The following is a 536,375-nucleotide window of genomic DNA, read 5'->3' as shown; positions in this document are numbered from 1 at the left end:
ATGAGTTCCTGGCCACCAGGTAGCTGGTTCTGTGCACCTTGCAGGGCCTACACCAAAGCCAAGGTTGTGCCATGTTGGCAGAGGGAGGACAGTCATGGCGCACCAACAGCCCTCTCTCCAGCCCATTAAGGAGAAAACAGACACAACAAGGGCCCATCCTACGATCTAAGTTCCTTCCCTAGTTACCTCTCTTTACCTCTGTCATATTTTTTAAACTAAACTGAATTCCAAAAGAAGATTAAGAAGCATCTGGCAGGGGGCAGTGTCTCTGAAAAGCCAACAAAGCCAACCACCCCTATTTGCAGAAATCTAGAACCATTCCCAGGAAAACGAGAAAGATGTGCTGGTAAGATAGTCTGTCCCCTTGCCTGGGACACCAGTGCACCAGGGGGCTCTCTGCCTAGAATGTTGAGGCCTAGGTGTGGAGCGGGAAGCCCAGAGTCCTTTGCGGGCAGGTGTCAGTCAGCCCACACCTCTTACAAGCGCTGAGTCCTGTTCTCCACACTCTTTTCTAGAAGCCTCCCGTTCTGCTTGGCCAATATCTTGATCTGGCTCCTGCGGTGATGTTTCTCTTCTTCCAGGTCCCTCCTCACACGGGAGAGCATCTAAAACACAGATGGACAATGTCTCAAACACCACACGCTCCCGTGATTCCACTGCTGGGAATCTACTTCCAAAAGAAGAAAAAGGCCACGTGCACAAAGATGGTCATTTTGGTATGATCTACGCCAATGGGAATGACCAACACAGCCAATGACATGTGGATGGCCAAGTGTCCCGTCCAATCAGGCAAGCACGGCCCTCCTGTGGCCACCGAGCACTGAAAACACAGCCGGTCTGAGCTGTGATGTGCCACAACTGCAAAATATACAACAGATTCTGAGGACTTAATAACAATTTTAAAAAACAATGTAAAATATATCATTAATAAGTTGCCTGGCCGGTGAGGCTCATTTGGTTGAGCGTCCTCCCAGCACCAAGAGGTCACTGTTGCAATTCTCGGTCAAGAGCCATGACCAGGTTGTGGTGTCCATCCCCAGTAGGGGGCCTGCAGGAGACAGCCCATCAAGGATTCTCTCTCATCATGGATGATTCCATCACTCTCTCCCTCTCCCTTCCTCTTGCTGATATCCATAAAATAAAACGTAACATATTTAGAAATGTATTCTTGTTTCACAAACATAAAAACACACAGGAGCAGGGGTTGGATATGAATATATGGCTCAGGTTGGACTGCTCCTGCTCTAGAATATCATCCCGGTTGGTGTAGCGGAAAAGTCTCAACTTTTGGCATCAGACAAACTGGGTTGCAACCCACTACTTAAGAGGAACAAGAATGGGAACCCCAGCTCACAAAATCATTGCAAGAATTAAATGAGAGGACATGGGTGAGCAAAGAGCAAAGTGCTCAGCCGAGGGTTCAGAAATGAAACAGTACTTGGCTGTTTCCATGCACTGCCCCGACCTTGCAAAAAGCAAAGCTCAGGTGCAAGGTGTTTTCTAACGCAACCCCACCAGTCATGGGGTTTGTCCCCTTCAAATGCCTCTGGCTTCCTCTCGGCCTCTGTGTGACACTCACACACAGTCTTTGAGCACAGATGCCAATGAGGACCCATTCCCACCTGGCTGAGCAGAAGACTGTCAGCCCAGGGAGCTCACCAGGTGTCCTGAGGCCCACCAGCCCAGGCCTCACCTCGCACTGAATGCCCAGCCTGGTCAGCGAGATTTCCTTGGGCTGGCGCTCCACCTTCAGCCAGGTACCGGGCCTGCCAGAGCTCCACCTCCTCCCGCGGGTTCTCTCGGGAGGTCTGCAGCTCCTGGCTCTGGGTGTGCAGCTCCTCCTGCTCCCCCTTCAGGGCTGGTTTGAGAAATTGAGCCTGGGGGTGGAGAGCCACAGGGCCAAGGGCTGAGGAGCACGCCCAGCCTCTGTCCCAGGTGTGCACCTTAATCAAAACCACAACCTCTCTGGGCCTCCATTTTTCCCGTGTGTAAATGAGGGTTGAACAAACTCAGTGGTTTTCAAACTGTGTCCCTTGGGGTTCTAGAAGGCTAGCACAGCTGCCCATTGTGGGCTGGGGGAGACAGGACAGGCAGGCTCGGACACCACCTCAACAGAGCACCCTGTGAGAATCCTTCCCATGGAAGGCTTTGGCAGACCTGCCGACTGGGAACAAAGGGTTCTTTGACTGAAATACTTTTGAAATACATGGAATCAGAACATTACTGCTCTAAAACTCTATGTCTATGCCCAGCATTTTTCCCCAATTCCAAGCCCCTTTCCAATTTCAATTTCTGAGATAAATAAAACATGAGATTTGGGGGTATTATGTAAATCCACTGAAATCATCATCATCGTCATCATAATTACCCAACTGGGTTTCCTGGGGGAAGATTTATACCAGAAAGTTCAAATGACCAGAGGCTCATGGACTCAATTTGAACACAGGTGTGTCAAGTTTGGCCCACACAGCTTTTTTTTTTAATATATTTTATTGATTTTTTACAGAGAGGAAGGGAGAGAGATAGAGAGTTAGAAACATCGATGAGAGAGAAACATCGATCAGCTGCCTCCTGCACATCTCCCACTGGGGATGTGCCCGCAACCCAGGTACATGCCCTTGACCGGAATCGAACCTGGGACCTTTCAGTCCACAGGCCGACGCTCTATCCACCGAGCCAAACTGGTTTCGGCAGTCTTTTTTTTATTATTTAAATTAATTGATAAATATTTTTTAATTTCTAAGTTTTACATCAACATCCAACTATTTAGCTTCTCAGAGGGCAGGGAGAAAGCATAAACAAAAGGCCCTGGCAGGTGTGGCTCAACAGTTACAGCATCAGCTCGTGACCGGAAGGGTCACAGGATTGATTCCTGGTCAAGGACATGTACCTGGGTTGCAGATTTGCTTCCCGGCGTAGTTGGGGTGTGTGCTGTAGGCATCTGATAGATGTGTCTCTCTTGCATCAATGTTTCTCTCTCTCTCCCTCCCTTCTCTCTTTCACTCTCTCTAAAGGTCAATGTTAAAATTATCCTGGGGTGAGGATTAAAAGAAAAGAAAAGCATAAACAAAAGGATGATCTGGCAGCCTGGGCCTGCCTCCAGCTGACAGCCTTCAGAGGGTCACATTTTTGTTAACTGATCAAAACATAAAGACGCTCTATGTACGACACTCACAGCCAACAGCACCATACCTCAGGCCTGAATGAGACTCATGGACCACTCGTATATTCCCTAATGAGAGAGAAACATCGATCAGCTGCCTCCTGCACGCCCCCAACTGGGGATGTGCCCACAACCAAGATACATGCCCCTGACCGGAATCGAACCCGGGACCCTTGAGTCCGCAGGCCGACGCTCTATCCACTGAGCCAAACCGGTTCTGGCATGACTACTTTTTTAAAAGCCTATTAAAAAAGAAAGTACGTAGAAAGTCAGTAAGCATATAGAACATCTGAACAACACTACCAACCACTTTACTCTGATATTTATGGAACAATCATCCACCCAACACAGCCTGTAGCACCTCCCTTCTCCTCCCCCAAGTCCTGTCAATCAAAAACAAGATTGCCAGTGTCCCTGGGAGGCAATACTTGCCCCCGCCCTACTGCCACTGCTGCGAATTGCTGGTCTGAGCTGCAGCTGAGCGAGGAAACTGATCACCCAGGAATCACTGATCAATGACCAGGACACGGCTGTGATCCTGGATGCTCCCTCTTGCAGGCAGGGGCGCCAGGGGGGCATGCGCTCTGGAGGGCCTACCTGCGGGGCTCTGTGCGCCTTCAGGGCGTCGACAACGTTGAGCAGCTGTTCTAGGTCTTTCTCTAGCTCTTCATTGAGGGTCTCAAGTGCTGGCTGTTGGCCTTCGCCTGCTGCAGTTGGACCCCCAGCTCTTCCACCTGCAGAGCCAAAGACCCAGCCCGTGCTACAGTCGGTTCACAAAGTGAACTTTGCTTTCAAGCAAACCCCAAAACTGTCATCCCAATGTTATACCTGGCTACCAGCTTGCCTGTATGTTCCGGACACCACCCACTGTTACCTGCTTCTGGGGCTGCTGGTTCTTTTGCAGCTCCGGGCACTTGATGTTGCTCTCCCGCAGGGCCAGGGAGGCGCCCCGCAGCTGCTGGACAGTGCCCCGGAGGGTGTGATTCTCTTCCTCCAACTCCAGGATTCAGCTGGAGGCTGAAGAGCAAAGTGGAGTCAGAGCCCATAGTCCAGGGGCCTCAGCTTCTGCTCTCTGCCCCCGGCCCTGAGACGGCCATCACCCTGAGCCCTGGGTTTGAGGGTCTGGGATGGTCAGCTGGGTGCCCTCCCTTTTTCCCAGGGTGCTGTTGCTGTCAGTTATGGCCCCTCTGCTGGCTCAGCTGGGATTGTTAGGGGAGCAAGCAGAGCTTAAGAAGAAAGCAGGTGATGGCAGAGAGAAGCCAATGCAAACGTTCAAGACAGTGGAATTGCTGGCACCACTTTCTGCCACGTTTTAACCTGACCGTCAAGCCAAGGATTTCAGAGACTAACGGAGATGGCAAAGAGAGTGCGCTCTCTGTGCCAGCCCTCAGAGCGGTGGGGGTCTGGGTGGCTCAGCTGGGGTGTGGTGGGCACGATAATTGACCAGTATGTCTGCGGGTGGTAGAGCTTGGGGTGTGTGCCCAGTACATGCCATCCCTGGGTAAGGTCCTTCGGAAGGAGATGTCACCTAGCAGCCCCTGCCCAGGGAGACAGAGAACAGAATGCACCCATCTGCCCGATTATGAAATGGACGAAGGAAATCATGCCCAGGGTGCTGTTATAAATCATGCCCGGGGAGGTGAGTGACCACTGGGGACGTCTCCTGCATCCAGAGCTTCCAATCCTCCACCGATAGATCTAAGACACCCCTGGGCATCAGCGTGCTGTCATCTGGAAGCTCCTGGTACTGGCTGAATGGAAGCTGAGAAATCTGGCAACACTTCATGTGCATTTCGCGTCCTGACTCAAGGCTGCCAGACCCTTCATGTTCTTGGGGAGAATTGCAATGACACAGTTCCAAATGGCCCTTGAATAAAACCCTATTTACTTGGGTAGAGGATGGCCTGACACAGGAGATTTAGAGCCAAGTGCTCAGCTCCCTGGATGAGGGAGAAGCTGCACTCAGGCTGGCTCGCAGGCACCAGGGGCTGCTGCCTACTGTCTGACAGTTGCTCTAGCTTCCAGCTCAGGTGGTCGGGCTGGTTCATCCTCTGGACCTGTGCAGCCTCGAGGGCCATGATCTCCCCCAGCAGCTCCTCGAGGTACTTCTGGGATGTGTCCAGGGTCCTAGTGCAGGAAGAGGGGTGGGGTGAGGATGTGCCCCAGGGCACCCTCTGGGCAGGCCCGACCTCCTGCATCCACCCTCATTCCGCCAGGATGAAGGACCTCCATGCCCCTGCTCACTTCCCAAAACACAGCTGCACAGAAATGACTCCAACACATGGCCCAGCTGTGAGACTTACAACCACTAGAAGGTATGCTGACCCAGTGACCTAGGGGATGAAGACACCCGAGGTCTCTGAGGGGTGTCTGAACAAAGTGACGTACAGCGCAGGGCTTTAGAGCAAATGCTATGGTGATGGCAGCTCCGTCGCCCCTTAGCAGGCCTAACGCCTTGGAAAGGCCGTAGGGACTCTCACATCACAGCTCAACCCACATCATAAACACTAACAGAGACACTTTTTGCAACAGACACCCACCTACACCCTTCCTTGGAGAAAAGCAACACAGAAGTCAGGCCCTATCTGTTGTTGTTTTGATATAAATTTTTTAAAAAATATACTTTATCTCAGAGACGAAGGGAGAGGGAGAGATAGAAACATCAATGATGGGAGAGAATCACTGATTGGCTACCTCCCACAGGCCACCCCTGGGGATGAAGCCCACAACCTGGTCATTGGCCCTGCTGGGCAGGCCCTGTCTGTTTTGAGGGCCTTAAGTGGTGCCCACTCAAGCCACTGAGCTTAGCAAGCGACTCTCCGCCCTCAGAGGGTCACTGTGCTGGCAGCAGCACCGACCCAGTAGCTGAACATCAGAGAAGGGCACAACATGAACCTAAAACTGCCCCAATCTGTAGTACAGGTGGTGTGAGAGTGCCTGACAGGTACAGCCTCATCTGGTTGGACGAGTGCACCTGCTGACAGGTATGGGACTTTGCTGAGCCCATTTCCTTAACAAGGAAGGGGTGAGGCTAAGAGTCTGTCCAGGGTTTGAGGGCTGAGTCTAGGCCTCTCAATTCCACAGTCACTCCACTGATCTGGGTCCTGGAAATATATGGCTATTCAGGTGAGCTTTTGTTCAACACACAGTTCCTATCTGAACAGTTTACACACGTCTTCTTGGAAAACCAACAGTTCTCGGCAGTTTCCTGGAAATGAGGGGTCTGTAAGACACAACAAGTACTATGGCCTCTGTGTGTCAGGCACAAGCTAGGAGTGGAACACAGTGGCTGGTCCCTCGAAGGCCACCTCACGGGAGGAGTCTGCTGGACTTACTCCTGTCCCAGTGCCCAGCACACATGGGGGATCCATTTGGCTCTTTCCCCTCATCTCTGCTCCCGCCCCAGGAGCCCTTCCAGAACCACTGGGTGTCTTAGGGGGCTGAGTCTCCCCTGAATGCCTTCACAGTTTGGGAACACATATTGAACCCTGACCTCCTGGTTTATAGGTCATGCTCAACCACTGAGTCACACCCACTGGGCTTCAGAGTTATTTTTTGCTTCCTTGGTGGTGGAGACCATGTAATGCAAAGCTGGGAGATGTTATGCATTTCCCACCACGTGGAAGAAAGTGGTTTGCCTTGAAAAGAAAACGAACACTTGTGCCTGCCAGCACGGCCAAGGGTGAACCTGACTGGGGCGGCTGAAAGGCTTAGAAAAGACAGACAAGAGAACGAAAGCTGAGTCTTGGTGGGACGCTGCTTCTCTGAGAGACAGCGCCAGCGCCTAGAAGCCGTGTCTTTATTTTATAGCAGATGCCACGAGGCAAAGTAAGGGCGTGGTCAAGATGTTTACATCATTCTCATGGGTTTCAATCCTACTCGACTACATGCACCTGAACTCTATCACTCAGGCAGGTGGGGCCACGTGTTCGGACCATAGGTTCAAGCTCACAACTACAGCTGTTGGCTATAATTGTGCTGGGAGGGCCCTGCCCTCCAAGCTGGGACTTGCACATGGCCATGAGAGGACTGTGCCCTCTCCATTATTCTGAGGCTTCAACCTGTCCAAAACACTGTAGCCGCGCCCCACAAATACTACATGGCCCAGCCGGTGTGGCTCATTGGTTGAGCATCAGGAGGTCTCCGGTTGGATACCTGGTCAGGGCACATGCTCAGGTTTTGGGCTTGATCCCCAGTAGGGGGCATGCAGGAAGCAGACAATCAATGTTTCTCTCTCATCACTGATGTTTCTATCTCTCTCTCCCTCTCCCATCCTCTCTCTGAAATCATTAAAAAAACCACTGCCGGGAGCCGGTCCATGCTTGCTGTTTCAAGGGACCTGGCATATATGGCATACTGTTCTTAATATGTTTGCTCACCTTCTTGGCACTATGTGTTTTAACCAAGGTCTCTGAGAAAGGTTGTTTCCCCAGGTAGGGATTTTCCCCTGAAGTTAGGGAGGGAATAAAACCTCTTAACTAAGTGCCAGGTGGGTAATTAATCACTTTAACTACGAACAATCATGCTTAAGCTACATAATCTTTACTCCATGGAATGAAGATAAGAAACGCCCTAACCTTTGTAATAGAGATTGATAGGATTGAATCAACTGGTATAAATACAGACGTAACAAGACAGCAAGACTCAGAACTTAGAACACAGAACTTAGAACACAGAACTAAGAAGACAGAACCTACACAGAACTAGAGACGGAAGAACTTCGCTGGAGAGAACATGGCAAAAGATCCTGGACTGAACCTGACTACAGAAATGGGCAAGAGAACCTGACTAGAACTTGGTGACAGAACCTGGCTGGAGAACCTAGCGAGACAACATGGACAGAACCTGGCTGGAGATCTGAAGCAGAACTTCGCTGGAGATCCAGACCAGAACTTGGCTGGAGATCCTGGCTAGAGATCCTGGCTAGGCTGCTGATCAACTGAACGCTGTCTCCGTGTCATCTCTTCTTCGCCGACTCCGTCCACACCTTTGGGGACCCCTGGACCCGCTGGGGCTGGACCCCGGCATATGGCGCCCGAACAGGGACCCCTAGGTAAGCGCCCCGCACTCGGGACGGATAGGACTCCACCGTAGGAAGAGGGTGGATAGTCTTTGCCCCACTCTCGGGACGGATCGGACTCCACCATAGGAATAGGGTGGATAGTCTTCGCCGACTCCGTCCACACCTTTGGGAACCCCTGGAACAGGATTCCCTTAGGTAAGCCCCCCCATTGAGAACCCCCACACTCGGGACGGATAGGACTCCACCAGGGTACTGCAAACACCCCTATAGAGGATAAGTAGGGTAAGAAGGTGGATAGTACAGAACTTAGATTGAGAAGATGTGCCATACTGAGTCCAAAGAAAGAAGACTCTGTATTGATCTTTAGATTAAGAAGATGTGCCATACTGAGTCTAAAGAAATAAGACTCTGTATTGATCTCTTAACTCATATGCTTGCTAGCAGAGGAATTAAGGTTACTCCCAGTCAGACAGAATGTTTTATACAAGAAGTATGTCCATGCTTTTCTGAGGAAGGAAAGGTAAATGTAAAGTCATGGGAGAAGGTAGGCCCAAGGAGCCTTATCCTTAACCCCACTGCAGCCTTTCCACCCCGGGAAAGTGCAGGATTGGCAAGTTCTCCCTGGGGTGATAGATCAGGACTCAGGTAATAGCGGAAAGCGCCAATCCTACTCTTAAAATGGATACAAGAGAGCATTTCGGGTTTTTCTTTTTAATGCCCGCTTTTAAAAAATAAAAAAGGGGGAATTTGCCGGGAGCCGGTCCATGCTTGCTGTTTCAAGGGACCTGGCATATATGGCATACTGTTCTTAATATGTTTGCTCACCTTCTTGGCACTATGTGTTTTAACCAAGGTCTCTGAGAAAGGTTGTTTCCCCAGGTAGGGATTTTCCCCTGAAGTTAGGGAGGGAATAAAACCTCTTAACTAAGTGCCAGGTGGGTAATTAATCACTTTAACTACGAACAATCATGCTTAAGCTACATAATCTTTACTCCATGGAATGAAGATAAGAAACGCCCTAACCTTTGTAATAGAGATTGATAGGATTGAATCAACTGGTATAAATACAGACGTAACAAGACAGCAAGACTCAGAACTTAGAACACAGAACTTAGAACACAGAACTAAGAAGACAGAACCTACACAGAACTAGAGACGGAAGAACTTCGCTGGAGAGAACATGGCAAAAGATCCTGGACTGAACCTGACTACAGAAATGGGCAAGAGAACCTGACTAGAACTTGGTGACAGAACCTGGCTGGAGAACCTAGCGAGACAACATGGACAGAACCTGGCTGGAGATCTGAAGCAGAACTTCGCTGGAGATCCAGACCAGAACTTGGCTGGAGATCCTGGCTAGAGATCCTGGCTAGGCTGCTGATCAACTGAACGCTGTCTCCGTGTCATCTCTTCTTCGCCGACTCCGTCCACACCTTTGGGGACCCCTGGACCCGCTGGGGCTGGACCCCGGCAAACCACCACATATTTTTTCTAATGAATACAACATGAAGAGAAGGGCAGAGAAGAAAGAAGAGTCTTGGCAGCATTCTAGTCCCTCCTTCTATCTGTTTCTAAGACCCAGCTGCATGCATGCTCTTCCCATGGTTTGTTCGATGCTTCCATGGGTCCTCTTAGTCAATAAATCTTCCCTTTTGTCCAAGCCAGTTTGATTGGGATTTTTGTCACTTGAAAACACAATAATCTCCACAACTTCCTATTCAAACAAAGTAGCTGCTTGTAACTGTAACAGCTTTCTCATTGTGCACATGGCTGGTTACCCAGGTTGGAAGTAATGGCTAAAGGGTTCAAGGTGTCTTTTTGGGTGATGAAAACTTTCCAAAATTGAGGGTTGTGATGGTTGCATAACTCTGTGAATACACCAAAAGTCCTTGAATTGTATACTTTAAATGTATTGCTTACATTTACATTAATTTATTATTAATTAATTTAATTTAAAATGGAATTTTATCATAGGTAAACTATATCTCAATAAAGCTGTTTTTAGAAACTATTATAAGTTATAGAATTGCCATCTGTACCTATAAAATAGTTAGCAGGAGACTCCCGTTATAGCTACCCGAAGCCAACTTAAACTCGGGGTCCTATGAGAGTCATGATCAAGACGACTGACATCATCCCCACAGAAGACAAGGCAGGCTGAGTTCCTGCGACAACAGAGCAGCCGTGCTGTCCTGAGAGGTCGCCAGAAACAATCACTGCGGCCGGCCCCCCGGGTTAGCCAGAGAGCTGACAGGGAATCAGTCACATGGTCCCTGTAGAGTCCAGATCTGCTCCAGGGAACATTTTCAATACAGTGAAAGCAGGATAACAGAGTCCTGAGAAACATCGAGTTCGCATTCTAATAGGAGCACTCGGCTCTCCTTCACTACACTTATCATCAAGAGCACCCCAGCGCAGGTTAAAAACAAAGGCTCGCTTAGAAGACAAGCCCAGAAAATGAAGAATCACGCAGCAGCTGGTTTGATTTCTGCATCTGTACTTATTCATTCTAGCATTTCCTGGAAGCCTTCTGTGTGGGAGGGCTGTCAGCATCCCTGAGTGTACAGAGAGGATCAAGACAGGCCCATCCTGGCCGGCGTGGCGCAGTGGTTGAGGGCTGGTCTATGAACCAAGAGGTCGCGGTTCGATTCCCAGGCAGGGCAATGCCCAGTTTTCAGGCTCAATCTTCAGTGTGGGGCACACACGAGGCAGCCAATCAATGATTCTCTCTCATTATTGATGTTTCTCTCTCTCTCTCTCTCTCTCTCTCTCTCTCTCTCTCTCTCTCTCTCTCTCTCCCTTCCTCTCTGAAATCAATAAAAATATATTTTTTAAGAGAGAGAGAGAGAGAGAGAGACACCAGACAGGAGGAGCTCATGGCCCAGTGGTGGAGTCTGAAGTTCTCAGGTAATGACAACCCAGTGTGAGAAGCGCAGTGGGGCATGGGGTGGAGCAGGGCTCTGCGGGGTGGGCTTTCGGAGGGAGTCTGCCTGGGGCCGCCAGAGGCAAGTCTGTTATGGACTGGCTACTCATGGCTAATTATCTCAGCCGCCACTTTCCCACCTGTAAAGTGAAGCCCAATTATAGGACTTAAGAGATAATTGCACCTGTGCACTAACTGGTCTGACTTGAAAGAGACACAGATCAGACCGATATGTCATGCTGTGAGTTAGCTCCCTTAGAAGACTGAGACCTGATAGATACATTTCTGGAAGCAGTTACGTAAATACAAGAATTCTATTTGTATAATCAGATTTGTCATTCATTTATTCACCCAATAAATATTCATTGAACATCTATTTGGTATGCCTCTCAAACTGGAATACACAACAGGGCGAGCAACAGTGTGTCAGAGGACATATAGACTCGGCCATTCAGTATTGCATATTCTGTCAAAGCATTAAATTTACCCAGTGTAAGCAATTCAAAGCATTTTTATGTTAAAACAAATGTGGGCATGCTACGGAGAAAGATGAAAGTGCATATGAAGTTTTAGGATAAAGCCTTAGGGGCTCATAGTGGATTTCTTTAATATGTCTTCTAGAATTCAGGAGGGGAGGTTTGCTCATTCTCACCTGCCATTAGTTTTTTTCTTTCTTTTGATTTTTCAATTATAGTTGACATTCAATATTATTTTATAGTGGTTTCAGGTATACAGCATAGAGGTCAGGCAACTATATAATTCATGAAGTGATCTCCTGATATTTTCATTACCCACCTAGCACCATACAGAGTTATTACAATAGCATCCACTGTATTCCCTATGCTGTACCTGACATCCTCATGACTATTCTGTAACTACCAATTTTTACTTCTGAATATTTTCACCTTATTCACCCAGACCTCCAAACCTCCTCCCATCTGACAATCTTCTGTTTGTTCATTCATTTATTTTAGTCTTTAGATTCCACATGTAAATGAAATCATGTGGTACTTGTCTTTCTCTGTCTGGCTTATTTCACTTAGCACAATACCCTTTAGGTGCATCCATGTTGTCACTAATGGTAAGATTTCATTCTTTTTTTTTAAAAATCTTTGCCATTCATTAAACATCAGTTATTAAATTAGTGTCTTAAAAGATGTAAAATAAACATCCTCCAAGTGTGTATAATCTGAGCTGAAACAAGACAATGAACAAATGAATCAAACAGAAGTCTGTGGTGTATTTTCTGAGACGTGTGAGAGATCGCTTCTGTGTCTGCAAAGTCATTTTATATTAGACTCCTGCTATAACAGAATGATGAAAAGCCAATCCAGGGAACCCACTAGAGCAGTGGTTCTCAACCTTGGCTACACATTAGAATCACCTGGGAATCTTTTTAAAATCCTGATTTAGGGGCCTCATTCTCCAGAAATTCTGTTTCTTTGTTATGGGTGGGGCCACAACATTAGTAACAAAGAAACAGAATTTCCGGAGGATGAGGCCCAGAAATCAGGATTTTAAAAAGATTCCCAGGTGATTCTAATGTGCAGCCAAGGTTGAGAACCACTGCACTAGAGAAACCTGGAGAAGAAAATGAAATTCAGCAAGCAGCTCATTAAGGAAATAGATTCACAAGTAGCAAAGGGTCCTTCTTACACAGTTCAAAAGCTCACATCTGCTAAGGTGATCAAGGCATGTGGGCTTGGAAGGGTGGAGAGGGTTACAAAGAACAAGGACTGGGGAAAGGCATCTAGAAAAGGAACAAAGTCAGGGAAAAAGTAAGGTTGTATTTGGGGTTCAGGGAGTGACCACTGATCTAAAACAGAAGTTTCGTCAAGCATGCTAGCACAGCCTAATGAAGGGACCTTGAAACCAAGGGCAAAGAAAGTGAAATGTACCTGCCGCTTAGCACGTGCCCAGGTGAATTCTGCTGACTTGCAGGAACAGGCCAAGGAAGATGTGATCATGTGCTCCTCTGCACCCTGGCAACAGTCAGCTTGAAATGCTTGCAGTTTGCTTCTTCCTCCTCTTCCCTCTCCTCCCTGCCTATTCGCGCCCATTCCAGCACACACGTGGAAATCATTTTTGCAATACCACGCACACCACGAGTTTCATTCATTGCCGTTAAGCCCAGGAATAGTCCTGTGTGGTGAGGACTCAACAGAAATGAAATAACTTGTGCTGGTGGAGAAAGAGGAAAAGGGTTGGGGTTGCGTGTGTGTGTGTGTGTGTGTGTGTGTGTGTGTGTGTGTGTGTGTGTGTTATAGCCCTGCAAGTTTGTAAGTTTTATGTCATCATGGTTGGAAGATTGTCCACTTGCCCTGGGAAGGGACAGAATATCTTGATTAATCTAGTTCTCTGTGTCTTGGCATACAGTGTGGAGGTTTGCAGGAGTTGATAAATAGCACCCTTCTCACCCACCCAATCTCTGAACCATCTGAAAGATACAAAGGAAGTGAGCAGATGGAGATAGAGTAATTACCAGCTTGATTGCTGGTGAGAGCTGAATGGGAGCAGGTGGATTATATGCAGCAACAATAGATGTCCTAATAACCGAGCCCATGAATTAGGCTGACTCAGACAGGCAGACACAGACGCCCTAGAAAACCCCAGGTCTCGCCCACCTGGGAGAGCCTGTATTGGGTGCCCAGATACAGGACAGAGCAGCTTTCTACTGGCCCATCCCGGAGAGAAAGGGAAGAGGAAGGTCTGGGTGCTGTATGCCAGCATCTTCCACACCCAGGGAGAGATTTGAGCGAGGTGGCTAGAGAGGACATGTGTTATCCTATTAAGTGTTTCTAGGGACCCAGACATCTCTGCTATGTGGCAATACCGACCATGTGTGCGCTAGGTCGTCTGTGTAACGGGGAACTTACTAAGGCCAACTTGAAACAAGCAGCCCATTGAGCAAAGGTGCTCGGGGAGCCCAGCTGGTCCTCGCCTGGTGATAAAAGCTGCAGCGCACCTCCTGGTCCCGGGAGAGTCACTTCATCAGCCCCTCTTAGCTATGAAGTGTGTCGGCCAGGAAGCCCCGGAGGAGGACAAAGGGTGTGTCAGAGGAATCCCGGCACTGCCTTCCTGGAGATCTCTCCACAGGTCGCTGGGGAGAATTTGCATAAGGAGCCCAGAGTCTTCTGGGAGAGAATGAACTGGGGCCCCAACACACCAGGGAGCCAACACCTGCTTTCAGAAACCTAAAGACGTGCTAACTGGCTTAAATAGCATCGCTCTTTTCTAAGGGATAATAACATTTGGGAATACAAAGCAGATCATAGCGGAAAGGTTTTTATCTTTTATTTCTTATTTTTAAAACAATACTCTCTCCCCCCCCCCCCCCAGAAAGTGGCAATTTGTAACAATAAAAACAAAAGCCTAATGATATATGATGCTTTTCCTGGCAATATATATGTCTATGTACATACAATATTAATTTGACAATATTAAATCCGTAGTAATAACCATGAAAAAGGGCCGTAAGTAAATTGTATACCGTAACAGAAAAAGGTGGGGTTCTAGGCCAATTTGACAAGAATGCTGCCATCTACAAAGGTAACAGAAATTGTAATATAGCAATACAAAGGGGTCTTAGTGACAAAATGGTTACTATGTGCTGTCAGTTCAAACAGTATTAAAGATTAGATGCTGTCCAAGAAAAATAGGAAATGTCCTGAGATGCTACAGCTTGCACATGAGTGATCGAGATTTCCCCAAATTTGACCATAAACCTCTGTATTTGCGCATAACGGACTACACATGAATTGTAAAGCTGAGGAAATTTCTTCTCAACTGTCAACAGCAAACAGATTTTGATGAATCGTGACTGAAGGGAAATCTGAATTACCTTTCTATTCTCACTATAGAAAATATCATCCCACCAAATCATCTTTTGAAGAGGCAAGCAAAGAATTTTATAAATATCGGGGGAAAGAGTGTTAGAGAGGTGTGTGGCCGCCAATTAATTAAAAATATTTTATTTTGCCGAAACCGGTTTGGCTCAGTGGATAGAGCATCGGCCTGCGGACTGAAAGGTCCCAGGTTCGATTCCGGTCAAGGGCATGTACCTGGGTTGCGGGCACATCCCCAGTAGGAGATGTGCAGGAGGCAGCTGATCGATGTTTCTCTCTCATTGATGTTTCTAACTCTCTATCTCTCTCCCTTCCTCTCTGTAAAAAATCAATAAAATATAAAAAAAATATATTTTATTTTTCTGGACTGTGCGGTGTCTGTGGTAGCTGTCAGCTTTTTAAAATTTATCATTTATTTTCTCACTTGAAAATACTCTTTCATACCCGATTTTTGTATTTGTAATGTTGTATTCTTTCATCTTAAAGAAGATCCCCCAAACTGAATACCTACAGGTCCCACAAAACCAGGACCTGACCCTGGATGTAAGTTAAAATGGCAACATACTTTCTTAATAGGAAAAATTGGGGGCCTCTTTTTGCAGCCTTTGGGGGACACTCAATCAGACCCTGACCACTGAGGTCACGCGACCCGGGTTGTACTGTGCCTTGACCAGCAGGTGGCAGTGAGGTATAGCAATACCAAATAAAAGCCCCAGCTGCCATCAAAAATAGCTGAGAGATAAAGGTTATTTTTGCATACTGCCTCCTGCCAGATGTTTTACTTTGGTGTTTTGGAATATTTTAGAGGAAGAATGTTCTAAGAAAGATATGAAGCATAAATATAGCTCCCCTCACCAGTTAAAATGTACTTAAATAGTCATATTTAATAGCATGTAGACCCCATCCACTCACCTATATTATAATTACTTGGTTATACCACCATGAGCACCATGCCTCAGAGGTTTACTCCACCAAAATGAGTTTCTCCTAAGACGAGTTTATTTTCCTTCCTTATTACCCTGCAGGCGAGGTCATTGTTTTTCTACTTAAGAACCGCCTCTTCTAATCTTGAAAAGCAAAATTACTTTGCAGGATCTGTTGCATGCAAAACTAAAAGAATTTCATGTTAATAAAGAACAGTCAAAGCGATCATAGCAGCACCGTGGGCCATGGCAGGCAGAGAGGCCACAGTCAGTTAAACGCCGGGGTCCTTTCCAATGGTGATGCCCCAAATCCTGGGCATATCTCTTTAAAGATAGCAGCTAGTGTGTCCATGGGGATGGCTCTGTGCCAGTCACTGTTCCCTGTTCTTCATCGTGTTTTATTAACTTGAATAATGCTCACAACAATCCTGTTCGGGGGCACTGTTATTACCTTTGTTTTCAGACGAGGACACTGAGTCACAGAGAGGCTAAATAATGTACTAAGACCATATACAGCGAGGGACAGAGCTGGACTGAGTCTAGGCAGCCTAGTTCATGAATCAAGGCACTTAGCCACCTGCTACTGCTTCACGTCCAGTCCTATTTTTATCCCTTCCAAAGAGAACATCATTACAAAACAATCAGTGGAACATAGCCTGAGAACAGGACGATGAAGAGGATGCTGCCACCAAGTCTGCTTCTCCCCTCCGTGCCGAGAAAGAGAGAGGAGAAGGCCACCTCGCTCTCTGTTCTCCCTCAGGGACTGACCACGGCAGCGGCCAGCTCTAACCCCCCACCCCCGTGTCTGCTCTGCACTCCCCTGGAGTTATCCAGAATCTCTCTTTCCTTCGCTGTGAAACTCTGAAAGAACAAACTGTACTCACACCCCCACCGCCTAGTCATGCACTCCTTCCTCAATCTGCAGCCGCGGTCCTGCTCCACCCGCTCCCGGGAAGCTGAGCTCAGTGAAGTCACCAAGAACCTTGCATTCATCAGCTCCACCTCTCCTAGCCTCGGCTCCCCCTCCCCCCCGCCCCCCGCCCCCCGGGGTGTTTCTACATCTCTGCCCTTTCATCCTTTTCCCGGTTGGCTGAGTCCCGCCTTGTCCCTGTCTTCTCTCATTCCCCACCTCTCCCTGACCCTCATCCTCCCCGCCCCAGCTTAGAGACAGAGGACTTCAACGCTTTCTAGTTCCCGCCGACGCCCGCCTTTGCTCCCAACTCATCTTTGGGTGTCTCCACTCAGACCATCCCAAGTAGTGCCTTCTGCCCACCAACTGCACTGCTTTTCTTTTCTTTTCTTTTTTTAAATATATATATATTTTACATTTTTATTGATTTCAGAGAGGAAGGGAGAGGGAGAGAGAGATAGCAACATCAATGATGAGAGAATCACCAGTTGGCTGCATGTCCCACACTGGGGATCAAGCCCATAATCCGGGAATGTGCCCTGACCGGGACTCAAACTGTGACCTCCTGGGCATAGGTCGATGCTCAACCACTGAGCCACACCGGCTGGGCTGCATTGCTTTTCTTAAATCCCCTATTTCAGCCAATGGCATCACCCTTCACCAAAGCTAGATACCCCAGCGCCTTCTTGCATCACTTCCCTTCCCTCAAACCCGTCTGGTCTGTGAGCTCCTCCCCTGACCTGTTTTCAGGCCGCGTCCCCCTCCGTCTCATTCCCACAGCCCTTATTCATCTCACGGTCATCCAGTGCAGCTTTGCACAGTGGCAGTGTCTGTGAGCTTCCTGTCCTAATTTGGCTATCGGTTTACCGTCATAGCCCCTGTCCCCATCCCCACCTCCCAGCTTCTACTCTTTCACACTTCTCTTCCTCAAATGAAGGCTGTGACATGGCTGTCCCCTGGTGGCTCCCCACTAAGAACATACATGTTCCTTACACTCTCATTAGGGACTGCTGCCGCCCGGTCCCAGCTCGTGTTTGTCAGCTCGCCGCTGGCCACGATGCCCGCTCCACCCCCTCCCTCGGGCACTCTGTGCTCTGGCCGCACAGCTGGGCCGGGCAAAGAACACGCCAGCTAGGCAGGCAGCCTGGGGTCACTGTCTAACTCTACCACCGCTCGCCACGTGACTCTAGAACCAGCCCTGGGCAAACTACGGCCCGCGGGCCGGATCCGGCCCGTTTGAAATGAATAAAACTAAAAAAAAAAAAGACCGTACCCTTTTATGTAATGATGTTTACTTTGAATTTATATTAGTTCACACAAACACTCCATCCATGCCTTTGTTCCGGCCCTCCGGTCCAGTTTAAGAACCTATTGTGGCCCTCGAGTCAAAAAGTTTGCCCACCCCTGCTTTAGAACCAGTATTTAAACTCTCTACGCCTCCGTTTCTTTATTTACAAAATGGCTGCAATGATCTTTTCTAAAAAGAATGGCTATTCAATGAATAAATGTTTCTAGAGCATCTACTGTGTACCAAATGTTGTGCTTAGAGGTCAATAAATATTAATTCCTTTTCTCTACAACTTCCTCCTCAGTTTTGTATTTTTAGTTAAACCAATTGGGGTGACATTGGTTACTAAAACAATCTAACCTCCTCAACCTTTGTTTGTTTTTTTTAATAGATTTTATTGATTTTTTTTACAGAGAGGGAGGGAGAGGGATAGAGAGTTAGAAACATCAACCAGCTGCCTCCTGCACACTCCCTACTGGGGATGTGCCCGCAACCAAGGTACATGCCCCTGTCTGGTACATGCCCCTGTCTGGTACATGCCCTTGACTGGAATCTAACCTGGGACCCTTCAGTCAGTAGGCCGACACTCTATCCACTGAGCCAAACTGGTTAGGGCCTCCTCACCTTTGTTATGCAGTTCTTTCTACCTGAGCAGACCTCAGTGCTCCCTCCACCCCACCTCTCTCCCCCAAATCCTTCAAGGCCAGGCTCAGCGGTTATTTGTGGCAAATAATTAGTGGAGGAGGTGAGCTCTCAAGGTGAGGTTCAGTGATCCTTCCTCAGTACTAGGAGCCAGTTATTACACAGTGTATTTTTTTTGCTGTTTTGTTTATACAGTGTATTTTGTTAGCTTTCTAATGCATTCTTCCCTTCTCTAGACTGGGTGGGAGCTCTTAGAAAGTAAGAATGATGTCTTATTCTTAAAAACCGTGTTTGCATCCGCTGCATCTAAATATGTACAGAATACATTCAAGAGGGGGAAATGCAGTGTTATCTACTATTGTTACCAAGACTTCACCACTCTTAGCGGGATTCTCTGGAAATTATTTATAAATACTCTGCATTGATGTGTCCAGAACATTTTCAAATTGCCTTTCATATTATGCTGAATAACTTCCTGCCTTGATACAATAAAACCTTACTTTGCTATATGAAGCTCCAGAGAAAAATGGGCTCTGAATGGGCTGTCTTTGTTTTTTTTCTAATATTTGTGTTGGAAAACAGTTGATTGGTTACCTAGAAAATAGTCTTTGCTGAAGTTTGTGTGTTATTTTGGGAATTAATGGTGTTTAACTGTATGGACTTGTTTCTGCTAATATTACCCACATTTTTGTTACTTGGGTGATTTTTTGTGTCTGCCTCCCCCCTTCACTACCCCCCTCTAAAATGTAAATGTTCAAAAAGTCAGCAATCTTGTCTTTCTTGTTCATTGTGCTGTGTCCCCGAAGTCTAAAAATCATGTTTAATAATATTTGTTGACTAGATGATGAAGAAATAAATGTATACTGTGTTTTCATTCTTAACAGAATGTAAATTATTAAAATGTGAAATATGTGTACCAGGATATTTAAGGAATTGGTTGAATCAAAACCTAGATGGTCCAATATTTGTAGATATCTCCATTTGTATGACCCACTAACATCTCAACATATCCTGCCTAATGTCTATTTAAGTTTCTAGCCCACACATCCTACTCCTTTAGACCCAAATCCCTCCCCGTTCCTTTTCTTCTTTGAAGATGCCTTGCTTCTTTCCTTACTTGGAAGTTTAGGCCATGTAATGTGACCTTCTCTGCTTCCTTCTTTTCTGTTTCAGAGTTAAGTCATCACTGACTGGGCCCACGGTTCCCTTTCCCAGCCGCACCCTGTGTCACCCCTACATTTCCCAGAATCCTCTGTCCAGCGCCACAGACCTGGATCCTTCTCATCCCTCACAGCTTATCACAGAGGCCTTCTTCTCCACAAAGTCTTCTTGGATCTCTCCAGCCGGAAACAACTCTCCACTCACCTGACCTATCTCAGTACTTTACATACGTTCCCTTTAAGGCAGCGGTTCTCAACCTTCCTAATGCCGCCACCCTTTAATACAGTTCCTCATGTTGTGGTGACCCCCAATTTCATTGTTACAAATTGAACACAATTAAAGCATAGTGATTAATCACAAAAACAGTATGTAATTATATATGTGTTTTCCGATGGTCTTAGGCGACCCCTGTGAAAGGGTCGTTAGACCCCCAAGGGGGTCGCGACCCACAGGTTGAGAACCGCTGCTCTAAGACATCTTAACAAAAACAAGGCCCACTTTGTGCGAGCAGGGCACTGTGTGTGTTGGGAAGGTCACAGCACATGGCTGCAGCCCTTGAGGAGCTTACTACCTAGAAAGAGGCCCAATAAACGACCAGGAAGCAATATCACCAAGTGCGTTCACGAACCCTTCTTAGAACACAAGCTACCCAACGCAGGTCTTTGGTTTCCTCATGTTTATACCCCACGGAGCATCGTCGATGGTGCCATGCACGGAGTGAATGCATGACCCTACGTTACTTGACAAGGTTCTGGCTTCCTGCACACAAAGGTGCTTGCCTGCCCTTCACACAACATTGTCCAAGGCAGTCCTCCACCATGGTTCCCAGAATAAGGCAAGTTTCCCTGTGACCAGTCAGCAGGTGTGCTAAATAAAGAGATTGTTCCTTCTTGTTTTTTAAATTTAGCCTGGGAGAGTGAGGACTGGAGCAGAAAAGGGGAAAGAGGTGAAGGAAGGATGGGTAGTTGAGATGTGCTAAATAAAACCTGGAAACCCCTGAGTTGGCAGATGGTTATTTTCCATAAGAAAAAAAGAAAGGGAAAGAGAGCAAAAAACCAATGGGGGGGAGGGGGGTGGTGGTGAGGGGGTGGGGTGGCGAGCAGGGAGGGAAGGAAAGGAAAAGAAAAGGAGAGGAGCGTAGAACCACCTGGCTGGGAAGAAAGCGCTGTTGGTATGCTGGTCAGAGGCTAACTAGAAGTTTTTTGTTTTGTTTTGTTTTTAATGAGGAATGTAAGTGATGTTGACGTTGTTTTTTAAAATGCTTTCCAAATATATGCCACAACATGGATGAAACTGAAAAACATTATACTAAGTGAAAGAAGCCAGTCACAAAAGGCCACATGTTTTGTGATTCTATTTATATGAAATGCCCAGAATAGGCAAGTCTATAAAAACAGAAAGTAGATTAGTGATTCCCAGGGGCTGGGCGGGGAAGGGATTGGGGAGTGACTACTAAAGGGTCTGGGTCTCTTTTTGGGGTGATGTGATGTAAATGTTCTGGAATGAAAATTGGTGATTGAGCTATTTTGAGAATGTTAGGATCCCCAAAGGTGGAATGCACAAGGCTGAAAGGGGTAAAGAATTAGGAATTTATTAGGTCATCTGGCTGAGCTCCCCAATGGCACCAGCACCCAGGGACTGGGAGCCAGAGATTTTAAAGGACTTTAGGCGGGCTTTTTCTGGGCAGAGAATTCTCTGAGTGGGTCCTGAGGGGAAAGATAATGGTCTTAGCAAGGGAAATGTAGTCTAAGCAAACGGGAATGTCGGCTGTGAAGGGATCTAAAAGTCAGTTGCCAGGGGAGGGGGTATCCATTCGATTATTTGATCAGACCTAACAGTGAACATACTTTTAAAGACCACTGAGTAGTACATTTTAAGAAGGTGAATTTTATGGTATGTGAATTATATCTCAATAAAGCTGTGCTTTAAAAAGAAACTATTCTTAATAATAAAACTTGAACATCGAGGCAAAGAGGTCTCTCTCCAACCCACTAAGTTCTCTGCCAACCTTCCCTTTGCCAAACCCCCAAACAGCAGAAATCATCTGGCCAAATGGAATGCTAATACTTCAAGCTAAAATTAGGGAGACTTTTTTTCTTATTGGAGAAACCATCCCTACAGTCTATAGAGATTCATTCACGTGTCTGTTTGTTTTGAACTGGGCTGTTAGGTGGTCCTTAAGAAAAACAAAATTTTGTGTAGGTGTAACTTCTCACATTTACAATCTAATTAGGTAATGGAATTCACATAGCAAATGGTAAATAGTACAAGAGTTAAATAGTACAGGAGACAGCAAAAAAAAAAAAATGAATTTCATTGATTAATCAAGAGGCTATTTCTAACAACTATTTTTTCTGTCCAAAAAATTGGGTGCCGTCCGAAAGTCCAACATAAGGGGTGATTAAATTATGGCACTTCCCTCGAAGTGGAAAAGATATATATTTTTGAAGGAATATAGAATAATTTAGGAAAATGCTCATGAAATGATCATAGATGGTCAAGAAAAGTCACAAACAGCTTACAAAGTATGATCCCAACTTTATCAAATACTAGAGGCCCAGTGCACAAAATTCCTGCATGGGTAGGGTCCCTAGAAGCTGTCACCTGCCAGCCGGGGCCTCCCTTCCCTGGCTGCCAGCTGCCAGCTGGGGCCTTCCTTCTTTCTGCACCACCCCCTGATGGTCAGCGCATGTCATAGCGAGTAATCGAACTCCTGGTTAGACAAACTCCCGACGGAACATTTTGCATAATATATATATATATATATATATATATATATATATATATATATAGAGAGAGAGAGAGAGAGAGAGAGAGAGAGAGAGAGAGAGAGAGAGACTAGAGGCCTGGTGCACAAATTCATGCACGGGTGGGGTCCCTCAGCCTGGCTGGCGATCAAGGCCAGCCATCAAGGGAGGGAGGGGCCATGTGAGGTTGGCTGGCCACAGGATATTGGCTGTCAGAGCACAGTGACCACCAGGGGGCAGCTCCTGCATTGAGTGTCTGCCCCCTGGTGGTTAGCGCATGTCATAGCGACTTGTCAACTGGTTGTTCGGTTGTTCAGTCCTAACAGTCACTTAGGCTTTTATATATAGAGATATTCATGAGTAAGTAGAGAGCATATGAGAAGGAAATGCTCAAAATATTTATAGATGTAGAATTATAGGATATGAGCCTGTGGTACTTTATTTTAATTTTTCAATTTTATTTCAAACAGGAATGTTTAAATATCATAAAGAATTTAAAAGACACAGATAGGTATACGATGAAAAGTAATTCTCTTTCCATGTCCGTCCCTTAGCCCTTCGTTTCCCTGCCCCAGAGGCAACCACAGATTCTTGGAGAGCAGCTCACGGCTGGGCTAGGATGGCTCCCTGGGTGAGCAGTTACCCCTGGAGAGAAGCCACTGAAGACTATTCCTTCTAGCTACCGCCCTTGCCACAAATTCACTCTAAAAGAATCTCAGCATGTGCCTTCCCATAGCAAAAAGCCTAGCCTGATATTTTGGGATTCCTCTGGCCCCACAATTTTTCTCCACTTTGCTCCTGGTGCTTAATATTCTCTTTAACTGGAACAGAGATTCTCGTGCACAGTAGAGGTAAAAGTCTAAAAATGTCCGTGTTGGGTGGGCTCAGTATTGCCACAGACTTATTATTGCACAGGTCACAGCCTGGCCATGGTCTAGCTCAGTGATGGTGAACCTTTTGAGCTCGGCGTGTCAGCATTTTGAAAAACCCTAACTTAACTCTGGTGCCATGTCACATATAGAAATTTTTTGGTATTTGCAACCATAGTAAAACAAAGACTTATATTTTTGATATTTATTTTATATATTTAAATGCCATTTAACAAAGAAAAATCAACCAAAAAAATGAGTTCGCGTGTCATAGGTTCGCCATCACTGGTCTAGCTGACTGCTCACAGTGATTAAATGGCTGTACCCAGTCATCTTCCTCTACCAGCAGTTCTCAACCTGTGGGTTGCCACCCCTGAAAATACATCCTGCATATTAGATATTTACATTACGATTCATAACAGTAGCAAAATTACAGTTATGAAGTAGCAGCGAAAATAATTTTATGGTTGGGGGTCACCACAACATGAGGAGCTGTATTAAAGGGTCGCGGCATTAGGAAGGTTGAGAAACACTTGTCACAAGGGCCTTGTCCCTCTGGCCCCTGTTTCTCAAACTCAGCCATTCACATGCCACCTGCAGGATTTTGCTTCTCTACTATCCATTACTTAATTTTGTCTTTAAATCAACCCACTTTTTTTTCTTAAATACATGTATTTGAAGAGAAATTTATATATTGCACGGTCGTTTTTGAATTCACAGTTGAATATGACTATTAATACTTTTCATGTGTTCGTGTACCTAGGGATTACATATGAAACATTTAGTAATGCAGATGGCAGAGGGGTCGTGAAGGAGCCCTATGGGGCTCTGTCGGCTCTTGCTGGCCCTGTACCTCCCTGCATGGGCCACCTTGCCATCACCCCATGCACCCCCAGTGCTGTACTCACCGTGTTTTGGAACTTCTGCTGCAATGAACACTGCCTTCACTTGCTAACTTAATCTTCCTAAAATACAAATCTGGTGTCACTTTCTTGATCAAAATTTGTCACTGCCCACTGCACATCCCTGACAGCAGAAAGTCCAAACTCTTTAACTTGGCATTCAAAGCCTCTGCAATATGACTACCACTCTCTTTAATGTATTCATTTCGTAAGTATTTATTTATTAAGCACCTATTCTGCGTCTTTCCCCCTTTATCTTCCACTATCATCTTTAGTGGATAAATAAAATACCACTTTAACATATTTTAACCCCAGGCACACTTCAACCCCAGAACTTGTCCTGCTCCTTCCTGTCTCTGGTCCTTCGCTTGCACTCCATTCCTCCCTGCCACAGTGCCTCTCACTGCCAGCCGCCTCCCTCGCTCCCTCTGTAAAATGCTGCCAGCTACAGCACTCAGCTCAAGTGCTTTCTCCTCCCTGAGGCCACCCCACATCCCCCTGGGCCAGAAATAGTCTCTCCCTCTTCCTCTCTCCCATAGCCTTTGGCCATCTACAGGGTGGTAAAGTGTGTCATAGTTACATTTATGTCTGCCCTTTCAAAATGAGTATGTTCCCCAAAGCCATCTTGCCTGACCAACCTCCACTCCCCACCCACAGTCTTGCCCAATCCCTTGCAACATTTAATAATGTGTCTTGAATTCACTTACCACGCAAACTGTCTCCTACTTTTAAAAATGCAAATTAGCCCCAGGATATACATGTATGGAGTTGTCACTTGTCCAGAGAAACCTGCATTGGGAGGTTTTCCAGAAGTTTGCTTTGCGAGCCACCCATTGTGTCGTTCCATTGGCTCGCATGTGAGGGCTGGATAGAATATTTCAAAAGACGAGGAAAAGAAAGCAGGGGGAATTGAAAGATCCATAAATTTTATCTGTGCCAACAGGTTGCCAAAAGGGAGAGTCCCTTGTGTGTCAACCATGGTGCCCATGAAAACAAAGGAAAAACATTCCCAGATGCTTGGCCACCGGGAAACTGCATCGTCATTCCCTCTTAATTGCTGCTGTCGCTGGAAGAGCCGTGAAGAGCTTTGCATCTTTATTTTTTGGGCTTTCAGCGATGTGAAACTTTTACCCTTTGAATTTTCCTTTCCCACTTAACAACCATAAAACTCGGCTCTCATTCGGCCTCAGTAAAGTGGCATGACGTTTATTCGGAACTTCTTAGTGTGCACCTGCCCCATAGTGGTAAAAAAAAAAAAAAATCATGGAGAGAGCATGAATTAAGCAAAACCACCAACCCTTCTTAACGTGTAGAACACTTTGAGGTTTGAATCTTCGAATCTCCAGGTGGGAAGCCTCTGAGCTTGTTTCCCCTTCGGATTCTTTTGCTGAGATTCCTACTGCCACCACCAACCCAGTCGCTTCGGAGTTCTGCTTGCTCCTCCTTTAAGGGCCTGGTTTGTGCACATCCAAGAAACAGTTCCTTAACCTGAGCACAGTAGAGACAGGGTAGAATTTTCAGGGAGACTTTACAAAGTGCCAAAGGGAACACAAGGGAAGTAAATACAGAAAACATCAGCAACATTCCAGTTCAGTGGCTCGCAAACAGGGGACATTTAGCAATGTTTGGAGACAGTGTGTCACCACTGGGACGATGCTATTGTCATCTGGTGGATAAAGCATTCCATCCCTCCCGCTACAGGACCAGAGTGCAATGCCGCTAACCCTCCCACAATCCCCCGCACAGCCCCTGCAACAAAGAACTCTCTGGTCCAAACCATCAGTGGTGATGAAACTGGGAATACCTGGTCAGAGGGAAGCGTGGTACAAGTACCGTCACGGATAGGAAGTCACGCATTCAACACGTTCTGGTAGCAGGCCCTGTGCTAGGTGCCGGAGACAGTATAGTGACCAAGATAGAGAAGGACGATAAAACTGACTCCAAAAATTGGCAACTATCGTGAACTATGTGCCAGATACAATGTCATCGGCTCTATGAACATCATTTCAAATGATCATAACAATAATCCCATGAGTCGGGTACTTGAAAGTTGAGAAAATAGGATCAGAGAGATTAGGTAGCTTTGCCATCGTCCTGTTTTTATTATTGTTGTTGTTGTTATTACTGGTTTGAGAGAGAGAAGCATCAACTTGTTTTTCCACTCGTTTATGCATTCATTGGTTGATTCTTGTATGTGCCCTGACCAGGGATCCAACCCGCAACCTTGGCATATCAGGAAAATGCTCTAATCAACTGAGCCTCTGGCCAGGGCAGTTGGGTTTGTCTTAAGTTGTGGAGGAAAGACTCAAATGCAAATCTGCCTCAAGCCATACCGGACGCTCCTAATCCCTCTTGGGATATGTCCAGAGGCCCCTTTAGAGCCCACGGCCCTTGCTCTCTGCCCCCTATCTGGTGAACACAGATTTTACATCTCTTCAGTGTCCAGCAGAGGGAGGAAGGTTGGAGCGGCAGAGGGGTGCTGACTCATGCTTCTCCTACTTCATTATTCCTGCCGAGGTGCCAACAGCAGATTGAGGCCCATTAACATTTATCAGAACCAACAGCCCAGGGAGAAATTGCAGACATTTTCAGAGACTTTCTATGTGAATTGGCTTTAACACCAAGCAGTCATACTGCGTAGATTCTCACATCCAAAGAACAATTATCCAGTGCAATATACATTGTTCTAGAATATAAAAAAAGAACTACCCAACTTGTTTTATGGAGCTAACAGAACTGATAGCAAACCCTGGCATGACTAGCACAATAAAAGAAAAATCAGAAAACAGTATTTCTTCCAGAAAGCCTTTTGGCATTGCATAGCCAAATTAGGTAAGTGGCCTCTGGCTCAGAAATTAGCTGAGCAGACAGCCTGGGCACATTCCCACCCAGGTCCATGAGGGGAATGTCCATGGCCAGTCACGGCAGCATGGTGGCAGCAGGGAGCCGGAGTCCTGGGCCTCAGTCACCGGGCGAGTAGTTGGGTAAAACGTGGTGCAGGTGGAAACAACGAGCTGGACATACTCCTAGAAGCATGGGCTGGTGTTAACAACGTGGTGCTTAGTGAAAAGAGCAGGAAACATAACAACAGAGCGCCACCTAAATGAAAAACACATCACTCAAAGCAGCAACGTACATTTTTCAAAAGTACATTCACATAGAAATAAGTGTACATATTAAAAGGGTGCTTATTGAGGACAATAGGACTAGGATACAGGATAACAGGGATGCAGTCTGATTTCAACAGGTCCTAAGCCCATTTGCACTTGTGAACCCTTTCACCCATAAAAAATATTAAAAGTCGTATTTTGCAACTGCATTGGTATAAAGATAAGTATATTGATACATATATATATAAGGATCTTCTTTGACTTGCAAGCTCATTTTTACTTCTGATTTGAAAGAAATTAAAACATTTTCGTGGGCCCCTCAGAGAACTGTGAGCCCTAAAGCATTGTGCATGTAATGCCTGGTGAGAAATTGGCTGTGGATAGATAAATGAAAGAATGAGGTAGAGAGGTGCCTTGCATGAAGCAGGGATAATTATGTGCTACAAACTGAGGAGCATGAGTCATTCAGTCCTCTGCATCTGAAGTCTGAAAACCCTTCCAAAAAAAGCAATGCCTTAAGTGTGCTGGAGAACTCTGGTGTGTGGGACATTACTGAGACTTGAGGAAGTTAAATACCATCACCACCACCCCCCACCCCCCACCCCCCCACCCCCTACCCCCCAGCCCCCAAAATGCTCCAGTTGAGAAGTGCTAAGTTCAGGCAATGAATTCATCGAGAGGACTCTGAGCCTCGGTCTGCCCTGGCCAGGCTGTCTTTCTGGTGCCAGCAGGATGAGGCTACCACTGGCAGACAGGGTGAGGGGAGGGCTCCCTCAGCCTCCAGGTTGCACAGACAATCCAGGGAGCACTGTGGCCATGCTGGACACAAGAGCTAGGCTCTGAAGCAGCTCGATGTATAACTTCTGAACATCTAGATATGTGGAATGCAGGCTTTCATTGACACTATTGCCCTGGGCCCTCAAATATTAGGCCTGATAGTTCTAAGAAGGGTGATCCTACCACGCCACATCAAAACCGGCCCTGCACAATCACAATCAGTCATTCAGCCTCCCCAGGCCCCTTCCCCAGGTGCCAGTCAGCGCCCCCACGCCTGGGCAGCCAGGTTTGGGAATCCCCTGCCTCACAGACTCAGAACCATCACAGTGGGAGTTCTGAGTCCTCCACCCGCAAGGTTCTCTCTTCTGTTCCAGCCCAAGCCCCTGCTTTCAGGAAAACACACAGAGACACATATACACAGACACAATACATACAGACACATACATACACAGGAATACACAGGCACACATAGGGACTCACACAGACATACATACACAGAGACATATCTATAAACAAACACAGACACAAGGCACACACCGACATACACATACAGATGTACACACAGACATACACACACAGATGTACACACAGATATACATACGCAGAGACACAGCCAGGTTACAGTTATGAATCCAATCTTTAGGAAAATCCTGCCTCAGGCACTGTGCTGATTTTTCCCCATTTGCTCCCTCAAATCCATCCTCTGCCCTTTTCTGCCATGCTCTGTGCCCGGGAGCTGACCCCTACGGACTCCACGCCCCGCCCCCCACCCCTCCGACTTCCTTGTCCCCCAGGCCTGCAGCTTGGGGAGGAATGGCCTGTAAGGCTAAGGGAGGAGGACACTCAAATGTCAGGCCTGCTGGAGGGACCCCCAGAGTGCGGCTCCACAGCGTAGGCACTTTACATGCATCCTCAGAAAAGTGTAACAAGATGACCACCCCTACCTTGATGAAGAGAGTCAGAATTATCTGGATTGAGCTTAGAACAACTCAACCTGCACTGGGTTCTTGATGTTTCATACATGATTGTATTCGAGACTGAATAACCCAGCTTTGGGGAAATGTACCAACATCAGGCCATGGTACGCGTATCTTACTGAGGCCATGGGACCTACCATTCTGTCCTGTATAGTTTCCCACCTGGGGAATGAGCATTGACAACTCACCATGGCTCAGGCAGCAGATTAATGGTCTAACTCTAAGGCAAGTAGACCAAAGACGGAAGTGAGGAAGAAACGCCCTTTTCCCTCTAAGGATGGGAGACACTTGGCACAAACCCTGAGGCATTTAGTATATGTGCTGCCAAAGCGAGCAGAACCCTGAGGCATGTAGAACCTTCCAGTAGGGAGTGAGCGGTCCCCGCCTAGTGCAGAGAGAACTGGGGTTAAGTACTATTAGACAACCTGAGTACTGGTCTGGTCTCTCTCTGCTGTACTGTGCATCCCTTTCATGACATCAAATCTTCAGGAAACTATCCTTAAAAGGGAGGTATAGGGAACGGAAAGGTGGGCGTGCGGGCAGTGTAATAGCATCAGTTAGCAGCAGAGGACTGCCTCAGCTAATAGAGAAGAATCACTCAGGAGGCAGCCCCAGACGAAGCCACAGCTGGAGAAACAGATGGGAGGAACAGGTGGGAAGACATGTGAAATACACCCTGGGCATGGCTCAGGCAACACTACGGGCCTGAGAGGGACTCATTTCCAGTAAAAATAACCCGAGTGGCAAGCAGGTGAGATCAATTAAGAGAACTGAAAACAAGATACACATGAGTTCTACCTAATCTTGAAATACTCCTTCAATTTTATGAATTCAACTTCAGAAACATCACTCTAAATCATATATGATGGTTTCCATCCAACGGTCACATAGTACAATTCTGAAATGGGTGGGCGGGCAATTAAAAATCATGTTCCTATATTTGAAAAAAATGGGACAATTTTATACTCTCCAAAGCCCATTTGACTTGAAGCTATAAAAGGAGCCAATCCTTTTGAAAATAATCAAATGGGATTATATGGTATTTGATCAATAATCTCTGCTCATAATACTCCTTTCAAAGTGCATGCAAGCCCGCTGCTAATAACAGGCATGAATCACACAACCACACGAAGACTGAGCCAGGGGTAATTTTATCAGGTAATGAAAGTGAGAAATAGCCAGCCATTAGAATTGGAAAGCTACTTTTGTACAAAGTACAGCCTCAAAGTACAGGATCAGTGTGCTGTATTCAGGCTGGAGCGACCTATGTATAAGCAGCAAAAGTGGGTAAATTTGATCTCAAGGTGAATGTTTCTACCACATGAAGCTAAGGAAGCGTTAGTGCTCAAAGCCAGCCTGGGCATGGGGCAGAGCCCAAGGGCACCCATGCCATGCACAGCAGCTGACAAGAGTCTCCCCGCAAATCTCCCAGCCTCGCAGGGACTGTTTCCACTGCACAAGATGGAGATGGAATGAAGACTGAGTTCTCCTCTAGCTCCACATTCATCTTCATAACTACTGATCCAGAACTCATTCACTTCTTGGAGCCAAATAAACCAACCCAGAAATTGCTATAGGCCCTGACTTAAACTAAGCTCATGAGCAGCAGTTCTGATCCATCAGAGCTTGGTAGACGTGGGCCCGGGGAATCCCGGTCCTGTGGTTCTGAAGTGGGCACCGGGCAGTGGTACATTTCATAAACTTCTGCGATGATTCTGATAGGCTCTGAAATTTGAGAGCCACTTGTTCTGCGGAGTCATCAGGCATGAAGACCAGCTTTTGGAAGGGGCTGAAAAGAGAAGCAACGTTTATTGAAAACTGGCTGGATGCCAACAGTGAACATATATTATCTCATTTAATCTTCATAACAATCTTCGGGTCAGGAAAAAAAAAAGGAAATATTTTCTTAGGAGGAGAAATCAACCCAGTTGAAAGTAAGGCAGTAAGGAATACTAGATAATTCCTACAAATTAATTTCCCTTGGTGACTCTAGCCCAGTTAAATAATTAAACTAATTGTATTCATTTGTATATTTTCTTTCTCCTTTTGAAGATGATAAATAAAAGGAGAAACAAATTTAACATAGTTGCATAACTATAGCATGCCAGCTTTATATGTAAGCTTAATGAAACAGCAAAATAAACAAATAAACAAATAAATAAATAAGTCAGCAATAAGAATTAAGACCTTCCTTGGGTAAATGAAACTTGTTAAGCCATAGTTTAATTGTGGCTTGGCATACACATTTTACTTTGTGTATGCCAACCAACTCTCTAGACAAAGATTTACTCAGTTGCAATAGAAAAGTAAGAGCTCCTGTATTGCACACTTTACACATAAACTCTCTAATTCAATAACATTTGTGTTTCTTCCTTTAGATGTACCAAATGCAGGGGAAGACGAATAAAAAACCTAAATTCCAGGTTGCCAGGGCACACTATCCATTTATTCTGAAGTCCAAATTTTCATTCTTGCTCATGCTGGGAGGAATGATCATTATTAAGAACTCTTTAGAAATATAGGCATTTCTCAAATTGCTTTCCCCAGAATATTTACTCAAGCACTGCTCTAGAAAAGCTCACATTTTTTCCATTGTTCTTAACATGGGATGGAGTATTGGCAGTCCTGAGTTAGCATTTGGCATTTATACCCCATTTGTAGGTCTACCACCAGGAAAGAGAAATTTATACATATTTTGAAACTTCAGCATGAAAATAGAGCTTGGCCCTTGGAAAGAAGGATGGAGTGACGTGAATGGGAAGTTTTCCAATATTTATTTTGGTATCCTTTCTGTTCTGAAGTAATTTTATTCAGGAACAAAAAAAATTGAATTATGATTAGCTTAGTTTACTTACTAAATTATAATGTGTAAGATCTTATATTTTATGTGTAATTTATTGAGTAGTTTAAAAAATCTATTACCTGAGTATTATTTTCAATGTTCAAATTTTTTCCTATAATTGGAGCTATGTATTGCCAAACTTAAAGAAATCTGGTGTCTTTAGATTTTGCTAAAAGCTGGCCGAAATCTGCAGAAGAGAGAAAGGAAGAAGCATTTTGGAGCACTTACAGTACACAGGCACTGTATATGCAGGGAACCTCATAGATCACCTCAGAATCCTTGAGAGGTAGGGACTGTTGGCCCGTTACCGATGAGGAAGGTGCGGCTGAGAGCAGTCCAGTGAGTCGCTCACCCAGTAAGTGGTAGAACCACATGGAATTCAGTGTATTAAGCTCCATCGATTGAGCTCCTTCTCTTACATCACTCAAACTTCTGTGAGGGGCCATCAGCTGAGGGGGCCTGAAGAGAGTATGCTTTGTGCTCTACTCTCAGATCATCTGGGGTGCCGAAAGGCCATTAATCCTTTTTCTGCCTCGGCTACCTATGAAAAAGCTTGTGTTGAAGAAGGGCAAAGAAAGAAAGCAGGGCCTGGCCAGAGTGGCTCAGTTGGTTGAGTACCATCCCATGCACCAGGAGGTCACCATTTCGATTCCCAGTCAGGGTTGCAGGCTCCATCTCCAGTAGGGGGCATGCAGGAGGCAGTTGATCAATGATGGATGTTTCTCTCTTTCATCAATGTTTCTATATCTCTCTCCTCTCCCTTTCTCTCTCTGAAATCAATAAAAACCTATTTTTTAAAAAAACAATGGAAAAATATTTTTTAGGAAAGGAAGCAGGTTCTTTTTCTTTTCTTTTTTAAATTTATTGATGAGAGAGAGAGAAACATCGATTTGTTATTCTACTTATTTATACATTCATTGGTTGCTTCTTGAATGTGCCCTGGCCCCTGACTGGGGATTGAACTCACAACCTTGGAATATTGGTAGGACGCTCTAACCAACTGAGCACCCGCCAGGGCTTGGAAGTAGATTCTTAAGTTCACCATTGACTGTACCTACCCAATAGAAGATGGAATCATGGATGCTGCCAATTTTGAGTAATTTCTTTGGGAAAGAATCAAAGTGAATGGAAAAGTGGGAATCTCAGTGGAGGGGTGTAACCATTGAAAGGAGCAAGGACAAGATAAGTGTAATTTCTGAGGTGCCTTTTTCCAAAAGGTTTTTGAACTATCTCACCAAAAAATATTTAAGGAATAATTGACATGATTGGTTGCACATCATTGCTAACAGCAAAGATAGTTAAGTTACTTCCAGATTAACCAAGGTGAAGAAGAGGAGAAAAACGAAGATTAAAACTCATTTATCTGGAGTAGTTCATATAAGTTCTTAATAAAATTTGGGTGGAAAAACACCCTTAACCAATCACCATGTATGATTGTGTCCTTACCATGTGAACCTGTTTCTGTGATTGTCTAATACAAGAGGCTCATGAGTGCAGGACCATTTCCCCACGTGAAGAGGGTCAGTTCCTTAGTCAAAACGTTTAGGTAACCCTGAACCTCCCAGGCGGCCCTGCACAGCCAGGCATGAAAGCCCTCACAAGCCCAGGTCCTTCCAGCAGTCGGGTGCCAGTCATTGCATCCAAGAAGTGTCAGAACCAGAAACAGCATAGTAATGTGCTCCCAGGAAAGTGATTCTAATTTCCTCCTCTGCTATTTGGAGGTGTAACCTCACTCCTGATGACAGGGGTGGGCCCATGACACAGACGTGGCCAACCATAGCACCATTTCCTTGAACACAGCCAGGGATCCAGGAGAGGGCGATGACCCAAGCAGGTTCAAACAGAGACCTTTCCTGAGCCTGACATCTCAATAAGGGGAAAGAGAAGCTCCAAGTCAGGAGGACTGACATTTAGGCTGCCAGTAGCCATCTTCTCTGCCATGACCCTGTGGAGAAAGCCTTTCTGCAAAATGAAGGCAGAGATGAGAAACAGAGAGAGCAACAGAGAGTTCAGGCATAGGCGCTGGTGCACCCAAATCCTCATCTCATCCTGTGAGACACCCCAGGAACAGGCTCAGCTACAACCCCTTCTGCCTTTAAGCCTGGGGTTGGTTTTCTGTCCCCTAGAATTGACAGAGCTTTGATAAACACACTTCCAGGAACATGGAGTTCCCTTGGTGGTCAGCCACGTCTCTAGTATCTCCCCCACCTCCCTTTATTGATTAAGGTATTACAAATGTGTGCTTACCCCCCACCCAATCTAGTATCTTTTTGACCTGATTTAGTTCACAACTCCCCCCAATGAACAACTTGAACTTGAACCATATTACCACACATACATCCATCTCTTGAATCATGCAGAAATAAATCACCCTGAAGAAACAATTGGCTCCGTACTCAGGTTAAAACATTTAGGGATCATGATTAAATGTATACAGGATAGCGATGCCATGTACACACCACACACAGTAATGATTTATGGTCTACCTGCAGAAGTGGCTACATCCCACATATGGAATGACAAATGAGGGGCCTGTGTGGTGCCAGCTGCTTCTATTTTAAATATATTTTTTATTGATTTCAGGGAGGAAGGGAGAGGGAGAGAGAGATAGAAACATCAATGATGCGAGAGAATCATTGATTAGCTTCCTCCTGCATGCCCCACACGGGGATCGAGCTTGCAACCCGGGCATATGCCCTGACTAGGAATCAAACCGTGACCTCCTAGTTCAAAGATCAATGCTCAACCACTGAGCCATACCAGCCGGGCCCAGCTGCTTCTATTTTAGTTTGGAATATGACTTCATGGAATTTCAGCCATATTATCTGGTTTTGCTTTCAGGATAGCACATTTCGTATGTGCCTTTCCACGTAAGTTTACACTGGGTTTCGCAGCCCTGGCGCTAGTGACCTTTTGAACCGTGTGATTCTTTGTTTTGGGTGCTGTCCTGTGTCTTGTAGGATGGTTAGCTGGCTTCCACCCACTAGATGACAGCAGCGCCTCCTTTGGTGATGATCCACACTGCCCAGGCATTGCCAAGTATTCCCTGGGAGACAAAATTAGCTTTAGCCGAGAACCCCTAATTTAAACAGATCACCAAATTTGGACATTTGGTCTTTGGAAGATACTTTGTTTTCATCACTGTCTTAAAAAACCCCACACACTAGTTCACTGGCTATATCTTTAGACTCCCAAATAACTAAGCATGTTTCTATTGCAACTACTGAATTTGGGCCACCAGTACGTGTCTGTAACTCATTTATACACACACACACACACACACACACACGCACGCACGCACGCACGCACACGCGCACACACACACACATCACAGGTATCTTTCTGAACATTCACTCTCATAGGTCCTCTGATTGGACTAATCAATATTTTACAATTGCCTCAGTCACAGTAACTGAAGTCTATAATAAAGACTTCACTTAACATCTGATTCCAGTGCCTTTCCCCCCAAAACTGACCCTGCCTGTCCCCATATTTACTTCTGCACAGCACTGAAGCCAGCTCTCCACATGAGCTCACTCTCTGTTAAGGCTGCCAGATTTAGCAAATAAAGACGCCGAACACCCAGTTCAGTTTGAATTTTAGATAAACCATGAATAATCTTTTGGTATAAGTATGACCCACATACTGCTAGACATCCTACGATGCACAAGACAGCCCAACAAGAAAGAACTATGCAGTCTATCTGTTGCATGAGACACACCCACAATTTATCTGGAAACCGTGCATCTCTAGCCACTCCACCTTGAATCCTGCTGACACGGGTCATTCTCACTAGTCTTTTCCCACCTGCTGCTTAGAACCACAGGGCACCCCCTTGACCAGAGCTGCCCTTCTGGAGAGTGTGCTGGTCAGATTCCGGGTTACTCAGTGTTCAGCCAGGGTCCACTCAGAAAATCAGAAAACAACTGGAAGTTCAATGTAGAGAACTGGTTATATAGCTGGTTGAAGAGGCTCGAACAACAGTCAGGAAACAATGAAGTAACTCACAGATTAGCAAAAGCATAAAGTTTATTCCCATCCCTAGGCTAGAGGGACAAAAAAGAGGAGGTGAGTTATTGGAGCTCAGGGCTCGGGGTCACCTGGCAGAAGTTGAAACTTGAACATGGACTGATCTAGCAGAAGCAGGAGACAGAAAAAGATACAGTCCCCACCTCCACCCGAGGAGAGCACCAGCGGGAGAAATACCCCGGCTCCCCCCACCAACCACTTTCCTAACATTTGCCAATCCCAGCCAGAAACCACCCGAGGGACCTGGGCACTCCAGCCAGCGCCAGGCACTCTGAGCCCCCTGGCCCTGGTCCCCAGTGCTCCTTCTCCTCTTGTCAGGCCTGGGCTGTCTCTTCAGCTTCATGGAGCACAGAAGAGGGGGAATCTTTTTGTTTTTGGGATTCAGATGAAGTCTTGATAGCTACTGCCTCACTCACCAGTGCCTGCTCCGAATTTAATAGTGAGAAAAGTTTTGCTGGTTGTTTATTTTTCAATCCTGATTGCCTGTACTCAGTCACCTACCTAGTTTTCCTGTGATGAGTCACACTTTTGCTGTTCCATTTTTTCGGGTTCTGCTCTTCCTGTAAGTTGCTCCCTAGAGATATTCACAAATGCTCTGGTTCTCCAGGGGCAGGCTTGTGGCAGCATGGCACACCCCACCTCCTTCCGAGTCAGGCGTGACCATGTGACTTGCACTGGCCGAAGAAATGCAAGCAGGAGTTAAAGCTTTAAGAGAAGGCACCTGATTTACTGCTTTTCCATTTTCCGCCTTTGGGACCATGAAAGCATTTGTCAAGATGGAACACAGGTCCCTGTATTCATTTCCTATCGCTCCTGTGACAAATTATCACAAATTTAATGGCTTAAAGCAATACACATTTATCACCCTATAGCTTTGGAGGTCAGCAGTCCCAAATGAGCCTCCTGGGCTAACGTCGGGGTGTCCACGGGGCAGATTCCTTTGAGAGGCTGCAGGGAGGAATCCCGCCCTGGAGCTCATTAGTGTCCTAGGCTGCCTGCACTCCTTGGCACTCGGCCCTCCCTGACATGGCTCCAACCTCGCTCTGTCAAGGTCACATCGCCTCCTACTGCCTCTGACCCTCTCGCCTCCTTCTTTTAAAGACCCACCTGCATAATCCAAAATAATCTCCCATCGCAAGATCCTTAACTCAATCACACTGGCGAAGCACCTCTTGCCCTGTCAGGTACTAAATTCATTCACAGGTTCTGGGGACTAGACGTGGATGCCTTTCAGGGTTATTATTCTGTCTACACAGTCCCTGAGAGAGTTCAGTGGGCCGAGCCCCACCTGCCAAGCCCCACTAGACATGCAGTGTGAGTAAAAAATAGACTTCTATGGCATTAAGTCACTAGGATCTAGGGGTTTGTCTGTTACTGATGTGTGCTTTAGCCCACATGTACACCCTGTTTGTTTTCTATCTCCTGTTTATATTTTAAGAAAATTTAAAAGTAATATAAAATGTCGAGTACGATTATTTTCTGCATAAAATACACTTTAAAAATAGCATACCATAAATAATCAATCTGTGAGCAAACCAAGGTTTGGGATTTTTGTTTATTTTTGAACAATGGTAACTTTAGATCTGTAAAGTAGACTTAAAAAGAAATATTACATGCCTGGCTGGTGTGGCTCAGTTGGTTGGAGTGTCATCCTGTGCATGGAAGGTTCTCGGGTTCGATTCCTGGTCAGGGCACATGCCCAGGTTGCAGGTTCGATCCCCAGTCGGGGCCTGTGTAGAAGGTAACCAACCTATGTTTCTTTCACATTAATTTTTTTCTCTCTCTCTCTCTCCTTCTCCCTTCCTCTCTGTCTAAAATCAATCAAGCAATCAATCCATCAGTATTGCATATATTCTATAGCTTAACAAGTTTCTCTCCTGAATCTTGAAGGTTCTCTTTGTTCCAAAAACTAACGGGTTAGCAATGTTGATTTACTTAGATGTTGAGCCGGGTGAAGGGAAGAGAGAAAACAACTCATTGAAAGATTACTAAATCCAGTCCTGTCTTTCTTAAAAGCTGGAAGTTGGAGCTTCCTGATAACTGAAATGAAAACACTTATCTGAATTTCTGAAGTACAATCCTTCCCTTAATTCCTGTAATTATGTCAAAGGTCATACAAAGGAGGGTGATGGATGTCTCACAATCTTGAAGCGCAGAGTCCAAGCAGGGCCACCACCCACACCTCCTGTTCCTAAGTCAGGACACGTAGACGTGTTGGCCTCAGCCCCAGTCAGTAGTCACCCGGTTTTTGGCCCTGTCCCTCTAATCAGTAATGTTTTCAGGACTTGCTGCCAATCGTCGTACTTTCCCAAGGTGCGATGAGCCCTATAATAAGCGCACGAACAAAAAAATAAAAAGATGATATCAAGATGAAGTTTTGAAATGCCTTGCCAGTCAGGATGGTATGCTATTACATGAGTTAATATTTCAAAACACAATATGCCCTTAAGAGGAGATTCACATTAATGATACTAGATATGAATCTAGTAGGCGTGAACCATGTTCTTGATCATTGTGAATACTTCTGTCAGACTTTTTTGTCAGATCTGATTTGATCCTCGTTATCTCTACCTTTTAATGTGGATAGCCAAGAGTTTGTTCTAGGAGTAAAAGTGTCTGTTCTTGTCATTGTTGTTGTTTATTTGCTTGTGCACATGTCATTGTTTTCACTTTAGTCCGTGGTTTCTTTGCAGCACATCTTTTGAAGTCATTTGTCTTTTTTCATGGCGTTAATTAAAGCCAGTGAATATTACCTAAAAATCGTTATGATCATAGAGCTGGGCACACACACATTGTAATACATCTTACTGTGCTGACAGCAAATCAAAGCGTGAGGAAACACCAGCCACCCCTCTGTGCCCTGGAGCTCCCACTCTTCCCTCAGGATGGCTCTGTATGTGAAACAAACAGCTCCCAAGACCATCTGACATTTAGACCAAGTGAGGCTGCCGAGCCAATGCGTGTATGTAACATCCCAACGTTCCTGGGCGGCCTGTGCCGTACCCTGTGGAACATGAATATAAATAACTGAAATGCAGGTTTCTAAACAGAGCGATGAATGTGGGTATGTGACAGGTGACCCATAGTTTGTTCAATTAGCACTGTATTTGTTTGTTTGTTTTTAATATATTTTTATTCTTGATAGTATTACAGATATCTTCCATTCCCCCTCCTAGGCCCCCCCGCCCCACCCAAGGTCTTCAGTACCCTATTGCCCGTGTGCATGTATTTGAAAACAAATTACAAAGAAACTGACGCCTAGAGAGCCTGGATGACTTTCCTAAGCCCACAGCGGGTTCTTGGCAAGTAGGACCAGAAACCAGATCTCTGGGCCTCAGGAAAACACGCTTCCCATTACACCTCGAGTGAGTAAATTTAGCCATCTCGTGACCGAATGAAGTCCTGCTCGCCTCCTTTCATCGTAACGCTATGTGATGAGGAGGAAAGACTCAAGCCAAGAGCAAGGAGAAGAAACAAGGAGGTGACAGGTCCAGCTCAGGAGATGGGAGGAGACTTAGTGCTCAGCAAGGTCTGAGGGGGAGCATGTGCCTCTCAACCGTATCTCCAGCCCCGCCCACGTTCCTGTTTGTCTCACTGACAAGGATCTTTAGACTGATCAAGGTTTCCAAAAAAAGAGTTCTTTAGTGCCTCTTCTACCAGATACTCCAGACATTAGATTCAAAGTCACATTGATTACATTGATACATATTGATTATATTCAAGGACAGCCCGGCAGAAAGGTGTCTGTTGTGGCAATCCGTAAGGAATGGTAACATTTCCTTGGATGTGTAATAAGATGGAGATATTTGTATTTCCCTCCTACACCAGTAGGGCTCAAATCCGGGAAGCAAGACCACTATGAGTATGATGGGATGCATTGTTTATGGTGGAGTTAGACCTCACACAATTTTGGGAGGAGCTGAGGAAGGAAAGGCCCAAAAAGGACCAGAGAAAAGTCTTAACCAGCCCTGATGCAGGGGGACAAGTCAAGCGTGCTGAGCTCTCAGCTGCGGGAGAGGAGCCCAAAGGAGCTGATGGGAAGTACCTGGGAGGCTGTCGGCTCCTGTGGCCTCCAGCTCTGTGAGCTCCCAGCAGAGCAGCTCATGGTGGGCCTGGGCTCACGGCTGGTCAGTAGAGCTAGCAGTTGGGAAGAAGAGCTGAACTCAGAGTAGGGAAAGCAAGAGTCAAGTGGGGCCCACTGACACCCCTCTGGCTGTCCCTGCTGCCTCTACCAACCTTCAAATGTAACAGTACCCTGGCTGGTGTTGCTAAATGGTTAGAGCAGCGGTTCTCAACCTGTGAGTCGCGACCCCTTTGGGGGTCGAACGACCCTTTCACAGGAGTCGCCTAAGACCATCGGAAAACACATATATAATTACATATTGTTTTTGTGATTAATCACTATGCTTTAATTATGTTCAATTTGTAACAATGAAAATACATCCTGCATATCAGATATTTACATTACGATTCATAGCAGTAGCAAAATTACAGTTATGAAGTAGCAACAAAAATAATTTATGGTTGGGGGTCACCACAACACGAGGAACTGTATTAAAGGGTCACGGCATTAGGAAGGTTGAGAACCACTAGGTTAGAGTGTCAGCCCGCACACCAGAGGATCTCAGGTTTGAGTCCCAGTCAAGGGCCCATACCAGGGTTGCAGGTTCGATCCCTGGCCCTGGTTGGGGGCATGTGCAGGAGGCAACCAATCGATATTTCTCTCTCACATTGATGCTTCTCTCTCTCTCTCTCTCTCTCTCTCTCTCTCTATCTCCTTCCTTCCCTCCCTTCCACCCTCTCTAAAAATCAATGGAAAAAATATCCTTGGTTGAGGATTAACAACAACAACAGATGTAATGGCTGCTGCTTTGTTTCTGGCTCTCAAACATCACACACAGTTTTCTTGTGGCAACCATAACTCTGATCCATACAGGACCTGTATGGGTATCTGGGAAGTGTAGTTCCATTTCACTAAGCTGACAAAGCCACCACAAATACTGTGGGATGGATACTGTGCGTCCGGAAGCACCGCTGTGATAAGCTGCTTGGGGTAAAGGGAAGACAGCCAAGGCTCTAGCTGCAGTTCCAGCCCTTGATCACTGCGCTGATTTCTGAAGACCTGGGGCTGTCTGCCTGCAGGGGTTGCTTTGTGTGTGTAATATACTAGTTTGGAGCCAGACCAGCATCACTGAGGATGGAGGAGAGGCAACAAGGGACCCTGCAGGATTTCTTTGTTGTATTAAACAAAAAAAAAACTTAACTTCCATGGCTGAAAGTCTTTTTTTTTTTAATATGTTTTTATTGATTTTATTTATTTATTTTTTATTTTTTTAGAGAGAAAGAGAAGAAGATAGAGGGAGAGAGAGAAACATTGATGGGCTGCCTCCTACATGCCCCCTACTGGGGATTGACCCCGAAACCCAGGCATGTGCCCTGATCAGGAATCGAACCAGTGACCTTTTGGCGCACAGGAGGACACTCAACCACTGAGCCACACTGGCCAGGACGGCTAAAAGTCTTTTTATTTTATTTAAAATATGTTTTATTGATTTTTTACAGAGAGGAAGGGAGAGAGATACAGAGTTAGAAACATCGATGAGAGAGGAACATCGATCAGCTGCCTCCTGCACATCTCCCACTGGGGATGTGCCCACAACCCAGGTACATGCCCTTGACCGGAATCGAACCCGGGACCCTTCAGTCCGCAGACCAACGCTCTATCCACTGAGCCAAACCGGTTTCGGCTAAAAGTCTTTTTAAAAGAAAGGGTTTATTAGGCCATTGCTAACAAAAAATAAAAAATAAATAAATGCTGGTCTTGGTGAACAGAGTCTAAACCACTGGCAGCATGACTAGGTGAGAAAGACAGTGCGTCCTGGAGTATAATCCAGGAGTTTTATACACGGATTGGGGGTGGGGAGTGGGGAGAAAGACATAGCCGCTCTGAAAGGATTTCTCTTAGCTACAGCCAAAGGGGAGAAGCTGATTTGGGGCTCGTTCTGGGATAAACGCAGCAGAGTCCCCGGCAGAGCATAATGCTCGGGTATGAATTAGAAGGGGAGGCTCCAGGGGACCCATGGTGCCTGGCTGGTCTCCTTGGCAGACATAGCCACCTGGAAATTCACCCTAAATTCCAACAGGTACACAGGAAAGCGAGCAGTCTTTTGTCAGAGCGGGTGCACAGTTACCAACAGGCGAGTTCTGTCTCTTCCTCTCACTCCCTGGCCGCTGCAACTTGAATTTACAACATCTTAGTTTTCTTCCTTGTCAGCTGCCTTTGCCTAGAGCAGTGGTTCTCAACCTTCCTAATGCCGCGACCCTTTCAGACAGTTCCTCATGTGGTGGTGACCCCCAACCATGAAATTATTTTCGTTGCTACTTCATAACTGTAATGTTGCTACTGTTATGAATCGTAATGTAAATATCTGATATGCAGGATGTATTTAGGCGAACCCTGTGAAAGGGTCGTTCAACCCCCAAAGGGGTCGCGACCCACAGGTTGAGAACTGCTGGCCTAGGGCTTCCGGAAAGGATGCAGCTCTGCTCACACCTTGATTTTGGCAAATGCTATGGCCTAAATATTTGTCAAATTCACATACTGAAAGCCTAGCCCCCAGTGTAATGGGACCAGGAGATGGGCCCTTTGGGGGGCGATTAGGTCAGTGATGGCGAACCTATGACACACGTGTCAGAGGTGACACGCGAACTCATTGTTTTGGTTGATTTTTCTTTGTTAAATGGCATTTAAATATATAAAATAAATATCAAAAATATAAATCTTTGTTTTACTATGGTTGCAAAGACCAAAAAACTTCTATATGTGACGCGGCACCAGAGTTAAGTTGGGGTTTTTCAAAATGCTGACACGCCGAGCTCAAAAAGTTCGCCATCACTGGATTAGGTCATGCAGGTAAAGCCCTTATCCTGGGATGAGTGCCCTTATAAAAGAGGCCCCACAGAGCTCCCCAGCCCCTTCCTCCCCATGACTACAAGGAGAAAGACTGGAAGAAGGCCCTCCCCCGAGCATGCTGGCATTCTGATCCCACCCTTCCAGCCTCCAGAACTGTGACGAGTAAATGTTTGCTGTTTATAAGCTACCCAGTCTGTGGTCTTTGTTAGAGTAGCCAGAAGGGACCAAGAAACCACCTCATCCAGCAGCCGCTGCCAATAGCTGCTAGATATGGGGGCACAAAGGGCCGGCCCACTGGCCTCGAGGGAAGCACTTTGTACCACAATTCCCATCCCAGAGCTCCCCAAAGCTGGGCCGCAGCAGCTGAGGCCGACAGTTGCCCAGTTCCTTCACCTGCTCTCTGACTCTGTCCCCCTCCTTGTCTCCTGAGAGCAAGCATCTCTTCAATAAGCCACAGGCACCTGAGTTCCTGTCTTAGGCTCTTCCTCTCAGAAGTCCCAATCCGAGATCCCTCTCTATTGCATTCTCCTCTCCAGCCACACTGCCCTTGACAAAGAGAAGAATCCTGAGATTTCCCAAGTTAAATTACAGCAGGCCCGAGGGCGGGAGGAAGAGAGCCGAAACCAACAATAGGGCTCCCATGCCTGACTGTGCGTTTCACACAGCACAGGTGTAAAGCCGCTGCCGACTCAGTTCTACACCACAGCACAAGGGCAGTGGTTGCTAAGGAGGACAAGCCTCACCTGATGAACCCCAGGCTCTCCCAGCAGATCCAGGCCACTGTGTTCTGGAAGTGCGCTGTGGTGTCCTATTTTACTGTAGTGTGAGGCAATTGTCACAACCAGGTATCCGTTACCGAGGAAAATAGTCCACGGGCTGGGCAATTCCGAATTGTAAACGGTACTGCCTCGTGTTTCTAAAGTTTGCCTAAAATAGATGATGCTTTGAAAAGATATAGAGAAATGTGTATATGGTGGGGGTTGAGAGGGTCGGTGGGTTGGTTGGCTGTTTATTGGTTTGGTTTTTTAAGAAGTGGCTATTTCAAAGAGAGTTGTTGTTTTGTTCTGGAAGATTCCAGCTTTAGTCCAGACTTCCACTCTTCAGAGATTCAGAAAGAGTTTAGGGGCCTTTTTCCTTCCGGAAAAACAAATCAACTTATAGGGCAAAACTTCTAAAGACAGGTTAGCCCAGCTGGGATGGTTCAGTGGTTGAGTATCAACCTATGAACCAGGAGGTCCTGGTTCAATTCTGGTCAAGGGCACATGCCCGGGTTGTGGGCTCAATCCCCAGTGCGGGGCGTGCTGGAGGCAGCTGATCAATGACTCTCTCTCATCATTGATGTTTGTAACTTTCTCTCCCTCTCCCTTCCTCTCTAAAATCAATAAAATCTATTTAAAAAAATAAAAAAAAAGACAGGCTAGAATGCTGCCTAATTGTGGAAGAAGTAGGTATGACTCTGACTATGAACTCAGCTGTGTTTACCATACTCACAGCAGGGATTCTGATGTTTTGTTTGCCTTATTATCCCCAGAAGCCAGAACTGAGCCTGACGCTTGGTAAGAAGTCCTCATTGGTTCTGAATTTCAAGCCTGCCTTTATCACAGCTGTCAATGGGATCCTGGGCCAGTTTTTAACCTGCCTGTGAGTCAGTTCCCTCAAGGAAAAGAGACATGAAACAATCCTGGGTTGCTGTGAGAAGTACTGAAACATCCCCCATGAAGCACTTTAACACAGTACTTGTCATTCAATATCAGCGGATTTTAAATTATCTGTATGTAGCCCAGGCTGGGTAGCTCAGTTGGTTAGAGCGTCACCACTATATACCAATGTTGTGGCAATAGGTGGAACAGCAAATCAATGTTTATCTCTCTTTTTCTCCTTTCCTCTCTCTCTCTAAAAAAATAAATAAATAAACAGATAAAATTATTTATATGTATATTTTAAATAATGTTTTGCTTTAATGAAATTTTGATGTGGTAACATCCTAATAATTAATATTCTCTTTTCTGAGCTTGTTAGTTCAGTAGGATCGAGGTGAATAACTTTCATACATTTTCCTGACTGTGAACTTTAACCTAATCATTTAGAACTTTCTCGGACACACACCCATTTAATCTTGAAGATTTGTTGACTCTAGAATCAAAGATAAATGTGCTGCTGTAACTTGTCAGGAAGTCCTTACAGCCCGAGAGGTCAAAAGTTCTCTGTTTGTAACGAAAGAAGGAAATAGAAAAAAAAATGACTAAGCTGTACTAAAGATCAAAAATGGGCAGAAAACATTTTAAAAAATAAAGCCATTGGAATATTAATTGAAGTAGAGTATTAATCTAACTGAAAACCTACTTATGAAATCATATTTACCTTCTTTCTTTCAGTCAATGGCAAAGATAAATGTTGTCCTAAATCGTTATGTGTCCGATTTGTTTGAAGGGATGTATTTGTAGAGGCAACTTCTATTGTGTGGAGTTCTCCGGGGTCCTCACGTTTCTTTTCCTCTGTAACAGCCTCTGTTTTTATGGTGCTGATTTCCTGAGCGTCCAGGATAGGTGTCTGATGGAATGTCCCACCTTCGAGAGCAGCCTGGATTCTTTGTCGTGGTATTCAGATTGTTCTCACTTTTTCCGTGTATTATCTGTCCTGTAGATACTCTCTGATACTTAGAAGGGCAAGGGAACAAAGCTGGTCTACAGACTGGTATAGAAATTTCCGAAGACTAAAGAGGGGAATGAGCAGAAATTAATGACCAAAGGAATATTTTTGGATTATCTCTAGATTTAATTCATTTGAGTAATCCTTGGATGAATGATCACAAGTAATTGAGAACGGGGGGGGGGGGGGGGGGGGGGAGAAGAGCCTTGTCTGGCTGGCATGGCTCAGTGGGTTGAGCGTTGACCTATGAACCAGGAGGTCGTGGTTCTATTCCCGGTCAGGGCACATGCCCAGGTTGTGGGCTGGATCCCCAGTGTGGGGCGTGTAGGAGGCAGCTGATCAATGATTCTCTCTCATCATTGATATTTCTAGCTCTCTCTCCCTCTCTATTCTTCTCTGAAATCAATAAAAATACTTTTAAAATATGTTGGGTTTTTTTTTTAAAGAGAGCCTGAACAGCTTTCATTCTGAGCAAGGGCTAGGAGTTGTTAGACACAGGGCAGCTTTGTGAAAGGGATACCAACAGACAAAGTAGGATTTTGGTTTTATTATTTTAGGTGGGGCTGTGTGGTACAAGTTCTCACTGGAGATTCCAGTCTTTCCAGAATTAGTGGAAAGCAGCCAGGCTTAGTTGCTTAGGAAACCAGCAATGTAAGACTGGTGAGTTATAAACTCAACTTGTTGCTAACTTGCAGTCACGAAACTCTTTTGAATCTTTGTTCAAAGACAGTTCATTTCAATGTGCTTTAAATGCTCGGGAAATAGCCCTAGAAAACCTTTCTTCAAACGTTTAGGTAAACAAAAACTGTTTCTATGGTATTATCAAAATAGACTGGATGCATTTCAAGATACTTCTGGCATTCATCTACTCACCAAATAGTCTATGTACCTATTTTTTTTTTTTTTAATCCTTACCTGAGGAGCGGGGAAAAAGAGAGAGAGAGAGAGAGAGAGAGAAAGAAAGACATTGATGTGAGAAGCACATATAGATTGGTTGCCTCTCGCAACTCACCCTGACCCGGGCCAGGACTGAGCATGCAACTGAGGTATTTGCCCTTGACCAGGAATGGAACCCATGACCCTTTGATCTGCAGGCCGACGCTCAAACCATTGAGCCAAACCAGCTCGGGCTTATGTACCTAGTTTTGTCAGGACCTGCACATATGGTAGGTGTGAATTTTAGCTCACTTCACTAAGGGTCAAAGAAAGCCATGCTCCTTTATGTCTCAATTAAAGTTGCATTTGTTCAGAGTCCCATCCACTCAGGAAACTCAATCTCGTGAGCAGGGTAAGGAGGTAACCCTTCTAGGGTCAAAAGAACGTATCTGGCACAGTCCAGAACCTGTTAGAAGGCCTTTGACCATTATTGAGATGTACACGTTAAAATCCACATGGTCCCTTAACAGCAGTGGCCCGGGCCGGCCCTAGAGCTTTTGGAGGCTGGCCGCTCAGTGTTCACTGTACCGCCCCGCTCCGGCACCCTGCAGCTTCTCTGCCTGAGGTCCTTCCGCAGGCCAGGGCTATGTCTCCACTACTCCAGGGCCTGAGTGCACCTCCGATTCCTCCCAGTTTCTTGAAAAGTTCAAATCTTCCCTCTAGGATCCATCCAGTTCTTCCTTTCTCAGCTGGGGCTTTTTTCTTCCTACAAAATTCTACACAGCTGTGATAGTCTGGATGCTTGTTTCATACTTTATTTATGGACCCTCCTGTTCCTGTAATTGCAAAAGTCACTACCAATCCTGAAGTGGGAAAGGGAGACTACCTACAATTTGTTGGGCTACTGAATGAGTGCAAAACATAAATCAATATCTCGATGTCATGTGGTTTTCCAGCCATAGCTGTGATGGTGAGAACGGCAGTGGCTGCCTTCAGGGATCTCATGTCTTAGAACAGAGGCAAATAACGAGGTCATTAAAGTAGAGCACACAGGAGGGGCGCTGCAGCAGAGGCGAGGGAGGCTCTCCTGCAGAAAGTGGTAACTCCCACAGCGCTGCCTACCTCTGTTTCAAGCAATTCTTTCTGTAGTTAGAGCTATAGATTTACAGTGAGGCTGTCAGTGGAATCCAAGCCATCTGGTTCCGAGTTCATGCCTTAAATTCCTCATCTCGACTGCTGTCTCCGCTGAGACCTGAAGAGTAAGTTTGAACTTGTCACCAGAGTGTAGGTATCTGGGGGTGGGGGTGGGATGGACACGTGTGAAGGTGCCCGGGAGGTGCCATGAAGAGGGAAGTTGAAGTTATTCCACCTGCAACAGGTGCAGCTAAAGCTCCAACAACCCTTAGGAAGCGCACCACCAAGAACTGACGCTCGTTTCCCTAATGCTGAGGAAAGTGGGTCAGGGGAGGAGGGCTGCCTGGGGTAGTGAGGAGGTTCCAGAAAATTCCTCTCAAAAGTAAAGTCTTCACCGACAACTCCAGACGCTGGCAGGGATGTAGAGCCACAGGAACCCTCACTTACTGCTGGTGGGGGTGCATAATGGTACAGGCACTTTGAAAGACAGTTTGGTGGTTTCTTACAACATACTCCTACCATATGACCAACAGTCACACAAAAACTTATGTCCACACAAAAATCTGCATGCAGGTGTTTATAGCTGCTTTATTGGAAGCAACCCAGATGTCCTTCAGTAGGTGAGTGATAAATAAACTGAGGTATGTCCAGACAGAATATTATTCAGCACTACAAAGAAATGAGCTCTCGAGCCAGGAAAAGACATGGAGGGACTTTAAATGCATATTACTAAGTAGAAGCAAATCCAAAAGGGTTACATACCATATGATTCCAATTATATCACATTCTGGAAAGGGTAAAACTATGGAGACATTAAAAAGTGGTTATAGTGTGATCGTAGGGTCAGGGTAGTGTTGGTGAATAGATGAAACACAGAGGGTTTTTAGGGCAGTGAGTGAAACTACTCTGTCTGATACTGTCATGGTGGATACATGTCATTACACATTTGTCTAAACCCATAGAATGTACAACACCAAGAGTCAGCCCTAATGAAACCATGGCCTCTGGGTGATAATGATGTGCCCATGTAGGTTCATCAGTAGTAATGAATGTGCCCCTGTAGTGGGGGGTGTTGACCCTGAGTAAGCTGTGCATGAGTGGGAGGAAAGGGCATATGAAAAATCTCTGTATCTTCCTCTCAATTTTGCTGTGAATCTAAAACTGTTCTAAAAAAATAAAGTCTATGGAAAAAAAGTAAGTCTTACCCAACTTTCTAACAATTATGTTTTGATTAAGCCTTTTTTTCGAAAATGGAAATATGCCCTTGAAGGAGTTAGATCTGTGCTTGGACTTACACCCTGTTATGAGTATTTTTTTTAAAAAAATAAGAAAATCAAATTGCTGCCCTGTCAGCTTAGCTCAGTGGTCGAGCATCGACCTAGAAACCAAAAGGTTACGGTTTGATTGGCCAGGTTGCAGGCTCGATTCCCAGTAGGGGGCATGCAGGAGGCAGCCGATCAATGATTCTCTCTCATCATTAATGTTTCTATTTCCCTCTCCCTCTCCCTTCCTCTCTGAAATCAATAAAAATATATAGGAAGGAAGGAAGGAAGGAAGGAAGGAAGGAAGGAAGGAAGGAGAAGGAAGGAAAGAGGAAGGAAAGGAAGGGAGGGAGGAGGGAGGGAGGGAGAGAGAGAGAGAGAGAGAGAGAGAGAGAGAGAGAGAGAGAAAGAAAGAAAGGAAGGAGAAGAAAGAAGAAATAAATACGAAAGAAAAGAAAGAAAGAAAGAAAGAAAGAAAGAAAGTCAAATTGCTTTTCTCCTACCCTGACTCTAGCCAGGCTGGGAGGCTGCTCCAGAGATAGGCCTGGGACAGACACCCGGAAACAAAGATGACAACACTCTTTTGGAATGAGGCCACAGCATCTGCCACAAGACATTACTGGCCTCTGCTTGACCACATATTCCCTTGGCTACCCCAGGAGCATTCTCTTTTATGTATTCAAAGGGCTTCGCAAGCCAGGCTGTGGCAAGCAGTTCTGACTATTGAAGCACTAGCGTCACTCCTGGGATGTGTTAGCAGCATTCGTGAGTGCGATGAAGGGTAGGCCTGTCTCAAGGAACTGGAGACACAACCAAATCAATGTATCCTCGTCTTCGTATTTCAGATTTCCCCCATTTGGATCGAAATGGTGATCTTTGGGCCTGCTCTGCCTCTTGCTGAGTCTGGCAGTCTGAATATCAAATCCAGATGAAGCTAAAGCAGCCAGAGCTCTGGGTCAGTGGTCCAAAAAGCTCGAGGGGAGCTGGCAACATACCTCTCGCGTCTGCCGTGCCAGCTCATGAAGGAGAGCTCAGGCTGTGCGTGTCACCTCATTTCTACCCGCTGCTCTGCTTGTGGGAGATGTGATGTTATTTACTCCTCAGTGAGGCGAGGCGTGACCACGAGGTCTTGTGATTCACAGAGCCTCTCACGGAGCTAGGCAGGTGGCAAGTGGAGAGCTGGGGCAAGCAAAGATGTCAGGAGGGTGAGGGCTCCGCAGGCTGCCAACACTCCCCTCCCCACACACACCAGGAAACCTCCCCACCAGGAAACCAGCCAGGGCCCCTTTCCCCAGCAGGGAACGGGTGGTGGTGAGTGAGTCCAGAGCTCGCTCCCTGCTGTGGTGATCTGCATTCCTACCTGCATTTCGTTTTTAATCCATCCCACTCCTTCCCCACTGGGGCCTGGTCTTCAGCCAGCCACATGACATGGTACTCTCTCCCGCCTCCCCCATACGGCTTGTCTGGGTCCCTCCCCTCCCTTGCTGTACCTGTGTTTCAGAATGAGAGAGAGAGAGAGAGAGAGAGAGAGAGAGAGAGAGAGAGAGAGAGAGAGAGAGAGAGAGAGAGCTGGAGAAGCTGAGGAGACCGAGGCTCCAGCACATGCCGAAGCAGGAGAAGGAAGAACCTCAGCCACTCCGTAGGCCCCTGGAGGGCCTAAGATTGATGTTGGAGAGGCAGGCAGGAGCTGAATCATGCAGGGATCTGCTAATGAATTGGGACCTTGCCGGAGGACAGTGCAGGGCTATGGAAACAGTTCAAGCTGGAACCTGCCATGAACACTTCGGCACTAAATTAGCCACATTTTTCATAGCATTAGCCAATGATAATCAACTTGGCCGTCATGACCCTGAGGCCCTGCAGGAAGCTAAAGCAAAGCCTAAGAAAGGCTCTGTTCAGTGCTCCATACTTCCAGGGCCAAGTCCACTGTATTGTACTTTAATTCTTTGGGAAGTGATAAATTCTTCGCGGGAAGGACCCTTGTCTTTTTTCTCTTATTTCTGAAAATGCCTGGAACAATGCATGGGCACACCAGATCGATTTGTCCAACAAATATCAAGTGATGAATTCATATAATCTGTGCAATTATACAGTCCTAAATTCTAGTTATTTAAGGCAATGAGTGAACTTTCTGGTGGAAAGTAGAAACGAGGATGGGGACACGGACTTTACAATAGCAAGATGTTAAAGGACGAGTGTGCTTGGGGTCTTTGTTGGAAGTTAGACTTCTATGCCATGGAAGGCTGTTCGTTTCCATCACCAGCCCAACGAGAAAGCTGTTCCCTTCAGGCCACAAAATGGCCGAGGCTTATGGCTGACTTCTGGTAACACAATGTGAAATCAGCCGTCGAACTAGAACCCCTTTCATTTGCAGGGAGGGAGGAAGCGGGGTGTGAGGAACCCAGAGAATCACACGGAGGAACGTGGTCTGGGGGGGGCGGGGGGGACTAGGGAACGTGGATCCTCCAAGACAGCACTATCTTGACAAACAGTCTGGAACCCAGGCTCACTCGTTCATTTCCTCAACAGCTATGTGTTGAGCCCCTCCTGTATCTGGGATGCCAAGTACAACAGTGACCAAAGCAGGCACCCCCTTATCCTGTACCTCATGAAGATCCCCCCTGAAGCACAAGAAGCAGGCTTGAAAACACCTTCCGAGCACATAATAACAACCGCGGGAGCTGCTGTGAATGAAAACAGCAGAGCCTCCTGCTGTGAGAGAGAAGACAGCCCTGCCTTCGCTGGCTGGGGGCCCAGGCAGGTCTTCCTGAGGAAGAGTCAGAGAAGGATGAGTAGGAAAACGCCAGGACTAGACTGATGGGGAGGGGTCCTGGGGGAGAGGGGAGCTCCATGCCCGGGCTCAGGTGGAAAAAGCCGGGTGAGCATGAGGAAGAGAAAGGGTGGAAGTGCCCGTGAAGGGGTGCACACTGTGGAGGGGCTGAGGCGAGAGGCCTAGAGGCCAATGTCAACAGCAGGAAAAGGTGAGAAAGGATGAGGGCCTTCCACGTGGTCCACAGCCTCTCTTCCAACTCAGCACAGGCAAAGGCACCAGCAGCCTCCGCCACATGTCGGAGGCTGGGATTGGCAGGAGGCTGGAGAGGAAGGACAGAGAAAAGTGGAACGAGAAAGCCCGGGCCAAGCTGACTTGGCGTGGACTGCCACCTCCCAGTGTGGCCTTGCGCAACTCAACTTCTACTCCATCGATTGAAGATGAGAATACGCACCCTAAAGGGTTGTAAAAAGGAGTGTATGGGGGCGGGCGAAATGGGTGGAGGGGGTCAAAAGGTACAAAGTTCCAATTACAAAATAAATGTCCTGGGATGTCATGTACAGCATAGTGACAATACTTAATAATACTGTATTCATTATTTGAAAGTTGCCAATGAGTAGATATTAAAAGTCCTCATCCCAAGGGGGAAAAATTGAGGGGGGAGGGTGGTGGTAAATAAGTGCCTATGTATATGATGGATGTTAGCTAGCTTTCTTGTGGTGATCATTTTGCAATGTATACAAATATGGAACCATGATGTTGTACACCTAAAGCTAATACACTATTACATGTCAATTAAATCTCAAGTTTTTAAAAGAGGGATTGCAGGTAACTGAAGTCAATGCCACGCTCAAGGGGAGTCAGTGAATGGCTGTTGCGTTCCTGACGGGAGGAGGGAGTTATCTGAAAGGCACCAGGAGGCAGTGTCAGGACAGTTCTGGGGAGTGTGGTGGGAGTTTCGGGCAAGAGCCGTCCGGGCCTGACCGCTGAGTGTGGGCACCGATGCCACCGCCAGAGGAAGGGGCAGCAAAGTGGGAACCGGGGTGCCGGCGATGAGTGACTTGGGGGAGTAAGTGAGAAGCGGCGAGCGGAGGGGGCGGAGCAAGAGGAGGAAGGAGAAGGCTGGAGGGGAGATCCGAGGAGAGAAGTGAGGGCCCGCAGGGGAAGAGAGGTGAGGGGCCCTGGGGCCGCCGGGGAGAGAGGCGAGGGGCGGGGGGGGAGGGGGGCGCCCGGGAGGCGGGCAGCGGTCCCGGCTGCAGCCGCAGCGGCGGGGAGCGGCGAGCTGCGCGCTGCGGGCGCGGGAGCCGCGCGGCCTGGGAGGTGATCTTCACCTTGCAGGTGAGCCCGCCGCGGGGAGCCGGGGAGAGGGCCGGGCGGAGGCGGCCTTCTCGGGCGCTTCATTCCGGGGGTCCCGAGGAACCCGGGGACTCCGCAGGCCGCTCTGGCCGCGCGGGTCGGCAGAGGCCGCCTAGAAACTCCCCTGCCAACTCCTCCTCTTTGCTCGGCTGCGACCTAGGCAAGGTTGCGGGGGCTTGGGTTCTGCAGGCAGCCTCTGGCTGGGGGTGGCAGCGGATTGGGGTAGATCGATTCTGGGATTAACCCCCCCTCTCCCCCCACCCCCACCACCACCTGAGAGTGCGGTGACCCCTCTAAGGACCGTCCCTCCGACCACTCGCACCGCCCCCCTCCTGCTGCCAACCTCCCCCCACTGCCCACCTGTCAGCATCCTCCCCCTTTGTCTCTCCCCCCCCCCCCGCCCCCACACACACACACACATTGAAGAAGCAGAAAGACCCCAAACCAGACCAGGGCCTGGTGGTGGGAGCTGACCCGGAAGGCAGGACCCTGGAAGGTTTGCTTAGCTGTGCGCTGATGATTAACTGGGTGCAGGGGACCTGTCCACTACAGCTGTGTATCTTTGCTTCTTGATTTAAGGCAATGGCCAAATCCTGACTGAGATAGATATTCCCATTTGACCTTTGGTGCAAAGACTCCCTGGAAATCTTCAGGAAACAAGGTGCCCAGGTCCCCTCTCACCGTTGCCCTTTACTGCTCACTCACTCACTGCGTGCTGGGTGCTGGGTGCTAGGTGCTGGGCTGGGGCTTATGGACCTCATCCCTCCTCCTTATCCCTCCTCCTTGCAACAGCCCCTCAAGGTTGCTTGTCCATGATCCCTACGGTAACAGGCGACAAAGCTGAGGCACAGGCTCCTCAAGTCATTTACCCCAAAGCACAGGGTTAGCAAAGTATAGAGGCAGGACCTGAATCCAGGTATTTCTGATTCCAGGAATGTCCACTGTAGGGCATCCTGCTATCTTTACAAGGACATCAGGTACCTACGTGAAACGTGGTACCAGTGAGGGCCCCCTTGGCTCATACGCCGGGCAGGTTAGTAGGAAGCAGAATTGTATGAGAAGATGTTCGTTTTGCAGGGAAATCAGTGGTCGTCATGGCGTCCAGGGCCAGGAGTGCAGTGGCCTTTGGCCAGGCATGGACTCAGAGTCCACCTGGACTATGTGCGTCCTTGCCAAGTCACTCTTCTGAGCCGTGTGACACCAGTGATTCATTCCCTCTTTCCTTCCTTCTCCTCCGTACCGGCTACTCCTTTCCAGTCCTTTCCTTGGCCTTTTTCTTGTCTCCTCCTGTTGGTATTCCTTGGCCTCAATGTTCACACCCTCCAATACTCTTTTTAGACAATTTTGTTTGTTTCTTGCTTTATCTGTCATCTCTATGATGGCAGCTCCCAAATTCATCTTTCCAGTCTCCCCTTAATCTCTAACTCCAGACCCAAATCTTCAAATGTTCGAATCTCTATTGGCTAATTCCAGTGTATGTACCCTCAGGCACCCAAATTTAACGTTTCAAACTCAAGTGTGTTATGTCTATGCTTCCCACCAGCGTGTTAGTTCAGGTCTCCACGCTGCCTTGCCTGGACTATTACGGTGCCTTTGAAACTGGTTTTTATGCCGGGGAGTCCATCCACCCTCTACAAGCTCAAGAGTCCTAGTCTTTGGTGCTTCAGACCTGACCAGAGAGACCAGAGGCCAGACCTTCTACCTCTCCTTCCTTAGCAGCCTGGATTAGCTAGGTCTGGGGAGCCCACGGCATGTTGTGTAACTGCTGACTTGTTTGGCTTCCCCTTTACACTGTGAGTTCCTTTAGCACTGTGTTTGCCTTATCCTTAATCCTATCCCCTGGCCTGGCACATAACAGACACTCAGTAAATATTTCTGTAGTTAATAGCCTTGTAATGAATTGAAGCTCCTTTAGGACACAATTTATAGGTAGTAAAAAATTTCAGTGTTTAGAGTGTGACATTTCATATATGTGTGTGTTGGTTGGGGAGAAGCATTAGAAAGTAAGTTGGCAGCCCAGCCAGAGTGCCTCAGTGGTTGAGCATCGACCTATAAACTAGGAGGTCAGGGTTCGATTCCCAGTCAGGGGCACATTCTCGGGTTGTGGCCTCGATCCCCAACATGGGGCATGCTGGAGGCAGCTGATCAATGATTCTGTCTCATCATTGATGTTTCTATCTCTCTTTCCCTTTCCCTTCCTCTCTGAAATCAATTTTCAAAATATATTTTTTTAAAATAAAGTAAGTCAGCAGGTGGTTGGATATTGACTAATGACAAAATGAAAGCATGTTTTCCAAATATGTGAGTTGATATTAGAGGTGTTTTTAAGGTTGATGGAACATTCGGACACAGCACAGTGACTGTCTTCTATTTTCCCTAGACATCAGGTCAACGTGTAAGCTGAGTACACTCCACTAGAAGAGAAGCAAAGACAGCATCATCATGGCGTCAGTGTCTACCCATGGAAACCAAGATAAACCGCATTTGCCACCACTAAGCAAGCAGGTATGTTTTTAGTGTGCCATCTGAAGAGGAGCATCATACCAGACTTTCCTTAAACCGCATCCAGCCCGGCACTTTGTTGGATGAATTCAGGGAAAATGGAATGGGGAAGGAAAGTGTGTTGTTGACTGCCCTGAAAAGCATGTTTTAAACTTTTATTTCCCAAATCCTTTCTTTATTCTTCCCTGTTTAGCATCGAGCCTAACCAAACCTTACCTAGGCTGTCAGTGATTGAAGAGGTTTCCCTGCGCGGAGCAAAACTCTGCATTGACTCTAACAGAGTGATGTGTGGTGATGCTTGTTTTCACATTTTTCTTACCAAGGCCAACCTGACCAAATCTATGCCGCACACCGGAGTTGCCGTTCAGGAGAGCAGAGTCCTGAACCACTAAATTAGCCATCAGGTTGAGAACCCAACTTTTCAATTTGTTAAGAATGAATATGAGGTGTTTCGGGGATACATAAAGGAAGAAGAGAGAAAGTATTGTGATGGGTCAATGAAGTTCATGTTCTCTGGGGTCAACTTTTCAAGCTAAAAATATTTCCTGGAGGAAATGATGTTAAGGAGCAAAGTTTAGGAGAGGCAAGCAGACAAATGATATCAAGTCACAAGGAGAAGTATGTAGACACCTGAGTTGCCTTTGTGAAATGGAGAGCCATAAAACATTTATGGGTATAAAGAAAAGGCTCGCCAGGGCTCCTCTGGGAGGCTGTGCAGGAGTTCAATCTTGACGGCAGGACTCACAATTATTGTGAAGTCGGGTTCCTGACCCTGGATGTGTGTGTGTGTGTGTGCGTGTGTGTGTGTGTTTGGAGGAAAGGAGAAAGGGAGGTGTTCCTATTGCCGCCTCAGCCCAGGCAGAACCAAGAAGAGATACTTACACTGGGATAAGGAGGAGTGCTTGCTGAGGAACTAGAGTGAGTAGAGAGTGAGAACAGTTCCTTCCTGTCACTGTGACTTGCCCTGACCACCACCTCCGTGTACTGTGCTGTGCGGAGTTGCAGAGAAAGAGAGGTGTCCTGCTTCGGTTGCTTGTAAAGCTCTGAGGGCATAGGTGCCACAGGGTCCTTCAACCTCGTTATCAAGTATGTAAAGTGCTTAGCCCCTGGGAGAGAGCTCAAGAAATGGGGACCACTGCCCGGCTGGTGTGGTTCAGTGGCTAAGCATCGACCCATGCATCCAGGGGTCACCTGTTGGATTCCCAGTCAGGGCATATGCCCGGGTTGTGGGCCCGATCCCCAGTAGGGGGCATGCATGAGGCAGCTGATCGATGTTGATGTTTCTCTCTCATCGATGTTTCTACCTCTCTCCCTCTCCCTTCTTCTCTTTCTAAAATCAATAAAAATATATATTTCTAAAAAAAGAAATGTGATCATTATCCACATTGATATCTACTACAAACAAGAGTTCTGAAAAGAACATAAGCAAAATCAGCAAGGTCAACTTCAAATGCCAAGGAGCTGCACCTCAACAAGAAAAACAAGAAAACTCCCAGACGTAAATGGCAGAGGACCTACATAAATCATTCAGAGACAAGGAAATATTAGCTTGACTTTTTAGTAAGGAACAAATTAAATAAAATTAGCTTTAAAAAAATGAATGAACCACCCACAGAATGGGAAAAATATTTGCAAGTCACATATCTAATAAGAGTCTAGTACCCAGAATATTTAAAGAGCTTTTACAACTCAATAACGAAAAGACAAATGACCCAATTAAAAAAGTGGGCAAAGGACTTGAACAGGTATTTCTCCAAAGAGAATATATAAATGTACAACAAGCAAATGAAAAGATGTTTCATGTCGTTAGTCATTAAAGAAGTGCAACCCAAAACCACAATGAGATAACATTTTACACCCACTGGCATCGCTATAATTAAAAAGAAAAACAAAACAGAAAATAACAAGTGTGGACAAGAATAAGAAATTGGAACCTTCATAGTTTGTTGGTGGGATTGTAAAATGGTGCAGCTCCTGTAGAAAACAGTTTGGCAGTTCCTTAATTAGTTAAACATAGAATTTTACATATGACCCAATGGAATTAAAGACATGTTTAAACAAAAACTTGTACAGGAATCTGCGTAGCAGCTCTATTCACAATAGCCAAAAGGTGGAAACAACCCAAATATTCATCAATAGATGAACTGGTAAACAAAATGCGGAATATCCTTGCAATGGAATATTTAGTCATAAGAAGGAATAAAGTCCTAATCCATGCTACAACATGGATGAACCTTGAAAACATTATGCAAAGGAATAGAAGCCAGTCACAAAAGGTCATTTATTGTGCAATATCATTTACATAAAATATAAAGAATAAAAAAAATCCATGGAGACAGAAAACAGGTTAGTGCTTGCCAGGGTGCTAAAGGGAAGTGGGAATGAAGAGAGACTGCCTAAAGGGTCTGAGGTTTCTTTTTGGGGTGGTGAGAAAATTCTAGAACCAGTGATAACAGCCACACATCATTGCAGATGTACTTAATGATGCTGAATTGTGTACTTTAAAATGACTGAAATGGTAAATATTATGTTATGTGAATTTTACCACAACAAAAAATTAATGAGCCAATATATGACAAAAGATTACAACCTAGGGTCAGTTGTGGAGATTCATTATCTCAACGCTAGAGATGAAGGGGGCAGTCTGGCTAAACAATATGTAGAGATGTTCAAACACATTAGTTCTCAGGGAAATGCAAATAAGACAATTAATTCTTACTTTATACCTATTAGACTGTCAACATTTAGGAAACTGGATAATGTCAAGATTAGAAAATTCCCTCTTTACCTAACCTGTTTGGAATCCAGCTGACGTGCCCTTGAGCAGGCTCTGTGGGCCAAGAGGGGCAGTCAGGCACTGCTAGCGGGAGTGAGTGGCGCAGCCACTGCAGAGAGCAATGTGGCAAGACTTAGTGAAATTGGAAATATGCATGCCCTGTATTTTACACATATATGTGTGTGTGTGGGGGGGGATCTGAAAAATGTTATCACTTGGCTCTGTAAGAGACGTGTGGTGGTGGCAACATGGATGCATCCTGGGGAATTACACAACAGTTAGAAGCTGTGGACTAGATGGATATAGCAATAGGGGTGGATCTTAAAAGCATAGAGTTGAGTTGAAAATATTTTTAAAATTAAATCAAATACATAAAACAATACCATTTACATTAAAAAGATGCATGCATCCAAAACAATGAACACATACAAACAATGAACACATACAAACAATGAACACATACAAAAGATCCACATTAAACACACAGAATGGCCCAGCCAGTATGGCTCGGTGGTTGGTCATCTACCTGTGAACCAGAATTGTGGCTTCGATCCCCAGTGTGGGGTGTGCAGGAGGCAGCCAATCAATGATTCTCTCCCATCATTGATGTTTCTATCTCTCTCTCCCTCTCCCTTCCTCTCTGAAATCAATTAAAACACACACACAAACACACACATAGAATGGTGGTGATGGGCAGAGGGGAATAAGAGTAGAGACTATGGATAAGAGTGAATAATTCCTACATATCTACAAAGGAGGAAGATTGTGAAGGATGGGAGTTAGTCCAGGTTATAGCATGTCAACAGGATAAATACTGTAAAATAATAAAAGTCAAACATAGCAATAGTTCCACCAGAAATTTTATAACATAAAATATTTTAAAAAAAAAAAAAAAAAAGCAACACTGTCAAGATAGAAAGGAAACTATATAGAAAAATACAAAGCAGTCTGCTGATGAGTTCATAGTCTAAAATGCATACAGAAGTGTACGGTAAAGGTAAATTAGAATACAGCCGTAACCGGTTTGGCTCAGTGGATAGAGCATCGGCTTGCGGACTGAAGGGTCCCAGGTTCGATTCCAGTCAAGGGCATATACCGTGGTTGCGGGCACATCTCCAGTGTGGAGTGTGCAGGAGGCAGCTGGTCGATGTTTCTCTCTCATCGATGTTTCTAACTCTCTATCTCTCTCTCTTCCTCTCTGTGAAAAATCAATAAAATAATATATTTAAAAAAAAATACAGGTCTATAAATACAAAACTTGCCATCCAGTGCTCAGAGTTTGACCCCAGGAGTGTGACCCCAGGAGTGTGATCCCTGGAGTGTGGTCTCTGGAGTGTGATCCCACGAGTGTGATCCCAGGAGTGTGACCCCAGGAGTGTGAACCCAGGAGTGTGACCCCAGGAGTGTGGTCTCTGGAGCGTGATCCCAGGAGTGCGACCCCAGGAGTGTGACCCCAGGAGTGTGATCCCAGGAGTGTGGTCTCTGGAGCGTGATCCCAGGAGTGTGACCCCACGAGTGTGATCCCAGGAGTGTGACCCCACGAGTGTGACCCCAGGAGTGTGACCCCAGGAGTGTGAACCCAGGAGTGTGGTCTCTGGAGCGTGATCCCAGGAGTGTGACCCCACGAGTGTGATCCCAGGAGTGTGACCCCAGGAGTGTGATCCCAGGAGCATGATCCCAGGAGTGTGACCCCAGGAGTGTGACCCCTGGAGTGTGATCCCTGGAGTGTGATCCCAGGAGTGTGATCCCAGGAGTGTGATCCCAGGAGCGTGATCCCAGGAATGTAAATAGTGTGCTGTAGGGAATCTCTTCACCCAGGAGGCCACACTGAACTGGGTCTGCAGGAAACCAGGGAGGCAGAGGGAGCGGGTAGCATCGCAGGAAACGTAGACAGGGGCTGGAGGTAAGGAAGAAAATGCGGCAAATGTGGCTGCAGCAGGAATTCTTTCTGACCAGATAACTGCTCCATGTTCGCTAGTCGATGAGTCACTCTTGGCTTCTCCAGCTGGGATTGTTTCCTTGCCCGGTCTGTCCAACGTTCCCAGCTGGAAGGCACTCGCTGAAGCAGGTCACTGCTCTGTGCGGAGGCCAGCCCGGACGACACGCTGCATGACCACAGTGAAGGGAGAGCCCTGCCCTTCCCCAAGAAAACAGCAGATGCTTTTCTGATGATTTCAGTCGACTCACCGTAGAACTTTCCTTACAGAGCCTGTTGTTTTGTCCAAAATCCAAACTGCACATCCACAGAGCGGAAATTTCAAAGATTATCAGAGAATGTCAAGAAGAAAGTTTCTGGAAGAGAGGTAAATTGCATCCCTTTTAACCTTTGTTAGCACTGTATGTGCTGCAATGAACTGCCTAAGTATCATATTAGAATTATGGCAATGATTTACTCCTGAGCAGGGGCTTTGCATAATTCCTTGAAGAACTTTGATATCTGGGCTGTTTAGAGTTTAAACCCATGTTGAGACTCCTTTTTGAGGGCAGAGGTAATATTTGATTTACTAGTAGGAGCACACATAACGCTTTCATGTGACCCAGAACATGGACCTAGTGTGTTATTTAGAATTTCTTGAAAGAGTAAACCTTCCTAAATTCCACTAGACTCTAACCTCATTGAGTCAGGGAATAATGTCAAATTTATTGCTTCATCCCAGAGCCAAGCACAGTGCTTCATATATAGAAAGTACCTAATCAATATTTGTGGGATGAATGGAAAGTCGCAGGGTCCATTAATACTTCTCTCACAGTGTCTCTGAAATAACCTTTTCTGCTGAGTCATCTTCTTTCTCTGCCTGCCTGATATAAATAAGACAAGGGTGTGAATTCAGCTATGCTTTAAGGTCTCTTCCAATTAAAAAAGTAAAATCATGGGTGTGGGGGGAGGGTAAGAGATAAACCAAAGGACTTGTATGCATGCATGTAAGCATAACCAATGGACACAGACAGTAGAGGGATGAGGGCATGTGCCGGGGGGGTGGGTGGGGGGAGCCGCCGGGGAGAGCCCAATGGGGGGAAAAGGAGACATATGTAATACTTTAACCAGTAAAGAATTTAAAATTTAAAAAAGAAAAAGAAAAAAATCATGCTTTGTCATTTGAAAATGTCATAATAGAACCTGCAGATCTAGTCCCAATATTTGCAACATTGCCGACACAGGGATCATTTCACTGTGAAATACAGTTTGATTTCTCAAATCATTCCAACTCAGTAGCAATTGTTTTGGAATAAACACTCTTTAGAAGTTGTTATTCATCATGCATTACGATGATGATTGATTGTGCTCCTAGCAATTCATGTCTTTTCTGACAACCTATGAGTAAGTAATTTAATTAAGCCCAGTAGACTAACATTTCAGTATGACCCATTCGCCTACCATCAGATAGATACGAGTGGAAAAATTGGTTGCAATTTAATTTGTCTTGGTTGCTAGGAAGAGCTAGATGTTTATCACAGCTCGCTGCTTTTGGAAGAAGTCACTTGACACATTTTGACAAAACGAGAAACTGCCTTTGCCAGACTAACTTGCCTGTTTTGAAAATGACAGCAGAACGTCGCCCATGTTTAACATGAATGCAGTAATCTTGTAATCCTCAGAAAATAGACATACCCAAATGGTGCAACAAAATGTCATGAAAGACTAAAGCAGAGAAATATCCTGAATAGGATATTATGCAGGAGTTTTATTGTACTGGTATTTTCTAGTATGTAGGATTAGAAATTTCAAAATATGTAATTCAAGGCAGCTCCCAAATGCAACAGCTACATGTCCACACACAGACACGAACGTGCCTGCGTGGTATGTAGTGGCCAGAATCTGGTGCATGGTGGGCGTTCAGGAAAAGAGGATGTCAGAGACGGAGTCCCATGGGGTTTAGGTTTTGTTAGATTAAAGCTGTACAGCAGGTTCAGTGACTGGGGACAGATCCCGGGAACAGTCTTCAGGAAGTACTTAATAAATCCTTTATTTGTCGAATAAGTAAAGTAAATGACTAAAAAGTCATTGCCAAGGTAGGTAAGAGAAAACACTCCGAGTCATTCTCCCTGACTTCTAGGTGACGTGCCAAGTTCTAAAATTCCAGCACTGAAGGGCGTTTTTGTTTTGCAGCTCTGCCCTTTTCTCTTGGAAGCATGCTTGTTACCCAAGGACTAGTCCACCACGGTAAGAATCAACATTGGTTTAATAATTTAACTCCAGTTTTCTGTGAGCTTCCTGGCCGCTTTTTGGTGCGGGGCATGTATTTTGTGGTGAAGGACTTATTTATGCAGGCTTTTGCCTATTTTCAGCATGAACCCCTCCACCCACCCCTCCGGAAGATGTCCTAATCCCCAGAATGAGTGGCTATGTTAGGTTACCTGGCAAAGTGACATCAAACCTGCAGGTGGGAAGGCTGTTAATCAGCTGACCTTAAAATAGGGAGATTATTCTGGATTAACCAGAAGGGCCCAGCATAATCAGATGGATCCTTAAAAATTGGGTCAGGCCTGACTGGCATGGCCCGACCTATGAACCAGGAGATCAGGGTTCAATTCCTGGTCAGGACACATGCCTGGGTTGCAGGCTCGGCCCTCAGTGTGGGGTGTGCAGGAGACAGCCGATCAATGATTCTCTCTCATCATTGATGTTTTTATCTCTCTCTCCCTCTCCCTTCCTCTCTCTGAAATCAATAAAAATATATATTTTTAAAAAAAATTGGGTCAGAAGACAGAACCAGAGAGAGGGCAGCATGAAAAGGACTCACTCAACACTGCTGGCTTTGCTGATAGACGAGGGGCCAGGAGCCCAGAGTCCAGGAAAGGGGGTGCCTCTAGGAGCTGGCAAGGAATGCAGCCCTGCCAGAACCTTGATTGTAGCCGTCTACCCAGGCCTGAATGTTTGTGCCCCACCCCCAGTTGACATGTTAAAATCCTAATCTGCAAAGGGGATGGTATTAGGAGGTGAGGCCTTTAGGAGGCGATTAACCCATGAGAGTGGAGCCCTCGAGAATGGTAGTGCTCTTGCAAGAGACCTCACCGAGCTCCCTAGCTCCTCCCACCACAAGAAGTCTGCAAACCCAGAGAGGGGCCTCACCAGCCCTGAGGATCCCCTGATCTTGGACTTCAGCCTCCAGAACTGTGAGAAATCAATTGCTGTCCTTTATAAGCCCCCCCCACCCCCCCACGCCCCAATCTTGTTTTTGCAGCTCCAACAGACTGACACACCCAGTGAGATCCATTCTGAGCTCTGACCTCCAGAACTGTAAGCTTGCCGATGTGTGTTGTTTTAAGCCTCCAGGTTTGTGGAAAGTTGTTACAGCAGCCACAGGAAACGAATACAGTGCCTTTCTCTGTGCCAGAGTCCCTGCGTCTCCCAGGGGCTCAGTATATGTTAGACAAAGTGTTCCTGCGCAAGGATGCTCCGGGGAGGAAGTCAATGGGGCTGAAATCCACCAAGCTCTGTCCCTCAAGCCATTTGTCCTGGCGAAAGGCTGCATTTCCTGAGGAAGGGCGCCCTGTCTAATTTGTATAAGAGGCATGAGGACTAGCAGGCGCCCTGCACCTCCCCACACAACCTCTCCCCTCTTCTTGGTGTTCCAGTTTACCTCTTTCTTTGTCCTTCCTTGCTCCCTTCTTTTTTCCTGTCTCCATTTCACCAGAGAGCCCATAGTCATTGCCTAGTTCCCAAATAGCAAGAAGGCACCTGACCCTGTCGAAGCCCATTGCTTTGAACACTGCTGATGACCAGGATTTTAAAAAGAGTATTTGTACCCAGCAAACATGAGCAAAGACGTTCAAGTTCTTTTTTGGGTCTCAGAGACCACATGTGTCATTTATCTAGGAGAATCCCATTTCAGTTGATATTATTCTTCTCTTAAGGATTTAAGTTGATTTATTAAATATGATTTCATTGTTATAACTTGAAGATAGCCTTTTTATGGAAATATATTTATCAATCAGTAATGAGTCTTTGTCAGGCCATTTTTGACAACAAAGAAATAGTCATGCCATTATATCTTATAAATATTAAACTTCTCAAAATCTATCATCTCTGGCATGTGTGAAAACATACTTTTCCAGGGTTGTGCAGTAGTTTTCTACGACTACTATAACAAATTAACACAAACATAGTGACTTAAAACAGTGCAAATGTATTATCTCACAGTTTTGGAGGTTAGATGTCCAAAATGGGTCTCCCTGGTCTGAAATCAAAGTGCCCCCAGGGCTGCTCCCCTTGCTGGTGGCCCTGGGACTTCCTTTGCCCTTCCAGCTTCTAATGACCACCCACAGTTCTTCTTGGCTCATGGCCCCTTCCTCTGCCTACAAAGCCAAGGTCTTCTCCTCCTGCCATCTGTCTGGTTCTGCCTCAGAATCCCTCTTCTACATTCAAGGGTCATTGTAATTACATTGGGCCCACCTGTGCCGAGCCCGCATGGCCATGGGTGAACCTGAGAGGGGGTGGTAAAGGATTTAGAAAAGACAGACAAGGGAATAAAGCTGGGTCTAGGTGGGATGCTGCTCTCTGATGGAGAGACAGTGCCACGGCCTGCAAGCAGAGTCTTTATTTATTTACTTTTAAAAAATATATTTTATTGATTTTTTACAGAGAGGAAGGGAGAGGGATAGAGAGTTAGAAACATCGATGAGAAAGAAACATCCATCGGCTGCCTCCTGCACACCCCCTACTGGGGATGTGCCCACAACCAAGGTACATGCCCTTGACCGGAATCGAACCTGGAATCCTTCAGTCCACAGGCCGACTCTCTATCTACTGAGCCAAACCAGTTAGGGCCAGAGTCTTTATTTTATAATCAGATTCCACGAGGCAAAGTAAGGGTATGGTAAGAACATACTTGGGGATTTCGAATCTACTCAATTACATCTACCTGATCAAGCTTTGTTTACCTGCTTCACCTCCCGCAGCCTGTATCACTCAGCCACGTGGGACCACAGGTTCGGACCATAAGGTCAAGCTTACAACTATAGCCTTTGGCTGTAATTGCTCTGGGACTTGCACGTGGCTTGGCCACGAGAGGACCGTGCCCTCTCATTAGTCCCAGGCTTGAACCTGTCCAAACGCTGTAGCTGCTCTTCACACCCACCCAAATGATCCAGGATAATCTTCCTATTTTAAAGTCATCTGATTCACCCTAATCCCATTTTCTACCATAATTCGCCTTTGTTATGCAATGGTAACATATTCACATTTTCCAGGGATTGGGATATATATGGACACCTCTAGGGGGCCATTATTCTGCCTATCACAGTAGTAAAGTTTTTATTTAAAAAACTGTGGTAGGTATACAATCAGGTGTCAAATAACAACATTTCGGACAATGACAGACTACATGTACAATGGTGCTTCCATAAGATTACAATGGAGCAGAAAAATCCCTGTGGGCTAGTGATGTGAGAGCCATGGTAACGTCGAAGCACAAGGCATTTATCTCTCAGCTATCTGAGGTGATCCCAGTGTAAACACCCCTGCTGCACTGTCTGTCATATAAAAGTATAGCACCTGCAACTTGGACAGTATGCAATACTTGATAACGACAATAAACGAATGTAACTGGTTTATGTAATGACTATACTTTTTGTCATCATTTTAGAGTGTCCTCTTCCACTTATAAAAAAAACATTGGATGTAAAACAACATGCTGTGTTATGCCAGCAGCAGCCTCGTGCATCTTGTGTTTCCCGTGGCTCTTGATTGCATCGCTTTCTCTTGAGCTTGACTTAATCTCGTGGTGTTTTGCACAGTAACATGCTGTACAGGCTGGCAGCCTCGGAGCAATAGTTTATCCCATGCGGGCTAGGTGTGCAGGAGGCTGTACACCCAGGTTTGTGTGAGTGCAGTCTATGATGTTCGTACAACGATGAAATCGCCTAAGGATGCCTTTCTTATCATGTATCCCCGTTGATACGTGAGGCATGGCTGGTACTGGGAATCCTTAAGTTGAATTTCATAAGTTGAGGTACATAAAAAGGGGAGGCAGCAGTGACTAATTGTTGGCTCCACCTTTGCACTGATATCTTTAAACAGGTCTTGAATTGTCTGTTTCATGTTCTTTTTTTACACGTTAAAGCTAACACTTGCTACTTGGCAAAAATGGCTATTTGAGAGTTAAATTCAATCAGGAATTGAATTGTAACTCTTTTAGGGTCATCTCTTGTGATTAAGAATCAGCACCCCGGCTGGTTTGGCTCAGTGGCTAGAGCGTCAGCCTGCAGACTGAAGGGTCCTGGGTTCGATTCTGGTCAAGGGCACATGCCAGGGTTGTGGGCTCGACCCACAGTAGGGGGGAGTGCAGGGGACAGCTGATCAATGATTCTCTCTCATCATTAATGTTTCCATCTCTCTCTCCCTCTCCCTTCCTCTCTGAAATCAATAAAAATATATTTTTTAAAAAAGTAAAATATTAAAAAAAAAAAGTATCTAGCCCTGGTCAGGTGGCTCAGCTGTTGGAGCATCATCCCAAATGGTTGTGGATTTAATCCCTGGTCGGGGTGCACACGGGAGGCAACCAATCCATGTTTTTCTCTCTCTCTCTCCCTTCCTCTCTCTAAAATCAATAAAAAAACCATATCCTCAGGTGAGAGTTAAAGAAACTGCGTATATATTAAACTCTGAAGATTTCCTTATACTTTATAAGTTTAAATAAGTAATACAATGAAGTAATAATGTATATATTACTCCTTAGGTTATTTAGCAGCTAACCCACGATTTGGATCATTGCCTAAAGTTGCACGTAAGTCATAGAAGTAAAAGAAATTATTTTTAAATAGATGTTTATAGCAGCTGGAGTTATGAATGTCCAGGTTAACCAAATTGCCTGCATTGCCTTTCTGAAAAATCAGTCTTTATTTTTTGCCACTTCACAGTCCTTCGTTCATTCAACACTTCCTGGAATCAAGTTGCGCCATAGGAACCTCCCTTGGAGAGTCCTCTTTAAAGCAGGGACGAGGCCTCCTGGCAGGGTCCGCGAGAGCCTCAGAATGAGAGATCTATTCGGGGCTTAAGTTTCCTTCTTTGGGCCAATCTTTTCCGGATATTTTCTGTAGTGAACATAATAAGTGAATAATTTTTTAAAATCAGGGACTTTCTAATACACCAATGATAAACCCAGGATTTCCCTTTTTCCACTCATAATACATCGATCTACTTTGTACAAAAGGGATGCTTTCCCGTTTACAGTCTGACACTTCACTCCCAGCAAGAGGAGCAGGTTGAAGATTTCTTCCCTGAGAGGCTTTCTCTGCCTCGTGACCTCTTTCCCCTACAGGCAGGATGGACCGCAGCTCCCCACACTCCAAACCATACAGAGAATTTCCTACCCAGTGATTTGGAGAAACCATAACCCCCTCCCTCCCTCCCCTGGTGGCCTCAGACATTTATTTGCTGGCCTGGCCTCGCTCAGGCTGCCTGGCCCTGGCCCGGGGTCACACCTCTGCTTGCTCTGTCCTGGCCCTTCTACCACCAATTCAACACGGAGCCAGAAAGTCTAATCCTGCTCGTTAACAGGGAGCTTCATTCCCAGAGTGTTTGTCCATTGATTTGTTGTGGTGCTTTAAAAAAAAAAAAAGTGTTGTCTTTATTGTTGAAAGTATCGTGGTACTTTTAATATTAAAATTACTACTATTAATAAAGAAAGTTCTAGAAGATAACTAGTGGAAGAGATTCTGACGCTTTATTTAATCTACCTTTCCTAACCTGCTTTTACAGTGGCTGGTATCCTGGGATATGGCCTTGGAAAGGCATCATACATAGGAGTCTGCCAAAGTAAATTTCATTCCCTTGACGATCAGCTACGCGGGGCTGGCTTTGGTCCAGGACATAACAGGTTTGTCATCTGTTTGACTGAGGAATTGTAATGAAGATACAGTGGGGCCTTGACTTACGAGTGTCCCGACTAACAAGTTTTTTGAGATACAAGCAGTCTCTCAGCCGATTTTTTGCTTTGAGTTGCGAGCTAAAATTCGGGTTATGAGCCAGCTTCAGATACCCCACCGCTAGTTGGCGCAGCGAACGTCACAGTGAACGCCACAACATCAGCCCAGCATCATGTGTCTCACTCGTTCACTTTTTGATTTGACATACGAGTAATTTGAGTTACGAGCTCCGTCATGGAACGAATTAAACTCGTAAGTCAAAGCCCCACTGTAATTATAAAAAGGTAAATAAAAGATGATTCACCATTTATAATATTAAACAGTTTTTCTTTCTTTTTTTTTTTATATATTTTATTGATTTTTTTACAGAGAGGAAGGGAGAGGGATAGAGAGTCAGAAACATCGATGAGAGAGAAACATCGATCAGCTGCCTCCTGCACACCTCCCACTGGGGATGTGCCCGCAACTCAGGTACATGCCCTTGACCGGAATCGAACCTGGGACCCTTCAGTCCGCAGGCCGACGCTCTATCCACTGAGCCAAACCAGTTTCGGCTAAACAGTTTTTCTTAACATCTATATGCTGGGGTAAAAAACCTCCTTAAGCCTCAAATTTTGAGTTCTTGCTATTCGACTTCAATAATAATTACTTATTATTTGACTTGGTTTCCTATTTCATTTGCTTAACAAACATTTAGTGAGTATCTACTATGCCCAAGGCATGTGCAAGTCTGAAAAGAATACCTTAGTCAGCAGACATGGCTTCTATTATCACGGGGTTACACCGAATTTAAACAGGTTTCTTTATTGCAGGACTTTTCAGAGCCTTTACTGTGTTAATATACTGTATATAGCGTGATTCCATTAGGGGATATAAGCAGTAGGACTCTGGAATGAAAGGCATTGCCTCTACTGTTAGAACACCTGGGTCGAAAACCAGTGGTACCACTTATTAAATAAACCATGTAATCTTGGAAATGTTTCTTAAACTCTCTAATCTTCCGTTTTCTCAACTGTATAAAATGGTGAGCAGAATTGTTTTCATGGAATTGTTATAAGGAGGAGAAATGACTGTGACACTCCGTAAGTAATAGCGATTTCTACCACAGGACTAGTGTTGGGGACACATTCACTAAAGACCCTCACTGTCACAGTGGCTTCTATGTGAGAGGCGGCACGGTACTGGGGGGGAAAACCAAAAACACTGGGCATGGTCATTATTGGCCTTTATCTTGGGTGAAATTCTGGCAGTCTCAAGCCAAGCAGCAGCTCCTACTACTCCCTAAGACAGTGGTCGGCAAACTCATTGTCAACAGAGCCAAATATCAACAGCACAACGATTGAAATTTCTTTTGAGAGCCAATTTTTAAAACTTAAACTATATAGGTAGGTACATTGTTATTAACTTAATTAGGGTACTCCTAAGCTGGCCTTTGCTAAAAACGTCCTCAATCTGATTGAGGTCCGTTCGCTGAGGTCAACCCCTTCCAACTCTCCCATCCACACTCGTCTTGTAGCCAGTCTCACTCAACTCGTGCATGAATTATGCGCCCCTCCCCCCGCACTGAGTATCCTGCAGCCCACCTGCCCCGCATCTCCGGTCGCCCAACCGACCTAGCGACCGACACCCCCCACTTCTTCCAACGCCACTTCTTCAAAATAGACTCACCCAGTCCGAAAACCGACTTCTGCGCATGGGCCACGAAGTTTCAATCGCACTGTATGTGCAGCACCCGCACGTGGTATTTTGTGGAAGAGCCACACTCAAGGGGCCAAAGAGCCTCATGTGGCTCGCGAGCCGGGGTTGGCCGACCACTGCCCTAAGACATTGGGCCTGTGAGCGTCAGCCTAGGACAATGTCTCTCAGTCAGGTGTTAAGACTGGAGCTTCCGGTGTCAAATCACAAACCTCTCTTTTTGCTTCTGCCCTAGGCACTGCCTGCTTACCTGTGAGGAGTGCAAAATTAAGCACGGATTAAGTGAGGAGCGAAGTTCACAGCCATCAGCTTCCTAAACTCTACACCTGTGGCTTTTGAAGTTTCTTAAAGTTCTGAATTTGCACACACACTACAGTTTCAAGTGTACTTGAAAAAAGCGTACAGTGGAACAGAAACATTGTGATTCTCTCTTATCAAAATGCTTTTTGCGGAAGGTTCTCAATTGAATTGAGTGTATGTTTTTCTACTGTGTACGAACATGGTGGGAGAATTCACACACCGAAAAGAAATTGTGTTGTATTCTAACTTGTATACAGTGAAGTAAAAGAATGTCAAGTCCTCTCTAATTTTCCCCATCTATTCGTTCTTTCTGCCTTAGTTCTGGGTTTTAAAATCTCTTAAAGTGGGCAGGCGTGAAGGTTGAGGAGCTTGGGAAGTCATACCCCACCAAAAACCATTGTGTATGGAGGTAGAAACACAGGGCAAGAAAGATTGCTTCTTATAGGTATGCGGGGCACTGAGTGAGAAATGCGTCACTTCAGAGAGTCACAGTATGGGCCAATTGTCCTTTCGGTGACCTCAGTGACTTCATGCCTCATCACTATGGTGGAGTTTTGCTTAGCCATTGGGTACACGCTTATAGTCATTACTCAAGTACTGGGTTTAGTTTATATACTGCTAGTGGCCTCAAAAAATAAACACAACTTCCCAAATGGTCCCTTCTTCTCCCAGGCAACAGTTTATTATGGGAGGAATCATGGGAAGAATTAATGCATAGAATGATAAACTTTTAAGGCTATAGGCAGATCAGAAGCAGCCAATTCAACCCCATGAGTTGGATTCCTATTTATTGCCAGGTGTGTGTTTTTTGTTTTGTTGTGTGGCGTGTGTGTGTGTGTGTGTGTGTGTCTGTGTTTTGTTTTTTGTTTTTTTGCAAAACAACAACAACAAAAACCCTCTTCCATTGGTGACCTTTTGTTTTATGGCGGGTTGTCTGAGTCCTACTTTAAAAATGTCCCTTGCATTTTTTGCATTTTCTCAGAAAAATGCTTTCTTTTTTTAAAAATATATTTTATTCATTTTTTACAGAGAGGAAGGAAGAGAGGTAGAGTTAGAAACATCGATGAGAGAGAAACATTGATCAGCTGCCTTCTGCACACTCCCCACTGGGGATGTGCCTGCAACCAAGGTACATGCCCTTGACCAAATCGAACCTGGGACCTTTCAGTCCGCAGGCCGACGCTCTATCCACTGTGCCAAACCAGTCAGGGCAGAAAAATGCTTTCTATGTGTGTCACCATTTATACATTGGGCATGTGTGTGTACATAATTTGTGTTTTGTGTAAAACCTGCACCATAGAGGTAAAAAGAGGAACCTCATCAGCAGTTAATACTTGATATGAAATATTTTATTTAAAACATCAAAAATATTTGCAAGTTTCTATTTTCACATGAACACTAAGTGTATGAAATGGAGTGATGTTTGACTATCTCTTTGTGTATACATCTCCTCATGTCTCAGTCGATAAAGTTCTCCTTCTGTAAACCCGATCACAGAGCCAATATCCTAGCTTCTTGGATGCAGTTTAATTCTTGGCTCTGACTTAGCAATTGGTGACTCTTTGTTATCTCTGCTATTGGTAAAAGTTCAGATTTGGGCACATTTATTTCCTGCATTCCAGAAAATTATTTCCCAGGAATCAGAACATTTCCACATTGCTAAGGACAGCAAGCCAGTGCAGAAATCGGTCTCAGGGTATTGGGAAAGGTCAATCTATTATTGTTGAGAAGGCACACTGTTTTTCCTGCTGATAGCTTCACAGTTCTGCATCAAATTGGGTTTATTGTTTGGGCTCTCTGCTTTTCCAACATAAGTAAGTTATTCATGGAAGCAGTTTTTTTCACAGTGATCTCAGTGTGAAAGGAGATCTATAAAGAAAAAGAAAACCTAGACGGTCATCTAAAAACTCTCAGATATTTTGCTCCATTATCTATTGTATATATTAGGAAGCAAGTATCTGGGAAACAATGTCTGTTTCTTAAAGGAAGATGTGTTAATGGAGCAGCATTTGCCGTTTAGCATGTAGCAATTACCAACAACACTCACCACCACGCTGGTCATAAGCTTGTGAAAGTAGTACCTTCGTGGTGAAAAAAAAAAAAAGTTGTACTGTATATACTAGTAATGCTTATATATTTTTTAAATTCTCATTTAAGCAAAGATATTCTTTTTCCTTGCTGTCAGAATGGATGGTTTATCTCTGTTTTCTGTGAACATTACACAAGTAATAAAATTAATCTTGAATGGCGTGATTAAGCCATGAAAATGTGCTGTAGGTAATTTTCATGATATTCAAATAATGCAAATCTGTTCATTGACAGAACACGTTTCCACTTTGGAACTCTACACCCAAATTTCAACGGTAGAGTTTGATTCCATAGACAGAGTTGGCAGAGATGTCGGTGACTAACCCACCGGCTGCAAAGTCCAGGGCCAAATTAATAATGTAATTGAGTGAAGCTGGACTAGGTGCATGTTAAAACAGGCATAACCTTCACTTCCACACACACAAATAAGCCACCCGCTGTTGTCAAATCTTCCAGTTTGCAAAACAAATAAGTACAGGTTTTATGTGAAATATCCTGGTTTTTAAATCTTGAATCTTTCATCTATTCCATTGTTGCCTACTGTGTTCCAGGCACTGTCTTAGGTACGTCAGTGGGAATGTGACAGGGAGCACAACCAACAAAATTCCACACCTTCCTGGAACTTATATTTCAGCACCAGTCTGAGGTTTGAGACCTGACTCAACCCCCCACCCACTGAAAATCCCTTCTGCTGTCTGGGCAGGTGAAGTTCCAGGACCTACGTATGTACTTCCAGGGGAAGGACACCTGCTGCTCCATGTGCAACCCAGTACACTGCCCAGGTGCAAAACTACCCAGAAAGGTCTGTGGGAGCCCAGGCCTGCCTCCCTGACCCTCTAGACTAGCTCCTCCAAGACAGGAAGTGTATCCTTTTTTACTTATTTCTCAATTTCCACCCTCAAGCAGAGTTCTTGGCCAGACATAGGCACTTCATAAGTATTTCTCAGCCTAAACTTGTAATTTCCCTGTGGCTACCCAACAGAATTCTTCTTCTTTTGCATAACAGCCTTTAAATATTTGTGATGTCCTCACATACCAAGACTCCAGAAATGGGTTTACCAGATTTTTCTTTTAGGCACCTGAACGGATAGCAAGAGGCACTCTACATTAGGCCCTGGGCTCAAATTCAGCCCCACCATTACTGGCTACCTAACATTGAGTCAGTTATTTACCTACTCTGGGCCTCAGTTTCCTCATCTGTAAAATGGGAAGATTTTTGATTTACCTGTAGGTTATTCATGAGAATAAAATGAGTTTAATACTTACAAAATGCTTAGCACTGTGCATAGCTCAGAGCAGCCACTCAATGGATGTTAACAACTACTACTACTGCAGTCCAAAAAATGTTTCATTATGTTCCATTTTTGGCCCATGCTAGGCTTTTTCACATGACCTACCTTTAAGTCAATTCTCTCTATTTATGCTTATGCAGCAGGTCATTTTGAATTTCAGTGTAACTCACTATATATACATGTATCTCTTTTCAATTTCATGATCCTGATTTCAGACCCAACTATCTGTCCTTTTCAGTCCAAAATCTGTAATTTAACAGGTGAGTTATGTGTCGTCTGCATTGGAAAATATTCAGATTACCCCTTTGGATTCTTATAGTGTTCATGACTGTCTTGCAGAAGCAGAGTTTACTTTAAAATACAAACCTCAAATCATAGTTTGGTGCTGGGGTCTGACCCCAGCAGGTCCAGGGGTCCCCAAAGGTGTGGATGGAGTCGGCAAAGAAGGAATGACACGGAGACAGCGTTCAGTTGATCAGCAGCCTAGCCAGGATCTCTAGCTAGGATCTCCAGCCAAGTTCTGGTCTGGATCTCCAGCGAAGTTCTGGTTAGGATCTCCAGCCAGGTTCTGTGTCCATGTTCTCTTGCTAGGTTCTCCAGGTTCTCCAGCCAGGTTCAGTCACCAGGTTCTAGTCAGGTTCTCTTGCCAATTTCTGTAGTCAGGTTCAGTCCAGGATCTTTTGCCATGTTCTCTCCAGCGAAGTTCTTCTGTCTCTAGAGAACATTCTGTGTAGGTTCTGTGCCTCCTGGTTCTGTCTTCTTCTAAGTTCTGTGTTGTTACATCTGTATTTATACCAGTTGATTCCAATCCTATCAATCTCTATTCCAAAGGTTAGGGCGTTTCTTATCTCCATTCCAGGGAGTAAAGATTATGTAGCTTAAGCATGATTGTTCATAGTTAAAGTGATTAATTACCCGCCTGGCACTTAGTTAAGAGGTTTTATTACCTCCCTAACTTCAGGGAAAAATCCCTACCTGGGGAAACAACCTTTCTCAGACACCTTGGTTAAAACACATAGTGCCAAGAAGGTGAGCAAACATATTAAGAACAGTATGCCATATATGCCAGGTCCCTTGAAACAGCAAGCATGGACCGGCTCCCGGCAGTTTGGTTCATTAGATTATCTCATCTCTAAATGTGCGTAGGTCAAGGAGGAGGATGGGAATGGGAAGGTGACAAAAGAGGAGGGACCTGGGAGGTAGAAGTCAATAATGGTGGGAAAAGAAATAGCAAAAAGGAACCTCCCTGAATAAGGTTTTGAAAATCAGGGCTGTCATCACAAGCCTTATGGCTTCATTCATTATTTTTCAGAACCTATTTTATATGCAAGGCAAGGTGCCAAAAGAAATAGTATATTCATACACAAGATAGTCTCTGCCCTCAGAGTTAGGTAGAGATATATAGCTAAGTAGCTGTAGTGGAGTGTAGCAGTCCTGTGTGGGGTAGATGCAAACCCACTGCCATTAGAATTCAGGGGCAGTTGTGGCCCCTTTTGCTGTCCTTGCAGATTGTGTAACGGTCCAATTCTCTACCTCTCTCATATCCATGCCTTTTGTCATGGGCTCTGGCTTTCCTTTCCACGTGGGCTTTTGCATTTCACTTTTGACCTTGGGCTTGTCCTATGACTTGCTTTAGGCAAAATGTGAGGCAGAAATGAAGGTGTGCCTGTTTCAAACTTAGGCCTAAAGAGACCTCTGTGTTTCATTTGTGTCTCTATTATGAACATAAGAACATGCCCGGTACCAAGATGCAGAGGCAATAGCTTGCAGACTGACCCATCAGTTCCACAATTGCCTAAGATCTAATCTCTACAATAAACCCCTTATTCTGCATCATTCAGAGCAATTCTGCTTTTCCATCAAACTCTAACACAGGAACTGGATAGCTGGAAGTGGCCTGCAGGCATAACAAAAATCTCAAACACGTTGCATTGGTTGTGGGAACAAGTGGCATATAAATGCTGGCAGGACCTTAAGGAGATTATGAAAACTTAAAGGGCCTGGATGAGGGTGTTAACAGAAGCCTAAAGACCTTCCAAGTAGGCTGTCAAGAAGGGATTACAGGAGAGGAATTACTGGAAGCTGAGACTCTGAAGATGTAGTCAAAACTGTCACCTGTGGTAACATAGGAAATAGGAAATGTACCTAAGAAACTTGATTGGATAAGATTTCTGGGCAGGGTTGAGGGTGCTGTCTAAAATGAAAGAAGTGAGGCAAAAAAAAAATCATTCCAAGTGATTTGGAGAAAAAATAAAGGTCCAAACAGTCTTTTAAACCTGCAAAAGGTTCTCATATTCAGAAATGGCTTCCAGCAAAGATCAAATCCCGAGTGGGGTGATGGCTTTTTGTTCAAGACCTCAGAAGGATGGCAGCGCACCACAGGACAGTTCAGACACACAGGTGACCCTCTACGTGTCCTAGGAATAACCACGTGGACCTGCCAAAGCTTCACAGGGAACCCAAAATAAAAAGGGACTGCTTCCAGGAGACATGGGTGGCTTTTGTGAAATGGATTTTCAATTGATATTTGAGAACTCCACAGATTTAAAAAATACACCAGTTGGGACAGGGGTAGTATAAACAGGCCTTGGGGTCCTCGGTTTCAATGGGCAGGCTAAGAAAACTAGTCAGCGGCAAGCATGAGCTTCCTACTTTATGGGAAAGGTAGGACCACAGCCATGACAAGCCCCTGGGGAATATGGTTGAGCTCTAGTCAAAGAACTGGCAACATGAGCTGGCTCTGCTTCAGAATTGCTTGGCCAGGCGACTGGCATGTACCTTTTCTTCTTCTTTTTTTTTTTAACAAGGGATGTCTAGAATAGTAATATGGCTAACAGGTATTTGGGTTGATATTCAGGTTGAACAGGGCAGAGAACCTCTTTTAAGTTCACAGGTGTGTTTTTAATGTTTTTATTGATTTTGGACAGGGAGAGGGAGAAACACTGATGAGAGAAATACTGATGGGTTGCCTTCTTCCTGCATGCACCCCACTGGGGATCAAATCCGCAACCTGGGTATATGCCCTGACTGGGAATCAAACTGGCAACCTTTCGGTGCATGGGACTACACTCAACTGAGCCACACTGGCCAGGACCTAAGTTCCTAGGTCTTCAGATTTTTACCCAAGTGCCTCATGCATACCTGAACCTGAGTAGATGATAAACTCCTAGATTTTGAGCTGATGTAATGGGATTCAAATTAGAGTTCCTGGGAAAAGCTGTGAGTTGACTATGCATGTGGGAAGGATGTGAATTATTGCAAAATGTTCCATCCCACGTTATTTTAAAAATGTGAGGAGGGTGGGAGTCTTTCCTTCCTGCACTTTGATAGGAAGGCTTGTGCAGAAATACTACTGACTTCAGAGTCTGGGCTGTAAATAAATGGCAATGGGGCTTTTAACATACTAACTGGAACACTCATGCTAGAGCCCTAAGTAGTCACATACAGTCTGACTGCTGTGAGCACACTGTTGTGAGGAGCCTACACTAATCCATGGAAAGAAACATGGCAAGGCCCTGGAAATAAGAGAGCTGATGCCCTGCCAGGCCCCAGCTGCTCTAGCTCCCTGCTGTTTCAGTTCCATCCAGCATCTGACTGCAAATCTGAGACCAAGAACCAAATCATTCAACTGAAACCCTTAAATCCCAACCCATAGAAAAACCGAGATTTTAAAAAATAACTTATTTTTCAATTATAGTTGACATACAATATGTTTGTGTACAACCCAGTAACACTGGGTTATAGTAGACATTATGTAACTTACTAAGTGATAATCCTGATAAATTGAGCCAAATTTTGGGATGATTTGCATCATCCAAAACAGAAACACTGTTTCTGATAGAAATGTAATATAAATAAGAATGTAGATGAAACCACAATTTCATTTTCCATTCACCTAAACCAGGAACAACCATAATAAAAAAAGGATACCAAATTTTTATTCCCCTGAAATTTGCAGTTTTTAAACATGACCACTGCTTTTTTAGGCAGAGCCATTTACTGTAGTTGATTAATCCACGAGTCACATTTACCATATTATTAAATATTCAGAGATGACTTTATTTCCTATCCCTACAAAACACCACTTATAATTGTACTTAAAATAGATCGCAAACAATAAAACCATGAAATCAGTGAAGATGCATGTTCCTTTATATTTTATTTACCATAAACATTAAGAGAATACAGCAAACACTGGAAAAAGGCTTTTTAGTAATTTTTTTGATGTAAAGCTTAACGCTTAAAATTATGCTTGTTCCCCCCCACCCATCCCAATTCAGCATGCAGATATTTATTTTCACATATGCTAATTCTAGAGCATTATAATCCCTCGGTGGTTTTCTAAGAGTATCCTTATCCTGTAACTTAAATTTCACAAACTGTATACGATCATGGTATTATACCATTATTCATATAGATTCACACAATATTAACAATAAAATTTGTTATTGAAACATTATTTTAATAAGCCAAACCACAAAAAGCCCAGGTTCGGATTTTACATGTGTTTATGAAGACTGCTGCTGAGCTCCAAGCATGCAGATATGACCACCTGGATGAAGTTGGATATTGAAACTCCTTCAATAGGTCCAAGGATGCAGTGTCTCACTCTTCCCAAGCATCTCCATATTTGTTTACTTTGACTAGGAAAAGAGCACAAATAATTGATGATCCCAAATAGTAATACATAAAAGGCATTATTTTAAGTTCACTATTATGGTGAAAAGTTGTGTTTCTCATTTTAATAAATACACACGAGAGTAGGATTAAAAAGGGGCTGGCAGACTTTAGTGAACTGGAGGTTGGACATAAATAGTAATGCAATGTATGGAGAACTTGACAAATATTTGATCCTCCTAACAACCTTATAAACACAACCCCCATTTTGAACAGATGCAAGCCCCATTTTGAGAAAAAACAGATTAGTAACTTGCCCAAGGTACAAGCCTAAAAAAACAAGTGGACTAAAATTTGAACACATCTGTATAGGTCCAAAGCCTGGGTGCCATTACAACTTTACCTACTACCTAAGTAAGTGTGGTATAATTTACAGCATATACAAAAAATTACTGGGAAATTTAAAAAAATAATTAAAAAATTGAATTTTGTTTTTCACAAAAAATATAGCAGTAGAAATGGTCAAATATTCAGGTTATGATTAATTCAATCTTCTCTCCTATGAGCCATGATACTGGTGGCAAGGAGGAAATAGTTTCCAATATTCCTGCATTTTACATAAAATTATATTTTGAAACATGCCCCTGTCTTCTGTACTCTTTTACCTTTTAGCCTCTTTTACATAGCCTTCATCTATAAATTATAAGTAGTCATATTGTAAAGAAGCTGTTATCTAAGTACGGACTAGGAACCTCCTGCCTCAAGACTCTTTCAGAGATTCTGTGACGTCAAAACTATTTCATTATTATACTAAGACGTTATATACCCTTTTCCCTCATATTCTGCCATTTCCCCTTGCTTTATTCCCTCATTAGTACAAGGTAGAGTTTTCTAGAAGCTGCACGTGTGGTGCTATCATGGTCCTGACAGATAACTAATGTGCTTATGTTTTTAAAATCTCTCAGTCTTAATTTCTAATTAGATAAATGTCATCCACAGAAACTAAAATTGAAAAATTTAAATAATACTTTCTGATCCAGCAAATCCACACTGTACTAATATCAAATTTTCTGCCTAGAGTCTAGAATAGAACATTCTAGAAAGTCACTAAAACCATTTCATAACTTTATCTTCAAATAAAGCACACAAAAATCACCTTTCTTTTTATAAACATTATTTCATATTAAAGTTGTGTCAAGTAACAACTTCAAAAGACTGCTTACAGTCAGAACCATAAATGTCAAAATTTAGCAAATACCAAAGGTCTACCATATTTCCTTTTCTTAATCTTTATTACTATAGAAAGCCCAATGAAACACTCCATTTCTGATTTACCAGCATATGGTCCTATGCTATGCAGACATAAAAGATTACAAAACTGAGAAAAATACTACTGCCTGCCCTCATGGAGCTTACAGTCTAAATCAAGCATGTCAAACTCAAAGGCTAACATGGGCCAAATAAACGAGGCATCTGGTCCGTGGGCCATGAGTTTAACATGCTTGGTCTAAATCCTCAAATTAATTAGCAGAACAAAGTACCAGCAAGTCTTTACATATTAGAGTAGTGGCTATAGAATGCGTAAGGTTTACACATTTTATTTTTAATGACAAACATTAATAATGTCAATTATCAGTCTATTTTAAAGCTAAATTTTTAACAGCAATAATATAATAGATATTATCCATCATTAATACGAAAATAGAATTCTAAATGCAGCAACCACTATCAATTAGAAATAAATTTGGCTCTAAGAGAATGATCATAATAAAAAGTACTAAGAATTTTTATGTATCTTTATATTCTTTGCGGCCTATGACTTTCAAGAAAGTACCAAGAACAAACTTGTGGAATATCAGAGGGAAGGGGAGGGGGTGGCTGGGTGGGTGGGAAGAGATCAACCAAAGAACTTGTATGCATAATGCATAACCCATGGACACAGACAATAGGGTGGTGGAGGCCTAGGGGGAGGGTTGGGGGGGGGGGGGGGCAGGCTATAAGGCCGTGATGGCAAACCTATGACACTCATTTTTTTGGTTGATTTTTCTTTGTTAAATGGCATTTAAATATATAAAATAAATATCAAAAATATAAGTCTTTGTTTTACTATTGTTGCAAATATCAAGAAATTTCTATATGTGACACGGCACCAGAGTTAAATTAGGGTTTTTAAAAACGCTGACACGCCGAGCACAAAAGGTTCGCCATCACTGCTATAAGGGGTAATAGGAGAAAAAAGGAGACACATGTAATACTTTCAACAATAAGAATTTTTTTTAAAGGTACCAAGAACCTATTCCTTCAATTTTTAAAGTAGTAAATAGAAACCTTGAAACAATGACACATTCTCTGAACTTCCTCAAGAGACATAAAATTCTGTATTAAAATAGCTACAAACCCTTAATTAAAATACCTTCTTCCGTTATAAGTAAACTTCTGTGTCAGAAAATTTACTTGGGGTAATGAATAACTATTCCAAAATGACTTAAAAGAAACTGATCAGGAACAGAATTTTTTTTAAAAAGAAACTGTGATTTTAAAACTTGTAATTAATTGCAGAGCAAAAGTACTATTTTAAAAAAGTCAAACTCCTCTTTGGAAATGTCCTAAAGCTGCTTTGTAAAGCATATAACTCAATTTCAATTTCACTAAGAAAATTAGTTTCATTAATCATGATTCTGTGGCTCTGCCAAAAGTGGCATTACAACCCAATTATCAACCTTAGGTCACAGATCTGGTTTTATGTAATAGATGCATCATTTTAAAAAAAGGTTTCCAATGTGACTTCTTATAAGGGAAAACAGTCAAATTGGATGTTACAAAACTAGTCTTACTATCTTAAGTCATACTACTATTTTGACTTCATTATTTTCTAACACAAAATGGCCTTTACAATACCTTAAAAACGAAAGATATGATAACTGTGAAATAGCTATTCTTTTTTAAAAAAACATTATTTTGGTTAATTGCTTATAGAATTAAATCACGTTAATATGACTAATGTTTTTAACTAATGCTGCGATATCCGATCCTACAGAATACAGTGATTAGACTAAACTATCATACCTTCTTTTTTGGGTATTCTTTCCTGCATAGGCCTGACTGAGGGGTCAGTCTTATGTGCTAAAGTTACTTCATATGACTCTCTGTTCTTATTCCTTAATTCCTCATATGTAATACTTTTTCTTTTAGGACTTTCTTCAAGCCTGGGATCAGGTCCTAAAACAACAAACAGTTAATACATGGTGATAAAGAGTTGAATATATCCAAAGCAACTAAATTTTATAAATGCTCCTTACCCATAATAAAAATAGAATAAAGTGAAATAAAGGATCAATTACCACCATTCCAAAAGTACTATAATTTCCCCAAGGTAATTATAAAACTAAAATCAACTTCTCTCACAGTTTCAAGTTTTTATTTCTAAAATCTAAAATTAACATCAAGAAATTCAAAACTAACCATGCCAGAAGAACAGAAAACAATACACACCAGCATAATTAAGACTCATTAACATGTTAGTGTTTTAAACTGCAAAGTTATCCAGTGTTTATATAAAGAGAAATATATCCTACTAGTGACAACTGAATAAAACTTGATCCAGTATAGCTTTTATTTGGTAGTATTTCCATAGTTAAATGTTCCCATTACCACAATCTATACACAAACAACTCCAGCTATTATTAAAAATTATTTTACCATCTTTGTATTTAAACAAAAATACTTGAAAATAGCTACTGAAAAGTATAAAACATAGCCTGTTAAGCACAGTATGCATCATTTTCACTTAGGTCTAATGAAAGACAACTTAGATTTCGACCGGGAAACCAGCATTTATTCTTTATATCTCCAAAAGAGTCAAAGTATGAATACATACTATCAAAGAGTTAAATACTGTTGAAACGTATGGAAGTTGTTACTCTTAATACTGGTTGGCAGGAACAAATATTGAAGATTACTTTATAAAATGTATAACCAGCAAAAAAGATCATATAAGCAGTTCTAAAGAAAACTAATACTAACACAACATTCAATGAACAACAACTTACAATCTGACACACTACTCCAAAAGTACTATTTTTCAAAGAGATTTTTAATAAGACATAAAAATTGGACACATTTTAATTATGATTATTTTTTAAAAACAATTTTTGATAAGTCGTATTATTCTGGAACTCAATAGTAAGGTCCCACTGAATAATCAGAATTTTTAAAGCAATCTAACTAGACATTAAATGCTTTCAACCATAATCACTTATTTTAATACAAAGTATAGTGCACTGATACAAAGAACATTTAAATTTCTCCTTATTAGTTATAATACTACACCATTGTTGAAAAGTAAAATTTTCTTAAAAAAAAAAAAAAGCAAAGAAAAAATAGTATAATCTTATATTGGTTTTAAAAAGCACTCTGTATTTCACTAGTAATGAGTAATTACTGGACTCATTTCCCTTCACCATAATAATATTTTTAAATATCATTTAGATCAGGGGTCCTCAAACTACGGCCCTCAGGCCACATGCAAATACAAATATTGTATTTGTTCCCGTTTTGTTTTTTTACTTCAAAATAAGATATATGCAGTGTGCATAGGAATTTGTTCATAGTTTTTTTTAAACTATAGTCTGGCCCTCCAACGGTCTGAAGGACAGTGAACTGGCCCCCTGTTTAAAAAGTTTGAGGGCCCCTGATTTAGATAGTGTATACTAGATTAGTAGTCAGAAACCCTAGTTTCTCATTCCTACTCTGCCAACAATTAGTGAATGTCCTTGGGCAAATCACTAAGCTTCTTTGAATCTTAGTTTTCTCAACTGTGAAATATGGAAGTAAATAATCTATTCCTAAAGTTCCTTCCAGGTCTAATACTTTTTTCATTGTTCTATAATTCTGTGACAAATAATGAAAACATAAATCAGATAGAATGTTAGGGAGAATTTTTTACACTTATTAAAAGTCAAATGAAAACATCCTCTATGGTGCAGGGAGCATAGCATGGTTTACTACTTTGAAGGTATACAGAGCTGGAAGGAATAAGAATGAAAAACAGCACTGATTTAAGTCTAACTGTAATTAACTATAATAAGTGTCATAATAATTATGAAGGAATACCTCCTACTATGAATTCTCTACATTGAATAACTTTAAATTCTTGGTAAGAGAAAGCAGAACTAAGGTGGCAAGTAGTTCTGCTTAACCAAAAGGGGAGGTGTCTTAGTAAGGGGAACAGCAGCTGGGGCAAGCAAAGGAGGCCGCTCTGCTGGTCCATGTGGAGAGCAGTCAGAGCTGCAATCCAGACTTAGAGAAGGGGGTGAGAAAGCAGAACAGCAGACGGAGCAATAACTGCTCTGGAGAACCTAAAATATTGTAAAACAGGGGCCTTGCTGTGGTCTGTGGGACGATAGCAAAGGGCTTTTTGTTTGCTTTTATTTGAAAAAGAAACTATGTAACATGGAATGGAATTTGCTAATGGAAATGAAAGGAAGAATGCAAGTAATTACAAGGCTAGAATACAAGTAGAATGGATTTGAACTTGAGAAACGGGAAAAATGGAGAGATGCGATGAGGGACAAGGATAGCTGCCTTTGGATAAAATGACTTTAACCACTCTAATCTGCCTACCTCTTGCCCCTTCTGACTACAGTTGACCCTTGAACAACATGGGTTTGAATTGTGTGGGTTGATTTATAGGCAGATTTGTGTAAATGGTCCTGCACAGACAGTTCAAACCTAATATTGTTCAAGGGTCAACTGTAATTGGATGTCTTTATTTCCAACCATTCAGGAAAAAACAAAGCAGCTGAGGATTAACAGTCTCTCAACAACTTTCATCCACTAAAGAATCTAAATTATATTAACTTCCATTCTCTCTGGTCTCTTCTGAAAATACCCCTTTACTCCTGCTCTAACGCAGTGGTATCTAATATACTTTTCTGTAATGATAAGAATGTGATATATCTGCAGTCCAACATAGTAGCCACTAGCACATGTCGCTACTGAACAACCAAAATGCTGTCAAAGCAACTAAGGAATTGATTTTCAATTTGATTTGATAAATTTAAACAGCCATATGTAGCCAATGGCTACTTGATATCCTGACCTACCTAGAACCGCTCCGCATCCTCTGGAACCTCACTTGACCTATAATCAACTTCTCCCTTTCCACTGTATTCCCCCATCCCCTTAACCTACATATAATAGCTATAAATCTCTCCCATCTTAAACAAAGGAAACAAAAATCCAAATGTTCCTTTAACCTTGTTTGTTCCCTATAGTTACTGGCTTACTGTACTTGGTTCAAAGCAAGTATTTTTAAAGAATACCCTATAGAGGTCCACAATCTCTTATCCAAACCCTTGCAGTCAGAAATGTTTCAAAATTCAGACATTCTCAGATTTTAGAAAAATAGTATAGTTCTTGTATTACTTAATATTTATCCATTCAAAAGTTCCGAGCAGCAAAGAGTGAAAACAGTATTTCTACAACGAAATTTAGGAACAACAATATTAAGATAAAGATAAATAAACCTTATGTTTAGCTCAGGGTTTGAAATGAGTTCACGTCAGACTTTATCACCTGTTTATTTAAAAAACCTCTGTTTTCAAAGCTTTTTGGATTTTAGGCTTTTTAGACAAGGAATTGCAGACCTGCATTTTCTAATTCCTCACCTTTCACTGCAAACTAGACTGAAGGAAAAAAGGAAGGAAATTAACATTTGATGAGAGCCTATTACTTGCCAGGCATTCGTCTGATTATTTCATCTCATTCCAAATGTTCTTTAAAAGAGGTATTATCTCTATTTGATAGATCAAGAAACTGAAGGGATCAAAAATTACAATCACTTGCTGAAAGTCACATAGCTAGTAAATGTGAATCGTGATTCAAATCCAGGGCTTAATCCAAAATTGATGTTGTTGCACTTACATTATGTAATCTTCAAAGCTAGTATTTACACAAACCTCACAAAGCATTTTCACAAGGATTTTTCACTTGACAACAGTTCTGTAAGGCAGGTAATTATTATTTTTCTCACATTACAAAGAAGCTGAAAGCCTTTAAGACCAGCCTAATAAACGTAACCTTTTTAAAGCTTCCCTGAGGCACAATTTATCACTTCTTTGATATTCCACCTAGCTTAATATTTTCCATTAATGGGACATATTAGTAATTTATCTTTATATTTCTGTATCTTTTAACAGACTGAACCTCAAAACAATGTTGAATGAAGAAACAAATGAACAAATGAACAAACATGCTGTGTTTAGGCTGATGGTGGAACACACAGATGATACCCAGCAGAAAAGGTCATCAAATAAAGTTTATACATACGTTGGACCATTAAATGCTGAAATTCATTTCAAGAGAAGTTTCTACCTTGGGCAATATGATCAGTAATACCAGTGGGAGTAGATTCGTTCATAGAAGAACTAAATGGAATGGGCTCATAACGAGGAAACTTCTCTTTTTCCATGTTATCTGCTGCTGGGGCTGTCACAAAAGATGAGTGATCACTCACATTTGATTCATATCTTGGCTGTTGAGAATAGTACCTATAAAACAAATTCATATTATGTAAGAAACATGAATTATTCTTATACCTTATTTAAAGAAATGTACGTAGATATAAAAATCAGTTATCTTATTTTCTAAAAAAAATCATATTATTTTAACAGTTATTTAAAACTAGAGGCCTGGTACACAAAAATTTGTGCACTCGGGGGGGAAGGGGGGTCCCTCAGCCCGGCCTGTGCCCTCTCGCAGTCTGGGACCCCTCAGGAGATAACGACCTGCTGGCTTAGGCCCACTCCCGGTGGCAGAGGGCAGGCCCAGTCCCTAGGTGCAGCCCCTGGTCGGGCTCAGAGCAGGGCCGATTGGGGAGTTGGGGCACCGCCCCCCGTCATGCACAGAGCAGGGCGATTGGGAGGTTGTGATGCCACCCTCAGTCACGCTCAGGGTAGGGCCGATCAGGGGGCTGGGGCGCCGCCCACTGTCACACACAGAACAGGGCCCATGGGGGGGAGGGGGGGGCTCCACCCTGTCACACACAGATCAGGGCCGATTGGGGAGTTGGGGCGCCGCCCCCTGTCATGCACAGAGCAGGGCGGATTGGGAGGTTGTGATGCCACCCTCAGTCATGCTCAGGGTAGGGCCGATCAGGGGGCTGGGGCGCCGCCCACTGTCACACACAGAACAGGGCCCATGGGGGGGGGTTGGGGGTCTGCACCCTGTCACACACAGAGCCGCAGGGCGATCAGGGGGTTGGGGAGCTCCCCCCTGTCACACTGATCCCAGTGCCAGGAGGCCTCGCGGCTCAGCTGATCCTGGTGCTGGGAGGCATATTACCCTTTTACTATATAGGATAGAGGCCTGGTGCATGGGTGGGGGCCAGCTGGTTTGCCCTGAAGGGTGTCCTGGATCAGGGTGGGGGTCCCCACTGGGGTGCCTGGCCAGCCTGGGTGAGGGGCTGAGGGCTGTTTTCAGGCTGGCGGGTGACTGAAGCTCCCAACTGCTCCTTTTTTTTTTTTTTTTTTTATTCTGGGCCAGCTTTAGCTCTGACTCCAGCTCTGAGGCCTCTGCTGCTGAAAGCAGGTATCTGGTTTGTTTGGGTTCTATAATCGAAACACTGTATCAACTCCAGCTCTGAGATCCTGGCGGCTGAAAGCAGGTTTCTGGGGTTTTGTTTAGCTTCTATATTTGTAACTATGTTTCAAACTGCAAGCTCAGAGGCTGGCAAGGCAGGGGGGTTACGTTGGTTTCCTCCGTCACTGAAGCAAGCAAGCCTCATGCTAGTTTCAAGCTGCCTGGCTGCCGGCCGCCATCTTGGCTGGCAGTTAATTTGCATATCTCGCTGATTAGCCAATGGGAAGGGTAGCGGATGTACACCAATTACCATGTTTCTCTTTTATTAGATAGAATGGTAAAATTAAGCCTGTTTCTTTCTGCCAACGCACACAAAAATGGTCTGACCTATTTATATAACTTAAAAATTGTCACTCAATATACAAGAGAGAAAAACGTTTATTTAGTTTTCCAATTACGAGGCTTCAGAAATCATTTTAATGTGCTTAAAGTTTTTAGAAAGAAAAAATACCCCATATCAGAAAATGTGTCCATTTCCCACATTAACTGGGAAGTTACTCCTACAATAGTAGTCCACATAAACTCTACAGTGATAATGCAAATGTTCTTAACAAGTTTACATTGCTTGCCGCTTATGATGACAATATATCTACTAAATCTACTTAATTGCCTTATTACTTATCTATATATCCAGACAAAGAGATTCACGTACACAATTTCCCTACTATTTTAAACAACAGAAGGATTAAAAACTTGAAATTTATTGAGCAGAAATTGATAAAAATTGGGAATTCAAAAGAAAAGTTCAAAGTATAGGTAACCAAAGGTGTTTGCCAAATTAAAATCCTTTATTCTGGGATATACACTCCCAATAGGATGCAACTTTCTATATAAAACAAAGGTAGACAAATCTCACTCTACCTTTATTTTCAATATATTTTTATTGATTTTAGAGAGAGGAAGGGAGATAGAAACATTAATGAGAGAGAAGATGAGAGAGAAACATCAATCGGCTGCCACCTACACACTTCCTACTGGGGATTGAGCCCACAACCCAGGCATGTCCCTGACCAGGAATTGAACTGGTGACCTCTTGGTTCATGGGTCGACATTCAACCACTGAGTAACACTGGCCTGGCTAGCACTACTTTTCAAAATCTAATTAGCTTTAGCTTGCAACAAAGTGGCAAGTTTCCAATGATCCTTCAGTTAGGCAATGTTTCATGCCTGAACTATGGCAATATCCAGTTACAATTTTTTGGCTAAATTTAAAAACCTTTAATAAAGATAAGAATCTGGCCTACCCAGGTATTGAAGCTCGTCGAGCCTGTCCTGATCGTAAAGCTTCTCCAAGAGGGGAATTCTCAAGATGCTTGAACTTCTCTTGACAAGTTTTCACATAAGAAAGCTTTCCGGCAAAGTATCCCATGATGCAAGCAACTTATTTGTAAAAAAAAAAAAAGAGTGTAACTCAATGTGCTTTTTTTGACAATCTTTCCTAAAAGTACATTAAAAAAAATTCTAAGTATATCTTTGGTGTGAAAAGACTAAGATTTCCTGAAATGATAAAAGTATCACATTAAATCAGATGAAAATCTAATCATTTCCCAGCTAATTTCTTCAGCTTGTTTTTAAAATTAGGTGCAACAAATCTTTTAAAATAATGAATTATTAAATGCTACCTAAATATGGCTCTTGTTGAATGTGTCTATTTCCAATACAAAATAGAGGCTAACCTGGGAAGATTCATAAAAAGCCTCAAGTAATTTTAAAAAGCAATTTAGCTTCTTTCCTATTAATCATATTATAAAATATAAATAAGTTATGTTTTTTACATTTTTAATATAAATTAAAAAGATTTATTTTTTCAAATTAGACTTAATTTTTATAATTTATCTTGATTAATCAGAATCCCTGAACAACTTTCTTCTCTAATAGAGTATTTGAGAATTTATTTTCAAATAGTATATCTTTACAAAGTAATTTAAATTAATACTTCTGTCACATTATAAATGCCTCTTTAAAGTAACTCATGATATTTAATGTTAACAATAAAAAGATTCATAATAAATTCCTAGTAGCCCATTTAATAAAAAGCTTCAACTGATTTGTAAAAGCAAATAATCAAATAACTGTTATGAGTAAGACAAAACATTTGATAAACACATTATTTTCTTAAAAGCTAAAAAAACTTGTTTTCATACTTACATATGAGTTTAGGAATGGAACCATATTTGGGATGACTTGAAAGGAACCCTAAACATAAATGAATAAATATTTCTGAGTAACATTAATTGTTGGAGAAAGAGACATTGACAAGTTTATGCTAAGAGTATTTGAGAAAATAACACAGAAATTGCTAGTCATTATTTGATCTCTTCTAATGTGAGATAAAAGTTCAGCAATGAAATATAAAATAAGATCTATTATTTATCAACAGAAATAAGGGAAAAATGTAATAGGAAGAACCAGTACAGATTCTCTTTAAATGTTACCTAACAGCATTAGCTCTTTCCATAACCCTAGAGAAGTCTAAAGCTATTTAAGAAAGAACCAAGTAAACTCAGTATCAACAGAAATATGAAAACTGAAAATACTCAACAATGTATTAGCAGAGGCAAGATAACTTGATATAAAGTCACTGCACACACATAAAATTACTTCTTTATATCAGGAACAAACAAACAAAATCATTGTTTAAAAGATATAATTTATTATAGTATTAAAAAATATCAACTACCCAGGAGTAATCTAATAAAAAATATGGAAGATCTCTACATTGAAAACAAAACTTACTGAGAAATAACAGTTAAATAGAGAAATACACCATGTTCATGCACCAAGACTATTGTAAAGATGGCAAGTGTCCATAAATTCACCTATAAATTCAATGCAATCCCAATTAAAGAAAATTTCCCCTCAAATTAAAAACCTTATTCTAAAAATCATGTGGAAACAAAGGGCCAAGAATAAGCAAGGCAATATTGAAGAGCAACAAAATTGGAGATATCAAGATCTATGACTATAGTAATTAGGACAGTCTGTTATAAGTGTATGAATAGATAAATTGACCAAAACCAGAAGAGTCCAGAAACAGACCCACACATGCAGTCACTTGATTTATGACAAAGGCAACACTGCATTGCAGTGAACAAAGAAAAAAGTCCTTTCAAAATATAGTTCTGAGTCAACTACATATCCATAAGGGGGAAAATGTACCTTGAGTCTACTTCATACAACATTCAAAAACAATCCCAACTGACTTGAAAATTTAAGTATGGAGATAAAATAAAGCTTACAGAAGCCTAAGAGACTCTTCATGTCCTTGTAATAGAGAAAGATCTTAGATCACAAAAATCATTCATCATATAAAGTAGAGATCTGACATAATGGATAACATTTAATTAAGAACTAGTTAATCAAAGTGGGGGGACATAATCACAATACATATATCTGACAAAAGACTCATTTCCATAATATACAGAGAACTCACAAAACCAATAGGAAAAAGAAGACAATCCAATGGAAAAATAGACAACAGACTTAAACAGATACTTCACAAAAAAGGATATATTTATTTATTTTTTTTAAGTATTTTATTGATTTTTTACAGAGAGGAAGGGAGAAGATAGCGAGTTAGAAATATTGATCAACTGCCTCCTGCACACTCCCCACTGGGGATGTGCCCGCAACCAAGGTGCATGCCCTTGACCGGAATCGAACCTGGGACCTTTCAGTCCACAGGCTGACGCTCTATCCACGGAGCCAAACCGGTTTCAGCAAAAAAGGATATATTTAAATAGGATATGAACAAAAGAAAAGGTCCTCAACTTCATTAAATTAAAACCACAATGCAATCAATATCACTTTTCACTCGCCACATGGCTAAAATAAAAGACACAAAGATAGCAGGTATTGTGAGTTTATTAATAAAATTGTATTAATAAATTGGTAGTGGGAGTGTAAATTGGTTCAAATAGTTTGGAAAGTTTGGCAATATCTACTAAATCTGAATATATACACAATTTATAACCAAGCAAAATGTCTACCAAAAGACATATTCATGGCATAACTACTTGTAATAATCAAAGTTGGAAACTACTCAATTGTCAATGTACAAAAGGATGGATCAACTGCTGTGGAAAACTACATGGAAATGAGATTAATTTACAGCTACATGCAACAATGTGGATGAATTCTAGGATATGCTGGTAAACCAGCTCTTCCAATAAAAAGCCCTAACTTATAATGTTGGTTGATTTCTGTGGAGAGCAAACACTTGGACCCTAACCAATTTTAAGCTACCAAATGGTTTAAAAACCAGCTTATCAAAATCCTAAAAATTTAAAAATCAGCTCCAGATACAAGCCATTTTCAGCATACCTCTGAATAAATCTCACAATTTAAAGGATACTTAATTGTCTGATTTCATGTATATAAAGTACAAAATGGAACTCATTTATGCTGTTGGCCTCAGTTCTTTTACTTACACAAATGAGATGAGAAGTAAAATGAGGACAGTAATAATATCTACATTTACACAAAAATGTTTTTCCTTCATTTACTGACCACTTACAACATACAGGCACTACACATAAGAAAATAAGACACTCTTTACCCTCATAGAGTTTACAGTTAGGAGAGGCAATGAAGACAAAAAGCATGCAATATGATGGTTGCTATTCATTCACTCAAATATTTAGCATCTACTGCATGCACTATGCCCTAACAGGTACCTGACATGGCCTCTTTTCTCAGGAGAAGTAGAAAGAATAGAGGCAAAAGACTTGTTGAAGGCTAATTCAATACTGTTGGCAACATATGGTTGTACTATAATGACAGTGCAGATAGAGGTAGACAGTATACAGAGTATTTGAGCTGGACTAGAACGGGCATTTATTGGACAAGCAGATAAGGGACAGAAGTGAAGGATAATGCCTCAGTTTCCTAGTTGGACAGTGATGTCATTCGGATATGGGGAAAACAAAAATTGGTGTGTGGGGAAATGAATTGAGTTTAGGATGAAATGAGTTCAGTTTGAGCAGAAATCATTTTAATGTGCTTAAAGTTTTTAGAAAGAAAAAATACCCCATATCAGAAAATGTGTCCATTTCCCACATTCTCCTCCATGTGGAGAAATGCAAAATATGGTTCTGAAGTAGATTCCTACACTAGAGATAATACTGCAGATTTAGAGCAATAAATGGTCCCTGAAGTCACATTATGCTGGGTAACAGCATATAGACTGAAAACTGCTCTCTGAAGAAAATCATGAGTGAAGGAAGAAAACCACACTAGAATGAAAGTATCAAGAGGTCATGAATTTGTCTTTTAGTGCTATTTCCAAAAGTAGTGTATAGTACCTATCAGTCAAAAAAAAAAAAGTTTTGGTAAATGTTAGAATATATCCATAGTTTATGACACAGCCCATAATGGATTAAAGAAGTATAAAGTGAAGTGCTCATTCCTGAAGTCTGGCTTCAAATGCAAGACAGCTGGATGCAGTTGGGAAGAAATATAAGGGAAGATTTTTCTTTTGTATATTCTCAAGCTAGAACAAATGTGAACAAGTTTAACCCTTTGCGGTTGTATTAAATTTGGACATGGGTGTCGTACTGGTCGGAATTAATTTCCATTGAAAGAGCAGTGATACATAACATGCAAGATTATGAAGGATAAACAAGATTTATTAATTCTTTTTTGGAACTACGTCACTACTAGTAGAATCACTACAAACGTCACCACTTTCTACGTCAGAGTCAGTATTCAAGGTGCCAAAATAAAACTCTTCATCGTTACTTTCAGATTCGCTGTACACTTCTTTCGGTAACTTTCTTTTTGCCATTTTGGAGTATTATTTTAAAATATCTTAACAAGCGAGAATGCCTAATTACAGTTAAACGTAATTTGTAAAGCTTTATTTGAAATTCTGCGAAGTATCTCCAAAGCTTGTCGATTTCTTCACTCTCAAAAGGCGACGGACTCGCCGCGGTGTTTTGCATGGCGAGTGTGGAACGACCGCGTTTGTTTATATTGTTTCGTTATCTCCGATTTGTCGGGGCAATGTTTTGGTTCGTGATAAGGTCGCTTAGACACTTAAGAGCTTTCAGAGAAATTATGAACTGATACATGAATGAATAGAGTTAAGATTCGTACGGTTCCTTGCTGTGGTGGCTGAGAGCAGACATACGACCGGAACGGTAAAAAAGCTTTGGTGGCTGAGAGTAGACAAACGACCGCAAAGGGTTAAATGTTTGCCAGAAAAGGAACAAGTAGAGAGGAGCAGCTAAGACTATGCTGAATATGACACCATGGATGAAAGCATATACAAAATATTAGGCATTTTAATAAAATGTGAGATGTCTTGAATTCTGAATTCCTTTTCTAAAGTCTCTTTCAATTTTGGGTTGGGGGTCTGACTTTTTTATTATAATACCCACCCAGAAAACAAGACCCCCAATATCCTTACTAATAAAAGGCTAAGTAGTTGCCACACCCTCATGTATGATGCCATCATGCCATCACAAGATGGCTGTACGCACAGTGGAAGCGGGCTTCCCACAGCCCCACGCACGTGCTGTGGTAGCCCGGCGGCCACTCTGCACGGCTTCTGCCGGGCTTCCCGCAGCCCCACATGCCCGTGCCCGCCTTGGAGGCAGGATCCCCGGCTCCAGCCTACCTCTTTGGGGCAATCCATCCAGGAGCCCCGGACGGATGGGCAGGGTCTAGCTCCTTGGGGCGATCGATCGTGGGGCTCCCGCACTGTAAGAGGGCACAGGCCAGGCCGGGGGTCCCCCACCCCCGAGTGCAAGAATTTCGTGCACTGGGCATCTAGTCGTTTTAATAAAAGACCTTGATTCTCAAATACACAAAAATAAAATTTTAATCCCTCAAATTCCTATGTCCCTCCAAAACAACTTTTCTCAACTAGTTGTGTCAATACTACTAAGTACTTCATACTGCTAATATGAAAAAGCTATTTTCCTATCATAGTCACATTTTAGGAGCCAGCTAATTAAAAGAACAGGTTTTTAGAATATGTGGAGTTCATCCTAAGGTTGCCACCCTTTTCTAGGATATCTTCTTATTCCAAGGAGATAGTTCACAAAATAATGTAATGAGTAGTTAGTTTTAAGATTACAGACTGATACATTTAATAGTTATTTTAAACTCAATTCCAGATATGAATAACACTGCCCTATTTAAGCCAGTAGAATTTGGAACAACAAAGTGTCCCCATCCCTCTATTACCTTAAGACAAAGCTGGTTTAGGGAGTCATTCATGTTTAAACCAGTGCATAAGAATCACCAGGAGTTTGTTAAAACAAATTCCTGGGCCCTAATTCAGAGAGTCTGATTCAGTAGGTCTGGGCGGGGCCCCATGAATTTGCATTTTAAACAATCTCCTAGGTGACAGTAAAGTGAATGACTTAGGTAGTCCAGGCTTGTCTTTCTGCCATCCTGTAACCCATCCATAGGCTTTTATTTACTTTCTTGCTCTTGTAGATTGTTAATGTTGCTACAATGCAAGATGTTATCAAATTCTCAAATCAAGATATAACTCTTCTGCCGTTGTAAAAATTTATCAAAGATAATGCTTTATATATACAGTATCATATTTACTTTATCTAAAAATCAGGAAAATACCATATAAAAACATGATACTCAAAATGCCAAATAAATTCAAATTTTAAATATTTACCTTTACTAATTAATCCTTGAGTAATCAACATACTTGTCGCAGCCAAAGGCACAGCTAGAAGAGGAAAAAGAACTTGTCAACATAATAAAAGGAAAAGATTTTATCTGAGTTCATTAGGATAGATAAACGTGTATCAGTAAAACCATCCAGAAAGTATGTTGTAAAATTAAGATCTTCAAGAGATTTTTTCCCATGTTTAACAGCTGTACTGTATATAGTCAGTGGAAACACAAAAGAAGCATTTTTAATATAAGAAAAACATTACAAAATATTAAACAACATTTCAGGAAGATGTACTTACAGAAGTTCTTGGCCGATGTCTCGGAACATGATTGGTAAACAGTTCCCTACACTAATATAAAACTTTACCTGAATGATAAATGGCTCACTGTGTCTAAACTGGTTGTACAAATAGTTTGTGCTGAACACTTGTTTTCCTTCTGTAAGTCTGGAATTTTGGTACCTGCTAGGCCAAGGGGGCCTCTGTAACCAGCCCCCAATAAAAACCCCAGGTGCTGAGTCTCTAGTGAGCATCATATCATCATGGCTTAAGAAGAAATATCATTCACAAAATCTATAAATGATGTGTGAAACAAATATGAAGTCATACACCTTTTCAGTAATTCCAGAGGTTGAGAACTACCAAACACACAATACATATCAAAACTGACCCCCTTTTATATAAATTACACATATATTTGGGCACAGATAAAACTGTTTCTTTTGTCAGTGCATAGGGCCACAATTTTAAGCAATTGGAAATAAATGCCTTCGTGGTGAAGCTTTAAAATCAGAGTAAAGCCCTGACCCATGTCCTCAGTGGTTGCAGTGGTTCTCAACCTTCCTAATGCCGCGCGACCCTTTAATACAGTTCCTCATGTTGTGGTGACTCCCAACCATAAAATTATTTTCGCTGCTACTTCATAACTGTAATGTTGCTACTGTTATGAATCGTAATGTAAATATCTGATATGCAGGATGTATTTTCATTGTTCGTGACCCACAGGTTGAGAACCGCTGGAGAGCATCAGCCCACATACGGAAGAGTCTCGGGATCTATTCCAGTTAAGGGCATGAGTTTCAGGGTTTCAGGTTTGTGCCCTGGCCCTAGTAGGGGCCCACGTGGGAAGCAGCCAATCAATGTTTCTCTCTCTCTTTCCCCTGCCCCTATCCCTTCCACTCTCTGAAAAAGCAATGGAGAAAATATTCTCAGGTAAGGATAAAAAAAAAAGATCAGAGTAGAAATAAAATTAAAGAATGGCCCCTAGATCAACATGTCTAAATTTAAACCAAGATGGACAAAGTAGTTAACAGACTTCAAAAAATCTGTAAAACATATCTTAGTAATTACTTTTTCTACACATTCCTACTTGTATTACACCCTTTTTAGATCCACAGGCACAAGATGACACTTTCCAAAGAAAGTGGGTTCCGTTATTCGTTTACATTAATATATGCAAACATTACATACTGTATAGAATATCCGTATGTGAAAATACAAATATAAATTACAAAATTTCTTAATGCATGACTATTAGTCTATCTCCTGGTAATTACATATTGAATTTCCTATCATCTGTAATTACAGCCAAGGTTCTATGCACTTTCAATGTCTGAAGTTATGTTATGCAACACTAAGGGTTAATCTCTGTTTTAAAAGTAATCACTACTAAAAAAAAAAAAGAGTAATCACTACTTACTAATACACTGATTTTTTGGCTGTTGTAATTTCTCAGTAATTCAGATATGATATACAACAAGCTGTTTCTTAGCCTGTCCTTATTACATGTTTTCTATCTAACTTGTGATAAACCTGCTTTAATAAACGGATTTAGGCTTCTATTATTCATATACCAAATGTCCTACTTTAAATAATTAAGCATACTTGGGTACCCTACCTATTGATCATGGCCCTTCAATGTAATTTTACCATAGCACTGTTATAATTATCTGAAATGTTAAACATGTACAGCAACATAAATTTATCAGCTAGAACTAAATGTGGATACCACTGTATCTATGTGGTCATTGCCTAACATTACAATGAACCAAATAGATTTGTCTAATAGATTTGTCTTTTTCTTAATCCTATGTTATCTACAGACTTGAAAATAGATAACTTTATTCTATCTATTCTATGCAATCCTTGAAGATAAAAAAATGTGTTGCTAGAGTACAAATGAGTTCTCTGAGAAATTATTCTCATATTTTTTTAAGTTTTTGATCCATGATGACTATGCATTTAAAACAATTATTCTCACCTAGAAATGTGCATCATCACCTAATTCTCACACAGGTTCTTTCTAGCTTGAAACCTCTCTAAGTCTCTGAGTATTAAACTGAGGATAAAAGCCAAAAGATTTTATAAGAACTCCTATTATCTTAATTGCTCTTTCCTGGTTTTTGTTCATTCTTTCACCACCACTTGGTTCTCTTATCCATATGTGCTACTCAAACTTTGTCATTTATTCCATTATTCCTAAATATTAACCACTTGATAGATACTATTACCAGTTTATGCTTTTATTTCTACACTTAATTTCGTGGTGAATTCACCAACGCCCCTACACCACAAACGCTAATTTCTTATGTACACCTCTGTTCTATCTCTAGCTGCGTACAGATCTTCCATCATCAGATATTGTATCATGAACTCAAAATGTCCAAACGTTTCATTCTTCAAGCAAGAGCTCCTTCAACTATACCTTTTCATCAATAATGTTATCATCAGTCAGTCTCCTAAGCTGGGTATCTTGTAGTATTTCCTTCATTCCCTCTTAGTCAACCTATTTAAAAATCCTATTATGTGTTCTTTAAAAAACCTTTCATTGCCAGTCCATCATTCCTAGTCCAAATGACACTACAATCAATTACATTCCCTCAATAACCATATGCCTGAGTTATTGCCAAGTACATCTTCTCATCCTTCATACTCAACCTGCACACTAACAAATTTTCCTTTAAAAAACTTACATATCATCTCTTTGGCCTATAAGCCCCAAGAACCTACAATCCATAATGAATCAAACCTTTAACTCATTGGTATCATGTTTATTTTTCTACCCCAATAAAAGACCTTTGCTCCAATCAATGCAACCTCAAGACTCTAGTAGAGAACAAGTTATTGTAGAATCTGCCTTTGCTCACTATTCCTTTCATCCAAATGCTCCTCTACCATCTACTTCATTTACTTAAAAGGCCTATGAAGTCTCTGTTGTTGAGTAAAACCTTTTTAAACTAAATTAATTCCAATTCATTTATCTCTTCAAAATTTCTACTGCTGATTTGCAATAGGAATCTTTCTCAGTGTTTTATGAATTGGCTGTTTTAACTACACCATAAAACTATTTTAGGGCAAAAGGCTGAGTCTCATAAAACTTAACTCCCTTACACACTATAAGCATAAATAGCAGGGTGACTGATGAAAAGGTACATCCTCTTTAATTCCTTAGGTCACTCCTCCCTTTTCAAAATTCCATCGTGCTTTTTTTGTTGTTGTTAGAATCACTTTATCTGAAAGGGCTGTAATAACCAGTGAAGCAACACCAGGGTTCTGTTCAAAAGTAATGTAATAGCTAGCCGGTTTGGCTCAGTGAGTAGAGCGTCGGCCTGCGTACTGAAGGGTCCCGGGTTCAATTCCGGCCAAGGGCACATGACAATTTTTTTCTACATGAAATCACCAAAGGTCAAATTTTGTTGATTATAAAATTTAACTTACATCTGAACCAGAAGCTTTCATCATTGCATTCTGCGAAGACTCTTCTTTCTTCCTCTGTTGGAATGTAATCAGCCCCTATGTCTTTTTACCAAGGAGAAATCAGCAAACATTAAAATACCTATGGAAAAACTAAGTTTAAAAAATTACCTCAGTCTAAACCAGTGATTTTCAACCTTTTTCATCTCGTGGCACACATAAACTAATTACTAAAATTCTGCGACACACCAAAAAATACATTTTTTGCCGATCTGACAAAAAAAAAAGGTATATTTCTGATTCATTCACACTGGGCTGCTGTTGTTGTGTTAGCTGTTGTCATTTTTTTCATTTAAGGGAAAAGAGGTCAGTGCCCCTGACTAAATAATCAGGGATTGCATATTCTAAAAATTCTGGCAGCACAAGGGTTGAAAATTGCTGGTATAAACATAACAAAAACACACCCATTTTTTAAAAATGAAACAACAGGCTTGTTATAAACTTTTAACAAACTCTGACTTCAAATAGAAGTTAATGATACAATCTGCTAGTTAGAACTGGCTATATAAAGTGCTATGTTCAATGCAAAATGAAAATGAAACATCTTTTCAAATTATTAAGAATTTCAATTTCAAGTGTGGGTCCATCTTTGTGTGACTGCACAGGTCACACACCCATAAAGTTAGCCCAGCTGCTATACCGTAGTTGAGGCAGTGAAAATTTCTCTACATATAAAGTGCTTCTAATAAATACTTAGTTGATAGTTACGGGGAATTGGTCTTGCAACTTCAGCATTCGGCTCTCGAAAATCAGCCCTGCCATTCATCTTTCCTGCATCAAAAATATTTATATTAAGTATTAGAATCAATAATGAGATAGGTCAAAGTAAGTCAGGATATAATCAAGTAACATTACTAGTCTTCATGCCAATCAACACTATTTACTAAACACTACTACGTCTGAAGTACCTGACATAATAAAAAGTTACCTAAATAAAAAAATCACAGCCTGGCCGGCATGTCTCAGTGGTTGCGCATGGACCTATGAACCAGGTCACAGTTGGAGTCCTGGTCAGGGCACATGCCGGGGTTTCCAGCTCCATCCCCAGTGGGGAACGTGCAGGATGTAGCCAACCAATGATTCCCTCTCATCATTGATTTCTGTCTCTCTCCCCCTTTCTCTTCCTCTCTGAAACCAGTAAAAATGTTTTTTAAAAATCACAGACCTATTAACTAATTAGAAACAAATACTCATCTTAAGATCCTTAACTGAAAAATATATGATTTACAGTATTTACCAGCTGATATTATCATCTATACTAATAAAAGGGTAATATGCTAACTAGACTGGGGACCTTCTGGACAAAGCCATGGTGGCAGGGCTGAGGCAGAGGTGGTTAGAAGGGCAATCAGGCTAGCGGGGAGGGGGGGGGGGGACCGAGCAGGTCAGCTGGGGAGGGGGGGCAGTTGAGGGCGAGCAGGTTGGCTGGGGGGGGCAGTTGGGGGCAAGCAGGTTGGCTGGGGGGGGGGGGCAGTTGGGGGCAAACTGGTCGGCTGGAGGGGGCCGGCAGGGGGTGGGGAGGGGGCAATTGGGGGAGAGTAGGCTGGTAGGCAGAGTGGTTAGGGGCAATCAGGCAGGCAGGCAGGCAGATGAGCAGTTAGGAGCCAGCGATCCTGGATTGCGAGAGGGATGTCCGAGACTGGAGAGGGTGCAGGTGGGGCTGAGGGACACCCCTTCCCTCCGCAACATGCACGAATTTCATGCACCGGGCCACTAGTTAAGCTATAAAAGGATATCAACAGACATTTTTCTTCCTGAAGCTGGTTGATTTCACATTATCCTAGCTTTGGATACTTTCAGAAATATTTGCCCAAGATTTAAATAATTCCCCAAAATATAAGGGGAAAAATTTCAAGTCATTTCTGCACTTCCATTTCAAAAAGATAATATAATCATCAGGAAACACACGTATTCCACAAAGCAGTACTCCCCCCAAATGGAATAACAATGACGTCACATCCTTCTCCCAGGGATGTAAAGCTAACATCAAATTCTCTATCCTCCAAACTTTCCTCCCTCTCCAAATAGAGACCTAGAAAAACACGACATATAAAAAATGCATAGCACTTCAAGAACATGCACTTTTTTTTTTACCCATTCCTGGGGACTTAAGAGGCCAACAGATTAGCTAATTCGTATTTTACATAATGTTCACATAGCGTGATTATTCCCACCTTAAAAACAATTTACACATGCATGCTGAGGAGGGAAATTAGGGCCCTTCCATAATTCACGTAGTCAACAGGCCATCACTGAGGTCTACGACATAACCAACCCCTTCGCTAACGAAAAGGAGAAAAGGAGATGGGTTCACGGACGGAGCCTGCCCAATAAGCTACTCCTATCCTAAGACGACTGTGAAATGAGACATGAAGCCCTCGTCTTTCTCTAACAGCATCCTTCCCAGGCCCTGGAACGAGACTGCCAAGGCCTCTCTGGACAACATCCCTTTCATCTCCTATATTCCAAAAGAAAAATATCCGCGTCGTCCTGCGACCATCGACGCCCGCACTCCATCCCCCACCCACTCTTTCTGCATCTCCACCAGCAACAACCTCCCCCTCCCCCTCCCCCTCCCCAACACACACACATCCTTCACCCTGGATCTGTCCCAGGCACACACACCCCCAAAAACACTCCCTCTCCTTCCCCGGTCACCAGGACTCAGGGGCCCGAGACCCTCAGTGCGATCGGCCCGCCCTCACAGGCGGGAAAATGGCGGAAGGCGCAGGGGAGCCGCGGGCCGCGCAGAGGTGGTGAGTGGGTAGGTGGGGGGCGAGGGGGCGGGGGCAGGACAGGGCTCTCCGCCTCATCGCACCCACCTCAGGTGACAGCCACGGACTAGGGCGCGGCGAGCCCGGGCGAGCAGAGGCAGGAGGCCCCGAGAAGACGGAAAACGGAGGGCGCGCGGGACCGCACCGGAGCGGGGGATGGGAAGCGGACAGCGACCAGGCAGCCCAAGAGTCACCCAGATAAGGGCTCCAGTGACCGTAACCCGGAAGCACTGGACACGCACTGGAAAGGACGTCACCCTCCTCGCGGCGTCTAGGGCCAGCAGCCTAGGAATATGCGCATGCGCCTGCGTCCGTCAGCGCCCCCTGCGTCCCGCCCGCCTCCCGGCTCCCCAGGCCGCGGCGCTAACGAGCTGCACTGCGGCTGCGCCCGCCGCCCTCCCGGCGGGGAGCCCCGCTCCGCCCCGCCCCCCCACTTCCTGGGTCGTGGGTCGCGGCTTGGCTTCGGGCTGTTGTGACGCACCGCTCTGATCTTCTACTGGCCGGCCGGCAGGAAAGTTCTGGAACTCCCTTGAGTCCCCTTGTCGAGAGTTACCGACTTTTCGTAGATGTCTCTGTGTTTAGACGACGTAATTCCTTTCATTCTTTGAGCCAAGGGCCTAGGCTCAGCGGTGTGAAGGAGACATTGTCACGCATGCGCCCTTGGCTGGCTGGCAGACTGTCTTGAGTCTAGTTCAGTAGTTCTCAACCTTGGCTGCATATTAGAATCACGTGGGAATCTTTTTTTTTTTTTAATTTTATTGATTTTTTACAGAGAGGAAGGGAGAGGGATAGAGAGTTAGAAACATCGATCAGCTGCCTCCTGCACACCCCCCACTGGGGATGTGCCCACAACTAAGGTACATGCCCTTGACCGGAACCAAACCTGGGACCCTTCAGTCTGCAGGCCGAGGCTCTATCCACTGAGCCAAACCGGTTAGGGCGACCTGGGAATCTTTTTAAAATCCTGATTTCTGGGCCTCATCCTCTGGAAATTCTGTTTCTTTGTTACTAATGTTGTGGCCCCACCCCTAACAAAGAAACAGAATTTCCGGAGGATGAGGCCCAGAAATCAGGGTTTTAAAAAGATTCCCAGGTGATTCTAATGTGCAACCCAGGTTGAGCACCACTGATCTAGAACCTCGAGCGTCAGCTGTCCGAGCCGCAGGTGGTTCTCATCGGAAAAATGGAAGTAACGCCTACCTCATGGGAGTTTAGGATTAAAGCAACACATCCAATAAGGAGCTGAAGCACTCGGATGCTCTCCACTAATGGGAGAGTGTATATTTGAATGTGGGCCTTCTGCCTTCTGCTCCTCAGACGTCATGCGGCCACATCCAGCCACCATGCATTCCTTTGTTCATCCTACAAATATGAGTGCCTGCTGGGAGCCAGATACTTAAAGTTATTGGCGACTTAGCCCTACCCGTTTGTGGCAGCAACTCCTAACGGCCTCTCCGGATTTCTTCTCCCTTGTCCAGCGCCTCTGCCACTATCCTCGTTTCGTCTATCATTGCCCCTGGAACTGCCCCAAATGTATTTCCCCACAGATGTGGTTAAGCGAGAGAGCCTATGGTGATCCATCTCGGGCACAAACCCAGTCCTGAGGTTCCTCCTTAGAGCCTTTTGGTCGTTCCCATCGTGCACCGAATACAAGGCCCTTCGTGGCTGGGCCTCTATTGTAGCGTCCATCATTCAGAAACACACGTGCACCTGTGCGCTGTCCTGTCGCCCTTCCGCCCACCCTCTTCCCTGTCTTGTCAACGCTATTCATTTTTCAAAATCCTGCCTTTATAGTACCTCCTTTGTGAAACCTTCTCAGAAACACCCCCCGGAGAGTTAATCACTCCTTCCTGGCACCTCTTTGTACATACTTTGGTCACTGCAGTGTCTACTGTGTTCTGCATCGTGCTCTGTCTGCCTATGCCTGTCTGCATCACAGAACTCCTTTAGGACAGAGACCTTGGCTTCTAAATCTTCACGCTCCAAGTAGATCCCCAAGATAATCGATATTAGTCATTAGTATTCATTCTGTTGCTAAGCTGGTTCTGAGCTCAGGGCCTTTGCAATTGCTCTTCCTCTGTATGCTCACATGGCTTCTTGTCTCGGGTTGCGGCTGATGTCACCTGAGGCACTTTGTTACATAGGCCTTCCTTGATCACCCAATTACAATAGTACCCCGTCACTCTTCATGTGACCTTGTTTGTTTTCATAGCACTTATCTTGATCTAAAACAATTATTTGTTTTATTCTCTCTCTTTCTCTCTCTCCAACCCCCCACCCCACACTAAAATAAAAGCCGTGAGAGTAGGAGTCTGACATCAAAATGATTGGCACATAGTATGAAATCAATAAACGTTTCTTTAATTTGTTGAGTAAATGTTTACAAGAGAAGAAATAAAAAGAAGAAAATTAGAAGACATATGGGATGAGCTTTATGCCAAAGCAAAACCTGTTCTTTTCTTTGCTCTCTGACTAGATTATAAGATTCCAGAATTCAATTATTCTTTATATTTACTGAGCCGGGCCTACCATGTGGCACATGGTAGATACTGGTGAGTATATTTTCTGTTGCCCACATATTTCTTAGCAACCAAGTTAATAAATTGGATTTCTATTGATGAAAGGGTATAGTGATCTTTCTGCAGGAACAAATAAAATCCTAAACATTTAAGGTGAACTCATTTTCTGTGCTGGCATTTAGAGGTATTGAGTCTATTAGTAATTAGGCAATGCAACAGTCAAAGAATTTAAACATAAATTAGTAAGGTCCAAACTGGAAGTTGATTCACATTTGATAGAGGCTACTGGATTTATGAGCCAATGCAGACCAATGTGCTTTAATTTTGAACTGTGAGATCACCAGAAATCAGTCTACCTGGGTTAAATTAAATCAACTCACTTCAAAATGCCTCCACTAAATTAAAATCTAACGAAATGTTATAAGAAATGCCCACTTGTTAGACCTAACTTTAAAAAAGTTAATTATAAAGGAATTATTTAGGGTACTCATTAATCCATATAAGGAATTGTCAATGTTGACAAGGACTGAGAACTATCTGTTAAATATAGCAATAAGCTTATTTTTAATTTTGGCAAAAGTAGTTTCATTAAAACTTAGATTATAATGGGATGAGAAAAGAATGATTGGGAATAATGTGGTGGAAAGTATAGACTATTCTTTTTTAATTTTATGTACAAAGAGATCGCATTCTGTCATAAGGTAGATGTCTTGAATGACCCATTCATGGACGTTCACTTAGTCCAACGTAATGAAGCCTATGTCCTTGGGGAACTGACAGAAACACTGGAGGCACATGTAGAAGCCATATTTCCGGATCAGACCCTGGCATCTCGAGCAGACACAGCAAGAATGAGAACCCTGGCTGCATTTCCTCGGATGGCTCCAGTAGAGTTGCTGGTGACCCATCTTGCTCTCTCTGTAGCAACGAGGCAAAAGGCAAGTATAAACTATTCTTTACAAAAGCTTAGCTGTTTGGTGAAAGAAAGACATAGAGTGGAGTCTGAGTGGAAAAAAGGAATAGATGAAGGTTAGTTTTGTTTTTTAATTCCATAGAGTCTTTTTAAAAATATTTATTGATTGATTGATTTTAAAGAGAGAGGGAAGGAAAGAGAGAAATATCGATTTTGTTTTTCCACTCACTTATGCATTCATTGGTTGATGCTTATATGTGCCCTGACCAGGGATGGAAAATGCAACCTTAGCGTATAGGACAATGCTCTAACCCAGTGGTCAGCAAACTCAGTAGTCAACAGAGCCAAATATCAACAGTACAACGATTGAAATTTCTTTTGAAAGCCAAATTTTTTAAGCTTAAACTATATAGGTAGGTACATTGTTATTAACTTAACTAGGGTACTCCTAAGGCTTAGGAAGAGCCACACTCAAGGGGCCAAAGAGCTGCATGTGGCTCGGGAGCCACAGTTTGCCGACCACTGCTCTAACCAACTGAGCTACCTGGCTAGGGCCTAATTCTATAGAGCCTTGACAGTAATTGTCAAGGAGAAGAACCAGTAAAGAGAAGAGTTGAAAATATGGGAATGAGAAGGGATAATTAATAGCAAAAGGCACATTTCCCAGCTAGTGTTCCATGCGTGTGCCATAAGCCATTGATTCACTCAGCCTTTGGGATGAGCCTTGGGCAGAGCTCCCAGGCCAGTTGCCTGCAGCTTGAACAACCTTCTTTGAAGTCCTCTGAAGGTCGCTTGCAGGAAAGAAAGCCTAATGGCATGCCCATATATTCCACAGGTGATGAGAACCATGGGCAACACTCAGCTCTTCTCGACAGTTAAATGTCAGAAAATTCAGCCCAAGCGCTCGTTGCTGTCCATTGTGGGCTAGGATGCCTTGGGGTTGCCGGAGATATTTATGTTCTGGAGCCTGGCAGGCATGCCACAGTACAGCTGCTAGGGTGGAGACACAAGGAGACAGGACAGAGGCTCCTCATAGGTGCAACTCCCGGGAATGGCCCCAGGGAGCAGCCCCACATCCCAGTCTTCATGTTAATTGGACATGTCTGGCCTTTTGTAGTTGATATGTTCTTTTCAAGGTGTTCAGGCCACATGCACCTCTGAAGTTATGCATGGGTATATTTTCCTGGGGCTTGCTTTGTTTTCCCTTTTACAGCAAAAAAGATGAAGAGAAGCATTAATAAAATGAAGGGCGCATGTCTCTGTATTAAAAGGGGTCAATTAATATCTCTGAGATTTTAAGTCATAAAAAGTTCTAAGAAAGCACCCAGCTCAGGGTCCAGCACTTAGTTTACATGCAGTAAATATGAGGTTGTTTTTTGTGTTTTTTTTTTAATTTTCTTGAAGATCTGAAGTACTGGAAAGGAAGTTGAAGAGACAGAGATAGAGAGAGATAAGCATACAGGTGATGTAGCCTAGATTGTAAATTCCTGATCAACAACCACAAATAGTTCTCCAGCTTTCTAATTAAAATTTAAAACAAGGAGTTTATTTTTAAGAGCAATATGAGGCTTCCAACGACAAAAGAGTTCAGTATTAATCAATGCTGTTTGGGCGTTGATAAATGCCAATTGCATTAGTTCTTTGTTCTTTCATTAATCTCAGCTCAATCTCCAGGATCCCGAGAGTTGTGTTCAAACATGAATCTGTCTGCTTTGTTGTAACTATGCAGAGAGTCAACTCTTTGGTTGGTTAGAGAAGGAGAATTTTTTCCACATTTTGGTGACTCTCTTTTGCTGAGAATCTTTTCACTACAGTGAACATTTGAAAACAAAGACTTTCTGAATAGCCATCCCTGCTTCTCTTTCTTGTATGACAGCTTCTTTTGCAGACAGAAGTGGGGGTGGGGGGGGCATCCTCCACAGGAGGTGACCCTAACTGCAGTGCTCCTGGATCTGTCAATCAACCAGAGAACCATCTGTCCCACTTTAGATTTCAGGAGCCATCTTGCACATCTGCTGTGCCTTTTCTAATGTCACTTATAGAACCCACTGAAAGCTGTTAGATGAATTAAGGGAACCAGAGTGCAGCTGCATGTAGCTGATTTTGAATTTTTTGCAGCTGGGTCTTACACATCACTCTCAGTTTTGAAATTATTTTTTATGAGATTAAAACCACAAAGTGAATTATTCACTTTATAATAATAACTCCTAAGAGACTGGGCCTTCAAATTCTGTTCTCTGAAAAATTTAAAAATATATATTTTAACAACTCGCACCAAATGTTTAAAATTCAAGCCTAGAAGTGGTAATTAATAATACCTAACATTCGTTGTGCACGTACTATGAGTCAAGCACTGTTCTAAACATTTTAGTACAATATTGCATGAAATCCTCATAACTACCCTATAGTGAGTAGGTACTATTACTATCCTCACTTTATGAGGGATTTGAGGTACAGGGAGGTTGAGTAACTTACTCAAGGTCACATAGCTAATAAGTGAGTCAGGTTTTGAATCTAGCCCATGATCTAAAGCAATGCCTCGCAAAGTTTAAAGTGCTTACAAATCACCTGGAGATTTGTTTAGAAAGCAGATTCTAATGATTGGGTCTGAGGTGAGGACTGAAATGCTGCATGTGTAACAAACTCCCTGTTGAAGCCAATGCTGCTATTTTAAGATCACTTTTGAATAGCAAGGGTCTACCACACACTGGTTCTCAACTTGGTTACATATTAGAATCACCGGGACAGATTCTTAAAAATAATGAGGCTCAGGTCTCATCTCAAACTAATTCAAGCAGAATCTTTGAATGTGGAGTCTGAGCAGGGAAGAAACTAGGGGTGGGGATGGAGCATTAAAAGTGACCTAAAGTTATCGTAAAGTATATGATTGTCTAAACACTGTGCTGTACACCTGAAACTAATACAAAATAATATTGAATGTAAACTGTAACTGGAAAAAAAAATTAGAAAGCAAAAAAGTGACAAGTTAATTTTAAAAACAAAGTTTTATTTATTTTAGAGAAGAAGGGAGGGGGATAGAGAGATAGAAACATTGATCAGCTGCCTCCTGCACGCCCCCTACTGGAGATCAAGACTGAAACCCAAGCTCTAGCTGGTTTCGCTCAGTGGATAGAGCATCGGCTTGAGGACCAAAGGGTCCCAGCTCAGTTCTGGTTAAGGGCACATGTGGGCTCAATCCCCAGTGAGGGATTTGCAGGAGGCAGCCAATCAAAGATTCTTTCTCATCATTGATGTTTCTATCTCTTTCTCCCTCTCCCTCTCCCTTCCTCTCTGAAATCAATAAAATATATATTAAATAAAAAAGACTGAAACCTGGGCATGTGCTCTTATGGGCATGTGCTCTGACTGGAAATTGAACTGTTGACTTCTTGGCTCATGGGCTGACCATCAACCACTGAGCCACACCAGCCAGGCAACAAGTTAATTTTATTTATTATTTTTAAAAATATATTTTCTTGATTTTTTTTACAGAGAGGAAGGGAGAGGGATAGAGAGTTAGAAACATCGATGACAGAGAAACATCAATCAGCTGCCTTCTGCACACCCCCCACTGGGGATGTGCCCACAACCAAGGTACATGCCCTTGACTGGAATCCAACCTAGGACCCTTCAGTCCTCAGGCCGACGCTCTATCCACTGAGCCAAACCAGTTAGGCGGTTCTCAACCTGTGGGTCGCGAACAATGAAAATACATCCTGCATATCAGATATTTACATTACGATTCATAACAGTAGCAAAATTACAGTTATGAAGTAGCAATGAAAATAATTTTATGGTTGGGGGTCACCACAACATGAGGAACTGTATTAAAGGGTTGTGGCATTAGGAAGGTTGAGAACCACTGATAGGGCAACAAGTTAATTTTAAAAGAAAAGGAGGGGGTAGTGTTGATAGTAGGCCACAGAATATGATTAGCTAATTCTTTGTGTATTTATAATCTAATTTTTAAAAGGCACAATTTGAAATTATTTTTAAACATACTCTGTAAATCTAAATTAAAAAGTAGAATTTTTCTGAGTAGAGGAAAGATAAAGAAAATTACAAAGGTGATTTAAGGAAAGGATGAAAACCAACAAAGTATAAAGTCCATCCCCAAGGTTGACAAAGAAAATGTTCTAATGAAAACAATAAAAATTGATTACTTTATTTCAAATGTTTTCCCAAGCTTAAATTATACATGTGAAACTGTAAACAAATTTGGGTGTTTTTAATTTTAGAAGATAGGGATATTGTCTTTTATAGAGATCATTAGTTTGTAAAACCAGCATAAAATGCATATATCTACATACCCACATAATAAAATAAAATTGCTCACCACTTTAAATTATATAATTTTTTCTAAATAACTGCAAACTAATCATAAATAATATTTAGACCAATTTGGATAAAAGAGCCAAGGGAGATTTCTGATACATCTTAAGTGACATGTTTTCAAATCCATCTGAAATAAATAACAATGTTGCCATAAATTGTGTACTGTCTGTATAATTCCTGTATTAGCTATCCATTGCTGTGTAACAAATTACCCTTAAGTTTAGCTGCTTAAAGCACCATATACTTATTGTCTCATAGTTTTTTTGGGTTAAGAATTTGGGAGTGGGTTAGCTGTGTGATTCTGGCCGAGGCTCTGGTTAAGATGTAGGCTGGATTTACAATTGTCTGAGGGATTCACTTGGGGCTAGACGCAGTGGTTCTCAATCTTCTGGCCCTTTAAATACAGTTCCTCATGCTGTGACCCAACCATAAAATTATTTTCGTTGCTACTTCATAACTGTAATGTTGCTGCTGTGATGAATTGTCATGTAAATATCTGATATGCAGGATGGTCTTAGGCGACCCCTGTGAAAGGGTCGTTCGACCGCCAAAGGGGTCGCGGCCCACAGGTTGGGAACCGCTGGGCTAGAGGCTCAGTTTCTAAGACAGCGTGCTGACGTGGCTGCTGGCCAGGCCTCAGGTTTTGTCCACAGAGCTGCTTGAGTGTCTTCATGATCAGACAGTTAGTTCCTGCAGAGCGAATTTTCCGAGAGAGAAAGAGGAGGCCTTTTATGTCCAAGTGTGAGAGGCCACTATCGTCATTTCCTCCATGTTTATTTGTTAGAAGCAAGTCACTCTGTGCAGCTCACACTCAAGGGGAGAAGAAATTAAACTCCATCTCTTGAAGGGAGGAGTTTCAAAGGCTTTATGTACAAATTTCAACCCACCCCAGTCTCTGTCACATAGAACCACAGCCTGATGTCAGGGTTGGCTGTCCAGCGGATGATTATGTATTTTCCTGAAAAAGTCACCTACCTTCCCTATATCCAGGGTCTCACTTCCCATTTATTTTTCAAACTACTCTCTTTTACCCCCACTTTTCCTCTGAACCTCATCTCTAAAGGTCACTAAAGATCTGTTAGTCACTAATTGAATTGGATACCTTAATATCTTATTTTTATATCTCAGCAGCATTTGATACTGTTATTTACTTCCTGCATAAAATTATCTTTTTTTTTTTTTTTTTGGCTTGTGGTATGACACTGTTTCCTGGTTTTCTGGTGTGTCGTGTTTGAATAGTGGTTTCTCAAGCCTGGCTACAGAGCCCAGCTTTCTGATTTTTGCCAGTCTTTTACCCATGAAGTAATGATCTCATTGTAGTTTTTATTTGCATTTCACTGACATTTTAGGAAGGGTAAGAATGCTGTATTATTTTCCTAAGGATCCCATAACAAAGTACCAAAAATTGGGTAGTTTAAAACCAGGAGTTTAGCCCGGCCAGTGTGACTCAGTGGTTGAACTCGACCTATGAACCAGGAGGTCACAGATGGATTCCTGGTCAGGGCATACGCCCGGTTTTGGGCTTGATCCCCAGTAGCAAGTGTGCCGGAGGCAGCTGATGGATGATTCTCTCTCATCATGGATGTTTCTATCTCTTTCTCCCTCTCCCTTCCTCTCTGAAATCAATAAAAATATATTTTAAACAAAGCAAAATAGGAGTTTATTATTTCACAGTTCTGGAGACCGGAAGTCTGAAATCAAGGTGTCAGCAGGGTCATGCTCTTGCTGATGGCTCTAGAAAAGAATTTTTTTTGCTTCTTGAAACTTCTGGTGTTTGCTGATAATCGTTGGTGTTTCTTGGCTTGTAGGTGCACCACTCCAGTCAGATGTCTGTCTTCTCTCTGTGTGTCTGTGTGTCTGTGAAATTTTCCCTTTCTATAAAGATAAGAGTCATACTGGATTAGGGTCCACCCTAATGACCTCATTTTAACTTGATTACCACTGTAAAGACTGTATTTCCAAATAAGGTCACATTCTAAGGTACTAAGGGTTAGGACTTTCACATATTCTGGGGATACACAAATCAACCCATAACATATGGTATACAGTGGGGCCTTGACTTACGAGTTTAATTTGTTCTGACACCGAGCTCGTTAAGGAGCTCGTTAACTCAATTACTCTATCAACTCAATTACTCTATCAACTCAATGCAAAAAATCAGCCGAGGAACAGCTGATATCTCAAAAAACTCGTTAGTCGGGACACTCGTAAGTCAAGGCCCCCGCTGTATTTATTTCTGTGTGAAGCACTCACTGCCAATTTATGAGAAGGCTGTGATATGTAAGAAATATGAAATCATTTGGATACTAAAGATACTTGAAATTTTAAAAAATCAGATAATGTAAGAATAAAATGTATTAATTCAGATCATTTAATAAGAATAGCTTAGTCAATAGATTAGTTCAACAAATTATGATCCAATTGTTAAGTTAAAAGCTAAACTATCACACATGGTGAGACAGATCTATATGTACCATAGCAATCATTTATTGTGGCACCTGCCCTTTCTTCCTTCTTTTGGTAGCAGTGCCTAATTCTCCTTTGTTGCTCACTTTCAGTTAGTGTGGTGTGGTGGGACCTGATTATACTCCTCACTTCCAGCTATGGGCCTCTGACACAATCTGAGCTGATGATTGTCCACTCTGGAATTTTGAAAAATATTGGGAAAGAGGTGCACTTCTTTCCAAGGGTGTTGCTAAGATGCTGATGACTGCCTGGAAAGAAGCTATTGCAGAGGAAGGCAGAGACCAGAGTCTTGGGGCGGGGTGGGGTGGGGGGGGCGGGGTAAGAGGGGGTAAGAGAGATAGAGAGAAATTGATTCTTGATGCTATCTTTAGAGTACTTGGATCCAGCTGCACATGAGGTACAGCTCTATCTCTGCACTTTGTAGTTAAATGAGCAGAAAATAAACCCCTTTTAAATCTAATTTGGTTTGAATTGATTATCTAATTCTTGCCCCAGCAAGAGTCCTAATTAACACATGGACCAACATGGAAAGATGTCCAGGAAATCCTGCAAAGACAAAAAAAAAAACAAAACACAAGCCAATGTAAAACATATAGGATGACTCCATTTTTTTTGTAAAAAAAAAAAAAAAAGTAGAAATCAGAAAAAGAATTCTGGAAGAACATATATGAAACTGTTAGGAGTGGTTAAGAGAGAGAGAGGTAATGATGCAGAAGGGATTTAAATTTCTATATGATTTATTTCCTTAAAGAATTTGGACATTGAATGTATGTTTAATTATCACTAGAAAAAGTGAATATGATAGAGAAAAATTGATAATAACATAACTACTATCCTACAGTAAGGGATAATTAAATAAATCATAATCCAAACAACAAAGATTATTAAAAGTCATATTTTTAATGTATATACAGGGTAGCACAGTAAAATGGTCACCTTTTCAGGATAAGTGGGAAAAAAAAGTGGCACACAAGCAGCACATATGTTAGGATCATAGTATTGTAAATAAAATAATGGAGTGCTTCACAGGAGTGACTTTAGCATCAGGCCGCCACATAACTTACATGGCTTTTCAGCAAGTTAATCTCTGAAATGATTTTTTTTATTGTGAAAAGTAGAAGATGCTCATAGTACCTACCTCACAAGGTTGTTGTGAAGAATAAATTAGATAATTCATGTAAAGTATCTGCCATGTACAAATACATGATAAAGGAGATTATATATATATATATCCACTAGAGGCCCAGTGCACACAATTCGTGCACTGATAGGGTCCCTAGTGGGTGCCGGCTTGGTACTCCCTCCCTTCCCCTGGCTGGCCCTGCCCCCGGTCAAACTCCTGGATGAACTCCCTGTCGAGGGGGCAATTTGCATACTATGCTTTTATTATATAGGATATTCGGGAAAGACATTTAAAAATGCACCAAACATTTTAATAGTTGTTTTTTTGGATGGTGGGCTTACTGATAATGTTTTTCTTCTGTATACTTTTGTTGAAAAACTTGTAGGAAATCTTTATGAACTTATTTGAGTCAAACTGACAACAATTGCCGGAAAGCAAAATCTCAATAGATTGAGAAAATGCTGTGGAGAATGGCAGTTTTACAGCTTATTTAAAGAGGGTTACATGAAATCCATTGGTGGTAGATTTAGGGGGCAGGAGAAAGCAAAGTGTGGGTCAGGGGCCTCTGGGATTGGATAAAAAGTAAAATGGGGAGACTCACTTCTTTTACATTGGTGGGTACAGTATATAGAGATGGTATGCTGGGAATAAGATAACAGTGGTCTTGTGCTCTGTTGCAGTGATTGTGTCCTGAGGGACCTGGAAAAGATTACTCTGACATTTCAAAAGTATGTTTTGTTTTTAAATCTTTCTTTATTGACTGATGGATTTGAAAGAGAGAGAGAGAGAGAGAGAGAGAGAGAGAAACTTGATTTGTTGTTCCATTTACCCATGCATTTATTGGTTGATTCTCTTTTAAAAATATATTTTTTAATTCATTTCAGAGAGGAAGGAAGAGGGGGCGAGAGATAGAAACATCAATGATGAGAGAGAATCATTGATTGCCTCCTGCATGCCCCCTACTGGGGATGGAGCCTGCAACCTAGGCATGTACCCTGACCAGGAATTGAACCATGACCTCCTGGTTCATAGGTCAATGCTCAACCTCTGAGCCATGCTGGCTAGGCTATTGATTGATTCTTGTATGTGCCCTGACCAGGGATTAAACCCACAACCTTGGTGTATTGGGATGATGCTCTAACCAACTGAGCTACCTAGCCAGGGCCAGAGGTATGTTATTTTAGATTCAAAAAGACTTTAGAGGGGGAAGGCCCTCTAATTTTAGTGGGAATGGCCGGAGAGAGATCAGTGGGGAAAAAAGAAGATTTATGTAATACTACAAACAATAAAGAATTTAAATTAAAAAATAATAAAATTAATGTCATAGAAAAAAGATATTAGACAGGCTCACTTATGGAGGGGTATTTTCTTCCTTGCCACTTCAGCTCCCATCTGAATTAATAGAGTTACTGGTCCTTGTTGGGTTAGGGGGTAAGCATGTTCCCATAATTGAGTTACAGCATTATTCATACATGAAATTTCTTAAGATTCCTTTCCACAAACTTTCTACAAGTTTTTCCTATAAACTATAAAGTTTGTCTCTTTAAGGTAAAGATTGACCTTTGTCAAGGAAGCTACAGACCTAGGACATGATGACTCACTGTGACTTGCGTTCAGTTAGGAATTTTTATGTTCCAAACATCCTATGTGGTTTCTTTCAGTCTCTGAGTTTGTGAGGCCCACTATGCAAGCCTCCCCTGAGCTTGTCAGGTTTAGTATGCGGACCCTTTTTGGCCCACAGTTCCCCCTTTTGGTCATATATCAATAGGAAGAATGCATTGATGACCAACCGCTTGGTTGGATAATGCGGTCCCACAGTGCTAGGAAGGCTCATTCCTAGGATGTCTTAGTGTCAGTGTTTGTCTTGTGAAATGGTGAACCATTGAGGATGGGGCAAGACTGTAACCTTGGAAGCAAGTCAAGGCCTTTTCTCAAAAGGGAAAAGCAGATAAATGGGAGGCAGTCAGGTCTTATGGGCCTTCATTAAGAAAAAAAACCCAAAAACCACATTGAAAGGAAAATAATTAGAATAAATATTTTAATATTGCTATTTGCCCTTTCTGCCCTGGGAGCCAGGCAGTGGCCCTGCCCCCTGCTGCTGCCGCTGTTCGCCGTCTGTGGGGCGATCAGGCCCCCTTGCACCTGCCTTGGCCTGGCACCACCTGCTCACCAGCTCAACCATCCTGCCGCAGTCCCACCTGCTGCCAGTGCTGCATCACCGACACCCGCCATGGTTTGTGCCGCCCCCTGGTGGTCAGCGCACGTCATAGTGAGTGGTCAAACTCTCGGGCTCCCTTTTGAACAACTGCCCAAAGGGACAATTTGCATATTAGGCTTTTATTATATAGGATAGTTTGAGGGCACAATTATATACCTCTTTACTTTTCACAATCTCCATGAGATGGGGTCCCATTTACTGGTATTATTATTATTATTATTATTATTGTTGTTGTTGTTAAGGTTGTTATTTTAATATGGTCCATCTACTTCCCACTAGAAGCACTCAAGTGTCATTCATTATTAATCTAATTCCTGCTAGGTGTGCAATTGGGAACTGTAATTTTAAGGTTTTATTGGGGCCAAGACTGTAAGAGCACAAAGGTGTAAATTACAGTTACCATCAAAAAATTTCCAGAGCCTAGGAGAACAGTAAGAGTTATGTAAGTAAATTTACTGCACCTTAGCAGCCCTTATGTAGAGCCATTTTAATTTTATTATTACTTTTTTTAGCCAGTTTAGCTTCCATCTGAATTAATATAGTTAGTAGTTCTTGTTGGATTGGGGGTAAACATCCTATACAATAAAGAGCTAATATGCAAATGGTCATCACACCCTCACGCCATCACACAGTAATGGCTCAGACACTCAGCACTGGGGAAAGAGGAACGGGGACCAGCCAGGCACAGATGAGCTCACAAGAGAGGAATGGGGACCAGCCAGGCTGTGGCCCAGGAGAGGGACAAGCCGCCTGCCCTATGGTCCTGGGCGCCTGCGGCTGCGGCTAACCCAAGTGAAGCCAGCCTGGGTCCTGGGTGCCTGCGACTGGCTGGAGGAGGGAATCCTGGGTCCTGGGTGTGGGGTGAGGCAGAGGCAGTTAGGGGCAATCAGGCCAGCAGGGGAGCAGTTAGAGGTGATCAGGCCAGCAGGGGAGCAGTTAGGGGCAATCAGGCCAGTAGGGGAGCAGTTAGGGGCGATCAGGCAGGCAGGCAGAGGTGGTTAAGGGTGATCAGGCAGGCAGGCAGAGGGGTTAGGGGCGATCAGGCAGGCAGGCAGGCGAGCAGTTAGGAGCCAGTGGTCCCGGATTGCGAGAGGCAGTTGGACATCCCCAAGGGGTCCCGGATTGGAGGGAGTGCAGGCCAGGCTGAGGGGACCCCCCCCCCCACGTGGTGCATGAATTTCCGGCACCAGGCCTCTAGTGTTTCCATAATTGGGTTCTAATGTTATTCATACATAAAATTCCTTTCTCAAGATTCCTTTTCATAAATCTTTTACAACTTTCCTTGTCCTTCTTAGTTTGTCTTTTTTTACTTACTGGGACAGGGGAAATCCTGGGAAAGTTCTCAGTCAAAGGGAACATTTGAAGGAAGGAATAATGATGTCTTGTATTTGTGTAACACGTTTTACTTTTCAAAGCATTTTTTTTGCAATTGCTATTGTCAGAAAAATTTATAGCTATTTCCACTTAACAAACAAGAAGCTGATGCTCAAAGAGATTAAATGATAAAAATAACAGAACTTGCAAATAACAAAGCTGGGACTTAAATGAATTCAGATCTTCTAGGTAAAAAAAAAAAAAAAAAAAAAAAAAAAAAAAAAAAAAGATGAGCCCTAGCCGGTTTGGCTCAGTGGATAGAGCATTGGCCTGCGGACTGAAGGGTCCTGGGTTCGATTTTGGCCAAGGGCATGTACCTCAGTTGCAGGCTTGATCCCCAGCACTGATTGGGGTGTGTTCGGGAGGCAGCCAATCAATGTGTTTCTCTCTCTCTCTCTCCCACTCTCTCTAAGAATCAAAGGGAAAAAATATCTTAGGGTGTGGATTAACAAGAACAATAAAAAAGATGAAAAAGAATAAGAACATGACATTGGTTCTGTTTCAGAAATTGAAGAACCTTTTCCTAGAAGATGCCCATAATAATATCATTGGATATTTTTTTCCTGTGACTCATTCAGAAAAGTCTTTTCATTCCTTAGGGAAATTCCACAACATTATTTTCATCTTTCAAGAGGATTTTGTTTTTGCTGTTGTTTGGTTTTTATTAAATAAAAATTTTCAGTGTGGATGGTTACTTGTGTAGTTCTTACAAAAATAATCAGATTCCAGGAGAAATTTGAATAAGGCACATAGTGCTAAAGATTTTTAGTGTGTATGTATTTGTGTTGGGGTGAGGGAGAAGGTAAAGGTAAAATGGAGAATTCTTATTGACCCAAACTAAATAAAATGTTTACATACAATCAAACGTTAATGAGGATAAAAAAGTTAAGAAACTAAAAGGTAATCAGTCAACGTAGAGAGGAAAATGACATGTGGCTCGGTAAGAACTTTAAATAAATCTGGGCAGGAATAGTGTTTGTCCTAAAGGCTGGGCAAGAAGTCTGCCACTAACACAAAGACCAGCAAAGGCCATTAAAGGGAATTTTAGGAAGGGAGTGACATTGTCTAAATGGCAACAGAGGAAGTTGATTTTGGCAGCAGCTTTGGGAAAGGGCTTGAGAAGAAAAATCTGGAGAAGATTCTCTGGGGGAATAATGACTATACAATATACATAGGTGAGGTTGTAAAAGTGGGAAAGTTTGAACATACAAGAGTCATCTGTTTTAAACTTTTATGGAAGCTTTTCTAGTTCAAGTCCCTTTGATCAAATCTTATTTTTCATCTGTCTCACCACTATACTTTTTGTCGTCGTTGAATTTTTATAAGTTTATTTTGAGCCAAACTGATGACGTACGCCTGGAAGCAAGATCTCAAATGCTCTTCACTATACTTTTGAATTTAGCTTTCATTAAGACTTACTCCAAATCATAATAACAACAATGTATTTTTAAATTGTCTGCTTTAACCACCTGCATTAACCTTATGTTGTGTCCCAGCAAGACTCAGGCATGTTTAAGTCAGTTGTCAAGCCCAACCATCTGGGCATTCCAAACTCCAGTAGTAAGCATTAACACCTTGGACTTGAAACTTTAAAACAAAACACACATTGTTTCAAACATCAGCCTGTGTCATGAATTTATGTTGAGGTGTTGGGGTGAAAGGCTGTGACTCAGGCTCTGTAGATAGCTTTCAGCTTGTTGGGATGTGAGTTTCAGTACTTTGAACTCTAGTCCTCCTACTATATCCAGAATAGTTCATTGTTGGATAAACACCTAGCAGCCTGTAAGTTTTCTCTCTCTCTTTTTTAAATTTTCAAAACTGTCACTGAATTGCTTTATATTTTTAAGCTATATCCAGACTAACAGTGAATGTCAATATATGTTTGAAATATGCTTGGGGAAGTAAGATCACAACTGTCAAAAAGAAAATATACTTTAAAGAATTATTTTCATATAGGCCATATTTTATGTAATTTAAGAGGTTTAATGAACATCAATTATGAGACTTTTTCTTAGTGACTTTAAGTCCTTTGGGACAGAGCCATTACATCACATCAATTTTAATTGACGTAACCTTGGAAAGGCCGATGCGATTCCTAGGTGGATGCCTTTTCCTCTCAATACTAAAGAATTCATAGGATAAGCAGGCCACCTTAGAACTGTTTAAGCTGTTGATTGATGTGCCTTTGGACACTGAAGGAAGGAATTTTCCAAGGGAATATATTCTTGATGACTTAATGGAACATATCTGTAGGAAGCCTCTGAAGATTTAAGCAACGGCACGAGAACTTGTTTGGCCTTAGTAAAATCAGCCCTCTCCCTCCTGCCATACCATCTTCAGCAGGATTGGAGGGAGGGCCACACAGCTGACAAGGTTGCCACTTCCCAATGATCATGATACCGCCTACAGAGTGCCAAGAAATCAGGCACAAGGCAGAGACTACAATGAAGATTGACACTACCACCTTCTCTGGAGTGACCATCAGAATTAATTTCATTATGCCGAATACCTTAACTACTTCAGAGCACAAAAAAGAACTGCGAGCCACTGGGTCATTCATTATTTACAGAGGTTCTCAACCTGTGGGTTGCGACCCCTTTGGCGGTCGAACGACCCTTTCACAGGGGTCGCCTAGACCATCCTGCATATCAGATATTTACATTTACGATTCATAACAGAAGCAACATTACAGTTATGAAGTAGCAACGAAAATAATTTTATGGTTGGGTCACAACATGAGGAACTGTATTTAAAGGGCCAGAAGGTTGAGAACCACTGGGTTATTATTTCATAGAGTTTAGTACATGCACTGATCTGAGTCAATCTTCCTCTCCTCCCTAAGCAGCCAAACCCTTCCACCCTGTGCTTTGGAATATATGGTTCCTCTTTCCCTAATTGAAGCTTGGCTAGCCTTTGAAGACACTACACCCTTCTCAGCTTTCTCAAGTGGTTGCTGTGTCCTCTCCTGCACTCCATTTACAGAGGACCTAGAGGTGGTTTCCTTGATTCTTGTTGCTACTCTCAGATATTTTTATTGTTTTCCCTAAACACAACAACCTACTCAGCTTCTTTGAAGCACGTGTTTTCAGACCACTATCCCCCTGTATTGAGCCATCGACCAGCCTTTTGCTAACTCTTCCTTATTCAATGATGAGTTTAGATTCTGGTTTTCTGTCTTTCTCTCCACCATTACTCATGCCCCTATGTTTGGTGACTTTAGCATTCACAAAAATTATCCATGCAAACACCCTCATCTCTGAGTTCCTTCATATTCTCCCTTTTAATATTATTTTCCTTGACTACATTTCAGCAAAACACAATCATGGTCCTGTGCCTTAGAGGACTCTTACCACATCACTATATCACCTCCAAAAATCTTGATTTTCAGTGGTCCAATATTCTTCTGACTGATCATCTCTTGTCTTTCTAACTTTACCATTACTATCACTCCCACACAGTCTCTTTGGAGCAACTAATCTTCATTGTCCATTTTTCTACCTATGTTATACTTTTCTCCTTATGTGACTTACTATAATCAATCACTCCATTGCCTAAACTCATGTCTGTCTTGTTCCTCTCACTTTCCATCTTACTAGGAAAACTCAACCCTGTCTTAAGCACAATTCATTATCTATTTCATATCAGCACTGACCTGTTGAACATGACTAGAGAACAATATGCAACTATGTTGACTGCTCTTACTTCAAAATTTTAAACCATAAATTTCAAGTCAGCCTTATCTTGTTCAACAGTCTTGCTACATTTCCCTGGTCTTTCTCGCTCTCCTAGATAATTTCACAGCTTCTATCTTCAAACCTCAAATATCCCCACCTCACTCTACTTTCATTTTTATTTATTTATTTTTAATATATACTTTTTGTATTGATTTCAGAAAGGAAGGGAGAGGAAGAGAGAGATAGAAACATCAATGATGAGAGAGAACCATTGATCGGCTGCTTCCAGCACGCTCCATCCTGGGGACTGAGCTAACAACCGAGGATGTGCCATGACTGGGAATCGAACTGTGACCTCCTGGTTCATAGGTTGATGCTCAACCACTGAGTTACGCCAGCCGGGCACATTTCTTACTTTTAGATAATGACCACTCTTGTAAGAAAATAGAAGCAGTTGGGAGAAAACCATCTCATATTTTCTTCACTAAATCTATCAGCCTGCCAGCATCTACCTATGTACTCTGCCTTCGCTTCTGTTATTCTGCATAACCACGAGTGCTCCCATCTGAAGCCAACATTCCCACATGTGCATCAGATCCTGTCCTTTTGGCCCATCAGTGTTTTCAGTCCAGCAATATTCCCTCTCCTCTACAGTCACAGTTTTTCCTTCTCGTCTTGATCAGTGCCATCAGACTACAAGCAGGATATAAATTCTCTCCAGTATCCTTGTTCCCCTCAAGTAATGTCACATTTTCCTACACATTTTGTATTGCAATGATCCATTAAGAATTGGCTGTTATTACTGACTCCACTTTGTCACCTCATATTTTCAATTCAACTCACTCCATTTTTGGCATTTGCACTGACTATTCCTCCAAGAATGCTCTTATTAAGATAAAATAAAAACCTTCCTTTTGCCAAATCCAGTGGTCATATCTCAGTTCTCACCTTGGCTGGCCTCTTAATAGCATTTAATTTGATGACCATTCCCTCCTTAAATATTTCTTCACCTGGTTTCCAGGTCACATCTCTTTTCTGCTTCTCCTACTTCCTTGCCCAGTCCTTCCAAGAATGTTAAATGTTGGAGCATATCCGGACTGAGTTGCTGGCCTTTTTAAAATTTTGACATTTTATTTTATTTCTTTATTGATTTTTAGAGAGAAAGGAAGGGAGAGGGAGAGAGAGGTAGAAACATCATCATCGATTGCTGCCTCTACAGGCCTCCCACTGAGGATGGAGCCTGCAAATTGGGCATGTGCCCTGAAGGATCTGGAATTGAATTGGTGACTCCTGGGTGCATAGGTCAATGCTCAACCACTGAGCTACACTGGCTGAGCAGCCTTTTTTTTTTTTTTTTTTTAAATATATTTTATTGATTTTCTACAGAGAGGAAGGGAGAGAGACAGAGAGCCAGAAACATCGATGAGAGAGAAACACCGATCAGCTGCCTCCTGCACATCTCCCACTGGGGATATGCCCGCAACCCAGGCACATGCCCTTGACCGGAATCGAACCCGGGACCCCTCAGTCCGCAGGCCGACGCTCCATCCACTGAGCCAAACCGGTTTCGGCTGCTTTATGTTCATTTATGCTCATTTCCTAGATACTCTCACCTAATCCCATGGCCTTAAATGCACCATCTATGCACTGAAGCCTCCCAGTTTATCTCTCTGGCCCTAACTACTCCCCTGAACTCCAGACTCACTTCCTAGCTCCTACTTGATAACTCCCCTTGTTTGTCTACTTGGTATCTCCTACTCTTTGTTTCCTTCCCCCAAATCTGCTCCTTTCCTTGTATTTCCCTCCTCAGAACCCACCTTTCACTCCATTGATCTGAGAGTCATCCTGAGCTCCTTTCTTTCAATCCGTCAGTAAGTCCTGTCAGCTCTATTATCATCATATCCAGGATCCAGTGAAATCTCACCACATCCATTGTTACTATTCAAGTCTAGGCTATCAAAATCTCTCCTCTAGTCTTCTACAACATTCTTCTAGCAGGTCTCTGCAGCCCAGTCTTGCCCTCACACAATTCATTCTTTACATGGAATCCAGAATTATCTTCTTTAATTAGTAAATCAGATGATGTCATTCATCAGAGTAAAGCCCTACAATGGTTTTCTATTGCATTTAAAATATAAACCCAGTCTTTACCCATGTTTACAAGGCCCTAATGACCTGGCCCACCTCTCTGACCTCATTCCTATAACTCTCCCTCTCCTTCACTCTGATTTAGCAACTTGGACTTCTTGTTCTTCTTTGAGTATGCCAACTTGTTCCTGTTACAAGCAAAATACAGCTTGTAGAGAATCTAATTTTGCTTTTAGAACAGACAAAAACATAGTGTTTTGCTTAATTGAGCATTCTGGGTTTCAGATGGATCTGTCCATTGAATCAAATTGCATTTTCAATCATATATATATATATTAGAGGCCCGGTGCACAAAAATTTGTGCACTGGCGGGGGAGGGGTGTCCCTCAGCCCCACTTGTGCCCTCTCACAGTCTGGGACCCCTCGGGAGATAACAACCTGCTGGCTTAGGCCCACTCCCGGGTGGCAGAGGGCAGGCCCAATCCCTAGGTGCCTGCCCCGTAGCTCCTGGTCCGGCTCAGAGCAGGGCCGATTGGGGAGTTGGGGCACCGCCCCCTGTCAAGCACAGAGCAGGGCGAATCAGGAGGTTGCGATGCCACCCTCAGTCACGCTCAGGGTAGGGCCGATTGGGGGGTTGGGGCGCCGCCCCCTGTCACACTCAAGGCAGGGTCGATGGGGAGGTTGGGGCGCCACCCCATGTCACCCACAGAGCAGGGCCAATCAGGGGGTTGGGGCACTCCCCCCTGTCACACTCAGGGCAGGGCCGATGGGGAGGTTGCGTCTCCACCCCGTCACACACAGAGCAGGGCCCATGGAGGGGTTGGGGAGCTCCCCCCTGTCACACACAGAGCAGGGCCGATCAGGGGGTTGGGGAGCTCCCCCCTGTCACATTCAGGGCAGGGCCGATGGGGAGGTTGCGGCTTCACCCCATCACACACAGAGCAGGGCCCATAGGGGGGTTGGGGCGCCGCACCCTGTCACACACAGAGCAGGGCCGATCAGGGGGTTGGGGCGCCTTCCCCTTTCACGAACAGAGGGGATAGGGAGTTGTGGCCCCGCTCCCTGTCACACACAGAGCCGCAGGGCAATCAGGGGGTTTGGGCGCTGCCCCCTGTCACGCTGCTCCAGGGACCAGGAAGCCTCATGGCTCCGCTGATCCCAGTGCTAGGAGGCCTCGCAGCTCCGCTTGACACAGGGGCAGTGAGGCCTCGCTGCTCCGCTGATCCCGGTGCCAGGAGGCCTCGCAGCTCCACTGATCCCGGTGCTGGGAGGCCTTGTGGCTTCACTGATCCCAGGCCGGGAGGCCTCATGGCTCCGCTGATCCCAGTGCTGGGAGGCATATTACCATTTTACTATATAGGATAGAGGCCTCGTGCACGGGTGGGGGCCGGCTGGTTTGCCCTAAAGGATGTTCTGGATCAGGATGGGGGTCCCGCTTGGGTGCCTGGCCAGCCTGGGTGAGGGGATGATGGCTGTTTGCAGCTGGTCACACACCTTTCAGGGTGGGGGTCCCCACTGGGGTGCCTGGCCAGCCTGGATGAGGGGATGATGGCTGTTTGCAGCTGGTCACACCCCCTTCAGGGTGGGGGTCCCCACTGGGGTGCCTGGCCAATCTGGGTGAGGGGCTGAGGGCCATTTTCAGGTTGGCGGGTGCCTGAGGCTCCCAGCCTCTCCTTTTTTCCTTTTTTTTTTATTCTGGGATTTATTTACCTTCTATGGCTGTCACTGGAGCTGAGAGCCGGCTTTAGCTGTGAGACCTTGGCTGCTGAAAGCAGGTTTCTGGACTTTGTTTACCTTCTGTATTTGAAACTTTGTTGCGACTCCAGCTCTGAGATCCCGGCTGGCTGAAAGCAGGTTTCTGGGGTTTTGTTTAGCTTCTATATTTGTAACGGTGTTTCTTAGAGAGCAGCTCAGAGCCCAGCAGCGGCAGGCGGGAAACTTTGGCTTCCTCCATCACTGGAGCAAGCAAGCCTCCTGTTCGCATCAGTTGCCTGGCTGCTGGCCGCCATCTTGGTTGGCAGTAAATTTGCATATCTCCCTGATTAGCCAATGGGAAGTGTAGTGAAGTTATGGCTAATTACCATGTTTCTCTTTTATTAGATAGGAGGATATATATATTTGATTGTTGAAGAGGCAATGAACTTCTTGGACATGTCAGAAAACTAATAATCATATAGTATTTTGACTCCTGATGCGAACTGCTCCTTAGCCAAAACTGCCTTGATTTGGGTTATGTCACAATGTTCTTTTTTTTCCAGTGGGATGAGAGAGAATTGATCAGCTGCCCCCTGCACACTCCTCACTGGGGATGAGCTTACAACCTGGGCATATGCTCTGACTGGGAATCAAACCATGACCTCCTGATTCATGGGTTAATGCTCAACCACTGGGCCACACCAGCCGAATGAAATAAAAATGTTTTATTAAGTAAGAAAAGGATTATCATGTCAGAAAGGCTAGCAACTGTCTCTAGGAGCCTGCAATTACCCAACTGGTGGAAATTACATCCATTGTGTCATTGTTGAGAGCCTTAGCCTTAGCCTTAGCCTTAGCCTTACAAGCTCTGAAACCCAATTTTGTCAACATACTGAGTTTAGGACCATGGGCACCAGAGAGAGAGAGCCTGTGGCAGTGTCTGCGGCTTCATCTTCTAGGTCTTCAGAGGCTCAGTGGCTTTGCCCTTCCTGGAGATATCCTTGTATTCTCTCACAAATGTGCTCTTCTTGCTTAAGCTAGTTAGTGTTGGTTTCTGCCATTTGTGATGAAAACACCTCTACCAATACAGGATTGCATGGTATTTTTAGGAAGTTAGTAAGTTAGCACATGTAGAACACATGTAATAATAGTATTTCTGCCACTGGGATTGACAAATTGGCTCCTTCGATCAACATGTTCTCTCTTCATAAAGGTTTGGATGAAGGCTGTCAGCAGTTGTCTATGACTTTTTATTTCTTTGCCTCCATTCCTATCCTGATGGACTTTTACCCCACTAGATATGATGTCACACTTCATTCTTTTCAAAGTCTTGTAGAGTTTGGAGCCTTTCTCTTTATGATGACTTTGGATTTCTCCTCTCTAAAGCAGTATGTGTTGGTTTTACAATGAACTTGAAGATGACCTTTAGATCCTTATTTATTTCCAGATTCTTTAAGACACTTGAATGCAGTCTCCAAACACTGACAATAGTTTATGCCTTATTTGGCTTGTCTGTTCATGGGTATTGAATAAGCTGAGAGGTCTTAATGATTCTGTTGTCTTGTTTTATTCTCACCCTCCTCAGTTTCATTTATAGGTTTCTTAGGGCAATTTATGGGCGCTACAGCCAAGCTTCTTTATCTCAGCTGCTCTGATGCCACCATGATTAAATGCTACTCTCTTAATTTCTCTATTAACCTTCTTGGACCCTACTCTTCTGAGACCTTTCTCGTGATTTAGGCAAGAGTAATGAAGGAATCTTGGGAATGGCATATAAGCCTATTTCATCCAAGTATCAGAATAGTATGAGATGGTGCAAGAATTATAGGTTGGGGTCTGTAATGCGATTGCTATTAAAAACAACAACTCCAACCCAGATTCTCTGAGGCTGGCAGAATCTCCATCAGGCAAGAGACTGACTTGAAGCCCAGATGCTTTTTCCCTTGCCATCACTCAGCAATGCCTGTTGACGCCATTCTGCTGGCCAGGAAGAGCCATGGGTCTCCCATTAGCATTGCCACTTTAGACTTGATATTGCCAACATTTTTGCTGCTTTTGCAGGACATTCCTCAGTCACAAGGAATCATACCATTTTGGAGGCTAGAACAAGTTGGTTTTCTTATTTGCATGAAAATTACCAGGCCGACATGTACAGGCTAAAAAGGTTCATATAACAGGACTTCTATAAATAGATCCAAAATACTAAATTGTGTTAGTGGGATTTTACAACAGCCATCAGATATTTACATATAGTTTATAAAAGTTGGAAAATGTGACCTGCTCAAGTACTGGGACATGGAAAGTTGAGTATTTTCTTGAGGGGGAAAACCCCTCACAGATAAAGATTTACATTGCTTTAATGTAAGAGGATATTTCTTTAAAGGTAAGATGTCTCTCTGAAGGACCATTCAGAATATTATCTAATTATTATTCTGGGCTTTTTGCTATATTAAAGGGGTTGTTTACTGAAAGGGTTTTTTATTTTTTTAGTTGATTTGTAAAATATTTACTATGTTGGTATTTTTATTATATGTAGAAAATAAAATAATTTCTGGTTTATTATATTGTCAATGTGGATGTTATATTATTAATCAGCTCATCATTTACATAATTAATATATGGTTAATACATAAATATAAATATACATATAGTCTCAACATCAGTTATTAATACATTAAAATTTAGGCCAAATTTACACTTGCAGAAAGAGGGTAAAACATCAAGGTTTTCATTTGTTTTATTTGGAAAACATTTATTTGTAAAATATTAATGTTTTTATAGTTTAAACAAAAATAAAAAAACAGACTAATCAATAGATGACTAAATATTGAGATAATTGTGGCAAAGCTAATTTTAAATGATTCTGTATGATTGATCAAATTCTCTTTCATTTTGCTAGAGAGGACCTCACAGAAATATGTATTTGTAAATCTTCGTATTATTATCCTACTTGTCTATCAGGATTATTATATCTGTGTATCTTTACCTGGTTTACCTAGGAACCATCCGGAAAATAGGCAAGTAAAGCTAAATTTAGAAGATAAGCTTGGAAATGATAATGGAATAGGGTCTGAGCCAATGCACATGCACTGGTTCCACAGAGACCATGTTTTTCATACCTTTCTGCCCCCTTTATCCTTCCTCCTCTCTCTTTCCTGGGGAGTTTACCTGGTAGTATATTTCATTTTTTTCTCCCCCAAAAGATCAAGTAATGCTTCCAGCTATAGCCAATTATGGTATTTACCAATACATTCTTTCTTTACCTTGACAAAGGTAATCAGCTTTAATTTGGAATCAGATTTAAAGGCAGAGAAAAACACACACATGTTTTTCTGGAAACCCTAATGGAATTCAAAATACTGCCCATTACATTCATTTTCTTAAACTTATGATGTGTCTAGGCACAGGGCAAACTGCAATTAAACTTTTCCCAAGAAAATGATGATGTAACTAGTAAAAATGGGTCCAACTGGATACAACCAAAAGAGATAGCCTTCCTTTTCCTGCATGCTGACAAAAAAAAATAATAAAATAAAATCATGACTACAATTTAAAAGTAGAGTGAATATTGTCTCAACTGCTGGCATCAGAATTCTTTTTGGGGAGAATTTCAAATTGTCTTTGTTTTGAATAAGTGATTGAGACCCTGAGATCTTAGATATCAGCTGATGACAAAGCTTTAGAGAGGGAGTCAAAACTGCTTAGTTTGAGAATTTGCTCAATAGGAGAAGAAGAATTCTTTGCTACTAGGAGAATGTGGAGAAGGCAGAGGAGGGAAAAGGGCGTGTGTCAAGAGGAGGGAGTGACCCAGGGATCATGGCTGAGGGCCATGAGAAACCATTGGTGGTAGGTGGCAGGAAGGATTCTAAAATACTGCTTTGAGCTGTTTGTGAAGCTGTGCCTGATGAGACTGCTCCCTTCAACTCCCAGTTCTCCTGTGAAATCTACCCCTCTCATAATGCGTCCATAGGTTTGTTGGTTTTCTTGACATTGGAAGAACTCAGAAGTGAGCTGTCAGGGACAAAGAATGAACCTGGAGTCAAAGGTGAACACGGAATTCCCCATCCCACACCCCTGCCTTGGTAATCACAAAAATCTTTGGGAAGGCTTTTGAACTTGTTCAGGCTCATTTTCTAAATCATTAGGGGCCAGGTGTCTCCAGCTGACATCTAAGTTAATGGGAGGGAATGTGTTTGTTTTCTTAGTGTAAACTTGCCAGACAAAATACAGGATGCCCAGTCAGATTTGATTTTTAGATCAACAGTGGGGACTTTTTTAGTGTAAATATGTCCCAAACATGGTGTTGGGTATATATTTGTAGCAGTGAGTACTGCCACAGATACCCTTTTTGAATTTGGGCCCTATTCCCAGTCAACAATATAATCTTTTGGAAAAGAGACTGAGTCTGAGCCAAGGCTATGGTCCTACAAAACATACCTTCTTCATTTCTTTCTGCCTCCTCTTTCCTCCTCACTCTTACCTCTTTCCCGCAATTGCTTTCCAGAATTCTATAAATTAGAGGCAACTGAGGGTGAACTAAGGGAAGAAATTGAGAGAGAGCATGTAGTTAAGTGTCCTCAGTAAAGAGAAGAGAATAATGTTTACTTAGGGATTGTTGTGAAATTTCAATGAGTTAATACATGTAAGTATTAAAAATAGTGCCTGCCATGGTACAGTAGTAATATTGATTCTAGAGCTTAGCATCTAGAGTCTAGAACCCTTTGCCTATTTTATTTTTATTTTTTAAATATATTTTATTGATTTTTTTTTACAGAGAGGAAGGGAGAGGGATAGAGAGTTAGAAACATCGATGAGAGAGAAACATCGATCAGCCACCTCCTGCACACCTCCCACTGGGGATGTGCCCGCAACCAAGGTACATGCCCTTGACCGGAATCAAACCCGGAACCCCTCAGTCCGCAGGCCTACGCTCTATCTACTGAGCCAAACTGGTCAGGGCACCCTTTGCCTATTATAGTCACCACTGTTGCCCTTACTAATCTATTCTTCACACTGTAGTTAGTGATCTTTTAAAAATGCAAATCTGACCATGTCATTGCTTTGATTGAAAGCTTTCAGTGGCTTTCTGCTGCTCTAAATCAAGACCTACTGGGCTTTTACTTTTACCTATTTCTCCATCTTAACTGTCTCCCCTTCACTTTGCATTTTCCAGGCAGATGGGACTTTCAGTGCTGTCACAGGGCTGTGCCTGACATATTTTCCTCCTTTCCAACCCCTATTTCACTATGACGATTTATACTAATTTTTCAGTTTTTGTCAAGGAAGTCTCCTAGTCTACATTACAACTCACAGTTGAGAGCATCCTTTATTTTTTCTTCATTGCTGTTTCTTAAGAGTTTATTCTAATTATATATTTGTTTATTTTACCATAAGCTCCATGAGGACAGGGACCATGTCTATCTTGTTAGCCATTATATTCCCCAGGCCTACCATAGTACCTGACACATACTAGGTACTAAACAAACAAACAAAAGAATGAACAGGAGTCAGCATTACAGCCAATAGGCAAATTTGGCCCACTATCTCGTTTTGCAAGCTAAGAATGGCTTTTATATTTTTAAATGATTGAAAAAATCAAAAGAAGAATGATATATTGTTGATATATGAAAATTAAAATTTCATTTTAGTGTCCATAAGTCAAGTTTTATTGGAACATAGCCCTGCGTATTCATTTATGTATTCTGTATGGCCACTTTTGTGCTACAGCGACTGAACTGAGGAGTGTGACAGAGAGTATATATATGGCCTGCAAAACAAAAATGTTCACTCTCTGGCCCTTTACAAAAAAAGTTAGCTGACCCTTGTGTTAAACAATAGTAATTCTGGGCTCTTGGGCAGCTTCTGTTCAAAAGCACTGCAGGTGGCCATTCTCAATTGTTAACAGTTTGCTTCTATTGCTGAAACAAGTGATCTATTTATTTTGCTTAGTTGGTAGGATTAATTAAAGAGACTTTCCTTTGTCCTTTGTTTTTCTGCTTCTCTATCAACAGACAGAAACCCCCAAAGGACGTTAGTCATGTGGTATACTCCTCTCCCACTGGTTTGATCATGTGACTTTCTCCCCTAATCAGGTATTTCTACTTCTTTGGATAATTCATGAATTTTTTCCTAAATCAGACAATAAGTTGATAGATGGTAGCAATGAATTAAAAAGAGTGCCTATATTTTCCCAACAACTTTCCTTCAACTCATACACTGGGAACAGATTAAAAACTACTTTTTTCAATCTTCTTTTAAAGAGACCACATCCCTTTCTAGTTACAAATAATGCATACTTTCCAAAGCAACACTTTAAAATATGCATTAAAGTCTAACAATGGGTTTTAAAAATATATATATTTTTAATGATTTCAGAGGGGAGAGAGAGAAACATCAATGATGAGAAAGAATCATTGATTAGCTGCCTCCTTACACTCCCCCCCCCCCCCCCCCCGGAATTGGAGATCATGCCCACAACCTGGACATATGCCCTGACCTGGAATTGAACTGTGACCTCCTGGTTTGTAGGTCAATGCTCAACCACTGAGCAACACTGGCCAGGCTTAACAAAGTTTTAAGATAGTTTCAAAGTTATATCACCATAATCCCAACCTGGACAGATGATCTGTTCATTCCTTTAAGAAAATTAACTTAACAATCTAATCTGAAAAGTAACCACAATGTATGCTTATGGCTGCTGAATTCAAAGATATTTTTAGTGATAGAGTAGACAAAGGAGATGGTACTGAACATAGGTGTCTTTTTTTTTCTAAATATATTTTTTATTGATTTTTTACAGAGAGGAAGGGAGAGGGATAAAGAGTTAGAAACACTGATGAGAGAAACACATTGATCAGCTGCCTCCTGCGCATCTCCTACTGGGAATGTGGCCGCAACCAAGGTACATGGCCTTGACCGGAATTGAACCTGGGACCCTTCAGTCTGCAGGCCGACACTCTATCCACTGAACCAAACTGGTTAGGGCATAGGTGTCTTTCTTTATATAATGCCTTTATTTCTGAAAAACTGTGAATGGAAATGGACCTAAACTGAGTAATATTTTAAAAATCCATCAAAGTAATTCACCTATAAAATCAGTATTTAATCCTTGACTTACCTCTTTTTTAAATTCATATTTTCATACAATGGATGTTTCACACAATGAATCTGTATAGAATGGGTCTGTTTAGAATTCACATTTTCATACAATGGATCTGTCATACAACAGATCTGTTTAGTAATGATAAAGGAGAGAAAAATGGCAGAAAAGTAACATACCAGCAGAACTATATGTATTTTGAGTAAGTTAAGACCTTATTAATATCTCTATAATAAAAATAGTCTTAAAATATAAAACTCCTAAAATGGCTAGGGCTATATTTATTTTTATACCTTTACTTTGCAAAATAAAAAGTTAAGCTATGTCAATTCCTGAACAATTCCTTGCAAATTTTACCTGCCTGTGAAATTAAAAAGTCTGGGAACCAGTGATGTAGACTAAGTGATAAGATAGGTTTACAATCAAATATTCATGAGAATAATCCTGGAATAGTATTCTGATTAATTAGATTTTCACATTGTGTTAACCATTTTGTTTCAGCCTTGCTTATTTAACTAGGTTTGACATGCATTCATAGAAAGCTTTTGGTTATGCCAGGCATCATCTTAAATGATGGCAATGAAAAGATGCATAAATATGGGCTTTGCTTTTGTGAACAAACCAGATTAGTGCAAAAGACAGAAAAAAAAACATTTAAGTTCTGTCTTCACTGTGATACCTGTAATCAGAATAATAGATGTATGTATGTGGTATAGAAATAGTTAAGTCAGGGAAGGGAGTGCTATCAGAGAAGGCTTCATAAAGAAGGTAACACTTTTACTGGGTTTGATGGGCAGATAGGCAAGTCCTCCAGGTGAGCATGGACTAGGAAGAAGGCTGTTCTACCCAAAGGGAACCACATGCTCAAAGAGATTGAGGCTTTGAAGGGCAGGATCATTGATATTGATGCTTCATCGATATTGACAGGTCAGCCATTTCAAGTGTCAAATGAAGAAATGGCCAGAGAAGAAATCTGAGAGGTAGCCTAGAGTCCGATGATAAAATGATTTGTATGTTTTGCTGAGTTGCTTGGACTATATTTAATATGTGCCTAGAGAATCTTCGAAGGGTTTTAAGCAGGAGAGAATTGGAAATCTTTCCAGAAATGTATTAGTATTCCCTTTCTCCCTCAGTAAGTAGAGTAGCAGCAGGAAAAGAGGAAGACCAAATATGCATGAATTGACTCTATAAAAGAAGCCATAGGCATGAGTCTACAGGAGCTAAGCAGGGCTGTTGAGGACAAGTACTGTGGACATCTCTTATTCATAGACCAGGAGTCAGAATCAACTCAACAGCATGTAGCACAAGTAGAATATATTGAACCTAATTGATTTTCTTACTGATGGTGAAAGATTTTTCAGTGCTATTCTCAACGAATATCAGTCCTCATTTTACAAAGAAACACATTGATATATAGGTGGAGGACTTGGGCCTCTTCAATAGAGACCCAGGAAATAGTTCTTGAAATTTCTTTATAAAATCAAATTACTATAATGTATTTTCTCTTTTTTAAAAATATATTTTTATTGATTTTTAGAGAGAAAGGGAGAGGGAGAGAAAGATAGAAACATCAATGATGAAAATTGTTGATTGGCTGCCTCATTCACACCCCTTACTGGGGATTGAGCCCACAACCGGGCATGTGCCCTTGACTAGAATCAAACTTGGGACCCTTCAGTATGCAAGCTGACACTCTATCTACTGAGTCAAACCAGCTAGGGCAATATATTTTCTCTTAATATGTCTCATTCTTGTTAATATTAAGAAAGGCCTGGGGAAGAGATTTTGGTTGACATCTATTAATTGAATTTTTCTTAATTTTACTATAGAAAACCATTAGTTAATATATGTAGATGGTATCCACCCAGGTGCTGAGTGAGGAATAAAACTGTGCCACTTATTATTTGGATTTGTGCCGGGAGCCGGTCCATCCTTGCTGTTTCAAGGGACCTGGCATATATGGCATACTGTTCTTAATATGTTTGCTCACCTTCTTGGCACTATGTGTTTTAACCAAGGTCTCTGAGAAAGGTTGTTTCCCCAGGTAGGGATTTTCCCCTGAAGTTAGGGAGGGAATAAAACCTCTTAACTAAGTGCCAGGCGGATAATTAATCACTTTAACTACGAATAATCATGCTTAAGCTACATAATCTTTACTCCCTGGAATGGAGATAAGAAACGCCCTAACCTTTGTAATAGAGATTGATAGGATTGAATCAACTGGTATAAATACAGATGTAAGAAGACAGAACTTAGAATACAGAGCTTAGAACACAGAACTAAGAAGACAGAACCAGGAGGCACAGAACCTACACAGAACGTTCTCTAGAGACAGAAGAACTTCGCTGGAGAGAACATGGCAAAAGATCCTGGACAGAAACTGGCATCAGAACCTACAGACAGAACCTAGCGAGAGAACATGGCAAAAGATCCTGGACTGAACCTGACTACAGAAATTGGCAAGAGAACCTGACTAGAACTTGGTGACTGAACCTGGCTGGAGAACCTGGACAGAACCTGGCTGGAGAACCTGGAGAACCTAGCAAGAGAACATGGACACAGAACTTGGCTGGAGATCCGAACCAGAACTTTGCTGGAGATCCTAACCAGAACTTGGCTAGAGAAACTGACTGGGCTGCTGATCAACTGAACGCTGTCTCCATGTCATTCCTTCTTCGCCGATTCCATCCACACCTTTGGGGACCCCTGGACCTGCTGGGGTTGGACCTACACAGAACCTACAGACAGAAGAACTTCGCTGGAGAGAGCATGGCAAAAGATCCTGGACTGAACCTGACTACAGAAATTGGCAAGAGAACCTGACTAGAACCTGGTGACTGAACCTGGCTGGAGAACCTAGCGAGGGAACATGGCTACAGAACCTGGCTGGAGAACCTGGAGAACCTAGCAAGAGAACATGGACTCAGAACCTGGCTGGAGATCCTAACCAGAACTTCGCTGGAGATCCAGACCAGAACTTGGCTGGAGATCCTGGCTGGAGATCCTGGCTAGAGATCCTGGCTAGGCTGCTGATCAACTGAACGCTGTCTCTGTGTCGTTCCTTCTTCGCCGACTCCGTCTACGCCTTTGGGAACCCCTGGACCTGCTGGGGTTGGACCCCGGCAGATTTGGAGATTCATTATACTTTCTGGAGAATGGATATATATTTACAATTTCTTTCCCTATTTGTTACTTAATACATAATAGTTACTATCTACATATATAAAAGCCTAATATGCAAATTTTCCTCAGGAGTTCGACTGGGAGACCGGGAGTTCGCTCGCTCGCTATGACGGGCACTGACCACTAGGGGGCGGTGCGGAATGAAGGAAGGCTCCTCCCGGAAGGCCCCATCGGCCCTGATCACTGGCCAGGCCTAAGGACCTTGCCCGTGTAAAAATTTCGTGCACTGGGCCTCTAGTATAAATATATGGTGAATTGAAAAGAATTTGCAATGTAAATGGAAACAGTTTTTCTGAGGAAAACTAATTACTGACTTAACTGGTAGTTCTTTAATATGGTTTAACTTTTATATATAAACAGGGAGAATAAGTGATTGTAATGAATTTCACCCTTTAAACGAGTTTAACAAAGATCTACATACAAGATATTAAAAAGCTATTATAGTCATACTAGAGACCCGGTGCATGAAATTCATGCACTCGGGGTGGCGGGGGGACGGTGTCCCTCAACCATTCCTGCACCCTATCGCAGTCCAGGATGTCCGACTGACAGCTCCTGCGTTGAGCATATGCCTTCTGGTGGTCAGTGCACATCATAGTGACCTGTCATTCCGCCATTCGGTCGATTTGCATAATAGCCTTTTATTATATAGGATTGGCGCATTGGGAAATATTTCTTTTTGAAATATGGGGGTTTGGCTTAGAGATGGGAAATGAAGGCAGTAGATAAAGTACCTCTTAAGGGGAAAGTGTGAATTGTAAATTTCTCCATAGAAATTGGGGCTATGTACACTGAACATTCTTAAGAATGACCTACATGTTGGAAGCTCTAGGTTTGCAGATTTTCTAAATTCTTTCTCAATGTGAAATGCCAATAGGAGTATTAGTACCAGAAGGCTGAGTGTATGAGCTAAAAAGTGATAAACGTACTGTGGGCAAATGTGAAATAGAGAAAAAGTAATACAAATTGTATTTGTAAGGAGATGATCTCAGCATGATTGGTTCAATGTAAGGAAGAGAATCTGGAGGTTACTGTAGACTATCCTCTGGAGTTATGAGCCCAATGTGCTAATGTAACAAAACAATCTGGTCATCATAGAGTAGGATTTGAAAACATCACCTAGACCTTAAACAAAAACCTGCAGTTGTGTATACATCTGAAATACTAGATGTCTTTATTTCTTTAATATATTTTTTATTGATTTTTTACAGAGAGGAAGGGAGAGGGATAGAGAGTTAGAAACATCCATGAGAGAGAAACATCGATCAGCTGCCTCCTGCATACCCCCTACTAGGGATGTGCCCACAACTAAGGTACATGCCCTTGACCAGAATCGAACCTGGGACCCTTCAGCCCACAGACCGACACTCTATTCACTGAGCCAAACCAATCAGGGATAGATGTCTTTATTTCAAAAAAATTATATGAGACATTAAAATATAGGATATTCTTATTCCAATTATATTACAATGTAGACTCTCAGGACCCAGAAAAAGTCTCAAAGTTTGAGAGGAGTAAATCAGGAGAAAACCAGGAGTATTACTTTACCTTAGTGTAGGAAAAAGAATTGTCAAAAACCTAATAGAATAGGCTGGAAATAGGGGTTTAGTTATAGACACTTAATAACTGTGACGTTATATAAATATAGTGACCTGGTGCACGGATTCATGCGCATTGAATGGAAATTAATTAGAAGGTGGCCAGTGGGGCGGGACTGGGCAAGACGGGCCTGACATGCCCTGGAGCCAACCTCCGGTGGTCCCTCCCCTGGCGTCTGCAGAGTGAGCAGGGTTCCTCCGGCAGATGGGGGTCCCTCTGCCTGGCCCATGGGGATTGGGCTGAAACCGAGGGGTTTCTCTGACATCCCAAAGGGTCTTGGAGTGCGAGAGGGCACTCTGCAAAGTTGCTGTCTTATAGGATGTGGAATGCAAATGCAAGTATGCAGTAAACCAGATTTGGGGCCAACAGTGCCCCAGCAATAATATAACCCATGGCCAAAGGTGGAATCGTGTGGCCCCACGAAGAATCGGGCTGCCTCCTCTCTGGTTTCTGGGTGTGTCACCGGAGAACTGCCGCTGCCAAGTCACTGCAGCTTGGCAGTTCCTGTGTGGAGCGTCTGCCCCTTGGTGGTCAGTGCGCATCATAGCGACTGATGGATGGTTGGACACTTAGCATATTAGCCTTTTATATATATAGACGAGAGGCCTGGTGCACAAAAATTTGTGCACTCGGGGGGGAGGGGGGTCCCTAAGCCTGGCCTGTGCCCTCTTGCAGTCTGGGACCCCTCGGGAGATAACGACCTGTTGGCTTAGGCCTGTTCCTGGGTGGCAGAGGGCAGGCCCAATCCCTAGGTGCAGCCCCTGGTCGGGCTCAGAGCAGGGCCAATTGGGGAGTTGGGGCGCCTTCCCCTGTCATTCATGCACAGAGCAGGGCAGATCGGGAGGTTGCGATGCCATCCTCAGTCACGCTCAGGATAGGGCCGATTGGGGGGTTGGGGCACCGCCCCCTGTCACACTCAAGACAGAGTCGATGGGGAGGTTGCAGCGCCACCCCCTGTCACGCACAGAGCAGAGCCCATCAAGGGGGTTGGGGCTCCGTACCCTGTCATGCACAGAGCAGGGCCGATCAGGGGGTTGAGGAGCTCCCCCCGTCACAGAGTAGGGCCTATAGGGGAGTGGGGGCACCGCCCCCTGTCACACTCAGGGCAGGGCGGATCAGGGGGTTGGGGCGCCACTCTCTATCACCCACAGAGCAGGGCCGATCAGGGGATTGGGGCGCCGCCATTCTCACACTCAAGGCAGGGCCGATGGGGAGGTTATGGCTCTACCCCATCACACACAGAGCAGGGCCCGTGGGGGGCGGGGGGTTGGGGCGCCACACCCTGTCACACACAGAGCAGGGCCAATCAGGGGGTTGAGGCGCCGCACCCTGTCACACACAGAGCCGCAGGGCGATCAGGGGGTTGGGGAGCTCCCCCCTATCAGACACTGAGCAGGGCTGATCATGGGGTTGGGGTGCCTTCCCCTGTCACGAACAGAGCAGGGCAGATAGGGAGGTTGTGGCCCCCCCCTCCCCCCTGTCACACACAGAGCCGCAGGGCGATCAGGGGGTTTGGGCGCTGCCCCCTGTCACGCTGACCCCGGGGCCGGGAGGCCTCGCAGCTCCGCTGATCCCGGTGCTGGGTGGCATATTACCCTTTTATTATATAGGATAGAGGCCTGGTGCATGGGTGGGGCTGGCTGGTTTGCCCTGAAGGGTGTCCTGGATCAGGGTGGGGGTCCCCACTGGGGTGCCTGGCCAGCCTGGGTGAGGGGCTGAGGGCTGTTTTCAGGCCACTGAAGCTCCCAACTGCTCCTTTTTTTCTTTTTTCTTTTTTATTCTGGGCCAGCTTTAGCTCTGGCTCCAGCTCTGAGGCCTCTGCTGCTGAAAGAAGGTATCTGGTTTGTTTGGGTTCTATAATCGAAACAATGTATAACTCCAGCTCTGAGATCCCGGGCTGGCTGAAAGCAGGTTTCTGGGGTTTTGTTTAGCTTCTATATTTGTTACAATGTTTCTTAAACTGCAAGCTCAGAGGCCGGCAAGGCAGGCGGGGAACGTTGGAGTCCTCTGTCACTGAAGCAAGCAAGCCTCATGTTAGCTTCAAGCTGCCTGGCTGCTGGCCGCCATCTTGGCTGCCAGTTAATTTGCATATTGCCCTGATTAGCCAATGGGAAGGGTAGCGGTCGTACGTTAATTACCATGTTTCTCTTTTATTAGATAGGATAATCCAGATGTTTTCCTGTCTCTTGTCCTCACCACCTACAATGTTTCCCTTTTCTCACTCTTTGATGTTAATGGGTATCCCCAGGAGATTTTTCACCTGCACTCACAGAAAAGTCCTATTGACTACAGATGTTTATGTCCCTTTCTGTCACTAACCCCCCCTTCTAGGGCACTGCTGAGCACTGCTGCTTTCTTGGCACCACTGGGTTCCGCTGAGCTATCACTGCAAATGCACTAAAATATTCTGAGGTCCAAAGTGTCAAACTTAATTGGAAAACTTAAACGTTTTCCCCTAACATTCTTAGATGGGTATCAAAAGCACTTAACCATACCCAGTTTTAGTAGTCACAACCCTTTCCGTTCTTACAGCTCCAGTGGCAAAGTGGGGACATCCCTTCAGGGATGATCTCTCCAGGGCAGATCCCTCCAGCCTGCGGTAGAACCTCACCTCTTTCCAGGCGTGAGGTTTTGCAGCAGAGTTAATCTTCCAGTGCCAGGCGCCCTCTTCCCCTCAAGGAGTAGCCTTCTGGCGCCGGCTTGGGCTTAGCCGGGTTCCCTCTGCTACAGTTCTAGCAAGGGGGACTGACGTCAACTTGAAGTTGGCATGAGGGGACCATCTACTCAATCTTCTCAGAAGAGTAACTTAACTCTCCTGTTAAGAGTAACTTAACAAAGGACGTGAATTAAACGGAACTTTTCAAGGACAGTATTTAAATATTTTAAATGAATGAACGCGAGACAAGGACACCTCCGGGTTTGCAGATAGCTTCATTAAAGCTCTTCGGGGTAGGGAAATGCAGTGGAATCAGGAGCGGTGTGGACGGGGAGTGAAAACTTGTTCTGTAAATCGCAGGAAGAGTCAGCACGAGAGTTTCAGGCATTCTAATTCATTGTAACCACTCCATTCACTGGGTGAGATTCCAGCTCGGGAAATACTATTCATCTGGAGAAGAGTTTGAATTTTTCTCTTCTCCTTTTCCGGCTTTCTCCAATACAGGTTGTGGTTTTGTCCCTATCCACATTTAAAGGGAAAGGCGCTTAGGAAAAGGCAAAATAGAGCGGACTTTGAGGCTGCATCTCTCGAACCCGTAAAGGGAGAGCGATAATGGATAAGGGGCGTGCAGATTCACTCCTTCCTTGCCCAATCAGGTGCACAGGAAGATGTCTTTTTACCAATAAAAATAAAGTTCGCTTTCCGGAGGCGGGAGGGTGAGCCTTGACTGCCAGTTCTCCAAAGCAACGATAGAGTAGAAGACAGAGAGTGATTAGAGGCAGGACCAACCCGGGAAAAGGGGCGGGATGGGGTGGGGGCAGCTCTGAGCGGCGGCCGGACTGGCCAGTGGAGTGCGAAAATCGCTGTTCCTGTTGTAGTGTTTTTCGCCAATCAGCAAGGTGAGGGAGTGGGCGGGGCGGGGAAGGGTGGTAAGAGCTCGCAGCACAGGCGAGCGCCCGTCGGGCTCGGGGGAGAGGGAGCAATCCGGTTAAAATCAGAAGCGGAGGGAGGTTTAACCACGGATCGGTTCCGATCGGATTATTCCTTAAAGGGGACGCGCCATTGTCAAGAGAACGGAGCCTGGGGCCCGAGGGCGGGGACCAGCGGCGCTTGAGGAGGCAGCTGCACCTGGACTGGGGACGGGTAGGTGTTGCTTGGGGGAAAGGCGCTTCATTTCACTTTCTCTTCCAGCCCCAGGGGCAGGCGCCGAGGTGCCCGCGGACCGGCGGCCCCAGCCCCGGCGGGAGACGAGGTCGCCGGCCCTCGCCTGGCTGTCCGATGGAAGCGGTGGGAGAGGCGGGCCAGGATGGCTGGCAGGCTGCTCCTCCCGAGCCAAGACTCATAACGGACACTAAGCTCAGCCCCCGTCTCAACCGAAAATCCGCCGGGTCCTCGGGGAGCGCCGCGCGCCCGGCTCCCCCGCGCGCCCGGCTCCCTTCGTGCGCGCCCCCTTCCCTTCGCGCGCCCGCCTCCCCTAGCGCGCGCCGCCTCCTCCTGGACTCCCGGAGCCGCGGGGCAGGGAGGAAGGCGGTGATGGCGAGGCGGAGGGAGGTCGGCGGCCACTGTTTCGCCGCCCTGGCCTTGAAGGGTGGACCGAGGAGCCAACTTGGGGCGGCAGCTGGCAGCCCCGGGCGGAAGGGGTGCTGGAGACCGGCGGAGCGCGCGGAATAGCCTGCCCGGCCCAGCATTGTCCCTCTTTTCCTTTGGTCTCTCCGCCCACTGCTGGCGGTAGTTGGGAGGGGTGCGGATGCGGACGCTGTGCCCGCGTCGCTACGGGTCGGCTGTGCACCCCCAGACCCAGAGCTTTCCGGAGCTGGAGTGGCCCAATCGACGCCGCAGACACCGCCCGAGGGCGGTTCGGGCCTGCTGAGTGTCTTTGCTGCTGTAAGCTCGCACCTTCGCCGGCTGAGCTCTTCTTGCAACTTTTCTTTGCGGATGGATGGAAGTTGTGGCTTCTGTGGGCAGGTTCTTTGGGCGTAAGCTAGTTTCCTGCGTCCTGGAGAGGCTGATTTCTAGGGAAAAATGGTTCTTGACTGCTGTCGATCTCCTTCCCATCCCAGTTTCATTCCTCAGCACTTAAAATCTTTTCTCTTGTGCATTTGCAATCATCTGGGAGCATTAAACTCTCTCAGATCACGATAACTTGGCAAAAAAAAAAAAAAAAAAAAAAAAAGAAAAAAAAAAAAAAAAAAGGCGGGGGTGGGGGTGTGATGGAGAGGTCAAGAGTTCCCTGTAGAGCCAAACTTGCCTTAACCTTTGAACTGTGGAAAGTATCACCCCGACTTACTTGAGGTTCTTTTAGAAGGAAAAGGAAAAAAGAAAACAGAAAACCAGGTTGCCAGGGTCTATGAGATTAGGAAGAAATAGACTTCGGATAGAAATAGTTTTCTAAAATGCAGTTCTGCCTAGCAGATATCTTCTATTAATTTCTTTTTCTTCTTACAAAAGGTAAAGTTAACTTCTACTATTGAACTCATAGGCATTATACGTAACACCAACTTTTACTATCAATAAAACAAGCATAAAAGGTGTTTTCATCTTGAGCATTAGTGCTATGCTGTACCTGTCGATACTTGCTAAAGAAATCATATTTAGAAACAGCACATTCCTTGTTAGAGACCTTATTTAGAAAAGGAATGTTTTCATAAGCATTCATTTTTGACAGTTTCTTGTACATACTTAGTAGAGCACTTGCATGTGCAAGTTACATTCCTATAAACAAAGTAGCAAAGTAGCAGTGGGTATGTTACTCTGTAGTCTTTTTTTGCTACTCATAAAAAATAACATTCCATCCAGTCTTTTCTTCCATTCTGAGTGATTTTTGTAAAATTACTTATGTAGAAGAGTGAATTTTGTCGGAACACCTGGCCCAGTGTTGTTATTTTTTTTAAAGCAATACTAACAGTTTCCCAAAGTGTTGATTAAAACACTATTTAGTAACTTTCTGAGTGATATGAAACATGACAAGTTAACAGACTCAGCAGTAACAAAGGAGAAACTACTTGGGAGAGAGGAAGGGAAAGAGAAACATCATGAGAATCAACATCAATCAACATTCATCCAGCTGCGGGCTGCCTCCTGCACGCCCCCTACTGGGATGGATCCCGAAACCCTGAGCATGTGTTGTGACCAGGAATCTGACCAGTGACCTCTTGGTGCCTGGGTCCATGCTCAACCACTGGGCCACACCAGCCAGGCGGCAGTATTATTATTATTATTATTTTTTTTTTTTTTACATTTTTTTTTTATTATTATTAGTTAAGGTATTACAAATGTGTCCTCATCCCCCCCATTAACCCCCAACCTCCCCCCCACACACACTCATGCTACCATCCCCCTGTTGTCCATGTCCATTGGTATGGCTTATATACATGTATACAAGTCCTTCGAGGCGGCAGTATTATTGACTATATTCCCTATGCTGTAGGAATCCTGATATTAACTGGTATTGTTACATCTAATATCCACCTCCAACCCCCACCCCTCTTAATCCTCGTCTGTTATAAGGACGGCAGGCAAGCTTGCGGGCACAATCTTCCTTTTCCCCATTACATGATAGAAAGTAGAAAATTAAAACATGTTTCCAAATTTCTATCTTGGTTTACTTACCAATTTATTTAAGTAGTACAGGAGAGAATTTCTGAACTTTTATAAAAGCACATATAACGAACACATTCAGAAAGAATTATCTTTGAAATATCTAGATTGTGTTTCCTGGAAAATATATTTTTCTTGTGAGCTTTTCACATTTTAAAAAACACATTGTCTTATGTATAGACATTACCAAGACATTTCTCGAGTTGTGAACTCTCTTGAGATCTTTGGTAACTAGGACTGCCTTCCATTTCTGTGCAAATTCACTGTGCCACCTAGCGCCTTCCTAGTACCCAGTAAATGTCTTAGGTCTTTGTGACAGAAAAAGATGATATTCTATACAGGTGGCTTGAAGTACTTTATTTTTTAATAAACACCTTTCTAAACAAGGTAAACCAGAGTACAGCAATTGGTTCAGTAACTGTGGGAAAATATATTAACTTCTTTGTTCTGTGTACGAAAATGTGATTTAATTGTTTATTGTTATAATATCTGTTCCACAGACATCTTTAGTGACAGTAATAGCTCATTGTCACAATTATTAGAACTAGGTTTAATCTGTCAACATCTGTTGAGCACCCATTTATTTAAGGAGTATTATGGGAAGATAAAGTAGAACTGGATGGCAGTCATTCCTCTCAAAGGTAGACAGTTTAATGGGAAGTTGCAAAATTAACATCCATAAGAAAAAGACTGTATCTCAGTGCAGTGACAAGTGCAGAGTAACCTCGACACAGGATTGATGCCAAAATGGTAAAGGAATAGCGCACTAATAGGAGAAACCTAGGTGGGGTTGGAAAGTTTTCATTGCTTTGTACAACAGATAGTCTCATCCTCCCACCCTCCCCGCCACCCTCTCCCCTTGGGTGACCATCAGCTTGTTTTCTACATCTGTGGGTCTGTTTTTGTTTGTTTTGTTTACTCATTCATTTTGTGTGTGCCTTTTAGATCCTACACGTGAGATAGATTTTATATATTTTTAAATAAATTTAAAAACGAAGTATGTTTGGGGGTCGGCTGGGTGTATGTTCTCTACTTGAACTATTTTTATCTGTAATAAATTAGGGGGGCAGAGCATGTGCTCTGTATTTCAACTATTGTTACCTCACCAAAGGGATCATCCCAGCTGAGATGTCATCTTGTCTGCAAGCTTTACTTCTGTTCTCCTAATCATAAGTGACTGCTCTTTCCTCTTGCTCCTGTAAAATACCCTTTTACAGCACAAGCCACGCTCTGACCTGTAGTATGGTTATGTGGGTATTTCTTCCTTAGGTTTTGGACTTTGGTAAAGACCATTTACAAAAGTTAGAGGCCCTCCCTTCCCACCCCACCTTCTTGCTGTTGCCTAAAGTACTTGAGCAGTTTTATTAGACCACTAGTATTCTATAAAAACCGTAAGCTGTATAGAAGTTCAAAAAAATTATATTTGGGGTTGGTGGTGAATGTATGTTTTGTTTAGAGGGAAAAAGATCTTTATTTTCCTTACCACCAAAGTATCACATGCTCATTGAAAAATATGAGTCTGAAAGAAATGTATATTTTATAAATTAAAAGTACTCCTGTAACACTGCTCTTATCACATAACCATTGGTAATGTTTTGGTGTTTATTCTTTGTTTTCCTCCCTTCTTTTTTTTTTTTTTTTTTTTAGATAGGACTGCCTTAAACTATCATATTTGACAATTTTAATTAGTAAGTTGTATTTACTGGGAATGGAAAAAGGTAATCAATTTTTATACACTTATTTATCCGGGCTCAGTAATTTTGTGTTGTTGTTTTTTTAAACTTTTCTTGAGTTATAAAGCTGCCACCAGTATGTTTGTATTCCAAAATAGACCTCATAATCATTTCAAAAATTGATCAAAACCTGTGTCCCCGAATAGTATCTGCCTTTACCCTAAAATACATTTTGAGTATATACTCTAAGCATACTCTTTTCCCATTTCTTGATTTTTCTCATCTCTAGAGAACATTAAACTTATTTTGAAACTGCAACAGGCACTTCTCCTGGTAGCCAAAGAAGGACCGTACAGAAGGCTTTACTCTACCAGGAAGTTGCTCATAAAAAGGGAGCTATAGTTTAGGCTGATGAACTAGGTGATAAGATTCTATTGTTCAAGTGCTTCATAAGGCTGGCCCAGAGGGGAAAAAAGGGTTTCCCAAAGGTTCCTAAACAGAAATCCACCTGCAAGCACAGCCAGGTGGCCAATTAGCTGATAAAATCTCCATTCATTCAGCACATTGTTGTTGAGAGTTTCACCTACTTGGTGCACCATGCCAGGCACTGAGCTCTAGACATTGAAGCTGAGGTTAAGTCTATGGAAGATGAGGATAAGTCTGTCTCCACCACAAGTTATGAGCTCCTCTGAGTAGGATCCTTAAATAGACATAATGTACGTGTGGATTCAAGGCAGGAAAGCAAAGTGCCAGCTTAGGTGAGTTAGTTACTCACTCTTGTTTATTGTTCTATGTAGCTTCTTCCAAAATGTCCTAGCAAACAAACCTGGTCTTCCCTAGGGGTGGATTGGGCTCCATGGAGCCTGTTACATTAAATGTATGAGCGCTAGATTTTTTTTTTTTTAACTCTCCTATTCCCATGATGTGGCAAAATATTTCTGGAATTCTACAAACATTGGTGTGTCTTTTTCCATGTACCCTTCAGGGATCATTCATTTCAAAGATGCCAATAGAGTATTAACACATTCTTTTAAACTTAAAATACTATAATAAATAGGTGCCTTTATCAATGTTATAAAAATAATTATTTTGAAAAATCACTTGTATTAAAATACAGTGTGAAATATTTTTAACTTTTACAAAATGGGCGCCCCTACCTCCCCCCATGCTTGTGGCTTGATCAGTGTATTTGTGGGTAAGGGACTGGATTGTTAAGAAAGGGACCTTGTGTGACTGTCAGTGATGGGATCACCGAGGCCAGGAAGACTAACAGACTGGTGTATCCTATGGAGTTTGACCATAATGCCCCAGTTAATGAATTTATCAAGATTTGTGAAGAGTCAGAGTTTTAAAATAACAGCTTTATTGAGAGATAATTTATGTACCATACAACTCATCTATTTAAAGTGTACAGTATTCAGTGGTTTTTAGTATATTCCAGAATTGTGCACCACCACCACAAACAGTTTTAGAACTTTTTCATCACCCCATCACATTCCCATCCTCCCTCCCTAGCCCGAGGCAAGCACTGATCTATATTCCATCTCTATACATTTGCCTGTTCTGGACATTTCATATACATGGAAAATTATATTTTAATGTGCCTTCCTGTATAAATTGGTCTCTCCCAATGTGTATTAACCCTAGGAGTGGAGAGGGTCTGTCATGATGTGTGTAGCGCCAACTATAAAAAGATTTTCTTTAAAAGGGAATTTATCTAAATCCTTACTCTACCTAAGCCCCGAGAGTAATGGGGAAAGAGGATCACCCCCACCCCCCCGCCCCGTGAATATCATAAGACTCATTTTGGTGACACTTCTTTATATTCATTTAATCATTTGGTGAGTCTCTTCAAGTAAACAATTTATGTCTCGAGTTCTGCATACTGGACTTAAATAAAGGACAGTACTTTAAAAGAAGTGGAAAGTACTTAGTAAGTTCTAATCGTTGCTGAATACAATGTGCTGTTTACTTATTGCTTCAAACTGTTGTGTTGTGCACTCACCATTTATTTGATCAAAAATCATGCTTCCTAGGTTGATCATGATGAACTTTCATGTGCCCTTGCACAATGCAGGTGACCTCGTAGGCACGTAAGTGCTTATTGATTGCCTGATTACTGTGACCATAGATATTTTCATCAGCTCTACTAGTCCTTATTCTTCATCTTGTAATAATAAGAGTAGCTAAATGTATTGAGTGCTTACTAAATAATGTGATAGGTACTTACATGTACTGTCTTTTAAGGTAAAATGATACAGTTTATTTTTGAGAATTTCCTGTAATTATCTCCATGGATAATTTTACAGGCTTCTGATCATTTCTTTGTCTTTTTAAGATTATTTTGAATGGCCATTTTCTATCAAACCTGAGCCACCGCTTTCTCCAAATCTCCAGGAACTGTCAACATATGGTTTTTCACCAACTACATCCTGCTGTTGGGTGATAGCAATTGTAAGACCTATCTCTGTTTCAGAGCATCCATACCTCAGAGAGGTTAAAGTGGTGTCTGGGACTTGAGGAAGGGATATCAGGTTTTTTTTACTGACTGCAATGGAGCGTCATTTTTTAGGTCATAAAATATTTGATTGTAGCCCTGGCCTGTGTGGTTCAGTTGGTTGGACATTTTCCCATGCATCGAGGGGTTGCCGGTTCATTCCTGGTCAGGGCACATGACCCGATTGCCGGCTCCATCCCCTGGTAGGGGATGTGTAGGAGGCAGCCGGTCGATGTTTCTCTCTCTCACTGATATTTATCTCTCTCTTCTATTTTTTGGTATGTCTCTATTTCATGCGAATATTTAGATGTGATATAATTTAGTTCAATGCTGAAGAACGCTGGAAAGGTAATTTAAATGCCGTTTTCGGTTTTGTTCTCCATTAAAATATTGAAGATGGATTATGCTCTCTATTATACTGGTAAAAAAGAATAGCTTTGGTGGTTCGATTTATGTGTCTTTGCAGAAGACCTCCAGACATTAGTCTTCTCAGTCAGCAATATACAGACCACCATTTGTTGGTGAAACCATTTTGCTGGGGTCCAACCCCAGCAGGTCCAGGGGTCCCCAAAGGTGTGGACGGAGTCGGCGAAGAAGGAATGACACGGAGACAGTGTTCAGTTGATCAGCAGCCTAGCCAGGATCTCTAGCCAGGATCTCCAGCCAGGTTCTGTGTCCATGTTCTCTTGCTAGGTTCTCCAGCCAGGTTCTCCAGCCAAGTTCTGCTCTGGATCTCCAGCGAAGTTCTGGTTAGTATCTCCAGCCAGGTTCTGTGTCCATGTTCTCTTGCTAGGTTCTCCAGGTTCTCCAGCCAGGTTCTGTCCAGGTTCTCCAACCAGGTTCGGTCACCAGGTTCTAGTCAGGTTCTCTTGCCAATTTCTATAGTCAGGTTCAGTCCAGGATCTTTTGCCATGTTCTCCCCAGCGAAGTTCTTCTGTCTCTAGAGAATGTTCTGTGTAGGTTCTGTGCCTCCTGGTTCTGTCTTCTGAGTTCTGTGTTGTTACATCTGTATTTATACCAGTTGATTCCAATCCTATCAATCTCTATTACAAAGGTTAGGGTGTTTCTTATGTAGCTTAAGCATGATCGTTCGTAGTTAAAGTGATTAATTACCCGCCTGGCACTTAGTTAAGAGGTTTTATTCCCTCCCTAACTTCAGGGGAAAATCCCTACCTGGGGAAACAACCTTTCTCAGAGACTTTGGTTAAAACACATAGTGCCAAGAAGGTGAGCAAACATATTAAGAACAGTATGCCATATATGCCAGGTCCCTTGAAACAGCAAGCATGGACCGGCTCCCGGCACCATTTCTTTCTAAATCATGTCTGGTTTTTAGGGTTGACTTGCTTATTCCTTTACTGTTAGCTGTATCTCTCTCTTTTTTTTAAAATATACTTTTTAATTGATTTCAGAGAAAAGGGGAGGAATAGAGAGATAGAAACATCAATGATGAGAGAAAAACATCATGGATTGGCTGCCTCCTGCATGCCCCCTACTGGGGATCGAGCCCGCAACCAGGCCTGTGCCCTGACGGGCAATCAAACTGTGACCTCCTGGGTTCATAGGTTGATGCTCAACCACTGAGCCACACCAGCTGGGCAGTTGTATCTCTTTGTTTGCTTTCATCACACCTGTCTGTGGAGGTTTCCTTGCCTTTCTAATTTAATATTTTTAGTGTGCTGTGAGACTAGCACCCATAACTACACTTGTTGAATGAATGGTGGGTAAAAATGATAGAAGGCTCTGTGGGGATCCAAGGGCTGTCATGTGCATGGAGCATTAGTGCTAGGTCCTTGTTATATGGGCTTTTACTGCTTAGAGGACTCTTGCCTCTTTCCTGGTTTTGGACTATGTTTCTGATAAGTAATATTCTGGATAGCAGAAGGTGCTGTAACAGGGTGGGGTAGATGTCTAATTTCCCACATAATGGTCCTCTTAATTCAGTCTTAAGTCTAACTCAAGTGGATGGAGAATAATTCTTTTTCGCATGCCTTGATATTCTACTTCTTGGGAGACCCTTCACAACCCCAAGTTTGTACACTAGGATACTTGCTGTAACATAGAACCTAATATAATGAATGCCATGAGCAGAAACTAGAGGCCTTAAAGAACTGTGAGGATGCATGTAAAATGCCACATGTGCCTGTCACCTAGATATTTATATTTAAACTGGATCTTTTGGCAATTAACTTATTTTCTCTGAGGTAGAGTTATCGTCATAGATGCCCTTTTCTATGTTTGTGTTGACAACTTAGACTTCTATGTCTTGTATTTAATATTCCTGGCAGTACTGAACCCTTACTATACTTTAAGTAAATACTGGTTAGGGTTTTACTTGTAGATTTCTTTATCTGTTGGAATTCATAGAGTCATGTTTTTAGAGCGGGGTGGCCTTGGGAATAATATGCTGCAGCTCTTACATTTTGTAGCTAAGAAATGAGATTGTGACTTGTTTGAACTGTGGACAGAATTGAGTTTTGTTTTGTTTTTTATTCATAGACCAGTGTTTTTCCTGTTCTAGCATATACTAATACTTACCCAAGTAAAAAGTTTAAGGGATAGATAGAATCTTAGACTTTTGTAGCCTCTATAACAGAGGTCTGCAGACATTTATGTTATACCCAGAAGTATAAAAAATTGTGTCTACATTTCTAATATGTGTAAGTTTGTTGTAAACTATATACTACATATTATGTTCATAAGAAGAAATGAACAAAAATGAGATAGATGAAAAACATTTTAGAATGCATTATTTCCATGCTTTTGATTCCACTTAAAATATTAGTGATTTTTAAGACAAGTATGATTGAATGTCATTGCTTAAATAACTTTTTATTTTGAAATAATTATATACTCGTGGGAAGTTGCAAAAATAGTACAGGGAGTCCTGTGTAACCTTCATTCAGCACCCCCTAGTTTTAATATTTTACATAACATAACATTTAACATAACGTAACATTAAACCAGGAGACTGACATTGGTACAGTACTCGTCAGTAGCTATATTCAGATTTCATGGTTTTTAATGCACTCATTCGTGTGTGTGTGTGTGGTTCTATGCAATGTGATAACATTTCATGAGTGGATTCATTTAACCACTACCACAATCAAGATATAGTACTGTTCTACCACTGCCAAGAAACATCCTTGTGTAGCTCAAGGTCACCTCCTTTCCCACCCTCCTCATCCTTATTTCCTGGCAACCACTAATTTCTTTTCATCTCTATAACTGTATCATTTTGAGAATGTTACATAAATAGAATCCTTCTGTATGTAAACTTTTGAGTCACTCAGCACATGCCCTAGAAAACCATCTGAGTTGTCATATATATCAGTAGTTCATTTCTTTTTATTGCTGAGCAGTGTTCATTGTATGGATGTACCACAGCACACAGTTTAACTATTCACCTGTAGGAGTTTCCAGTTTGGGGCTATTATGAATAAAGTCATACAGGTTTTTGTGAACAAAAGTTTTCCTTTCTCTCGGATAAATTTCCAAGAGTGCAGTTGCTGGGTTGTAGCGTAAGCATGTTTAGTTTTATAAGAAACTGCCAGACTGTTTTCCAGAGTGGCTGTATATTCCCACTGGCAATGTATGAAAGATCCAGTTTCTCCATATGCTTGCCAGAATGTGATATTTTCACTATTTAAAAAATTTTAGTCCTTCAAATAGTTGTGTAGTGATATCTCATTGTGTTTTTAGTTTGCTTTTTCTTAATGGGCAAACCTATTGTCTTCCTACTGAGCAAATTGGATTGTTTTTCATAGTTGAGTTTTGAGAGTTCTTTATATATCCTAGATAAAAGTCCTTGTCTGATAGATGGTAGGCAAAAAAATTTTTTTTTTCCATCTGTGGCTTGTAAATCTGGACTTTTATAGAGCAAAAAAGTTTTAAGTTTTCATGCACCACATTTAATAATTTTTTTCTTGGATGAATTCTTGTTTTGGTGTCATGTCTATGGACTCTCCACCTAGTCCTAGGTCTCAAAGATTTTTTCCTAAAAGTTTTATAATTTTACATTTTACAGGATAATCACTTGCTTACCTTACAATTTTTGATAAAACCTTAGTATTGGTAACTTGCTTACCATTTTCTTATTGCTTGCTTATATTTTGCTTTACTAATATTATCCTAATATATAAAAAGCCAAGGGCCGTCACGACCTAAATGAACAGGCGGAGGACTGAACAGCAGGCTGCGTGGGGCGACCAGGCCAAGCAGGGGGGTTAGTGAGGGACGACCAAATGACTGAACAGCAGGCTGTGTGGGGCGACCAGGCTGGCAGGGGGGGCAGTTGGGGGTGACCAGGCCGGTGGGGGGGGGGACAGTAAGCGGTGACCAGGCTGGCAGGGGGGGCAGTTGGGAGTGATCAGGCCGGCAGCAGAGATGGTTAGGGGTGATCAGGCTGGTGGTGGGGGGTGGGGGTGTCGGGCAGTTAGGGGCAATCAGGCAGGAAGGCAGGTGAGCAGTTAGGAGCCAGCGGTCCCGGATTGTGAGAGGGATGTCCGACTGCCGGTTCAGCAGTCGGACATCCCCTGAGGGGTCCCAGATTGGAGAGAGTGCAGGCTGGGCTGAGGGGACCCCCCCCCCTTCACGAATTTTGTGTACCGGGCTTCTAGTGTTTAATATATTGTTTAATAGGTCTTTTTGGGGGGTAAAAATCTTTTCAAAATTCATTGGTGGGTGATAATAGTTCTAATGAGATCTTCCAGTATACTTAATTGGGCCCATGTAAGCTGCGGGATGTTGCCATATGCGGAACGTGAACAAACAAGGGAGGGCATCACAAATGGCCCCTCCAAGGTGTGAAACTGCCCCCTTTCCTTTAGGAGACACTGTGTGTGTGCATTCACTTCACAAACAGGAACCCTTCCAAGTATTGTAAGGTAGGCGAGGCTTAATACAGGGCATTGTAATTGTTACAGGGCCCAGCAGCAGGTTTTAGGGTGCGGTCCCCACAAGGGGAGCTGGAATCCAGAGTTTGTGCCGCATCTGCTGCACTCGCCTCCAGATGCCTGGAAGCTGCCGGATGGACGGAGCCATAGCTTCAGCCCAGGGTTAGGAAGTCCCACCCAGGAGCCTCTGCTGCCACTGCCCCTGCCACGCAATTCTCGTCACCCCAGAAGCCGGAGAGTGGACGTTGGAATGATGCTGTGGAGAGATCTTGTGTTTCGACAACAACCATGGTTGACCCCCAAACCACCAAAATTTTGCTTTTCAAATTGCCCACAGGTGAACGGAGGTCAAGTGAGCCAATGTGTCACATTCCGCATACGTCACACAAACGCCACGAGGCTGCAAGTTGCCTGACACAGGACCAAGAGGGTGGTGTGGTCAGCCTCGCATATGGAATATCAGTAAAGCTCAAATTTAAGATAACACATATGAATAATCTAGTATTTCCGCCCCATTGGCTTGATCACCCTGCCTCTGAAGGATGCATGTACTCCACTCTGAACATAATTTATTTTGAATGATTAAGTAATGGGAGCATAGTAGGCCTGGTATGATCTTCCCCCCCCACCCCACCCCCAAATATTTAAAATGTATCTTTTATCTTCCAGTTTCTGAAACCATATACTTTCCTTTATAAATATATAAAAGTATAAAATGTCACGGTTTTGGGAAACACTCATTAAATTCAGTCGACGTTATTCTTCCCTTACAGTTGGGACGGGAGTCTTCTAACACCTGCTTTCCCCAGCTTTCCCGGGAGAATGATGTAAACAAGGTGGGCTTTCTCCTAGAACTGGGCTTTGGTGCCAGAGGCTCTACAGCCAGCAGTCATCACTCCTTTGCTATCCACTTGTCAGAAATAATTAAAGTTTGTTGTGTTTTATTGCATACTTTGGATTTTATTCCTGGGTGTAGCAAATTTTGGCACAAACCCCAAAATGAGACATACAGCTATTCTTGCAAAGACTGGTTTTATATGATCTGTGTTGGGAATTGATTTAAAATTCAATAAAATAAGTTGTGTGGAAACCTTTAAGTATATGCTCACGTGCATTTTTCTAGTGAGAGGTCTGTAGCTTCGTCAGATTCTCAAAGCAGAGGCCATAATCCAGGAAATTAAAAATGGCTGCTCTAGAGGTGTAAGTTCAATCACGAAACTTGCCAACCACTTAACACCAAGGCTTCTGCTGTTTTCACAGCCCCCTTCCCCGATATCCATTCTGTATCTCCAACCTTTTTCAGGACATAAAAAGACAATTATTGTTACCCAAGTGTTTAGGGAAGAGTCAAGGAACATCATAGATCATTATTATATGAGAAGGGATACCTGGAAATCAATTATATTGCTCCAGCAATCATTGAAAAAGGTATGTTCCCTTAGCATTGATGGGATCCTGAGAAATAATGAGCTATATGTTGATCTGAGTGCTAGAAATAGTTTCAAATATGTACAATTTAGGAAGAAATCTACTAATTTAAATTCTGTAATCATCCAAAATTGGTAAGAGGATTCAGAGATACATAAATGCACTGGATTTTCACATCTAGTATGTCACCTTTTCACATGAGTTTAGCCTTGTTTCTTTTTAAAAAATATATATTTTTTTTATTGATTTCAGAGAGGAAAGGAGAGGGAGAGATAGAAACATCCGTGATGAGGAAGAATCATTGATCAGCTGCCTCTTGCAGGCCCCCTACTGAGGATTGAGCCTGCAACCCAGGGAATCGAATCATGACCTCCTGGTTTATAGGTTGATGTTCTACCACTGAGCACACTGGCCGGGCTAGCCTTGTTTCTTAACATATGCTCTCTTCTTATACACCAAAGCCTAAATGGAATGTAGCATGGAGAGTAGAGATTTAAAAACCTTTCTTTAAACAGAATCATGCCCAGAGATCTCAGAAAGTAATGAGAGGAGAGATGGTTTTGGTTGAATTAGGTGGCAAGAAAAGCCTTATTTTGTTTTACAGTTTTCTTCAAAACACACATGCGCGCGCACATACACACACACACACACACACACACACGTACGTACATGTGCACATGCACACAGATGCACAAAGGGCTTAGAAATAGGCCAGTGCAGGCTGTGCTGTCTGAATCCTGGTTGACTGGTTCAGTTCCACAAGCACTTAGGCTCCTGTAAGTCTGGCAGTCTGGATTACGTTACTTAAAATCTCTGGAGGTGCCATGGGTAGCCTCAGAGTCCTCATGTTTAAAATAAGTAAAAGATGATTTCCCTCATGGGATTGCAAGGATTAAATAAAAAGAGCTAAGAAAGTGAAACATAAGATAGTGTTTGTGGCAGGCAGAATGATGGCCTCCCCAAAGGTATCCACAGCTTAATCCACGGAACCTGTGCATCCTGTGTCACACAGCAAGCGTGTGGTTGCAGGTGGAATTAAGATGGCTAATCAGCTGACTTTAAAACAGGGAGAGAAGCCTGGGTTACCCCCTGGGCCTAATGTAACCACAAGGGTCTTTAAAAGAAGAACCAGGCGGGAGGGTCAGGACCAGAGAGAGAGATGATTGGCCTCATGAGAAGGAATGGACCAGTTGCTGGCTTTGGAGACAGGACGGGCCCTGAGCCAGGAAATGTGGGCAGCCTCTGTAAGCCCATAAAGGCAAGAAAAGGGATTCTCCGTAGCGCTTCCAGAAAGGAATGCAGGTCTGCCGACACTTTGATTTTATCCCGGTGAGAACTGTGTTGGACTTTGACTTCCAGTACTGTAAGATGATAAATTTGTGTTGTGTTGTGCCACGAAGTTTGTGGTAGTTTGTCACCAGGGCAACAGGAAACGGATCCAGTACTTTCTGAACACCTGTGGGAAGCTAAACAAGCATTCTCTTTCTCTGTTAACACAACCTGCTGTTTCTAACCCCTGTCTACTCTGTACCTCGCTTTCCCCTTTCAGAAAGAAAGATGTCCTTTCCTGGTCGCTTCACGTGAGCCCCTAATCGTACTCTCCCCACATTTTCCTTCACCTTCCGTTTCTTCATTTCTTTCCTGCCTCTCTGCCGACTACCTGGACACCTGCACAGGCTGCCTCATCCTGGGGAATCCTGCTTTCCCGTTGAGTTACCACGCCAGGATCGCCCTGAAGAAACAGAGGATCCCACAGTGTCTTTAGATTTATTAGATAATTTTCACTTTAAATTCTTTATAGGTTTATAAATATTATGTGAAATTACATGAATTAGCTTTTTATAAGCACTAGACCAGCCGTGGACAAACTACAGCCCGCGGGCTGGATCCGGCCCGTTTGAAATGAATAAAACTAAAAAAAAAAAAAAAAAAGACCATACCCTTTTATGTAATGATGTTTACTTTGAATTTATATTAGTTCACACAAACACTCCATCCATGCTTTTGTTCCGGCCCTCCGGTCCAGTTTAAGAACCCGTTGTGGCCCTCGAGTCAGAAAGTTTGTCCACCCCTGCACTAGACTGTTGGTTGTGATGAAGTTAGAAAAGAATGAGAGCGTCTCTCCTCCACAGGATTCCGCTGCAGACAATAAGAAAATTACCAGCTAACAAGTAGTAAATACAAGCATCAGATGACTGGGTGTCAAAGCGAGTAGCAGGCAGAGAGACTTTTAAACTGAACAACCTGTGAAGGCTTTGTAGGAGAGATTTTTGGACTAGGAATAGGTTCTTAAAGGAATTAGGGAAATGGGTTTCAATAAAATAATTTGTTATTAGAATAGAACACAAAACTTCTTAAAGTTTACTAGTTTAATTATTTTTTTTTCCTATTGAACTTTATATGGTTGAGAGACTTGTAGAATTTTAAAAACCTTTTAATTAACAGTAAATTGACAACACATTTGTCTTGGTGATCTGAAATATAACACGTGAGATATCTATTCCCTGTTTTGCCTTGCGTGCTACATATTTTTTCATTGTATTGTACTTTAATGTTGCTAAGATCTCAAACTATGATTTGAAACCTAGTATAATCTAATCTGAGTTCATTATTTTATGTGCTAAAACATTGATTATGATTACAATTTTAAAGGAAAGTATTACATGGCCTCAGTAATGACAATGTTAGGCTAACCCTACTTCTTTTTAGATATGATTATTAGGCTGGGTTAAGATAATTCAAAAGATACAGTGTAACTGGATTTTAGCCACATATTTTATAACAGTTTTCTCTGGTAACAATGGGGAAAATGTGGGCTGATGACCATAAAATTAGGTGAAAATATGATTGGTTGAGTAGCACCTCCAAAAAATAATGAAAAATGAATTGATGACAACTGGAGAAAAATTTCTAGTCAGATACTGAAGGTCACTGTCCATATTTTTGTAATGATGTGAAAGAAAACATTGATAGTATGCTTATCAAGTTTTTGGATGAAATGAAAAATTAAGGTTAACTTTTGAAAATAATATCTCTGACTGAAATGGTGGGCCAAGGCTAACATGATAACTTAATGGAGTTTGGGTGTATGGGGTTCAGAAAACAGCTGTGTAATTATAGGGCGATGTGGTTGAATCCAAACAACCTAGGTATTTTAATTACTCTAATAAACTCAGTCTATAATAATAAAAGCATAATATGCTAATTAGACTGGACATCCTTCCGGACGACCTTCTGGATGAAGCCAAAGCTGGGGCTGTGAGGGAAGCCTGGGTCCTGGATGCCTCCCGGCAGCTGGAGGGAGGCAGGTGCCAGCAGCTGGGAGAAGGAAGGCCTACTCTTGCGTGAATTTCATGCATCGGGCCTCTATGTAATGTGGCTACCAGAAAGTCTTTATAGAATCACAGTCTGGAGTAATAGGAGGAGGAGCTTCAGAAGAGGAAAGGTGTTAGTCTTTACTTCTTTCTGCACCTGCTAGACTGCATCTGGGGTACTGGGTTACGTTCTGGATGTCAAATTTGAAAATGAGTCAGGAAACAAAATAGGTATTAGTAAGGATGTGGAGAAATTAGAATCCTTATATAAGTTGCTGGTAGGAATGTGGAGTGATGCTACTGCTGTGGAAAACATTTTGGCGGGTCCTCAAACAGTTAAACCTAGAATTACAATATGACCCAAACATTCCACATTTATGTATGTACCCAAAAGAATTGAAAACAGGTATTCAAACAAATACTTGTACATGAATATTCACAGCAGTTTTACATTAGCCAAATTACATAGCAGTTTACATTAGCCAAAAGGTAGAAATAGCACAAATGTACATCAACTGATGAATGGATAACCAAAAGCTGGTATTATATCCAGACATAAAAATGAACGAAGTACTGATAAATGCTACAAAGTGTGTGAACCTCAAAAACATGATGCTAAATGAAGGAAGCTGAACACAAAGGATCACATATTGTATGATTTCGTTATAGGAAATATTCAGGTCAGGTAAATCCATGGAGACGTGAATCCGATTAGTGACTGCCAGGGGCATGGGGAAGGGGGAGTGACTGCTTAACAGGTCCAGGTTTCCTTTTGGGGTGCTGAAAATGCTTTGGGACTATAGAGATGTTGGTTGCAAATCATTAGGAATATACTAACCTGTACACTTTAAAATGGTTAATTTTTGTATTATGTGGATTTTATCTAAATTGAGAAAGCATCAGTACATACAAGTCAGTTGACTAGCATCGGGGGTCCAGAAATAAACCCTATGATATATATATATTTTTTACATAGGTGATAAGATAGTACAACAGGGAAAATATAGTCTTGTCAGCCAGTGGTGCTGAGACAACTGGAGATCCACATGTAAAAGAAGGAATTTGAAGCCCTCCTCCCACAATCCACAAAAATTAACTAAAAATAGATCATAGACCTAAATGTCATAGCTAAAATGATAACATTCTTGGAAGAAAATAAGAGTCAATCTTACTACCCTGGGTTAGGCAAAGCCTTCTTAGATATACTCCTAAAGGCACAAGCACCAAAATATAAAATAGATAAATTGGACTTCATCCATAGTCCAATTTTGTGCCTCAAAGGACACCAGGGAGAAAGTGAAAAAGCAACCCATGAAAATGGGAGAATATATTTGTAAATTGTATCTAATAAGGGATGTTTATCTAGGATATACAGGGTTTGGCAAAAGTAGGTTTACGGTTGTTAGAATGGAAAATCATACAATAATTTAAAAATAATACAAAAATAAACTCTGGTTCTAGCTGGTATGCTAAGTGGTTAGAGCACTGCCCAGTGTATGGAAGGGTCACGGGTTCGATTCTGGGTTAAGGTCAAGTACCTGGGTTGTAGGTTCAATCATGGGGCACATGAGGGAGGCAACCCGTAGATGTGTCTCTCACATTGATGTTTCTTCCCTCCCTTCTCTCTCTCTCTCTCTCCTTTCACCCCCTCCCTTCCTTCCAATCTTTTTTTTTTTTTTTTTAAAAAGGAAAAAATATTCTCGGGTGAGAATTACCAAAACACACACACACACACACACACACACACACACACACACACACAGCAACAGAAATAAGGTCTGTAAACCTACTTTTGCCCCACCCTGTATAAAGAACTCTTACAACTCAAAAAGACAAATAGCCTAATTAAAATGATGAATAAACGGGTGAATTTCATGGTATGTGAGTTATACCTCATGAAAACTTAAAAACGAGTCAAGTGGAATCTGTTCAGAGGAGGTTTTTTCGTTTTACAGGACTTAGAATTGGAATCCTAGCCTTTTTGCTGCGTCTCTTTTCCCTTTCACCTTCCCCCACTGCCCCTCTCGACTTCTGTCGGCTGTACCCTTTATACTGAGCCGGTTGAAAACCGTTGCATTCTGTTCGGTAGCCTTACTGAAGTCTTTGGTGCTTTGTTTTGATGTCGTCCCTGTGCTTTTTGATTATCGTGCACATATGCCTTGCAGAGTGGAGTCGGGAGTTACGGTGACATTTCCTTCCGCACACCCGTGTCGGGGCGCCACGCCAATCGAAGGGTGATGTTCCTGGTATGAAAGACAAATGAGGGCTCTTTTCCTGTCATCCATCAGTTGCTCAAAGTCATGTCCTACATATATTATTCACATTTGAACCATGACTTCCTTGAATAGCTCTTTGGTTGTTCCTGGTGTATTATTTTGATTGTCTTTGGCAGCATTTTACAGACTGTCCAGCCGCAGGTGACACACGTGATTGTCCTGAGCTTTCTCTTGTGGCCAGTGGCTGCTGAGCTCCAAGCATCCTTCTCTTCCTGCGGGGAGAAGGGGATAGAATGGGTGGCTGCTGCTTTTTTTTTCATCTTTCTCGTTTTAAAACGTGTGTGAAAATTTTTAAAACTTATAAAAAAAAAAACTTGTGAGAAACCTTATCTAAATTTCACCTAGACTCATTAGTGATAAACATTTTGCTATGTTTGTCTTCTCCTTTCTTTATCTTTGGCTACGTTTCTAGATCTATACTTAATACTTTTATTTTGGTGAACCTTTCGAGAGGAAGTTGCAGGGATCATGAGTTTTTAACTGTAACAATTTCCCCACATATCACCTAAGAAAAGGACTCTCTCGTGATCACGGAGCAATGATTAAGTTCAGGAAATTAGTTGCCACAGGTTGAGTTCTTTGGGAAGCAGATGCTGAACCAGAATTAGGATTGCGTGAAACTAAAAGAAAGAGGCAGACCTGGGCAGGTGGGGCTGTCGGTTGTGGTGACACCTGTCCGCCAGCACAAGGAGCAGATCTGGCGCCCAGCTGGTCATTTGAGGAGTTCTGTGCTGGGCGGAAACGGCTTCTCCTGTACTTTGCCTTTCTCGGTTAGGTGCTGGGAGCTATCCAGAGAATAGCGAAACCCTCTTTTGAAAGCAGAAGTCAACTCCGATGAAGCTAACTGCTTAGCCATCCTCTTCACACCTGGCAGTGAGTCTTTTGGATGTGAGTGGTGCATCTCTATGTCTCCCACAATACCAGTATCTAATATACAGTCCATATTCAAGTTCATCAGTTGCCCAGTAACTCCCTACAAAAGACACCTCTCTCTCTCTCTCTCTCTCTCTCTCTCTCTCTCTCTCTCTCTCTCTCTCTCTCTCTCGGAGGAAAATCTTCAAAGAGCTCCCCAAATGACTTTACTGTGTCTCTTTGGCCTGAACTGAATTGCTTGTCCCCAGCGGGACAGGAGCAGCTGCCCAGGCCATTGGCTGGCAAAGGAGAATGGGATTTCCAGGCTTAGTGTCCACCTGTGGTGATTCACCCCGTGGGCCTGGGAATGGGCTTCTTCTCTCATCATACGCTTCTCACCTGATAACCTTAGAACGAAAGAAAAAAAATTAGGTTCCTCTAGCAATAAGGGAGGGAAGCTGTGGGCAGCATTCTGCTGGAGTTTTCTGTTACATATCTTTTCTCTACTGAGAGAGAAACATCACGTTCCTGTCATGAAGCCAGCTTTTCAGTTATTCTGCCTTTTGAACAGAACCCGTTCCTTTCTTCCTTTCATGGAGCTCACTAATTTTCTGTTGTAATAGGATGAGTTATTGTCTAGTCCTGCCGCGCAGCTGCCATCCGGGGAGTCCTTTTTCATTTCACTCTTGGATCGCTTCCACTGCCTCTTGTGTTCTCACATCTACTCTATTAGGTTTCCATACTCGTTTGCTAGAGATCCTCCAGGAATATGTCCTCATATGTCTGATAATGTCTCTATTCTACCTTTTCACTTGATTGAGCATTTGGATATAAGAGTCTAAGACAAAATCCTTTCACTCTGGAAAAAATTTTGAGACTGTTCTGCTACACTTGAGTGTTTTCTGGTGTTAGTCAGATTCTCCCTGTTTTTTTCCCCCTCAAATCACTCAGAATCTTTCGGTTGTTGTGAAATTTCACAGGATTTGTCTAGATGTCTCATCTTCATGGAACAGAGTGTAGGTCGCTTCCGTGCCTTTATCTCCTGGCCCCTGTCTTACTTTGTACCTGGACTTTATTACTGATCACACTTCTCTTACTCTGGTGATTTTTAACATGGATAATGGATGGCTCACCCAGTACCTCTGACAGACACTGCACCTGTTAGTCATCCCTCTCTTTTCTGGCTAGTAGGAGCCCACTTTGGTTCAGGTTACGTAGTGCTCATCCAGCCCAAAGCCAGCGATTTGTGAATGGTGCTGGGCCTAATGTCATTTGTGTTTTTCCCATTCCTCTTGCCAGTGATTGGTTTAGGCATAGTGACTCATGAGGGAAGTCTGCTGGGACTCAGGTTTTCTTCCATTTGTGAAGCTATATCTTCTCTTTTGGATGTTGTCATGTGAGCTCATGACTCTCGGAGTTGCTGCGACCATCTTGGGTCATTGAGGAGAGAGTGAGATGATGAATGACCTTCAGCTCAGAATTATCTAAAATTGAACTCCCGATAGTCTTCCCTCCCCCCAATTTTTCACTCCATCTTTCCAGTTGCAAAGGCCAGAAATCTTGGCATTATCCCTAACTTTACTCTTTCTGTCACATCCCACATTCTGCTTATTGGGAGATTGTGTGAGCTCCCCTTCAAATTGTATTTATAATCTGACTATTTTTTTTTTTTCCTATTTATACCATGACCATCCTTGTCTAAGCCACTACCATTTCTTGCCTGGGTTATGCAATAGAGCAGTGCCTACCCAGGAATTTTCTTAGTGCTCAACTAGACAGACCAGGATTGCTCTAGGCCACATTACACATCAGATTCACTTGAGGATATGGGACAGGAACCACAGCTCACCAGCAGGGAAGCATCATGTGTTCTCCTTGGTGAGGGTCCTTGCAGCAGTCCACAGAGAGAAGAGCAGAACTGTTCTCTGTGTCTCTCCTCTCTTTCCAGGTGAAGCTTAGGTGTGAGTATGGAGGCTAACGAGTGGATATGCAGCCAACCTGGCTTACGGTGCCCGTGTTCGACAAGAGCCATTCATTGCCTTGTCTAACAACCCATGAGCATAGCTCCCAGGACCCCTACAAGGTACACCCCCAATTGTAGGAGTCACTACACTAAGCCCAACGTTCCAGCCACTCACCAGGTATTGATAGTTCCTCGCAGTCCCAAGCAATTTACCAGCGGGTCATTTTTACCATAAACCATGTTGCCTAGTAACACAGTTGACATTCTGCCTGTATGGTTTCCTGGGAAACAGAGCTAGAAGGTTAACTGAATTCAAAACCAGCTTCTCATGCTGCAAGACAAGGGTTTTACTAACACCTCAGTCACAAATAGCTTCCTACGGAGAGCTCCCTGTACAGTAGCCAGAGTGACCTTTTCCAAACGTATGACAGCCATGCTAGTCTTCGGCAAACCCTGCAGTGGCTCCCCAGCTCACTACAGCACTTCCCATTTGTCTGCTGGCCCTACCTGAGTTGGTCCCTCGTCACCTCTTTCCGTTTTCCTGCATTGCCCTTGCTTGTCAGCTCTAATCACCCTTGTTCTTGCCAGGTGTTTTTCCTTCATTGTGTTGGCTCTTCCCCATGGCTGGAACATGCTTACCCCCGACATCCATTTGGCTGACTCTTCAAATCTTTGCTCCTCCCCGCTCCTCCCATAGCTTTATACTCCCATAATTTACTTATTACATATACTGTTTATTGTCTCCCACTGTTAGCATGTAAGCTACAAGAGGGCAAGATTCTTCATCAGCTTAAAATTATTTTGAATTTTTCTTGAGATTTCGTCTTTGTGTGTAATTTAGAAGTATGCTGTTTAATCTCCAAGTATTTTGCGATTTTCCAGTTAACTTTCTGTCATTGATTTCTAGTTCAATACCAAAATGATTTCTGTTTTCTTAAATTTGTTAAGGTGTATTTTATAGCCCACTATTTGTTCTATTTTGGTGAATGTTCCAGGTGAATGTGAGATGAATGTGTCTTCTGCTCTTGTTGAAGGAAGTAGTCTAGGTATGTCAGTTATATCCAGCTGATTGTTGGTGTTGTGGTGTTGTGGCGTTCAACTATGTATGTCCTTAATTGATTTTCTGCATGCTGAATCTGCCCATTTCTGATAGAGGGGTGTTGATGTCTCCAACTATAATAATAGTGGATTCATCTATTTTTCCTTGCACTTTATCAGTTTTTGTCTCACATATTTTGATGCTCTGTTGTTAGACATATACACATTGAGGATTGTTATGTTTTGGAGAATAGACCCCTTTATTATTATGTAACTGGCTGCTGGCTGGGGCCTTTCTTCCCTGGCTGCTGGCTGGGGCCTTCCTTCATTCTGTGCCACCCCCTGGTGGTCAGCGCACGTCAAAGCGAGCGATCGAACACCCGGTCTCCCGGTCGAACTCCCAAGGGGACACTTTGCATGTTAGGAATATATATTCCTCTTTATCCCTAATTACTTTCTTTGCTTTAAGTTTGCTCTTTGTGAAATTAATATAGCTACTCCATTTTTTTTTCTTTTTAAATTCTTACCTGAAGATACACTCAGCTGATTCTAGAAGGGAGGAGGGAAGGAGGGACAGAAGGAGGAGGGAGGGAGGGAGGAAGAGAGAGAGAGAGAGAGAGAGAGAGAGAGAGAGAGAGAGAAAGAAACATAGATGCATGAGAGAAACATTTGGTTGATTGCTTCCCATATGCACCCTACCCCTTACCGGAGATGGAACCTGCAACCTAGGTATGTGCCATGACTGGGAATTGAACCAGCAGCCTTTCGGTGCATGGGGCAATGCTACAACCAACTGAGCCACACTGGCCAGAGCTGCCTTGCTTTTTGATCTTCTATAATAGTCTTTGTCTTTTAATTGGTGCATTTTAGACTGTTGATGTTCCAGTCAGTTGTTACTGTAGTTGGATTAATAGCTACCATATTTGTTACTGATTCTATTGTCACCCTTGTTCTTTTTTTGTCTTATTTTTTCTGCCTTTTATGGTTTTAATTTGAGCATTTTATATAATTACTAGAGGCCCGGTGCACAAAAATTTGTGCACTCGGGGGGGGGAGAGGGGGTCCCTCAGCCCGGCCTGAGCCCTCTCGCAGTCTGGGACCCCTCGGGAGATAATGACCTGCTGACTTAGGCCTGCTCCCAGGTGGCAGAGGGCAGGCCCAATCCCTAGGTGCAGCCCCTGGTCAGGCTCAGAGCAGGGCTGATTGGGGAGTTGGGGCGCCGCCCCCTGTCATGCACAGAGCAGGGCGGATTGGGAGGTTGCGATGCCACCCTCAGTCATGCTCAGGGTAGGGCCGATTGGGGGGTTGGGGCTCTGTACCCTGTCATGCACAGAGCAGGGCCCATCAGGGGGTTGGGGAGCTCCCCCCTGTCACGCACAGAGCAGGGCCCATCAGGGGGTTGGGGAGCTCCCCCCTGTCACGCACAGAGCAGGGCCCCTCAGGGGTTTGAGGCGCTCCCCCCGTCACTCACAGAGTAGGTCCGATAGGGGAGTTGGGGCACCGCCCCCTGTCACACACAGAGCAGGGCTGATTGGGAGGTTATGGCTCTACCCTGTCACACACAGAGCAGGGCCCGTGGGGGGGGGGGGTTGGGGCGCCGCCCCCTGTCACACACAGAGCAGGGCTGATTGGGAGGTTATGGCTCTACCCTGTCACACACAGAGCAGGGCCCGTGGGGGGGTGGGGGGTTGGGGCGCCGCACCCTGTCACACACAGAGCAGGGCTGATCAGGGGGTTGGGGAGCTCCCCCCGGTCAGGCACAGAGCAGGGCTGATTGGGGGGTTGGGGCGCCTTCCCCTGTCACGAGCAGAGCAGGGCAGATAGGGAGGTTGTGGCCCCGCCCCCTGTCACACACAGAGCCGCAGGGCGATCAGGGGGTTTGGGCGCTGCCCCCTGTCACGCTGATCCCGGTGCCGGGAGGCCTCGCGGCTCCGCTGATCCCGGTGCTGGGAGGCATATTACCCTTTTACTATATAGGATAGAGGCCTGGTGCATGGGTTGGGGCCGGTTGGTTTGCCCTGAAGGGTATCCTGGATCAGGGTGGGGGTCCTCTCTGGGGTGCCTGGCCAGCCAGGATGAGGGGATGATGGCTATTTGCAGCTGGCCACACACCCTTCAGGGTGGGGGTCCCCCACTGGGGTGCCTGGCTAGTCTGGGTGAGGGGCTGAGGGCTGTTTTCAGGCTGGCGGGTGACTGAAGCTCCCAACTGCTCCTTTTTTTCTTTTTTCTTTTTTTATTCTGGGCCAGCTTTAGCTCTGGCTCCAGCTCTGAGGCCTCTGCTGCTGAAAGCAGGTATCTGGTTTGTTTGGGTTCTATAATCAAAACACTGTAGCAACTCCAGCTCTGAGATCTGGCTGGCTGAAAGCAGGTTTCTGGGGTTTTGTTTATCTTCTATATTTATAACAATGTTTCAAACTGCAAGCTCAGAGGCCGGCAAGGCAGGCGGGGAACATTGGAGTCCTCTGTCACTGAAGCAAGCAAGCCTCATGTTAGCTTCCAGCTGCCTGGCTGCCAGCCGCCATCTTGGCTGGCAGTTAATTTGCATATCGCCCTGATTAGCCAATGGGAAGGGTAGCGGAGGTACGGCTAATTACCATGTTTCTCTTTTATTAGATAGGATGTTTTATCTTCTTACTTAGTTTATCAGTTTCACTTTTTAAAAGTTGTTTTTAGTCATTGCCCTAAAGTTTGCAATATTCATTCACAACTAATTTAAGTTCACTTTTAAATTATACTGTTTCATGGGTTCTGTGGTTACCTTCAAGTCCTCCCTCTCTTCTTTTTCCTTGAATCATTGCTGACCTTCATTTCACAAGCATATATCTATATACATACACACACACAAGCATACATAATTGAATACATTGCTGCTATTATTTTGAACAAACTGTTAACCTGTCAGATCAATTAAGAATAAGAGAAATAAAGTTTTTATCTTCCCTTATTTCTTCTTCAGTGCTCTTCCTTTCTTTATGTAGGTTAATGGGTCTATTGGCAACTAATTCCCTAAGTTTTGTTTGAGAAAGTCTTTATTTCTTCTTCACTTTTGAACGTGATTTTTTTCTGTCACCATTGTAAATATTTCACTCCACTCTTTTCTTGCGTGCATAGTTTCTTAGGAAAAGTTACGTGTAATTCTTATCTTTGCTCCTCTATAGGTTAAGTATAAGTAAGGTGAGTTTTCCCCTCCCCGCTAGCTTTCAGGATTTTTTCTTTATCTTTGATATTCTATAGTTTGAGTATGATATGCCTGGTTGCAGGGTATTTTTTTAAAATATATATTTTATTGATTTTTTACAGAGAGGAAGGAGAGGGATAGAGAATTAGAAACATCTGTGAGAGAGAAACATCAATCAGCTGCCTCCTACACACCTCCTACTGGGGATGTGCCCGCAACCAAGGTACATGCCCTTGACCGGAATTGAACCCGGGACCTTTCAGTCTGCAGGCTGACGTTCTATCCACTGAGCCAAACCGGCTAGGGCTATTTTGGTTTTTATTTTGGTTTTTTGTGTGGTTTTTTTGTTTGTTTGTTTGTTTTTGTTTTTTTGCATTTATCCTTCTTAGTGTTCTCTGAGTTTCCTGGATATGTGGTTTGGTATCTTATGTTAATTTGAGAAAATTCTCATTCATTATTGTTTTAAATATTTCTTCTGTTCCTTTTTGTGGTATTCGCATTATGTATATGTTACATCTTTGTAGTTGTCCCACGGTTCTTGGGTATTCTGTTCTGTTTTTCCCTTTTATTCAGTCTTTTTTCTCTTTGCTTTACAGTTTTTTATTCTGTTTCTTTTCAAGTTCCTGTTGAGAGATCTTTAAGTTCAGAGATTCTTTATTCAGCTGTGCTCAGTTTAGTGATAAGCCCTTCAAGGGGATTTTTCATTTGTATTTGATGGTTTTGTTTGTATTTTCATTGATTTCAGAGAGGAAGGGAGAGGGAGGGAGTCAGGGAGGGAGGGAGGGAGAGAGAGAGAGAGAGAGAGAGAGAGAGAGAGAGAGAGAGAGAGAGAGAGAGAGAAACATCAATGATGAGAGAACATCACTGGCTGCCTCCTGCACGCCCCACACTGGGGATTGAGCCCACAACCAGGGCATACACCCTGACCGGAATCGAACTATGACCTCCTGGTTCATAGATCGACACTCAACCACTGAGCCACGTTGGTTGGGTGTTTTGATTTGTAGTGTTTCTTTTAATTCATAGAATTTCCATCTCTCTGCTTATATTTCCCATCTTTTCTTGCATGCTGTCTACTTTATCCATTGGAGCCCTTTGCATATATTTGAATTTCCAGTTGATAATTCCAGCATTCTTGCCATTTTTCAGTCTGATGCTGATGCTTGTTTTGTCCAAATCGTGTTATTGTATTTTTTGCCTTTTATTATGCATTGTAATTATTTCTTAATAATAGCCGGACTTGATGTACTGCTTTTGAGTGAAAGGAACTGCTATAAAAAGGTCTTCAGTGTTGTGGTGGTACAGTATGTGGGAGAGGAAGTGTCTGTAGTCCTACGATTAGGTCTCAGGCTTTAGTGAGCCTGCCTGTGCCTCTAGACCAGCAATTTTCATCTCATGGCACACATAAACGAATTACTAAAATTCCGTGGCACACCAAAAAATACATTTTTTGCCTACCTGGCAAAAAAATCAGTCTACCTTTCCTCCCCTAAATGGAATGGTTGATTTTTTGAAGGCATAATCTATTAATTAAGATCCTCTATTTCTATGGTTATAATCCATTTCTCATTATAATGCCATATTTCTCTTTTTCTGTCTCGGAAGCTTCTTTCCACTTATCAGATTTGCTGGATTTTTTGAATTTTAATCAAATTTTTTTGGAATTTTCAAATGCTAATTAAGTTATGTTAACTTATATGCTACAATGTAAAAAATGTCCAAGTGTTCAGTGCTTAAAGCACAAAGATTTATTTCTCACTTAATGTCCAGTCCATGCCTTTTAGGCAGATTGCCTTCTGTGTACAAGCTTAGCATTGCACATGTATATCTACACCTGCCTCCAGGATTGCTGAGATGGTGGGAGAGAGGTACAGAGCCCAGCACAGAGGTCAAATGCTTCTGTAGGAAGTATAGCTATCACTTCTACTCACATCTTATTGGCCAAAACCAGTCACATGACCACAACGAACTTGAAGAGGGAGAAGGAAAGTCTAATCCTCCGTTATGCCCAGAAGGAAATGGAAACTGGGTAAGGTCATTAATATCCTTTATATCTTTCTGTATTTATTTTTTTGATTAGCTGATTGTATTTTTTTTTTTTTTGTGAGAGGCTCTAAGTTTCTAATCCTCATTGTGGACACTCCTTTGGTAAGCCTGATTACCACTCCTCCTCATCCCCTCCACCCCCCAAAAGAGTGAATAGCTTAGAACAGAGGTTCTCAACCTGTGGGTCGCGACCCTTTTGGCGGTCGAACGACCCTTTCACAGGGGTCGCCTAAGACCATCCCGCATATCAGATATTTCCATTACGATTCATAACAGTAGCAACATTACAGTTATGAAGTAGCAACGAAAATAATTTAATGGCTGGATCACAACATGACGAACTGTATTTAAAGGGCCAGAAGGTTGAGAACCACTGGCTTAGAAAAGCAAAAGGTTTTTGCCTTTAACACCTTGGGTTAGAAGTTAGCCAAGATCATTTTCTTTGGAATTCAAAAATTTGGGTCAGTTCTCTGTATCTGCCGATTGCTTAAGGTTGTAGATTTTTTCATATATCCATTATTCTGTAGATAAATGGTACAGATTCTACCCCAGCCTGGCATGACATTTTATTCTCTCGTCCCCTTCTCTCAAATCATAGTCAGAGTTTGTTGAAGATTGTAGTTAGTATTTAGCCCAGTGAATATGATGGAGGGAGGGATGGAGCATGGGCCATTTTTCTTCTGGGATGCACCTAAGCAGAGTGGATGGGGAAGCAGGCTCTCAGAGCAGATAATGAATGGTTGATATAATGGCAGGTTGCTCCTCCTTCCCTATTGTTACCACCTTAAAATATCTTTGTGGAAACTCAGAATTTCAGGTGTGGGGTGAGACCCTTTTCTAATTTCTAATGTTGCTTGAGTTTTCCTGTGTTGATTAAGTCATCTTGGGATATTGGAACAGGGAGCTAGTAAAATACATAACTTTAGGTTTTCATCTGAGTATCATTCCTTCTTTGAAGCTTGTTTTGATGTAGGTTGATTCAGATATATTAGCAGGGAAGAAAGGAAATGTTTGAAACCTTTGTTTTCTGGGAACATTAGGTTATATCTCAAAATGGATTTAAGGGTATGCAAATATATTGGGCTTATTTGTTGAAGACAAGAAGTTCGCCTTTCTTCCTCTGTTATCCTGCACTCTTATCTTCTCTAACAGCTGTAAAGTGGAAATTTGTGAGGTCGTTAATATTCATTTGGTTGAATAAAATGTTTGAAAGTCTATATATTGACTTTTTTTTAGCGCATGTCATTTATTTTCATTGGCATCATTCATTTAATCAACAAATGTTTATTGTGTGCCTGTGAGACTGGAGATTATAAACATTAAACAAGACAGTCTCTGCCCCCCTGGAGTTTGCCTTTTAATTGGGTAGACAAAATTAAACAAATATTGGATGATAAACCCTATGATGAAAAACTAAGTGTAGCTAGAGCGTGATGTGTGGCAATTATTTCAGCTAGGGTGGTGGGGAGGGCCTCTTTGGGGAAGTAATCTGAATGAAGGGAGGAAACAAATCATGCTCTAGGGGAAGAACTTTCCAGGCGAAGGGATTATAGGTGCACCCACCCTTCATCCCCCCCCCAGTGTGGGAATAAGCTTCTTGAACTTGAAGAATAGTGGGAAAGTTGGTGTGGCTAGAGGTAAGGAAAGGTTAGAAAGGCGGGGGATATTTTTTCTGCATTTGATGGGAAACTACTGGAAGATTTCTGAGCATGGGAGGAGAGAATAAATGTATATTCCAAAATGGTCATTCTGGTTACTGTGTGGAAATTGGGGAATGAGTAGACGCAGGAATATCAGTTAAGAGGCTACTTGAATTGTTTGGGCCAGAGATGATGATGGCTGGGAGCAGTGGACGGGAGAGAAGTGGTCTGAAAATAGAGTTGACAGAACTTGCTGACGGGTTAGATGTGAGGGTGTGAAGTAAAGGAATGAATAAAAGCGACAGCCAGATTTTTGGCCTGAACAACTAGAGAAATGATGGCATTATTTACTGAGGTGCAATGCCGGGGGTAGGTGTAGATTTAGGAGAACCTATTGAGAGTTGAGTTTGAGACCTATTAGATGTCCAAATGGATAGTCGAATCGGTGGGGTTAGTGCTCAGGAGAGGGAGAGAGAGCACAGAGACACCATCTATCTGCCGACAAATCCCAAATTTGAAGTTAAGGCCTTGAGACTGGGTCAGGTCCCTTAGAGGAAAGGGTCAGCGGAGAAGACAGCCAGGAGCTGAGCCGGGGCTCTTTCACGTTCTGAGTTGGGAAGAAGGCAGAGGAAGAGCAGCCGGCTCACGAGGAAGCGGAAGGAAACCGGGAGAGCATGGCTCTTTGCTGTCCAAGGGAACAGGGACTTTCAAAAAGGGGAGCGGAATGCTGCTGTAAAGTCGAGTAAGATAGGGACTGATACCGACTTGGATTTCATGTGGCGCCGAGGCCATTAGTGACACTGACAAAAGCCTTGGAGTTGGGTAGAGCCGAGAAAGGGATTGAGGGAAGGTGGTGAAATACTGAATAGCGACAACTGTGCGGAGCACTTTTATTATAAAGGGGAGCAGAGAAGTGCACCAGTCACTGGCAGGGGTTTTGTTGCCAAGAGGTAGAAGGCTAGTATGTGGGGATTCAGGCTCCCCTCTACTCTCCCCCCCACTCCACACACACACCTTCCTTCCCTTCCACCATGCCAAGCAATTCTCAGACAATCTCCCTGCAGCATGTGTTCACCAACCGGAAGCTCTTCGCACCCTGTCCATTTGGGTTTTTATGGATGAGTCATTACATAGGCATGATAGAGACATCATTGACCATTGGCAAGTGATCAGCCTTCAGCTGCCCCTCCCCTTAAAGGTGGGTGGGACTGAAAGTTCCGACCCGCTAAACCAGGGGTTCTCAACCTGTGGGTCGCGACCCCTTTGGGGGTCGAACGACCCTTTCACAGGGGTCGCCTAAGACCATCGGAAAACACATATATAATTACATATTGTTTTTGTGATTAATCACTATGCTTTAATTATGTTCAATTTGTAACAATGAAAATACATCCTGCATATCAGATTTTTACATTACGATTCATAGCAGTAGCATAATTACAGTTATGAAGTAGCAACGAAAATAATTTTATGGTTGGGGGTCACCACAACATGAGGAACTGTCTGAAAGGGTCGAGGCACTAGGAAGGTTGAGAACCACTGCTCTAAATCACAAGGTTGGTTCTTTGGGCAACCAGCCCCTGTCCTTAGGTTCAGTCTAAAAGTCACCTCATTAACACAAAAGACACTTATGGCTCTTATCACTTAGGAAATTTCAAGGGTTTTAGGAGTTTTGTCAGAAATGGAACAAGACCAAATATATATATATTTACATATTATAAATCACAATATCACAGGAGGACTTTTTTTTCTTTAATGTGGGTGATTATTATAGTATGTTTGTAGACTGATGGACAGGATCCCCAGAAATGGAGAGAAAAGATGTGAGTTTTTTGTTACCTTGAAACTTATATTCTGAGTTTTAAAAACTGGTTTGGAGATGCGTGGTGTTGGGTGGAAGTTTTCGCTACCCCACCCTCTTCAGGGAGCCTTTGTAATTTTATTTTTCTCCTTTTGGCTTGCTTAGTCATATTGTGTATCTTGATAGATTCTTATCTTTCACATTTCTGGTAAATGGTGATTATTAGGAAGTTGAACCAATTGTGTATTAAAAAATGTAAAAGAGATTTAACAGGGAATGTTTCCCAAGGCCCATTGTTTGCCGCAAAAAGGAAACCACTGACTTCTTGTTACATCAGTGAAGATAAAATTGTTTGGTGAGCACAGTACTCCTTTTGTTAGTAACGCTTTTCAGACTGTGATCAAAAGAAGCTACTTTGTGAAAACAATGTTAATGAGAAATGGAGACTTTTGTTGCTAGTGGGGATTTAATTAGTGAGAGCCCTTAAAAAGCTGATTTCTTTTCATAACATTTTAAAATCTTCTAATTGTGGAGATATTTGCTATAATTTAAATTATGAAAAGATATAGTTTAAGCAAGTAAGAAGTTGGGTATTTAGTTTTTAATTTTTTGAAATGTACCTCAAGTTTTAATTTTAAGGGAGAGAATGTAGCAATACAGGCTGGTGAGAATGTTTACTTTCATTCTGAAGCAGAAGGAAATGCATAATAACTGTGAAGATAGTTAATATTATTGTGAGACTGTATTTAAGGTGTGAGTAGACTATATATCCCATCCTCATTATCTCCCTTCCCACTGTAAATTCATGCTTAATAGAAAAGTTCTTGTCACCAAGGCTAGTATGTGGGGATTGATAAAAACAACATTTAGAGAAGATGGGGCATGTGATAGGAAATTTGGGCTCACTGGCGACCAACCTTTTTGGATTATTGGACTTTTCAGTTGGAATTTTATCTTCTACCCCTGCCTTTCAATGCCTTCCGCCTCCCATCCCTGCTGAAAAAATCCATTGTTTCTAATATCTTTGTCAGTAATAAAGTTTCCCAATTTTTGAGTACCTAAGAAATGTACCCTATGGATAAGCATCAGAGAAAAGCAGCGATTATGTTTAGATTCAAATGTGTGACCCTTCCACTAGTGTAGTGATTCTCAATATTTTTTTCTTTTTCTTTTTTGTCTACATATAATTACCGGGTACATGTTAGCCTCTTTTTCCTTTCTTTCTGTAATTTGAGTCTTCTAAATCTGCAGAATAGTGTCATATAATATGGAATATGTTTAAACCATGTCCTTTGTGCAGTTTTGGAGTTATTGTTGAAAAGTAAATAACACGAATGAACCTTGAGGCACATCATGGTGAGCGGAATAAGCTAATCACAAAAGGACAAATATTTCTTAGGAGGTACCTGGAGTAGTCAAACCCATAGGAACAGAAAGTTGAATGCTTGTTGCCAACGCTGGGGGCGGGGCAGAAATGGAGAGTTATTGTTTAATGAGCACGGAGTTTCCGTTTTGCTAGATGAAGAGTTCTGCAGATGGGTGGCGGTGATGTTTGCACAACAGTGTGCTAGTACTTGAATGCCACTGAACTATACACTTAAAAGTGGTTAACATGGTCAGTTATATGTTATGTTCATTTTACCACAATTTAAAAAAAATGTAAATGACAAAACTATTTTGGCAAAGCTTGCCCTCTCTCCCCATGTTTGGTAGATTTTAAAAAATATATTTTTATTGATTTCAGAGAGGAAGGGAGAGGGGAAGAGAGAGATAGAGAAATATCAATGATGAGAGAGCGTCACTGATTGGCTACCTCCTGCACGCCCCTTACTGGGAATCGAGCCAGCAACCCGTGCATGTGCCCTGACCTGGAATCTAATCATGACTTCCTGGTTTATAGCTCGATATTCAACCGCTGAGTCACACCGGCCGGACCATTTTTTTGGTAGATATTAGTGAATCAAGTTGTTCTTTTTTTCTTTTCATTTTATTTATTTATTTATTTATTTGGCTCTATCCACTGAGCCAAACCAGCCAGGGCTCATTTTATTGAGATGTATTTGACTCTGTATAAGTTTAAGGTGTACAGCATAATGACTTGATATATATATATATATATATATATATATATATATATACACACAAATCAAGTTGTTGATTAAGTCATGAAATAGTGAATTGCTGTTCTTAACATCACGAATCTTTGTGAGGTTCCCATAAATTGAAAACTAATTGCATACCAGAAATTTTCATCATCTTAACTTCTAGAGGTGTCAATTTTTAAACTGTTACTTTTAGAGCAAAGAGTACAGTTTGGATGGAAAAGATGTTTTGTTTTGTATGTCAATTTAAAAAATATTTATTGAGTACTCCTTTTGAATGAACAATAGTAATGACATTTGTTGAGTGATATCTATTGGCTATTGACTGAGTTTACACTATACTTCTAATTCTTCTAACACTTTATAATCCTTGTAAAGCATCCCTTGAAGGTGTTACTGTTGAGAAACCCAAGGCTCTGGATAAATGATTTTCTCCTTTAAAAAGCGTTTTAAGGAATTTCAATGCAAAGACATGAAAGGAGGGCATTCCAGATGGATGAAAGATAGGGGTGTAGGAATGAACGGGGTGTGTTTGCACAGAGCCGAGTTCAGCCTGACTAGTTAGAGAACATTATCGCGATGGGCTAGCAGCTTATTCTTTTCCATTAGGATCCTTGACTTTGAAGCTAATGAACTTCTGGAACTTATCCTGTAGGCATGTGGAGCACCACTGAATCACCAAGCCAGGGAGTTTCATGATTAGAGTTGTATATTAGGAAGGTGCATTTGGCAGCAATATCAGGTAGTATTGGAGTAGTGAGAGGGGTGGTCAGAGCAGTTAGAATGACCACTTAGAATACTTTTGAAGTCATTAGGAAGAGTTAGTATTGTAGTGATTGGGGTCAGTGCACGTGACTGGTAGTTGAGGATAAGTTGGTCGGTGAGAAAGTAGAGGCACAAGTGTGTAGTAAGAGGAAATAAAGAGGAGTCTGTGGTGCATGAGTAATTTTTTTTTAAATGATTTTGTTGTTGTTGCTTAATGGTCACCTGAATACACAGGTGAGATGTAGGTTAGCTTTCAGAAGGAGGCTTCGGAGAGCCTGAGCACAGGAAGAGGGACTTGGCAGCCTTGAGTTGAATCTGAAGTTTCCATTGTGCACCCCCTTTCAGTTTGAGAGATGAGAGTATCTGTAGAGAGGAAGAGACTGTGGGGTGTCTGGGAACTTGAAGGGTAGAAAAGTCTCAACCTCTCTAAGAGGGAACTCACTGGGGACAACCATCACTCTTTCGGAGCACGAGATAGAATAATAGTAATGTAATAGTAGTATACTTTCATTAGTCTTTTATGCAAATAACTTATATAAGATCAAGTTTCTTCTCTCTATGCAATATAGTTTCTTCTCTCTTATGCAACCCAGTAGTTGTTGGGTTGGTTAAACAAATTTGGTTAAAATGAGGAATAGTAGGAAAGAGACGTACCTTAAATATTTTATAATTCATAAGTGTATAAATGCTTACATGTCATCAGTCTTCTGCTGTATAGCTGAGGTCTTCTGTTTAGGATATTTTAAAAGTGACTTGCCTTTTTCAAATTGAAAAGCTTAAGTTTCAGCAACAAAGAATTTTCTTTTTGTGCTCATATTTTTGATGTAATATGTAACTAAATTACATCACTATAGTTAATACAACTGGCATAAGCAGATTTTGGAACAAATAAAATTTACTCTTGAGCCCGGCTGGTGTTGCTCAGTGGTTGAGCATCAACCTATGAACCAGGAGGTCATAGTTCTGTTCCCGGTCAGGGCACTTGCCTGGGTTGTGGGCTAGATCCCCACTGTGGGGCGTGCAGAAGGCAGCTGATCAATGATTCTCTCTCATCATTGATGTTTCTATCTCTCTCCCTTCCTCTCTGAAATCAATAAAAATATATATTAAATTATAAAAAAATTACTCTTGATAGGCATGCAACTCGGTTGTTGATAGAAAAATGAAATGGTGTATCAGAGAGAACCCCTCCTCCCCCCAAAAGGAAATGGAACCTCGGAAGTTGTGGCTTGTCCATGGTTTTAGGTTTGGCAAGAGTTTGGTTTTATCTTGAATTCAATTATATATTTTTCATTATATAGTATTTTGCAAGGTGATGAGGAATAATATGTGGAATATTGGTTAGTGCTGAGGAAATGATAGAATATATATATATATACACATACACACACATATATATGTAATATAGCAGCTTTACTGAGCTAAAATTCACATATCATCCAAATCACCAATTTAAAGTGTATAATTCGAGGTTTTTGTATATTCACAGAATTGTGCAACCATCACCACAGTCGATTTTAGAACATTTTCATCATCCTCTAAAGAAACCCATCTCTTTTCCTGTGGCCCTAATCAAACTCTAATCTACTTTCTCTCTATATAGAGTTGTCTATTCTGGACATTTCATATAATGTTAAGATTCATTTTTGTAGCATGTATATATTAGCACTTCATTCCTTTTTATGGAAGAATAATATTGCATTGGAGTGATATGTCACATTTTATTTATTCATTCATCAGTTGATGACATTTGTGTTGTTTCTGTTTTTTAGCTATTACAAAAAGTGCTACTATACACATTTGTGTACCTATTTTTGCATGGCTGTATGCTTTCACTTCTTTTGGTATATATCTGGGAGTAGAATTTTTGGGTCATGTTTAACTTTTTTAAAAAAATTTATTTTGTCTAAAGTTTTACATGTCTCTTTTTTCCTGCTTGACCCCCTCACCCGCCGCGCCCCCAGCCATTCCCACCCTGGGCAAGCCCCCACCGCCCCAGTGTCTGTGTCCATTGCTTATGCTAATATGCATGAATACAAGTCCTTTGGTTGCTCTCTAACCCCCCTCCTTCCCTGCCATTTGTCTCTGAATCTATTCTTGTTCATCAAATTATGTTGATCATTATATCCCACATATGAGTGTGATCATGTGATATTTATCTTTCTCTGACTGGCTTATTTCGCTTAGCATAATGCTCTCCAGTTCCATCCATGCTGTTGCAAATGGTAAAAGTTCTTTCTTTCTTTTTTTTTTTTAAAGGGGAGAATGGTGATTTTTATTTTTATTTTTTTAAATATATTTTATTGATTTTTTTTTTACAGAGAGGAAGGGAGAGGGATAGAGAATTAGAAACATTGATGAGAGAGAAACATTGATCAGCTGCTTCCTGCACACTCCCTACTGGGGATGTGCCCGCAACCAAGGTACATGCCCTTGACCGGAATCGAACCCGGGACCCTTGAGTTCGCAGGCCGATGCTCAGAGCCAAACCGGTTAGGGCAGTTCTTTCTTTCTTATAGCAGCATAGTATTCCATCGTGTAGATGTGCCACAGGTTTTTAATCCACTCACCTGCTGATGGGCACTTAGGTTGTTTCCAAATCTTAGCTATGGTGAATTGTGCTGCTATGAACATAGGGGTGCATATATCCTTTCTTTTTGGTGTTTCTGGTTTCTTGGGATATAGTTCTAGAAGTGGAATTAGTGGGTCAAATGGGAGTTCCATTTTTAACTTTTTGAGGAAACTCCATACTGTCTTCCACAGTGGCTGCACCAGTCTGCATTGCCACCAGCAGTGCACGAGGGTTCCTTTTTCTCCGCATCCTCTCCAGCACTTGTCATTTGTTGATTTGTTGATGATAGCCATTCTGACAGGTGTGATATGGTGTCTCGTTGTTTTGATTTGCATCTCTTGGATGATTAGTGACTTTGAGCATGTTTTCATATGTCTCTCGGCCTTCTGTATGTTCTCTTTCTAAAAGTGTCCATTTAGGTCCTTTGCCCATTTTTTTTGATTGGATCGTTTATCTTCCTTGTGTTAAGTTGTATGAGTTCTCTGTAAATTTTGGAGATTAAACCCTTATCTGAAATATCATTGGCAAATATGTTCTCTCATGCAGTGGGCTTTCTTGTTGTTTTGTTGATGGTTTCTTTTGCTGTGCAGAAGCTTTTTATTTTGATTTAGTCCCATTTGTTTATTTTCTCCTTTGTCTCTCTTGCCCTAGGAGCTGTGTCAGTAAAGATATTGCTATGACATATGTCTGCTATTTTGCTGCCTATGGAGTCTTGTAGGATTTTAATGGTTTCCCGTCTTACATTTAAGTCCTTTAGCCATTTTGAGTTTGTTTTTGTGCATGGTGTAAGTTGGTGATCTAGTTTCATTTTTTTGCATGTATGTGACCAAATTTCCCGGCACCATTTATTGAAGAGACTGTCTTGCGGTCGGTCATGTTTAACTCTTGAGGAACTGCCAGACTGTTTTTCAAAGTGGCATGCGTATGTTTTTAAAGTGATTTTATTTTTCTGACTATAACAGTAACAAATGCCCTTTGGAGATATTTTGGAAAATATAGAGAAGCATAAAAGAAAAAAAATCACTTTTTAAAAATCACTATTTAGAAATAATATTTAGTAGGTTTATTTCATGTTTTAATGTATTAAAAATATGGCTGAAATGATATATAATTGAGTCAGGCCTTTTTTGTTTTAGTTGACAGCATTTGCCCATGTTATTTTTGAAATTGTATTTTTATTTTATCAAAGAATATCTGTTCTGTTCTCTTTAGTGTTCTCTCTTTTTTTAGTTTTTCAAATTTACAATTAGTTCAGAGGAGTGTGGGAAGGGAGTGGGAATAAATACATTAATCAGTGTATCATGTTTAACTAGAAATTACTTCTAGGTTAACTAGAACCTGATAGTGCATCTGCTGAGTAAATCATAATTTACTTAACTATCTTCCAAATTTGGACACTTAGCTTTCTTACAGTTTTTCTTTATAACTAATGTAAAAATTTTATACGTAAAATTCTGTGCATTTTGAGTTCCCAGAAGTGTAATTAGGTCAGTAGCTATGACTGTTTTAAAGATTCTTGTTCTATGTTGACAAATTGCTTTTCATGATGGTTGTCAAATTTACATTTCCTTTAGCAATCGATATTTATGCCTTTTTTACTGCACCTTCATAAGCAGTGAGTAAATGGATAACAGTCAAGTTTTAAGGCCACTTAGCAGGGACTTTTTAGTTTTGTTCTCTGATGTATATGGTGCTGGTACAACATAGGCATAGTAGGCACTGAATCTATGTTGAATTGCTTCCAGTAGGAAAGAGAAATTTTGTTCTGAAGGACAAGAAAATAACTGCCGTTTGATTTTCCAGGAAAAGTAGCCTTGTTATACCGATCATATTGAAGCTCATGTTTTTATGAAAAAGGAATGAAAGCAAAAATTAAGTGTATTTGGAAAAATTTACATTTATTTTACATTTAATTTCGTTTGAACATTTACATGTTTCAGAAGTCAAAATGACACATTGAGTGCTGTTAATTCCTATCCCTGTTTCCTATTGTATATATACTTCTGTACCTTACTTGTTCTGGTGATCTTTTCATAGAAAAACACTAAGTGCTTCCTTATTCATTGTTACAGCTACATGATATTCTTTCTTATGGATGTAACATAGGTGACTTTACCAACCCTCTTGGGTTGTTTTCACTTTTACAAGTAATCCCACAATAATCTTGCTTTATTTTGTGAGTGTACAATTACAATATGCCTTTAGAAGAATGTCCCAGAAGGATTGTTGAGCAATGGAGAATGCTTACCTCCTTGGGAACTTTTTGAAAGATAGATAGTTCTAGGGTTAATACTCCAAGTCCCATAATGTACTAGTATATGCCTTTAAGTACCATGTAAGCACTCTTAGGATGATGGCTCTTGTGTCGTCAAGAAACAGGTGGTGAAGAAGTTCATCATGTACTTGAGAAAGATGTTACAGGTGGTGAAAAATACATTTAAATTAAATCTTGTTTTCTCTTTGCAGATAGATTTTCCCTATATAGTTGAAAATTTTTTTATAAGTAAATTCTTGTTGGCCAAATTCTCAGTTATAAAAACTAATTTCACTAATGATAAAATGTTACAACTTTGTTACAAACATGGCTCTTACTAATAACCAACCATATTTCTTTCTTTTCCAGCCTTTATCATTCCATATTCTGCTTTGTACATGGTGAATCACTGCTGCTTTGCACTGGCGTGCCCATTTGTGTGCCTACAAAATACAAGATTGAAAAGGCTTCTAGATGGATCCTTTCCAAATTTGGTGTCTTTTCTACAAACTGTGTGCCTCAACAATCCTTTCTAAGTGGTAAGGATATGTGTTTAAAAAATAATAGAACTTTGTAAAACAATATTTGGATTGCCTTCTCCTATTTTATACCTTCTCTTTTTACATATAAGTAATACCTGCACTATTTTTGCTAATTAAAAAAAAAATCACAACTTGAAATAGCAGTAACATCAAGTTTTTGGCTGCTTTAAATCATCCTTTTCATATTATATTCTGGTTACAGTATAATATGTGTTATTTATAAAGAATAAAAATATGAGAACAACTTTATGTTTGTGTACTCTATGTACTCTATAATCCCTTGTTATGAGGCTGAGGTAGTTTATCCCAGGATTATCATTTCTTATCTATTTAGGTATTTGAATACATTGGGTCAAGAACATCCTCTTCCTAGCGATTGTAAATTATGTATACATTTATGGAGATGATAAGAGAGGTGTGTAATTCCAGTTCTTCTTTTTATAGCAGGCACTATGTGTGTCTCCATATTCTTAACATTTTTTTTGGAATTGTAGATGCTAGTTAGCCAACATGTTTTTGAACGTCTGAGATTTACTTAGAACACATTTTGGGGGTGGGGTACAGAGGAATAAAATGGAGCAGAACAAATTGCTGAAATTTGAGATCTTTAAAATAAAATGATTGAAGTAGGTTCATTTTGAGTGTTAGTCAACAAATACTTACCAAATGCCTGCTCTTTATGGATGAAAATGTATAATGTCATTTAGCATTTCTAAGGAAGTAAGTCACCAAATGGAAACCATGGTGCAAGGCAGGGAGGTACGTTTTAGCTCTAATTCTAACCATTAATTGCATTGTGTTCTTGAGTACAGGTTAATTTGCCTTAGTAGACCCCGGCTTTCTCATCTATGAAATGGGTGAATTAAGCTAAATGATATATAAGATTTTTTTGGTGTTTTCATATACCTAACACTTTATGACCATAATGAACAAATTGATAGATTTTTTTTTTTTTGAAGATACAATTTCTTCCCTAACCTGTCTCACAGAGATATTTTCTTTCTTTTTTTTTTTTTTTTTTAATATATTTTATTGAGTTTTTACAGAGAGGAAAGGAGAGAGATAGAGAGTTAGAAAGAAACATCGACCAGCTGCCTCCTGCACACTCCCCACTGGGGATGTGCCCGCAACCAATGTACATGCCCTTGACCGGAATCGAACCTGGGACCTTTCAGTCCGCAGGCCAACGCTCTATCCACTGAGCCAAACCGGTTTTGGCCAGATTATTTTCTTTGAACTGTGGGATTAGAATAAGATCCTCACTATCAGAACATTTTTCAATTAACCATTTTCTTTTGAAGTTGATGTCTTTCTTCTTTCTTTTATTCTTTTCTCTCCACATTCTTATCCTTCTCTTCTGTTGACTTCTATAGAAATTTTCTTCATGTGACTCAGATGCTCCTTGTCTGTCTTTTGTATCATATTCATGGCTCTCAGCATAGCCCTTGACCTGGTTGGCATCCATCATTTCCAGGACACTATGTCTTAGAACAGTGGTTCCAGTCCTGGGGCCCTTTTAAAACCTTCTGAACTGAGCCTGGGAGAGGGGTCTGATTCTTTGGCAGGTAGCTGAAACCAAGTAGTAAACCAGCGTTAGTTCCCCAGGCCTGGAGTGCCACAGCTCTGTGTGCTCCTCAGACCCCATCACCTCTTCCTCAGACCTCAGCCTCACCTGGACCACTTCCATTTCTGAGGTCTTGGGAAGTTTCCTGTCATGTTCATAACCCTGTATCATGTCTCACTTTTCGAATCTGTTCTTTGTCTTCGTTATGACTTGTAGTTTCCTGGAGTTTTCTTATTTTTAGTTTTTTTCCTAGCCTCATTCGCCTTCTACTCACCCCAACCCCGTGGTCATCCTTGCAGCAGCATCTTGCGTTCTCTTGCCTTTTAACATCCTGAGGAACCTGTTTTACCAAATCTCAAATATAAGTTAAAATGCCACCTGCATTCTTTTCTCCTAGTTCCAGCTGCTTGATGTGTTTGGAAAAGGTCTGTCTAAACTGGTTCTTTTCAAAGTTGGCTGCTTAGCCTTCCTTCAGAAGACCACATCCCCTGTCACTGCCAGCTTGCCTTTTTGGGGCTCCCTAGCATACTTCCTGACCTCTTCTTTTCACTTCAGATTTGTTTTTGGTGTCTGAAGAAGAAATCTTTTAATCGGAAATTTAAACCATATACAGAAGTAAATAGACTTGTATAATAAATAAACCCTGGTATAATGAACCCCCTTGTGCTAATCAAAGTTCAATAATTATCAAGTCATGGCCAAATTATCTGTCTCCCACTGACTTCTCTCCCTCTCCTGTATTATTTTAAAGCAAATCTTGGACATCAGATCATTTATTTGGATTTCAGTATGTATTCTTAAAGTATAAGACCTTCTTAAAAAATATATATGTGTATACACACACACACACACACACACACACACACACCCATGAGAATGCTTGAGATCTTGGTTCCAGCATGTTATTAGTTTGGCTCCAATAAATTCTTATAAAAGTAAATATACAAATTAACCACGATACCATTATCATCCTTAAATAAACAACAATTTCAGTATAATCACTTACCTAGTTGGTGCCAATCCTAACTCTTATCCAGTTAAAGCAGTTGACTGGATTAAATTAGGATCTAAGTAAGCCCTCCTTCCATTGAAATTGGTTGATTTTCCTCTTAAGGTTTCTTCCTCACCTGCACCTTCCCTTTTTGTCCTGAAAATTGATTTATTGAACAAATTGGGTCCTTGTCCTGTAGATGTGGCTGCTTCTGATTATATTTCTGTGAAGCGATTAACCTACTAATCTATCCTTCGTATTTCTTGTTAATTAGTAGTTAGATCTCGAGACATGCTCAGATTCAGGTTTGATTGCTTTTGGCCGGTGTCTGTAACAAGTGACTGTGTGGTGCAGACGTCTGCTTGCTGGTGGTTAGTTGCTATTTGTGCGCAACGCTTTGGATGAGAGGTTGGCAAACTCTCTCTGTAAGGGAGCAGATAGTGTAGATTTTAGACTCCGTGGGCCATCTGGTCTTCCCTGCAGCAACTACTAATCTCTGCTGTTGTAATGGGAAGGCCGCCACAGACAAAATGTACTAGTAAGTGAGTGGCCATGGCTGTGTTCCAGGAAAACTTCACTTGCAGAAACAGGTGATGGACTTCCTGCTGTAGGTCTATTAAATCATTAGGGGTTGCAAGATAGTGATATTTTAATGCTATCACTGTACTGTGCATATATCAGATGGCATGTTCTATAAAGAGACAGCATTCCTCATGTGTTGTTTGTTACCTTAGAGGTACAGTTTGTACAGTCGCACACGACCTAACAGTGTTTCAGTCACCAGGGACCGCATACATGACGGTGGTCGTGTAGGGTTACAGGGCAGGTAAAAAAATTCGTATTGCCTAGTGACGACGAAGCCGTCATAATGTCATAGTGCAGCACATTACTCACGTGTTTGTGGCGATGCAGGTGAAATAAACCTGTGCCTCCTGTTGCATAAAAGTATAGTATGTAAATTATGTACTATGCTTTTTTGATAATTATAACAAATGATGACTGTTACTGGTTTGTGTATTCACTATACTGTACTTTTTATCATTATTTTAGTGCACTCTTTCTACTTATTAAAAAAAGTTTGCTGCATATATCCTTTCTGATTGGCGTTTCTGGTTTCTTGGGATATATTCCTAGTAGTGCAATTCACCATAGCTAAGATTTGGAAACAGCCTAAGTGCCCATCAGCAGATGAGTGGATTAGAAACTGTGGTACATATATACAATGGAATACTATGCTGCGGTAAAAAAAAAAAGGAACTCTTGCCTTTTGCAACAGCATGGATGGAACTGGAGAGCATTATGCTAAGTGAAATAAGCCAGTCAGAGAAAGATAAATACCACATGATCTCACTCATTTGTGGATTATAGAGAACAACATAGACTGATGAAAAGGGACAGACTCAAAGACTGAGAAACAGCGATCAGGCTATCAATCCCCAGAAGGAAAGTAGGGGAGGGCGGGGGTAAGGGGAAGAGATCAACCGAAGGACTTGTATACATGTATATAAGCCATACCAATGGACATGGACAACAGGGGGGATGGGAGCATGAGTGTGTGTGGGGGGGAGGTTGGGGGTTAATGGGGGGCATGAGGACACATTTGTAATACCTTAACTAATAATAAAAAAAAAAAAAAACACACACAAAGGAAAAGGTTGATACATTTAAAAAAAAAAAAAGTTTGCTGTAAAGCAGTATGCCTGATACATCGTGTTTATTGCGTCTCTTGTTTGCATCATGTTCTCTTGCTCTTGATTTAATCTTGTGGGTTTGTTGTTGTTTTGTACAGTAGCATGACTGTAGCGTAGGAGCAGTAGGCTGTATCCCATGTAGCTGAGGTGGGCAGCAGGCTGTACCATCTGGGTCTGTGTAAGTGCACTCCCAAGTTCCTACAGCAATGAACTCCTCCGGAGACATATTTCTCAGAATGAATCCCAGTCAGTAAGCGGCTCATGACTGTGTAGTAGGATAAAGTTGGATAAAGGTCAAAGTTTCCCTTGGCTTGCCAATTTCAAAAAGTAAGTTGGTTATATTAGCATTCTCCAACAGTGACCAATTATGGTCTTCCCTTCTCCCCCAAACTTGTTATGGACTCTTTAATTTAAACAAAAATTATGATTTGGATTTTTAAAAAATTATGTTCATTATTTTTATTGGTACTTAAATCATTTCGTCTTTGGGGTGTGGGAGCTTTTTCAAGTTGCTTACTGAGTTACTTTAACATGGCTAGTCATTTTGGAAAGCTTCTTTGTCTGGTGTGACAAGGAATTCCAGGCTCACTGTGCACGTATTCTCTACACACCTAATATCACCGAGTTCTCTAGAGAGTCCTGATTCTCTTATTGGGGAATGGGATTTCAAGACTACAGTCTGGGCGGGCTCTAGGGCTTCTCATTGTTAATGGATTGATCACTGTTTCTAGGCCTCTTCAGTAGTCAGAACTAAAAAATATATATCTAACGATAGAGAACCTCATGAGTTCATACTGATACATCTAATTCAATGACAGCACAAAAAGATTTTAACTTACTCTTTTTAAATTGATATTTTCATCTTTCTCTCAGCTGAGAATCCTGGTTCTCAATGCGATGAGGAATAAATACAATTAGAACATTCTATACTTATTTATAGTACCCCATTATACTAGTATACTGGTCAGTCTCCAGGTAGCAATACCAATGTTAAAGGTTTGCTTTTGTCTGCCCTTTTTCGCTCAGTATTACATCTGTGAGATTTACCCATGTTGTATTTAATAATAGTTTGGGTTTTTATTTCATTGTCTTGTGGCATTCCATTGTGTGAAAGATCACAATTTTTTGTCCGTTCTCTAGTTAATGATTTTTTGAGTTGCTTCTGGTTTGAGATAATTATGAATAAAGTTGCTATGAACATTCTTGTCCATGTCTTTTGGTGGACATAGGCACTTTTTCTCTTGGATATACAGATGCTCCTTGACTTGGCTTATGTCCTGATGATAAGTTAAGTCCGTAGTAAGTTGTAAGTACATTTCATACACCTAACCTAATGAGCATCGTAGCTTAGCCTAGCCTACCTTCAACATGCTAGGAACACAATATCCAAAAAACACTGGCAGCACAGTACACTAGACTCTAGTGTACTAGAGTATCATTTTTTTACCCCCCTGATCGTGCGCAAAGCTGGGAGCTGTGGCTTGCAGTGGCTTCCCAGAATCATGGGAGAGTAGTGTACATATTGGGAGAAGTGTACATAGCCTGGAAGAAGATCATAATTACAACTTTGAAATGCGGTTTCTACTAAATATGTACCGCTTTCCCACCATTGTAGAGCTGAAATATCATAAATGGAACCATTGTCATTCAGGGGCCATCTGTTTACCCAGCAATGGAAGTTGCAGCTCTCTTTTGGACAAAGGGTACATGTCCCTAGGAATGCTTAGTCATAGTACTATGTATTAATTATCTACTGCTGTGCAAGAAATCACCCCAAACTTAGTGGCTTAACTCAGCAAACATCTCACAGTTGCGTGGGTCAGTTTCTGTAGGGGCGCAGCTTACCTGAGTGCCTCTAACTCAGGGTGTCTCCAAAGCTGCGGTCTGCGTGTCAGCTGGGGCCACATTCATCCCAAGGCTCAATTGGAAGGGACACAAAGGATCCTTTGGGGTGCTTTCAAGCGCACTCATGTGATTATTGGCAGGTCTCAGGTCCTTTCTGGCCGTTGGCCAGAGCACCAGGTCCTGGGCCCCTCTATGGGACAACTAACAACGCAGCAGCTGGTTTATAGTTTGGAGAAAGGCAGATAGGGTGTCCACGATGGAAGCCATGGCCTTTTCATAACCTTTTCCTAGCGTGCCAACCCATCACATAGGCTGCATTCTTATTTTGAAAAAAATTGTGGTAAAATGTACATAACAAAATTTACAATTTTCACCATTTTTAAGTGTACAGTTCATTGGCGTTAAAGTACATTCACATTTTTGTGCAATCATTACTACCATCCATCTCCATAATTGTTTTCATCTTTCCAAACCGAAACTCGGTACCTATTAAATTATAACTCCTCATTCCTGCCTCCCCCCAGCCCCTGGCAACCACCATTGTACTTTCTCTTTCTGTGAATTTGACTACTTGAGATACTTCATAAGTGGAATCACAGAATATTTGTCCTTTTGTGACTGGCATGGTTCACTCCGCGTAACGTCTTCCATGACCATCCATGCTGTGGCATGTGTCAGAATTTCTTTCCTTTTTAAGACTGAATAATATTCTATTGCATGTATATACTACACTTAGTGTATCCATTTATCCATTGATGGACATTTGCTTCCTTCTTTCTGTCTATTGTGAATAACACTGCTATGGACATCGATGTTTTGCATGCTATTCTTAGAAGCCAGTCTCTGAATCTACCCCATACTTAAGAGGAGGTAATTACCTAGAGGTGTGAATACCAGGAGGTGGTGGGCTCCTCTCAGAGTGACTACCACACTGTTTAGGTCAGTCTTAATAAATTTTCTCTACAATTATGTACTAACTGGATATGGATTTAAGTTCATTTATTTACTTTTGATATTTATTACCTGTTCTAAATATAATTTTGTTTTATAATTATGTATACTAGCTTCATAGTTTCAAAGTCAGATCCACAAAACGAGGGTTTAGTCAAGGGAGTGTAAGTTCTCTGTTTTCTCTACCCTTTTCTTCCCCTCCTAAGTAATTAGATTCTAAAAGCTTTGGTTTACTTTCCCATCCTGTTATTGTTTTAATGTAAGCACATATACATTCATATTCCTCCTTTCTTTTATAAATGATAAAATGCTATATACCTTGCTTTTTTTTACTTAATATATCCTGGCGATCACTCCTTAGTTGTAAATTACTCAATTCCTTTTTATAGCTGCATAATATCCCATTGAATGAATAAATAAACCATATTTTATTTAACCAGTTCCAAACTGATGGGCATTTGGGTTGTTTCAAATTTTTGTAAATTGGGTTGTTTCTATTCACTGCAATGGATAGCCCTGTGCATATAAATGTCTTTTTTATGTTTGTCAGTATATATTTGGGACAGATTCCTAGATGTGGAATTGCAGGGTCAAGGGTAAATGAGTATACAGTTTTACTAGATATTGCCACATTTATCCTAAGAATTATATCTCTTTGTGTTCCCATCAGTAAAATATGAAAGTACCTATTTTTCTATACATGAACCTCATCAACAGAACATGACAGTCTTGGGTGTTTTTTATTTGTTTGTTTGTTTTTTTGTTTTGTTTTGCCAAAGGGAATTTCATTGTAGTGTTAATTTCCATCTCTCATTATAAGTGAGTTTGAACATATATTTTTTAAATTTAAAAATTTCTTTTTTATAGACATTTCAGAACCATTTAAATCAACAGATAAATCAACAGTGATTTTCTTAGATAACATACATATTTACCTGGAGGTGCACATTGGGTTAAGAGGCATTTACATTTCTTTTTCTGTTAGCTGTCCATTTCTTTAGCCCTGTTTTCAGTATGTTTGTTGGTATTTTCTATTTTATAAGCTCTTTACATATTAGTGATAGGAACCTTTTGTCTATGTGTTTTCTTCCTGCCAGTTAAAGAGAGGTATTCTTTAAGCTGCCTTTATTTTAGCTTGCTTCATTTTGCTTCTCATCCTTTTCTGATTATGTTACATTTATTCTTCTGGCTCAGTGATCATTTAATATTTGATGACTCCACATCTATAGCTCAGACTTATTCTACTATTTTTTCAAACTCAACGTGCCCCAGGTAGAAGGCGACTTTATCTGTAAATCTGATGTTCCTGTGTTCATTTATCAGGTAAATGGCATTACCATTTTCCCAGTTGAGAACACAAAGTGATCTTTTGAGGTTTATTTATTATTAATTCAGCAAGTGTTTGTCGAGAACCAACCAAGTGCCAGGTCTTGGGCTGGGCACTAAGTAACGAATAGTCCTCGTCCTAGCTTCCAGGGAAGAGTCTGATGGAGGAAAAGGTATTAAATTAATACCCAAACCCAAGACTAACTATGTGGTATTTCAAAAGAATTTAAGGGTTGGGACAAGGTTAGACTGGAGAGGTTAGGGGATAGCCTCTTTGAGAAACTGACATTTAAACAGATTTGAAGGCCTGTTCGGGGCTTATCTGGTGAAAAAAACCAGGGTGCCAGTTTCCAGATACAGGAAACAGTGTGGAAGGATCCTGAGGCAGGAGAGAAGTTGAACTGCTAGGAAACAATAATACCAGTTTGGCTGGCGTGCAGGGAGCAGGGGTGGAGGGCCTTGAGATGTGACTTGATTTACTTTGTAAACCGATCACTGGGGTGCAAGTGGAAACTGGTAGAAGCCTGGTCAGGAGGCTGTAGTTGTGAAAAGTGATGATTCTGTCGTGAGATTCTTTAGTTCTTCTTCAGTGCTTTGCTCATTCCTCCCATAGTTTTATTTCCTGAGCTCAGAAAGTTAACTCTTGACTACCCTGATAGGTTTTTACATATTGGTCCCCACTCTGTGTTTGTCTCTGTTTCCAGTCTCATCTACTTCAGAAGATGTAATCCCAGGTCTGTTCCTGTCACCTCCTTTCTCAAAGGCTCCCTGGGATGGGTGATATTATGTGTCAACCTGACTGGGCTACAGGTTGCCCAGAGAGCTGGTAAAACATTATTTCCGGGTATGTCTGTGAGGGTGTTTGCGGAAGAGACTAGCATTTAAATTAGCAGGCTAAGTAAAGAAGACCCGCCCTCACCATTGTGGGGCATCATCCAATCCCTTGAGGATCCAAATAGAACAAAAAGGAAGAGGAAGGGCAATTTGCTTCCCTCCTTGAGCTGGGCCTCCCATCTTCTTCTGCCCTCAGACATTGGAGCTTCTAGTTTTGGGCCTTTGGACTCTGGGACTGGCACCAGCAGTACCTCCCCTCCTTCTGAACCCCACTCTACCCACCTCGGCCTCAGACTGACAGTTAAACCACTGGCTCCATAATCATGTGAGCAATCCCTGCAGTAAGTCTCCTCTTCTCTCTCTCTCTCTCTCTCTCTCTCTCTCTCTCTCTCTCTCTCTCTCTCTCTCTCTCTCTCTCTCTCTCTCTCATAGATTCTGTTTCTCTGTATCTCTGAACCCTGACGAATACAATCCTTCATTGTGGAAAAATGAAAGCCCACCTGAAACTGAAGTCTTGTATCATTTTCTTTAAGCTCAAGTTCTGTTCCTCTGAGATTACTTTCCCTTTCTACCTTTTTTTTTTTTTGAGCTCATCTTCTGTCACCTCTCTGCCTCCAGAACCCTGTCTCCCCTCTTTTTCTTCCCTAAAAGCTCTGCTCAAATCCTAGTTATTCCCCTAATCCTCTTTATTTCCCCTCAGTCAGGTTGACTTCTAACCCACACACCCTAGTTTTCTGTTGTTGACATGTCAGTTCTAAGAGGCATCATAGTCTGTGTTCTATTAGAAATATTGAAGTATTTGTTTTTCATTTTTGAAACTGATAACTCAATAGATGTTCGTTGAATTGTATGAAATTAGGGAGCATTTCATGTGGCAATTCCTCCCGGAAACCTTTTTGTGAAAAAGACAATTCTTGAGTCCAATTTCACAAATACCTTGTATTGAACCGTTAGGGAGTAGACCTCATGTACAGATAGGGAAATCTAACTCGCCTTCTGAAACAGTTTTTAAAGTTCAGTGATCATCAAATAATAATTATGTTCTCTATAGTAGTTTGACAAAAAATATGTTTATATGGCAATTGCAGAGATTTCTTACAACTTTCAGGGGACTAATGGCCCACTTAGAGCATTAAATATTTGATTTATGGTGGTGGAGAATGGCCAAATTAATCATGAATATATAGCATATATAAATGTATCCCTGTTTTTACCTGAGGTGCCTTGTGGACTAATTGTCCACTTGGCTAACTTATTATCAGTTATCTTGCTAGGTTAAATGTAGTCTGCACGTTGTCAAAGATTACTGTGCTTGATTCTCATATGTGATTATGTTTGTATATTAGGGACCACTAACATGTTTTGTGTCTGTGTGTGTGGAGCAGGGTGCTATAATTTACTGCCTATAAGCTTGCAAAACGATATTATGTGTTCCATCATATTTTATTCTTAACAGATTTTCCTTGTCTCCCTCTCTTCTTCCTCCTTCCTTCTCTCCCTTTCTTCTTATAGATGAGGTTAAATCATTTTGTCTAAGTTAACTGTACTACATACATTAGGCTGCCTATGAGGCAATTTCTCTGAAATGATAATGGAAATGGGGTTTATACAGATTTGGTTTACATGTGATTTTTCAGATATTAATCTCTTAGTCTGTTTGGATCAGCTATTTTTGTCTTCTAATATATATTGATGCAATAAAGGGGTTGGGAGATTATACTTTTGGTTCCATACTGAATGGGATTTATTTTTGTCATTAAAAATGCAGTAGGGATTAAACCTTTTAAATCTATTTACAAAAGTAAATTTCCCAAAGTCACTTCTCAGATTTTTGGTGTTTCAGCAATATTAACGAATGAGAAGTATTTTGGTTGTATTATTTTAAGGTAGAAATATCTTAATTGAAATTTTACATGTGTTTGCTTAAGATTAAATTAGGACCTTTAGATTTTGAAATATGATTTTTTTAAAAAATTAGCTTGAAACAGTAACTAGGGCAGGTGCTGATAGGTAAGAATAAAATTATCATTTGGTAATCTGATCTTCAATCAAACTGTATTTAGTTTGGAGTGATGAAAGTGTGTTTTTTTTTAATACTGAGTATCTATAAAACAAATTGTTTCATGTGACTTCTGGTTTGACAGGTGTATGAAAGCCTTAAAGATAAAATTGTCATAAATGAAATATTGCATTCCACATAGGATTTATGTAACTAGCAGTGAGGGTGAAAAAACCCGAAGTGGGAGAAATGACTCCAAGTCCCTCACTTTGCACTTTCCATATCTTTTTTCCTCTCTCATTTCAAATCCTACATGAGTATATCATTACATCGTGAATATAATCACATTAATTCAAAAGCTTGCTATGTTGTGATAAGCACTTGTTGTTTTGTAATAATTCCATCTGTACCACGTTGGAACTTTTCAACAGCACTTTCTGTTTAGGACAGTTTAGGAGGGACAGTCCTAGAACTGGGTGAGTCACACCACACTACAGATTCTATAAGGTCACAACCTTTGTCTTATTCATTGTGTCCTTCACTACCTTAATATGCAGTTGGGCTCAGTGAAGGTAATAGAACGTCCATTTCTGTTTATTATACTGTACCTGGTGTTAGGTTTCTGGAAAGCTTAATTTTTGTTTCTTTATTCTTTTCTGTTTTATTATTTGTTGATTTGAGAACTGGAGTGGGGGCGGGGAGAGAGAGAAACATTGATTTGTTCCACTTATTAATGCATTTATTGGTTGGTTCTTTTTTCCCCCCTTTTACCACTTCCTCTCAGCCTGGTCTTCGCAGGGTCATGGCCTCCCTGCAGGCCCCCCAGGTGGGAGGCTCCCCCAGGCCCAGCCCCCAGCAAGCGGAGGGGAGCTGAGAAACTATAGCCTCAGACCCCAGAGCTGTGGTATTGGTTGATTCTTACATGTGCCTGGACTGAGGGTGAAACCCACAACCTTAGTGTATCAGGATAACATTCAAGCCAACTGAGCTACTTGACCAGGACTTCTTTTTGCTTTCTTTTGATACATTTTCTAGTTAGTATTTACAGTTAGCCTTATTATGCTTTGAATGTATGTTAAACTTCTTAACAAGAAGAGGAGCAAAACCTACGTTGTGAAGCTGGTCCAGAGACAACATTCAGAAGGTATCATTCCAGTGACCCTGAACTCCTCTAACCTGAGCCAAGGACCAAATACTCTTTCAGCTTCGAGGGGAAATAAAAGAAAAAAGGCACGCAGGGCTGCAGGAGGAGAGGACGGTTTAGGTGGAGCGGAGGGAAGTTTCATTTTAAACCACAGGTATAGCAGTTGATAACCTGTATACTGTGTCAGGTTTTCCCCTATAATGTAGAAATGTTATCCATGTCCCCACCTTTTGCCGGTGCAAGTGGGCTTCTTGGAGTGCTGCGGGAACAAGAATTTCCTGAGGCCCCCACGGGAAGATGAGGTATCAGAGAAAGCTTTATTGGCGATGTAACACTAAGGGAGTTCCCTTCAAGGTCCCATCTCCCTCCGCCCTGCCATGGGAAAAGTCCGCTTTGTCTCCAGCCGGGCTAAGATCAAAGCCTCTGCCCAGTTTCTGCCCCGTGTCTGCACGGTCCAGCCCAGCGCCCGGCTAGGCCAGCTTGTGCTCCCAGCTGCATGTAGTCCATGGCCTCTGGGCTCTGCCTGGCACAGGTGAGTGTGGGCCACGGAGTCAGCGAGTGTAAGGAGGCGGGAGCCGGGAGCAAAGCGAGAGGAACAAGAAAGAGAATTCTTTGTTTTGCAGATTTTAACGAGGTGCAGTGATGGCGAACCTAGGACACGCGTGTCAGAGGTGACACGCGAACTCATTGTTTTGGTTGATTTTTCTTTGTTAAATGGCATTTAAATATATAAAATAAATATCAAAAATATACGTCTTTGTTTTACTATGGTTGCAAAGATCAAAAAATTTCTATATGTGATACGGCATCAGAGTTAAGTTAGGGTTTTTCAAAATGCTGACACGCCGAGCTCAAAAGGTTCGCCATCACTGGTACTAGGAGTTTATCCAACGAATCCTTCAGGATTGCACATGCTCGCTGTGACTCCACCCCTCTGGCCAATTATCTTTGTTCCCAGGTTAGACTGACAGTCAAGCACCTTCCTTACATCACTGCACCGGAGCCCCTCTTCCTCTTTGTTGGATCCCTACCCCAGTGATTTGCAGGGAATGGACCAGTGGTTCCCTGTGGGGAGTGTGAGGTTGCAGCTTCCTGGTGAAGCTGCCCAGAAGAGCATGCTTACAATGTCTGGCCTCCCTTTGCTCACTTCCTATTATTGATATGAGCTAGCTGGTTACGATGGTAACAGAAGCTGTGACATGGAACTTTGCAGCTGATCGTATTATCGCTTTTTAAACTGAGCATCCATCTTTGAGAAACACGTTAAAGATTATTTTAAGTATTCTGGCTAAAATGGGAATGTCATTTTCATTTAACAAGTTGTTCTTAGACTTTTTAATTAATGGTAAGACATTAACAGAAAATGGTTGAATAAGCAGCTCTGTGATTTGTTGGCCATAATATGATTTCTCCTTTCCTGCCTGTTTTTTACTTTCTATAATGCAAATTTATTCTTCATGAAATATTGAGATAAATCATGTGCTAATTATGTTTGATTGTCCTTATTTGAGAGGTCTCAAGCTTTTGTTCTGAGGTTCAGAATCAATATAAAAACGTGTTGGAAACATAATTGCATTTTAATTTGAGAACTTTATCTCATAAAACTCCATATAACCGCCTATTCTTTTAAAATATAAAAGAATCCAGATGTGCAGTATTTTTTTCAGCTCATTTACTAGCTTTGTCAGTTTCCACAGCTGCAGTGTTGAACATTTATAGAAATAATGGGTTTGTTTAGGTTAAAATGAAGTTAATGTGTATAAAGCACTTAACCTAGTTTCTCACACATAGTAGGTGCTCAGTAATTAGTAATTAATTAATTTGACTTCCTAGGGTACAATTTTTAGGGTACATTGAGCCAATTCTGAAGTCTACCTTCCTATTTGTAATTCACTTAGACTGATTTAGCCAGCGTGGAGAAGAAAGCCTTTGGTGGGGTGGCATATTGACTTGTGTATGCAAGTCCTAGAGTTATTGGATGTCCTGGAATGGGATGGTAAGCTTTGTGCTCTGTTCTGTATGCTCATCAATAGTGACCAACTGATTTGGAATGTTGTTTTGTTACTCATTTCGAAATGTGTTATTTTCTGTACAGAGGAAGTTGATCTGAATTAATTGCTTATTACCCTTTATAAGTTTATAGAAAGAGAGGAACTGTCAGTCAGTGTAAACCTTATAGACACTACTTTCTTTCATAAACATGGGGAGGAGGCAAACCCCAGATTACCATTTTGGGGGTAAAGCCAGGTGCTGTTGTTTAACGTAAGAGGGTGTGTGATAACACCCAACTTGGGAGCCTGTCACATTGGCCTACTATGAAATAGTCATGTTTATGAAGCCATGATATTATTTAAACTCTCTTAATCACATCTAGCCAGCTCCTCAGAGAGAAGCAGAAAGCCATTCATGTAGTTGCAGATTGGTGCCCCCGTTAGTCTTCTGGCAACAGAGGCTGTGAGCGAAATCTTTTCTGTCCCCTCCTCTACTTAAATTGATGACTTGTTCCTGATAGTAGCTTGAGCATATTTAGGTAGGTTCTCTCAAAGCATCTAAAATGTGTCATCACACGTCTGTCTTCAAGCTGATCTATAAACTCCTGGCTGGTGGCAGTGCTGTCTGTGTAATAGTCAACTTAGTGCAGATTCTGGGAGTTCACCGTTGACCCCCAGTCACTGTTCAGTGCACATTTCCCTGGGGCTTGCGGAGGCTCCACAACATTAACTGACCCAGTTACATTGTTTGACATTCTCTCTTCGCAGTTCTTTAATGAAGAGCCTCCAGAGAGGCTAACCTTCCTGTATCCTGTACCACCGCCACCATTCCCATTCTCATCTCTTTCTCCTCTGGCAACGCAGATTCTCTATTTCCTGTATTTCTTTCAAGGAACAGTTCAAGTCCTTTTCTCTGAAGCTTTTAAGGCACCTTTAAATTTAAGTTAGTATGAATTAAAATTTAGATCTAAGAAAAGGTCAGAAATATCAACCAGAACTGGAAATTTGAAATTGATGCATTAAAAAACATTATATTCTTAAGTAACAAAAACATATTTGTAAACATCATCCTCATTTAAAAATTAAAAATTATACAGGGTAGGTTTGCAGTTGTTCGTATGAAAAATAACAATAAATAAGAATAAACTGTGTTTTGTGTACTCACAACTGTAAATTACTTTGCCCCAACCCTGTATTAATTTTGGTAAAATTCTAGATTTTTTTCAAATAATTCAAAACCTCAAAATAATGGGAATTTTTGGTAAAGCTTATGGAAAGAAAGTGAGAGTTATGTTATTTTCAGATTGTTGTGAGAAAGTTGTCTTTTATTGCATTATATGGCATTTGATAACATATAAAAGGTACAAGGATTTACTTTACTTACAAACGGTTTTATTATGACTTAAAACCAGAAATCTTTTCTTTGTACTCCTTTTTCACACCCCCCCACCACTTCAATTAAACCATAATAGTTAATGTATATAGGAAAAAACTTCTATGTTATTGGAATTTTTTTGGAGAAAACTTCCTTCTAAGACAGTAGCAGAGACTTTGAGCCAAGAACCAGTGGACTTTAGAGTACCATAAATCATGGTTGAGATATGAAAGTTTTATATTGTTTGGTCCTCCCTGTTATTTTTCTTTTCTATTGGGCCTATGTTTAGCTTATTTCCTTACTCCTTGATAATAATATCATTAAGCAAGCAAAGGGGGAAAAGGTTTTATTGAAACTAAAAATTAGTAATTTAATTTGATTATGAGCTTTTACAGTGAATAATTTTACAGTGAATTGTTTTTATACTATTTGTGGACAAAGTAACAAGAATAGAACTTGTTTTATGATATATATTTATATATACACATACAATACATATATGCTAATATATTTATGCTTATGAATTTTCAAATAATATAAACAGCATTGATTTTTACATTTAATAGTATGTGGAAAACATATTTAAATGACAGAACCTTTACACAAGTGCTTTATTATTTTTATGAAAGCTGCTTTGCTAGGCTTTGTGGGAGATGTAACAATGAATTTCATACCCTTCAGGGTCTCATAATCCTAGAGCCAACTCTTAGAACCACAAACTTTTAGAATGGGAAGAAATTTAAGAGATTATCCTTTCTTTGGTGTGTGTTTAAAACAGCAGTCCTCTGATTCCTACCCGTTCAGTGTCTCCTGTCCCCTTATCCCCATGCTCCCAGACATTGCTAATGCTCTTTTCTGTGCAGGGAGAGAGGAATTCCAGCATCTGATGATTGGGTGGCAGGAAATGTGTAGCTTTTAGGGACTGGTACTTGCTTTCATCTCCTTTGTTTGGTAAGCAGGAGGAGAGGCAGGCCATTTTTTCCAGGTCAATTTTTAGTCTAGGATTTAAAACTATAAAGACAAGAAATCATCTTAGTGGTTACTGACTGGAATATAAAACAAAACAAAAAATAGTTTGGAGAACACGAAAGTGTATTGCAGATTATTTCAAACGTATCAGGTGGGTGTAAATATAATGAATTGTTATATAAAATATATTATAAGTATACTTATGTGAAATGTATTTTTTTAACTGCAGTGTAAAGAATTTGGAAACCGTGTCTCTAATCTGTCCATTCCACCGTTGCTTTCAAGCTGGGGGCCAGCCATTGATCCCCATACGCCTAGATATGTTACTCATTTTGCCCTGCTCTCTTGTTATCATGACCTGACTCCAAGATAAAGTGGTTTCCACACAGGTAGAAATATACAGGTGATATTTTCCTGCAGTACATCTTAATAAAAGACGTGCAGCGAGGTCGTTTTTTTCATTACATGGGTTTTGCTTACGTGTCTCTGGGTACAAATAAACGCTTTGGTGAATCTAACTTAAGCTGCAAGTGTTGTTTATGATGTGCCTAACTTGATACCAAGATGTGATTTAAGCACCAAGAGAATTTGGATTATTTAATACTAGTACATAATAAAACTATTTATCCAATATTCATGTGGGCACAGACAGAGGCATAATTGTATTCTTGTCGTGCACAATATAAATACTAATATTGTTTTGGAGAATCAGCATGGCATGCTGAAGCCATGGTTTGGAAAAAAGCATTGTAGTATGTTTTTATCTGTGGGAATTACTGGCAAGTGTAATTTGAGAGATTCTAAATACTGTAGTTGTTTACTTCACTTCTAAATTTGGCTAAAATATTTTTGGTTTTGTTATTTATTCATTTACTTATTTTTTACTGATCATTGAATTGTTCCTTAAGACCTGTGGTAGAAGCTAAGCCATAATTGTTTTATGAATTTTGATAATTATATCTTCTTTTAAAGATTAAAAAATTTCCTCTCACTAGAGATAGTTTAAAACATATTTAAAGAAAGGAATAGTGGACTGAATGTTCATTTGCCCATTCCACAGGTCCAACATTTATCGACTCTTTGTTAGCTTCTACCAACTCCCTTTCCTCAATTCCCAATTATTTTGATGCAGTTCCTCTGTCATAAAACATCATCTGTAAATATTTCACGATGTGTTTCTGAAAAACAAAGACTTTCATTTCTAGACATGTGAAGTAGAATCTTAACCTTTTTGAGGAATGTATGAAGTTATGAATCCTTAAGGTATGTTTGGGGTGTTAGAGTGATATAAAAGAAAAGGGGATCCTTTAAATGGAATAAATGGAAAAGGAGAAATACCTGATAAGCAGTGTACCAAAAAACAATAGAAAGGTTACAATGAAAAAGCCAATTAATAGCTTTTAAGTGTCCATGGGAAGAAAAGGGAGCAATTGGCATTTTTGAACATATGTGTCCACATTCCATACAGGTCTGTACAGGAGTAAAACTAGGTGTACTTTATACTATCTGAGATGGAAATTCTGTTTCTAGACTTTTTCTTGAGGGGGAAAAAAAATCAAAGATGAGTACAGAGACTGCAAATCAAGGAATTCACTGTAATATTTATAGCAGTGAAGAATTAAACCTAATGCTCAATAATATTGGAGTGATTAAATACACGCAATATATTTGTAAAATATTGTAATATTTTGTAACCACTAGAAATGAAATAATATACCACTTTTATAAAATGTTTAATGCATATTAAAGTACCCCAAAGAAATTAACCCAGATATTAACTTGAATTAATAGTGGGCCTTTAGGTTTTGAATTGAGTGATATTTATTTCTTCATTATTTGGGGGGGCGGGGGGGTTAGTGTTGCAAATTTGTCTATCCATATAATATTATTGAGTACTTCACTATGTGTTAGACACTTTTTTAGCATATTTCATCTTCTTCACTTCTCACAATAGCCTTAAGAGGTTTTATTATCCCTACTTTATAGATGAAGAAATGGACGCATAGAGAGATTGAGTACTTTGATAATTTGTTTCTCCTTCTAAGTTTATTCTTTGCTTCCATATGTAGTTTTATTTCCAACAATTGGGAAGATACTGTAAATACTATTTTTTTTTCTAATTCTTATTTTAAAATATATGGTGAATATTGTGACATATTAATAAAAATGCTTTTAAATTTATCTTCTAAGTATACCATGATTTTTAAAACCGGTCCTTTGTTTTTGTTCTGTGCCTCCCCTGTGGCTTTCAGCTTATAGGAATAATGGTACAATGAGCACCTTAATAAGTAAATCTGTATGTGCATTTCTGTTTAGCTCCCTAGGGAGATCTCTTAGAAGTGGAATTATTGGATCAAAGAACATAAACATTTTAAAGGCTTTTGATACAAAAGATCATTTCTCCTTAAATTTAGAGGAGTTGTTTTGGGGCTATAAATTCAGGAGACATGGGTCATCTAAATATCAGTGGGAATTTGTACTTTCATAGTTGCTCTTATAAAAATCCTGGTTCTTTGAGCTTGCTGGAGACAGTAACACAGAGAAAAAGAGGAGAAACAAACTTTGGAGATTAAATTATGGTATTTACTTGTTCTCTGACTTTGAGTAGCTACTTCTTCATTTTTTTGGTTATCTTAAAATGTGGATTACTCCAAATTTTTATTGCAAATTGTCATGAAAACATATCAAGTTTGCATGGGTTTTCTTTGTTTGATTTTATAACCTCAGGCTTATAATTAGATAGAACAATTTCCATTGTATAATTTTAAAATTATAGATATAAAAGGTCTAACACATTGATTAGAGACTATGATGACCATAGAGAGTATTTTAATGTTGTATTTAAAAAATACATGTTTTTATTGATTTCAGAGAGAGGAAGGGAGAGGGAGAGAGGGATAGAAACATCAATGATGAGAATCATTGATCGACTGCCTACTGGAGATTGAGCTTGAAATCCGGGCATGTGCCCTGACCTGGAATTGAACTATGACCTTCTGGTTCATGGGTCAAAGCTCAACCACTGAGCCACACTGACTGGGTTAATGTTGCATTTTTAAATTAAAAAAAAAAACACAACACAGTGTTTTCTTAGGGGCCACTTATTTTCTTTTCGTGACTAGCAAGGTCAGAAAGTTTTTTGTTTAATTAATTGATGATTTCTGTTAAATGATTAAGTTTTTGTTGTTGTTAATCCTCACCCAAGGATATCTTTTCCATCCAGTGGGGGGAGAGTAAGGGGGAGAGAGAGAAACATCGATGTGAGAGAGACATATCAATTGGTTGCCTCCTGCACGCACCCCCACCGGGCCAGGGATCGAACCCGCAGCCCAGGTACTTGCCCTTGACCCGGAATCAAACCCAAGACCCTTCGGTGCTCGGGCTGACGCTCTAACCACTGGACACACTGACCAGGGCAAATGATTAAGTTTGTTTTTATTTAATGTTTTTTCTTTTCTTTTTCTTAAATATATTTTATTGATTTTTTACAGCGAGGAAGGGAGAGGGATAGAGAGAAACATCGATGAGAGAAACATCGATCAGCTGCCTCCTGCACACCCCCTAGTGGGCATGTGCCCACAACCAAGGTACATGCCCTTGACCGGAACTGAACCTGGGACCCTTCAGTCCGCAGGCCGACGCTCTATCCACTGAGCCAAACCGGGTAATGCTACAAAAACTTTTACTGAAGATTTGGGAAGGAGGAGGTGGGCTTTAACTTAGGGGGGTTGAGGGTTTGGAGAATAATTAATGATATGAGAAAATTTTCCTATGAAGCTACCATAGAGGTTAGGGTCAAGTTTTCTGGGAAGACCAAGATTGACAAAGTGTAATTTGACAGTATAGAATTTGTGAGAGGTTCAAATGGGATAAATAGAACATATTCTATTGAAATTTGAAAGCCTTAAATATTAGAATGGAAAAATACCAATTATGAAACTGTTATAAATGGCAGAGATGGGAAGTAAGCACAAGGAAGATTCTTATCAGGGGATCTTGATCCATAATTAATTATTGTATTGTAAATTTATTTATTGTAAATTAATTATTGTATTATAAATTTAGGTGTATGTGCATTTTAGAAGGTGAGGTGTCCAGCACTGTGTTCAGAGTTTTAAAGGTATGACTCCCAAAAGCTCAAGCTAGTATTAGGTTAAAATATAAGCTCTACAAGGCTAGGGATTTTTGTCTGTTTGATTCACTCTTCTGTCCCTGTCTCTCATACTAGTACATACATAGTTCTGCTCAATAAATATTTGTCGAATGTATGATTTCTGTAAGTTTGTGTGTGGCATAGTTAATAGTAACGGATTTTTAGAAGGTACCAATAGTGAGGTTGTTGTTTTATATGTCAGCTTCTACATTTGTCCAAAAAATTACTCCTGTGTTTATGCTGAGATCAGTAGGTAGAGTATTTGTATAATAAGTTTGTGGTTGAATTCCTTTCTTTCCTTTTTTTTTTTTTTTAACATGGGAATGTAATAGGGAAAATTATTCTAAATGATATATTTATTCATCATTGTATTAGAAAATGTACTCTGATGCTGTTTTAATTTGATTCAATGAATGAAACCTTAATAGAGAACTTGCCCTTAATTTTGTGAATGGAAAATTTTGCTAATTTGTTCTTATTAGATCAAGTAGTATGACAATAACTGCTATTCTGGCTAAAAATGTAAAATCAACAAAATGTTGACAAATTGACCTGCAGGGAACATTGCTTTATCAGCAAGAGAGTTAGATTTTTGCAGTGAAGCCCAGTTATTCCAGATCAGTACCATTATACAGTGTTTTCAGCAAGTGGTCTAGTGTAGTCTGTGATTACATTAGTCAGCATAATAAGTTTCTGTGCTTTTTAAAATTGAAATTTGGGAGAAGGTTAAAGAACAGCAGAGAGAAGGTTAAAATGCAAGTCCATCTTCAATATTGTATAATTATAGCATTTCTAAATAAGAGAGTAAGTGAATTTCTAAAAGTCAGAGTGTGTTGGAACCAGTATTGATTTTTATGAATCAATTTTTTTCTTAATTAAAGAGATGATTGTAAATTCTTTTTTTTTGGTACATACTTTATATGAATGATTTTTACCAGTCAGACATAAAAAATACTTGAGTACTTGTTTGCTGCCTGCACTTGATTATTTGTGAGTAGATTTTTTTTACATTGTATATAATCTTTGGAGATTAAAAAAAAATACATTTTCCATAATTATATTGCTTAATTATAATGAATAGGAGCTATGTTTATTTTAAATTTATTTAAAAACAATTGCATCCTTGCCCTAACCGGTTTGGCTCAGTGGATAGAGCGTCGGCCTGGGGACTAAAGGGTCCCAGGTTCGATTCCGGTCAAGGGCATGTACCTTGGTTGCGGACACATTCCCAGTAGGGGGTGTGCAGGAGGCAGCTGATTGATGCTTCTCTCTCATCGATGTTTCTAACTCTCTATCCCTCTCCCTTCCTCTCTGTAAAAAAAAAATCAATAAAATATATTTAAAAACAAAAACAAAAAAGAATTGCATCCATACTGTCTGTGGTGGTGTGTGTGTGTGGGGGGAGGGGGGGCGTGTCTGGATGTAAGATGGTGAAGGGATTAGCCAAAGAACATATATGCATAACCCGCAAGGGGTTGGTGGCCAGAGGGAAGGGTGGGCAAATGGGGAAAATGGAGACAACTGTAATAGTGCCAGCAATAAAAATAAAGTTTAAAAACAAAAAAAACACCTATCAGAATGTTTGCATCATTTTAAAAGCCCTTGCAAGATACCCAGAATAATTAAGAGAAGGGTAAACATTTGCCTTCATAGATTCCATATCTTGGTATGTGGTTTCTTTCTTTAGTTAAACTGTGATCAATTTCTAGGTCACCACACATTTTAGCATTCATGTTTTAGTATAAAATATAGTTTGAAGTAGAATTTAGAGTTTTGATCTTCACATTGATTTGTAGTTGTATCTTTGAAGTAATTTAGCCTAATCTTTTAGCCAGGGAGCAGATCCTTTCTATAGAGTTTCTAACAATCTTTGCCTAATAAATCACTGAGCAGGGACTTTACTTCTTTATGAAGCAACCTTCTTATTAATTATGCAATAATTTATTTTTTCATTGAACTCAAATCTATTTTGTGTTAGGCACCATAACTTCCTAGTTCTCCTTTTTAAATTGTGAAGTATACATACAAATATTGAAATTACTATAATGAACATCACCAAAATTCCATTTACCCTTAATTTTTTCTTTATTTGCTTGTGATTACTATTTACTGTATTATTGTATTATCAGAGACATATATCTTGTCTGACTACAATGAATACACATAAAATTTGTGCATTTCTGTTCTTTATTATTCTAGTTCTTTATTATTCTTTATTTTGTTCAGAAAGGAAACGTGGTTAATGTGTTACTGAACACCCATTCAACTTTCTCTTTTATTTTCTGCTCTGAAGTGAAGCAAGACTCGCCTTAAAGGACCTCATTTGACCTGAGATCCTCCCAAGTGCCAGAGCTGGGCCACTGTTCTCCTTATTTATTGCTCATGGAAATTTTTAGATCCTTAACTCTTACTGCAGGTTTAAAGTCTTGCCCCTTCAAAGCTTGTGTTACTTACAGCCTTCAGTGTTGTCAAATACCAACTGACCTCCTCAAGTCACTCTTGTTTATATGACTTTTTTTCTTTTAAAATAAAAAACAACAGCATTGATCATGTGTACTCCATGACCACATTTACCTAACCTCTCAAAAATATGGGTATGAAAGTACTAATAAAAACTACTCTTCCTGTGGATAGAATATTCTCCAAATTAATCAAGTGAAATTAAAATAAAAATGAGTCCCATACTCAATTACAGGTATGGCACCAAGATAAAAAAAGTGATTGGCATGCAAAAAACAACCCAAAACCAAGACAAAAACAACAACAAAAATCTTCATTCTTGCTAAAAATAATTATAACCTATAAAGTCAGAGAAGTATAGAGCAAATATTTTCCTGGAAGGGTAATCAAAGACATGTTCATTTTAGTAAAAGGGAAAGTTGAAAATAGGAAGGTTGTATATCAACTCAGGAACTTAATGAAAATTTCAGACAAACATTGGGAAGTCTTAAAATGACACAGTGATCTGACAGTGTGGTTACAGAAACACGTATAAAAAACATGGCTCTCGTTATGTCTGAACAGAAGGTTATTCAAAAGTGAAGCAAAACAAAAGACCTAGACATGGTGGTACAAATCAATCCTCGATGAACTTGTGGCTGGCTGTACTTACAAAATTGATTTGTTCTCCAGTAGTAATTGGTTTTGTCATTTGTCCTAGCAGATAAAGTGAAAAATATTTTAAATTTCATTATATACCAGTGCATGACTACTGCAACCACTATCTACAGAAATGATATGCTATTTGTCACATAGCTTTATTTGCTTTGAGGGAGAAATGACTTCATGAACCTAAGATAAAGTATCAAGAATTATGGCAGAATTCTAGATATCACGTTGTTAGTAGATTCAGAAATATTTGGTGGGGCTGTCCAAAATTCCACTAAGCCTGAATAAGATTGATTGTAAACAAGTGCATATGAATTAGGTTTTTGTTCGAACTCACCAGTTTTCTGGCTTCAAAAAGATTTAGTCATGATTTAGTTGATTATGCCTGTGCATCAATGGAATATCATTATATTTTCCAATTCTGCTAAAGGAATTTCAAATTAAGAAGCTTAAGTACAAATTAATATTTTAGAGAGTAGTTAGTCCTTTCTGTTGGGTTGAGGATTAAATTCATTAAACAGAAAAATATAGTAAGAAACCAGTTATGATTATTATAGGTATGGTACAATAGTCCATAATTCATGACCCCCTCACAAGTATTATAATTGGACTTTGAAAAATATATATCCCAAACATTTTCTGTAGCTGGGATAAATATTAGGCCCAGAGGCTATATGAACTACTTTGCAAATCTGTTTATTTTACTGAATAAAATTAAAATATTAAATGTATTTTGGCATAATTAAGGTTTTTATGTATTGGTTTAATTGTTGGATAGTAAAAGCATTACTTGTCACTGTAAAGAGAAGAAAGGAAGGGGAGGAACTGTAAATTAAAAGGGATTTAAAAGATACAGTAACAGTTGTCTATATGGATTTTGTTTAGATCTGGATTGGAACAATCTGTTTAAAAATCACTTATGAGCCAGCTAGTGTGGATCAGTGGTTGAGCATCAACCCATGAACCAGGAGATTACCGTTCGATTCCTGGTCAGGGCACATGCCCAGGTTGTGGGCTCGATCCCCAGTAGGGGGTGTGCAGGAGGCAGCCGATCAATGATTCTCTCTCATCATTGATGTTTCTATGTCTTTCTCCCTCTCCCTTTCTCTCTGAAATCAATAAAAATACATTTAAAAAATAGTAAAAATAAAAATGAAAACCACTTATGAGACAGAGGATTTTGAGCACAGACTGGTAGCTGATGTTAAAAAGAAATTATTATTCATTTGTTATAGATATTGTAACGATACTGGATTGTATTTAAAAAGCAGATCTTTGCCCACAGAACTATCTAAAGATGAAGCGGTAAAATGTCTGGAATTTGATTCATAATAATCCGGAGCGGAGGGAGAAGGGGTTTGGGGGTAGGCGGAGGTATAAATGAAGCATGATTTGCCATGAGTTAATAATGGTGTGTGTTGATTATACTGGTTTTGATTTTGCATTATTTTGAAAATTTAAGAAAAATAAATTCAGAAGCAGTGTAATGCAACACTATTGAAAGAAGATAACGGCAGCACCAGGTGACACTGCTGGATAATACATTCAGAAGTAAGGATGGATATGAGCAACACACAAATGTGCTATTATAAACGTAACTAATGTATAAATCTTGTATTTTATTTTTCTTCAGAGCTGAAGCCATTTATTTGAATCTTGGATGATTAACACCTAAATGCTCAATTCTCAAAACTGCTCAAGAGTCCCACAGTCAGGATTAGATGATCGAAGTTACCACTAAGAAATTACTGTCTTGAGTCCTACGGTAAGATTATACTACATATTCTAAAGGCTAATTAGTGAGTATGAGGCCTAAAAAGCCCTTTAAATGCTTTATTTGAGCCACTACCTTCTATTATAATTTCTTAATCCTATAATTGTTATACCTGGAGTTAAAAGTTGTGATAATCAACCAAAGTTCGTAGACACGTCAACATGCCAACAAGGCTTTAGGCGCAGCGGTTCTCAACCTGTGGGTCGCGACCCCTTTGGGGGTCGAACGACTCTTTCACTGGGGTCGCCTAAGACCATCTGAAAACACATATAGCATATAAGATATTTATATTATGATTCATAACAGTAGCAAAATTATAGTTATGAAGTAGCAGCGAAAATAATTTTATGGTTGGGGGCCACCACAACATGAGGAACTGTATTAAAGGGTCGTGGCATTAGGAAGGTTGAGAACCACTGCTTTAGGGCATTTCCTCCTCATAGATTCAGCTAGTAATGGGTACAGTTTTGTCATGGGAACGCCATGCTTTCTGCTTGCTGTATGAGTCCTCTGGAAGTCCCTGCAAAGGAGTTTGGCTTCCAGGGTTTTATTAGGGCTCAGCCTCTATTAAGAGAGGTGGTGTAGAAGCAGGTTGGGCAGAGGACATTGAACTGCAGGGCAGGCTCAGCACAGCCTTGGCCAACCCTATAGGGAATCTTGTAGTTGTGAGAATTTCTTTCCCTTCATGAATAGTAAGGTTCTTGGGTAGAGAGACGTATTGTCAGTGCCTTTGCATCTTGCACAGGCCGTGATAGGAGCTGCTCAGTAAATATTTGTCAAATGAAGGAAATCTGAGAAAAATTTTGTAGTTTCTTCAGTGACACCTAATCCTTGCCCTTCATTTTCCCAGTTGAAAATTCAGTTTAGAGTGGTAGGTTAATAGTGACACAGGTGGTTCTTGTATACCATGAACAGACAAGAAGGTAACTTGCCCTCTACAGTCAGCATTTGCTATATACCATTGTGTTTCTGGGCTCTATAGATAAGGAAGGCCTGCAAAGAGGCCTGAGAAAAGCCACAAACATAAGTGTTAAAGAACATGAGATCACACCCATAAAGAGGAAAGAAAAATCGCTAGAAGACACGTTGATAACTTCTGGGCTATTAAGGCATATGAATTACGGTTCTAACCAGTTGTTCCTTCTGTGTGTGGGGAATAGGCTGATCAGATGAGTTGTTGTCCTTTCATGTTCAAGGGTTAAGAGAAACTCTATCTCTTAGAAGCATTTTTTTAAAAGTCAGTATGTTTTCCTAGTAGGTACATTTCTGCTTTAAGTCCTATACTCGACTTCCTTGTTCGTTTTTTTAACCTCCTTTTCACTGTAGAATTCCCTGAGGCAGGATTTGCATTAATAAGTCCTCTAACTTTTCTCTGAACCTTAATACTATAGTAATGCTTTACATGTAGAGGACCTTCAATTCATATCTTTTAAATAATGAAATAAAGAATAGTAGACTTTATAAATTAATGTAGAAAAATGAGGATTTAATTCAGAACCAGAAATTTTTTTCATTATAACTTTTCCTGATACGTATATATAGATAGTTTTATGTTTCATCTTTTAAAAGATGTAAATCAGTTTCTTCGTGTTGAGAAGAATGAGATTGTGCTTGTGTTTCACTAAGTGAATCAGATTTGTTATCTTATTAAAACACAAATCCTCAAAGTTATAATCTGATTACTTAGAGGGAGTTTACGCCTGTCTGTTCTCTCTGGTTTTTCATTTCCTTCTTGCTCACTTATCCCCACCAGAGGGCAGGCAAAGGAAGGGAAAAAAGAAGGTATTAATTTCAGTTTGCAAAGTCTTACGTAGGCAACGTCCACTGGAGTATTTCGTCATGCTTCTGGAGTACATTAAGCAATAGGCTCAGCCACTTCAGCTATTTAAAAATATTTAGTAGAGTGCTCAGTTACTACTTAGGTAAGGTTGATTACTGGGTTTATTTAATTAGATCATTATATTTAAAATCTATATTCTTAGATCCATATATTCTAAATTATCACCTTTTTTTTTTTTGGCAATTCATGCTAATGTCTCCATTGCTACTGTTGATAATGGCAATTGATTGTGATGAGGACTTTTTTATTTTTAAAAGTACATTGGAATGTTCATAATACAATAGTGCTTTCATGAATCAAGTTCATAATACGTCTTTCATGTCCTATGAAGCTTGATGTTCCTGAGGTCTGTTAGTGAATTTTAGAATCATAAGAGTAATCATTTTGTTTTTATTTTATTTTTAAATCCTCACCCGAGGATATTTATTCCATTGATTTTTTTAGAGAGAGTGGAAGGGAGAGGGAGAGACAGAGAGAAACACGGATGTGAAAGAGACACATCGATTGGTTGCCTCCCACGTGCCTCTGACCAAGGCCAGGAGCCTGCAATCGAGGCATGTGCCCTTGACTGGAATAGAACCCGAGACCCTTCAGCCACACGCTGACGCTCTATCCACTGAGCCAAGGGCATAAGAGTCATCTTTTGGCTACTAGTTAGTTCTGCACTTCAGCTGTAAGTTTATTTAGAAGGACGACACACCTCAGGTCAAAGTAAATTTGTCCCAACATTATTACAGTGTAAGTTTTCCAAGTCTAAATGTTAAACTAGACGGATGCCAACCCTTTTATGGTCTGAATGTTACTGTTAACACCCATTGTAGATGTACAAAGACTTGTACACGTGAAGTGCCGTTTCATGGTCGATAGCTGTTTGGTTTGTTATCAGTGTGAACAGCAGATGTCCTGAAAATCAGCTTCCAAACAGCTGGCACTTGGCCTGCTGGTGTTGAGCACCACCTAACCTCACATGACGTGTCTGCTCTTTGACATACATAGTGGACCTTATCTCCTCATCAAGGAAATTGGTGCAGGTGCCTTTTCTGTGTGCTCCTAGGACCAGTAATGTAGAAGAGCCTTATAATGGACTTTTTAAAAAGAGTTGTGCCTCCCATTCTTTCGGGAGATGTGGGTTTGGAAGCTAGAGGTAGTTTTCAGGAAGGTTCCCCCCGATTACTGAAGATGAGACGTCTCAGTTTGTTTTCATCAGAGAAGACTGTAGGTGAGGAGGATGGAATCCCTACCTGGCACAGTAATTATGACAAACACCTCCATCAGCAGCTCGGTAAAGTAAAATGGGAATAAAATGTATTATTTTCGGTCCTTTAAAAAGTATTTTAGGAAAGAAATTAATTTTACAAGTTTGAATTCTAGTGAGCAAAAAAAAAAATCTGTGTATTGAAAGTCAAGTTTAAATATTATAAAATGTTTAATACAGTAAATACGTAGTTGGTGTAAAATTATTTTAGTATCAAAGTTTTGCTGTGAGTTTAGATGGAGAAATATTGATGCTGTAAATCAATATTTCTTAAAGAAGGTTGCAGTTTGATGATCTTTGGAAAATGTGTTATACTTATTGGAAAAATGTTATTTGTAACCCATAGAATATGTAAATGAAAAATAAGATACTGAGTTTTACCTATCACCATAGAAACCATGTCCATTTTATTTTAAAAATATACTTCATTATTTTGTTGTGAAGATAGCAAATATTTGGGGTGAAACATAAAAAGTCACATCTTTGAATATAATCATGATTATTTTGAGTCACAGTACCTTTATTTAATATAATCCTGCAAAGTTACATTTAATGTCTTTTAAAGTTTGAGCAAATGATACTCAGTCTGTGTTAGAAGAAAAAATCAGTTTTGCATATAGCACTGGTAAATAGCAAATATTAAAAGAAAGAAAATCCTTTAGGAAGAAAATGGAAAAATGCTGTTTTTTAATTTTTGACTAAAATGTTCTGTATGATTATGATTTTTTTGTGTGAATAAATAACTGCTTATATAAATGAATATAATACTTTATGGAAAGAGGAGAGTTTCTCTACAAGTTTGATATATATATATTCTTATAGCTGTTTCCTATGCATACTTTAATATGCACACATACATTTTTATTTGTAGAATTTAAAAATGAGGTTTACTATCCAGGCTGTCTTGATGTGTGCCTTTTCATTTAATACATCATAAACATCTTTCTGCCTCATTTAAAACGCACATCATTGTGAGGATATAATTTATTCAATCAGTCCCTTATTAATGAACATTTAGTATGACTATTTTTAGTTATTAAAAATAAATATCCATTTATATATCACGTTATACCTTTGTATGCTTGCTTCTTGATAGAAGTTTCTATGTGCATTAAAAATTTTGGTCAGCAATGCGAAGTTACCTTTAAAAAATTTCCCAATTTCGGTTCCTCAGGGCTGAAGATGAGTGCCTCCATTTCCTTGCATTCACACTCGATCTGTTTCTTGTCAGGTTAAAAATTAGGGTCGTATTTGTGAGAAACCACACTTTCTTTTACATAATGGATATTTTTAAAACAAAGGACACGGAGCTTTTAAGCTTTAAAAAGAAATATATATTGATATCTACAATGTATTGGTGTTAGAAGTTTCTCTTTTTCTTATACTATTCACTCATTTGAATGAATGAAGTGGAAGTGAGGCCACTGAGTTAGTACCTCTTAATTTCAGTTAAAATTGAATGTCTTTCAGCACTTAGTTTTGTGTTCAGTAGTGCTAGTATAAATAAATGAAAAATGTGAATATATTAATATATGCAGTTATTTAAGTTATTAAAAACTACTTTTTCTTTAACTTTCAGTTTTTAATCATTTTCTTTATCCCAGCCTGTGTGATTGGACTTGGTGTTTAAATGTAACATACTATGGCCATTAGTTTAATATGTCACCTTTTTAAAAAAATATATATTTTATTGATTTTTTACAGAGAGGAAGGGAGATAGAGAGTTAGAAACATCGATGAGAGAGAAACATCGATCAGGTGCCTCCTGCACACTCCCTACTGGGGATGTGCCCACAACCAAGATACATGCCCTTGACCAGAATCGAACCTGGGACCCTCGAGTCCGCAGGCTGACGCTCTATCCACCGAGCCAAACCAGTTAGGGCTAATATGTCACCATTTATTTATTTATTTATTTATTTATTTATTTATTTATTTATTTTTAAATATACTTTATTGATTTTTTACAGAGAGGAAGGGAGAGAGATAGAGAGTTAGAAACATCGATGAGAGAGAATCATCGATCAGCTGCCTCCTGCACATCTCCCACTGGGGATATGCCCGCAACCCAGGTACATGCCCCTGACCGGAATCGAACCTGGGACCTCTCAGTCTGCAGACCGACGCTCTATCCACTGAGCCAAACCGGTTTCGGCTCCTTTTATTTTTTTTTTTTAAAAAAAAGACATTTTGAGCATAGCACACATGTTACAAAATATAATAATTAGATTTTGTAATTTATATTAATTTTCACATAAGCACTCAATTGAATGATTAAGAATTTTCCGTAGTAGCTATCTTTTTCTAGTCACAGTCAAACAAAGCAAAATCATGAATACTGAAGAATCTGATGTGTGAAACTTCAGAGGCTACAGGTTCTTTATGGAATAATCTTGCCCAGTTTCTCCCCCAGAATAAAATTCAACTTTAGGAAATGACTCTTAAAATTAATTTAAAGGACTTCTTTGGCAATTTCTGTAAGAGAGACTTGGTTAGTTGGCAGTATATAGAAATTTACTTGCTACTTTTAACTCCAAAAGTATTTATAGATGCTTATGCTTTCTTTAACAAAAATATTTGTAAAATGTTGAGGTATTTGCCGGGGTTGATACGTTGAAGAACATTTATCTTTGCTTTTGATAATTTTTTTTTTTTTACTTTTTAACTCTCTCTAAATATTAAGTAACTTAATATTTTTAAATTTTATGGAAATTCTTAAGCAACCCACTGGATTTATCAGAAATCCCCCCTTTCTCTGTAAAATATATTAATGAACAAATGCCTCTTGTACACAAAACTGTTCAACTCCTCTGCCAACATTTCTGCTCCCACCGGGTTGAGTTGTGTGCTTACCAAAGAGTTGGGTGAGATTTTAAACCAAACCTGTTCATGCCATTTATACTTGTAATTGTGATCGTATAATATAGTTAAATATTATGTAATTCAGTAAAGTATGAGACTGAAAAGAAAGAGCTATTGTGGTGTAAACAGAGTTGAATACTTTGATCAGACTCCATACAAGTGAATTCCTAAAAAAATTTGCTTTTGAATTGTGAGTAGGCCATAGAAGTGTATATGATTGGAAGGATTTTGCTTTCAGATACCTTCAGCTTCCCCGTCCTCTTTGAAACTGGAAATCGTAAATGATGTACAAGGGTTAGATTTTAGGCAAGAAAACAATTAGCAAATTCACCCTAAGAGACAAGTACTTGGCACTATATAAAAGTCTAGGGAATAAACTTGGATTTTATATTTTTTAAGTTAAAATAAAACTTTCAGTGGACCTATAGATCTCTCCTCCACAATTCCTACTTTAATGGAGGTCTTTGATTATTTGATTAACTAACAGTATAATTTATAACAAATGATGTTACAGTTTTTGTTAAAGAAGTAAGTCACTTATTTGCTATCCCTATTCCTTAAGAAAAAGGAATCAAAGATTCATGTATTTGTGCTAAAAATTTTATTCATAAGCTGCTTAAATATTCATATAATTTTTGTGTAGTCATAGTCATGTGATCAAAGACTGATTTCACTGATAAATATTAGTAGAATTGGCATAAGTAATATCTAGCCCCACACATAAAAGTTGGTGGGGAGAAAATGCCCTTCACTGACCATTGAGGAACAATGACCATTAGGCATGGTCATGAGTCAGACCCTAAGGATCAGGCAGTGTGTTTCCACAGGCTTCTGTCGTGACAGCTGCTAAGTCCTTGTATCTCTAGGATTGGGTTATTTTTATTCTTATGAATCAACCTTAATTTTGTTGTTGTGCATTCTATTTGGAGTCAAGAATAAGTGAGTGTAAATATAAGATGTATTTATTTTCTTTGTTTTTTTAAATTTATCTTTACTGTTGAAAGTATTACAGATGTCTTCCCTTTTCCCCCCATTGAACCCCTCTACCTTGCACCTGCCCCTCCTCCCCCAGGCCTACTGCTCTATTGTCTGTGTCCATGGGTTATGGATAAGTTCTTTTGTTAATCTCTTCCCACTCTGCCCCCCCTCCTCCCCACTTCCCTCTGAGACCGGCCAGGGCGAGATTTATTTTTATAATTCACCAAGACCAGAGATAATGATACATTGAACAGAACTAAGTATATGTCAACATTAAGGATGAAAGAAATTTTGAGTGCTCTCTGTATTCTGGGCATTATTTTCTTGTTTTGTTTTCCCAATAACTGAAATGGTATAATTTGTCTATCTATTTAGTGCATTCAGTTTTCCTCCCCCCACCCCCCTCAATAGAATATAAGGTGAGCATGGACTTTGCTCTGTCTACTGATGTGTTCCAGGGCTTGGAACAGAACAGTTGCTTAGTAAATATTGGTTTAATGAGCAAATGCTGTCTAAGTTGTCTTGAAAACTGAGTGAGATAGGTTGTTATGCAAAGTTTTAAAAGTTCAGAAGGCTTTAGCCAAATTATTTGAGTTTTTTGACTACTAAATGGTCTAGTCATACCATTTAAAAAAAATATATATTTTTACTGATTTCAGAGAGGAAGGGAGAGGGAGAGAGAGATAGAAACATCAATGATGAGAGAGAATCATTGATCGGCTGCCTCCTGCATGCCCCCTATTGAGGATCGAGCAACCCAGGCATGTGCCCTTGACCAGAATCGAACCTCAGACTCTTCAGTCCATAGGCGGATGCTCTATCCACTGAACCAAACCAGGTAGGGCTAGTCATGCCATTATTTTAAAATCAGGCATTTGTTCTTTTGTTCTACTCCATCTCATTGCAATGTTGATGTTTTGAATCTTTATGTATAAACTTATTTTTAAAGGCTAATTGTATCTATTAAGGTTAGGTGTTCTATTAAGGAAACACACCTTTGGGGGTGTGCTATATTTTCATAGGCTATATAAATAAGAGCTATATTTTCATAGGCAACAACTTTAATTCCAGCATATGTTGAGCTTTACTATTTGAGACTCTGTTTCACTTTAATGAACAGTTGATAATCCTATCTAATAAAAGAGAAACATGGTAATTAGCGTACGACCGCTACCCTTCCCATTGGCTAATCAGGGCGATATGCAAATTAACTGCCAGCCAAGATGGCAGCTGGTAGCCAGGCAGCTGGAAGCTAACATGAGGCTTGCTTGCTTCAGTGACGGAGGACTCCAACGTTCCCCGCCTGCCGCTGCCGGCCTCTGAGCTGCAACTCTAAGCAACTATGTTACAAATATAGAAGCTAAACAAAACCCCAGAAACCTGCTTTAGTCCGCTGGGCTTCAGCCAGCAGGATCGCAACATTGTTTCAAATACAGAAGGTAAACAAAGGCCAGAAACCTGATTTCAGCAGCAGAGGCCTAAGAGCCGGAGCCAAGCCTCAAAGCTAAAGCTGGCCCAGAATAAAAAAAAAAAAAGAAAGAAAAAAAGGAGCGGTTGGGAGCTTCAGTCACCTGCCAGCCTGAAAACAGCCCTCAGCCCCTCACCCAGACTGGCCAGGCACCCCAGTGGGGACCCCCACCCTGAAGGATGTGTGACCAGCTGCAAACAGCCATCATCCCCTCACCCAGGCTGGCCAGGCACCCCAGTGGGGACCCCCACCCTGATCCAGGACACCCTTCAGGGCAAACCAGCCGGCCCCCACCCGTGCACCAGGCCTCTATCCTATATAGTAAAAGGGTAATATGCCTCCTGGCACCGGGATCAGCATGACAGGGGGCAGCGCCCAAACCCCCTGATTGCCCTGCGGCTCTGTGTCTGACAGGGTGCGGTGCCCCAACCCCCTGATCGGCACTGCTCTCTGTGTGACAGGGTGGGGCGCCCCACCCCCGCCCCCCCACCCCCACGGGCCCTGCTCTGTGTGTGACAGGGTAGAGCCATAACCTCCCCATCGGCCCTGCCCTGAGTGTGACAGTGGCAGTGCCCCAACCCCCTGATCGGCCCTGCTCTGTGGGTGACAGGGGGGAGCTCCCCAACCCCCTGATGAGCCCTGCTCTGTGCGTGACAGGGTATGGAGCCCCAACCCCCCTGATGAGCCCTGTTCTGTGCTGACAGGAGGCAGCACCGCAACCCCCTGATTGGCCCTGCTCTGTGCGTGACAGGGGGTGGCGCCGCAACCTCCCCATCAACCCTGCCTTGAGTGTGACAGGGGGCGGTGCCCCAACCCCCCAATCGGCCCTACCCTGAGCGTGACTGAGGGTGACATCACAACCTCCCAATCCACCCTGCTCTGTGCATGACAGGGGGTGGCGCCCCAACTCCCCAATCGGCCCTGCTCTGAGCCCGACCAGGGGCTGCACCTAGGGATTGGGCCTGCCCTCTGCCACCCGGGAGCAGGCCTAAGCCAGCAGGTCGTTATCCCCCGAGGGGTCCCAGACTGCAACAGGGCACAGGCCAGGCTGAGGGACCCCCCCCCCCATCCCCCGAGTGCACAAATTTTTGTGCACCGGGCCTCTAGTTATTTTTATAACACTGGTTAGATAAGCTGATTAAGGGAATAGCTATTTCACATGACTTTTTCAAAAACATTTAAGAGGTGCACATTGAGATACCATTTCCATTTCATTACAAAGTGTTAATGACTTCATGGGTTATAAACATTTAAATAGTATACCGGTATACCTCCCCTGAGATATTCAGGACAGTTCAGTAGCCAGGACAAACCAAAATGTAGCACTTGTTAAAAATTCCAGAAGCCGCCAAAACCGGTTTGGCTCAGTGGATAGAGTGTCGGCCTGCAGACTGAAGGGTCCCGGGTTCGATTCCGGTCAAGGGCATGTACCTGGGTTGTGGGCACATCCCCAGTAGGAGATTTGCAGGAGGCAGCTGAACGATGTTTCTCTCTCATCGATGTTTCTAACTCTCTATCTCTCTCCCTTCCTCTCGGTAAAAAATCAATAAAATATATTATAAAAAAAAAAATTCCAAAAGCCTTTTGGTTGAGCTTTAAAGGCTGCTGTCTGCATTTGACCAGTAAAGAAAAGGGAATGGTAATTGTTACTAAAATATATTTTTTAAATGTTTTATTGATTTCAGAGAGAGGGAGAGATAGAAACATCAATGATGAGAATCATTAATCAGCTGCCTCCTGCACGCCCCCTACTGGGGATTGAGCCCGCAACCCCGCATGAGCCCTGACCAGAAGTTGAACCAGTGACTTCTTGATTCATGGGTTGAAGCTCAACCACTGACCCACACTGGCCAGTCAGCTAAGATATTTTAAATAAGTGGTCTTTTCAGTTTTGTTTTTTGTAGAACCATTGCCTTCAGTGGTTAGATTTTGCACCTCCAGAAGAGCTCGGATTTTTGTTTTTTTGCTACATTATGTATTGGGTAGTGGAATAGCATGGCAGGCCAGTTTCTTTTCAGAAGGGAATGAGATGGATTTAAGTCTTTATCAAAGACTAGAGTATGAATAGAGAGTTTAGAGAAGGTCCTGGGAGAACATTGAAGTGAAGTAGATTTTCTCCTGATACTTCAAATGCATGTAGTGATAACAGACCAAAGGAGATGAAGAATCATTTGGGACTCAAATGTGATAAAAAGGTCCTTGGGTGGGGCGGCGTCCTGGAAGAACCTGAGAGCTCCCAGTAATAATCAGTCTGCTGGGGAATTTCTGGCCTGACCCACATGATGCCTTGTACTTGCCACGTATGAAGGGCTTTAGGAATTCTTGCTTATACAAATGGGACTTGGAAGTTTTAGGTTTTTGTAGTGTCGTGGAATCAAGGAGGCTTTCTTACGTAAGAGGACCTTTAGAGTATTTTTCAGAAGCCCTGTTGGGTTGTTATATACATGCCTTCTCAGAATCTGTGAGAACTCTCAGGACAGAGGAGAGAGACTAGGAGACGTAGGCGTGATGGGAGGCAGTGGAGTATTGAAGAAGGAGTGTTGTGGGACTTGGATCCAGACTGAGCTGAGCTCTACCGGTGACTGGCCGTGTGCCCTTGAATAGGCTACTTAGTCTCCCCAGGCCAGTTGGCCTCGCCTATGCATGGTTCTTCTTTGTAGTATTGTTCTTAAGATTATAAGAATATGGCTGCGAAATTGGCACATAGTTTAATACTTGGTGTCTATTGTTTACAAAAACTTTTGGAATTTTGACTTGGAGGTAGATGAATCAAATTTAACTAGAATTTATCATTAGAGCATTCCATCATGGAAAATATTCTAGGAATCTGGGTCTAGGTCTTTTTTGTGCATAACTCAAAGAAGCTTCGCCCGTGATTGAGAGCTGCGCCAGAGTTCCTTGGCGCTTGAGTTGTACCACCTTTTCCTGTGCTTCCTTCTTTGTCCACAGCGTGTGCTATTCCAGTCACTGTGGCCAAATGACTGTGAGATCCAGCTACCAGGATTTTTAGAAGTTAGTGCAGCAGTATTACTTTAGTAGTTTCTCTGGGCTATTTTTAAAGTTAGCCTAACACTTCTTAAGAAGAATCATTTTAGACTGTCTCCTCACGTTACATGGATATATATATATTTTTAAAAATTGGAGCAGTTCAGTATGGCTAGAGTTAGGGTCAGGCTCTTTACTTTGACATTTAGAAAGGACTTGCAAGAAACTTAATTGCAATAAAGATGCATCTGTCTCTCTTTTAAGGAGCCTGGAAAAGCCTCCTCTCTATCCCACTTACTCCGCTGTTTCCTAATCGCAGGACTGATGTTTATTCAGCGTGCAGTGGTATCCTGATACTGGCTGTTGAAAGATTACAGTTCCTCCCATCAGTTGATATTTAGCTACTGTGCCATCTCCTCCCCCAAGCGTTCCTGCTGCTCCAGTCCTTCTGTCTCCGCCCCCGGGCCCTCTTGAACCCACCCCTGGATTCATCAACTAAAAGGTGAATCCTAAGCACACTAGGGCCCTTCAGGACCCACTGCCACTCTGAGACTGGGCATGTTTTAATTTTTAGTTACCATATCTTCCTGGTAGCTGACTATTTTGTTGATTATCCCTGCTTAGCCTCTCTTAAGAAGCAAAAAGAAAGAGTTATATCTAAGATAAAATAATTGGAAAAAAAGGTGGGGGGATAAGAAAAATATACAACTAAATAAATTTTTAGTCACAACATACTGAAATCATAAAAGCGTAAAAAGATGAATCATGTGATAATATCTATATTGGAAGATGCTAAAGAAAATAAAAGAGGTGGGGTTGGAAAAACACACGGTAAAATAGGTTAAGATGACTAAAGCTAAATGTAAGTTTAAAAATGTCACTAAAGGAATATACTAGAAAGGTTAAACAAAAATGTGCTATAAAAGAAATTCAGGAAGCAACCTACAATCCAAGTTACCTCCCCCATGTACCAGTAGTGGCCTTTGGAATGAGGCAGCTCTGCTAGTAGATAGTTACAAGCTTCCAATCCTGATGACTTCCTGGGACTGGATCTCTGCAGGGGGAATCGTAGTCTCTGTGTGCCTGTCCCTGGGTTTGCGTAGTTTATCCCACCCCAGCTTCACCCCAGTTCATTAATCCCTGGGTCAGGTCTCTAACTCATTGTCTACTAGCTTCTACTATTCCATTTAACATAAAAGTGTTTCTTTCATTAGGTAGTCAGTTCTTTGTGAACTGAGTTGGTCTTATTTATTGGGGTTATCCCCAGAGCTTAGCTCAATGGCACGCACTTAGTAAGCAGTTAGTAAATATTTGTTGGATGTTAGAATTCTGTGTCAGTTGGTCCTTGTCCTTTATATGCCAGAACAAGTTTTTTCTTGTTACCGAAGCTGCTGTCAGTTGCCATATTTAGCCCACTGACTGTTCCTTCAAAACCATCTAGCACATTGCTCAGTGGGCAGTGGCTCCTCAGGCAAAACCAGCCTTCCATTCATTTCAAATAAAAAGAGAGAAAAAACAACAACAAACCACACCAAAAACCTCAAGTTGAGCAAACGATGATCTAGAACAGAGCTTGGCAAACATTTTCTGTAAAGGGCCAGATAGTAAATATTTTAGGCTTTACATACCACAAGTCTCTGTCACAGCTACTCAGCTCTGGCTTCGCAGAGCAAAGGGAGCCTAGATGATACATGAATGTATGTGTGGCCACGGTCCAGCACAGCTCTATTTACAAAAGCTGGCGATGAACCAGACTTGGCCCGAGGGCCAAAGTGTTCCAACCACTAAGCTAGAATATGGAAGAGAATATTGCTAACATCAGAGAACTACCTGCATGTAACTCACCTGTGAAATGGGGAATGGGAGTTTTGAAGAAGGGGTCCAATATTACACGTTTTTGTGTTTTTTGTAACCCTTGGAACAGTGTTTTGCCTGTAGTAGGCGTTCAGTAAGTACTTACTGACTTGATTAGGGATCCAACTATATCACTTATCCTCTAGGGCTTCAGTCATCTCATCTGAAATTTAAGGGTTTATGTTATGTGATCTTTCATGTTTTTCCATTTAAAAAAAAAATCTGTGATTGTGGAAGGCCAGGTGGTTTATTCTTTAAAGATAATTGTTGGCTTATCACATTTTCTCTATGCCCTTAAAATCCTGATGTGGAATTCTGGGAAATGGTTGCTTTTATGAATCCTGTTTGTGGACCTTTCCACAGTGGGGAACTCATTGTCCACTAGGCTGTACCTGCACCTTCCACCCATCTCTATCACCTCATCCTGCCACTTTATTAAGTCTCAATTTCTCTGTCTCTCTCTCTCTCTCTCTCTCTCTCTCTCTCTGTCTCTCTCTCTCTGTCTCTCTCTCTCTCTCTAAAGAATAAAGGTAACCTAGACAATCTCAGGTGATTCTTTGTAGGAAGATAGCAATCAAAGTGAGAACCGATCAGTCTGTTTGTCTTTTAGAATTACATTTTTCTAAACTACGTATCAGGAAAGCAAATATTCCATCATTGCCCTATTCATTTAAACATTATAGATAAGCAGTAATCCTATCTAATAAAAGACAAAGATGCTAATCGACTGTACCTTCACTACACCCATCAGCCAATCAGAGTGATATGCAAATTAACCGCCCAAAAAAAGATGGCTAATTTGCATACTGCAGGCAGGGCTGGCCAGCGTGAGCTGCCATCCGGGCCCCCGTGTGCGGCCCTGGGCAGCGGGGCCCCCCGTGTGCCACCTAAGCCCCGCGCTGCCTAAGCCCCGCCCCCAGCTGGGCCCCCCGTGTGCCGCCTAAGCCCTCCGCTGCCTAAGCCCCGCTGCCAGCCAGGACCCCATGGCGATCCGAGAGCAGGAAAGTGCGGCCCTCAGGCAGCACCCAGAAGTTCCTGTTCCTGGTTCGCCATGGTGATCCAAGAGTAGGAAAGTACGGCCCACAGGCAGCACCCAGCAGGGCCTGCTCCCCGGTCACCGTGGCAATCCGCAAGCAGGGACATGCAGCCCGCAGGCAGCACCCAGCAGGGCCTACTCCTAGGTCGCCTTGGTGATCCCAGATCAGGAAAGTGCAGCCGGCAGGCAGCCCCCAGGTGGGCCTGCTCCTGGGTCACCGTGACGATCCCAGAGCAGGAAAGCGCGGCCTGCAGGCAGCATCCAGGAGGGCCTGCTCCTGGGGCGCTATGGCGATCCCATAGCAGGAAAGTGTGGAGGGCAGGCAGCCCCCAGGTGGGCCTGCTCCTGGGTTGCCATGGTGATCCCAGAGCAGGAAAGTTCCGCCCAGGCAGCACCCAGCAGGGCCTGCCCCCAGGTCTCTGCGGTGATCCGGCAAACAGTGAGCAGGAAAGCGCGGCCTACAGGCAGCACCCCACCCTGGCCACAGCTCAAGGGAGAGGACAACACGCAGTGGAGGCCAGGAGCCTGAGAGATCAACACAGAGGGGCTCCTGCTCCAAGCCTCCACGGTGTGGCTGGGGGCAGGCCCCCAGCAGGCAGACACATAACACACACACACACACACACGGAGTGACTGCTCTGAGCCTCCTACGCAGCGGGGGCAGGCCCCCAGCAGGGACACACATACACACACACACACACACACACACACACACACACACACACGGCAACTGCTCTGAGCCTACATGGTGCGGCTGTGGGCAGGCCCCAGCAGACCCATACACATACACATACACACACACACACACACACACACACACACACGGCAACTGCTCTGAGCCTACATGGTGCGGCTGTGGGCAGGCCCCAGCAGACCCATACACATACACATACACACACACACACACACACACACACACACACACACACACACGGGACGCCTGCTCCGAGCCTCTGCTGCCAGACTGTGGCCATCAGTAGGACATCCACTGAGGGCTCCTGGACTGTGAGAGGGGCAGGTTGGGCTGAGGGAACCCCACCCCCCAGTGCACAAATTTTGTGCACCAGGCCTCTAGTCCAAAATAATAGTAAATAGTACAGATGTAAATTTTTACCACCGTACCTAAATTTTTTTTTCAGTTGAACTTTTGATAGATTTTTCTGTTTCTAAAGAGTGATTTGTTTAAGATTAGGTAAGTTGTCTGATGATCTCTTAGACTGTTCTCAAGAAGTATCAGCTGGAATATATTTCTAGTCTACAAAGTGGAGAAACTTCAGAAAACACTAAAAAAGTTCTTATAAGGAATACAGAAAATTTCTCTTTATTATGTCTTAGGCTTCTGAAGGTTCCTAGTCTCTATTTTTAAGTAAGTATAGATATGTGCTAAAAACAACATAAGCAATATAAAATTTTTATAAATGTAATTTAAAGGAGCTCTTCTTAAACTTTAATGGGCTTAACAATGATCTCAGAGATCTTACTTTTAAAAAGTGAGCTCTGATTTACTAGATTAGGAGGTGCTTTAACGAATATTAAGATTATGAAGGTAGGTTCTTTCAAATTACTTTTAATATAGTACATTATGATTATGTTTAACCACGCATAAATATTTTCCTGTTTTCAGTCTGGCCCGTTTAATTCTCTGGGCAATCTCTTCATCTTTTCTTTCTACCCCAGCTGGCACTCTCCTTCCTAAGTGTGATTTTTGTCTTTACATTTAGTCGCCTCTGCAGTTGGACACTTCCTTTTCTTTTCTGATGTAGACTCTTCCTCTTATACTTCAGTACAGCCTTGTGACTCACTCCTTTGTTTTAAAGTTGTGAAGAGTGTTCTCAAAGGTGGCTCAAACAATAAAAACCTCTAGTTGATTGTAAATTTCCCATGCTACTGACAAAGGAGGAAAAATTCAGAAAGGCAAGTGTTGGCGGGAATTAGTGAGCCTTCACCTTGTGGTGGCTGCTAAGGTGACTATAGGTCCTCATAGGCCTTGGAGAGTTGACGGTTTACATCTCTGTCCTGGCGTGTTGTTAATAGTGCCTATTTCCACCCTCAAAAAATGTCCTGCTTTGGACAATACATTTTATTTTCATCCTGTTCATGTTTCTTAGAATTTTTCTTATACATTCCCAGTAATGCATGCTCCCCTTTCTTCCCAATACATCTGTATACCATATATCGACAATGAAAGTACCTTAGTATTAACAATCTAGTTTCTTTGTAGGTGATGAATAGACATTGTGTGCATTGTAAAAATATAAATCCAGTAACTAGCAGCCTTTTGAATAGAAAATTTTAAATCTGGATTTTTTAAAGCAGAATTTTCAAAAATTATTTCACAAACAATTTCTGGAATCTCAATAATGAATTTCAAGTATACTCAGAAACAGGTGGGTTTTTTTTCCATTGAAGAGGTAACTGTCTTACCACTGGGCCAAGTCATATCAAATTGGTATGGCTAAGGGCAAAGAAGAAAGTATGATTACGGGGTCTGGACTGCTTCATTTTAAGCAGAGGAAGCATTTTTTAAAATTTTTATGTGTGAAATATATAAAAAGAACTTCAACCAAAAACTAGGAACAATTGGTCTATTAATAAATACCCTGTGTCAGGAAGGTAACAGTAATTGTACCTCACGGCATACGCAAGCAATGGAATTGCTGCATAGGTAACCACTCCTGAAATACAAAGCTTAGTTAAAATGCTTCTTTACTGCTTTATGTTGCTAATTTGAGAATACATTGTTGCATTGGTCCAACCTGTGACATTTGTAGAAAACTTACCCTTTTATAGCTATAACCATTAGTTCAGAGACTTGACATATAATTCTGAAATAAGCATTTAATTTGGACATGACCTGAAACTTTCCTATCCAGAAATCTAGATGGAATTCTGGTTCAAGTGTTTGAGGAGCAGATCCCCCTCAACACTCACCTGTTTATTTCATTTGTCCTTTTGTAGTGCTGGATTTGAATTATTGTTACCTTGTTGTTATTTTTCTTCAGTTCAGCCGAAAGCCATTAATTTGTGGTTATTGTTGGCTAGCAAGTACTTGAAAATAAGAAATTCAATTTCCTCCCCTCATCAGTGGAGAAGAGAGCTGGAAGGCTTGTGGGGTTGGTTGTCTGTCCCTACGTTCTCCTCTCATCTCTAGTCCTGACATCCCTTTTGTATTATATAGCCAGAACTCTTCTTGATGTGACCTATGTATGTTTAGTACCGTCTATGCAGTCACCTAAGCCTAAGGGTCACTTTTGAGTAGTTCGGCTTTAATTTTTTTACCCTGTGTATTCTAAATACATCAAGAAGTATGTCTAATGAAAAAATTGGAATCTGTCTTCTTCCCCTCCTTATTGCCTTTTCCTGAATTGTTTTAAGTATATTATTAATTTTTTAAGTCATTATTTCTCACCTTAGCAACTTAAATAGCCCATTGAGCCCCGCCTATGTGGTTAAGTGTAGTGTGGACCCATGAATCAGGAGATCACTGGTTCTATTTCTGGTCAGAGCATATGCCTGGGTTGTGGGCTCCATCCCCTGTGAGAGGTGAGTGGGAGGCAGCCGATCCATGGTTCTCTCTCATTGATGTTTCTATCTCTCTATCCCTCTCCCTAAAATCAATAAAAACATATCCCCAAAACTTACTAAAATAAATAAATGGCCCATTGACTTCTGTTGTGTTCTCCTCCAGTCCATTCCTTACCTAATTAGTCAGTTTCCTGCTCAAAACTCTTCTATAGCACTTGATGATCAACTTCAGTATTTCCCTAGAGCCTTATGGGTATTTCAGGGCTTCTTTGTGAATCTCCTCAGGCAAGTGGAAGAACCAAGTGGATAGGAATCTGGTGCTCTAACCCTGGTCAGCCAGAGTTACTTTGATTTTAATTTAGAAAAAAAAAAAAAAAGAATTTTTTAACACTTCACAAATTTGCATGTCATCCTTGCGCTGGGGCCATCCTAATCTTCTCTGTATTGTTTCAATTTTACCATATGTACTGCCAAAGCGAGCACAATCTGTTTTCCTTTTTAAGATTAAGCATAAAGATTCATTCTTCAGAAGAGGGAGACACACATAGCCACACCCACACTCTAGCTCCACCTTTGGGTCCTAACCCTCCCAAGGGCACAAAGATCTATTTTAGTTATTAAATTATCCTTTAGCACCTCTCATGGTGCTCTGCACAGTGTTTAGACCATTTATACTTAATATAATTGGTGACATGATTGGGCTTAAATCTATATTGCTATTGTTTCCTATTGTCGCATCTGTTATATTTTCTTTTTTCCATTCTTTCTTTGTCTTCTTGTATATATTTTTAGTATTCTAATTTATTCGACTATTGCTTTATTAAATTCTCTTTTTGAGCTACTTGCTTTAGAGCAGGGGTCCTCAAACTTTTTAAACAGGGGGCTAGTTCACTGTCCCTCAGACCGTTGGAGGGCCGGACTATAGTTTAAAAAAAAACTATGAACAAATTGCTATGCACACTGCATATATCTTATTTTGAAGTAAAAAAACAAAACTGGAACAAATACAATATTTGTCTTTGCATGTGGCCCACGGGCCGTAGTTTGAGGACCGCTGCTTTAGAGTTTACAAAATCAATTTGAACTTATCATCCTTTACTTTCAAATAATAGCATAACATTTTATGTATAATAAGAACCTGAAACTTTATACTTCTTTCTCCCCTCCATTTTTTTTGACTATTATAGTCAAACTAGGGGCCCAGTGCATGAATTAGTGCACCTTGAAAGGAGCTGTGATCTGCGAGGCTGCAGTGGGCACAGGGGTGGGTCTTGGCCCATCCTCCGAGTCCCCACCTGGCCCCCTCCTGTCCCCTGTCTGCTGGCAGCCTCACTCGCGCTGCTGCCGCTCCCACAGGCTGACGACGCCAATCCAACTCGCACCCACTGATGGCGGGGAGTGATTAGGGCCAGCACTGGAAGCAGGTGCAAGTGGCATCTGCTGCCCTGATCACCCCTTAGGAGCAGGGGGAGGTGGAGAAGCCCTCAGGGGCAATCGGGACCAGCGCTGGGCACTGGGGGCTGGCAGCAGGTGCGAGCGGCAGCTCTGCTGCTGGCTGCAGGTGCGAGCGGGGCCAGCGTCAGCAGTGGGTGCAAGTGGTGGCTCTTGCACCAGCAGCAGGTGAGAGTGGGGCCGTCACCAGCAGCAGGTGTTAGAGGCAGCTGCCGGCCCCAATCGCCCCTCAGGAGCACGGGGAGGTGGAGAAGCCCTGAGGGGCAATCAGGGCCGGCACTGGGTGCTGGCAGCGGGTGCAAGCGGCGGCTCTGGCTCCAGCAGCCGGTGTAGGTAGGGCTGGCACCGGCAGCAGGTGTGAGCGCCGGGCGGGACCGCAGCGCATGGGAGCAAAGAATTTTCAGTAACCACCAGAGGCTCACCCCGATGACAGCAGCCGGTGCCCTGCCTTGGTCTGGAGTCCCTGCTCACCTGTTCCACCATCCTGCCACGGTCAACGCCCGCCATGTTTTGTGCGTGCCCCCTGGTGGTCAGCACATGTCATAATAACCAGTTGTTCAGTTGTTTGGTCTATTTGCATATTAGCCTTTTGTTATATAGGATGTTTTATTTCTTCATATGTTATAAACCTGACAGTACATTGTTAACCACTTTTGCTTGAAGCAGCCAGTTAACTTAAAGACAATTTAAAATGAGAAATAAAAGGTCTTTTCTTACCTTTACATTTGCCTTTTCTGGCACTCTTCATAATTTGTATGGATTCAGGTTTTCATCTTGTATACTTTTCTTCCTGCCTGAAGAACTTTATGTAACATTTTTTGTATGTAGACCTGTTGGTGATAAATTCTTTCAGCTTTTGTCTATCTTGGAAAAGTTTTTTGCTTGTTTCTTGATAGGATACTTTCACTGGATATAGAATTGTAAGTCACCAATTTTTATGGTTTAAGCTTTTCAGTGATATCATTACAACTTCTGCCTTGTATAGTTTCAGATGAAATGAATGTGTTCATTTTTATCTTTGTTCCTCTGTATGCAATGTGTCATTTTCCCCCCCGATTTTAAGATTTTTCTTGTCATTTGGTTTTCAGGAGTTTGATTATGGCATACGTTGGCATGTGTTCTTTTAGTACATGAATCCTTGCTTGAAGTTTGACTATTTTGGATTTGTGGGTCTTCATCAATTTTTTAGAATTCTGATCATTATTTCTTCAGGTAGTATTTTCTCTTCCCTTCCCTGAGATTCCAATAACACATATGTTAAACTATTGGATGTTCTTGCGAAGGTCAGCGAGGCTTTATGCATTTTTTTCACCGTTTTGTTATCTGTTCTTGACTTTGGAGAGCTACTATTTCCATTTCTCCAAGTTTACTAATCTTTTGTTCTGTGGAATCTAATCTTTTTTAGTTCCATGCAGTGAATTTATTGTTTAAGATATTTTGTATTTTATCTCTCAGAATTCTATTTCAGTCTATTTTTATATATTCTCTTTTCTCCTCATTGTGTTTCCTTTTTCATTCAAGTTTTTGAGTCTATATATAATAGTTTTTTAAGAGCCCATATGCTTAATCCCATCATCTCTGTCATTTCTAGATCTGCTCAATTGACTAATTTTATGGGTCACATTTTCCTACTTCTTGACACATCTAATATTTAATTAGATGCTAGACATAAATGTTGGACTTTGTTACATTCTTTTAAAGTGTTGTTCTTTGTTCTGGAAGGCTGTTACTTGCTGATAGCTTGATCTTTTGAGGTTTGCTTTTGATCTTTTGAAGCTATGTTAAGAAGGGTTTAAAGTAACCACTGGCCCATTAGTAAGGCATGACACTTCTGAAGTATCTGCAGAATGCCCTGGGTATTCAACTATAATAGTTTCTCCGAGTTTCCTTGTTTTTGATGATCTCGAGTATTGGCTGGGTATTTTTTAACTGTTCATTTTGGGTTTATATGATGTTTTCTTCATACGTAGACTGGGGCTTTAGGTTTTAGGAAGAACACAGAGGAAAAATGCCATTTTCATCATCAAGAATGTGTGCTCTTACTTTATCACTGATGAGTTTAATCTTGATCTCCTGGCTCAAGTAGTATTTGTTAGGTTTTTTTCACAGTAAAATTCCGCTTTCCCTCTGCTATCTATATTGTACCCTTCCAAAGAAGGCCACTAGTATAGCTCATGTTTTTAAGGATCCGGGAGTAATGCTCCTCCTTGATATTGAAGTATCTACATAAATTATTTAGAATTCTTCTGACTGTGTATCATGGATCCCCAAGACCATCCTCACATTTAATGATCTGCTAGAAGGACTCGCAGGTCACAGCGTGTCCTTGTACTCACAGCTATGATTAAGAACAGCAAAAGGACAGTAAGCAAAATCAGCAAAGTGAAAAGGCACGTTGGATGAAATCCAGGGGAAACCAGGCACAAGCCTTCAGAGTGTCTCCCAGTAGCACCATAGAGGAGGCAATTGATTGCCCAGTATTGAGCTATGACACCATGGGTGAAATGTGACCAGCCACGGAGCTCAGTAGAGACTCAGTGCCCAGGATTTTTACCAGGGCTGATCACATGAGTATCCAGTGCCAGGCACATACCCACATTTTAGACTCCCTAGCCTAGAGGAAAGCAGATGTTCAGCATAATCTGTATTGTTTGTACCAACAGTTTAGGCATAGTGTGAGCCACTCATGTCAGTGCTGGGAATGGTGGGGGCCTTCTTGAAATCTAAGTGCTTAGATGCTAGCCAAGGGTCAGTCTTGTAAGCAGGACTTTCAAAGGATACCAGTCAGGCCTGCTGGGTTAACTTTTTTTCTGAACAATGTGGATTGATCTCTTCTTATTTTTGTATGTAATCATTACTTTATATCAGTATAGATTCATGGATATTTATTTTATAGTTTGGGTTATAGTCCAAAACTACGTTACTTATTTTGTTGCTGAAATTGCTATAGCAGCCCTTTCATACTTTTGACCCTAAAGGATGCTCTAGTCCAGGGGTGGGCAGACTTTTTGACTCGAGGGCCACAATGGGTTCTTAAACTGGACCAGAGGGCCGGAACAAAAGCATGGATGGAGTGTTTGTGTGAACTAATATAAATTCAAAGTAAACATCATTACATAAAAGGGTACGGTCTTTTTTTTTTTTTTTAGTTTTATTCATTTCAAACGGGCCAGATCCGGTCCGCGGGCCGTAGTTTGCCCACGGCTGGCCTAGTCAGTGGTCAACAAACTGCGGCTCGGCAAACCGCGGCTCGTGAGCCACATGCGGCTCTTTGGCCCCTTGAGTGTGGCTCTTCCACAAAATACCGACTTCTGCGCATGGGCCACGAAGTTTCAATCACACTGTACGTGCGCGCCTGCACGTGGTATTATGTGGAAGAGCCACACCCAAGGGGCCAAAGAGCCGCATGTGGCTCACGAGCCGCCGTTTGCCGACCACGGCTCTAGGTTATTTTATGTGCTTAAGTCCTAGAATCAGCCATTTCTCCAAGAATCCTGCTTTTTTTTTTTTCTTTTCTTTTTTATTAAAAATATATTTTTATTGATTTCAGAGAGAGGAAGGGAGAGGCAGAGAGAGATAGAAACATCAATGAGAGAGAAATGTCAATCAGCTGCCTCCTGCATGCCCCTACTGGGGATCGAGCCCAGAACCCGAGCATGTGCCCTGACCTCTTGGTATGTGGGACAGTGTTCAACCACTGAGCCACACTGACCAGGCACTCCTGCTTCCTTTCTGTAATGAAGTTTAAAAATGTTCAAACCTTCATTGTAGAAAATGTGGGAAATGTAAAGAGTGGGCAAAAATAGGTTTACAGTTGTTCATATGGAAAATACTAATGTAAGAATAACCTGTAAAATCTAACTTTAAAAATAAACCCTGGAATTAATTTTATGCATCTGTGTCCCAAAGAAACCGTTACTGGCTTTGGCTTTGTGTACATAGTGTCAGGCTGATTAGATAAAACAGAAACATTAAGTTTATTCTTTTCCATCCATGTAAACAAAACTCAAGCAGAAGAAAATCCTTTTTTTAAGGTGGTGAGAACATTACTTACTATTTACCACCCCACCCCAAAGTGATCATGCTCTGATATTCCGTGAAACAGTTTTGCTTGTTAAGAGTTTATGTAAAGGTTTACTAGGAGTGGACGTTAGTTTCTTTGGTGTGACATTATAGCCAAGTGGTATTAAGTAGCTTTTATTTTTATTTTATTTTTTTAAAATATATTTTATTGATTTTTTACAGAGAGGAAGGGAGAGAGATAGAGAGTTAGAAACATCGATCAGCCGCCTCCTGCACATCTCCTACTGGGGATATGCCCGCAACCCAGGTACATACCCTTGACCGGAATCGAACCTGGGACCTTTCAGTCCGCAGGCCAACGCTCTATCCACTGAGCCAAACCGGTTTCGGCAAAGTAGCTTTTAAAATTTGTTGGAGGCTCGTAGGCTTAGCTCCATAGGGGGAGGGAAAAAATATGGCAACATATGTAGTGTATGCCTCCTCACTTGCTGACATGGTTCAGTGCTGAGTATTAGCATTTAATGGTGTAGCTTATATAGGTCTAGATCAGCTTATTCTCTTAACCTGCTAACAGCTGTTCGATGAAAAGACTGTATTTTCAAATCACTTTGGAGAATACTTCAGTTAAAAAAGAAAAATTATACCCCTGACCGGTTTTTCTCAGTGGATAGAGCGCCGACCCGCGGGCTAAATGTTCGCAGGGTCGATTCTGGTCGAGGGCACACACCTTGGTTGCAGGCTTGATCCATGGCCCCTGTGCAGGAGACAACTGATGTTTCTCTGTCTCTCCCCGTCCCTTTCACTCTCTCTAAAAATCAATGGAAAAATATCATTGGATGAGGATTAACAAAAAGAAAAATCATATTGTTTTGTGTACAACTAGAGCCTTTGTTTTGTCGACATACATCGTTGTTGAATGAGATGTAGTAGGAGGTGATTTTGGACTGTGGAATGCCCTTTATTCATGTTAACACCTTGAAGCATTTGTGTTCCACTAGACCAGGGAAACCTCGCCCTTAACTGATCCTGAGCTGTCTCCGATCGCGTTCAATCAATGGTGTTGTGTTACGGGAATCCTCTGTGGTTAGCTCTTGCAGCCCTGGTTTGAATTTAGGTTTTGGGCCTGTTCAGGAATAGGAATGGCCTAGACTTATTCCAGATTTCTTGGGCTGTGCTAAAGAAATGCAAGCTTTTAATGACACTCCCAATAATACTATTATCACTGAATATGTCTTAATGAATATGATTTTCCTTTTCCCTTAGTGTATGATACTTGTACATGGAAGAATGTTCTTTTAGCTTTTAATACAGTGCCTAAATTTATTCAGTTCTAACTTTGATCACTGAATTTAATTATTTTTGTATGGTATGTAAAGAATACAATTGTATAGATGAGTCAATACAAAAATAATGCCACATATGGAAAAACACATGTCTTATGACCTTCAAAGTCATAGTAAAATGATTATGAGGTCAAGGCATTTTCCTTCTGCTGTCAATATAAAATAGTTTTGTCGGGTTTGATTTGGAAATTTTTCTACTATTTTGAAGAGTAGTTAAGCTTTTACCAGGGCCAGTTTTCAGTTTTAAAAGTTTCTATAGAGTTTTAAAGATGTGCATTTTATTTGACTGGAGGATTTCTTGCTGTTCATTGATAGTCTAAGATGTTCAGGGGAATTTGATGCTATTTTAGTAATAGAAGACCCTGTTTTAAAATAACCCCATTATTATCAGAGAGGTCTCTCTGTTGAATCAGTTGCATGCAGCAGAGGAAACTTTGTCCTGAGCTGAGCAGTTTTGGAGCTGATGGAGGCTCGGCCACGGTGTCCATTACATCATCTTTTCAGCCCAGCAGCCAGCGTTCTCTCTGGTGGGTTAAGTGAGGCGGTGGACCCTGCATCATCACAAGCATGCGGAGAGAGTCCCTGCTTACTGCCTGCGTGTGTAGAGGGGTGGAGGGAATTTACTACTGAGACCTCTCAGAGAAAACTGGTAGTGGAGTGGGGTACATACCACTGTGGTTTTTGTTCTGGTCAGCTATTACAGGGAGAGATTTAAAGATACGTCAGACTCGAATTCACTTTTTATTCCTAAAGCCCTTAGCTGGTGAGAAGCTTGGCATCCAAGGGCAGAGCTCTACCCTTGTCTGTTTACTCGCACTAGTGACTCCCCTGAAAGCAGCTGGGGACACAGCTCATCAAAACTGGTAACGGGAACATAAACAGGGATCATTGCGGCCACGTGTATGTCTGCATGCAAAGAGGTGAGGGTGTCCTTCAGGGCTCTTAGAATAAACTTGTGAGCGTTCATTCAACGCGATGGCTCATCTGCATTCAGCGGCGTTCCACTATAGTTGTGCGTCACTGCGAGACTGCATGGTAATGAAGGCAAGGCACTGTGGGTCAGAACTGGCTGCCTGCGAGCTGAAGAGGGACAGCAGCTCGGCTCCGGATCCGGCTCCGGCTCCGAGGACAGATCAACAAATCCGAGGCTGCTGCTGCTGCTGCTGCCGCTGCTGCGCTGCAGCCCGTGGAGACAATGTTGAGCCTACAGGATTCTGTGTTTTTTGAAATAAGCATAAAGTCCTTGTTAAAGTCCTGGAGCAGCAGCTGTAAGTACAGTTTGCCTACACGGGGGAAACGCTGAGTTATGACCACTGCCATTCCTTGCATGCTCATTCTTGAAACCAGTCCATACCGAGGAATGCTTTTTTTGAATGAAAATTTGGGGCAGTTGTAATATTGGTAGTTAAATATTCTTTGACCGGCCTTGGCTTTTTTGTTAATATGGAATCATTCTGGCAAACTTTCTCTCAGTGGTCAAAAAATGGGGGGAAAGGATGACAGATAGATGCTGATCTCCGCAGGGTTGCCGGATGCCGGTACTCTTCCACAGTTCTGTTAGCACAGAATGTTTGTGGAGGCAGCATCAGCTGTCTTAAGGCATCAGGCAATTTAGCATAATGATCATAACTTTACCGTGTTCCTATAATTGAAGTGGCAATGAGTAATTTTCACATGTGGTAAATTTTCTGAGAAAGAACATTCAGGATGATATACTTACATTTCAAAGTTCAAGTAAGTCAATAAAACTAATGTCACTGAGTTGTTATTTTTGCATAAACCTCTTCCTAATATGTGGATCTGGCAGACGTATGGATTTTGTTCAGTATCTCCAGCATTTTCCAGGGGTACTTTTCTCTGAAGATCTCAAAGCACTTCTAGAAATTATTTATTACCATAGTCACTTTTTTTTTTTTGCCAAAATTTTCTTAATAATATGATACCAAACTAATGAGGTAAGCAAAGAGTCTGTTATAATGTCTGTTTTGCCCCCCAAAAATTGAAATGTGACTTTTCCAAGGTCATATGATGGCAAAGAACTGGAATTAGTACCTGGTTGTTCTTGCTCCCAACTGTGCTGCCTGGGCCTGAGCAAACGAATGAATAAAATATGAGAGACTAAATTTAATTTTTTTCAGTTAACTCTTTACCAAAATATTTATTTAAGTGTAGTTTTGTTTTGCAAGCAAATAATATATGGAGGGGGGAAAACAACCTCTTAAGATATTGTAGACTATAATTAGAGGATATTTGTATTATGCCAAATATACTGTATTTACAATCTCTGTATTTTATTTTTGATCTGTAAGTAATTCTTCCATATGGAGATATTGTTGTGCCAGATGGCAGAAAATTATATTAGTTCTAGGGAAGTTTCTAAGTGAATATACATTGTTAAAATATTGGGAGAATTATAATTACTAATTTTAATTACTTTTACTACATTAGAATGTAGAATACATTTTTAATCAAATAAACTCAAGCATGGTTCCTAATCTCTTTTTTTTCCCTTTACCATGGCTTCTCTCTTTTCCTCATCCTTATCATATATTTTTTTAAAAATAGTAATAGTTTTATGGTGAGAATGAAGCTATAGTCAATGGGTTCTTATAGAGGAACAGGTATGTTAGATTATGTCACAGCAGCTTGTCTTGTAAAAACTTAGTTTGCTTAGATACTTGTGAACTTTGTGGTTATTTTGTTTTGTGACCATTTAAGCATTTCTATATGTCATTGCCTGAACCCTGAAACCATCACAGCCAAATCTCATGTGATCTTGTTCCTTAAATCCAGGAGTAAACAAAAAATAGATGTTTGTAAAGCCTTTGCTATTAGTGATACAATGATTCCGTTAGTGGGTATCCCATTGCCCTTGGGCATTCATAGTACAAACCTCTTTGAAGGCTTTTTTTTTCCTTTCCCCCAGTTGTTAAGCAATAGGTTGATACAGAAAATAAGTTACAAGTCTCATTGTTCATGAAAGCCCTAAGCATGTCTGCTGCCTTAGCCATGGAACATACATGGAAGAATGTTTTTATTTCTCCAGCAGCTGTAGATGCCTTTTTTTGGTCTTCACTTAGCCCTACTTTATTTTAAAAAGAGAAAGGATTAAAATATGTTAAATATCCTAGAGAAGGATAGTAGTTATCTGTCTCTTCCTAGGGATGTTTTCATAATGCCAACATTTGAATCAGCCAGCGTTTATTGAGCATATACTCATTAAGAAAAAGATGTGATCTTTGCTCTTAAAGAGCTTCTAGTCTAGTCAGAGGTTAAGTATACATGAAAAGTTAGCAGTAAGGAAGTTAAATGAGAGAGATTGCATATGCATTATGACTTGCCAAATAACTGTTACACAGGAAAAGGACGGGGGCGGGGGGGGGGGGCGCGCGGGTACGGAGACGGAAGGGATCATATTGAACCACAGAGGGCAGAGAAGACTTAGAGGGAAAGGAATCCGAGTTTGGTGTTGAATGATAGGGTGTTCCCCACGGTGGTCGGCTGCAGTGCCTTCCACAGTCTCCCTGGGACAGAAATGGGGGGTGAGCCAAACAACCCTTTCTCACCCCTACCCCCTTCCTCTTTCAGTGATTTACCATGACTTGCCTTTCTTCTTTCTAAAATGTTCTTAATCTCAGTGCCTGCCTTCTGTTGCCCACAGCCACTTGCCTTAGTTCAGTTATCACCTGGATTATTGCCATGGCTTCCCTTTGTTCTGTTTGCATCTTCCACATTGCTGCCAAGAGTTCCTTCCACATGCATTCATTCTCTCACAGTCTCTCCCTCCTTACTTCGTAGTTTCCCCCTGTGGGGTGAAGCCTTTCACCACCCATCAGGCCTTGCTCATTTTGTTAACCTCCTCTCTTGCCATACATACCTAGTTCTCTCTTGCCATACATACCTAGCATGTTCTCGAGCATGCTGTGTCTGTATCTGCTGCTACCTTTTGCCTAGAATGCACCCCACCCCTCTGTCTGCTTCACAGTGAATTCTTTCTCACTTTTCTTTATTGTTGAAAGTATTACATATGTTTCCTTCCCCCCCCCCACTGACCTCCCCCAGCCACCCTCACTACCCAGCACATGTCCTCACCCCCCTAGTGTCTGTGTCCATTGGTTATACTTATATGCTATCACATGATCTCACTCATTCGTGGAATATTATGAACAACATAAACTGATGACCAAAATAGGTACAGAGACAGAGAAGCATGAACAGACTGTCAAACTTCAGTGGGAAGGGGTGCGGAGGGTAAGAGATCCACCAAAGGACTTACTTTTCTGGAGTCAGCCAGATACTTAATGCTTCCTCTGTTGTGTTCTTTACTTTAAACATCATTGCATCTTTACACTTATCGCCCTGTTCATGCTTTTTTCCTGGTGGGCAAGAATTGACTGTGTTGTTTGTGTATTCCATGCTTAGTTAAGTTCTGGTAAATATGCTTGCAACTAAGATCAGGCTTAGGGGCCACAGTCACTTTGTTGGAATGGATTAGTAGGAAAGAAGGTAGGAGGGAAAACATGGGACTCCTCTTACGCTATGTGATTAGTATTATACTACTGATGTCTCCCAGGAACTATTCCTGAAGCAGGAGTGCACGAAATGATACCTTAGTGATTTCACTAAATTCTAATTGGTGAAGTTCTTAGGAAGAACAGAGAAAAACCTGATTTATTAATAGCTTCTGTAAATTAAAAAAAAAATGAAAACAATTCTTTCATTATACAAATTGTATATTTCAAATGTTGCCCCCATCCTCCCAAAGAAAACAAGAAAAAAAATCTGATTTTTGTCATTGAACATAAGTTAATAGCAATATATATTATAATTCTTTATCATTAAATATAATATTTCATATTTATAAGATGCATTTGCCAGGATTTGTACTTATGTTAACTGCCACGTTTTACATTAATTGCTGCGAGGCCCTCTGGTTCCAGCCCTGCTTAGTTGGCAGAACGTTGTTGCAGTGCTGCTGAAGTTTGATTATAGTTGGGCCTATTTCTCTCAGTAACAACAATGAGGTGACATTCACTATGGCCTAAATTCGGGATTCTGTCTTTGTGCCAGCAGCTTTAGGCATTACTTCTTCTAAAAAGGGAATCAGGAATGTTGGGTTAAACCAGCTATATAGTGAGGATGCTATCACTTAAATGATTGGCTTAGTTCCCTAAAATTAATAAGACGAGGTAAGATTTATACTGAGAACTATTCAGTTGTGTATCTGCAGTGTTAAGGTCACAGATACATCCTTTATCAATATTATACCTCTTGTAAACATATTAATTTATAGAATTTGCATCCATAATTTTATGACAGTAAATGTTTCAAAGAATTTAATATTTATCACAGACATGGAAGAGATAAATTGACCTAACCACAATTTTATAAATTAAAATGTGAGTAAGATATGGCATGTTAAGAAACTAAATGTGCATACATTACTTGAATTTTTAAACACTGAGAAAAGTTTATGAATATAATTTTTAATGCTCAGAGATGTTTTTCCTGGATTGCAAAGAATAGTAAAAAGCCAGCCTCCAAAAGTGCAATTATGCATTTATGTAAATTTCAGTTAAAATTTGTTATTGATTAATAATAAACCTTTGTTATTTGATTAATATTAATTAATAATATTGAAGTACTTATGGATCTGGTATTGTGGTACAAATTATATGTGTATATACATGTGTGTACAATCAGATACGTACATACATCTATTAAATCTCATGTAATCATTATGAAAATCTGAGGAAAGTATTATTGGTGCCATAAAATATATCCTTTTAAAGTGTATATTTCAGTAGTTTTTAATGTATTTGCAGAGTTGTATAATCATTGCCACTTGATAATTGTAGATCATTTTCCTCACCCCCAGAAGAGACCCCATATCCATTAATCTATTTTTCTGTCTCTGTGGATTTGCCTATTCTGGACATTTCATATAAATGGGTCACACTATAGGTGTTCTTTTGTGTGTTTCTTCTGTCAGCATATTTCCAAGGTTTGTCCCTTTGTAGTATGTACTTGTACTTCATTACTTTTTAAGGTTGAATGATATTCCATTGTATGGATATACCAGATTTTGTTAATCCATTCATTGAGAATTGCTGTTCTTATAGAAGAGTATATTGGTGCTCAGATAAGTTGAAAAATACACAAAGAACACCCCCTCACAAAAGAAGAACAACCACACACCCACATTCTTTATCTAGAGAACTTCCATTAGTCCTTCATATTTCAATTTGAAGGTTCCCCGGATTTAGTGATCCTTAGCAAAATGTGAAGGAAGAAATAGTTAACAGTTTGGGGGAAGGGTAGGTGGGCAGGCAGAAGGGATAGCATGTGCGAGAGGCTGGAGGAAATGGGGCTAGTTTGGCTGGAGCAGGTATGGGAATGAGCTACAAAGGTAGTCAGGTGCCAGACCACATGGAATCTTGAAGACCTTGTTATAGATTTTGCTTTTAAACCTAAAACAAATGGAGAACCATTGATGTACTTTATGGCAGGGGTTGGGGTGATTTCATCAGACTTATATTTTTCATGGGAAGGGGCGGGGGAGGTACAGTGTGTGCAAGGAGATGAGTTAAGATGCTTTTTAAGTAGACCAGATGTGAGATGAAGGTTGAACAAATAAAGAAATGTTATTTCTTTACTTAGCAAACATGTATATAATGCCTACCAGATGGGTAGGTACTCTTTTAAGTGCTTTACAAATATTAACTCATTTAATTATGGATGTGGGAAATATTTAAGACAGACACAAAAGAACACCTATAGTGTGATGCCATGTATATGAAATGTCCAGAATAGGCAAATCCACAGAGACAGAAAAATAGATTAATGGATAAGAAGTAAGACTAATAGGTTTGGGGTTAGATATAGGAGGTGAAGGAGATTTTTATAAAATGACTTTGGATTGAACTCGAAATACAGGCATGTGCCCTGACTGGGAATTGAACCATGGCCTCCTAGTTCATAGGTTGGTGCTCAACCACTGAGCCACACTGACTGGGCTGCCACCCATTCTTGTGTCAAAGCCTTCACCTCTGATAATTGGTATTTCTTCCTTCCTGAGCCTTGCCTTGCTAAACTTTTAGGTGCTCCATTTTTTTCAAATATGGGACCCTGCTTTGCCATTCGTGAGAAGGAAGTTTTCATCCAAAAATAAAATTTGAGAATTAAGTTCTACTGATATAACTTTTTAATGATCAAACCCACCTAGGGATTAAACATGGGTACATATTTCCTGTTCTTAGACTTTGCATTATACATCTGTTTGCTAGCATATCTGTTGCTCTTTCTTGGACCTTCTGGTGCTTTTTACCTGTTGTCATACTCTTTAGAGACCATACTCTGCCACCATTAGTAGGTTTCTCATTACCTCCAACATTACTGATATTCAGCCATTATGCATTCTTTGGCTGTCCTGGTATTTAGAACCAGAAGCTGTTCTGACTAGTCCTTCTGTACTGATTGATAAATATTTTAAATACTAGAGACCTGGTGCATGAAATTCCTGCACTTGGGGGGGGGTATCGCTCAACCTGGCCTGCACCCTCTCGCTGCTCCTTAGTGCTGCCACGGAGGCAGGAAAGGCTCCCGCAGGAGAGGCTCCCACCTCCGCTACTGCGCTCGCCAGCCATGAGCCCAGCTTCTGGCTGAGTGGCGCTCCACCTGTGAGAGCGCACTGACCACCAGGGGGCAGCTCCTGCATTGAGCGTCTGCCCCCTGGTGGTCAGTGTGCATCATAGCGACTAGTTGTTCTGGTCATTCTGCCTTAACGATGTTTGTAAAGCCTTTGCTCTTAGTAATATAATGATTCCATTAGTGGGCTTTTATTATATAGATGACACCTGGCAGGTATCTGGCCTATTATAGTGTTTAGGCCTCAAAGCATTGGGTTCTGGTCAAACTCTTAGACTTCTTTCCTGAAAGTAGCCATGTTTACAGTTTCATGATCATGTTGATGAGACATAGTTTGCTAGCCTTTTGCAGGATGGAATGGGTGTGTCTTCTTGATTATTCTTCCTTCTAATCTGTTAATATCCAACATCCTAGAACACTGCCTCTTCCGTGGAATTTCTGACAATTTCACTTTTGGTTGAGTGGTGTTCATGAAGCATGCTATTTCCCAATTTTAAAAAATTTGCTAAATAAGTAAAGTTTTAAGGGCTTTTATAAAAAACAGAATTAAAGAGAAGTCCATTTGAATGGGGAAGGTGGTAGAAGCCAAGTTCCAAATAGTCAGATATGTTTGTACTGAAGATAATGAATCGTTAATGTATGATAGTTCATAGTGGAAAAACATATGAATTGTTTTAGAAGCTGTATTTTCAGCAATATTTATTGATCCATGTGATACAGAAAGTAGTTAGCAAAGCCATTTGTAAAAATTGAAGTATGAATTAATATTTATTAACATGTGATATATTAGCAGTATAACATAATAAATACAGATTTACATTAGATACATTAAATCCTTTTAATTTAAAATAAGCTTCACTGATATTTATAGCTGCTTTATTCATAATTACCAAAACTTGGAAGTAACCAAGATGCTCTTCAGTAGGTAAATGGATAAACTGTGGTACATCGAATCAATGGAATATCACTCAGTGCTCAAATGAAGTGATGAGCTATTAAGCTGTGAAAAGACTTACGGGAAACTTAAATGCCTATTACTGAGTGAAGGAAGCCAGCCTGAAAAGGCTACATACTACATGATTCCAACTTTATGATATTCTAGAAAAGGCAAAGCTATGGAGAGATGGTAAAAAGATGAGTGGTTGTCAGGGATAGGGGAGGGGGGTGAATAGGTGGAGCACAGAGGATTTTTAGGGCAGTGAAACTACTCTGGGTGGTACTAGAACAGTGGATACATTTGTTCAAATCCACAAAATGTAGAAAACAAAGAGTGAACCCTAATGTGAACTCTGAACTTTGGGTGATAATAATGTGTCAATGTGGTTTATCAGTTATAACAGATGTACTAGGAGGAGGCTATGCATGTGTAGGGGCAAGAGTTATATGGGATAGCTCTTCTGTCCTCTCATTTTTGCTGTGAACCTAAAACTGCTCTAAAAATAAAAGTCTTGAAAAAGAAGAAATGAAGCAAAAGGAAGCGTTACATAAAATTTTGGAGCAACATATGAATGAGTGATTCTTACTATAGGGAGACTAGGGAAGGGAAGAAAATGTTATGCCAATAAACCAGCCTTAGTAATATTCTTGAAAGTAAGGTTAGTATGTATTTTCAGTCCCCATGTGCACAGGGTGGACTTCAGTTACACTTGGATTTTCCCCTGCCTGGGGGTCGGCACCCCTAGCATCACCCCCGCAGGTGTTGACCTGTAGTGCATTTTATTCAGAGCACCACGGGGCATTGTATTGCCGTGGTTTGATGTGTAAGGCCGACTGTGGTTCAAATAGAAAACAGTCTCTTCAGCTGCTAAGAGGCAGATATTTCAGGCGTCTACTGGGCTGTTATTAGGACCTGAACTTAAAGTTCAGCTCTGCAGAAAAAAAGAAGGGAGGGTTCGTGCAGCAGTGATGGAATCTGATGACTAGACTAGATTCAAAATGTAAGGCACAGGCAGGAATCAGTGATGGTTTTAAAGGTAACACCGTTGAAACCTCATCCTTTGAAATCACGGGTAATGAATGAAAGGCAGGGGACTGACAGAGCACCAAGGTATTGGGTCTGGGGCACGGACAGTGAGTAGGTTGAAGTGGCTGAAACCCTGAGAGAAAACTTTCCAGTGTGAACTGGGAGAACCGTGTATGGCTTTAAAAAAAAAAAATGTTTTGAAATGTTTTCTTGATCCTTCGTGTTGCTTCCTAGAGCTTTGCCCTTGACATGCCTTTATTGAACACTCTGAGTTGCTTGAGGAGTGCAATTTATGGTATTATATACACAGGTTTCTTTATTTATGGTGTTTTTGAAGCTTTTTAATGATCAGAATAAGTGTTAAATAACATCATTGCCTAGAACCAGCTGTTCCACTTTAGAAGGATGAGTGTAAGGCAGTGGTTCTCGGCCCTTTCTGCACATTAGAGTCACTTTGGAGCGTTTTCCAGAACATACAGACGCCTGGGCCTCACGCCAAAGATTCTGATTCTGATTTAAGGAAGTGCCAGAGAAGCCAGCAAGGACCGGGATTGGGTTAGAAAACCTGACTTTACCTTAAGACTGAGAGTGGGTATGAAATCTTTTCCAGAGGGTAGGATTGTAATAAACAGTCTGACAGAGACAAATTTTTATGTTTGCCAATTTACTTACAGTGAGAAATATGCCAAGCGGATATTAATGCTAGAGCTGGCATACCATCCTTTGCGCTCCTTGTGGGCAGGTCAGATACTGCTAAATTAATATCAGTTGCATGGAGAGCCTGAAGTTCAAAGAAATTAATGTCTGCTCTGCTCTGCTCTGTTCTAAGGGCCAAAATACCCATCCTTGTGTCTGGCCTACAGGATTGTACTGAGGTGGACATAACATTTCCATCAGCAATGTGTTTAGTGTCAAGTTTCCCTGTACCTTGCCAACAGTAGATCTTATTATTCTTTCTAATATTTGCCAGTCGGATATGCATAATATGAAAGCTCATTGCTGTTTTAATTTGCATTATCTGGGTACTACAAATTTTAGATGAATATTTTTTCATATATTGTATTTTTAGGTTTATTCTTACGTGAATTGCCTAAGTGCCGGGACTGACTGGCAGATCCTGAGTGACGGGTGAATGATTGCTCTGACACACATTTCTGTGAAAGAGAGGCTAAGGGGCTCTTTTGCTTTAGAAGCAAATAGCCCTGTTCGCCTACCTCCTTAGGCTTTTGTCACCACAGCTTGAACTAAAATTAACCTCTAGATACTATCAGCAGGGTACGTATCCTTGAGAAAGCACATGCTTCTACAGGATCGGGTCTAAAAGACTAAACAGAGATTTTAGCAAAACACCCTGGGGTTCGGGCTAGTTTGGAAAAGTCAAGGCAGGGGCTGCCACCTTCGGCAAGGTCCCTCAGAGGCCCCTCACCTTTCAGAGATTTCTCCTTACAGACCTTCCAACCAAATCCCATGCTTCCCCACACCTGAGTATATATTTTGCCAAATTATATTTTTGTTCAACTTTGTACTTTCTTGTTTATGGTTTCATCTGCCTTATAAAATTTTAAAATTTTTATTTGGTTGAATGATTTCATCTCTTTTATAATTTTGGGTTTTCTATCTTGGTTAAAGGTCTTTTCTCCCCTGGATTGAACACGTTGATGCCTAATATTTTTTTTAGACTTTTAAAAATTAACTTTCAATTTCACATCCTTCTGGACTTTGGTTTTGAATATAGTATTTTTTTCAGATGAATAGCCAGTTGTTCCAAAATTATAACTAAACAGATATTCCCTATCCCTCTCATTTTGCCCATGTTGAATTCTTTTTTTGTTGTTAATTTAATTTATATTTATTTTAAAATTTATCTTTATTGTTCAAAGAATTGCATATGTCCCTCTTCTCCCACTTTGACCTCCTCTACCCCACCCTCCCCTTTTAGGCCTTTCGCACTATTGCCCATGTCCATGGCTTATGTACTTATGCATACAAATTCTTTGGTTAATCTATTCCTGTTACCCATCCTTTCCCCTTCCCTCTGAGATTTGTCAGTCTGTTTTATGCTTTCATGTCTCTGGACCTATTTTGTTCATCAGTTTATTTTGTTCATTAAGTTTAACATATGAGTGAGATCATGTGATACTTCTCTTTCTCTGACTGGCTTATTTTACTTAGCATAATCATCTCCAGGTCCCTTCATGCTCCCTCAAAGGGTAGGAAATCCTTATTTTTTATAGCTGCATAGTATTCCGTTATGTAAATGTACTACAGTTTTTTTATCCACTCATCTACTGATGGGCACTTGGGTTGTTTCCAGATCTTAGCCATGGTGAATTGTGCTGCTATGAACATAGGGGTGCATATATTCTTTCTGATTGGTGTTTTGGGATTCTTAGGATATAGTCCTAAAAGTGGTATCACTAGGTCAAATGGGAGTTCCATTTTTAGTTTTTTGAGGAAACTCCACACTTTTCCGTAGTGGCTGCCCAGTCCATATTCCCACCAGCAGTGTATCAGGGTTCCCTTTTCTCCACATCCTCGCCAGCACTTGTCATTTGTTGGTTTGTTGATGGTGGCCATTCTGGCAGGTGTGAAGTGGTACCTCACTGTCGTTTTACTTTGCATCTGGGATTTCTGAGAAGTCTCTCATCTTCTACATTAATCTGATTTATCGACATTTTGTTTACTGAGTTGATTACTGTTATATTCTGATATAGTCAATTTTATATTATATTTTGGTATAATGTTTTGATTGTATTTATAATTTGTTCTGATCAGTTACATTATCTTCTGATTTAGCAAATATTTTTTGTACTTTTTAAAAAATATGTTTTTATTGATTTCAGAGAGAGGAAGGGAGAGGAAGATAGAAACATCAGTGATGAGAGAGAATCGACTGGCTGCCTCCTGTACGCCACTCACCGGGACTGAGCCCACAACCTGGGCATGTGCCCTGACTGGGAACTGAACCACGTTCTCTTTTTCGTGGGTCAGTGCTCTTAACCACCGAGCCACACTGGCCAGGCTATTTTTTTAAATAATTTTTTTAGCTTTTTTGGGGTTTTTGTTTTTCTGTGTGTACTCTAGGATAGTTTTATACAGCACAACCTATTGAGATTTTAATTGGAACTGTAGTAATTATATTAATTTTGTGAGAATTGACACTTATTATGAATGCTCCCACCTATAAATATATCTATTTATTCAGAACTTCTTTCGTGCCCTTTAAGGTGATCTTGTAGTTTCTTTCATGTAAGCTTTTCTTATTAAATGTATTCCCACCTATATTTGTGAATAGAAGATTTTTCTGCATTTGCATTTTTAGGTAGTTATTGCTAGCTAGTATAGAAAGTTTCATGTCTTATTTTTCAATGTTTATAACAATGATTTAATTTTTTGGTATTATTGCATTTACTTACATAAATCCCATAACTTCCTGGACGTTGTTGAATGACAAGGCAAGAATCAATCTATCTGTTTAGTTCCTGCTTTTAATTGAAAGAGATTTCGTGTTTTGAAACCTATGATAATTTGCTGCTGGTGTTTGGTAAATATTTCATGTGTCACTCGCTGCTGGATACTCTTAGTGTGCAGTTACATTTCTTTGTCTGCTAATTAAGCGTGGCTCATCCCTATTTAAAGAGTAATCCCGAGAGTGAGGACAGGGGAAGCAGTCTTCGCCTCTGTGGACCTCTTAGCTCCCAGATAAGATATTAGGAACAAGTCCTTTTGCTCCTTGTCTGCCCCCATCATCTCAGCCTCAGGGGCATAGGGGACTCAGGCGACCTGCTTACAGCTTCTGCTCAGCCTCTTAGACAGCAAAGAAGATGGCTACAGGTCTCTATGCAGTTGTTTACCTCCCCCCCGGCCCTGAGTCTACCGAGGTATGTGTGCTGGAGGAGGTCCTACAGGATTTGATGTTCAGATTTTCACATCAGGGTTATTCTTTGCTGATCCCTGGGCTCTTGATTGCAAGAGGAGAATAGCTTTTTACTGGCAGTGATTATTTTTATGGGAGAAAAAGAGAACAAAAATGAAAACTACTTTTGTGTTGCTTCTCATACCATGGTTGAGATATAATTCATCTCATTTATTTTGTAGAGGGAAAGCAAAAACTTAGAGAGGTTAAATAATTTGATGAAGGTTATAATGATTCGAAGTAGTCAAGTCAAGGGCCCTTGGTCTTCTGACTCCTAATGTGCTATTTGCAAAATGTGCACTTTTTGAAAATAGCACATTATTTCTAGATTTTCTGAATAGTTTCTTAGCTGAGCTTCTGAAGGTTCAAAAGAGTACAAGAAAATGACCCCCAGGGAGACTAGCTTGAGTGAATAATGGATTATTTAGAGGATAGGTCATTCTTCTCGAGCTTTATAATAAGTGATATTTCTGTAGTAGACTTCAAGTAAAAAAAATTGGAAATGTGCCCAAGATGTCATAGGATTTCTATGTTTAGAAACTGTTTTCAGTGGGAATAGTTGAGACTAGGATAAATAAACATTTTGGGAACAGCTGCCCAAAGAACAACGAAAGTCTTAATTTTTTATCCATTGAAATGTAACCAGAAACAGAAAAATTAGACTGAGGAGTGAGGAAAATGATTTCATTCACATAGAACAGAAGCAAGGCATTTACAAATAGAATTAATAAGAATTAGATAGATATCCTACAGAGGAAAATGCATATTTGGGGGTGGGGGGGGGCGTTACATGAAAGAAGATAAATTAGTGAGGGTATGTCAGGTTCTAGACAAGTAGTCTTAAGACATTTCTCTTCTAATTAACTTCTGAAGATATGCATAAACATGAACGTATAAGTGAAATAGTGTCTGAGAAATTATGAAGGTGATGAGTAAATAGTATTTGTACCAATAGATAACAAAACCTATTATAAAGCTACAGTAATTAAAAGTATGGTACTGATACAGAAAGATTACTAAGGAGCAAAATAGAAAGCATATCTGAGTCTGGCTTTAGTTTATGATAGTGAATATAAAATTAGTGACAGAATTTCAGTAAAGGAAGCCAGAAGAATTTGATTAAATATTGGGGGGCGGGGATAAAGTAATGTTTTTACTGTATATGCAATAAAGACATTGCTTAAATCTGAATGACAGATTTAAATGGAAAAAATAAAACTAAAAAAGAGTTTAAAGAAAATATGGGTAAATATCTACCTCACCAGAGTGGGAAAACCTTTTCTTCTTAGCCCATTTTATGTAAATGAATATGAAGATGCAACCAAAATATTTCATCTGGGAAATAGTTAGTCTAAGCAAATATTATGCTAATAAACTAGACTTGTAAAGGGGAAATACAGCCCTAACCGGTTTGGCTCAGTGGATAGAGCGTCGGCCTGCGGACTGAAGGGTCCCAGGTTCGATTCCAGTCAAGGGCATGCACCTTGGTTGTGAGCACATACCCAGTAGGGAATGTGCAGGAGGCAGCTGATCGATATTTCTCTCTCATCAATGTTTCTAACTCTCTATCCCTCTCCCTTCCTCTCTGTAAAAAAATCAATAAAATATATTTTTTAAAAAGGGGAGGGGGGAACAGGTCTATCAGAATCTGGCAATTCTGGAGAAAATAAAGGCACTGACCTGAAAGTTTAGAAACTCAGGACCTAATGTGACTGTGACTTTGATTAGGAGTCAGTTTTCTCGTCACAAATTGGTGATAACTTGATGTGGTATTCTAGATCTCATTCTCACCAAGGATTTGACCAGCTGGTTGTTAAGCCATTGATAGCTGGAAATCAGCCATGATGGGAGTCAGTGCACAAGGGAAATTGGCAAATGCTAATAAATCAGGACTCTTGGTTTTTGTTTGTTTTTGAGCCCTTTACCAGCATATCACTTGAAATAAGAATAGTTTGTTAGTCCCTGGCTGGTGCTGCTCAATTGGTTGGAGTGTCATCCCATACAGGGAAAGGTTTTGGGTTCTGTTGATCCCTTGGGCTGGTTTAGGTGTGTGTGGGAGGCAACCAATTAATCTCTGTCTCTCTCTCCCTACTCTCCCTCCCCTGCCCCCCCCCCCCCCCCCCCCCCCCCCCGCTCAAAATCGTTTAATGTGACCTTGGGCGAGGATTAAAAAAAAAAGAACAGGTTTGTTAGGGAAAAATACCTTAAAGTATTAAATAAATAAATGTTTCATTTCCATCAGAAATGAAAAGTGTCTGGTATGCATTTCCTTCCTTCAGGAAGGCATTTTGAGGTAGGCCTTGCTTTATAGCAAATTGTGTTTGTGCAGTGAAGTCACCAAATGATGCTTTCATATTGTACCCTTAACACCCACAACACGCACACTGTTATATTCCCTCTGTTCCTCTTCAGATGCACTTGCTCCCAAATGTACAGTGTTTCTCTGGATGGGTAGTTGGAAGGCACACCCATCCATCTGGCCTCCTCAGAAGTTGACATTTGCTATTATTCCCTAATACTGATTTTGCTTTCTTTGTTTTTACTTTTAATCTGTCTACCATATGATCTGATTCATGTTTTGACATTTTATTTTTAATTGACTTATAAACTGTTTCCTTTTCCTGAGTTTGATCCAAGTATATTATTGTTTTAGGCTTTCACTGGAGCTGTTGTTTATTTTGACTCTTCCCAGGCACCTTTGGTTCTGGCTGACAGGGATAGAATAGGCTTTTCTTTCCTTTATTTTTATGTTTTTAAAAATTAACAGACTTTATATATTTTTTTTTTTTAGAGGAGTTTCAAGTTCACAGAAAATTTGAGCAGAAAGCAGAGTTCCCATGTACCGTCTTCTTATTCCCCCCTCTCCCGTTTCCCCCATTAACATTTTACATTAGTGTGGTACATTTGTTAAAACAATTGATGAACCTGCATTGACATGTCATAATCACCCATCCATAGCTTACATCACATTCACTCTTTGTATTGTACATTCCATGGGGTTTTGACAAATATATAGTGACATGTATCCACAATTATAGTATCACGCAGAGCAGTTTCAAGGCCCTAAAAAAAGTCCCTTGTACTCTCCTATTCATCCTTTTCTCCCTTCCCCTCCACCCCCATCCAAAAACCTGAACCCCTGATAACCACTGGTCTCTTTTTAAAAAAAAAAAAAAAAAAAAAATGTATTGATTGATTTGAGAGTGAAGGAAGGGAGAGAGAAAGGGGAAAGGAGAGAGAAAAATAATGGTTTGTTGTTCCACTTATTCATGCATTTATTGGTAGATTCTTGTATGTGCCCTAACCAGGGATCGAACCCGCAACCTTGGTATATCAGGAATATGCTCCAACCAGCTGAGCTACCTGGCCAGGGCACCACTGATCCTTTTATTATCTCCATAGTTTTGCCTTTTCCAGAATGTCATATTGTTGTAATCATACAGTATATAGCCTTTTCAGACTGGCTTCTTTTGCTTAGAAATAGGCATTTAAATTTCCTCCAAGTTTTTTCATGACTTGAAAATTCTTCTTTTAAGTGCTGAATAGTATTCCATTGTCTGGATATATATACACCACAATGCATCCAGTTACCTACCGAAGCACTTCTTGGTTGCTTCAGAGTTTTGGCAACTATGAATAAAGCTGCTATAAACATCTGTATGCAGGTTTTTGTGTGGACATACTTTAAACTGCTTTGAGTAAGTCCCAAGGAGTGCAGTTAGTTGCTGAGTTGTATGGTATGAATATGTTTCATTTTTAAAGAAACCTCCAAATTTTCTTCCAAAATGGGTATAGAGTTTTGTGTTTCTACCGCTATCTACATGTCTTCTTTGGGGAGGGTCTGTTCTGATGATTTGCCCACTTTTAAATTGGGTTGCTTATTATTGTTGAGTTTTAAGGATTTTTTTTTAATGTATTATGGATTCTTTATATTTTGGAAGCTGATTATGTGTTTTGCAGATATTTTCTTCCAGTCTGTGCCTTGTCTTTTCATTCTATTAACAATATCTTTAGCAGAGTTTAAGTTCATTTTAATAAAGCTTAACTTACCAACTTTTCTCTCATGGGTGTTGTATTTGGTGTTATATTTAAAAAGTCATCACTAAACCTAAGAAAATCCAGACTTTTCTCCTACCTAATATTCTAGGAATTCAGAGGGGTTTGCATTTTACATGTAGAATTCATTTCGCATTTCCCGTTTAGATCTATGATCCGTTTTGAGTACCTTTTTGTGAAAAGTGTCAGGTTTGTGTTTAGATTTTGTTTTTTTAAATCTGCATGTGGGGGTCCAGTTATGCCAGCGCCATCTGTTGAAAGTCTCTCTCATTGATTTCCTTTGCTCCTTTGTCAAAGTTCAGTTGACTATGTTTGTGTGGGTCTATTCCTGGACTTTCTGTTCTGTCCCACTGATCTGTTTGTCTGTTTGTTCAACAATGCCACTCTGTCTTGATTATTGCCCCTTTAAAGTAAGTCTTGAAGTCAGCTAGTGTAAGTACTTCGACTTTGTTGTTCTTCTTCAGTATTGTGTTAGCTATTCTGGGTCATTTGCCTCTTCATATAAACTTTAAAATTAGTTTGTTATTCACAAAATAACTTGCTGGTAATAGGCTTGCTTTTTAAACTAAGAATTTTGCTTTTTAAATTGAGATATTTTTATATTTGTTCCTATTCCAAGGCCTCTTCTTTTTTAGGTGATCATCAACATTTTTGTTAGCCATTATAAGAAAATAATTAATTAGAATTGTATGGTACTTCGTTATATTTTTGCATATAAATCTATACATAAATATATGCATGTATGTATATAAGGTGGTGACTATAAAGTACTAATTTTTATTGTTTAAGACCAGTTCTTGGGGTTGAGATGGCAGCAGGCTGCTTTCACAGACTCCATTGGGGTCTATCTAATTTTTGTTTGTTTTAAAAATATCTGTGAGGTTAAATATTATTTTTGTGGTATTGGCCTGTTTTATGCTTTGTACCTTGTTTACTCATGTCTTTTGTCCAGTTTTCAGTTTGGAGATGTGGGTCTTTTTCTCATTTCATTAGAGCTTTGTAGATGGAGGCAAAAGTGATTAACCCTTTAAAAGTAATTTTTGAAATTTGATTTTTTAATGCAGATATTTGGAAGGTAAATCTTTATTTGGAAGCGAAATACAGGTTTTCCTTAAACTTTGGCTTTATTGGAAAATTTCTTAAAATTTATATATATAAAAGCCTAAGCAACTTTTACGACAGAACAACTGGAACAACTGGTCGCTGTGACACGCACTGACCACCGGGGGCAGACGCTCAACGCAGGAGCTGTCTCCTGATGGTCAATGTGCTCCCACAGCGGACCGAAACTGGCAGTCTGACATCCCTTGAGGGGCCCCGGATTTCAGGAGGGCACAGTCCAGGCTGAGGGACCCCAACCGTGCTCTGGGCTTCTAGTATGCAATAATGTTAGTTATTTGTTTATGCTTTTTTTTATGTTTATGCTTTTTCTGTAGAAGATAGTAATGGTGAGTTATTTGAGAGATCAGTTTAACTAAAGTTTTTTGTTTGTTTTTTTCCATTTTGAAAATACTGTTCAAAGGCTAAATATCAATTTAAAAGTTTATACTTCTTCAGAGTCTAAAATTTAAGTACTTAGGTCTATCATGTGACTTCTTGGTTAGTTGCATTTATTGTAAAGTTAAATTCCAAGAAACCTTTGTAACTGTTAGGATCTCATGAAACTTAATTAAAGACTTATACATCTTCATTAAAGGAAAAAATATATTTTGTAACTGCTTACATATGTCAGCCTTGAATATGGTTCATCTTCATTTTTATTTCTAAAATATGTTAAAATTCTGGAAACTGAGTAGCCTTTTTTAATGATTTCTTACGATTGTCCAACATAATAATGATATAAAATACAGCGTATTCTTAATGTTTCAAAATATTTTTTTAATTTCAGATCTCTTTTTTCCACAATAACATTTGTTAATAGATTTTCTCCTTGATAATACACAATGTTGGATCATGAAACAGAGTAAACAAATAGTTCATTGTTTAAAATAGTGTACACTGTGTTCAAAGGACTGTGAATTTTTGAATTGTTCTTATATAATTTTAGTTCTAGAATATAATATATTATACTTTAATTTGATGTGATGCAAAAATATTTGAGGTGTAATATTAACAGTTTGTTATATTCTTTAGATTATTATTATTTTAATAAGAATCATGTGTGCCTAAATTTTTCATCTTAAGTTTGGAGGGAAATACTCTATTCTGTGAAAATAGTAGTAAATAAAGATAATGAATAGGGCATGAAAGGAAGCCAAATGTTTGGAACTTCTGTCTTTCAAAAAGATTTTTAAAAATTTATAAATTATTTTTTCTGAACTGTCTGCTGTAACCCGACTTTGTATTACTTCCTGGAATTTTCTGTTGAAGTTATCACAGGTCACCTTTTTGTATCTTGATATGTACTGTGTTTGGTAGAGTAGGTTGTTTTAGTTGACAGAATAATTCCTTATGAGTTTGGAATGTATGTATTTAGAGCAGCGGTTCTTAATCTTCCTAATGCCACGACCCTTTAGTATACAGTTCCTCATGTGGTGGTGACCCCCAACCATAAAATTATTTTCGTTGCTAGTTCATAACTGTAATTTTGCTACTGTTATGAATAGTAATGTAAATATCTGATATGCAGGATGTATTTAGGCGAACCCTGTGAAAGGGTCGTTCGACCCCCAAAGGGGTCGCGACCCACAGGTTGAGAACTGCTGGCCTAGGACTTCCGGAAAGGATGCAGCTCTGCTCACACCTTGATTTTTGGCAAATGCTATGGCCTAAATATTTGTCAAATTCACATACTGAAAGCCTAGCCCCCAGTGTAATGGGACCAGGAGATGGGCCCTTTGGGGGGCGATTAGGTCAGTGATGGTGAACCTATGACACACGTGTCAGAGGTGACACGCGAACTCATTGTTTTGTTTGATTTTTCTTTGTTAAATGGCATTTAAATATATAAAATAAATATCAAAAATATAAGTCTTTGTTTTACTATGGTTGCAAATATCAAAAAATTTCTATATGTGACACGGCACCAGAGTTAAGTTAGGGTTTTTCAAAATGCTGACACGCCGAGCTCAAAAGGTTCGCCATCACTGACATAAGCTGTAGTTAGAGAATGTGGAGGGTCTGTGTTATGCAGTAGGCTGGAAGAATGAGGGAAGGATAAACTGTAGATAGAAATCCAAGCTAGGCTGCCCAGGCAGTCAAGAGAACAGAACAGGTAAATATAAACAACATGCAGTGGTGTGCATTCTTTTTGTGCCACATCTGGCGCAACGTACTATTCGCCAGGCCCAGTGTCGTCCCTAACTGAGTAAATGGCACCACTGTCCTTTGAGTGACTCAGATATAAATACGGAGTCATCTTTCATTCCTTTCCCTCACCTTGATATCACACCCACTAACACATGGCAAATCTCAAATCCTCTTCCTTCTCTCCTGTGCCACTGCCCGCCTCTTAGCCCACGCTGTGCTCTCCCCTGGGTTTCTGCAGTGGCTTCCCTGATTCTATATTTCCCTCTTCCAATCCAGAGGATCCAGAGCGGTCTTCTCAGGAGAGGCCAGCTTCTATCCCCCTGCAAGTTAGTATTTCACACAGAATTACAATTGCATTTAGAATGAAATCTAATTTCCTTATCAAGGTCTAAAACTTTGATCCCTGACGGATAATTCTGACTTCATCTCCCATTGCCTCTCGCTGACTTCATCCCTGGAGTTCAGGCCACACGGGCCTTCCTTTTGTTTCTCAAATATTCACACTCAGCCTTGTGCTTTCTGACCCTGATGCTTTGTCTTGTTGCCTCTTTTTCATCATTTAGATCTTAATTCAAATGCAGCCTCTTCAAATGAGGCCTTTGCTGGGCATGCAGAGTAGCGTATTTCAACTCCTAACCCCGTCTCTGTTTCATTTACTCCCATCTCTTTTATTTCCTTAATTGCATGTGACTTTATTTAGAATTCATTTATTCAGTGCCTATTTATTGTATACCTAGTATATGCCATGCACTGTTCTTGGGGTTCATCAATGAACATAAAAAATAAGGGGATCCCTGCTCTTATGGAATTCACATTAGTAGGGTAGAGAGAAAAACAACACATAACAACCATGTAGCTAAATTATAGTTATGTTGGGCAATGTTAGAAGGCAGCAAGTATAATAGAGAAAAATAGAGCATGGTAATACAGATTGGGAGATCTGGAAGCAGGTCCGGGGTAGCACGCTTGCTAAGGAGGGTGGTGATGGTAGGCCTAATTAGTTGATTACTAAAGTAGAGTTCTTTATTTTTTTTCTCTTAATTTTAGCTTCAGCACCAGTCAGCAAAGTGAATAAGTACTGTACTTCTTCCAACTTTCATTCCACATTGGGGAAAAAGAATATCATCATGTCAAACATTACGATTGACCCAGATGTCAAGCCCGGTGAATATGTCATCAAGAGCCTCTTTGCAGAATTTGCTGTTCAAGCTGAAAAGAAAATTGAAGTTGTAATGGCTGAACCCTTGGTGAGTAGAGCTGACCTAAAAGTCTGAAATATTTTCTGGATTTTTTTGTATTAACCAATACAATACAAACTTTGCAAATAATATACCTTAAAAAAATATTAAAGGAGGCCCATCTGAAAAGGCTACATACTATATAATTCCAACTATATGACATTCTGGAAAAAAGCAAAACTCGAAGACAGGAAAAGATCAGGGGTTGGGTGTGGGTGGAGGGATGAATAGGCAGAACAAAAGGGTTTTTAGGGCAGTGAACATATACTTTTATGCTACTATAGCGGTGGGTGCATGCATTAAACATTTGTCCAGGCACCTAGAATATAGAACACCAAGAGTGAAGGGAACTGTGACGTAATCAGTGGACTTTGGGTGATTAAGATATGTCAGTGCGGACTCATCAGAGGTAACGAATACACCACTTTGGTGCAGAATATTGATAATGGAGGAGGCTGTGCATGTGTGAGCAACGTGTGTATGGGAAGTCTCCACCTTCTGCTCAGTTTTGCTGTGAACTTAAAACTGCTCTAAGAATAGTCTTAAAGTAATATAAGGGGATGGGTTAGTACAGTAGCCCCCCCTTTCCCCATGGGGGGATAAGTTTCAAGACCCCCTATTAAATGCCTAAAACCGGGAATAGTACTAACCCCATACTGTATATACTTTTTCCCACACATACAGTGGCTGTGGGACCAAACTGTTCTGCCTCTCCACTCCTCCTGACGGTCTCTAGGTGGTGTTTCTTGTATGTCCTTAGTTATAGGACTACATGATGATGGTTCTATAGTTGTTATTTTGATGTGGTCTTGAGAGGAGGCAAGTGCAGTGTTTACCTATGCCACCACCTTGAGTGAAAGCCCAGCATCCGCTTTGATAAGTTGCTGCAGGTCACAAAAGAACAAAATTAAATTTTACCAATGCCAATTGTTGAGACAGATAAAACCTAAGAGAAAGTAAAGGAAAATCTAGACTATTCTGAAACTTAACACCCGGCCTCAGCAATTTTCAACTTGCACAGCACATTTTTAAACATTTATCTATTTTATATAATACTAGAGGCCCGGTGCACGAAATATGTGCACGGGGGGTTTGGGTGGTCTCTCAGCCCAGCCTGCACCCTCTCCAATCTGGGGCCCCTCGGGGGATATCCGACTGTCAGACATCCCTCTCACAATCCAGGACCGCTGGCTCCTAACTGCTCGACTGCCTGCCTGCCTGATTGCCCCACAACTGCTCCCTTGCTGGCCTCATCACCCCCAACTGCCCTCCCCTGCCTGCCCGATCACCCCCAACTGCCCTCCCCTGCTGGCCTGATCACCCCCAACTGCCCTCCCTGCCAGCCTGATCACCCACAACTGCCCTCTCCTGCTGGCCTGATCACCCCCAACTTCTCTCCCCTGCCAGCCCGATTATCCCCAACTTCCCTCCCCTGCCAGCCCGATAACCCCCAACTGCCCTCCCCTGCCGACTCGATCGCTCCCAACTGCCCTCCCCTGCCAGCCTGATTGCCCACAACTGCCTTCCCCTGCCACGACCTGCCTCTTCCACATGAGGTGGCAGAGACGCTGGGACCAGCCTCCTTTGCACTGCGTGGAGCCGCGGGACCCCCAGGCCTCACTGTGCAGAGCAGCCGCCACGCCCCGCCTCTGCTGTGTGTGCGGCCATCTTGTGATGACATCACGCACGAGGACCACCGAGGCTTTTATTAGTATAGGTTTTCTAAATACCACCATGTGATGTGGTCCTATCAGCTCTCAAAATACTATATTCTTAAAGGAATTTTAATTTTGAAATGTGGAGATCTTGAGAGCTAAAATATTAAAAGGAAATATGAGTGAAATTACCTAATTTGTTTGAGTCTCTAAATGATATTTCTGTATCTTTCTCCTTTCTTTTACTTCCAACGCCATTCGTACTGTCCTAGCTTAGGGTCAGGTTCTGTCATATTAGACCAGTGCAAGAGCCTTCTAACTGGTCAGAAAGTGGTCCATTTCCTTCCCATTTTTCTTATTTTAACCAGACTTTTTTTTATCTAATACTCACAGTTATCACCATTCTGCTTTAAAAATCTTGCTCACTTTTCATTGCTCTGGAATAAATTCAAGTTCTTGTTGGGTCATTCCAGCCTCTTTACACTCTTGTTACAGTTTGTATAATGTCTCACGATTCTCTTATCCTGATGTATGCTCTATTTTTTAAAAAAATATGTATTTTTATTGATTTTAGAGAGGAAGGGAGAGGGAGAGTGAGATAGAAACATCAATGATGAGAGAGAATCATCAATAGGCTGCCTCCTGCACGTCCCACAAACTGGGCATGTGCCCCGACTGGGAATCGAACCTTGACCTCCTGGCTCATAGGTCGACTGACCACTGAGCCATGCTTGTTAGGCTGTGCTCTGTGTTTTAAAGCTCTACTCATCCTTTGAATTTCCCATACATTCCCTTTAACATAGTGATTCTCCTCAAGCTAAATGAATCTTTGTTTGACCATAATAATTTGTTCATACTTCTAGATTCTGACATTACCATATTAGTTGTTCATATGTTTATCTCCTCTGGTGTGAGCTACTTGGTACAGAGAGCCAGGTCTCACCCTCCTTTTTATCTGCAGCACTGCCCATGGTAGATGATTGGCAGGAGGTACTTAGTAAGGATTTGTGTTTTAAGTTGCCTGTAGCCTTAAGAACTTTGCTGTGATGCGTGCCCTTTGTTTTTCTAATAAAACAACGTTAACGGAGCTTTTCATAAATTCTTTCAGAATACTAGTCTGATGCTGACTATATTTATTCATTCCTTTAATACCTAATTTCAGAGACATCTACTTGGTAATCTAAGGTGAGATTATAAAATTACGGTGAATAGGGGTGAGGATTCCATCAGAAAAAAGGTGTTTCTACCCCATCACCACACTTTGGGAGAGGTGCTGTCTGAGCTTACTCTTTCGAACACTCCAGGAAAACCCCCAAAGTGGTGGTCTCCAGCAGCCACGGACAAACACAGGCTGAGAAAATCCCTATCATATTTTAACAGATTTAACCCCCCTGCACTCGTATGTACCAGCATCATTTCTTCTTATCAGATCTCTTGCCAGCTTTGTTTCATGTACATCCAAGCCTGAGTAAACTGAGTATATCTACATAAGATATTGAAAATACATTTAATATCGTATTGTCACAATATTTCTATTATAGCTTCAAGTGCATTTATTGTGATTTTATTTATTTTGAAATTTGTTCTGTATCCTCTTAGGTAATACACAGCCATCCAAGAGGACTCTCTTGAATTCTCAAATGAAACTCTTTAGGGTCACTTTAAATAAAGTAGCACCCATGGAGGTTACCAGGAAAAAAAAAGTAGCACAGTTATAAATGGCTTTTGCTAAAAGAATTTAATCTATCACTAAAATGAGAGAACGGGCCTTTTGATTCTCATTAGAAACCATAATAAAAGGAGGTTAAAGAGGCCGAAAGATGGGAAGATTAGCTGAGCTTGACTTTTAGCCACAATTTCATTTTTAGTTTGGAAGAAAGATTAAGGAAGGAAGGGCAATCATTGATTGAGGATAGCAGCTTGCAGACTATGCAATCCAATACCTGAGGCTCCTTTCTTCCTAAAAGGTGGTAGATCAATCCTGGGTAATGATCCAGGCGTATCCAAGCTCATCTGTTAATCTTTTAGATTGCCAGTGACGAGAAAAGAAAAGAGGATGAAGCTTTAAACAGTCACCTGCTGATTTTGACTTTAGGCCCAGGATTTTTACAACTCTGCAATTTCCACTGTGTTTTCAGAATATTAAATATATATGCACTTTTAAAAGACTTTCTGCTCTCTGTATGATCTCTCCTTTCCTCCAAACTACATTTTTCTGTTAGTTTTGTCTTCTCCTCACATGTGTATTGAAACATATTTTTAATTGTAGGAGAAGCCTTTGTCTAGATCTCTCCAGAGGGGTGAAGATCTGCAGTTTGACCAGGTATGTCAATTTTAGGGGACTGTTTTATTTTTTTTCGGAAAGGAAAATATTTGTCCTACCAGTCTGATCCAAATATATCTAGTATTAAGAAGTTCCCGTATATCTAGATTCAGCTGTCATTGGTAGTTTGTTTATTTAACAAAACAAATAGAATGAACTATGAACTGTGAACTTTATAATTCTTAGAATGAGCTGTGAACTTTATTGATTTCTGCTCATTCAGTATTTTTAAATGTTTTACTTTTCACTGTTAAACTCTTTGCTGTGCCCTTTTAAATTTTCTCAGAAAGTCTCCAATTACATCCACCAATCTTTTCTTGCATATCAATTCCTACAATTTCTGCATAATAGCATTTTACCTTTTAACATTTATTTTTTCCTGTTGGGGCTGTCAGAACCTTTACAGAGAAGCATCCAGCCTACTTCCCTCCCTCTTTCCTCCTCGAAGCAGAGCTGGAGATGAGGCCTCGGTCCTGGGGACGACCCCAGAGAGCAGGCTTGGGCAAGTCAAGCAGAGGGAGGAAGAGCTGATGGAAGGGAGCACTTGAGAGGTCTCTGCTCTGGGGCCTTCCTCCTACCTCTGAGCCTTACACAGATGTCCCCAGAATTGTCTGTCTGCAGCTCCCATCCCCAGTGGTTGAGGGCTGCCCCAAGAGGCATCAACTACATCCCACCCTCACACTTGTGCTTCTAGCTGTGCTTGTACAAAGGTCAGGTGGATCCTCTCTGTGTCAGAAAGCAATAGAAGCTTGAAAACATACAGTGACCAAAAAATTCTCCAGCCCCCTTTATATAGAATGCTGAGGTCTAAAAATTAGTGTGGTATTTCTCTAATGTTAATTCTTTTCTCTTGCTGAGATTGTGTTGCTTGGGTGTTATTTTTGTCATAATTATGTGTGCTTAATAAGTGTTTTACTATATGTTGATTGTTTGCAAAAACCAATAACCTAGATTAGCTTCCTGTTGCCATCTAGTATTCCTGAGTACTTTTCTCATAATTATATATCTAGGAAATAGATTTTAATATTCATTAGTACACTTGATTAGATAATGATGGCTGGTTAGAATTACTTGGTGGATACATACCGTTTCTGCATCTTGCTGCAGTTTTGCTGAGTCTAAGTAGCACCTGTATTTTACTACAGCTCCCTAGGTAATTCTGATGCATACATACAGTGGGTAAATAGCTGCAAATCTAAGAAGAGACCGTAAATAGGAAGCTAGTCCTCTATTATAGTAGTAACCAGATCACCTCATATAATGCTTTTCACATCTTAATGCCACCATGAAGGTATTCCTACTAGTAATTAACTACTAATTATTAATGTATTATTAATAGATTACTTTAAAAGTATTTAGATTATTTATACTTAAATTCTAATGATGATGAATGAATATAAAATCAGAATAAGAAATCCTATTAAACAAGGTTTTAAGGAAAATTTCCATGTTTTCTTTTGTAATTGATTAACAAAACTATACATGATCATGCATCATAGCTTGATATTTTTTTACAATAAAAAGCTGTGTGTCCTTTAAACTGTTTTAATATACATTTACAATAGTAGATGGTGTTTTATTGTTCCTTCATTATTAACAGTGAACCATATTCTCCTTTTAACAGGGACGGTTCATTGTGAATAAAATATAAATTAAAAAATAGTTAATTAAAATTAGAATTATATTTTACTTTAATTCCCTATATTAGACACTATTTACCTGTCAAATTATGGTAATTTATAAATAGAACCACGATTAAAGGAAGGCAGAGATAATGAAAAAGAAAACAGCCTATGCAATCAAATAAGCCATTGCTTTTTTTTTTCTATTTTCCTGGATGAAGTACATTCTGAAGTTAGATGACGAATATAAAATATTAGGAGAATCTAAATCTTCATTACTAGAGTTATCATGTTACCTTCATTTACTTATACTTCCTGTAGTCCTGGAACTGAATGAGACCTTGAGTATTCCTGTTTTTTAGTTAAGAAAAGCCAAGTGAAAATTGTTGTACTCTATGCTGATTTAAGAATATTAATTTAATGAGCAATGAGTTGAGTCAGATACAGAATTTCTTATGAAGAGAGGGTGTTTTCCTTGGGCTGCTCAAGATGAGGTGACTTTAGGGACTGCTGATGGTAGCTGGTGCACCTCTCACCTCACTATAGGCAAGCTGCCATCATTCATGAAATGGATCTGATATTCACCTACAATACAGGTAGTTTTAGAGGTGCCTCAAATTGGTAGCAGTTGTTCATCTTCCTACATTATCTTTATGCTGTCCATCTATATCAGTGGTTCTCAACCTGTGGGTCGTGACCATCGGAAAACACATATAGCATATCAGATATTCACATTACGATTCATAACAGTAGCAAAATTACAGTTATGAAGTAGCAACGAAAATAATGTTATGGTTGGGGTTCACCACAACATGAGGAACTGTATTAAAGGGTCACAGCATTAGGAAGGTTGAGAACCACTGAATATTCTAAGCTATAAAAGCTTGTGTACAACACATTTTTAATGTTTATTTGTATCACAAATTGATTATTTAATTATAATTTTGTTCTGTATCATAGCAGTACAGAGTAAATGTGAGCTTTTCCATACTTCTAACAATATATTGTAGTTTTCGTTGTTTCTCCATCTGTTTACCAATTCTAGTGGCAACATTTTAGAACCTTTTGTTCACATGAGGAGAGAGGAACTGGCCAGGGGAAGGAAGTAGATGTGTTGATTTTCCTCACATGTTATGCATAATCGTCTCCCAGAGGTATTCATGTGTTTAATCAGGGATGTTATTGGTGATCATGTGAGGAGCATGTGGAGGCAAGGAGAAGGGAGAAAGCCTCTGAGCTAAACAGAATGGATTTGGGTGAATTTTGATAGTGGGAGAAACTTAGCCCCGTTTACTACTTGACTGTATCCCCAGCGCGCGCGCGCTCTCTCTCTCTCTCTCTCTCTCTCTCTCTCTCTCTCTTTTTAATTTTAAGATATATTTACTGCTTTCAGTTGCTCTGTTTATTCTACTATGTTTACTCTAGAAGTGCTTATTATTTTTAAGTGATTGCTAATAGTTACGAGTATGGTTCTTTGATGTGGTATTTTATCTTCTGGCAATGTCTTGTGTTTTCAGTTGATAAGCTCTATGAGCTCCGTAGCAGAGCACTGTCTCCCTTCCTTACTTCGCACCTTGTTTGACTGGTACAGACGCCAGAATGGAACTGAAGATGAATCTTACGAGTATAGGCCTCGATCTAGCACAAAATCTAAGGGGTAAGTGGCTCATTTTCTACTGTTCTGGGATTGAAGCAATTCCAGTGAAGGGGGTGATCGTGTTATCACTTGAAGATTGTTATTATTTGGCTTCTAAGCAATAACATTGATTCTTTTTGTTCTGAAATGGTAGTAAGGGGAGAGGATAGTCCAAGCGTAACCTGTAAACCAAGTAAAGCAGGTACAGCCATACAGTGCTCATCACGGGGACTAGTGGTGCTAAACCAGATTTTGGGAGTGCCATTTCAGTAGTTGTGAGGAGCTTTAATAATCATAAAAGAAATTAAGAAAATATTCAAAGAAGGTCCTGTTCACATGGTGTGTGAAGGGAAGCAGTGGTGGTGATACAGGATGACTGTCAAAACCCCGTGTTATTTACCATGACACCCTTTTTGGTGCTCAAGTCCAAGAACACGTCTTCTCCTTTTTCAGATTTCTTAGGGAGATCTTGGCTTTAGTAAAACATCTGTCTGTGTTCAGGTGATGGCCTATGGTTTAGAAATGGACTTGAGTAGATGCCACTTGTGTTTTTTCATCTTAGATTTGTGAGAAAGTTACCTGGCACTATAATTTCTTCAGAAGAGTTATTTTTTTGGTTTCAGTTCTTAATAAAAATATACTAATCAAATATGAAATAACGTTACATTTTCTAAATGAAATTTGAAATGCTTTTCTTCCTCTTCCTAATTTTTTAGATTAGGTTTAATTTCTGACAGATATAGTAGTGAAATGTATGTATAGATTCCTAATTTACAAAAGAGAGGAAATAAGAACATGTAATATATACCGTGAGTTACTAGGAAAACTTGTATGCTGTAGAACACCATCCATATTGGGAACTCAGTGAATAATTTGAACTAGTAGCCAATACCTATTTTAAAACTTACATTCTTCATGCAGTCCTAACTTGGGCTTCTTGTTTCAGGGATGACCAGCAACGTGAAAGAGATTATCTTCTTGAAAGGAGAGACTTAGCAGTAGATTTCATTTTTTGTTTAGTTTTAGTTGAAGTTCTAAAGCAGGTAAGTGCTGTTATTTCTGTAAAGTTGTTATTTCTGAAAAGTCTGTTTTTCTTATTTTGCTTTGATGTTTCAGTTACCTTATTTAGGATGTATTGTCTAAAATTCTGGCCCACATATACTGCATTCCTATAATTTAATTATACCTGTTTCAGTTGCCTGAGGCCTTCCTTTCCTGTACCTGTCACTTCGTTTCTTTTATGTTTGTATGCATCCAAGACATGAAGTCATGTTAGCAAAATGGAGCTGAATAGAAATTTGTGTTACAAATGGGCCGTTAGCTGCAAATATAGTATGCCTGTCATTCACGTACTTCAATCTTTTTTTACTTCCACTTTCAAAGAATTTCTTTCTCTAAGCCCTCAAGCCTGCATTTCAACATGTAATAATTGTGCAGTAATAGTTGAGGGATGGGGATGATTTGACAAGGGTAAGACTGAGTTGGCAAAGATGATCCATAGATTTCCAGCCATGCACATTGTAGTATTTGGGAAAAATTTAGGAACTCTAAAAGAAAAATTATATTTTGCATATTACATGTTTGGACAAGGAGTTGTCTATGTTATGTAAACTCAAATAGAAGATAAAATGTGATAATGAACAGGAAATGAAAGATATAAAAATTGATAGACTATTTTTTTGACATAGCCAATATAAAAATAATTGGGTTGTATAATCATTTATACTTTGTCTTTGTTTTTTTTTTATCATGTCTGTGCAAAGACATTGAAATCTGAACATCTGAAATCTGCAAATAAAATAATTAAAAACCTGTAAAATGAATAAATGACTTAGTCACAGATAAAATCACTTTAATTTGTAGCCATCCTAAAGGTTTTTAGTGAATGTGGGATAGAAATTTCTCCTGGGAGTTGTGCTGACAAGCCAGATTTCCTTTTTGTGACCTCCCAGTTGAGCTGGGGCCGTAAGACCCTGAGGTAACCAGGGATAAGAGGAACCCTGGCCACACAGCATGAGTGGGCTTTACTGGGGCTCGCTGTGGTTGATCCCTAGCCTCTCATGTGTGCTAATGTAGCTCATTTAAGTGGTTTGGTAACCAGCATCTGCACTTCTTTGCTTAGTTAAACCGTATAGGGCTTCTCCTTCCAGCAGTGGGAATCGCATACTCCCTACACTGACCTTCAGGACTGATCTGCCTCCTCTGTGCCTTTTCTCCTTTGTTTCCCATGACATTCTCCTACTCAGCAATCAGTCTCCTTCCTCATCTAAAAGCTCTCCCTGATTGCACTGGCTTCAGAACAACACAAGGACAACCCCCTGGAGTTGTCTTTCTCCTCTTCTCCTTCTTTCTTTGTCTTTTTCCCTCCTCATCATCTTCATCCTCTTTCTCCTCCATCTACTTCTCCAAAATAATCCAGACAGCTCTTCCGGTAGAAGAAAAGTTAGGGTCTGTAAACGTAAGAACATTCTTTCAGTGGGCTCAGTTTTCCACTTCCTTCCACAAAATCCTTTCCGATCCTTGGTTCACATGGACTCAAAATATGAGAAAGGGAAATACAGTGGCTCTGACAGCTAATCTTTGCTTTTGGTATGTCACTACATTCTTTCAACCTATTGTTCCCTTTTCACTTTCCCATGTCTCTCTTTTACCATTATCCTCAGACTTTCATTCAAATGCACCCATCAAAGGGTAAAATACATCACTAAGAATATAGATACACTGTATTTAAGATCTTATAGAGGGTTTTTTTTTCTTTCCTAGTAAAAGGCATCTTTTTAGCTTCTTAAAAACTACAGGAAATGAAGTAAAAATCAATACAACTTTCTGAAATCTCAGGACAAACTAACCCAATTTTCTTCACTATCAAACTGATGTAAGGTTTAATAGATCCAGAGAGCAATCAATGTACTAGATCTTGAATTTAATAAGACTTTTACTTTGTCCCACATAATATACACATATTAAAATGTGATTTAGACAGTCCCAAGAGCATTGAAGTATTGATACATGGATGGTTCGGTCTTAAGGAGGGGTAAATATTGGAAATTATTTGTTTCTTGAGTAATCTGTCATGTCTTCAGTGATAATCGCACATATTTAGAACTCTTCATAATGCATAAAGACTCTATGTCCTTCGTTTCAGCTGGTCACTCTAATAAATTCTGGGAGATAGTCATGGCAGGTGTTTTCATCCCAGCCGTGTCATTTACTTGCTGTGTAACTTGGCAAGTAATTACCCACAAACTCTTTCTCCTCTTTGAAGGAGGGATGATATTTACCATGTTTTGTAGAATCATGAGAATTAAATACAATAATTTCTGGGACATGGAAAGTGCCCAATAAATGTTATCTGCTATTTTCATTTTAGAGGTGAAGAAATGTTCTTAGTTGTAGGGACTTACTGAAGATTATAAACCTAGTTCACTTTTTTACTCCAAGTTTTCTCCCTTTAATAATAAAAATAAATTGTTGGTAAAATCAGAGATGTGACATGGTTGGGTGAAATGACCAGCATCTTGTAGAATTAAAGTTTTAATCATAACAAGTTAGATGAAGAATTAAGTTAGCTAAATGTGATGAAATTAGTGTGATTCAATTCACTGTGGGAACAAAATGAACTCAAGATATAGATAAGTAATTACATTTTTCTAAAAAATAGGAATAATTTTGGGGTCAGGGCTGACTACAGATGTTACTGTTAGTACAGGGGCTTTAAAATCCACAATGAAAGTATGATTAAACAGCAATGTAGTGTTTAGCAAGTTTGAAGCAATTTTCTTTTTATGTTGAATTTTAGTCAGATGTATTTATTCATTGAAACAAACAAGAAGATTGGGAAACCAGGTTGGTGAGTCATTTCAAGCTCTTGGCTTAGTTTTATCAGTGCTGTTGAGAATTATCAGAAGGTGGAGTAGTCCTTCAGTATTTTCAGATTTAACAGTACCATTTTAGATGTTGATAAGCAGCTCTAGATGTTATGGGGTCATTTGTAATTTTGCAGAAGCATGAATTTATTCTCTTTTATGCTGAGAACTGGTCTCTTAGGTAATGCATGAGTCTCGTTGATGCCCCAGCATACATATCTTAACCTAGTTTTGTTGTTTTTCACTTTCCTGATGTGATAAAAGCATTAAATTTTGGGAGGTGGTGGTGGGAATAGCCTTGGACTAAAACATGGGTATTCTCTAGGATGTATGCTTCTTGAATGCTCAGGTAGAATTAAAGCTGCTTCTAAAGTCATGCAAATGGCAAAGATTTGAAAAATTCTTGACATTAAAGATGGGAATATTATTCCATTTGGGGTGATTTTTTAAATTTTTTTTTTTTACTATTGAAAATAAGGGGAGAAGTACGTAGTTCAAAAATTTCTGTGCAATCTGATAATGTTCATTCTTCATATAAAATTTTTAGAGATTGTGCTCCCCACTAAATTAAAGATATATTTCTTCTTTCACTTCTGTTTCTCTTCCAATATGAAAAAGCTAGCAATTTTCCTCTCATTTTTTTTCATTTATTAAAAGCATTTTTTGTATATCAAACTGGGCCCACAGTATATTCTAGAGAAGTACACACCAACTTCAGAACTTCAGTTCCCTCACCTGTAAACTAGGGGACAAATATCTACCTTGTAAGGCTATTGTAGTAAATATTATAAATAATCTAACCTTTCACAAAGACACATACAGAGGATTGATGGTGGCAGTAGTAGGGCACTAATAAAGAGTATGCAACATGACTTAAGTAGTGTCCCCAGCTGCCATCGTTAGACTTAGCACATAACTGGATCAAATAAAGACTGTTCAGGAGGAATTACAGGTTTAAGTCCCCTTGTGTTCTGTATCTCTGGCCTAGAGCACACCACACACCACTATGAAGAAATCAGTGTATAAAACCATAACAGTGCAGTAAGTGGAGCACAAAAATTGAGTCATGTGAAATGCGGTGTTGCATCATTGCAAGGTCAGGGAAATGTCTTGGGCCAGCCTGTTGATTAGCGCTGTCCATTCTGGAGTAAGTTCTGGGATCAGGCACTTGATCCAAACATAGCCCGTCCCCTAGTGGTGATGTCTGCTCTGTCCTCACTGCCCCTGGGGTCATCACAGGACTGACTGGGAGCTACACAGAGGACCACAGCCGTGAGCCCTGTAACTTCTTTTGTTGGCCACTCCAGGGAAGATGAGGCTGGAGAACACACCTGTCTCCCTGCTTCCCTGGTTGGCTCTGGTTTCTTGCCATTTTGTCTCCTCTACTAGGCCTTGTCCTCAATATCTAGTTCCTTCATCTCCCCTATATTCCCAGGAGGTAAGAATTTTGGCCTGGTCCCTTTTAGAGAAGGGTGGGAAAGGTGAGAGGACAAGAATCAGTCTCCAGTGTGATACACCAGATTTTGCATTCCCTCAGGGCTAGTAAGTATAGGGTTCTACTCTGTTATCTGCAATTTCCAGGTGAGGGAGTGGAAACTTCTGCGGGGATACATAACTAGTGAAAAGAGAAATCTTGGTTTGATTAGACTAACCCAGTGGTCGGCAAACTCATTAGTCAACAGAGCCAAATATCAACAGTACAACGATTGAAATTTCTTTTGAGAGCCAAATTTTTTAAACTTAAACTATATAGGTAGGTACATTGTTATTAACTTGATTAGGGTACTCTTAAGGCTTAGGAAGAGCCACACTCAAGGGGCCAAAGAGCCGCATGTGGCTCGCGAGCCGCAGTTTGCCGACCATTGGACTAACCCAATATCCATGGTCTTTCTATGCTTTTATCATTCCAATGAAGAAAACGTTTTCATTTATTGTGTAATGGTTTGGTTATACTTTATCTGTAATAAACTGAACAGCTTAGTGTGGCTTTGAGGGAGCACTTTGGGGATACTGTTTTTAGTTCTTAATTTGAGATAGATTATGTGGTCCTAAAAAGGGGTTCTTGGGCTACCAAGTAAAAGATTGCCGTGCCTCTAATAGTTGGTCAGCCAATATCTGGAATTTCCTGTATCAATAAGATTTGATTGTTATACTTTCATAATGTTTGCCTGTTAGAGGTTGAAAAGCTTCTTGTAACTATCCAGTCAATCATAGAATCCTAGTTAAGTATCCATAATGCTAGAGAAGTCCTGGATTAACATTTCAGTTTACCTATGTGGGACCAAGGTCAATAAGACTCTTCTTCCAAAGTATCCTAGTTCTTGAACTTTGTCATGCAGAATAAATTCAGTTTCTGCCCCATTGTTAACATGGGATTTATATACCCCAGCTTCCACGAAGCAATGCATGAAAAGCTCATGTCTTTCCTGTATCAGGTTACTTTTGCTTTATTTATTTATTTATTTATTTATTTATTTATTTATTTATTTTTGTTCAAAGTATTACTAAGTACATATGTCTCCTTTTTCCCCATCAACCCCTCCCTGCCCACTCCCACCCCCCAGGCCATCAGGTTACTTTTAAAATGTTCTCTGAGACCTAGAAAGGTAGAGTTCGGATTTCAGCTGCTTCCTCCCTTAATCCCTATTTGATTTTGGGATAGGGCAGTCACAGTTTCTAGGAAATGAGATAAATGGGCTTTCTTAGCCTCCTCTTGTCCACAGTAAGCACTGAGCCACTTAGCCACGATGAGGCTGTAGGATAGCCGTCCGGCCTGCAGTGAAGGTTCCCCAGGAGCCTTCGAAAGCCGTGTCAGTTGCCATGCCTCCCTCTGCTTGGGACAGCAGTTTAGAAGTTGTGTCAGTGTTCTCAGTGTTGTCAGAATTTAGTCACGGTCTCATTGAGATGAATAAATGGAAGTGAATACTTGTTAGAATTCTTGTCCCTCATTACTATTTGCGTGATTACTCTTATCTAATGTCTCTCTCATATTTACTAGTTTGGAATTAGTTCCTGGTCATTATTCAGGACTAAGTTTAATCCCCTCCTAATAGACTCCTGGTTTACCTTTGTAAGGAATGCACTGTCTTCATTTTAAATAGCTCTCTTTCAAGCCCTCAAGAAGCATTCTGACCATCTCTGAGGAATTAGAATTCTTTACTATATTTTCCCCCAGTCTAGTTTTTTGCTTTCTTGGTTTTATTTAATATTCGATTACAATTTCATCCTATTACTGAGGTGTTCTGGAACCTGTATTGTTAAAAATTATCAGCAAATCAAATGTAGAATTCCTATGTGTTTTGTTTTAATTGGACCCCAGGCCCACAGAATTGGATAAATTCTGGGTAAAGACATGCTGCTGTTGTTGCTCTCTGCGTGGCTGTTCATGTTTGTTTGTTTACAATATAATGGTCCCTCTGAGAACTGGACTGCTATATACAATCGAAAGCCTAATTATGTGACTCTCCTGGTTCATTCACTCCCTGGCTATTCCCTTTTCAGTAACTGATTTTTATGTTAATATAGTCCCTTAACTTTAAAAATGTTTTGATACATGTTTGGATAATATATTAAAGTTTTACTGTTTTGGGACTTTCTAAAAAATTGTATCATTGTTTATTGTCCTCTGGGACTTTTTTCCCCACTCCACATTATGTGACTAAGATTCATCCATGAAGTGTGTAGTTATACGTCATTGTTTTCTTTCCCTCCCCCTTTATTTTTTTAGAGAATTGAAGGGTTCTTTTTATTGAACATTTAGGCTCGAAAGAATCTTTGTACGAGTTCACTCTTCCCAACCTTTTCACGGCGTCATGATTATGTTTTCAATTCTGTAATCTAACAGGAGGCTCCAATATTATGGTGTCCAGCCCACCAATCATGAACCAGAAAAGAAATGTCATCAGCAACCATTGACCTCAGTTCTTTTTTGTAAAAATTCACTAAGCCTGCCTACTAGGTAACAAACACCCTGCCAGGTGCTTTATGAATATTAACTCATTGAATTCATTTAATCTTCATAGCAAACCTACAATGTTGGCAGTACTATTATTCTCATTTGTAGTACTCTATGAGGTCATGTATTGGTTCCCTGAGGTTGTAGAATTAAGTTATCACAAGTTTAGTGGCTAAGAAAACAGAAATTTATTCTCTCATGGTTCTGGAGGCCAGAGTCTGAAATCAAGGTGTTGGCAAGGCCTCTCCAGCCAGAGGCTCTCATCATTGTTTCCTTAACCGTGTAATTGCTAGCGTGGTGAAGCACCATCCTCTTAGGTTTAATACCCGGGCCCCTGGAAATTCAGCTGATAAGTGGCAGATTAACAGGAGAAAAGGCCCTCCTAGAAAAGAAGTCAAGAGCCAAAGAAGGGTTAGACATGAAAAATTACTTTATCAAAGAGCAAAATACATTGTGGAGAAGTGACAGGACAAAGGAAAAGGGTTTGGCTGTTGGGGTGGTAAATGGTGGGAAGGTAAATATATGGGGAAAACCAGTGGTAGATAAGGGCTAGTTAGAAAGGTTTGTTTGTGCAGACCCATCTCAGTGCCAACTTTCTGTTTCCAGTGGCCATGGTTCTTCTACTCTCCTTGGTATTGGAAAGGGGAAGGGAGACTGCTTTTAGCCAGAAAGAGGGAGAATAGAGAGCTTTTCCTGCATCTTCTCAGCATGATACAATTTTTTGAGTTGCCTTCAGCTCAAAATAATCCTTATGCCAACCTGCCGTATTTCGTAGTGGCAAACATTGATCCTCTTCAGTAGGTCGCACGCTGCGTAAATAATTGATTTAAACTTCCACCGGCAGTGTACATGAAACCTCATTGATTTACATTATCTCTACTATTTGGCTTTGTCAGACTCATTTTTTTTCCCCATCGAATTGGTGTAAAATGATACCTTGTGCATTTTCCCCCCTCCTTATTACTAATGAAATCAAGCATCTCTTCATATGATTGTTCTCATAGGACCAAGTATAACAGAGGGCAAAACAGGAAGTTGTAAAACTTTGCTGAAAGTCTTTAAAGAGATGGAAAGATATTCCGTGTAAATGCGTAAGAATACAGTTATCCCCAAATTGATCAAAAGGTTCATTGCAATTCCAGTAATCTTATAGTTATTGTGGAACTTAAAAAGATGACTGTAAATTGAATGTGGAAGAACAATAGGCCAGGAATAGTCAAAACATCTCTGAAAAAGATGGAGGGTGAGGCTTGTAGAACAATACATCCAAACTTATTAAATAAGTAAGACAGCCTAATAATAAGACAGCCTGATTTTAGGACAGACACGTTAAATTGATAGAGAGCTCAGAAACAGACCCACACATGAATAGAACTAGAGTCTGTCAGTGGTGACTTGTATAATCTTTGACCCGGCAGTTCCTCTTTTTGGACTCTTTCTCATGGGACTATACAAATCTATAATGTTGACTGCACAAGATGTTTATTGTAAAACATGCATATTGACTATAGACATTCTGGGCTGAAATGTTCATTAATAGAGAGCTCATTCAATAAATGACATATACTGAATATTTTATGGCTATTAAAAAATAACAAGGAAGAACTCTAAGTACTGACATGGAAAGATGCATTGTTCTGTTAAGTAAAAATAAAGTGTGTGTGTGTGTGTGTGTGTGTGTGTGTGTGTGTAGAAAAAGTGTGCAAGGCTATATACCAAGTTTTTAATAGTGATTATATTTGGGGGGAAGGGCAGAGATTTTAAATATTTATTTTACAGATTAGGAACTAACATGTAGTTTTTAAAGAACTAAACAAAACAGACATTTAAATGACAAATTTCTAATACTAATAAAGCCATAAATACTAGTAGGTTAAAATTGTTGGAAAAGTTGTCCTTCTTGGTTACTGTTATGATAGGAAATCAGGCTATCTGAAGTGCGGTGCTGGCTCCGTCAAAGGTTGCTGATCTATAGCTGTTGCAGAGTTACACACGGGAAATGTATGTGTAACTTTCTGACAATAACAATTGCAGTAACAACAATAGCTTTCCCCCTCCGTAGTCCATTGTTCAGTGATTCGTGATTTTGAAGCTAATAATCATAAGTTTAGAGTTTGTGAAATTAGATATTCAACTAAATTAAAGAAAAAATACTTTTTTAGGAAAAAGGAAGATTGACAGATTAGTAATAGATCATATCATGAAAATTAAAATTGACTATTGGTTTAATTTGTTGAAATAAGACCACTCATAAAAGACTTCTAGCCTGTTTAGCTCTTACTCACTTGATCTTTTTTGTTCTAGATTCCTGTTCATCCTGTGCCTGATCCCTTAGTTCATGAAGTTCTAAACTTGGCTTTCAAGCACTTTAAACATAAGGAAGGGTAAGTGAAATACTAACTTGGGACTGTTGCTTTTCTCTGTGGGCTTATACTGCTTAAATATACTTTAAACGCTCATCGATCATTTGTTTTTAGCATTCAAAGCAATTATTTTTTTTAATCCACACTACATACATATAGAAATTATTTTTGTAAAAATAATTCTAAAACTGATTGGATTTATAAGAATTAGAAGGCTAAATGTCACAGCAAAGTAAAATCTAGAGGTAGGAAAAAATTTGTGTGGACTTTATTCTATAAATGAATTTTCAGAGAAAATTCTACAATATCTAATAAGAAATTTTGAGATATATTCAGAGAGTTTGTAAAAAAAAATGTAATAAATAATGCATTTGTTCTCTTGTTATTTCAGGTATTCGGGAACCAACACTGGGAATGTGCATATTATTGCAGATTTATATGCAGAGGTGATAGGGGTTCTTACCCAATCAAAGTAAGTTTCACTGATTTCGATATGCTTTTTGTCTTGGAATGCTTCATTACTAATATAGTTGACAAGGACAGTTTTAAACCTACTGTATTTTTCATAGAATTCAGTTTCACCTTTTATTACTAAGCTGCTCTGTTCCTCAGAGGATTTTAAAGTAGCACCCATAGGGGAGAAACCAAGATGGCAGCATAGGTAAACACCGGAAATTGCTGCCTTGCACAACCACTTCAAAAATACAACTAAAAGACAAAACGGACATCATCCAGAACCACAGGAAGGCTGGCTGAGTGGAAATTCTACAACTAGAAGGAAAGAGAAAAGCACACTGAGACTCAGAGGAGGTGCGGAAGTAAAGTGCACAGGTACGGATGCGCACGCCGAAAGGGCTGGCAACTGAGGACTCGGCGCACGTGGAAAGGGCTGGCAACTGAGGACATGGCGCACATGGAGAGGGCTGGCAGCTGAGGATGCAGCGCACGTGGAAAGGGCTGGCAGCTGAGGACGAGGCACACGTGGAGAGGGCTGGCAGCTAAGGACGCGGCTCAAGTGGAGAGGGCTGGAACCTGAGGACACGGTTGTCTTTTTCAATCGGGAGGGAGTCTCAAGCTCCTGACTGCTCTGAACTCCAGTTCCCGGTGAGTCTCTGGGGACCCAGACTCATGCGGGGAGAGGCTGGACTGTCTGGCATCAGGCGGAACTCGAGGAAGGCTTTCTCTGAGAGGTGCTTGCAGCGATTGCTGGGACGCTGAAACTCAGGGCCTCTTAGGGTAGGACTGGGGAGCAGCCATAGCTTCTTGCTCCGCCCTGTTGATCCCCTGAGATCCCGTCCCACCCAAGCTGTGTGCAGAGGCTTTTGCATATGAAAGGCCTGGCCCTTTGCAACCTGAAAATTACCTAACAAACTGCAGCTGAATCAGAGAGACCCAGAACTTCCAAAAGAAGGCCCAAGGCCCCACAGCAGCTTGCATTGCTTCACAGCTGGGCCTCATCTGGGCACCTCCAAACCCCAAACAAAGAAGAGGAATCTGCAGATCTCTCCATATCTCCTGCTGAGTAGCCTCAGGCAGAGGCTAAATTAACACTTCCTTAGAGATCCAAGAGCCAGTGTACCCAGTGGTCAGAGTGGGACCATCCAGATTACAGCAACTCAGATCCATAAGGGACACACTCAGGGGCCAGACTCATTGAGCACCAAAGCCCCACTGAAGCAAGTCTTGCCCCATAAGGGTGTCTCCAGTTCATAAGTTCTCCCACTGCAGACACAGCTGATTCTCACAGCCAAGTGGCCTGGAGGTCAATTCCTCCCAGTGATACCTACAACAATCAAGGCTTAACTACAATAAGACTAGGCACAAAGCCTACAAAGGAGTGCACCAAGAGTGTCCACCTCGGGTAATTGGGGAGGCTGAGCTACTGGGCCCTATAGGACACCTAACACAGAAAGCCACTCTATCAACACAGGGAAGCATAAAAAATGCGGAGACAAAGAAACAGGTCACAAATGACAGAAATGGAGGAAAGCAAACTACTGGATATAGAGTTCAAAACCACACTTATAAGGTTTTTCAAGAATTTTCTAGAAACTGCCGATAAATTTAGTGAGACCCTCAAGAAATCTCGTGAAACTGCCAATAAATTTAGTGAGACCCTGAAGAAATCTAGTGAGACCCTCGAGGTTATGAAAAAGGACCAACTAGAAATTAAGCATACACTGACTGAAATAAAAGATATTATGCAGAGTTCCAACAGCAGACTAGAGGATCGCAAGAATCAAGTCAAAGATTTGAAATACAAAGAAGCAAAAATCACCCAACCGGAAAAACAAAAAAAAGAATCCAAAAATATGAAGATAGTGTAAGGAGCCTCTGGGACAACTTCAAGCGTACCAACATCAGAATTATAGGGGTACCAGAAGGAGAGAGAGGGCAAGATATTGAAAACCTATTTGAAGAAATAATGACAGAAAATTTCCCCTTCCTGGTGAAAGAAATAAACCTACAAGTCCAGAAAGCGCAGAGAACCCCAAACAAAAGGAATCCAAAGAGGACCACACCAAGACACATCATCATTAAAATGCCAAGAGCAAAAGACAAAGAGAGAATCTTAAAAGCAGCAAGAGAAAGAAAGTCAGTTACCTACAAGGGAGTACCCATACGACTGTCAGCTGATTTTCAACGGAAACTATGCAGGCCAGAAGGGAGTGGCAAGAAATATTCAAAGTGATGAATGCCAAGAACCTACAACCAAGATTACTTTACCCAGCAAAGCTATCATTCAGAATTGAAGGTCAGATAAAGAGCTTCACAGATAAGAAAAAGCTAAAGGAGTTCATCACCACCAAACCAGTATTATATGAAATGCTGAAAGGTATCCTTTAAGAAGAGGAAGAAGAAGAAAAAGGTAAAGATACAAATTATGAACAACAAATACACATCTATCAACAAGTGAATCTAAAAATCAAGTGAGTAAATAATCTGATGAACAGAATAAACTGGTGAATATAATAGAATCAGGAGCATAGAAAGGGAGTGGACTGACTATTCTCCGGGGGGGCGGGGAGGGGGGAAGGGGGGAAGGGGTGTAGGGGTGTGGGAAGAGACTGGACAAAAATTGTACACCTGTGGATGAGAACAGTGGGTGGCGGAGGTAAGGGCAGAGGGTGGGGTGGGAACCGGGTGGAGGAGAGCTATGGGGGAAAAAAAGAGGAACAACTGTAATAATCTGAACAATAAAGAGTTAAATTAAAAAAAAAAAATAAAGTAGCACCCATATTTTAATTTCACAACATGTTTTCATTTTAGGTTTTTTCCCCATAAATTCTGAATTGAGGAAGTCAGAAATTGCCAGAAATAGTCAGGACATTACCTTATTTCCTACTTTTAACAATTCTGTAAGAAGCATTTTTTTTAATCTTTCTTTTAAAAGTCTTTACAGAGCTAATAATTACTTTTAATACTTTCCAGTTGAGTGCTTTTATTTCCAAGATATCAATGCAATCCCTTTATTCTAATCACCTTATTTTTTTTAATACTAAACAGAGTTTTGAATAGATAAAAGGGATACCTAAAAGGAAAGGTAAAAGATACCAGATTATTTTATGAAAAGTGTTATTCGTCAGGAGTTACACTCATTGAGCTGTCTTAAACCATCATTATAGTAAACACTAAAAAGCTGTTTGTCTTTAGTATTTGTGTTTGCTCTAAGTAAAAAGTATCAATTCAGATTTTTGTGGATGTCATTTAAAGAGTCTTTGGTTCTGAAATCATTATATAAAAACTTTTCTAAATTCTAAGAAGGCAAGTATTGTTAATATTTAATAGTTTAGATTTTAATATTAAGTAATGTATTTTATTTAGCATATTTTTTATCCTTTGTAACACATCAGGCACCCTTGCATAACCAGTGCTATAGAACTTAGAACATAGTTTGAGAGTTTTATGTGATTTGGACATAGATAATAATATCTTAATATGTCACATATTTAATCAGTAACGAATCCACGTCTCAGGAATTATAGGCACAAAAACATGGACACAAGCAATGGTGTATTTATTTTATGGCATCGTAGTTCATGATTTTTTTTTTTATCTAAATGAATTTCTGTCAGGAATACAGGTTAGAAATTCTAAGTAATACATTAGCAAGTTGAATCCAGAAGAACTTGCATGACCGCTAAGTTAATTCCAGGATGGTAAAGATTATAAATCCAAATGGCCAGTGAAATGATGCTGACCCTGGTCACGTAGAGCAGTGGTGAGGTGATGAGCGTGAAAGAAAGGGAGCATGGAGCCACAGTAGGTTAGGCTGGGCGTGCTGACAGTTGAGGTGGGGAGGAGCGGGGGGGGGGGGGGGGGGTGAGGGGAGACCAGTAGAGTGAGAAAGGGAGGGGAGAAAGGGAAGGGCTGGGAGGTATATTACAATCTTGCCTATGCATTTCCTTTGATTGTAGTGATTAACAATTATTCTGAGAAATTTAATTTAAAAAAAAAACCCAATCCTTGGATTCTCATCTTATTGCAATACTAAGGTATTTATTCACTTTCTATATATTTTTTATAAAACACAAAAGAATATTTGAATGGAAAATGATATTGTATTTTCCAAGGGTCAAATAGAAATAAATGCTGTACTTTCTATCATGTGTCCATATTTTATTAATGTGTGTGTGTGTGTGTGTGTATATATATATATATATTTTTTTTTTTTTTTCCCCTCACTGTGTGGTCAGTGACCATTGGAAAAGTATACTTCATTTTTCATTTCATTTTTCAGTAACTGGTTTCCCCCAAGTAACATTAATAGTAAAATCTTTGATTGTTTTCTAATATATGAAGGAGGAAAATGAAGTATTATTGATTAATAAGTTGCTAGATATCTTTTTCCAGTGTAAGCAAAGAAAAATTTGGTAGCCTTAACAATTGTGGTCATGTGACGCCAGGACGGTGCTCACATTTTGAACACGTTTTGATTCTCTAGCTCATGCAGATTGTGAGCTCTGTGTCCTCCCATGCTTGTTCAGTTTTTCTGCAGTGTAGTGAAATAGGAATTTTAAGTGATAGTTAATAGTCACAATCAATTGGTTTACCTCTTTGAATAAATTTGTAATCTCCAGTCCACTCTCCATACAGCTCAAATGGCAGACTTTATAAGAAGGACTTTATAAAAACTGGCTCTCTGATATTTATGGGGAAGTTTTATGGGTGGGTTATTCGATCTTATTTTTATTTTGGTTATTAATTATTAAATGGTAATGGTGCTACATCAATGATGATATAGGAATTGAAAAATCCAATTATTCCTCTTTAAGAAACTTCTGATATTAAAATAAATGAACAGGAAATTTAGAATAACAAAAATTTTTGTCTTCCTATCTATGCTTTTCTGGCAATTTTGATGAGGGCAGAGAAAGGAGATGATGTAGGAAATTAGTGTTTTTAACAAGTGAAATTATGTATCTGTGTGTATTAAAGGTTTCAGGCTGTGAGGAAGAAGTTTATGACGGAATTAAAAGAACTGCGACTGAAGGAACAAAGTCCACATGTGGTACAGAGTGTCATCAGCTTAATAATGGGAATGAAATTTTTCCGAGTGAAGATGTATCCTGTAGAAGATTTTGAAGCATCGTTTCAGTTTATGCAGGTGATTTGCTTCATCAGTTGCAGAGATTTAGCCTAACAATGACTTTTCTTGCTCTTCATGGCTTTTAAAAAGAAACAGTGTAGATGTATTAATGACATCGTTATTAATTTCTTATTCCAATTGTTGTATTGTCACAAGTATAAATTAATTTTCTTTTTTAATTTAAGTATGTTTTGACCATAGCTTTTTGATATAATTGCAGAGTATTTACAAAATAATCGTGATATTAAAAATTATTTCATCTTTCTCTTTTGTTAACCTAATGTGTTCCCCCCACCCTCCAGGAATGTGCTCAGTATTTCTTAGAAGTAAAAGATAAAGATATAAAACATGCACTTGCCGGTTTATTTGTGGAGATTCTTATCCCTGTAGCTGCTGTAAGTATTTTTTATTTTTATATTATATCTTAAAAGTACCTTTTTACTAAAGAAGTTGCTACATGAAATATTCTTACTTTCTGGTAACCTAATAGACAATGAGGTGGAAATTTGGAATATAACATGGGCATAGGGAAAAGGATTATTAGACAGAGCAGAAGAGCATCCATCAGTCTTTTAATTAAAAGAACCAGCCCTCAAGATCCAGAGACTGTTAGGAGTGCAGAGCATTTGCAACCTAGCAGGAGTGCGACCTCAAGGCGCTCAGTGTAGCACACTGCATTTCATCATGGCCCTTGCTCCGTACAGAATCACAGCCATTTCAGTAGCCTCTGAAGAATTTAAAGTACTGTGACATACATCCTGGAATTTACCAGGCTGTCTTGATTTTATAAGTTCTGTTCTACAGATGGCTGTGACATTCATCATACCTATCAAAATTTGTACTCTGAATTGTTTAGAAAATAATGATCGCAGTAACTTCTAGGGATGCACATTGATAGAAACTTTTCTTGGTGTAAATGTAGAGTGTTATTCAAAACTAATTTTGCAGTTACTGGTAATGAAATATCAATAGTAATGGAATTTATAGCATACTATAAATAGATTTTTTTTGTTTTCTGGTCTCCATCCCTACCCCACTCAGTTTTTCGGTGTAGTATGTAATATTCCACTCATTTTCAATGTACTACATATTGTTGTATAATTGACTTTTATATATACACATATATATTATTTTATTTTTAAAAGATTTATGAAAGTGAAATTGACATACAATAAACCACACACATTTAAAGTGTACAATTTGACATATATACATATATGCACACATATATATGTGTGTATATATGTACTAGGATATATATGTACCTGAAAAACTGTCCCCACACTCAAGATGATGTACATATCTATCACTCTCTTCGAAGTTTTCTGGCGTTCCTTTTTAATCCCCACTCTCGCTCACCCCACTTGTTCTCAAGTAACCAGTGATGTTCTTTCAGTTTCAGTACATTAGTTTTGGATTTCCTAGAATTTTATATTAATGGAATCTCACAGAACAAACTCTTTTTCTGACTTCTTTCAGTCTGCATAATTACTTTGCAGTCCAAGTATGTTGTAGAATATATCAGTAGTTTATTGCTTTTTCATTGTTGAGCAGTATTTCATGTTATGTCTATACCACAGTTTGGTTATGTGTTTACCTGTTTTTGGACTTTGGGTTGTTTCCGGTTTTTTTTAGCTGCTACAAGCAAAGCTGCTGTGAACACTCATATACAAGTCTTTGTATGAACATTTGCTTTTCTTTCCTTTGGGTAAAAACCTAGGAGTGGAATTGCTGGACCAAGTGATAGTTATAGGTTTAACTCTTCAAGAAATTGCCAAACTGTGTTACAAAGTGGTTGTACCATTTTGCATTCCCATGAGCAGTATGTGAGAGTTCCAGTTCCTCCACATCTTCAGCAACACTTACTCTGGCCAGTCTTTTTCATTTTCGCCATTACAATAGGTGTATCGTGGTATCTCATTCTGGTTTTTAATTTGCATCTCCCTAATGACTAATGGTTTTGAGCATCTTTTCATATCTTCATTTGTCATTCATGTATTTTCTTTGACAAAATGTCTGTTGAAATCTTTTTTCACATTTTTGTATTGGATTGTTTTCGGATTGAGCTTTGAGACATATATTTTTAAAATGTGGATGTAAGTATTTTATCAGATGTATGCTCTGTGAATATTTTCTTCTAGTTCATGATTTGTGCTTTCATTCTCTTAACTATGTCTTTGAAAAAGAAGTTTTTTTATTTTGATGAGATCTGATTTATCAGTGTGTTCTTTTATAAATTAAACTTTTGTATTATACCTAACAAGTCTTTGACTAACACAAAGTCACTAAGGTTTCTCCTGTATTTTAAATTTAAGATTTACTTTTAGGTTAGTGATCCATTTTGAGTTAATTTTTATATGGTAAGAGGATTGAATTTTATTTTGTTTAATTTTTTGTTTTGTTTTTGTTCCAACAAAATTTGTCCATTTGTTGACAAGACAATTCTTGTCAAGTGCTTTGTCTAAAAAATGAATTGACTCTATATGCTTCAGTGTGTTTCTGACTCTGTTCTGTTCCAATGATCTATGTGTATGTTCTTATAATAATAGTATACTATCTTAATTCCTGTAGTAAGTTAGAGGCAGGCAGTGTACATCTTCCAACTTTATGCTTTTTCAAAGTTATTTTGGCTATTTTAGGTTCATTGTAGATGTGGAATCTAATGAACAAAATAAGCTGACAAAATAGAAACTGAGGCATGGATACATGGAACAGACTGACAGAGGTCAGAGGGGAGGGGGGGGGCAGGGAGACTGGATGAAAGAAGGTGAAGGGATTAGCCAAAAAACATATGTCCATAGCACGTGGACACAGACAACAGTGTGGTCATAGACAAAGGAAAAGGGGTGGAAGTAGGTGGAGGTGGGCAAAGGAGGGGAGAAATGGGGATGGAAGGAGACTTTGCTTGGGGCAATGGCTGCACGAAGTAGTGTGCAGATAATGTTTTATTGAGTTATACACTTGAAACCTGTATAATTTTGCAAACTAATGTCACCCCAATAAATGCAATTAAAATTTTTAAAAAATTTAGAGTCACTTAGTCAATTAAAAATAATGCTGGTATTTGAATTGGGATTTCTTTTTTATTAATAAATGGTAGGACAGACATCTTAATATTGATTCTTGTGATTCATGAGCATAGCAACTTTCTTCTTTGACTTAGGTCTTTATTTTCTCTCAACAATGTTTTGTAATTTTCAGTGTATAGATCTTGAGTATATTTTGTTAAATTTATCCTAGGCATTTCTTATTTTTGTGCTATCGTAAATGCCATTGTTTTAAGATTTCATTTTCCAGGTGTTCAAAATACTTTTCAGTGCTTGTATTTTATTTCATTTTTGCCTTATTGCACTGGCTAGCATTTTTCAGTACAATGATTTAAAAAAAAAAATGAGAGCAAACATCCTTACCTCTTTTCACATTTTAGGGGTAAAGTCGCCAGTTTTACCAATAGGTATGATGTGACTTATAGGTTTTTCATAGATGCCTTTTATCATATTGAGGAAATTTATTTTCATTTCTAGTTTATGAAGAGTTGGTTATTTTTCAGGAAGGGAATAAATGTTGGATTTTGTTAAATATCCCCCATCCTTGTCTGTTGAAATAATCAGATGGTTTTTCTTTTTTGTTTGATAATATATTGAACTATATTAATTGTTGAATCAACATTACATTCTTGGGGTGAAACTCTTGATCATGATAAGACTTTTTTATATTGTTAGGTTTTATTTGATAAGGTTTTTTATTGAGAATTTTTGCACCTATCTGTGTTCCTGGGGCTCTTGGTCTGTGGTTTTCTTTATTTAGTATCAAGATAATTTATGTAGGAAGAGTTTGTGCAGAATTGGCTTTCAGTCTTTCTTTGGAATTGGATGGAATATATTAATATATCCACTTAATCTGGAATTTTCCTTGTGGGAACCTTTTTAACTACCAAATGACTTTCTTCAAAAGACAGGTTTTCTCAGACTACGTTTTCTTGAGTGAGCTTTCAGATCTTTCTGAGGTGTTTATTCATTTCTAAGGGAATTATCAAATTTATTGGTATCAGGTTGGTCAGCTTTATACTATATACTATACACTTTATACTATTGTATCTGTAGTGACCACTTTCATTCCAAATATTGCTAAGTTTTGACTTTCCTTCTTTTTTCCTAGTCTCTCTGGCTAGTACTTTATTAATTTTTTTGATATTCCCAAAGAACTAGTTTTTGGCTTTATTGATGTTCTCTAGTTTTCAGTTTCTATTTCATTGATTTCTGCTTGGATTTTTATTATTTCCTTTTTTCTCCTTTGGTTTTAATTTGCACTTTTTGTTTGTTTTTTTGTTTCTTAGGGTAAAAGCTGAGATCCTGCATATCTTTCCCTTTTTTTCTAATATAAGCACTTAATGCTATATATTTCCCTCTAAGTAGTTCTAAAGTGGCAGATCACAAATTTTGATACCTTGTGTTTTCATTTTCATAAAGGTCAAAATACTTTTTAATGCTCTTTGTGAAATCCATAGGTAGTTTAGAGGCATATTATTTTGTTTCTGAACATTTGGGGATTTTTCCAGAGATCTTTAAGTTATTCATTTTTAATGTGTGGTTAGAGAACATACTTTGTATGGCTCAAATCCCATTAAATGCATTGACATTTGTTTTGGGGCCAGGGTATCATCTATCTTAATGAATGTTCATGTGCACTTGCAAAAACTGTATGTACTGCTGTCGTTGGATGGGAGCGTTCTATAAATATTAATTAGGTCCAAGATGATAGTATTATTTGTCTATGATAACCTTGCTGGTGTCCTGCCTACTACTTCTAGCAATTATTGAGTGAGGAGCACTGAAGTCTCTGACTGTAACTAAGTGTAGATTTGTCAGTTTCTCTTTGCGCTCTGTCAGTTTTTGCTTTGTATATGTTTAAGCTCTGTTATTCAGCACATACATGTTCAGAATTGTGATATCCTCTTAAATGGGCACCTTTATCATTTTGAAATAACCCTATTGTGAAGATTTTTAAAATGCATACAAACATAATTTATAGCTTTGCAAAGTAGTTGGAGTCAGATAGCTTCCCATCCCCACCTCAGTTTTTGGCCGTGTGAATTAGGTTCATTTTATCAAAAAGAAAACAGACTAGTTAATAAAACCATGGCAGCTTGAGGCTGCTATCATTAGTACAAGCACTCTGATTTCTCTTCTTAGAAATGGTTCCCATTGCTACTTATCCACGCCATTTGTCATTTGTGCTCCCCCCTTGTTTGAAAACGTGTGGGGTTTTTTTGCCAGCTGTTTAACTTGGGTTAGGTTACGGTTTTTAACGCAATCCATCAAACAGAGCCAGTTGTACAAAGCAAGGTGCTTGACAGTGCCCCGTTATTACTGAGCTGCCTAATTCTTCTTTTATGCCACGTTCCCTTCTGTGGTTTATTAGTTTGTTAGGGCAGCCCTAACAAAGTACACACACTAGGTGGCTTAGCCAACAAAAAGGCATTGTCTCACAGGGACTCTGTTCCGTGCCCCTTGCCAAGCTTCTGGTGTTTACTGACAATCTGTGGCATTCTCTGGCTTCTAGAAGCCTCACCCCAATCTCTGCTTTTGTGTTCACATGCTGTTCTCCTGATGTGCATGTCTGTGTCCAAATTTTCCCCACTTTAAGGACACCGGTCATGTTAGATTAGCTGCGACCCCCAATATGACCACAGTCACTCTAACCCGTAACAACTGCCTCTGAACATAGAGCCACTTCTGCCTGGAACATTCTTGCCTCAGTAAATACCTCCTCCCCTCTCCCCCCTTCTCCTGGCTGGACTCTCCTCATTCATTTGTTATGTGTATTGAGTGCTTTCTGCGTGTGGGGGCCTCGTGTATGCACAGGGGATACAGTGATCAAGGTAGGAAAGACTCGTTGCTCCTATAGAGTTTAGTTCCGAGGAAAACACAATAAACTCATGTAAAATAGGTAGTATGCAGATGGTGGAAAGTACTATGGAGAAATGGAAAGCAGGGTAGAGAATCGCCAAGATGGTAAGGGAGTTGAAAGGTGGCAGTTGAACAGAAGCTAAAGGAATGAGGGAGTGAGACATGCTGTACTGGGGGGAAGAGCTTAGGCAGAAGGAACAAGGGCAGACGTCCTGAAGCCAGAGCACGCATGACGTGTTTGAGGAACAGCAGGAAGCCAGCTAGTGCGGCTGGATCCCACTGCTGGGGGCAGGAGAGCGGGAGAGAAGGCCAGAGTGGTTACATGGGAAGCTGTTGCAATATTTCAGGTAAGAGATGTTGGATTCGGCTTAGGTGTATCTTGTGTAATTTTTCCCTAGGGGCCCCCTCTGACTGCTTCAAGACCACAGAGAGTTTCAGTGTCCTTTACAGCATCTGGTAGACCACCTGTTCACTGGCCTGCATTCTCTGCTTGTGCTCTCAGGGCAGGGACCAAGTTTATCTTATTTACTTAACATTTGGTCAGTTGGCACGTTACGGTACTGTACTTGCATGAGCTCCTCAGTGAGGTATTAACCAATTCCAAACCTTACAGAAAGTTCTTGTAGTTTGAACCCACGTTTGTAACCATTTTCTTACTTTTTGCCATTTTCTATCTTTTTACCTAGGCTGTTAAAAATGAAGTGAATGTTCCCTGTTTGAAAAATTTTGTGGAGATGCTTTATCAGACTACTTTTGAACTGAGCTCCAGAAAGAAGCATTCATTGGTATTAAGAACCATTTCAAATATTTACGTATTTAATGAGGGGGCTCTTAGTAATTGTTTTATGAAGTCAGTGGAGATTTAAGAGAATTGTAAAAAGTGAAATTGTCATGTATCCAAAGTGTAAAATAAGGCAAATTTTATATATTTTCTCCTCTTTTAAAAACTTTCTGTTCATGATTTTGCTAGCTCTGTATTTGATAGGTTAGTCAGACGTCATTCTAGGTTTTCACCTGGCTTGACAGGTGCTATAAAGTATGTGTTATAATAAGGGAAAGGTTGAATGTACTCTTGTATTCAACTACAAATTCCTTTATTTTACATGATAATAAAATAGCATCTTTTGCATTCAAAGTTTCCCCCCCACACACATAACCACCCATTTCATGTAACTTTGAGGGATTCCTCTGCATTTTCATGCAACTTGGGGAAAGTTTGGAGACTTGGACAAATACTTGGCCACTTATGGTAGAGATAGTGAACATGCATTCCAGGCACTGAACTGAGTGCTTTGCCTCCTTTGTCTTCCTTAAGCCTCACAACCTCGTAGGATGTGTGTGATTATTATTTTCCACTTTACATTTTAGGAAAGTGAGGCTTAGAGCTAGTGATGTATCCTCCCTGGTATCAGACACCTGGCAGATGGAAAGCTGACACTTCAATGCCAGTCTGTCCTCTGATCCCAGGGCCCATGCTCACAACCACTGTACCGACTGAAGAAGGAATGGCTCTAGGGAAAATAATAGCATGCTCTAACTCAGGGAATATATGATAGGTCAGAGAACAGTCCTTATAGAAAATTTGCCCTTTATTATTCTTTGTTACATGACTCTAGGAGATCATGTTTCTTACTATAAATGGGTAAACTGCATAAAGGAGTCTTTTGGTTTCCTTGTTTATGAGAACAAATGAAATATAATTTACAAGTCCAGTGCTTTGTCGTATAAAGTGTTAACTCTCTCTTTTATCTGTCTTCTATAGGCTCTATATCCACTAATCACCTGCCTTTTATGTGTCAGTCAGAAACAGTTTTTTTTAAGTAACTGGCATATTTTCCTACAGAACTGTTTGTCGCACTTAAAGGTAAGACATAATCGCATTTCTGACCTGTAACTACTGACTGTAGTGTGTTCACTTATGCATATACATTGACTAGCATGTAATAAACTTTCATTACTATTGGTACATATGAATAATTAATAGCTTACCATATTCCATTTCTTATGCATACTTTATACCTTCTATAGGGAATCAGTCATGTATGAACATGAAGAAACTTTTGATTAAAATTTTGGTTTGTCTTACTGAGCGCCAAATTGTGCATTTTTAATGATTGATGTATGAATAGTATCTTCAGCCTAGCAATATTCGTTAATAAAGTCCTTAGAACCGTAGAGTATTAATCTTATAAAACTTACTTTGTGTTTGAGAAAATCAATAATGTTAATTCAAGTCTGAATAATATTTAAAAGCCTTGATAATAAAATATTACTAAAAGCACATTTCACATAAGTATGCCCAGCCAAATTAAAGTGTGGTGCTGGATCCACATAGATGTAACAGCTCCTGAGATTATTCTGACTTGAATCAACACCATTTGGCACATCTGTGTCCGGTCTGTCTTAGTACTGAAAACAGAACTATGAGATAGAAGGATCCTAATCTTGCCAGGGTGCTCTGCTAGCAAGCTCTAACAGGATCTCCTATTCTTCTGCGGGTAGGAGTGCTGTTAATGACTGACGCAGGTGGGGGGGGGGGGGGGCGCGGAGAGATAATCCTCATCTGCTTGTCACGGGAATGCTTGATTTGAAGACAGTTTTGATACACAGATTAATACTCGATTTGCTTACAGGATATATAAAAGGCAGATGTGAGATTTCATTTCCTGTCATCCCTCTAAGTTCAGGTTAAGACTGAAAACCTAATACTTTAAAGGCAATGACAAGGCACAGAGAGATTAAATTACTTGTCTCTGGCCTCACAGCTCCTTGTGGTCTTGTGAGAAATAGGACTGCCTCTCCTTTTCACACTTCAGGAATGATCCACTAGACAACATTATCCTAAATATCTTTTTCCTGATTTTATGTATCATTTTAAAAAATGTCTTGATTTTTTTTTTTTTTGGTAAGATATACAGAAAATATAAGTCTTTGAAAAATATTTTTAACTTTTTCTCTTCCTGGATCTACATTGATTTTATTCATGTTTGAATGAGAAATAATATATTCTGCTTTGTTTATGAAAATTCCCACAGTCAAATCAAGCTGATTCAATGCTGTGACATGTAACCAGAAAATAAGTTTTTATTTACTTAGTTATATTACGTACTGTTTTCTGTCCTTATTTTGATGATTTATATAGATAGAGGTACTTAAAGGAGATTGATAATTTGCTGGGTAATGTGATTCTTAATACTTTTAATAAAATATATTAAGATGTGCATTTAAGTGTTCTTGGAAGATTGCTTTGTTTCATGACAATTCATACTTTTCTGTTGCTTGTTGGTATTTTTTTATATATCTACATTTCCACCTAACATATTTGCAATTCTTTCGCAGTACCTTAACTTTTTATTTTTGTCTTAAGGCTTTCATTTAAAATGCTCCATTTTCTTTGAATCCTTACCTCCTGATAAATACTTCTGGCATATTGTCCATGTTCATGAATGGCTATGTCAATCTGCCAGGCTAAAGGAGATAAGAGCCACTTAGCATGAATATTTGGAGTATAGTTGTCTTGGCCATTAACCCTTAACTTACATTAAGGCTCTATTCAGCAGAAATTTTATGACTTGGTTCCTGTTTACTAGGTTTAGATTCTGGGGCTAAGCTGCATAGTCTAAGTAAGGAATTGAGCATTCAAGGGAAAACTACATTAATTACCTGTTGTGACAGGTATAATTTGTTTTTATATGTAGGAAATACTGGCTCAAGGTAAAGGCCTTACCTAAATTGATTTTGTTTTGAGATTCAAGTAACCTCTTAATTTAAAAAAAAATGTATATAACAGTTTTTCATTTATTAGACCTACTACTTCTTAAAATTGATTTTTACTAATATTTGCTATATGCTAGATTCTCTGAATACAGTATCTCATTTAATTCTTACTGTGACGGGCTGAAAGAAGAGAACTAAGTAACCCATGTTTAGGGAGCCAAAAGTGATAGAGATTTGCATCTAGATACATTCAGTGCCATAACATTTGCGCTTTCTGGTCTATCTTGTTACCTTTTAATGTACTATTAGGAATGATGCTGTAACAGATATTTTAAGAAAATATTTTGGCTATAATTTTAGAATATTTAAAAGACATGCAAAGTCATAAAAATAATATATTTTCAAGGCACTTTAAGATATTGCCCAATTTTTAAAAAATTATTATACCAGTTTTTGAAGCTGGTGATCATAAAAGATGGGTTTTAGTCCTATAGGTTCAGAAATAGCACGAGAGAACATCGTATTTATTTTCATTGAAAATGTTAAATCTGTTAATTTTGTTCCAAACAGAATTTGGTAGTTTCCAATACCCCTATCTTTATATCAACTGAGGTCATTCTGTGAAAAATGACTTTTAAGTTTCTAAAGAGCAATTAAGAGAGAAATAAGAGTACATGTCATACAGAAATATTTTGAAGAATTTTTTTCTACAGTGTATGCTTAATTTCTTTTAAAAAATTAAACTTTAATGTTTAAGTTCAATTGCAGTGCTTTGGAGAGGAAAAATTAGATTGTTAAAAATTTAAGTGTTTTCTCTCAGTTTGAGTATTGTAGATGTATCCCAAGATGCCCAAAAAGTTAGAGGATTTTTTTTTTTCTGAGTATTTCTGGCCACTGTCTTGGAAATTTCAGATTTCTTCTAAATAGAGGCCTTGGTGAGGAGCTGTCTTGTTTGGTGCTTATTTTCATCTAACATGCATGTGCTGCATCTCATGTTTATGTTTGCTGTCTCACGTTGCTTTATTTAGATGCCATCTAACAACAGTATCAGAAAGCAAATAGAAACACTCCAGGTGAGTTGTGTCAATGTAAGACGTTGCTTTATCTCCTTTAAGTGTGCTTTTTTTTTTTTCCCCCCTTTACCCATTATTGCATTGCATGTCTAATAATATTTATTCATGCCTGCTTCTTGTATGGTAGCAAAAGAGTAGCACACAGCAGGATCATTCTAGTTTTCGTATTAAAGAGGCCCCAAGAAAATGAACTTAAGATATTTGATAATGAATGTTGATTGTTAACCAGAATTCTCAATTTTAAGATAGTCTGTCTAATTTACATTAGCTGTTAAAAATGAAATTTTTTAAAGATTTGCAAATGAAGTTGAGACAGTAGCTTAGATCTTGAATATGATTTTATTGCAACACTTTTTAAACTTTTATTTGATTGGTTTGGGTTTTAAACAAATTATTTGGGGGGAGGTTCACAGTAGAGAAAAAGGAAAAAAAGAATAAAATAATTGCTGCCAAAGAGCATATTTGACTGACATACCAAATTTTATTACATATTAATACTATTGGATTTTTATTAATGTAATCTGAGTATTCACATTAGACCAAAATAGTAATGAGGCAATTAAATATCTTTGTTTAAGACTCAGGTCAGTTTAGGGTGTTTTTATTATTTAGGCATGATCACAGCATTGTAGTGGTCAAATAAATAATAATTGATTTTTATCACTTTTCATCTTGTTGGCTATTGTTCATTATAAAGTATTCTGCTTTGTTAACATAGTGGTCAGTCTTGGAAAGTTTGAAAATCATGTATTTTTGTGGGTTTTTTGTTTTGTTTTTTATGCTAGATACTTTATAACTTAAAATAAGAAAATAAGATAAACCTAATACTTTATTAAGCATTTATATGAGAATAATTTTTATGTGGAATTGGGCTTAAATATTTTTAATGTACAATTTATACTTTAAAAATACAATTTAATAATGTGAAAGTATTATTTTGGAGTGTACATAAAACTAATTGAATTCATATTTTGATATTTGACATCTATGTTTTAAACAATATCAATATAATAGTAAAGAAAATACTGCCCAAATCTTGGTTATTAGTAACATATGCAGGGTGTCCCCAAAAATGTATGCACTCTTTGAATAATTATAAAGGCAGTGTTTATTAAAATACATTTCATTTTCAAAATGTAATAGAATATAATAATTTCATTATTAATTATATCAAATATTCATATAGATAAATGTGGTAAAGTATATTTTCTAGTGGTTGTCTTTTATAAAAATACCCTTAGTTGTTACATCTTTTGCATAGTTTTTAGTCGTAAGTGGTTAGATGTTCATTTTTCTATATTTTAAAACATAAAATAGAATGGCCAATTACTTAGTATTTAAGAACTCCCTTTTGTCTGTTGCTATATATAAAATAATTGTTCAGTAGTAAGAAATTCCCCAAATAAAATTAAATAAATGCTAACTTATAGCAATAAATGCATCCTACAACCATGCATACAGTTTCTCCTAATAAAATTGATGATTAGCTGCATTTTCAATATTCACAATGAAATCTCATTACGTGACTGGTCATTGGAGAACTTTACTTTTTATAATAGCTGGTATGCAGAAAAGGTTTGTTGATCAAATTGTGATTGAAATGGAAGACTTTTCTGCTTCTAAATAGTAATAATTTAAATAGTGTTCTGATTCTAAATAAATAGTTGAAGGTATAGACCCTTGTTGAGCATTTATCATGTACCAGGCAGTGTTTCAAGTGCTTTTCACATAATTTCCTGAGTCTGTGAGGTAGGTACCATATTGCCTCGTTTTTAAAGCTGAGGAAATTGTGGCACCAAGTGAGGTAACAGCAGCCAAGGGTGGGGTTTGGCTGGTCACTCCTAATTTGAGAGACCATGCTCTTAACCCACTAGTCTATGTATTTCCTCTTGTTAGGCTAATCACTCAGTAATATTTTGCATTATTTCATAAATGCAAATATCTGTAACAGCATTTGGTATTCTAGATTTTAACTGTATATGGGTTGCAGTGAATTATTGCCAAGATTAGTAATCCTTCTATCATTAGGCCAGTATTGTATGAACCGTTTATTACCAAGTAAGTTGATGTGTGTGTGTATAATTTTGAAATTCTTAGAAGTATTATTATAATTCTAATATTGAGTTGTTTTGTTTTAAGTGTATAAGGAATGGCTCTGGATTTCCTTATGGTTACTTTTGAGCTATCTGTACTTAGCATACACCAAACATATACTTACCATATATATACAAACATATGCTTACATATTTAAACCTGTTTTAGATTGAATAAAAAAGAGAGGAGTGAGGGCTTTTAGTTGCTGACAGAGAATGTATCTGTTCTTAAATGATTGCAAGTACTTAAATAAACTTATTTTAATTCTCTTTTGTTCTAAACAGAATAAAGATCCTAAAATGTCTCGAGTTGCACTGGAATCTTTGTACAGATTGTTGTGGGTTTATGTAATTAGAATAAAATGTGAAAGCAACACTGTAACTCAAAGGTGAGTGCCTTTGTTTCCAAGTGTATCTTAAATAAAATATTGCTAAAACATATCTCACTCAGGGGATTTTAGTTAACATGACAAACACCTTGTGGGGGAATACAAATTCTCCTGACATACTATGAAGAATAGGAAGAATAGTTTGTTCTGTTAATTTCATCATCTCATTATGACTAATTTTTTTTCCCTGTAGTCGTCTTATGAGCATAGTGTCAGCACTTTTCCCAAAAGGCTCACGTAGTGTGGTTCCTCGTGACACACCTCTCAATATATTTGTGAAGATTATTCAGTTCATTGCTCAGGTGAGTATTTCACCTCCTAATGCATGTGCCCATGTAAGTGACAAGAGTAATCTGTTGCAGTAACTTGGAGTATGAAAATTTGTTACACATCTAAAAGCATGATAAAATATTTATTACTATTGAACAGTGGAAATAATAAATGTATGCTATAAATATAAAAGATGTTAATGGTTGGTTTTGGGGGTTTTTTTGGTGACAAAATAAGTTTGTCATGGATCTACACACTTGGGGAAGGAAAGGAGAGCCACAGGTGGAAGAAGCACTGTAGTTCGGGGGGGGCTCAAGAAGGTGTATGATCCTACCCTTGTGCTTGTACTAATTACCTCTGGAGTAGCTCGAAAGGTTGTGTGTGGGTTTTTGTTTTTTTCCTTGAAAATTGTTTTCGTAATTTGTGTTAACGTAGGTCCTTAGGTATAGATACTAGAATCCACTGTAGCTAGTTGAACCGAAAGGGATTTTTTAAGGAATATAAATAGTTCACAGAAACACTCATGGTCTGAATGATTAAGAGGAAACTACAGAATTGCTAACAAGGAGGCTGCTGCCTCCACCACAATCAGAAAGTTGCCAAATTAGGAAATCACCACAGATGTCTTAGACCCATGCTGCTGCCATGTTCCCACCAGTAAAGCGGGTTCCTCCCCCTCCCTCCCCCCCCCCCCGACCTGCAGTTCCCAAAGGCTCACATGAGTGTACCACTTGGCAGGGTCTAAGCCACATTCTAAAGCCTACTGTTACCAGGCATCCTGGCAAATACCATTTTAGCTCTCCAGGCTCTGCCGTACAGGAAGGTTTGTTCTTAGGGGATTGACTGGGTGCTGAGTGATCACATTGAAGGTTTTAATCACATCAGCCCTGCAGAAGCATCGGTAGGCTTACCTCCTCAACGTAGCAAAACGTTTGATTCCAGAATGTTCATTGCATTCTCTTTGAACTAAAAATCTGACAATTTAGATGGTCCAAAATGTAGTTATTTTGATAGTAAATAAATAAGGAATATTTAAATAAAATGAGTACGTTTCTATTTGCTAGAGCACAGAACTGATGGTAATTAAATAAGTATAAATCTGTCGATAAGGTAAATGAAAGCAAATTGTGCTTTAGCTCTAGTATTCAGAAAAAATTGCCATTAGGTTGTATCCTTTTCCTCCTCCTTTTCCCTGCCCTAGTTCCCTTGGATTAATCGCTTCACACCAACACTCCACCAGAACTATAAAACTCTCTCAAGCATCAGTTAATCTTCCTGGTTAACTTTTTCCTTGGAGATTTCCTTTCTGGAGCCCTGTTGTTCCTGTCCCATCGGATCTCTCACTAGGCCAGCTGCATGGATAATGCAGGACACACTTTCATCTAAGAGAATTACTTCACTTAGATTTTGGATATGATTTTGGTGAATGAATACTTAAAACTTTACCCATTGCTTTGGGTATTAAATCATTTGATAAATATCTATAATTTTTTTATTATTTAAAAAATTTTTTCAATTACAGTTGACATTCAGCATTACATTGGTTCCAGGTGTTATAGTCATTAAACTATAATTCATAAGTATTTTTCTGTATACAACTAGATTTATGAATTTCTTGTGGGCATAGATCTGTGTCATTGCCATTATATATATAATTCTTAGCATTATACCTAACATATAGTTGTAGCAAGTTAGAAGGATTTATTCGTTGTGTGTGTTTTTTTCTAGGAACGTTTGGATTTTGCAATGAAAGAAATAATATTTGATCTTCTCAGTGTTGGAAAGTCTACTAAAACTTTCACCATTAATCCAGAGGTAAAATAAATAAATTATAGAGTAATACATTATTCTCAACTTTTTTTTTTAGTGTTTTTTTGTTTGTTTGTTTGTTTGTTTGTTTGTTTTGTTGTAGAACACTGTTTCTGAATCAGACTATTAGGCTCAAACCCATAGTTAGAAGTTCTACTTCTTACTACAGGTGTGATCTGGGACAAGTGGTATAACCTTTCCGATAGCTAACTGAACAGTTTAAGAGTAGTGTTAAGCATGGTGCAAAATAATCCAGAGAGGAAGTTTTTCAGGTTAGCCAGCTCAGCGGGGTTCTAGATGTTGTGGCGTGAGCTCATGTTTCTTGTAGAAATAATATAAATATAAATAATATGAACAACAGGGTCTTTAATAAATATCATTCATTCATCATTTATTGAGCACCTAAATTGTGTCTCAGGGACTGTTTTAGATATAAGAGACAAAACAGACAAAAATCCTTTTCCCCAGATAGAGCTTATAATCATAATTTTTTAAAAGAAAAACAACAACAACGTTATTCTACTTCTGTGGCCCTGTTTTTTGCTAGTAAATTCTAATTCACTCTGTAGACATTCAATTTTCAGATTGTTTTTAAATGTTTTATGAACGTATTGCTTATCAGAATCTAATAACATTTGAGAATGTAAAAAGACTATAGGTGCTATCTATTATGTCTTTTAAATTACTGCGCTGGTTCTCCTCATAATCAAATCCTGAGATATATATTTATGTAGTTAACAAATAGGATGGAAAGTTATTGAAGCTTTCAGCTTATGATATTTTTAAGATAGGGTAATATTTACTTCTGGGGTTTTTAAGTGAGCATATGTGAGTGTTTTATATACTCCATGTGGTTTCCAGCAACAAAAATCACATAATGAAAGGCATTCTCTTAAACATCCATTCTCAAAAGTATTTCCTCCATAGAACAAATTTATTTCTAAAAATAAGTTTCTCCTCACTGAAGTTCTAACACTAGGAGTAGAAAAAGTGTCAGTTCTGTTGTTGGTTTTTTGTTTTGTTGTTGTTTTTATTTTGTGTTGTGTGTATTTTTGTTTTTGTTCTTTGAGAGAGAGAGGAAGGGAGAGGTACTGAGAGATAGAAACATCGATGAGACTGAGCCCAAACAGTGTGGAAAAAGGAGTAGAAAAGTGTCAGTTTGCTGTTTTATTGTTGTTCATTTAGGCTTACTTTATTAGGATTATCTTCAATCCACATTTTCCTTTCAGGAATCATTTTAAGCTTGTGAGAACTAGTTTAAGTAAAACCAGGTAAAAGTATCCATCTATTCATTTAATCAAATACCTGCAAATTGCAGTACTCTGAAAGAATGGGTAAATGAGGGCAATTCTGTGGACCCGGGGCATTGCGGACGTTCCCACTTCCTTCCAGGTGTCTTGTATGGCTATGTGACCTGACCTTCTGATGTTTACTAGTAGCCTAAGGGAAGGCACCAGTGCTGTCATATAGCTTAAATTCGAATCTTACTTAGGTAACAAAAGATGTTTTAATAGAAGTTTTCCTTCCTCCCTGGATTCCAGTGAGCTGTCTTGCAGGCCCACTGGGATGCACGTGCCTGCTGTAGAGACCACTGGTGCAGGTCAGATATAACGGCAGCTTGGGCTGAGACAGCGAGGTGCAGATAGGGAGGTCATTTACCGAGGCAAGAAACATTGGGAGGATCGATTATTGGGGGAAAGTGCATTTGGTTTGAACATGTTAAGTCTGAGACGTCTTTTTGACATCAGGTAGGTAATTAAAGTCCTGTAAACACATGCAATGGCTTTGGGAGAGAAAACATGATGGTAGGAGAAGGCGTTCTAATATTTAATATCCGATAAAGGAGGCTCAGCCTGAAATGCAGCACAGGGAACACAGCCAGCAGTGGCACAGGTGTACTGAGGGAGGAAATGTTTCAGGAAAGAACACTGTCCCGTGCTGCTAAAGTCACAGGATGCAGGGAAAGTGCCCCCTGTTGTGAACAATATGGTCATTAACCATTGCGAGTTGCTTCAGTGAAGTATTCTGAGAGGGCTTATTAAGATAATTGAGTACAGCCCTAACCGGTTTGGCTCAGTGGATAGAGCGTCAGCCTGTGGACTGAAGGGTCCCAGGTTCGATTCCAGTCAAGGGCATGTACCTTGGTTGCGGGCACATCCCCAGTAGGAGGTGTGCAGGAGGCAGCTGATCAATGTGTCTCTCTCATCGATGTTTCTAACTCCCTATCCCTCTCCCTTCCTCTCTGTAAAAAATCAATAAAATATATATTTTTTAAAAAGATAATTGAGTACAGTTAACAGAAATGCAGTATATTCAGTTGAAAGGGAAATGTTGAATGTGCAAGAAAAGAGATAATCAATAGTATAATTTCCCCAAAATGTTAAGATCAGATAGCATTCTAAAGCTAGAAAGACCAGCCCCCCCTCAAATAAGAGCAAAGGAGAGGAAGAAGAAGCGCAGATACAAGTGCACTGGTGTGTGTTGTAGCGAGAGTTTAAAGAAGGTTGGTTTCTTCCTTCTGTGAAGCAGGAGAGGGAGAGGGAGAAGAGGAGGAGGAGGAGGGTTGAGGACAGATGGAAAAGGTTTGAAATAAGCTTTATAGCGAAAGAGGAGAGCCAGTTGACCTCTGAAGTGAGTGGGTGGCACCTGGAATTTGACATTAAAGCACACTTCAGTGCCTGGATTGGTTAAAAAATGCTGAGCAGAAAGCTGAGTTTTCCTGCACCCCCGTACTGTTTGATGAGATATTTTTAACATGAGGAAAACATCGGCTGAAAGTCGGCTTCACTTTGGAAAACTTCCTCCCCGCAGAGAATGAACATAGGCCTCCGCGTCTTCCTGGTGATAGCGGACAGCCTGCAGCAGAAGGACGGAGAGCCGCCAATGCCGACAACAGGCATTATTCTCCCTTCAGGAAACACGCTTCGTGTGAAGAAAATTTTTCTCAATAAAACCTTGACCGATGAAGAAGCGAAAGTCATAGGTTAGTGTTACCTCCAATAAACAGAACAGCTTGTTGATACAGTTTAATGTGCTTCTGTAGAAGTTTAGATCGAATCTAAAACATATATGTTTACCTATTATGGTTATTCCAGTACATGGAGTGATTTAAAAAAAATGAGTACATTTTTTATATCTATAAGTTGTTAGGTTAAAAGTCTTCTGTTTAAAGCTTTATTTTCTTACGTGACATTCTTTACTGCATTTCATTCTTCCTCCACATTTTAGTTCTGTGCATAATTTTTACGTATACTAAAGCCAGTCATCAGGGAGAGGAGTATGTCACAGTCAAAATGCCTTCTTTTGCAACATTGATTAGCTAATGTCTTTTTTTTTTTAATTGAATTTGTTGGGGTGACACTGGTTAACAAAATTATACAGGTTTCAGGTGCACAATTCTACAACACATCATCTGTACACTGTACTGTGTGTTCACCACCCCAAGTCGAGTCTCCGTCCATCACCATTTATCCCCCTATATTCTCCTCCACCTCCCCAACCCTCCCTCCCCCCAGCAATCACCACACTGTTGTCTGTGTCCGTGAGTTTTTTTATCTCTTTTTATTTCCTTTTTTGCTCAATCCCTTCACACACATCCCACCTCCCGACAGCTGTCAGTCTGCTCTGATTAAGGGGCTTTTATTTTTACAGAAAAGGAATTGTAACTATTCCTTATTTAATTTCTAACATTTTCTAATTAATTTCTAACATTTTCTAACTGAGGGTTTTTTTCCTCTCCAGGAATGTCAATTTACTATCCTCAAGTGAGAAAAGCATTAGATAGCATTCTCAGGCATTTGGACAAAGAAGTTGGGAGGCCAATGTGCATGACTAGTGTGCAGATGTCTAATAAGGAGCCTGAAGAGATGATTACGTACGTAGTAAATTAATTCTTTTCATTGCTATTTCAGTTTTTGTAAAGAGTATAGATGGTTGATTCGCGCTTACTTGTCTTGTTCCTTTCTCTCCCGGAGTTCTTCTGTATTGCCATCTGCTGTGGTTATTAACACAGCGGTTCCGTCCACGTGCCAAGTCTTGTCCTTTAGTATAGATAGCAGAAGGTGTCCTGGATTCTCGGTCTAGCTTGTTGTCAGTGACAAAGCTCTGCTCTCATTCTGTGAGTGATAGGTAAATCCTCGTTGCCCCAGATGTGTGCGGACTGATTGGTGGATTAAGTCAGACCAATGCTCTTATTTCCAGGGCCCTGATAAACAAAAAAGAAAACCTGAAAACCTCCTGGGAACCAGGGGTACAGAGAGGAAGAATGTATGAGTAGTTTTTTTGAAACAGTACTTCATCCCTGCCCATCCCACTCTAGTCTTGTCACCACTGCTTATCATCCCAGCATCTTTTTTCCTGATTAGGAATTTCCTCCTCCAGAGAATATAGTTCATGGCAATAACTTCCTTCATTGGCTAAGATATATCGACATATTCTGTATAAGGAACAGCATTTTTCAGATAGTAATGTCTGCATTCCAGGTCTTAGATGACCAAATTGGAAGTTGGGTCTCTCAATTTAATTCATATACAGTTATACACTAGTGTGTAATAATATCTCAGAATTTCTCTGACGTAAAGTTTTTCCTGCGTTATTTCATCACAACCACTCTCCTCATTTCTGTCGATACGTTTGCCCTCCTCAAGCTCCTCTGGCTGCGTATGTCGAGCCCCCAATGATGGCAACATCCCCCGTCAGCCGTTCCTTCTGTGACTCCACCAGTGTTCGCCTCTGACAACAGTACCTTTCCTTCCTTTGCTCCACTTTAATCTTTGTTGGCGAGTTTCCTCTTTTGAGTACTCATTTTTGTGAAATGCCACCTGAATTTATCACTGGAGACAAGTAAGCAGCACAACTACACACTTTGCTGTCTGTGTGTGACCCAAGTAACAGACAGGCAGTGACTAGTTATGGCAGAATGTGAAAAAAGTGACGTGATTTGTCACTGATTAAGGTGCTCATCTGTTAAGTACGTCATGATCGGTGGACTGAAAAGCTAACAGGGAAACTTTTTTATGCAATTACTTACAGTTAACGTGTGGGAACTGAAGACTGAACCATGCTGGGACTGGTGGTACTTAACTAAATTGTGGTTCCCAGAGCTCATGCATATTGGAACCATGGAAAGAGACAACTGACTGTATAAACTCTAAAAGCCGGTAGCAAATCCATTGCCACTATAACAAATATGAGCCTAAAATATTTAAATCATCCAAATTCCTTTATACATAAGAATTATTTTCTAGGCCAACTGAAGAGCTATTTGGATAAGTTAACTAAAAGCCTCACCTTGAAATATAGACCAAAATAAAAACCAGTATATTAAGATGTTAGATATTTAAAATAAATAAAATCATTGAGTAACTAGAAGTAAATACAGTAGATTTAAATTAATCAAGCCTCTGAAGGAACCAGATGAATTTCAAAAATGAACACATTTTATTACATAAAAATTTGAAGTGTGTGTGTGTGTGTGTGTGTGCGCGCGCACTGAAGTAAAAAGACAAGAACAAACCATAGCAACAGTGGTATATGAGAAAGTCTGTTTTCTAAGAACCTTGTTAGTAAAGTATATTAAATAAAAAATTTTTGTTAATTTTGTAGGCTCCCACATAACCAATGTCTGATTATTTAATATCAGTATTATTGTATGATAGTTATTTACTAAAGATTCAATATTAGTTAAATTATATTTAAAATTTATTAATTTGAAATAATTATATTAAAAACAGTGTAATGTATATTCATTATTTAAACTGAATCGTTCCTATGCTTGTTTTACAATTACTGAAAACCTTTTCTGTTTACTGTGTTTTTCCTAGAATTATCTCTGTAGTCTTTTGTTCATTTATAAACTAATAATTATTTACTGAATGTATGTGTGCTCTTTTTTATATTAAACTTTCTGGGGTGGGCTCCTGTTTCAACTCTGCTTCCATTTCCCAGCATATGTAATATACTTAAGTCCTGTTGTGACATATTTTTCAGGGGGGAAAGAAAACCCAAAATTGACTTGTTTAGAACTTGTATTGCTGCTATTCCGAGATTGATTCCTGACGGTATGAGCAGAACTGACCTCATCGAGCTGCTAGCAAGGTAAAGGAGAGTCACTATTCGCTGTGCTGACTTGTATCTCTTTTGATCCCTTTAAATCTCAAACCAGCCCTGTTACTATTATCACTAAAAGCTAATGATATAGACATTTAATCCTTTGTTTGATTTACTTTCTAAACTCCCATTTTTGTCTTTCATGTTTTGTTAAACATGTTCTCCCCATTCGTGTTTAACTTTTAAAGTTCTTTTATATTCCCTTACAAAGCCCATTTTTCAACTCCCTCACTTTCTATCTGGCAGTATTTCCTGGGATTTATAAAACACGTTATCCCTTAACATGGGTGTTATCCGTGTATGATGATACGGATTAGGCAATTAATTTTTTGTTAACTCCTACCATCATTTCTTTGGCACCCAGGGTGGTGGCCAAGTCTCATTTTCACTGGTTTCTTCTATTGCATTGCCCACAGGGTTGAAGTTTTGTTTTCCCTTTGCTCTGTTAGCATGGCATAGATCTAAAAAATAAGCAAATAACATGAACCAAACTTAAATATTAGCTTTCAGAAGCTAAGTTGAGGTGGTGGCCGGTTGAAAACCTGCTTTGTTGATGTAGTTAAGAATTCCCTAGATGAGGGGTTCGATCATGAATCTTTTAGGGTTTGCAGATCTTGTGATCTCTGTCACAACCACTCGTCTCTGCCTTCGTAGTTCAGAAGCAGCTGAAGCCAGTCTGTAAAGAGAGAGCTGAGTGTCCCAATGGGCGCCCACCGGAATGAAAGTGCATCTCTAATCGGCAGCGATGCGGCATCTAGTGCAGGAGCAAATGTCTGAACAATGAATGACAGTTTACTTTTCTGTTTCCTTTGCTTCTTTCCCCTATGACGTTTACTTATTGATTAATTTACTTCAGCAGAAAGAAAGCTTCTAGGATTTGGTCTATTTTCTCCCCTATTCCTCTTATTTGCAATTGTGATGTCCAGATCTTGTGTACTTATAAATGAAGCAAGCAGTCCAACAAGTCAAAGATGCATGGTAAATGTGTAGGCCTGTATGCTGGCTCCCAGGCAAGTGCATGACGTCCCCTGCCTTAAATTAGCCAGGCCGCATTGCTGTTCTCCTCATGCATCTATACCCTGAGTCACTGAGGTAGGTGTCAGATGGCATGTACACATTCGTGGATTAAGGGATGTTGAAATAACCTTAAAGTCGGCATCATATAGTCAGTCACTCTCCTCTCCCACAGTTACCTCCCTGGGTGCCACTATCAGACACAACTCCGGGCTCGAGACCCTTAAGCTGGCCCTGTGTGACACTTCTGATGAGCTGCTGCCACTGCTGCTGTCCTGGGCTGACTCCCATGTCGGTCTCGCTGTGGTGCATTTCCTCTTCAGCCTCATTGTCACTGAGGGCTGGCTTAGTGAAGGCCAGGCCTGGTTCAGCAGGGTGAAGGCTGTTCCCTCCGTTCACCGAAACCACCCAGCTTTCCTCCTGTGTCACTGAGGGTAACACTAGCATCCTGCTTCCCAAGCATGTCATTGGGGCATATTTTTAAATGTCACCTGCTTTTCTTTTTCATTCAAGCTGTTTCTAACTCTGATGCCTTTGTCTTGATGGTCAGTCTCTAAACAATCCTCCGCAGGCCCAAATCAGAAATATACTCATATGATGATATGTACTGCAGCCATCTTTTCTGTGTGTGTTTTTCTAATCATTCTCTTTATGTTCTGTTATAATCCTTGAATTTCATCATGTTCATGTCCCCATATGGTTTCGAGTCTTTAAAAGGCAATTTTATATAGCCTCTCCTCTAATTTCTTTAGCCTTAACACTGTCTTTAGGTGTTAGTTTGAAAATGTTTTATTTTTCCAGGTATAGTACACTTATGAGGTTACTACTAAATGTATGCTCATTCTCACCTTCAAGAAATATTTCTGTTAAATTGATTCCATCTTTTTTTGTTCTATTTCCTTTCTTACAACTAGCCATCTTATATTTAACAATAACCTCAGCAGCATGAAAGGAATGATAGAGGTAAATCATGTTCTTCCCAGTGATAGTAAAGGACTGAATAAATGCGAGATGGCGCTAAGACATTATATGATTGCATTTAATTATTGATTGATTAGAGGATAACATTGTATTTTAAGAATTAAAGGATTTTTAAATATAATGCTGATATGGCAATCTGTATTTTCCTAAGTATGGCATTTGCATTATGATCAACATTATTCTGAGTTGCAGTAAAAATACCAACTAGTATTAGTAGGTTGATATGTGAATTTAAACAAGTGACTATAGACTAGCATAGGAATGGATATAACACAAAAAGTGAACGTTGGCCTCTATCTTCATACTTGGTGCGAACCAGTAAAGAGGCCACGTTTACCAAGCCCTTAGTTTTCAGATGCAGGTGGTAAAACTCCTTGGAAGGTTGGGGGTTTGCTGACGGGCCTTTGTTCCCGCAGGCTCACGGTTCACATGGATGAAGAGCTGCGCGCTCTGGCTTTCAATACTCTGCAGGCTCTCGTGCTCGATTTTCCAGATTGGCGGGAGGACGTGCTTTCAGGATTTGTCTATTTCGTTGTCCGCGAAGTGACTGACGTCCATCCCACACTTCTTGATAACGCTGTAAAGATGTTGGTACAATTAATAAACCAGTGGAAACAGGCAACCCAAATGCATAACAAAAACCAGGACTCACAGGTATCGTGTTCTTTTGAGTGGCCCCTTGGAATGTGATCAGTGGTGTTAGTGCATCAAACCCTAAATGCTTTATTCACTTTATTCATTTTCAAAGTGTTTATGATCCATGAAACTGAGTTTTCCTGTAGTTCACATCTTAAATATATCATCTTTCGTGTCTAACCTTCTTCCTTTGATAACAGTGAGTTTTGTATGAACGTAGGTAGTAGAGGCGATTCTACTTCAGATTTAGGTTGCTTCCAGTATATTTAAAGCTGGTACAATAAAAAACGTGGGTCGCCTTTCATTTGAGTTATTTGATTGTTTTGTCCTTGGCACCAGTCCCTATTTCTCATATACAGTTTGTGTCCTTCTTAACCATGAAAGGTGCCCAAATTACTGATTTATGATAATGTGTAAGTCGTAGAACCTTGGAATTTTAGAACTGGATCATAAGCCACCCCAGCTTCCCAGCCTTTAATGAGCATATAAATCACCAGGGGCCTGAGAATCCATTTCTAACAAGTTCCCAGGTGATAACCGCTGCTGCGCCTCGGCTCTGAGTACAAAGGATACAATCCAGTCCCCTCACACTCCACGTAGAAATGTCAGCCCAAGAGTGACTAATAGTGTCAGCTCCAAGGTGACAGAGTAGCCACTGAATGATAGAGGTGAGATACGGAATGCTTGTTTAGACTGCCAGGGACCAGTAAGTGCTTCTTCCTCGACTATGTACACTATTACATGTTTATCAATTCAGGATTATTGAAATTGCTGGAGCTGAGACAGGCTTGTAGCCTTAATTTCTATGATGCACTTTACTCTTAGTTGTTTTACTAGAATGTCTATAAATGCATTTTGAAGCTTCATTTTTTAACTTCTGTCTCTTTTTGAAGCATGGTCTAGCTAATGGCGCTTCCCACCCCCCTCCTCTGGAAAGGAGCCCGTATCCCAGTGTATTCCATGTGGTCGAAGGGTTTGCTCTCGTCATTCTCTGTAGCAGCCGGCCTGCCACGAGGAGATTGGCCGTCAGTGTCCTTAGAGAAATACGGGCTTTATTTGCACTTTTGGAAATACCCAAGGTAAGATTTAGATACTTCATTTACTTCCCTAATGAAAATGCTAAAAAACTATCCTTCTGTCCATCTTTATTACATTTCTGTTGCTATCATGCAAGTATAACTTACTCCATAACAAAGTCTTTTTGACAGGGTCTTAACTAACCCACCTCAATTCCATTTGTAACCAGTAGTGCTAAAGTGAATGTGAATATTTATTTAAATTTGGCTACTTTTCTTAAATATTCTTAAATTTCTCCCAGCTGGTGTGGCTAAGTTGGTTGAGCATCGTCCCATGAACCAGCAGGTTATGGTTCGATTTCTGATCAGGGCACATGCCCAGGTTTCCTGTTCCATCCCCAGGAGGGGGCGTGCAGGAGGCAGCTGAATGATGTTTCTCTCTTATCGATGCTTCTACCTCCCTCTCCCTCTCCCTTCCTCTCTCTGAAATCAATAAAAACTTATTTAAATTGTTTTAGACATATGTTGTCTTTTTTATAGGGCGATGATGAATTAGCCATAGATGTGATGGACAGGCTGAGCCCATCCATTCTTGAGAGCTTCATACATCTCACGGGGGCCGATCAGGTAACTGTAGTGATTTCTGTAACTGTAATGTAGTACAGTGCAGTGATTGTAATGAATGAATGCCGTTCAGTCTTGTTTTAGAACCTAAGTCACATATATACATGAATTTTCTTTACAAATGTAATGCATTAGAACAGTGGTTCTCAACCTTCTGACCCGTTAAATACAGTTCCTCATGTTGTGACCCAACCATAAAATTATTTTCGTTGCTACTTCATAACTGTAATGTTGCTACTGTTATGAATCGTAATGGAAATATCTGATATGCAGGATGGTCTTAGGCGACCCCTGTGAAAGGGTCGTTCAACCGCCAAAGGGGTCGCGACCCACAGGTTGAGAACCGCTGCATTAGAAAGTATTTTTGAAAACTGTACTTTAAAAATTAAAAATACTTTTTAAAAAGTGGCACACAATAAAAAAAAAAGTTGCAGCGGTTTATTTCTATGGTTAGTATACTTCCCCATAGCAATAAAAATATTTTATCTTTGTAAAATTCCAGTCTTTTTGATCTAAGAAGTTCCTCTTAAACCTAATGTTACTGTTAACTATTTTTTTTTTTTTTTGCTATTATGGTATATAGTATTTTTTATATATATACTGGTTAAATTACTGTGGAAAATTTTGTTGAAATTTGTGGCAAAATATTGCACTCTATCTTCAATAAATGTATTTGTTTACTTTGCCACATAAGTTTAAATGCAATGTAGTATTTTATGCTAGTCATAATGTAATTTGACTCATTAAAATGAAGAAAAAACTGTATTTTTTACATTACTAAAAAAACATGTGCAAACTTGCTTAGTTGAGTTTGAATTTAAAAAAAAAAAAGTCATATATTAAGATTTCAAGATTGATGTAAGAGTATCAGACTTTACTACCTGACATTCTTTTTATTCCTGTTTTGGAATGCATGAACCGACCAGAGGTTTATGTGCTTTCTGCATAACACTTGGTTTTTACAACTCACAGATTATGTGTAACCAAGGGAGATAATAAGAAAACTTCATAAATATAAGAGATGGTTATAAATCTGTACAATTTCAAGAATTCTGTTTTAGATGATTAACCTGAATTATGCTGACAAAAAGAGTAGTGGATGGCTCTCTTTTAGTGCTTAACGCAGTGCCTGGCTCTTAGTGGGTGCTTTATAAATATCACTTGAATGATGGAGTAAATTGAGTCTCTGTTCAGCTTAAGGTTCCATTTTTGCTTGAACGATGTATAATTTGTTCTGAAGGTAAATCTATCTCTTCAGTATAAGATCCCAGAATATTACTGAGCAAATATTTATGAACTAGAGGCCCGGTGCACGAAATTCATGCGGGGGGGGGGGGGGGGCTGTCCCTCAGCCCAGCCTGCACCCTCTCCAATCTGGGACCCCGGTGGGATCAGGCCTAAACGGGCAGTCGGAGATCCCTCTCACAATCCGGGGCTGCTGGCTCCCAAACACTCACCTGCCTGCCAGCCTGATCACCCCCTAACCACTCCCCTGCCAGCCTGATCAATGCCTAACTGCTCTCCCCTGCTGGACCAGTCATCCCTAACTGCCCTCCCCTGCAGGCCTGGCCCCCCCCAACTTCCCTCCCCTGCAGGCCTGGTTCCCCCCAACTGCCCTCCCCTGCTGGCCCAGTCACCCCTAACTGCCCTCCCCTGCAGGCCTGGCCCCCCCCAACTTCCCTCCCCTGCAGGCCTGGTTCCCCCCAACTGCCCTCCCTGCTGGCCCAGTCACCCCTAACTGCCCTCCCCTGCAGGCCTGGTCCCCCCAAACTGCCCTCCCCTGCCGGCCTGGTCGCCCACAACTGCCCTCTCCTGCCAGCCTGGTTGCCCTCAACTCCCTTCTCCTGCAGGCCTGGTTCCCCTCAACTGCCCTCTCCTGCCTGCCTGGTCGCCCACAACTGCCCTCCCCTGCCAGCCATCTTGTGGCCGCCATTTTGTGTCCACATGGAGGCAGCCATCTTTGTGTTGGAGTGATGGTCAATTTGCATATTACTCTTTTATTAGATAGGATATACACCTCTAGAGAGGAGCCCATTTTCCAGTCTGTTCCACTTAATCTGTAGAGCACGTCCACATGAAAGTTAACAGTTTGTTTTGGGGCTCTCTAGCTGCTGCAGTGCGCCCACAAAAATTGCATAGTCATAAATGAATTACGTAAGTAGTGGTCCTCAGCCTTTTGGTTTTATAGATTCTTTCGAGAATAATGAGATCTATGGAATCTCTCTCCAGAAAAACACATGTAGGCACATGCGCACAAACCCTTAAGTCCAATTTCAGAAATTCACTATTCTCTCACACCCATCTTGGAGCTCATATTAACCTGCATTAGGACCTCTGTTCTTGAAACTAGCAGCAGGCCACTTGTAGTTGAAAGCAGTTCCTGTGGCAGAACTTCAGTCATGAAGTGTGCAGTAATCAACGTTTTCTCTCTCCCTAGACTACTTTGCTGTATTGCCCTAGCTCGATAGATTTACAAACATTAGCAGAATGGAATTCTTCTCCTATCAGTCACCAGTTTGATGTGATTAGCCCATCACACATATGGATATTTGCACACGTGACCCAAGGCCAAGACCCATGGATTATAAGTCTCTCCAGTTTTTTAAAGCAAGAAAACCTTCCCAAACACTGCTCTACAGCTGTGAGCTATGCTTGGATGTTTGCATACACAAGACTTCAGTTGTTGTCCCCGCAGGTTGATATAAAGTAAGTGTATATGTTTTTGGTATTTCTGTATATTTATACTAATTATGTTCCTATGTAGATTCTCAGGTATTGTGTATTGGGTTTTTTGTTTTTTTGTTTGTTTTAATGATGATTGACACTTTTCACCTTGTGTAACATTTATGACCTTACCTTATTTAAATCTCCCCTAGCTACCATATTTTAAATTATTAGTCCCTCTTCTACCACCACTTCTATCTCACCATTTGCTCTATTTTTCGACATTAAACTTAGCACCATCTGACATTGTTTTTTGTTTTGTTTTGTTTTTTAAATCTCACCTGAGGATATTTTTCTATTGATTTTTAGAGAGTGGGAGGGAGAGGGAAAGACAGAGAGAAACATTGATGTGAGAGAAACACATTGATTGGTTGCCTCCTGCATGCACCCTGACCAGGGTCCAGGTGGGGAGGGACCTGCAACCAAGGTACGTGCTCTTGACCAGAATCAAACCCAGGACCCATTGGTCCGCAGGCCAACGCTCTATCCATTGAGCCAAAGCAACTAGGGCCTGACGTTTTATTTGTTTCTTTATTGTGTATCTCCTCCAGCAAACACATTGGTAATGGGTGTTTCAGGTTTTTGTTTTGCTGCTGTCACAGGTGCTCTGAACATTCTCTAACACGCTAAGACAGTGTGGATGAATGAATGAACTTACAGATGTGCTTTACTCACCTTCATTGCCCCTAGCATTAGTTTTCTTGAAAAATTTCAAAATATGTTGTGTTATTTATCTGTTTTATTTTCGTTTGTTTGTTTTTTGTTTTTTTCTTCAGTAGCCCCATCAATGCTAAGAAAGTGAATATGACCACAAGCAGTGACTCGTACGTCGGCCTGTGGAGAAATTACCTGCTTCTGTGCTGCAGCGCAGCCACGTCCACGTCAGCGTCTCCGTCTGCAGGGTCCGTGAGGTGCTCTCCTCCTGAGACGCTGGCGTCCACCCCCGACAGCGGCTATAGCATCGACTCCAAAGTAAGCTTGCCAGGTCTGCCCGTGCACCAGGTGCCACAGAAGTCATGTGTCAAACTTTCTTTTCCAGGACCATAAACTAAGTTGGTTGAAAAAGTGTATTTGTTACTTGCACTGATAATTAAAAAAAAAAAAAAGAGTTCAAGAAATCCCAGTACTGCTTTCATGGAGTCCTAGTTGGAATAAAAAACTAAATATAGGGTTTCTTCACGGAAAAAAGGGCCATGCTCATTAAATTCATCAGAATGGATATTTTTAAAGTCGTTTTCATCCCTGTTTTCCCTTTCATTTTTTATAGTTTTCACACTCCTTAGTATCCAAAAGGAATGATTTAAATGATTAAATATATTTTTAATTTCCCTAGATTATGTAGTGATATAAATGACACTTGACAAGAACAATTATCTAGTCTTCATGATATGACAAAAAATATTATGAGGTGGCTGAAGGAAATTGAGAAAACATAACACTTGGGGGTCCACTTCAACACCAATGACTCTTTTAGAAATAATTTTGTTCCACTCATTTTTGGGAAAAAAAAACAGGCTATGTGAGGGAGGGAGTCAGCCTGTTATCTGGTGGTGAGACCCTGAGAGACCCACAAAGCCCAGTTCTGTTAATGAACTTGCAGTGAATCGTTGCGTAAAGTGTGTAGACGTTTAGGTATGTGCACCACAGGTGAATTTTGAAGCCCTATTCATTCTGAAACTTTACTTATCCATTGTCCTTGGCCAAATAGTGTTGAAATGTGAAATTATTTAGTTGGATGTACTATCATTAGCAGGTGCTATAAATACTTTTTTTTTCCAGATTATTGGCATCCCATCCCCTTCATCCTTGTTTAAGCACATAGTTCCAATGATGCGCTCTGAGAGCATGGAAATCACAGAGTCCCTTGTTCTAGGTCTTGGCAGGACCAACCCAGGAGCTTTTAGGTAATTATCTGTATATGTTTTCTCCATGCACTAAATGTAAATGTGGCTGCAGGGAGAGAGGGGGCAGTGGAGTACTTATCAGGAGAGCCACTCATCAGTCCTTTTACTGGTTAACTGGCCATGTAACATTTAACAAGTCACTTGATTTATTTGAGCCTTTACTTCCCCATTTTGATTGAGGAAATAAGATTTTACCTTACTTTCTTCACAGAATGATTATGAAAATCAAATATTTACTATGTATAAAATGTTTCGGAAATAAAATGCTGTTTAAATCTTAAAATTCCTACCGAATTTATTTACACAGTGATTCTACTAATTTGTAATCTCATTCTATTGGTTAAAACTATAGTTTTTCCCCCCTCTTAAGAGAATTGAATTATTTTTAAAAGTAATATTGACACACATATTTTACATAATTCTTGATGGGTTTTTTTTATATAAATGAAGCAAATCCTTCCTTTTTGCCCAAAGTTCTGCTTTGTTATTGCCTTCTAGGCTTTGGATTTATTGTTTTGAGATTATCCTCCATTGATATGAGGTGGTATTTGATGTTTTGCCTCCAAGATGATATGCACAATAGAGACTAAATTGTAATATGTGAGGTGCGGGAATAGCATTCATTAAAAAGGAAATTTTGGAAGATTATTTTATGACAAGTGGTGCTAGTAGCAAAAAATGGGATACAAAAATTATCTCAGCTTCTTAAAAAACAAAATCCCATAAATTGAAACAGTTCTGAGGCAAATACTTTATCTGTGGTAATTTCTATAGATGATAAAATTGTGGATGGGTTTTATTTTCTTCTGCTGCTTTTTCTGTTTTCCCAATCTTCTATAACAACCACATTTTTCATTTTAAATCAGAACATAAGCAAAGATAAAATTATCATGTTCATGAAGTTTATACCATTTGACCCATTAATTCCATTTGTAAGAATTAATTCTAAGGAAATAATCAGAAATAAAGGCAAAGGTTAATGTACAAAGATGTTTACTGAGGCAGTATTTATAATAACAGAAATTACATCAAATTTAATGCATTAGTAATATATGAAATGTTAAGGAAAAGTATGATTACCACCCTATAATAGAATACTGTGAATTGATTAATTGCATATAAAAGTCCTTATGCTAGTACTAAGTAAAGAAAAAAAAAAGGATACCATCATATATATGATAGGGTTTCAACTATGTGAAATGTATGTGGGCTGCAAAATGATTGAACAGAAATGTTGACAGTACTTATTTCTATAAATTCAGATAAGTGCCCTATACCATTTTTTCTGCTTTTCTAACATTCTACAATATACAGATTTGTTTTATAACCAAAACAATAAAAATTGTGTTTTAAACAGTAGGATTAGGGTTAACTGAGGTCTATTTACCTCAATATATTAATATTTACATATTTGCACATCAGGTTATATCTGTTCAGCTATTAATTGAGAGAATGTATATCATTTTTCTTCTAGGGAACTGATAGAGGAATTGCATCCCATAATTAAAGAAGCACTCGAAAGAAGGCCAGAGGTAAACTGGGTAGTTTTCTCTGTTATTAAATATTTGTTTGGGAAACACTTATTTGTCTTCTGTATTTTACACATTACACCAAAGTTAGAAATTCAGAAGTAAATAAATAAAAGATTGGCTACTGTAGTTTTCAACCTCTTTTTTTTTTTTTTTTTTTTAATATACAGACCTCTTTCTTCCCACACAGGAGATCTTATGCAGGAACAAATTGTTCTAGCTGAAGTGAGGACAGTTGGAGTCTAGAGCGGGGGCGGCAAACCTTTGTGTAAAAGGCCCGATATTAAATATTTTCAGCTTTTCTGGCCACGCTGTCACTGTTGCAACTACTCAGTTTTGCTGTGTAGACTACTAAACAAGTGGGTGTGGTCATATTCCAATAAAACTTTATTTACAGCAACAGGCCAAATTTGGCCTGAGTGTCATATTTTGCCAATCCCTGGCCTGGATCCCCAAATATAAAGATGTGTGTCAGGTTCTGAGCCACTTATAGAAACCATAGGTCCAGTGGAACAGACAGGTGTGAACCATAATTGGAACAGTGTGTTGCGCACTGGGATAAAGCCATAGATAAGGGGCCGTACAGCTACGGAGAAGAAAGCCTTCGGCTCTGCCTGTAGAGGAAGGGAAGGCATTATGGATGAAGCACTGATACTTTGAGGTGAATTTTGAAGTATGTGCCCCAGTGGACAAGCAAGGGAAAGACATTCTAGGCAGAGGAACAACATTTCCAAACTTCATAAAAGAACCTGGCCATTGTAGGTTCTCTTGTGTCATTATATAAGGGGGAAGGAACTGATTATGCTAGAGAGGAAGACGGGGGACTCCTGGTTCAGCCGTATCCGGCAGACCAGTGGTCCCCATAGGACACTGGCATCTGAGAAGTGCCGGGAGAGCCTGCTAAAAATACAGGTTTCTGGGCCTATTAAAGGAGAGTTTCTAGAGTGGAGCCCAGAAACTGTTTCTTAAGTATCTTAGTTGAGTCTGGTGTAAAGCACTGAGAATCCGTGTTCTTAACATTGGAGAGTCACAGAGGAATTTAAACAAGAGAGGAAGATGGTGAGAAGAGCTACTCTGTTAGAGACTTTAAAACAGCATCCAGCCCTCTAGAGCAAGCATGTCAAACTCAAAGGCTGACACAGGCCAAATAAACAAGGCTTAAGTTTACGGGGGCCGCAAAAAACGAAAGCTTCAATTTTCATAGAAACGTAGGTTTATTTTGATAGAGACATGCTGAATACAAAGGGCTGAAATAAATGAGTAATTGTTAACAAAACAATAGAACATTTTAATAAAAATTAATATTTTTTTCTTGAACTTTAACTTACCAGACACTGAATAGCTGAACAGATTAATAAGCGTAACGCAAATAAACCTATTTTTCTTGTTCTCCGGAAGCGAAATATTTCCTGTTGCGCACACCAAACAAGTCAGTCCAAGACTAATGACGTGGCAATCGGCTGCTAAAATATTCGCTGCTAGTATTAGTGGAGAGAAATGGTGCACCTGCGCATAAAGTGTGTAAGGGAAATGAATGCAACACGATTATAGTAATCATTCATTAGCGAAGGTTATAGTTCATTATTAACCATTGTGTATAACAGGATATTGTAAAAATTAAGCTACAAAATTTTTATGAGACTGTTTCTTACATACTGTTATATTGGCTGGGCTGCAAAAATATTTGTTGTGGGCCCGCGGGCCGTGAGTTTGACATGCTTGCTGTAGAGAATAGTGACAATATTCCCGTTTTGTAATTCGATTTTTGTTTCAAAATGACTTACTAGGGGGAAGTGAAATCAGAAACAAAATTAAGTAACAGTATTTATATTACATTTCGGGGGGGGAGGGGGGAGAAGTCATCATCGCAAGTGAATAGATATGTACACTGGTGTACCTTGAATGTAAGATACATTTTCAGAGCTTTAGGTTGACAGTCTTTCTATGGAGACAAAATAAAAACCAATCAACTAAAACTTTGCAGAAACCTTCAAAGACTGTTAAGAAGCCATCCTGGTCAATATGAGTGAATTGCTGGAAACTTCATAAAGAGCTAAAATACTATTTTTTTTAACCTGGCTTGAATATTTCTGTATTCTGAAAGGCAAAAAACTAGTATGTGGACACAAAAGTGGAAGACTAATAACTATGTTGTTAATCGCTCTGTATTATACAGATTACATTATAATCAAATAATCCAAGGAAAGGAGTGTGATAGCTCCGTCCTAGTGCTGTACCTGTTCCCCTTAGAAGCTGACTCAGGTTGAGGTGTTGCACCTGTTACTCTCAGCATGAGTACTTCAGCCCTAATCAGACAAAACATTTACTCATATCAGGATGATTAAAGACATTTTTATTCTGTTGTTGTTGTATTTATTTTTTGTGTGTCAAAATTCAATGTTAAAATGGAAAACGTAGGCATGACCAAAATCAGAGGACTCTTCTGTCCCTCCTGTGATGTTTTCCCTGCCTTGCTGTCCTATTTGGGGGAGTATCTTAGGGATTCTTTGTCAAAGAGAACAGTTTAATAAAAGCTTCAGTCCTTCAGTCAGGTTGGTAAATCACCTAAAAGTAACGGTAGAATTTTTATTTTCCTCCCCCATACAAGGGGTATCAATCACCGTGGAAAATGTCATGTGATTGTATTTGCTCATTAATTTCAAACTATCTACACATATCTCTTTGGTGCAGTAGCTACCAGAGAGTTTGAAATCTGTATTAACACAACCAACAGAATGTCAATAAGGCACAAAGCTCTAAGGCAGTGGTTCTCAACCTTCCTAATGCCGTGACCCTTTAATACAGTTCCTCATGTTGTGGTGACCCCCAATTTCATTGTTACAAATTGAACATAATTAAAGCATAGTGATTAATCACAAAAAACAATATGTAATTATATATGTGTTTTCCGATGGCCTTAGGCGACCCCTATGAAAGGGTCGTTGGACCCCCAAAGGGGTCGCGACCCACAGGTTGAGAACCGCTGCTCTAAGGCATTCGCAGTATTCTTTGCAAGGTTTTTGATAAATTTCCCCGAAGGATCTTTAATTGATATCTTTGTATCCTTGGAATAGAATATGAAACGGCGCAGGCGTCGAGACATTTTACGAGTACAGCTGGTGCGAATATTCGAACTGCTGGCAGATGCTGGTGTCATTAGTCACAGGTCAGTGCCCGATTTTGCTCTTTTAAACTTTGAAATAATTAGGGAACATATTTTTTCTCTCATGAAACCTAACAGAAAAACACCTTTGCACCCAAAAACCCTGTCTGCATTACTTGTAAACATTACTTAGCGAAGTCAAAGCTGCATCCAAAAAATTAGCTAATGGCTAAAAAATGTATTTCGAAATCTAACATTAGCGCTAGTTTGCTTTGAGGTAAAAATTAGATATAATGTTCCCGTGATCTTGATATCTGTTGGAATGTAGTAACCCAGGCAAGTGGGCAGTAGCCTCTTTTTTATTATTATTACTGATTTAACTATTTCTTACCTCATTTTTAAGATCTCTTTCTTCTAGATTTGTAAAAATCACGCATTTAAAGGTGCCGCATAATAAAGTTTGCATATTCCATTCAACTGTTAATCTATCTTGCTGGGGGGGAACTATGAAATCCACAAACATAATTTGTAACTGTTTTCACCCCTCACCTATGAAAACATAAAGCCTGGGGTTGTTGCTGGACTAGAGGCATCTGGACACTAAGAACAGCCCCTGGTGGAGAATTTCGTCAGCTTAGTGTTGAGAAATAACTATTTCTTAGGAGGTAATGGTGTTGCCTGGTCATTGAAAGAGAAAAATATGCATCTGACCATTTCCCAAAAAAGGTAACTCAAAAGAGATCGTGAAGGTCTTAATAATCAAGGAAGTGTAGGATTGTTACTTCAGCATTTATCCTCGTTATTTCTGAGTATGCTTTTGACAAGTGCTTTTAAAATAGAGCTTTAATCAATGAGAATTTAAACCCTTGGTTTACCATTCTTTTACAGAAAATGGAAAGAAAGAAAAAAAGAAACATTCTGTTTTCTGCCCCCCTCAAAAATAAAGCAGTCCAAGTTAGAAAAAAGTAAACTTGAAACTTGCTGGGCTTGATGCATAAAATTAACCTAATACACATCTGAATCATCTTTCTTCTCCTTTGGTTGCTTTTAATGTATGTTAATGAATGAAGAATCTTTGAATGATAGATACTGTTTGGGAACTGCAAGATGTTGGCTTACTTAAAATTTAACTGCGAAAGCTGTACTCATTGTTGAGCAGTAATGGTTTTGAACATAGTTGTGTGCTTTGGTTTTTTTTTTAAAGAGAAATGAATATAACACTATTGTATGACTGGCTTTTTATTTCCTTGACTAAGTCAAAAAGGTGAATTCTCAATGTCAAGAAGGCAGGGATCCTTGTTTTGTTGACCTAATTGATCCTATGTACATTGTAGGTAACTCAGTGAATATTTCTTAAATCAGTGGATTCTGGGCCAGGTAGAAATCCACTAAATTAGTTTCTCATTCACCAATAAGGCATGGCCTGGATTTTAAACACTCATTGACAGAATAAAGGAAAGATTTTCATCATGAATTCATTCAATATACAGAGTGGGCAAAGTAGGTTAACAGTTGTGAATATGCAGAACATAGAATTTATTCTTGTATTATTATTTATTAATGTGTTATTTTCCATATGAACAACTGTAAGCCTACTTTTGTCCCACCTTGTAATGTAGATGTTTATTAGAAGCTATTCACTAGTAAAAAATAATTTTATTTTTAAAATCACATATCTCAGATGTACTTTTCAAGTATAACACAGAAAAGTTGACCAAAATAAATGTAAACGTCATAGCTAATCATTTATGTAGCACTTATCGTTCATTGGGCCTTTCATATATGATGTCAGTTATATTCCTAGTCAAATGCTCTGAAGCAGATACTAATCTCAGGCTTAATAACTGATGGAACAAGAGTGGAATCCAAGACTTCTGACTCCAACCAGATGACCCTCTTCCACCCAGTGGGTTCTAGGTACCAGAGCCTTCACCTCAAAGAGAATCTTATTGCAGAGATTCTCGAGGCAGCTCCATGGGGCTAGACAGGAGATTTGAAAACCAGCACTGTTACTTGAATTCCCTTATATTTTTATATCCCAAATAATACTTGTCCTGGAGTTGTGCTAAAGGTATAATATAAATATGCATAGCAACTATGAGACTGGTTAGAACTAGTCTTTCCTCTTCCTTCCTTTCTAAATTGGTCCTCCCTATCCCGTGTGCCTCCTTATTTCCTTACTTTGAAAGCTGTATATTTTGATGGAGAGGGAATAACACTTAGCACTCAGAATAGTTGATTCAAGTTAGATATGGGACTGAGTAATATAAATTGCAGTAGTAGTTCCTTGATTAAGAAGCACCTTTTATTTTTACATAACGCCTGAGCTATGGAGCCAACTGCAAGAAGCACCATTTATGTTTATATCTAAGTAAGCCAAGCACACATTCATTTAACTTTTGTGTATTGAGTTGCATGCTACCATGAGCATGCAGAGTTCTAATTTTGATTACTTGGAATTTGTTTTGATTTACATTTATAGTTTGAAATCACATTTTCTTTATCACTTATTTTCTTGAATATTTTCAGTGCAAGTGGTGGCCTTGATAATGAAACACATTTCCTCAACAACACTTTATTGGAGTATGTAGATTTAACTAGACAACTCCTGGAAGCGGAAAATGAAAAAGACTCTGACACACTGAAGGATATACGATGCCATTTTAGTGCCTTAGTGGCGAATATCATTCAGAATGTTCCAGGTACGAGTTTTAGTTTCTTAAACCACTGTTGAATATTAAGGGACCACCATATTTATTCTTCCCCTCAAGTTCTGTAATCTAAGTTGATGAAGCAACTTGTGAGTATACTGGGTAATTGTGTCAGTATTCCATGAATGGCAAGAGTGTTTTGCTTTTGAATCACTATCAGTGATTAGAAATTTTTAAAAAGCAACCCAGCATAGATTTTCAACGATCAAGACAGCAATGCAGAAATGTGAAAGAAAAAAAAATCAATAAAATAAGCTCTTTGGACAAACTTGTTCTAGATGCAAGAGCCAAGAGCATACTGCCCTAAATGATAATTGAGGATAGAATTAACAAGATACTTTTGAATAATGGAGAGGATATGGGCCATAGACATAAAGTACAAGGATACAGTGTTAACTGAATGATTCATTTAACACATACGTGCCTGTAATTGACCACATATTATATGCCGGGTACTGGTTCAGGCACTAGGAATATGGATACATGCAATTTCATTTCAAAAAGTTATAAATATTTTACAAGTGAAAGACAAAAATGTGACTATAGCCTTTAGCATACAATGTAAATACAAATGTTTCTGGAAAAAAATTAAAGTTGTTACCTTAAAAAGTATATGCGAACAGTTGGCTTTTAAAGTAAGAGCACAGTTGTGTTTTTGTAAAAGGGTCCTGTACGAACTTCTTTAGGTATATTATTTTCAAGTGCAGGAAACCTACTTTGAACTTTTGGGGCAAATGATGCTGTTAAGAGGAAAGGAGCACTTTTTCCCCCTCTAAATTTTCTGACCTGAAGCTCACTAATGTACAGGTATAATTTAATCAATTGCTAAACACTTATCTGCAACTTCCACATTGATTCATGATGACACGGTTGCATTTCCTCAAGACAGACCGCTGCCGAGAACTGGTCGAATGGGATTTTAAAATGGAAAGAATCCTGGGAGAGCCTGCCTCTCAACCAGTGGTTTTCAGATTATGTTGTCTTCCCTCTGGTGCCCACAGCAAGAGGCAGCAGGTGGAGCACTGTGCTTAGATCAGCCCCCCTTTTATTTGTTTTGTATATAAAGCGGCTACGTGAGGATTCTTTCATAAACACAGCTGCACCGCTGAAAACATGCAAAGTTTTAAAATAATGTCTGTAGTCCAAAGCTCTCTCATGAGAGAGACCAACCAACCAAGGTCAGAGGTGTGTGTGTGTTGCTAATGCCCTGGCCAAGCTCACCATGGAGCCAGCAGCAGCCCAGGGGCGGCAGGCGTTTCCCTCCCCCATCCCATCCCCCCGTAACGCAGGCCCCGGTGACAGGCTGCAACCTCGGGGCTGTCACTCACCTCTGTATAAACGATTTGTCACTAGAGAGGCTTTCGTTACGTCAAAATGAAGACATTTCTGTTTTACAATGTTACGTATTGAATAACAAACAAGTTGAAATGCACTTTAAAGTGAAAGAAATGGAAATGACTCTTTCTCCGTCTGTGTCCTTTACAGTGCACCAGAGAAGAAGCATTTTCCCTCAGCAGAGCCTTCGGCACAGTCTGTTCATGCTGTTCAGTCACTGGGCAGGCCCTTTTAGCATCATGTTTACTCCCCTGGACAGATACAGTGATAGAAATATGCAAATTAACAGACATCAATACTGTGCACTAAAGGTATTTACTTAGAAATCTGATTGCTTTTTCCTTATGTTAGGAGTGTAGTTAAAATTTTTGTCTCAATGTCTAGTGTTATAAAAAGGGTAGGGATTTCTCCTGAGTACCTGAGAGTATTAGAATGTATATATTTGCTTGCTGTATTTTTGTACTGTAAGTTTATTTAAATGCATAAAATACAGTACAGCGTAAGAACCTTCAGAATCTACCCCAGATTTTGAATTCCATTGTCTTAAAGAACTGAGGATCACCTAAAAGAAATACCTATTTTTTTTTCCCTACTTAAGTGCTTTCTCTTGCTTGTTTTTTGTTTTTGTTTTTTGCTTCTTTTCCGGTACTGTTCAAACTCCATGTCTAATTTGGTACCATGATACCTACTACTCATAATAAATTACTTAGTTTCAAAAATCACTATTGTGCTTTTCTTTGTAAAGACAGAAAGGTGTTGTAGCTACATAAGCATGAGTGAAAATAGCCTGCCTCTTCTCATTAAACAACCCCACGTTACCTGCGAAATGTTTTAAATGTAATTCTAATATTATTGTTTGAAGGCTATGTCTGCTGTGCTATGTTGTGGCCCTGTTGCAGATAATGTAGGACTCTCATCAGATGGCTATTTGTACAAATGGTTGGATAACATTTTGGACTCTCTGGACAAAAAGGTAATGATCGGTAATTCCCTTAACATTTCATAATTGTCATTGCATTATCTGGAATTATTGTATGGCCCACTAAAAACAAGTCGTTTTTAAAATAAGATAGGTTAGAATTACATGCAGAAAACATACTCTGTTCATTAAATAGGATGCCATCATCTAAAATTTCTAATTCTTATTTATTACACACTCCTTGCGTGTGTTCATTTCCCTTTTATGTTACAGGATTAATACAGTATTAATGTAGGACACATTGAGCTCCACGGAGGAAATGTTATTTGCTGTGTTTAATTTCTTGTTTTTGACCACTCTCCAATTAATCATTCTTTCTTGCCCTCTGGACCCTGTGCCCTTCGCACTCTCATAGCACACGCTCACAGGCGTCACAGTTTAAGGCAGAACTTACGTATTTTCCCCTCAGAGTAATTTTTCTATTGGGTTATCAAAAACAAGAATAAAGCTTGATAAAAATAACTGGGGAGGGTAAAAGCTCACTTTGCTGACAGCGCTGCATCACTGCCCACATTCACCCACGGCCCCTGGGGCTCCGTGGGAGGAGGGAGCTGTCCTGCTCAGCATCTTGGGAACATGCCGGGGTCCACGGTTCATGGATCCAGGTCGCTTTTTCTAGGGGCTGGATAAAATGAGAAGGAGTTGGAAGAAAAGAGACTGAGTTTTGTGTTAAATGCAATAAGTACATGTGTGATGTTTGAGTAAAATGTAGAGAAGCAGACAGTTGAATCGTATACGACTCTCTCTGTCCTGGGCGATTTTGTGACCTTTCCGTAGGTTCATCAGTTGGGCTGTGAAGCAGTGACATTACTGCTGGAGCTGAACCCGGACCAGAGCAACCTGATGTACTGGGCAGTGGATCGGTGTTACACGGGCTCCAGGAGGGTGGCTGCCGGCTGCTTTAAGGCCATCGCTAACGTTTTCCAGAACAGGTACTCCCAGGTTCTTAAGAAAATATTTCCATTTGAATTCAGAAATACTAATTTAGAAATATTTCCATTTGAATTCAGAAACCAGTATTTTCTTAAGCTCTATCAGAAATTATCCAAAATAAGGATAATGATCATCATGCATTTGTTGTTTTACCTTTTAACCTTAAAAAAACAACAAAAAGCCGAAACCGGTTTGGCTCAGTGGATAGAGCGTCGGCTTGCGGACTGAGGGGTCCCGGGTTCGATTCCGGTCAAGGGCATGTACCTGGGTTGCAGGCACATCCCCAGTAGGAGATGTGCAGGAGGCAGCTGATCAATGTTTCTCTCTCATCGATGTTTCTGGCTCTCTGTCTCTCTCCCTTCCTCTCTGTAAAAAAATCAATAAAATATATTTTTAAAAAAACAAAACAAAAAAACCCCACAATAACCACCCAGTCACCTCTTGGGTTTGGCTGCTGCGTGCCTGCCTTCTGGCCCTGGTATACCATATGTATTAGCTTGTGTGAAGGCTGCTAAATATTACATTGCTAACATGTGGAATTTGTCCCTAGGGATTATCAGTGTGACACAGTGATGCTCCTAAATCTGATACTGTTTAAAGCAGCTGATTCTTCTCGAAGTATCTATGAAGTTGCTATGCAACTCTTACAGGTTTGTAAACAAATGTGAATGAAAATCTTTTTACTCGGCACCTAATAAAGCGCATCCGTCTCTTCTTGCCTTGAAAGTATACTGATATCCCGCTTAATTTTTAATAGCAAACTCTAGAATCAATTCCTGAGGATAATTTGAAATAGAAGGCAAAGATAATATGGGTTGTTTAAGTTGTAGAGGGACTATATGTTACCCCACATACACTTGTGTGTGCGCCAATGCTGATAAAAATTGAGTGGTTAGGGCCTATGTATGTGTGTAACTATTTCTGTTCAGATAAGACTGAGTTGAATTTTTTTTTTTGAGAACCAAGTGAAAAGTAATTAGCTCTTTTATGATAACCTTGTATAATTTTCCTTTATTGGGCTGAGAAATATAACCTAGAAAATTAACTTGCCAAGCATGGATGCATCATTATTATACAGTGCTCAACTAATGGATAATAGATTGAGGTTCTTTACTCAATCAAGGGTTCAGAATGGGGTTCGAGGAGATGTTGATTTTTCCAAAGGGCTTGAATTACGCCCTAATGTCTTTAATTAAGAAGGTTCAAGGGGGCTGGGTGAAAAAGGTGAAGGGAGTAAGAAGTACTAATTGGTGGTTACAAAATAGTCACGGGGTTCTAAAGCATAGGGAATATAGTAAACAGTGTTGTCATAACTATATACAGGTGGATACTGAAAATATCGGGGGGACCACTTTACAAAGTGTGTGATGGTCTGACCACTATGCTGTACACCAGAAACTAATGCAAAATAATGTTTATTGTAAACTGTAAGTGAGAAATAAAATTTAAAAGAAGTTCAATGGGGGAAAAAAAGAGACATATGTACTACTATTTGTAATTCTCTAAACAATAAAAAATAAATAAACTGCACTTGTTAAAATAAAAAAATAAAAGAAGAAAGTTCAGTAGTGTAGCTCTTTACATAGTGTAACATCAAAAGAATTTTTAGTTTATATTCCATATTTAATGTGTGATTAACCAAGATCTGTTTGAAGATTTTATTTTCACTTACACTTGTTTTATATAGTCACATATTTGACCTGGAAAGTGGTATGTCTTTTTCAAGTAATTTTATATTAAGTTGCTGAAGTTATTTTCAAACTGTGCTACTAACCCAAAGCATTGCCATTAAACACAAGGAGTGCAATGCCTTGTACATAGTTACACGTCTTTTGCAAACATTTCTTGGTATTTGAAATTAACATGTGAAGTATTTTACAATCTATGTAACTATGTAATTTTTAAACTGGAATATTTCTTGGGAGGATATATATGTGTATATATATATTTTAATTATAGTTGAAATGTGGAGGACCCATAACATCTTAAATTGATGGCATTACACCCCCACAGATCCTGGAACCGAAGATGTTTCGCTATGCTCACAAATTGGAGGTTCAGAGAACAGATGGAGTGCTCAGCCAGCTGTCTCCTCTGCCACATCTGTATTCTGTGTCATATTATCAGCTGTCTGAGGAACTAGCAAGGGCATATCCTGAGCTGACTCTCGCCATATTCTCAGGTATGATCATTGAACTGGTTAGTAATTTTTTCTTTATTAGCAATCATTTCTGAAATACTACTTTTAGGAGATTTTAAATATATGAAAGTTGAGGTTGAATCCAAACATGTATTTACATAGAGAATTTTTTTCTCTTATAAGAACTCTTAATACTGATCTATCATGATATTTAGGTATCTTATTACAGGACCTCTCACTTTTCTCACTTTTTCCTCCCTTCTTTACTCCACTGCAGGAAAAAACAAACAAACAAAAATGTAAAGGGGTCTTCACATGTAATTTTAAAAATACCTTTTGCCCGACCAGAAATAATGAGTGTCATCCTGTGTACTGAAAGGTTGCCGGTTCGATTCTCCATCAGAGCACATACTTGGGTTGTGGTTTCAGTCCCCCGTTGGGACAAGTATAGAAGGCAACTCCTCAATGTTTCTCTCTCACATCGACATTTCTCTTTTTCCCTCTCTCCCTTCCTCTCTAAGCATATCCTCAAGTGAGGATTAAATTTAAAAATACATATTTCTTTAATAGACCTCGAACTTACTGAATCTTCTAGTGTGTGTTTTATCTGTATACTCGCCTGTCTTTAAAATACTGCAGGGATTGTGCTTGCTTCAGCAGCACATATACTAAAATAATGCAGAGGCAACGATACAGGTTTCTTTCTCTAGGTCAGTGGTCGGCAAACTGTGGCTCATGAGCCACATGCGGCTCTTTGGCCCCTTGAGTGTGGCTCTTCCTAAGCCTTAGGAGTACCCTAATTAACTTAATAACAATGTACCTACCTATATAGTTTAAGTTTAAAAAATTTGGCTCTCAAACGAAATTTCAATCGTTGTACTGTTGATATTTGGCTCTGTTGACTAATGAGTTTGCCGACCACTGCTCTAGGTAAAGCCCCTAGTCATAGGGGAAGGTCCTGCATTGCTCTCTGTTCCAGCTTTCTTTACAAATAATCCTGCCAAGGTTTCTATAACATCAGGGTCCTACCTATCTGGGTCCCCCTGGACTCAGCTTTAGGAAAATTTGAGGTCCATCTGGTTTAATCTTCTACCTAAAGAACACATTATTGTAAATGCCCCCATAATACTTTACCCTTTAACTGAAAAGTTCTAATTATAACACAAAAGACACTCAGCTAGTTTTCTGCGTTCCACCTGCAGCAAGATCTTGTTCTCATCCGGGTACTGCACATGCACCACCCCTGGTATCCGGGGGTGGCAGGGTCCGCTGTGGTCTTTTCTTTCATTCAGGCTCAAGGCCAAGTGGCCTCCACGGTGCCTATTTCAGCAGTGGAAATGGTTTGTTTCCCACACTTATTACCTGAGTGGGGAAAAAATAACTTACATTCTCCTAACATTCAGTTCTTCATCAATTTCCCTGTTTGGTTTACACGGGTAAATGACAGGGATCATGCCTCTTCTTTTTAAATTTGTTTTTAATGGATTTCTGAGCGGAAGAGATGGGGGGGAGGGGGGACATCAATGATGAGAGCAAATCATTGATCAGCTGCCTTCTGCATGCCCCACACTGAGGATCGAGCCCGCAACCCAGGCATGTGCCTTGACTGGGAATCGAATCGATCTTGTGAATAGTGCAGCTGTGAACATGGATATGCAGATATCTTTTTGAGACCCCGTGTTGGGTATATACCCAGAAGCAGGATTGCCAGATCATGTGGTAGTTCTTTTTTCATTTTTTTGAGGAGCCCTTGCACTGTTCCATGGTGGTTGCACCATTTTACAGTCTCACCAATGGTGTGCAAATGTATATTTATCTTGACCACCAGTGGCATTTTATATAAAAAGTAAGAATGTGATATTTGTTAGCTGTTAATTTTCTTTATGATGTCATCGAGGTCAGATTTATGAAAAGGAGAAACAGTACTCATAATTCTCAAATGCAGTGAATAAAATTTGGCTTCCTAGTCTTTAAAAGTAAAATTATACCAGGTGTTCCCTCTTTTGGCTTTGTTTTTGTTCGTTTGCCTTTTTTTTTTTTTTACTTAATTGTTGAAAGTATTACAAACGTCCCCTTTCTTTTGGCTTATTTGTAACTATAGAGATAAGCCAGAGAATTCAGACAGCTCACCCTGCTGGGAGGCAAGTCATGCTGCACTACCTGCTGCCGTGGATGAACAACATCGAGTTGGTAGATTTAAAACCTTTGCCCACAGCGAGGCGACACGATGATGACGAAGATGACTCCTTAAAAGACCGAGAAGTCATGGTGACTAGCAGGCGCTGGTTACGAGGAGAAGGCTGGGGGTCCCCACAAGCCACTGCCATGGTTTTGAACAACCTGATGTACATGACAGCGAAGGTACAATGGGTTTGAACTGCTGCACCGAATTACTGTGTTCATTAGGAGGAGTAAACAAGGTTAGAAGTAGATGAGGAGATTAGATAATCCTGTGATAATCGAACATATATGCATTATAAATTCCTTTCTCTAAAATAAACTTCTCATTAGATATAAAATATCTTCGGGGGGGGGGGGGCATCTAAAATCATGTAATTACAGTCAGGTGCCGCTTCATGGCAGGGATGTGTTCGGAGGAATTCGCTGTTAGGCAGTTTCTTCGTTTACGAATGTCATAGAGTGCACTTACACAAATCTAGGTGGTACAGCCCCCCCCCACACACAGCTGTATGGTGTAGTCCCTGGCTCCGAGGCTACAAGCCCGAACAGCATGTACTGTACAGAACACCACAAGATTAAATCAAGTTCAAAAGAAAGTGATGCAGTCAGGAGATGCGGTAAACACTAGATATATGAGGCTGTTGCTGGCATAACACAGCACATTGTTTTGTGGCGGACTTTTTTTTTTTTTAATAAGTAGAAAGAATATGCTGTATTTTCAACCAATAACGTAACTGTTTATCATCATTGTCAAGTATCATGTACGATACACAATTGTATGTGCGATACTTCTGTACGACTGGCAAACACCAGCATTACCTCAGACACATGAGTAATGTGTTGTGCTGTGATGTTATGACATGGCATTGCCAGACAATAGGAATTTTTGGCTCCCATGTAATCTTCTGGGACAACCATTGCTTGTATAGTCTGTCGTTAACTGAAATGTTATGTGGCCCATGACTGTAATGGTATTTATGTATAAATTTGTTGAAAGAAATGATTATTCCTCTGAAGTATGGGAAAGCTTCCTGTAAAACCATTGTTTTTCTGATATTGCATGACGTGACAAGTTTGCTACAAGGTAGACAGCCTTTACTGAGATACGTGTTGTGTTTCCTGCACCTAGTATGGCGACGAGCTGGCCTGGTCGGAGATGGAGAACGTGTGGACCACACTTGCAGATGGCTGGCCGAAAAACCTGAAAATAATTTTGCACTTTTTGATCAGCATTTGTGGAGTGAATAGTGAGCCAAGCCTCTTGCCTTACGTATGTATTCAAGTTGATATTTAACTTAAAAAAAAAAAAAAAGTTCATGGTGTCGTGTCAAGTCAGAGTATAGGCATCAGGAGACCAGCAGAGGCAAAGCAGGGCCAGGCAAAGGACAGTCAGGAAATAGCACGTGGGTTTGCTCGCTGATTTATTTAACAAATATAATCAGCCAGGTGCTCTTATTGCTGGCCAGAGGCTCTGCAAGGTTCTGGGCATTATAATCTGAATGCTGGTACAGATTTTATTTACTTAATGAATAAATCAGTAATTTAATAAAGTCCAGTCATGAGAAGGGCTGCAGAGGACTGAGAGTGAATAACTTGGCACCACGGCCGTCTGGGAGGATTAGAGATGATGCTCAAGAGAAAGTGTTATTGCAGCAGAGACCACAGGGATAGTTTTTGCTGGGCAGGTGCTGGCGTTGGGGCATCAGATGGGGCAGGGTGGTCAGTCAGAGTTCAGTGCCTAACCCCGTGTGGAAGCAAAGGAAAGCTTGGTAAGAGCCAGACCATGAGGAATAAGGCAGTCTTTGCCTTGTAAGGGGGAAAGCAGTTCTTAAATCTGCTCAAGTTAAGAGACTATGAAACTATCAGCCATGAGTGTTGAACCGAATACACATATGCATGATAGAATTCTACACCTGAAACCTATATAATTTTTACCAATGTCACCCCAATAAATTTTTAAAAGGGAGCCATTTTTAATGATAATATTAATTCCTCAATTATTTTTTAAACGATACAGGTACTTCATCTACATTATTTCATTTAATTCTCACAGTAAGTCTGTGATTTTGGTAAGATTGCCACAGTTTTACAGATGAATAAAACAAGGCAGAGAGAAGAGTAATTTCCTTAAAGTCACACATCCATTTAGCATCGTTGCATAGTAGGTAGAGCTGGAGCTCCAACCCAGATGTGTTTGTGAGGAGGAGTGAACGTTTCATGGAGAAGGTGGCAGAGTTGGGGTGAGGGTGGGGCTTGAAGACTTGACAGGATGGGGGGCAGCAGTGTCCCCTCAGGTCAGAACAGGCACAGAGAGGCAGCGGTGCACCCGGCGGCCAGGTGACTGGACCTGAGAACAGGGAATTAGCACATAGAGCGGGTTGGGTAGGAAGTCAATTAGTGGCTGGTAACCATGATAAGACTTGTGGTATGAGAGAATAAAGCTTGTTTTAGGATTTCTCCAGAGGTCATATGAAGCAGAGCTTCTCACACGTCTGTGTGCATGCGAATCATCTGGCTGAGTAGTAAGGGGAAAAGTATGGAGGAACATACATATAAGGCTCACTACTGGGATTGTTTTCACTTAACTCAGACTGCACTGGGTTACAGCGCTTTGTACATCTTCACCTGCTTAACTCTAACAGCTATCTGAAGCCCCCGTTTTGCAGAAGGGAGAACAGAGTAACTTTCCGGCTCCTGTAGGTAGTAAGTGTTAGATGTACATTCCCATCCAGGCGGGGAAATGTGGGTTCAGTTTAGTTCTAGGTCCTTTCTTATTCTCTACTCTGTACTGCTGGGTTGAATGTAGGAAATGGGAACGCAGAATAAAGGATAAATCCCGGGTTTAAAGGACTAAAAATTAGAGGAATACTTGGGGTGTATTAATTCAGTTTTTTCCCTTTAAAAAGATAAATGTGTTATAGGAGAGCAATTATCTTTTGCTTTACTTTAACCGAACAGAAAACGAGCAAACATGTAAAGGAAGTAGATAATGTTGTGGAAATCATTAAACAATATATTGAGATAATTTTAATAAGATATAATGTTGAGGGTCAGAGGGAGGATAGTATTTATAAAGCTGATTAATCGGTGTTTTATTGCTGATCGATGTGATATTCAATTTTAATTGTGCTTTTTAATCTACCCCTTAAAATGGAACTTACAAAATTTGTCTCAAGACAGATTTATGAAGTAAAGATTTTGCTTTTTCTTTTCTGAATGACCTCTCTGTGACAGGTGAAGAAAGTTGTTGTATATTTAGGTAGAGACAAGACAATGCAGTTGCTGGAAGAGCTGGTGAGTGAGCTGCAGCTGACCGACCCTGTCAGTGCAGGAGTCACGCACATGGATAACCCCCCGTATTACCGCATCACGTCCAGCTACAAAGTCCCTTCTGTCACCTCAGGTGAGAAGTTACAACTGGTTACTCTGTCTCAAAAGAGAGGCTTTACCTAATTGTTCGTTTTAGCAAGCGTTTGCTTTAAACATCATCAAAATAAGAGCAAACATGAGTCATGTATGGTAATTAGCTTGACAGAATTTTGTAAATCCTCATATGACTGAAGAAATTTGACAATCTAAGGATTCTTAATATTATAGAGGGAAACATTTATATACTTATTCAGAATCAGAATATAGATTTATATATCCTTGTATTCATTTTAGTGAATATAATTAATGTTCAATATAGAAAACACTAATTGAAATTACACTGTAATTTTATTTTTCATTACTTGAGCATATATTGTACATAGTGTCCAATTTTGTGAGTGAATCTCTCCCTCTCTCTCTTTCTCTCTCTCCCTCTCTCTCTCTCTATATATATATACATATATATATATTATAGTTATTATAATATTTTCAATTGAAGAAACAAAGTCCCCAAGGGAATAACTTCCAGTGAAAATTGGTTATAACATCTGGGATATTGTAGATTAAATTTTTATGAAACTCTTTGTTTATAAACACTCAGTTTGTATTAAATGTTTTTGCCCTGTTAATTATAACGCTGTCTGTATAATTAGAAATCTTTCATATCTTTGAAATTTATTTTTTGTCACCTATTTTTATCTCAGCCTTTTGTTCTACTTTCTTAGAGGATTTCTAATAATGCTTCTGTCGAATTTTCCATATCTGCTAGAATATTTTTAATTCCAAAGAGGTTTTTTTAATTAGAATTTCTTTACTAACACTCTGTTCATGTTTCATGGTTGAACTATCCACTTCTATATCTGATAAAGTTTTCTCCTCCCAGCATAAGTTCCTATTTTCTCTGTATTACTGTTTGTTTTGATTTGTCTTAGTAAAAGCTTTCCTCAAAAGCCTACCGATTGTAGGTTGTCTTTTCATAAAGAGTGGAGTATAAAAGAGTGGACTGGATGTTCTGTAGGAATATATGGAACTTGTTGACTTGGTCATTTGTTGTACGATGATCTCACTGATGCAAGTGTCTCTAGGACTTTTCTCTTGGATTAACCCAATTTCCCAGACAAAACTCTACTACTCACATGCCTGCAGTAGAGGGTGTAGGGATGTGTGCGTGAGTGCGTGTGTGTGTGTGTGCGCACGCGCGTGCATGGGTGCGCACAAATACATAGAATCCATAGATACACACAACATAGTCTTCAAGCCTTCTGGAAGCCCATGGGGTAAGAAGATTGCAGGGGTACAGTGGCAAATTTTAATATGTATATTTTGATGTAATGCCCCTATTCTTCCTCCCTCAATTGGACCTGGTGTCCTAGTCCAGAAATCTTCTGATTTAGTCTCATCAGAAATGATTTCTGGATGTGGAAAGAGACGGCCACCCAGTTATAAGAGGCAGGGGGGATAGATCTTGGGGACCAACTACTTCTGCAATAGATTTTCAACCTATTCTGCCCTTTTTTCTTTCTTTTTTTATAGAGAGATGAAGGGAGAGTGATAGATAGAAACATCAATGATGAGAGAGAATCATTGATCGGCTGCCTCCTGCATGCCCCCTACTGGGGATCAAGCCTGCAACCCAGGCTTGTGCCCTGACCAGGAATCAAACCGTGACCCCCTGGTTCATAGGTCGACGCTCAATCACTGAGCCACACCGGCAGGCCAAATTCTGCCATTTTTAGGACCAACTTCAATCCTTACTTCCAGTAGTACTTGATGCCACTAATTTCTGAGCCTTTTTTGGAGATTCAACAATATAGGTATGGAAGCTTCTTGGTTTCCTTAACTACCAGCTTAGGACTCAGCCTTCTTAACACTTAATTTACTTCTTTTTTTTTTTTTTTTAATATATTTTATTGATTTTTTTACAGAGAGGAAGGGAGAGAGATAGAGAGTTAGAAACATCGATGAGAGAGAATCATCGATCAGCTGCCTCCTGCACATCTCCTACTGGGGATATGCCCGCAACCAAGGTACATGCCCTTGACCGGAATCGAACCTGGGACCTCTCAGTCCGCAGGCCGACGCTCTATCCACTGAGCCAAACCGGTTTCGGCTAATTTACTTCTTGTTCATTTGTTTTTCAGCATCCAAACTTCTGTTGCTATTGTCTTCTTTCCTTCTTGGTCACTATGAGTACATTCTTTTTTAACAATGCCTTTGCTCTCATTTTACTGGAGTTTTGACATCAATAATTTGATGTGTTTTTCTCCTATTGAGTTATTACAGGTTTTTAAATGCACGGGTACTGTTTTGTTTCTGATTACAGGAACTACTTCCAGCAGCAATACCATGGTAGCTCCCTCAGAAGGCAATCTTGATAACAAGCCCATGAAAGAGAATGCTGAAGAGAGGTAAGCACTTGTCTGTCCTTCCTCAGCCTTTCAGAGGGACCGCGACTGAGTGTCGTCAGGGAAATCGGCCATCTCTGCGTTGGGATGTGTATTCATTGGGCCAGAATTCTAGTGAAAAAATACATTCCCATTTTGGAAATTTCCCACGTGGACTGTTTCAGCATTAAAGATGCTGATGTGCTAGACCCTTTTATGTTCTCTCAGGGATGAGCTGGTGGAGGATGGTCAGTGACTGTTGGTGTTTACATTTTTAAACTTTTCTCAGTGGATGTTTCCTCTGCCTGTTTCCTATAAAACAGGTTTCACCAGAACATAATACTAGCACAACAATTTAACAAAAACCTTCAGGTAGAAATAATTGACTTATAAGCTTAAGCTTTTGGCTTGTGAGGTGAAAATTAATATGTTATCATGGTAAACTTTCATTAATATTTTGTGTACTGTGTTCTCTTTTAAGCATAGAGAGTGTAATGCAGAGTACAAATACTGTTTTATCCGTGAGCCGTGACTAACTGCAATGATCATTCCCCTAGCTATGTGCACCTAGACATCTACAGCGGACTAAACAGTCACTTAAATCGTCAACATCACAGACTAGAATCCCGATACAGTAGCAGCTCTGGAGGATCTTATGAAGAAGAAAAAAGTAATACATTCCAAATGTTCTTTTTTTATCATTACAATGGTGAGGTGTACTATTAATTATATTAATGCTAATCTCTTTTTCCAGTAACTTGTTTTTAAGAAGAGTATTTAACTGCCACTAGTGGTGTTCCAACATAATCTGAAATGTCTTGATTTTAAGAGACAGTGTAAGTGGGGAATATTTGTTTTAAAAGCCCAGGTTCCTGGTAGATAAATCAAGGAACTTAAAAAATAGTTCTCAAAGAGCATCATGGAGCAGACACTGGCAACAGGCTGCTTTTTTAATCAGGTGCTCTTTCTCCCTGGAATCCTGTTTTATTCGCGTTCTCCCTTGCAGTTGCAAAGTGAACAGTCTACCCAAGTTCACTGTGACTCTAGGGTAGGGTAGAATAGAAGCACAAGCCTTCAGACTGGGAAGGGGCCCTGAAGATGGTCGGGTCCAATCTCCTCATTTTGCACAGGATGGAACTGAGGTCCAGAGAGGTTAAGTGACTTACCCACGTCACACAGAACTCACATGTCCTGGTGGCACGTTCTCTCACACCCTGCAGCCCCCCTGGTGCAGAGCGGATTTCCTTTTCAGGCGGGTTTTGTTGGCCCTCTCTCAGGAAATTTAGAATGAGTAACTTACCAGAAGGCCCTGTTACACGGCAGCTTCACCTGTAACGTGGTTCCATGGCTTGGAGATCCATTGTGGAACCATAAGAAACTGCTACTGTGGTTTCGCTTTGACGTAAAGGCCGCTACCTCGATTGGTATCTCTTCTCTCTCTCTCTGACTTGCTTTATTTGAGAATACCTATACCCCAGGTCTTTCCTAGCAAACAAATGTCAAAAGAGTGGGAAATTGTTCTGATCACTTTCCAATGCTATGAATAGTTGGTGTCTTACTAGAGTTTGCTTATATTGGCAGAAAATAGCTGGTGTAGAAAATGAGATCATTTTATTTTGATAGGTGACTCAATGCCACTTTATTCTAATTGGCGACTGAAAGTGATGGAGCATAATCAAGGAGAGCCACTGCCCTTCCCACCAGCTGGAGGCTGCTGGTCACCACTGGTGGATTACTTGCCTGAAACGTCATCACCTGGATTACCTCTTCACAGGTGGACTACAGCGTCATTCCTATTTCATACGAGCCAAATTCTGCTTAACACTGTCAGCTTTCTCGGTGCCATCTGACAGCACAGGAGACAAGCAATCTTCTTTCTTTAGATACCGCGACCAATGAGCTCAGTGCGTTTAGGTTTTGAGAAATCTGAAAACTCACAATCCTGACTGTATGCGATGAGTATTATGAAATCTGAGTGTGCTGCTGCTTTTTCTGGGTGTCTGGCATAGTTACTTGACCTTTCTGGGACCCAGTTACTACATCTGTAAAGGACGGTTCTTATGGTGGTAGGCACTGTTATTTTGAACTGAGTTAAACTGAACTTTACCTAACAGAATCACAGGCGAACAGTTACTGCATTCTTTGAAAATGTATTGATGCACCAAACTCGAATTGAACACCCACTATGTGGCAAACAGTGTGCCAGGTCTTAGGGTTGCAGATGAAGAAAAGATGGCCCTTGACTTGAAGGAGCCTTTAGCAGATGTTTTTTTTTCCCTAAAATTGTCACTTAACAGTTTCTTCGGCTTAATTCCTTTTCCTCTGTTTTTCTTGAGAAGTTGTATTTTTATTTATTTATTTATTTTTTTACAAAATACAATGTTAAAGTCTTCAAGTGACTTGCATACAATTTTCTCTAGGTTTACTCCGGTGAAACCTTATAATAATACTCTTATTTGTCATAGGTGTAACATAGCAGTGATCCTCTTGACTGACCTGATCATTGATCACAGTGTGAAGGTTGAATGGGGAAGCTACCTCCATCTTCTTCTTCATGCAATTTTTATAGGTAATAAATACTTGACACTCATTCCTTCGTTTTATGTTTGTGTGATAACTGAAAGGCAGGATGACTTAACAAAGTTCCAACGTGTTTGTTTCTGTGTTTTTTCTGTGCCATTTCCAAGCCTCTTCTCCCTGTGATTCTCGCGGTCTGGTGGGGTTCTTCTCAGCCTCTCTTTTAACCACAGACAAGTCTGTTCCCTTTCCTAACCTGTGGCCCCTCCCACTGCACACACAAATACACAGGCCCTCTCGCAGGAATACTTCTGTAGCTGTGGCAAAAGTAAAATTAATCGCCAAAACCGGTTTGGCTCAGTGGATAGAGCATCGGCTTGCGGACTGAAAGGTCCCAGGTTCGATTCCGGTCAAGGGCATGTGCCTGGGTTGCGGGCACATCCCCAGTAGGAGGTGTGCAGGAGGCAGCTGATCGATGTTTCTCTCTCATCGATGTTTCTAACTCTCTATCTCTCTCCCTTCCTCTCTGTAAAAAATCAATAAAATATAAAAAAAAAAAGTAAAATTAATCTACCTCTGGGGTTGGAAACGTTCAGAGTAAATGGAAAATTAAAATGGGTTCTAAGTGTTTCCCAGAAGACTTGTGGACAGTCTAGTCTGATTATTACAGCTGAAACTGCGCCTTGTGCAACAAACACTGGGCTCCTTCACACCGAACAGTGCCTTTCATGCTTGTAAGATTGGTGTCAAGATAGCCGTCTTCCAAGTGTTCCAGATGTGCACATTCATAAATGTATTACTGCATTCCTTTGGTAATCAAGCATCTACTGACTTTCTGTTGTGTGCTGGGCACAGAAGATATTTGCCTTTTTATAATTCATTTATCTAGTGTCATGTTTCAGAGTAATTAATTTTTAAGATTACACATAAAACTCATTGAACACTTACCTGGATTTTCCCCATTTCGATAGGACAGTAGGCTATGGTGCACAAACTCTAGGCCAGCGGTTCTCGACCTGTGGGTCGCGACCCCTTTGGCGGTCAAACGACCCTTTCACAGGGGTCGCCTAAGACCATCCTGCATATCAGATATTTACATGACGATTCATAACAGTAGCAACATTGCAGTTATGAAGTAGCAACGAAAATAATTTTATGGTTGGGTCACAACATGAGGAACTGTATTTAAAGGGCCAGAAGGTTGAGAACTACTGCTCTAGGCCAATAAAAAACTTTATGTAGTGTACCATCTTCCATAAAATATTTTAATTTTTTAAAAAATATATTTTTATTGCTTTCAGAGAGGAAGGGAGAGGGAGAGAGAGATAGACACATCAATGATGAGAGACAATCATTGATCGGCTGCTTCCTGCACACCCCACACTGGGGATTGAGCCTGCAACCCAGGCTTGTGCCCTGGCTGGGAATCAAACCATGACCTCCTGGTTCGTAGGTTGACGCTCAGCCACTGAGCATGCTGACTGGGCCCACAAAATATTTTATATAATTTCTGCATTTCTTTAAAATACTAATTTGGTAGCAAGAATGCTCATTATTTCTCTTTACTGATGATTATTTTTCTACTCTTCCTTTCAGGGTTTGACCACTGCCACCCTGAGGTGTATGAACATTGTAAACGTCTGCTTCTGCACTTACTAATAGTGATGGGACCCAACAGTAACATCCGGACTGTTGCTTCTGTCCTCCTCAGGAACAAGGAGTTTAATGAACCCAGGGTGCTCACAGTCAAACAGATTGCACACTTAGATTACACCTTCACAGGTATTTGCTTTAAATGTATCATTTGAAAGTGGAATCTCGTACTTCATTAATTTAAAATTGTGCAATAGAGAAAATCAAGTAAATAAAAGTTGAAATACTGGAGTACATTTTTTTAAAATGTAGTTTTATTATTTTAATACCATTGTCATTTTGTATTGACCAGTAACAGAAGGAATTAAGTTTGGAATATTTGAGTCTGTATTGCTTTTAAGTATCTTTGTCATAGAAATTTTTTTTTTAAAGGTGTTGTTATTGATTTCAGAGAGGATGGGAGAAGGAGAGAAATATCAGTGATGAGAGAGAATCATTGACAGGCTGCCTCTTGCACATCCCCTACTGGTAATTGAGCCGTGACCTCCTGATTCATAGGTCGATGCTTAACCAATGAGCCACACCGGCTGGGCTGTCAGAAATTTTAAGTTCTGAACATATAAGTTGAAGATACAATGAAAGAGTGCTTAATTTACTAAGCACTGATCATCAAAAATATGTTGAACTTTATTAGATTCCCTCCTAATGTCAAGATCTGAAATATTGACAAAGGAAGACATTAAAAAATTTTTTTATTCACTTGATTATATTTACTGCATTTAAAATGTTATACATTTTTATTGTATCACCTAGTCAGACATCTTTATAAAACTTTATGTCCATAACTAATGATAAGTAAATAAATAAAATACAATGTTACACATTTTGAAGTATATTAAGTTTCAAATCATACATTTTAAAGTAACGAGGTTTGAATGAATGAAAATCTAATATAGAATTTACTTCACTGTTGATGTGAATTATTTTTTTCTTTGAAAGTTATACTTCTTTCCTAATAGCCATAACTTATTTATTCCATTTATCAGTATCAGTGTCCTTAGGTTAATAATTGATGATCTAGAAAATAATTGTTTTTAAAAACTGAAATAAAATTACTTTGTAAGTTAAAACTGTGTTCTATAACCCTATACCTAGTAAAACAACAATTATTAGGAAATTTATTCACCTTTTAAAATTATGATTAAAAGATGCATAGAATGAAGTTTACTGCCTTTTTATGTTAAAGGTGTTTGCTCTTGTTTGTTTTTAAGGCTCCTTTTGCCATTTTCTAAAGATGCTCCCTAGTAATATCGTTTAATATTATTTAATAATATTATTTTTATCAATTATTAATTATTATTAATTGATAATAATATTATTATCAATTATTAATTATTTAATAATTGACATAAATATTACAAATAGACTTTAAAATTGTCTTCCTTTAGGTAAAATGAATCAGAAAGTATAGAGTCCTTTCCATAACAAAAATCAGTTCACATCAGAGAAATGTGACTGACTTACGAGTAATAAATGTTGAGGAAATACACTGAAATATTGGGGAAATGCCACTTTCACCTTTTGGCAGCAGATGGCAGCAGAGGACTGCACAGTAAATACAAATGGTTACGTTAATAACAGGCTGAGATAATGTTTGCCCAAAAACTCTGTCAGAAGGAGCACCGAGTCTCTCACGCATGCCAGATAGTCTGCAAGGAATGATAGTTCAATTCAGTAAATACTGTGTGAGGTTTCCTTATGCTTGGTATTCATGCCCGCCTTTCTCTTTCAGCAGGTGTTAGTGATTTTATACCTGATTACCAGCCCTCCCCTATGACTGACTCAGGGCTTAGCTCAAGTTCTACCTCTTCTAGTATCAGCTTAGGAAACAACAGCTCAGCCATTTCCCATCTGCACACCACTGTCCTCAACGAGGTTGACATCTCTGTGGAGCAGGATGGAAAAGTCAAGACCCTCATGGAATTCATTACCTCAAGGTAACAGTGACACCTCGTACCGTCTGGCAGCATGCATGTGCGAAATTCTTCCTTCATTTGTCAGTGGCAGAGAGCCCTATTTTTTTCTGAGGTGCCATTGCTTGGAAATACACCGGTCTATACTGTCCACTATTAATAAGATCATGGTCCACCAAAGCATTCTTCTGTTGCGTTCACACTGTTGTACCCAAGGAGGGCCTCAATTGTGCCTGGAGACCAAGTGCCCAAAGAGAATACTGTATTATCTTAGTTTTACATATGCCACTTGCATTTGCTACTTCCCCAGTCAACCATCAAGTATTTATTTGTGGTGCACTCTTTGCAAGGCCCTGTAAGTAAAGAAGAAACTGAGAAGGGGAGGGACGGCTGGTATTCCACAGCAGGAGCAGAATCTCGGGGGCGTGAGGAAACGGGCTGTAATCCAGTCCGGCTGTAACGCTGAGGAAAGGGAGTTTCTAGACAAGAAAGCCCGGGAGAAGGCAACCAGGAGGGCCATGAAGCCTCAGCCATAGGTTACAGATCTTTTCTCTTTCAAGGAAGAAGACATTATTGAAAACTAGTGGCCCGGTGCACAAAATTCGTGCACAGGGGTGTGTCCCTCAGCCCGGCCTGCACCCTCTCCAATCTGGGACCCCTCGGGGGATGTCCAACTGCCGGTTTAGGCCCGATCCCAAACCGGCAGTCAGACATCCCTCTCACAATCCAGGACCACTGGCTCCTAACCGCTCACCTGCCTACTTGCCTGATTGCCCCTAACCACTCTGCCTGCCAGCCTGCTCACTCCCAACTGTCCCCTTCTGCCGGCCTTCTTGCCCCCAACTGCCCCCCCTGCCGTCCTGCTTGCCCCCAACTCACACCCCCTTTCAGCCTACTTGCCCCCAACTGCCCCCTGCTGGCCTGATCATCCCAACTGCCCTCCCCTCCTGGCCTAATTGCCCCTAACCACCTCTGCCTCAGCTCCACCACCATGGCTTTGTCTGGGAGGACGTCCAGAAGGTCTCCCGGAAGGTCTCCCAGTCTAATTAGCATATTACCCTTTTATTAGTATAGATTAGTATAGATACTTGAGCTGAATGGAGAAGGTGGGAGAGACAGTCAGCCTCTTAGCATTGTGTGGGATGGCAGGGACTGAAGGCAGCATGGCCACAGAAAAGGTTTTCAGGGCACTTTGAGTGTAACCCTTATTAATCAACTTGGTGGCCTTGAGAATACAAAAACGTTTTAAAGGAAGAATCAACAGGACATTATCCTGTCCTAAACGTCCCCTGTGGCTTTCACTAGTTCATGATTGTCTTGCATTACAATCTAAGTGCAGTCTAGCCTCTACAAACATAATGTATTGGCCTGTAACACAGACGCAGTGACCAGTACTCTTCTCGCTTGGCAAAATGTCATCTTTCCCTGCTACCCGTGAGAGAATTTGACTGTAACGATGGAAGACAGCAATGCTACCCGACCTGGCTCTTCCCCTACCTGCACGGCTCATTGCTTATCCATGTACATAAACAGTCATAGGAGGGTGTGACCGTGACGTGCTATTGGATGTACTCAAGTGTGACCCTTTCTAATTGCAATGGTGTGTGTTAGGCCAGTGTGAGTAAAACTGTCAATACGAGTTAAAAAACAAAGGAATTGCATCTGTTCTGTTTTCAGAAAAAGAGGGCCCCTTTGGAACCATGAGGACGTTTCCGCCAAGAACCCCAGCATAAAGAGTGCTGAGCAGCTGGCTGCGTTCCTGAAACACGTGGTTTCTGTTTTCAAGCAGTCCAGCGCAGGTATCTTTCCGTGTTTGAGATAATATTTCCCTTCCACAAGGTATTTTAATGTGATGTCAAAACTTCTGATAATGTTTAGGAAAAAGCAGACATATCAATATGCTTAAAATACAAAGTTTTAGGCAGATTTTCTTTTTTTACTTATTAGTGATAACAGATTTGTTTTTCTTTGAAGAAAAGTTCAGTTATTCCTTTAAAATAAAGGCATTTGGGACATTCTGGGGTGCTTAGTTTCATGTATGATGGCATCATGAAATTATAATAAACTAGAGGCCTGGTGTACGAATTCGTGCATGGGTGGGGTTCCTTGGCCTGGCCGGTGATAGGGGCCGTCTCACCCAGTCCCGATCGGTGCCAGCTGGCTGGGGGGGAGGGACCGCGGGAGGTTGGCTGTGGGAGCGCACTGACCACCAGGGGACAGCTCTGCATTGAGCATCTGCTCCCTGATGGTCAGCGTGTCTCATAGCTACTGGCCAGTCATCCGGTCGTAAAGGTTGCTTAGGCTTTTATATATAGAGATTGTGTCATAGAAAAAATTACATTAAGGAACATATATAGGGGTGACAAACTTAAAAATTCTTTTTTATACAGGTATTGGCTTCTATGATCTAAAATGTAACACATTCTGAAAGTTATAGTAAAAGTGCGGTGAAGGCCTTGAGCGGGGAGGGGGCAGGAGCAGGGCAGAGGGGTCCATGAAGGAAAGAGGGGGAACATCTGTAATATTTTCAACAATAAAGATTAATATTTTTTTAAAGTAGGTGTCTGAAGCAGTGGTTCTCACCTAGGGGTCCTGTTGTCCCTCAGGACACCTGGCACTGTCTGCAGACATTTTTGTCACAATGCGGGGCAGGGGCAAGTGCTTACTCCTGGTGCGCAGTTGGGTGGAGGCCAGGGAGGCTGCTGCACGATGAATACTGCACAGCAAAGACTTACCTGGCTGACATGTCAGTAGTGCTGAGGGGAGAAACCCTGTTCTCAAGGGTGACGTCCCTGCAGATTAGAAAGAGGAACCACCGACATGCAGATGGGGTTGAAGAAGAGAAAAGGCACTGGCTCATAGCGTGGGGGCGCTGTCCGGCCTGCCAGGCACGGTGCCGTCACTGGCTGTAGACGGCAAGCCTCTGGCTGTCGCCCTGCATTCTGTTCTGAAAAACGAGAGCCACCGACTTGCCTCCTTTCTCTTCACAGAAGCAGTTCATTTGGAGCATCATCTTAGTGAAGTCGCTCTGCAGACAGCACTGTCCTGTTCTTCCCGACACTACGCTGGGAGATCCTTTCAGATTTTCAGGGCCCTAAAGCAGCCTCTTTCTGCAGCTACACTTTCTGACGTTCTCTCCAGACTCGTAGAAACGGTGGGGGATCCAGGAGAAGAGGCACAGGTATTTCATTAAAGTCGTGCCACAGTCATTGACCTAGTGCCAAAGGACTTAGTGCCAAATACAGGTCGCTGCAGGTAGGGCAAGATCATGGTCATACAGAATTATTCATGTGGGATGTTAACAAGGGTTTGTGATTAATCTTTCATAACCTTAGTGCCTATCGGAGAAAGCTTTACCTTTACACACACACACACACACGTCCCTGGACATTAGAGATGAGAAGGTAAAAGAGATAAGAAGTTACATTTAAAATGGAGTGTTGAATTCCATTTCTTAAGCTACATTGAGTGAAGTATTGCAGTAGAGAACTTAAGTCTCTATTACACCGTTCGGGACACTGGGGATACAGCAGTGAGTAAGACAGAGGGCCTGGTGTTCTGGAGCTCACGTTCTATTGGGGAAATAAGCCTTTCATCCACCAATAATGTACAACATAATTTTACTTAGCAATGCTATGATGATAAGGTAGAGTAGAGCGTTAAAGAGTGATGGGAAGGAGGGAGCAATTTTATTTTAATCCTCCCCTGAGGATATGTTTGTTTTTCTACATTGATTCTAGAGAGAGAGGAAAGGAGAAAGAGAAACATCGATGTAAGAGAGATATCAATGGGTTGTCTTCCATACATGCCCTGACTGGGAATCAAACCCGAGACCCTTCGGTCCATGGGCCAGCACTGTAACCGCTGAGTCCCGCCAGCCAGGACAGGAGGGAGTAATATTTTATGTGATCATCTAAGAAGGTGACTTTTGAACCCGTACATCAGAAGTGAACCCTGTGATAATCTGGGGAAGAACGTTTCTGGCAAGGGAAGTAAGGCAGACAAATGCAAAGGCCCTGAGGCAGAAGCAATAGGCTTTTTTTTTGAAGACCTTCGAGCAAACCAATGTCTCTAGAGCAGCGGTCGCCAACCTTTCGGACCCCGCGGACCACCGGTTGGCCACTGCTGCTCTGGAGTGTGTTGGATGGGGCTATCTAAAGGCAGGAGATTGATGGGGTGGATCATGTGAGGCCTACTAGACCCTGGTGAGAGATAGGGTTTTACTCTGAATTGATGGGAAGCCATTCAAGGGTTTGAGAGGAGGGTGATGGATATGATTAGCTTTTCAAAGACTTGCCCTGGGGGCTTGGTAGTGCCCTTAGCGGAGCAAGAGTGAAAGTGAGGAGGGTCAGGTAAGAGGCTACGATAAGAGTCCAAGCTGAAGTGTGGTGATAGCTTCGATTAAGGGAACCTGTGGAGACAGAGAAAAGGGGTCATATTTAAGATATATTAAAAGTAGTATTTTCAAGACTTGTTGATAGATTCGATTTAAATGTGAGAGAAAGAAGCAAGGATGGCTCCTAGATCTCTAGCATAAGCAATTTGTGGTGCCATTATAATCATTTTATGCCATTAATTTGATGAGTTTTCATCAATCAGCAAGATCATGTTGCTTAAGAGTTTAATCAATTTATGTTACTGTGGAGTTTGTTCTATTTTTAAATCTCCTTGGGAAGTCCATTTTCCAGCGCATAATTAATGAGAGTCTGCCCTTTTTTCTAGGGATTTGTGATTGAGCTTCTTCTCACGTTGGAATCTGCGATTGATACTTTGGCTGAAACCATGAAGCATTATGATCTTCTTTCTGCCCTTTCTCAGTAAGAATTTAAACCAGGCAACTGGTAGATTTGTATATAGAACTTCAGTGGCTGAATATGTATAGCTATGGCGCTGTCTTATTCTAATACTGGTAGTGAGAATGGTACCGAAGAATTGGGACGGACTAGCAGTGGGAAATGAGCCTCAGACCGTGAGGATGTGTGGGAAGTCACAGAGCCATGCGTGGCAATGCTGCTGCTCTTGGTCAAAGATGGGCTTCCCTGACAAGCTCCTTTCCTGCGGCACTTGGCGTCCCATGGTCCCCCCAGCAGGCCAGGCCCCTCAGACTCACACTTTCCTTCTCCCTGGAGCTGCCTCCCTCCCCCTTTCTCTTCCTTGCAAACCCTAAATTGACTGAACTGAAGTATCCTTCAGGTCCTACCTCAGATATCCTGGCTAAGCTTTTCTGATGTCCCCCAACCCCAGGGAAGTGCTAATTACCTCATCCTTTGGGTTCTTACAGTGTTTTCTTTATAATAACAGCAATTAACAGGCTATAAATGGATCCATTTAGACATCACTCTTCCCCAGTAGATTTTATCAGATATTCTTCACAGTTTGCATACTGCTGGCACAGGTAGAAAGCATTCTGTAATTATTCTTCAGCTGATGATAATTGGATATCGGGGAGGAGAAATCAAAGACTTAACTTTTGAGTTGGTTCTTTTGGAAGGAGGGTGCATTGACAGAAATGGAGCCACTGGGACCATCAAGTCTGGGAATAAGATAGATGAGGTCTGCTTTGGACGTCACATTCGCTAAGTCCCAGAGCAGAGCTGTCCATGATTACTGCAGCAGAAGTTTCACTTCATGTCAGACCTTATCCAACTCAAAGCAAACTGTGGGCCACGGTAGAAAAGATGCTGTTGTACATTTTGTTTTAATGTGGAGGGAAGAACTCAAATTTGATTAAGCAAAGTCAGATAGACTTTAAAATGATTTTCCCTGGGAACAGTTATCGTTTTTTCAGTGTTTTCAAGAGTAAAATTAATGTAGCGGAAGAAATGACCGTGCATGCATTTGTCTTTTCTCTTTTAAAGAACCTCATATCATGATCCTCTAATGGGAAACAAGTATGCAGCTAACAGGAAAAGCACTGGACAACTAAATCTAAGCACAAGTCCCGTCAATAGTGGCAATTACTTGGGATGTAACAGTAATGCAAGGAGTAACTCTTTGAGATTAAGTTTAATTGGTGACCGAAGAGGTGACCGGCGGCGAAGCAACACACTGGATATAATGGATGGACGGATAAACCATGGCAATAGTCTAGCCAGGACCAGAAGCCTGTCCTCTCTGCGAGAGAGGGGCTTGTATGACGTGCAGTCCACTACTGAGCCTGCCAACCTGATGGCCACCATTTTTTGGATAGGGGCTTCCTTGTTAGAATCCGACTATGAATATGAATACCTCCTGGCTCTCCGGCTTCTCAACAAACTGCTTATCCATTTGCCCCTGGATAAATCAGAGAGCCGAGAGAAGATCGAAAGCATGCAAAGCAAACTGAAATGGAGTAATTTTCCAGGCCTTCAGCAGCTCTTCCTTAAAGGTTTTACCTCAGTGTCTACACAAGAAATGACGGTGCACCTCCTCAGTAAGCTCATTGCTGTCTCCAAACACTCGCTGGTGGACCCTTCCCAGTTGTCAGGTACCGCTCAGAGGACCGCTCCTACGCTTTGCTTTTTACGGTAGTGAAATGTAAACTGCTGTTTGCTTGGAAATCTAATTTCTGACTTTCTACAGTTACAGTTTTTTAAATATGTGAGCTAGCTTAAGTTTTTGGTAAAAGCTAAAAATATGTAGAAGATCCGGTATTCCAGGAAATAAAAAGTAAATGGTTTCTGTGAACCATTAAAAAAATACTTTTAACTTTGAAAGTTATATGCAATAACATGGGTTACTGTTCACTTTCTTTTTTTTATATAGGCTTTCCTCTTAACATCCTTTGCCTATTGCCTCACTTAATCCAGCATTTTGACAGCCCAACTCAGTTTTGCAAAGAAACAGCCAGCCGGATAGCAAAGGTAAGCAAATGTTATGCCGAAAGGTAACATGAGAGGGAAATTTTTCTAGAGTTTATCTTCAAGGGAGATCTTTTTACTGTCACTTCTTTCTGAATTTGTATTCTTTTTATGCATATAAAGGTGTTCTATGACTCAAGTTACAACTGCTGAAATGACAGTGAATAAAATTCATTAGAGAAACCTCCTCTAAATCCGTCTTTTTCTGCTTTGTTTCCCTACTTTATCCTCTACCTTTCCGGCAGTTTCTAATTCATTCATTTATTCACTAGCATATTTACTGAGCACTGGGTGAGGTGCTGGAAATACAGTGATAAAGAACATGGAGTACTTATCCTGCAGGCCTTAGAGAGAGGATGAAATCAAGGACGTAGACAGTCACCGTAGAGTCATAAATACAGTGAGAGGGCAGAGTACTTTAGAGGCACAAAACAAAATCTTCCACTAGGAAGTCGGCTGACTTTGAAGACTGAATAGGAATAACCAAGTAAGATCCCTGGGTAGGAAACAAAGAACAGGCTGAGGATGGAAGTTTTCTAAGGAGAAGAAGTTGATGTGCAAAGGCCCTGAGGAGGAAGAAGGCAGAATGTACTTGGGGGTTCTGAAAGTTCTCTCTTTATATTTGCCTTTCTCCTTTTAATACTCTTTTCCTCTTCTCTCTCTGTCCCCTTCATTTCTTTTCTTCCTTATTTGGCTCCTCCCCTTCCATTGGACAGTTCTGAAATAGAAATGGAACTTTTTAAATCATCTGTTAGTATTTTTTATAAGTGTTATAATCCTTAATTTTAAAAGAATGTGATTAAATTTTATATTTGTAAGAATTTCTTCTCTTAACAATAAAGAACTCTCATATTTTGCCTTCTGCTTATACTTAATTAATAATAATTATTTTTGCAGGGGGTGGTCACATTTAGTCTTAGAAATAGTTTTACAGACTAAAAATAAAAACAGTTGTACGAAATAGTTATGTAGGAGAAACTAAAATGGCAGCATAGGGAAACACTGAAATTGCTGCCTCCTACAACAACTTCAAAACAGAATAAACAGACAAAACGGACATCATCCAGAACTACAGGAAGGCTGGTGGAGTGGACATTCTACAACTAGAAGGAAGGAGAAAAGCACATTGAGGGTCAGGAGCTGCGGAAGTAAAGTGCAAAGGTACGGAGGCTCGTGCGCGGAAAGGGGCTGGTACCTGAGGATGCAGCTGTCTTTTTGAATCCGGAGGGAGTCACAAGCTCCCGACTGCTCTGAACTCCGGTTCCAGGAAGTCTCTGGGGACCCAGGACTCATACGGGGAGAAACTGGACTGTCTGGCAGCGGGCAGAACTCGGAACTCGAGGGCGGCTTTCCCTCAGAGGTCCTTGCAGCAATTCGATTGTCGGGACACTGAGACGCGCGCGGCCCCTTAGGGCAGGGCTGAGAATCCGCCATAGTTCCTTGCTCTGCCCTTTGAGTCCCTGAGACCCCGCCCCACCCAGGCTGCGGCAGAGGCTTTTGCATATGAAAGGCCTGGCCCTTTGCAACCTGAAAATTACCTAACAAATTGCAGCTGGGCCACAGACCCAGAACTTCCAAGAGAAGGCCCAAGGCCCCACAGCAGCTTGCATTGCTTCACAGCTGGGCTTCATCAGGGCACCTCCAAACTCCAAAAAAGGAAGGGGAATCTGCAGTTCTCTTCATAGCTCCTGCTGGGTAACCTCCAAGAGCCAGTGTACCCAGTGGTCAGAGGGGGACCATCCGGATTACAACTCCTCAGATCCATAAGGGACACACCCAGGGGGCAGACTCAGTGAGCACCAAAGCCCCACTGAAGCAAGTCTTGCCCCAGAAGGGTGTCTTCAGCACAGAAGTTCTCCCACTGCAGACACAGCCGATTCTCACTGCCAATTGGCCTGGAGGTCAGTTCCTCCCAGTGATCCTACAACAATCAAGGCTTAACTACAACAAGACTGTGCACAAAGCCCACAAGGGGGTGCACCAAGAGTGTCTACCTCAGGTAACTGGGGAGGCTGAGCCACTGGGCCCTACAGGACACCTAGCACACAAAACCACTCTACCAACACAGGGAAGCATAAAAAATGCGGAGACAAAGAAACAGGTCACAAATGACAGCAATGGAGGAAAGCAAACGACTGGATATAGAGTTCAAAACCACGTTTATAAGGTTTTTCAAGAATTTTCTAGAAACCGCCGATAAATTTAGTGAGACCCTCAAGAAATCTAGTGAGACCCTCGAGGATATGAAAAAGGACCAACTAGAAATTAAGCATACACTGACTGAAATAAAGAATAATATACAGAGATCCAACAGCAGACAAGAAGATCCCAAGAATCAAGTCAAAGATTTGAAATACAAAGAAACAAAAAATACCCAACCAAAAAAGAAAAAAGATTCCAAAAATATGAAGATAGTGTAAGGAGCCTCTGGGACAACTTCAAGCGTACCAACATCAGAATTATAGGGGTACCAGAAGGAGAGAGAGGGCAAGATATTGAAAACCTATTTGAAGAAATAATGACAGAAAACTTCCCCTACCTGGTGAAAGAAATAGACTTACAAGTCCAGGAAGCGCAGAGAACCCCAAACAAAAGGAATCCAAAGAGGACCACACCAAGACACATCATAATTAAAATGCCAAGAGCAAAAGACAAAGAGAGAATCTTAAAAGCAGCAAGAGAAAGAAACTCAGTTACCTACAAGGGAGTACCCATACGACTGTCAGCTTATTTCTCAACAGAAACCATGCAGGCCAGAAGAGACTGGCAAGAAATATTCAAAGTGATGAACAGCAAGAACCTACAACCAAGATTACTTTATCCAGCAAAGCTATCATTCAGAATAGAAGGTCAGATAAAGAGCTTCACAGATAAGAAAAAGCTAAAGGAGTTCATTACCACCAAACCAGCATTATATGAAATGCTGAAAGGTATTCTTTAAGAAGAGGAAGAAGAAAAAGGAACTCTTACCATTTGCCACAGCAGGGATGGAACTGGAGAGCGGATAAATACCACAGGATCTCACTCATTTGTGGAATATAATGAACAACATAAACTGATGAACAAGGACTGATCCAGAGACGGAGAGGCATTGATTGGACTGTCGGGCCTTGGAGGGAAGGTAGGGGAGGGTGGGGGTAAGGGGAAAGATCAACCAAAGGACTTATATGCAAGCATATAGGCCTAACCAATGGACACGGACAACGGGGGGGGGGGGGGGGGGGGGGGAGGGCATGAGCGGGGTGGGGGGGGGAGTAGGGGATAACGTGGGGATAAGGACACATATGTAATATCTTAATCAATAAAAAATATATTTAAAAAAAGAAATAGTCATGTAAATTTACAAGGAATTACATACAAGAGGAATTTGGTGAACTGGGGGGTGGTGAGTGAATAGCAGTGTCAGTAAGATAACCAACACCGGGGGGAAAAAATCAAAGAAGTTGGGATCAGAAGGGAACCAAGCAAGTAAAATCCTCTGGAAGAACTTTTTAAAGAAGCAATTAAAAAAAAAAAAAAAAAAAAAAAGGCTGAGATTCAGTTAACAAGCAGCACAGCAGGAAATGGGCAGAGCAAGCACGCAGAAAGCCAGATAAAACACCCACCTCTGGGCGGCCCAGATGCCAACACCGCTGAGTGCAGATTTATCTCTGGGTGCCAGTGCAGTGACAAGTACTACCAGCCCAACTAACCACATTAGCAGTAATAAGAGTAAGACTCTTTTCATTATCTTGATAGATGATATTTAATTAGTGACAAAAAACTGAATGAAATCATACTGTTGATCCCATTTTTTTCTGTTGATTCCATTTTTAAATTAAATTTCTAAATAAGAAGAGATCCTTAACATAATTACTTGAAAAGCATGTATTTAAAAAGAAGAGCCATTATTATAGTTCATGGAAGCATCTGCTTTGAAGGTGATTATTTGCCTTAAAAAAAACCCCAACAAAATATATTTGCATGAATGAAGTCTAAAAGTTATATGAAATAAATAATTCATTAAAATAATTTTCATTTTAATACTCTAATGACACAGAAAAATGTAAACAAGGGCTTTTTTTTTCCTTTATGAGGGGTAAAAAAGAAAATATTGGGGAGAAGTATATTGGCTTACTTTGGGATTTCAAGAAAATAAAAAGCATAGATTCCCTAATAAAGGAAGCAGAAGCATTGAAGAGCCTCTGCCGAAATGTGCTGAATAAACTCCTGGGGTCAGGGATCAGCGCAGCCCGGCTACCCCACCGGGAGGGTGTGGACGCCCCTCAAGTGTCAAGCCTCCTCTGTCATAATTTGAGACAAAGAATAGGAAATTCCAAATACTTTTTTTTTTTTAAGAAATAAAATATATGGCTTTCCATGAGTCATAAATTGTGTGTTTTTTTAAGTCTGTTTTCTTCCTGTTGAGCAGCACCAGAGGTTCCATCTGTATGCTTTCGGCAACCTGCAGGATGTGGATAAATTGATTTCTTAATTAGTCTCTCACTTAAGCTGTCGAGTAATTTTCTGCCATTACCTGCTTCCTCATTATGCAGATACCTCTGGGTCTACTGTTTGTGCCGTTGGAAAGCATAGAATCTAAAATGAGGCAGCACTTAGGACAGATATTGTCCTTTTCAGCTGTTTGTTATGGCAGAAATAGTTCGCTTACAAGTATTTATTATGAGACTTTTTGGATCCGATTTTAACCTGGTAATTCCAAAATCGAAAGCATTTGGACTATTATAAAATTGCACAGCATATATTCCTTTTGTCCTAAATATAGGTTTTTAAAAATCATTCTTTAGGGGAAAATATTATTTAAGAATGTAAGGATTCTATAGGGATGTCTTATTGTTCAGGAAAGATAAAAATTTTTCCTGAGCCCTGACCGGTTTGGCTCAGTGGATGGAGCGTCGGCCTGCGGACTCAAGGGTCCCAGGTTCGATTCCGGTCAAGGGCATGTACCTTGGTTGCGGGCACATCCCCAGTAGGAAATGTGCAGGAGGCAGCTGATTGATGCCTCTCTCTCTCATCGATGTTTCTAGCTCTCTATCCCTCTCCCTTCCTCTCTGTAAAAAATCAATAAAATACGTTTTAAAAAAATTTTTTTTTTCCTGAAAAAGAACCAATTGTGAAATTGTAAAATGTGATTTTTGTTAAAATAGTATGATAACTTAGTATATTTTGAAATACATATAAGACATATCAACCAATTTTTTTTCCTTCCTGGTGCTTGTTATATGGGTAAAAGGCTACTCCTGCATGAAATCGGCTGGTTGTAATGACTTTACTTATAAAGTAGCTTCTACGGTGCTGTATTAGTCTCTGCATAGTCTGCGTACCTCCCTATCGCAGGCCTCTCCAGTGACAACGTCCACATGATTAGTCAAAATAAAAGTCAGAGTCATCTAAAAGTTACAGTATCTGTAGTTTAAAAGGTAACACCACTTTCTTTACTCAGTGCTCCAGGCAGCTTGTGCCGATACATACAAACCATCAATCAGATGGAAGAATAAGTGAGGAAAGTGAAACTAAAATAAATTTCACAGAGGCTAGCCTTTTTACGATAGAAATGTGGGAGTGGTGTGGCCCTTCTCCAGTTCTGCTTTGTTGGGGTGTCCCCAGAGGAGAATGAAAGGGACATCTTCGCCTAGGACTTGGGGCACAGACAGACCAAGCAGGTGCGTTTGGTCAGTAGGTCCCCAACGTTCAGCTCCCCTGGTGCTGCAGGAAGTCAGTGTATTTAGAAGTGGCCTATAATGATTTGGGGGAGAGGGTGTAGATCTGTAATATTTTCAATAACAAAGATATATTTTGAAAAAAAAACAAAGGCAGGTTTGAGCATGCATAAGAAAGAATCGGCAAACTTGGGGATAGGACAGTGTAAATCATTGAGTCTAAAAAACAGGAAAAAATAAAAGATTAAAGAAAAATAAAACTATCGGCCAAGGACCTTAAGAGCTTTAGGCAGTTTCCTGAAGAGCAGTTTGAGGTCCATCCTGCAGAGTCCAGTGAAGTCCTTTGAGTATAATGCGCACGTTGAGGCTTTTTGCAATTTACTGCTCTAGCGGGACCTCAGGTGGCTTCAGACTAAAGCATGTCTGGAGCAGGCATCTCTGACCCTCCCAGAGAATTCCCAGTCTGAGCCTGTTTTGTATCGTTTTTACAAAACCATGTATGGGCTTTTACCAAAGACGGTTGTACAGAGCAGCAGACTGAGAAAAAGCCATACTTGTTTAGCACCCACAGGAGTATTTGACATATTAATTATCTTTCCATATTATCTATTGCTAGTCTCTTCATGTCGGGTCCTTTTTTTCTCTTCTACTTAACTTTCCTACTGTATTGAAATGCATTCAAGCTTCAACATATACATTTGTTTCACTAAATATATGTAGTATGAAATCAAGCTTACACTTGCTTCTTTATTTTTGGTGAATGAAATTATTTTATTTTATTTTTTTAGGTTTGTGCAGAAGAAAAATGCCCAACGCTTGTCAATCTGGCGCACATGATGAGTTTGTACAGCACACACACATACTCCAGGGACTGCGCCAACTGGATCAACGTGGTGTGTCGGTACCTGCACGACTCCTTCTCGGAGACCACGTTTAACCTGGTGACTTACCTGGCGGAGGTAAATTTACCAAAGGGTGGTGGTGGATTTCTTTACCTGCTCTGTGGCAAAACTTGTATGCAGACGTATTTCTAAAAGGAGCACTGATACCAATCTTCATATTGTTTTGAGAGTGGTTATAGATTGCATCCCTTTTTAAAGAAAAGCATAAATCATTTTTTTCAAGTATAAAGGACGTTTTTATAAACTTTTCTCCATTTTCAGTATTTATGTCTTCATTCACTGTCCCTAAGAGATAGGAATTCAAAATAGTGTAAACCTCAACTTTATTTAAAATGGAAAACGGGTCTCTAGAGGTCTTGATCCCCGAGAATGGTCATCTTTGCGTCTACACAAGTAGTTCTCGACTGTGAAATCCCTACTAGCATAATTCAGTGTGCAGAGGCATTTCTGCCAGGGCGTTTTTTTATTTTGATGATGCATTTGTTTCCTGACCTCAAATATGATCTTGGTGGCTAAAAACAGAATTATTTAAAAAAAAAAACTAGCCCTAGAACCGCATAAAAAGTTAATATTTGTCTGTTGAGGAAGTAACTTCATGCCTAGCAAGTTACTGAGGAGAAAGCCACAGAGAGAACCTCAGAAGGAAGAAGTTGCTAGTCACTAAAAATGTTTGTCAGCTTATGATAAACTAGTATCTACCTTCCTTTTTAGAAAGTTGGCTTCTAGCAATTAAATTAAACCTAAAATGCTGTGTAAACAGAAAAGACATTATTCATAACTCAGTGAACGTTGTTAATAATGTTCATAACACTTTAACTTGGCTACGTCCCTGACTGTCATAAAATGCTTCAGGGCTGTGTGGATTGTTAAAGTGCTTTGAGAGGCTTGCTCCCATCAGCTGTACATCTAAGACAGCTGACACTGTGGGCCGTCCGCCTGGCAGCTTCCCGGCCTGCGTGAGCCCAAGTCTCTCCATGTCTCCTATACCTACCCATGTAGGACAAGAGTCAGGATAAAACCAGTGCTAACCTCCTTAATCGGCTTTGAGTTTGCCGAGACCGGTTTGGCTCGGTGGATGGAGCGTCGGCCTGCGGACTGGGGGGTCCCGGGTTCGATTCCGGCCAGGGGCATGTGCCTGGGTTGCGGGCACATTCCCAGTGGGAGATGTGCAGGAGGCAGCTGATCGATGTTTCTCTCTCGTCGATGTTTCTAACTCTCTATCTCTCTCCCTTCCTCTCTGTAAAAAATCAATAAAATATATTTAAAAAAAAAAAAAAAACCAGTGCTAACCTCCTTAATCGGCTTTGAGTTTAAGTGCCTTAGATGAGCGGTCGCCAACCGGTGCTCCGTGGGCCACGGGTGGTCCGCGAGGTCCAAAAGGTTGGCGACCGCTGCCTTAGACCACCTTCACTGTGTGCCACCGTAAAGCTCGCCACTCAGGCAGCACCAGCTCTCCCTGAGGTCTGGACCTGCACAGTCAGCCCGGGGTGCCACGCGTGGCAGCATTTGTCCGCTCTGTAGAGAGGATGCTTTGCCCAAATGTTGCTCTTACTAGTGTAAGTTATCCTTGCTGCATTATTATGAATAATTATCCAAGTATTGCTAACATGTATTTAAAACTATATATTTAACTGTCCTGCAAACACTAGGAGGTAGGTGTTATCGCTATTTTATTTTTAAAAATCAAGAGGCTCAGAGAAGTTAAGAAACATGACCAAGATCACATAGCTAATCAGGGGCTGGTGTGAGTAGCTTGGCGGTAGTTATTTTTTAGTGGTGGTGGTGGTGGTATAATGATTTTTCTCTTTACATAAAATAAATGGTGTTCAGTTAAAAGAAAACACTAAGATTAAGATAATAGACATTACCTTTTACTTTTATTCGTCTCTGGATCTCTAGTCCTCTAACCTTAAACTCCTGGCTTAAATCTACTTTTCAATATCATAAATGTAAATACCGAATTTTCACTTTCAGCTGCTGGAGAAAGGACTGTCCAGTATGCAGCAGTCACTGCTGCAGATCATCTACAGTCTTTTGAGTCACATTGACCTCTCTGCTGCCCCAGTCAAGCAGTTTAACCTGGAGATCATAAAGATTATTGGCAAATATGTCCAGGTGAGTTACCACAAAACTGATGCAGAAATGTTCATCTCAAAGTGATTTATAATCATAAAAACCAGAGGCACCTGAAATGTCCAAGAGGAAAGAAGTGGTAAGTCCATAAATCATATTTTCAGGAATGTGTACAATGGAACAGTGTTCTCAATGTAAGTGACAAAAAGCAGAATCCGAATGCTATCTGATAAAAAGCACCAGATATTTAGAAAGTGAAAACATCAGACTTGGCTTAATGTGAGTGATGACACGTCAACCTAGTCTGTACTGAATTTCACCTTTGAACTGTAAGCAAGGCCTTGTTATGCAGGTCAGTATTGTGGATACAACTTATTAGACAGCAGACTCTTTGTTTTTAATGTTTTTATTTATTATCTTTTTATTATTGATTTCAGAGAGTAAGGGAGAGAGAGATAGAAACATCACTGATGAGAGAGAAGCATTGATCGGATGCCTCCTGCATGCCCCACACTGGGGATTGAGCCCACAGCCAGGGAGGGCATGTACCCTGACCAGGAATTGAACTATGACCTCCTGGTTCAGAGGTTGCTGCTCAACCACTGAGCCATGCCAGCCAGGCTTTGATATGTTTTGATTGATTTCAGAGAAAGAAAGGGAGAAGGAGAGAGGGATAGAAACATCAATGATGAATGAGAATCATTCGATTGGCTGCCTCCTGCAGGCCCCCTACTTGGAATTGAGCTGCAACCCAGGCATGTGTCCTGACCGGGAATTGAACTGTGACCTCCTGGTTCATAGGTCAGTGCTTAACCACTGAGCAATACCAACTGGGCTCAAATTTATTTTTAAGTGTTATGTGAACCAAGGTCATATTTAGCTGATGGCCCATCATAGTTAGTGACTTCTGCTTTATTCAAACATTGAACATTTTACAGAATTGAACTTTTGGTTATCGTTTACATTTAGCACACAATTGCCTATATAATTTATGGAACTTCCTGAAGAAGTTTTTGTATTTTCTAATGCTCAGAGCCTCTAATTAACTGTCAGGGGGAAAAAAATTTTCTGCCTTGTTAAATGTAAACTGTTGTTTTTTTTACAATGATATGCTTCAAATATCTCAATATTATGTGGACATTTTTATTGTTAAATATTTTGTACTTTAGGTGTCTTTATATCAAGATGTCATTAAATTGGATAACTCAGTTCTGCGAAAGATTTTTCATTTCCTTTTGTTGTTTTAAAGGTGTCCCACCCAGAATTGTCAACTATAAAACAATGTGTATAATACAAGGTTGAGATGTGATATTGGTATCATAAATATAAGAAAAAATAGTTTTTATATGTATTCCTTTTAGCAGATAGTAAGGGAAAAATATAAATTCTTTATTTGACATTGATTCTTCTACACCTACACATTTATCATGTAAATTACAACTAAATTATTTCAAAACATACAAAATGAAGGAAAGCATAAAAACAACCCAAAACACATAGTCACCATATATGTAGGGGAAAAACCACCTTATACAACTCAGTAATCCCTGAGCGCATCACTTTAGCACACCATTTACACTAATTATTTGGGGCCTGGGTCATGGACAAAAATCTAATGGGGTTTTTATTTTAGTATTTTAATATTTTTATGTCTAAAAAAGTATGTATTGAAAATACTTTACCTCCAAGACTTAAAATATTTAGAGCCATAAAACTATAAACTTCATTTATTTAGAACGTTCACATATGTATCACTCCTCTGTTTACGACTACTATTATTTATAAAGCACTTACTGGAAGAATGCAAGCAAGATACTCTGATTTGGAAACATTATTAAGTGTATGGTGTCTCATAGAACTAGCCATGCAAATAATAACTTGTGTCCTTTCCTTTTGAAACTCAGATCCTCTTTAAGGACTTCAGAGCAAAAATGAATAATGGCCAGAGTTTTTATAGAAATAATATTTTCATTGCTTACAGTGTAACTAAACTTTTGTTCTTAGTTAAATACGTATTTGTAACTTCTGTATGTCTCATCTGTTTTTACATCAGAGTCCTTATTGGAAGGAAGCCCTTAACATATTAAAACTGGTGGTGTCTCGCTCTGCAAGTCTCGTTGTGCCCAGTGATAGCCCCAAGACCTATGGCGGCGACGTGGGCTCGCCTGAAATATCCTTCACTAAGATTTTTAATAATGTCTCCAAGGAGCTGCCTGGGAAGACCTTAGATTTTCATTTTGATATATCCGAGGTAAGATGCCCAGGATATAGATGCTCTCGTAGAAATGTTTGTCTGTTCATTCAAAATGCATTGATTTTGCTCATACTCAGGAGGAGGCACCGAGATAGGTGCTGTGGAAATGGGAGGGGGGTGGGGAGCAGGCCTCTCCAGAAGCTTACGGTCTCTTGGGGAAAGAGGCAGATAAAAGTAGTGGTCCTTGCTTGGCTGGAAGTAAGTTGAAGGCACTGTAGGAATGCATGTGTATCTAACTTGGTCTGAGCTGAGTGTTGGAAGGGTAAGTAATGCTAGACAGGCATGTGCACATGGAAGTTTGGAGTGGGGAGATTATATCCCAGAAAAGATAGCATGTGAAGGGAGGCTTATAATTGTGAGCAAGCATGGTGCTCCAGAAACTTCCGTTTGGTACAGCATTCTTTAAGCACGGAGAACAGAGGTAGAGTGAAGAGAAATGAAGCCGAAGTCATAGTGGGCGAGGGCAGGATCACGGGGATTTCCCCTGCCTTAGTAACAAAATGGTTTTATCTTGAAGCAGTAAGAATTCTTAAAGGATTTGTAGCTAGAGTAGGGAATACTAGGATTTGCATTTTAGGATGATCAGTCAGGCAACAAGATGGACGATAGACCAGGGAGAAGGGGAGGGGACTCTGTGAGGAATCTATTAGAACACTTTGAGCAAAAGATTATGTTGGAGATGAACCAAAGGACTTGTATGCGTGCATATTAGCATAACCAATGGACTAGGACACTGGGGCAGTAGGGGCTTGTCCCGAGGGGTGGGAGTGGCCGGGGAGGGGTCAATCAATGAAAAAGGAGACATATGTAATACTTACAAAAATAAATTAATTAATTAAAAACAAAGATTATGTTGGACCGTTTCTAGGCAACTGCAGAGGAAAGATGGTTTTTAAAAAAAGACTGAGGCCCTAACCGGTTTGGCTCGGTGGATAGAGCGCCGGCCTGCGGACTCAGGGGTCCCGGGTTCGATTCCGGTCAAGGGCAAGTACCTTGGTTGCAGGCACATCCCCAGTGGGGGGTGTGCAGGAGGCAGCTGATCGATGTTTCTCTCTCATCGATGTTTCTAGCTCTCTATCCCTCTCCCTTCCTCTCTATAAAAAATCAATAAAAAATATATTTTTTTTAAAAAAGACTGAGGATGGTATTTGGTGGGAAGGAGAAGAGGTGCTAGTGAAGAAGAGATGTTAAGGATAGTTGCTTTGACAACTGCATGAATGTCGGTCCCATTCAGAGGAAATGGGAATTCAAGAACAGTTCTTAGCAGGAAAGAAAGATGAGTTAAGTCTTAAATATATTGACTCTGAAGTGACTAAGAAACATACTCACTGAGGTGCCTAGTAGTCAATTAGATTTTCAGATCTGACATTTTAGAAGAAATCTTGGGTGGAAGTAAACAAAAAACAAATTAAGGGTTTTCCAGTGTTGTGAAAGTAGAAAGCTGAAATCGTGGAAGGAACAAGAAGACTAAAATAAACTGAGAACTGAGAAGCCCAGTGTTTTAGTGCAAGAGAGAGGCAGGGCCCACCAGTCCAAAAGGAAACCTGGGCCTCTGACTATGTCATCTATACTAATAAAAGGGTAATGTGCAAATTGGTCAGGACGCCCTCACATAACAACTGGACAGCAGGCTGCGTGGGGCAACCTGGCCGGCAGGGGGGCTAGTGAGGGATGAGCAAATGACTGAACAGCAGGCTGCGTGGGGCGACTAGGCCGGCCGGGGGGGTGCAGTTGGGGGTGATTAGGCTGGCAGAGGGGGCAGTGAGGGGCGACTAGGCCAGCGGGGCGGGGGGCAGTTGAGGGTGACCAGGCCGGCAGGGGGGGCAGTTAGGGGTGACCAGGCCAGCAGGGGGGGCAGTTAGGGGTGGTCAGGCCAACAGAAGGGGGCAGTGAGGGGCGACCAGGCTGGCAGGGGCGGCAGTTAGGGGTGACCAGGCCAGCAGGGGGGGCAGTTAGGGGCGATCAGGCCGGCAGACAGAGGCAATTAGGGATGATCAGGCTGGCAGGCAGGTGAGCAGTTAGGAGCCAGTGGTCCCAGATTGTGAGAGGGATCTCGGATTGGAGAGAGTGCAGGCTGGACCTGCCCCCGCCCCATGCACAAATTTCGTGCACCGGGCCTCTAATATTAATATAAATCTCTTGTAAAGATTTGGGGCCCTTGCTGGGAACCCCATTTTTTTTCTTCAGCACCTAATCCCAATCTTGGTGGCCTTGGTGCTATTGAAACGGTCTTTTACAAGCCAAAGAAAGAATTTTTCAAGAGAGAAGTGAAGTTGTGGACCAAATATTGCAGGGGATTTGAGAAAGGTACAAGTCGAAGATCTAATCACATTTTAATTGATTAGGAATACTTAAATTTTAAAAACTTTTTTGCAGTTTAGTTTTGATATTAAAATTTATCCAGAGCTTATTGGTGTGTTGTTGTTTTTTTTAAGATAGAAAGCATGTTTATTGCTAATTTTTTAGTTAATATCATCTGAGAATTTCTAACATGGAGTGCATGGGAAAATTATAAAGTGGGCTTTCCTTTTTTCCAGGTCAAACCATACAAATCAATGGAATAACTGAGGCAGTGATACGAATTCTCAAAACATTTGATATACTTAATTTCAGTTTTTTCTTCAAAACTTCTTAAGTACCTGCTATGCGTAGGCACTGAAGATATACTAGAGCAGCGGTTCTCAACCTCTGGGTCGCAACCCCTTTGGCGGTCGAACGACCCTTTCACAGGGATTGCCTAAGACCATCCTGCATATCAGATATTTATGATTCATAACAGAAGCAACATTACAGTTATGAAGTAGCAACAAAAATAATGTTATGGTTGGGTCACAACATGAGGAACTGTATTTAAAGGGCCAGAAGGTTGAGAACCACTGTACTAGAGGTACAGAGATGAGTCACGTGTGGTCCAGGCGACTTTTGTGGAGGAAGGGAGATGGGCCCATAAACAAATCACCATCACTTGGCAGACTGTCCAAGTCTAGTTACCCGGAGGTGGTGGTAGCAGAGAAGGCCTCCTTGGAAGTGTGGAGTCGCCCTTAAAAAATAGATAGGGGTTTGCTTTGGTGAATATTCCATGCAAAGTGGGCAGCATGTCCGTAAAAGCATGGCCTGTTTGGGAAACAATAGCAAGTTTAGTTTTGCTGGTGTGTGGAGTTCAGGGCCGAGTGGAAGTGGGCACCAGATTATAAAAAGGGACTTGTACAACATGCAAATGAGCTTGAATATTATTTTCAAATGCAAATTCAAGACAGTTCACATAGCCAAATATATATAAATGAGTTTTGAATCTTCATAGAATTTATACTGAAATAAATTTTGGATTTGTAGTAAGAAGCTACACAGATATCTTTCTTATTGAAGTTCTTACTTATCTGGAATCTTTGCAAAAGCACATTATTGAAGTGCTTAACAATGGGCATTGAAAAAATACCAAAATGTTAATAAATGTTAAATCTGAATGGTGAGATTTTTTAAAAAATTATTTTTACATTTTCTGAGCTTTCAAAGAAGATACATTTTATAATCACATGGGGAAAGATTGGAGGTAGTTGTTTTTAAAGAAAGCAGATCTATATTGAAAATAGGAATAAGCTCTCTGATAGTCTCAGAGACTCAAATAAAGTGAAATCTCTTGATTTTAAAAAAAGACAACTTTGATTTTTGCAGCATCTACCACATGCTAAGTAATTTTTCTCCTTATGCCATGTTTTGGTTGGTTGGTTTAAAAAAAAAATGTCATAGATATACTGTCAACCCTTTTATGTTGAAACATTTGAGTCAAACACTGGCATTTTGTTTCTGTGTAGACACCAATTATTGGAAACAAATATGGGGATCAACATACCACAGCTGGAAGAAATGGGAAACCCAAGGTTATTGCTGTTACTAGAAGTACTTCTTCTACTTCCTCTGGTTCTAATTCTAACGCCTTGGTCCCTGTTAGCTGGAAGAGGCCACAGTTATCACAGGTACGTAAAAGAACATCAAAACTGAACAGTCACGCCCGGCTGGAGTGGCTCAGTTGGTTGAGCATCGTCCCATGCACCGAGAGTTGCCGATGCAATTCCTGTCAGGGCACCCACCTGAGTTACGGGTTCCATTTCCGGTTGGGGCATGTACGGAAGGCAACTGATCAATATTTCTCTCTCCCCCCAGCCCCCTTACCCCCACCCCAAGCATGTCCTCAGGTGAGGATTAAAAAAAAGCCCTGAACATTTGTGGAATAGAAGAATCAACTTTATTATATGTATGAAAACTTGAGAAGTTGTCTTATTTTATCAGGAATCCTAACATGTGAAATGTTTTTCCCCCTTAGCGAAGAACAAGAGAGAAGCTAATGAATGTGCTTGCTCTCTGTGGCCCAGAGTCTGGCCTCCCGAAGAATCCCTCAGTGAGTAATCGTGAGAGCATGTGGAGAGGTTTTAAAAACCCTGTGGTGCCATGAAGAAAGGGAAAGTATTGTCTCCTTGCTTGCCTTTTTTAACTTACCTTAGAACTGACTAAGCATGAAAAAAGCATGACTTGTCTCTGTGACGCTTGGCAGCTGTGCTAATTAAGGATTCAGCCAGTTAGATGTCAGCATGAAGACCAGGGAAAGCTCTGAATTCACTGACAGTTGAGGCCTGCAGTGGCTCGTAGGGCGAGGACGTCTCCTATGCAGAATGACAAAGCTGACAGGTGGCTTTTTATTCTTTTGTGGGGGGGTCAGGTGGTATTTTCTTCTAACGAAGATTTGGAAGTCGGTGACCAACAGACTAGTCTAATTTCTGCAACAGAAGACGTAATTCAAGAGGAAGAAGTACCTGTGGAAGATAATACCAGTGAACAACAGTTTGGAGTTTTTAAGGATTTTGACTTTTTAGATGTTGAATTGGAAGATGCAGAGGTAAGGATATGGGCTTCCTATTGTAATATTTTTAGAATAGTTGTAGCTGTATAAGAATTAAAGATTTGACCATAGACTCTTTCCTTATTAAGGTCAGTGTAAGGTCAAGAGTATAAAAACCTAAATTGGGGACGAAATATGATTAGTACAGTCAGTCCAATAGCAGAATAAATCTGAAATAAAAGAGGAACATCTAATTTTTTGTCTTTATCTTTAAAAATAGAAAGTAAGAAATGGATTTCTTCCAAAGTCCTTTTCTTAATCTTCTTTATTTTTCAATTACAGTTGACATTTAACATTCGTTTCAGGTATATAGCACAGTGGTTAGGAATTTATATAATTCACGAAGTGATTCCCACCAGTAAGCCTGGTACCCACCCGACACCATGCATAGTTATTACAATATTATTGACTATATTTCCTATGCTATGCCAAAAGTATTTTTTAAATTTAGGGCGAGCTTAGGCTTAAATGCTTGGCATGTGATATAGAAACTAATATGCAGCAAAACAGTAAAATCATTAAATTTATCAGACAATTTTAAAGAGCATGACGCTTACACTAACCTGATGGTTCAAAAGAATTTGAGTCTCTTAAAACTTCTTCCTATGGCACATGACGGGGAGACTCTTCCTGTGACAGTCCTCACCACTTTCTACTTGATGATGTAGCCAGTTCTCTCAGATGCCTCATTTCATCGAACACCCAAAGGGCTTTCTCCTCAAGATGGATTCAGTTTAGATCAAATTGATGCTTGTGTCCGTTCAGATGCTTTCCAAGTGGAAAACCCAACTCAGAAAGCGGGTTTCTGAGCTCACACAGCCGAGCCAGGCAGTCGGGGCTTAGAGATGCGGAGCAGGGTGGTCGCTGCGTCTCTCTCTGCTGGTCTCTACACTCTGCCTTTCTCTTTAAGTCAGCTGACCTCCGACGGCAGAGAGATGGCTGTCCCTGCTGTGTGTGGCCTCACGTCCACAGCAGCGGTGCTCAGAAGTGAGGTCCCTCCCAGAAATGCTCTCATGAGAGTAGAGAAGTTGCTCTCGTAAACTCTTCTAGCAAATTTCTCATCACATCTCCTTGGGCCACATTGAGACACGTGCCAGTTTCTGAAACAATCACCGGGCAAAGTGAATAGGCTTGCCCTGGTGCCTTGGGCTACTCGGGGTCCTGTCCCTATAACTGAGGTCAGTCCCTAAACCACAGTCGCCCAAACATGGGAAAAGCTTATGTCAAATAGGTTAGAAAATGTTCATTCTAAAAGTGTTACCAATATCTGCATTCAAGAGCCTCAAGCGCCTTATTTGGTATCCATACCATGTCATTGGTATATCTTGCTCCAAAGAATTTAAAGTCACCCGTATAACGCGTATGCATTCAACTCTCTTGAGGGGGTATTTCCTTTGGATCTCCTAGGTGAGGTGCAGGAATGAAGTGTCAGGGCCTGTGCCATGTCACATCATTAGTTCTCGATGGGAAACCAGATAGGGAGGTCCTCTTACATGTTTCAGCCTCCCCTACAGATAGGAGGAGATGACCACAGAGCCTCAGAGAGATGCCTCTACACTAGCTTAGGAGCTACGCAGGCTTCTCTGATAGTTCACCATTTACGTATTCCCAAAGACACGCTTGTACAGGTTCGCTAGGAGCCCCACAAGTATTATTCAGCAACTTGTAGGGCAGTGGCTTTTAAACATTTTGGGTTTTTTCCCCACTGTGATCTGATCCATAGTTAATACATTTTATATTACATCCAAATATATACATGCACATACTTTTTTTTTCTTAGAACTGTAATTTTTTTAACTTTTTTTTTTTTAATCCTCACCCGAGGATATTTTTCCATTGATTTTAGAGAGTGGAAGAAAGAGGGAAAGACAGAGAGAAACAATGTGAGAGAAACACATCAATTGGTTGCCTCCTGCACGAGTCCTGACCAGGGCCCGGGCCAGGGAGGAGCCTGCAACCAAGGTATGTACCCTTGACCGGAATCAACCCCAAGACCCTTTGGTCTGCAGGCCGACGCTCTATCCATTGAGCAAAACCAGCTAGGGCTACATGCACACACCTTTACAATAAAATATTCAAGAGTGTGCATCCTTACCCAGTGCTTTATGCACACTGATATTTTCTGATATCTCCCTTTCATTTTATATTTGTTTTCTAAAAGGGCAGGTCATCACCCTCTAGAATTAATCTCAGAAAGTGTGATGAGCTCAGTGGTTGAGTGTTGACTGTTCCGTTCCCAGTCAGGGCACATGCCCAGGTTGCAGGCTCAATCCCCAGTATGGGGGGTGCAGGAGGCAGCTGATCAATGCTTCTCTCTCAGCACTGATGTTTCCATCTCTGTCCCTCTCCCTTCCTCTCTGAAATAAAAATATATATGTATATTTTTAAAAGTGTGATGGGTTGAAGAGATCTGCTGCCCTACCTCACGGGCATGTGCAGCTGCTGAATTCTTTTGCAGTTATTTGCTTTTTAGAGTTCAGAATTTAAAGCTTCTAAAGGTAGGCCCTTGACATTTTGGTAATGTTAGGATTATTTTTGTGGGTTTTTTTTTTTGTTGTTGTTTTTTAAGAACACTAAATGCTTCCTAGTTCATCTACTACTATAAATTGTCCGTGGTGGTAAAAACGGCTTTTGAATACAACTTCAGTCATATGAAATTAAAGATGCTTATTACAGGTCCATCTTTAATTCCAATGACAGTATTTTGGGGAGAGTGGTGCTAATTTCTGCCTCATAATTAGGCCAAATCAAATGATAGAGATTTTCTAAAATCTAAATATAGTCTTGCTTAAAACAGGGTAACAGGAAAGACTTTGCTGCAAAACAAACTTAACTGCTAATGAAACCTTAAAAGTCCAGTGCGTGTGAGGGCTGTCGCCATCACTGTGTATGATACACAGTAGTATTTGAAACGTGTTCCAGAAAGGTGGCTCTTCAAGCTCTGGCCTGCAGAGCCCGAGGCCCCTGGGACATGCGCTGGAAGCAGGGAAAGGGCCAAGGGCCAAGTGGCTAGAGCTCCTGCTTTTCATCGATTTTATACAACTGGCTTCCATCTTAAATTTTATTTGAAATAAGTATTCCTCTGCTTTATTTACTCTTTTTTTTGTTGTTGTTAATGCTTTGAAAGCCTCTATTCAGGACAATCCCTCTTGAGTAAAGGAACACAAATAAATCGCATTTTGCTGGCCAACTCACTGTGATTTGTCATGTCAGGGCTTAGGAAAGAGTCATAAGAATTATATCTTTACAAAAGGAGGATCGGCTTAGGGTAAAAGAAACTTACATAAATCTGGGTGAAACAGAAACTCGCCATATTCCCTCTAGACCTTTTGAAGTGGCCAGAGTTATGCTGCAATAGCTGAAACTGTTTTATAATAAGAAATGACCATTTGGTTTAGTCGGAACCATCCTACAGACTAAAACAATTATGACCTTGTATGTTGTCAACTCACTGTTAGTTTAAGTCAGTTTTGCATTGTATCAAGTAGTAAGTCTATGTGAATTTTGAAGATTTTTTCTTACAGTTTGTGTTGCTGAAGTGTACCATAGAAATGTTGTTTTCATTGTCTGTCTCTGACTTCTCCACATAGCTTGCATTAAAAAGTAATTTAAATCACATGTTGGCTTCTTGCACAAAGCTTAATCCAGAGCTTGAATCAGTCTTTGAGTTAGAGAAATCACAGTTTTCCCCAAGAAGTGTAGTGTATATTTAAATGTTTGTCTTCGTTCTTGCTAATTCTGTGTGTTTTCCTTTTTGCTAACCAGGAGCTGCAGGTAAGTTGCAGCCTGGTGTTGTGGGTTGTGTATTTGTTGTTGTCCGTGGTGTGTTTGTCTTCTTTGTGATCTCATTGTGTTTGTGTGTTAGACTAGAAATGGCCTAGATAGTAGCTTTTGTCGGTCCCCAGTAATTGATATAGAAAGTTAAGAAAATTACTTAGTTAAAATGAGGATTTCAGCCAAATATTTGGATCTCTTGAAGTATAAATATTTAATGATGTCTTAAAAGTTTCAAGAAACTGAAGGGCTGATTGAAACTCTGCTTATGACAATGCACTGAGTATGTTTCATCTTGGTATATGTTTCCCCAGTGTATTACATTTACTGCGGTTACCAGCGCGTGTTTGAGGTCTTAAAAGTCACATTGCTTTTCCAGGGGGAGAGTATGGACAATTTCAACTGGGGAGTCCGCCGGCGCTCGCTGGACAGCATTGACAAAGGGGACACGCCATCCCTCCAGGAGTACAAGTGCTCCAGCAGCACCCCCAGCCTGAACCTGACCAACCAGGAGGACACGGACGAGTCCTCGGAGGAGGAGGCGGCCCTCACAGCGAGCCAGATCCTCTCGCGCACGCAGATGGTACCCAGTCACCTCCTCTCACAGCGACAGCTGCTCTCCTTACCCTCTTAACCTCCAGCCTAGTAATTCCTGTGTGTTGGTTATTCTGGTTTTCATTTCCGTTTGGGTAAAATGCACACACTGAAATGGAAACACAGACTCGCAGCAGTAATGGGGTACGCTGTTATCCGTGACGTACAGGGCGTTGGTGCTGCACACCCCGTGGCTAAGATAGGTCTTACACCACTTCCCTCCTGGCAGCGGCGAGTTGGTCTGGGCCTTTTCAGAGGACCTCCCGTGAATGATACATGTTTTTAGTATCAGCGTGAAAACCAGTTTGCTCCCTCCTTTTCTCTTCTAGTCAATGTGGAAAGATTGAGCACGACTTTGGTCTCACAATCGAGTCAGTTAGAGGGAGCTTCTGCCTAGTATCACGTGGGCTGATGACAGAGAGCTAAAGAATGAGTGAAAATGAGAAAAAGAAGGCTGTGGAATAGTCTGGTCCTTCGGAAATGTGGGGGTGAAGGAAGGTTAGATGCAGTGTGAGGAAGGGTGTGTGGAACAGCCACCGCGGTGCATGCAGTAAAGAGTCAGCCCGCGTGGAGCAGGCGTACCTGTGTTCCACAGTGTGCCTTTCCACGCGGAACTAGCGGGCCTTTCTTTCCTTGGCCCCACACTCAGTCTGCTGGTAAGTTGCTGGCAGCGATGCTGAATGCTGGGCTGGCGCGATTTACACCAGGTGTACAGTTGTCAGTTTGTGGTTGGCTTTCTGTCGCCTCTCATTTTCTAGCATCTCATTGCCTGCCCCGCTGTCTCTCAACTAACCCCACTTAAGTATTAGAATGATAAGCGTTATCATTCACTGAGTGTGTAAGATGTGCCAGTCTCTGCTCATGGGGTTTTACATGTATTAGTCACTATAACTCCCGAACCACCGACCTAAGAATGGTTGTTGCAGTTCTGCAGACTAAGTGACTTGTCCTGGGCCCCCGTGGCGAGGGAGTGGGGTTGAGCCAGGCAGTATGCCTCTAGACCAGTGGTTCTCAACCTTGGCTACACATTAGAATCACCTGGGAATCTTTTTAAAATCCTGATTTCTGGGCCTCATCCTCCGGAATAGAAGAGAATGAAGCACAGGGCCATTTTAGGAAGTCAAAGATCTTTCTAAGCCCCTCCCCTCCGGAATGAGGCCCAGAAATCAGGATTTTAAAAAGATTCCCAGGTGATTCCCAAGGTTGAGAACCACTGCTCTAGACCAGGGGTGGGCAAACTTTTTGACTCGAGGGCCACAATGAGTTCTTAAACTGGACCGGAGGACCGGAACAAAAGCATGGATGGAGTGTTTGTGTGAACTAATATAAATTCAAAGTAAACATCATTACATAAAAGGGTACGGTCTTTTATTTCAATAGTTTTATTCATTTCAAATGGGCCGGATCCGGCCCGCGGGCCGTAGTTTGCCCACGGCTGCTCTAGACCCATGCTACCCAGGCTTGGCCCTCCATGGGACTACCTTCATGTAATCAGGAGTGGGGAACCTTCTGTCTGCCAAGGGCCATCTGGATATTTATAACATCATTTGTGGACCATATAAAATTATCAGATTAAAAATTAGCCTGCTATATTTGGCCAGACATTTAATTAACTCACCCCTAATGCCTTGGTAGAGCCAGACCAAATGATTTTGCAGCCGGACGGACGGGCCCCGCCCCTGATAAAGGAATGGTTGGGTTCCCGACAACAGTGACAGAGTGAAGGAGGCACAGGCCCTCCCAGGAGCCAGATTGTAGGCTCAGAGGCTGGCATTGCCCCCCCCACCTGCGGTGCAACTGTGCTCACAACCCCCCCCACACACACCCCCCCCACACCCCGCCTGCCCCTTTAAAGCAGGACTCCTGACTGTATCTGCCTCCTGTCGCAGGAGGAGGAAAGCCACCTGGGCTATAGTGAGTGTTTAATCAGGTTCGCTAGCTCTCACGAGAGCCTCGGGCAGAATCACTGTCTCCTCATAAGGCCAACCCCGTCATGGTGGCCGTGAGATAAAAAAGAACTTGAAGTAGCTACTTCCTGGGGGGGCAGGGGCGGAGGGGGGTTCGGGGGAGTTTTTTCCTACCTACATGAATCACAGACTTCATATTTCTTACGTTGAATACTGACCATGAAAAATTTACAGCCTACTTAAAAGAGGAAAAACTATAATATTTTCTTTTCGGTTTTTCTCATCCATTGGTACTGCTTTTCAAAGACTATAAACCAGCTAATGGTGGACTGCCCTGACAGCGCCTCTGCTGCCCTAATTCTTTTTGTATCACTGACGTTCCGCGGTACTGATTTCCGCTGAAGTCGGTGAACAGCGGTTCGCAGGGAAAACTACCGCTGCTTCCCGACTCGGCGCGTGCGTGGCACCAAAGCCCCGGGGAAGAGCCCGCCCGCAGACACTCGGACCAGCCGGAAACACAGACGCTGCTGCCGAAGCGTGCACGTGTCCGGAGGAACACAGTGACGCGGAGCTCTTCCCCGTTGTTAGTTTTGCTTAGCAAAGCGCAGCCTGCTGTGCTGATGGGTAGCGGCCTGCGTTAGCCGTTCGGATAGAGACTGGATGGAGCACAGGGCCATTTTAGGAAGCCAAAGATCTTTCTAAGCCCCTCCCGCTCCCGCCCCCCCCCCCAATATGTTATGATATAGAACATGTTTCATAAATAAGTTCCCCGTTTTCCTGTTTCTCCTTTTAGTTAAACAGTGATTCTGCTGCCGATGAAACCACACCAGACCACCCTGAGCTGCTCCAGTCTCAAGACTCCACGGGCAGCATCTCCGCAGAAGAAGTGCTCCAAATCAGAGACGAGACCCCAAGTTTGGAGCCCTCTCTAGACAATGCTAACAGCCAGCTGCCTGAGGTGGGGAGAAGTGGGGGCTGGTGCATGGCCAATCTGGGCTCCTTTTAGCCTCCGGAGCATCCCTTGCTTTCCTCTCAAAGAGAGTCTTCCCCCGATTACGCTAAACATTTGATTTGTGTGCGGTATTTCTAACCTGGCGGGTTCTTTTGACATAAAATATCAAATCGGGTGATGAAAAACAGCCGGTGGATGAAGGAAATGACCTGCAGGTTAGAAATAGCCCTGAGTGTCCGTAATGAGCATCTGGGCTGCAGAACGTGATTCGGTTCCCGTGCAGCCGCTGCGGGGCGGTGGGCACCTCGGGGGCGCTGCCGCCTCTAAGGGCCGCTTTGCTTTTCCGTTTCCTTTCGCTGTGTGTGTGGGGTTCAGTAATCGGTGCTGGGATTGGGAGGGAACCTCAGGCCAGCTGTGTTAGCAGTTGTTTAAATGAAATCTTTAAAAAAAAAAAAAAAAAAAAAAAGACTTTGGAACTACTAGCGCTGTGTTTTTCGGAAAGGCCTGTGAGAAGTAAGCCAGATTCCAAGCTAATGACTGACTGAAAATAAGTAAGTATTAGTTTTCTTAGTGTGTTTTTTTTAAAGATTATTATACATACTTTCTTTAAAACAGTAATTATATAGCTCTGTTATATGTGTTTTCGTGCCTTGGTAACTATTAGGGAAAAACTCCATTTTTTCAGTGTTAAATTAATGCAGTCAGTAGATCTCATCATTTTAGTAAGTTGAATTCTCACGCTCTTATAAAACTGATAGTCTATTTTACATCTTTAACAGCAAGCAGACATATTTTGAAATGAAGGCATTTGGGTGGCTTTTTAAAAATGCTCCCACTAGTCTAGCTGGAGTTTAGATCATTCAGTTCAGCAGATGTTCATTGAGATTTTACCAGACGCCAGGCTTCCAGTGAGGTGCTGGGGAGGTGAACCGGCCCGCGCCCTGCTCTCAGGGAGACAGCAGGTGAGACAGGAGCATTTCCTTTCAGTCTGAGACACTCGGTGACACACGCGCTCAAGGCTTTGTGAAAACACGAGGCTGGCCAGCTGCGCAGGGGGCGGAGGTGGTGAAGGACCGGCTTCGTGGCCGCCGGGACCTGCCAGGCAGAGGGACGCCGTGTGGAGAGGCGCGGCCGGGTGAAATGAGTCGGTGCCAGTGACACCCGGGAGCGCAGTATTTCTGGAGAATGCAGTGGAGGAGAGACGGTTAGGATCTAAGGCATGAAGGGTCCTGTGTGCCGTGCTGAAGACTGAGACTTTATCTTGCGAGGCTAGGAAGTCGTTCCGTCACGATTTGCCTGTGACAGGCACTGACGCAGATGCCCAGGGGTTGAGCCCCTGCCATGTGCTGGGCACTATGCCAGGCGCCCGGCTCAGAGCACCGTGTGGAAGAGACGAAGGCTCCTGGGTTTGGGAGCTCACTTCCAGTGGGGGAGACATAATAAACAGGAAAGCAAATAAAACGTAAATACTGTATCAGAAAGTGATGTCTTACTCATGCTAAGGAAATCGAACGGCAGTGTGGGGTTGGTGAGGGAGAGGGTTGGATGGGTGCGTTTGAGGTGAAGCCGATATGAGGGGAGTGTTCCGGGTGCGGGGAGCAGCCGGGGACCTGGGGGAGTCGGGCTGGGCTCTCCTGGTCGCCATTAGAGACCACACAGCAGGTGACCATAGGAGATTTTAAGCAGAAGGACATGGTCTGATTTATGTTTCTTGTTTAAATCTCAGCTTTTCTTATGGAAAAAGGAAAGCAGGTTCTTGTACCTGCCACAGGCAGCTTGTTGCATTCTAGGCACCTATCATCGGGAAGGCTAGGGTCTGCCTTGTGTTTTAGCCGAGTCTGCGTGGTAAGAGGTGTGGAGTGTGGACTGGAGGAGGCTGAGATAAGGAGATAATATTAGAAGAGATAAAGAGGGCCTGAACTAAGACCAAGTGCCTGGGCGGGAGAAATGTTTACAACCGAGGACTGGCAGGATTTAGAGGTGCACCTTAAGTGGACGATATTTCTTTCAGCTGTTGGGAGGCTTGTTAAGTGAGCACTAACTACCAGTTCATAATCCCCTGTGTCTAGCTTGGATCATAACGTTAAAAGGTCAACAGACATTCTCATTAGAAACCATGGAAACAGCAGACTGATGCTAGAAATACCTTCTTCAGAAAAGCAATGAGGTTAATGATTATATGTTTTAATATTGTTTAACAAATAGGGCACTCTTCATTTTTGGTTATTAAAAAGCTACAAGCATACTAAACTACCTCCCAGAAATAATTCACATATTTCCGTATAGTATGGTATATTGGAAATTGTGTTATTTCAGATGGGCATTCACTCATCCAATAATACTTAATGGGCTTACCTCCTAGGCACTATAAAGTTCCTGATGATACTTTCTTTCCTTTCCTAAAGGAAAAACACTTCATTTTCTAGGGTTTTTTTTCCCACAGTAGTGGGTTTCATTACTAGTATAAACTATGTGAACTGGTGGATAAGAACGAAGGAGATATTTTTAAACCATAGTATTTCATTTAGAAACAGTTCTATTGACATTACAACTATCACCCAAAAGAATGCTGTCCTCAAGAGAAATAATACAAGCTTGTATCTGTTGGGTATGTTGGCCTAATTTGGTTTTCCCTGCTGTGCCTAAAAATGTCAAATGACCCCAAAATGCCCCCTATTTAAGAAAGTATGAAAGCCCCAAGATACTGAAATAAAACCATAACTCTATTACTTAAAGCATTTTCTTAAAATAAGGAATAGAATTAATTTTAATAGGTGAGCTATTTTACGAATGAAGAAAAAAAATCTATTCCTAGGAGTGTTTTTGAATTTTTCTCTTAGATTATGTTAATATTAGGAAGAAAAAACAACAGGCAACGGTGTTTCATGTCATGACTATAACTTCTGGGCTGGAAGGGAACTCGGTTCTGAACTTGTGTTTATTAGAGAAACCTTCACAGAGGATTTCTTCCAGTGTTTATAATAGTTTGGAGACCAATTCATGGGTGACAGAAATTATTCCTTATAGGTATTGAATCTTCGAAGGTAACAAAGTATATTTGTGTTTGTCTAATAAGAAAATTTGATTCTCATAATCTACATATAGCCATGGAATCCATTCCATTCACCCAAAAGCAGTGTCTTCATGAAATCTAGGTGCTAGAGAAAATTTCAGTGCATATTATGTAATATATATACAATTATAAAATGTATTATCCAAGAACAAATGACAACCAGACATAGGTATAAACTAATGAAAAATGAGGGCCTTAAACTAAGAAGTTTGGTGGATTATTTCAACCTGATATGTTTAAATTGATATAGAAGGAAAAATTAACACCAGTAAAAATTCTAGGAATGTCTCTAGCACTGTCACATAAACTCTCTTTCCAAATACCTGATGCTTATTACTTAATGACCAAATCATCAAAAAAAATTTAGATGGAAACCTGTGAGTGTGGTGAATATAAGGTACTGGGATGACTAAGGAATACTTGTACTGTATTTTTTTTGACGTATTATTCTGTGAAGACTCAATCCCTTCATGCACACCTTGTATTTTCTTGCCATATTTCTGTGCCTTTGACAACTTCTAATTCCTTTTCCCTGAAATACTACCAATCTTAGCTTGGGCTGTTATAACAAAATACCATAAACTGGGTAGCTTATCAAAAACAGAAATATGTTTCTCACGGTTCCAGGGGCCAAGAAATCCAAGATCAAGGTGCCAGCCAATTCATGGTCTGGCGGGGGCCCTCTTACTGGTAGCAGATGACTGTTTTCTTGCTATGTCTTCACGTGGAGGGAAAAAGAGCTGGCTAGCTCTCTGGCCTCTTTCAGGGCCCTGATCCCATTCAGGAGGGCTCCACTCTCATGACCTGATCACCTCCCAAAGGCTCCACCTCCGAATACCATCCATGGGGGTGTAGGGTTCCAAATGTAAATTTCGGGAGGACAGATATTCATTCCACAGCTCAACCCGGTCTTATCACAGCCCATCACATGATTCCTCCAAAGAGGAGGGCTCTCAATTGTTTCAACCAATGGGCTCTTTCCCTTCTTTGAGTACCAGCAGTCCTTTGTCTATTGCTCATGGTATTTACCTTACACGTACCATATTCATTTATCTGCACCCAGCCCAGAACCTGATCAGAATCCTTCTTTTATTATATAAATTTTACAGATGAATAAACCAAGGCCCAGCCTGGTCAAAAGTCAAGGGTTCTGACTTTCACTTACTTTTCATATTGGAAGAATATTCTATTTTTTGTCCATGAAAACAAGATAAGAAACTAACGTAAAACTAAGTAGTAACTTGGGTCTATGCAATAAAAGAAGCTGGTCTTATTCTTAAAACTGTAAGGGACCAAATAGTGCTTATTTTCAAACTGATTAAACTAATATCCACGCAAATTTGTATTATCATTTGCTTGGGGTTAGAAGAATGCAGTCATCCTGTTTGATAAATGAGCTTGTAATTCATTTACTTTTCAAAAACAAAAGTCTAAAATTTCCCAGTGGTTTCTGAACTGTAACTCAGTGATGTAATAAGGTTGTGTGGACTTAATACCCGAAAGCAATTGTTACATCACAATTCAGCTCATTTATGCCAGGAAGACCATGAACCATCATTGTTTTCATTTAATTCTTCTGATTATTCAAAACCTGTTCCTGATTCATGGGCAGCCCCACAGGGCCAGTGGGTTAACTATTTTGAATTATCCCCCTTCCTTATATCTAGAATTTACTGGATGTAATGTTCTGGTATAATGAAAGAAATTATATCTTATGTGAGAGAGAATGTATAGTAATATAAACTTCTTATGTAGAATTAGAATATGTATGTGAGAAGATATTTTCCCAGAGAATATATTTCTAACACCTAAATCCTCTTAAGAAGAACTCCTTGGTGCTTATATGTGGCAATAAGTGATAACATATTAATTTCATTTTTTTTAAACCTGGGACTATTTCTAAAAAACTTTATATAGTCAGAATCTAAAAACTCCAAAAATGAAACTGTATGAATGAAGACAACTTAACAAAATAGTTGTATATCAATGGCAATAGTCGTTTATTTTATGTTGATAAATTGTCTGTTTTAACGTTATTAAAGTCCATAAAAAAACTGTTTTCACAGGATACAAGTTCAGTATTAAAGGAGGAACAGGTTATTACAGCCTTTGGAGACGCGGGGGCATACGTAATTCAAGGACAGCAGGATTCTCTCGTGTGTCAAGGAATTCTTGATTTAGAGGAAACTGACATGCCAGAACCTCTGGCCCCTGAGAGCTACCAAGAGTCCATCTGTGAGGACGATGTCACCTTAGCTCTGAAAGAACTCGATGAAAGATGTGAGGAGGAAGAAGCAGACTTTTCTGGACTGTCTAGGTGAGAAGAAGGCATCACAAACACTTTCATGAGATGATATCTTTGCTCCCACCCCCTCCCAAATATGACCCTCTATTCCAGTTTACTTTCATTTCTGTGTATGTTTCAGTCATACTATCTTCGTTTTTTGTGTGTTTTTTTGTTTTTTTTTTTAATATATTTTATTGATTTTTTTTTACAGAGAGGAAGGGAGAGAGATAGAGAGTTAGCAACATCGATGAGAGAGAAACATCGATCAGCTGCCTCCTGCACATCTCCCACTGGGGATATGCCCGCAACCCAGGTACATGCCCCTGACTGGAATCGAACCTGGGGCCCTTCAGTCCGCAGGCCGACGCTCTATCCACTGAGCCAAACCGGTTTCGGCTATCTTCGTTTTTAAAGATAAAAAGATTTACTGTGGTGGGTTTATTTTCTGTTAACATTCACTTAAAGAAAAACAAATGAGCATTTCTCAAGGCATAGTGAGTGTCGTTGTACATTTTTAGAAGCAGCGAATACCTATTTTGGCAGAATGCCTAATAGCGAAATGTTAAAATCAGTATTGGGCCGTAGCCAGATCCAAGTATCAAAATCATGGAGTGAACTTCTATGATACCAGAATAAATCTGAAATGTATCTAAAAATGATTTTCCACTTTCATTATCAGTGGTCAGATTTTTCAAGTTTGACATATAATGAGCAGAAGTGATGATTTTTTAGTACTGTCAGACTGTGCCTTCTAAATGTTTCTCTAGTCTACAATCTGACACTCCTTGATAGTTAGTCTTACACAGAAATATTTAGTAATCATCAAATGTCAGTTTTACTCTTACAATAAAAATTATTCAGTTGTACCTCAATTGATAATAGAGTTTGAATATGTATAACAGGTGAGGATAATTTTCACTCTTAGTATATCTAGAGTCTGACCTACATATGGACGTGGATATTCAGACGTTAACAGCACCTTGTTGATGTTTTTTATTTGGATACGACAGTAGCCTATACGCTCGCTCACTCACCGATCGCGCTCAAGTTCAGGGATGCCAGAGGCGATGTGGGGGTAGATAGCCAGCTGTTCATCTTTCTAAAAGGCTGAAGTCAAATGGTTTACTGATACTGAAATGGAATAGCGCATCCCTGCTAATTACAAAGGCACATCTACTCAAGCACACAGGATACATTTTGTTCAAATCAGTCACCCTAGTGACATTTTAAAAATTAAGCTTTTTGAGGTTTAATCTAACTGTTCGCTTCAAACATCTGCTTTGTTTTCATCTTTTCCCCCAACCTTTACTCAGATCCTTCTGTAATTTCTGCCTTGTAAGGTGGGACAGGCACCTGCAAGGCCTTGAGGAGCCCGTTTCTTTAGGAGTGTCTGGCGCAAGCTCTGCGTCCTCAAGTCCCAGAGTTGCACACTTCATAGACTGTCCAACCCAAATACATCTTTCTTTTTCTTTCCATCGCTCCATGTTTTGTTATCTGACTCTTGGGGATTATAAATTCCTTACAGAAAATGGCTAGGTCGTATGTTTCTTTTGCATAAAATCTGCCACTGCCCTACTGCTGAGCACGCAGTATGTGAAGTAGCTGAGCTGGCACTGCCTGTCAGGGCTTTTATTATCGGGATTGGACCCATAGTCCTGGACTCGGATTCTGGTTCTATCATTTCCTACCCAACAACCTAAGCACATTATTTAACCTCCCTAAACTGTTTCTGCCCAGCTGGCGTGGCTCAGGTTGGTTGAACGTCGTCCTGTGCACCAAAAGGTTGCCAGTTCTTTTCCCAGTTGGGGTACATATGGAAGCAACCAATTATTGTTTCTCTCTCACTCTCACATAGATGTTTCTCTCTCTCTCTCTCTCTCTCTCTCTCAGCATGCCTTTGGGTGAGGATTAAAAATAATAAACAAGCAAACTTTTTTCCTCATCGAGAAAATGGAGATAATAGTGCCTAACCCTCACAGCATTGCTGTGAAGAATGAACGAAACAGTCCATATAAAGTACCTGACAGCCCTTGACACAAAGTACAGTGGAGCCTTGACTTAGGAGTGTCCCGACTAACGAGTTTTTCGAGATTCCAGCTGTCTCTCGGCGGATTTTTTGCATTGAGTTGACAGAGTAATTTGAGTTAACGAGCTCCTTAACGAGCTCAGTCTCGGAACGAATTAAACTCCTAAGTCAAGGCCCCACTGTACATGGCCAAAGCTTTTTTAATATCTCATCATCAATTTGGGCCTCCAAAATTGACCATTTAAAATGGAAAATTTTTTAATTTATTGAGGTAACATCGGTTAATAACATTATATACATTTCAGGTGTACAACACTGTAATTTGACATCTTGTATACGCCTGCATGTTTACACCAAAAGTTTACTTTTTTTCTATTACCGTATATTTGACCCCTTTACCCAATCCATCTTCACTCCCTTCCCCTCTCGTAACCACCATTCTGTTGTCTGTACCTATGAGTTTGTTTATGTAACATGAAAGCTTTCTAATCTGAATTATTCATAGCCATTACTGGAATTAGTCCATAGCGCTGGCATGTCATAGGACTTGGGCTGTTTTAAGGTTAGTCGAGTGAAATTAGATTTCTAATTCCAAAGAGGCTAAGTAGAAGGTGCTAACCAGAAATCTGCTTACTTGTGCTTTCTTACAAAGTTTTGTTTGTTGTGCATTCGTAAGAATAATGTATACTGGATGACTAAAAGCATGCTGAGTAACTGAGTCTGTTCTTCTGTGATTCCTGTGATCTGTGTTAACAGTCAAGATGAGGAAGAGGAAGATGGTTTTCCAGAAGTGCAGGCGTCGCCTCTGCCGTCACCATTCCTGTCTGCCATAATCGCCGCCTTCCAGCCGGTGGCCTGCGAGGACGAAGAGGAAGCCTGGCGCTGCCACGTCAATCAGATGCTGTCTGACTCCGATGGGTCCTGCGCCGTGTTTACTTTCCATGTGTTCTCCAGGCTGTTCCAGGTCAGGGAGGTTTAAGCTTTCTGAATTCACATCATTGTTACCTGATCAAGTTACGGTGTTTTGGTCTAAAATCAGTATCTCAAATTTTAATACTGCCACTGATTTTCTTTAAAATTTTTTCCCCCCAAGATAGTGATACTACTAAATTCACACTGTGACATTGTACTGCTGCTGGTACTATATACAGTGACTACTCTAGGTAGCTCCCTTGCAGCAGTTAGAATAAAACTTCAAAACAACTGATAAATTTCCTATAGCGTACCTACCAGGCACCATCGGGGATATCAAAGAAATATAAAGCACTAGAGGCCCGGTGTATGAAATTCGTGCACTGAGGGGGGCGGTGTTCCCTCAGCCCAGCCTGCACCCTCTCACAGCCTGGGACCCCTCGCTCCTTACCACCCAACTCTCTGCTCCTTAGCGCTGCCGCAGAGGCAGGAGAGGCTCCCGCTGCTGCGCTCACCAGCGTAAGCCCAGCTTCTGGCTGAACGGTGCTCCCCTTGTGGGAGTGCACTGACCACCAGGGGGCAGCTCCTGAGTTGAGCGTCTGTTCCCTGGTGGTCAGTGCGCATCATGGCAACCAGTTGTTCTGTCTTAGTGGTCGCTTAGGCTTTTATTATAGAGACTTGAGGCCTGGTGCACAAAATTTGTGCCCGGGTAGGGTCCCTAAATCTGGCCGGCAATCAGGGCCAACCTGTGGAGTGACTGGTGAGGCGATTGGGTGGCCCCCGCTGGCACCTGCCACCGCCGCCAGTCACCTCCCTCTGCGGGGCGACCAGCAGGGCAATCGGGGGGTCCCCACTGGCACCCGCCTGGCACCACCCACCCTCCAGCCCCGCCACCACTGGTCGCCTCCCCCTGGGGCCTGCAGGCTGGGGGCAGCTCCTGCGTTGAGCATCTGCCCCCTAGTGGTCAGTACAAGTCATAGCGACCGGTCATTCCACCGATCATTTGCTGTTGGTCAATTTACATATTAGGCTTTTATTATATAGGATTGTCCCTGCCTTCAAGGAGCTTATAGTCAGTATCCTAAAAACAGTTTAAATACTAAATTAATTAGTATTTTCATTACTGTGTGGGGGACCTTAAAAAATTTAAGATTGCTTCTAATCCTAAAAATAATAAAACAATAATGAGCCAACATTTGTTGAGTGCTCACTACATGCTAGGCGCCTTGCTAACTTCTCTACATCAAGTATTTCATTCTTACAACAGACCTATGGGATGTAAATATTTTTAGCATTCCATAGCTAGGGAAACTAAGGCACAGAGCAATGCCACCATTGAAGTCGCTGTCCTCTGAACTACCTACCACGCTTCCTCCCTCGCTGAGCCAGTTTTGCTCATCTTGGAAGAACCTGCCAAACACATTTACTGTTGGAGCCTTCCCAACCATTCCAACCTCAGTCTCTCCCTCCTGGAAGTTCCTCAGTGCTCACTAACGGGACCACGGACTTAATTCTGTACTTTCGCATTGCTACTTGATTTGCTGCTTATGTTCTTTTCTTTCCTTTGTCATTCGGAGTTTCTTGATGCCTGCAATTGTGGCTTAGGCCTTTGTAAAAAAATATTCATAATGATACCTAAGAGTGCTGCACAGCCACATGTAGGTGCACGCCGTCTGTATAATTATTTGACTAAGAGTAATATAGTCTAGTTCACTGAGTGCTCGCTATGGCTCGGACATTATCTGATTATTTTATGTGGATAACGATACTTGAGTGTTGAGAAGACGTTACTCTTAATGCATTTTTCTGACTTTGATCATTAATGTCAGGTGGCAGTCCATAGCCAAGGATAGTAAATTACATTTACCAAAAATTTTTTTCAGGTAGAACTAAACTTTAGAAGCATGATTCCTCAGATATGTGAGGACTTTATTTCCAAGGGTGTGTAGCATGTACTTCTAATCTCTCTCTCCATAAAAAATATCTCCGGAATGGGGGAGTGCATGGCACATGTCACTAGTTTGGGTTTTTTTTTCAGTAATACTGTTTCATTAATATTTGATCATTTTTAGAAGCTTTTCCTAAAGTGGTGCCTAAAAACATGGACTTACAGATCAGTTATTAGAATTCTATATGTTGCTACAATAATTTCAAAAGAAAACATTGCCCTAATTAACAAATTATGCTTCTTAAAGATGAAAAGAGGCCTTCTTAGGAAATATTAAACTTTTTCATATGCTTTTCTCCATAGACAATTCAAAGGAAGTTTGGAGACATAACGAACGAGGCAGTCAGCTTTCTTGGTGAGAGTCTGCAACGTATTGGCACCAAATTTAAAAGTTCGTTGGAAGTGATGATGATGTGTTCGGAATGCCCAACAGTCTTTGTGGATGCTGAAACAGTAAGTTTTTAAATGAGGGCTCATGATAAAGACTACATTTGAATGGTATCATTCAATAAATAGGCTAATTCAGAATTTTGAAGTGTAAAAGTCCATATTTTCCAACTTGCTTATAAATACATAGCAAAATACAATTCCAGTGTATTAGATGCAGTGACCTGTGGCTGTTTCTGATTCTGGCCCCTCCCTGCCCGCACCCTCCAGAGTCCTAGATGAGGACGCTAACAAGTCATGCGGTAGCGGTGTCCACTTTTTTCATGATTCCTGAATAAAAGCGGGGAGGGGATGGTTAGGCCTCCCCCGTTAAGAGCAGGGTTCTTTGGTCTTCCCACCCTGTTTCCCAGCATATTTGGACATGATGCATTAAGATATTTAAGGAAACTAAGGTTTAAGAAGCTCCAGAGGTGTTGCTTTCAAGGCAGATACTGGTCCGACATGCCATTCTTGCCCGAGCCAGCGTCTGACAGCGTTCAAAGGCCCGCTAGTCCTGCTAACATCCTGGGAACCCCACTGATGCTGCCTCAGCCCTGAGGACGGGGCCGAGTGCAGGAAGGGAACTGGCACCACGTTGGGCCACAGACCAGCCAGCAGACATTCCATGACCCAGAAGTTGCCGGTCTCGTGACCATGACCAGAAATGGTAACCTGGATCAATGGTTTTGATTTGACAGCTGGTGTCGTGTGATTTGCTAGAAACACTCAAGTTCAGTGTCTTGGAGTTGCAAGAACACCTGGATACGTACAATGCCAAGAGAGAAGCAGCTGAGCAGGTCAGTCCCTTTTTACTGTGTGAAAAGAATAGTTTGCTTTTTTCCACCCCTCCAATTTCTTGTATTTATTTTTTTAATTAAAATGATTGTTAATAAGATTATATAGCTTTCAAGGGTACATTCCCACGATACATGACCTGTATATTGCACTGTGTGCCCACCACCCAAAGACACATGTCTTTCGTCATCTTATATTTGGCCCCCGTTACCCTACACCAGTGATGGTGAACCTTTTGAGCTCGGCGTGTCAGCATTTTGAAAAACCCTAACTTAACTCTGGTGCCGTGTCACATATAGAAGTTTTTTGATATTTGCAACCATAGTAAAACGAAGACTTATATTTTTGATATTTATTTTATATATCTAAATGCCATTTAACAAAGAAAAATCAACCAAAAAAATGAGTTCTCGTGTCACCTCTGACACGCGTGTCATAGGTTCGCCATCACTGCCCTATACTATCCCCCAGCACCCTTCCCTCTGGTAACCACCACACTGTTGTCTGTGCCTGTAAGTTTCAGTTTTCTATTCCACATATGAGTGAAATCATTTGATTCTCAGCTTTTTCTGATTGACTTATATCACTTAGCATAATATTCTCAAGGTCCATCCATGTTGTCACAAATGGCAGTATTTCATCTTTTCCTATGCTGAGTAGTATTCCATAGTATAGATGTACCACACCTCTATCCAGTCCTCCATCACAGGACACTTTGGTTGTTTCCATGCCTTGGCCACTGTGAGTAATGCTGCAGGGAACATAGGGGTGCATATATCTTTGTGAATAAATGTCTTCAAATGTTTCAGGTAGATGCCTAGGAGAGAGATTGCTGGGTCATATGGTAATTCTGTTTTTTTGAGGAATCTCCATGCTGTTTTCCGTAGTGGCTCTACCGGTTTCCATTCCCACCAGCAGTGAATGCGGGTTCCTTTTTCTCCAGAACCTCTCCAGCACTTGTTATTACCTGTCTTGTTGATAACAGCCATTCTAACAGGTGTGAGGTGGTGTTTCAATATAGTTTTGATTTGCATTTCCCTGATAGCTAGAGAAGCTGAGCATCTTTTCATATATCCGTTGGGCATTTGTATGTCTTCTTGGGAGAAGTCAATGGGACTATATCAAACTAAAAAGCTTCTGTACAGCAAAAAACCACCAACAAAATGAAAAGGCAACCAATCAAATGGGGGAAGATATTTGCAAACACCAGCTCCAACACGGGGTTAATGTCCAAAATACTATTTACAAAGAACTCATACAACTCGGCACCAAGCAAACGAGCAATCCAGGTACAAATGGGCAGAGGACCTGGAGAGCAGTTTGCTTCCGGCACGAGGAGTGTTACCGGCCGCTGAGTAGCTGAGAGAAAGGAGGACCTCTGGGCGCTTGCCTCGGGGTTTTCCTGAGTATCTGAGGCCTCGGGGCTCTCTGTCCAGTGAGTGCCTGTCTGGCTTTCCGAGGTTAGCCCTCTGAGAGCACAGTGGGAAATCTGAGCTTTATAAAAAGCTTCCGTGTGGAGACCACATGGCAAGTGGAGAGACAGAAGTCTTTCTCTGAGGATACATTATGGTGTGGTTGAAAGAATCTGCCATCTGTGACCAGGCTGTGAGCGTTTTCCTGTGACGTGGGTGCGTGGGCGGGCAAAGGCAGAGACGAGCGCGTGGTAGATGGTAGGTAGCGCCTGCGAAGAGGTATTTCTTCATCTCCAATCTGGCAAAGCACAGCAGTTCTCTTCCCAGGTAGTAAGCGCTTTCAATGAGCAGGGGCAGAGAAAACCGAAAAGAAAAAAAGAAATGCTTTTCCTTTTCACACAAACTGTATGCAGTAGACATTTTTTAATAGAGTAGATGGGTCTTAAGTATCCATCACAGGTAAAGGCCTATGAAAAGTGAAGTATAGAACCTGTCTCTTATTCCTTTAATAGTCCAGATAAGAATACAAGGCACAAGTACAGTATGTGAATAATTAGGGACAAAAGTAAAGTGTCACTTAAGGTATAACGATAAATACAAGTACTGGCAATAAAAGAGACGTCCCAAAATTGAAAGGTCACTTGGGCGGTTAGGACACTTCATGGAATGAGATAGGACCCTATGCCTTGACAGATGGTAATTTTAGATTGGGGGATTATTTTAGGGAGAGAAGATGGTATGAGAAAATACTTGTATTAGGGCTTTCCGCCCTTATAAGGAAAAGGGATCTTATATTTGGACTGAAAGAATGTTGACAGATTGGAAGAATTTTCAACATCAGGACAGAAATGAGCAAGATCTGGTCATCTTACAAATAGTAATGCTCTGTACATTCTCAGGCATGTCTTTTGGGTACATATGTTCTCTTACCAGTTGAGTATCCAGGAGTGGAATTGCTGGGTCATGGTATATATGTATATTCTACTTAAGTAGATTCTGCCAAGCACTTTTCTAAAAGAGATGGTATCAATTTACAGCCCCTTCGGCAGTGTGTTGCTTCTTATCTTTGTCACCACTTGGAATTGGCAACTTAAAAAAATTTACTCATTGTAGAAGGTGTGTGGTAGCACATTTGACATTATTTTGCATTTCCCCTGATGAATATTTGAGCAACATTTCATATAGATAATCTTCGTTTAGATGCTTTGTGAATTGCGCCTTTTCAAGTACCTTTGTCCATTTTTGAAAATGGGTTACTTGTGGTTTTCTGATTGATTTGTAGTTGTTTTAAACCGACGCCTTTTATTGGATGGATGTATTACACATTTTTCCCCTCTGTGGCTAGCATTTTCAGTATCGTGGTGGCATCGGTCAATAAACAGAAGTTCTCGGTTTTAATGAATCCCACATTATCAGTCTTTTCCATTACGGTTAGTGCCTTCTGTTTCTTCAGGGACGTAGCTTATCCTGGAAGCTGCAGTGAATTGTTGCAGTGGTGACCCCGGTGCCTGCCCCTCTGTCCACACCCCTTTGCTGTTCTTCCGTCAGGAGATGGAGTCCGTTCCCCCGCCTCCAAGTGGAACGGCCTGTGACTGTTCTGACCAAAGTTAGACACGTTGTTGGGCGGCTTCAGAGACTAACATGTCAGTGGCTTTTGCAGCTTCTGCTTTTGCCATCGTGCCGGTCAGAGTGTAAATTGGGAGGAATTCTGAAAAACTATTTGGGCTCTCGCCTACTGGAGGATGAGGTCCTGTGGAGGAGGGTGGAGGAATCCCAGCTATGAAGGCAGCATGGCAGCACAGACGTGGGACCAACCTGGGACTTCCAGCCTGAGTCGAGCCATCACATGACTGTACACTCGGGGTGGCCCTAGGCAGAACCAGAAGGAACTCCCAGCCAACACATGCATTTGTCTGGTTGTTTTAAGCCAGTACCATTTATAATAAGACACCAAATACCTGCAAGTACGTCTAGTCAGATGCTCTAGACCTCCACTCAGAAAACCCCAAATATCTCTGAGCAAAATTAGAGGCTAAATTTATGGAGAACTACACCGTATTCATGAGTCAGAAGACTCGATGGTGCAAAGGTATCATTTTCCCCAAAAATGATATGTAGGTTTAATGCAGTGTTGTTCTAAATCTCAGAGGGTAAATTAATGAAAATTGACAGGCTAACTATAATTTATATGGAAATGCAAGCACCAAATACTAGGACAATCTTGTTGAACACAGCTCAGCAAACTATAGTCCCCGGGTCATATCGGGCCCACTGCCTGTTTTGTGTAAAGATTTTTTAGGAAATAGCCATCCCATTTGTTTGCATGTGTCCAAGACTGTTTTTGTAATGCATCACTACGTTACGTATTGCAACAGAGAATGTATGGTTTGCAACGCCTAAGATAGTATCTGCCCTTTACAGAGTCTTCCAAACCTTGTCCTGAAGAACAGCAGCTAGGTCTAAACAATGCAGTTAGTGAGACCTATTAGAAATCTCAAATGGGGTAGTACTGGCATAAGAATAAATAGACCAGTGGAATGTAATAGAGAATCCGCATATATAGCCATATAACTCATAGCAAAGGTGCTATTGCCACACATTGGGGAAAGAATGTTCAAGAAGTTATCCTGCCAAAACTGGTTTGGCTTGGTGGATGGAGCGTCAGCCTGCAGACTGAAGGGTCCCAGGTTCGATTCCGGTCAAGGGCATGTACCTGGGTTGCGGGCACATCCCCAGTAGATGTGCAGGAGGCAGCTGATCGATGTTTCTCTCTCATTGATGTTTCTAGCTCTCTGTCTCTCTCCCTTCCTCTCTGTAAAAAAATCAATAAAATATATATTAAAAAAAAAAAGTTATCCTGAATCCATTAAATATTTGTATGGGGGCGGAATGAACTTTGGTTCTTTTCTGAACTACCATCTCCCTGTTTCTTGTCCCCCCTACTCATTGTAACCTTTTTTCCTCCTTTCTGGTCTTTTCTATCAATGATATATTTTTTACTATTCAGTTTCCCCTCTAATAGTTTCTCAGTTATACATCCCTTTATTGTTCCTGCGTTTCCCCAGGATCGTGGGTGAGTGAGTGAGCGCCTTAGGTGTTTATCAGGGCCCTGCTGTGTCGACAAGCACTGGACAATTTGTCTTCCCAGAACCACAAGACCAGAAATCTCCGCTTACCTTTTTAGACTCCCAGATGCTGCTGCTTGGTTTCTAAGCCTGTCCGCCTGCTCGTGATAAACATAGGAACAGCGAGTGTCCCTCAGGGGAAATGACACACTGACTGCTAAGGTCTCTCCTCTGCAGTTACTTCTTCTCCAGGATCCTCAGACCTCCCAGTGCAGTGAAACTGTAGGCCGCCACTTTCTCTCCCACCTCTGTGCCTAGGGACATGCATAAGAACGTGCCCTTGAGTAAACAGCGGGATCAATGTAGGACTCCCTTCTGTGCTTTTCTCATACTCCCTAGATCCTGGTAATGGTATGCGGCTTCTATAGATGTCCATGGAGGACTGGCCTTACACAAGCTCCTCCATCATGCCCAGAAGCCCATCCTCTCAGGTTAAGTTTTAACCTTCACTTGAGTAAAGAAAACATTGTGACAGGAAGACTGATTAATGTGAAATAGAGCAGCAGTCACCAACTGGTGGTCTGTGGACCACTGGTGGTCCATGAGGTCCGAAAGGTTGGCGACCACTGAACTAGAGGGTATTCTATACACAGACGTATTCTATACTGTGTCTGTGTACTCTGGTTGGAAAGGTGTGGACCTGTACTTTTCAGGACGTTATACAGCCCATGGGACTATTAGACATCTCAGTTATTTCAAAACAATCTCTGAATGGGGTTGGGGTTTGTCTTTTAATAGAATAAAATCAGAAATAATTGTGTTCAATAATGCCACCAAATGCCGTATCACTGGACATATAGTATAAAAAATATTCAGGAAAGCCCTAGCCTTTTTGGCTCAGTGGATAGAGCATCGGCCTGTGGACTGAAGGGTCCCGAATTTGATTCCAAGGGTCCCGAATTTGGCTCGATCCCCAGTATAGGGGGTGTGCAGGAGGCAGCTGATCAATGATTCTCTCTCATCATTGATTCTCTCTGTCCCTCTCCCTTCCTCTCTGAAATCAATTTTTAAAAAAATATTCAGTAAAAATAGACCATTAAATCTATTGAAATTTTTCCAAATGTATTGGTTTACTTGGACAAATTGGACTGGATTAGTGATGATGATTAAGAGTATAAGCTTTTTCACGTCGTGTGTGGATAAAGAGTCATGTACAATCACGACTGAATTTTGCTGATATGCAGAAATCTCCTAGACGCTTTGACAGTGGCTGCCAGCAGTTCTGTCTCACCAGGAAAGCTTAACATGTTTTCGTTTTGAGCTGTCAAGCAAAGGGCCTGAGGCCAGTGCAGTCTGAGGGACCGGGATAAAAGGGACAGGAGGTCAGAGATTGTTTTGAAATAACTGAGCTGTCTCATTGTAATTCTTTGCATGAAGAATGTTAAGCTACAATTGAGAATTTTAAATGTCTATCTTCAAAGTCTGCCCTTTGAAGATATTTCAATCTTTAAAGGGCAGACTTAACATAGCTGGTAATTTTTCCCAAAGTCCTAGTAAAAAATGTCCCTATGATTTATTAAATGACTTTTATTTGTATTATAAAATACACCAAATTAAAAAAAACACTAAGATTTTAAAAACAAATATTAATACTATCAAACTGTCAAAACCTAGGAGCCTAACTTAAAGGCTTTTCGTGATCTTCTCTATTAAACCACATGGGATTTTATTTTTATTTGACCTTAAATAAATAGCCAACTTTAGCAATGACATTTGGCTCCTATACCCAATATTCTTTGGAAATAACTTAGCATTCATTACTGTCCAAAAGAGTAAGAAAAGAGATATAAAAATAAGATTTAAAATGGATTTGGGTTTCTGTTTCACTAATTAAAACTAAAACTGATACCACCAGCCTTCTGAGATTCACACTTCTGATCAGCAAAAGGACCTGGTTGATTCTAAGTTGTCCTTATTAAGTTGGCTGGAGGGGAATCACATCTCTCATTTCCCATCTTACATCAGGCCAGGGTCAGGCAGAGATTGTGAAGACTGTTCTGCACTGAAGTGGAGCACCGCCTCCCCGAAGAGAGGGCCCTATTCGCATTTCTGTTGATAAGGGCCCAGAAGTGTGTGCATCTAGTTACACTGACGGTGTCATCCTGCTTGGTTTGTTGCATATACACCGTGAGACAGTTAACTTTTAAATTTGTTCTATACAACAGCCTGTTGTTATGTTACCAATGCCACTGCACAAGTACCACATCACAGTTCACTGTCACTTTTTTCTTTAGTGGTTAGACAATTGCAAGAGGACATTTGGCACCAAAGAAGACATTTATAGGATCAACACAGATGCACAAGTAAGTTTCCTATTCTTCGTTTTGCTGTATTTCTGTACCGAGTAAAACTGTGTGCATGCTCTAATGTCCTTATGTGATAGTCCTAGAAAAAAGAATACGTATAACGTTTTTCATTTTTGCTATCGGAGCAATCTTTGTAAAAGTTAGGTTCAATGAAATACTGGCTTAGTAATGAAAAAATTCCCTTCAATCAAAGTGAATGACCAGCTTATGACTGAAGCTTAATAACATTCAGTAGATAGGCTTGATGGCTATCTGGACAGTCCAAGTCACTTTTAGCTGCATCTGCCTCTTTCAAGAAATGTCTGTTCTTCATTGGTATTCTGCAGATAAATGGTCTGGTCAGGAATGCAAACCCAAAAATAAGGTTATATACATTCATATTAACCTTTCTAAACAGGAAATTCTGATTGGATAAACTGTAATGTTTTTTACTAGTGTAAAATTCAATGAAATAAAATAGTATTTTCTTAGAGAAAATACTAACACATACATCATATTAAGTGAGGATAAATTAAGACTTACAAATTATTCTAATAAGATTACAACTTCATATGGGGAAGATACATTCATCAGTGACCTTTGCATTTGACATCAGAATTCTAATCTTTTTCAACATCAGTTATATTGTTATAGAGTTCTAGTCACTGTAAAAGTTATGGTACCATTATGAAGAAAATTTGAAGTTTTTTAAAAAACTGAAATGCTGAGGAAATAATGGCATACTCTTAATACATGTTAACTATTTGCCAGGCACTGTACTAAGTATTTCACATTCATTATCTCTATCTTAACAACTCTGTCTAGTAGATGCTATAATTATCCCCATTTTGCAGATGAGGAAATTAAGGTTCAAAGAAGCTAACTTATCTAAAATCAGTAAGTAGCCCTGACTGGTTTGGCTCAGTGGATAGAGCGTCAGCCTGCGGACTGAGGGTTCCCAGGTTGGATTCCAGCCAAGGGCATGTACCTGGGTTGCGGGCACATCCCCAGTGGGAGTTGTGCAAGAGGCAGCTGATCGATGTTTCTCTCTCATCGATGTTTCTAACTCTCTATCCCCTCTCCCTTCTTCTCTGTAAAAAAAATCAATAAAATATATAAAAATAAAAAAAATCAGTAAGTAAGTAAGTAGAATTAAAATTCAAAGCTAGGCAGTCCTGCACTGTTACAAAGAAATTGTCAAATCATGTGTGTAAAATAAGGAACTAACCCTGGATTAGAGTTAGATCCTTTGGGTTCTAGTTCTGACTTTGCCACTACTTAACTGCATGGCTTAAGCAAGTAATATACTCCTTTTTTCCTATATAAATTAGGTGTTTAGACTAAGTGATTTCTTATATCCCTTCTACCTTGAAGAAAATGAGTTCTATCTCCCAAAGTCTACTTCAATTAATCTTGCTCAAGGTTTTCTGCTAAATAAAAACTGTACATTTAAGATTTCATTTACGTCTCTCTTCTTTCATATTCAGCTCTTGAGAGCGGAGACCTTTTTACACATTATCTGTTAAGTGTCCCTGTGTACCAGTGTAGTCTTTTGCATAACAAGCAATCTATAAATAGTTATTTAAAAATAAAAGAGAATGTATATGCAAATTTCCATGTACTTAAAAGGTATTAATTTAAAATATACAATGTTAGCATATTTAGTATAATTTATGGTAATTCAGAGCTATAGAATCAATTACAATTGTGTTATTTCCTACAATTATAATCATAAACATTATCAGTGATTTCTTCTCCATTACATCCCATAGTAGAGGCTATGGATATATGCACATAGAATTAGCTCTGTTTTTTTATTTATACTAAGAGAAGAGGGAAGAGGTATTTAAAACTCAAATAATTATTAATTCCCATATAAAACCTTAGAAATTTAGATATGCTAATAAGTTTGACACTGGATTGTGCTCAACTAATGTTCACAGAATGGCTGCCTAAGTAATTTATGGTAAGCAGTAAGGAGCTAAAAGTTCACCTTTGCTTAGCAAATCCTTTCTAAATTGAAAGGAATAAATGTTATATAAGTAGTTCTTCTGCGGAAACTACTTAGAAAAGCAGGCTTCAAAGGGGACTTTTAGAAGCAGTATTTACATTATGGCAATTGCTGTTTTAAATAGAAAACATTTTTCTCCATTAATGAGTAGGTCTGAGTTGCTGTAGATGTTTTAATGTAATAGTTTTTAAGTATGTATTTTACATACATTATCTTATTTGATTCAAACCTAGTAGGTTTGAGTTTCTGAAGTTTACTAAATTATATTGGAACGCAATTTAAAACACACATCTACTTTCGCTATTTTACCTCCTGACTTGGCACCAATTCTGGCAACATAGGACCTAACTAGACAGTGAAAGGTAGGAAGCCTAGAATGAGCCACACCAAAGATAATCTTCTCGTAGGTAAGTATTAAGATTATAAGCCACCTCCTTTCTGAGAACAGTAATCTGCTTATTTCCTAGTGAGAAATTTTCTCCTTTCCTAAGAAAATTTTATGACACTTGGCATTTTTTTAAAGCTATAAAGATTAGATAAAGACCACTTATAATAGCCAGCTTCCTCAAGATCACATTAGTTCGATTTTCTTCATAACTGTTACGCAGAAATAAACTGTAGCCTAAATATAAATTTTTATTTGGCAAAGCGTTAACAAACACCCTGGATTGCTACAGTAAATGTCTAAAAAGTTTTATTCTGGAAATGGCATCATAAATTTTTCTTTGGGGTGTGATTAAATGTTCTTCCGTTTGCCTGGGACATCTGTGACCCTAGTTAAAATGATCTTACACTAATTCTTGGTCTTTTTCTTCCTTTGTATTTTTGTGACCCGATCACCTTCTTGCTTAGCAAATGGAAATTCTAGCAGTAAGTGACCTGTCTTAATTTACAGACTATTTATCCATGTCAGACAAACTGGTTTTCATTTGCCGTTTGTGACCCAGCAGTGTTTTGTCATGGACGGCTACTTTAAAAGTAGTGTGCGCTTCAGGTTTGCATAGCCCTAATCTATGAAATGTGGTCCAATAAAAATGTGATTTTATAATCAATATGTACAACTAGCACTTGCCTTCTCATACATTTCCAACTAACATCTCCTTTTAAGTTTCTTCATTTTGAAAATCAAAGTGCAAATGTTAATTTCATTGTCTCATTTCAATGAGATTACAGTGTGTGTTTTTAGAAAAATTCATTTTTAGCTAAGCGATTATCCAGTTTTACTCTGCTTTAACAAGCACTTATTGCTAAATGTAGTGAAATATATGTATCATGATGCGGCAAAAGCATATGCATTTGAATTATGAATTTAAAGTTTTAAGTAACAGTGAATCCTTTTTAAAGCATCCAATATGTTGTCTGCTTTAAAATTCTGTCTAATGTGAAAATGTGCTTCACACTAAAAATGAATTATGTAACCAACAATACTTTTAATCAGTCTTCAAAGCATCTTTCATCAGCTTCATACTGTATTAACTTGCTTACTGCAGAAAAATAAATGCCAGGACAATTTTAACAGCTACTTTACAAATTTATTGGAAATATGTGGTCTAGTCAAATATGGAAAATCACACCTAAACTGTAATGCAATGTTATTTATTTCTAGGAACTGGAGCTCTGTCGAAGATTATACAAATTGCATTTTCAATTACTACTTCTGTTCCAAGCCTACTGTAAACTTATCAGCCAAGTAAACGCAATAAAAAATGAAGCAGAGGTAAATATGTAATTGTACTAGGCATCAAGTAACTGATGCTAGAAAGTTAAAATGTACACATGTACATATACTGTATATATCCCTTGCAGGAGGGCTTAAGTCCGAAGTCACACATAATGAATCATTTCTTATCAGAATTGTTCTTTGAAATGATATGCTATTTCCAGACCTATTAGTAAATGAGGCAGTAGATACCCAGCAGTCTTAAAAGGTTTGTGACCTTAAAGGTCACAGTAGCAGCAATAGATCATCTGTAATCGAAAGTCTGGTAAAGCGCATCAACCCCCTATAGACATTATATTATGAAACCCCCTACACCTTGTCCATCTATTATTTTGTAGTCTAATGATACACACAAGAATAAGCATATACCGAATAGATTCAGAGGGTAGTGACTTTAGTCTCTTTTTCCCCCATTTTCAACCACTGATACTAAACCATCACTGGGGAAATGATTTAATATTTTTTAAGTGGTTAAATGTAAAAGGATATACATACACATACTGGTTTATATAAATACATTGGGCTGCCCAGCCAGTGTGGCTCAGTGGTTAAGCATTGACCTATGAACCAGGAGATCATGGTCAGTTACATGCCTGGTTTGCAGGCCCGATCCCTGGTAGGGGGTGTGCAGAAGACAGCTGACCACTGATTCTCTCTCATCATTGATGTTTCTATCTCTCTCTCCCTCTCTGAAATTACACTGGGTAAATAACCTTTTAAAATATAAAGACTTTGCTGTCAAAAAAAATGTTTATGATCCCTCCTAACAGTAAATGTATTTTTACTATCCAAGATGAAGTACAGATCACATGTTAAAACCAATATAAACATTAGTTACAACCTGTTTTACTTATTACAATGTAACATTATACTTATTACAACCTTTTTTTTTTTTTTTAATTTTGAGAGGAAGGGGGTGGGAAGAGAAAGATATCGATTTTTTTGTTCCACTCATTTATGCATTCATTGGTTGCTTCTCGTATGTGCCCTGACCGGGGATGGAACCCGCAACCTTGGCATAGCTCTAACCAACTGAGCTACCCAGCTAGCGCCAACCTGTTATTTTATCCAGAGTATTTAGAAGACTACTATTGGGTGGCTAAAATTATTTATCCCTACTCAACAGAGAACTTAACTGCCCTTAAATAGTAAGTTTAACATCTGAACATCTTTGTCACAGCCAATTAAATGCTTGTTTTGTGGATAAATATACAACTAGATCCCTTTAAGGTGTGTTTACTTTTAGGTCATCAACATGTCCGAGGAACTGGCCCAGCTGGAAAGCATCCTCAGAGAAGCGGAGTCCGCTTCTGAAAGTGAAGAAACTGACATTTCCAAAGCTGCACAAACTACTATAGAAACTGCCATTCACTCTTTAATTGAAACTTTGAAAAATAAGGAATTTATATCAGCGGTAGCACAAGTCAAAGCTTTCAGGTAAAATGTGAACGGATTTTAAGGAGATGCCTTTATACCTGCCATTTTCAACCTTTTTCATCTCGTGACACAAAAAGTGATTGCTAAAATTCTGTGGCACACCAAAAAATACATTTTTTTTGCTGATCTGCTAAAAAAAAAATTGTATAATTTTGATTCATTTACACCAAGTAGCTATTTTTGTTACCTGCTGTAACTTTTTTTTTTTTTTTGACAATCTAAGGGAAAAGAGGCCAGTCCCCCAAACTAAATAGTCAGGTATTGCATGTTTTGAAAATTCCTGTGGCACACCAGTTGAAAATGACCGCTTTATTAGATTGGGAGTTTACAGTGATTGGGTTTGGTTTTCATTTTGATGATTCAATAGCAGATCTCTGTGAAAGGCAAACATGATTTTGTTCACTCTCGGTGATAAATTCAGTAATCTTTTTGCTCAAATATTAAAACAATGCCCAGTGAAATGTTGTTGTCTCAGGTGTTAACTTAAAATGTAGTTAACCTTAATAACTGCCGGTGGGGTCTCAGAACTTAAAAGCACTGTGTATTACTTTCAGAGCTCTCTGGCCCAATGACATCTTCGGCAGCTGCGAAGACGACCCTGTGCAGACGCTGTTACACATTTATTTCCATCACCAGACGCTGGGCCAGACGGGAAGCTTTGCAGTTATAGGCTCTGACCTGGACATGTCAGAAGCCAACTACAAACTGATGGAACTCAATCTAGAAATAAGAGAGTCTCTACGCATGGTGCAATCATACCAACTACTCGCACAGGCCAAACCAATTGGAAATTTGGTGAGCACTGGATTCTGAGAAACTTCATGGATTTAGGAAAGAAACTAAACTGAAGACTATTAAGAATATTAACAAGCACCTTTTATGAACCCTTGTAATTCACTGATAACTTTTTCTGGCAGCATCCACAACCACAGTGTAACTAATGTCAAAATCAAAGATCAGAAGAAAAAAAAAAAACTTAATTGTTTAACAGCTGCCAATACCTCCCACAAGAACTACAAAGAAGGGATTTTTAAATTACTTAACCTATGTGGATGGAAAAGGGCTAAAAGTGATGCATACAAGTACATACATTGCTTTCTGGAGAAACCGATTGTAAGAACGTTTGCAATAATGGCCTCTCATACGGAGACCATTGGGAAGCAGGTGAAATGAGGCTGGTTCGTTTTAGCTGAAGGCCTGCAACACTGCTTGGATTCGCAGCAGTCACGAGCATCACCCACAGGTGATGCTCAATTATCTACATGAAGAACATCCCGTCGGATAGATATACACAGAAACTTATTTGCAAAAACCATTGACTTTTCAATATGTGGGATCAGGGTGTGGGTGTTTTGTTTTTTAGTCTGTATACGGAACTGTGTGCGTGTGAGCTGGGGTGTGTGACTACGTGATAGTCCTATTTTCAAGGTATGGGTGTTTGGTGACAACATCTCAGAGCATGCCTGAAAGAGCACTGCAAGATTATTTTTGAAGAAATTTTATTTTATTAGATCTAACTCTTCATAGTGTGTAAATGTTAGAACATTTTAATAATATTTTAAAACTGGGCTCTCCCAGTATTTCAAAAAGAAATAATATATCTGTTAACGTTATTGGAATGCTGCTCAGTTCTCTGATCAGTGCTTATGTTATGATTGTTGATAACTAACCAAAGTAGATGCCTGCAGAGACTTTAAAATGTAAAATAAAGATGTATGCTGCCCGTCAGCTGTTCTCATTAGAAAAGTTAACTTATTTTACTCCATAATTATAGAAACTGTATAGATGAAAACCAGTATTTTTCTTGTACATTTGTGCAATGCACTGTTATACAAGAACAGGTGTACAAAGCTAAAGAAAAAAATTGTGGTCATCGATGATAGACTACACGACTTGCGGGCTCTGAAGTCTGCAGAATTCAAGAAGAGAGGTGCAAATGCATTTTTATATGTTTATTCGGGACTCAAATGTTTCACCCGAAAGGAACCTGGGGTTATGGGGGGAAATGAGAGGAAGCCTGAAGACCGACTACCAAAACATGCAATATACTTAGCCACTGTCTAAGCCTGTAGCATAACATGAACTGGATTCTCTGTCCTTTTTTAAATAGCATTTTGTAAAAGAAATGAATGTAGTCCCACAATTCCTCTGGTTTGAAAGGAACACCCTTGTATTTTTTATATGCATCTCTTATCCACTGTGACTTTTCTTTTAAAACTGGGCTCTGGGGTTCCAGAGTTTAGAATGTAGGAATGAACTGCTTAGCTTTGCCTTTTCTTGGGGGTGTGGACACTGCCAGAAATGTAATTATGCTCAAGTGCATTAATTGAAGGCACAGTGCACCCTGTTGGACTGCTGACTATAGTTATGTTACCTGTAAAATTCCCTAACTGGTCACGGCACATCCATAATCACTGTATTTTTTGACCCTGATAAAACCAATTATTTTGATGGTGTCCTGGTACTGTAAATGGTGTCCTTTAAATTATTTAGTAACATTTGGGTGTGGGGCAGGGAAGAGAGGGCTGGTGTCCAGAGAGACACCACATTTTACATCCTATCTTACCATCCCCTATTTTTCCTCACCTTCCTTCTATCCTTTTTGTTAAAATAAAAAGCATTGTAGTTGTTGGTTTGTGTTGTATTTTAAGAAAAGATGATTTTAGTGTGCATCATTTAGAAACTTTACAAATTATCTTCATTATTCAATATGATTTTCCATAAAAGAGGGAGAACAAAATTAGTTGATTACCTGCCCTGGCCGGTTTGCTAACAGTGGTTAGAGCATCAGCCCTGAGACTGAAGGGTTGAGGATTTGACTGCAGTCAAGGGCATGTACCTCAGTTGCAGGCTTGCTCCCTGGCCCCCGTCAGGGTGCATGCCAGAGGCAACCTATATGTCTCTCCCCCTCCCTTCCACCTTCTAAAAATCAATGGGAAAAATATCCTCAGGTGAGGATTAACAACAAAAATTAGTTGATTACCCAAATCAAACCTTTCAAACAATTGAAGTTTGCTTTCATGTTTGTTTATATGTAACTACATCCATTAATAATGTAATGAAAATTAACACACCTGCAGAAATCAAGATGCAAATGTACAATCATTAGGATTGTCCTTTTTCCAAAGGGTTTTCCTCAAACCTGTACTTCTTTGCTCCTGATCCTCTAAATCCACACTATACACTTATTGACAAAATATATCAAATGTTTAACTTATTAAACACCTTAATCATTTTCAAAATAGTTTATAAAATAAACCAAAAGAAGAGATCTGGACGTTCCCTCACACTACTTCTAAAATAGAAGGCCAAGGGGTTTTTACACAATGCAGAAAATATTTCCTGCTGTAGGTGACGTAACATAACCGGTTTGGTTACAACCTAAAATTTAGCAAATAGTTACGTATCTTTTGGAACAGACTCACCGAGTCTCCCCGCTTCGGGTCTGTGAGAACTGCTCAGACGCCACGCCAGCATAACCTCGGCGGGAGGGAAGAAGATACCAGAATCAATGTAATTATAATTGTGTTTTATGACTAGAAATTTTTTTCAAAGTAATACACTGTTGCTTTAGCAAATGTAGGAAATGTGAAGAAAATTATCATCAATTTCTTGACACCTACAGATCACAGTAATCTGGAGTACTTCTAGACTCTCAATCTCGCTCAAAAAATTCACATTCATAAATTCCTAATTGTATACATACAGCTCAATATCATCTCATTGCTGGAATGTTATCACTGTAACTCTTTAAAAAAAAATTTTTTTTATTTCAGAAAGAGGAAGGCGAAGAAAAACATCATTGATTGGCTGCCTCCTGCATGCCCCCTACTGGGGATCGAGCCTGCAATCCGGGCATGTGCCCTGACAGGGAATCAAACCGTGACCTCCTGGTTCATAGGTTGACATTCAATTGACTCACACCAGCCAGGCATCACTGTAACTCATGAAAATGATGTTTTGTGCCACTTGATTCAATGTCTGAATCCCCACTAAGTAAAACATAGTCTGATCCTTGCTTCTCTCAACTGTAAAATAGGGTTAGCTGCTCTATTAGGAAATTTTAATTACCCATGTTAATAGCCAATGAATTTCTCTCAGGAACCAAAGCAGGTATCTTTCTACTGTTCCCTCATTCATTCAGCAAATGCCTGAGAGCATACTGTACACGGCATGCATGCCATACCAGTCAAATGAGTTTCCTATTCCTACACTCGACTAAGTAACAGGTGTCAGAATGACACAGTACCTTCAACACCACCTAGGGTTCTTGTCACTCATTCCTCTCTGACCCCCACCCCCCATCATTTTATCTGATCATTGCAGGCCTCCTTACTGATTGACAGACATGCATTGTACAGCCAGAGTTATTTCTTTTTAAAGGTGAATCTGTTGGTCACTATCCCACCATAGCTTTAAAACTTTCCAGTAGGTTCTCACTGATGACAGGTACCTGAGCAAAGTCGAACAGGTGTTCCCAGTCTGGGCCTGCCGGTCTCACCGACTATCATGCCCATTCCTGTCCCCCGTGTTCTACCACAGGTCTCCTGGTTTCTTCCACCCCTGGGCCTTTGCACATGTCAGCTTAATCTGGGAAGTTTCTCCTTCCGCCCTTTACCTAATTCAGCTCATCCAAACTTCAGCTGAAGTGTCATTTTCAAAGCAAGCCCTCCCTAATCTGTCCAAGTCCTATCCCCTATTAACATGGCAGAACTTCTATTTTACATTTTTTTTAATGCAAAAATGAATGGCTCTCTCCCCCTACATTAGAAGCTCCGTAAGGGCAGAGGCCACACCCATGTTTTTCCGTAGTACTAAGTGCAAAGCTGACTCAACTGCTGGTTTTCTCACTTCAATTCCATAAGCAACACCTGGGTACTTGTTAAATGCTGCTGCAGCAATTCAGTGGGGGCAGAAGCCTGGGATCTGCATTTTCATGAGCCACCTTCCTAAGTCCATATGGATGCAGAGGGCCTTTCCCCTCGCTCTAAGGCAGTGGTTCTTAGCCTTGGCTGCACGTTAGAATCACTTGGGAATCTTTTTAAAATCCTGATTTCTGGGCCTCATCCTCCGGAAATTCTGTTTCTTTGTTATGGGGTGGGGCCACAACATTAGTAACAAACAGAATTTCCGGAGGATGAGGCCCAGAAATCAGGATTTTAAAAAGATTCCCAGCCCTAACCAGTTTGGCTCAGTGGATAGAGCGTCGGCCTGCGGACTGAAGGGTCCCAGGTTCGATTCTGGTCAAGGGCATGGACCTTGGTTGGGGGCACATCCCCAGTGGGGGGTGTGCAGGAGGCAGCTGATCGATGTTTCTAACTCTATCCCTCTCCCTTCCTCTCTGTAAAAAAATCAAAATATATTTTAAAATTTGTATAAAAAAAGATTCCCAGGTGATTCTAATGTGCAGCCAAAGTTGAGAACCACTGCTCTAAGGGCTCTAGAGACCTCAAACTCATTTTAGGTTTTTATTCCTTGTCTGTCTACATGCAAGCATCCCAGATGTTAACAGGCTTACTTTTATGGCACCTCTGAGGCAGTAAGGGTTAACTTAAACGGGTTGGTTAGAAAATTGGAAAGAGACATAATTAGCACCTGGTGCCTATCATGTGGCATCTGTAACCTTTAAGTCAATAGCCCTCAACTCCATTGTCATTAGAATCCCCTGCCACTAACTGAAGTGCCACCCCCCACCTCCACCCCAGAACTCTTTAATGGGGCGTCGGGGCCTTGTGTTTTCCTGGGACTGGGGTGCAGTTAGGAGAGAATCCTTAGGTTAGAGATGGCGAAAACACTTTCCAGTTACAGAACAGCAAGTCAATAGAAACAAAGGCTAAAGCTGTCTTCAACTCACTTGAAAAAATCCTTACACTTAGGAGGCCTCGTTATAAACCAGAAGTCCATTGAATGAATGTATTTAACATCTTAAAGAAGCTGCCTTTAGCAACCCTATTCCAAGCCCCAGCTGTGAGACTGATGATTAATAATGCAGTTTTGTTCACAGCACGCCTCTCCCCGCTACCCCGAGTTTGTTACCTACTAGACTGAGGTCGCCAGGATGCACTGAAGTTCCCACCCAGAGCTAGCCAGCCACTCAGGGTTACCCCAAATTGCCCCATACAGCAGGATGGCTCTGCCTCCGCCTCCTTCAGAAGCATGCTTATTCAATGGCTAGTTGGCTTCTCTTTATTCATGTCTTGCTTATAAGCTTCAGCCCTACACTCCCACATAAGCAGTAAATCTCACATCTATGAGCCCCTCTTACACTTTCCTCCAGTGACGAATATGCCTCAGAGCCTGGCTGTTCCATATGCAATCTATAATAATAAAAGTGCAATATGCTAATTAGACCGGACAGCTGAACGACCATCCGGATGTCCTTCTGGACAAAGCCAGGGCCACGAGGGCCAAGCCCCTGGTGTGAATTTTGTGCATTGGGCCTCTCGTGAACAAATAATACACGTGACAGGCCCAGACTGTTAGTACAGGACAAGCTCTCCTAAACTTTATTTTTAAAAGACACGATTTTATGCAATTGTTTTGCAATTCTTTTATTTAAAGGTTTTGTCAAGAAACACAGCCTTGCACAAGGAGGCAAAAGGGAGAAGGGGCACACACAGCCCACTTGTCTGCTCCACTAGCACACGGTCGGTAGGACTGGTCTTTTACATTCATTTAAATGATATATTTGAAGCTGAACGTGCTGTCACAGGATAGGCGTTTGCCTTTGCATCTCCCACACAAATCTTGTCGGTGGGGCCGTTTAGGGTCAATGTGGCGAAGTTTTATTGAGCAGGAGCATCTAGTCTGTTTACAACTCTGAAAAATCAAATGAGAAGCGCGTTCAGAAGGTAACCCCTGGGTGACTTCCTGGAAGTTTAAAAGTTTTTCCCTAGTCCAAATGCTGCTTGAATGCACTCTAAGCAAGGCCCTGTGCTAATCTTGCCTGAATCCTTTCTAGCAAGGATAGGGTTATAAATAGAGGGTGCTTAACCCTTTGCCGTAGTCCCATGTTACATAGGATTTAGTTCGGAATTGCTTCTTTTGAAACAATTTTCTTACAGGAAGTCTTTTCCTGCACTTGAAGGGTGGAGAATAAGCAAGCTGGGGTGAGGAAATGAAAAACAAAAGAACTTTTAAATAAAAATAGAAGTATTGCAAAACAAGGAAAGCTACTGCGGGAGGCTAGTGCCCAGTAGCAAGCCATGGCTCTGGGCTGGCATCAATGGCCTGGCCTCCCCACCCCAACCTACTGTACGCGACCTCACACCGAGGCAGAAGGCAAAGACATCCTCCTTTAGAACCTGACCCACCTCTGCCATGACCTCAGTGCGTCTACAGTTTGCCACACTTCTGGGGGTCTTAGATTTACTTTCAAACAAATGATTCTCCTTTTTGCAAGCTCTCAGGCGAGACTGAACCTTAAAACCCCATGCTTAGCTCTGCCGGTGTGGGTGAGTGGTTGAGTGTCAACCTATGAACCAGGAGGTCAGGGTTTCAGGGTTCAATTCCCAGTCAGGGCACATGCTCAATTCTGGGGCGGGGGGAGGAGGGGTGTGCAGGAGGCAGCTGATCAATGATTCTCTCTCATCATGAATGTTTCTCTCTCTCTCCCTTCCTCTCTGAAGTCAATTTTTTTAAAAAAAAAATCCCATGCTTACACTAAATGCTTTAACTTGGGCATGTGCTTCATAAGAAGCATCTGGGCCAAGCAGGCAACCTTTCCCACCCCATGTTAGCAGGACGGTATCCTATTTTTTCAGTTTGCTATCCCTTACATTAGACTGAGCAGTAGGTGAGGCAAATGTTCTTCCACATTGCAAGTGAGGTACTGGTCTCTAAAGAGGTTACCATGACCGAGATCTGCAAGGGCAGAAGGAAACTGACACTGAGGCCTGTTTACCAGTTGAACATTATTCTGAACTCCTACCAAAAAGCTGTCAAAACCTGGAGGTCCCTGGGAACCTAGCCTCTTTGAGGAACTATATTCAACAAACTGCACCAAAGCCTCTACCACTACCCAGTCCAGACAAAAATGCAAGCTCTTGGCTTACTTGACAGGTGATGGCCTCCACTCGGTAAGGGTTGTACGACTTCTGACAAGTCCTGCAGAACTGCTTAAAGTAAACCTGTGATGCGAGAGAGAGAACGTAAAGCAAGCCCTCGGGACACCCCTGTCCGAAAGATGCCCGTCGTGGGGCTGCTTACCTTGTTGGTGCCCTGCACACACCACACATAGGCACTCTCCCAGCGGATGTTGCAGTCCTTGCAGTGGTAATAGCCGTATTTCTGCTCCAAGAACTGAAAAGGACACCAGAGTTTCAACCAACAAGATATCGAATTGTTTCCCTTCATTTCAGAGGCTGAGGAGCATCTATCTCCTACTTAACACTGGCAGCTTCCTTCCAGTGGTGGAGGTAAGTAGGATCAGGTTCGAAATAGGAAGGAACGAGGTGAGCGAATGGCCTAATTGAGCAGCTTTGCAAACATGGGCCTAAGATAGTTTACGTGCCAGGTCAACGGGGTTCATAAAGCAAATTAATTGACAAGGACCGAGTCGGTGTTTTCCCTCAGACGGGCAAGGGGAGAGCCAAACACCCAGGGTTCTCTACTCCTCCCGTTCTTTCCGGAGGCCTCTTCGGTTGGATCAAGTGCTTTTAGAACACAGACGTGGGGGTAGTTACGCTGAAGAACAGGAGTGAGACTCTGAATCCTCAAGTACTTCCAGGTGTTCACCCAAGATGATGTTCTCCAGGCTGCTAGTTCAGTGCCCCCCAGAACAATAGAGTAGGAATCCAAATGGTGGGTAAGCCACAGCTCACGTGTAACATGAACAAAAGTACCACTGCCTTACTCTTAAGCTGTCTTCCCGCCCAGGGAGAAACCAATAGCAAACAAGTCTTTGGAGTCAGGCCTTTCAAAGTGAAAGAAATTTGGGGGAGCGCTCAGCGACTTCACAGGTGAGCAAACTGAAGTCCGGGAAGGTTAGGAATTAAGATGCCACATAGTCAGTGCCCAGCCGGCGTAGCTCAGTGGTTCAGAGTCTACGAACTAGGACAGTGGTTCTCAACCTTCCTAATGCCACGACCTTTTAATGCAGTTTCTCATGCTGTGGTGACCCCCAACCATAAAATTATTTTCGTTGCTACTTCATAACTGTAATGTTGCTACTGTTATGAATCGTAATGTAAATATCTGATATGCAGGATGTATTTTCATTGTTACAAATTGAACATAATTAGAGCATAGTGATAAGCACAAAAACAATATGTAATTATATATGTGTTTTCCGATTGTCTTAGGCGACCCCTGTGAAAGGGTGGGTCGACCCCCAGGTTGAGAACCGCTGATCTAGGAGGTCCCGGTTTGATTCCTGATCAGGGCACATGTCAGGGTTGCAGTCCCTAGGAAGAGGTGTGCAGGAGGCAACCGATCAATGATTCTCTCTCATCATTGATGTTTCTGTCCCTCCATCTCCCTTCCTCTCTGAAATAATTTTTTTTAAAAAAAAGATTGCACATAGCCTGTGTATAAATTCTAGATTCACCTCTCCGCCCCACCCCCTCGTGGCCTCTTGTACCTACCATGCCTTCCCACTCCCTGGGTTACAGCTGTCGGCAGGGGACGCCAGGCCTTTGGGGTTCAGCTAGTGGGGACTGGCCCTCCTAGCCTGCCATACCAACAGCCCAAATGCTTCCGCACTATTATGTTTCTGAGTGGAGGTGCCTTTCAGGAGCAAGGACAGACCCTGAGAGAGGCACTACAGCGGCTCTAGCTTCCAGCGGAAGCTTTCGGAAACCCAGCAAGAATCAGGGGCGAGGCGAACAGCACCCCAGTAGTCGACTGTTGTGGCTTTTGCCGTTAAATTGAGAAAAGTGGGTGGGATCCTGGGGCATGAACTCTCCCGCCAGCAAGCCCACCTTCTGATGCCCCCCGCCCCCACCCCGGTACCCACCTAGATCGTCCACACCGGACAACGTGCCCACCATGGCGTTTAGACAGCAAATACGCCCAGAATACGGACGTTTGAAGGGCGTCTCCCTCGCCAACCTCGGCGCCGGCGTTTTCAATCACAATCCGGCTACAATTAATTTACTCTTGGAGGCGGATGACGCCCGCTGCTGCCAGCGGCTGCGCAAGGCCCCCGACGTCCCCGCGCCCAGAGCGGAACCAGGAGGAGACGCGCCCCGGGGTCCCCGCGCGCCCGCCCGTCCCGCCGACTCGGGCCTCACCTGGAAGCGCAGGCGCTCCTTGCCCGGCTCCGGGCTCCGCGGCGACGACCTCTCGCCCTCGCCTTCCTGGGCGCCCCCCACCGGCGGCGGCTGCTCCGGGCTCCCGGACGCGCTCCGCGGGGCGGCCTCGCCTCCCCGGGCCTCCCGCGACGGCAGCCCCGGCGCGTCCTCCGACGGCTCCCAGCTCGCGCGCACCTCCGCCGCCTCCTCCTCCCCCTGGGCCTGCGGCCGCTCCGGCGCCGTCCTCGCCGCCCGCTCTCCCCGCTCGGGGCCGCGGGGCCTCGGAGGGGGCGGCCCTCGCTCTCCACCCGGCGCCGCGGCCTCGGCGCCTTCCAGGAAGGTGGTGACCCGGCGCGAGACCACGGGCGAGTACACGGCGACGGAGCGCGGGAAGCGCGGGAGGCGCGGGCCGCCGCTCGGGGGGCTGCCCGGCTCGGGGCCCGGGCGCGCCGGCTGCGGGGAGGCGGGGCCGCCCGCCGCGTCCTCGGGGCCGGGGGCCGGGGCGTCCGCGTCGCGGGGCCGGCGGGGCAGCGTGCGCCGCCCGAGCGAGCACTGCACCGACGCGTCGCGGCGCGGGTTCACCTGCACCGCCGCGTCCCGGCTGCACGCCCGGCGGGGCCGCGGGGCCAGGCCGGGGCCCACCTGCGACAGCAGGGCCATGAGCTGCGCCCGCTGGAAGCTGTCGAAGTACTCGGCGGCCATCAGCTGCCCGTAGCCCGGGAAGGACGGCGGGGCCGCCCCGGCCAAGGCGGGGGAGGCGGGAGGGTGGTCCCCGGCGCGCGGCCGCCAGCCGCCCCCGCTCGCCAGGCCCTTGCCCCTGGCGGCCGGGGGGTAGAGGTAGGGGTACGGGTAGGCGGCGCACGCGGGGTACATGTAGCCGTCCAGCGCCTCGTCCCCCGGGGAGGCCATGCGCGCGGCCGCAGCTGCTCCCGCCCGCCGCCGCGCCCTAAATAGGCGGCCGTGCGGGGGCGGCCCGGAGCCCGCCCCTCCGCCGCGCCTTCCCGCCACGCGCGGCCCCGCCGGGAGGGCTGCTCCCCTCCTCCCCCGCCCCCCGGAGGTCCGCACGGATACCCTGAGATGTTCTGGAAGGAGGCTTCTTTGCGATGCACGCACTGATTTCTACGCGAACTTGCCCACCGGGAAGAGAACTATCACCTGGATGCGCTGAGCCAGGTGGTCCCCATCCCTGGATTGTCCTCGGGGTCTGAGCGCCCAGGAAACCGAGGCGAGGCTGCCCGCCTCTGGCCAGTGAGCAAATGCGAAGGTTTGGTTGGGTTACCTCTGATCTCAGGTTATAGGTTATTCAATGAGCTCAGGGAAGTCTTCCTATGAAGCCTTTCAGCACGTGTGGGAAGCGCTCTAGGTCACCATGCCCAGGCTAATTGTCATCTCCTGGGGCACGTGCTCCCACCCCCACACACGCCCCACCTCATACGTGGGCCTTGAGGTGCTCTTGAGTACCTGCAGGTACTAATGACTATTCTTTGGGGTAGAGAGTAGTTCTACAGATTTCCTCATCTAACCATCTCTCCAAGAAGTAAATTGATTGGAGGTGTGTTAACATAAATGCATTAGGCCAAGTCAGTCCCCAATTGAAAAAAAACAATGCGCTCTGTCCACCAGAAAAATGTCTGTTCATCAAGAGATATCAGATCAAGTAATCAAATATGTTAGTGTATTTTTTTCTGATTTGAAACAGGATTGACACTAAAATACTATAAGTCATTATTTAATTGACCTGTTTGGGGATTTTTCTAACTACAGGTCAAATTTCAGCATTGTCAAGTATTCATAAGTTAAGCTAGCACACTTTTTTTTTTTACAACAATTACATTAAACTCAATGATGCTTTACAAATATAGCTTGTTTTTACTCATATAAGATAGTGCACCAAAATTCTACATTTCCCAAGCCCCGTTTTCTGAGAGTTTACATCTTTGAAACAGTCATAGAAACTGGTTAATGGTTGAAACCAAAGAGCACACTTCACTTGTTCAGGCTTCACGTGCGTGCGCAGTCCCAGGTGCAAGTTATCATACGACACTGACTTGTAATTGGTGAAAACGCCTAGTGAATATACCAAGGCGGCCTTACAGCGGTAAGTTCAAAACTGTTACAAGTATGGTATTGTGAGCCAATTGTGACCCTCTAGGTAAACCACATACACTACCACAGACTATAAATACGAAGTAAAACTTCAGCAAGACAGATGCTCCTGTGTGTCTCCACGCTTAGAGAGCAGCCTGAGCGGTTTCCACCATCATCAAGCTCTCTGCGTTCACTGAGCCATAGGACGTGTCTGCCATCTCCTCTTCTTTCAGTTTCTTGTAAGAAATATCGGTGTCTTCATCTTCATCGAGAGGATCTTGCTTGTGCAGTATTTCACTTCCATACATTTTATATATTAGCACAAAAATCCCTGCTTCTGCAGACTGGAAAAGGGCATAGAGCAAGGGAAACATGTACATGCTCCCTATGAGCCGTGGTGGGAAGGCCAGCTTGAGAATGGCGGTGCACAGCTGCACGTTCTGGCTGCCCGTCTCCAGGCAGACGGTCCTCTTGCAGTTGGGTGGGAGCCGGAAGAGCGCGGCTAAGCCGTAGCCCGAGGCATAGCCTGCTAGAGGCATAAAAATCGCGATCATGTAAACAGTGGCAGGAATACTCGCCAGCAGCTCAGGTCCTAACATAGTGCCGGTCATTATGAAAAGGACCACCAGTGTCACTAGCAGAGACCACAGGGAAACCTGGTGATAGAAAAGGGATAAACAAGCCATCAAAAAAAAAAAGACCATTGAAGGGGAATTCAGGCCAGGGACTCCCAGCACTGGAAGAGGGACCCATCTAGTCTGACCTCCCACACAAAACGGAGATCTTTGTGGTCAAGGCCTTGACAGAGGACCCCTGAGGAAGGGCGGACTGCTGGGCGGGAGGCCTTCACAGCCGCGTGGCACAGCTCTGATTGCCTGGAGGCCTGTTCTTATGTCTAGTGATCTAGTGACAATCTGCCTTCTATAACCGCAAGCCGTTGTCATGGACAGGCCCTCAGCAGCAACACAGACCGCTGCACCTGCAAACCGCCTTCAGAAGCCTACAAACAGTTACCCCGGAAGGCTACTCTTCTCCAGCACCGTCTCCAGGCTCTCAGCCTCCATCGTGTAACTGTGTTTGGGAGTTTTTACTGTTCCGAGCACACACTGAACTCGTGAATGTGCCTCTCACTAACAGGGCAGTCAGAAGGGAGCCCAGTACACCAGGATGCTGAATAAATATTATACAAGATACTCATGCTACCAATGTACAGTTGACAAAAGCCAAACTTATAAATCAAAACTTATATTAAGTTTCAAAGTGTGCCCACATCAAAAGCTTTGTTAGAAGCCCTAGCTGGTTTGGCTCACTGGATAGAGTGTCAACCTGTGGATTGAAGGGTCCTGGCTTGATTCCAGTCAAGGGCACATGCTGGGTTGCAGGCTCGATCCCCAGTAGGGGGCGTGCAGGAGGCAGCCGATCAATGATTCTCTTTCATCACTGATATTTCTATTTTTCTCTCCCTCTCCCATCCTCTCTGAAATCAATAAAAAAAATTTTTTTTAAAGAGAACCCTCTGTTTTTCATATTAATAAAAGTTTGCCCCTCTGTATAATCAGTTACTTTAGAAAATAATGCAAGTAAAACACAAAAGATGTCTTATGAAACCTAAATTGAAACATTGGAGAGACTGGTTTTCTCTCATGTAAAGGAGTTTGCATGTGCATTTTACAATGGCTAGTTCTGTATGTTACCAACCTCCTGAAATGAGAATGCTGCTCATTGTTTACTCTTATGTACTGCTGTTTCAGTTTTCAAAGAAAGCTTAATCTAGAAATATTTAAATATTTCCTCCAGTCACCTGTTGTTACAAAATCTCTCCTGCTACAAAAAGCATCAGATGGTTTTTTTAAGCAATATTGGAAATATTGCATAAAATAGTAGAAATCCCCATGTTTTCACTACCTTTAGAAATCAAAGAATTGTAATGAGGAAGGAGTAAAAAAACACAAATTTATTAATAGCAATATAGCCTGTACTATTTATCCATGACCTAATTTTATTTTGTGCTTTAAAGTTCATATTTTGTGCATTCTATTATACTGCCATGATGTGATTTTTAAATTACTTTTGGTCGTATTAATATCAACTTATTTTTTAGAAAATTAATAAAGCATTTTAAAGCAGCTGTGTACAGTTTCTCAGAATTAGAGTTCCGTCTTTAAAACACTAACACATTTCTAAAATACACTACAAATTCTATTAGTAACGCATTTCTTCAGTACTGTACAAATTCTATTAAAATAATTTCATTCTGCCTGCTTGTTTTGTAACACATGAGCGGTTCATGGAAAATGTTCCCATTTTATGCACTGCCACCCATCTCCCTATGACCTGTTTCCTCCTGTGAGTACCAAGTTCTCTTGTGCTGTTTTTAATTGATCTGTGTCTTAAAGCTATAATTTCTGAAATTCAAAAAGGTGAAAGTTATCTTTGAGCATCAACTTAAAAAAAAAAAGTGTATCCATGCAAGGCCTGCCAAACCCTTTTCTTCCTCACCCCTCTTTCCCAAACCTCCTAGCGTTCAGCCCCGCTCAGGACCAAGGACTCCAAGTCCGCCAAGTATGGAAAGGAGGAGTGACCTGACCTTCACAATGTAGTCAGCCACCCGGTTGTATTTGTAGCGAATGAAGACGCCCAGCCCGATGGGGATGAGAGTGCTGCACAGCGTCAGGGTGACCGCCCCGAGGGGCAGCAGCTGCACCAGGGGCGTGTTGATCCAAGCCCGGCTGTAGACCCACAGGCACAGGGGCATCAGGGCCAGGGCCAGGAGCGTGGAGGAGATGGTCATGATGATGCTGCAGAAAAGGGAAGGAACGGAAGTCAGAATGGGCTGCGAGCCCAAGGACCCGTCTGGCACGTGGGCCACCCTCGATCTGGAACCGGAGGTGGAAGGGAAAGGGGGCGACTGCTATTTCCCAGCTTGAGGTCTGGGGAGAACCTGCTTCATCCCAGGTGAGTGCCAAGAGAGCTGCGTGTCCAAGTCCAACTGAAACACGGACGCGGGGGGGGGGGGGGGGCGGCGAAGAAAAGCCCTCCGCACTGCTGCCCTGGCTCCGTGCGGCCTGTGCAGCGGGCTATCGTCTGGATGGTCCGGATGATTTTGAGGGCCAGGAGCATAGTTTTTAAGCCTTCAGATCACCCGTTCGACACGGGAACGCTGCTGACCGCTACCTGTTGGATTGAACAGGATTACCTTGTCCTCTGTATGAGATTACTCTTTTCTGGGACCAATCGCCCTATTTTGTTGGGCATTTCCGGGGAGTCCTGGCCGCAGGCTTCCCAGTTCTCTTTGTCTTCCAGCGGCGAAGACCTGCGCGGACAGCCCAGCCCTCGGGGAGGTGGGGAGGGCGCCGCGGAGGAGAGGAGACCCCAAGACCCTCAGCTCAGCTCGCCCCGGTGTAGATCTTCCCCCCACAACGCCGGCTCTTCCCCTCTGCCCTGACTTCCACATCTTCCTCCGCCGCCGCCTCCCCGCTCCATGCCTGTCTCACCGCCCCTCGTCCTCTGTCCTCGGTCTGGAGCCCCGGGCTGCAGCCGCGGCCGGTGGGGCTGGGAAAGCCGCCGCGGGGACCCCGCTCCGTACCTGAGGTTCATGTCGCCGTCCACCAGCAGGGACATGAGGTTGGAGAGGTTCCCGCCGGGGCAGCAGCCGCACAGGAGCACCGCCACGGCGGCCACCTCGTCCAGCGAGCAGATGAGCGCCAGCAGGAAGGCCAGCAGCGGCAGGAGGCCGAACTGGCAGAGCGCGGCCAGCAGCGCGCCCACCGGCCGCCGGACGTGCGCGCCGAAGTGGTTCACGTCCACGGTGCAGCCCAGGCCCAGCATCGTGACGCACAGGGCGGCGCCCACCAGCACGTTCAGCCCGTGGCTCAGCGGCGTGTCCCAGAACGCGGGCTCGTGGGGGGCCCAGGCCCGAGGGAACGGGGATGCGCTCGCGCTGACCGCGGCGCCGGGGAAGCCGCCGGCCGTGGGCTCCGGGGTGGGAGCGGGGCCGGGGCTGAAACTGACGCTGGGACTCGGCGCGAGGCTGAGCCCGGGGCTGGGGCTGGGGGCGGCGCTGGAGGCGGGGGCGACGGGGAAGTCGGGGCCCGGGCTCAGGCTGCTGGCGTTGGGCGGCAGCGTGTAGTTGTCCGGCTGCAGGGAGGACGGGGCGAGGAGCAGGGTGGTGTTGTCGCCGTCGGACATGGCGCTGTCGTCGGAGCCGGCAGGTTGGTGCAGCCCGCGCTGTGGATGTCTGTTCCCTGCAGCCAGCCGCGCGCGCCGCTCTCCGTCCCTCGGTCACCGCCGCGGTCCGTCGGTGCGTCGGTCTGTTGGTCGGTTGGCCAGCCTCGGCTGCACGCCTCTGACGTCTCCCCCGGCGGCGGGGGCGGCGGGCCGGGCTTTGGCTCCGGAGCGGCCGACGCCCGCGGGCGGGCACTCGGAGCGCAGCCCCCGAGGGCGAACCCAATCGCTGCGCCCCCGCGCCCCGCAGGCCCCGCCTCGCCGCCGAGTCCCTCCTTTTAATCACCAGTAAGTGGTTCTGTTCGAGTGTAGCCAGGGGCGGAACAAAGACCTGACAAAGGACAAGCAGAAGGAAAAACCGTGCCTGGCTGCTGATCAAGTTCTCTGATGCGCTCTGCCCCTTTGATAATGAAATCTGGAGAGCCAGGCACATAGGAAAGAGCGGAAAAAAGCTTATCTGTGTGCGCACATAGACCATATACGCTGTGCTAACAGCCTGCAACCCTGACAGGAGGGCGGCCTGGCCATAGCAGCAGTTCTCTGTAGGAAAACGCACTCCCTATCTGGCTTTACTTTGCAGACAAATTTTAAAATAATATTTTAATATTCAGACTTGAAGTAATCCTACCGATGGGTTTTGAGCTAGGTTTTATGCAAATGTGAGCGCATTAATTCTTTTGAATCTCACAGCAGAACCCTGGGAGAGATACTACTAGGTTGACTTTTACATGCAAGGAATCTGAGGCCCGGGGAAGTCTCTGCTTCACCCACTAAACCCGCAATACCCGGCTGCAGGTGAACAGTGATGTGCCGTTAAAGAAGAGCGCAGCTTAGAAGAGGCTCTGTGAAAAAAAATGTGTGTTTTGGAAGTTATTGGCAGATGGGGCGAGGATATTTCAGTGGCCATAGATTTATGACGAGCATAACTCTGGCATTAGGATTAAAGGGCTGAAAAGAAATAAAGTGGTGAGATTCTCTGCTTCAGGCAGATGTTATTCCCCAACAAATCAGATTCTGAGTCCTTGGGGATGGAGACAACCTCTGTAAGTCGCCACTAGATGCACCGTCTACCAAGGGAAGGGGCCGCTCAGCATGCTGTGGAGACCCAGCCCTTGGCAAGGCCTCTGGCTGCCCGGAAAGATCATACAATGAAAGCCAAGGCTCAGGGGTTAGTCTGCGAGGAGATGAGGCCCCAGAGCGAGTTTTTCCTCTTGGGGACTCGTGCCTACTCCTCTTCTGGCACCAGAGGAGACTGGGCGGCTTCCATCCTCAGAAGTGGACTGAGCCCGTGTGATTATATTTTCCCACCACACATCTCCTGGAAATGACAGAGAATGTGAAAAATAAGACTAAATTCACAACACATTGCATTCTTAATCACCAATTTATTTCTTCTCCATTAGAACGTAATTTCTAGGAGGACAGCGCTTCGGCAGGCATATGGGACAATAACATACCTCATATTTTCCAAAACACTAAGCCCAAGAAAATAACCAAAGTAAGTTTTCATTTAGACTTACGTGAGCAAAAGAAACATATTCGGATATGCAATGCAACATACTAATACTACTCACGCTACTTTCATACGTGACTATATCCAGGGAGACGTGTGGAGAAACAGACGCGATAAGGAGGAGGCGCTGCCCAGCCATAGGGTGAGATAAACCGAGAGCACAAAAGGAGAGGGTGAGCAGAAGCCTAGCGCTGAAGGCACCTCTCCTATCTGTCCCCTCCCCGTGTTGATGATATTAAAATCCACAATCCAATTAAATAAGCAGTAATTACAGGCAGACCGCCTCATCCAGCTAGCCCCTCTCAAGGTCTGAGGAGGGGTGTGGGGGGCGTCCTGACCCATGGGATAAGAGTCAGAAGCAGAAAGGGTTGGACGTGGTTTGTGAATCAGCAGGATCACCTACCAGGCGGGCCTGAGGGCTTTGTGGGGACGCAGGCCTGTTTTCTCTCCTACCGATGTGGTTATTGTGAATGTGAAGAAAGCAGATGCTCCTGCCTCCCCTCTACTTTCTGATCTCCTTCACCATTTGGGAGAAAACCTGGGGGTTAGGAAACAGCTCATTCTCCAGGTGTGGTGATGTTGGTGAACTGCTTGGGCCACTTAGCTTCCCCAACTGACTCCCATCTTTTACCCAGAGAATGAATAAAAGGAGAGACGGGAACATAGCACTTGGAAAAGATGCTATTGGGAGGAAAGTTCATTTAGAGCCTTGTCGCACACCATATACCAAGTCAAATTGCAGGTAGATTAAAGAGTTCATTATAGCCCTAGCCGGCTTGGCTCAGTGGATAAAGCGTCAGCCTGCGGACTGAGGGGTCCCGGGTTCGGTTCCGGCCAAGGGCATATGCCTGGGTTGCGGGCTCGATCCCCAGTGGGGGGTGTGCAGGAGGCAACCGATCACTGATTCTCTCTCATCATTGATGTTTCTATCTCTCTCTCCTCCCTTTCTCTCTGAAATCAATAAAGAAATATACCTATATATATAAAGAGTTCATTATAATCATGAGAATGCAACAAAATATTGGCCAATATTTATCTCATCTTTGGATAGGAAAAATCTTCCTAAGCACAAAAGTAGCAGAAGGAATCATAGATGTGGTTACATAAAATTTTACACTGTTGTACAAACAGCATTGAAAAAAATTGAAAGGACAGTACAGCCTGGCTGGTGTGGCTCAGTGATTGAGCATTGACCCATGAACCAGAAGGTCAAGGTCAGGCTTGATCCTCAGTAGGGAGCATGCAGGAGGCTGCTGATCCGTGATTCTCTCTCATCATTGATGTTTCTAGCCCTCTCTCCCTCTCCCTTCCTCTCTGAAATCAATAAAAATATTTTTTTAAAAAACACTAAATTTGAATTTCAGATCAACAGTAAATAAAGTTTTTAGTAGATAAATGTCCCAAATATTTCACCTGGCAACCTTACCCGGAGAAAGACATGAGCAGTGGCCTCCAGGACTAAGATCTCCCCGAAGTTAGGAAACACACCCTAAACTGTAGGGGGTTCCCAGCTGGGAGAGAGGAGCTCATAGCTTGCTGGGATGTGTCCCGAGACCGGTGAAGAGGACGCTGCAAAGCCCGCCCATCCACTGAGGAACTTGGCCTGGTTCCAGGTGCAGAGGACAGCCAAGGTTCCAAGTGTGTCGATGGCTGAATCAGTTTCTTGTGAGTTGAAGGAAGATGCTGATCTGCACAAACACCACAGCAGCCGTCGTTTGGGAATGCGGGGTGTAAACTGGGCACTAACAGGGTGGCCCTGGCTCTAAGAAGCCAGGATGCCAGCCACGGAGAGGACTTCAGGAAGGGGTGGACGCCCAGGGGTCCCAGTGGAGGAGGACGTTGGTAAACACTCCAGCCTTACGTGAAACACCTCAGGTCCCTGCAGCCACTCCAGGGTGGTGGGTCTCAATTGACTTCCTCCAAATGGACGCCACTCCCCACCTAAAGGGCCCTGCTTCTGAGTTGTCAGTGACTGACGGAGGGATGGCCCCCAGACCCATCTCCATAGAATTCCAAGTCATGCGAGGCAGGCGGCAGGTATTAATGTCAGCTTGTGAGGAGAAATTCACATACAGGTAAAACTATCCTTGAACATCCTTTAAGCACCCACCAAAGTATAATTATCTTTCTTCATGAAGGCCATGATGACATTGTCTCATTTCCCCCCATACAGAGGCAAATGGCAGGCTCTTCTTCAGCTGAGTACCAGATGAAGGGCCAGCTGCATTTAGGGGCCGTGTTCTCTGAAATGACTCCGTGGACCTTTGCTGCAGGCTCTCGGGCCATGACAAGCTCTGGGAGCTGAGATGGGCCTTGGGAACGGCCATCACACCTCTAGGCTCACGTTGCACTCAGGGTGTACCCAACGGCTGGCATCGCCCATATCCATTGTCTACTTCTTGCCTTTCTCTTATTTAAAGCTCATAGTTGAACTTATGAAAGTTAAACTGTGTCCATGATGTGACTCCAAGAACCAACATTCTCAGCTCAGTAACTGGTCAGAGGAGAAAGCGATCCAACCTAGGCCAATTAGGGCCCGTGTGTGTGTGTGTGTGTGTGTGTGTGTGTGTGTGTGTGTGTGTGTTTTATGAGACCCTAGAAACTGACACTATGGTTCCATTTTATGAAATCACCCAACCTGGGAGAATAAAGCCAAAAATGAAATCCTCACTAAAGCAGGTGAGAGGTGAAGAGAGAAAACGCAGGCACACCGAGTCCTGCTGGGTCTTCCCCTGCAAACACTCCTCACCTTCCTGGCTATGTGAACTAACACCCCTTCCCTTTTAACCAGGCTGGTTTAAGTTGCCACCAAAGGAGTCCCCAAATAATAAAGACTCTTCAACAAGTGGGGAAAATTGAGAATTCATTAATCAGTAATTTTACAAGCAATGGTTGGGAGTCAAAGCCTGTCGTTTTACTGGTATCAGCATAACCCCCTGTTCGTGGGTCGAGGCCCCAAGCTCCTGTGGCCAGGGGAAGAATGGGCTGCGTTAGGTTGTTGCACAACGAAGCAGTTGTTAGCAGGTTAATCTATCATCGGGGTATGGCCAGCCTCCCATGCCTGGAAATGATCTTAGCACTACTGAATACAGATAGTGCCTAAAACTAATCCAGTTCCCCGGGCAGAAATGATCTTGGGATCTCAAGGTTGGTGTGTAGCTGTTACCTTCCAAACCTTCTGCTGTATTCTTTGAGGCTGTGATTCCCGTGTCCTGCCACTCCTGCTGGCTGATACCACGTTAGCTCTCATACTCAGTCATCTTTGGAAACAGACCAGCTCAGCTGCTCTGGAATCAGTCACTCAGCTGGGCCTCGTCCCTACCAGAAGGCATCGGTTGAAATTTTATTGAATCCATGTCTTCCTTTTCCTGTTACTTCAAAGCCCTGTACCAGAGGAGCCCATAGCCCCACAACAATCTAGCAATAAGTATGTGCTTTACATGGAAAGATTATTTTATCTTTTCTCTGCTAATCTTTTTTAAAAATCAAGCAGTGTTTTTTAAAACATTTTTATCGATTCAGAGAGGAAGGGAGAGGGAGAGAGAGAGATAGAAACATCAATGATGAGCGCCCTAACCAGTTTGGCTCAGTGGATAGAGCGTCGGCCTGCGGACTAAAGGGTCCCAGGTTCGATTCTGGTCAAGGGCATGTACCTTGGTTGTGGGCACATCCCCAGTAGGGGGAGTGCAGAAGGCAGCTGATCGATGTATCTCTCTCATCGATGTTTCTAACTCTCTATCCCTCTCCCTTCCTCTCTGTGAAAAACTCAATAAAATATATTTTAAAAAATAAAAAAAGAAACATCAATGATGAGAGAGAATTATTGATCAGCTGCCTCCTGCACACCCCCTACTAGGGATTGAGTGGCAACACAGGCCCTGACTGGGAATAGAACCGGGACCAGAACCGGGACCTCCTGGTTCATAGGTGGATGCTCAACCCCTGAGCCACACGGGCCGGCTCTTTGCTAAACTGCTTTTAAACAGGTCCATCCTTGTTTTCGACTATTTTTAAATTTTCCAATCGCTGCCAACTAACCTGAGAAGTCTGTGGCTTCCTTGAATTTCTAACATGTCAACGTGTTTTTGATGCATGGAAGGTTTTCCTGGGGACTTCACATAGGGATCTTTGTGAGGCATATAAAGGCTGGTATCCGGAGGCATTTGTCATCTGATAAACTGAAAAGGAAAAAACAATGTCCACAAAGCTCTAGCAGGATATTAAACTAAGAATTTATTTGATCTAAACGTGAAAAAAATCTTCAGTGATATTTTTCAAGGCTTCCAACTGAAAAATTACCTTGTGTTAAGTAACCAGACAACACAATAAATAGCCAAAGTGAGATGGAAAAAAAAGTTTTACTAAAATAGATTCCACTAATTGGTTTGGATTCTTTTTAAATAAAAAATGTCCATCACTCCATACAAAGTCGAAAAAGCATTATTAACATTTTTTAATTTAGGAAGTGTTGTTTTAAAAATTTTAACATTTATTGATTTTAGAGAGAGGGAGGGAGGGAGGGAGAGATTGCTTCATTGTTTCGCTTATTTATGCATTCATTGGTTGAAACCTTGGTGTATGCAGACAATGCTCTAACTAACTGCCTACCCAGCTCGGTTGGACATGGTCACTCAGCACATTCTTAGGTGATTTCATTAACTCACCTGCCTTTAGCTATGACCTGTAGACACTGACTCCCAAACCTCTATTTCTAGCCCCAAATCTGAGACCCAAATCCACCGCAGATACTACAAATATGACATAAAGCAGAATTCATTTTCTCAGTTGCAAACCAGTGTCTCCTCTTCTTTGCCTTAGTTAACGGCACTGCTATCATCAGTCTCTTACTTTACATATATGTGTTTCTTTGGCTGGAAATACAGCCACCCCTTTCCTTCATCTGGAAATATCCAATTCATCCCTTCAATTTTTACTTCAAATCTCACTTCCTCTGAAAGCCCCTATAGCTCCCTCTGGTTTCCCTGTTAGAGTTCGTACTGTCTTCTTTGGTTTCCATTATGGTTCTCAGCCATACCTATAAATATTGTTTTGAAGTCTGCCTTCTCCACGAACTACAGGCATATGGCTAACAGCTAATGCTGTTTTGTGTCCTAAGCATTGCCTTTGCATGGTGCCCATCTTGAAATAGGTCCACATTGAATACAGTTGAATGAGTGGTCTGATGGATCAATGAATGGATGCGTCTTACCCAACCAACACAGAGTGTGGCTTTAGTGTTATATCATCATCTGGTGACCACATTCACTTCTGTTAAACTGGCTCCCATCTGTATTCTGGTATTGGAAGTGTTATTATTGCCCACAGCACACTAGCGGTTTTTTTGGTGTGTGTTTTTTTACACTGTCTGTTTTTCAGCAGCAGAGTGTTGTTGCCAATCATTGTCATAAAGCAGTCTCAACAGCTCTGCTCCAAATGACCTGATGTGAGACTGTCTGGGCTCCGGGGCGGAATATTAAATGACATTGTGCTTCTGCAGCGAGCTGAGCCTCTTGAGTCACAGCCGCAGTAAAAACATTTTAACAAAATTAAAATCTCTGTGGGGGAGGGGAAAGCAGAGAATAAAGAAGGTTGGGAATAATGCTGAGAGGAGAGCAATGTGAGAGAGACATTGGCGTTGCCTAATTTCTATATTTAGTTATAATAGGAAAGTAGGGACGAAGATGGAGAGGTCTACATTTGGGATTTAAAATAGTCTAAAATTTGCTCCCCATTGAGTTGGGGGAAGAAAAAGATAAGGATTTTTCTGGAAAATACATCCACTAAATTGAAAGGGGCTATGGGGCAAAGAAATAAAAGCTATCTCTGGCGAGAGCAAATTGAAATAGATCAATTCCCTCTTGTCACTTCCTATTTCCAAACGAATGGATTACTTTTAAACAGCCTGGCTCTGTGCGCTGCTGCATTTGGCGCGAAGAAGGAAATATCTGATGTGTATCTCATGCAAATGGAAAATGATTGCATGACAAAGTACTGCTGCCCCTTTAGGGAATCACTATAAATAACTCTTATTCTATAGAAAAACTAGAACTTGAAAACCTTTATGTTAAGTTAGAGCCCTGAGAAGCACACTGTATTTTACTTTTACCCAAAGGCGTGTTTCTGGTGTCACCCTAAGCAAAGAGAGAAAAAGGGAGGGAAAAACCCCAAAGTCGAAGGTAGCGTTCTTTGGTTTGCTCCATTAAGGAAGAAAGAAATCACTTGTCCTACTGCTTTCCAGGCCCTCGGGGCCCAAGGGTAAGATGAGGTTTCTAAAACTCACCCACAGATGTAAAAGGATGAGCTGGAGCAAACCGTGAGGGTATCACAGAGTCAAGGAGCCAAGGGCAGGAGGGCAGCGGCCCCCAGCAGGGTTAGAGGAGGGCACTGCAGGTCAAGAACCCACTTTTCTGTCCTTTTCCTACTTGCAGGCAGAGGAACCCCCTGTGCAGACAGAGTCACTGGCTGTCTGCTGTGTTCAAGCACAAGGGGACTGGAGTCCTGGAGGGGTCAGGGAGGAATGATAAGAGGTGAGAGAGATAAACAGAAGCAAGCAGATAGGTCTTAACTCTGTAGGCTGTGAAGCGCTGAGTTTATAAGCAAAGAGGGGGATTTTTTCAGAAAATTCTCTCTGGAAGCAACAGGGAGGCCAGCCCACATCCATGACTCTCAACCTTTTCCCACTGTGACATCCATGTTGACCTCTTCCCATTTTCCATGTGTGACTGATATGGGGACTTCCATCCTCAAGAAAGCACATTGAACCTGGCTGGCATGGCTCAGTGGTTGAGCATCGACCTATGAACCCGGAGGTCACGGTTCAATTCCTGGTCAAGGCACATGCCTGGGTTGCATGCTCGAGTGTGGGGTGTGCAGGAGGCAGCCAATCAATGGTTCTCTCTCATCATTGATGTTTCTCTCTCTCTCTCTCCCTTCCTCTCTGAATCAATAAAAATATATTTTTAAAAAACACTAAAAAAAACTACTAGAACTGATAAATTAATTCCATAAAGTAGCAGGATACAAAATAAATACCCAGAAATTAGCTGCATTTTTATACACCAACAATGAATTATCAGAAAGGAAAACTAAGAAAATAATTCTATTTACAATTGCATAAAAAAATACCTAGGAATAAATTTAACCAAGGATGTAAAAGGCTTGTACTTGGGAAATTACAAAACACTGAGGAAAAAAATTGAGGAAGATACAAATAAGTGAACACATATGCTATTCATGGGTAGGAAGACTTAACATCATTAAAATGTCCATACCACCCAAAGCGATCTATAGATTCAATCAGTTCCTATCAAGACACCAATGGTGTATTTCACAGAACTAGAATATTCCAAAAATGTATATGGAACCAAATAGCCACAGCAATTTTGAAAAAAAAAAGGAAAGTTGGAGGAATCATTCTACCTGATATTAAACTATACTACAAGGCCACAGTAATCAAAACAGTATGGTACTTGCATAAAAATAGACATATAGATCAATGAAACAGAATAGAGAGCCCAGAAATAAACCACACTTTTATGGTCAATTAATATTTGACAAAGGAAGCAAGAACATAAAATGGGGTAAAGACCGTCTATTCAATAAATGGTGCTGGGAAAATTGGACAGGTAAATGCAAAAAATTGAAACTAGACCACCTCCTTACACCATACACAAGAATAAACTCAAAATGGATTAAAGACTTAAATGTAAGTCACAAAACCATAAAAATCCTAGAAGAAAGCATGGGCAGTAAAATCTCAGATAGTTCTTAAAGTAATATTTTTCTGATATGTCTCCTTGGGCAAGGGAAACAAAAGAAAAAATAAGCTAATGGGATTACATCAAACTGGAGAGTTTTTGCACAGCAAAGGAAACCATCAACAAAATGAAAAGACAAACCACTGAATGGGAGAAATTTGCCAATGATACATCTCATAAGGGGTTACAATCTAAAATTTATAAAGAACTTATACACTTTAACACCAAAAAAGCAAACAATCCAATTGAAAAAAACAAAGGCTCTGAATAGACCCTTCTCCAAAGAGGACATACAAATGGCCAATAGACATCTGAAAAGATGCTCAAGGTCACTAATCATCAGATAAATGCAAATTAAAACCACAATGAGATATCACCTCACACCTGTCAGAATGGTTACCATCAATAAATAACAAACAAGTGCTGGCGAGGATGTGGAGAAAAGGGAGCCCTCGTGCACTGCTGGTGGGAATGCAGACTGGTGCGGCCACTGTGGGAAGCAGTATGGGATTTCCTCAAAAAATTAAAAATGGAACTGCCTTAAGACCCAGTGATGCCACTTCTGGGAATATATCCGAAGAAACACGAAACACTAATTTGAAAGAATATATGCACCCTTATGTTCACTGCAGCATTATTTAAATAGCTAAGATTTGGAAGCAGCCCATGTGCCTAGCAGATGAGTGGATAAAAAAGCAGTAGTACGTTTACACAATGGAATCTAATCAGCCATAAGAAAGAAGGAAATATTACCCTTGTGACAGCATGGATAGACCTGGAGACTATTATGGTAAGCAAAAAAGCCAGTCAGAGAGAGAGAAAGAGAGAGAGAGAGAGAGAGAGAGAGAGAGAGAGAGAGAGAGAGGGAGAGGGGGAGAGAGAGAGAGAGAAACCATGTGATTTCACTTAGATTTGGAATCTAATGAATAAAATAAACAAGCAAAAGACTCGTAGATACAGAGAACAGACTGATGGGGGTTGGGGGCCTGGATGAAAAAGGTGAAGGGATTAAACAAAACAAACACACAACCCCCCCCCCCCCCCGCCCTGAAATTCATAGACATAGACAACAGTATGGTGATTGCCAGCGGGAAAGGGGGTGGTAGGAGGTGGAAGAGGCAAAAGGAAGGAGACTTAGGTTAATGAACACACAATACAAAATACAGATGATGTATTATAGAATCGTACACCTGAAACAGATGTAAATTTATTAACCAATGTCACCCTAATAAATTCAATAAAAAATTTTTAAAGGTAGGAGAGAAAACTATCTGTCCCTCAGCAAAGGCAAAGCACGGAAAAATGTAACTTGTTCATCTCAGCCTAGGTGCTGAAAAGGTAAAAAAAGTTTAAAAAAATAATAAAAAGGAAAGATGTTTCCTGAGAGAATTAGTTATAAGAGCAAGCACATTGGGCTTTGATTACACTACTGTCTCCATTGACACCACAGAGTCCCCTGAGGCTCACGAATGGGCAGCACCATAATCTTCAGGAAGATGGCGTGAACAATGGGCTAAAAGTAAAACAGTTTTAAGAAGCAGTCAAGTTAGGGCCATCCTGAAGATCTGTGCAGAGGTCACAGTTCGATTCCTGGTCGGGGCACATGCCCAGGTTGCAGGCTCCACCCACAATGGGGAGTGTGCAGGAGGCAGCCGATCAATGATTCTCTTTCATCATTGGTCTCTCTCTCTCTCTCTCTCTCTCTCCCCCTCTGAAATCAATTAAAAAATATTTTAAAATTTTTATTTTTTCAAAGATGAAAAGGAAGAGTAGAAAGAGGAAGAGGAGGAGGAGGAGGTGTTCAATGTCCCGCCCTATCCCCCAGTTTATGTCTGTAGATAACCTCCCCTAAACTGAAGTGTTCCTCTCTGGAGAGGGTGCAACACATAGCTGAGGGTACAAATACAATAAGTGTAAACAGTCGGTGAGTGTGTGCACACAAGATGCTGTGACTACCCAGCCTTCTTCCTGTTACTTGGTTCCCAGAACATGGCAGCTAGGGTCACACCAGAAAATAAACATGAATCTAAACATGAATCTGAGTGACTACCGACATGGTCCCTCGTGAGAGAGGCAAAGGGCGTCTCCAGGGGATGCTGAGAGGAGGTACCAGGACGACAGCCGTGCCCCAGCTACAGAGGAAACTGGTCTATATTGGAGCAGCGAGGGTCAGGGCAGACAGAGTCAGAGCCGTCATCACCAAGACCTCTGCCATAGCCCCTCTATCTCTCTCTCTCTCTCCTGAAGACAGACACCTGGCCTTATTCTTTTTTTAAATTTTTATTGAAGGGAGAGAGAGAGAGAGAGAGAGAAAGAGAGAGAGAGAGAGAGAGAGAGAGAGATCAATGATGAGAGAGAATCATTGATCAGCTGCTTCCTGAACATCCCTTACTGGGGATCGAGCCTGCAACCCAGGCATGTGCCCCTGACTGGAATCGAACTTGGGACCCTTCAGTCCACAAGCCAACGCTCCATCCCCTGAGCCAAACCAGCTAGGACTGAAGACAGATGCTTGGCCTTATTCTTACATGTGCTTACCTTTTGGACCACTGCTACAAAAATGTGTGCTCCCCTCTGGGCCCTGTTGCTTGATCAGCCCGCAAGGAGTTTGACCTCCTCCTGAGAGCTGGAGGCAGGTCACAGGGTCTTAGAAGCAGGAGTTTACCCCACTCCCTTTGAAGCTATTCTTTATGACAATGTGCACGTTCCACCCTGTAGCCATCCATTTCCCAGAACTTGTTCTCTTCCTAAAGTCCCCAGAACTCAGTTTCCTAAAATCAAACTTAGCAAATCGCCTACAAGTAAGTAGCAAATCCCCGCATGAGGGTGTATGTTGGTTAAAACACTGCCTATTGGGTAGAATTAATGCGATTGTGACAGGCAGTGGACTTGTGCGATCCAGCTACATCCAAGCCGAAGCAGCCCTTCCCAAAGCATTCTCACCTCGTTCTCAGGTCTCCCAATTACCTATGTGCCATTTTGTTTAAGATATTGGATTTGGGACACAAATACACAATTTTTCTCTACAAATTACAATGCAGAAAACTGCATTGAGAGGCTGCACGCTGTGAAGTCGGGGGATTCAAAACCAAGGGTTCTTCTAACAGGAAAACATCCCCAGAGAAATGCTCCGCCCACTGCCCGGCGCCCTGGAAATCCCGCAGTGATGTCACCAGAGCTGAATCCCACGCGGTCTCCGCAGGAGGGAAGGCGGCCTCAGCTTGGTTCCTGGGAATTTCCACCATCCAGAACCCAGGCTGCCTCCTGGCGGGAGAAGGGAGGCTTCAGGAGACAATCAGGGTCTCCGTCAGCGGTAGAGAAACGTAGGCTGAAAGGATGTTTTCCTCCCGCTTGTCCTCTGGGTCAGTTGCCATTTGATGGTTCAAGTAGTTCCAGGAAAGGAGATTTATGACGTCAGCCTGCTGCCACTCGCCTCAGCCATTCGGTGCCTTGTCTCTGGCAGCGTCACAGAGGCAGGCGGGGGTCATGACAGCATACATTGCACTACCTGCCTCTTATTCTGGAGCCCCTGCCAGGAGGAGAAATGCTGCCAGGAAGCTCTACCGCAGTCTCACATGGATTAACATGGCCCTGACGCAGAATTCGTTAGCCACTGTTATGCTTCCGGTTGGAAGTTCGCTGAGAAAATAAAGTCCTAGGTGCCCCGGTCTATATCTATACTGCTAAGGGTCAAAGTAATAACACAGCTGAACTGAATCACGATTTGCTAATTGATATCAAGCTATTTAAAGAGCTGAAATAATTGGGTTATTTTTCCAGACTTTTTCATTTGAAGCTAAGCAAAATGTCTCTTATTGATATTTTCCTTAAAGTCTTTTGATTAAAATTATGAAACATTTGTGCTGGCTGGGTAGCTCATCTGGTTAGAGTGTCTTCCCAGACCACCAAGGTTGTGGGTTCCATCCCCCATCAGGGCACATACAAGAATCAACCAATGAATGTATAACCAGGTGGAACGACAAATTGATGTTTCTCTCTCTCCCTCTCTTGCCCTTCTCTTTCTAAAATCAATAAATTTTTAAAAAATTTGAAACAGCCACTTTGCTATTTAATAAATGCCTGATGATGATAATGGTTTATTTATTACTAGAGGCCTGATGCACAAATTCCTGCACGGGTGGGGTCCCTCAGCCTGGATGGCGGGGGGAGAGGGAGGGGGAGTGTGTGGGGGAGGGGTGTGCCATGGGAGGTTGGCTGGCAGGGCGGGGGGAAGGGGAGGGCCACGGGAGGTTGGCTGTGAGAGCGGACAGACCACCAGGGGGCAGCTCCTGTGCTGAGCGTCTGCCCCCTGGTGGTCAGTGCACATCATAGCACTGGTCGACCGGTCGTTCCGGTTGGTCATTCTGGTCTTTCAGTTGTAACAGTTGCTTAGGATTTTATTTATGTAGATTATTATTATTATTTTGTTGTTGTTAATCCTCACCCGAGGATATTCTTTCCATTGATTTTTAGAGAGAGTGGGAGGGATGGGGAGAAACAGAGAGAGAGAAACATCGATGTGATTGGTTGCCTCCCACACATGCCCTGACAGGGGCCAGGGATGGAGCCTGCAACTGAGGTAGGTGTCCTTGACCAAAATCGAACCTGAGACCCTTCAGTCCGAGGGCTGACACTCTTTCCACTGAGCCAAACCGGCTAGGACAATAATGATTTATTTTTAAATGAAAATTGATTTTTTTTTAAAGCAGCATCAGAAATTGTAAGGCAGTGATTCTGATCACCAATTCCAACAGGGGAGGGTGGTGCACACACCACCAAGCAATTATTTGACACCAGTTAAGTGTTCTACAATTCAGCTCAATTCTGACACTATCTAGGACAGGTTAAGGGCTCAGTCCTAGGACAGCCCCCAGCCCACTTCAGACACCAATTCCCAACTGCAAGTGCAGGTTGTTATCTGTGCTTCTGACTTACCAACTGTAGTTCAGAGGTTCCAACAAACTCCACCCCACCCCCCCACCCCCCAATTCCCTTGGGTTGGATGAATTTGCTAGAGTGGCTCACAGAACTCAGAGAAACAATTTACTTACCAGCTCACTGGTTTAGTACAAAAGGATGCAACTTGGGAACAGCCAGATGGAAGGCTGCACAGGGCAGGGCCCGGGAAAAGGGCGTGGAGGTGTCATACTCTCCCCAACTCTCCACGTGGTCACCAACCGGAAGCTCTTCAAACCCGCTCCTTCTGGGTTTGACGGAGCCTCGGAGCCTCTTTATACAGGCTCGACTGATTGCATCACTGGCCGTGGGCGACTGATTCCACCTCCAGCCCCTCTGCCCTCCCTGCAGATCAGGGGCTGGCACTGACCCGTCCCAACCCTCTGCTTCTGGTTGGTTCTTCTGACAAGCACCCGCCCTTAGGTGGGTCTAAAAGGCACCTCATTAACATAATGAAAGACACAGACATTACTCTCCTGACTTAGGAGATTCCAGGGGTTTTAGGGGCTTTGTGCCAGAACTGAGGACAAAGACCGAATATATACTTCTTACTATAAATCACCTTGTCACAGCGCCTGTGGGGTCTCCGTGGGATAGGGAATGTCACCCTGTTTCCTCTCCGTGGGTGGCCTGGGTGTGGACCGGCTCCTTTGCCACATGAGGCTGGGAACTCAAGACTGGATGTTCAGCAGCAGCAACACCCTGAGCACAACGTGGGTTTGGTGCCCAGATACTTTCCCTTGATTCTAGGATCAGGCCCCCCCCCCCTCCCCCCCGCCCCCAATTCGGTCTGGCAGGTCCCGCTCCTTTCAACTCTTTACTGTCTTCAATGTGACTTTAAATAATCTTTATCTAACAATTTCCTTTGAGGAAGATGGCTGGTCTTTATTGCCCAGCCCACCGTTAATGGGGACTGGATTGGTCTGTGCGGCTGTTACAGCATACAGACGCTCTCGCTCTCGTCAGCCAGCCCCGTCGTGGAGAATCTCAGAGCGGCACGCGAGATCTGGACTTCATCATTTCACCCAGCAGGCCATACGCTTTCTCCAGTTGGCTCCCAGGGGCCCACACCCCAACCATCAAAATAAACAAATTCAATTGTGAGCTCATCTGCCAGGATGTTTTGGCAGGAAGATACCATGCAGAGCCGGGGCGCCCTGAGAGCTCCATTCTGAGAGGGCATGGAGCTTACAGAGAAATATGAAGGGCGAGGGCGAGGCAGAGAGAACCTGCACTGTCAATTCCAGCAGGTGATTTTTTTGCTGGAGGCAGAGGCCGTGAGAGGGAACCGTTGGTTTCGGGTGATGAGAGAAGTTAGCTAAATCTAGCTGGAACTGGGGATATGGGTGTCGGTTCCAGGTAGGCTTAGCAAGCAGGAGGCTTGGGCCTTCTTTGAGAAGGAAAAAGGCTGGGTGAAAAGAAAGCTGTGGGCGTGGTTAAGAGAGCAGAAGCTGGGCTTTGCAAGAAATGTTTGCTAATCCAGGGGTGGGGTATGGGGCTCCTCTGGAGAAGTGGCTAGCGGTAGTGTTTTCAGAAGTGGAGGGTCTGGGAAGGAGGGTCTGAATGGCTCAGAGGAGACAGGGGCTTGGTCAGCTAGAACTGTTCAGCTGTGTTTCTCTTCTGGCAACTTTTCTCACCTGTCAATGTCTTTTCTTCTCTGCCATTTCCATTTCTCGCCCGTGTATGTCTTCTTTTCTCTGCCGAGTCAAGCTGTGGCTGTAGAGAGAGGTGAGTTTTGGTGGCAGACAAGCTGTGGCTGTAGAGAGAGGTGAGTTTTGGTGGCAGACACTAATGATTAGTGTGCCCTAGTAGCATGCTTCTCAAAGAATTTGCACATTTCTGCTGGGCGTAGAGAATGCCATAGAATAAGGGAACACCCTCCTTAAGTTGTCCTTTTGTTTGGGAGAGTCAGGACACTTAATACTTTCTTTATTCAAAGGACTCATCTGCTTTGCAGGCCTCTGCTGCCCACTTTCGTTTCTGATCTTTCTCCAGGAGGTCATTGCACAACCAGAGCTTCAGTTACCAAGTAGATGCGGCTAAGTCCTGGTCTACATTTACAGCCTGGAAAACTGTCCTGGGCTCCAGGCTTACATATACCATCCACTTCAAGCTTTACATGTCTAAAACTCAGCTCAATATCTTCTTAAAGCAGACATGTTCTTCTCCCACATTCATTCATTCACTAATTGGCTCACTCACTCATTCATTCACTCACTTATCCAGGTAGTTAGTGGGCTCCAGGTACTACTTTCCACAAGGCACCATAAGTGAATCATGACCAAGATCTATACGGTCCCTGCCTTCCTGAAGCTTCTAGTCGAGTGAAATACATTCAGAAGTAAAGAGGAACATTTCCTAGACCCAAACATAGAAATTTCCAAGTTGAAAAGACCCACTAAGGGCCTACAACAAATTTTAAGACCTTAACAACAACAACAACAACAACAACAGGATAAAATATAAAAACACTTGGCACAAAGAAAAGAAAATTTTTTAGAAAGAAGAGAGAAAAGTCCATATTCAAAGGAATAGGAATAGAATGAAAGTAAGATTTTCTGTACCAACCCTAATGATTTGAAGACCATAGAAGAATGCCTTCAACATTCTGACCAACTAATGCAGGAACTGTGGGTGAATATTATATCCTTTAAACTATCAACTATGTGTGAACATAATTAGCTTCTCCAGAAAAACAGAACCAAAAGGATGTGTATTTATATAGAAAGATGTTTAAGTAGTTGGCTCATATAATTATGAACGTAGACAAGGCCAGAATCTGCAGGGTGGGCCAACAGGCTGGAGTCCAGAGAAGAACCAGTATTGCAGTTTTCGTCCGAATGCCATCTGCTGGCAGAATTCCCTCTTGCTTCGGGGAGGTAAGTCTTTTGTTCTATTTAAGCCTTCAACTGATAGGATAAGGCCCACCCCATTACGAAGGAGAGTTTGCTTTACTCAAAATCCACCCATATAAATGTTCATCTCATCCTAATACACGCTCATGGAAACACCCAGAATCAGATCTGACACATATTTGGGCACTGTGACCCAGCCAAGTTTACACATAAAATTAACCATCACATTGAGGGAAGAATAAAATACTTTCAAACATTCAGAGCCTCCAAAAGTTCACCTCTTATGTACCCTTTCCCATGAGTCTCTTAGAAAGACAGATACTTCAGCAAAACAAGGGAGTGAAGTCAGAAAGAAAGGCCATGCACCTAGGAAAAGGGCCTATCAGGCCAGTCTCAGGACAACAGCTATGCAGAGGGCGAGGAAGCCACCTGGGCAGGTGGGAGCAGCAGGGCGGCGCTATTCAGTGTGTGTGTGTGTGTGTGTGTGTGTGTGTGTGTGTGTGTATGTTCGCGTGCGCGTGCATGGGGGGGCGGGTGTGTGTGTTGGGGGTGGGCAAAGAGAGTAGATTGTCTGATGTTTTCTTGTATTTTTGTTTCTGGGAGTCTCTAGGGATTGCTATGATGGGCACAGACGCTGGAGCCTTACTTCCTGGGTTTAAGTCTGGCTTTATTCCCTGTAGTGAGCTGATGTTGGGCAAGCTACTTCATCTCCAGTGCTTCGGTTTCTTCACATGTAAAAGGGGAAGATTATGGTGTGTTTGCAGGAACTCCCTCTGGGAGGGATGGTGGATGGTCAGGATAAACTAGGTTATGTTGCTCAACACCCCCATCTCTCAGTGGCTAAAGCCACAAATACATTTTTCTTTCTCCTGCTATTTATCCCTGAGGGTTGGCTGGGGGCTCCACATTGTCCTCACTGAAGTGTGCAAGCTGACAGAGTCCCCATCACCTGGGATGACTGTGTTTTCTCTGATAAGGGAAGAAAAAGTAAAGGCTGCTGCCCAGAAATAGTAAGTCATTTCTGTTCTCTTCTATTGGCCAAAGCAAGGGAAGGGGCAGGGACATGCAACTGTACCTTATGCCCAAGTGGCGGAGGACTGGGATGTTAGCGCCACCCTAGTGACCACCACAGAACCCCCAGTCCTCCCACCAATGAAAGGATCCCAGACAAGGAGTGGAGGGGAACCACCTGAAGGAGGGAACAAATGGGCCCTCAGAGAATAAGGCCAGGGGAATGAGGGAGCCATGAGCCCAGGGACAGTGGGTTTGAATTGAGAGAGAGAGAGAAGGAAGGAAGGGAAGGGAAGGGAAGGGAAGGGAAGGGAAGGGAAGGAAGGGAAGGGAAGGGAAGGGAAGGGAAGGGAAGGGAAGGGAAGGGAAGGGAAGGGAAGGGAAGGGAAGGAAAGGGAAAAGAGAGCTTTCCAGGGAGGAGTGGAAACCTGGAGTGCATGAGGTCAGAAGAGAACTTGCAGGAACTGTGGGTGAGGGGTGTGCCACGTGATAGCACATATCAGAGAGGGACTCTAATAGCTCCTCGAGAATTGACAGTTTTGCTATGTTTCTCTGAGGTGAAAAATCAGGGTAAGACAGGCCCTAAGGGAGCCCACACATGGGAATTAGGAGAGAGCCTGAGGGACTTCCCTGACACTTGGCCCTGGACGCAGGCTCCCCCCACTGTGCTGGGAGCCTCTCCTCCTTCATTGCTCCAGCTGCTGGGGGAAGTTTAAGATGCTCTGGTGGGAGTTTAAGATGCTCAGATAACAATTTTTAAAGTATTTAAGTATTTTAAATGTATCTAATGCTATTTGAATATATCTTCATATACTTCTAGCTCACTTAGCAAAGTCCTTTCCAATATTCAATTTGTTCTGCAATTATATTGTTTTTAAAGTGTTTTCCATGATTCCCAAAAAACTCAACAAACAAAAAAACAAAATGGAAATTAGGTTCGGGTCTTACTATTTTAAAATGCATTTTTAAATAACCTTTTTATTTTGGGATAGTTTTGACTTACAGAAGAAAAGTTGCAAAGATAGTAAGTCCAGAGTTCCCACATACCCTATGCCCAGTTTCCCCTGTTGTTAACATCATACATCGGTCTGATATATTTGTCAAAATTAATGAACCAATACTGGTACGTCATCATTAACTAAAGTCCATACTTTATTCTGATTTCCTCAGTTTTTACCCAGGACTCCCCATATCATCACAGTATCCTCATCCTATTTTGATAAATATGAAGATATCATAGTGATTCACTTGTACCGAAAATAAAACAAATTGCATTCACAGCTAGCTGAGGGAGAGTTGGGATTGAAAACTCTCCGAGAGAAAACAAGATCTCCCCCTAGTGTTCAGAATAGAAAATAGCATTTTGACTTTTCACCGCAGTCCTAATGCGGAACAACAAATCATCCTAAATTTTTTTGGAAATAATATTAAATTCAGAGTTTAAATATAATCAAGAGAAAGAGAAGACACAGTCAATTACTAACAAAAGTGACAAACAACCTCAACATCAAGATGGTTTTGAAGAGCGAGGGAGGCTTGGACCCGGCAGGTGTCCTGTAAAAAGCCTGTGGAGTGTCGCCCCGCAGGGCCTGCTGTGCGCCTCCTACAGAACAGGCAATCAGAGCCCGCGGGAGCCGCTTTCTGTGGGTTCGCATTCTCTGTATTCATCAGCAGGACTAATGAATCTACAGGCCAGGCATTCAATCCCTGTGTATACATCATCCCGAATGGCTGTCTACTTCACTAGCATTGATGAGCACTGCAGGTAGGAGCCCTCTTTCCTCTCCCTCCTCCCTCTTCCCCATTTACTGAATGTCAGGTTTCTGGCTATTCAAACATTTGAACATAATGAAAAATCAGGAAAGGTGCCAAAAGAGGCCCGTGAAAGAACAATCCTAAAGACCGAGAAACAGGAACTAGGCATCCATTAGAAACAGACATAGTTAAGCACTTACAAGGCTATTCTTATATGGAATTCTATTTGATTTGGATCAACAGGAAAAAACCAACGCATTTGTAAGGATGGCTTCAACACTGGTTTTCTGGCAGTAGGACTGGCAACTGGTAGTGAGAGAAGAAACACATCTATTACACACAGAATATAGTCGTGCATTTTACTGATGAGTTTAAATCATCAAGTGACATTCACATCATAGCATCTTCTGTTTAGGACAGCAGCTGGAACGGATTTTTGTTAAAAATGACTAACAACTTAAAAGAAGTTGTAGGAATTTAGCTAAGTTTTTATTACTTAGAAAATGTATTTACTTGTGGCAGATCCTGTTAGTTGCTGATCCAACATCCATTCTCCCCTTTCTTCCACTACCAGAATTTATTCATTAGGGAAGGCAATGTGCTCAGCTAAATATGTATTCCCTTTCCCAGCTTCCTTAGCGAGGAGATGCTTAGGGACAGTTTTGGCCAATGACAGACAAGCAGAAATCTGCTTGGCCTTTGGGAAGCTTCTCTCTTTCCTCTCTTCTCTCTTCTCTCTTCTCTCTTCTCTCTCTTCTCTCTTCTCTCTTCTCTCTTCTCTCTTCTCTCTTCTCTTTCTCTCTCTTCTCTCTCTCTCTCTCTCTCTCTCTCTCTCTCTCTCTCTCTCTCTCTCTCTCTCTCCTCTCTCCTCTCTCTCTCCTCTCTCTCTCTCCTCTCCTCTCCTCACCTGAGGATATGTTTTTAAAATTGATTTTACAGAAAGAGGAAGGGGGAGAGAGAAACATCGATGTGAGAGAGAAACGTTGATCAGTTGCCTCCTGTACATGCCGACTGGGAATTGAACCCACAATCTTTGGTACAGGGTGATACTCTAACCAGCGGAGCCACTGGCCAGGGCAGCTTTGTTTTCTTGATGCAAGGGAGCAGCTATCCCTCATACGGCCACTTCTCCCCTTACTCCTGCCGTAAGTAAATATGTGATGGCTGGGTCTGCAGCAGCCATTTAGAACCACGAGGCAACAAGAATGCAGACAAAATTCAACTTTAAGGACAGTGAGGCATAAAGTTAGAAAGAGCCTGGATCTCTGAAATTATTATTGAATACTGAACCAACACCATCAATAATCTAATTTGGACTTCTTGAAAATTAAGTTCTGTTACTCCAAGCTCAATATGTACTGACCAATATTACTCCTAAATATTACTTTTAGTATTAATAATTATAATAATTGATATTACTGAGAACCAGGCACTATGTGACCCTTATATGCTAGGTCTCTCTTTTTTTAAATACTTTTATTGATTTCAGAGAGGGAGATAGAAACATCAATTATGAGAATCATCGATCAGCTGTCTTCTGCACACACCCTACTGGGGATCAAGCCCATAACCTGGGCATGTGCCCTGATCAGGAATCGAACCCTGATCGCCTGGTTCAGAGGTCGACGCTCAACCACTGAGCCATGCTGGCTGGGCAATGCTTGGTCTCTTTTAATCTGCACAGTAAATTCATGATATAGATCTTATGATAAAGCCCTTTTTGTCAGGGGCAGAGGGAGATTCTGAAGTTTAATGAAGTTAAGTGACTCAGTAAGGGTCACACAGCACTAAGTGGTGGAACAAGGTCTTGCTCAGGCCTAGCCCAGGATGGCCTTATTGATTCGGCCATGACTTCGGATTTCTACAACAGTGTTGAAGACCACCAGTTATAATTCCTGTACATATCTTTTATCTCTGGGATGTAGTTGTCTATGTCTTTTTTTAGTTTAATAGACATTTATTCCTTTAGTTGAACAACTTCTACACACAAAATCGATGGTTTGATTTTTGAGTGGAAAGGAATTTATGAGTCTGCTACATGTTTTCTGGTAATCATTTAACTGAGCCTTTTAAGACCCCTGAAGAAAATAGGAGAAAATTGGTTCAAGAAAATAAGCAATTAGATTTTGGAAACGTACTACCTATTTCTTAAGTCAGCAAACCCAGAACTGGAAATTGGGCGATTCCTCTTCTGTATTTATTTTCTGCATCCTCTCGCCAACCCTGGGAAACAGGAGCCACGTCTACTGGAAGACACGAGGCAACGGACGTGGCATGCTTCACCATTAAGGTGGCCACACTTGAAAGCCTGGAAAAGTTTTTGGAATGGTAAGGGTTTTGAGGGGAGTTTGAGCAGGAATGAGAAAAATAACTGTAAACAATGATTGAAAGAAGCAATGAAATGCTTTTAAATAAAGTCAACCATATATATATACACACACACACACATCCCACCCCCCACCCCCCCATGCTACAGGGGCTAGGGTTCATCATAATGGTCACAAGCGAACACAACAAACCTAAGGCTAATAATTCCCTTCTCATTTACCTTATGTTCAATTTCCATCAGTTCCAATATACACTGGTGTGATCAGCATTACTCTTTGGCATGCAATTCAGCATTCAACTGACCCCATGGAGTCATGGGGTTGAACCAGGAGCCTCCAGCTTTTATGTGAACGCTCTGTGGTACTGTGGAGACCAAGCCAATTTTAAGTTAATCAGGATTTGTTTCATGTGTAAGAGAACCCTCTTGCAACAGATTGCTCAGTTCTCCTAAAAGCCGTGACATTCTTTTAAACCTTTCTCCTTTCAGAAGCAGCAGTTATGAAAGAAAAGAGAGAAAATAGAAACCCCCAAAGTGCTCTAGCTTCCAGGAGCTGCTCTTTTTCCTGGTCTTTTGGGGATTTTCATTCATAGATTTCCCCTCAGCTTCCTCTGGTCTACCTGTCAGAGGAGCCACGATGGCAGCTCCCTGGCTCAGGCCAAGAGAGAAAGGGGAAATGGGAGGCCCACCCTGGATGGGTCTCTTCTCTCCTCCCCGGCCTGCCTGCTTTGCTTATTGTTCAGTGTCCTCAGGCCTTTGCCTTTTGCATTTTGTCCAAGCTTTTTAGTTGTTGTAAATGGGAGAGAAAGGCTTTTGGGGGCTTCTCCATGGGACTCCGGCTACGCCCAAATCCAAAGCCGCATTTTTTTTAAGAGACCCAAATTGGAAACAACCCAACTGTCCTTCCACGTGAGCCTGGACAAGTTGTGATATAGTTAAACCAAGGCATACAATAGGGCAATGAGAACGAATCTCACATTTTGTTGTTTAGTGCCCGAGTCTGAGAAAACCCCCACTTTAATAAGAATAAAAGAGCAGAGAAAAGTTACAAAGTGTAGGGTTCCACTTACACAAAGCTCAAGAATAGGCAAAACGAAATTGTCATGTTAGCAGCCAGGCTAGCTGTCATCTTTGAAGAGGAGGGCAGCGGTGATGAGCCTAGCAGGTGGCACGCAGAGCTTTCGGGGGCTGGGAATCTTCCTGGCCCACCTACATGCCGTTGCACACGTAGTCCCTTAGTGGTAATTCAGTGAGCTAAACATCCATTTTGTACACTTTTCTGTGCATATTTCATGGATCAACTGAAAAAATTCTCTTTTGGAAAAATCAACTCTTCCTCCAGGAGGCACATGACAGACTCATAGCTTAAATCGACTGCTACTTACTAGTAGGGGGACTGATAGTAAGGACACCGAGGTGCCTCCTGGCATCCACGGGCGGGAATGATGCTGCTCCAGGAAAACGACCAGTGGTTTTGTGTGATGTGCACTGACAGCGGTGGTGTGCACCTACTGTTTTGTTGGCCCACTCCCTGGGGATAGTACCACTTTCAAGGAAAGTGGTCTTTCCTTCATTCCATCCCAAGGTTTTCCTACGAGCTGTGTAGTTTGTACTTAATTCCAATCACTTGGCCACAGTCAGTTAGTCCACTTATGGCGCCTGACCTGTCCTGGGGAATTCTGTTCATGGAATTTTAGTTCTCGTGACCAGAGTTCTATTTTTGAACAGGCACTCTTGGGATGGGGTGCAGAAATGTGCATTTTAACAGCCTGCCAGGTGATTCTAAATTTGAGAACGCTAGACTATCTTGATTCTTCATTTGGTTGTACCTATTATTTCGTTAAAGTATTTTGTTTTAAAACTGAAATTGTATTCAACCAATACTATCAATTCAGTTTGGTAGACTGGGTAGAGCATTTCAATAAACATTATATGGAGAACTATGATAATATAGGTTTGGTAGTTTTGCAATTAATATTTGTATACTTTCCCTGGAACTGATCATTTTCTTAGCAGAATCTATCTATAAATGAAGTCATCAGTGATACCAGAGTTAATAAAAAATTACACTTTTAACCATGATGATTCCCAATTTTATTAAAAAAAAATCTCTTCAGATTTAAGTGGCTGATTACCCGTGGAATTAAGTTCTTTTCCTTCATTATAATTTACTATATTTCTCTAGTTTTCTGTAATAAACATAACTTTATAGGAGATACCAATTAATTTTATAAAGATACAAAACAATACATATGATTTCTTAAAATCAAGGAATATCTGTAATCAGGGATTGAGAAATGTGTCAAGCGTTCAGTACCAATTACTGCACACCTCTGTTCAGAAGCAAACTCATGTCAGGGTTGTAAATGAAAAGTATTTTTTATCTTAAACAGAAAACTATTCACCCTTCCACTTATATAACCACTAGAGGCCTGCTGCATGAAATTCGTGCGGGGGGCAGGGGGAGTGTTCTTTAGCCCAGCATGCACCCTCTCCAATCTGGGACCCCTTGATGGATCTCCGTGCCCATTTAGGCCCTATCCCGGTCTGCTAGCTCCCAACTGCTTGCCTGCCTGCCTGCCTGCCTGCCTCTAACCCAGGGGTGGGCAAACTTTTTGACTCGAGGGCCACAATGGGTTCTTAAACTGGACCGGAGGGCCGGAACAAAAGCATGGATGGAGTGTTTGTGTGAACTAATATAAATTCAAAGTAAACATCATTACATAAAAGGGTACGGTCTTTTTTCTTTTTTTTTCTTTTTTAGTTTTATTCATTTCAAACGGTCTGGATCCGGCCCGCGGGCCGTAGTTTGCCCCACGGCTGCTCTAACCGCTTCTGCCTGACAGCCTGATCACCCCCTAACCACTCCCCTGCCAGCCTGATCGATTCCTAACTGCTCCCCTGACGGCCCGATTGACGCTGGTCGTCCCTAACTGCCCTCCCCTGCAGGCCTGGTCACCCCTAACTGCTCTCCCCAACTGCCCTCCCCTGCAGGCCTGATCGCCCCCAACTGCCCTCCCTTTCAGGCCTGGTCCCCAACTGCCCTCCCTTTCAGGTCTGATCATCCACAACTGCCCTCCCCTGCAGGTCATCTTGTGGCAGCCATGTTGTGTCCACATGGGGGCGGCCATATTTGTGTTGGAGTGATGATCAATTTGCATATTACTTTTATTAGATAGGATGTTAGGTCAGCACTTCAATATTTATTCCTAGATTGCAGGTTCCCAGGTGAAATGCAGGATCATTTTCACCTTTATATGTATTAATATTTTCAGGTTTTTTTGATACAATGCATCTCTATCATAAAACTTTATTTTTTTCTTCTTTTTAAAAAGAAAACATTAAAGTTACCCAGTGCAGATAAGGAATTGGTTTGAAATTGGCATCACTCAGCATAGATTTAAACGGGTTGTATTAAGGTCTATGAATGACATCTGTTCCATTCCATGGCAACCAGAGGGCCATTTCTTTCTTTTTTTAAATTTTATTTTAGGTTAACTCTTATTTTCTTATTCATTTTTATTTATCTTTTTAATATATATATTTTTTATTGATTTCAGAGAGGAAGGGAGAGACAGAAACATCAATGATGAGAATCATTGACCAGCTGCATCCTGCACTCACCACCCCTACTGGGGACCGAGCCTGCAACCTCATCATGTGCCTTTGACCAGAATCGAACCCGGGACCCTTCAGTCCACAGGCCAAGGCTCTATCCACCGAGCCAAACCGGCTAGGGCAGAGGGCCATTTCATTGAGTCTCTTCAGATATATGTTTAGGATCATTTAAAATACAAAATACATTAGGGTATGCTAACTTTGGCTTCATGTTCACGTAAACGCCCTGTTTGCTATGTCCTTCCAAGTCAGTTTCTCTAGCATTTATTCTGCTTTTGTAGCTCAAAGGTGAACTTCGATACAGCAAATATTTCGCAAAAACCTCCAAGTGGGTTCTCTTGTTGTACTGGCACAGGACTAGGTTAAGTCAACTTCTCGTTCATTGACTTACAAATATTTTGACACTTAATTTTAAATGGTTCTTAAATGTTTTTTAGCTTGACTTGGGAGAAAAAAACATGAAGAATAATTTCTCTAATATTTTTGTAACATAAAGGACAGTAAAAGCTTCCAAAAGGAATGTGGGAAACTAATGAAATCATGCACAATTCTAGATTTTCCCCATTCATCCATGAGAGAAAAGATGCACATAATCAACTAAATAAATACCCACATTTGCTTTGAAAATGTATTCGTTTTCCCCGTTGGAAACTCTTAAAATTGACATTTTGGTTGTTTCATATATGCTAATTTTTTAAAATTAGATATCAATTTACAGCAGGTGAAAAAGTTCTAGGAACATACCAATTTTGAGTAAACTATAAATTTACTCCAAGTAATCCACATATGAAATGACCAGGACAGAGAAAATATAACATCATACATTCCCAACCTCATAAAGATCAAATATGATTTGGGTTTGTGTGTTTAAAAAAAAAAAAAATCAACTGAGAAATTTATTAAAACCAATTGTAGGCAACTGGCGGCGAGTGGCGGCGGGGGAAGTGGAATCTCATCATACTCAGGAATTAATAAAACACTTGAAAAACAAATGTAAATTTAATAATAAACATTATGGTCAGGCTGTTTATTAAGGAGGCAACCACACATACAAGTTCGGCTATAGAAATGTTTGCAAATCAAAGTTCATGTGATCTCAGAGGACCATGCGTAATGTCAAAAATTGATGCCTGTACATTCAATAAAAACATACACAGTCTAGATCATTCTAGAGTTATACAAACATCTGGGGACACATGTATCTAATTTCCTTCCAAAAAAACTTTTTTTATAAAAGTGATGTATTGAGATAACAATTTTAAAAAGTATCTGACAATTATGAATGGTCCCCAGTTTTACAAAATGTGATTTCCAGGTATGAAAACCGAAAAAGTCAACTCTTCATAGAGTGTTTCATATTACAAACAAGTTTTGTAGAAAAATGATCCAGCAAATACTTGAGTTAAGAATATTTATATTTTTCCAATTCTTTACACTTTTATTAACACACAAAAAAATAACATTCAAACACTGAGAAAATTAAATAACTTTGGAAGCAGAGCTCATAGCTTTCTGCTTACATATATGGACAAATCTGGGCTGTTGGCACAAAAAATAATTAACATTCATAAAACCCTTACTACTATATATCAAACATAAGTTAAAATCATAGGCACTAGTTTATCAAATCCACATTTCTCCTGTAAGACTAACCACAGTAATTCTCGGATTTTCCCAAATAGAAAAATTGGCAATACACAAAGGCTTTCTAGTAAAAAGGCAATTTTTCTCTTTAGGAGACCAAAAGCCAATGGTCTGTGGCAGTACAACAGCAGGTAAAATAATACTTTACCCAACTCAGATCCAAATACATTTTTAACATGTGATGAAATATTTGAATTAAAAAAAATAGACATTTTTTTTCTCTGATGCAGCCTTTAAAAAACAAAGTTAAATAACCTGAATATTCCTTTTGAAATCGACAATTTAACTTAAAAATGTAATGGTGTTTCATAATAGTTAAAATCCCTCTTAATTATTAGATTGCAGCATATATATATACTTTTTGCAATGTTGCACTGAAAACTGAGACCTATTTTGTTTTGCGTATATGTGATTTTAAAAAGAGACAATGGCTAGTTCTTTCTTTCACTTAGGTTTTTACGTGGGATACCCCCCACACACCCAAAGCAGATGTTTTCTTTATCTTCTCTAAAAAGCAACATTTTTTAGTTCATCATCATGTGGAATTCTGGTGCCATCTTTTCCTGACCCACCCCCATCACCCTCAAATTCAAGGATAAAATTCCTTGCGTTATACACCGAAATACATAGCACTGTCAGGTCAAATCTCCAGCTGCTTGTGCTAATGGGAATGACTCCCTATGGTCAAGCTAACATCATGGTCAAGCCATGGTGTCACTCACGGCACAACAGGGTCTCTCGCCATGTCAACCCCAGTGCTATCCTGAATATCAAGCTTCCCATTTCTCAATTTCTTTTGCCAACTTACAGAATGTCTTTGACTAACAGGAAATAAACTTATGTTCAAATCCCTAAAATCCTTTAGGTGGCTCGAGTACCAATATTTTAGAGCTATTCAAACAAGTATTTAAAAACAGACCTCTCACATAAAAATGAGAAGCATGCTGTAGAAGGAAGTTTTTTTTTTAGTAAAAGGCTAAAAAAACCCCAACATCTGAAATAAATGATTCCCAGGGTATACATATGGGCCCTTAGAGAGCAAGTATTTAAGGGTTCGAGTCACATGTACTGGATTTCATTTGTTACCAAAAATGCAAAAATTGATGTAAGGCAGAATCAAAGTCAAAAGGGACAGTATTTTCGAAGGACATTTATACAGTTACTCAGTTTAAAGTGGATCAACGTAGGTAGGATTCAGCAGGCTTGTCTCCTACCATATAACAGACCGTTGTGTCATTAATAGCAACAATACACTGTCATTACCAGAGATTTTATAAGTTAAGTGCATAGATTTTCCCCCTCTCTCACTGTATGGTTTTGTTCCAGGTTGTAAGCACCAAGGTGGTGTTATTTATGTAAAGAATAAAGACACACACTACTTGCTCTTTCCCATCATGGAAACCTGCTAATAAAAACAAGGTCTCTCAGTTCTGTAGCAGATAACAGCATGTGAAGAAGTTGGCTTCAACAGCAAAGGCTATCTTTCCTGAGCCAGGAGCTATAAAGTGTAGAAAGATTGTACAACTGACATTAAGCCCTTTTGGCAATCAAAACAAACACAGAAGCCCGATGTGTCGATGCGACGTGATGGATGCACGCTGTAACACTACTTGATGGTGGTGACATGTGAGCTACATCCAAAACTTGACATTAAACAAATGACATTTTTATTTCTAATGAACCTGCAAAGTTAATTTATAGAATTCTCCCAAATTTAGGTATCACATTTTAAATCTCTAGCCGCCATCCTCCTCCATCTCAGTCTAGTTTCTTAGAGTACCAGTGAAACACTAGTGAAACATTTCAGGTAATTAATCAGAATATTAGTTCTCATTAACACAAATATTTATTGATACCATTTATACAGTAAATTAGGTTGAACGTGAAGTTTTGGATAGCTTGAATTCACCATTTTCTTGTGCACAAAGGTACTCTCTCATTTACAAAAGGGCATTTTATCTTTGGCATCCATTAGTTTTTTTGCCCAGATATTGGCCTCTGTAAAATAGTAAAAAAATCAACTTAGTTTCTGTTAAACAAAACTAAAAGCGATTCCATGGAGAGTGATTGTATAATTACCAAACACATCTGATGTTAAATGTCATTAAAGTGCTGCTTGGTCATCTCTGTCAGTTTGTGCTAATTAAGACAGAGAGGGCTGGGACTTTACAAATCCCAAGAGTCTCATGTGAACAGTCTGCATATAAAAGTTGTTTAGCCTGGTGAAGGGGTGTCTGTGAAGCTGTGGACTTCTGTCGTCTTCTCTTTGCTGGTCAATAACAGCCATCTTTCCAACTGTCATCTTTCATGCTGCCATAGGTTTTAGGAGCTGGCAAGGATCTGAAATAAGCAATATTGTAAAGTGACTTGCAGGGCTTAAGTGAAACACTGCCACCCCCTCTCCCACACAGGATACTGACTCTGCAGGGGGCATCACAATTCAATGCAGGCTGTTTCAGGGGACTACTGAGACCAGAGCTCTGCACAGCCGTCAGCACAAGTGTCCCACCCTCAGGATCTCCACAACGTCCAAGTTTTACTGGTCACCAAGTGACTTCACTAACCTCTCTTTGTTAACATAGCTAGTAGAGTAAAAGGAAGGAAAAGACTGTCTCATCTTTTCCAACCACATGGATTATCAACCTTATTTACCTCATTATATTTCAATATTCTTCTCTGAAAATAGGAGTAACAACAGTACCTACTGTATGTTTCATCTATAATAATAAAAGCCGGGGCTGCGAGGGAAGCCTGGGACCCGGGTGCCTGCCGGCAGCCGGGGGAAGGAAGGCCTACTCTTGCACGAATTTCTTGCATCCAGCCTCTAGTGTTATTATAAAATAAGATACATATAAGCTAGTTAGCACAGTGCATAGTAAAAAGCCGTTGTACTCTACTACTGAATTCAGAAATGTAATATGTTTATCTTAGAATAAAAAGTATAGGCAGTTTGAAAGCTTATGGGATGAATGCATTTTTTTACATGCAAATAAATATTTAACATTTACTGTTGTTTGACCCCTAAATTTACTGATGGTGGTAATCACATTCCTGAAAGATAAAGACAACAGGTGCACAGTTCCCAACCTAGCTGGGCTCAGAATCACCTGAAAATTAAACAAACAAAAACCAGCATAACCACAGATTTTAGGCTTCATATTAGACCAGTTCAATGGCAGTAAATTTTAGGCCTCTATACAAATTCCACAGAAGATTCTGAATTGTAGCAAGTTTGAAAATTGCCCTCCCAGATTATACTTAGACTTGGTAGCTAGAAATGTTATCTTAAATCTCACTTTAGGGTCTAAGATGCCTTTACTATCTTTATTGAACATTATTATATTAAAAATGAACAAATACCATAACCAAATTGAGTGGCTCTAAAAAAATTTTCTAGGAGGTCACTGAGATGCTTAATCATGTTAGGTTTCTGGGCAAATTTAATCTGAACCAAAGTGGTATAATACCCTAATGTCCCATGTAAGGTTTTCTTTAAAACAATAAAAAAGTATTTTATTCAAATTGTACTAAGACTCTAGTGAGAACCCAATAGGACTCTCTCTGTTCACTGTCAAATGCAAAGGTGCGTGTAATTCCAGTCTACCCACTTTCCTATGCTTAAGAATGTTGAAACAGCACTTACCTGCGAACAGGCTGTGCAAGTTTGCTGCGAGGCACTGGAATACCCCCAGCAGAAGGGGCACTGGGTCTGGGCAAGCCACTTCTCATCGCGGTTGTCCCTGCCGGTCTGGTTAGAGTAGTGCTGTTGATATTGCTGGGAGGATTTGCTGGGACTGTGTTCTGAACCATGGGAGGCCCAGGTGAGGAGGTGGTTTGTGTGAGTTGTGTTGTTTCTTGGCTACCAGGAGAACCAGAGCCATGGTTACTAAACGCTTTTACTGGTTGCCGAAGAGCCAAAGGAGATGGCGCTGCAGGGGAGCGGAATTTGCCTGGAGAAGGTACTGTAGAATGGCAAAGAAAAATCAATGTTTTCAGTGGAAACCAAGTGTAAGTGAAACCACTGCTTTATAGAACACTTGATGACTGGGCACCAGTACACCTATATTCATGAAAACACTCTATAGAAATACAAAGAATAAAGAATATTTCTGAGCAATTAAAAAAAAGGATAACTGGCAAGCCTTAAAAAAAACCAAGTCCTTACTCAAAAAAGGCTGACTACCAGAATGTTGACTAGAATTTGAAATACACTTTCCCCTCAAAGAACATACATGTAAACTTTTAAAAACATATGTTTTTATTGATTTGAGAGAGAGAGAGGAAGGGAGTGGGGATCGAGCCTGCAACCTGGGCATGTGCCCTGACTGGGAATCAAACTGGTGACCTCTCAGTGCGCGGGACACCGCAAAAACAACTGAGCCACACCAGCCAGGGCCATTCATGTAAACTTGTATCAAGCACCTGGTGGGTGTATCTCTAGGTACTATATCACCTACAATGTAACTTAAAATTCAGGAACTAAACATTCTTTTAAAAATGTTTAGTTGTAAAAAAAAAAAAAAAAGTTTAGTTTTGCTTCACCAAGTAGGGAAGTTACAAAACTACAGGCTTATCAAAAGATATATGAAGTCACAGGATAAGGATGATATATTTTTCTGGAATGTCAATTCTATTAAGTGGTTAGGACACTTTTAACACAAATAATCCTATATAATAAAAGGCTAATATGCAAATCAACTGAACGGGGGAACAACCGGTCGCTATGACATGCACTGACCACCAGGGGACAGCTGCTACACATAATGTAAATAAAAAAATATTACTTTAACATGCTTTACCTAACAAAAACGCTGGTTTCGGAGAGAAAGGGAGGAAGGGAGAAATAAATCACAGGCAGATAGAGATCATCCTATTTTCTCTCAACTTCCATTAGTTTGGGGAGAACATGAATGAAGGGAAAGCCTGGGCCAGGGACTTGGTCCTAAAACTGTAGAAAGGGAATAATCTACAGAATTCCATCCTTCTAACTTCTAATCTGTTTAAAGGATACAGATAACAGCAAGGTCTACCAGTGTTAGGAGGAGAGAAAAGAATGGATGAGTCTGGTCACTGTGAAGAAGAAGGGAGATAAGCCTTAGCTTCAAAACTCCAAAATAGGGGAAAGTCATCTCCTACCATCCTTTCAATAAGGTTTTTGGTACACAGTCTCCTTCCTTCTTAGCTGACTTTACTGCCTGTCTGATTAGACTCTCAAATATCAGCACCTCCACTTAAGATATACTAGGCCCAGTACTTGGTGTGCTCAAATTACCTCTACTTAGCTCCAAAAAACTCAAGTTTGACTGTGTGTCAGAATCCTGAGGAATCATTTTTTTTTTTTTTTTAAAGTATGGAAGCCCAGGCAGCATATCCAGAGAATCTAGTCTGGAATGGAACTTAAGTATTAATTTTAAAACTATCAAAGAAGCTTTCTGCCAAGATGGCAGAACTGGGAAGGGGCTTAACTCCCTGCTGTAAACACCTATGAAACAGAACAAGATATATAAAACAGTTTTCAAATATTGAACAACGGGCAGCACAGGCCTATAATCCCTGAGAGTTGGGAAAGAAATGTGGTGTGCCCTGTAGTAGTGTGCCCTGGTGGGTGGTGGTGGTGGTGGTGGTGGTGGTGGTGGTGGTGGTGTGTGTGTGTGGTATTTTGGGGGAAGGGGGAGAGTTTGGAGACACTTTCTGGGCTACAGAGCAAGGAGGAGGATCCTGAGCAGAACAAAGCTTTCTGGTTAAGAAGACAAAAACTGGAATTGAAGAGGCAGGCTACTTCAAAGAAGGGGGCTGCTCCAGGAGACCACCATAACTCAGTGCAGGGGTCTATTTGAATCGCGGCTGAATGGTGAGCTGTGCGCGTACTGAGGGAAGCGCCATGAGACAGGGCAAAGCAGGAATGGAGCACTGTAAACTGAACAGTTCCCAAAGCTCACAGAGGACTAGAGAACATGTGTTTTAACCAGTTAGAGAATCCATTCTGAACATCCAGGACAATCAGGAGATGCTCCAAAAGAAATAAACTAGCCACAGAATAAAGCTACTTGAAGTCTACTCTAACAAAACTTAAAAACAAGCCTCGAAAGCAAGGGTTAGCAAATTTCCAGCTATGGGAAAGCCAACTGTTTTTGTAAGTGAAGTTTTATTACAACATGGTAACACCCATATATTGTCCATGGCTGCTTTCCAGCTACAAGAGTTGAGTAGTTACAACAGAGATCAGATTACCCACAGTCCTAAAACATTTACTGACTGGCCTTTTAGTAAAATGTTTGCTGATCTCTGCAATGAAGGATCAAACTGATCTATAAACAACTTCTTGTATAAATCTTTAGTGACCTATAGGTCAACATCATATGGTCTAACAGAGAGAGGAAGGGTATGAGTAGGACAGAAAATATTTGAAGAATTTTCTTCCAAATTTGATGAAAACTATAAACTCACATAATCTAAATAGTTAAAAAAAAAAGAAAGAAAGAAAAGAAAAGTCCAACCAGGGCAAAAAAATCAGGGAACACCATGCCCAAGGAACATCACAATTAAATATCTAAAACTAAATAATAAATATAAAAAATATTAAGTGTGTACATTTTTATGATACACTAGAGGCCCCATGCATGAAATCTGTTCAAGGGGCTTGGCCCTCGCAGCCCCGGCTTCGTCCAGAAGGATGTCCAAAAGGTTGTTGAGCTGTCTGGTCTAATTAGCATATTACCCTTTTATTATTATAGATAATCTGTATGTTGCAGTGTTCCTACCACCCAAAGTCAAATCATCTTTTAAAAATCTTAAAAGACCTTTTTCTTAATAAACAAAACAAAACAGAAAAACCCCAGAGGAATGAAGATACAGTAGAGCCATAGTTGGGGATGATGGCTCTTGAAGCAATCATGTCCTGGTTCCCAACACCTGTTACCCAGTCTCCTCTGACAGAAACTGAAGATGTCCTCAGGGTCTAAGTACATCTGATTTGAAAATTTCATGATCTTCACAGAAAGTTTTTTTTTTAAAAAAATAACCCATATTTTCCTTTCTATAGGGGCCAAAAAATGTGTTTTCAATTCCATTCTCTATAGTGCCACCTTTGTCTCCCTTGACAGATAAGTCTCTACCCAATTTATTTCACCATCTCTTGGAGGATTACTGGATAACTGAGGCTCCTTGTCTTTAATTCCTCAAGTTAGCACCTAAAGGTGGAGCCAGGACCTGCTCCCTCCAGTACCAACTCCAGGAAAGCCATCTTCAGTACTAGCTTTTACCATAACTGTGAACCTTTCAACCAGGATTCTGTTTGGGTGGGGACATAGTTTTTTTTTTTTTTTTAATTTGTACACCTATTTTATTTTTTATTTTTTTTTTTTGGGGGGGGGAATACTTCTTTTATTATTTTTGTACCCTCCTATTCCATTTATTTATTTTTTAATATATTTTTTATTGATTAAGATATTACATATGTGTCCTTATCCCCACGTTATCCTCTACCCCCCCCCCCCCATGCCCTCACCCCCCCATTGTCCATGTCCATTGTTTAGGCCTATATGCTTGCATATAAGTCCTTTGGTTGATCTTTCCCCCTTACCCCCACCCTCCCCTACTTTCCCTCCAAGGTCCGACAGTCCAATCAATGCCTCTCCGTCTCTGGACCAGTCCTTGTTCATCCGTTTATGTTGTTCATTATATTTCACAAATGAGTGAGATCATGTGGTATTTATCCACTCTCCAGTCCCATCCATGCTGTGACAAATGGTAAGAGTTCCTTTTTCTTTTTCCTCTTCTTAAAGAATACCTTTCAGCATTTCATATAATGCTGGTTTGGTGGTGATGAACTCCTTTAGCGTTTTCTTATCTGTGAAGCTCTTTATCTGACCTTCAATTCTGAATGATAGCTTTGCTGGATAAAGTAATCTTGGTTGTAGGTTCTTGCTGTTCATCACTTTGAATATTTCTTGCCACTCTCTTCTGGCCTGCATGGTTTCTGTTGAGAAATCAGCTGACAGTCGTATGGGTACTTCCTTGTAGGTAACTGACTGTCTTTCTCTTGCTGCTTTTAAGATTCTCTCTTTGTCTTTTGCTCTTGGCATTTTAATTATGATGTGTCTTGGTGTGGTCCTCTTTGGGTTCCTTTTGTTTGGGGTTCTCTGCGCTTCCTGGACTTGTAAGTCTATTCCTTTGACCAGGTAGGGGAAGTTTTCTGTCATTATTTCTTCAAATAGGTTTTCAATATCTTGCCCTCTCTCTTCTTCTGGTACCCCTATAATTCTGATGTTGGTACCTTTGAAGTTGTCCCAGAGGCTCCTTACACTATCTTCATATTTTTGGAATCTTTTTTCTTTTTTCTTTTTCGGTTGGGTCTTTTTTGTTTCTTTGTATTTCAAATCTTTGACTTGATTCTTGGGATCCTCTTGTTTGCTGTTGGATCTTTGCATATTATTCTTTATTTCAGTCAGTGTATGCTTAATTTCTAGTTGGTCCTTTTTCATATCCTCGAGAGTCTCACTAGATTTTTCGAGGGCCTCACTAAATTTATCGGTGGTTTCCATAAAATTCTTGAAAAACCTTATAAACGTGGCCTTGAACTCTATATCCAATCGTTTGCTTTCCTCCATTTCTGTCATTTGTGACCTGTTTCTTTGTCTCCGCATTTTTTATGCTTCCCTGTGTTGGTAGAGTGGTTTTGTGTGCTAGCTGTCCTGTAGGGCCCAGTGGCTCAGCCTCCCCAGTTACCTGAGGTGGACACTCTTGGTGCACCCCTGTGTGGGCTTTTTGCACAGTCTTATTGTAGTTACGCCTTGATTGTTGTAGGATCACTGGGAGGAATTGACCTCCAGGCCAATTGGCAGTGAGAATCAGCTGTGTCTGCAGTGGGAAAACTTCTGTGCTGAAGACACCCTTCTGGGGCAAGACTTGCTTCAGTGGGGATTTGGTGCTCACTGAGTCTGCACCCTGAGTATGTCCCTTATGGATCTGAGGAGTTGTAATCTGGATGGTCCCCCTCTGACCACTGGGTACACTGGCTCTTGGATCTAAGGAGGTGCTAATTTAGCCTCTGCCTGAGGTTACACAGCAGGAGCTACGAAGAGAACTGCAGATTCCCCTTCCTTTTTTGGAGTTTAGAGGTACCCTGATGAGGCCCAGCTGTGAAGCAATGCAAGCTGCTGTGGGGCCTTGGGCCTTCTCTTGGAAGTTCTGGGTCTGTGGCCCCGCTGCAGTTTGTTAGGTAATTTTCAGGTTGCAAAGGGCGGTGGCATTCATATGCAAAAGCCTCTGCTGCAGCCTGGGTGGGGCGGGGTCTCAGGGAATCAAAGGGCGGAGCAAGCAGCTATGGCGGATTCCCAGCCCTGCCCTAAGGGGCCGCGCGTCTCAGTGTCCTGGTAATTGCTGCAAGCACCTCTGAGGGAAAGCCGACCTCAAGTTCTGAGTTTTGCCCGCTGCCAGACAGTCCAGTTTCTCCCCGTATGAGTCCTGGGTCCCCAGAGACTTCCCGGAACCGGAGTTCAGAGCAGTCGGGAGCTTGTGACTCCCTCTCGATTTAAAAAGACAGTCGCGTCCTTAGGTACCAGCCCCTTTCCGCGCGCGCGAGCCTCCGTACCTCTGCACTTTACTTCCGCAGCTCCTCTGGCTCTCAGTGTGGTTTTCTTTCCTTCTAGTTGTGGAATTTCCACTCAGCCAGCTTTCCTGTAGTTCTGGCTGCTGTTCGTTTTGTCTTTATGTTGTATTTTTTGAAGTTGTTGTGGGAGGCAGCGATTTCCCGGTGTTTATCTATGCCGCCATCTTAGTTTCTCCTCCATAGGTTTTAAATAGCAAAGTTCAGAGGAGGACCATGAGTTCCAAAGAGTAATTAGCAAAAGTCTGGGGAGTTGGAGATAGATGGAAAGAGGTCTCACTAAGACATTGTGAGTGACAATCTGAGTGAGGGATGACTGAGGAGTCCTAGGCTTCCTTCTCATGGTGACTGATGTCAAGTGTCTGGTGAAATTAGGCAGGTTATATTGATGAGGATGACAGTGCTTCATTTCTACATGACAGCCTTAGAAATACTGGAATAGATCTATAATGTTTTGAGTATCTTACTCAAACCTTATCTTAAAAATAAGCTTTGCAAGAAAGCATCTTTCCCTCTGGAAAAACTTCTGACCATCATTTTCACTATTAATAGTTTTGTCAGGGAACTAGTTATCTACTGAAATTTTTTAAAAATATGAATATCTGCCCAGCTGGTGTGGCTCAGTGTTGACCCATGCACCAAGAGGCCACTGGTTCGATTCCCAGTCAGGACACATGCTCAGGTTGTGGGCTCAATCCCCAGTAAGGGGTGAGCAGGAGGCAGCCAATTGATGATGTTCTCTCTCCTTGATGTTTCTATCTCTCTATCCTTCTCCCTTCCTCTCTCTCTAAAACATCAGTAAAAACATATTTTAAAAAATGAAAAGAAAAATGTGAATCTCAGACTTGGGAAAATGGGAATAGATGTGTTTCCCTCTTTCTCCCACTAAGTATAATGTAAAACCTTGGGCATTATGTATAAAACAGACATAAGAAGGCTCTGAAAGGTAGAGAAGAGAAAGACCACCTAGGGACCTTGCAACCTGAGGGATGACATGGTAATGAGTTCCCAAGGTTTTCTTTTTGCCTCCTATATCCCAGATTGGAACTGAAGAGGCTGGTAACCCCGAAAAGCCATGGGGGTATAACAGACCAAACAAGTCTGCTCTCTCTAACCAAAGGACTAGAAAAGGAAACTTTCAAGTAATAATTGTTCTACTCCAGCCAAACACCACAGAAAAAAACTGTGGCCTTACTCCCACACATACCAGCAAAGGCCAGTGGGAAGCCTAGACTTCCATGTTTATAAGGCTTAACCAGGCACCACAAAACTCTCTCCAGGGAGAGGTCAGAGAAGGCAGTAATGAGGTGGTCTTCCCCCTCCCCTTGGGTTGGTGCTTAGTGGAAACAAAACTACCCCTACCACAATGTGAGTGAAGACATGTTAGGGCAGCAGAACTCCAATCTTTGCCAGCCGGTCCCTCCCACTTGGGTGTCAACAGAGACTGAGTAGAGAACTTAGGCTTCTATTACCACCTACAAGTAATCCAATAAATTCCTGAGTTATAACAGAAAAAGACATAAAAATAAGATCCAGAATATCATAATACAAAAGTATCCAGATTACAATAACAAACAACTCATCATACTAAGAACCAGGAAGATCTAAAACAGAATAAAAAGATAATCAATACATATTTAAACCATGATGACAGATATTAGAATTATCTGACAAAGATTTTAAAATAGTCATCATAAAACTGCTTAAATGACCAATTCCGAATACTTGAAACAAAAATAGAAAGTCTCAGCAAAAAATAGATGTAAAACAGAATGAAATGAAAATTTTAAAATGGAAAAGTATATTTTAACAAAAATAAAAACTCAATGCATGGGCTCAACAGCAAAATGGAGAGGAAAGAGGAAAGAATCAGTGAACTGGAAGGTAGAACAAAAGAAATTACCCAATCTGAACAACACCAAGAAAATGAACTGTAAAACAACAACAAAAACAGAGCTTCAGGGACATGGGACTATAACAAAACACTTAACATTTGCATATCCTCAGTGGACTGGAAGGAAAAGAGAAAAAGAGGACAAAAAGTATGTTGAAAAATGACTAAAAATTTCCCACATGTGGCAAAGGACATAAACCCATAGATGCAAGAAGCTTAGAAAACACCAAAAAGAAAAATCCAAAGAAATCCATGCCAAAGCACATCACAACCAAACTTCTGAAACTAAAGACAAGAAATCAGAGAGAGAAATATTATCTAATTTATAGGGGGAAAAGAATTCTAACCAGAGTGGATTTCTCATCATACCACATAGAGGAGAGAAGAAACTGGAACAATATTTTTTAAGAGCTGAAAAATGTCAACCCGGAATTCTAGACCCAGAGAAAATATAAGAATTAAAGAAAAATCAAGTCATTCTCAGACAAAAGAAAATCAAGGGAATTTGTGGCCAGCAGACCTACCCCAAAAGAATGGCTATAGAAGTTCTCTAAACATAAATGAAATGATTAAAAGGAACCTTGGAATATATGAAAAGGAAGAAAGAACAGGGTAAACAAAAATATGGGCAAACACAACAGGCTTTTTCTCTCCTTGAGTTTTCATATGTAAAGAGAGAACAAATAATGAATATCAGTAATGAAATAGGATATCACTGTAGTTGCTAAAGACATCAAAAGGATCATAAGGGAGTACTATGAACATTCCTATAGACATTAATTTGACAACTTAGATGAAATGGATCAATTTATCAAAATGCACAACTACAACTCAATTGATATGTAATAGATAAGTTAAATGGTCAAATCATTATTAAGGAAATTGAATTTGTAATTAAAAAACCCTCCAAAAAAGAATCTTCAGGCCTGGGTGGTTTTACTGGGAAATTCTGTCAAATGTTCAAAGAAGAATTAACACCAATTCTACACAATCTCTACAGGAAATAGGAGGAAACATATTTCAGTTCATTTTATAAAGAAAGTATTACTCTGATATCAAAACCATAAAAACACAGTATCAAAAGAGAAAACTACAGACCAATATCCCTCATGGATATAGACATAAAACTTAAACTATCAGCATATAAAACTAAATGACATAAAAAAATTATATATCATGATTGACTGGAGTTTATGCAAGGATGCAAAGCTGGTTTAATATTTGAAAAATCAATGTAATCTAACACAAAACAGGCTAAAGAAAAATCACATGATAAATCTATTGATGTAAAAAATGCATCTGACAATATTCAATAATTCATGATAAAAATTCTCAGAAAAATAGGAATGGGGAAACTTCAATTTGATAAAGAGTATCTACAAAAAATCTATAGGTAACATTATACATAACTAGAGGCCCGGTGCACGAAATTCGTGCGGGGGAGGGGGGTGTCCCTCAGCCCGACCTGCACCCTCTCCAATCCGGAAGACCTCAGGGGATGTCCTACTGATGGCTTAGGCCTGCTCCCCGCCTAAGCCATCAGTAAGTGATGGGAAGGAGCCACCCCCATCACCCCGCTGCTGCTGCCTCTGCTGGCCACTGCAGCTGCCAAGGTGTTTTCATAAACATGAACTCCAGTCCCTTCATCACAAAAAAATGACAACTTTCTTTAGGCATTTTCAAGATGTCTCTTTCATAGGATATGGCATTTCTTTCTTTTTTTTTTTTATCCTCGCCTGAGGATATTTTTCCATTGATTTTTAGAGAGCATGGAAGAGAGAGGGAAAGACATAGAGAAACATCAATGTGAGAGGGACACTTCGATTGGTTGCCTTCTGCATGAGCCCTGACCTGGGCTCCGGCCAGGGAGGAGCCTGCAACCTAGATACATGGCCTTGACCAGAATAGAACCCGGACCCTGCGGTCGGCAGGCCAAGGCTCTATCCACTGAGCCAAACCGGCTAGGGCAGGCTATGACATTTCTTAGCCCCTCCAGCAGCAGACCTTCGTTTTTTTCCTCCAGGAGTGAGGTAGAAAAACCCTAGATCACCTTCTTGGGTTCTTATTACGCAAGTTACCAAGAACACTGCGAGTGGCGCTCCGGGAGCTTAGCCAATGAGCAGTCAGGAAAGGTGTTTCCTCTGCAGCTCACATGCAGAGGCGGGACTGCTGAGGTGCCGGCTGGCAGGCCCTGCTCCGCCCTGCTGTGAGCCTGCACCATCCATGGCTTGCCTCATCACGCAGCAGTCCCCTCCCACCCACCTGCACATGTAGCCTCCTCCTGAGCGGGTGTGGCTGTTACAGCATCCTGGCTAATTTGCATATTATCTATCTATATCTATATATCTATATCTATAGATATAGATGATGAAAGACTGAATGGTTACCCTCTAAGATTCAGAACAAGACAATGACGTATGCTCTCACCATTTATTCAACATACTGCTGGAAGTTCTAGATAATAAGCAAGAAAAGGAAATAAAAGGCATATAGATTCAAAAGGAAGAAACTGTCTCCACTGTTATTTACATAGAAAAAATCTACAAAAACAACTTCTAGAAAGATTCAGTTCAATAAAGTCACAGGATGGAAGATTAACATACAAAATTGAGTGTATTTCTATATACCAGCAATAAATGTTCAGAAATCAAAATAAAAAATGTAATACCATTTGCATTGTTCCCCCAAAAGAGAAAAGAAATATTCAGATGTAAATTTAATAAAAACGAACCTCGGCAAATAGCATAAGATAGGTGCAAAGATCAAATGAGTAATATGTGTGTTAATTGTGAGTAAATATAAAATATTACACAAATTGTAAGACATATCACATCCATGCCTTCCTTATCTAAAGGTGCCTGCAGCTGAGTTCTCTGTAAAGATATGCAACAGTGTCACTCGGGCAGTCTCCTAGGCTGCTCTTATAAATTAACTAAAACATAGGGATTAATTAATTAGGCTCTATTGCCTAAATTAATTATGACAGTAGACTATAATTTCCACTAACAAGAACTACACTTGAGGCCATGGCTGGGTAGCTCAGTTGATTAGAGCATCATTCTGATATGCTAATAAGGTTATGGGTTTGATCCCTGGTCAGGGCACTACAAGAAATAACCACTGAATGCACATATAAGTGGACCAACAAATTGATGTTTCTCTCTCAAATCCATAAAAAAAGAATTACACTTGATTCAAGGCATAAAATAAAGTGTTATCTGCTCTGGGCAAGAATTAGAACTCTATTTATAAAACTCACATGTGACTAAGAATGCTAACCTTGGTGTCTAAATTAAGTCATCTCTAAAATGCCAGAGTGGGTGAAATGAGGATTCATATTTTTAAAATATTCATTTTTGTCTCTAATAAGCATTTAATAAAAATCATAGTAGGTTTGCTTTCTAATTAAGGTTTAGATAACTCAGCAGGCACTTAAAACAACTCTGAAATGGAGAAATTGGGTAAATAATATACTATTTTTAACTTGATATTCACTAAATATAAAATGTTATATAAATATATCCTACATGTATCTAACAATATAAAAATTAGACACTCCAACTGGTTGTCTTCACAACATGTTTACAAACTATAAATTATATTAAGTGTATAATTTTAAGGAATATGTAAACATTTAATGAATACATATAGTTTGCAATAAAAATATACACGTGAAACACAGGCCACTATGACTAAAGGGGAGAATAACATTTATTTATGTGCCTTTCACCCTGGCCAGTGTGGCTCAGTCAGCGGGAACTGTCCCATGCACTGCAAGGCTGCTGGCTCAGTTCCCCATCAGGGCACATGCCTGGGTTGTGGGCTCGATTTGAGGTAGGGAGCATGTAGGAGGCAGCTGATCCCTCTCACATCGATATTTCTCCCTCTCCCTTGCCCTCCAAGAATCAATTAAAAATACATGTGCTTTTCAATTATTTAACAAATAGAGAGTAAGGACAAAAATACTTCCTTGTAAAATACCCCTCACTATATTACATCATCCTAGTTACTCAATGGTCTACGCCAGTGGTTCTCAACCTTCTGGCCCTCTAAATACAGTTCCTCATGTTGTGACCCAACCATAAAATTATTTTCATTGCTACTTCATAACTGTAATGTTGCTACTGTTATGAATCGTAATGTAAATATCTGATATGCAGGATGGTCTTAGGCGACCCCTGTGAAAGGGTTGTTCGACCGCTAAAGGGGTCGCGACCCACAGGTTGAGAACCGCTGGCTATGCACTATCAATGATATTAACAGGTTACTGACATAATGACTTAAAAATAAGTTCTGGTTGTGAAAGAGCATAGAGATGAAGTAAATACGATTCTCTCATTACAAAGTTAAAAATACCCTTTTTAAAAGAGTTACTAGTGACTATTCCAATCTCTCTTTTTTTTAATTTTTAACTTATTATTTTTAGTTTTTTTTCAATCTCTTTTTCTGTACAGAGAAGAGGTTATGGGGAGGTTATGGCTCTACCCTTTTTCCTTAACTTGCCACAATCAGAGATCAATTGAGCAAATAATCAGGGAAGTCAGGAATTGCATCCAGGTCTCCCTATTCCCAGATTGGTATTCTTTACTGGACACCAAAAGAGAAACACCTCTGGGAGTAGACAGAAATTTAAAAAAAAAAAATTTGTTATTTTTTACCATTTTAATTTTCAACTAGACAGAAAGTTTATTTGTAAAGCTACTATCCTAGGCAGGTTTCATAAGATATGACATCAAGTTGTATTAAATTTGTAATGGCTGACAATCATAAAAAAATAAAACAAGGCATAGAAACCTTTGATTTCTTCTCCCATCGGTGTACATGACTCATCATTATGTTTATAAGCATAGTTATCAAGAGAAAACTTATTAAAAATAAGAGAAAGAAGAAACCCCTGGAATGGGCTTCACTAGCTTTCCTTCCAGACATAAAAAGACTGACAGATATAAATAAACTAGAGGCCCGCCTTTCGTGCACCGTTGGGGGTCTGTCAGCCTGGCCTGTGGGGATGGGGCTGAAAGCAGCTCTCCGACATCCCCGAGGGATCCTGGATTGTAAGAGGGCGGTTCTCTGGTGACACACCCAGGAATTGGGCTTTCTCCTCTTTGGTTCCGGGTGTATCACCTGAGAATAGCAGCTGCCAAGTCACCACAGCTGGGCAGCTCCTGTGTTGAGCGTCTGCTCCCTGGTGGTCAGTGTGCGTCATAGCTACCAGTTGGCCAGTCGCTTAGGCTTTTATATATATAGATAATCCACCAGAAGCATTATTCACAATAGGCAAAAAGCGGAAACAACTCAAATGTCTATCAATTGATGAAAAGATAGACAAAATTTGGCATATTGTACAATGAAGTATTACTTGGCAATAAACAGGAACAAAGTACAAATATATGTTATAATATGATAAACTTTGAAAACATTATGCTAAGGTAAAGAAGCCAATCACAGAGATCATATATTGCATGATTCCATTTATATGAAATGTCCAGCATAAGTAAATACAAAGCAACTGAAAGATTAGTGGTTGCCAGGGGCCGGAACAAGGGGTGATTGGGGAGTAGCTGTGAATGCACATGGTGAGGGTGACGAAAATCTCTAACATCAGACAGTGGTAATAGTTGCTAAATTTTGTAAATAAATCAAAACACTGACTTGTATACTTTAAAAGGATGCATTTTAAAAGTATGGGAGGGATAAAAAAGAATGAAATATTACCATTTGCAGCAGCATGGATGGACCTAGAGCAGCCGTAGGCAAACTACGGCCCGCGGGCCGGATTCGGCCAGTTTGAAATGAATAAAACTAAAAAAAAAAAAAAGACCATACCCTTTTGTGTAATGATGTTTACTTTGAATTTATATTAGTTCACACAAACACTCCATCCATGCTTTTGTTCCAGCCCTCCGGTCCAGTTTAAGAACCCATTGTGGCCCTCAAGTCAAAAAGTTTGCCCACCCCTGACCTAGAGAGTATTATGTTAACTGAAATCAGTCAGTCAGAGAAAGACAAACACCACATGATTTCACTTATATGTGGAACATAAAGAACAAATAAATGAACAAACAAAACCGAAACAGACTCATAGATATAAAGACCAAACTGATAGTTGCCAGAGGAGAAGGAGGTTTGGAAGACTTCGTGAAAATGGTGAAGGGATTGAGAAGCACAAAATGGTAGTTATAAAACAGTTATGGGGATGTGAAGAACAACACAGGGAATATATTCAATCATACTATTATGAATATATTATTATGGTGCTAGGTGGGTACTGAAAATATTAGGGGAAACACTTTGTGAAGTATGACTGTCTAACCACTATGTTGTATACCTGAAACTAATACAAAAGAATACTGAATGTTAACTGTAATTAAAATAAATAAATAAATAAATAAATAAAAGTAGGAGAGGGGAATAAATAAATCCCAAAATAAGCAGATATATATATATTTATTCCCCTCCCCTACTTTTATATATATACTAGAGGCCCGGTGCACAAAAATTTGTGCACTCGGGGGGGGGGGGGGAACGGGGGGGGGGGGTGTCCCTCAGCCTGGCCTGTGCCCTCTCGCCGTCTGGGACCCCTCGGGAGATAACGCCCTGCTGGCTTAGGCCTGCTCCCGGGTGGCAGAGGGCAGGCCCAATCCCTAGGTGCAGCCCCTGGTAGGGCTCAGATCAGGGCCGATAGGGGAGTTGGGGCGCCGCCCTGTCATGCACAGAGGAGGGTGGATTGGGAGGTTGCGATGCCACCCTCAGTCACGCTCAGGGTAGGGTCGATTGGGGGGTTGGGGCACCGCCCCCTGTCACACTCAAGGCAGGGTCGATGGGGAGGTTGCGGCGCCACCCCCGTCACGCACAGAGCAGGGCCCATCAGGGGGGTTGGGGCTCCGTACCCTGTCATGCACAGAGCAGGGCCCATCAGGGGGTTGAGGAGCTCCCCCGTCACTCACAGAGTAGGGCCGATAGGGGAGTTGGGGCACTGCCCCCTGTCACACACAGAGCAGGGCGGATAAGGGGGATGGGGCGCCGCCCTCTATCACCCACAGAGCAGGGCCGATCAGGGGGTTGGGGCGCCGCCACTCTCACACTCAGGGCAGGGCTGATGGGGAGGTTATGGCTCTACCCTGTCACACACAGAGCAGGGCCCGTGGGGGGGGGGGGGGTGTTGGGGGCGCCGCACCCTGTCACACACAGAGCATGGCCAATCAGGGGGTTGGGGCACCGTACCCTGTCACACACAGAGCCGCAGGGCAATCAGGGGGTTTGGGCGCTGCCCCGTCACGCTGATCCCGGTGCCGGGAGGCCTCTCGGCTCCGCTGATCCCGGTGCTAGGAGGCATATTACCCTTTTACTATATAGGATAGAGGCCTGGTGCATGGGTGGGGCTGGCTGGTTTGCCCTGAAGGGTGTCCTGGATCAGGGTGGGGGTCCCCACTGGAGTGCCTGGCCAGCCTGGATGAGGGGATGATGGCTGTTTGCAGCTGGTCACACACCCTTCAGGGTGGGGGTCCCCACTGGGGTGCCTGGCCAGCTTGGATGAGGGGATGATGACTGTTTGCAGCTGATCACACATCCTTCAGGGTGGGGTTCCCACTGGGGTGCCTGGCCAGTCTGGGTGAGGGGCTGAGGGCTGTTTTCAGGCTGGCGGGTGACTGAAGCTCCCAACCCGCTCCTTTTTTTCTTTCTTTTTTTTTTTTATTCTGGGCCAGCTTTAGCTCTGGCTCCAGCTCTGAGGCCTCTGCTGCTGAAAGCAGGTATCTGGTTTGTCTGGAATCTATAATCGAAACAATGTATAACTCCAGCTCTGAGATCCCAGCTCGCTGAAAGCAGGTTTCTGGGGTTTTGTTTAGCTTCTATAATTGTTACATAGTTGCTTAGAGTTGCAGCTCAGAGGCCTGCAGTGGCAGGCGGGGAACATTGGTTTCCTCCATCACTGAAGCAAGCAAGCCTCATGTTCGCTTCCAGCTGCCTGGCTGCCGGCCGCCATCTTGGCTGGCAGTTAATTTGCATATCACCCTGATTAGCCAATGGGAAGGGTAGCGGTCATACACTAATTACCATGTTTCTCTTTTATTAGATAGGATACACACACACACACACACATACATACATATATTTTAATCCTTACTGGAGGATATTTTTCCATTGATTTTTAGAGAGAGTAAAACAGAGAGGGAAAGACAGAAATACTGATGTGAGAGAAACACATTGATTGGTTGCCTCCTGCACAAGCCCCGAACAGGGCCCAGGCCGGCGAAGAGCCTGCAACTGAGGTATGTGCCCTTGATGTAACTGAACCCGGGAACCTTTGGTTCACAGGGTGACGCTCTATCCACTGAACCAAATTAGCTAGAGCAGCAGCCATATTTTTAAAAAATTTCCAAAAACAACAGATGAGGGAGCTCTAGAGCTGTAAAATTAGAAAATCTTAAATCAAGCTCTCTTTCTAAATGTTTAGAAAAACAAATTTTGCAGAAAAACCAGCAACAGAAACAGATGGAGGCTAAATTTCACATCCTATATAATAAAAGCCTAATATGCTAAGTTCCGGTTGTCTGTTCAGCCAATCAAAGCATAATACGCTAATTATATGCCAAGGCCACTCAACCGTTTGCTATGACTTGAACTGACCACCAGGGGGGCAGACAATCCAACTGGCAGGTGAGCTTGCTGCTGGGGTCTGGCTGATTGGGACTGAGCAAGACGGGCCGGACATGCCCTGGAGCCCTTCTGCAGTCCCTCCCCTGCTGGCCAACCTCTCATGTCCCTCCCTGGCCCTGACCCTCCCCGGCCCTGATCGTGCACCGGTGGGGGTCCCTCAGTCTGGCCTGCGACCTCTCACAATCCGGGACCCCTTGGGAGATGTCAGAGAGCCGGTTTTGGCCTGATCCTGCAGGCCAGATATATATGTATATCATGCACCAGGCCTCTAGTAATATTATAAGAAAAAAGAGAAACAAAATAACGCTGTTAAGGAGTTGACCCACGAGCTGAATCTGGGCAACTGGAGGCTTCTCACTGCCTCCCGTCCTTGGAATGTGCATTCCTGCTGGTCTTCGCTCCCCCAAAAACCTGCTCCAAGGATACAGCCTTGAGACAGAAATGTGAGTCCATGACTGAACCCAGTTAAGGTCTCCTGTGTAGTGACTGAGCCCAAGTAAGGAATTTCTGTGTAAACTTAATGTTCTGGTGGGTGGGTGTGGATATCTGGAGACCGGCCTTGTAAGGAGTTCCCTGCCACCTACCAATCTGGAGTGGTCTGCCTCTTTCTTCAGTCTCTCCTTGCGCTCTACATAAGGGGTCTAATTTCAGATTACATCTGGAAAGTTCATGAGGAAGTTGCAAACCAACACATTTCTATTAATGCTGGAAACCTGCCAGAAATCATGTGTCTGTCTGTCTGTCTGTCTGTCTGTCTCTCTCTCTCTCTCTCTCTCTCACTCACACACACACACACACACACACACACACACACACCAGTAAAAATTCAAATCTAATATTTCAAATTCTAAAAACATTTAAGAAAAGTATACAAGTGATAAAAGAACATCATATATCAAGATAGAAAACAATAAAAAATGAGGTGAAGGAACACAAAAGAATTAGACACAAAATAAATAATTTCAAAATAAAGTCTAAAGTAGAAGGAACACTAGTCAACATACATAACAGATAATACTTTACAAGACACAGACAATAAAAAGAAACTTTAAAGAAAGATGAAGAGGATTAAAGAAAAGGCAACAGATATGGAAGATAGGCAAAAAAAACACCTAACCTGTGTCTAATAGGAGTCCCCACAAAAAAGAAAACCAAAGCAAGAGAACAAAAGTAAAAACAATAATTCAAAAGAACTTGTCTGAAATTTAAAAACTCCAAACTAAAAGAACACATCACATATCTAAAGAAATGAACTCAGAATGGCCAACAACACTAAGAAATATTCTCTAAATTACTGAACATTAAAGGAAAAGAAAATATTCACTGGACATCCAGATAAAAAGACCAAATGACTGTAATAGAAATAATTCTTTATTCCTGAAAAAATGGAATAATATATTTAAGATACTCAAGGAAAGAAAATATGAGCCCCAAATTTCATATCTAGATAATGATTTTCAAAACAAACAAACAAAACAAAAACAGACAAGCTGTCATTAGTATGCAAAAACTGATAAAATGGATACTGTTCTCATAACTCTTTAGGGAATCTACTATAGAGTGAGCTTCAAACACAGAAATTGACCGAGACAATAACATACAGACTGATGGTAAGCATAAAATATATATTTAAATGTAGAGCTAAGACTAGGTGAGTCATAAAGAAAAGCATGTAACAGTGTGGATACAGTATAACTGTAAAAAACAAGGAGCAAGCGTATGCAAAAAGTTTTATAAACTGTCTTTGGTAATCATATTGTCTGGTTATCATGCTAATGTTATCTTCAGAAGATTAGGTATGTAATATGGGATAAAACAAACTATTAAATGTTATTCTAATTCTCTATGTTGCCGAGAGAGAGGATTCCCAGAGCAGGATAAAGGAGATAAAGGTGTAAGTTGAAAAAGGTTAATTAATTACCCTTGAATCTGAACAGGAAGTACCAGCAAGAACTTAAGACATTCAATCTTAAAAAATACACAAATCTACACATATATTTACTAGCTCTAGAAACTGAAAAGACCTAGAAACAATGTCCAACCCAGTAGCAATGAGCATAGCTAAAAACATAAATTACAGTACTGAAATACCATTTCCTACCAAAAAGCCAGGACTTTTTGGAGAAATGACTAAATCTAGGTCTATGGCGACAAAAAATATACAGGATCTCGAGCATATCTTATCATACCAGTTAGCAGAAGTTATCAAAAACTAGTAGGGTGAGTTAAAAAGGTTGGAAAGTCAACTTGAAGAAGCTTTCACCAAAGATGAAAGAATATTGAGAATGGACTGAAACACACAAAAAGTTTAAATCTGTAATTCATAATGATACATTTTTAAGAAAAATATTGGTCACCTTTGGAGAATGATAGTTTGCCAATGGTAAATAGAAAGACAAGCATTTATTCTGAATTTCCTAATGAAACTAAGCCATTTAATGACTAAAGAATAAGTATTTTGACAAATACTTATACAGTATTTTGACAAATAAAAAAAAGGAATACTAGAATTGGAATGATCCGATTTTGTAATACAGTAGCCCCCGCCCTCTCTGTTTTTGTTTGTTTGTTTGTTTTTGAGGCTTCGGTTACCCGCGGTCCTAAAATATTAAGTGGCAAATTCCAGAAATAAACAATTCATAAATTTTAAGTTGCATGCCATTCTGGGTAGTATGATGAAATCTCACACTGTCCCGGGCTCTGTCCTGCCTAGGCCATGAATTATGCCTTTGTCCAGTGTATCCATGGTGCATCCACTTGTTAGTTACTTAATAGTTTCAGTTATTAGATCAGTTATGAGAGAGAGATAGAGAGATAGATATCTGGCCAGAGTATAAACAATTATTGCGTTTGGAGCCAAGGGATACTCCCTAATTCAGCTTAAGCTAACATTTTAAATCCTGTCACATACCTGTGTCTGTTTTTCAATTGGTTCATAACTTATAGTGTAAAATGATCATCTCCAAGCCACAATGCCAACCAGAAAATCAGAGATTAAACAAAATGAAACAAAACAGAGCAACAAAACCAAACACACACACACACACACTTCTTGCCCTTTACTAAATTAACTAGACATCTGGAGTGCCAGGAACTAGGAGACTGAGCGTTACTGACATCTTATAGAGTGGGCGCAGTTAGGTGGCTCAGAGTCACAAAAATAACGTAACCTCTATAGGCAAAATTTTTAAAAAATCAGCCAGAAGTTATGCTTCTCTTAACCTAATTCATAGTAACATAAAATATTTAAGTAAAAATTTATAATTATTTAAACCTACCTGATCCCAAAACACATTATGAAGCAGCTTACAGAGAGGCATACAACAAAAAAAATTATATAAACTTAAAATCCTCTATATTTTTATTGTTATATAGGAATCTCTTGCTCTGTTTAGACACCACAATCCTTTCATGCCCATCTATTTTTACCCACCTCCCACACCTAGAAATATATATATACACTAGTGGCTGGTGCACAAAATTTGTGCACTCGGGTTGGGGGGGTCCCCCATCCTGGTCTGTGCCCTGTCACAGTGCGGGAGCCCTGCAATCCATTGCCCCAAAGAGGTAGGCCCCATCCACCCATCTTGAGCTCCTCGATGGATTGCCCCAAAGAGGTAGGCCAGAGCCGGGGGAGGCCCCCGCCCCCATCCCCGACACTGCAAATCCCAGCCCATCCGCGCCTGCTGCGCATGCAGCCCACTGATCGGTCATTATGTGACGGCACCCCAACAAATTTGCCTATTACCCTATTATTAGTATAGATAGTCTAAGATCCTCAAATAATTTCTATAGGGATTCTTTTTTATAATGATCCCTAATAATTGTCTTCTTTTCCATCAAAAGACCATACTCTACCCAGTCTAATTTCTGACAGTGATACCAAAAGATGATCAACCTCTAATATCCAAACACAAATACCCACACCTCCTAATTTTCTATATGACTATTCTCTTTCCTTCAAATTCTATTAAAAACTATTCTGAAAAGTATACTTAATCCACCAAATCACTGCTAAAACTTTTGCATCAATGAACTTGCTAAAACATCTATTTCAGTACTTTTGTAACCGTATTAACAAAATCTTTTTTTCAACAAAGCAAATCTCAAACCTCCTCTTTAGTGTTTTTTATCCTCCTTGTATAACTTTGTTCTTTATTGAGCTCTGAAGCGATAGGAGACCCACATATCCTGGATAGAAGAAATATTTTTCCTCACTGCTGATATGTTTTCTGTCCCACTTCCTCTGAGGTTTCTATTCATTCTTATTACTGCTGGTATAGCTGACCCCGTGCTCTTTCTCCTAACTCGGCTTCTTTCTAGCTGCCCAGACATCCAATCTCTTGGAACCAATGATAATTTGGTGTCCAACCTTCACATATTTCTTCAACTCTCAGGTTTTAAGAATACAGAGCTACCACTCCATCAATATTCCAAACATTATCAGTTAATCACAACAATGTCAATTTAAATTATAATGTGAAAGCATTCCCATTTCATCCTACAGAAAGTCAGAAGAAAAAAAAGAAAGTCAGGAGAAAAAACATTACATACAAAATGTATGTCATTTAGCTCATTTTAAAGCATTTATTAGTTCATCTAATATTAAGTTAAAACAATGACCCTCAGTTTTAGGTTAGTAAGGAAAAGATCAATTCTCTAATATTAAATGCTATGTACCACTTATTCCTTTCAGAATGGCATCCTGCCTGGCCAGTGTAGCTCAGCGGTTGAGCAATGACTTATGAATCAGAATAGCATCCCAATATATACCTTGGTAGAAAATGAGTTTATCCAAGTAACAGAGAATGAATTAACATCATTTTATGATTATTATTAAAAAACTAAAATGTGGCCTACAGACATCAATGACTCAGTATGCCAAAAGGTATAAGATTTAACTAACCTGACCATTTCCTGAAATTTAAAACTTAGTAAGAGGCTGTAGTTACCTCTTTTTGTAGATGAAGTTTGAAGCAACTGTTTGGCTTTGAGGGAAGTACGAGGCAAATTTTTCAGCCTTTGCGAAGCTGTTGAAAAATAAGGAACTGTAATATTTGCCTGAAAGAACAAGATAAAGGCTATAGCTTCTGTAAACTTGAATATTTTAATACAAACTTGAAAATTTATCAAGACACAGAAACCATAAGGTGAAAATATGTTAGAATCCTGGAAGCAAAGAAATTGTAAAGTGATGCTTAGTGAATTAAATTGGAAAGAGAAGGGATGAAAATCTTAGTACAAAGTACATGTTTTCAGAAATAGTTTCTTATAGATGAGAAAAACCTATGATATGTAAACTGATCAAAATATCAAAGAGAAATCAAACCACCAGCAAACATGCTACAGATGCAAAGAATAGAAAGCTAATTAAGTAAAAGTGATGAACACAAGCACACAGTAGAGAATAAAATAAATGTAGTACTTGTTCAAGGCAAAAAAAGCAGACTTCGGCAAAGCAATTCTTGTTAGACAAATTGCCCTAACATGAAACAGTCATTCTCATACTCAAAAAGGAAAAGAAAACTCAGAACCAGGCAGGTCCTCAACGGAGTCACAATCTAATGCCTTTCATATGTTCAACATCATCTTGTAGAATACAACTAAGTTGTACTTTAGGAGTTGTGTAGCAAAATATCTGGGCTGTGCACATATGCATATGGGGTGGAAAGAGTGTATGTGTGTGTGTGTGTGTGTGTGACAATTGAGGGGTTTGGAGGAGAGTCAAAGCATCTGCTTTTTAAAGTGATCAACGAGGAGTTCTAAGCTTTCTTCAAAACTCCGAATCTATTAATTGCAAAATAAAACTCTCAAAATTGGCATGTAAGTAGCAGCCAGAGCCATCCACAGTTATGGTTCCAATGAGCTGATGAGTCCCACACCTACCAGTGCAAGCAACTATTTAAGTGGCTTTAAAATTTCAATCAACATGAAGTCAGATTTGAGATACCTCTAAGATCTATCTATCTACCTATGTATGTATCTATCTACCTGAATATAGACAGATAGATATAGACAGATAGAAATCAGGCCAGAATATAAAAATCATTGGGTTGAGAAAGGGAAACTTGATATATCATCAAAGAGAATTAAGAATTTCTCTTTCACTCTATTGTTTAACTCTATCAATATTTACTCTTTCTGATCGTAAACATTTTAAAAAAGTAAATGTATTTGATTTCATATTTTATAGCACTCCACATTTTTATAGCTAAGTAGTATTGTATGCTAACTTAAATATTACCAGGCAGACTAGCAAAAAATTCTCCAGCCCTAGCCCTGGCTGGTGTGGCTCAGTTGGTAGAGCACTGTCCCATGCACCAAATGGTCATGGGTTCGACTTCAGTAAGGGCACATACCCAGGCTGTAGTTTGATCCCCGGTCAGGGCATGCACTGGAGGCAACCAAATAATGTTTCTCTCTCACATCAATGTGTTTTCTTTCCTCTTTCCCCCTCTCCCTTTTTCTCTCTCTAGAAGTAATGAAAAACATAGCCTTGGATAAGGATTAAAAAAAAATTCTCCAACCTAAAACAATCACTTTATAATGTATTACCTCATATATATCCCACAGAAATACAGGATGCTATATCATCACTGAATATTCTTTTATATATTTATTCACACATGCTTCCAACCATTTATATTTTCATTCATTTATTCATTCATTCATTAAAATAATTATATGCTTTATTCCTGATACTATTTTAGGTACAATGGATTCAGTAGCTAACTACAGACAAAGTTCCTACTTTCAACTGCTAATATTCTAGGAAAGGAGAAATAGATAATAAACAAAGAGTAAAATAGTTGCTATAGAAAAAATTAAGTAGGAAAGGGGGGCAGGAAGTAGGAGACACGTTGCAACTATAAATAGGGTGATCAGGAAAGATTTGCTTAAGATGACATTTGTGCAAAGATCTGAAGGAAAAGAGTCATATAGGTACCTGGGGAAAGCATTCTAGACAAAAGGAAAAGCAATGATAAAGGACCTGAGAGGTAGGAGTGCCTAGGAGTGCCCCTAGTATGTTGGAAGAATAGGAATTAGGCCACTGTGACTGCAGGGAGTAAATGAGGACAAATGGTAACCAACTAAATGTATGCTGGCAATCCACAATGTCTATTAACCATTACATTTTTATATGAGGGGTTAATATCAAATATCTTTAATCAACTGTTTTAGAAATGTTCTACTTAAATAACTATGATGATTCCAACAGATCTTATTTATCCCTCAGGTTTCTGGGGTGATGTCACAGTGGCATCTATACACAAGTGAAAACTGTCAGATGGTAATATGAAGAATCAGACTGCAAGTATAATCAGTCAGTATACTCTAAATTTGCCTAATAAAGACAGAATGAAATGAACAATTTTCATAGGATACCACATAGTCACATGTTATACAAATAAGAACAAAAATTAAATTTTAATCTGAATTATCAATCTGAAATTTGATCAATTTTACAAATACAAAATCATTTTTAAATGACAACATGAGTCTCCAAATCTTCCTAATAAAATTTAGTGTTAGTTGCTTTAAAATATTTATGGTTTCCCTGGTTCCTCTTTTAATCCTCCTATATAATAAAAGACTAATATGCTAAGTGTCTGACCGTTTGACCAGTTGCTATGACACGCACTGACCACCAGGGGGCAGATGCTCCGACCGGTAGGTTAGCTTGCTGTTGGGGTCTGGCCAATCGGGACTGGGCAAGATGGGCCAGACAAGCCCTGGAGCTCTCCTACAGTCCCTCTCAGGCCCTGATAGTGCACTGGTGGGGTCTCTTGGCCTGGACTGTGCCCTCTTGCCATCCAGGACCCCGCGGGGGATGTTGAAGAGCCAGTTTTGGCTCGATCCCCGCAGGATTATTTGTATAATTTCAAATTAGCAAGAGCTGAGTGTGAGAAGCAAAGATAGTACATTATTCTCTCATGCTACCATTATTTAGGCTAATGTTTTCTTCTACAAACCAACTCTGAAAACCTCTATATTTCAGTTAAAAATATAACACCATTTTCCAAGTCATTCTAGCTCAGTTTTCTTTAAATTCCATTATTCATTCCTGTAGTTCTACAGATCTATCCCTTCCTTTACATTCCCACTGTTTCTTAAATACCTAATTCAGACCGTCATCACCCTATGTTTAGACAACAGCCTCTTTTGGTCTTCCTATAGCCAAATCTTTCACTTCTTTCATGTGCATCAAGGGAAGGGTGGTGAAAATGCCACCCTCCACCACACCACCCCCAAGTGCAGACAATAAGTAGGTATGCTGTCTGTAAGAAAATTCGGAAACAAAAATAAAACTAGTTTTTTGTTTTTTTTTAATCATCATGTCCCAGCAATAATAATGTCAATGATAAAATGCTCCTCTCTGAAGAAAATATTTGTTGGCCTTAGTTATAAACAATGGCTGCAAGGTACGCTTGAGTTTCGTGTGTTTTTTTACTAATCTTCATTTAAGGATATTTTTTCCATTGATTTTTTTAGAGAGAGCTGAAGGGAAGGGAGAGAGAGAGAGAGAAACATCAATGTGAGAGAGACACATCAATTGGTTGCTTCCCACAGGTGCCCTGTCTGGGACCTGGGCCAGGGATTGAACTTGGAACCAAGGTACATGCCCTTAACTGGAATTGAACCCAAGACTCTTCAGTCCAGAGAGAGGGCCAATGTTCTAACCACTGAGAAAAACTGGCTAGCGTGATACTTGAGTTTTAATAACATATATATAGCTTGAAGTTGGCACATTTGAATATTTATCCTTTAATAAACAATACATTTCATATAAAAGGTACTTAGGAGAACTCCCAGTTATAAAGTCTCCCCGGGCACAGGTAGGCTCAACTACACGTTTCTTTCAAGAGTAAGCTCATAGCAATTTGAAATCATGCTCACTTAGCAGATTATGTGCCCAACCCCTGTGGTACAATAATATATTCCTATATTTAAACAGATTAGAAATAAACAATAATGGTACAGCGATTATAAAATCAATGAAACAGAATGTTAGTCCAATTCTATCATTATATGTGACTTTGAGTATGTATTTAATTTTTCAAACTGTGAAGACATTTGAAAATCATTGCACTTGATTTCCAAAGGAACAAAGACATAATAAGTATGGCAATTTCTGAATTTAGTTGTAAAATGGGATTTTTATGAATCTCTGCCAAATTTATCTTTACTTTGAACATTTTCCCTATTTGTATAGCAGTTGCTTCATTAAACAAAAAACAATCTCAAAACCCAAAGCTTTGCCGAAACCGGTTTGGCTCAGTGGATAGAGCGTCGGCCTGCGGACTGAAAGGTCCCGGGTTCGATTCCGGTCAAGGGCATGTACCTGGGTTGCGGGCACATCCCCAGTAGGAGATGTGCCGGAGGCAGCTGATCGATGCTTCTCTCTCATCGATGTTTCTAGCTCTCTATCTCTCTCCCTTCCTCTCTGTAATAAATCAATAAAATATATATTAAAAAACAACAACAAAAAACCCCCCCCAAAAAACCCCCAAAGCTTTTAGAATTAAAAATTGAAGACTGTTCTTCAATCAATATGAGTAAAGATAATTAGATAAATCTGGGTATAGTGTGCATTGAGCCTAAATAAAAGAAGATAAATTCTAAAGATATAGACAAATTTTAGAAGTTAAGCTGTAACATTCATTACTGTGCTCAACCAATATGTAAAAATATTTTTTCCTTTAAAAAAATGTATGTTGATTCTATTATTTTTACTGAGTTATAAAATAGAAAGTTCAATAAAAGAATATTTTCATTGTCTGCATTTTTCCCTAGCCTTTATTATTATTTAAAATGTTTTTATTGATTTGAGAGGAAGGGAGAAGGGGGGTGAGTGGGGGGGGAGGGAGAGAAAGAGAGAGAGAGAGAGACATCGATCAGTTGCCTACCTCCCTCCTCTACACACCCTGACTGGGAACCAAACCTGAAACCTGGGCATGTGCCCTGATTGGAAATCAACCAGCGACCTTTCAGTGTACTAGAGGATACTCAACCGAGCCACACTGACCAGGGCCCTAGACTTTTTTATTACAACTCATTCCACTTAATTATTTAACATAATTTTGCCATATAGGGGGATTATTAAAATAATCTTCACAGTTGCCAAATACTAAGTAAGCATAAGCCACTACAAATGAATGTTAATTACTGCTAAGTAAAATGACCCTTGTCCCCGACACCCCAAGACATTTTGTTTACAGATTTCTTATTCAGAGTCATCCTTCAATCCTCTCTCCCTCTCCTCCTCCAATCTTCTCAGTGTTACCAAGTCACATATCATCTATTTCATTTTTAAAAATTCATCCAGATCTTATCACTGCCTGTACCACTGCCTTTGTTCAGATCATTTTTTGCCCAGATTATGCAATAGTCTTCTAAGGTCTCTCAACTTTAATCCATTCTCTACATTGCTACCAAATTGAATTTTCTGAGAATAAACTGATTAAAAGCCTGTCATTGTTCCACACACTTACAGGATAAAATTAAACTTCTTAATATGAAATTTAAAAACTCCCACAATCTGTCCCCTACCTACATCCCATCCTTAAGACTTCATTACTGATCTCACTGTTGGGAAAACTGCGCCTCCTTTCTTGATGTGGCAACACATAAAATCCTCTTAAACTGGCTGAGATTATCTTTCAAAATCTTTCCTGTAAACCTCTTCACACTGCTGAGATTAATGCCCTGTTCCCACAGAAGTTCCTGCCTATCACCCCCAACTATTGAAGTGCTCAGCTGTCTCATTCACACCTATATTCCAAGTGCTTGGAACATAATACACACCCAAAATAAATATCTGTTGAATAATTAAGAAACACGTAAGTGACTGACAACTGTATAAACTAACCATTCAAGATCCTCTACAACTGAGGTCTATTCCATTGGTTCTCAAACCTGAATATGCCCCAGAATCAGTTGACAGAAGACACTTCTAAAAAAAAAATAGTGATTCTTGTCCCCATCCCAGATGTATTCAATCAAAGTTTCCAGAAGCAAGGGCTAGAAAAACTACATTTATAAAATTGCTGCAAGATTAGATAACTGGCCCAACATCACTGCACTACTTATGCTTAAATGTTCCACAAATATTTCATTCATTGTTTCAATAACCCATTACACAAATTTATCATGGCATTTATTTCAATTTATGTTTTATAATTACATAAAATTCAAATGTAACTTTCTAGTGTTTTGGTTCCAAGCAAAATCTGGATGAAAATTCCTTCCCCATGGACCTCTGGCTATGGGTAAAGCTGTCTGACAATTGGTCCTATGTACTTTTTCTCTGGTGGTATACTCTGTACACTATATAAAAATATCCTTTAATTTGGCTAAATGTAAGCCATGGATAAATATTACACTGAATGATTTTCTGGCAATTCACAAAGAATCATGCTCCAATAAAGTTATCCAAGAATATTTCCAAGACGCCTACTCATTTGCAGTCAGGTCAGCATGATGTAATCCAAACAATGATTGGGAGGAAATGAGGAGACTCAGAGAGGAGGGAGTAATTTGGCTTGGTTTTGCCACTTTTCTAGTTATATGATGCTGTACATATAATTTATATGGATCTCTGCTCCCTCTCTATAAAAATAAAAAATGTGTTATTATGTTTAAATGAGATAATACATGTGAAAGTAAACATTTTAAAATACTAACCGAAGTTTGAAGTTTGAGTATTACTTTTCTTAAACCAACAGATTGTCTTGGATTTTTCTCCCTTCTCTTCTCTTATCTCTGAACAAATAATTCCTGTATTTATCTGAAAACTAAGCTTTCTACTAACTCATGCTCCAGGAGTCTTAGAAAGCAGGACACTGGTCTTTTGAAAAACTCTGACAAACATTTCTTCCTGTAGCTGGAGAAACTGAGAAACAACATGCAACCACAACTTCTGCAATGCTCTGGTTTTCTTAAACTTTTTAAGTTATGCACATTTTCCGAATATATGAGTAAAAAATTAGTAAAGCCATAAAAATAAAAATATGGAAGAGCTCTCATAATATTCATATTTAAATGCCAGCACCCATAACAATGCAGCCACAGCAAATAAGCATATAAAAATAGTGATTGGCAGAGTAACAAGGCAAAAGAAGTGGTCCCTTAGGTGGAAATAACAGCAACCTTGCAAAGTTAGGTTCATGCAGATCAGCAAGTCAGAACCAAAGCTTTATCATTTAAGAGCTGGAAAACAAATACTTAAAACAAAATGCAACATTCTTTATACTAACTATACAAAAAATAAAAAATATTCATTCATGAATAAAGTGTATAAAACTTGCTATTATATTTATAATGATATACCAAAATAAAAAGGCTATTAGGAAAGCAGTATGTAACACACACGCTAATAAAAATACTTACACGTATAAAGTTTTATGTATCAAAGATATATGTAAAATTTTAAGAAATATAGATAAAATTTTGCTTGATAATATATTAATTTTAAATATGAAGCTTTAAATATTTTTATAAAACAAACTTTAATGTTTAAATATGCAAATATTCTGGATTTACTACTTTGCAAATACATTTTTGTGAACAGTGCTATTCTACACTAAAATGTTTGTGACATTTCAATTACAAAGAAGCTTCACTACAGCTACAAATATAAAAATAAACAAGTATATGCAATTTTTAAAAAAGGATGGTACCCTACTTTCTCTTCTGCCTGTAAATTATTCAAATATTGAGACACACCATTATGAAACTACATACATATTTAAACACTTAAAAGTAAATTAGTAATCAGATTTTTTATGCATCCCTATATTTTTTCCTTAATTATCAACTGTTGGGAAAAAAAATTTAAAACTAATTCATCTACAGAAAAAATTCTAGTGAATCAGCAGGTTTGTTCAGTGGTAATTCTATCACTAGAGATGGCGAGTAATTATCATAAAGTTTAAGATATGGTTAATATACTTTTCTATTATTAACAATTTTATCCTAGTTATCAACTTTTTTTCTTCTATTTTTGTGAAAAACTATTTTTCATTTTCATATAGCTTTGAACTGCTAGAGTAGTTCAAATAAGGAGGATGTATAAGGGCATAAGGGAACAACCCTGAGTAAAGAGTTGGTACTGATAATGGAATAAGGTAAAGAGGATACAGATATAGCTGGTTTTACCACAGAGCTGGGAAGCTGTTTGGAGATATACTGTGTAAAGTTTTAAGAAACTCAAAACTTAACAATTCAAACAATGTCTAAAAGCAACTTTGAAAGTCAACTACACACAATGTTTTGGATTATCTGTGCATAGGGTGTAAAAGTGTAGCTTACAATGTACATGAATTTTATTACTTAACCTTCTTAATGGTATAAAATTTTATTTTCTGTTGTATTAACACTGTGATTGCTTTTTGTTTTAGGCAAGTATACCAAGAGGTGAAAAACCCAGAAACGGGATTTCTCAAGTGTCAAATTAACTTAATTTGCAAGTTTAGAGGCACAAAACCTATCACCATTGTAGGGATAAAAGAGCTTAAACTGTATCTTTACTTTCATTTTTAAAGTTTTTGTGAATCTCTATTTTCTTTACCATTTCATACGAGTAACATAATGGCACTCTTTACCATAAGACCTAGAATACTAAGTTTAAAATTTAATTTGGTAAAAACAACATGTTTTTGTATATAACCAGCCAAATCAATGCAGTATACAAATTTCTGGGTAACCATTTTCCATTGTGCCTTACATCTTAGAAAAAAACAGAAATATTATTTCTGAAAAATGTTTATGTCTTAGTACTAAACCATGGATGTGACAACTCTTTAGGTGGACTTGGGCCCTTGAACAGGTTCAACATGGGTTTGAATCCTAACTTGCCACCTATAAGTTTAACATCAGAGATAAATTATTTAAGCATTCAAAGCTTCAACTTTTTAATTTGTAAAATGTGTTAATATTTGTACCCAATTCATAGAACTGGTTTGAGGGGTAAATAGGATTTTTCATGTACAGTACAGTATAATGAGGATTTCTGTAATATAAGTAATATCATATGCAATTGGTAAATAAGAGAAAATTTATCAATATTTTCACAAAAGTCATTTGGGTTCAATGTATTTTTTCCTGGTCTGTTATTTTTGAACCACCAAGTAATAGCAGCTTGACATAAAGTACATGAAGTTAGCTAACCACAATAGAATCAAAGAGAAACTGAAAAAGAATTGAATGCTTTCTATTCTGTACTACTCAATAAACAAGTTATAAATGGAGCGAATAACCTCAGGCTTGTATCTTCTTCCTCACAGCTTTGAGGAAATGAAGAAACACATCACAGTGACCACTGACAATAATACGATACAAAAGAACTGAATGAGTCAAACTACAGCACTGATGTGATGTGGGCTGTGGGATACATGGCATAAATGCTGAGTATTTCTAAGATTGTAGAAATAACTGTGATAGTTTGTTTAAAATTGGCTTGACTACTATCCTAGTTATAAGCAATACTTTTTGGAAAGTGTTTCAATCTTTTTTAATCACCTTGCACAGTAAAGCACACAATGCCCATTTACTCCCACATCACTTCTTGGCTCGGTTTGGCCTCTCTTTCTGAGAAGTTCTTTCTGAGTGATTCTCTTTGATCTTTATGTTGCATATGTCTCCTAATTCAACAGTCTCAACCCTTCCATTCCATTAAGTCACCTTTAACTATTTTTATTCAATTATTTGTTCAATTCTATTTGTTCTATTATTTGTTGGAGTTCTTTATTCATTAAAAATTGAAATGGTCTTAATTGTGCTAGTATTTTTATAGGATCACTGTTTTTATTAATGCTCCAGTAAGAAAGCTGTTTGGGTTTTAAGTGATCTGTCCCAGGACCAATGTCCCCCTAAGTCCTGTCATTTTAACGTGCAATATTACAGAATGTGAGGTTTTAAGACATATATATGTATATCAACATATTAAATAACTAGCCTTTGCTTATTTTCAAATTTGGAGAGACCAGCATTTTATATAGGTATAAGTATTGATATAATTGGGTATGTTACAGGGACAACTTTTAAATTTTAATATAACTATGATTATCTTATAACAAGTAATAGTTTACTACATTTTACTGAATAGTTTAGTACAGCTACTCAGCACAAAATTAACATCTATAACATGAGAGGTACTTACTGGCTGAAGCCTGAGGTTGCATGCGAGGTATTCCTCCATTTGGCACTTGAAAATTTGAGTCACTTCTGCTGCTTTTCACTGAGTCAACTTGTGTATTAGATGTTCGGGACAGGTTTGGAAGACTGCGTCTTAGTTTTTCTATGACAACATAATTTTAATTAAAAATAAAAACCATTTTCTCACATGGAAAAAGAAAATATTAATCAGCATTCAAAAATCAAATTTTAGTATTTTATATATTTTAGAAGAGTTAACAGGAAGTACACATCTTTTATCAATACACAACTCAACCCAGATTATATAAATGAGTAAAATAAGAAGAACTTTAAAAAGAACTATAGCCCTGGCCAGTTGCTCAATAGTTAGAGCGTCAGCCCAGGACCTAAGGGTTGGGGTTTGATTCCTGGTCAAGGGCATGTACCTTGGTTGCAGGTTCCCCAGCCCCGGTAGGGGCACATGCAGGAGGCAACCAGTCGATGTGTCCCTCTCACATCGATGTTTCTCTCCTCCCCGCCCCCTTCCACTCTTTCTCTAGAAATCAATGAAAAAAATACCCTTGGGTAAGGATTTAAAAAATAATAAAGATAAAATAAAAATAACTATAAATTATTCATTTAAATAAAAATCTATATACAGGCCGAGGCCGGTTTGGCTCAGTGGATAGAGCGTCGCCCTGCGGACTGGGGGGTCCCGGGTTCGATTCCGGTTAGGGGCATGTGCCTGGGTTGCAGGCACGTCCCCAGTGGGGGATGTGCAGGGGGCAGCTGATCGGTGTTTCTCTCTCATCGATGTTTCTAGCTCTCTATCTCTCTCCCTTCCTCTCTGTGGAAAATCAATAAAATATATTTAAAAAAAAAAAAATCTATATACAGATCACTTTATGAGTAGAACAAAGCAAACATAATCAAGTAAAATTAAACTCACTTTCTCCTTTACTTTTGTATTGATTCACTACTAATAAAACGGTAAACTAACTAAATTCTTGATCTACTTATCTGAAATACAAAACCTTGGTAAAAATTGTCACTTTCATACTGAAATATGAAGGACAATTTTTTTTTCCAGAAACATTTGATTACCTTCGTTTTTCACATTGCTTGTCTGTAAATCCGTGGGATGACCTTGAAGTGAAAGGCGAGGTTGCTGTAAGCGGCTAATCATAGGCTGTGGGGACACTCTACTATATTCTATTCCCCGAGCAGGAGATCGTGAACGAGGTGAGTTTCTGGGTGACTGCTTAGGTGATGGTCGCGGTGAATTGCGTGGTGATGGTGAAAACCTGTTAACAGCAGGGTATACTGCATGATGCATACTGTCATCTTCATCATCTAAACTCTGTGCATCAAGTTCCTGATCACTAAAAGTACCCCGTCTTGTAGAATTGCAAGATGAACCAGAACTGCGCCGAGATGTGGTGGCTGCATATTCTTGCCGGAGACCTGACAATAATGAATGTGTAATTTTATTTAATTATATTTTTAAACATTCAAATATTTTTAAGGTTTAAAAGCAAAAGATTATCATTGAGAAATTCAAACAGGGTATACAGTGTAAAGGAAAACTCTCCACTTGAATCATCTTTGATAGCCTCCCATATAAGGATGCATAAACCACACCTCAAAGATTATTTTTAAACTGAAGGAAGTTTTATAAACCTTTGCCCAATTTCAACATTTCTTCTTGAATCTGAAATCTATCAAGTAGAACCAGAAACTTAAAAATATTTCTACTCCTAGAAACAGTAATCCAAATTCGAGATTAACATTATAGGAATAGTGTGGGAAAACAATTACTGTCTAGCCAGTAAAGAATACAGTGAGGCCCTGGCCGGTGTGGCTCAGTTGGCTGGGCTTTGTCCAGTGCACTGAAAGGTTGTCAGTTCGATCTCCAGTGGGGGGTTCGGGAGGGGGATGTGGGAGGCAGCCAATGGATGTTTCTCTCTTTCTCTCTCCCTTCCTCTCTAAATATCAATAAGAAATCTTAAACAAAACAAAACAAAAAAGAATACACAGTATTCTAAACAAACTTCCTGAATACCAAATCATTGGATTGGTTAATCTTATTCAAGAAGATGATGAAGGAGCCCTAGCTAGTTTGCTCAGTGGATAGAGCGTCAGCCTGCAGACTGAAGGGTCCTGGGTTTGATTCCAATCAAGGTCACATGCCCAGGTTGTGGGCTCCATCCCCAGTAGGGGGCATGTAAGAGGCAGCCAATCAATGATTCTCTCTCATCATCGATGTTTCCCTCTCCTTTCTTCTCTGAAATCAATAAAAATAAAAAATAAAGAAGAGGATGAAGGAAACTTCTATCCCACCCTGAGGAATTCAGTATTTGGGCATAAATGAAATTTCAACTGCTTCATAACCCAAAGTACTCCCTATGTATCTTGATACCTCCAGAAACACCCAAACAAACTTACAAGCCCTTCAATAGTATAAACATTTCTAGAATAAAAACAATTGTTGCTACATATTATAAAATGAGAACAATTATAATTTTTAAAAAAAGAATTTAGATATTCTGAGCAAGTCCTGCTAACTATTAGCAGTCTGGTCTAAAAGATGTTAGAGTAGCATTCAAACTTTTTTTTTTTTTTAAATATATTTTATTGATTTTTTTTTTTACAGGGAGGAACAGAGAGAGACAGAGAGCTTGAAACATCGATGAGAGAGAAAAATCGATCAGTTGCCTCCTGCACATCTCCTACTGGGGATGTGCCCGCAACCCAGGTACATGCCCTTGACCAGAATCGAACCTGGGACCTTTCAGTCCGCAGGCCGACGCTGTATCCACTGAATCAAACCGGTTTTGGCAAGAGTAGCATTCAAACTTTTAAGTTATGTATTCATACAGTATTCCCTCCTTATTCACAGTTTCACTGTTTGAGGTTTCAGTTACCTGCAGTCAACCATTTCTAAAATATTAAATGGAAAATTTCACAAATAAACAATTCAAAAGTTTTAAATTGCATGCAGTTGGGAGTAACATGATAAAATCTCATACTGTGCCGCTCCAGTACTGCCTGGGGTGTGAATCATTATCTCTCTGTCCAGTGTATATGCTGTATATACAGTACAATAATATACTTTGAGAGACCACATGCATATAATTTTTATGATAGTATATTGATATAATTGTTCTTTTCTATTAGTAGTTATTGTTAAACTCTTACTGTGCCTACTTTATAAACTTTATGATAGGTATGTATGCATAGGGAAAAAAATAGCATACATACAGTATCAGGCATCCACTGGGGGGGTCTTGGAAAGTATCCCCAACTAAAAGAGGGGGTACTACTACACAAAGAAAGTGCTATCAATATGGTCCTCTCAAATGGTGAGTGAGAAGCACACCAGGGTATCTATAAAACTACAGACTCCCAGGGCCCACCTAGCCTTTCAGTCAGGTTTGGGGACCACTACAGTAACCAACAAGTTAGTGTCTTATAATAGCAAACATGGCACTAAAGTTACCTAACATAAGACAACAGATCAGTGAAAAGAACTCTGTTTTAAAAAAGAAAAATCCAGGACCCTTTCCCCCCTCTTTACGTGGGAGTCTATTCTGTGGGACTCTTCCCTCTCCCCATGTGGGAGTCTGTACTTGTTCTTCAATAAATCTCCACCTTTACTATAAAAAAAAAAAAAAGAAAAAGAAAAATCCAGATTTCACTGCAGGCTCTCCACTAACAAGGGGAACTAAGGGGGCCCCAGTCACTATGGGATTATACGTCTCTCATACTAAAAATGAGGGGGCTTAACTAGGCAACAGTCCAAATCTGTAATTCTACATTTCTACTGCCAAAAACCTGGAGAAACAAATGTTGTGAAAAAGAAAATCATTCTCTTAAAAAAACAAAAAAAACCCGACACTGGTGTTTTTAAGGAAGAATCATACACATTTTTTAGTATCTTTTTTTTTAATTCACCAGGAAAATAAATATTTGTGCATGTAGACAGCTTAGAAAGGATTATTAAAGTAAGGATAAAATTTTTATTATTTGTTACCAAAGCACAATATGAAAACTACAGCAAATAGTTGGCTGTGTTTCTAACAAAATAGTGGTGTCAAAAAAGTCAAGGTTCAAAGAATTGGTGAGTTTACTCTAAGTTACAGTTGGGCAGCATTCTTTATTCTCTTTTTCACATCCATTATGGTAACTAGCCCCTCACTAGCTGACAATACCATAGTCTCAGTTGAGGTGCTATACAAAATTACAGAAGAGAGTACCACACTAATAGTTTCTAGGGCTGAAGATAAATAAAACAAGCATCAAGTCTTTCTGTCTTTCTAAGGAAAGTTGTGTGAAAATGGGAAATGAATCAGCAGAATAAGAACATTTCCTAATAAATGTTATAACTTGATAATACTACATATTTATATAAAAGAAAGGGTCTAAGAAAAGTTCTTGAATTAAATTACAGCAATGCTCCATTACCCTCAGCCCACTGTCACTGTGCAATTTGTGTTCAAAGGATCTTTTTATTATAAAGGCTAAAGGGATCACTTTAGAGATTGCTTATTTCACAATTAAGTCCACGGCATCTGTAATAAAATGTATAGGGAAGAATAATATTATAACCAACATCTTACATTCAGATGAGAGCCAAGGTATAAACCCTTAAAGCAGTATGAAAAATTGTGTGCTTATATACATTTTGGGGATGACAGGGGACATAATTTTTATTGGATTTTCAAAAGTGTCTGTGACCTAAAAAGTTGTAAGGACCACTTTGCAAAGCAATATCACGTGCATCATTTAATTTAAAGTCACAATTCCAATGTTCTCATAAAGGTCTTATTTATGTTCTACTAGAGGCCCAGTGCACAAATTTGTGCACAGGGTGTGTGTGGGGGGTGTCGATTAGGCTGGGCAGGCCAGGGGGAGGGGCCATGGGAGGTTGGCCATCTGGCCCCGCCGCTGATCAGGCAGGTTGGCCGGCTGCAGTGCGCATCATAGCGACTGGTGGTTCAGGTCGCTTGGCTTTTATATATATAAATACCATACATTCTAAGGGAGGTGATATTTATCACAAGGGAATAAAAATTGCTCCTTGGTATGTGACCATAATAGATTGTGTCCCTCAAAGTATATAGAGACATAAAGCATATCTGTGGTCTTAAAATTTCATGTGGGGCAGGAGAAATAAAATATCTAAAAAGGCACCTTATTGTAGCAACAATGAAAAAAAGGTTGAGAAACACTGGTCTACATTAAAAAAACCCCAAAGTAATAGCGTAATAACTACACTAGTGAGTTTTAGTGCAGAGTAACATGCAGGATATGATTACCAGTCATGAAAGCAGAGTGAAACCTGCCTGCCTTGTCCTCACATAGGAAACTGCTTTACATAAAATGGACTCTGAAAACAAGCTAACAAACAAGTCCATATGTTGAATAAGCCTCAAAAATGTCAACATCTCAAAAATTTCAACATCTCTAACTACACTACTATTTTACACTTTAAGACATATTTAATATTCACAACAAAATTATATCGTATGAAAGACCTCAAATTTAACAATTAAAATACTTACTTTCTTCCTGCATCCGAGCTAGAATCTGCACATCAGTTACATCATTTAGCTTATAATTAGATCCAATGGAATCTTCATCTAATTCTGAAGCACTTAACTCACTGTCTATAGAGGATTGAGGACTGAGTGGAGGATTTCTGTCTGATGAACTTTTCAAATTACCTTAAAAGAAAATCAAACTTTGGTGAAACAAAAATTGAATAAACTTGATATTATATCTTCTGATTTAGTTTATTATTATTTTGCCTTTTGCTTATAAAATTCCCAAATATTGAAATAAAAAATTGAACTTATTAAGAATAGGGAGGGCCATAGAGATTCCTAAATACATTATGGCATAAACATAAAACACATTTTGTTTAACTATAACTTATCTATTCTTCTTATAAAACAGATACACTTTCAAAACAGTTCCTGACAAGTGGTTAGTTTTCAAGAATGCATATTAGAGGATTTTTCTACAAGGTAGACAATGATACTGCTTTATAAATAGATGTACTTACGATGTGGTGTTTTCTCCTCCCAAATTCATAGTCATTAGCGAACACTATCATCTTTTCCCTAAATAAAAGTATCTATTTTTCCTAAACCAGAATACTATAATTTGAGGAAAATCAGGATTCCTTAGAAAGTTAGCAACAAACCAAAAAAAGAACACTAGCTCATTTCTCCTACATTATGCCATGTTTATAAAATTCTTTTGCCAAACTAATGAAATGCTTATCCAAGGACTTCTCTGAAATTTAGTAGGGAAGCACAAAAATGGGATGAAGAAAATGACTAGATAAAAAAAGTATTCTGTTGTTCTTAACCAAAAGAGGGAAAGAAGACAGGGCAGAGGAATAAAGGACATACATATCCAAGAGTCTAACTTCCTTCTAAGGAAATGCTTGTATCAGATCACCTTCTAGTGCATAATAACAAAATGACAGCAGTGTCACTACTATTTCTAATATGAATTTATTTAAAGAGCTTGTTTTCCAGAATTCTTCACTGTAAGTCAGCTCCAACGTAAAGGCACACAAGAAGAGCAAGAATATGAATTAATATTTATATTATCAAGAAGGGCATAGTGAACAGGATATGGAAAGTCAGGCTCAAATAGTGCTGGAATAAAAATCTTTTATATTAAACAAATATAGAAGATTAAACTTTTTACTATGACAGTAATGGGTGAAATATGTAGCAAGTAACAACCTATGTGCAAAGCAAACAGCAGGATCAATAAAGACATCAGACTAGAGAGCACTCAGGTAAAAAATGTGAGATGGTTAATAATATTTTAACTTTTAACGAAACTATAATAATTATCCATACAAAAGCGGCAATAAGAGTAACTGAATTAGTGAATTCTAATGAACAGTAAGCTACAAAGTTAAGCTACAGAGTAACATTGCAGTTTCAGAACCAAAGTGGAACATTCTTTTCCCAGTTTACAGCAATCTATCCCTCCCAAGTCACTTAGGGCTCCAAACACTCTTTCAGCACATTCACATATAACCTTATACTATTATTTAAGTGTAATATCAATATTAAAATCCTATTAAAAAGTTTTTAATTCTGTAGCTTTTATAATCCAAGCAAGCTATGAAATAAGCATCTATTGGTTAAAATAATCAATCTTGGGACCTTACTTAATGAAGCCAGACTTAAAAACTTTAAGTACATGCTAAAGAAAACTTCATGGATATAAAATGGCTCATCTGTATCCCTCTGTATAGTATCTGGTGCCAAGTAGACCCTCAATGATATATTCTCTAATCAGTTAAAAGTTTCATAAATAAAATAACTTGAACTACTGATGAATAAGGTATTTTCTCAGTTAGGGCAGTAAGTTAAAACCCATTCTTGAAGCATTCCATTTCATTTTCTCCTTACCTGAATTTCCAGGAAGTATTAGCTGCTTGACTATAGGAGGTCGCACTGGGGTTGAGGATGGAGAATTGAAACCACTGCTGTATGGGCTACTTGCATTTGGACTATAAGGGCTTGTATAACTCATGGAGTTGAAAGGATTATTATATAAATTCTGCCTCTTGAGAGCTGTATTAATGAAAAGGGGGAAATCAAATTTAATAACTGAGAAAAAGTTAACATTTTATTACAAAATTTTTCCTAGTATGAAATAAGTCATTTACTTATCTCAATTTCAATACAGAAACATTCTTATAGGAGAAAATATATCCTATTAGTAATCCCAAAATATTTTCATTATCTTAAATTGTGTTATGCGAGGAAAGGAGTAGCTACACCAAACAAAAAGTAATAGCATAGAAAAAATATCTCCTCAACAAATTATTAGCCACTAAATGAATGTTCTATTTAATTGGAAAGTTTATTCCAACTGTATCAACCTCAAATGGACTTGAAAAATAAAATGAATGTAAAGGCAATTTGTATTTTCTCATTTTTCCACAACAAACTTTTTGTGTTAAAAAAAACTATGAAATAATGAGTTTTTAAAAAGCCTTTCAAAGTTTGGATTTTTGAGAAGAAAAAAAAAGCAATAATAAGTAGGTTAAGGTCAAACATGGGAGAATGCTCTTTAAAAAAAGTCCTCTTGCCGAAACCGGTTTGGCTCAGTGGATAGAGCGTCGGCCTGCGGACTGAAGGGTCCCGGGTTCGATTCCGGTCAAGGGCATGTACCTGGGTTGCGGGCACATCCCCGGTGGGGGATGTGCAGGAGGTGGCTGATCGATGTTTCTCTCTCATCGATGTTTCTGACTCTCTATCTCTCTCCCTTCCTCTCTGTAAAAAATCAATAAAATATATTTTAAAAAAATAAAATAAAATAAATAAAAAATAAAAAAAGTCCTCCTCCCTCCCATTTTCTGGCTCAAGAATATTTCTTCCCCCCCCCCCAAAAATATATATATTGTGCCACGCATATAAAATAGAAACAGTTCAAAAATAGGGCTAAGAAATCAAGTGCAATTATGTACAAGAAATATTAATACTTGAAATAGTATTTCTTTCTTCTACCCTATTCTAAAATTCACAGTTTATTCAATATTTCTGACCATCAGCAAAGCACTGTGTAGAAATACAGTGGGGCCTTGACTTACTAGTGTCCCGACTAACTAGTTTTTTGAGATACCAGCTGTCTCTCAGCAGATTTTTTGCATTGAGTTGACAGAGTAATTTGAGTTAACGAGCTCCTTAATGAGCTCCTTAACGAGCTCGGTCTTGGAACGAATTAAACTCGTAAGTCAAGGCCCCACTGTAGAGACAAATGTGACATGGTGCTTTTTTCTCAAAAGGCCAAGCAGTTTAGCCAGAAAAAACGACTATTTCAAGACAAAATGAAATGTGTATTATCACAAATGTGCAAAGGTTTGTGGAATTTATGAGATAAGAGTAAGGTACCACAATTGAGAAACTATGTAAGGCTTTTTCGAAGGAGAGGCACTGCTACAGTCTTGAGAGGATGAGTAATAATAATACGCTACTGAAAGTGAGGAAAGTATGTGCTTTTGTCTGTGTTTATAACATGAACAGAAGCAGTGTCTTGAAAATGTACAGTATGTTCAGGGATTAAGAGTGAATCATCTAGAAAGGTAGAGCACATGGTGAGGTACAATAGGGAAAACCAGCTGGGGCCAGGTCATGGGAGGCCTGGAACACTATGCTTAGGAGTCTGAACCTCAATCAGCAGCAATGATAGTGCCATCAGTGATTTTGGAGCAAGAGTTATATGATCCAATCAGTTTAGGGGGGGAAAAACTGAGGGGGATTTTGGAGTTGAATAGATTAGCTTGAATTAAGGCAATATAGGTTTCCCAAAACAAAAGGAATAGACATTAAACATTGGGAAAAGGGGGAAAAAAAAATATGATGACTCTGAAGTTACTGGATAGTGTAGAAAGCTGAACAGAGTAGTTTTATATATAACATGAGACAACACACCTCATTTTACAATATTTAGTATGTAGTGTGTACTAGTAGCGTGGTCTCCGAAATACTGACCTGAACAGAAATGGGGCTGCTAACTTCTTCCTATCTCTTTATTCCTCCATCTCCTTTGAAACTCATTCTCTTTAATTGGTAATTTATTTAATCTAGCATTTCAAATCCTCAGCCCTTTTATCTTCTCACTCTATACCATGTTCTCTTTCCTGGGAAATCTCATTCATACCCATGACATTAGTTATTGTCTATATTCCTCAAACTCCTCATTATTTATATGGCCAGTCCTAAGCTTTTCTAAGCTCCAGTTTCATATACACTGCCCATTCAGTCTCCCCTGCGGGTATGGAAAATTTGCCCGAGCCAACATCCTAACTCACAATTCTTCCACTAAAAATAGAATTCTCTTTCTGGGGCCCCTATGTCAAAATGCTAACAACATTTCTCCTATCACACAAATAGAAACTTAGAAATCAATGTTGATACTTTCTTTTCCCTCATTTCCTCATATTAGGTTCATTCCTTTTTACTTCCACATCTGCATCACTGCCCTTTCACCCCCCCTCCCCCGCCTTACCCAGCTATCCTCATCAATCACCCTCAAGAGCATCCTACATGCCCTTTTGGCCTTCTCGTCTACTCTCCACACTATAGCTAAGCAAAACTATCAAAATGTAAACCTTGTCTTCCCACCCACACACATACACACTTAAATAAAACCCTCTGATATCTTCCCATTACTTTTAGAATCAAATCCAAATCTTTAATGTGGTCTATAAGGCCTTGCAGAATCTGGCTCCGTCATATATTCTCGCCTTATCTCATCGCTTCCTTCCTACGGCCACCCTGGCTCCTTCTAGTTCATGTTTGCCAAGCTTCCTCCCACACACCCACATAGGCCTTCTCTACCTGAAGCACCCTACATCCTCTTTCCCCTTAGCCCACTTAAATTTTTCTGAATCTTTAAGATTCAGGTTACATATCACTTCCTGTGGTAAAATTCCTGTTCCTTTATTACAGATTGCCCTTTAAAGTAATTATTTGTATTTACATTTCCCCTACGAGATGATAAACTCCATGGATGTAGACACAATGTTAGTTTTTCCTCCGTCCTTTCCCCAAATCCTAATAATGGGGTTCTCAATAAGTATTGACTATATGCATGAATGAATAACATTAATTTAAATACAGATGATACTGAATACCATGTGAATGGATGAAATAACCCAAAAAGAGAGAAGTGGGGCAAAAAAGAGACCTGGGGTACCCTAAACTTAAAAGATGGCTTCATTGCCCTGGCCAGTGCTGCTAAGTGGTTAGAGTGTTCCTTGCGCTGAAGGGTCACAGTTTTGATTCCCAGTAAAGGCACACACTGAGGTTGTCGGTCGGTTCAATCCTGGTTGGGATGCGTGGTAAGACAACCAATCAATGTTTCTCTCTAGATCAATGTTTCTCTTTCTCTCTCCTTCTCTCTTCCTCTCTCTAGAAACAATGAAAAACATATCCTTAGGTGAGGAAGGAAGGAAGGAAGGAAGGAAGGAAGGAAGGAAGGAAGGAAGGAAGGGAGGGAAGGAGAGAGATGGCCAGATAGGAGTAGGAGGACTATAAAGTTTTAATGGCACAGTATTTTAGCATGGGATGATGAAAAAGTTCGGGATGGGCAGTAGTGATGTTGCATAGCATTGTGAATGTACTTACATTAAATATACTTAAACTATATATTTAAAAATGGTTAAAATAGGAAATTTTATGTTACGTAAATATTACCACACACACACAAAAGAGGGCGAAGGAAGAACATTCAAAGAAGGCTGAAAATAAAATAGCAGAAAGGGTTGGAGAAGGTAAAAAGGACAATGCACTGCTATAAAAACCAGAGAACACCGTCTTAGGAACAGGTGGTAGTGCCCTGCAGAGAAGCTGAGTATGATTTGCGAAGAAGTTCTCTTTGGCTTACCAAAAAACACATTTAAAAAAAACAAGCTCTCTTCCAACTTGGAAAAATGGGGTTTATGATTGCAAGGTTCTGACTTGAAATAGCCAAGTTATTTTTCCTTCAAGTATACATTATACTTATAGCTCTAGCTGTTGCTCCGTGCATATATGGCTATAGAATATAGATACTGTTAAACAGATCAAGTACATGATTACATCTAGTACAAGAGCAACAGCTTTTCTTACACACTCCTACTATCTTTAATATCCTTTATAATAAAGCAAAAAGCCACTCACTCAAACTGTTATTTTTGAGGAGTAACAACTTTGGTTTTTCTCCTCTAAATCTAAATTGATAATTATCAATTGCTAATAGTTCCCATTCCTTAGGATGTTTTAAACCAGAGATTGGTGAACTATAACCTGTGAGTCAAATCCAGCCCACCACCTATTTTTGTAAATAAAGTTTATTGAGCCGAAACTGGTTTGGCTCAGTGGATAGAGAGTCGGCCTGCAGACTGAAGGGTCCCAGGTTCGATTCCGGTCAAGGGCATGTACCTGGGTTGCGGGCACATCCCCAGTGGGAGATGTGCAGGAGGCAGGTGATCGATGTTTCTCTCCCATAGATGTTTCTAACTCTCTATCTCTCTCCCTTCCTCTCTGTAAAAAATCAACAAAATATATTTTAAAAAAAAGTTTATTAGAATACTGCCATGCCTGTCCATTTATGTACTAACTATGGCTACTTCTGCAATAGAGCAAAGTTGAGAAATTACAACAGAGACCACATAGCCCACAAGCCTCAACTATTTATTATCCGGCTCTTTATAAAAGAAGTTTGCCAACCCCTGTTTGAGATGTTTATTTATCTATTTATTGTCTGCTTCCCCATTAGAATATAAGTTCCAGAAAGGGACTTTTTCTACTATTTTATTAATTGTTATGTCCTTAGAGTTAAGAAAAATATCTAGCACATGGTAGATTATTAACATATAACTTCTGAATGATGAAATTTGTAAAAAATATATGTTTTTATTGATCTTTAGAAAGAGAGGAAGGGGGAGAGATAGAAATATCAAACATCATATTAATAGGCTGCCTCCTGCATGCCCCCTACTGGGGATCAAGTCTGCAACCTGGGCATGTGCCCTGACCCAGAATTGAACCAGTGATCTCTGAGTGCATGGGATGATGCTCAATCCACTGAGCCACACCAGCTGGGGTGGATGCTGAAATTTTTAATTAAATTGTAAAATGTACTTACATTATTTCTAAGGTAAGACAGAATACTAGAAAATTGCTCCTAAAAGTATTTTACTAGTAAATATATATCTAAATAATAGCACCTAACTGAAATTAATTAGAAAATTTCCAATTTTTAAAGAAATATATTTTTATTGATTTCAGAAAGGAAGGAAGAGGGAGAGAGAAATAGAAACATCAATGATGAGAGGGAATCACCGATTGGCTGCCTCATGGACACCCCACACTGAGGACTGAGCCTGCAACATGGGCATATGCCCTGAGTGGGAATCAAACTGTGACCTCCTGGTTCATAGGCTGATGTTCAACCACTGAGCCACACCGGCCAGGCCAGCTGTTTTTAAATAGCTTTAAATAGCTAGTAAAATACTAGCTTGTCCACATATTTCCAAAAATCTCTTATGAATGTAACTTAAATCAAGCTCCAGGATATAATTCTAAAAACACTTGAAAACATTTAAAAACTACTACGTAAAGGCTATTGCTTTTTACAAAGGGATTCTCCATACAGAGGAAAAGTAAAACTTTAGTGTAAATATAGGCTCAGAAACACTGTAATCATATACAGATGTTATCCTAATATATAAAAACCCAGGGTCCGTAACGCCCAAAACGACTGAAGACTCGACCTACCGGAAGTCAGTCCTGCAGTCAGTTCTGGATTGCTGTGGTGACCCAGCACTGACTGCTGAGGAGGCTGTGGATCAGGCCCAGAGAGAGGCCTGGACAGAGAGGCAGGGTCTGATCTGTAGCCTCCGTGGCAGCTGCTGATCAGCCCTTGCCTCTCTCTTTCTCTCCGGGTCTGGCCAGCAGCCGTGCCTCTCTTTCTCTCTGGGCCTCCACGGGGACTGCTGATCAGCCCCGGAGATAGGTCTGGAGACACTGACTGGCATAGAAACCAACCAATCAGAACCAAATCTGGGTGAACTGTGAGGAGCCAATGGCTGCCTATGAGGCAGAGCTTTTGACGCTGACTGGCATAGAAACCGACCAATTAGAACCTAATCTGGGTGAACTGCGAAGGCAGAACCTAAGGTGGGGCTGAGGAGGAGTTTTAAGGGCAACAGCTGTTTGGTGTAAAGTGTAAGAAAGCAGTTCAATTTTTTAATGACTGGTTTGGCAGTACAGTGCATATGACTGGCTATCAGTCCAGATATAGGGATTATGCATTTTTGTCTGCCAAGAGCATCTCCTCCTGAAGAAAAAGGCTACCCCCCAATTTAAGCAATCCTATTCTATAATAATCTATCTATACTGATAAAAGGGTAATATGCTAATTAGACAGAGTCGACCAGCCATCTTCCGGATGTCTGACTTCCTTCCAGACAAACCCATGGTGGTGGGGGCTGAGGCAGAAGCAGTTAGGGGCAATCAGGCCAGCAGGGGAGGGTAGTTGGGGGCGAGATCAGGTAAGCAGGGGAGGGTAGTTAGGGCAGATCAGGCAGGCAGGCAGAGGCAGTTAGGGGCAATCAGGTAGACAGTTAGGGGCTATCAGGCAGGCAGGCAGAGGGGTTAGGGGCAATCAGGCAGGCTAGCAGAGGCAGTTAGGGGCTACCAGGCAGGCAGGCAGGTGAGCGGTTAGGAGCCAGTGGTCCCAGATTGTGAGGGATGTCCAACTGCCGGTTTAGGCCCAAACCCACAGGGGTCCCCAATTAGAGAGGGTGCAGGCTAGGCTGAGGGAACCCCAACCCCATGCACAAATTTTGTGCATCGGGCCACTAGTTTTCATATAATAACCAAACTCCTTACAACCAACCTACTGCATTTTTACTGTATGCCCATTTAACTGTTTAGTCTCCTCTTTGTCTCCCCTGACCATTTTCAGTTTACAGTTTAAGAGAACTCATTATTTTTTTTTAATATATTTTATTGATTTTCTACAGAGAGGAAGGGAGAGAGATAGAGAGTTAGAAACATCGATGAGAGAGAAACATCAATCAGCTGCCTCCTGCACATCTCCCACTGGGGACGTGCCCGCAACCCAGGTACATGCCCCTGAACGGAATCGAACCCGGGACCTTTCAGTCCGCAGGCCAACGCTCTATCCACTGAGCCAAACCGGTTTTGGCGAGAACTCATTATTTTGATAATAAAACCAAAATAAGCAAATTTAAATAAATCACTGCCAAGTAAATTATAAACCAAAGAACTCAAAAACCTACTTTGGATTAGTACTCACACATCAATCCTTTCCTGTGAGAGTATTCCAGAGAACAGTAACATTCTTAAGAGACTGAGAGAAATTCCAAGAAAGAGTCAGTAATATTTTTCCTATATTTCTACCCACACTGGCATGCTACATACACTAAATGCCACAGTCACAGTTACATTTTGCCAGCTTTGTTAATGCCATAAACAAAAGAGCATAAAAGCAATTTAAACTTTAAATGACAAGTTAAAAGAAAAACATAACAAGGAAAGGAAATGAATACATTTACTAAGCACTGTGAATCAGAAAAACATGCTAGGCTCTTTCATAAACATTATATTTAATCCTTAAAACAACTTTACAAGGTTCTCTATTCTTATGAGAAAACTGATTAAGTAATGCACAGTCACACAGTAACTAAGTGCTAGAGTGAGAACAAGCTCTTAACTTGTATCTTTCTATCCCATCAGAATTTCCACAAGGTGGTGAGATAGACAAACATTTTAAAAGTAGTTATTTGTTTTCATTTGTATTAGAAAAAAAAAACACATAACATAAAATCCAATATTTCTTGAATATTTTCTTTAGAATGAAGCTAAATAAAAATGAGATTGAAAAAAGAGTAAAATAAAAAATAGAACAATGTTATGTGCATATAGCAAAAACTCATGATGACATGCACAATGAGATTTGAAAAACATTACCAGGCAAAGAATTGCCTTCTTAAAAACAAACTGCAACATATATTTGGTGTTTTTTTTCTTTGTTTTTCTTTCTGTTTGTTATTAAAGAAAGCAAAGAGATGAATTTACAAGTGAAATTATAGGCATACCTGACATGGTTTGATCAAGTTTGTGGATAAGAGATTTTTTAGCACATTCAACATCAGGACTTGGGTAATCCAAAACTTGCCTGCACCAAACCAATGGGCTAACCGATTTCTGCATTGGTGTAAGTTTTTTCTTTGGTGATGAATACAGCCTAGAAGAAAAATAAAACAAAAACAAAAGGATAACATTCATTATTAAGCACAAGGTTAAAAGATAGGGATCCTTTTAGATAGGTTTACATGGAGGAGGGGAGTAAAAATAATGGAGTATGTTTAAAATCACCCACATTTTACTTTGTGCACAGGAAGAAATGACACTATAACCATCAATATAAACCCAAATCTCAACTACGAAATGAACCCAAAGGAGGCCAACTGTCTAATCCAAAAATGTCTTATTTTTCTTTTACTCTCTTTATAAAAACTATGAGGAAACACCTATCTTTAAAATAGTTTATTCTATTTTCATTAGTACACTAGAGTCCCGATGCCTTTCTACTTCCCAGTTCCCTTCTGACCACAAACCACACAAAAACCTACCATAAGTAATTCATTCCATTTAGTTAAGCAGCACCCACTCTGTAGCCCTCTCTCTTTTCAAACAATAATGTGTCAGAGAAAAGCAACACTTAAGTCCTTAATAACTTAATATGAATTAATTTATAAAATTACGTCAATCGAAGGAAAGAAGGGATGGTATTTTATAAGCTCCTGGGTAAGGTTCAAAAAAAGAAAAAGAGCAGAACAGAGGGGTGGGGTACACTTAAATTTCCTACTTCGTAATTTTTTCTCAGATTAGTCCCTATTATGTCAAGATGTTATTTCAAATGTGAATCCGTATGAAAAACATGAAGTTACTTGAATTCTAACCAAAGTGGTTTTAAATTGACACTTTAAATATATCCCTATAGTACCAGAATTGACAAAATACTTTCTAATGGCATTATATACATTTTCCATCCCTTCGATCTTCTTCCCTATCTATAACTTAGGTCACTCATATCTGATCTAGATCACCAAGACTAACAGGGAAAATGATGATTTCTCTAGTCCATAATTCATATTTATTTGGACAAAAATACTGAGATAGAATCCCGATTTATGAAATAACTCAAAATTAAACCAATGGGATTCATTCTATTTCCAACTTAAATACTGCAAGTATCTCATAACAAATACCTACCTCAGCATCCCAGCTTTCATTGCGATAATTATCATATACTGATATTCTATGTTAGCAAGTATTTAGCAAGCAAAGTCTATAGATGACACACATTCATAAACCCACTGTGTGATATTACCACCACTCTTTCAATATATAATTTTCCCCTGCACTACTGGTTTCACACAATTTATCCTCATGACTCATGTGTACTTAGTATATTCCTCTACTATCCTATATGATAAAAGCCTAATATGCTAAGTGTCTAGTTGTCCGTTCAACCAATCAAAGCGTAATATGCTAATGATATGCTAAGGATGCTCAACCACTCGCTATGACGTGCACTGACCACCACGGAGTAGACACTCCAACTGGTAGGTTAGCTTGCTGACGGGGTCCAGCTGATCGGTACTGAGCAAGACGGGCTGGACACACCCTAGAGCCCTCTCACGGTCCCTTCCTGGCTGGCCAACCTCTTGCATCTCTCCCCAGCCCCAATCGTACACTAGTAGGGTCCCTTGGCCTGGCCTGCGCCCTCTTGCAATCCGGGATCCCTTGGGGGATGTCGGAGAGCCAGTTTCGGCTTGATCCCACAGGCCAGGCCAAGGGACCCCACTGGTGCATGAATTTGTGCACTGGGCCTCTAGTTAGCTATAAAACTCATTTTAAAAAGTGCAAGCAACATTAGTGAGCCTCAGAAAACACACTCGGTGAAAGAAGCCAGACATAAAAGAACACATATTGTATGATCCATTTATAAGAAATATCTATAAAAGAACATGGAGCAGGAAGTAGATTAGTTGTTGCCTATGGCTGAAGATAGGAATGGGGATAAGGTTTCTTCCTGGGTGATATAAATGTTCAAAAATAACATGGTAGTGATAATTGTGCTAAGTGTCATGACTGTAAATATACTAAAACATTGAATTACACAATGATTTTTATAGTACATAAATTACACGGGTACCAGTGAATTTTATAGTATATAAATTATATCTTAATAAAGCTGTTTATAAAAAAGTTGTAAGGTGCTTGTAGCTTATTTAAAAATACAGAAACTACTGTAAACTAAATAAATGAAACATTGATCATTTAAAATCAAACTAAAACATCACCATCTTTATCCCTATACCCATGAATTATAGTTTTCCTGTTTTTGTCAATGGCACTATAATTCTTTGTTAGAAAAGCTAAAAACTTAAGAGTAATTTTGAATTTCTCCATCTTTTTTATGTCCTACTCTCACCAAAAATCTGAAAATAAGTTATGCTGATCCTACATGTATAATTTCCCCCCACTATTCCTACATTTACTCCCCTAACTAGCAATAGAGAATGCTCCTTCCTTCCATTTACAGTTAAAAGTTAATGTGGCAACTGTCCCATTCCTAGAGTGATGAAAAGAGGAGACTGATTCAATAATCCCCGGGACATGCCAACTATCTTCTACCACTCTAACCTCTGGATTTCAGTGCCTGTCACTATCTCAAGTAAAGTCAGAGGGTTTGGGCCTATATAGTATTGGCACAAAATTATTCTTCAGTCAGAGAACCTTTGGTTGTGGTTTCAAAGTACTTTAAACCTGCCAGAAGACACATGAGCTGGGTTGTAGCACGTAACATGATCCTCCTTTAGCAAGACCAAGTCGTTCCAGTCCCTGAGTTTTGAACAGAAAATCCTAAGTCTTACTTCAAGATCAATTCAAGTCTTACCTTTTTCACCAGGCTTTCCAAATGCCACAGTTCTGACTACTTATCATGTTAACATAGTGCTCTACTTATAGATTTCAGTAAGTGTTTGAATACTCCTAGCGTAACCATTCATCCCAGCTTGCCCAGAAAGTCCTAATTTAAGCCTGTTGTTTTGACATTCTAGCACTTTGACTCTTAAATAGTGTCCAAGTTACTGCAATAAATTATATAACCACTTTAGTTTTTCCTAATTTTCAGAACCTTACTATTTTATGACTTATAACTGTATATAGAGCAAAGTTACTAGAATTCTTACTCCTGCAATAGAGCACTAATTATTTCTGGTTACATTTGACACCATACTCTATTCTTTAAAGACATACTTGGGTGATTTTGTCCCAGGGAGCATCTAGCAATGTGTGGAGACATTGTTGTTTGGCCAGGGATGCTGCTAGACATCCAACCATGGATAGGACAGCCCCCACAGCAAAGAATTATCTGGCCCCAAATGTCTATATTCTCGTATAAGAAAGTTAGTAAGATCAAAATAATATTTTATTAATACGTTTTTATTTATTTCAGAGAGAGGAAGGGAGAGGGAGAGATAGAAACATCAACGATGAAGGAGAATCACTGATCAGCTGCCTCCTGCACGCCCCCTACTGGGGATGGAGCCTGCAACTGGGATCAAACCCGGGACCCTTCAGTCCAAAGGCCAACGCTCTATCCACTGAGCCAAACCAGCTAGGGCCAAAATAATATTTTTAAAATGTAAATGTTTTATAAGAGGAACTAAACAAATCTGATCCTTAATCACTTATCTTGATTTGATGGTTTTCATGGAGTCAATTATAAGATGTTGGAATGAAAAGTAAAGAGTACCACTATGGACTCAATACTTAGGTTTGGATTCCAGTTTTATCACATGCTTCAGGGCACAAGAAGTTGGTAAAGCTCAGTAGCTCAGTTTTCTAGCCCATAAAGGTAACTGTGCCTTCTGTTCCCACCTGTATACTACTGCATACTAATCTTTCCAAAAGAGCATTTTGTGAAGATACTGCAACACTCACCCTTGTCATGTGGCTCAGTTAGGTTGAAGCTTCATCCCATACACTAAAAGGCTGCAGGTTTGGTTCCCAGTTGGGACGCACATGGAAAGCAACCTATCGATGTTTCTCTCTCTCTCTCTCAAAATTAAAAAAAGAATATTGAAACACTCAAGAATATTGAACACTCAAAAAATCTCCTCCTAGCCCTAGCCGGTTTGGCTCAGTGGATAGAGTGTCAGCCAGGGAAACAAAGGGTCCCAGGGTTCAATTCCGGTCAAGGGCACATACATTGGTTGCAGGCTCCTCCCTCGCCTGGGCCCTGGTCAGGGCTTGTGCAGGAGACAACCAATCTATTTCTCTCACACTGATGTTTCTCAGTCTGTCTCTTTCCCCTAAAAATCAATGGAACAATATCCTTGGGTGAGGATTAACAACAACAACAAAAAAATCTCCTCCTAGATTTCACAGGCCATCTATCCACGGTATGGTCTCCAAATACAATGATTCAACTTTATTTTTCACTTGTTCCCCAACAAACTTCACTTAAGTATCTTCATTGGCTTTCGCTTTACCCTACTCAAATGCAACTTTTCCTATGCTTTTTGGTTCTGACATAACAGCAAGAAATACCCTTCCATCCGTACTAAAGATACTAAATCTTTTTTTTAAATCTTTATTGTTCAGATTACAGATGTTCCTCTTTTTCTCCTCCATAGCTCCCCTCCACCTAGTTCCTACCCAACTCCAGGCCTTCTCCTCCCACAACTGACCTCATCCACAGGTGTAAGCTCTTTGTCCAATCTCTTCCCGCATATCCCCCATAAGCCCTTCCCCCCAAGAATTGTCAGTCTGCTCACTTTCCATGCCTCTGATTCTATTACATTCACCAATCTGTTCTGTTCATCAAGTTTTTTATTCATTTGATTTTTAGGTTCACTTGTTGATATATATTTGTTGCCACTTTGTTGTTCATAATTTTTTATCTTTACCTTTTCTTCTTCTTCTTCTTCCTCTTCTTAGAGCATACCCTACAGCATTTCCTATAATACTGGTTTGGTGGTGATGAACTCTTTGAGCTTTTTCTTATCTGTGAAGCTCTTTATCTGACCTTCATTTCTAAATGATAGCTTTGCTGGGTAATCTTGGTTGTAGGTTCTTGCTATTTATCACTTTGAATATTTCTTGCCACTCCCTTCTGGCCTGCATAGTTTCTATTGAGAAATCAGCTGACAGTCGTATGGGTACTCCCTTGTAGGTAACTGTTTTTCTCTTGCTGCTTTTAAGATTCTCTCTTTGTCTTTTGCTCTTGGCATTTTAATTATGATGTGTCTTGGTGTGGTCCTCTTTGGATTCCTCTTGTTTGGGGTTCTCTTCGCTTCCTGGGCTTGTAAGTCTATTTCTTTCACCAGGTAGGGGAAGTTTTCTGTCATTATTTCTTCAAATAGGTTTTCAATATCTTGCTCTCTCTCTTCTTCTGGCACTCCCATAATTCAGATGTTGGTACGCTTGAAGTTGTCCCAGAGGCTCCTTACACTAACTTCATATTTTTGGATTCTTTTTTCTTTTCTCGTTGGGTGTTTTTTACTTATTCATATTTCAAATCTTTGACTTGATTCTTGGGATCCTCTAGTCTGCTGTTGGATCTCTGTATATTATTCTTTATTTCAGTCAATGTATGCTTAATTTCTGATTGGTCCTTTTTCATATCCTTGAGGATCTTACTAAACTTCTTGGAGGTTTCTGGAAGATTCTTGAGTAACTTTATAATCGTGGTTTTGAACTCTATATCTAGTATTTTGCTTTCATCCATTTCTTTCATTTGTAACTTGTTTGTCTCTGCATTTTGGCTGCTTCCCTGTGTTTGTTTCTATGTACTGGGTAGCTGCTAAGTTTCCTTGAGTTGACAGAGTGGCCTTGTGTGGTAGGTGTCCTATAGGGCCCAGTGGCTCAGCCTCCCCAGTCATCTAGATGGACGCTCTTGAAGCACCCCTTTGTGGGCTGTTTGCACAGTCTTGCTGTAGTTAACCCTTGATTGCTTTTGGTATCACTGGGAAGAATTGAGCTCCAGGCCAATTGGCTGTGATGACCAGCTGTGTCTACACTGGAAGATCTGTTGCGCAGGAGACATCTTCATAAGGCAGGACTTGCTTCAGTGGGGCTTTGGTGTTCACTGAGTCTGCCCCTTGAGTGTGTCTCTTATGGATGTTAAGAGTTATAACCCAGTATGGTCTCACTCTGACCACTGGGTACACTGGCTCTTGGATCTCCAAGGAGGTGCAAGGTCAGCCACTGTCTGGGGCCGCCCAGCAGGAGCTACAGAGACACCTGTAGATTCCTTCTCTTTGTATGGGGTTTGGAGGTGCCCAGATAAGGCCCAGCTGTGAAGCAAGGCAGGCTGCTGCTGCCGGGCCATGGGCCTTCTTTTGGAAGCTCTGGGGTTCTCTGACCCAGCTGCAGTTTGACAGGTTTTAGGTGGAGAAAGGACAGGCCATTCATATGCAACAGCCCACGCGCACAGCTTCGGTGGGGTTGTAAATTGGGTGCAGCGGGGTCTCTGGGAATCACCAGGACAGAGCAAACAGCAATGGCTGCCGTCAGCCCTGCACCGGAGATGTCCCTGGGTCTCCGCATCCCACACCCCCTGTGTAGGAACAATGATCATTGTGAGCACCTCTGCGAGAAGGCCACCCTCGTGTTCCTGTCCCGATGCCAGACAGTCCAGTTTCTCCCTGTATGTGTCTGGGTCTCCCAGAGTCTTGCCTGGAACTGGAGTTCAGAACAAGTGAGAGCTTGTATCTCCCTCCTGATCAAAAGAGCAGCACATCCACTTTTCGTGCCTCCGCACCTCTTACCAGTCTCAATGTGCTTTCTTCACCTCTCTGTGTAACTTCCACTCAGCCAGCTTTCCCACAGTTCTGGGTGGTCGTTGTTCTGCCTTTTAGTTGTAATTTTGATGTGGTTGTGAGAGGCAGCAAGTAAAGGTGTTTACCTATGCCGCCATCTTGGTTTCTCCTCCAAAGATACTAAATCTTAAGTATCAATTCTCACATTCAAATCCATATAAACTTAACCTAAAAATATTCAGAGCATATTTATATTAAAGAATTATTTTTAATCGGGGTGTGTGAAACTGGTATTGTGAATATGTTTAATAAGCCCTTATCTTCTACTACAATATTTAGTCATTAAATGGTATGATGTTTGGGATGGAATTGGCTTCAAAATATCCCAGGTGGTTGAGGTTTGAATGGAACAGATGAAACAAGAATGGCATGAGTTGGTTAAGTGTTAAAGATGAGTAAAAAGTTAAATGGAGGTTCATTTTACTACCACTCTACTTTTGCTTTTTTGAAATTTTCCAAAATAAAACGTTTTAAGTTCAATGGAAAGATAAGGGAGACTGGAAGTAAAATAATAAAACAGTGAATATGATGATGACAATGATGAAAACTAACACTTATACATTTAATTTGTGCCATGAATGGTTCTAAATACTATATATATATATATATATATATATATATATATATATATATATATATACACACACATATACATATACACATATATATATATATATATATATATATATATATATATATGACACTTAATTCTCTATGGTGGTATGGCCTACAACAGAGATGGCAAACCTATGACACGTGTGTCATCTCATTTTTTTGGTTGATTTTTCTTTGTTAAATGGCATTTAAATATATAAAATAAATATCAAAAATATAAGTCTTTGTTTTACTATGGTTGCAAATATCAAAAAATTTCTATATGTGACACAATAGAGTTAAGTTAGGGTTTTCCAAAATGCTGACACGCCGAGCTCCAAAGGTTCGCCATCACTGGACTACAATCCTATCTAATAAAAGAGAAACATGGTAATTGGCGTACGACCGCTACCCTTCCCATTGGCTAATCAGGGCAATATGCAAATTAACTGCCAGCCAAGATGGCGGTCGGCAGCCAGGCAGCTTGAAACTAACATGAGGCTTGCTTGCTTAAGTGACGGAGGACTCCAACGTTCCCGCCACTGCAGGCCTCTGAGCTGCAACTCTAAGCAACTATGTAACAAATATAGAAGCTAAACAAAACCCCAGAAACCTGCTTTAGTCCCAGGCTTCAGCCAGCAGAATCGCAACATTGTAAGCAAAGGCCAGAAACCTACTTTCAGCAGCGGAGGCCTAAGAGCTGGAGCCAAACCTCAAAGCTAAAGCTGGCCCAGAATAAAAAAAAGAAAAAAGAAAAAAAGGAGCGGTTGGGAGCTTCAGTCACTCCCAGCCTGAAAACAGCCCTCAGCCCCTCACCCAGACTGGCCAGGCACCCCAGTGGGGACCCCCACCCTGAAGGATGTGTGACCAGCTACACCCCCACCCTGATCCAGGACACCCTACAGGGCAAACCAGCCGGCACCCAACCGTGCACCAGGCCTCTACCCTATATAGTAAAAGGGTAATATGCCTCTCAGCACCGGGATCAGCGGAGCCATGAGGCCTCCTGGCACCGGGATCAGCATGACAGGGGGCAGCACCCAAACCCCGATCGCCCTGCGGCTCTGTGTGTGACAGGGGGTGAGGCCACAACCTCCCTATCCACCCTGCTCTGTTCGTGACAGGGGAAGGTGCCCCAACCCCCTGATCAGCCCTGCTCTGTGCCTGATAGGGGTGAGCTCCCCAACCCCCTGATCGACCCTGCTGTGTGTGTGACGGGGTAGAGCCATAACCTCCCCATCGGCCCGGCCCTGAGTGTGAGAGTGGCGGTGCCCCAACCCCCTGATCAGCCCTGCTCTGTGCCTGATAGGGGTGAGCTCCCCAACCCCCTGATCGACCCTGCTGTGTGTGTGACGGGGTAGAGCCATAACCTCCCCATCGGCCCGGCCCTGAGTGTGAGAGTGGCGGTGCCCCAACCCCCTGATCAGCCCTGCTCTGTCGGTGATAGAGGGTGGCGCCCCAACCCCCTGATGGGCCCTGCTCTGCGCGTGACAGGGGGTGGTGCCGCAACCTCCCCATTGACCCTGCCTTGAGTGTGACAGGGGACGGTGCCCCAACCCCCCAATCGGCCCTACCCTGAGCGTGACTGAGGGTGGCATCGCAACCTCCCGATCACCCTGCTCTGTGCATGACAGGGGGCGGTGCCCCAACTCCCCAATCGGCCCTGCTCTGAGCCTGACCAGGGGCTGCACCTAGGGACTGGGCCTGCCCTCTGCCACCCAGGAGCAGGCCTAAGCCAGCAGGTCGTTATCTCCCGAGGGGTCCCAGACTGCGAGAGGGCACAGGCAGGGCTGAGGGGCCCCCCTCCCCCCCAAGTGCACAAATTTTTGTGCACTGGGCCTCTAGTAATCTATAATAATAAAAGCATAATATGCTAATTAGACCAGACGTTCTTTCAGACGACCTTCCGGATGAAGCCAGGGCTGCTAGGGAAGCCCGGGTCCTGGGTGCCAGAGGGAGGCTGGTGCCAGCAGCCGGGGGAAGGAAGGCCTACTCTTGCACAAGTTTCATGCATCAGGCCTCTAGTGATCTCTACAGTCTTGTGCTACAAAACAATGAGGATTACATATAAGAGGATGGTCCCATAAGATTATAATGGGGCTGAAAAATTCCTATGGCCTAGTGATGCTGTTGAAATTGCTATGTCTTAGGGCAAGACATTACACAAATACTTACTATTGTGTTACAACTGCCTAGTATTCCATAAAAATAACAAGCTGTAATGTAGGAGCTGTAGATGAACAGAATTTGTCATTCTCAAATATGTCTCTGACATAAGAATTATTTCAGGCTGTTTAATTTTAAGAAATAGCAGAAATGAGAGAAGCTCTGAAAGAGAAGTAGCGGTTACTCTTTGTAAAAGACATTTACATTTGTACAGTAAATCTCCATTTGTCAGGGTATCTCCCTTAGTGTACTAGGAAGAGGGGGATGACCTTATCTCTAGAAACTCTTACCAATGCAGATGGCAATGACTTAATCATGCCTAACTACCTTACTCTGGTTTACTGTGCTTTTCCTGATAACCTCCAATAACTGACTCACCCCCAACTTCTTTTGTTTTGAGCTAAAGATGGTACTCAAAGGTGGTGGCTTAAGTTACTCGGTTTTCCTAGGTCACTCCCATGTGTACAACAGGTATACATGTTATTAAACTTTTGTTTGCTTTTCTGCTGTTAATCTGTCTTTTATTACAGGGATGTGTTAGCCAAGAATCCAGAAAGGTAGAGGAAAAATTATTTTCCTCCCCCCAGGCCCACAGGCTATATACCATTTAGCCTAGGCCTACAGTAGGCTATACCATCTGGTTTTGTGTAAGAACACAAGGAAATCTCTGAAAATATCCCATTTCAATATTTCAGAGATAACAGAGGTTCAAGTACAGAGATTAAGTGGTTTACCCAAGGTCATACACCTAATAAGGGTGGAAGCAGGAATTCCAACTCAGGCTATCTAGTTCCAGAGTCAAGACTCTTAGCTCCTATGTTATTGGACTTCCAGGAGCTCCAAAGGCCAGGTTAGAACAAGAATGATGAGTACAATAATGAACAACATAAACTGATGAACAAAAATAGATCCAGAGACATAGAAGCATTAAACAGACTGTCAAACCTCAGAGGGAAGGCAGGGGAGGGTGGGGAAGGTAAGAGATTAACCAAAGGACTTGTATGTACACATGTAAGCCTACTAATGGACATAGACAGTAGGAGGGTGAGGGCATGTGCTGGGGGGCGGGAGCAGGTGGGGAGAGGTAAATGGGGGGGAAAGGAGACATATGTAATACTTTCAACAATAAAATTTTTAAAAAAGAATGATGAATACATAAAGGGGTCATTAGGTAAAGAAATTAATAAAAATGTTCATAAGCCTCAGGCTGTTAAAGACAAATGACCAAAAGACAGAACTGATGGCAGTGATGGGGGAGGGCATATAATAGCCACGGGTGAATGAGTATAAATCTATTAAGACTAACATAAAAAATAACACAATGAAAATTAGGTAAAGATTGAAAACTTTTAAACATAAATCCTAGCTCAGCCATGTACTTGAATGACTACAGCAAATTATTTAATCTAAGCTTTAATTTCCTTATCTTTAAAATGGGGGTTTAAAAGGAGTAATGGGCAGCAGCAGCTCAGGCCCAGCGTACTCTCCCTCCAGGGAATATGCCTGTGTCATCCCCTCCCCCCCACCCCCTACTGCATGTATCCCCTAACCTCTAAGGGACCCCATGAGACTTGCAACCAGGGGAACAATGGGTAGCAGCAATTCATCCTGGGCTAATCCCCTGAACCTGTCTCCCCCTTTTCTCTGACTTCCCAGTGAGCTAAGGCAGCCCAGCCTAGGCTCTCCTGTTGCTTCTTTTATGCCCTTTCTTGTTTCACTCTCCTAAGTATATTTTTGCTGCGGTCAATACATTCTTGTTTGCTTTTCTAAATAAAAAAACAAAACAAAAAAAGGGGTAGTTTGAACATACTGGGTTATTAGGAAAGTACTATATATAAGGTGCTTAGCATAGTATCTGTCATATGTTAACGCAGTAAACAATTACAATTGTTAAAAATAAAAGAGCAATAAAAATCACATTGAAGGATTCCACCCTCACCACTTGTACCCAACATTATACTGGATATTCTAGCTAGGGCAATTCAGCAAGCAGATAAAATAAAATGCATGCAGATTGGAAAAGAAGTAAAGTTATCTCTATTAGCAGATGACTTGTTCTTTTATATAAAAAATCCTAAGGAATCCACACACAAAAAAAATGACTACAGCTAAAAAAAAAAAACTCCAGCCCAGCTGGCGTGGCTCTGTGGTTGAGCATCAACCTATGAACCAGGATGTCACGGTTCGATTCCTGGTCAGGGCACATGCCCAGGTTGTGAGCTCAATACCCAGTGTGGGGTGTGGGGGAGGCAGCCAATCAATGATTCTCTCTCATTGATGTTTCTCTCTCTCTCTCCCTCTCCCTTCCTCTCTTAGATCAATTAAAACATAATTAAAAAAAAAATAACTCCAGCAAGGAGTTAACCCCTTATCAGATGTATTATTGGCAAATATATTCTCCCATTCAATGGGTTATTTTGTTGACAGCTTCCTTTACTGTGCAAACTTTTTAGCTTGATGTAGTCTCATTTGTTTATTTTTTCTTTTGCTTCCCTAGCCTGAGTAGATATATCAGAAAAAATATTACTATGAGGAATGTCTGAGATTTTACTGCCTATGTTTTCTTCTAGGATTTTTATGGTTTAAAGCCTAACATTTAAGTCTTTAATCCACTCTGAGCTTATTCTTGTGTGCGGTGTAAGAAGTGGTCTAGTTTCATTTTTTTTTTTTTTTGCATAAATCTGTCCAATTTTCCCATCACCCATAGTCTATTTACTGAATAGACCAACTTTAGCCCACTGTATGGTTTTGCCTCCTCTGTTGAAATATTAACTGACTATAAAGGTGTGGATTTATTTCTGGGCACTCTATTCTGTTCCATTTATCTGTGTATCTGTTTTTATGTCAGAACCATGCTATTTTGATGACTACGGCCTTGAAGTAGTTTGATAACAGATAGTGTGATTCCTCTTTGTTCTTCTTTCTGAAGATTGCTATTTAGGGTTTTTGTGGTTCCACATAAATTTTTGGAATATTTGTTGAAGTTCTATAAAATACGCCATCAGTATCTTGATAGGTATTACACTGAATCTGTAGACTGCTTTGAGTAGTATGAATATTTTAATTTTTCCTATCAATGAACACAGTATATGTTTCCACTTATATATTATATCTTTTTCATTCTTTCTTTAGTGTCTTATAATTTTCTGAGTACAGGTCTTTTACATCTTTGGTTCAATGGGCTTGTTTTATAGTTTCCCTTTCTGATAGTTCATTACTGATGCATAAAAATGCAACTGATTTTTGGATATTTTGTATCCTGCTACTTTAATAAATTCATTTATCACTTCTAGTGGTGGAATTTTTTGGTGGAATCTTTAGGGTTCTCCATGTAGTGTCAAATCACCTGCAAATAATGAGAGTTTTACTTCTTCCTTTCCAATATGGATGCCTTTTACTTTTTCTTCTTGTCTGACTGGTGTGGCTAGGACTTCCAGTGCTATGTTGAATGAGAGCAGTGAAATTGGACATCTCTGTCTAGTTCTTGATATTAAGGGGAATGCTTGTAATTTTTGCTCACTGAGTATGATGATGGCCTTTATTATTTTGAGGTATCTTCCCTCTATTCCCATTTTGCTGAGAGCTTTTACTAGTATCATAAATGGGTGCTGGATTTTATCAAATGCTTTTTCAGCATCTAATGATATGATCATGTCGTTTTTATCCTTCATTTTGCTTATGTGATGTATCATTTTTTTTTTTTTTGGATATTGTACCAACCTTGCATCCCTGGAATAAATCCTACTTGATCCTGGTGTATGGTATTTTTAATGTATTTCTGGATTGTTTGGCTAATATTTTGTTAGGGATTTTATCACCTATGTTCATCAGGGATATTTGCCTATAATTTTCTTTCTTTGTCATGTCTTCCTTTATCTGGTTTTGAAATTAGGATAATGCTGGCCTCATAAAATGAACGTGGGAGTTTTCCTTCTCTTTAATTTTTTGGAATAATGTGAGAAGGATAAATGTTAGTTCTTTGAATATTTGATAAAATTCACCTATAAAGCCATCCGATCCAGGGCTTTTATTTGTTGGGAGTTCTTTGTTTTTTGGGTTTTTTAAAAATATATTTTTATTTATTTCAGAGAGGAAGGGAGAGGGAGGGATAGAAACATCAATGATGAGAGAAAATCACTGACTGGCCGCCTCTTGCATGCCCCAAACTGGGGATCTAGCCCATAACCCGGGCATGTGCCCTTGGCCGGAATGAAACCTGGGACCCTTCAGTCTGCAGGCTGACACTCTACCAACTCAGCCACACCAGCTAGGGCTGTTGGGAGTTTGTTTTTGTTTTTATTACTGTTTCAGTTTCACTAGTTGTGATCTGTCTTCCTTAGTTTTGGAAGATTGCATGTTTCTAGGATCCTGCTCTGTTGTCTGGATTTGGCCACTGAGTGTATTGGTTCTGGGCCTCTTGGGAGGGACTCTAGTGCAGGCCAATGTCAAACACTGTCTGTGACTGGCTCTGGGCAACCTGTTTAGAGCTATCAATGATCCAGTTTGTGGCTGGGCCTGGGTATGTGTGGAAAGGACCAGGCTGTGCACCAAGGTCTGCTTTTCCTAGCACAGGTCCAGGGGAAGATCAGCAAAAGTCACAAAGTACCCAGAGATCTGCCTCTGCTTGCAGGCTGTCTGTTAGGCTCACTTACTTAAAGAGTCTCAGCCTCATGCTGTACTCCTCAGTTGGGCTTAAGCTCCTCAGGATGGGGCAAGAGGGATTCCAATGGGTGGGGCTTTTGCGTCTCCCCAGGCTGATGCTGCATGAAGGGCAATGCAATCCCTGAGAAAGATGGCTTTTGCATTTTGGGGCATGACTCAGCACAGGGATCCTGGCGGCTGATGTCTCAGCTCTCTCTCCAGAGCCACCAATCCCAGATTCTCTTCACATAGCTCTAGTCTGCTCTTCCTGCCCTAAGCCAGAGCCGAAGGAGAGTGGCTGCAAACAAAATTTTGTGTATTGGCCCTTTAAGATGGTGCCTGTGTTTCTAGCTCTCTCCCCTTGGCAGACAGAAACCTTGCTGATTTTCACAGCCAGATGTTATATGGGCACCTTTCCCGGTCCTGGTACTCTCAGCTGGGGAATCTGGCTTGGAGTTTAGACCCCAGATTTCTCAGGGAAGCCTCCTCTCCCCCCACCCAGCTGAGATATCCCTCCAGAACTTCAGCTGCTGCCAATGGGAGCCAGGCCAGCACTCTCGCTCCTCCACACTTTCTACCAGTCTCGATGTGGCCTCCTCTCTAAGTCCTTGGTTATAAGGCTTTTTCTCCAGCTACTCTTCAGATGGTTATTAAGGATGACTTTTCACTTTACAACTACACTTTAGTTGTAATTCCAGTTTGGTCCTGGGAGGAGTAAGTGTAGCTTCCACCTAATCTGTTGCCATCTTGGATCCTCCCCAAGCAACTGATTTTTGAAAAGAATTCTAAAACAGTTTAATGGAAACAGAAAAGTCTTTTCAACAAATGGTACAAGAACAACTGGATATATATCTACATGCAAAAAAATAAAAAGAATTCGAACTCCCACCTCATATTGCAAACTCAAAACGGATCAAAGCAAATGTCGGCAAGTATCTAGAAAAATTGGAATCCTTGTATTAATGCCGGTGAAAATGTAAAATGGTCTAGTTGCTACATAAAACAATATGATGTTTCCTCAAAAAATTAAACAGCATTACCATTTTATCCAGCAATCTCACTTCTGGGTGTATACCCAAAAGTAAAATCAAGGACTTGTACAGATATATTTGTATGTTCATGTTCACAGTGGCACTATTCACAAGAAGCAGAAGCAATCCAGTGTCCATCAGTGAAGGAATGGATAAAGAAAATGTGATAGATGCAGGTACAGACACACAAACCATGGAACATTATTCGTCTTAAGAAAGGAAACCATGTCATATGCTACAATATGGATGAAACATGAGGACATTATGCTAAGTGAAATAAGTGAGTCCCAGAAATACAAATACTATATGATTCCACTTATGAGATACCTAGAGCATTCAAACCCAGAAACAAAGTAGAATAGTGGTTGCCAGGAGCTGGGGAAAAGGGGGGAAGGGGGGGTGGGTAGGGGAGGTAGGAGTTGGTGTTCTGTGAGTGTAATGTTTCAGTCATGCAGGATTGGGAGGGTTCTGGGGATCTGTTTACAACAATGTGCACATGGTTGACAACAGTGAACTATACAGTTGGGAGGCTGAATTTTTTGGAGGTTTTTACAGCCACAAAAAAACATAAATTCCATATTTTAATATAAGCATATATTTCATATAAGCTTAAGTTTGGGAACAGAAAGATTTAACTGTTGTTTTCTCTTGCCTGTTGAGGATTATGAAACACACACACACTAAAATAGAAGGAATGGAATTCTGAGACATGCTACAGCATAATGAATCTTGAAGACATTGTGGTATGTGAAAAAAGCCAGTCATGAAAACACAAACATTGTATATTTGAATAATATTACCCCATTTTGTTTATTCACTCATCAGTTGATGGGCATTTGCGTTGTTTCCATTTGGATTGTTGACTATTATAGAAAACACTGTTATGAATATTTGTAAGATTTTATATGGACGTTTTCATTTTTCTTGGTTATATAACTACAAGTGGAATTACTAGGTAAAATTGTAATTCCATGTTTAACTATTTGAGAAACTGCCAAACTATTTTTTCACAGTGGCTAGACCACTTTATATTCCTACCAGCAACATACAAGGGTTCCAATTTCTGCATATGCTTGTCAACACTTGTTATCTGTCTTTTTTGTTATACAGCCATGTGCTAGTATCTGTGTGGTTCTGATTTGCATTTGTCTAATGACTAATGATGACCAGCATCTTTTCATGTATTTATTAACCATCTGTATGTCTTCTTTGGAGAAATGTCTGTTCAAACTATCTGTCCATTTTCTGAGTTACCTATTTTCACTTTGTTAAGTTGTAAGAGTTCTTTATATATTCTGGATACTAATCCCTTGTGAGAGATGAATTACAAATATTTTCTCCTACTATGTGTGTTGTTTTCTTTCAATTTCTTGATGAAGCCCTTTGAAACATCAAATTTTTAGTATTATGAAGTCCAATTTATCTATTCTTTCTTTTTGTTGCTTGTGCTTTTAGTATCATATCTAACAAACCTCTGCCTAATCCAAGATCATGAGATTTACTCCCATGTTTTCTTCTGAAAGGTTTATATTTGGCCTTACATTTATGTCTCTGATCCACATTATCGTGACAAAATATACACACTATCAAATTTACCATGTTAACCCTTTTTAAGTGTATAGTTCAATGGCATTAAGTACATTCATATTGTTGTGCAGCCATCCATCTTGAGAACCTTGTTTTGTGGAAATGATGAAAATGTTCTGAATCAGATAGTGGTAACAGGTGCACAACTTTGCAAATATACTAAAAAATCAGTGAATTACACACTTTAAATATGTAAATTTTATTGTGTGTGAATTTTATCTCAACAAAAAAACTTAAAGAGAAAAACATTAATTGAGCCATGGTCGGTGTGGTTTGGTTGGTTGGGTGTCGTCCCATACACCGAAAAGTTGCCATTTGATTCCTGATCAGGGCACATGCCTGGGTTTCGGCTCCATCCCCAGGAGGGGCGTACAGGAGGCAGCCGATGAAAGTTTTGCTCTCACATTGATGTCTCTCTCTCTCCCTCTTTCCTCTCTTCTAAAAATATATTAATATATATATATATATATATATATATATATATATATTTAAAAATTACATTGAGAGGGTTAACACAAGAAGACTGTAGCCACCCTGACTGGTTTGGCTCAGTGAATACAGTGTCAGCCTGCAGACTGAGGGGTCCCAGGTTCGATTCCAGTCAAGGGCATGTACCTTGGTTGTGGGCACATCCCCAGTAGGGGGTGTGCAGGAGGCAGCTGATCGATGTTTCTCTCTCATCAATGTTTCTGACTCTCTATCCCTCTCCTTTCCTCTCTGTAAAAAATCAATACAATACATTTTTTAAAAAAAGACTGTTTCATGCCAATGAAAATATTAAAAAAATTTTTAAAAGACTGTAGCAAAATATGCAATGATACTAGATGCCAAAGAGTAGGCAGAAATATTCTTCTTTAGCTTGTTTTTCTGCCAATAATTTGTTCAAATGGACAGGCCCAATAAACATTCTTCAAAGGAAATTGATCAATTGAGGCAAGGTCATAGAGAGTAAACCAGAAAAAAAGTTTAGGCATATCTCTCCAAATAATGGGAAAGAACTGAAATACTGTCAATCTGGAATATCATGACAAGACAAAGAGTGTATCTGACCTGACAGGCTCATATTAAACATAAGAAACAGAATGTAAAACTATTAATTAAATATTTGGTTTCAAAATAATAGCATTTAGCTCAAGCAATTATATCTAACACACACTGTATGGTTCAAGTATCTAAAACTCTGAGTACAGTTCTAGGGAGAAGGTGTTAAGAGCAGCCGTTCTCTGCCCAAACCGGTTTGGCTCAATGGATAGAGCGTCGGCCTGCGGACTGAAGGGTCCCAGGTTCGATTCTGGTCAAGGGCATGTACCTGGGTTGCGGGCACATCCCCAGTGGGAGATGTGCAGGGGGCAGCTGATCGATGTTTCTCTCTCATCGATGTTTCTAGCTCTCTATCTCTCTCCCTTCCTCTCTGTAGAAAATCAATAAAATATATTTAAAAAAAAAAAAAAAAAAAAGAGCAGCCGTTCTCAACCTATGGGCTGCGACCCCTTTGCGGGTCGAATGACCCTTTCACAGGGGTCGCCAAAGACCATCAGAAAACACATATATAATTACATATTGTTTTTGTGATTAATCACTATGCTTTAATTATGTTCAATTTGTAACAATGAAATTGGGGGTCACCACAACATGAGGAACTGTATTAAAGGGTCTCGACATTAGGAAGGTTGAGAACCACTGTGTTAGAGGATCATGATAGTAGCCTTCAAATATTTTAAGAAATCATTCATGTGAAAAAGAGATTATATCTGAATAAAGCAAGAAGTAGTGGGAACAGTACAGGCTTTGATGTCATAAAGACCTGGTTTCAAATACTGATTCCATCATTTACTGTGTCATTTGATGCTTTAGAGAAAGATTATGTTTCCTTACCTAGATCTTGATACCTATCTCATAAATGGATAAAAATTAAATGCAGTTCAGTGTAAAATGTTTATAAACTCCTGGTATAGGCTGACACACTGTGATACACAATGATGTTAGTACCTTTCTCCTGACTTTTCCTATTTGTTCTAGAATAGTGTTTTTCAAACTGAGAAGTACAATCCATTAATGGGTCACAAAACCAGCTTAGCTGGTTGTAACAAGTTTTTTTCCTAAATATAGAGAACAGAAAATATTAGAGGGTACCACATGTACTAAAAATAACTATAGTTGTAAGAAAATTTTGCTTCAATTATTCATACACATGTGTGTGCTATGATGTAAAATGTGCTTATCCTAAAGCTGAAACCAAAAAAAAAAAGCTGTGAAAGCCACTGCTCTAGAGCACTGTTTTCTAAATATAATCTATAGATACTAGTTCCTTAGGAGCTCAAGTAAGTTTAGGGAACCATAACACTTACAAATTTACTATATTCAATATATATTCACATATCAAAAAGCCCAGCATTAAAAAAAACCTGTTCATTTTTGTTGAACCTCCATTTTCCCACATATATTTACCTCAGACCACTACTATTTATTCACACAATATCTACTGACAAATTCAGGGCTGGCATTATATGGTATACACTGGAGGGTAAAACATTTCTCCAAATGAAAACGAAGGTACAATGGGTATACGTTACAGAAAGTAGATTTTTAGCTTACTAAGAAAGAAAAAAAACTCTTGACTCTGAATCTTCCTCCCCTTGCCACTAACACCCACCCCCTCCAACTTATATTCCAAACACATATCCCAAAGTGTTTTAAACATATTTATCAAACTTTCAACTCACACAATTTTTTTCAGAAAAAGTATGACATATCTACATATATAAAAGGCTAAGTGTCTGTCCTACCGATAGCTATGATGCGCAGTGACCACCAGAGGGCAGACGCTCAACGCAGGAGCTGCCATGATGCGCACTGGCCATTTAAAAATAAACAGGCCCTAGTGGGTTTGGGTCAGTGGAGCATCGGTCTGCAGACTGAAAGGTCCCAGGTTCGATTCTGGTCAAGGGCATGTACCTTGGTTGCAGGCACATTCCCAGTGGGAGGTGTGCAGGAGGCAGCTGGTCGATGTTTCTCTCTCATCGATGTTTCTAACTCTCTATCCTTCTCACTTCCTCTCTGTAAAAAATCAATAAAATATATTTTTTAAAAAATAAAATAAATGGCACCACGGACCTGGCGCTGACAAACCTTCCCCCAAGTGGGACACAGGTCCTGCCACCACCCCAGAGCAACACTCCACCAAATCGCAGCCAGCGCTCCCAAGACCTGATGGCACAAAATGTGGCCCACAGCCCAGCCCAGCCCAGCCCGGAAAATGGTCACTGTGGGCGCTGGGTAATGACGTCACATAGTAACACCTGTCTTCCTCTCCCTAGCGACTAGCCTCCTTGGAGTTTCTTTAGCTCAGGAACATGACTTGCTTTATAGCCAGGTGCAAACATTTTACACTTTACCCAAATGTCTGTGAAGCGTTTCCCCATGCCTCATCTCATTGGATCCTCACAGAAGTCCTGGAGTAGGCAGATAGGAGACTTGGTGGAATCCTATTTTCTTTTCATTAGCCAGAAAACGGAGATTTAGAAAGCTTAGAAACTTGACCCAACTGGAAAGAAGAAATGATGGACCTTGAAAATGGCTTCAGGTTTTCTTACTGCGCAGAATATAGTCAAACACTGCTGCAGTTAAACATTTTACCCTTTGTTGTCCCTGCATGATCTACAATAATAATCTGCTTCGTGTTGATACTTACTGCTGTGTTGCTGACAATGACCTGAAAGAGAAGTTGGGGTGCTTCACTGGGCTGGAAAAAGTTTAGCTAAATCAGAAAGCAGGTCTAATTAAGCAAGTTTATTCTATATCTATAAAAGGCTAAGTTGACTCATGCATGCAAGATACATATAAAGCTCTTGCTGGTGCCAATCACATGAGTGTTTCGATCTGTCACTGTTGATTGTGAGTTTGGTTGACACTTCTATTATTGAGAAAGGGCGAATAGCAATATTAAAATATTTCTTCTAATTAATTTCCTTTCAATGTGCACGAATCCGTGCACCAGGCCACTAGTATACAATGTAAAAAAGTGTAGCCAGGATCAAAGCAATAAGCAGGAACCATTCAGTCAAAAGAAACTTCGAGCATAGTATTTAAGAAGACTTGCTTTACTCAACAAACCCTATACTCAGAAACCAAAGCTGCACGACTTAATCAGCTTCTCAAGGTGGAGTCCATGTGTTCTAATAATACATAATCTAAAATGGGCTGATGAGTGCATCTAGTCCTCATTATTATCATCACTTGGAAGAGGCATGTGATGATATTTAGATGATTCTGGGTTCTTTTAAAGTGTATACACACCCAAGATTCCTTTGGGAGGACGTGATTTCACACTAATATGAAAAACTGTCAATATCATAGTTAGTTCTAATAATATTTGTTATCACTTAACAATAAAATAAAGGCTTGACATCATATATTCAAGAGAACCTCTGTAATTCTAACCTTCCTAATTGGGAGTTACAAATATCTCTGACTCTGCTCTAGCAGTTGTCAGAGCATAAAGTTTCCTTCCCACTCTCCCTCCCTCCAAAGCCACCTCTCATCCTTCAAGTTTGCCTCAACTACTTTGGACTATTATTTTTTTCCCCAATTTCTGAGCACTCTCAGTACTTTATATTCCTATCACTCTTTTTGGCAATTCTCTGTATACGCCCAGGCTATTTAACTGCATAAAACTTGGCTCCCAACAAGCCTGGAACTGCCTTAATGAACAGGGATCAACTTTTAAGAACCTTTAGAATCTCCCACAAGATCTTGTAAATATTTCTTGATTTAAATAACGAAGCTTAAGAGTCAGAGCAGTAGACTTGGAAGAGTTTACCATGTCAGACACAGTGCTAAAAGCATACATGGATTATTTTAATCTTCACAGCTGTATCTAGCATTAAGAACGATTATTTTCTCCAACAAATAGAGAAAGAAAATAAGGCTCAGAGTAACTTGCCCAAGGTCATGCAACTAGCGAGTGGCAGAGCCAGGGCCGGAATCCAGACAAAGCTCCTACCTGCCCCGCGCACTGCGAACTTGTGGCCCTGCAATGCCGGAGTCCATGCAGGACTTAGGTTTCCCTAACTTAGAAGTTTCCATATCAGCCAGGAGTAGGAGCATTTCGGGTAAAAGTGAAAACGCTGTAAAGGGGTACATTCAGAGAAAGAATCTCCCATAGACATCTTGATGCGGTTGCAATAAAATACGAGGGAAGCCGCCCCCTATGTCCTTTCTATTTATGGAAGTGATGATATTCCAGTGTGGGTCCCACAATTTTATCAAGAAGTTGGCTCGTGAAAATACAGCTTTGGCTTTCCAAGAACCCTCTTTAAAAATGGAAAGAAAAGATAGATGTGGTCACTGTCCAGCTCCCCCAAAAAAAAAAAAAAAAAAAAGCCAAACCCAATTCTTGTTTAAAAAACAAGAGCCAGGGCTCTAAGAGTTCCACCCCTGGACTCGCCACACAAAGCAGCACCACCCTCGGCTCCCCACACAAAGCAAGCTTCACCCCAACACCCCAAGGGTCCCTCCCTCCCGCCAGAAGCGGACCCCCCGCCCACTCGTCCCGAGCGCTGACCACCGCACCGAGCGGGACCACGACTGTCAGCTCCCGGCTCCCGGCGACAGCTCCGCGAGCAGACCCCCCCCTCCCGGCGCACAAACGCCCGGACCACCCCCCCAGAGCCGGCGCTTCACTCCACACAAAGCGGTTTCCCACCCCCGACTCCTCCCGCTGGCCGTGCCAACCCGCGGACCCCCACGGGACCCCACACCCAGAGGGTCCCCCACCCGGCGCACAACTAGCTACTCACCCCCTTTCCGCTCGCACGCCTCGAACCCCCGACTCCAGCTGACCTTTCCCAGCCAAAGCCAGAGAACCGCGAGTCCCCGTCCCGGGCGGGTCCAGCGACCCCCAGCGAGGCGTCCTCCTCCCGGGGGCCCCTCGGCGGGCGCTCCCCGCCCCGGCCCCGGCCCGTCCCCGCCCCGCCGCGGCCGGCGCCCCGCGCTCACCAGCTCTCCTCCTCCTCCTCCCAGCCTGACAGGCGCTCCAGCTCCTCGGGCCGCAGCGGCTCCACCTCGTCCAGCAAGCCGCCCTCGCCCGCCGCCAGCAGGCAGGCGGCGTCCCGCAGGTCCTCGCCGCTCGTCCGCCTCGGGCCCGAGCCGGCCCCGCCGCCCGCCTTGACGTGGAGGCCCAAGGGGAAGCCCCGCGGGGACGCCGCGCCGGAGGAGGGAGTGGACGCGCCGGCTCGGACCGGGCTCCCGGGCCCGAGGGAGCCGGCGCCCTGCACGGCCCCCGAGCGACTCCGGAGCTGCTCGTTCTGCTTCTCCAGCTTCTTCACCAGCTCCTGCAGCTTCCGCACCTCCTGGTCCGCGTTCACGTTGGAGTTCACGTCCTCCATCCCGGCGCCGCCGCCCGCTCGGACTCGCAGCCACAGGGAAAGAGCCGGCGCCCAGAGGCGTCGCCGCCGCCGCCGCGCCGCTCACTCTAGCCGAGGCGCCGGCATCGAGCAGGGCCGGGCCCCACCGCCTGCGTCCCCCCGGCTCGGGTTCCGAAGCGCCGCTGGCCCCAGCCGACCCGCCTCATCTGCGCCGGCTCCGGGATTGGGGGAGGCGGCGCCAATATCCGGCCGCGGCCGCCATCTTCCCTCCGTCCCTCCGCCCCCCGCGGCCCGGCCCCGTCGGTGACCTCAGAGCGTCGAGGGTGGATTCGGCCGGGGCCGGCGCTGAAAGGACCCGCAGCCGAGCTCGCGGCGCGGCGGGGGCGGGGCCTACACCGGAAGGGGCGTGTCTGTGCCGCCGGGGGAGGCGGGGCGCCGCCGGGTTGGACTGGGAGAGGCATTCCCGGCGCAGGCTGGAGGGAGCTGCGAAGACCGGCTCTTTGGCGAAAGAGGAACGTGAACTTGGCGTCTTGGGACGGAGATCGCGAGCCTGGACTCAAGCTCCTTCCTCCCCGCCTGTTGGCCCTGAATGAGGAGCGTGGGGTGTTCTCTGCCTCCAGACCCCGGCTTGTCGGGCCAGCGGGCGGACCTGCATTCAATCCCTCCGTGCTGGTTCTCGGCGGGCGCCCAGCCCAGCCGGGGCCGCGCAGAGACAGTTGTTCACTTGGCTCAGCAAACATTTATGCCCTGCCTCCTTGAAACGGGAGGGTGGCAGGGCTCGCAGGAGCCTCAGGGACCATCTGGGACCCATCTCTGCAAACGAGAAAGCAGAGCCACATGATTAAGAGAGATCTAAGGTCAAAACAATAACCATAAATTGTGGACTGCTTACTACGGGCACGGCACTGTGCTAAGCACTTTGAAAGGCATGATCTCATCGGTTTAAACATAGTTGTCCCGATTTAAAAGAGGGGTATGGAAAACCGCTCCTCTCTCCTTGCTTTTGTCCGTGAATTGATGCATAATCTGCGGTTTGGATCGGAAAAACTTTTTTTAAAATCCTCGCCCGAGGATGTGCTTATTGATTTGAGAGAGAGAGAGGAGAGAGGGGAGAAACATTTATCAGTTGCCCTCTCTACACGCCAGATCTGTAATCCTCAACATTTTTGGTTTATGAGAGGACTCCAACCACCTGAACCACCAGATCGGGGCAGAAAAGCTTTTACATCGCATATCTTGACTTTTTAAAAAGTTGTAGCCGAAACCGGTTTGGCTCAGTGGATAGAGCGTTGGCCTGTGGACTGAGGGGTCCCGGGTTCGATTCCGGTCAAGGGCATGTACCTGGGTTGCGGGCACATCCCCAGTAGGAGATGTGCAGGAGGCAGCTGATCGATGTTTCTCTCTCATCGATGTTTCTAACTCTCTATCTCTCTCCCTTCCTCTCTGTAAAAAATCAATAAAATATATTAAAAAAAAAAAAAAGTTATATATTAAAAGTACTTAATAAACATGTTGACATATACCAGTGGTTCTCAACCTTAGCTGCACATTAGAATCACCTGGGAATCTTTTTAAAATCCTGATTTCTGGGCCTCATCCTCAGGAAATTCTGTTTCTTTGTTATGGGGAGGGGCCACAACATTAGTAACAAAGAAACAGAATTTCCAGGGGATGAGGCCCAGAAATCGGGATTTTAAAAAGATTCCCAGGTGCCAAAACCGGTTTGGCTCAGTGGATAGAGCGTCGGCCTGCGGACTGAAAGGTCCCAGGTTCGATTCCGGTCAAGGGCATGTACCTGGGTTGCGGGCACATCCCCTGTGGGGGATGTGCAGGAGGCGGCTGATCGATGTTTCTCTCTCATCGATGTTTCTGACTCTCTATCTCTCTCCCTTCCTCTCTGTCAAAAATCAATAAAATATATTTAAAAAAAAAAAAAAAAAAAGAAAGCCAGAAAAAAAAAAGAAAAAAAAAAAGATTCCCAGGTGATTCTAATGTGCAGCCCAGGTTGAGAACCACTGACATACACGGAAGCATGTTGAGAGATGTATGAATGTAAAAACCTGCCTCCAGTGGCACCCGTTTATAATGTGCACTACAGGCAGCAAAACAACAAAAAAGCATTTAAATGTTTTGTTTTAATCACTTTTATTCCTCTTCATCTGTCAATTGGCTTGTGTTGCAGGTTTCCTCTAATTGCCTCCCCCGCCCTTAGCTAATAATAATCCCTCCTGTTACACCTGGGTGTGGACTCACAGTCCGTGGCTTACTCGCTTCTACTCTAGCTTTTCTGTGCTGTGTTTTCCTTGCCCGGAATAGTCTACCTGCCAAATCTGATTCATTAAAACCCATGCTCACCCACCCAGGAAACCTTTCCCTGACAATTCCAGATCTGGTTCTGTTTAGCATCACGTGATCAGCTGTTTCAACAGGTACCTGCAGTTTTTAAGAATTTGCTTCTTTTTTAAAAGAAATGTTTTCTATTTGCTTTTGTTGTATACTTGATGAAGAGAGACCATTTTTGTTTTCCATGTCTAGTGTATTGTCCGACACATTGGGTTTTCAATACCTAGTTTGGTGAAAGTTAGGTAGAATGTAAATTTTGACAGATCAAGGACCAGACTGATGTTTATTCATAGCAAAAAAAAAAAAAGTATTGAGTATTTTGAACGTTTCCTGACTAACTACAAATAAGTATTTACCCAGTTATGCACACCAAAGGATGTCTTTGTCTGTTAACACGCAATAATTGTGAATGAATACGTATCATCTATATAGTGCGCACCCCAATACCATTGCTGTCTCTGACACTTCTGAACTAGTTGCCAGAGTGTAAATGTCATGACTACTTCACATACAGCACTTTTTGCTTGTATTTCATGGTTTATGAAATAGATTCCGAGAGGGTTGTTTCTGTATTAAAGGAATAGTTCACAGGATGTTATGAAGTTAAACACTGATATTCCATGGGGTAAGGAGAGTTTGGTGTGATGTGGAACAGTGAATTGAGAACCAGAAGGCCTCGTGGAAGATTCTAGCGGTACAATATGGTGCGCAACCTTATCTCTGGTCCTTAAGCAGGTCATGCTGGCTCTATATTCAAAAATATGCCTGGATACTTTCCAGCACCCCCACCTGTACAACTCTAGTTCAGTTTGCCTTTTCTTGCCTAGATTACTGTGGTTCTCTCTTAATGAATGGGCTTTCCCACTTTGCTGCTGATAATCTGTGATGCACACCGCAACCAGATGATCCCTTGTGTAAGTCAGATCAGGCCACTTTCTTGCCAGGAATCTTTCTCTTGCTTCCCAACATGCTTAAAATCCAAAGTCCTTTCCTGACCTTTAAGACTGGACTCTTCCTCATTCTACTCCAGCCACACTGGCCTTCTTGTTGTTCTTCAAAAAACACTTAACATGCCAAGCAGGTTTCTACTTTGGGAACTTTGCACTTGCTGTTCCCTCCATCTGGGATCTTCCTCCTCATTGTCCCATTACTGACGCTCTTCCTTCTGATCTCAGCTCAAATATCACCCAAATTCATTACCCTCATTATTATTATCCTCATAAAATAGCATCCCTGTCATTTCCCCTCCTCTTGGCCCGTTTCAATTTTCCCTCAGACACATTACATATATATTTCTCCCTTTGTTTCCTGTCTCTCCCCAGTAGAAGGTTAACTGCGTGAGAACAGGGCTCACTGCTGCATCCCTGGTGCCTAGAACAGTGCCTGCTATGTGGTAGGTGCTTAATGTTGAGTGAGTGGATGGATTTAGGTCACGTGAAGGCTCCTAAAAGAGAATTTCAGATGAATGTGTTTGTTGTACCTCAAATCATTACAGTGGGAATTCCCAATAATGTTGAATGATTATGTTTGTGGGTTTTTTTAAAAAAAGTATACTTTCCTCTTACAGAAGAGCAACATGTCACACTATATTTGTCATCCTCAAAACTAGGTCATTCTCCACTTCTGAATGCCAACCACCCTTACGAATTGCTGGGAAGAGAAAGCCTCAGGTTCTCACTAAAGTATGAGGACAAGAATGTTTCTATTCTATCCTAAACTGTGTGAGAACCCTTCTCTTTCAGGTTAACTACAACACTGTCTTCTCTAGCGACTCAAATGGTAGAGCATGCTGTTAAAAAAGTCACTCTAAAAGTGACTCTCTGATGTAGATATGAGGAGTAAAGCTGGTAGGTGAGGTGTCTGCATTATGCACACAGCCCAACACCCTGTTCAGGTGTTGTCTTGTATGATAAGCTTGCCTTGCTGCTGAAAGAAGGAGTTGCTTCTTTTCTAGGTAGGCAGGTGTGGCTCTTTCCATAACTTGCTCCTACTTGCATTATGAAACTCCTGAGCAAGTGGAAAATATAACAAACCACTAAAAGTATTTAGAGTGAAAAACTATTATTCAATGGCTTAAAGGTATTTAGTAATCCTAAAAAGTTAAATCAAGGTGAGTGTGTCTGTGCACAAAATAGTTTAGAAATTGTGAGGCACTTACAGAAATATTTGCATTTATTAAAAAAAGATTATCCAGTTATTTGAAGTAAACTTTGCTCTCCAGCACATCCATTTTACCCTCACAGGCACACACCTGGCTAGTCATTTCCTCTGTCTTCTCCCACCTGTTCCTCACCAGCATCCTTTCCCCAGATGTACCTCTGTTCTATCAAGGATCTCTGCTTCACTGCCATGGCACATGCAATTTTTAAAAGGCACCCTAGGAACTTTAAAGGCGAGGTATATAGGGTGGGTAAAAGTAGGCTTACAGTTGTTGTTATGGAAAATCTATAATAATAAAAGTGTAATATGCTAATTAGACCAGACAACCTTCCAGATGAAGTCAGGGCTGTGAGGGATGTCAGGGTCCCGGGTGCCTGACGGCAGCTGGAGGGAGGCCAGTGCCAGCAGCCGGGGGAAGGAAGGCCTTCTCTTACACGAATTTTGTGCATCGGGCCTCTAGTAATATATATAATAAGTATGTGGACAAAAAGGGGGCCACATACTAAACCTGACAAGTTCAGGGGAGGCCTACATGGCACGAATTACAAACTCAGAGACCTAAAGTAACCACATAGGATGGTCTGAAATTAAACCTTTCTAACTAAAAGCAGGTCTTGGCAGGTAGTCATGTCCTAGCCTGGTATCTTCCTTGAAAAGGTCAATTTTTACCTTAACTGAGCCTTTCTGTAGTCTTTTTGCAACTATGACAGTGGTTCTCAACTAATGTTGTGGCCCCACCTCATAACAAAGAAACAGAATTTCTGGAGGATGAGGCCCAGAAATCAGGATTTTAAAAAGATTCCCAGGTGATTCTAATGTGCAGCCAAGGTTGAGAACCACTGATCTATGATAACATACCTTTGGAAAGTCAGGGTAATTTCCTTTCTTCCAGAACCCCCAGGGCACAATCTCTTGGTGAAACCAGAACACTAGAGGACACAACCCTTCATTGCTATCTTGTTCTCCCACATACCATCTCTATGTGCTGTAAATGTTCACTGTTAATTATCCCACACCCACCCATATCAGAGAAGTATGTGTCCGTTTTACTTTTAATCCAATCTGAGAGATTTCCCCGCTTTGCTTTCTCCCGCCTCCCCAATCTACCACCAATGGAGTTCCTATAACCTCCTTAGGACTCCTCCTTTGATTGAAATGTATGAAATAAGGTGCAAAACTGCCATTTTCTGGAGCATTTTCTCAATCCATTGAGATTTTGCTTTCCAGCAATCGTCGTCAAGTTTGGCTCAAATAAACTCATAAAAATTCTTGCAGATTTGGATAATAAATAATACAAGAATAAACTGTGTTTCGGGTACTCACCGCTGTAAACCTGCTTTTACCCCACCCTGTGAAAGAGATTCTGAACTGAAATCTTGGGGGCAAAAGAAAGGAGCCAAGGACTTGAACTTAGAATTTTTCCAGTTAGCTTTAATCAGATCTACAGTTATGCTATGCCTCAAAAGTGCCCGTAATGGCAGGTATCACTTCCCCAGGGAGGTCCTCTGGTCAGAGGGTGGCCCCCTATTACATCGTTGGGGGCATGTATTGTATTGATGCAGGGTTGGGGTGGTCCATGATTAGGGCAGAGGTGAACAGTTTCTTGAACTCTTAGAAGGCTGCTATCTCAGCCCCAAATGAAACAGTACCTTATTTCTCTCTCTTTTTTTGGTAGCAAGTGGGAAGACAAGGTTATTAAATAACCTGTTATTTCTTATTTTTTGAGGTAGTATATCGGCAACACAGTGAAATTGAAAAAAAAAAATCGAATATGAACCACTTACTAATATTCATGATGTTCTAGAGCAGTGGTTCTCAACCTTCTGGCCCTTTAAATACAGTTCCTCATGTTGTGACCCAACCATAAAATTATTTTCATCGCTACGTCATAACTGTAATGTTGCTACTGTTATGAATCATAATGTAAATATCTGATATGCAGGATGGTCTTAGGCGACCGCTGTGAAAGGGTTGTTCGACCGCCAAAGGGGTCGCGACCCACAGGTTGAGAACCGCTGTTCTAGAGAACCTATCGTTCAGCAATGGGAGAAAACTTACTAAGAATCATCCAAATCTCCATGTTGCTAAGACAAGTCCTGATAATTTGATTTAGGATTTAAAATATATTAGCTGAGTATTGGCTTAGAGATGCTATAGAGATAGTAGACTATAAATACAGTTTTATTTTAGGCAGAAGTAAATTAAGCTGTCATTGAGATATTTGTATAATCATTCTTCTACTAAGGAAGTTGTAGAGAATTTCATTCCCGAGTCCTTGGGATACTCTTAGAATATTACACAAACTGAAAGGCATCATCAGGTATTCAATTTGCCCATGCATGCCTAGAAAGTTACTTTCTTATTCATCATATATATATAAACATAGTTATATGTAGTCTGGAAGTTTAATTCTGTAAATATCCAGGTCTCTCTGAATTGGCCGGATAGTAATCATAGCTAACAATTAGTGACCACTTTAATGATATGTAATACTTCATTTTAAACTCAAAATAGTCATTTTGGGTAGCTTCTATTAGCATCATCATCTCCATTCTATGAATGAGGATACTGAGGCAGAGATTTCTAAGATCCCATAGCCAGGAGCTGGATTTGAATCCAGTGGTCTGACTTCAGAATATGCACTCATAATCTCCAATAGTGCATGACCAAGAGGAGTTCTCCCTTTTTTTCTTAAAAGACCAAGGATACTGTCAGCTACCATCTGGAATGGGAGTTGCGGGACAAGGGTTATTGCGTTTATGATACCCAATGACACAATCCTCTTGCTCTAAGAGCAAGTTTGCCAGTTTTGAAGTTTCAGAACATCTGGGTCCCAACATATTGAAACAATATGTTCCTTAGAGAAGGAGGCAATTTCTCTTATCTCCTTCTTAATTGACTTCCTAGTAGCCATTTACTTGATGGTACTCTAGGAATTTGAGAGTAGGTGGGTGAGGCCTGAAGATCCCCCAAATCAGCAGTTTGCTAAGAAGAAACTTCAGCATCTGAGCTTCTCATTGGAAAGGCTGGGAGACTAGCCCAGCCCGTAGGGGTTTTATGGGCAGGGTGACTTTTCCCCCAGGGTGACCTTTCCTCCCCTAGCATATTGCTGGTTATGCGGTTTGGACCCCCTGACCTTCCCTCCCTAGAGATAACATCTAGGCCTCAGTTGTAGTTCAGCCCCAGGCCCAGATTAAGTAACAAAACCAGCCACTGCTGATGTCAGGACCAGCTGCATTGAATAATGACCCCCTGCCCTGGGACAGGCCAATCAATTAGTGGAAACCACACCCTGAAAGGACACACCTGGAAAGCTACTGAATATGCTATTGAGATCTTCCCCTGGGACCTCCCCCCAAATCTCCGTCCTTACAATCCTTAGGACAGAACCCAGAGCTCTCCCTCTGGGGAGCACTGCTGGTGCCTTTTTCTCCTCTCTCTCCATGTCCCAGGCACGTTACCATTGGCTTCCTCACTCCCAAGCTCCAAGGACCCTTCCTTTACCCCTATAACTTGTTTTCTTAGCCCATTTCTTCTAGGAATTACTTCTACTTCTGTGATTTTATAAATAAATGTTCTCTTACAGTTTGGTCTTGGCTCTGAATTCTTTCCTAGCCAAGAACCCAAGTACCGAGGTTGCTGAACACAGGTTTGGCCTGACCCCACCCACCAGACACCTGGTGCCGGTCCACCACCTGCAACAGAGTGAGTCTCTTAGCCAGGGCAGTAGTATCACCAAAATAACAAAGCAGGAAGATTTAAAAATAAAAGTCAGAATATAGTGGCAAGAGTCCTAAGCCTCTACATAATAGAAAAAAAAAAATTGAAGGATTCCTCAATTAAGGAAGACTAGTAGCAGATATCAAAAGACAAAGCATAGAGCCAGAGGAACAGATGAAAGCAAGGAGCAGTGGGTTCAGTAATGGAGAGAATGATTTTGGGCAAATACTAAACCTAAGTGGTTGCAGGCAGTTGCCTTTCTGTGCCCTTTGTAGCAGGTCTTGTAGGAGACACGGTTGCATTTAAAGGGCCAGTGATGCTATTGCCTGGCCGGGTTGTGAGTTTCTTGCCTTGGGACAAGTTGGTAACCAGATATGCTGGACAGGGCCCAATCTGCAAGGTTCCCTGATGCACAGGAGTTCACCATTGTGTCGATCTGTAAACAGATTCCATCTCCCCAAAGTTCCTGGAAACCAGATAGCTCTCATCTCTCATCTGCACTCTGGTCTAGAGAAAGGAGGGCAGGGCGTTGGGCAGCGCAGGGAAGAGATGAATAGTGGGGCATGGCACAGGTGTTCCTCCTGTTATCAGTGAGTATGGTTCGCTTCAGATTGGGCACCCACACATGACGGGGTGGCTCACGGTTCAAACAGAGCTGCTCTGTTTGTTGGCATGGTTGTTTCCTAGCTATTGGAGAACTTGTTTCCTCGTTCAGCCCAAATGATTTTGATCTTTCACGATTGTTTTTCCAGCCCAGGTCAGTGGATCAGGAGTTTTGACCGTGTATTTAGGCAACCATCGGCAGCAGTTCTGTTTTAAGCATTGTCTGGGTCCAAATTATGGTGAAATATTATTTGTAAACAGCTTTTGAGAAAACCACCACCATTTTGCCATGCATTAGCAGCAGGTCAGATCATGGGGTTGACTGTGATCATCCGTGGCAGGGAGAAGGTCTGTATACTACGGGATAGTGGGGGCGGGGGGGGGGGGGGGGGGCGCGGGATCTTTTTTGCTTTCAAAGATGAGATTGCAGTCTGAGTGGAAGGCAATGAATTTCTCCAACCTTTCCAATAGGCAGGATAAAAGAGATCCTTTGCAATTTCTCCACCTCAGATGCATTAGGAGCTACATCATAATGTTGCGCAAGGTCCCCTCCAAGAGTGGGCGAAGCCTATTAAAGTCTAAGCAAATAAAACTCCTCCTGTACTTAGTCAACAGGCTAGCAAAGGCCACCACCTCCCCACAGACGCTGATGTGCTCTCTGAGCACAAATAACATACTAGTCGTTGCCAGGCCTTCCACACGTCTGTGGCAAGGGGCTTGACTCTGGAGCCTTAGATTGGGGCAAGAACAGTCTATCATCCCTTGAAGGGCCAGCCCAGCAGTGGCACCAGTCGGGATTAGTACCACGAACAGAGAATATGAGCAGGAGCTATGAGAGAGGAGCCAAAAATGATGTGCTGGAGGGCTGCAGGCTCAATTATACTGGCTCAGTCTCGTTTAAAGGCACAAAGTGCACACAGTCTTTTCACTGACCTTTTAAAAAAATAACAATCACTTCTTTCTTTTTAAATATTTTCTTATAATTTTTACATTCAAACCGGGGATTTATTCTGGTATGTTAGAGGAGGCATAACTCTAACTGGATACTTTTATATGGGGCACCATCATGTGCTGGATTAACCTACCTTATTTATTCATTTGGTCATTGCTACTAGTTCAAGGCATACTGCTAGGAGCCAGAGGTGATAAAGGTCACAAGGAATGTGTGCCTTGTTCTGCAGTAGCTTGTTGTCCATTTGAGGAGATGAGATGCACACAGATAACTATACAGTGGAACCTCGTTTCTCAACCTTAATTCATTCCGGAAGGCTGTTCGAAACAGAGTCATTTTTTCCCATTAGAAATAATGTAATTTGAATTAATCCATTCCAGACCCCCAAATGATTCCGTTTTAACCTTCCTTATAAACAATATATGTCTATTGTACTGTTTAATCTATAAATAAACACTTTAAAACAAAAAGGAGCCCTCGCTAGTTTGGCTCAGTGGATAGAGCATCAGCCTGTGGACTGAAGGGTCCAGGTTCGATTCCAGTTAAGGGCATATGCCCAGGTTGTGGGCTTGATCCCCAGTAGGGGGCGTGCAGGAGGCAGCCAATCAATGATTCTTTCTCATCATTGATGTTTCTATCTCTCTCTCCCTCTCCCTTCCTCTCTGAAATCAATAAAAATATATTTAAAGAAAGAAAGAAGATCATTAAAAAAAAAAGAACATGAAATGTAAATGACAATTTAATAAAAAGGAAAGGAAATGCATAGTAAAAAAACCCAAACTACAAAAACATGAAAATATTCACAGCACAATATCCTGAGATTTTAACAGTGGTAAACTGACTCATATTCGAGCATTCGCTCCTTTGTTTGTCAGTGAGAGATGTGTGACTGGTCATACAGGTATCAGCAGGAAAGGGTTGTCAGATTGAGAAGCAAATTGTTTGAGATGGGAGACGTTTGAGAAACAAGGTTCCACTGTTGTATACAAAGCAGCATGTGAAAAGTGCCATGTGAGTGATATGGACGTGAGAGAATGCAAGGTTTGTGTGTTTTCCCCCTCTGTTTTTTGTGGTTTTTTTGAGAGAGAGAGAGTATTGGTGGAATAGAAAGAGATTTCTTCTATGGATATTTCTCTCTCGCATTGATGTTTCTCTCCCCCCCTTGCCTTTCCTCTCTCTCTCAAATCATATATATATATATATATATATATATATATATAGAGAGAGAGAGAGAGAAAGAGAGAGAGAGAGAGAGAGAGAGATTCCTACTGCCTGGGATAATAAGATTTTCCCAGAAGAAGTGTGATTTAAGATGGACCTTCTTAATCTTGATTTGTTGGTTCTCTAATGAACAGAAAATATTCAAATGAGTGGTTATCCACTCATTCCACTTCTAAGAATGTATTCCAAAAGTAAACTGGCAAAAATATGGACACACCTATGCGCAAGGCTATTTATTATTCACTTTGCCATTATTTGTAATAGCAAAAGACTGAGAACAACCGAAATGTTATCAATATGGGGCTAGTTGAGAAAACTATGATACCTCTACACAGTGGAGGACTGTGCTTCCAAACAAAGGAAAGAGGAATACCTCCATGTGTCTGCAGGATAACTGGTTCAGAATGATACTCAGTGTAAGAAGCAGGGAGGTATATAAAATTATACAAATTGCTTATATTTGCAAAAAGAAACAATAGAAGAATAAACCAAAGATCAATAAAAATGGTAAGCAAATGGGGAAGGAAGAAACAGAGTGAAGGGCATAGTCATAGAATTTATCTTGTGACATGGTTTTGATTTTGAAATCCTGTAAATATTTACATGATTAAAAAACAAAAATCAGAAAGAAAAATGGGGAGGTATGACAAGGTAGTATTTATTATAACATCTGATGATGAGTAATAGAGTGTGGCCAGACCATTTGGGGACTAGAATCCTATATAATAAAAGCCTAGTATGCTAAGTGTCCAGTAGTCCAGTCGTCTGTTCAACCAATCAAAGTGTAATATGCTAATGATATGCTAAGGCCGCCCAACTGCTCGCTATGACGTGTACTGACCACCAGGGGGCAGACAGTTGACCAGTAGGTTAGCTTGCTGCTGGGGTCTGGCCCATCAGGACTGAGTGAGATGGGCTGGACACACCCTGGAGCCCTCCTGCAGTCCCTCCCCAGCTGGCCAACTTCCTGTATCCCTCGCCGGCCCCGATCCGTGCACTGGTGGGGTCCCTTGGCCTGGCCTGTGCCCTCTCGCAATTCAGGACCCCTTGAGGGATGTTGGAGACTTGGTTTTGGCCTGATCTGCGAATTTGTGCACCAGGCCTCTAGTTACAAAATAAGAAACCAAAGCAATGTCCTCCATTTCCTTCAGTGAAGCATTCCTGTTTTTTGTGGGTTTTTTAAACATATTTATGAAGCACTTACTATGTACTAGTAGAGAAACCATTCTAGGCATTGGGCATATAGCAAAAAAACCCACAAAAACAAAAACAAACAGAAAAAAAGACCTCATCTCACAGAGCTCACATTTTAGTGATGGCTAACAGACAAGATAGACACATAAGTAAAATGTATAGCATGCCGTACGATGACAGTGCTATGGAGAAAAATGAATCAGGGAAGATAAGGAGTGTGAGTGTGGGTGGGAAGGCAGTTTCACATAGAATAATCGGGGAAAGCTTAGCAGAGAGGATGACATTTGAACAGAGGTCTGAGGGAGGCGAGAGAGCAAGACATACAGGGAAGAGCATGCCAAACAGAATAGCAAGTGTAAACGTCCTGTGGCCATATGTGCCAGGCTTCATAAACAAGGTCTGAGCGGCTAAACTGGAGTGAGTGAGGGGGAGATTTGAGGGAGGTGAAGTCAGAGAGAAGGGGGTAAGATTTAAAGGGATTAGTAGGCACTTACAAAGACTTTGACTTTGACTTTGACTTTGAAAAGAAAAGGCAGGGTTTTGAGCCAAAGAGTAAAATGTCCTGATTTACATTTTAACAAGATCCTTCTCTTCTTCTTGCATGTTTTGCCAGTTGCTCCATTCCACTTATTCCCTCTCAAAACTTCTGCTTATGCATGTCTTCTGTGCTCCCTTCATCACAGCAGCTTGCATGTGGCTTTTGGTTTGGTGCTGTAACAACTGTTGACATTTCAGTTTATATGCCCACGGTGACCTAAGCACTCAGTCTCTCAGTGTCCCAATCCAGATACTTGGGTGACAGGCTCCCATATTATTAGGCTAACTAATATTAGTCCACTATGATAGGACCAGCTAAGGTGGGGGAGGGGTGCAGAGGTGAACAGGATCCCATAATATTTCCAAGAAGGGATTATGGGCAGAGGGGCAATGGTTAGCACATTTTACTTCGTCAGGCACCTCAAATATTTGGGCTCTCAATATATACATGACAGTCAGTAAATCTAGAATATTTAGTAAACAACCTATAATCCTCCCAAACTGCTATAGCACTCAGTAGCCACTTAAGAGTAATAGTAATAATGGGTGACTTCATACTAAAATGGATCTCTAAAACTATCTCTGGTAAGGATGAGTTTTCTTTTTTTCTTCTTTTAAAAAAAATATTGATTTCAGAGAGGAAGGGGGAGAGAGAGAGAAAGAGAGAGAGAGAGAGAACCATCAATGATGAGAGAAAATCATTGATTGGCTGCCTACTGCACGAGCCCTACTGAGAATAGAGCCTGCAACCCAGGCATGTGCCCTTGAACGGAATCGAACCTGGGACCTTTCAGTCTGCAGGCCGACGCTCTAATCACTCAGCTAAACGGGCTAGGGCAGGATGAGTTTTCATATTTCCAATCTGTAGGAGAATTATACTTTTGTAAAGTGAAGCCTAAAATTTTAATTATTAGATTCAACAGAGAGAAAAATGCTCTGTCACATTGCTATAAAAGTATATTTAGATTGTCAAGGGTGGGTGAAAAAAGGAGACATATGTAATACCCTTTGTAATACTTTAAGCAATAAAAAAATAAAATAAAATTTTTTAAAAAGTATATTTAAAAAATATATATTTTTATTAATTTCAGAGAGGAAGGGAGAGGGAGAGGAAGATAGAAACATAAATGATGAGAGAGAATCATTGACTGGCTGCCTCCTGCATGTCCCCCACTGGGAATGTGCCTGCAACCCGGGCATGTGCCCTGACTAGGAATTGAACCATGACCTCCTGGTTCATAGGTTGATGCTCAACCACTAAGCTAAGCCAGCTGGGCTAAATGTTTATTTTTCAAAAAATTTTTATTGATTGATTTGAGAGCGAGAGCGAGAGCGAGAGAGAGAGAGAGACATCAACTTCTTGTTCCACTTATTTATGCATTCATTGGTTGCTTCTAGTATGTGCCCTGACTAGAGGTCAAACCCACAACATTGGCGTATCAGGATAATGCTCAAACCAACTGAGCTACCTGGCCAGGGCACTATCGAAGTTTCTAAATGCTTAGTCTCAACTTCTGTACGTGTCATGTACCAGTAGCAAACTGTTCTATGCTTAAGACAGCCCTGTGTGAAAACTCACTAAATAGTAGCTAACTTTATGATAATGATGACAGTTTAATGGTATTTCATCTTTTGAGTGAGCATTATGAAATTATATTGTTGTTTTGTTTTTATTGTTTTTTTCTTTCTCACTCTTCTCAATAAATAAGTATAGTGTCTTTTTTTAAAAATTAAATCTTTATTGTTCAGATTATTACAGTTGTTCCTCTTTTTTCCCCCATAGCTCCCCTCCACCCGGTTTCTACCCCACCCTCCGCCCTTACCCTCCCCCACTGTCCTCATCCATAGGTGTACGATTTTTTTCCATTCTCTTGCTGCACACCCCACAACCCTTTCCCCCCAATAATTGTCAGTCCACTCCCTTTCTATGCCCCTGATTCTATTATATTCACCAGTTTACTCTGTTCATCAGATTTTTTATTCACTTGATTTTTAGATTCACTTGTTGATAGATATGTATTTGCTGTTCATAATTTTTATCTTTATCTTTTTCTTCTTCCTCTTCTTAAAGAATACCTTTCAGCATTTCATATAATGCTGGTTTGGTGGTGATGAACTCCTTTAGCTTTTCCTTATCTGTGAAGCTCTTTATCTGACCTTCAATTCTGAATGATAGCTTTGCTGGGTAAAGTAATCTTGGTTGTAGGTTCTTGCTATTCATCACTTTGAATATTTCTTGTCACTCCCTTCTGGCCTGCATAGTTTCTATTGAGAAATCAGCTGACAGTCATATGGATACTCCCTTGTATGTAACTGTTTTTCTCTTGCTGCTTTTAAGATTCTCTCTTTGTCTTTTGCTCTTGGCATTTTAATTATGATGTGTCTTGGTGTGGTCCTCTTTAGATTCCTTTTGTTTGGGGTTCTCTGTACTTCTTGGACTTGTAAGTCTATTTCTTTCACCAGGTAGGGGAAGTTTTCTGTCATTATTTCTTCAAATAGGTTTTCAATATCTTGCTCTTTCTCTTCTTCTGGCACCCCCATAATTCAGATGTTGGTACGCTTGAAGTTGTCCCAGAGGCTCCTTACACTATCTTCATATTTTTGGATTCTTTTTTCATTTTGTTTTTCTGGTTGGGTGTTTTTTGCTTCTTCGTATTTCAAATCTTTGACTTGATACTTGCAATCATCTAGTCTGCTGTTGGGAGTCTGTATAATATTCTTTATTTCAGTCAGTGTATGCTTAATTTCTAGTTGGTCCTTTTTCATATCCTTGAGGATCTCACTAAATTTATTGGCAGTTTCTAGAAAATTCTTGAAAAACCTTATAAGTGTGGTTTTGAACTCTATATCCAGTAGTTTGCTTTCCTCCATTTCTGTCATTTGTGACCTGTTTCTTTGTCTCCGCATTTTGGCTGCTTCCCTGTGTTGGTAGAGTGGCTTTCTATGCTAGGTGTCCTATAGGGCCCAGTGGCTCAGCCTCCTCAGTTACCTGAGGTGGACACTCTTGGTGCACCCCTGTGTGGGCTTTGTGCACAATCTTGTTTTAGTTAAGCCTTGATTGTTGTAGATATCACTTGGAGGAATTGACCTTCAGGCCAATTGGCTGTGAGAATCAGCTGTGTCTGCAGTGGGAGAACTTCTGTGCTGGAGGCACCCCTCCGGGGCAAGACTTGCTTCAGTGGGGCTTTGGTGATCACTGAGTCTGCCCCCTGAGTGTGTCCCTTATGGATCTGAGGAGTTGTAATCTGGATGGTCCCACTCTGACCACTGGGTACATTAGCTCTTGGATTTCTAGGGAGGTGCTAATTTAGCCTCTACCTGAGGCTACCCAGCAGGAGCTACGGAGAGATCTGCAGATTCCTCTTCTTTGTTTTGGGTTTGGAGGTGCCCAGATGAGGCCCAGCTGTGAAGCAATGCAAGCTGCTGTGGGGCCTTCTTTTGGATGTTCTGGGTCTCTCTGACCCAGCTGCAGTTTGTTAGGTAATTTTAGATTGCAAAGGGCCAGGCCTTTCATATGCAAAAGCCACTGCACACAGCTTGGGTGGGGTGGGATCTCAGGGAATCAATAGGGCGGAGCAAACAGCTATGGCTGATCCTCAGCCCTGCCCTAAGAGGCCTTGGGTCCCAGTGTCCCGAAGTAATTGCTGCAAGCACCTCTGAGAGAAAGCCGCCCTCGAGTTCCGCCCATGCCAGACAGTCCAGTTTCTCCCTGTATGAGTCTGGGTCCCCAGAGACTCGCCCGGAACTGGAATTCAGAGCAGTAGGGAGCTTGTGCCTCCCTCCCGATTGAAAAAGACAACCGTGTCCTCAGTTGCCTCCATACCTCTGAGTCTCAGTGTGCTTTCCTCTTTCCTTCTAGTTGTAGAATTTCCACTCAGCCAGCCTTCCTATGGTTCTGGATGATGTCCGTTTTGTCTTTTAGTTGTGTTTTTGAAGTGGTTGTGTGAGGCAGCAATTTCAGGTGTTTACCTATGCCACCATCTTGGTTCTATCAAGTATAGTGTCTTGCATGTAGTTTCTAATAAATATTTGTTGATTGAAATATTTGTCTAGCTTAAGAACTATTTCATCACATGAAAAAGTGAGTAATATGTTTTATTTAGATTTGATATTACAGGTTAACTCTACCACTAAATATGTCTGAAATAGTTTCCTTTGGAATTAGAAATAGGAGACTCAAGAGTAAAAGGAAATTATCTTTCTTAAATTTCAGAGATAGAAGACAATGAAAAAGTATTAACACTGAATTAGAGGGAAGAGTGCTTATACATACCCTTCATTAAGATCCAAAATCCTGGTTCTGTAATTGATTTTGAGGACCATTTTCTTAACTTAGCATGTATTTAAGTACTTATTTGCTATGTTAACTTCTCTATAAAGTGAATTAAACTGAGTTAAGCTCCATATTTGATGGGTTCATCATCTAAGGCAACATATCAAGTATAACTAAAGAAATAATAAACAAATAAATAGTTGATTTGTTTACAAACTACCCAAGCTGCCCAACAGTGGTGTTGACCTGCCCTGGCCTCTGATACACTTACTCCATCCAGGACCTCTGCTCACTTATTTGTGGGCACCTCTCTCCTAAGAAAATGCCTTCTCCTTCTAGTCTGCTCTGTCTAGGTGATTTAAGGATGGATGCTTACCATGGCAAATGATTTTATAATCATTGATCAGAGGGAAATCATAGGATACGGTTACTGCTAAGCTTTGACCACCGGTTTATCTCCTAATACTACATGGCATCGTTCATCCACAGGATTCTGGGTAACCAGAATTTCAAATTTATGTAGAAATATAATAAAAGTATCTGAACTGGTTATGGAGAATTAAATAGGGTCATTTAATTCCCTTAGTACACCCCTGGGTTTCTTTGAAAGATAGCTATGAATGTTCCAAGTTTTGTTTTGATTTGTACAGAATCAGAATAGTTTAGATTCCCTTAAGCAGGAACAACATAAAACAATACCCCACTTGACCTTTTGCCACAATCGACTCTTTAAAAAACAGAGACAGAAAACTTAAAAAGAGAATCTATTTTTAAAGAGTTGTTCCAAATGCATCCTTGCCAGAAATTTAAACTGCTCTCCTCCATACTGATTGTTGTGAAAATACATATTACTATTGTTTTCAAAATCTTTTATACCATTTAGAAAGAGGTATCAGTGTTTCTCTGAGAGAAAACAGCTCTAATGATAAAGGTTTTATAAGATACAAATTAGTGAATATTCTCTGAATTCATTTGTAGAAAGTGCTAAACCTGTTGCCTTCACCATTCCAGAAGGTACTACACTCCAGAGATGTATATATGGTAGATGTCTATTTTCTTCTGCTCCCCCTCTAATACCGCCCCTCCCCTTGCCCCGACACCCCTGCTTATTGGGAGACTTTTCTCCTTGGATCTCTTGCATTTCTGCGCATCTTGAGTGAGGCACTGGCTGCCCTTGTTGTGGATTATCTTTTCAATAATGTTTATATAGCTAACAGCCTTAGAATATAGAGGTAGTGTCTCTTTGAAGGAAAGAACAGGTTTGTTTACTATCCATTATGACAAAGATAGTGTCTTCCTCTCAGGGCGAAGGTCAGGCATGCATATGGCCCATTGCAAAAGATTTGGGTTCCCTGAGCTTGGGATTTCTCACCTGCAACACAGCCTGGCTCTCTTCCCATGATCCTGTGGGAACTGGAGCTTGGAACCAATGTATGTAAATGCTGATACTCTGGCTACTAACGGTTGGTGTGAGCGACATACTGTTCTTTTTCTCTAATACAGAAATATTGTACCTTCTGCCAGAACCCACGAAACCGTGGCAGGCTGACTTGTTAGCTTGCAAATAGGGTAAAATATATTTATGCTACCCTAGTTTCTGCTTTGAGTCCTTTCCCAAGACACACCTGCATCTTTGCCCTTTGGTTTCCTGAGAAAACTGGTGTCCACATAATAAATCTCCCTTTTATTTAGGCTTAAATGGGCTTCTGTTATTGTAATCAAAATAGTTCTGATAAGCCAAGAAAGTCTGTTTCTTTCTGAAAATTGAACAATAGGGGGAAATTGTCAAGGGGTTTTCTAAGTGCTTTCCTTCAACAAATCTTTGTTGAGCCGCTGAAGGCATTCCAATACGTATTATGCTGAATGCTAGGGCTGCAATAGTGAACAGCATATGGTTCATAGAATTTCAATTCTCCTAAGAGAAGCAGCCTAAAATATCAGTAAACCAGCGCATAATAGCGGCAAATTGTGGGAGTGCTGTGAAGAAGAAACAGAAGCGGGACAAAGGCAGATGGTAAAAAGAGAGGCGGCCTGCAAAGAGTGGATGGAGAAGGAGGCTTTGAGAGAGCCATGGTTAAGCTGGAATGTGAAGCATGAGAAGGCAGAAGCCTGGAACAAACGGAAGGGATAGTAAGTGCCAAAGCCTTGAGATGGGAAGGGCTTAGGAAATGTAAACGTTTAGAGAAAAACAACTGCGAAAAAAATGTAGTGAGTAAGTGGAGGACTGCCGGGTGGTGCAGGGGGGGATTAGGCATAAGCCAGAGTACTCGGGGCCTGGCAGGCCAAGGTGAAGGAGCTGGAATTATTCTATGTACAATGGGAAGCTCTTGAAGATTTAATATATATATATATATATTATTGATTTTTTTTTTACAGAGAGGAAGGGAGAGGGATAGAGAGTTAGAAACATCGATGAGAGAGAAACATCGATCAGCTGCCTCCTGCACACCCCCTACTGGGGATGTGCCCACAACCAAGGTACATGCCCTTGACTGAAATCGAACCTGGGACCCTTCAGTCCACAGACCGACACTCTATCCACTGAGCCAAACCAGTTAGGGCAGCTCTTGAATATTTTAAGCACTTGAGTGACAGGACCCAATTTACATTTAAGAAAATGAGTTTTCAGTTTCTTTATAAGCTATTTGTTTCTGTTTTGTTTCAAAGATACTTAAACTCCTACACTAAAATTTTAAATTGCTTTTCTCTAATTACCATCACTCTTTTCTTATAAGTCAAGGTAATCTTGACAGTAATTGAAAATGTCTCTTTACCTAAATATAATTGTATCTATTTTTATGAACTATGAAAAGAAACTTAGTTGTTAGAATTAGCTAATTATAAAATGAAAGACAACAGATATTACACAATTATTTTGAATGCATTTCAGGAAACTCAAATAACATTTTAAATTATATTAAAAGATAATGATCCTTATACTGTTTTTGTTTGGGGGAAATAAAAACTCATGTTGGATATTAAAAAAAGAAAATGAGTTTTGCTGCTGCGTGGAGAATGGGCTGGAGGAAAGCAAAGGTGGAAGCAAAAAGGCCAGTGAAGAGATTGTGGCTTTGTCCAGGAGAGAAGGGATGGTGGCCGAGAACAGTGGTGGCAGAGAAGACAAGATGAGGAGATAGACTTACAGGTCCAAGAAGCGCAGAGAACCCCAAACAAAAGGAATCCAAAGAAGACCACACCAAGACACATCATAATTAAAATGCCAAGAGCAAAAGACAAAGAGAGAATCTTAAAAGCTGCAACCTGGGAGAGTGGTAGGGTGAGGACTCTGGGGTAGAAATCAAGATGGCCTTTGGAGCTATGTTTACCATGCTATTTCTATGTCATGTCCAGTGTTGGTCATTGGAGATGGGAGCCTAGAGTCAGATGCAAGATCTAGGTTAGAGATATAAATTTGGGGGTCATCAGCATATACACGGTGTTTGGTCCCAGGAGCCTAATCTCTAGGCTTCTTTCAGTTTACTCTCTTTTCCAGCCTTGGTGCCCACCCTCCCCAAACCAGAACACACAGGAACTTCTCAATCTCCTGCAAACCACTCGCAGAACCTGGAACACCATCCGCAGAGTTCTCTCCGCCTAATGCTGCTGCCATTTGTTTTTTCTACTATGGCTGTTCCACATTGGCGAGGCTCTTCCTCCAAGGCGGCCTCCTCCCAGAGACGCTGGCAGACAGGAGTCTTTGCTTTCAGCCCCCACTTCCACCTACCTGGAGGTTTTCTGCTGACGCAGGTTCACGTGGTTAGGATTCTGGGTCCTTTTCCACATTTATATCCTTCCATGTTCATGTCCGTAAACTGCAATAACATTCCCTCCTCCCGCCCCCAAGCATAAGTGTTTCTTGGATAAAGACAGTTTTTTTAAACCATACCATTCACCCATTTTAGGTGTATGATTCAATGAGGTTTAGTCAGTGTACAAAGTTGTACAACCATCCCCACCATCTAATTTTAGACTGTTTTTATCACCCCCTAAAAATCTCTCGTGCTTCGATGTAGCCACTCCTGTTCCCTCCCCTGCAGGTCCTGGCACACACTAATCTATTTTTGGCACTTTGTTTTTGGTCTTTTCTGACATTTCATATAAATGGAATCATACAATATGTGGTCTTTGTGTCTGACTTTTTACTAAGGATAATGTTTTTTAACTTCATCCAAATTGTAGCATATATCAGCATTTCATTCTTTTTTAATTGCTGAATTTCTCTCTATTGTATGGATAAACCACATTTTGTTGTACCCCTTCATTTGTTGATGTCTACTTGAGTTGATTTTGGCTGTTATGAATAATCTATATATATAAAACCCTAATATGCAAATAGACTGAACGGCGGAACAACTGAATAACCAGTCGCTATGACGTGCGCTGAGCACCAGGGGGCGTCTGGGGAACATGGCGGGCATTGGCCATGGTGGGATGGTGGAGCAGGTGAGTGGGGGACCAGACCAAGGCGGGGCGCTGGTCACTGTAATCGGGGCAAGCCTCTGGTGGTTACTGAAAATTCTTTGCTCCCGCATGCTGTGGTCCCACCCAGTGCTCGCACCTGCTTCTGGCACCAGCTCCACTTGTACCTGCTGCCAGTGCCTGGCGCCGGCCCCAATCTCTGGGCGCCATCAGCAGGTGAGAGCGGTGGCCGCTGGCCCTGATCACCCCTTAGGGCTTTCCACCTACCCCTGCTCCTGAGGGGCCAGCAGCCGTCTCTAGCACCCACTGCTGGCACCGGCCCCTTTCGCACCCACAGCCGGTGCTGGAGCCGCCACTCACACCCGCTGCTGGCACCTGGCGCCGTCAGCATGTGGGAGCAGCGGCGGCGGGAGTAGGGCTGCTGACAGATAGGGGACCTGGGCTACAGCAGAAGGGGCCAGGTGGGGGCCCAGAGGATGTGCTGAGACCCGCCCCTGTGCCCACCACAGCCTCGTGACCCACAGTTCCTTTCAAGGTGCACGTATTTGTGCAGTGGGCCCTAGAAATAACATTCTTATTAACCAACCTCACTCAGATGTGGAAAGACTTACTTAATTTTTAAAATTGTGGGTTAAGATGGTATAATTTGGGGTGACATTTCCTCTATTTTCCAATTTTTCAGAAATTTATTTACACTGTGTGTATAGTTTTAATTTGTTTGATTTAAAATTTATTATTAAATAGTTCAGCCAACATAAAAGCTTTCACATTGGCATAAGAAGCATAATGACAATCATGCTCCAACCACAGTTTAAGAAATATCCTTCTGGCCTGGCTGGCATGACTCATTGGTTGAGTGTTGACCCATAAACCAGGAGGTTATGGTTTGATTCCCGGTAAGGGCACACGCCCAGGTTGTGGGCTTGATCCCCAGTTGCAGGCATGCAGGAGGCAGTTGATCAATGATTCTCTCATCATTGATGTTTCTCTCTCTCTCCCTCTCCCTTCCTCTCTGAATCAATAAAAAATCTATAATAATAAAAGGGTAATATGCTAATTAGACCAGATATCCTTCCTGATGAAGCCAGGGCTGGAGGGAAGCCAGCCCGGGTTCCAGGTTCCTGCCAGCGGCCGGAGAAGGGAAGCCTGGGTCCTGGGTGCCGGAGGGAAGCCGGTGCTGGCAGCCGGGGGAAGGAAGGCCTACTCTTGCACAAATTTTTGTGCACTTGGGGGGGAAGGGGGGGCCCTTCAGCCCGGCCTGTGCCCTATCACAGTCTGGGACCCCTCGGGAGATAACACCCTGCTGGCTTAGGCCTGCTCCCAGGTGGCAGAGGGCAGGCCCAATCCCTAGGTGCAGCCCCTGGTCAGGCTCAGAGCAGGGCCGATTGGAGAGTTGGGGCGCTGCCCCCTGTCATGCACAGAGCAGGGTGGATTGGGAGGTTACCATGCCACCCTCAGTCACACTCAGGGTAGGGCCGATTGGGGGGTTGGGGCACCGCCCCCTGTCACACTCAAGGCAGGGTCGATGGGGAGGTTGTGGCGCCGCCCCCTGCCAAACACAGAGCCACAGGGCGATCAGGGTGTTTGGGTGCTGCCCCCTGTCACGCTGATCCCGGTGCTGGGAGGCCTCGCGGCTCCGCTGATCCCGGTGCTGGGAGGCATATTACCCTTTTACTATATAGGATAGAGGCCTGGTACATGGGTGGTGCTGGCTGGTTTGTCCTGAAGGGTTTCCTGGATCAGGGTGGGTGTCCCCACTGGGGTGCCTGGCCAGCCTGGGTGAGGGGATGATGGCTGTTTGCAGCTGATCACACATCCTTCAGGGTGGGGTTCCCCACTGGGGTGCCTAGGCAGTCTGGGTGAGGGGCTGAGGGCTGTTTTCAGACTGAAGCTCCCAACTGCTCCTTTTTTTCTTTTTTTTTATTCTGGGCCAGCTTTAGCTCTGGCTCCAGCTCTGAGGCCTCTGCTGCTGAAAGCAGGTATCTGGTTTGTTTCGGTTCTATAATCGAAACACTGTATCAACTCCAGCTCTGAGATCCCGGCGGGCTGAAAGCAGGTTTCTGGGGTTTTGTTTAGCTTCTATATTTGTTACAATGTTTCAAACTGCAAGCTCAGAGGCCGGCAAGGCAGGTGGGGAACGTTGGAGTCCTCCGTCACTGAAGCAAGCAAGCCTCATGTTTGCTTCCAGCTGCCTGGCTGCCGGCCGCCATCTTGGCTGGCAGTTAATTTGCATATCTTCCTGATTAGCCAATGGGAAGGGTAGCAGCCGTTCCCTAATTACCATGTTTCTCTTTTATTAGATAGGAGATATATATATATATATATATATATATATATATATATATATCCTTCTGTCCAGTAGATAACCTCTGTCATGAATTTTTTTGTTGTTGTTAATCCTCACCCAAGGATATTTTCCCATTGATTTTTATAGAGAGTGGAAGGGAGAGGGAAAGACAGAAACATCAATGTGAGAGAGACATATCATATGGATTGGTTGCTTCCTGCCCCAACCAGGGCTGAGGGTTAAGCCTGCAACCGAAGTATATGCCCTTGACTGGAATCAAACCTGAGACCCTTCAATCCATGGGCTGATGCTCTACCCACTGAGCCAAACTGGCTAGGGCACTGTCATGAATTAAAAAAAAATTTGTCTTCGTAGTTGAAAGTATTACAGATATCCCCTTTTCCTCCCTATTGACCTCCCTCCATCCCACTCCTGCCCCCTCCTCAGGCCTTCACCACCCTATTGTCTGTCCTCTATTATGAATTTGTATTTCACTTCCATTTATATATATGCATTCTGACACAATATACAGTATTTTTGCAGAATTTTAGACTGAATAATACACTATATGAAAAATAATGGTACCATGTATTATTCTTCCCAGTACTTTAGCACTAACTTATTTTCATATTTTTTGTAAGAGAACATTTATTTGGTAAATTAAAGAGGTAGAAGACGTAATTCCTAGAAGAAATGGGCTTAGAAGGTAATTTGTAGGGGTAAAGGAAGGGCCCTTGGAGCTTGGGAGTGAGGGAGCTAATGGTAAGTGCCTGGGGGGGAGGGACGAGGGAGGAGAAGGAGGAGGAGGAAGAGGAGGAGGAGGAGGAGGAGGAGGAGGAGGAGGAGGAGGAGGAGGAGGAGGAGGAAGGAAAGGCTGGGGATTGCTCCCCGCAGGGAGAGAGCCAACTCATGTTCACTTGCACAATAACCATATAAAGTAGAACAATTACATCTGTACTTTGCAGATAAGGAAACTGAGGCTGACAGAAGTGAAGCAACTTGCCAAGGCCACGCCGTTAGTGAACAGTGGAGGCGGGTTTGGCTTCAGCAGTCCGCCTCTAGAGCCCCCTGTGGCTCTGTCACACCTTTTCAAGTGCAGCTGTTCTGTGTCCTTTCGCAACCTGCTTTTCTCCTCCACATTATATTTGTGAGATTCCCCACAATGATATGTGTAGCCTTAGTTTATTCCTTTTTACTGCTGTATGGTATTCTGTTCAATCAATGGGCCACAATTCATTTATCCATTCTGCTATTGATAGAGACTGTAACGAACAGCGCTGCAAGCACGTTCTTGTACAGTCTCCCTGGGCACATGTGCAAGAGTTATCTGTAGGGTATACACCTACAGGAGGGATTTCTGGGTCACGTGACATGTATATCTTCCAATTACCTCTGTATTTCCAATTATTCTTCAAAATGGTTATTATATAATCGTACTTTTAAGAAATCAGTTTGTAAAAAATTCCACTGTCCATGGTTACAATATATAAAATAATCAAATACTACAAGAAAGGACAAGAAAGTGAGAAGAAATAGAAGCTAAAACAATAGTTAAGTAACCTGAATCGGCCATTTATAATTTCTCACCTCTAAGGGCCTGCAACAGAGATGAAACTTTCCTTTCCTGCTACGCTGTATTCAGCTCTCAGACCTTCCCTGAAAAGCATGTATGTGATATATTATTATAAATATTATCATCTCTGAATTCTTCCTGGAGGGGTGAGTTATGTTACAGTGCAGTTCCTTCACAATCCAGTATTTTATTGGCCTCTGTCTTCCTTGAGTAGTGTGATAGGTTTCTTCTCTACCAACCTAAAATCTGCTATTTTATTTTCACTCACAACTATGAAGTGTTCAAGAGTTGAAACTCTCTGTTTCATGGACAGACACAGATATAATGTGGAGATACAGATGTTAAGTAAGTTTTCTCAGTGAAGGACTCTGGTAAAATTGTAAGAAAATAAATTTAGTGTGATAAATTTTTGACTAATTGTGTGATAAGTTAGGTGCATCTAACTTTAAACAAATTTATCACTGTGTGTGCAAATTAGGATTAAACGAAATATAAGCGAACTTTGGAATATTCTTTTATGGACCCTTTGAAAAGCTTTCTCCCTCATGCATTCAATGTGGAGTCAAAAGTAGTTTGCTTCTAAATTATGCAGCTCAGAGGAACATCAGGGATGGTGCCTTTTAGGTCTAGAGAAGGGGTGAGGTTGGTAGGGGCAGAGGGCGGGAGGAGAGAGAGATACTTCAAAATATAAGCTCGTGTAAGGTTGTAAATATTGCACTTTTCTTTTTCTTGGTGCTTTAATCCATTTGGCTTTGTGCCCCCTTCCCCACCCCATCCTATTCCCCTGCTGTCTGAAGCTGCCTTACTTTCTCCTGTGGATGTCTTCTCTCATCAGTCTCTCCTCCTTTTGTCCTACGGTGGTAGGACAGGATTTACAATGTGAATGTTCCCTTCTTGTAGCCCCCATCCCTGAAGAAATATGCTCTTTCATCTCACAATGCTTCCTGTCCTTCCTGGTGTACCTTACAGAGCAGGAATTGCAACTTCAAATGTTCATAGGAGCCAAAGAAATAATCTGAGTGAGGAGGACTGGGCAGGGATCCTAGAGAACTACAGTGATGCCCTATAAAAGGGGCAGCTGCTACCAAGCTTCAGTTGATTCTTACCATGGGGAATGGGATCTCCATATTGTCAGGTCTTTTGATTTTTTTCAGAAGACCTGGAAATCCAGGTGTTTGGTGAAATTTTTGCACTAATGCTGGCAACTAACTCAATAAAGACAACAGCAACATTCTACAACTCCAACAACACTCTACAACTTAAGCAAAACTAAGTTGGAGGGTTAGACGTGACTTGTGGGAGGCCATTTTAGCCCCTCGACTTTATGGAGAGTTTTGTCTAGACCAGCTTGATTCCCAGACCTTTTGCAGAATCGATGCTGTAGAATTGGGAGGAAAAAAAAAATGAGTAGAAAGAAACCACACCTGTCACGTGAACTAAAAACACATAAGGACCTAAGCAGAGAGGGTAAGATGATCTAGCTCACGAAGAGCTGGGAGAGCGCAGCAGGAGGCAGAGAGGTCCTAGAGCTGGGCCGCCCGGGTGTGGGCAGGTGGCAGGTTGTGGCTCTGAGGCTCCAGAGAAGTTCTAAGAGTGAGAAACCGTTTCAGGGTGGAGGAGAAAAGAGCATGAATAAATGTGAATGAATACAGATCATAAATGGGATCCCTTTTAATATTCTTTAGAGAAATTAAAGATCAGAATTTTTTTAATTTTTTTATGCAGGATTGGGCTTTTAAAATGTGACTTCTGGAGACAGGGAATAAGATTCTTGGTTGTAGACACTGGTAATTTATCATTGGTAACAACTCTGGGTAATTTAAGAAAACAAACTGATTGGAAGGGTATTGGGTACATCGAAGAATTGTTAGGAAAACCTGAGAAGCAGGCTCAGAGTGAGCAGGAACGGAAGGAACTCACATGCTGGCACGCAGCCAGATCACAGCACCGGAACAGTCTGCTTATCTCGTCCCTGCTGGACACTCACTGTCACACCCCTTGACTCTGCTCTCACTGCTGTCACCCCACTGGACACTGGATGCTGCTACCGGCAACAGAACTGATGCTATAATGTACTGTTCTTGCTTCTTCATATCAAGACTCAGAATTCCAAATGGCTGACCTTGGTCACATGCCTGTTCTTTAGCTGTGAGGAATCTGGGAGAACAAGTACCGGTTCTTTTTAGCTTCCTTAGTGGGAGGCAGAACCTTCCTCCTGCCAACACTCAGGCAATGGTAGCTTCCCAGACAGGAAGTTTATTTGTATCATCAAGTCTTGGGCAGCCACACATCTACTACAGAGCCTCACTAGACGTAGTACATTCTATGAAAGGATGATTGGGAGATGGCCAGTATATTAGTCAGCATAGGATTTGTTATGGGGCAGTAACAAATGCCTACAAAATCTCAGTGGCTTCCAGCAACAGAGGTTTATTTCTCACTCAGGCCCATTACAGATGGTCTTTACCATAGGACCCAGGCTGATGAAGCAGCCTCTAATGTGGGACATAGCGGGGGAGAGCATACCAGAACACACTCTGAATATTAAAGTTTATGCTTGAAAGTGACAAACATAACTTCTGCTCATATATTGCTGGCCAAAACAAATCATGTGGCCAAACTGATATCTGTGGGGCAGGGAAATATGATATTATCCCCAAGGAGGGGCAATTAATATACATATATATTTTACTGATTTCAGAGAGGAAGGGAGAGGGAGAGAGAGAGAGAAGCATCAATGATGAGAGAGAGGTTTGATCGGCTGCCTCCTGCATGCCCCACACCAGGGATCGAGCCTGGAACCAGGGCATGTGCCCTGACCAAAATTGAACCGTGACCTCCTGGTTCATAGATCAACACTCAACCACTGAGCATGCTGGCTGGGCAAATAATATTTTTGAAAAAGTATAAAGTGTATCCAGTCATTATTAGGGAAGGGGGAAAGTTATACGAGATAGTGGAAATGAGCAAATTAGAGGCAAGGAATAGAATGGTGTTTGGGCAGTAACCATAAATACTTTACTATTAATGAAGTATAAAGGTCTCACACATGGCAGATGAAGGCGTAAATTAGAGCAAGCTTTTTTTTAAAAAATATATTTTATTGATTTTTTACAGAGAGGAAGGAAGAGGGATAGAGAGTTAGAAACATCGATGAGAGAGAAACATCAGTTGGCTGCCTCCTGCAAGCTCCCTACTGGGGATGTGCCCACAACCAAGGTACATGCCCTTGACCGGAATCGAACCTGGGACCCTCCAGTTCACAGGCCGACTCTCTATCCACTGAGCAAAACCGGTTAGGGCTAGAGCAAGCTTTTTGGAAAACAATTTGGCAATATGCTCCAAGAGCTTAACTGTATTCACAGACATTGGCCAGATATTCTTTATTTGGTAATCCAACATAAGAAAATAATTATCAATGAGAACAAAGATCTATGTACACAAATGCTTATCCTAGCAATATTTATAATTGCAAAAAACAGGAAACAACCTCTTTGTAAAAATTAGGACATTGTTAGGAGACATTAATGTTTTCATTAATGATGTTTTTGAAGAATTTAAATGAAGTAGAAGAATGATATGATTATGGTAAGAAAAAACAGGATATAAAAGTAAATGCATATCTATTATCATATCATCCTATATAATAAAAGGGTAATATGCAAATTGACCCTAACAGCAGAACGACTGGGAATCACTGGACACTATGACACACACTGACCACCAGGGGGCAGATGCTTGATGCAGGAGCTGCCCCCTGGTGGTCTGTGAGCTCCAACAGGGGGAGCTCTGCTCAGCCACAAGCCAGGCTGATGGCTGCCAGCACAGCAGTGGTAACAGGAGACTCTCCCGCCTCCTCAGCAGTGCTAAGGATGTCCGACTGCAGCTTAGGCCTGCTCCCTGCTGGCGAGTGGACATCCCCCAAGGGGTCCCAGACTGCGAGAGGGCACAGGCTGGGTGAGAGGACCCCCCCCCCGAGTGCACAAATTTTTGTGCACTGGGCCTCTAGTCCTATATAATAAAAGGCTAATATGCAAATCAACTGAATGACAGAATGACCGGTTGCTATGACACGCACTGACCACCAGAGGGCAGACGCTCAATGCAGGAACTGCCCCCTGGTGGTCAGTGCACTCCCACAGGAGGAGTGCCATGCAGCCAGAAGCCCTGAGCCAGGCTCACAGCTGGCGAGCGCAGCAGTGGTGGCGGGAGCCTCTCCTGCCTCTGTAGCAGTGCTAAGGATGTCTGACTTCGGACATCCTCCCAGGGCTCTTGGACTGCGAGAGGGTGCAGGCCAGGCTGAGGGACAACCTCCCCCCCCCCCCAAGTATATGAATTTCATGCACTGGGCCTCTAGTTTGTTTTATAAGAGAATAGAAAAAATGGAAAGAAATTGTATCAGAGAGATTTGGTATAAAAAAACTTTTGTGTTTTTTGCATTTTACTTTTCATTTTCCCCAAATTTCTAGAATGTAATATATATTTTTTTAGCAATCAGCAGAAAAGGCACTTTTCCCCAACCCTACCCCACCTCTACCTCTTGGATCAGCTCTGAGGTGATAAGGCAAGGTTGCTGACAACGCAAAATAATTAAAAGACAGATACAGTTTACTGGACTTCTGGAACAAATTACTGGAAAAGTGAGTGCAGGATCACACTGAGCTGCACTCACCTACCCATAGAAGCTCAGAAATTAGTAGCTGGTACATGCTAAATGTAATATCTGCCAGAATAGCAGGGAAAGCTGAACTTTTGGCTTTGCCCTTTGCAGGTCAGGACTGGAAGATAGACGATACCAACCAAGCCATCAGAGAGGCTGACCTGACAGAGCTGGCCCTCACCTTCGCCACTTCCTCCATCCTTCAACCAGAACAGCTCTGCCGTTTGCGTATCTCTCCACCTGTGGGTCAGAACCAAGGCTTAACTCTTCACACCCAATTTGGGGCCTTCTGAATAATAATTAGGAAGAGAGCAAGCATGGCCTGGGGAACATATGGCTCTTTTACCATAGTTAATGAGGCCCTTAATAACTAACTGGCCACCAGTCAAAAAATATTAGAGGGAGAGGAAGAAAAAAATATACTAGATCCTGCAATTATATCAATGATTTGTTAGGTGTTGGGGTCCAGCCCCAGCACGTCCAGGGGTTCCCAAAGGTGTGGACGGAGTCAGTGAAGAAGGAATGACACGGAGACAGCGTTCAGTTGATCTGCATAGCCAGGTTCTCCTTTTATTCTCCTGTTACATCTGTATTTATACCATTTGATTTTAATCCTATCCATTCTATTCCAAAGGTTAGGGCCTTTGTTATCTCCATTCCAAGGTCACTACTCTAGTGTTCTGTTAAGCTACAAGGAAGTAACTGAAGGAGATTATCCTAAGTAAAGATTATGTAGCATAAGCGTGATTATTCGTAGTTAAAGTGATTACCCGCCTGGCACTTAGTTAAGAGGTTTTACTGATTTATTCCCTTCCTTAGTCCTGTTAATCCCTAACTCCAGGGAAAAATCTCCACCTGGAGAAACAACCTTTCTCAGAGAGGTGACCTTGGTTAAAACACATAGCGCTAAGAGGGGAGCAAACATATTAAGAATAGTATGCCATATACGCCAGGTCCCTTGAAACATATGCTGTGCAGATCTTTCTTCCCTGCGGCGACTGTGTCAAGCAGCAAGGATGGGTCCGCTTCCGGCAGCTAGGCAATCGGTACAGTTCTCCCAGCTATTCAACCACATAGAAAGAACATAGAGAAGGAGACAGATTCAAGAAATATTTAGGAGGCAGGATAGTCAGAGCTTGATGGTTGACCATATGTGCATAGGAGGGGGAGGGGACTAAAATGGTGTACCTGGCGGGTATGGGAGGATCAGGGCTGAGGAGGTAACCTATGGATTTGGTTTGTTGGTGTCTGCTGATGTGGTGGATGAGATGCCTCACTTTATCTGGATATTGGTTACTTACAGGGAAAATAAGTCTATTGATGATAATGGGAGACATGTTTTTGTTAGAGAGGGGAGTACACATATAAAAAGCGGGGAGACTCAGAATAAACTTTGTGGTACTGGATTAGAATTACAGGTATGTTGTGAACTCATGGTGGTTTTAATATCTGGATGTTGGAATAGACACATGTATAGATGTAGATATATTTCCTGCCCCTTTTTGGCAAGAGGCCTGCAGGCAATGAAACCCTGTAGCAAAGAGCAAACTTAGCACCCAGAGCTGGGTTTCTTTTAGTAAGGTATTGCCAAGGAAAGTACTGTTGTGCCCAGATTTCATGATTCCCAAGAACCCACAGGGAGCCAGCGAGTCCGATGCAAAAGCAAAGAGTCATTCATTTCAAACCTAGGTTTGGCTCCCCTGCCACACTCACCGATGCAACGGTAAGCTCCAGTGGCCAAGAGAGAGAAAACTCTGTGTGGAGAGAGCTTTTATAGGGGATTGGGGTAAGGGGAGGAGAAAAGACTGTGGGCCCTGCCGATTGGCCAGGCGCGAGTCGGTGTCTCATTACACAGGATGTGGTCATAGTGATGGCGTGCACTTCCCTTGACTATCTTCTGGGAAGAAGCTTGCTGAGCACATGGCCAAGTTAAGATGGAGGGCATAGCCCTTACCCTGGGGCAAGGTGGAGGGCGTAGCCCTTATCCTGGGGCAAGGTGGAGGGCGTAGTCCTCGCCCTTTCATTCCCCCCTTGTCTTGGAACTTCCGGCTCAATCATGAGACGGACTGCATTTCTATTCCACCGTTGCTAGAGGCCCATACTGGGCACACAGAACTATCAACTGAACTATCCCTATAAGCTTAACAAATGGCCCGGTGGAAGGGAAAGAACAACTTCTATTGAAACAGGATTTTTCTTCTTAAAATTCCTCCATGGCTATCAAAAAGCCAAATCAAGATTCCTGATGTTTGCATAAACACAACAAGAATGGTAACTGACTACCTTTGCTGGAATTTCATGGTTGAACCTTAATGTGCCCCGTAGGGCCAGGAAGCCAAGCCATCCAGCTGCCATCAGGCCTGCCTGCAGTATCTGCTGAGTTAGGTGAATCCCTCACCTGTAGCAACTCCACCTGAGCCCACGCTCCAGGCTTTAAGGCCCATCTCAGTAGCCCTCCTACTCGTTGCGGCCCAGAGTGTGTGGGGGTTCTGCAGGGATGCAGAGGCATCTTTACTGCTCCCCTTCTACTCTTACCAACCGCCAGTGATGGTAGGGCATGGGCCTGACGCTCCAGCGCCAGCCATCTTCAGGGCTCCCAAGCAGGATACCAGGCTTTCTTCGTGGCATTCTTAGTGGCTTCAAGTCTTTAGAGTTCAGACAGGGCTCTTTAAAACATGATACTCCAGTCAAAGTTTTCCGTTAATACAACCACTATTAGGAACCAGTCTTACTGAATCTATGCAAAGAAACGTACTTATTTAGCATTGCCAGATTTCGGAGGAATTACATAAGGAGAAAAACATACTGATCTACTCTAAGATTTTCTGACTTTCCTTGCTAATTCCTTTTCATGGATTTAAAACAAAACAGTAACTGTTGGCATAAAACCTTCTTTCTATGCATAACCATGCCTCAGACCTTCTATTCTAAACAGGCTTTTTCCAGCTTTACTACCCCTGACATGGCATGGTGACTCAGGCCTGCAAGACAGTATTACAGGCTGCCAACTGTTAGCTGTCTCTCAAAAGAGACCAAAACCTGATGGGCACCCTTCCCTGCCCAGTTGGGCCCCTGCCCTCTTGGCAGCTAGGCACCCTTTACTTTTGGGGGTCACCCCACACAGCTCCCTTCCAGGACAGCCAACATACATTCAAACCTGCAAAAGAATCAAAGGTTAATATAACATATCAATACAATGAAACATAATATTGGCATCATGGCCGCTTTAGGCAGCCAAATCTTCTGCTACCAAACATGTGATCCTATAAATTGTCCTTGTCTCTTTGGAGCCATGTCCATGAAGATGCCGGCATTATCTAAATGTATTACACAGTATTGTGGGGGCTCCTGGTGACAGGAGTGATCGCGAGTCATGTTACCGGCATCAGGCAGGTCGAGCACGCCGTAGCTTGAGCTTGAGCGGGTTGCGTTGATCTCGATCGATGCTCCATTTGGTGATGAAGTCTTTCCGGATGGACCCAGGTCGCGAGGCCGTTTACCTTGAGAGCGGTGGGGGTCGTCAGCACCACAATGTAAGGACCCTTCCAACGTGGCCCTAGGGTCTCCCGGCGGTGCCTTCTGACGTAGACCCAATCTCCTGGTCTGTGCTGATGAGGAGTTGGGGTTGGGCTGGTCTCATAGATGGCGCGGAGGCGCGGCCAAATGCCCTCGTGCGCCCTCTGGAGCCCTCTTAAGGAAAGAGATTGTTAAAGAAAATCCACCCAGTCCTCGCCAGTCTCCGAGTCAGACAGATTCCTCCTCTCTTGGAGAACTTCAAAGTCCTGATGGCTTCTAGGTAACCCTGTTTATCAGTTACAGCAGCAACAGGTACCAAACCCTTTCAGTACATTTGACCAGCTTCATTCCCGCTCACCTTTACAGATTCTAAGGCCCATTGTCTTCCTTTAACCAGCAAGCCAAATGACACTGGCCTGTATTATTTAATTCAGCACAGGCAGGGGGAAGGTCCCATGAAATCTCTGCCCTGAGGAACTGTGAGCCCCACCCTTAAATGTCCCAATCAGACTAGAAAAGCCACAAATACTTTTTAAATCTACCCCAGAATTCCAAAATCCCAACCCAGCACCGAATATCACATAGCAAATCAAAGTTCCCAGCAAACAAACAGACAGAGATGTTTACTAGTTAGGCGGGCAGATTCCACCTCTGACAGAGAG

The 536,375-nt window shown here is 41.3% G+C and overlaps 7 protein-coding genes, 1 non-coding gene and 1 pseudogene across 34 annotated transcripts; 3 read left to right on the top strand and 6 right to left on the bottom strand.

Moving 5' to 3' along the window:
* Nucleotides 1-32,645: 32,645 nt before the first annotated feature.
* LOC118651772 lies at nt 32,646-33,454 on the top strand (annotated as a pseudogene).
* Nucleotides 33,455-52,650: 19,196 nt separating this feature from the next.
* Nucleotides 52,651-70,518, top strand: OCIAD2 (OCIA domain containing 2). 5 transcript variants are annotated; one of them, XM_036333547.1, is made up of 7 exons: nt 52,651-52,804; nt 55,472-55,596; nt 60,576-60,672; nt 62,478-62,531; nt 67,048-67,095; nt 68,070-68,187; nt 70,167-70,518. In XM_036333547.1, the coding sequence occupies exons 2-7, from the start codon at nt 55,534-55,536 to the stop codon at nt 70,246-70,248; spliced, it is 462 nt and encodes a 153-aa protein (XP_036189440.1). In that variant the 5' UTR covers nt 52,651-52,804; nt 55,472-55,533; the 3' UTR covers nt 70,249-70,518. The 5 variants fall into 5 exon arrangements, with proteins under 5 accessions (XP_036189440.1, XP_036189459.1, XP_036189431.1 ...); XM_036333538.1 differs by having other exon boundaries at nt 52,682-52,906; XM_036333557.1 differs by lacking the exon at nt 52,651-52,804 and adding an exon at nt 52,945-53,073.
* A 7,227-nt stretch (nt 70,519-77,745) lies between these two features.
* On the bottom strand, nt 77,746-101,677 carry OCIAD1 (OCIA domain containing 1). 7 transcript variants are annotated; one of them, XM_036333477.1, is made up of 9 exons: nt 101,520-101,677; nt 98,973-99,035; nt 98,229-98,309; nt 94,511-94,564; nt 89,017-89,064; nt 88,113-88,248; nt 85,603-85,778; nt 81,295-81,447; nt 77,746-78,254 (listed from the first exon to the last, which is right to left on the bottom strand). In XM_036333477.1, exons 2-9 carry the CDS (start codon nt 99,028-99,030, stop codon nt 78,217-78,219), a joined length of 744 nt encoding a protein of 247 aa, XP_036189370.1. In that variant the 5' UTR covers nt 99,031-99,035; nt 101,520-101,677; the 3' UTR covers nt 77,746-78,216. The 7 variants fall into 7 exon arrangements, with proteins under 7 accessions (XP_036189370.1, XP_036189390.1, XP_036189361.1 ...); XM_036333497.1 differs by lacking the exon at nt 101,520-101,677 and adding an exon at nt 101,281-101,299; XM_036333468.1 differs by lacking the exon at nt 101,520-101,677 and adding an exon at nt 101,087-101,274.
* Nucleotides 101,678-104,294: 2,617 nt separating this feature from the next.
* On the bottom strand, nt 104,295-104,491 carry LOC118651711 (40S ribosomal protein S29-like). Its single transcript, XM_036301217.1, has one exon. The coding sequence runs from the start codon at nt 104,463-104,465 to the stop codon at nt 104,295-104,297; it is 171 nt and encodes a 56-aa protein (XP_036157110.1). The 5' UTR covers nt 104,466-104,491.
* Nucleotides 104,492-138,924: 34,433 nt separating this feature from the next.
* On the top strand, nt 138,925-385,889 carry FRYL (FRY like transcription coactivator). 10 transcript variants are annotated; one of them, XM_036333414.1, is made up of 65 exons: nt 138,925-139,123; nt 178,241-178,410; nt 203,988-204,119; nt 250,628-250,827; nt 254,743-254,796; nt 257,936-258,075; nt 259,001-259,097; nt 268,180-268,259; nt 268,630-268,710; nt 273,678-273,846; nt 274,131-274,223; nt 280,424-280,522; nt 281,500-281,601; nt 284,483-284,527; nt 286,906-287,009; nt 287,203-287,311; nt 289,008-289,094; nt 291,900-292,071; nt 292,830-292,962; nt 295,077-295,184; nt 297,608-297,845; nt 298,721-298,906; nt 299,384-299,470; nt 301,905-302,173; nt 302,968-303,163; nt 303,971-304,095; nt 305,570-305,627; nt 308,699-308,790; nt 311,257-311,429; nt 312,924-313,084; nt 313,636-313,746; nt 314,530-314,684; nt 315,236-315,335; nt 316,699-316,867; nt 318,927-319,186; nt 320,136-320,276; nt 322,241-322,409; nt 324,699-324,783; nt 325,317-325,429; nt 326,383-326,533; nt 327,225-327,328; nt 328,873-329,058; nt 330,662-330,866; nt 332,520-332,641; nt 333,833-334,023; nt 335,565-335,659; nt 336,701-337,308; nt 337,587-337,684; nt 344,130-344,300; nt 346,218-346,358; nt 348,370-348,567; nt 352,383-352,544; nt 352,892-352,966; nt 353,285-353,461; nt 357,618-357,821; nt 360,533-360,697; nt 365,831-366,081; nt 368,834-369,041; nt 371,241-371,390; nt 372,062-372,160; nt 378,930-378,998; nt 381,844-381,861; nt 382,598-382,708; nt 383,958-384,148; nt 384,703-385,889. In XM_036333414.1, exons 4-65 carry the CDS (start codon nt 250,708-250,710, stop codon nt 384,959-384,961), a joined length of 9,090 nt encoding a protein of 3,029 aa, XP_036189307.1. In that variant the 5' UTR covers nt 138,925-139,123; nt 178,241-178,410; nt 203,988-204,119; nt 250,628-250,707; the 3' UTR covers nt 384,962-385,889. The 10 variants fall into 10 exon arrangements, 8 of the variants coding, with proteins under 8 accessions (XP_036189307.1, XP_036189261.1, XP_036189269.1 ...); XM_036333368.1 differs by lacking the exons at nt 138,925-139,123; nt 178,241-178,410; nt 203,988-204,119 and adding an exon at nt 206,986-207,250 and having other exon boundaries at nt 302,971-303,163; XM_036333376.1 differs by lacking the exons at nt 138,925-139,123; nt 178,241-178,410; nt 203,988-204,119 and adding an exon at nt 206,986-207,250 and having other exon boundaries at nt 330,665-330,866.
* On the bottom strand, nt 222,308-222,414 carry LOC118661251. Its single transcript, XR_004969234.1, has one exon. It is a non-coding gene; the product is annotated as a U6 spliceosomal RNA (small nuclear RNA).
* On the bottom strand, nt 376,743-395,297 carry ZAR1 (zygote arrest 1). Of its 2 annotated transcripts, XM_036333455.1 has the most exons (5): nt 394,381-395,297; nt 392,357-392,449; nt 392,203-392,277; nt 387,574-387,628; nt 376,743-376,949 (listed from the first exon to the last, which is right to left on the bottom strand). In XM_036333455.1, the coding sequence occupies exons 1-5, from the start codon at nt 395,287-395,289 to the stop codon at nt 376,873-376,875; spliced, it is 1,209 nt and encodes a 402-aa protein (XP_036189348.1). In that variant the 5' UTR covers nt 395,290-395,297; the 3' UTR covers nt 376,743-376,872. The 2 variants fall into 2 exon arrangements, with proteins under 2 accessions (XP_036189348.1, XP_036189338.1); XM_036333445.1 differs by lacking the exons at nt 376,743-376,949; nt 387,574-387,628 and adding an exon at nt 390,684-390,967.
* An 893-nt stretch (nt 395,298-396,190) lies between these two features.
* Nucleotides 396,191-400,976, bottom strand: SLC10A4 (solute carrier family 10 member 4). The gene is made up of 3 exons (XM_036333346.1): nt 400,055-400,976; nt 399,056-399,266; nt 396,191-397,124 (listed from the first exon to the last, which is right to left on the bottom strand). Exons 1-3 carry the CDS (start codon nt 400,654-400,656, stop codon nt 396,612-396,614), a joined length of 1,326 nt encoding a protein of 441 aa, XP_036189239.1. The 5' UTR covers nt 400,657-400,976; the 3' UTR covers nt 396,191-396,611.
* Nucleotides 400,977-427,463: 26,487 nt separating this feature from the next.
* SLAIN2 (SLAIN motif family member 2) lies at nt 427,464-502,604 on the bottom strand. 7 transcript variants are annotated; one of them, XR_004971641.1, is made up of 10 exons: nt 501,888-502,599; nt 479,071-479,219; nt 470,864-471,028; nt 468,986-469,147; nt 464,526-464,885; nt 463,447-463,584; nt 453,239-453,316; nt 431,771-432,089; nt 430,207-430,467; nt 427,464-430,125 (listed from the first exon to the last, which is right to left on the bottom strand). XR_004971641.1 is itself a non-coding variant. In XM_036333298.1 (9 exons), the coding sequence occupies exons 1-9, from the start codon at nt 502,274-502,276 to the stop codon at nt 430,401-430,403; spliced, it is 1,827 nt and encodes a 608-aa protein (XP_036189191.1). In that variant the 5' UTR covers nt 502,277-502,599; the 3' UTR covers nt 427,464-430,400. The 7 variants fall into 7 exon arrangements, 4 of the variants coding, with proteins under 4 accessions (XP_036189191.1, XP_036189201.1, XP_036189209.1 ...); XM_036333298.1 differs by having other exon boundaries at nt 427,464-430,467; XR_004971652.1 differs by lacking the exons at nt 427,464-430,125; nt 430,207-430,467 and adding an exon at nt 439,097-439,231 and having other exon boundaries at nt 431,952-432,089; nt 453,239-453,347; nt 501,888-502,604.
* Between the last annotated feature and the right edge of the window lie 33,771 nt (nt 502,605-536,375).

This window comes from Myotis myotis, unplaced genomic scaffold, assembly GCF_014108235.1.
Source record: "Myotis myotis isolate mMyoMyo1 unplaced genomic scaffold, mMyoMyo1.p scaffold_m19_p_1, whole genome shotgun sequence".
Classification (NCBI taxonomy): domain Eukaryota; kingdom Metazoa; phylum Chordata; class Mammalia; order Chiroptera; family Vespertilionidae; genus Myotis; species Myotis myotis.
The sequence above is the reverse complement of the archived record's forward strand: the minus strand, read 5'-3'. Positions and strand labels throughout refer to the sequence as shown.

What these genes read in the sequence shown, in the direction of transcription:
- OCIAD2 (XM_036333547.1), top strand. Translation starts at nt 55,534, where the DNA reads ATGGCGTCAGTGTCTACCCATGGAAACCAAGATAAACCGCATTTGCCA. An exon ending in TGCCACCACTAAGCAAGCAG is followed by an intron (nt 55,597 to 60,575) that starts GTATGTTTTTAG and finishes CTTTCCTTACAG; the next exon opens with AGCCTGTTGTTTTGTCCAAA. An exon ending in CCAAGGACTAGTCCACCACG is followed by an intron (nt 62,532 to 67,047) that starts GTAAGAATCAAC and finishes ATTACTCCTTAG; the next exon opens with GTTATTTAGCAGCTAACCCA.
- OCIAD1 (XM_036333477.1), bottom strand. Translation starts at nt 99,030, where the DNA reads ATGAATGGCAGGGCTGATTTTCGAGAGCCGAATGCTGAAGTTGCAAGA. An exon ending in TTCCATTCCTAAACTCATAT is followed by an intron (nt 88,249 to 89,016) that starts GTAAGTATGAAA and finishes TTTACAAATAAG; the next exon opens with TTGCTTGCATCATGGGATAC. An exon ending in AAGAATACCCAAAAAAGAAG is followed by an intron (nt 78,255 to 81,294) that starts GTATGATAGTTT and finishes CTCTTTTCCTAG; the next exon opens with TCAAAGTAAACAAATATGGA.
- LOC118651711 (XM_036301217.1), bottom strand. Translation starts at nt 104,465, where the DNA reads ATGGGTCACCAGCAACTCTACTGGAGCCATCCGAGGAAATGCAGCCAG.
- FRYL (XM_036333368.1), top strand. Translation starts at nt 207,049, where the DNA reads ATGGACTTTTTAAAAAGAGTTGTGCCTCCCATTCTTTCGGGAGATGTG. An exon ending in ACACCTCCATCAGCAGCTCG is followed by an intron (nt 207,251 to 250,627) that starts GTAAAGTAAAAT and finishes TCTTAATTTTAG; the next exon opens with CTTCAGCACCAGTCAGCAAA. An exon ending in TTGAATTGGAAGATGCAGAG is followed by an intron (nt 353,462 to 357,617) that starts GTAAGGATATGG and finishes TTGCTTTTCCAG; the next exon opens with GGGGAGAGTATGGACAATTT.
- ZAR1 (XM_036333445.1), bottom strand. Translation starts at nt 395,289, where the DNA reads ATGGCCTCCCCGGGGGACGAGGCGCTGGACGGCTACATGTACCCCGCG. An exon ending in AGGAGCGCCTGCGCTTCCAG is followed by an intron (nt 392,450 to 394,380) that starts GTGAGGCCCGAG and finishes TGTCCTTTTCAG; the next exon opens with TTCTTGGAGCAGAAATACGG. An exon ending in GTGTGCAGGGCACCAACAAG is followed by an intron (nt 392,278 to 392,356) that starts GTAAGCAGCCCC and finishes CTCGCATCACAG; the next exon opens with GTTTACTTTAAGCAGTTCTG.
- SLC10A4 (XM_036333346.1), bottom strand. Translation starts at nt 400,656, where the DNA reads ATGTCCGACGGCGACAACACCACCCTGCTCCTCGCCCCGTCCTCCCTG. An exon ending in GACGGCGACATGAACCTCAG is followed by an intron (nt 399,267 to 400,054) that starts GTACGGAGCGGG and finishes CCTTTTCTGCAG; the next exon opens with CATCATCATGACCATCTCCT. An exon ending in TGGCTGACTACATTGTGAAG is followed by an intron (nt 397,125 to 399,055) that starts GTCAGGTCACTC and finishes TTCTATCACCAG; the next exon opens with GTTTCCCTGTGGTCTCTGCT.
- SLAIN2 (XM_036333298.1), bottom strand. Translation starts at nt 502,276, where the DNA reads ATGGAGGACGTGAACTCCAACGTGAACGCGGACCAGGAGGTGCGGAAG. An exon ending in GAGGAGGAGGAGGAGAGCTG is followed by an intron (nt 479,220 to 501,887) that starts GTGAGCGCGGGG and finishes TTTTTCTTCTAG; the next exon opens with GCTGTATTCATCACCAAAGA. An exon ending in AATACTTCCTGGAAATTCAG is followed by an intron (nt 469,148 to 470,863) that starts GTAAGGAGAAAA and finishes TTTTCTTTTAAG; the next exon opens with GTAATTTGAAAAGTTCATCA.